The 537,346-nt window shown below is 45.4% G+C and overlaps 4 protein-coding genes across 5 annotated transcripts; 2 read left to right on the forward strand and 2 right to left on the reverse strand.

The window, feature by feature from the left end:
• The first annotated feature begins 1,184 nt into the window (after positions 1–1,184).
• Dock2 (dedicator of cytokinesis 2) lies at positions 1,185–408,028 on the forward strand. The gene is made up of 52 exons (XM_041676225.1): positions 1,185–1,252; positions 21,896–21,979; positions 34,267–34,307; positions 36,057–36,112; positions 36,949–37,045; positions 45,461–45,609; positions 52,003–52,138; positions 54,095–54,249; positions 58,490–58,571; positions 63,220–63,355; positions 64,750–64,825; positions 65,602–65,678; positions 66,175–66,300; positions 67,899–68,023; positions 72,550–72,648; positions 76,047–76,119; positions 76,238–76,341; positions 79,205–79,388; positions 79,510–79,607; positions 81,191–81,280; positions 82,419–82,519; positions 83,330–83,464; positions 111,570–111,678; positions 122,964–123,034; positions 128,452–128,558; positions 163,566–163,714; positions 192,535–192,630; positions 317,362–317,460; positions 319,206–319,300; positions 330,088–330,166; positions 336,240–336,340; positions 336,434–336,492; positions 348,375–348,523; positions 359,155–359,240; positions 364,402–364,558; positions 366,251–366,291; positions 370,340–370,430; positions 371,286–371,405; positions 375,126–375,215; positions 377,073–377,177; positions 379,297–379,438; positions 385,162–385,243; positions 386,308–386,392; positions 387,096–387,182; positions 394,792–394,968; positions 396,166–396,249; positions 401,436–401,573; positions 403,270–403,397; positions 404,252–404,420; positions 405,354–405,474; positions 406,459–406,601; positions 407,488–408,028. The coding sequence occupies exons 1-52, from the start codon at positions 1,210–1,212 to the stop codon at positions 407,554–407,556; spliced, it is 5,496 nt and encodes a 1,831-aa protein (XP_041532159.1). The 5' UTR covers positions 1,185–1,209; the 3' UTR covers positions 407,557–408,028.
• Positions 209,928–315,285, reverse strand: Insyn2b (inhibitory synaptic factor family member 2B). Its single transcript, XM_041676227.1, has 4 exons — positions 315,163–315,285; positions 229,413–231,669; positions 228,298–228,372; positions 209,928–212,836 (listed from the first exon to the last, which is right to left on the reverse strand). The coding sequence occupies exons 2-4, from the start codon at positions 230,756–230,758 to the stop codon at positions 212,650–212,652; spliced, it is 1,608 nt and encodes a 535-aa protein (XP_041532161.1). The 5' UTR covers positions 230,759–231,669; positions 315,163–315,285; the 3' UTR covers positions 209,928–212,649.
• Positions 408,029–426,863: 18,835 nt separating the features above from the next.
• Positions 426,864–429,525, forward strand: Foxi1 (forkhead box I1). 2 transcript variants are annotated; one of them, XM_041676691.1, is made up of 2 exons: positions 426,864–427,465; positions 428,966–429,525. In XM_041676691.1, the coding sequence occupies exons 1-2, from the start codon at positions 426,910–426,912 to the stop codon at positions 429,523–429,525; spliced, it is 1,116 nt and encodes a 371-aa protein (XP_041532625.1). In that variant the 5' UTR covers positions 426,864–426,909. The 2 variants fall into 2 exon arrangements, with proteins under 2 accessions (XP_041532625.1, XP_041532626.1); XM_041676692.1 differs by having other exon boundaries at positions 429,248–429,525.
• Positions 429,526–456,371: 26,846 nt separating this feature from the next.
• Positions 456,372–457,217, reverse strand: LOC121463777 (40S ribosomal protein S2-like). The gene has a single exon (XM_041676252.1). It carries the CDS (start codon positions 457,215–457,217, stop codon positions 456,372–456,374), a length of 846 nt encoding a protein of 281 aa, XP_041532186.1.
• Between the last annotated feature and the right edge of the window lie 80,129 nt (positions 457,218–537,346).

Raw genomic sequence — 537,346 nt, forward strand, 5'->3', positions numbered from 1 at the left:
GAGTTCGAGACCAGCCTGGTCTACAGAGCTAGTTCCAGGACAGGCTCCAAAGCCACAGAGAAACCCTGTCTCAAAAAAACCAAAAAAAAAAAAAAAAAAAAAAATAAACAAAAAAAAAAGAAAAGAAGTTGAAATAACTTTACAATACTATAGGTGTATTTGTGATACTGTTTTTTTTTTAGCTTCTATTACTCTTAGTTTAAAAGATTAGATAGTATTCAGTATCAAAATCAGTTTCTTGGAATATTAGATGAGTGTTACTATCTCTTCTGCTTATTCCCATTTAGCCATAAAAAAATACCAATTTCCATCAGGGCCTTACCTATCTGATGGAAATTGGTATTTTTGTGATAGCTATCTGTCAGAGGCGATATTGCCTAGTCTTTCCAAATGTCTTTGGAGTACGACAGAAAAGGGGTTATGGGAAATGATAATGAAAGAAAATCCAAGCAGATTTAGATCACTGTTACCGGATTCCTGAGAGAGATTTTCCTTTTCAGATAGAGTCTATTCCAGGAGCAAAATTCAGATTTTGTTGGGGAATGTCTGTCTGAGCCACCATCCCTATGTCTTTCCCGGTTTGCTCTTGCTGGTGACAGGGGTGCTCTTGACCTCCCGGCACCGTGAGCCCGTGGTGTGCTGCTTAAGTACTGTCAGAGGGCAATCTCCTGAGCTTTTGTCAGATTCTCCCCTGAATCCATGGTGCAGAAAGGATGCTAACTAAAGTGACTTCTCCATCTCTAGTGTGTCACCCGCTGTGACACGGTCTTCTCCAGTCCTCACAAAAAGCATGAGGGGTACCCACTCATGGCCCGTCCTCCAGATGAAAAGCCGAATCACGGAGAAATGAAGATCAGCCCACCCAGCGCATGCTTAGTCATTAATGGGGTTGAGCAGTCAGGAGAACCCTGCTCTTGTTGTCTGGATTGGCTTTAAGCACCTGTCAGGCTTGTAGTCACTTACCTGGGGAAGAGACAGATTGAGGGTGGGCTCCAAGTTTTGTGGTCAGCCTTCTAGACCTTAGCAAATTTGTGTGTCCCCGCTGGAGAAGAAGGGGGAGGAGGCAGTGAGAACCCAGAGGAGGGGAAGGCGGACCTTGAGAGAGAGAGTTTAAAAAGAGGAAGGAAGTGGGGCCCTGTAAGGAGCCTAGCCACCCCCAGCCAGCTTCTTCACTAGAGAACAGAAGGTTCTCAAGGCTCCGGTCTAGCCATGGCCCCTTGGCGCAAAACTGACAAGGAGCGGCACGGTGTGGGTAGGTGTGGGCACCGGGTCTGCAGTGCAGAGGAGGGCAGGTGGCTGGAGGGCCTCTCTCTGGTCGATTTGATGGCTCGCTCCTGCAGCATGGGTGAGGGCAGGGCATGCTGTGCAAACTTAGGTCTGGGACTCAGAGCTTTTCTCCGGCTGCTGCAGCCATTAGACTGAAGGAGAAAACGGGGACGCGGAGACAGTGTATCCTCCCCCCCCCCCCCCCCCCAGCACTCCAGCATCCTCCAAATGAGGTGTCGTCATTATTTTGATATTCAGCCCCGTGTGCCAGGCTTTGCATTGCATAGAGCATGCTCCGTCTCTCTCCACCTGCCTATCTTGAAGCCACCACGGCTTCCTCCACCATCTCCAAAGCCACACCATCTGCTGGTTTGCTCTGCCCGTTTCTCTGAACCAGGTGACCCTGATCGGCTCCAATATCCCAGGCATCCGTTTTGGAGAGGAACTGAAGCCCGTGGGTCCTCCGCTAGCCCCCGGGAGCCTTTGAAAGAATGGTTCCTGTCAGATTATCTGAGATTCGCTGAGAAAAGAGCCTCATCAGCCATCTAAACTCCCAGAGGCCTCTGCTTCAAATTGGGCGCGGAAGTGGTGGCTGGGGGAAGGGAGGTGTCAGGTACTGTGACTCTAAGTGGCATTGGTGATGCAATCCTCGCAAACTCTAAGTGAGAATTTGGAAGTTATTTGGGGGATTTCCACACTGCTAGATTGCAGACATCACCCAAGAGAGGCCTGAGGCAACTTAGAAGTGGGAATGAGAGATGCAGGTGTGTGTGTGTGTGTGTGTGTGTGTGTGTGTGTGTGTGTGTGTGTGTTTTCCTGAGCTACTTTGTGGGTGCTCAGATCTATCCATCCAACACTTTGACACTTTGAAGCACTTTAAGATGAAAGGTTTCTACCAGAGAACAGACAAATCATATCCGCAAGAGGTCTCAGGTTCTCCATCTCTAATGGGAAGTTTGAACTAGACTCAATAAGGGCCACTTTAAAACTCCAAAGCTTCTCCAACTCCGCCCTTCTCAGCAGGAGGTACCCTGCTAGCAATCTAAATGTGAACAGAGGAGGGGCAATAAAATGTGCAGGAGGTGTAGGAGGATGAACCCTTGTGCCCCAGGGGATGAAAGCTGACCTGGAGTAGTAGATCCAGAAAGGAAGGGCTCTTAGCATCTGCTGTGTGAAAAGGCAATGGTTCGGTGCAAGGTGAATGGAAGCCACATCTAAATTAGATTCCTGTTTTCTCACTCTACATCCAGGTAGAAACACTTTCCTATTTCATAGCATCCCATTGTGAAGGACACTAGAGACAAGGGCATGCAGGCTTGGAGGGAGACAAAAAGCTAGAAATGCACGAGGAGTTAGGACAGCTCCGCCACCCCTGGTTCTTTTCTACTTGGTACATTGTTCAGAGTGGGTGTCGCTAGCTCTCCTTCCTGTGGCCTCATTGAAAGGGGTGCTGATTCTCCTGCTGCAGCCCCTTCATCACCAGAACCAGGACCTTTCTTAGCCACCTTGAGGTCTAGTGGGCATAGGCGATCACCAGGCAATCTCTGGTTCCTGCTGCAGCCTTGACACAGGCCTGCAGTTTGGGTTGTGATGTCAGACCTGAGTTCAAATCTGCACTTGTTTCTTCATCTATAATGAGGTGAAGATGATCATGATGATGATGGTGGTGGTGCATGCAGATTTGATAGGATTGTTTTGGAGACTACCTGGAGTGGTAATTGTAAAGCGCGTGCTAATACTTCTGGCCAAGATCAGGGGACTTATCGTAAAATGAGCAGCTGCAGAATCAAGAGAGACAAAGAATGATGGTCCCATCACTGACTTCAGAACAGTTGCTCCTAGTAAGATGGTAATGGTTTAAGTGTGTGAGGCCCATTCTCATCTTTGACTTTGGAACATCTGCGTGAGAGAGTGTATTATTAGTTCCACTTTACAGGTGAAGACCCCTATTTCATGTAACTTGATGATAATGAGGCTGACTGTTAAATTCCACTACCTCCAGACCTTCTTAGGCTTTAAGTACTATAGGCGTAAGAATGAGTTAGGGCCTCACACTTAGGGGCTTCATTTTAATTTATTTGGCTCTTCACAGTGCTTGCTGCAGATATAGCTCTTTTCCAAGATAAAATAGACCAGGACTTTAGCTTTTAAGTTTTAAGGAGACACAGTTAAGTCCATAACAGATCATGTGTGATCTCTGTCATGGCAGCCAGAGACTCAAGTGAGTATCTGAAGTAGGCCCCTTAGGCAAATTTGTATGGCATTTCACTTACGCTCATAGGGAGGGGAAGAAAATCTCCTTTCTCTCCCTTTCTTGGCTAGTGCCCTGTAAATTACATAAAGGACAGATTAAGAAGAAAAAAAATGAGCAGAAGGTGATTAGCATCCACATCATACTAATGCAGGGAGCGCCCAGGAAAGAGCAGCTCAGGGTTGCTTTGAAATTGCCCTAATGTGGCAGCTCAACAAGGGGAAAGTAGAGTCTCAGAGAAGGGCCTGAATGAAAGGAAGGGGTGTGGGCTTCCAATGGATAGGGGCTCACTCTGTGAAGCCCATCTTGGAGCTAACCTTCTATGGTTGCCATAGCCACAAAAGGCCACTGTGGGCGAGCATTTATGTCTGACGTGTTTTCAGAACTGCCTGGTTCTTATCAGATAAAGGATGGTCCTCCAAAGCTTCTCTTTGCAGCTCTCGAGTCTCACTTTCTTCCAGCTTAAAATAATCAAACTAAAGTGGCCTAGTTGGGGGTGGCATCTTTTGATTCCATAAAGGTGAGATGTTTGCTCTTACCGCTTGTCTCCAGATTGGGGTTTTGAACCCCCTGAGGGGCGAGGAGTGATCTTCCCTGAGCTTCCTTTGCAGATGCTGGCGATGGCTGGCATTTCGGGTATTACTTGGCTTGCCAGTCCATCGCCTCCATCTTCACCTGGTATTCCCCTTTGTCAGTATATCCCCATCTCTTCCTTTTAAAGGAGAACACTGAATCCTGTTAGGTTCGGGGAAGCCCTAATGACCTATTTTAACTTGATTATTTCTGGAAAGACCATTTAGTGACATGAATTCACATTCTAGGGTACTGGGGATTAGGACACTAAGGTCACTCTGTTTTAAAGGGCAGGGACAAGATTCAAATCATATCAGGCTCTGCAGAGCAGAGAAGGGATTCTATCTTATATCCCAGTGGGAAAGATATGGAAGGGTTCTTGTCTACTTCCTAGTTCAGGGGTGTGGAGACCCTTGTAGTCCAGAATTGATGTGGGATTCCTCTCTGTATGCTGAGAATGACATTGGTTAATAAAGAAGCTGCTTTGGGCTTGTGATAGGGTAGAGCAGAGCAAGGCTGGGGAGGGGGGACTAAACTGAATGCTGGGAGAAAGAAGGTGGAGTGAGAGAGAAGCCATGGAGCCACCAGAGGAGAGAGATGCGAGCTATCAGCCAAAACCTTGCCAGTAGGCCGCGAGCCTCATGATAAACTATTAAATAATGGAAATGGGTTAATTCTAGATGTAAAAGCTAGCTAGCAATATGCTTAAGTGATTGGCCATAAGGTAATTTAAATAATATAGTTTCTATGGGGTTATTTCGGGAGTCTGGGTGGCCAGGAAATGAACAAGCAGCCTCATTTGACATAGAACCTTGGTCAGGGCTGTTTTGTTTTTTTTTTTCTTTTTCTTTTTTTGTCTGTACCATGGGTTGTTATAATGAAGGACAATATTCATCCCAATAGGTCATTTTAGATATGTGTGGCGTGCGAGCAAGTGAGACATTTTACGGCTCAAGAAAATCACCTAGAAATTCAGGAAGTATGAGCAGTCAGGCCTCCCAAAGGTCATGAACTGGAGAAGCCCTAAAAACATATGCCTCCTCTCCCGACTTCCCAGCCTCTCTAAATACCTCATCTCTGTTCTCCAGGTTATCCTTGTCACCCCCTCTGATTCCATCACTCTCTCTTAACACCCCTGCCTGCAATCTGTATGAATTTGTGTTTCATGCAGCCACTGAATCTTCTGTGTCCCCAGAGGGAAGATCCAGAATGGTGGCCTGTTTCATCTTTTCAAAATGACAACCTGTAAAGCAGGCCATGGTTTTGAGAGGGAGCAAGGGTGTTGGTTTGTGGGTGGATTGGAGAGGAAAGGGAAAACAATGTAATTATAGTTTCTTTTAAAAATATTTTTAAAAAAACAAAAACAAATCTTATACTATCACAAGAAATGGTTGTTATCTTGAATATCATACTTAGGAACTCAAAAAATTTATTTTGAAGTCTACATTACAGAAACAAAACCCCTTTTATAAAATAAACCGAAACAGCAAAATAATGTAATTGCTTCTTAATAAATATTTAGATTTCGAGTTTAAATCGGCCACCCAAGTCACTGTCAACCCAAGGACAGACTCGACTCCCCTCAGGGTGCTGTCCCTGCCTGGTTCAATTTGTTATGACTCTAGTTAAGTCATATGACTAGATGCTACTATTCTAGTTACTGTGTTACATATGGACTAGTTACATATGTTACTCTTCTAGCTAGAGGTATTTAGAGGGGAGAATGCTGTCTGCATTGGAGGCAAGCATGTAACCTGCTTCACTAACAGCTAGAGCCAACTCACCTTCAGAGGACCCAGTTCTACCGCTCTCGTTGTCAAGGCAACAGGAAACTCTTATTTACCCTCTTGCTCACTCACTCGTTCCTTCTTCACTTATTTCCTGTATATCTGTTTGATATTTCCCAGGTCCCAGGCATCATGTTAGTCACCAAGGCTATTAGAATTAGCCCTAAATGGTCCCTGCCCTTTAGGAACTTACAGTCTGGTAACAAAGACAAAGGAAGTTTGTGGGTCAATCAGCAAGCGTACAGTTAGAAATTGTGTTGTGCCCTGTTGAGATAAATGAATACTTGTCCATAGATGAATATATTGTGGAGAAGAGTTTTAGCATGGATCATCTGAGCAGATCTCCGAACACTAGGAATAGAATTCTAGGAGATGCTTGGGGGCATCTTGGGAAAAGAGGTTAACCCCTATCTTAGAACTGGTCTCCAAATATTCATCTGATGCAAGAGAAACACACAGATTGAAAATGCAGTTCTTTTCCAATGCTTTGGTGGCTGGCCTCCTCCTTTGCAAAATTCCAGCCACTCGAGGTCATTTAGACACACCCTTTCGGTTGGCTGATTTGGTCCATGTAAGGAGATTGCCCTACTACTTGGATATGCAGGAGCCTCATGAGTCAATATCCAGCTTGGCTCCAACCACCGAGTCTAGGTTTGAAGGAGCATTGGTGAAGGGTGCATTTTCCAAACTCAGCTTTCTTTTGAGTTCAACATCCTCATGGTTTTGCTGTATTTTGAGACAGGAAGTGTAGTGCCGCAATGTCCTACTCATTTCTGGATGTCTGGGTTTGCTGCTGCTTTTAAAGCTTACAGTCCTTTAATCATCAATCACACATAGGCACCGTGGTCTGCATTTTGCAGCACATACTGAGCAAATGGGGATGACGTTGTTTTTGTTGCCACCCAACTCTAGCAGGATCTGTGCAGAGACGCCCCAAATGTTCCCTCTAATAGGGACTTGCTCCTGCCCCCCTTCTTGTCATTGGTGTGAATTGAGCAGCAGTCAGGCTGAGTCAGTGAGCTGCTGAAGACATATTGTATTTTGTTCTCAGAGAACATCCTTTGTCTCCCTGCCCCAGCAAGGACGCTGCAGGCTCCTGCACTGGCTTCAGTGACAGAAACGAGGCCTGGAAGAGTGGGATGCGACTGTCACAAGGATGGATACTGTTGTAGATTTCTCTCCAGCAATTGATCAGAGAATTCAGAGTTCTGATAACACATGGTCCTTAGGCCAAGGGCTACTATGGCAGAAAGAGACGGGGTTCTTGTTGCATTACAGCATGGCAGAGGGTGACACGTGGTGGGGCAGACCCTGAGACACCCTGACAGGCAGGATCAGTTACTGCAGGGTGACAACACCGGTTCCAGCTAAGTGTTGAGGTTTTTCCTGGTGTCTGTTACTTTTCTGTTGCTCTGAAGAGAGACTGTGACCAAGGTGACTTATAAAATAACGAATTCAATTTGGGGCTCATGGTTCCAGAGGGTTAGACTTTGTGAATGTGGCAGCAGGCATGCTGTCATGGCGCTGGAGCAGGAGCTAAGAGCTTACACAGAGAGAAAGCTTTCTGAGATTGGTGTGCGCTTTTGAAATCTCAAAGTCCACCCCCAGTGATATGTCCCTTCCAACAGGGCCTTACTTCCTAAACCTTCCCAAATAGTTCTACCAGCTGGGTACCAAGCATTAAAACATATGAGCCCCTGGGGTCCGTTTTCATTCAAACCAGCACATCCAGCAAGTGAGATTTGTGTGTGTGTGTGTGTGTGTGTGTGTGTGTGTGTGTGTGTGTGCTGACTTCACTGGCTGCAGCGGTAAGGGAACTTCCTAAGGGAAGAATATTCTGGTTGGAAAGCAAATGTAATGCAAATAATGTCTCAAGGAGGAAGTCGCTTTGATGTGTAGGAGGCCAGGGTGACCGGATCAGAGGTGGAAGTGTAAGGACAGATTCTGTGGGAGGTGGTCGTAGGGAGTGATGACTTGTGGGTATCACGGGGATTTTATAGCTGATGGTCAGGTGGGGTGAGGTATTTTGGGGGTTGGAGCAGAAGAGAAAAATGCCACATCTTACACTTGGGCTGACAGTGGTCATGGAATGTGACAAGAAGGGAGTTAAGTGTCATAGCGGAGAGGTTGCTCAAACAGCTGCTGCAGGGACCTAGATATGTGGTGGCAGTGGCTATAGGTGTGTTGACATGGGCCTCGCCCCTGGACATATGTAGTGTAGGTGGAGCAAGGGGGTTTTCCTCATGGGTTAGACATGGGTACGAGAGACAAAGAGAAGTCCAGGATGGTCCTAAGGCTTCCAGCATAGACAACTGGAAGTGCCAGAACAGCGTGTGGGGTTTCTCTACTCATTCTGGATCTACGTTGTCACCAGCCTCCTTATAGATAGCAACTTGCCTCACGCGTTCACAGCCTGGTGGGTAAAGAAGGGCATGTGTGACTGTGTCTGAACCTCACCGGTACCCAGGAGGAGGAGGATGTGTTTTACCTTCACAGGTGAGGAAAATGAGGTGGAGAAAGGTTGCCAGCTCATTTTAGATTCTTTTGAAATCACACCTCAGCCTTTCACCTGCGCTGTGGTCCACTTTCTATCGCCATTACAGAACACCACAGACTGGGTAATTATTTAAGAATAGATGTTGATTTAGTTTGTGTATTTGGAGGCTGGGAAGTTTGATAACGTACATGGTCAGCTTCTCAGTATCTACTGAGGGTTCTTGCTGCTTATTAATGTGGTGGAGGGTAAGCATCTGGACTAACTCAATTCTTCCTTCTTTTGTGTAACTCAGGCCATCTTGGGCTTTACCCTTACCATGTCATCTAATCCTAAAACAAGAATTTGGGGTTTACAGTGCCAACCCATGGGCATTTGGGGGCCACATTGTCTATGAATTAGGGAAATATACATTGCCTTTCCAGTAGATCCACTCAGAGGGCAGCCGCTCCTTTGGGGATTCATTCTGAGTCCATCCAGCCCAGGAAAATGGGAGGGCAAGAATCTAATTGTTTAACCGTGGGTTTCCTTGAGAACTCAGCAGAAGCTGCTGGTCCCTCTTTCCAGAGAGCATGTAGGTGTGTAGTCTGTTATAATTCATCCACTCCCATTACTGGAAGCTCGTTAAAGTTCCCGAGAAAGCATAGTCAGTACCCACTCTATAAGGTGCCCCAGTGGATACAGTCAAGGTTCTATTCAGATCAGTTCAGTTCTATGAGTCCCTGTTGGGAATGAATAGTGGATACAGCATTCCCTGCCGTTGGGGACGACAGTTCAGTAGCAGATCTCTGCACGAGGCAGCAAATAGTGTCCCAGTCACTCTCAATCTCCCGTTTCTCAGGTTGGGGCAAGTGGACCCCTTGCTTTGCATTACCGTGACTCCTATTACGGCGCCCATCACATCCTGTTGCAGTCTTTCATTGAGTTGTTTGGGACCTTTCATAGAATATGAGCTCCAACAAGGCAAGACTGACTCTCTCTCTGGTGTAGCTGTGTAAGACGCTTCTTTAGGTGTCAATTGGATGGATGTGTGGGAGGATGAGTAGATGGATGGGTATATAGATGGACAGGTAAATGGATGGATGGGTAAATGAATGCATAGATGAGGTTGGGACCAGGGAGGTAGAATTCGAAGTTTTCCCATTTCTGGGTCTTATAATGTTCAGGTGGATGGTTACCCATCTTCCCTCCATCTTCTCACCCCATCCCTTTCCTTGCAAGAGGCTATGTCCTTCTAGAGCACTGCAGCTCTTGAACTCCTTTTTGATGCTGAGCCCTTGCGATTGGCCACTGGACCAAGCCCGCTTGTTTACACCCTGGAGTTCCATCAAGATGGCCCTGCAGTGTCGCTACACATCACGCTGTCTTCCCCACCTCCCTGTCCTTCACACCCCTCCTCCCACTCTTCTTCTGCCCTTTGCCCATGCTCTGTTCCTCCCCAGAGCTCTAGTCTCACTTCCCTCATAGAGCCCTTTGCCCTCTGAGAGCCCACAGCTACTGTGCCTGGAAGCTTGGCACTACAGGGTTCAGGCAGCTCCTTGTTTCTTGCCTGTGTAATCTCTACTAGATTTCAGAGGGTCTGGGAGAACCAGAGCTATTTACTTCTCTGACCTGCAGGATTTCCCAAATTGACGGAGACTTTGGATTTCTGCAGAGAGGGCCGATGTGGTTGATTTTGTTACAATCCCTCTTTCTAATACTATAGTTATACGTGAGTGTAAGATCAGGTGTGTGCGTGCGTATCCACGCCTGTGCCATGGAAAGTCCACATCATATGCCAAGCAGGATTTACCCTTCCTTGCTCCAGTTGATACTGTGAGTCACACAGCGGGCTCTTCCATTATACAGCAGTGGATCAGTCTGTCTTCTGTTGCTGTAATAAAATACCCAAGGCAGAATACTTACAAACAAGGGAGGTTTGTTTAGGTCACAGTTTTAATAGCTGAAAACCCGAGACTGCTCATGGGCTTTGTCTATGCAGCAGCAGATGACGACTTCAGGGCCCCCTAGCCTCAGTGGTCAGAGTGGAAACAAGCAGCGAGAAGCCAGATGCTGGGAAGGGACCAGGTGGTTCTTTTCTTTTTAAATTTTATTTAACTTTATTTGATGTACATTGGTGTGAAGGTTCCTGATCCCCTGGAACTGTAGTTACAGATGGCTGTGAGCCACCATGTGGGTGCTGGTAATTGAACCCGGACCCTCAGGAAGAGCAGACAATACTCTTAACCACTGAGCCATCTCGCCATCCCCACGGGTGGTTTTTTAATAACAACTTTCTCTGGGGATCAAATAAGTCCCACTTATTTTCAGTGCCTCAATGACCTAACCTTCTTCCACCAGGCTCTGCCTCTTGAAGGTTCTACTATTTCCTAGTGTTGTGTCACTGAGGCCCCACCTCCTGGGTGTGAGCATCTTGGTACACTCTCAGTCTATGTGTAAACCATAGAGGATGGTTAAGCAGTGTCTCTAGACTCTACCTATTAGAAAGTACATTTATCCTTCTACATGGTACTGAATTAGGGCAAAAATAAATACCACCGAAGGGAAAAACAGCCCCCAGCGGACCCAACTTGATTTCTATTGGCTGGGTGGGATCACCAAAGACTACACAATGATGTGCAGCCCCAAGGGCTGTTGTCACAATCCAGGGAGGGCCCTGGAACTCCTGGAGTAAGGTGACAGGCCCATCTTTGTAAGAGGTGGGGTATGCAGTGGTGGAGACCAAATCTCTGAGGCCAGCCTGCTTGCGGAGAAATCCTGGGTTGGCTCCATCTTCACTGAGTCACATTGTGCTTAATCTTGCACTGCCTCAGTTTCCTGGTCTGTAAATTAGAGATAACAATTATGCCCACCAACAGTAGCATAGCAAAGATTTAGTGAAAGTGAGCTGCCCTGGTGTTTCTTTGAGGTCTCCTGGCTGGTGAAGGAACTTCTCCCCTCCCCCTTCTCATTCTGATGATCTGTCTTGTCCCTCCACCACCTCTCCTTTCTCTTCTCTCCTGCCTCTTCCTCCTCTTCTTCCCCTCTTCCCCATCTGTCACCCAGGCTGGGGACCATCTCAAGTCATTTGCTGCCTTGCATCTGGGGTTGGAGCTCTGCTGCTCCCTGCAGCTGCCTTCTCTGGTGCCACATCAGGGCGTAGCTCTGGTGTTGTGCCTGCCCACAGCTTTCAGGACATGGCTCAGGTGTGTCACTGAATGCATTGCACTGGACCCTTGAAATATGCTCATCAGTTCTGTTCCATCAGAGAAGCCCAGATCCGCCTCTAGAAGTGAGCTCCAGCCTATTGCATTCTCTCTCTTTCCCTTACTGGGGTTGTTCCTCTTGTCTAAACTCTATTAACACTTGGTGTTGGCTACAGATTTTGCTTTCAACCATATCAGCAAATGTCAGGGCCCCAAATGAGGTGCAGACCAATCCTGAGGGGTCACAGGGCACTTGAGAGCAGCAATGCTGGGTTAACATCTTCTGAAACAATCTCAAGACCTTCAAGGGAAGACTTCTCTGTCCTTTATCTTCATCCACATCCCGTCCTTCAACAGGGATTCATGCAGAGCCCAGTAAATATTAATGCACCTGTACTGTGTCATTCTTGGCTTGGGAATTCAGCATCCCTGAGCTGGGGGAAGATAGGATATGGACAAGTCTTGTGTGTATGAAATGAGACATGATGTCAAGAATGGGCTGGTCAGAGAAGGAAGGACTTTGGATTCTTCTGAGTTCAAACCTACCTGCCATGGCAGCAACTCTCAAGTTATGGGGCGTGATCCCCTTGGGGGTCACATATCAGATGTCCTGCATATCAGATGTTTACATTTATGATTTATAACAGAGGCAAAATTACAAGCAGCAGCAATAAAATAATTTTACAGTCACCACAACATGAGGAGGTGTGTTCAAGGTAGCAGCGTTAGGAAGGTTGCAAAGCAGTTTTCTACAGCTTTCTAGTGGTGTGACTGCAGACAAGTCCTGTCCTTCCCTACTCTCCCTTCTCCCTTCCATCTCTTCTCCCCTCCCATTTGGCTGAAGCCTTACACACCACTCGCTAAGCTGGTGCTCTGCCATTGAATCACAACCCAGTCTGCTTCTTGAGCCTCTTAGTTTCTTGTGTTAGATGGATGACAATACTTTGGATGATCAAGCAAACTGATGAAAAGGAAAAGCGTTTGCTTGTCTTCTCTCTCACTGCAGCTTCCGCTCTCAGAACAGCAGTTAGCATCCAGAAGACACTGCTGAGATTGTCCCTTAAGGAAATCTCAGTGTCTGTGCCTGGCCTATAACAAGTACTCAGTAAATGTCAATCAACCACTTTCTTGGCAAACTATAAGCTGTGGTTAGAATATAGACATCTGGATTGTCTGTCTGTCTAGCTCTCTTTCTGGTAGGTACCCTTCTTCCTGTGCCTCAGTTTCCTCACCTATAAACAAGGGGAAATATACTGCTTTCCTAAGATACATTACATAGAGACAGGACACTTATTGTACTGTGAGTCACAGGGATATCAGAATGACATTCAATTTTACCTCATTTCTCTAGATTTATTTTTAAATTGTGTACATGAGTGTTTTGTCTGCATGTCTGTTCACCACCTGCATTTCTGGTGGGAGGAGGCCAGAAGAGGGCATCAGACCCTGTGGAATTGGAGTTGCAGATGATTGTGAGCCACTGTGAGGGTGCTGAGAATTCAACCTAGGACCTTGGGAACAGCAATCAATGCTCTTCACCACTGAGCCATCTCTTCTGCACCCATATTTGAATTCTTTATGGGCAGAATGCTATTATATCTTCAGGAAGAACTGGTGCAGAACCAGCAGGTTCTGTTCCCTAGGCTGACAGGTATCCCTTCAAAGCCTCATATTCACGGTTCTGAGGATTAGCAGTCTGTAGTTTCCATGTGAGTCCCCGTTAGAGTTGGTGGCCTCAGGTGACCCCAGTCCTTGGGAACACCCCTTTGACCCTTGGCTGTGAGAACAACATCTGCATGGGCTCCCACTGACTTTTTGTTGCTGGGGTTCCTGGGTGCAACACTTGATGTAGGAGAAACTCAAGTCTTCTGTGCGGAGTCAGACACCCATGATGGGGGACAGGACCACCTGTGATAAGGACGCTAGACTGGGACCTGTAAGTTGGCTGGGGACCAAGGCTATGGGTAAATTCCCCCAGTTGTCTAGATCAGTGACTCTTCTTCTGAAGTGTCCCTTGTCAGTCTCATGTTTGTATGATCGTTCATTGTGTGGGTATGTGATTGTATGTGGGGGCCAGAGGACATCATACGGGAGTTACTTTGACTGTGTGAGTCTTGAGGACAGAGCTCAGATTGTCAAGCTTGGCGTTAGGGGTCTCTACCCACCAAGCCACCCTACCAGCTCCCGTTCTAGATGATTTTCTGCCTCTTCCATTGCACACTTAACACAGTAACTGTGCCTCTCTGAGTAGGGACAAGTAGACAGACCTTCCCTCAGCCTGGTCAGAGACAACAGAGATAAGCAATCGCACTCAGCAAAGGGTGGTGTTCTGCCCTGAGGTTTCCTGTTAGTCATTTAGAAAATTGAACAGAAGTGGGTACTGGTAAGCAGAGTCACTTCCTTTGTCTGTTTTCCCCTACCAGACGAAGCTTTGAGAATAGAGGTCCTCAGGCTAAGGGAGAATGGGCTTACGTGTGGCATCATTACTTTCATATTTATAGCCAGCAAGTCCTTGGGGCAGATAAGTATGTCTCATTAGAGACCCAGTTTGAAAATGTCGCCGAGTCGTCTGAAGCGGAGAGCTTTGAACTCTCTGGGCTGAAGTGAGCAGAGAGTGTGAGGGAAAGGACTCTGGATGAAGGCTGCAGGACGCTGAGCAAAGCTCAGTATGCCCCGCCCTCCAAGTGTCTGTATTTGCTGCCTGATTTGCTGCCTAGGCAAACCCCCATCTGGGTGGTTTCCTTCAGTGGAAACCGCAGTCCCAGTCAATCCTGCAGCCCTGTCAGCTCCAAGGCCTGCCTCTGGGTTGGAGGAGCAGAGAGTCAGAGCAGAGCCTGTTTAGCAAGGACACTAGCACACTGGCGTGTGTCCAAGGGCCAGCAGTCAGTGCTAGGAGAGGACTGTAAGCCGGGCCACAAGGGGAGGGTACGGAGTAATGCAACAACTTGGTTATGCAGAAGAGAAGCCTCTGGGTCCCGGGGCTCTCTCCAGACTAGCTTTTAGACAAAGGGTTAACTTCATTTAATGATGTTGACCCTCTGTGCCATTGACTGCCAACGGCTAGAAAGTGGAGTTAAAGGTGACGTGAAGCTTGGGAGGAGTTATTGGTGCTCTGAATAGCTGGCTTTTGGGAGATCTTGTAACACTGCTTGGAAGAAACGTGACACACGTTGCTGGAGCTCTTAACTATGACTGGGTGTACAGTGCGGCCTTCTGTGGCTAACGGTGGGTGGGCCTTTCAGGAATCGTTTGACAGAAAATAAAATCAACATCATTGGGAACGAGGGTGAACACAAGGGATCTTGGCTAACCGGGTCTGCAAAGGAGGAAACAGGTGCTAGAAGGTATCTGTTTTAGATTGCAGGTGGTGTGCGGTTACATCATTTGCTAGTCCGGAGTGGTGATTGGCTGTCTTGGAAGGAAAGGGACCGGGCAGTGTCTAGATCTCTCGGTTATTTAGAGGAATCAGGAAGTCTCAGAATGGCTAGTAAGAGCTAGAGAATCCCAGCTGGCTTGCTCAGGTAGCCTGGGTCCAAGGATCAGCTGCAGCCGGCCTCCGACTAGAGCGAACATCTGGATTAGTGTCCTTCGGGGGAGGAGGGAACCGGAACTGCTGAGGTTCAGAAAGACGGAGTCTTCTGTTCAGGCAGGCTGTCTGGGTTACAGAAGGACAAAGCATGAGGCAGATGCACACTCAAGCAGGCAGACCCCAGACAGGTTTGGTGCCAGTTTCGCTGCTCTCTTGACCTTGTGTAGTACACACACTGAGAAGGCATGCTGCGGCCAGAGCCAGAAAAGGACAGAACTGACCACTCGAACTGGGGGCTGGGACCCCGCCTCATCCTTTCTAAGCTTCTTCACCTCTTGGGCCTCTTCATCGCCATCTCTGAGAATACTCCCATAGGGAGGTTAGGTGGTAGGGCACACCTTGCCCTGGTCGCCATTCAGTATCCTAGTGATCTTGTCATAGAGATACCGTTAGTGTACTCCTTGTAAGAAAATGAGACCCAGGGAGGTCACAAATGGCAGAGCTGGCATCTTTCTGAGTCACTCGGTTCTCTTTGCTGTGATTGGGAGGGGGTGCATATGTTATAGAGATGGGAGGGTGAAGAAGGAGAGAAGAGAGAAAGGAGTTAAGTTGGGAGCGGGTGTCTGGGATGCAGAATAATCTGAACAAAGTGGAACGTGCATAGGGTCAGGCAAGGCGCAATGTGCTCCCAGCTCCAGCACTGTGAGACTATGTGTAATAGATGTAACTATCACATCTCTACTCTTCATTCCAAGTATGGACATGATTCTTTCCCTACTTGGAAGCAGTGCCATGAGGATTCAAAGAGTAAATGTGTAGGAGGAGAGAGCGGAGCTTCGAACAGTGTCTGGTACAAGGGAAATGTCTGTTGAACACCGGTTCTTGTCAGGGGCAATTTGAGTGCACACTCCCTTCCAGGTAAGCGAGGCCTGGTTTTGTACAGTCTCTCTCTAGGATCCCTAAACCTGTGTAAAGTGTAATTTATTTGCTTGGTTCTCCACATGCCTTTCCGGGTAGTCAGAGCTGGCACAATGATGCCAGGTAGCTAGAGCTGACACAATGATGCCTACTTTAGGACAGAGAGAGAAAGTCTGGCCTGCAGCTGGGAGGTGCCTGTGGAAGCCAGGCTGCCTGATTCCCCTGCTAGGTTACTGATGACCGGGCGTCACTGAAGGCATGCTCCACACATGGCCCCCACCTCTCTAGTCCCTGGCTCCCCGAGGCTCAACATTCTTCTCTGCCCTCCTGCTCACTAATACACACTTGTCCCTCCCAGCCGTACCTCAGCACACTCAGGTGCTTGGCACGCAGTTGTTTCTTGGTAATTTTGACCAAACACACAGATCCTCAGCTTGCCTCTTTGAATCTTTCTAATTTGCCCAGTTGTGTGGTGCTGACCGCAGCTGTATCTCCAGCCTAGCTGTAGAAGATTTTCATTTCTCCAAAATGAGTCTACTATCTACTGAGCAGTCACCCCTCGTTCTGCTCCAGTGACCACTTAGCTGCTTGCCAGCTCTGTTTTTCTGTTTCTGATCTTCCATATAAATGGAATGGAGTAATTGTGGTTTTGGGGGTCTGGCTTCTTTTACTTCGCATGATATTCTTCTAGAACCATCTGTACTGTAGCATGTACTTGAGTTTATACTTTTATCTGGTCGAATATTATTCCATTGTGTGCATAGACCGCATTTTGTTTATATGGCTACTGAGAGATATCTGGGTTGTTTTGATCTTCTAGCTTAATCTAATAGCATCCAGTGAAAATTCATGTGAAGGCTTTTGGTTTGAACTCTTGTTGACAATTTTTGGGTGTGAGCTGGAAATGGAATTGCTGGGTCTCATATTAATTCTCCTTGCCTCTGAAGATCAGACACACTGTCCCCTAATTGCTACACGTGCCTTGTTCCCATGCTAAGTTTTGGAGATTTCAATTTTTCTGCATCCCTTTCAAACACTAAAAGAACAATCATGGTCACACCTATGGGTGTGAAGGTGACATCCTATGGATCTGATTCGCAGTTCCCTAATGGCTTCAATGCTGAAGATCTTTTCATGTCCTCTTCGGTATTTGTGGGTCGCTAGTGAAATAGGTTTTTAATTCCTTTGTTCATTTGAAAATTGGTCTGTGTTGTCTTTTTGTTGCTACAATGTAAGAGTTCTTTATAAAGGTCGGGACAGTCTAGACTTTTTACTAAGATCTGATTCGCTGCTGTGAGTCTCTCTAATGACCACTGCCCATTGCAAAAAGCAGCTTCTGTGAAGCCTGTGAGCAGCACTATTTTATGATATTTTAGAGATACCTAAACATACTTTGATGGTGTGTCTACTTAGTAACAGTAGTAGGTTCCCTCTAGGGTCTGTAACCTCCCCACCAATGAGTTCCTTTGTTTGTTTGTTATGAGATCTGATTTGCAATTTGATTAGAGCATTTCTCCCTCCCTTTCTTAAAACCCTCCCGAACACTCCTCCCCACTCTTCTTCAAATCTATGGCCTCTCTTTTCATTGTTATTGCATGTATATATATGTTTATATATGTGTATATATTCCCATATATAACCCATTGAGTTCATATTATGTTATTTGTATATTCTTTAGGGCTGACCAATTGGTGTGCTCTTCCCAGGGGAGGGTCATCTCTCCTACTCCTGACTTTCCTTAGTTGTATGTAATTTTTTTTCGGGGGGGAATTGGGTTGAGGCCTTGTAGACTTTTCCTTTTCCACTCTGGCATGTTTGTCATAAAATATTGATAAGTTCTGCAAATGCCTTTTCTTCATTAATTAACATGATCATCTAAGTTTTTCTTTATGCTATTGATACAAATGTTTTCCTTTTATTGTTTTGGATATTGAACTATTCTTGCATTTCCAGGGAAATTCCTACTTGTCCATGGTATCTTTTTAATGTGTTGTTAGATTCCATTTGCTAATCTCTTATGGATACGTGTGTCTATATCTACAAGGGATACTTGTCTCTACTTGCAAATTCCTCCTATAATGCTTTGTGAAGTATTTCCTTCTTCCTTTTGTGGAAGAGTCTGACAATAGGTATTAGTTATTCCTAAATATTTTATAGACTTTATATTAAAGTGATCTGACACTGTGTTTTCTTTATTAGAATGTGTGTGCATGTGTGAATGTGTGCGCACACATGTATGTGTGTGTATTCTATGTACATGTTCATGTGGGTTTTTACACACATGTGTTTGGGTGTGTATGATGGCCAAAGGTCAATGCCAGAAGTCTTCTTCAGTTGCTCGTTACCTTACCTTTTTGGAGACAGGTTCTCTCTGAACCTGGAGCTCACTGACTGAGCTAGTGGCTGGCCAATGAACTCATTGATCTGTCTGTCTCTGCTTCCCCCAGGGCTGGGCTTGCAGATGCATGCTTCCACTCTTGTGCTTTTGTATGGATGCTAGACACCCAAACTCAGGTCCTCCTCCTTGCTCTTTGGCACTTTACCAATGTTGCTATCTCCATGGGCCTTTGGGGAGGTTTCTGATGACTGAATTTTGATTTTTCATGAGTCAGTGCTGGGAGTTTGTCTAGGGATACGTCCATTTCATCTGGGTTATCTCAGCTTTTGGTGTAAGAATGTTGAAAGCTTTCTCTTGTAAAGCTTCATTGTCGACTGAGCTTGCTGTAAGGGGCGGTGGGCGCTAGAGAACCATTGGCTTATAATTCCTTTCCTTTCTGAAATGTTGCCAAAATGTCCATCCTCACTTTTGCTCTGACTTTGGTAGCCTGAGGCCTCTGTTTCTTCTTAGTCTACCTACTTGTTTGTCACTTCCAAAGGGGCACATTCTGCTTTTGTTGCCTTCTTACTGCATCCTATTCTCTAGCCGACTTCTCATTGCCTAATTTGTATTATTTTCTTTTACCTTTGGGTTTAGTTTGTTTTTCCTTTTGTTAGTTGTTAAGTAGAAATAAAGATAATTAATTTGAAGTCGATGTTGTGCTTCAAGGCAGACATTTACAGCTATGAAATTTTCTAATCATGCTTTTTGCAGTTTTCATGGGTTTTGGTAGGTTGTGTTTTCCTTTTAATTGGTCTGAAAAGATTTCTTGTTAGCCTGTGCTTTTTGCACTTGTTTGTGATTTTCCAGTTTTGATTCTGATAGGGGTTTCTAGCTTTATTTCTCTGTGGGTGCTTTCTGACCACTATTTCTTCAATTTGTTTTATTCTGCCTGCTTTTCTCTCTCCTCTCCCTCTGGAGCTCCCATTAAGGGAATGCCAGTCATTTGGCCTTAACACATAGATCTCTGATGGGTTCACTTTTGTTTACCATTTTCTCTTAGTGCATCTGGGTCTGGTTTGATCTTAGCTGCCTTGTCTTCAAGATCACCGATTTTCTCTCTGACCCTGTTGACTCTGCTATTGAAGTTCTTGGATGATTTTTTTCATATTTGTTATTATTGTCTCTGTCCAGAGTTTCTGTTTGATTCTTTTGTATAATTATTTTGAGATAAGTTCTCACTATGAAACCACTCTGGCCTCCCTCAAACCTGTAATCCTCCTGCTTCACCCTCTAGTGCTGAGATTGTAGCTGCAAGCCACCATACCCAGCTCCATTTTTCTAGTTTCTATGCCACCAGTGATAGTCTTTAATTCAGAGTCATTGTTCTTGTTTCCTCTGCTTTGTGTCATATTGTTTTTCAGTTCTTTAAATATATATGAGAGTTGATTTAACCCTTCATCTCCCAAGTCCAGTATTGTTCTTTTACTTGCCCAATTTTCTTTAAATTTATTCTTTCCCATTATCTGGCTACACAGTCTTCCTTCTTAATATATCTCATAATTTTGAATTGAAAACTATATATTATTTTGAAATTTGAATATTAATTATGATGTAATACCCATGAAAGACACGCTTTCCTTGCCCAGAGCCTGCTGTCGTTGCTTGAGCTGGGTGGCAGTGTTCAGATGGTTTAGTCGCTTTTTTGGAAATATTTTTATGAAGACCATGCAATGTGCTGTGTGCAGACTGGAGACTATAGATGCCTGGAGTCAAAAGAAAGGTGGAAAAGGTGGCATGCCTTCAGCATTTACTCAGGCCGCTGCTCTCTGCTCAACCTGACTTCCTGCCCACATGGCTGTTGAGACTCAGTCAGGTTTCCTCCCATTTCTCTTCGCCTGTGCACAACGTTCATGTTCAGCCTGTCTTTCCAAGCCATTATTCTTGGAAGAATTTCAACCCTAATCCTAAATACCCAGAGTTTGGGGAGGACATCTTTGTTGTTCTTCTTAATGTGTTTGCCCTGGCAGGCGAAGGGAATCGACTCGTCTTTAGTGTTTTGGAGATTGGTCACTGAAAGTTGCTTCTGTAAGTGAGCGTTCAGAGCCATAGATGTAAAAGTTGTGCGAGTGCAGGAAACACCACACAGATACATGCACACACACACACATGCACACGCACACACACACACATGCATGCATACACGTGCATGCACGCGTGCGCACACACACAGAGCTCAAAACTTGAGACAAGGTAGTTCATGCTCCAGAAACCTATATCAGTGACTCAGGCGGCCATTATCAAGACTGCCACTGCCATGGGGAAAGGAGTCCATGAAAGTGATACTGCATAGCCCATCCTTCCCTGCAAAGGCACGGGTATCTCATGTTCCAAATGACAAGAGTCTCTGACAACTCCTGCTCCCAGAAACTAACAGTTTGGATGAGAATGCAGGTTCCCTTGTTGTCCACCCTGCCCCTGTACCTCCCACTGCTTGCTGGGGACTAAACCCAGGACCTTGCACTTGCTAAGGGAGCATTCTACTGCTGAGTTAAATCTCCAGTCCATGGGTGGGAATGGATTTCTGAATATTAAGCACTCCTTCATGAACCCGGCATCCATTAGGGAAGAGTGTGACTATGGCCTACAGGAGCCTGCAGGGTTTGTTCTGGTGAGCTCTAGGTTGCCTGAGCTTGGTAGGAATCAGGTAAGACGTTTTGTTGCGATGAAAGGCCTGACCTGATGGAACAACCTCAGAGGAGGGGCGTTATTTTGGCTCATCGTTTCAAATGAATTTCTGGCCACCATGGGTGGAAGGCAAGCAGAAGGGCCCAGTCTGTGGGGGTTGGGAGCTTCTGGCAATGACTTGTCATATCTGAATGGATCAGGAAGCAAAGGCTGGAATTAGGGAAAGTTATAATCAAAGGCTTACCCCGAGTCACCCGTTTCCACCAGCCAATCCAATACCCTAAAGGCTTACAATCTTAAACAGCGTCACAGTCTGGTCACAGAGCTTTCAAACAGCAAGCCCATCCCATCCTACATACTGGACAAAGACGATCATGTGGCAACACAGTAGTGGAGAGCATTGCATGTTGGGATTCCGTTGCTGACATGGAGTAGATGGGCAACAGGGGGCAGCCAAACTTAGAGGGCAAGAGAAGAGTATGGAAGCTGGATTAGAGCTTCCTGGCATTTCTTGTCTTGGTGACTAGGACCAGAATGTCTTCATTTCTGTTTCTGGGCTCACAGCTCCTGTCTCACAATGGGTCCCTTTAAGGAGGGAAGAAGGGAGCATACAACCTCATGCCTGGCGCACAGCAAGAGGTCAAATGTGTAGAGGGTATAAGCAGCCTCCTGGTCACCAAGGCTACAGTGCAGGACCAGAATGGGAAGAGGTTTTTATGTAGGTCTGGATTGATGACTGAAATAGGCAGTTGGCCTTTGCATTGACTTTCTATAGCCCACGTGGGTTTCGTAAGTGTGAGACGGACTCAAGGCCAAAGCAGCAAGGTGAATCCAGGAGTCAAGATAGCTAGAGGTCTCACCAACTGTCTCTGTCTTCCATTTAACAGCCATCTACAACTTCCAAGGCAGTGGAGCCCAGCATCTCACTCTACAGATCGGTGATGTGGTACGGATACAGGAGACCTGTGGAGGTGAGTTGTTCTTGCCTCAGTGGCCCTCAGATGTTAGCGCCTTCACTGTAGGAACCCAGGCACTTGCAGTACTCTCTCTAAGCATGCACTTGCATGGCATGTTTAAACACCTCTTGCTCATTTAGTACAGTCAGCCTTTTGGGCCCATGGGTTCTGCATCCACGGGTTGAACCGACAAGCGACAGACAATATTGCATCTGCAATATGTATATTCAGTTCCTGTCATTACTTAAACAGTGCAATGCTGTGATTATTTATATGACATTGCCACACACTAGATTTTAGAAATGGCCTAGAGGTGATTTAAAGTATGTGAGGACCTTCATATGGTCTGCATAGATATGGTACCATTTTATAGAAAGGGGCCTAAGCGTCTGTGGGCTTTGGTGCAGCAATCCTGGAGCCAATCTCGCCGGTATTTTGAGAAATGACTGCAATTAGAGTTTACTGAACAAAAGAAGTGCTTTATTATTTCAGGGATGTGCGTTTCATAACAAAGGCCTAACCGGCTGCCTTGATGTTTGCTATGCTAGGCATTTGCCACAGTCAAGGGACTATGGGACTCTGGGCCTGTGGATCTTCCTAGCTGTAGTTCTTTATTAATATGTACACTATTGTAAAGAAAAATAAGCATCATCAAGATGCAGGAGGGTGCTGTAAGTTATTTTCCTGACTCCGGGAGAGAGGCTGTGCCATATAGTAGTGTTATATAAATGCAGCTCCCGGTGGAGCAAGGGCCCAAGCTGGGGGTGTGTGTGCTGGGTAAAGTGGCAGCTCTTTGCTCCTGGAAAGCCATGTGGTCTTGAAACTAAGTGTATATTGAGTTCAGTTCACCCGTAATGGTGGTGATGGTAGCGAGAGGGGGTGCATCTTAATGTCTGCTCCAAGACTAGTGGCCTTGGGCTCATGAGACAGGCAACTGAAAACTATCATCCGGAGTCGGATTAGTGTATAATTACTTAATGAGTTTGTTAATGTGTCACTGGTGACCAACAGACTCTCCCATCCCCCACACCCTAGCTGTACTTCCAGAGTTCTCCCTTGCTGGGCCAGCTTACGGCTCCTCCTACATAAAGGACACAGAGTTCGAGGAGTATATGATTCCTGGGGCTGGCAGAATGAAGGAGGAAGCTGAGACTGGCCTGAGAATACAGCTGTGCCCTCTCCCAGTGACTCCATCAGATGAGGCCCTGGAAAAGAGCACAGGGTGGTAGGGAGAGGTGTGCTAGAGGGTAGGCCTCTGTTGGGACACAGCAGCCAAGAGCCATCTTGTCATTCCCGCACACCAGATGCTACCTTCCCTCCTGGAGAACCCAGAATCCTACTTAGATCTCCCATCAGCCCGTTAGACAGGTAGAGTCCTCCGTGGTGCTGGATGAGCTGCCTGAGGCCTCCCAGGCAGTGGAGCCCCAGCTCTCTCTGCAGATGTGTGCAGATGTGTTTGCACACCGACATGATCTTCATACAAACACCTATAACCTCCCAACAAAGACACACACATACAAATACACAGGTACCCATAAACATAGCACACTTATAAGCACACACAGGATCACATATAAACAGGTATATGTAAAAACAAATGCGAACCAAGAAAACAAGCAAACAGAAAACCTTTCTTTGAGGAGGGTAATTTAGTGTCTCGTATTTCAAAGCAACTTTTAAAGGGATCGCTGTTGAAGGAGCTGCGGGCTGCGTTCCTGTGGCCCGGCTCCTGGCCATCTGGCTATCTTATGCCCCAAAATAATGACACACAAACTGTATTCATATAAACACTGCTTGGCCCATTTCTATTAATGTGTGTAACACCACAAGGTGGTGACTTATCTTGCCTAACCCATATTTAGTAATCTGTGTAGCACCAGTCTTACCGGGAAAGATTCAGCATGTCTGACCTGGCGGCTTGCTTCATCGCGTCTGCCCTGGAGAGGAGCTGCATGGCGTCTGAGCTCACTTCCCTTCTTCCCAGCATTCTGTTCTGTTTACTCCACCCACCTATGTTCTAACCTATCAGGCCAAGCAGTTTCTTTATTAATTAACCAATGAAATCAACAGATTGGTATATGACACTTCCACATCAGATCGCTACAGAGAAATGAGAGCTGCTTATATGTACTGCATGCTTTGGCAATATTCTTTGTTGGGTTATAATTAATAGGGTACCATGTACTGTGCAGTACCCAGGACTAGGGAACATTCCAGCCTTGGTTTTTTGAACACAGAAGATGAGCATGGTTCAGAAAGTGGGTGGGGGAATGGTGAGGAGTGGGTGGGTGAGGGGATACCTTCCTGTAGACTCAGGCCTGTTATTCTGAATTCACCACTCCTTCCCACAGTACAGCCCTTCCTACAGGACAGCCCTGTGGTTCCCATGTCTAATTCTACCCGTGGCAGAAAAACTTTTTTGTCTGTAATCTTCTCATCAGTTTTAATTACTTTTTATAAGATATCTATTTAAACCAAAGACATATTTTTAAAATATCCTCAGAGGTTAGCAATGATTAACTTTGGGAGACTAGGATATGAGTGATAACTATTTCTCACTTTGTGCTTTATGGTTGTTTTCAAAGCATTGGAGTCAGAATAGGGCTTCCTGTCTCTACCAGCTAATAGATTTTGGCTCAGTGGCTTCATGTTCCTCACCTGAAGAGTTGTGGTCACATCGCTCCTGAGATTGTTGACTGAATCAAAAAGGGCAGACAAGAGAGGCAATGTAGCACCGGGCTTGGCTTAGGGTCAACATTTCGTGTTCCTTGCCTTCATCTGGTGGAGCTGCAAGAGGCCCAGGATGGGTACCTATCTATGTAACATGGGCTCTGATCTGTTGGTAGCTGAATCTTCAGGTTCTTAAAATGGATGAGGTTACCCCTATTTTTTGCACACCATATTGCTTTAAATGGATCTGTCTGCTTTGAGTTCGTGTGAGGGTCCGGTCTCTGAAGTCTTACAGTAATCGTCTGAAGGGGGCGGGAAATTTACCTGACAAAGTTACAGATCAGGCCTTTGGAAAGTAAAGTCGTGAGGGTGAAGGCCACAAGAGAGAATTCTGGAAACTTTATAGCGAGTAGGTGAAAGACCATACAGATAGAGAGAAATGTAGAGGCTGATGTACGCCCAAGGCGAACCCTCACCAGAGGCTGCAAAGTGCTGTGGGACCTTGAATCTCTAGACCATGAGCCACAAATATCTGTGCGCTAAGCGCACTCAAGTATGAATGGCACAAGCACAATGGATGGGTTTTATGACAGAGATAGCATGCTATGATACAAACCCACATAGTTCAGGAGGGCTGTCACCTTTCCAAATATTTAGTGATATCCAAAACCCCAGTCTCATAGTCAGTGTGAAGTCTGCTTCCCTCCCTTTCTGCAGCATCCAAACCCTATTTAAAGGAGTGGCAGAGAGTGTTCTCTTTCTACTATCTGTCTTCCTTACTCAATTAGGCACTAAGATGAGTTAGCTCATGGCAAAAGCTATGCAGCTGGAGACAGACACCAGATGCCAGAGGTATAGTCATGTGATGATGCTCCTGAAAGACCCCCGGTGTGGGGAGACTCTCACTCAAGTCTCAGGATAACACGACCCCCCTCTAGTAACTCACGAGAGACCGTCCTTGCTGCAATCACACGAAGTTTATTTGACAGGACAGGAACCAGTGCACTGGGGCTGAGACTCATAACCCACGTAGGGGAGGAGTTTGACTCCGAGTAACTGGGAGAAGGGGTTTTTAAGGGAAGAAACCATAGCCCAGTAATCTGAAGGGGGTAGGGAGGGAGTTATAGAAAATTGCAAAAATACCAGTGATAATCACAAGGGGACAATTCCCTGTTTCTCAAGATTATTCTCAAGATTACAATCTAACTTTATCTTCAGCTAGTTCCTGAAACTGAACTGGCTATTCCTAGATTTCTGATTCTTTTCTCCCTGCTTAGATTTTTGGCTCTATTTTTTCCTGCTGGCAGGGGTCTGGATTTATCCAGGCCTTTCACTCCTGGCATGCAAATCCCACCATGCCTATGTGGACCAAGACAACAATTACCTACCTCCAAACCTCTTCTTTCTTTCTTTCTTTCTTTCTTTCTTTCTTCCTTCCTTCCTTCCTTCCTTTCTTTCTTTTTGTTTTGTTTTGTTTTGTTTTTTTGAGACAGAGTCTCATTTTGTAGTTCTCATTGACCTGGAACTGGTTATACAGACCAAGCTGTCCCTGGACTCCCAAAGAGCCGCCCGCCTCTGCCTCTGCCTCCCAAGCACTGGGATTAAAGACCTGGGCTACCATGCCTAGCTGTCTTCTAGATCAGAGTGGAAGGTGTTCTTTTGAGGTAGTCCAGTCTTATTTAGGGTCTTCTTTGCAAGGTCTTCCCGAGGGATGTATGTCCCATGCTTAAACATTTGCTGCCTGGCTTTTTTTTGGAATGACGGGAAAAGTCTCATTCTTTCTACTGATACTTGTGTATGTCAGGGCCTTGTGGTCTATCATAGTAGGAAGTTGGAGGGGTGGGACTTCTTGACAGAGAGTCCAAGAAGCGCTTGCATTTCGGTGTCCAGTAAAATAAGGCCATAGTGAGGGGTGAGAGGAGGGGCCGATGCGATATCTTTGGCTGTTATAAAGCGATGTGACGTTGCTGCTGCTTTCTGCAGAGAGTATCTGTGGCATCATTCTGAGACTCACTCTTCTCACCCAGCGATGTCTGCAGCTCTTCAGAGCTGGCAGATGCCCACGCCTGGCATGGCTGTGTGGGCTGCAAAGAGCTGGTGAAGACTTGAATCTACCACATGCAGAGTGGGGTTTACCAGAGCCCGCAGCACCTTCTGTACTAGCAGCCCTGTCAAGGGGTGATCATGACCTGAACAATGGGGATGTTGTGAGCTCTTTCCAGGGACTCTGTTCAAGCATCACTCTGCCAGGAGCCCTCCTTTGTTCCGACCTGTGCCTGGAGTGGCTGGGTGTGAGTGGGACTCTATTGTTTGAAGATGCTGCTCCACTCTCTGCATTTCAAGCCCAGTTTTCCTGTTGTTTGAATGAGGGTGGGGCTGAGGTGTCAGCGAACTTGAATTCTCTATTCTGTTGTCATGGAAATATGCTGAGAGGACATCAATTAAAAGAACGGTATTCTAAATCTGTAGGTTCTGGAAACAAAATAGAAAACACGTCTAACTTGCTGGAATATGGTATTGGTTTAGTTACTTTATAAAAGCAGTCCATAATGTATCTACTAACTTTTTGAGTATTTCCCCTATGGCAGGCACAGGGAAATCTCTTGGAAATTTTTGCCTAATTTAATTTTGATGAGACAGGTACTAGGATTATTTCTATCCAACATATCGCTTGTCAACGATCACGCAGGCAGTAAGACTAGATGGTCGCTCTAATCCAAGCTTTGATTCCAGTGTGCACACTCGTTTTTAAATGCATGCATTTTATGACGTGTAGCTGAGGCATGAGGCATGATGCTGTGGAATGCAGTTGTGAATGATGACGACAGCGAAGACAATCGGCAGAGCGGTCCATCACCCCACAGCTACCCAGTTTTGGTACTGTTTTATTACCTGTAGTCCTCACGCCGCACATAGCATTCTAGATTTCTACATCTACTACGTTGTAACTTCTGACCTCGATATCTTCATTCCCTTGACACCCTCCCCCCACTTCTCTATCTCCTTCTATTACCATGGTTTTGTTTTCTAACCCCCCCACACTAGATTTTTTTAATTAATTTTTTATTTTTGAGATTATAATTTAATTACATGTTTCCCCTCTATTTTCCTTACACCAAGCTCTCCAAAATACCCCTCCCTGCTCTCCTAATTCGCAGCTTCTTCTTCACTAAAATGTGGTTATCATGTGCATATGCATATGTGTATTTGCATATTCCTGAATATAACCTATACGGCTCTTATAATGTTGCTTGTATGAATGTTTTCAGTAACTGAACAACCAGTCAATGTGCTTGTCTCTGGGAAGCCCAACTCTCCCACCCCCAGCCTTTCTCAGTTGCCTGTAGTTCTGAAAGACCCCAGTGGTGGGCAGTCTTTCAGGCTGAGGAGACCCTCCCAAGGAGCAGCGAGTCACTCTTCGGATGCAAATAGCAAGAGGCTTTATTAAGTACTTAAGTACACAGGTACCTGGGGCGACTTAGTCTTTCGGAAGACAAGCGCGCCTGCAGACTGGGGGAAGGTCTTTTTATAGGAAAGAGGGCAGCAGAAGCAGATTACAGAAGCAAATGCATCGTTAGTGGTCAGTTGGAATGGGGCAAGGGGCACAGGTGGTTTTTCCTCTCCCAGCACAGATGTATGGGAACAGATATCCTGTTAATTGATGTCCTGTCCTAATCTATGGATATAAAGATCCTGTTTTGCAGCCAGGGACCCTGACCTTACTCTGCACTTACAGTCGTTCGTCAAAAGCTTTGTGAAATGACGTTACAGCAGATAAGCTGGGATCTTTCATAGGGGGAGTTGTCTTCTTCTGTGAATTACTGACATTCTAAGTTGGGCACATGTGCTGACTATGCAAACGGGAGGTTCTCATTAGAGCAGGCCAGCTGCGGGTTCCTTATCGCTTGGGGCCAGGTGGCTGACCGGCTGACCGCAGATATCTCGCCTGGCTTCTCCGCCCTTGTTTTCAAGTCGAACTTCCCTGCTCTAATTACTTGCGTTGCTCCAAAGTTTAAGCCTTGCAAAATGGCATTACTGCTGCTTAGTGAGTGGGGGTCTTTCAGTTCTTTGTGTATGGTTGAGGCCTCTGTAGCCTTTTCCTCGTCCAGTTTGGCATGTCCATTGGTGTTACCCTTGTTCACATTCGGGCTGTCATGTTGGTGAGACTCTAAGAACGGAACTTCTGATATGACTAGGAGACACAGTCTCACAGCAAACTCCCTGATCCTCTCACTGTTTTGTCATTGTTGTTCTTAGATGCCACACACAGATGAGATCATATAGCATTTTCTTTTCTGATATGTACCAATCTGACTTAGCACATCATCCAGGTTATGTTAGCTAACAGAATCTCTTTTTCAAAGACTGATTAGCATTCAGTTTGGATACCACCATTTATGCACTTCAGTTTCTTTGTTTATTCACCGGTAGGTGCTTCCTTTGCTTTTTACGTTGACTTTTATGAACAGAGCTACTGACTATTGTGAACATGGGAACACAGACCTCTTTTAAGAACTGGTGATGTCATTTCCTGTGGGTAGATGCCTCGAAGAGAGCTTGTTGTTCGTGTGGTCATTCTATTTTTAAATTCTTTATTAATCAGCAGACTGTTTTCCATTGTAGCTGTACCTGTCTATCTTTCCTCAACGGTTTACTTGATTTCCCTTCCTCCTGTACCCTTGTCAACATTTATTACCCCTTGACTGTGTGAAAGTATCCTTCTCAAGGGTCAGGTTGTGGCATTGTCTTGTTGTAGCTTTGATTTGTATTACCTTGATGACTAACAATGCCTGGCAACTTTTCATTATGCCCAATGGCCATCTTTGTGTACTCTCTAGAGAAATGTCTTGTGCTTTAAATGGGTTGTTTGCTTTTGTACTATTAGCTTGCATTAATCCTTCATTAATTTGGATATTTATCCATTATTAGATGAATTGTTTGCAAATATTTTTCCCAATCTCTAATTTGCCATCTAATTTTGTTCATTGTTTCTTTTACTTTGTGAAAGGTTTTTAATCAGAACCCAGCCCATACTTTTTATTTCTGGTCAAAGAGCTTCTATTTGATCTTGATGTTATTATATATCTCAAAACACAGGAAACTAGAAGTGTTCTCAGATACCCATAACTCAGATAAATAGTAATATTCTTGCTTCAGATATTTCTCAGAAATACTCAGATGTTAGTTGGGCAGTGGTGGCGCACACCTTTGATCCCAACACTTGGGAGACAGAGGCAGGCAGATTTCGAGTTTGAGGCCAGCCTGGTCTACCGGGCAGGATAGCCAGGGCTACACAGAAAAACCCTGTCTCAAAATGAAACAAAACAAAACAAGATCTCAGATGTGGTTGAAATTTGCAGCTTACTATTCCCATGGTCCCCTTTTGTTTTATCCACATGCAGGCCACAGTTATCTTGAAACCGAAATGTCTTTGTCCTGTAAAACATTTTGTACCTTTACTAGATGAATTCTTTCCAAATCATGTTATTTATTTATTTGGAATTATGTGTTTATGCGTGTATGGTTGGACATGTTCACTTGAGCGCAGGTACCTACAGAAGCCAGAGATCTCAACTCCCCCAAAGTCAGAGTTGTAAGCTGTCATTAGCCCCCACCCCCACAGCAGGGGTACTTGGAATTGAAGTCAGGTCTTCTGCAAGAAGACTTTTAACTGTGGAGCTGTTTTTCCAGCCCCCGTAATCATGTTTTAAAAATAGTTTTTATGACAATACTCTGAGAGGAGGTGTTTTTTTTTTTCTCAGATGAAAACATTGACGCTTGATTGACATGACCAAGGATTACACTGCCTGGAAGTGGCAGTCGGAGGTTCTTCTTTTGTTGTGGTTCTGGGATATTTAGACTCTCTCCCCAACCCCTCTGGTATATTTCAGGCTGCATTTGTGCTGCAGAAAGGGAGCACACTTTGAAGAGCTGGCATCCCACAGTTGTCCAAAAGCATTGTAAGAAACTCCCCCCTTTGCTCGTCTTCCCCCAGGCTGCATGTCTTAGCCACTTAGGCTACCATAGAGGATGCCACAGACTCTGCATGTTAAGCAGCAGGAATGGAATTCTCTTGTAGAGTCAGGAAATCCAGGATTGAGGTGTTTGCAGATGGTGGTGCCTGGTGAGGGCTGATTCCCCCTCAGCACAAGGCTTTCTTCCTGTTTCTTCATCTGGTGGCAGAGAATGAGGGAGGAAGCTCTCCTATGAGATGGCACTACCATCCGGACGAGCTCCACCTGCACGAGCTGAGCATCTCCCAAAGATGCTTACGATTTTTTTTTTTTTTTTGGTTTTTCGAGACAGGGTTTCTCTGTGGCTTTGGAGCCTGTCCTGGAACTAGCTCTGTAGACCAGGCTGGTCTCGAACTCACAGAGATCCGCCCGTCTCTGCCTCCCGAGTGCTGGGACTAAAGGCGTGCGCCACCACCGCCCGGCTTGCTTACGATTTTGACATAGAAATGGGGGTGGGGGGAGGCACAAGTGATTGTTTCATGACAAGGGTTAAAATTATTGAACGTAAAACAGCACTCAGTTTTGACACATCCAGCATCTGATAAGTGCTGTGTTACAGAGACTACGTGTGATCATGGAACCCTCTCGGGGGTTTTGCCAACAGTTATCTGTTCCTTGACACACACACAGAGACGGCTGCCAGCAGACCCGATTAGGGAATTGACATCAAGGTTCAGAGGTGGTCAGCAGGGCGGGAAAGCCCGAGTGCAGTCTTGAAGATGTTGCTAAGGCTCCTGGGATCATATCCCTCTGTTGCTTAACAGTGCTATTTTTATCTGCAAGGTCACCGTACGTAGATCCGTTTCTGAAAATAGGTCACCTAGTGTATGTACACAGTATATACCAGGGACACAACTGGTACTGAATGAATGTGAGTTTTGGAGGCAGAATATGGATTTTTGGGGTGAGAGTTACCCAAGAGCAAGCTAACTTTTGAGAGTCGGGGGACCTATTAGGTGCACACAGGATTGAATCTCAAGGGTCCACAAAGGCCAAGTCCTTTGGCTCCACCTGATGGCCACCCAGAGATAGATGTGAATGTTAGCTTTGAGTGTGGACTGTTGGTTGTCTATTAATCTCATGATTCATTGTGGATTGAAGTAGCCTTGACCACCACGTTGCTCCAGGCTAGTGGTCTTAAGGGCTCTGACTCTGAATTGACAGACTTGCACTAATGCTGTGTCATTATGATCCCCGCTCAGTACATGAACTGACTTGAGTTTCAATGTCATCAATGAAACAGGGATGACAATACTTAGCTTATAGGATTTCTGCGCGTGTGACAAGAGAGCCTACGTAGGGCTTGTGATTAAAGTGACCGTGAATGGCAGTCAGTAGCAATCTTCTAGAAATACGCTTACACTGAGCTGACAAACAGGGTCATCGTGCTGCCGTGAAGACAGCAGAGTTCAAAAGCCAAATGCTTAGTTTTCAATTTCAGGCTGTGTGACAATTAGCAGGTGGCTTATTCTCTGTCAATCTCTGTTTCCATTTACAAAACTGAAGCAGTAATAGTGCATATTTATAGGACTGTCACGAAGATTAATCTTCAGTCTGGTAGGCAAGGGCACTACCCCTGAACTACATCCCCAGCCCACTAAATTTAAAGCTTGAAAAAAAAAAATCAACACCAAAATCAATGCCTTTAGCAAAGCAGCTAGCATATAGCAAACACTTAGGGGGTTTAAATCCTCTTGTCCACTGTTAATTATTTCTATAGTAACTGGCCAATACTTAGAAGCAACTTAAAATAGATTGCTGCTCTTCATGAAATAGAAAGAGCTTCTGTCACCAGAAATCCTCAGTTGCAAAGTAGCTTAGAGATTTAGTTTGAGGGCCTCTGAGGGTGAAAGGATGAAATATTAGATGTGAGGATTAGCTTTGTCAACCAGACGCAGCCTAGAGTCACCTGGGAAGAGTCTCCAAGAAGAGCTGCTTCACTGGGTTGGCCTGTGGGCGTGTCTGCGGGAGGGAGACACAGCTTAGTGGGGGCAGCAGCATGCCCTAGGCAGGGGATCTCACTGAGTTGGCCTGTGGGCGTGTCTGTGGGAGGAGAGACAGAATCCTGTGTGGGCAGCAGTGTGCCCTAAGCAGGGGATCTTGGATGTCTGAGAGTGGAGAATCGGAGCTGAGCATAAGTAGGCAAGAAGCTGTGCTCTTGCCTACTTATTCTCTCCGCCTTTGGCTGTGATACAATGTGACGAGAGCTGTTTGTACTTCCTACTGCTTTCGTTTCCCCACATGCTAGACTGTAACTTGGAGCTGTGAACCTAAATACCCCATTTTCTTTCTATCAAAGGCTTTTTTCTTTTTTTTTCCCACAACAGAAATGAAACTAGGACATAACATGACCACCAAACTCCTTCCCCTAAGCCTAGATTTGGCTGCTTCTACATCCAAACACATCACCAGTTGAGTGACTGTGGAAAAATTGCTCAGTTTCTCCATGTCTTGGGTAGGCTGCTTAGCTGCACCGTGGAATAATGAGGATTCCTGCCCCGTATGGTTGTCAAGAAGATGAAAAGGCTTACAGCAGAACAACTCCTGGAAGAGCACTTTTATTCCAGACTCCAGATTCTTCCTCCACTACTTACCTAATTTCCCTTCTGTTTTTTTTTTTTCTGTCTCCTTTCTCCGTTCTTTCACTTTCTGCCACTCACAATAGGATCTCTAGGGATTACCACGGCTTCGAAACTTCCCTTGTTGCTGACCTTCAATCTGGGCATGGCTGGGAGAGTAACTTTGTATTTCGGTCATTTTGGGGGGCGCTTCTGTGAATGTCTGTTGAGAATATATTCCGGTGACAATCTGTCAGCCCAATAATGAGGGTCTGTTAATGAGGCACTTGGCAGGTGCTTCTTATTTACAAAGATGACAAATGCTGCCACGTGGCTGTGCTCCAATCATTTCAAAGGCCAGTGGACTCATTACAGCATGCAGAACTTGCTCTCATTTTGTTAGAGGACTCTTGAGTCATTTGGATTTCGGTTAATTGAGCTTGCTTTTTATCTTTCTTTTCTTTTCTTGTTCTGCAAAGGGGAGATCCTTTAATGCCCCCAACCCTCTACCTGTTCACCAATGTATGTGTTTGGTAATGACTCACTTCAGAAAACCACATTTTAGATATTATTTGCTGCTGTTAGAATGGTCCATATTATTTTAAGATGATTGTCCAGGTTCATGAACCTTTCCATGCCTAAGTCAGGAGGAGCAAACATGCATGTGACCATCAGTGGGTAAATGAGAAAAGGAAGCCTGGCTTGTGGGTTTGAGGCATTTGTCTGCATGATGGGTGCTGAGGCCTCTCTTAAAAGTCACTTGGGACCATGGGGGTCCATTGCACAGGTGGCCACATACCAATTTCTTATTTCTCAAAAGGAGAAGGGGATCTATGCCAGTATGTTAATGAAACCCTGTACCCGTACATGGTGCTTTGAGATGATGGTGCCCGAAATGTATTTCATGCTGTGGGCTTCTCGGTTTGATCTGTACCAAGGTCTAAAGTGAATTGCAACCATTTCTTTACTAGGTGAAAATAAACAGAGAAAAGCAGAGCAGACAAGTTAGCAAAAGATGCAGAGGAAATGAAAGACCTTTGCCTTTGTTTTCTCTTTGCAGACTGGTACAGAGGGTACCTCATAAAGCATAAAGTGTCACAGGTAAGGTCACTCTGCTTTCATCTGGGACAATAAAGGATGTCTTCACTTGTCCCTGCTGCCCCTTCTGGGCAATTCTTTCCTTGCACTGCTCCTCAGCAAAGTGAGTCCATTCCTTCCTTCATATCTGTACTTCAATGCCCACTGCTGTGCCTTACTGTGCAAACACTGCCTCTGCTCCCCCCCCATTCTTTTTTTTAACTTTTTTTTATTGAGAAAAGGAAAAAAAAACAAACAAATTTCCTCCTCCTCCCAGCCTCCCATTTCCCTCCCCCTCCTCCCACCCTTCTCCCCCTCCTCCCACCCTTCTCCCCCTCCATCCACTCCTCTCCCCCTCCCTCTCCAGCCCAAAGAGCAGTCAGGGTTCCCTGCCCTGTGGTAAGTCCTAGGTCCTCCCCCCTCCGTCCATTTCTAGGAAGGTGAACATCCAAACTGGCTAGGCTCCCACAAAGCCAGCACATTACGTAGGTTCAAAACCCCGTTCCATTGTCCTTGGGTTCTCATCAGCCCTCATTGTTCGCCATGCTCAGAGAGTCCAGTTTTATCCCATGCTTTTTCAGTCACAGTCCAGCTGGCCTTGGTGAGCTCCCAATAGATCAGCTCCACTGTCTCAGTGGGTGGGTGCTCCCCTCGTGGTCCCGACTTCTTTGCTCATGTTCTCCCTCCTTCTGCTCCTCATTGGGACCTTGGGAGCTCAGTCCAGTGCTCCAGTGTGGGTCTCTGTCTCTGTCTCCATCCATCACCAGATGAAGGTTCTATGATGATATGCAAGATATTCGTCAGTATTGCTCTAGGATAGGGTCATTTCAGGTTCCCTATCCTCAGCTGCCCAAGGAACTAACTGGGGACCTCGGTTTCTGTCACCCTCGTGTCCTTGTGGCCTTTGCTAACATGCCCTTGCTAATGATTTCCCCTCCCTGGGGTCCCCAGGGAACGGCGCACTACGTAGTTGAAGCTGGTCTCTGCTCCCCCCTTCAGCATTGTGTGGGCACCACTCATCTCCCCATGTGACATGAAAGGACAGGCCCTGGTGCCCTTGCAGCCATGATGGAGCTGCTCTGTCATGTCATCTCCATGACAGCAGCCACTTTCTTTGCCTGTTTCATTTTTCTCAACTTGTGTTCAGCAAAAGAGCTGCATGCCCTCGCCATGCAGAAGGCTTGAATTCACAGAGGAATTTCCAAGCAACTGATAAAGTTCCTTTGCCATCTGGACATGGTTAGGAAGCATTTTCCCTGATGCTCAGGGTGGCACAATCTTGCCCTACCCTCTCAAAGGACAGTGAGTTAAACCCAAAGAGGAGAGGTCTCACATCTTAGATGCTCAAGTAAAGCCAAGAACTTGCTTCAGACCCAGGGATCCCCCAATTTCGGAACAGGGGTCACCTCAACCTCCGCTTAAGGCTTGCTGATTCCCTGGAAAAGGGCAGGGAGGGGAGAAGCAGAGTCCTTGTTTCTGCAAGTGAGAGGCTCAGACTTCTTTTCTATTGATTACCCTTCTTGCCCACCTGAGAGGATAAGTATCCACGATGGTACTGAAGTAATCCTTTGGGATGTGGCGTGCACAACAGACTGACCTATGCATATGGCTTTGGCATCTATGCCTGCTCCATCTGGCCCTGATTGTTCTTTTGAAGTCTGATGGTTTCAAAATCCAGTAGCTTAGTGGATAACAAACAAAACCTGGGTGGACAATGAGCTGGCTATTTTTCTGTGTTGTGTCTTCCAGTCTGTTTAATTTTGTTTCCTACAGGGCATTTTTCCTACATCCTTTATCCATGTCAAGGAAGTGACGGTGGAGAAAAGAAGGTACTTGTGGGGACCTGGGTGAGAGACTCGGTTGGTTGAGTGCCCTCCTTGCAAGCATGAGAAGCTGAGTGCAGTTCCTTCAGAACATGCGTGAAAAGAGCTGGGCAAGGTGTCATGTGCTTGTAATCCCCATGCTGAGGTTTGGGGTGACAGCCAGGTCCCTGGGTCCCTCTGGCCACCTAGCCTACCCCACTTGTCGAGGTCCATGCCAGTGGGAGACTCTGACTCAAAACAAAAGTAAAGCCACAAAAAGCAAAGGGAGGAGGTTGACCCTGAGGAACAGTCTCTTGAGGTCCTCTGGCTTCTATAGAAAAAGCGCACATGTGGACCTTCACCTCCCGACATACACACAGAAGTCCTTGTATTACTTTGTCAAGCTGGATGCTCCTGGCTCATGGAAGCCTTTGTCTAGTTAGCTTTGGCCATCTGAGCTGGCAGATGTGCAGGGCCCAGCTCATTCAACTGCAGCATGGCTGTGTGTATTCGTGTCTTCTCTCCATGAGGAGCTAATCCAAATTGATTCTAGCAGGAATCTGATTCTGAGGGGGGATTAGTTAGTTTGGAGAATCCGACTTCTCGCTAGTGGCTGCCTTCGGACCTCATTAAAGTAGATTTGACAAGAATAGTAAGCACGGGGGACGTCCCCCACCAAGGAGGCCATGCAGAGAGAAATTCCATGCATTTGCATGGTGCAGCCTGTGCAACTGCTGCCGGTGGTGGCATCTCTGCAAGCCTCCTTTTCTCCACAGCTGCAGCTTACCACAAAGTTTCCAGCCCTTTCTCTCTTTTGCACCTGGGTCTCAATTCCATCCCTCCTTCTCTCCCACCCTACATAGGAACATAGAGAACATCATTCCTGCAGAAATCCCTCTGGCACAGGAAGTGACGACGACGCTCTGGGAGTGGGGAGGCATCTGGAAGCAGCTCTATGTGGTGAGATACAACCTGTTCCCAGGACTGGAGAGCGGCAGCTTCTACTTGGTTTAAGTTGGACATTTAGCCCTTAGTGGAGCTTCGGGCCACAGAAGAGGGAGCACAGAAAAGGGAGGACATTGAGACCCAAAGAGGTTCTGTGCGTCCACACAGCTAGCAGTGATGGCTATTGTAGTAATAAGGGCGGCGGGGCTGCGTCCCCAACACCCCAGCTGCCTGCTTGGCTAGCTTATGCCCGAAATAACAACACACAAACTGTATTCATTTAAACACTGCTTGGCCCATTCTCTTCTAGGCTAATTCTCACATATTAATTTAGCCCATTTCTAATCATCTGTGTATGGCACCCCAAGGTGCGCTTACCAGGAAGATTCTAGCCTATGTCCATCCTGGGTCGGAGCTTCATCCCGGGAGCGGGGCATGGCGTCTCTCTCAGGCGTCTGCTCCAGAGAGGAGAGCTGTCGAGTCTGACCTCACTTCCTCTTCCTCCCAGCGTTCTGTTCTGTTTACTCCTCCCACCTATCCTCTAACCAATAAAATGGGCCAAGGCAGTTCCTTCATTAGCCAATGACCTTCCTCCATCATTTCCCCTTTTTCGGTTTAAACAAAAAAAAAGGCTTTAACTTTAACATAGCAAAATTACATATAACAAAACAGTTATCAAGTAAAAGTTACAATAATCTTTATCATAACTAAAGAAAACTATAACTATAACTAACTATTCTTAACTCCATCAAAGACTCCAGAAAGATATAATATTACCTAAGTAAACAAGAACTAAGAAACTTCAAACTCTAGAAATGACAAAGACATCTCGCTGCCTGGACAGTCACCCAAAGTTCTTTTGTACCGTTGGGGCATCCATCTTCAGCCTTCAGGCCCATGGTATCCAGCAGACATTTCCATAAAGCAGGAAAATTCAAAGTCAGTTCAGTCACTATCTGTTGTGTCCTGCAGAATGTCTCGCAGACTCTTTCATGAATCAGGAACCCCAAAAGATCATCTCACCCTAGGCAAGTTCAGTAGTCTTCTCTCTGTGGGTTCTCTGTGTCCAGTTTATGCAGTAGTCCAGGCAAGAGCAGTTTCTTGCCCAAATGGCTATCAAACTCCATAAGGTGCCTCTTCGATGCCCATCTTCCTCTTGAAGTAGATTGGTGCTGCCAGGAGCAGTGTCTCATTGTCATGAAAAGTCCTCAGTTATTAAAACATTAAATGTCCTATTCTGTAATCTTTGAAAGACATGAAGAATGTCTATCTAAAATATATCTCTATATATCTAGAAAATCTAACTAACATGACTACAAGCTTTACTATTATCGATGATTATCCATTAACAACCTATATTTCTTAATTATACAGTACATATTTAAATGAACTACACAATCACAATACCTTAATCAAAATCAGAAACACTTATATATATAACAAAATTGACCTTAAATCTCTATCAATAAAGCAAAATCTATACTAATGCAAACTATTCATACCTATATCATATCCCCCTTTAAATGTAAAAGAACATTTATAAACATTTTTTGGGAATATGGGCACAGTTATTTCTCTCCAAACTGCTTCCTGCTGAATGGGGGCATCGTTAATTAGGTCTTTCATGGTATAACCCGTGTGCTAGTTTCATCTCAGTTGGCAGTTGAGCGAAGCAATTTTCTGAAGATATTCACAGCAACCCTTCAGGAGGACATGGTCCATCATACCATATCAGGATAAATGCAATCCACAAGGTCTGATCCTCTGTGAAAACAAAAGAAGAATCTCTTTTCCAAAGTATCATATCCTTAGATCCAAATTCAAAATATCTATGTTGGATTAGTTCAGCAGCATTTATAAACAAATATCTTTTAGCAGCTGTTGCTCCTTCCTCAGCATTCAAACAATTCAACGAGAGCATAATAGCATACAGTATCAAAATTCTCTGTGTATTTTCCATCTTTGTGCAGCTTTGTTTTAACCTCTATTTTGTTTATTTTTACTTTTAACTCTTTGCTTTTTGAGACAGGTTCTCTGTATCTTTGACCTGAAGTAACTCTGTAAACCAGGCTGTCTTTGAACTCTCAGAGATCCGCCTGTCTCTGCCTCCCAGGCATTGAGATTAAAGGTGTAAGCTACTACACCTTGAACTCACAGAGATCTGTTTGCCTCTGCCTTCTAGGCACTGGGATTAAAGGCGTGTGCTACCACACACAACAACTCTCTTCCTTTTTTTTGTTTTTTACTTTAAGAACTTCAACTTTTAGTCTGCATATATTTTTAACACACTTTAAACCATTCAGAAATTTTCTCTGTCTTTGAATCTCTCTTTACTGTATATCTCTCTTTTTCTGACCACATGAATCTTTAATTTACCAAGCAATCTCAGTAGAACTAAAGGCGTGGCTTTGCCAGCTAGATCCAGTCCATTCCTTAGCTTTCTAGCCTCATGGCGGATATACAGGCTGTAGCCATGTTTACTGCAACAACTGTATGGCATTTCAAGGTCCCTGCCAGCAAGTGAGCTACAACAGACAACACTCAAGTCCTCTCTCGGTAGCCAGCCCTCCTGCCTCAAACAGTCAGAGTTTGCCCTGGCAGGATGGCCCAGAAAGCCAGCATTTTTAAACGGTACAGCTTTTTTCCTGCTACGGCTGAAAACCGAAAAGCATGCGTTCAGCTTTTCGTCAACACCGTTTAAGTGTTTCGTGGCAGGACCTCTTAATGAGCTGCAGGCTTTGCAGCTAAAGCTGAGTCAGGAAGCCTCTCTTAGATGAGGTGCTTGCTTGCCTCTGGCAAGCAGAGTAGACCTGAGAAATTGCTGCTACCAAGAAACCAGGCACAATGCTTTCATTTTGTTCTAGAATTACTTCCCAAGATGTCTCAGGCTTTATGTGGAAGCAGTTGTCCACATCGGCGCCATATGTAGTAATAAGAGCGGCGGGGCTGCGTCCCCAACACCCCAGCCGCCTGCTCGGCTAGCTTATGCCCGAAATAACAACACACAAACTGTGTTCATTTAAACACTGCTTGGCCCATTCTCTTCTTGGCTAATTCTCACATATTAATTTAGCCCATTTCTAATCATCTGTGTATGGCACCCCAAGGTGCGCTTACCAGGAAGATTCTAGCCTAGTCCATCCTGGGTCGGAGCTTCATCCCGGGAGCGGGGCATGGCGTCTCTCTCAGGCATCTGCTCCAGAGAGGAGAGCTGTCGAGTCTGACCTCACTTCCTCTTCCTCCCAGCGTTCTGTTCTGTTTACTCCTCCCACCTATCCTCTAACCAATAAAATGGGCCAAGGCAGTTCCTTTATTAGCCAATGACCTTCCTCCATCAGGCTATCGTCATGAAGGTCGGGTGGGAGCCTTGTGTTTTTTAAACAGGTGCAAAAACTGTTGAACTTGGGTCTGCAGGTGAATTGCCTTGATGTCTGTTTATAAAGCCAATCCTCCAGGCTTAGTAACCCGCCTCTTTAATATTCTCGAAGGATCTGCCTTGGTGCTCTGCTGACATCCTGAAATATACTCTTGTCATATATTAATTAACTGAAGGCTATTGTCTTCAGATCCACAAAGAGGCTTTGACCCTGAAAAAAACAAAGGCCACATTTCATGTGTTCTTTTCTGTTTCAAAGCAAATTTAATTTAAAATCCTCCTTTGATGCGTCAAAGCTCCCAATGAAAACAATTAGCTAACCAGATGATTAGGCTGAGAGGGAAAATGTCAGCCAAGGCTTACTGCAAATTTGTTATAGCCCGATGCACACCCACTGGTGTGTGCACGCTGTCTGGAGACCCACCTTCTGTGATAAATATTGACACCCCTTCGGAAATCTCCTAATCATGGTGATTAGCACATTCAACTCTGTAAGCTTTCCAAAGGTTGCCAGTAAAATTTGAGGTACGTGCTTTCCTGTCTTTCACTGCAATATGGAAGCACCCGAGGCAGTCTGACTTATAAAGAGGCATTATTGAAGGCAGATATCCAGAGTTGTGCTGAACATCAACCTAGCAAGACACAGGGAAGGTGCATGTGTGTGTTTATCTGATCGCTCTCCCTCATTGTGTCAATCACTGGGACTCCATCCTAACGCCCTCATCTAATCCTAAGCCCCTTCCCAAAACCTCTCCTCTAAAAACTCATAACTGGGCTAAGTTTTGACCCTTAGAAGCTCGCAGTTGGGATAAAAGTCTAACACATGAAACCTGTGTGCTGCTGTGAGGCTCTCCGCAGCTCAGAGAAACTGGAGAGGAGATGTGGGCAGGAACAACTGGAGCAGACACACGGACACACACGGGTCAAAGCTTAATTCTTCATTTTATTTTTCTCTCTGCTGGTTGTTTCTACTTTGTTTGTTTGGTTTTTTTGCCTCTTTGTCTTCCTTTTTCTTCTTCTTTCCAGTTGTTTCCCTGTCTCCATCTTTCCTGACCTTATCCGTTTACTTCTTTTCCTCTGTTCCCCTTCATGTCTTTCCTTCTCCTAGTTTCTTCTCCTCTCTCTTTTTTTTCTCTTATCCTTTTATACCTCCAACTACAAAGATTCCTATGCAGGAAAAGATTACCTCACAAGTACAAGTTACCTATTTTCCAAAAGCAAATTATACAGTTTTGCATAAGAAGAAATCACATGAAGATCACAAGTTATGCTTTCCTTCCACAAGTAGTCAAACATTTTTTTCTTCTCCCCAGAGCAATGAATTTTTTTTATAACTGATTGACAAAGTTTTAAGCAAGCCATGTCTCAGCCGCTCCCTTTGTAGTAGCGGGCAGCTGTTTGCAGTTCCGGTGTATGTAGCAGATTTCTCTTTTCTACTCTAGAGAACCCTTAAAGAGTGGCCAGCTAACCATCTGTTCTCCTTTACACACAATAGAGTCATTTAATTTCCTTTCACAACTTGGTTTTTCTCAAGGTGCACACCCGGGCCTGTGATTAGTTCTGTAAGCTACGTGACCAAGGAACAGAGGCCTAACCTTGGGTGTAGGGACATAACTATTCTCTTTAGTCACCAGCCTGCCTTCTCACAGCCTGAATTCTTGGGTCTATAATGCATATAAAACTTTCTTGTTTATATTTTTTTATCCTCTACAAATCTCACATCTAACAAAGGAGAAGGTTACTTTTAGCCTGTGTGTGTCTTTTCTGTATTTTTTAAGATAGATTTATTTGTTTGTTTGTTTATTTATTTATTTATTTATTTATTATGTATGCAACATTCTGCCTCCATGTATGACTGCCCGCCAGAAGAGGGCACCAGATCTCATTACAGACGGTTGTGAGCCACCATGTGGTTGCTGGGAATTGAACTCAGGACCTCTGGAAGAGCAAGGAGTGCTCTTAACCACTGAGCCATCTCTCCAGCCCTTTTCTGTATCTCTTATCAGAGCAATGGGCAGAATAACCTAAACCACTCTTTAGAATGTCTTTGCATAGGTAACTGTGGGAATCTGACATTTTTCTCTAAGAAACGGTTTTATGGCAAGGGAGCAAGCAGTATACTTGTGGCTTGAGTGGTTTCTTCTTCATCTCCATTACTCTCTTTAGAATGTCTTTGCATAGTTAACTGTGGGAATCTGACATTTTCCTCTAAGAAACGGTTTTATGGCAAGCCAACCGTGTCCTCCCTCTATCCTACAGTAGAAATAATTAAGCATTAGTTGTTTCATCATTGTGTCTATGACTTCTGCCATATCTGCACGGCGTATATGTGACACTTAATAACTAATCTGGATATCCTTTTAGTAGATCATTCACATGGAGAATGTCACAGCATGCCTTGCCATCCCAGTGTCACACTTCTGATTCCTCTAAGCCGAGTGCCGGCGTGACAATTCAGCTAGCCACTGATTGCCTAGAGTTGGCCTTCGACTCTTTAACCTGGTCCTCACTTCAGATGTTAGTTACAGCCAGGGTCCCCCAGGCCATCTGCATTTCTGTTGCCATTGACAACGGACTGATGGATTCTTACTGCCTCTCCCCTAGTGACCCCCTTCTCACTGTAGGTTTCATAATTCATTAGAATTCCCAGGATAGCAGGAAAGTGCTATACTTAAGATGACAACTTTGTTATAAAAGATAGAAAGCCAGGGTCAGCCTGACGGAAGAGACAGCTAGGGCAGTCATGTCCTCTCTAGCAAACCCACCTGTCAGTACATGAGTGCCCTCTGCCTGGGATGCTCCTCCAGCTCATTGTTCAAGGGGTTTAATTAACGTTGCATTTCAAGACTCAACGCATCATATCATCTGCCGTTGGAGAGATAAGGTAGCTCAGAGGGGGGCTGAAAGTTCTGGCCCCCCAATCAATTATGTGTCTGGTTTTTCTGGTCACCAGGCCCCATTCTGAAGCTACTAGGGGTCCACCAAAGTTGTATTATTAGCACAAAACTGCCAATGGATGATAAGAGCTCTTTCAAAAGCCATAAAAGATAGTCTTAGGGCTCAGTATGTTTTAAGGGCTTTATGGGCACTGCCCCAGACCAGAGACAAAGACCAAATATAGATGTTTTTCATTATATCTCAATAATTTTCCTAAGGGAGAGGTGAACATACTTGGCACAGTTAGAAGACTGTGCCAATAAATGCAGTAAAAACACGGGCCAGGGATGGACCTCAGTGTTAGAACACTTCCTCGGGCAGGGGTTCCTGGACTGCATAAAATGCAGACAGCGAACTGAGCCCTCGTAGGCATCCACTGCTCTCTGCTCTCCCCTTATGCGTGAGATGTGACCAGCCACTTCAAGCTCCTGCTATCTTAACTTTCCTGCCATGCTGGACGGTGCTTTGCATTATGAATAGGAATAAATCCTCCCTCCCTTGAGTTGCTGTTTGTCAGGGGATTTCACCCTAGCGACAGGACAAGCAACCAAGACAACAACGGAAGGAAACAGAAACCGAGCGTTTTATTAGGAGCTTATTACAGTGCCTGTCAAAAAGCTCTGAGTCCCAAACCTCCTTTCTCTGTGAAAAGATGAACTGAGCTGAAGAGAGGGTTTGGTGGATAAAAGTGCTTGCTGGGAAAGCAAGAGGACCCGGTGTGAATCCTCACACCCTATACAGAGACAGATGTGGAATCATCTGCAGTCCCAGCACGCTAATGTGAGACGGGGTAGATTTAAAAGGATCCCTGGATGCTCCCAGACCGGCCAGCCTGGTGCACACAGCATAATCAACTGCAAGCGACTCTTGCAAACTGTATAAGGAGAAAAGCAGCAGCCGAGGCTTCCCTATGACCTCTACATACATACCATGGTACAGACGTGTCTGCATTCATATACCCACACATCTGTAATATACATATAAAAACACCCATGATAATAAGTATGTGAGAGGAAACCATGCCTTTCTTTTTCTATTAAACAGCTTACAAAGAAGACGGGGCTTACATGATGGGTCAGGGTGACTTGACACTGTATCTTTGTCCACCTATCCTGCACCCCACAGAAGCCATGTCTTAGGGAATGGTGCCCTAGCAACAGCCCCTTGTATCAGAGAAACAGTCCTGGTTCCCTGCCTTAAAGGACCTGAGCTCTGGAGCTTCCATTATAGCAAGCGTTCGTGATGACAGTCCTGTACAACAAGCCCCTTTGTGTTGGAAATTTCCCCACTCCCTCCTTGACCAAATGCCCATAAGAGAAGGCTTAGGGTAGGGAGATTCCTTTTGGCTCATGGCTTCAGTCATTGGATCTAGTTCTGTGATTTGGCATGACGTCTTCGCAGTAGGAACACATGTAGGAGAAGAGCTGTCTCCATCATGATAAACAGGGAGCAGGGGGTGGGAGTGTGGGCTCAGAGACTTGCTATAACCTCCAATGACCCCACCTCCCAAAGAAGAGCCATCAGTAAGGACCAAACATTTAGTACATGACATTTTGTATTCAAATTGCAACACCTCTCTTGGATGCAAGTCAGAAAACTTTCTTTCTTTAGTTATTTTACTTATTTACCAAAATGAATGGAAGTATTTGCAAAATGGATTGTCTTTGAGTATCAGCTTTTGGCTATTAGATTTATTTTTTTTTTACCTTTATTTTATGTGTGTGACTCTTTTGCCTCTATGCATGTCTGTGTACTACATGCATGTCTGTTCCAGCAGAGGCCCGAAGAGAGGTCACTCCTGTGTGTGTTGGGAATCGAACCCAGGTCCTCTATAGAGCAGGAAGTGTTAATACCAACTGCTGAGCCATGTTTCCAGCCCTGGCTGTTAGAGGGTTTTTTGTTTCTTTGTTTCTAATGAGAAGTGATTGGGATTGCTTCTGCTTTGGAAAGTCTAGTGGCCCAAGGAGAAGGAATGTATTGGTAGCTGAGCATCACTCTATCTCCACATGCTGGGCAAGGCTGGAGAGAGATCTGATTGCACCCCTACACACACAGAGGTCTAGCTTCCTAAATACCTTTGGTATGGGTAGGTATTCACCACTGCTTCCATCTCCCAGGCCAGCAAGAAGGAGCGCTTCCTCCAAGTGCAGTCCATGATGTATGACCTGATGGAATGGCGGTCCCAGCTCCTCTCAGGAACGCTACCCAAGGATGAGCTGAAGGAACTCAAGCAGAAAGTCACATCCAAGATCGACTATGGCAACAAGTACCTCTCGCCTCTGAAAATCTCCTCCCCTTCCCCAGCCTCCCTGTCTTCCTTTTCTCCCTCGGAGAAGCCTAGTTTCATCTTTAGAGTTGGAGTTTGCCACTTTCTGTTTGGGAGAAGGCTGTTACCTTAGCCCTGCGTGTGTGTCGGTGTTATTACACCCTGGGGCCTGGAGGCACGCAGGCAGAGTGGAGGCTCGCATATACAGTCGCTATTACTGAGTACCGCGCAGATTTAGGACGCTATTTAACCTACTTCCGAGGAATGGGGAGTGCGGCCGTGCTCATTCACTTTTGGCTTGGATGCTACTTTACCTCTGTACAGATACAGTTTTCCTGGTGTGAGGTTTAGCTCCCCCACTTGGAGTCATCCAAGCCACATGCCTCCCCCAATTCACACAGTTACAGATTGTTTACCAAACGGGAATAGAAGCAAGGGTTGGTTGCAATTGGAATGCCCTGGCATTATGGAGAAAATGAAACAAACTGATGAGGCAAGGCTATCCACCGACACTAATAGCAATAACATTAGTGTCAGAACTAACACTCGATTGGCCTGTCTTAAACACTAGGCTGTGTGGCAAGTTTCTTACAGACACTGCTTCACTGAGCTCTTTTAATAACTCTGTAGGGCATGTAGTTTTATTATCCCTATTTTAGTCTTCAATTTAGAAGAAGGAACCGAGGCGGTTAAAGACAGAAGGTTGGGGCTGGAGAGATGTCTCCGGAGTTAAGAGCACTCATTGTAGCTGGGCGGTGGTGGCACATGCCTCTAATCCCAGCACTCAGGAGGCAGAGGCAGGATAATCTCTGAGTTCAAGGCCAGCCTGGTCTACAGAATGAGTTCCAGGACAGTCAGGGATACACAAAGAAACCCTGTCAAAATAAATAATACATACATATATACATACATGCATACACACATACATACATGTACATACATACATACATAAAAGCATCCATTGCTTTGGCACAGAATGCCAGTTTAGCTCCCAGCATATACATGGTGACTCACAACTGCTTACAACTCCAGCTCTAGGGGATCCGACCCTCTCTCTGGACTCTGAATTCACCTGCAATCACACATGTACATGTATGTGCATACACACATGGACAACAATTAAAAATAATACAACTCATATTTTTTTTTAAAAGTGAAGTTAGTTGTTCAGAGTTGGATAGTTAAAAAATGCCACCCCAGGGTGTAGATCCCCAGGGTGTAGACCTATGCTACATTGGAAAATTATAAAGCCCTTCTCCCCTTTTTGTTTTTTGTTGTTGTTGTTGAATGCCCTTCAAACTCCTATGTATATTTTCGTTTATTCTACCATACACTTGTGAAGCAATTATACTTAGATTGATTTCCTACTCTGTGTGTGTGCTGCAGAAATAAAAGTCCCTATCCATTAAGGGATACCAGGGGCCACAGTCCAGTTAGTATGCTATGACTGAACGACTGTGTATTGCCATGAGTTTGGTAACTTAGGAAGCAAGAACGTTGTTCACATATTTGGAGACGGAAGCTAGGAGAAGCTCCCTGGAGGAGATTGTCCTTGGGTCTTGAAGGATAAAGACGTTTTAAGCTGACAAAAAGGGGGCATGAAAGATCATGGCATGTTCAGAGACCACAGAGAGGGGACTGAACCCTGGGCCTGAGGGAACTCTCTAAAGAATAGGAAGACACTACTCAGTAGTCAGACTCTCCTTCCTTCATCGTGTTCACCAGGATAAGGCTCCGATGCAGAAGGATGAGGCCAGTGTCCACCTGCTTCCCATCCTGGAAGCTTGTCCCTCTGCTGGTCCCCTGATGGCATCTTGGAAGTGTGTCCAATCTGTTTTCACAGCATGTCATCCCACAGTGATGGGGTTTGCCATGCAGCTGCTTCTGCCATGGGTGTGCTCGTGTCTTCAGTTGAGCACAGCTGCAGCAGAGCATGTGGGAACTGAGGGTGTTTTCTGCTCTGCAGAATAACCTCCAGATGTTATTTCCTCAATGGGTCTCCTGAGAAGGTCTAGGGTTGTAGAAATGACCATCATTTATAGAAGGTCCTCTTCCCTCCCCTTACTGCCCCTCTGGCTATGGTAGGTATTTCTGCAGCATCTGAAGTAGCCAGTCATCGGCTCTGTCCTGTCTTTCCTCACACCATAGCCCTTCTGCAACCATCACTGCTTTAGTCATCTCTGATTTTTTGCCTGGGAGGCTTTCTCACAATGGTAACGCAATGAGTGGAGGGTGATAGTGGGAGAAGGAAGAGGAAGACATCTCACCCTAAGCTAGGCTCCCCTCCAGAACAGCCACTAGCCCAGTCCGGTGTCTTCATTTTCAACCTTTCCCTTGGGAAAAGTGTGTGGGGAAGCCCACCACAGAGGCTCAGCTAAGGGGTCCTTTGCTTCTTGCTTCTCTTGCCTGCTGCTTCATTTGGAAGTAAGAGAACTGGGCACTTTACTGTTGCCCTAGTACCTTGGGCTTGTGGCTCCTGTGTAGGATGGATGGCTTCCTTGCAACCAGAAGGCTAGAATCTGGACAGAACTTCAAGGGAGCAAAAAGAACACCAGAGCAGCTGGATCTGAGTCCTGGAAAGAAGTTAAGACTCTGCCATTCCATTGTTCAGATAGCAGAGTTCCATCGTATGTAGGGTAGTGTCTTTGGATACAAGCTTATACAATGTATAATACAACCTCCATGTAAGACAGAAATGACAACAGGAAGTGAGTGAGCACTGATGATAACTTTCTGAGCACTCTCTATCTGGCAGGAATATTTTAATCACCTCTCATCTCCCACTTTCAGCTCGTCATGACAATGAGTTTAGAAGGTGGGTACCATCACCATTTCTCTGATGAGGAAACTGAGGCTCACAGAGTGTTTGGTGCTTTGGCTCCAGAGGCAGCCGAGCCGGGAGTATAGTTCCAGGGTCCAAGTGCTTAGGAGCTGTGTTCTTCTGCCTCCAAGCGGCTGCATGACTTAGTGAGTGAGGCAGAGAGGCAAAGAGACACTGTGGGTAAGAAGACTTACTCTCAAGAGTAGAGTGGACATAGGCAAGAGGGATGAAGGAAGCAAGGTGTATGACCACTGCCCTGACTAACAAGACTAGCAGAAGTTAAGCACTGGGTGTTCCAGGTTCCTCTCCGTTGCTATGATAAACCCTAACCAAAAGCAACTCAAAAGTGGAAAGGGTTTACATGGCTTACCCTTCTAGGGCATGGTCCATCATTGGGAGAATTTCAGGCAGCTGCTTAAGCAGGAACTTGAAGCAGAAATCAAAGAAGAATCCTGCTTTCTGGCTTACTCACTTATAGGCTCATGCTTCATTAGGGTTCTTATACAGGACAGAACCACCTGTCTGGGCATGGTGCTACCCACAGTGGGCTGCAGCCTCCTGCATCAGTTAGTAATCAAGATAGTTCCCCACAGACATATGCATAGGCCAGTGGTTCTCAACTTCCCTAGTGCTGAGACCCTTTAATACATTCCTCATGTTGTGGTCACCCCCAACCAAAATTATTTCATTGCTACTTTATACTATATTTTTGCTACTGTTATGAATCATAATGTAAATATCTTTTTTTTTGATTTTTCGAGACAGGGTTTCTCCGTAGCTTTTGGTTCCTGTCCTGGAACTAGCTCTTGTAGACCAGGCTGGCCTCGAACTCACAGAGATCCGCCTGCCTCTGCCTCCCGAGTGCTGGGATTAAAGGCGTGCGCCACCACCGCCCGGCTAATGTAAATATCTTAATGTAAGTTCCTCAGTTGGTGACACTAGGCAGTCAAGTTGACAGTTAAACTACCTAGGACACTAGGTGAAGTGTTACAATGGTTAATCTTGATTGTCACCTGATTGGGTTAATAAACGCCTGGGGGATTAATAAAACACTAGTCCAGGCGTATCTGTGAAGGTGTTTCTAGGACCTTGATGGCTCTGATTACTAATTTCTTCACATATTCATAGTATGGCAGCATTATTGGAAGGTGAGGAAGGGAAGTATTTCTCTATGGGCTGTGTCCTTGGGAGCTACATCTTACCCTTGTCCGGGCCTGGATCCCCTTTTATCTCCTTCATGGCTACCATGATATGAACTGCACTACCCCATCATTGCGTGCCCACCATGACCTGGTGAGCCAAGGCACATCCTTCATCTCTGAAAGCTGTTTCCACAAAGCATTTGGTCACAACGACCAGACGGTCTGAGCAACACAAGTGGTTACGAGAGTCTCTGAGCAGCAGTCAGGGAAAAGAGTGGTGAGTGCAGACGGGCGCTGGGAAGGAAGCCTGGAGTGCCTAGCTTAGATTTGTTCCGAGTGTCGCAGAGCCTGGCAAAAGCTAGTTCGGGTTTCCTTTATTCTCTTTCTTTTAAAAATATTTATGGGGTGGGGGATTTCCTGTTGTACCCCTCCTCAGGTTTGTAGTCTCACTTTCTTGAACAGAAGAGAGCAATGGGGCTCCCCTCTGAGGAGACCACATCAAAACATCCCATTCCCCAAAATGAACAGACGCTGATTCAGCATAGTGGGGTCCACCTGAAAGACAGCCTCGGCTGCACCCAGGTTCCGAGGGAGAACGACTGTGAACAAGCTGTTCCATACCCAAGCAACGAGGAATCCTCAACTGAGTTCTCCAAGTCTCAAGACAGCTGGACCTGGGAGGATGTTTTATTCATCCTTTTTAGAATTGAATCCTCTTTGATCCGTTTCAAGGGGAAGAGCTAGAGAGATCTCGAGGCTAAATTATGTATCGGCTCTGCTCCATCTTTTCTGAGGTCACGTGAGCCTCTGCTCAGCATTAGCTGAGTGCATTTATCCCCCTTGGCATCGCTCTCTGGGCAGCACGGGCAGGCAATGTTATGAGTCATATGGAGCTGGGAGTTAATTTCCTAATGAACGTCCAAATCGGTGAACCTTGGCTCCCTCCTGTTTGTATTTGGATGCGATGAAAGGTGTGCCTCCAATTCTGGTTCTTAAGAGGAAGCTGTGACCTCCTTCATTTGCCCTTGATATGCCTCTGAAGTCTGATACTTTGTAATGGAGCCCAACAAGATGACTGTTGGTCTTCTCTGAACCATTCTTCTGAGCACGGATGATTGACACTCTCTGACCAGCATCAAATGCAAGAGGAGTTTCACGGTACAATCTGCCAACCCGCCCTTCCTCCCAGCCCGATCCATACACTGCTCTGAAGAGCAGAACAGTTTGCAGTACGGGTTCAGAGTGCAGGGGAAGGTGCTGTGTTAGCTTGTGTTAATACTGTGATTTTGAGACAATTAACTAGCTCCCTTTTCTTAGTCTCTTTTAAAGGTGTAAAATGGGAATACTAACAGCGCCTGGCTTTCAGGATTGAGGGGGGTGGTGAGTGTAGTACCAGCTGAAGAGAGTTACTGCTTGTGACTTTCCTGTCAGTGCTGTTGACAGGCAGAGTGACAGGTGCTGTTGACACAGATCAATGCCGAAGAGCGAAAGCTTGTGGCCTGGAAGCCGAGCAGCTGAAGATCAGGCCGTGGGTAGCAATCAATATATCTCAGAGTGCTTTACCTCAACGACCATTTCCATATACTATTGAATAATATGTGAGCACCTATGTATGTGTATGGAGTGAAACATTACACAAACCGAGACACCACATATGTCTCCTTGGACAACTCCATGTCTCCCAGTCCCAGGCCCTCTGCTTTTCTCATGGGTAACCCATGTCTGTGGTTTGGTCATCTTTTGCATCTAGATCTTTGCTCATGGCTATTCTTATACAAACAACTAGGAAACACATCTGGCTAGGTTTGTCGTTGTTCTGTGTTCTATGGTTTGATTTATTTCACATAAAATGCGCTATTTTTTCACATTTTATTTTGTTCATGGAGATATTTTGCAAAATATGCCCAAACTACATTCTATCTCTGTGTGTGCATGTTTTCATGTATGCAGGTACAATGTGTGTGCAGAGGGAGACACAGGCGAGAGGACAACCTGTGGTGTTATTCTTCAGGCTCCATCTGCCTGTTCTTATTTATTTATTATACACAGGGTCTTTCATCAGCCTAGAACTCATCAAGTTGACTAGCCTGGTCAGGCAGTGAACTCTAGGGAATCTGTCTGTTTCTCCAGCGTTGGCATTAGAAGCATCTGCCACCATGCCTGCTTTTGTTCTGTGGGTTCAGAGAATTTAGCTCAAGTCCCCTTGCTTGGAAAAAGAGCATTTTCCTGATTGAGCCATCTCACCAGCCCCGAAGTGATACACTTATAAATTCCACTACCTAGTTTCCCGTTATTGATCAGTTTCCTTAGCCGCTCCTACGTAGAGGTTCCCTTGGTAGAGGTCTTAGCTTTTAACCAACCCTTTGCTGCAGAAGACACCACACCCTAAGGCCTCTCCAGTGAGTGTCACCTCTGGTTCTTGCCTTACAGAATCCTTGAGCTTGATCTAATTGTCAGAGACGAAGATGGAAACATACTGGACCCTGACAACACCAGCATCATCAGCTTGTTCCACGCTCACGAGGAGGCTACTGAAAAAATCACAGAGCGCATCAAAGAGGAAATGGTGAGCTCTGCTCTGGAGGCTTTGGCCAAGCAAAGCTGCCATTGCGCACACTATAAACTGCAAATAACGGGCTAGAAGACTGCACTGTGTGATTTCAAGGGGCCATCTGTCCTCCAACCTGAGATGATCAGCAACAATGCAGACTTTAAGTTTTTGTACTTAGATCTGTTAGTCGTTAGGCATGCATCCCACAAGTAATTCAAGGCCAGGCATGTTTCCCAATCTTGGAGCTTTTAGGTTCTAGAAAAAAGAAGAGAAGAAAGGTAGCAAAGATGTAAATTAATTAATTAAAAGTTAATTGTAGCTGGTGATAAAAGACAATAAAGTAGGCACTGTGAATCAGGGGCTGCTTTGAGAGGACTGGGCAGGAAAGGTCTCTTGGAGGTGTGAAAGAGTAATGTCGAAGCCACCAGTACTGAGGGGATCTGGTGGCAGGTGCTCCAGGTAGAGGCAGCAGCAAATGCAAAGGCACTGAGGTAAGTTCTGAAGGAGTCTGGTGTGGGTGGGGCACGGTGAGCTGTGGGGAGTGGTCTAATTTGCAGAGGTAGGCAGCAGAGTCTGGCTCCAGAGCAGTCTGGGGATTGTGGGAGAGCTCAGATGTCAGTCTAAGTAGGATGGCAAGCCAGCAAAAGACTTCAAGGAAGATTAAGCCTGGTTTATATTTAAACAAGGCCACTTTAACTGCCGTGTATTTTTATCTTAATTAAAACCTTTTTTTTAAAGACAGACACCTGCAAACAAAACTATAATGCATCAAAATAAATTATTCATGGATAAGTGCATAAAAATAGATTTGATAGTGAAAACGAAGTGGCTCTGATTAATTGCTGTGAGTTATTGGAAAGCAACTACATTTTTGGACTTGCTTTCACGTAGTAAAAATCACTATCTCTAAGCTTCACTTTGGTGGATGTTAGTAATGCGTGATGACAGATGTTCCACCCCACAATTGGCATACAGATAATGCTACCATCTTCCTTACAAACTTCTTCGTGCACCTTCCTCATTCGAGCCTAGCAATCCATAATTTGTATTCTCTTCCTCATTCTGTCTCTTCTAGAGCTTTCAAATAGAATATCCAGTGTTATTTTTCTTGGGCATTTTTGACTTAGCATATTGTTTTGGGAATTCCTTTTATTATGTATACTAATAAACATTTGTTTTTTTTTTCAGTGCTGAGCCTGTATTTTGCTGGCCTAATGTTGATGTGTTTATTACTGGCCGTACTGATGGCCTACATCACTGTCTGATTGTAGGGTGTTTGGGTAGATTGCCAGTGTACAACCTGCATAATGCTACTAAGAGCCATATCTTAGGGTTTCTATTGCTGTGATCAAAAGCAACTTGTAATACACAGGACACACTCCATCACCAAGGGGAGTCAGGACTGGAACACAAGGCAGGAACAGAAGCAGAGGCCACGGAGGAACACTGCTTCCTTGCTTGTTCCTCATGGCTTTGCTCAGCCTGCTTTCTTATACAACTCAGGACCACCTGCCCAGGGATACCACTGCCCAGGGTGGGCTATGCCTTCTTCTCTCCATTCGCAATCGAGAAAATTCTTGACAGATTTGCCTATGGGCCAATCTTATGGAGGGATTTTTCTCAGTTGAGAGTCTTTCTTTTCAAGTTGTGTCAAGTTGACATGAAATTAACTAAACACATGAGCACTTACAGATTTCCTTTATAACGTGTGTTTTTTTTTATGCCACTAACTTCATGGAGAGTTATGGGTCAGTGGTAATATCTCCCAGGATAGGAAGATGAAAGCAAGCAGGGTCAAAGGGACAACCCTCAGACCGCAGACACTTATGGTGATTGAGCTGGCTGGATGCTCAACTATTTCGGCTTACGGTGGAGGGGCTCTTCGTACTCCAGACGGTGTTTCTGTTGTTTTAAGTGGTCCTCGGGTTACTTGTTATATCTTCTGTTTTTCTTCTTCTTTCTACACTTCAGTCAAAAGACCAGCCAGATTATGGGATGTATTCGCGGATCTCCTCATCTCCCACCCACAGCCTCTATGTCTTTGTGAGAAACTTCGTGTGCCGAATTGGGGAGGATGCTGAGCTCTTCATGTCTCTCTACGACCCCCACAGAAATATGGTCATAAGGTCAGTGTGTCCGGTGTGTCCTGGCTTCTCGGCCTGTGGGAAGCTGGACTCGGCAGTGCACAGAGGATCTTTTCCTCTCACCTTTCTTTGTGGAGTAGTTCCTACCAGAAAAGAAACTCAGCTTCAGTGAAAGTGTGGGAAGGACTCCTTTGGAGGGTGTGGGAGTTGGGCGGAAGTGCTATTTGCCCCTGATTTGTTTTCTCAGCGGGTTTGTGGTTATGATAATGTGTTTTGGTTATCAAAAATTGCAAGATTCAGACAAATAGCAATGGGTAGGATAAAAATACCTGTTTTTAAAATGGGAGCTGAGAAATGAATGGTGGAAAATCTCAATCCTCCACAAAAGCTCACATACTCATTCTGCTGTTTGATTTCCCTTAACCCTAATGAGGCTGCTAAATAAACTTACGCCTGAGTTGGCTGTTTGCAAACTGTTAGCGTTGACCTCTCTGGGCCATTGCTTTCAGACTTTAATGAGAAAAGTGCAGGTGAATATGGGCACAGCATACCAATGGGCATCATCACGAATGCCTGCCATTGACTGCTCTTGGGTATGAAGGAAGCCAGGGAACTTCTGGGTGACTCAGCTCAAGGACGGGAAACGCCTTTTGGGAATCTTGAAGATTGTTCCCTTCTGCCCCATTCATCCCCTTCTCCTGTGCTTGTGGCTCAGCCAATCCTTGCTCTCAGGTGATCTTTATTTGTTTCTATGCAGTAGGGGTTTTGGAGGAATAGTTCCTGTTTGACACATTAAAATGGAGCTGGATTATGATCGTTTTGTGTTTATATGGAAGATGGTATTTTTCTAGTTCAATGTTAGGATGATTAGATGAAGTCACAGGAAGCACCGAGCGAGGAGTGGTGCTTTAGTTAGTAGTGGTTCTCCCAGAGACGGTGAAGCATAGCTGGGCTGTGCAGATAGGAGGACAGCACCGAGCTCTATATTCTATCTCATTAGAACCTAGAGTGAAATTTCGGTGAAAAGGTGAAGCTCAAAGAGGTCAGAAAACATGCCTGAAGTCACACCTGTTTATAAACGACCGAGCTGAAGCTTAGATCTATGCCCACCTGACTCTAAAGACAAATTATATTCCATTTAATTTTGCCACTCAGATTGTTTTTATGGTTGCCACCAGAATTTCAGCACCCTTCTCATCGAAAGCTAGACTTTATCACACATCTAAGTCCCTGTTATTCAGCTGGCTCAGTCTCAGTGGATAAGATACTAGAACTTGGTGCTTACTTGATCACGCCCAGTAGATACTAGAAATACACTAGTAGTTCCTGCTCCTTTAGGGCCCTTGTCCCGTGTGCCCTAAGTTCCTGGCTATCTCCTAAAAATTGCACTGGAGGCAGTTGTGGAAAGGGGTATTAACAGCACTGTTAGAACCCCTGTGTCCCTTAGATACGTGACAACTTGGATCTGCATCGGTGAGGTTACCTGGCCCCTGGTCCACTCAGTGATGGATGGCCTCAGCCAGCTTTCTGAAGGGAGGTGATAGATCATTGACATGGTCACTGTGTTCCCTGATGTACCACCCTGGAAAATATGGTCGATGGGATGTGTCTGAATGATGCCTTTGAGAGTGTTAGGGACACAGGGCAGCCCTTAGGAAGAGCAGGAATGGGGATGGGGAAGCACCAAGATCATGAAAATGCTAACCAGGAAAAAACAAAGCACAGAAGAGGGGCCTGGAACATTCCCTGTGTTAGTCTGAGTTGGCTTCGATGCTCTTTTTCTTCCTCAAACTGCACTCTCCACTCCTGCCCACTCTAACAATGTTAACTTACTGTCCCAGGCAGAAGTTAAGACTTCCTCTGTGGGGGCTCAGATGTGAACTGGAGACAAGTTGTCTGGTACTGATCTTTCCATGTTGGGACCATTTGTGGCCAGGTTCCCAGGATACCCAGAGAGACCTGGCTGGAAATTGAAAATACTTTTTTTTGTAGGACAAAAATGTAGCAGCATGGACATGAGGCGAGCACTGAGCTTATGTCCCCAAGAGTTTAAGAGGATGGAACAATCCTTCCTCCTCCTCACCTGTGTCAATGGCTCAAACTTTCAGATTCTATCATCAGCTCTTCTGAGCAAGAATGGATGGGAGCAGTTCAGCCTTCTAAATTGCTTTTCTTATTTATGATTACATTTCTCTCCAAAGGAAATTGCTGGCGCCTGCTGTTTAGATGCAGCAAGCTGGTCAGAAAGGGGATTGCTACATGTGATGAAAGGTACTGGACAGAACCCAGGTACTTCAATATGAGTAATCCATAAATAATCAGGGGAATCACTTAAGATATTATTGACAGAGCCTTCTTGGATAGTTTGCTATCAATCCCACTGAAAATTTTGGCTCTTACCAAAAATGAAAGCAAAATGTAATTGTACACTTAATTTGCTTGTGTTTTGACTTTTAGTTGATTGAAGAAGGCTGGACCCCATATGCTCTAGGTCCATGGCCTTCTTTTAGTTTTGTTTCAGCTACTCTGGTGAACACTGTGAGTAAGTCTAGATGGGTGGAGCAGGCTTGTCACCTCAGCTATCCTGGAGACTGAGGCAAGAGGGTTGTGAGTTCAAGGCCACTGTGGGGAAAATCAACAACAACAGCAACAACAGGCCTGAGGATATACCTCTGTACTTGGGCACTTACCTTGCTTATACAAGTCCAAGGCTTCAATACCCACTGTTTTCAAAATAAGCAAAAGCTAAAACAGCAACCTAACAACAAAACTCCAAACAAACAAGCAAATACCATTCAAACAAGCAAGAAAATATCCATCTGAGTGGAGGGAAGGTGTGTGTGTGTGTGGCGGGGGGACTCTAAATAAGGCAGTTTTCTTTCACCTCATTGAATTCTTTTATGCTGCCTACTAGAATAAATTTGGTTATATTATTATTTTAATTTTCTTACTTCAAATTAGTGGGCATTTATTTAATATCAACTGTATGTTTCTGGATGGCATAAAACACCCAATGACTCATCTCAGTAAAGTGTACTATGCTTCTAAGTAATATTAGTGCTGCCCCCTCAGTCTTTCTGGCCTGCCTGGGTAGACCAGTAGATCTCACCTCATGGGTGTATGTGATTGCCAGTAGTAGTCAGTTGGCAAATTATGATGCCTGAATCTTGGGGAATTGCTGAGTAATGGGTTGTCACCATTCCCTCATACGATTCTTCACTGAATTTCCATTACTTCAGAATTTTTTAAAAGTTTATTCTATTTTATGTGTATGTGTGTGCCTATTTGTACGCACACCACGTTTGTGAAGATGCCTGCAGAGTGCAGATGCGTCCAGGAACTGGAGTTGTATGCCAATGTGAGCTTCTGCATGTGGGTGTTGAGAACCAAACCTGGGTCCTTTGCAAGAGCAGCAAGTGCTCATAAGCAAGCCCTGATCCATCTCTCCAGCTCCCTCCATTAGTTTTAAGAGAGAGTAAAAAATCCCCAAATGATCTACAAGGCCCATTTGCTCTGGGTCTCTGTATAATTTTTCCCACACCACTTAACTCTTAAAGCTCTTTCTCAGATTACATCTATGACTTTTGCATACATCTTTGCCTCACCTGAAACCTTTTCTAGTCCGTGCTCAATTTGACTACATGTGTTTTCTTTAGCAAAGATGTCTCTCTCCACCTAGACCAGGGCAGGACTTTCCAACGTGCATTCTTACAACGTCTTGAATGTTTCCTTCACAGTACACTTGCATGCCATTATTATGCAGTTGTCAAATAACAGTGGAACAGTTTATTTAAATGGACCAAAGGTGACAACTTTACGATTCCTCATACTAAGACGTCCTGTTAGCAGAAACAGTTGTACCTTCAAAGGACAACTTCAAAAAAATCCAAATCCTGACTCAGTCTCAGAAGGAGAGCAGGCTGGAAAGGGAGATGCACTAGTGGGTGTTCTGCAGAGCCTGCTAAAATCCTCTCCTCTCTCATCTCTGACTTTGCCAATAACCTCTACCGAGTATGCAGCTGCTCGGCAAAAATACTAGGCAGCTGCACCAGGATGTTCTTAGCAGTTGGGGAGGAAAGGTATGCAAGGATACACATATGTTCATAATTCGTCCCCCACTTAATGTCTGTCTCCCAACACAACTTATCCTTCAGAGGGAAGGCTCTCTCAAACACTGCCCTGTCTCCAGTAGCCACTACAGTGCTAAAAACGTAGCTGATGCTCATGGGTATCTTTGAATGGATGCCCCACCTGTAACAGACTGCTACTCTTCCTCCCACAGTGAGAACTATCTGGTGCGATGGGGCAGCAAGGGATTCCCAAAGGAGATTGAGATGCTCAATAACCTGAAGGTGGTCTTCACGGTGAGTGTGTGTTCTCTGTCCACTGCTCTCTACACGCCCAGTGACCTGGCCTTGGGAAAGAGGCTGGCTGGGCATTGCTCAGGATGGAGCAGGGCTCCACACAGAGCTGTGCTCTGGGCTTTTCATGGGGCTTCATTGCTCATGGAGTCATTGTATGTCTTAAGGATGTCGTTGGGCGTTGGGAAGATGAGTCTCCTCCTTTGCTCTCTTCCCCTCCCCTGTCTTTCTCACTCTGTACACACAGACAACAGGAACATCTAAGCAAGTGTGCCTCCCTGATCAGCAATGGTTAGGTAACCCGGGCACAGAAGCTACTAGTTTTGATTTGCTCGTTAATTCACAGTAAATCTAATTTTCTTTCTTTGATTCAGGCCTTTCTGAAAACACTTCTAAAATTCATCAGGAAAACATATAGGATCTTTCAAGGACACTGGCTGCCTTAGTCAATTGGACATTCTGAATATAATTAAGCCATAGGCAATTAAAGACCTGGCACGTCCTTAGGACCATCCTTCCAAGCACTAATACTTAACTAGCATGTCTTATATGTAGAAGGATAACGTCAATTGTTATTTGGATGGGTTGTTTCTGAAAGTGAATTTGGCCTTTAGCTCTGAGCAGGGGCCTCAGTAAACAGAATGAGATAAGGGTTTCATTTCCAGCAGAGAAATCATTTCCTTCTTCACTAAGGAAACAAGCATTGTCTACAAGCTCCTTTGGGGAGAAGACTCTGCACCTCCGTGCTCCATTGCCTGCATTAGAGAGGGAAATTATGGAGGAGGAGCTGGGATGGGTTTTGGCATTGACCAAACTGATGAGTTAGATCCAGAAGTGACCGACATGCTAGATTAACCTGCCTTGCTCTACAATAATTTCCCTGTTACAGCCCATTAAGTGCAGTGTCTTATGTTACATTGTGATTAGATTGGGGGTATATTTGATTTATTTTGTTTGTTATTTCCTGAAAAAAAATATGCCAGAGGCGTGGAATGGGATCATAGGTCCTAATTGCTGAGACAGAGTTTTCTTGGCATATACAAATGCACTTGATCTTGTCTATCTATTGCTAGTTAGAAGGAGGAGCCTATTTATTTGCTTGATAAATAGGAGTGTCCCACGGGGCTTCGTGATTAGACCAGGAGACATATGTTTCACGAGACGGGGGAGGACAGGGAATCAATCAGTGCTTTGCTGTGCAGAGGACCAGCCCATGATACGAGCGTGAAGGAAAAGGCAGGGGCAAGTTTGTGTCACACAGGACTAGTGAGAATGGGATCCTGGCTTCTCAGAATTCTGGGGTGCCACACCTCTGCTCTACAGAACAAGTGAACTAAAGACCTTCAGTTGATTGGTTGGACAGACTGATGTGTCCCTCTCTTGAGATGATTGACAGCTTCATTTGGAGATATGAAAGGTCACTGCGCTCTTGTGTTTTGTATGGATTCAAAAGTCACTTGTAAGCTCAGTGCCTGCTGCTAGGGTACAGCTGATGAGGCCTCTGCTTTCAGGTCCACCAATGGGGGTCCTGAAAGAATAATAAATTATTAATAATAATTGACATAAAATTAATTAATTTTATTAGCTTTATTTTAAAATGCTTTTACTTTGTTCTTACAAAATTCCAGTATTTGGGAGGGAAGCAGAACAATATAACTTAGAATCAGCATTACCTGCTATAATAACCAGGGGCATTAGCATGCCTTCTCTCCCTACTCTCCTTTCCTGCAGCGTTAGAGTGCATGAAAGTAGAAAAAACATAAAATAAAATTTTATTAAAATATAATAAATAATAAACAAATGAGTAAAGACACCATAGCAATGTCAGAAAGCAATCCAAATAGCAACGGTAGTTAAAACAGGGCGGCACAATGGTGTATGACTGCGAGCCACTTTCAACTGGGTGTCACAGTGATGTTGACTGAAGTTGAGTGTGGGATACGACCTGGCAGCTGTGGCACTAGTTGGCCTTCTTTCTCTACCCTCTGGATGTTTGCCCTCTCTCTGGTCTCCTATTTGGGGTCAGGATGGTGGCTCCTTGGACCTGAAAAACTGGCATAAGGGTCTGGCTGATGCCGATGTCTCCTCCATCAGCTCCCTAAGAGTTTGCCCTCTTTGGTCTGCCGTATGGAAATGGGGTGTATCGTGAGGCCCCTGATGCGTTAGCCCAGTCTGGAGCTGCAGGAAAGAAGACTAGGAAGGGAAAGGCATGCTAATGCACATGTTGTTATAGCAGGAGATGCTTTTTAAGTTCTGTTGCTTGTCTTTCCACCAAATGTTGGAATTTTGCAAGACCGGAGTAGAGGTGACTGGGGTGGGGGAAGCCTCAGACTGGAGCCTACATTCTCAATAAGGATTTCTTGTTATGTGCCAGGCCAAGAATTCTACCTGGGCTGCAAAGCATGTGTTCAGGCAGTTTGCTGTAGTGTATGGAGCATTGAGATTCTCTAGGGCCAGGGATCCTCCCAAACAGTTCTTAAAGAACTGTATTTTCCTTTTAGGACAATGGCATCTCTTCTTAGGGTGTGGGGAGAGGGGATGATGTCTCAGAACCTTGGTTCTGCATGTATCTAGCGTATTAGTCTGCCAGTGCTGCTGTAATGAAACTTCGTAGATTGGCTGTGTTGACAGACATTTGTTTTCTCTGCGTTCTGGAGACTAGATATCTGGCAATAATGTGTTGGCAGGGCTGCTTTTTCTGAGGGCAATCTTTGGTTTGTAGACAACACCCTTCTTCCTTTTTCATGGTCATGTGTGCATGTGAACTTGTGTGAGCGCATGTGTGTGCGCATGTGTGACTCCTAGTCTCTGCTTGTGAAAACAGATATTATATTGGATCAACCCACTCTGATGACCTTGTCTTAACCACATTTTCTCTGCAAAGGTAGCTTTCTGAAGGCAGTCAGGCTCTGAGGTGCTGGGGTCAGGACTTCTGTATGTTGGCAGACACCTTTCCGGTGTCAAGGCCTCTTTGGCTCCTGAATGTCTCACAAAGACAGAAGTCAAAATATTTAAAAAATAGATAAAAAAATCTTGACATAGAGGACAAGTAGTTAAGAATGGGTTTCACTATAAATGACTGAGGACAGAGATGTTAATCATGGAGAGAACTTGATTATACAGAGGAATAAGAGGCAGGCATTTGGGTAGAGGTGTGCTTAGAAAGAGAGAGAGAGAGAGAGAGAGAGAGAGAGAGAGAGAGAGGGTATTGTACATCTCCAGAGCAATAAAGCAATCTATGTGGATAAAAATAGAGAGACTAGTGAGGAATCAGCTGGCGAGGACAGCTGGGTATATTCTGTCTAGCCCTTTCATGTCAGCTTGGAAAGATGAGCGCTAAAGCAGTAGGAAACAGGGAGCTACTGACGTTGTTGGGGGATGAGAAATTAAAAAAAAATCAGCATGGCTTCCAAAGATGAGTTCCCAGGAGGTTCTAGAATGGAGCGGTTGAAGGAGTCCTGCAGGTCCTTGGGGTCATGCAGGCATGGCAGGCTTCCTCAGGTTGCTACTGCGCTTCTCCTTCCCTTCTCCCTGCCTGTCAGGATGATCCCAGTGATGGAGGGGACATTGTCCACTCTGCCAGATGGTAAAAGGAGAGCCCTTCATGACTCGGCTTTCGGAAACAATATAGAAGATAGGTGCTTGACTCTGCAGGGAAGCAAGATAGCTGGAAAACTCCGACCTTACAGAGTAAAGTTTTGAGCAGAATTCCTCCTTTTGTAGGAAGGCTCAGGTTTTGCTTTGAAGGCCTTAAACATGGCCCAAAGATGTTATGGAAGAGAACCTCACTCACTCTAGTCAACTGAGGAGGTTCATACCTTCATAGCAACGTTAAGACTAGTGTTTGACCAGCTGTACATCGTAGCTTAGCCAAATAGGCACATGAAATTTAACTAACCCAGTTCCTTGTAGGTAGATGTGGGCCATAACAGGGGCCTGTCTTATACCCAGAGACTCTCTTCTCTGTGTCCCCTTCTTCTCACACCACCCACAGTGAGAGGCTGGGGCTGGCTGCTCTGCCTGTTCTTGGATGAGCTGGTAGCTTGTCCCCCATGTTTATGCTCACAAGAAAATTAACTCAGAGGGTAAGCTGCTCCCCAGCAAGGGTAGGCCCAGGGTTGACTTTCTAAGCTGACATAATAGCATGTCTTTTTTTTTTTTTTCTGCCCCAGCTCTTTCTGGCTGGCAGGGAGCCTGATGAAGATGGGGCACCTAAATACACTGCAGTAGGATGCTGAGATGCTCAGGGCATGCCTCTGCAATGCTGCTCCAGTTACTAAACTCCATCCCAGAGTCACCAAGGACCAAAGTCATGACAAGGACCAAGGTCATGATCCAGAGGAAGTGTTCTTACAGGGGAAAGTGGGATGCAAAAATAGCAGCATCTTTGAGGTGCTTGATAGCACTGTGAGGGATCAGACGAGACGGTGCAGAGTGGCATCTCTCGAGTCCTGCCACTCAGGATCTCAGCTGGGCCTCACCTTCCTTATCTGTTCAAAGGGTGTGGTGGCCTCAGTTTCCACCTTTCCTATGACCGATGGTGACACTACAATGCTAGCCACACTCCTGAGAAATAACCATTGCTTTGTTCCTATTTTACTTGTTTTTATTAAACATACGATTGAAACTGCTTTCTTTTCTCTCTTTATAGGATCTTGGAAACAAAGACCTCAACAGGGATAAGATTTACTTGATTTGCCAAATAGTCCGAATTGGGAAGATGGATCTTAAGGATACTAATATCAAGAAGTGCACCCAGGGGCTGAGGAGGCCCTTTGGGGTGGCAGGTGATGACTGATGTCTGCACTTAAATTTTATTAGAGCACACGTTTTTATGTGGCTGAATTTTAAAGATTATTCCTACCCCTCTACCCCTGCAAAATCTGGGCTGAGCAGCCTTTAATAACTGCATTTGTGGCGGCTAAACTGAAGTCACTGGTGACTGAGTCCAGATTTATGATAAGCTCAGCGAATAATGTGGTCCTAAGGTCTGGCCCAGGGCACCCAGGAGCGTGGCACAGTCTGAGCAGTTGGCGCCTCCGCTCCCTAGCGCTTGTGAAAAAGGACGAACAATACGGTCTGGATCTAATTATGGGGAGCAAATCATTTTGGGAAAAAAAACATATCCAGGAGAGGAAATGCAGTTACACAGAGTGAGTCATACCATCCGTCTGAATTCCAGATGAGAACGGACATTCAGAGAAGGAGGGCACTGCGGGGTCCTTGTGGGCTGCCGAAGCACATAGCTCCGCCTTTCCCCTGGCACTAGCTGTGAGCACGCCCAAAGCTTCGTCATTCCTGCCCTACTTTTGTGGTTTATGTGCTATTTGGCTATTAGTTGAAGGCACTATTATTTACTTAATATATTTCCTTTTTTAATGAACTCACTTTATTTCACTAAAGTATATTTTTCTCAAAAGACAATTGAAATACCTGCGACATGGCGATTGGATATGCCAGTATTTTTCTTATTATTAAAAGATAAATTTGGTGGGCTGGAGAGATGGCTAAGTGGTTAGTTAGGAGTGCTTGCTACTCTACCAGAGGACCAGAGTTGAGTTCCCAGCAGCCACATCCGACAGCTCACAATCGTCTATAACTCCAGCTCCAGGGTAGCTGGTGCCTTCAGACCTCTGCACACATTCCTCTACACATGCACATTAACACACCGATACATCCGTATGGATAAATGCTAAGACGAGTATTTTGAAACAAAATATAAGTTTTAAATCAGGAACCCTTTCCAATTTCTGCATCTCATCCATTTGTCACTTTGAGAGACTCTTTCGTCTGCCATCACATGTCCCCTGGCTTTCCGGTCATCCCTGGTACATTTGCATATTGGCGATGAAGTCAGATGGCGAGGCTCAAGGGTTCAACAATTCTGTGTACATGCCATGCACATGGTCATGAAAAGAGGGTGTTTCATTGGATGCTCAGATCCTACAGAGAGTCCCTGTCCATGGGTTGTGTGAGTACAGACGAGACTCGGTATACACACCCAACAAGAACCCTGCTACCCAACTCTGTTGTTGCCACCCGTCTAACCATCTCCTTTGCCCTCTACTACACCCTGGGGCCCTCCCTCCAATGTTCCTCCCCTTCTCTCCTGCCGTATAATCCACCCCTCTCACCACCTCTGCTTGACTTAACTATTCGCGCATTTCCTTTATCTTTCTAGTTATGGACATCACTGACATCATCAAGGGCAAAGCAGAGAGTGATGAGGAAAAGCAACATTTTATTCCCTTCCACCCGTAAGTCAGTCCTGTGTCTCTCCAAGTTGCCCATCCCAGTCTCTCTCCAGCCCTGGTTCCTGATCCTTAGTAACGGGTTAGGTGGGCAGGGCCTCCCAAGAGAGAGCATCCTGGACCTGCTACTTTACCACAGCTCTGGGGAAGAGTGCCAGGCTTGGGGGTGAAGTGGTGGACACGGTCAATGTGACCTGCTTTCCTGGAGCTTAGACTTCACATGGGCAATTAAGTAGATAATCAACCAAAGCTTAAGGCCTTAATTATGAGTGTACCAGGGGCCACGGAGCTGTGAAGGAGCAGCCCTTTGGGAGCGCCTCCATGGAAGCCACATGTATATCTGTGACGGGAGAAGCAGGGACAGCAAGGAAGGTCATTATCTTTTACTTGCTTGAAAATGACTCCACATTGAGAGTAATGTCAGGATTAAGCACCCCCAAAGATCTCCAAGTAACTGTGCCAGTGACCCTAGTCAAGGTGAGTGATTAGGTCTATTGAAGCAGCTGAAGTTCTTGTCACCTTTCAGAGGAGACATTCATGACAAAGACTTGGGAATCTTTTCTGTGGCATAAATGCCTGCTACCTGTGGCATTCCTTGGTTTCTCTCAGGTCTCAGAGCTGCTGTTTGAGAGGAGGGCATTGTGTTTTCCAAGCTGCCACAGGCAGGCTGACTTTGCACCTAAGTCGTGCTGGGGTGCTTGCTCCCTGTGGCAAGGCAGGACACGAGATGAAAACCTCATGGGGGCACCACGTGACCGTTTGTGCTCTTTTCCCCTTTCTAGGGTCTCAGCTGAGAATGATTTCCTTCATAGTCTTCTGAGCAAAGTCATAGCCTCCAAGGGAGACAGTGGAGGACAAGGTATGCAGTTATCATTCAGTGTACAAGTATGCTGTATTTACGGACACCCAGGAGCCTCTGATTCATCAGTAAATAGATCCGGACAGCACGGTGGGAAACCTAAGAGCGTGGGGTCCATAGCAACACAGACCGCCTACTGCAGCATAGGATGGGCATTTCCTTCACACCTAACGACAAAAGGAGCTGCTAGCTCTATGTGTCTGGCACTTTGAAGTTACACATTTAATCTCATCTTTCTCCAAATCCTTGAGACAGATGGCTGCTGTCCTATCTGCTTTAAGAAGACCTGCACTCATAATTACCTGGGGGTGATTATCAGAGGCTGACAGCGCCACAACCAACTATGCTACCCACGCAGCCCCTGGGGCTTGGTTGCTGCATATGTGAATGTGTCTGTTATCTTAATAGTCTCCTGCAGGAGGCATGGGGGAGGGGTAGTGAGCGAACCGGGAGACTGCCATAGAGATGAGTGTTCACAGTGAGGGTTCCCTTCTAGGCCTGTGGGTGACCATGAAGATGCTGGTGGGAGACATCATTCAGATCCGCAAAGACTATCCGCACTTAGTGGACAGGACCACTGTGGTGGCCCGGAAGCTGGGCTTCCCAGAGATCATCATGCCAGGTGGGACACGGGTGCAGTGAGCTATCTCGGGGCAGGGACAGCAGCAGGGGTGAGGGGTCCAGCTTGTGTCATTCATTGTCTCCTTGAGAGTCAACCTCTTTTACTTTATTTCTCTGCCTGAACAAAAGCAATTTTTATTTTTATTTTTAAAGGAATCTAATTTTACATACTAATCCCAGTTCCCTCTTCCTCCCTTCCTTTTCCCACTCCCCTTATTTTCTCCCCGTCCTCTCCTCAGAGAAGGTGAGGCCTCCCATGGGGAGTCAACAAAGTCTGTCACATCTCTTGAGTCAGGATCAAGCCCTCCTCTCCCCCCCCCCCCCCCGTATCTAGGCTGAACAAGGTATCCCTCCATAAGGAATGGGCTCCAAAGAGCCAGTTCATGCACTAGGGATAAATACTGGTTCCACTGCTAGTGGCCCCACAAACTGCCCAAGCCACACAACTGTCACCTGCATTCAGAGGGCCTAGTTGGGACTTGTGCAGGCTCCCCAACTGTCAGTCAAGAATCAATGAGCTCCCACTAGCTCGGGTCAGCTGTTTCTGTGGGTTTCCCCATCATGGTCTTGGTCCCTTTGCTCATAATATCGCTTCTCCCTCTCTATGACAACTTTTTCATCTGCAGAAACGTCTCTGCATGCTCCAAGTAAACACAAACATGGAAATAGACAGACATATACTCTCTCCTACCCATACTTTACAGACACAAGCTTTATTTAATAGGCCTTTTATGGAGCTATGTGACTTGCTTTGCCATTCAGCAACTCAGCATGGATGGCATCTTTATTTTACTCCTCATAGAGCGATGCCATTCTGTCTGGCGATGGGGTATTGTCACTCTCTTGAATTTTTATAGTACATTTTATTATCTGAAGGACCCATGCGTGTAGTAATATGTTTAAATAGCATAGGGGGTGGTCAGTGGTTCAGAGTCCCCTCAAATCTTTCGGTGGTGCAGCTCTAACCAGTACTATTAATACATTTATCTCAAAAGGGAGGTCATGTATTGGCACTCTTTTGATATGACCGTCTGGACTTCAATCTTAGACTTTTACTTGCATCACCCGCTCTGACTGATCCTTTGTTCTCCTGTAGTTGAATGGTGGCCCAGGGTGGGGCCTGTCCTGTGAGTTACTCGTAACTGTTGTACATAACTGAAATCTCTCTCAGTTTCTTCTTTGCACTTCCTTCCTGGAAACCCTATGCTTCTTGACCTCTGCCCTCAGGCTCTGCATACAGGGGAAATCGCTGAAGCCTACTTTTGGGCAACGAAAGGGCCTATGTATATACAGCACTCTGTGGGCCAAGATCACTTTGCTTGGTGCTTCCCTTCGCTTCCCAGAAGGTGTCACTAGAGGATGGAAATTAAATGATTTTAACAAAGACAACATGGCCAGTCTTGACCACCCTCCCTCGCTTTCTGCTGCTGATTTTCTTAGCACTCCTATTTTTGCTATCTAGCTTTCCATCCCTCCTGTCAGGTTCCAAAATACCCTTTCTCAACTGCCCTGATTTTAATTATGAATGGCCCTTCCTCCTCCTCCTCCACTCAACCTCTGTGTCTGACTCTAACTGCTGTCTTCTCTCTCCATTCTCAGGGGATGTCAGGAATGACATCTACATCACGCTCTTACAAGGTGACTTTGACAAGTACAACAAGACCACACAGCGGAACGTGGAAGTGATTATGTGTGTGTGCACAGAAGATGGCAAAGTACTACCTGTAAGGGACACCAGCGCTCTGAGTGACAGGACCCCGATCTAGGGGACCGATTGTAAACATCTGCTCTCTGAAGGATCAGAGCTTTAGGGAAGATGATGGGTCACATGATCAACCTACACCTTGTAGCTTGTTTAGTGCCCTAAGGTCTAATAAGATCTCATGTCGGTCTTTTATCTAAGCGTTCATCAAAATGTATCTCCACATCTTTGTGTGTGCTTGCGTGCATGTGTGTGCATTTGTGTGTGTCTGCTTTAGCACTTGTTTATAGGTTGTTTTTTGCAGTTAAAATGTTTTCACTGAAACTCAAGCTAGTTTATTCAAGCAAAATCTATGGTTAAGATCAATACAGAGCCCTGGGCTGGCGTGGAGGCTCAGAATGTCTTCAAAGCAGACATTCTCAGCACTTAATCCAACTCCCCAGCTCTCAGCCAGAAATTTGGGTGGAAAGTCTTACTCGCAAATTGGTCTCCAGAGGGTTAGCAGCATGCATTCGAGAAGGCAAAGCACATGGTTATATTTACACAGCATATGTCCTGTACAATCTTTGTCATGTGTGTTTATATCTATTTGCTTATGTTTCCTTTAAGGTTGTTAGCGGTTGTGTCCAGTGTGTGGGAGGGTTTTGCTTCTGAATTCTTCCTCTCTGAACGCTTAGCTGAAAATGAGATCAGCTCTCAGCAGAAGTTACAGCGTGGGCAAGCATCCCTCCTAGGCCACCTATAGGGAATCAGATAGCAAAGTAACAGGAAGTCCTAGCCCCAGGGCCTGGAGCTCAGGCCTGGTACTGGCACCTCTGCCTAAACATGACTAACACCCCGAGAACGATAGTCCCTGTATCGGGCTGGGTAGTGACATGAAGCCCATTATCACCTCAAGTTTACAAAGGGAGAACAGAAACTCATGTGGAGAAAAATAGGCCTTATTTACTGCAGTTTACAGTGGCAGGGATGGGGATTTACCTTAGTCTCCTCACTACAGAGCCTATGCATAAAGAACGTTCTCCAAGTTATTTCCAACCTCAAATCGAGGCTTCTAGCTGTTTCAACAAAACCCTGGGGAGACTCAGTATCCGTTTTCAATGTAAAGAATGTTTTGCAACTGTCCTTTTGTTCTTGAAACCACCACAGTTAATTAATATCTGCTTGAGAAGAACCCTAGCATCTGCCTCATCCCTCCTTTGTTGGATGCTAACACTTTTCTGAAAAATAAAACAGGCGAGACACATGGCTTGAAAGAACACAAAGGAAGACAGGAGGATCTTATCTGAAAGGAAAATTTGCATTTTGTGAACGTATAGATCCTTGCTTTAAAGTTATTTTTGCTCAGTTACCCATCCAGAGAGATTTTAAACTCCAGCCTCATTGCTAAGATATTGATATGACTTGCCTTCCATACTGGCAAAGGACAAATTAGAAGACACAGTTCACAGGTAAACTAACATCTCGCCTTGTGTCTGATCTATTCTTCTGTGTACCCTTGCCACTCTTTAAGACAGACCTGGGGTGACAGACACACTTACTGCAAACAAAGATGTGTGGCAATCTAGGTTCTGAAGAGGAAGGGTAGCTGCCTTCCTCTTCATGCTGATGGGGGAGTTCAGTTTCCGACATTAGTGTAGTTATGGGGGAGTTCAGTTGACTGCCTATTGAAAATTGCTGGGGGAGCCTGTGGGAGGCTTTCCTTTCCTTATTTGCAGACATGAATATTACTGCCTAATTAAATGTCATGCAGCACATTCAAATGCCCCTGAGTTGTCTTGGTGGGTTCCTGTGGAAATGGTCCCTCTGAAGATGGTTATTTCTCTTCAGCCATCTTTGGCAGAACAGACCTAGTAGGCAGTGTGTGAGGCATATCCCAGCCCCCCATCTGGGGTCTCAAGAACCTTGCTTAGGTGGGAGTATAGCAGAAAAGCTAATGGGATGGTGGGCTCTAGGGTCATAAATCCAGGCTTCAAATACCTATTATCCCTGCGATCTTGGATAGGGTCTTTTATCCTCAGAAACAGGAGGTATAATCTCTTCCTGTGGGGCCGCGAGATAAACATGAGAGCAGATACAGTAAATGGTCTCACTCAACTTCAGGTAACACTAGAGCAATATGCAGAGATGGCTGATCGGGGGCGAGGGAAGCTTTAGGAGGGAACTTAGGGGGTCAAAGAGGTAACCCAGCTTGACGATAGTTCCCAGAGATGCTGCCAGGCCAAGCAGGGAGAGGTAGGGGACAATGTGACAACGCAGTGAAGACTATGACTGTGGGACCAGGCATCCAAGCTCAGAGCCAGGAACATACTACATTAGCAAAAGGACTTGAACTGATCCTGTACCCAAGAGTCAGCCCTGAATGGGGCCAGTGGTGGCACCTTACTCCTGTGAATATCAGATGAGGTAATCTCCATAATAGGTGCCTGTTACTTTGGTCATTATTAATAGAAAGGCACAGTGAGCACCGGTTCCGGTTTCACCTGCAGGTGTTAATTGGCACTGTCCCATGGTGTGGCCTTGTCATCGGATAGCACGTTGCTTTCTCACATGATTCCTGTGACATAATCTGAGCACGTGATAGTGCCCTGGATTCTCCTGACGAGACAGCTCTTTCCAAGGTCAAGTCTGCACCAAAGCCTCCAGGCTTCCTGATGCCCACTTGGGTTTTCAACTGACGTTGTTGACACTAGCTGGGGGCCCTTGTCATTAGTTGAGGGTCATGGGAATGGACAACACGAAGAAGAAAACCTTCTTGAGACATATATATATATATATATATATATATATACTCGTGTGTCATCCCCAAAAAGGGACTCAGGGCCTAGTCAGAGTGTTTTCTTTCTTTATTTTTTTTTAAATTATTGATTGAGATTTTCACATACGAATACAATGTGGCCTGATTAGATCTACCCCATATGTCTCCCATCAACTCATCCTAGATGCTAGGATAAACTCCTCTTTATTACATCACCCTCCAAGTTTCATGCACGCCTAATGTTTTTAACCACGGCGTTAAACTTGGTTTGATGCTGCAGAGCTATCCACTGAAGCACAGGCAACCTACCTGGGTCCGCGTCCTTGAAGAACTGCCCTCACCCAGTAGCTGTCACTTGGCCAAAGCTCTTTAGCCAGGGCTGGACTTTGTGAGTCCTTCCTAGGGTGCTCCCTTGACACTTGGAATATTTATTTCGGTCTCTGGAGGATGGAGCCCGTGATGAGGACAGTGTTCACCATTCTCAGAATAGCAGCAAGACCTTTGTCTCTGGCCTTAGGACGTAAAGATTCGCCATCAAGTTAGTTTTGTGATATCCCATTGTCTTCTGTGAGGCAGTTTCTATTTCACCAGAGAAATAGATATGTTTTCAGACTTTATAGGCTGCATGAGAATCACAGAAACGGTGAGCCCATAAATGTCACTGGTATAAATCTTTCTAGGCCAGAAGGCAGGCCAGCTGTTAAAGAAGGAACACTACACAAGGGGCTAGTGGATCTGGGGTGTTGTTCCAACTCTTCTGCTCAGGGCCTCAGTCTACCCAGCTGTGGAGTGGTTTTAACAGGAGAGACCATCAAAGTGAGGTTTGAATTGGGTTGGGTGGCATGTAGTAAGGACTTGACATGGTGTTAGACACAGAGTCCTCCCTAGGGTGTGGAAACCTTTGGGAAGCACATTTCGGCTTACTGCTTCCAGAAGCAAAGAACAGATATCGTCTGCCAACAAGCATGGTCAGTGTTCCCTCTTCCCAGGATGCTCTCCTCCATTTCCACACAAAGCTAGGTTAGGATGCTTGACTGTCTTCACCTTCAAAGAAACTTTCCTAATTCCTCGGCTGCACATAAAAGTCCTTCCTGTAATCTGTCTGTCTGTCTGTCTGTCTGTCTGTCTATCCATCTGCTGTCATATCCCGCTGTCAAAATGACTGGTGAACTCGCCTGAGCTCTTTCCCTCAAATTTCACCTCAGGTCCATTCCTCTGGAGCTTAGCCTAGGTGTGGCCCCAGAGAATGCTCCTCTGTGCTTCTCTGACTCACCCTCCCTTAGTCTCTCACCCCAGATTGTTCTCTAGATCAGTGTCTCTCTGAAGCTGCTACCATCTCCCAGTGCCCAGTAAGAACCCACCCACTGTGGTGCATTAGCTTTGGGAGTCCATAAGAAGGGGATTACTGTGTGAAAATGTTATGGACATTTACTCTTGGGCAAGAGATAGGTTTAGCAAAACCGGCAGCATGCAGTAACTCCAAGGCTGGCTATGCTTACCATTTACAACAACAGAGCTGCCATGCCCGTGCCTGGCGGGCTCCAGTGCCTTTCAGAAGAGAAGTAATAGAATTTCTGTAGTTAAGCAGCTGTCACTTCCAGGCTGGGGATGACAGTGTAGAAATCCATAATGTAGAAGGGCTGTCAGGATAGAAGCCTGGCAGAAGGGTTAGCGGAGGCAAGGCTGTTCTGTGATCCTAAGATTAGCCTTGGCCTTGGTGCCAAAACTGCCCAAGCTTAGATAATGGCAACGCTACAGTTTTTTTTCTCTCCATTTTTTGTTTCGGTCAGAATGCAATTTGTGTGGGAGCTGGGGACAAGCCCATGAACGAGTATCACTCAGTGGTGTACTATCAAGTCAAACAGCCACGTTGGATAGAAACAGTCAAGGTAATAATGACATTAACAGTAACAATGGCAGTAAGTATATACTTTGTTTCACAGTAAGTCGGGCACAGTGTTAAGTGTGTTATTGAAGTGATTCACTTATTGCTTACAATTGGCCTGTGAGTTTAAATGCTATTTTCCTCACTTTACAGATGAGGAGCCTGGCAAAGAACAAATTATCATCTTACCCACAATCACTGTCACTATGTGTTCAAGTTAGGGTTGCAACCTGAACAGGCAGCACCCAGGGTTCATGCTTTTCTCCGCTAGCAGAGATATTAGGGGTTGGATTGGGGCCATTAGCATTCTGTCTCCCCTTTAGGAGTTAAGTCTTGCAAGTAGAACAAGATCCTTCAAGGCCCAGAGTTTGTACTCTAGCCCTGTCATCCCTTTACCAGATGTCAATCAAACACTCAATGCACTGTTTGGTTTTTTGTATTTTTTTTTTGAGGTTTTGTTGCTGTTTTTTTTTTTTTTCCTTTTTAGACAGGGTTTTTATGTAACTGTTGTGCCTGTCCTGGAACTTGCTCTATAATGACCTCGACCTCAGAGATCTGCCTGCCTCTGCCTTCCAAATGCTGGGAAGTGGCATAACTGTGTAGAAGAAATGATTGAATGCACATAGAAAGCTCCGTAAGGGAGCATGCATCCAGTCAGCACGACTTATTCTTGACCAGCTTAGATGATGAGAGGCAGTTTTATGGAATCCAAACTAGACATGACATTTCTTCAAGGGTCAACTCCCCATCACATGGCAGTTGAACTCAGCGTTCCAAACACCTTAATGCCTGCTCCCTTGTTCTAGTTGGTTTTCTGTTGCTATGATAAATGCCAGGACAAAGGCAACTAGAGGAGGGTGGGCTTTGCTTCACCTACCCTTCCAGATCACAAGCTATGTGACGAAGTAAGTGAAGCAAATCAAGCAGGAGCCATGGAAGAATGCTACTTACTGGCTGGCTCACTGCATTGTGTTCAGATAGCTTTCTTATATAGCCAAGGACCACCTGCCTAGGGATGGTAGTACCCACAGTGGGATGGGCTCTTCCACATCTGTCATTAATCAAGATAATCTCTCGCAGACATGGCCCCAGGCCAATCTGGTTGGGAGAATTCTTCAATTGGGAGTCCTTCTTTTGCGGTGACTGAAGGGTGCCGTCACGTGACAATACAAGGGTATTGATTTAGTGGTGGAGAGGAGAACAAGGAAGTAGTGATTTCAAATGTGTAGTAGTGTGCTCTTCAAAGTCTTTCTCAGATAAGTCTCCCAGTCCCCCAACATTCTGAAGCTACTAAGTGACATTTCATTAAAAAAGTACTCCCTGATTAAATAAATAGGAGGGATACTAAGAAACATAAGCCATGCCTAGGCTTCAGAAGGTGGCTTCTTCATTCCAGGTTCTGATGTGGATTCCTGTAGCATGGCAAAGGGAAGAGAATAGTGCATACTCAAGTCTCACTGTCCAGCAGGCTGGCTCTCCTTTTCCTTATAGAACCATACCTTAGGTATAGAATCCTGTTGAACATACCTTAGCAAGTCTTCATTCTAATCTGGGCAAGTATGAGCTTTGACATACATACTTTTTAGCAATATGTAAGAATATATATGTTCTCCTTTATGGGATGCCTTGCTCAGTTTTGGAACCAACTGGTCATACTTACTGGAGGGGTATGGAGAGATGGCATAAACTTTATTTAGCTCTGAGTTACAGAAGTCATCATTCATGAGAGTATGGGGACCTCTGAGGCAACTCTGCAGCCTCTAAAACAGTAACTTAGCATTTGTCTGGTAGCAAGTCCATGGTGGCCCATTAAGTTAGCCACCAGTTCTCTTGATCACCTAGCCTAAGTGGCATTGCCCAATAGACTTCTTATGGATGGTTCTGAGCCAGCAACCTGTCTGTTTCATTCAGTAGGGAAGAGTGACAAAGCTCTCAAGCCACCATGAGTCTATCAAGATGACTTTTGTGAATAGCACTTCAGATAGAAGTAGCCGTATGTACAAATTGCCAGACCATTATAGTAAGCAGAGAGGACCATCTCCATTGGAACAAGACTTAGGAAAAGACTCACTGAACAGTAAAGTATGATTAAAACTTCAAATATCTTTGCTAGACATTGGTAGATTCTCTCTTCAGCCTGTGCTCCAACTACTGACTCAAGACAGATGCACGACTTTAATTTGGCCATGGCTATTCACACCATGGCCCTTGTGTCATCATTATGTTCCTGTTTTCCACAATAGGGCTCTTTGCACGCTGCCTCTGAAAAAGGACCAGGCAGGTTTTGTCCTCTGTGAGCTCTTTTGCACCCTGGTTAGGTTCCTTCTGTGTCAACCATTGCCACATAACCATTATCATCATCTGTGTGGAGTATGAGTTTGTTGGGTTTGGCTAGTACCTTGCATGACTGCAGCTCTTAGTAACCTTTTCCAGTCTTCAAGGAGAGGACAAGAGACTGTAGGTGCTCAGTCTGACACACAGACAGAATGGTGGACCTCCTCTGCCTCAAGTTTTATTTTTTGAAACAGAAAGTATCACAGCATACGCCTCTGTTTGTCTTCCAATAGTCACCCACACAGTCCAAGCCTATCATACTCTTGAATACAAGTATGATTCTTGCAGAGAGCCTAGCGTGTCTGTGTTGTCCTGAATTGCCTCCTGAGGCTTAGGAAACAGGGTGCTCAAGAGTCAGGCTGAAAGTACTTCAGTTAAAGGGGCCAGTGGACTGGAGGTGGTTGCGTTGGAGGATGATGCTGAAGTAACTTGTGGGTGATTGTCCTCATGTAGAAAGCAAAAGCATCAGACATGTATCAACCAAAGAGGGGACGACACTAGAATATCTATCTATCTATCTATCTATCTATCTATCTATCTATCTATCTGATTAAATAGTTAAATAGTTTGAAACATATTGAGATATATATATGTATATATATATATATATATATATATACACACAATTAAAGCATTTTTTATTAGTTTACATATGCATGAGCCATCAAGCAAAGCCCCTAAGTCCAAGCACAATTTCCAGGGCTCCCGGGGTATTCAGGAAAAATGTGCACACTGCAGCTTGCACTGCATCAAATCACATGCTAAAGTTATGTGACTTTTATATCAATTTGGGGAGATTCATTTTTCCTCACTATAATTTATGAACCTCCTTTCATTGGCTGTGGATGCAATTTGCCAAATGGATTACATCTGATACTTTATTTTCTCCTTATAGCCAGTTCTTATGTAATTTATTTACAGCTCATCAGTCTTGATGGATGGGAAGTAAATCAGCACATACTGTTCCAAGTTAAATGGTCAGGCTGCTGAGGCCGGGAGGGGGGTGGGGCTGGGGCTGGGGTCTGTGCCGCCTATTGCCTCCTGAGCTGTCCCTTTCTGCCTGCTGAGGTGGCTGTGCCCATTGAAGATATGCAGAGGATCCATCTGAGGTTCATGTTTCGTCACCGGTCATCACTGGAATGTGAGTATGCCACTGGTGACACACCTGCCGTCCCAATAAAGAGAGGGGGAACAGGGTAACCGGCTGTCACTTGGTCTCTCAATTGTTTTCTCTTCTGTCCTTGCAATGCTGTCTGTAGCTAAGGATAAAGGAGAGAAGAACTTTGCCATGTCCTATGTGAAGCTCATGAGAGAAGACGGCACCACGTTGCATGACGGATACCACGAGCTGGTAGTTCTCAAGGTATGGTAGAGCAGGGCTTGCAGGAAGCAGAAGAGTCGTGGCAGAATGCTTTAGTTGCTAACAGTGGGGACTCCGAACTCACGCTCCCCCAGGGCTCGTGAGCTCTGGTGACCTTGGACAAAGTCTTAACTTCTCTGGACCTCTGTTTCCTCTTCTTTGAACTCTTGGGGAATCCTTATGAGGAAGAAATGAGACATGGCTTACAAACAAGACAGTGATGAGCAAAGGCCTCCAGTTAAGGAAAGGGCTCCGGACTCTTGTCAGAAACAGGTAGAGAACAGACAAGAAGCCCTTGAGGAATGCTACGCGTAGCTGATAAAATCTAAGCCCCAGACCTTGTTGTTCATTTCATCGCTTCCTAAGTCTTAGTTTACTTTTCTTTTCTTTTTTCTTTTTATTTATTTATTAATTAAAGATTTCTGTCTCTTCCCCGCCACCGCCTCCCATTTCCCTCCCCCTCCCCCAATCAAGTCCCCCTCCCTCCTCAGCCCAAAGAGTAATCAGGGTTCCCTGCCCTGTGGGAAGTCCAAGGACCACCCACCTCCATCCAGGTCTAGTAAGGTGAGCATCCAAACTGCCTAGGTTCCCAGAAAGCCAGTACGTGCAGTAGGATCAAAAACCCATTGCCATTGTTCTTGAGTTCTCAGTAGTCCTCATTGTCTGCTATGTTCAGCGAGTCCGGTTTTATCCCAGGCTTTTTCAGACCCAGGCCAGTTGGCCTGGGTGAGTTCCCGATAGAACATCCCCATTAGTTTACTTTTCTTTTCTCTCTTTCTTTCTTCTTCATTGGAGGAAAGGAGAGGACGGTCCCAGAGACTGGACCCAGAGTGCCACAGGAGGCAAGCACTCTGTCACCAAAGTTAAAGCTCCCTCTCTGCTTTGTTTTTCCTAAGCAGTGTTTTAGTCTCCTACACGATATAACAAAGTACCTGTGGCAGACGACACTGTAACTCAAAGAAGTTTCTTAGCCCACAGTTTGGGGGTTGAAGAACATGGTGTCCACACTGCTAAGCTCTGAGGAAGGCTGCCTTGGTTATGGCACATTGCTGGCAAAAGTTTATGTGTGAGAAAGAGACCACATCCAGAACAGGAAGTCAGATAGACCAGGTGGAACCATAATCCCATGAGAGTCACCTAATCCCTTCCAAAGACAGTGCCCCAATGGCCCAAGGATCTCCAACGGCACCTGGGCTTTCAACTCCATGCTGGTCAGCAGGCGTCCAGCATGTGAATGTTAGGGTTGTATTAGTTACCTCTCTTACTGCTGTGATAAAATACCTAGCAAAAACACCAAAGGAAAGAAGGCTTATCTGGGCTCGTAAATCCAGAGTAAAATCCATCACAGTGGGGCGGCCTTGGAAGCAGAAACTTCGGGCCGCTGATCACCCCAGTTGACAAGCAAGAGATAACCAATGCTGATCGGAGACCCCAGCACGTGGATGATACTGCCCACATCCTGGATAGGGTCTTCCAACCTCAATTGATCCATTGATGCATTGTTTATTATTTTTATTATATCTTGAAACAGGGTCTCACTATGGAATCCCAGTTGGCATGGAACTCCATATGTAGACCAGGCTGACCTTCAACTCACAGAGATCTGCTTGGCCCAGAGATGGTCAGGTTAGCAGCTGAAGCTAACCATCACAGTCAAACAACAGCAAACAGTTATGGCATTGTGTGTGTGTGTGTGTGTGTGTGTGTGTGTGTGTAAGCTTAACAAGATGAAAGGGCTGGGTATGCTCTAAAGTGTATACCTACCTATGCCCACTCTTCTGATTTTTACCCCTGGTGACTTGGGCTGTTCACAAGATGGTGTGTGTGTGTGTGTGTGTGTGTGTGTGTGTATGTATGTGTGTGTGTGTTCTTGAATCTTCCCTGCATTGTTTCCCACTGTCAGAACAGAAGGATACATCTATCAGCCCTAGGCTAAAGGTGGAGCATGAAATGGACATAGTTAAGAGATCTGCAAGGCCAGGCCTTCATCTCAGATTTCTCAGCTTTCAGGCTGCAATTGCCCTGATGCCAATAATGGCCGTTTGCCCTGATGCCCATGTTGGACACAGCCAACATAACCACAGCAAACAACACTTTTCTCTGAGACTCTACCTTTCTCAAAATGCTCCTTTCTTCTACAGTCTCTGTTTTCCCCTTCATCACATTGGAGTATGGCTTGGCTTGAAAGTCTGTTTTTCCTAACTGTCTGTGAGCTTGGGGTCAGAGGAGCAGTGGCAGCTTTTTTCTTTTTCCATAATTGCAGCAATCCTAATTTTCTTCATCTGCTAACTGAAATGAGCAAGATATGTTTTGAATGATTATGTGCCTTAAGTGAGGTGGACTGACGCAGAAAAGGACCTGGTACAGCTCCTGTTGCAGAATAAGGACACAGTATGGCCTCCTATAATGTCTACCCTTCTGAGAGACCCTCTGACACAGGGGACACAATTTATGAATAAGAAAGAGGACCCAGAGAGGCCAAAGAATGAATCAAAGGTTTCTGGAATGAAAGAGAAGATCCAGACTTATGGTCTTTGTCATTAATCTCTAGTTTAGAATGGATTGCCTATATTAGGTCGGTGGCCATCTTATCTTTTCTTTTTGTCTCAACAATTTAAGTTGGATTATTTATGGTCCGGGAGTTTCAATTCTCCTATAACCCTTTATGTGGTTCGCAGAGCCAACCCCTTTTGTTAATGAGATTTTGGATTCCTGCCTGTTTTGTGGGAAAACAGCCCTGCCTCCTATGGCATTTCCAGTGATTTTCTCACTGTTTCAGAACTTCGCATCTTGTAGAGTATATAATGTGACCACGACAGGTTCTGTGTGGCTTGCCCTAGAGTGGTGACCAAAGTGTTGCTTCTAGGGAGACAGCAAGAAGATGGAAGATGCCAGCGCTTACCTGACACTACCATCTTATCGACACCACGTGGAAAACAAGGGAGCCACTCTGAGCCGGAGCTCCAGCAGCGTTGGGGGCCTTTCCGTCAGCTCCCGGGACGTGTTCTCCATCTGCACCCTTGTGTGCTCCACCAAGCTCACCCAGAACGGTAACAGAGCCCTTGAGAGTTGAGTCTGCGGTGCTTGTGCACACGAGCATAAGGCCCAGGGGAGGCCAAGCGTGGATGGTTTAGCCAGTAATGATAAATCTTTTTCCGGATTCTTCCCTAGTGGGTTTGCTGGGCTTGCTGAAGTGGCGTATGAAACCACAACTGCTCCAGGAGAATTTAGAGAAGCTGAAGATCGTGGATGGAGAGGAAGTGGTGAAGGTCAGTGGGACTTTGCTTGGATTCATCCCCTAGTGTCAGAGCTGGAAAGGGCAGAACAAAATGTCGAAGGAGTGGAATAGTCGACTTGACCTCTGATGGTAACATTCTGCTCAATCCACCTTGAGGAAACTCTACTGGGAAATCCAGCCAGGCGCTGTACACTGGGCATCAAACAACCTGCTGAATTAGGCCCTGGAAATAAACCAACTTGGGTGTAGATCTTAACTCTCCCACTTCCATGTTTTCCTGTCATAATATTATGACTATGACACATTTCTCAGAATTATTATGAGACTTTGAAGTGATAACAGTTAAAAATTGCTCAACACAGTCCCTTATACATAGTGCATAATAATAGGTGAACCAAAGCATATAAAAAATGGGAAAGTCAAGATACATCAACTAATACCTTTGTTGTTACCCATTGTCACATATAGTAATATAGAAACAATATGGTGTCTTAATCTTATATGCATATTGGTAGAAATACAAAAATACATTTAGTTTGTGCTGCTTGGAAAGTATTATATATTAACAATGAAAAAATTAAAACATTGGGACTTGCATTTTAAGTGTAGCAAGTAGAAAACAACGAAAATGTCAGATACTGTTTCCGAGTGGTAGTGGGGAATGAAATGTATCTGAGCAGCCGGGCTAGTTCAACCAGCTTGCCTCTAAAGCACTATGAATCCAAACAGGTAATCCTGGAATAACTTGGAATAGTTAGAAAGCAAAGATCAGGCATCTTTGTATGGTCACTCTGGGTTTTGAGGGATCGTGGGAGATTTATTGGCTTATCCCTTAGGAGGGAAGAGTGGAATAAAATTTTATTTAATTGCCCAAACCTGGAGAAACAACAGCAGAATTATTTCCTGATCAATGCTTTAAATACGCACTATTGACCCATCTACCTAATTTATCAATGGCAAAGGAATTCCCTATGTCTATTGTCTTTTGGCAACCTGGAGTAGTTGACTTGCTGGGGTGGAGGCATAGATTACATTGTCTTTTATGATTTTCTGATTTTAAAACATTTGGTTATTGAATATTGTTGACACACACACACTAATATAGGTACAAAGAACTGCCAAGTTCAGCTCAAAGAATCCGTATATATGAGCACCCCATCTAGCTTATGGCGATGAAGGTGCAGAACATTGGTGGGTTTTCTGAGGGTTTCTCATACACTTCCATCAGAAAGGCAACCACTAGGCTGACCACCATCATCACTGATTTTGTCCCTTGCTCTTGGAGTTCACAAATACAGAGTAAGTGAGAATGGGCACTGTCTGTCTGACCTGTTTTACTTACTACAGTGTTGCAGGGTCTTCCTCATTGTTGCACATGGCAGTGATTTTGTTCTTCTGAGTGGCACAGAATCCTGCCATGGGAAACGTCATAATCCATCTATCTGTGCCACTGCTGTGGGCTCATATCACTCCAAGTCCTGGAGCTCGTGCACGAAGTTGCTCAGGACCCGTTGAATGTGGCACATGGTGGACGTGTGCCCCTGTTCTCTTGGAAGGACAGGCAGGGATGAGTTTTGGGCCCTCTTTCTGAACACAACTGTCTTCTTTATCCAGTTCCTCCAGGACACTCTGGATGCCCTCTTCAACATCATGATGGAACACTCCCAAAGTAACGAGTATGACATCCTCGTGTTTGATGCTTTGGTAAGAGAGTGGGGACAACTGTCCACAACATCAGGTTTGAATACTTATCATACTGTGAGGAAGAATAAGAACATACGGGTTCTGTGGTTCTTTCCATGAGTCCTTTGAGGTTTAGAGCCTTGGCAAGCAGACTAATGAGTGGCTGCTGATTCTCTTCCCGTGTTTCCAGTCCATCTGAGGGTCTGAGGCTTGGCAGGTGATGGGAGTGAGGGTGGAGTTTAGTGTTGATGTCAGATTGTTGATGGCTGGTTGGCAGTTCGCAAGACTTGGGATGTTGAATAACTATGCCAGGAGCTAGTCAGAGGCCAGGTTATAAACCACTTAGGTCTTCCTTTACCTGTCTTAGCATCTCTTCCTGATGTCCTATAATTAACCAGGGTCATTTTGGTCTTCCCAATGCACTTTCCACAGTGAAAAGCCACTCATCCTTTCCTTCTGCCTTTTTATAGGGTCTCACTCTTCTCTCTCTCTTAACTCCAATTTTCTCCATGCTATGTGAAAAGAAGCATGGGAAACTGGGGCAGGGGACATAATCCTGTTGCAGAACAGTTATCAGCATTTGGGGAGCTCTGGGTTTCACCCCACCACTGTCAATCCATAAATTAATGAATATATTTAATATAATTTAGAGGAAAGAAAGACTCTTAGGGTTATCCATGACCATCAAACTCTTGGCGCAATAGCTCTGTCATGTTTGCATCTTGGGAGAGGTTATATGGAGATAACTGGCTTTCTCAAGTGCCTTTACTGGAAAAATGCTTCATGACTAAAAGGTCCTTTGATTAAACTACCGATGGAAGAGCTGAATGTTGAATGAGCTTCCTATTGATTCTTAAGGCACAGAAGTATATCACCGACTCTGGAAGACCTACCACACAGAAGGCAGTCTAATGACAGCCTCGGATTTCTTAGCTGAGTAGGAAATTCTTTCATCTACTAATACCCCAAAGCGACACTTTTTGAAGCATTCTTTCTTTTGGAGAGACAATGTATTAGTGAAAAGGATTAATTATTCATTAGACGGATTATCTCTTGGACAAAAGAATTGTGACAAGGGTTCCGTTCTACCAGGTGAATAGTTTCCTGCGGTGGGTGCCCTCTCCCAAGAGCACCCCCAATAATTCCGACTCCTTTTCAGATCTACATAATAGGACTCATTGCAGACCGGAAATTCCAGCACTTTAACACTGTTCTGGAGGCTTACATTCAACAGCATTTCAGTGCTACCTTGGCCTACAAGTAAGTAACTGTGTGCACAGGGATTGCCCGTGCACCTGTGTTTGTCTTTCCAAGATGCGTGGGACACAGGGACTTCAGCATTTTCCCTTGACGCCCCTCTGTGTGAATTTCCCCTTTTCTAACGAATCATCCAGCCCATGCTTGAGTGATTCACCTATCCTAAAAAATAACCAAAACCCCCAGAGATGAGGGAAATAGTTAACAGAGCAAACAAACAAGTAGTTTATTGCATCATTCAGCTCGCTGACTGCTGTTTATTGAGGAGTCACCTGTGCGCCCCAGTGTGCATGCTCAGTAACTCAGTGTTGATTGGATGTAGGAGACCCAGGGTCAAAGATGGAAACCCACAGGCAAATTCAGTGGCAGGCAGCTTGTAAAGAAACCTTGAAAGATGGGCCAAGCATTCTAAAGTCTGACCTCCTGGTAATGGATAGCTGTAGGAAGTGTCTGAGCAAAGGAGCTACATGGTAATTACAATAGCATGTCTATATAGAAGAAGCTGAAAAAGACATTATTGCCATCATTCTCACTCATCCCCTGATTATGCCTAGTTTTTATTTTTTTTCTCATCAAAAGATTATTTTTTCCCCTCACGACTTTATCTTTGCTGGCTTCTTTATGGGCAGGAAATACTTATTCATTGCCTGTGATAAATATATTTGAAGCAGTTATTTTTGTGCTTGCAAGTGAGCCGTGAGCTTTGCTGCACCTTTAACCTTTGATTGAATGCCTTATGATTTCCCCAGCAAACTAATTACCATGCTGTGGATTGGAAAGAGATGTATTTTGAAAATATTATCCCTTATTCAGGAAACTGATGACGGTGCTGAAGACTTACTTGGATACCTCCAGCAGAGGGGAACAGTGTGAGCCCATCCTCAGGACTCTAAAAGCTTTAGAGTATGTGTTCAAGTTCATTGTCCGGTCAAGGACATTATTCTCACAGTGAGTATTTGTTGTGCAAAAGTGATTGAATAGCTCTGGAATCAATACGATACAATAATACAATAATATTTTTTATTATAGGATTTTTTTCTCTTATTGAAAATAGAAGATTTTTTTTTTAAAAAAAAAGAAATTATATCAGGATTGGAGATCTGGCTAGGTAGTTGCAGATCACGTTGTGGCCCTGGGCTCAGGTCCCTAGTACTGCAAACAAACAAAACAAAGACAAGAAAAAAATGTAGCTAGATTTTGATTTTTAAAAAGCAACCTTGAGAATTCAAACCTAGCCTAGAGATCATGAATATATAATAATTTTGTTCTCTAAGCTCATTTGGGGAAGACTAAAGGAATAACACCCCATGGCAATAATATTTCACTCATTGAATGTGATTTACGTGATTTGAGGCTGTTCTCTGCTTTGTTTAACATTCTTCACTTGATCTAAGATTATTTAAGGAAAATTTCTAGGAATCCACGTTCAGGATTTGGGGGCACTGGTGGAAGAGCAGAATGTAAGGGGTTTGCCATTAATTTGGCTCTCGCAGCCTGTGACTGCAGATTAACTGGTTTCTGAGGCTTTGCTGCCTGTTGTGGAGATCCTCACAGCCAGCAGCTGTGATTATATGCCAGAGAACCTTAAGGGACTTTGATGGTCAGGATCAGAGCTTGGCTGTCTCCCTGAAGGCCCCTGGAGATGGAGACACTCAAATGTAGCCAACCAAAGATTGCTTTATATTTATCTTAGCTGTATGATAAAGTTACCTACCGTGTTAATTAAATATGCATTAGATTGGTTGTGCAAGATAGGAAATAATAAAAAATCTTCAGGTGTTGTATTGTCTAGACTCTTAGCAAGACTGAAGACCACTCAACTAAAATCAACTTAGAGAAAAACAAGACTTTCTTTTAGTTCATAATATTGAAAAGTCCAGAGAGTAGGTGGGGCCCAGGCATGACTGTGTTCTGATGCTAAGTATCATAGGGTCCTCTCTTTCTCTTGTTGGTTACTGTCAAGGCAAGATTTCCAGTATGAGACTACATATACTCTCAGCTGAGGCTGCCTTTGCTCCCTTGCCATTCCAGCAAAATTTTATGCCAACAACAGTCTTAGGGCATGTGCTAAGATCTTAATAGACGGTGTGGCTGTGGGACTCAAGCTAACTGTGTGTCTATAGTCATGTGTGGTATGGGTAAGGCCAATTTCTTAGAGGAAAGACTTTGGCTGGAGAGATGCCTTCTCAAGAGAAAGCTGAAATCTTTATCATCATCAGACAGTGAGAGTGGGTGGATGGCCCAAATTTCACACTTAACAGGGTGTCTCCTTTGGAATTTTCCTAAAACGCTGAAACTTCAGGTAAGGAATAGAATAATTCCCCAAACCTGTATATCTTAGTTGATTTAAAAATCAAAGTATTGTTCCTAATCCCCTAGCTTGCCAATTAGTTAGATTTTGGCAATTATTCTTGCAAGTTTAGGTGATTCTTTTTCAATAGTTGTGAACCAACAGTAGCTTCCTGTCTTTGTAAGAGTTGACTTTCTTGGAACTCAAGGAAGTAGACTTTGCTATTCCTGATATGTGGGTCAGGACTTCTCACCCTTTCTTCTGAGAAAGAATATTTGGTCTGTAGGAATGGACCATCCCCTTTGACTCATCATATTGTCTTCCCTTCTTCCTTTTGGCATATCTCCTTTTCTTCTCCACTCTCTTCCTCCTTCCCTTCCTTCCTGTCCTTTCCTTTCCACATTTCTTTTCCATGTCCTGGAACAAAGCACACTTGCTCATTTTTTTTCCTCTCTCCCTCAGAGCATGTTTTGTAAGACTTTGAACCCTTCAAGGTGATATCAGTACTCAGTGTCTTCTGGTTTCCTAGAGTGTGGGTCAGTCTGGTACTTCTTGTATCTCAAGCACTTGAGATGTCACTAACATTTGCCTAGAAGTGATGCCTTTATGATAACAAGAGAATAATCTCAAATACTTCCCTAAACAAAACTGCACACTGACTTACAGAGTGTCTACAGCAAGAGCTGGTGGATGCCCTGTGTCCTGGTCATTGTAGAGTCTTTAGCAATGGTCTACTCTCTTCCCAATCTGGAAGGGTACTGGGAGGTTGGGGTGCTTTCTCATAGCCAGGAACATCTTCCTTGGAAACTAGAAAACAGAATATCAGCGCTTTGAGATTCTTCAGCCATCTGGGGAGGAATAACATAATTATTGCTTTGGGGCTCATTGCATCTGACAGTGTTGTTTCTAGATACTCCTTTGTTCTTTTGTCCCATGTTCGTAATTGCTGATCCAGTTCGCAGTATTTGTTCCCCTGCCTTTTTTCTTTTGAACATACTGCACACAAACACTTGAGAGGGTGAGGATTCTTCTGTATCAGCATGCAGAATGCAACTGGCTATGGACAGAAGAGAAGCGGTGATAAGTGAAATTTTTATTTTAATTTGTGTTGGGGGAGATGATTTATTTCAGAGCCAAAGAGGGTGAGTTTCTTGTACTCCTGTTGTGTCACTAGCTGCCTAGTTCAATGACTGGCCTAGGTGTCTCTGGCTGGACACAAATCTGAGCCACAGCCAGAATAGAAGCTGGCAGAACAGGCCCTAGCTTTTGCCACACGAATCGCTAAATCGTGGTGCATGGATCCAACAGATCCCGAGGGGCCATAACTATGACTGATATCCACTAGGCTTTCAGAGAATGACTTATTCCTCAGGTGGGACAAACCGCAAGTGAAAGCATTCAGAAGCAGGGGAAGCATCGTCTACTAAACACTCACTTTCTTACAAAGCCCCTTTCAGTATCTTTAATCCCCAGCCTCAAATACCCGGTAGTATGATCTGCTAGGTTTCTGAGATGTGGCTTGACATGGAGTTGGAAATGGATTGCATTCCCCAGTTCTGTGATGGACATTGGCCAGGCACTGACCAGTGAGTGTGCAGAGCCAATGAGAGGATAGCACTTGAGGGGAGAAGACCCAGAGTCTGGGGCTGCATCAGTCTTTGGTCCCATTCATTCTTGCCTTACAGAGCCCAATGGTGCTAGAACTCAGGAGGAAGCGGGTGTGATGGTCCTGAGCACATGGCCATGTATGCAGACCTAGGGGCTTCGGTCACAGGAAGCACCGGCTTGAGGGAAGGACCCATCTTTTAACCTTTTTAATAATGAAATGTTGAAATTGTTCAGGAAAAGTACTAGTCCTTGTGGGACTCCATGAGATACCAGGAGAAATAGCAGGGATGTGGCCATGCCATCACCTAGGAGGTATAGAAAACCTGGTCATGCCGGTTGGTTTTTATCAACTTGACACAATCTGGAGTCACTTGGGAAAAGGGAACCTCAATGGAAGAATTTTCTGCATCAGATTGACATGTGGTCCTGTTTGTGGGGCATTTTCCTTGATTAGTGATAGATGTGGGAGGGGCTACTCTACTGTGGGCGGTGCCATCCCTAAGCAAGTGGACCTGAACTGTGTCTCCTTTATGTCTGATTTCTTTGAGGACCACAGTGTAGAGACCTTCCTGACACCATAAACTCACGTTGGTCTGCTGCTGACTTGGGTGGGTGGACTCCGAGTCTGCTGCCCTCATTTTCCTGGAGAGCCATTGGGCCGCTTTGGCCCTTGGGACTCCTGTGCCAGTGTTTCCTTTGTCCCTTGTCTTCAGTGTGCCTTGCATTTCTGATTCTTTGGTTCTTGCTTGCTTTTTCCTTTCCTAGATCTATCTGCCTTCCAGAAGTCCCCCTCCTTCTCTGACCCCATCCCTTTGCATAGGAGAGGCACAGTCTTCAGAGCCCTGTTGCTTGAGTTTGGATTCTGAATGTGGATCCCACCATTGCCACATACAAGTTTTTATGGCCTTGAGAAAAATTATTTAATGTGCAGATCACCCAGTTCCCTCAAATGTAACTGTACAACAACAGTGCCTGTCATGCAGGGCTACTTTTCAGGCTGCATTATTATTTTTATATTATTATTATTATTATTATTATTATTATTATTATTATTATCCGGATGATAGGGGACACTTACATTTTAGGGGTTATATAGCAAAGATATTTGGCAGATGTCACACAGCAAGGATGTATGGCCATTCTTATTCGTGAAGCACATTATACATCAAGTCCAGCAGGATTTGTAAAGATCCAGTATAGGATTACATCTGTTACAGCCATGCACACCCTGGACTTCAATAGGTGTGTAGTCCTGGCTCAAGCTCTCTGTACCCTTCCCCAGGTGTTCAATTCACTTGCTAATCTCCTAACTGCTTTCACACTTTTGATTGAACATCTTATCTTTCCTTCATTATTTTTTTACTTAATATACATTATAATGGTGTTTACTATGATATTTTCTTACACGTATCATTGAGTCTTGCTCATATCTCCCTTTACTACCATTCTCCATTGGTTCCCCTCTTCTAATAGCCCCTCTTCTGCTCTCACATCACACACACACACACACACACACACACACACACACCACACACACACACACATACACACACACATACACACACACACAAACACACACACACACATACACACACACACACACACACACATAGTGAGTTGTCTCATTTCAATGTTACACAAGCCAGATTCATTTTGGAAACAGGCACATCAACTGAGAAGAGGGCCCCTTCAGATTGTCCTGTGCGCAAGCCTATGGATATTTTTCTTCATTGTTGATTGCTATGGGAGGGTCCAGACCACTACCAACACTGCAGTACTGTGTGTTGTAAGAAAACGGGTTGAGCAAGCCGTGAGGAGCAAGCCAGTAAGCTGCATCCCTCCATGGCCTCTGCTTCGGTTCCCGCCTCTGGGTTTCTTCCCTGAATTTCTCCCTCAGTGATGGAGTAGGACCTGAGAGTCATAAGGTGAAATAAACTCTTTTCTCCCCAAACTGGCTTTGGCCATGGTGTTTTATCACATCAATAGAAACCCTAATTAAGTTATATAGGTTGTATACCTGTATCTGTGTCTGATCTAGATTCTATAGATGAAGAAAACATAAGGCATTTTCTTCCCTCCCCCAGTTATACTTCTTGTTTCTCCCTCATCCCTCTTCTTTAGACTCCTTCCCCTCCTAGTTTCCCTACACTTCCACATTGCGTGTGTGCACGTGCGTGTGCATGTGTTTGTTTAATTCTAGATTTTGGATATGAGAGAAGAGAGTTGACATTTGTCATTTTACGTCTAGTGTATTCCAATTAATGTGACCATCGCCAGTTGCGTCCTTTTTCCTGCAAGTGGCATACTCTTATTCCTCCTTACCGCTGAGTAAGAAATCAGTAAAGAACAGGAGGCCTTGGGAGGCTTTGGAAAGCCATCCTTGCTATTGACAAAACCCTACAGGCAACCATGATTTCATCCGCGTTCCCAAGGGATGAATAGAGAAGAGCTGTCTTGGGAAGAGAAACAGACTACACATTCTTAGGGGAGCCACAGCACCTGAAGTGTAAGCCCTCACCCTACAGTTTACCTAGGAAGACTGCTCTGATGTAGAGGGTGTTTTTGGACAGCCTTGGTATCTTTCATTAATGTGGGCTGTAGGAGCATGGTGCATAGCTCCAGTCAGGACCTCTCTAGCTCATCTCATCCTGAGCTGAACATTCCTCTCTTTCTCTGGATGTTTTCAATACCACCAAGCCGAACCCAGACACCACTTCTCAGAACTCCCTTGGCATTTTCGGTTTGTATCTTGATTTATTGTATCCCACCTCACTGGCCTCTACTTACACCTCCCAAAGCCCAGATTTCTCTCATGAAAATAGTCGCACTAGCCGATCTTTAGGTCACAGCTGCACTGGGTAGCTGTGTTGTCTGAAGAAACCCCAGACATGCCCAGTGCAGGCTGTACTCAGAGGGAAGGCATAAACCTCTGTCTTCTTAAATAAATATGAATTTAACTTGCCAGTGTGATTTGTTTTCATTGTTCATGTATGAATAAATATTAAAATACAGCCATCTGTTTATGCCGAGCACAAGCTGGAAGGCCTGTCACACTACTCCCGTTTCTCCCGCATGTAATTCGTTTGCATGTTAATGCCATTTATTCCTATGTAAGCCTCTGTTTGGGGGTTTGAATATAATTCCACTGTTTGATGACAGTAATGGCTCTGTAAACTGCACAATTGCAGTTAAATGGGATTATTTTATGATAACATTAACTTGGCATCATGTCAAGATGGAAGCGAAAAGTGTCATCAAAGGGATATTGTCTAACAGTTACATCTCTTTAATTTATTATCTGGTTTGTGAGTTGCCGAGCTGCTGAGGGGGAGCTAACAGCCTGTTCCTCAGGAGCAGACGTGGAAGCACTCTGTCAAGTTGCTGTTAGGATAAACTGTGCACATGCATAGACTTTTAAACAGTTCTTGTTCCCTTTGATTTTGGAAATATTGGTAAACATGTGTTGAGTATGTCTTATAGGCTAGAGTGATGAAATTAGTAAGTCGTGGTGATGTATTGGGTTCAGCAAACATGCCACGGACCATCACGTCATTCTCCCCAGGGGTAGGCAATGACCAGAGATGACAGGCAACCATGGATATTTGCAAGTAATTCACAAGAGACAGACAGAGGTGGTAACAATGCCCCACCTAGCAAACATCAGTGATTCTTTTCACAGGAGATGTTTTAAACACTGAAAGGTGTTTTAAAAAGTAGCTATTGGGAGAAAAGACAATCCCATCTTTTGATACACTCACAGCAGAGAAACCTAGGCTACTCCTACTCCACCCGCGAGCCAGCATTCATTAAATCTCTTCTCTGTTTTTGACACTACATCACCTGATATAAGAAACTTACAAATGGGGCTGGAGAGATGGCTCAGAGGTTAAGAGCATTACCTGCTCTTCCAAAGGTCCTGAGTTCAATTCCCAGCAACCACATGGTGGCTCACAACCATCTGTAATGAAGTCTGGTGCCCTCTTCTGGCCTGCAGGCATACACACAACAGAATATTGTATACATAATAAATAAATATTTACAAAAAAGAAACTTACAAACTATCTGCATTATATTTGTTATATTGAAGAAGAAATGGAGCCAAAAAGGTACAGAACATAGCTGTAGGTTTCCCAGCTGGATGTTAAAAGGAGAGACCCTTGTCACTTGTAGTATATTCCGTTGTATATGACTATCAGGTGTCTGAAGGAAGGCGGCACCATGATTTAGGTAATGTCCCCCAAAGGTCCATGTGTTGGATGTTTGGTTCCTAGACTGTGGTACATTTGGGAAGTGGTAGACCCTATAAGATGTGGGGCTGAGACAAGTGGAGAAATGCCCTGTGGAGAGGACTGAGACCCTAGGGAATCTTTTGTTCCTGAGCCATGAGGGGAGTGTTCTCCAACTGTGAACCGAAGTGAACCTTTTCACTTTCTAGGTTGATTAGGTCAGGTGTTCATTACAGTGAGGGACATCTGGCCTGTACAGGTGGCTTGTGGGTGAAGCGGCAGTGGTAGAGGTATGGATACAAGGACATCTGGAAGATGGGTGGAATCTAACTTGCGGAACATGTAAACCAAGGAGCTTGGCTTCATCCTCGCGTGGGGAGACTTTTGATCAGGTGCTGCTCTTTATTCCTGGAAAACATGCTGACTGACCCAGCCATTCTTCCACTGTATATAAAGAAATTAGGCTCTGTAAACACTTGGCATGGTATCTGGATAAACTTTATAAGTCAATGAACATCTATTAAGAGTCCTGATTATGTTATTTTCCTATAGGAACAGTCTGGAAATCCATAGTTTTGTGGGAGAGGAGCCTTTGGAGGTCCGAGGCAACAGATTACCATGGTTCAGAAGGACTGCTGTGTAGTTGGTCTGTAGGAGAAAGCACAGATAAGGGAGAAAGACAAGGGACACTTGAAGCTGTTGTGGCAATGGGGGTGTGAGAACGTGAACTCAGGGTCAGTGGCATGGAGGGCTGGAGAAGGAGGGAAACAGTGAAATTCTGTACAAAAACGAGCTTGTCCTCTGTTCCCTACTAGAGTCAGCAGAGATGTCTGCGACCAAATGTGTGTGGCAGTTTCCCACACACCAAGTGTGAGTCTTGCAGAGAACATGAGTGGGGTGGCCTCCAATGCAGTCCAGTTCTGACAATGTCTACCTGGAGGTAGTGTCCACCCCGCAGGCCAGGGGCTCAGTCCCTGAGGTTGCCCTCACTTTAGATGTTGGGTCCAGCTCAAGGCAGGGGTGTTTTAGTTGTGTTTCTGACTGATCAGCTATGAATCTGTAATACCGGGGTTCCCACAGCATCCTTCCCAGACTGAATAACTTGTTATAGTGTTTTACAGAGCTAAAGCAACATTTGAATGTATTAACTACATAGGACATTACAACGACACCAGTGCATACTGGGTAAAGAGCTGGCCAACAGGGCAGAGATGTGCTGCTCATGTGTGTGTCAATTAAACCCTTTAAAGGTGGTCCCACAGGCACCAGAATACATCTGTGTCCCAAAAAGGAAAGAAATCAAAGCTCTTTCCCTTGAGCTAATTTGACCAAGAGTGAGCCCAGATTTGAATTCTCCACTTATCTCTTTGTGTCTTCTGCAATTCACAGGTTCTGGCTTGTCTGTAGTCTGTCTATTGTGTGTCTGTCTATGCCTGTCTAATGTCTGACTGACTGTCACTGTCTATGAGTCCCTAACAAAGAGCTTTTGTTCTTTTGTTAAGCAATGCAGAAAGCATCACACAGGGAAGGAATTTGGGATACTTGCATAATCTTTAGCAAAGTCTTACAGGGAATGCAACTTACTGACTCCGTGACCAGGAAGCACCCAGAAAAGCAAATATAGCAACAAACAGACTTAGCAATCTATATCTATATTACTGTCAAAATTTCTGGCAGATTTTTGCTTTGTAAGACCACCTTTGATGTGCACACTGTCTTCAGCAAATGATTATGATAGCACACATACATACACACAGGCGTTGCTCTCTCTGGGGCAGGGGAGAGGACAAAAGTCAAGATTAAAGCTATGCATTAGCTTCGGTTGCAGAACCTGTTTACATGGAGAACCCAAGGCAAGTCAGGTTGCCTGTTACATTGTTCTAAAAGCTGGTCAAGCAAACAGGCTGAACGCCCAGCGGGATAGCGGTTTTAAGTCTGAAGTCACCTCAGCTTCATTAATTAGTTGTGAGTGCCAGCAGAAGCCTTCTAGTATGTAAAAGATATTTTCATAATAATGTATTGCTGCCACCCATACACCCTTCAGACACCCTCTGGGACTCTCCACATGTTCAGGTCTCCCTTTGGGCCCTTCCGGGGGCTTCATTTTCTAGATATGAAGGGTTAAACCATGGGATGTTGGTGAGCGATTTAACTTTAGGCATCTCTCACCTGCTTGGATACTGAAGAGGAAGGTTAAAGTTCCTAATCCAATAACCATATCTTGGCCTTCCCAGGGATCAGCATCTATCTGGAAGCCACTAAAACCCCCAGTCACCAGTAAGCCTATTAACACAAAAAAAGACGCTCATTACTCGCTGGGTGAGTTCAAGCATGAGAATAGAGAGTATAGGTGTGTTTTAATATGTGTGTGTGCAGTTTGGGGTGTGAAAAGTTGAACATGTTACTTGTAAGGCTTGTTAGACATCTGCAGAGGATGGGACACACAGAGATTAGAACCCAGGAAAATGGAGAACGGAGAATGGAAATAGCGTTTTTGTGCAAATCCATCTGTAATTGCCTTTGAAGCTGAAACATAAGCTGAGGAATATGATAAAAATGAGGATGTGATCCAGGAGATTAGCACATTGAAAGGGGTGGACAAGAGAAGAGTTCCAAGTAAGCCAGGTCAGGGACACAGGAGAAGAAGCAGGACCTGGATTCTGGGAGCTTATAGAGGGAGCCAAGTGAGGGAGCATCAGCATTGCTGGCTGTGGCAGTGAGGTCATGGTGCATGGAAGCAAGGTCATGGCGCTTGGAGGCAAGGTCATAGTGTGTGGAAACGAGGTCATAGTGCATGGAAGCGAGATCATAGTTGCGTGGGAAACAAGGTCATGGTGCATGGAAACGAGGTCATGGTGCATGGAAGTGAGGTCATGGTGCATGGAAACGAGGTCATGGTGCATGGAAGTGAGGTCATGGTGCATGGAAACAAGGTCATGGTGCATGGAAACGAGGTCATGGTGCATGGAAGTGAGGTCATGGTGCATGGAAACGAGGTCATGGTGCATGGAAGTGAGGTCATGGCAAGGTCATAGTGTGTGGAAACGAGGTCATGGTGCATGGAAACGAGGTCATGGTGCATGGAAGTGAGGTCATGGTGCATGGAAACGAGGTCATGGTGCATGGAAACTGGTGGGAACTACAATAAAGAGCCGACCCGTTCCTAGAGCTCAGCATTTTTTTGAACTTGTGTTTTCTCACTGTCACAGAATACCCAAGGCTGGCTCCCAGTTCTGGGATGGTGCCTGTGTCAGCTCAGCTCTGGTGAGGCTTTATGGTGGATTGTATCCCAGGGCAGGAGCGATTCAAGGGTGGAGGGATTGTATACCCAGACTGACAGCTACATGACATGGGAGTGGTCAGGCCTGTGCTTTCAAAATACCCTTTGGAAAATTGAGGGGTCCCTTGACAACTACCTAATCCCTTCTAAAGGCATACTTGGTCTGCAGATTTCTACTAGACCCTGCCTCTTGGAGGTTCTCCACCTTTCATTGTGACAGGCTCCCAACTTGTGACCCCTGTGGGCGGGACACAAACAAACACATTTAAGCCTCAGTAGCGTTTTTTTCTGACACCCAGTCTAGAGGCCACTGGAGAAAGCCAGGAGATCAGGACTCAAAGTGCAATCGATTACCCGTCATCTGTGTGTGAATCACCAACATTTAGATTGTCTTGTGCTGATCTTGTCTTGAATCACCAACATTTGGATTGTCTTGTGTGTGACCCTGGCCCGCTTCTCTAATTGTGGCCTCCAGAGGCTGGGTCAGCTTTTTCATATTCTGCTCACAGCCCAGTATAAGACACTGGTCTTGTCTGCTTTCATTGTCCCTTTAAATGGCTTAATTTTGTAGAACAAGGTTATATGCTGTATACCGTTAAGAAAAAGTCATGGAGGACATGAGATGTTCTTTCTTTCAGGACGAAGCAGCGGGTGGTTTTCTTTGCTTGTTAATTTCTCATTAGAAGTCTGTGAGTTAGCTAGATAAATCCTTGCCTGAGAGCAAAAATGGCTGTTTCTGTCAAATGTCAGGGCTCACAGTTCCTCAGAGAATGACTCAGGTGGGGAAGCCATCTACTGAATAATCTGGAGATTTAGCAAACGTGTTTGCAAATCCCTTGTAACTAAATATGAACTTTCTAGGTAATAAGGGTCTAGTATGCCAGAGGGGTGAAAGTCAGCAAGCTAACATGGCTGTCCAGGATGGGGAGCTGTGCTAGGGTGTCCACATGTGCTTCAAATGCCCCAGAGGTGGGCACTGCCAAAGGAACATCTGCTTCCTTAATACGAATACTATATTGTAGTAATAAGGGCTGTGGGGCTGCATCCCCAGTACCCCGGCAGCCTGGCTAGCTTATGCCCCGAAATAACAACACACAAGTTGTATTCATTTAAACACTGCTTAGCCCTTTAGCTCTAGCCCTTACTGGCTAATTCTGATATCCGGATCAACCCATCTCTAATAATCTGTGAGCACCGGTCTTACCGGGAAGATTCTAGCCTATGTCCATCCTGGGTTGGAGCTTCATCACGTGTGTCTGCCTGGGAGTTGGGAGCATGGCGTCTCTCTGAGGCCTCCGCTCCCGAGAGGAGAGCTGTGGAGTCTGAGCTCACTTCCTCTTCCTCCTAGCGTTCTGTTCTGTTTACTCCTCCCACCTATCTTCTAACCAATGAGGGCCAAGCAGTTTCTTTTTATTTAACCAATGACCTTCCTCCATCACTATATTATGCAGTTATCAGACTTGCTGTTTGTTCTATCTATAGGATGGAAGAAAGAGCATTATGGGGCAGATCTAGGTACCTAGGTACTGCCCTTCAGGTCTCTAAACATCTCTTGCATCTCCTAGACGTACTTCCCTAATGTAGCTCAAGCAGAGACACTGGAACTTCACTCCTTCATCCAATCATTCATTCAGTCACTTAGTACTTGCTGTGTACCAAACAAACGTGAGGAGCCTCCTAGGGTCCCACTCCCCCCCGGCTGCTCTGTGGCCTCAGTGAATGGGCTATATTTGCTGAGTACCTTCTCTAGACCAGATTGGGCGTCTGGTCCAAGAGGAGTTTTAGTTTTCTGTTTTGTAGAGGAAAACAGGTGCTCTGGAGCCTAGACAGGGGTGCAGGGCAGGTTGTGGAGGTGCTGAGGGCACCCCAAGGGAAAGCTCTAGGCCATCATAGCTGGTAAGTGCTGGCCTGGGGCTAACAGGTTTGGGAACTGAGACTGACCCAGCATCATCGTGATTGCCTTAGGAAGCATAGCTCTGTCCAAAGGTGCTGGGACACCTACCAGGCTGAGGCCTTTCCCAAGCGACTTTCTCTGCCTCACGGAAGGGCTGTGGGGCATCAGAAGACCTCTAAGAATAGAATCTAGAGTTCCCCCCACACCTGTGTTCTCAGGATGTTCCAATTACCTCATGACCCAGATACCTGCAAACTGCACAGGGCCCTCATCTTGTGGAGGTAGCATCTGTTCCCTTCTCCTTTCCAGGAACAGTACCACTAAGGCTGCGAGGCTTGTTCTCAGCAGCCATGTCTTCTTTCTGTCTCTTCTCTGGTACCCTTCCAATGTGGAACTCCAAAGCTCTTCTTCTTTCTTCACGTTAGAACAGAATCGAATTTTTTGTTTTGTTTGTTTTTTTGTTTGTTTGTTTTTTTCTTATTCTGACTGTCTCCTTCTCTGGCTCACAAGGAAGCAGCAGCCCTATCGTCTTCTCCAGCCTAGAGTGCTGGTGTGCTGTTGCTTGTTTCCTTAGTCTTCCTGTTCCACAGACAGCTCCACGGCTCCCTATTTGGAGGTTCCAACTGCTTGAACAAGCATCCTCCTCCTGTCACCTAGGTCCCATCATCGGGTTGCTCAAACCCATCACTTCAGCTTTCGTCTCTCTGCAGAAACCCAAGAACCAGGCTTGCAATGTGTCCACTCTCACTGACCCACAACCCAGAATACAGCAGGAGGCAGAGCAGAGGACCTTATTCTTGAAGCCCTGTTTTTTAATACTCTATGCCCAGTTCACAATGGAGTCTGAAAGCTTGTCTTGTAAATCGACCACATCTTGTTATCGTTTTTCCAACTCCCTCCCCTTCCTTCTCATGGGTAGCAGGACCAGTTTCCTGCAGCATCCAGCCTTCCCCTCATATGGCTAATTCTCTGCAGAGATTTTTGGACTTCTTCACTACATAGCTATAGCATCTCAAATATGGGGAGGTTCATTTCTCATTGCAGTCCGAGTTCTTTCTTTCTCCCTATCCTACAGCCCTGGCTAGAATTCCAGGTCAGCAATGAACAGATATAGAGTACCCACTGTACCTTTTCTGTCTATTATGAGCTTAAGGAATTATGGGCTATTGGTAATTTAATTATGATGTTCACTGTGAAGGGCTAACAGATTTTATTGTGATGGTTTGGATTTATTTCAACCATCTTAACTGTTCATTTATTTCCCCCTGATTTTTGTCCTTTCTCCTTCTTTTGGGTTGTTTCCAATTTTTTCATTTTCTTCTTCCCTTTTATTACTTTGGAAGTTTTACTTTATATTTGAATTTTAATGGCCACCTAGGCATTGTACCATACATATTTAATTTAATAAAGTTCAAAGTTAATATCTTTTACATTCCTCCTGAATAATAAATGGGTTTTTGAAAAACTCACTTCTCTCTTAAATGTTGTACTACTATTGAGCAGAATTTTAATTTGACTTTTACAAAGTATCTCCAAAATGTAATACTGACATCATATTTAAATTTGGCATTTTTGTATGTTTTTTACCAATAAAATGTCATTGATGTTATTGTACCGGTAAACAAGGACCAGTACAATATCTAAAAATGACTGAAGAGAGGGGCAAGAGAGGTGGGCCAATTAAGAGCACTGGTTCTGACCCATTCCCAGCACCCACATGGCAGCTCACAACTGTGTGTAAGTTCATTTCCAGGTGATGGGACACCCTCATCTGGCTTCCACCAACACAGACATACTCGTAGGCAAAAAGCTCGTTCGCATAAGGTAAAAATAAATCAATCTTTAAAAATAAAGAAGGATGGACATTTTATGCTTTTAATAACAATTTAAAAGGAGTTCTTCACACCCCCTGTAGCCTTTGATGCTTGCTTCCCTATTTCTGAAGGAAATAACTGTAGAATCGTTTGCAAACCGCCCATTGACGGATTTCATTCAGAGGTGTGAACGAGCAGTTCTGCAATAGAGGCTCGGTTGTCTTTTGTTTGTTGATTGCTGTCTGTTGTTAGCTTTATCGTGTTGTGTTGTCCTGCTTCCTAGAAACTGTGCCTTTTAAGTGTAGCTGACTTTCATTTCAATGCCTTGTCTGCAGCGTTCTGCAATTGCACTGGGATGTCTGGAGGGAGGAGTTTGCTTGTCCTGCTGGAAGCAAGTCTTCTCAGACCTTGGGTTGTATGTGCTGACTGCCCAGTCAGAAAGCATCCTCATTCTGGTCTTTCCAAATATGTTCTCTCCCCCATGCATCTCATGCATACGAGTATAATGTGTCTCACTCATATTCTCTAGGTCTCTCAAACGCTTTGAGGTTGTTTGTTTTTGTTTTTTTGTTTTTTTCAAGACAGGGTTTCTCTGTGCAGCCCTAACTGTCCTAAAACGCACCCTGTAGACCAGGCTCACCTTTAACTCAAAGATCCACCTGCCTGCCTTCTGAGTGCTGGGATTAAAGGTGTTCACCACCACTTCCTGGCTCCTCATAAATTCAAATTCCTTACCTTCTTCACTTTTGAGATTTCATTCTTGATAATTGCTTGGGTTTTTTGTTTCGATTTGTTTTTATTTTCTATTCTTTTGAGACAAGGTCTTGCTATGTATGCTAGCTGGCTTGAATTCACAGCAACCCTTCTTCTTCATTCTGGAATCTGGGGCCACAGGTGCACACACGGTACCTGGTTGACAGTGACTGTGAACCTATCTTCTCCTTTTTGCCCTGTTTATGCTACTGTGTGCTTTTCATAAAGCCTGTCTTGAAGTGTTTTTCTCTAGCAGTTTCAGACTCCCAGGTTTTATAGGAAGGTCCTTGATCTATTTTTCATTGATTTTGTGCTAGGAGAGAGACAGGGGTCTGCTTGCTTCCTTCCATATGTGGATACCCAGTTTTCTGGGAGCTGTTTGTTGAATAGCCCGGCCATATTTCTCAAAGCTAAGTTTTACTTAGCACTAGTCTTGACTATCCTGTGTGTGTGTGAGTCTGTGTGTATACACATGACTTCAGAGTATGTTGTGTTTGTGTTTGTCTGTGTGCATACACAAGACTTCAGTGTTCTGTTTGTGTGCCTGGGTGTATTTGCATGGCTTCAGAGTGTGCTGTGTGTGTCTGTGTATACACAAAACTTAAAAATGGCATGTGTGTGTATCTCCGTATGTATATGTATAGCTCCAGTATGTGCTGTGTGTTGTGTGTATTTGTATGACTTCAGAGTGTGCTGTGTGTGTCTGTGTATACACAAAACTTAAAAATGGCATGCGTGTGTCTCTGTATGTATATGCATACCTCCAGTATGTGCTGTGTGTTTGTGTGTATTTGTATGACTTCCGAGTGTGCTGTGTGTGTTTGTATATGTATGTGTATCTTCTGTGTGTGTTTGCATGGCTTCAGAGTATGCTGTGTCTGTGTGTATTCACATGACTTCAGGTATTACATTCTAAGGAAAATGAGACTTCCCTTCTATCATTCAGGCACTGCAATTTAAAGGCATTTCCAACCAGAGGCCTCTTTAACCAAATGTTCTGCTTGTGGACACAGCAAAGAGCGTGAATTTGGAAAGCATAAACCCAAAGCCCAGGAGAAGACTAGTTTGCGATTAAAGATTCTCAGCAGAGATGTGTTTCCTTTCTCCTTACTCAAAGCCAAGGGCCGGAAACTTCCTTAGTGTTTCCTTCAGTGCAATCCTCATCCTTCTCCTTTTCCTTCCAGAGAAGGTGTAACAGCCTAGGAGAAATAGACTAGACTCTCTGTGCTAACCAGCTATTCATCCCTGGCAAAACACCTGACACAAACCACTTAAAGGAGAAATGATTCCTTTTGGCTCATAGTTTCACGAGTTTTGGTCAATGGCCAGCTGTTTCCCTTGGTCTCAGGTCTGTGATGAGGGGGAACACTGTGGAATGGGGATGTTAGCAGAACAGACTTCTTACTTCACTGCATGGTGGCTGGGGAGGAGTGGGGCAGAAGGGAGGCAGGCCCAGGACAAAGTAGTCTTCATGGGCATGCCCCCAGAGACCTACTTCCTTCCACTAGGCTCCCCAAAGTTTCTACCACCTCCCAATAATGCTGTCAAATCATGAATCAATTGATGGATTAGTCCAGGGGATTATGTAAGAGCCCTCAGGACTCCATTACCTTTCAATATTGGATTCTCCAGCTGGGGTCCGAACCTTCAACACATGAGGCTTTTTTTTTTTTTTCATTTTGGTAGCGGAGGGATACTTCCTCTCTAAACCATTACAGTCTCCCATAAGCAGGCCCAAGGCTCCACTATGTTGTTCACAGTCCCTAGTAGCCATCAATGCTGTGTAAAGACACTAGGGTTCTTCATGGCAAGGCTGGGTTTATTATTTTGCTTTGCTTTGGGTTGTCCCTCGTGGATCCCTTGTTTTCTTGACAACTTTATGATTCAATTTTTAAAAGAGGCATGCACGTTTTTGCCTGCGTGTATGTGGTGTACCACATGCATGACCAGACCTGTGGAGGTGAGGTATGAAGACAGAGAGTGCTGGGTTTTCTGGGACTGGAGTTGCAAATGGCTGTGTGAATGCCAGGAATGGAACCCAGGTCCTCTGAAGGAGCAGCCAGTGCCATGCATTGCTGAATCATCTCCCGGGGCTGCCCCTGTGTCAATGCTAAATCCATCTTTGGCAGTAGTTTGCATCTGCAAGACTTCCTGGGGAATTTTGTCCACCAAGAAGTCAGTGGTAAAGCTCTTCAAACTTCTTTCTGTGTTGTAGCCAGAGGCATCTCTCAAGAGTTCAGGTTAGACCCAGGGCTGTTGCCTCTCCATAGAGGATATAGTCTAAGACCCTAGTTACTAGGACCTAGTAGATGCCAGAAACTGATGAAAGTGCTGGGCCCTGTATATTTTTTTCCCTGTACATACCTATAAAGAAGTTTAATTTATAAACTAGCATAGTAATAAATTAGAAACAATAGCCAGTTGCAGCACACAGCCACTGAAACAATATATCATAACGGAGGCAATGTGAATATGTCCCCCTTTTCCGTCTCCCTTTCTCAACTGTCTCAAGAGTTAAGCTGATTAAAACTGCAGGCAGTGAGACTTCAGGTGGAGGGGGTGAGGCTGTTGTACTCCAACTCCTAGCGTTAGTTTCTTTGCATGACTCTTGAAGTAAGGAAAACTAGGAGCCTGGGAGGGCTGCTGCAGCTCTGGTCCCTAGCAGCCCCTGCAGCCTGTTTCCATCTGGTCTCCAGGCTTATCCTTCTCCCTTGGCCTGCTCTGCCCTCCATCCCTTTGATCCACTCAGTCCCTCCTGCTGAGGGTCTGTGAACTTGGCATGCCTGTGTCCTTCCTCCTCTCCATGGGCTTTTTTTCCTCACTCAGCTTTTCTGTGTCACCCAAAGCTCTAGGCCTGTGCTCCCAGTCTTTTCTGGCTTGGTTAAATCTTCCCGATGTATGTCATCCTTGTCAATGTGACTTTCTTTGTGCAGTGCACATCACAGTTCCTGCTGCACTTGTTTGGTTGCTGATTTTTATTTCCCATCATATGGGGTTAGCACAGTGACCGCAAAATGACTGTGGTGTTGTGACCGCATAGGTAAGGGTGACGTGCAGGGTGACTGGGACATAGTGACTTGTACACAGAGATTGTGCCGTGCAGAGTGACTGAGCACGACCACGGGAGCGTCGTGACTGTGCACAGTGCCTGGTACACTGTGGTTGTTACATAATGACTGGGGCATAGCGTGGTTCACAATGTCTGGTGCATCATGACTGTGTATAGTGACCGCACAGTGGCTGTATAATGCCCGGTACACAGTGACTGCGGCGTGGTACTGCTCCATGCGTCTTCCTCAGTTGAATGACTGTCTTGTGGCGGCACACCTGCTTAAATACTGTAACAGCTGCCCTCCTCTGAGGACTCCGGGGCGACTGTTTTTCAGCTCTTCTTCCCCTTCCCTAAGGCTTTCTTCCCGAGATAACTTGATTGTGGTACTCATTTGGTTTACTGCCAGGTATGCATTGCTGAGTCAGCAAGACCCAATGACGAAAATGCTGCCCCAGACTGTAAGCTCTACCTGCGTGGGCCAGGCATCTCTTCCTCTATCAATATTTCCTACTTTGATTAGATTTCATACAAAATCTGTTGCCTCCCACTTACAGTAAATATAACTTGGCGTCCCCTAAGCTCTAGACAGTTCACAGACAGATAAGGCATTGAAGACTTTTCCCTGGCTTATTCTGCATCCCTTATCTGCTGTGTGCATTCCAGGATCAGCTTTCCTGAGTCTGGGCTTTTGCTTTTCCCCACCCGGCTTCCTTAGGCATCTGCTGGCCCGGTAGAATGACTGATCTTTTGGTTATTCACGGGTGGTATCAAGGTCTGGAAATATAGATGAGCAGCCTTTCAGTGCGTGGGCGTTCCTCAGGAGTTCTAGAACGGCCCCTATCGCTGACAGCTTTGAAGGCTTTAGCTTACCGTCTCTTTCTCCTAACCCTCAGCAATGACACAGGGCAAGACTGTTCCATGCACATTGGCCCAGAAGACTCCTCCTCTTTTAAGCACCTGAACTGATAACACAAGTTTCCATTTCAAGTAAGTTAGAAATATCTGTCCATGGTAACAGTGTGGTCAGCATTAGCAATCAAGCTCTGACATACACCAGGTACTGGAATGCGACCGTGAATTGGGTACTTAGCGTTCGTGGACTTTTTAGTTGAGTAGAAAAAAATTATTGAGCAGATAATTTTGTCGGTTTATGTCAATCAAGAGGAAGTGTGTGGTAGGTATCCTAAAGAGATTAGTCTTGCCATGGGGACTGGAGATTTTCTGGACAAGTGTCACCCAAACTGTGGCCTCAGTGATGAGCGTGTGCTGTGGGGCGAAATGAAGTGGAGGGAGGGGAATAAAGCCAGAAGGGGGAGTTTCCCTAATAGTTGGGGCTTTGACTGTAGCTTATCAGTAAAGCCTGTATGCTTGGATGAACGTGTACAAGGTCTAGATTCATTCCCCAGCAGAAGCAGAGAGAGGGGGGGGGGGGGAGAGAGAGAGAGAGAGAGAGAGAGAGAGGATATGAGTCTCAGAGGGGAACTAGGGTTCACACATACTGAAGGGCACACAGCCTTTGCCAATGCTGGTGTTAGTCTGTAACTCAATCCCTGAAACTCAGACCATCGCATTTCAGCTGAACTCCCCTCTGCTGGCAGCTTCCTGGCCTTCAGTCTTGCTCTGTTGAAGTAAGGTCTCCCGTGATGCAAAGGGTAGTGCCTTTGAACTTGATTTTCCTTGGCTGGCCTCAAGTTTTACTGCGCAGGTAATTTTTTATGATCCAAGATATTAGTGGGGAAAATGTTAAAGAGTTGTTTTTAACTACACACGCCAAATGCCAGGACTCTCAGTGGAACAGCGCGGGAAGCCCGAGGTTAATTACCCCTCTCAGGAAGCCGGGACTCAAAGAACAAGGTCCGCATGCTCGAGGCATGACCATAGCTTAGAGCAATAATAACTTGACATTTCTTGGGTAATTGTCTGTCTAGCCGCAGTCAATGCCAGAAACCAGGAGGCAGGAGAAAGATCAGATTCTCCATCCTGGAGCATCCGGGGAGAATCGGTCTCTAGTTATGTGGCTTTGTGTTAGATCACACACCAGTCGTGGGTCCCAGGTGAGTCGAGCAAATCAGGGGAGGCCGCAGAAGAGGAAGACTGGAGAACGGAGCTGGAGGGCAAGATACATTCACCCCGAAGGAAGAGTAGCTTGCCCTGGGAAAAACTGTAATACTCTCTTGCTTAAAAATCTGTATGTTATGCAAGTGCATTATGGGACAGTTGTCACTTATTCCTTTCCTAAGAGGTAACTAAATTACCAACTTAATACATCTGTCCTGGCTGGTTTTGATGTCAAGTCGACGCAAGTAGATCCATCTGAGCCCTCTGGAGGGAAACTCAAATGGAGAAAAAGCCACCTCCATAAGCGCCAGCTGTAAGCAAGCCTGTAGGGCATCTTCTTAATTGGTGATGGGTGGGGCGGGCCCTGCCCATTGTGGGTGGTGCCACCCCTAGACCCCTGGTCCTGGGTTTTATAAAAAGTTGGCGGAGAAAGCCATTAGGAGCAAGTCAGTACGCTGCACTCCTCCACGGTCTCTGCATTGGCTCCTGCCTCCAGGTTCCTGTCCTTTATGAGTTCCTACCCTGATCGCCTTCAATGATGAATTTATGATATGGAAATGTAAGTGAAATAAACCCTTCCCTCCCCAAGTTGCTTTTGGTCATGGTGTTTCAGCCCAGCAAGAGAAACCCTAGTAGCTAAGACCACACTGGTTTCTAGTTTTATTAGCTGTGTGTGAGCGATCACTTGAAAACTTATTTTTGTTGTCATTTAAGCTTTCATAGAGGCCTAGTATGTTATTAAAAGAAATAACCATTGGATAAGATGGTAAGTCATACAGGAAGTACCTAGTTTCTTCCAGGCACCCACACTTTTACACCAACCGGTCCATAGAGTGTGAACTAAGACACCAGCGGAGATTAGCGTTTCCCTTTAAGCCATCGATGCAATCTAGATTTTTCTCTTAAGTATCTCAAAGCGTGAAGGACTATATACGTGTTTCTATCCTTAGAAACGTTGTTTGGGAACATTCAATTTCTAATTATATCAGAGTAAAGATGCCTGAAACACCATTTTTCATGCTAATGGAGAAGTTTACTTAAAAGGAGAATTATGTGACTCGGTGGTTCCTGCCAAATGATAGAAAGCCTGTGGCTCCTCTCAGTAGGATGAAGGATGGCACAGGACACACGTCACAGGCTGCTCATGACTTACAGCTCCTTCCAAGGCTTTGCTTGGATCTTATTACCTCCTTAACTATTAATTTATCACACAGGGTTGCCATAACTCAGAAGTAAAATGAATGCTATGGGTGGATTATTTTTCTTTCATTTGCCCCCATATTGTTAGCTTCTTTATATATATTATTATTATTCAGACTGCTTACTCTTCACCTGAGGCACTTTTTCTTCAGTGGTCACATTAATGTTTATGCATTCAATCTGGACATTTTTCAAAGCAGATTCTCGGCATGTTGAGTTCGTCTTCCTTCCCCCCATTCACAAATCACTCTCCCCAGGGGTGATTTACAGACAGTTCTCTAGGGTGCTGCCTCGCAGTTTGCCCTGAAGGGCGATCCTTCTTTAACTGTCACCCTCTGGAGAGGCAAGGACTCAAGCACAAATAATTTTGTCTTTGACGAAAGGACTGGCACCGGGAGCCAGTCTGAGCTCTGCTTGTTGGGTGAAATAATGCCTGTGTGGGGCTCTCTCTGGCCAGAAGGGCCAGTTGACAGCTCGCATTGCTGTTGACTGTAGCATATGTATCCCACCCCTCCTTATAGATTTCTGCTTTGTTCATTCTCTCCTGGCAGAAGAACTGTTTTTGCTTCAAGCACGTCACTTTTCCAAATGAGATTTTTCTCTGGTGGCTGTTAGTAAGATATCAGACTTCCTTCCAGCTCATTGTACCAAAATTCTGTGTCTCAACCATCAAGATCTTACTTCAAGCCTCTAAGTCTTGGTGCTTAGGGAAGGGTGGGGTGGTGGCAGTGACCTTCTAGAGGGAAGGTGGATAAGAAATGGACCCCTCACTTTCACGGACCTTTCTCGCCCTGCTGCACTAATGTTCAACAAGCCCGCGGAGCGTATTGAGTTTTGTTCTGTCGGAAGAATTGTTACGTGCAAGGATAATTTTCAGATCTACTCAGACAGGTTGTTTGGCTATAATTATTCTCAACAAGTGAAGCAGTAAAGACAGATATGGAGAAGGGAGGGGAGGGCGAGAGAGAAAGTACACTCAAGTCCTTGGCTCTGGTCTGGAGCAAGCACTCTTCAGACACTAGGAGCTGCTCACTGGGCAGGCTAGCCTAAGAAAACAAGTGATGGACTCAGATGCAGGAGCACAGCTGGGCTACCTTAGATTTAGAGTTTAACTAGAAAAGGGCCGAAACCACTTATCCAGCTGCATCCATCAATCCCCCAAAGCCATCATCCCTGGGGCAAGTGATGCACTCCCACTTGCCCATCTGCTCTAGCTCCTATGCTGGCCATTGTCAGTCTCTGTTTCTTAGTAGTGACATTACCTAGTGCATAAAGGGGTGAAACGTGGAGCCAGGGACGTTCATAGGTACCAGTGATGGTTGTGTCATTTGTTACTGAGTAAAACATAGCTGAGTATCTATGTCCTTTTCACGTAATGGTCATAGCAAGCGTATCATAGGGTTGCCATGTGATCGAAACCATCAAAACCACAAAATGCCTAGGAAATGCTTAGTAAGTAGCAATTTCTTGTAGCCATAGTTATTTTGTAGTAAAGGAGATATTAATGCAGCCTGTTTAGTCAAAGAGAACTCTTAGACCATGCTTGAGAGCTTGGAGGGCTCCTCTTAAAGGGAGAAGGATACAACTCAGTTCTGATGTACCAAGACATTATCCGCAGACTCACAATCAAGCGCAAGATTGGTTTCCTCTGTCACCTATCATTTGTTTCTAACTTGCTCTTAATAGTCCAGGACTGTTGCTGGAGACGAGACTCTTAGGACACAAAAATACTTTAGTATCTGTCCCAAAGCAAGCATATAAGTGATCATGGAAGCTAAGCTCCCTGACAGGACCGTCTTAGGTGCTGTGTCGCTGGGAATGAATGGTGGATTAAATGTACATCAGTCAACATGGGGATTCACTGTAAGGAAGTAGCCTCTCTTGAACAGTCATTGAGTGCCTGGTGTCTATCTTGCGGCACAAAAGTATCCTGCCCTTGTACGCAAGATAACACAATGATGTAGCGGCTCTCACTGTTTGGGTGACATTTCCTGGCTCCATAGAAGATCACAGAATCATTTAAAAAAGATTTATTTTCATTTAAAAAGCTTTCAATTAATTTAATCTTTTTCCTGGACTCCTGTGAAATGCGAGGTGTGTGTCTTGCCAAGAAAAATAATTAAAGCAAGAATGTGACAGGGTGAGAGGCAGGAGCGGTGCTGGGCAGAGGACTAAACTTTCAGGTTCATTTCCGGTGTTGTCAAGGAAGGAAGGAGGTGGGACAGAGAGGCACTGGGGGGGGGGTAGCATAGGAGGAGTGGACACAAGGCAGAGAGGAGCTACCAAGGAGAAGGCCAGCCCAGTGCCTGAGTTGTGCGGATACTGAACGACAGCACTAGTATCTACTCCTTCTCAGTGTACGGTGGTCAGTGGTTGACATGGGGCTCTTTTCTGTGTTAGGTTTTTTTCCCTCGTTAGTCTCCAGTGCAGTGCCTGCATGTGGTATATGCTCAGTGAGGGGCAGCTTTTATGGAGATGCTGACGTCTTCCCCAAAAGTCTCAGGAAGCCAAATATGATGGATCCAGAAGAGAAACTGGAGGAGTTGTAGTGATAGCTAGTATTGACCAGCTGCCAACCATGTTCTTGGCTGCTGGTGGTTTCACCTGTGGAGGAGCGTGGTGGGAGTGTCCTTTACCCTAACACCTGAAATCTCAAATGCTCCAACAATCCAAAACTTTCTCAGTCCCAACCTAACTCCTCAAGTAGAAAATTCCATACAAAGAGGCTTCACTTTCTGTACAGAATCATTTGAAGCGGTATGTAAAATTACCTTCACCTTTTGTGTTTAACATATAGATGGGTTGTAAACAGCTTTCCCATCTAGAGGTGGATCATTCCTTAGATGCAGAAATGTCAGGAAACATTCTGAATTGGAAGCACCTCTTCCTCACCTCACCTCGGGCCAAGGGCAGACCATTTGTATTTGGTTTTAGAACAACCTTAGGGAGCAGTATTTCAGTAGTCAAGAAAACAGAGCCAGAGCCAATGCGACCACCTCATAAGTGATGGAGCTGAGTTTGGGACCCCAGAAGTCTTGTCTAAGAATCTATATTCCCGCAGAGAGTCTGAAAGCTGTCGGGGAGGTGCCTGTTGGAGACGGTTCAGCCAGGGCATCTAAAACTGGTTGAGGAATGGAAAGAAAGGGACCCTCTACCTTTGTCTTTTCCCAGACTAAGGCTGCTTTGTTGAGATCCCCCTCCCCTGGGCTGCTGTTCAGGACTTGGCATCTGAGGCTTCCCGTGGAAGAGGTGGCACCAGGCACTGTGCACACCATATGGGGCCCTGTTGCATTTAATGAGTGCTCAGCTGTGCAGTGTCTCCCAGCATGCTGTGCTAGTTACACAAGCCCAGCAGCCGCAGTGCTGGCTGCGGTTGCGCTGGTAACACCTGCACGCCCTGCCTCCCGGGCTGCTCTAGTTTTCCTTGTGGTCAGGGCCTCAGGGCCCTTCAATAATTTGTTCCCTGGCAGACTCAGCTGGTTCCAGAAGCAATTGTCTAATGTTCTAGGCCAGAAAAAAAATAAATGTTTTCTTTACAAATCCAAGACATAGAGAAAGGACTAGAAATGAGGTAGAGGCTATGGTTAAGGCCTGTAAGCTAGATGAGGCTTTAGCTTTCCTCTTGGACTTCCCAGGGAACGCCCAGACACCTAACTGCACCCCCCATGCAGTTAACTCTTCCATATGGTCTAAAACACCTGTGTTTTTTTTTCTTTGTCCATAGTTACTTGGAATATTCTATTTACTTACTTATACTCAAATCAGAGCTTGCCAACATGAGCACACCTGTGTTCAGCTAGCAACAGTGATTGCTGGGGTTTGGTTAAGCACTTATTAAGTGACAGCTAAAATATTAAGCACCCAAATCTCTTTTCTTTTTTTTTTTCTTTTTTTTTTGTCCTCTAAATAACTAGTTAGACTGGCTGAAAGGTTAAGAGCCCTGGGTGATTTTGTGGATAACCCAGGTTTAATTCCCAACACCTACGTGATGGCTCACAACAGTCTAACTCCAGCTCCAGGAGAGTCGATGCCCTCTTCTGGCCTCCGTGGGCACCAGGTACACAAGAGATGCGTGGACATACAGGAAGGCAGAACACTCATATGCATAAAATGAAAACAAGCAAAACTATTTTAGTAAAAAATTTGCATGAACATTATATCTTCCATTTATTAACAAGGGGAGTAAGAGTCCAGAAAAGCAGGGGTTTTTTTTTGGGGGGGGAACGGGGAGGGAGTACATGAAGGAACATGACCATCATAAATTCATTTCCAGGAAGTAGATTCCTCTTTCCTTCTCAACTGTTGCAAGGTCACCCATCCCAGCTGTTGCCTGAATTGATGCATATCACTCTCTATCCTCCGTGGAAGCCAGGCAGGCGCAGTACCTATTTCTATCCCTGGCTTGAGTGTGGTACATAGACACTTAACTTAGACATATGTAAAAGAAGCAGGCTGGATTCGCACTGAGGCAGGGACCCCAAGTCTATGCTTCGTGGGATTAGCATTACCTGCCTTTCCCTTTTAGAGCATAGGAGAACTATGCTGAGTCCTGGTTCAGTCTCTGTGTACCCCCTGTGATCTACAGCAAATTGTATCTCCTGCAGGTAGAAATTAAATCCAGTGTCCTACAAAGGCAGTGATCAGGGGCAAGTCCTTGGTTTGCTGTGCAAGTGTCTTGTCCTTCCCACCTCAGTGAAAGAATATTTAGACGACAGTGATTCTGAGTCACTTCCCCACTCTGGTCTCCTGTCTCTTCATTGGTCTGGTTGGGGGCATGGACTAACAGCTTACTAGACTTCCCAACAATTCTTGACTTTGAATGCCCAGGGAGCTACAAGAAAAGGCTATACTCTGTGAAGGTCTGACTAGAGAGAAGTTGAGACAAAAGGAGCTGGGGCCGGTCTATGCAAAGAAGGAAGTTTATCCTACAGGCAGTTGTACAGCATACAAAACTCAGATTTAAGGAGATGGAGTGCAACCGGGACCCAGGATGGTCCCCAGGATCTCTTCAGGGGAGATTGTAAGCATTCTGAACCCTCCAGTCCTGCTTTTAGGATGGTTAAACAAAATTAAGAACAAAGTTATTTTTATGTTATGTGTATGAGTATTCTGCCTGCATGTATGTTAGTATACCACATGTGTGCAGTGTCACAGGGATCAGGAGAAGGCATCGGATCACCTGGAACTGAACTTTCAGATGAATTTGTTTAATTTTTTTTCTTTAATTGTGATTGCTGGGAACTGAACCTAAGTCCTCTGCAAGAGCAGAAAGTGCTCTTAACCACACTGAGTTGTCTCTCCAGCCCCAATAAGACCCACAATAATATTTTCCTTTTAAATAAAAATGCCAAATCCCACAGGTAGGGGGAAGAATTCCGATGTGACTTCTTGGTTATGGAGGGTAGGGGGAGGATGGGTAGGTCATCCAGCAGAGAAAACTGTGGCTGGACACTATCCTTGTGAGCGGAGTAGGTGGGTTCATGAAGAGGGCCTGTTCAAAACCACTTCCATCACTCATCCAAATATACAGGGCAGGATATCTTATTCAGAGAGAAGACATCTGTGCAGAAATCCTGGGCAGCCAATCAGTAGGTTTAATGAGTCTGGGAGGGAGTGGACAAACTCAGTGCCACAAACCAGAAAGAGCCACATTGATAGATTGATGCTTTCTATTAGCAGGGGAAAGAGTAAGAGATGGGCCAGTAGGGCAGGAAGTGAGGAAGAAAGACAGAGGGATGAAGACAGGAAAAGAGTGATGTCATTAAAATACAAGGGGCAGAGGGGAGGACAGACAAGACCCAGACCGAGAGAGAGAGAGAGAGAGAGAGAGAGAGAGAGAGAGAGAGAGAGAGAGGCTAAAGATGGCAAGCTGAGGCAGAGAGCCAGAGGAAGGTACAAAGAAGAAGGTGAGATTAGGTGGAGATCTCACGGAGGAGACAGTAGTGAAGTGGCTGCGATTGGCTGGCCTGTTGGGGAAGGGGAGCAAACAAACCCATTTAAGTGTGTCAGTGCTTTATCTCAGGAAAGCACCTTTACCAGAACAGGCTCAGGCTGGTTCCTGACGTGTGGGCTGTGACAGGAGAGGCACTCTTTATCTGAGCCGAGGACAAGAGTGCTCTTGTGTGCGCTTCACACTGGATGCCACAGATTAGCCTGTGGATATTGCATGCTTGCGGATAAAAAGCTTGTTTGGAGAAGCCGTGGGCTGAGCAGGGCTGTGGGAAGAGGCTCAGGCTCTGTGAGGGAATGGCTTCCAGGCAGCAGCCCATGTTTATATTACGAAAGGACCCGAGTCCTTGGAAGGACAAACACCACCATGCCCATAGAAGCTGATCCCCTTGGTTAGGTGAATGAGGCTATGTTTTGTAAATTATATTTTCCTGTTATCTTAACATTAGGTTTTACAATGACAACAAAGGATCTTTATAATCAGAGAAATGCAGTTTTGAAATAGGTAATAAGTGTTCTTCTGAATGGAGGGGACAGGAGAGCATTGGCCATGACCCCAGGAGAGGCTGTGGGAGTTCAAGTGACCAGCAGGTGGTGGCTAAGTAGAAAGGACAGCACACTTGAAAATATTTTTGGGGGGGGTTTCCAAAAGACTGAAAACCCAAGGTCTCAGATTGCGTTACTTTCTTTGTGGATTTTCAAAGGAAAAAGAAGGTGAAAGAGGGGCAGGTTTATAACATTCCGTGGGTCCAAAGGTGCCTGTTAGCATGGAGCACCTGAGGCTCCTCTCTGTGTCAGCTACAGCATCAGCTCCTCACTCTCCCCACAAGCCCTCATCTCCCACATTGGAAATGAAGGTTGGGGCTGGTGCACACTTTCAGATGTCTGGCCAACTGGCTTAAGAATGACCCAGATGTGTCTTCTTACAGGCTTTATGAAGGCAAGGAACAGATGGAGTTTGAAGAATCTATGAGACGGCTCTTTGAATCCATCAACAACCTGATGAAAAGCCAGTATAAAACCACCATCCTTCTGCAGGTTGGTTCACGCGACAGAAAGATGCCTCCACGTTTGCCCTTGGCTACCCAATGTTGACCGCGTGCTCAGAGCTGTATGCTTTTGTCTGATGTCAGTTGAAGGGCTGAACCGGCAATGTGCTTTTAGGATTGTGAGGACCTGGGGCTCCGCTGATGGGAGGAAACTGATGTATCGCTTGTTTCCCATGGATGTGTCAGTATTTCCCTTTGAAATAATTCTGAAGCTTTTGCTATCTAGAGAGAAAGAAGCTAAACCTGGCTTCTTCCAATGGTGAGGCTGGAAGTGTGGCGGTCTTTTTCACTGGGGCACGATAATCTGCTTTTAGTTCTCATCACATCTTCTCAGGTATCATCTTGCGATTAAAGAGTCTCCTCAATGGCTAAGGTAGAGGATGGGTCATCTAACAGAGGTTCCTGGTACTCACCCACACACTATACAAATCTGTTGACATTTTGAAAGCTCTCTCTGTGTTGGGGGAAAATTAGCAACTTGTGATTGAAGTTTCACAGCCTTAACTCCCAAGGACTGGAGCTGGGGTGGAGGTTGGCCTGATGTTTTCTGAATAGAGAAAAACACATTTATCTGGATCAATGAGTTAATGCAGATTGTTTCTAAAACAAAACAAACAAAACCTCCATTATCCTTTTAGCTGCTAATTTGAATAGCCATGATGCCTGCCCAGGATCGCCTCATCTCTGGCTGGAATTATTAATAAAGGAGCATTCAGGGAGTAAGGAGGTGACGAGACAGAGGTAACATCTGCCTGGGGGCATTGCTGCTGGTGCCTTGAGTACCAAACTTTGCACATAAGACCATTAATAAATTTAGATGCCTAATTATCATCATTGGGTTTTCTTATTTAACTGGTACAGACTGTGGCTAGGATAATGGGGGTAGTGATGGTTAGAAAACTCCCTAGGAGATTTTAGCATGAAGCAAAGTTTGGGAACAACTGATGTATGTGTTTCTTTGAATTTAATGAAAATTGAGAATCTGTAAATAATAGACAGGTCCCCGAGTCATGCATCCTTATATCCTCAGAGCTTCTGAGGGTCCTGATGTGGGTACTGGATAAAAGGTGGTGGGATGAACGAATGCACAGCATCAGTGTGGGAGCTGCAGTCCAGCCAGGTGACAGCCCTCCTTGAATCTTCATTTCCGGCAAGGGGTTTGGCCAGGATTTAGATCTTCTTGCCCAGCTCTTAAAACAAAGCTCCAACAATTGCACTCAACCATGCTTGACACCGTTCATTCAGTGCCCACCATAGAGACGATGTCCTTGGAGTTAGTTAGGACCACTGACTTTACAGTTTTCACCCCCCTTTTCCTTTTGCCAGCTTTAAAAATACCTTCCCAATATTCCCCTTGCTACTTTAAAAACGTAGTTTCTATATTCTTAAAACTACTATGACAAAATAGATAGCTGGAACAGGGGTAGCCTGAAATGAGGCATGGGTGGGCCTGGCTCCCACCTGGCCTGTATCATCCAGAGGCTTCACAGTGGTAGGAGCAGCGGGAGGGGTAGGATAACCAGTGAAGGGCAAGGATGACCATTTCCCATGAGAGAATCTTCAAGCAGAGATGAGCAGAGAGAGAAAGCTCTCTGGAGGACAGTAGAATGGAGCCAAGGCCCAGATAGGTAGAAGTGCCATGAAGACAGAGTAGGAGGCCATCCTAGAGCTATTTTGTCCAGTTTTTACACCCGATTCCTTGTGATGAACTGCAGGTATTTTGGGGGGGGGGGGGGGAAGAAAAGAGTAGAGTAGGGAAAGAAGAAAGAAATGAGGTAGTCAGGGAACGGCGAGCGGGGAGTGAGCATTTATCTATCAGGAGCCTGGGTTAAAGGGAATGTTCTTTATGGATTGTATGGACTATTTATTATGTAGATCATGCAACTTCTCAGCCTCTGATTCTTCATATAGAACACTGCACTCTTTGAGGAGGATGCAAGAAACAATCTCTGCAAAAGAACAGATTATAAAATGCCGTACAACCGTGTGAAACTAATGCAATTGCTACGGTTTGTGCATAAGTCATTTGAGTCCGGTTCTTATTGTCTCCAAACTGTTAGAAAAGCCTTGCTCTTCCTGATTATGCTGGTTTCTTCTCGAGACTTCCACCCCTGCGCCATGCAAATGGGGCTTTATCTCGTTTTAAAAAATTTGGTCCAATGGCCAAATTTAGCTTCAGGGATTTGCATAAAGTCAAAGGTACTTTCCTGCTATTTATATGGCTCCTGAAAAGTTATCAGGAGGGATTTAGAGTCATCTCAAGTATTAAGAGCAGTACCATGGGAAGACAATGTAAGCCTGTTTTACGGAGTGAGGACTGGGCTAAACACAGGCGGGCGGTCAAGATCATGCTGGCAAACCCTACACAAGGAATCTTCTACAGTCTATGGCCTTCACAGTATGAGGGTGCACTGTGACTTTGATGCTGAGAAGCCTTAGTGGGAAGTCAGTCTTCCACACATGGCCATGTTCCCTTCAGTGTTAAGCATATCACCTCGTTTTCTAGGCCTCGATTTTTTTCCTTTTGTAAAATAAGTCAAATCGCACTGCGAGGATTTTTTGTAGGGTTAAAGGAAGTAATCTGTGGAAAACATGAAATGCAGGCTTGTTACACCTTCTAGCAATTAAATTAATTTAGCAAATAATTGTTAGTCATTGTGCTGGCTAGTTTTGGTCACCTTGACATAGAGCTATCTAGGCACAGGGAATCTCAGTTGAGGAATTGCTTCTCTCCTATTGGCCCACAGGCAATTCTGTATGAGAATGCCCCTCATTTCCATTTCTGCTCCAAACTGAACATTTGCCCCTAGGTAGCCGCTTAGGGCAGAATCCCTTGTTCAAGATTGCCTTAATTATAAGTGAAGAGGGTCTAGTTCAAATCTTGGCTTTGTCCATTGTGAGTGTTGGGGCTTAAGCAAGTTATTTTCTGTTCTGAAGGTTCCTCTGGCTTTGTGAGATATTTTCTGTGGTTTTCTTTATTCTTTGTTGGCATGGCAACAACTCACTCGAAACCATGACGTGAAAGCCAGTTGTTCAGAATAGAAAAAATAAAAGAAAAAAGAAAAACAAAGCAAATGCCTTCCAGGGCTTGAGTACCTAATATATGGCTGGTGTGGAGCTCGGCTCTTCACGTACGGTGTTATTAATCTAATCAGAAATCTGCAAGGAACCATGGTCCCCAGTGTTCACAGAGGCTTATAAATTAATAAGTTCGCCCCAAATTAGACCTGCCCAAAGTGGTAGGCGGGTGAGCTAGTATTTAATGCCATCAAGGCCTCCTGACTCTGAAGTCAATGTTCTTCTCTGTACCACGGGAATGATTTGGACCAAAGTCTTCTGAGTGTTTTTCATTAATAGGTCACGTGTTCAGAAGTCTCGGTGTACACAAGCTGTATCTTAAGGGTTGATGACACTGAGGGCAGATTGCCAGGCTCAACAGTCCACACTCACGATCTACATGTGTAGCTGCACCGAGCGAAGGGAACATGGTGATAATTGAGCAGGCCGTTGTCACCTTTTCCTCTCCATTCATGATACTGCGTAATACCCATTGTGATGGTACCAGCAGAATGGAGTGAACAGCTGGTTTGCAATGCCATGCATGCTCCCTTGCATGTCTTTCTGGCATTCATGCTGACAGCTGTTGGAGTGCCCAGAAAGGTGGGGGCTTTCACCAGCAGCTGGCAACAGTAAATACCTCAAACACCTATTGGTAAAATGAACAGCATGGTAAAAACAGGCTCCTGTCTTCCTTTTGTGTTTGGTCTGTTTCTTTTGTGTTTTATCACTTGTTACATGCCATGTTATTAAGTAGAAACTTTACAGATATTGTTAGTTCCTTTGATCTTTGCAACAACACCTTGTAACGTAAATATTCTATCTCGGCTTTGAAGATGCCGAAAGGGAGACTTGGAGAGGCTGAGTAACTTAACCACAGCCATGAGAGGCTTGTTCTTAGATTTGAATGAAAGCCGCAGCAAAGCTGAGTTTGATTTCTCAGTCACCATCAATGGTAGGGTAGACTAGCTCCATTAAAGATCCAAATCTTTTGACAAAAGGCAGATGAAAGAGTAAGATGGTCAGATGTCCAGTCATGAAGGCAAGCTGCTTTAGAATAGCTTGATTTTCCCTTTTATTTGGTATAAAATTCCTAGATGTCCAAACTAACAGGCCAATAATCACCCATTCCTGAGAAGTGGCTCACAGATTACATCCTGAATTCCCAGAGCAAGGGAGATGAGATTCTGTATTTATAAAAATAAAAACAAACAAACCAAAACAAAAAACCAGGAATTTTTCTTTGGATCTTCAAGTGATTATTTTAAGTGTGTCCTGTTTCTTCAACCACATATTTCATGCTCGGGGTAATGTTTGGAAATGACTGATTCTGTAGCAAATTTGTCCCAATCAAAAAGCTGGAGTGAAAGCTGGGTGGTGGTGGCGCTCGCCTTTAATCCCAGCACTAGAGAGGCAGAGGCAGGCAGATCTCTGTAAGTTCGAGGCCAGCCTGGTTTACAAGAGCTAGTTCCAGGATAGGCTCCAAAGTTATGGAGAAACCCTGTCTTGGAAAAAAAAAAAGAACAAAATAAACAAACAAATAGCTGTGGTTTTGTTTGTTTTGTAAATGTGATCTTCATGCCAACACTAAACGGTTAGGCAACTGTGTTTTCTTCATTTTGCTGGTCAGGTAATGGGAGCACGGAATACAGCTGTAGACTTCTTTTGAACTTGAAGGCAGACAGCCTACCTTTTCATGCTGCTACTGTGACTTTGGTTGCTTCTACTTCTCCTTCCCCCTCCCCACCATGCTCAGGATCAAATCTTGGTCTTGCCCATAGTAGGCAAGGAATCTATCTCTGGGCTACATCATTAGCCTATACCCTGCTACTTTAAGCACAGAGTCCTATTACTTCCTGCCAGTCTTGGGGGCCAATGCGATATTGAGTTGTAGAAAAGATGGAAAAACTCATGTTCAAGAGTTCTCTGGTCTTCTCAGTGTCTAAATCATGAAATATATTCTGTTTATAAACGGACACTGTTTTTTGGAGGTTATTCGGTGATGACCAGGAGCCTCAGCTCTAATTTTATACAGCCTGGATTCACAGCCAAGGACTGCAGCAATGAGCAAACCTTGAGGCAGCGGTGCATCTGCTTTCCCCCAAGACAGTTCAGTATCTCCAAGGAAGTGGCCTTCATGCGGCCATGCTGTGGTGAATTCCTGTGACACTGTATCTCCTATTTCCATGGACCTCGACTGTCTGTCTTCCGGCTAAACCTTTAAAAGGACTGAAACTTGGCAGAGAGGGACTAGTGTTTGCTCGAAACACCTGTAGTAACAGGATGAGAATGATGTCAAGCTTTGTTTTGTGATTGTGTATTCCTCATACACACGTCTAGAAATAATGCCTTATCTGTTGGTAGCAATGGTAGCCACTTAGGGTGGGGGTAGAATTAATATATACCTGGAAACACTCAACATAGAAGCCCCTCAGAGTTTGGAGATCAATTGTCTGGTACTGTTTCTACTCTTTCCTCCCTGGCCAAGGTTGTTGATCAGTTCTAGGTCATAGCTATCTAGACCAGTGGTTCTGAACCTGTGGGTCTTGACTCCTTTTGGGGTTACATATCAAATATCCCACATATCAGATATTTATATTACGATTCGTAAGAGTAGCAAAGTTACAGTTATGAAATAGCAACAAAAATAATTTTATAGTTGGGAGTCGCTATAACATGAGAAACTGTATTAGAGGGTCTCAGCATTAGGAAGGTTGAGAACCACTGATCTAGAAAGTACCGAATTCTAGCATCTTCCTATGTCTGAGACAGACAAGCATTGTGTCGGGGCTGGGTACAGGTCTCTTCTCAAGGGTTGTATCTTGCCTTTGACAGAGGAAGGAAGAAAATTCAGTTGTTTCCATGAGATTACTTACTGATCTGGTTAAAGTATTCCTGATGTCCATTCTTTTGACTATATATATATATATATATATATATATATATATATGTGTGTGTGTGTGTGTGTGTGTGTGTGTGTGTGTGTGTGTGTATGTGTATGTGTGATAAGGAGGGTCCTTGACTTAATGAATGTCAGTAAAACTGTACTTCTGTTCAAAATAGAAAATGGACAAAATATGTAGTAGTTTTAATCCATTTCTTTCCCAAATCACCCTTCTACACCCTACAGAAATGCCCTAGTTTGCCAAGACAGAGGCCTTTCATTCAGCTTGAAGGGCAATAGGAGAGCCTGCTGGATAAGAGTCAGCTGGGCCGTCTGGGACACATCCTGGCTTGTCACTGTGACTTCTGTCAATTTTTTTTAACAGCTATGTACCACAATTTCCTCACTGGTAAACTGGGATGACAGTATTCTTCTGATCAGAATAGTTATTAAAATTAAACAAGATATTTCATGTAAGGTATGTGGTACATAGGAACTTTCCAGTAATGGTTCCTACTTGGAAACCCTATGAATAACAGTTCTATTACATGAGTACATCGGTACCATTCTATGTGTGCATGTATATTTAAAACAATGTGGCAATATAGGAACATATACTACTGAATGGAAGTAAAAACTCTTCAATAATATTTGATGTGTAACAGTAGATGTAAGGGCAGCAGCAGTAAGTTACAGTTAAACTGTGCCATACCTGGGTGGCTAGCCTATCCACAAAGCCAGTCTGTGTCCAGTTTCCAGGCCTCAGACACGCAACAGGTAGAGGTCTCCAATAAGTGATGTGACTGGCCTGTTTCTTTCTAGGAGTTGTTGGTGGTAGTAGTCAGCTGCTGTAGTCAGCTCAGATATTTCAAAGGAAGACTATAGACAGGGCTCTTGTGATTAGTGCTAGGTTGGACAGTAGCTGTCTTAGTTAGGGTTTCTATTACTGTGAAGGGACACCATGAACACGGTAACTCTTATAAAGTAAAACATTTAACTGAGTTGGTGGCTTACAGTTTCAAAAGTTTAGTTCATTATCATCATGGCAGGGAGCATGGCAGCGTGCAGGCAAACATGGCGATGACTTCATCTTGATCAGAAGGCAATAGGAGTTAACTGGGACCCTGGGTGGTATCTTGAGCTTAGATAAAACCTCAAAGCCCGCCTCCACAGTGACACAGTTCCTCTGATAAGGCCACACCTACTCCAACAAGGCCACACCTCCCATTAGTGCACTCCCTTTGGGGGCCATTTTCTTTTAAACCATCACAGTAGCTTTGGCCAATTTCTCAAGTAGGCTCTTCTCACCAGACAAGAGAACTGCATGCTTTCCTTTTCTCAGTGGGGCTGTCTGGACCAAATGAGCTTTCCTACCTTCCCACTGTGTTAACAAGCATCCTCTGAATCAGAGGCGGCAGCTACATGACTTATTTGAATTTCTTACTAGCCCAGAGTTGGGAGATCAGGAGGTGGGCTCCTTTGGATAAACCTTGCTATTCCTGAGAGAGCTCCTGTGTAGAGATGTTTGGGTTTATGTCAACTCCCAGAGATGCAGACACTGTTGAATGACTTCACAGATCTGAAGGGAAGCCTAGCTCCCCAAAGCCAGAGCCCTACCATAGACACTCTCATCCTGGCTTTCCTCAACTTGCTGAGAGTTTTGTGTCTTAACAATGATAAGGCACATTGTATTGCAACTAGGCACTGGAGAATGGGAGATTTGGTTGACTTTAGCAGGACGGGTGTGCTGAGCATCATAACGATGTGCTTTAAATGACATCCTCCTCCTTTACCCCACCTGATGATGTCGACACTTGGGCATGTCAAATGGACCCAATCTAATACAGGGGCCAGATGGGGAGATGGGATCTATAGCTAGGTCTCTGTGGGTTCTGTGTTCTTTGATAGTAATAGTGAAAAAAAGGAGCTGTTTTCTTGATGTGTTTAGACAACTATTTCTTGGGTTATAGCCACAGTTTGAGGGTCTCTTTATACTCTGAGAGAATGTGACCTACAGACAGGTCCCATTTGCTAACACAGCATCATAACAACTGACTAAAAGCAGCTCATCACTTCCAGCCCACTGTGTGATTCCCATCACACCTTCCTCTTGCATGCTGGGTCCTGAGGACATTGAATTTTCCTACATCTGCCTGGTGCTTCCTGATCAAGATGGTCCTTGACCAACTAGGTTGTAATGTCCTGTGTACCTGTGACTGCCTAGATGTATGTCATGATTCAGAGCACATTAAAGCCCTAGAAAGCTCTGTAGTTGTTGAAAACAACAGCAAAAATCTCCCCAGTTTATAATTGTCTTCACCACTATTACTTGAAATGGCTTGATTACAAACTTCCCATTTCTCTAGCACACGTAACACCATCTTGTTGGGTATGAGTGCCCATGAAGGCATAGATTAAAACATTGGCTACTGCTTCTTATGATCTAGAGTTGAAAGAGTGATTTCTAGACTACAGATTTAATAAATTTAAAGAACAGCATCTAACACATGCATGACAGCAAGCAAATTTAGAATATCTCTGTGCAATAAAAGATATGATAAACAAAGCTAAAATATACTCATCAGACACCAGGGAAAGCCGGAGAAAACTCTGGCAAAATGTATTACTGTAAAAAAGGCTAATGTTGATGCATAAAGAATTCTGTAATCAAGTAAGAAAAAGGATCACCTGAATGAATAGGAGAAAAGATATGAGCAAGAAGGTTAGTTAATACAGGTATTTATTAAGTATAGAAAAGATGGCTGACAGTGCTGGTTACCAAAGACTTTTAAAATTACAGTGTCGAGTTGTTCATCACATTGCGAAGATTGCATATTCATTGTTAGCAAGAATTTGGGGAAATAGAGAAGCAGTAAAGAGAAATTGCTTACTCCCTCTTTCAAGATCATTTGGCAAGTTCTAAAATTTATATGCATATGAAGTTTGATGCAATAATTTGTCTTCAAGCAATCTGTTCTATAGAAATCCTTATAGGGCTGTGTACAGTTTTCCAAATATTAACTGTCTCCTTAGTGTGGTTTTTATAATTAGGAAAATGGAAATAGCCTAGTCCACAAGCATGGTAAGGTGAAGGAAGCATGTGTACCCACTGGGCTTTGTGAATGGGGGTCAGAAATTAAGAGAATGTGCTCCAAGAGACAGCATGCTAAGGATCTAGTAGAAGAATATATATATATATACACACACATGCATACATACACACATGCATGTATATGTGTTCATATGTGTTCAAGAAGAGCAGAAGGAAACTCACTGTGATGATAATTGTTTTCTTCTGGGGTACAGAGACTGGAGCTAAGATGAAGATGGGGATTTGAGAGGCAATTTTCACCCTTATTTTGTGTGATTTTCTTTTACAACTAAAATGTAGTGCTGACTTTTAGAAATTATAATCAGGGAGAAAAGGAAGCAGGGCTGGAGTGGGGCTGTTGTGTGAGTAAGGCGGCTATGGCATTCAGAGGTCACAGGAGTGCCTCTCGGAGTAGCTGCCTGAATCCAAACCCTGGCTCCATAGTAACCTGCAGCAAGTTGCTGAATCTTGTTGCAATCAGGTTTCCTTGTCTTTGAAAACCCCATAACCCCTGTAGGGCTGTGATTAAGATGATAATATATTTGCAGTGTTCAGTACAGTATTTGCCCCAATATAAATTTTCAGAAAAGTTAGTCATTATTTAAGAAGCTCATTTGCATATATCTAGGGGTAAGTTTTTTAAATCATATTTTTATTTGTGTGTGCTTGTGTGCACGTGTGTGCACATACCTTGGTTCAAGTGTGGACGTCAGAGGACAACTTGTGGATGTCGGTTCTCACTTTACACTGTGTAGACCCAGGGAGTGGAACGCAGGCCATCAGGCATGGCGGTGTACCTACTCAACTACTCTTCCCATCCCAAGATATTCTTGAAGAAAGTAATCGTCGCTATGTTTATTCTAGAGTGATTGCGGAAGGATGACATACTTTGATATCATGTAGAGCACAGAGGAAATAAAAACACACCCTTCCACTAGGCCCTTAGTCATTATGCTCCCTCTATATGTCCTATGGCTCCTGCTGAAATTGTAGATTGCCCACTGCTAAGCAAACTGTATTCCTTCCAGGGGAAGGGAAGTGGTTCATACCACTGGATAAAGAGAAGAAGAGAAAATCCATCTTCCTGTTCAGTTTTCTTAGCCCAGCCACTGGGTCAAAACATACTATTATTAACATGTGAAGTGTTTTCTGTCCACTATAGTGACTACAGAGAGAAAATACACATAACTCCGTTCAAATCACCCTAGCCTCCAGCAAATCTGCTCAAGCACAACACCTTGTAAGAGAGGTGTCCATTATTAAGCACCCCAAATATGCTTTATGCCCTGCTTTGATGCCTCACATAATACAGAAACTGACACAGTAAAGATGTCTTTGTCCAAAGTTACATGGCTAAGAAGGTGTGGAACCAGAATCCAATCATAGAGTCGAGGAGCTTCCAACATTTTACTCATGTTTCTGCGTTTTTACGTTGTGATTTCCCTGTGCATGTGTGTGTGTGTGTGTGTGTTTACGTGTGTGAGCATGTGCACGAGCACTTGTGAAGGTCATGTGTTGACATCAGTGGCTTCCTCTTTTGCCCTTCACCTTATTTTTGTGACAGGGTTAATTCTAGTTAGCTTTAACTGTGGGCCTGACACACTGAGAGTCAGCGGGGAAGGGAAGTCTTGATTGAGAAATTGCCCAGATCAGTGGTCTGTGGATGGGCTTGATTGTTAACTTATATAACAATAGGGCCCAGTCCACTGTTGGCAATACCATTCCCTGGGCGGGTGGTCCTGGACTATGTAAGAAAGCCAGCCAACCATGAGTCTGCGAGTGAGCCAACAAGCCTCGTCTATCTATGGCTTCTGCTTCAATGGTGTACCACAACTGGCATGGTGAAATAAATCCCATAAGTCATTACTGGCCAGTGTTTTATCACTAGAACAGAGGATCTCCATGAAAGTCAGAGTTCACTGGTAGATTAGACATTGGGGCTCTGGCATCTCCTGGTTTCCAGGTTCTCAGAGATCTAAGCCTTTCGAATGGATGTTGGGGACCTGAACTTGGCTCCTTATATTTGAGTAGGAACTTGTTTACTAGATAGGCCATCCTCCTGGCCTGAGAGTTCTTTTGTGTGCACAAAGGAATGCACGGCCCCTGGAGCCTTGAGTGATTATCGAAGAGTCTGGGATGCAGGGTCATTCTCTGATCTGCCTCGTGTCACAAAGTGTCTCGCTCAGCAGCACAGAGGTGTGGGATGTGGACATCACTCGTGTTTATTTCGTGTTCCACCCAGGTGGCGGCTTTGAAATACATCCCGTCTGTCCTTCACGATGTGGAAACAGTCTTTGATGCCAAGTTGCTCAGGTGAGAGTTTGTGATGTTCTCTCCCCAGCTCTGCAGTCACACCAGGGATTGAAAAGAAAAGCAGGGCCCTCTATGCAAACTCTCAGCTTCAGATCTAGGTGGGAACACTGCGGGAGCCTTGCTCAGGGGCCTTAGGGTGAGAGGTTTCGGTTTCATTACGCCAGGCTTCGATGATAACCAGTATGTAATGAAAGCATCCTCCTTCTCTGAAGATAAAGAATGCGAATTGACCGTGCAGGTTTGTTTGAGGCAGAACACTCCACAGCACACGGGCCTACGGGTTGTTTGCTTTAGGTCCCGACATTTGCCTGGTAAATCCCATAACTGCAAAAGGGAAAGAGATCGTGGAGACTGGTTGGTTTCATTCTGTTCTCTCCTTTTTAGCTCCATCCATGTCATAGAACAAATGATTTTTAATGAGATTATGCTGTGGGAATGGGGCATCTGAGACTGACCTGTAGCTGTTACTTTTCCTTAAATCCACCGAAATTCTCAGATAGGATAACAGATGATACAACACAAACAAAACACCTTCTACATGGGAGCAAGTTCAAATATAGAAACATTCTTGCATGTCCTTCCTGCAGTTTACTGCTGTTATTGCAACAAATGTTGGAGCCTGAGAAATTAGCATAGGTGCTATTCTTTGAACTGCATTCAGGCCCCAGCTAGGACAGGTCCAGTAGCTTTTTGTTGTTGTTTGTTTGCTGTTTTTTATATCAGTTTCTTTTTCTTTTCCCTTTCTGTACAGTGCAGCTCCTCATTCTTAGGCTTTAAGTGCTAATCTACCCGAAAAAACTGCTTCTGTCTATTAAAAATAAATGAAACTCCTCCCACTCCCTGCTTTCTTCTTCTACCCCTTGCCACGATTGTCTGAAACTCTCTGCATGCATCACACCTATTGCGTTTGTATTGATTCATTTGTTTGATGTCATATACTGACCTTCATTAGACTGTGTCATGGCAACCGTCACCAAGTCTGTTCATTATATTCCACTTCTCTGCATACTCCCACTGCGCACTATGTAAATTTTTACTGATGTTAGGGGTAAGTGACTACCGTGAGCAGATAAGAGCTATAGTTGGGGGAGGTGATGTTAAATTTCTGGTGGGAAAAAGATAATCTCCTTTCTGGTGTCCTGTGCTGGTTCCAACCCCCGCAACCTTTTCATAGCCTTCTGAAAAATACTAAGGACCCCCTTTGGATTTTGAGATTTACTATAAAGGGTTGCTAGGTATCAGACATTTTTAAATAAGGTGGTTTAGCAATGTAGCCAGTTGGTTGAAGTACTTCTCGTAAAAATGATACAATTTAAAAAAAAAAAAAGGGGGCATCTGTGACCCCTAGAGCCTTGGCACAGACTGCCCCTAGAGAGGTGAGTGTCTGAGTTCCCAGTTGGAGGACCCTGCTCTCTAGGTCCTAGCCCTGGGAGGCACATCCCATGCCCACCCTCCACCCACCAAACACCAGAGACTCTAGAGCAGCCTCCCCTCATGTGTAACCATTCTCCCACTGCATGGGTGACCAATGAAGTCTTGGCCTAGAATGCCCCCTCTGCCTACAACTGAAAGAGCCCCAGAACCATATCAGCACCAACTAGAGTAAGAGACCTGCCTGCACCTGGAAGAAGAATGACCACCTAAACCACAGGTCCCAACTCATCCAAATGGAGGAAGAGGAACCCCCAAAAGCCCAGGCCCCACCCGGACCCACTGGAGGAAAAGCTAGGCAGACAACAGTGTAAGAACACACTCAAGTGTAAGAACACACTCAACAACATAAAGAGCAATATGGCACCACCAGAACCTAGTGGTCCTACAACAGGAAGACCTGAACGTCCTAACCCAGGAGAAGCAGAAGAAATAGACCTTAAATATAACTTTATGAAGATGATAGAAACCCTTAAAGAGGAAAAGAAAAATTTCCTAAAAGAAATGGAGGAAAAGACAAAAACTTGGGTGAAATCAATAAATCTTTTAAAGAAAGCCAAGATTAGACACACCTATCCACAAATCCAGCCTTACAGAAAGTACTAGAACAAACCAACTCCAACCCAAGGAAGTTAGCTGCACACACAAAAACACAGGTAACAGATAATTTCACACCTCACACCAACAAACCACAAAAAAGGGAATCACACAAACACTACCACTGAAAAATAATAGGAATAAAGAATCACAGGTCATTAATATCTCTTAAAGGCAATGGACTCCATTCACCTATAAAAAGACACAGGTAACAGATACAGAAACAGGATCCATCCATCTGCTGCATACAAGAAACACACCTCAACCTCAGAAACAGACATTATCTCAGAGTAAAAGGTTGGGAAAAGATTTTCTAATCAAATGAACCCAAGAAACAAGAAGGTATCTAACAAAATAGACTTCAAACTAAAATCAATCAAAAGAGATAGAGAAGGACACTTCATACTCATCACAGGAAAAATCCATCGAGATGAAGTCTCCATTCTGAACCTTTATGCTCCAAATAAAAAAGTAACATTACTAAAGCTTAAATTCACATCAAACCCCACACACTAATAGTAGGAAATGTCAACACCCCAGTCTCACCAATGGACAGGTCTGCCAGACAGAATCTTAACAGAAATAAGAGAACTAACAGATGCCATGACTCAAATGGACTTCATAGACATCTATAGAACAGTTCATCCAAACACAACATAACATACCTTCTTCTCAACATCTCATGGAACCTTTCCTAAAATTGATCACACACACAGTCACAAAGCAAAACTCAACAGATAACCAAAAAATTGGGGAAAAAAACCCTGTATCTTATTGGATCACCATGGCTTAAGCTAGAATTCGACAACACTAATTGCAGAAAGCCTACAAACTCATGAAAATTGAACAATGCTCAACTGACTCACCCGTGGGTCAAAAAAAAAAAAGAAAGAAATTAAAAACTTCCTAGAATTCAACAAAAATGAAAGCACAACATACCCAAACCTATGGGACACTATGAAAGCAGTGCTAAGAGAAAAGTTTATAGCACTAAGTGTCTACATAAAGAAAGTGGAGGAATCTCACACTAGTGACTTTACAGCACACCTGAAACCTCTAGAGCAAAAAGAAACAGACACACTCAGGAGGAGTAGATGACAGAAAATAATCAAATTGAGGGCTGAAATGAATAAGATAGAAACAAAGAGAACAATACAAAAAAATCAATGGAACAAAGAGCTGGTTCTTCGAGAAAAAAACAAAAGCAAAAACAAGATAGACAAACCCTTATCCAAACTAGCCAGAAGGAAGAGAGAGAATATCCAAATTCACACAATTAGAAATGAAAAGAGGGAGATAACAACACACCCTGGGGAAATAAAAATCATTAGGTCATGCTTTGAAAACCTATACTCCACAAAATTAGAAAAATCTAAAAGAAATGGACAATTTTTTAGATATGTACCACATACCAAAACTAAATCAAGACCCAATAGACAATTTAGATAGACCTATAACTCCTAAGGATATAGAAGCAGTCATCAAAAGTCTCCCAACAAAAAAAGTCCAGGGCCAGATGGTTTCAGTGCTGAAGTCTACCAGAACTTCAAAGAAGAGCTAGTACCTATACTCCTGAAATTGTTTTACACAATAGAAACAGAAGAAATATTACCAAACTTGTTTTTTACCAGACTACAGTTACCCTGATACCCAAATCACACAAAGACTCAACTAAGAAAGAAAATTACAGACCAATCTCCCTCATGAACATTGATGCAAAAATGCTAAATAAAATACTGGCAAACCGAATCCAAGAACACATCAAAAAAATCATCCGCCATAATCAAGTCAGCTTTATTCCAGAGATCAGGAATGGTTCAACATATGAAAATCTGTTAATGTAATCCACCATATAAATAAACTGAAAGAAAAAAAAAACATGATCATCTCACTAGATGCTAATAAAGTCTTTGACAAAATCCAACACCCCTTCAAGATGTCTTGGAGAGTGAGTGACGTAACCCAGACACAGAAAGACAAAAATAGTATGTACTCATAAGTGGATATTAGACATAAAGTAAAGGATAATGAGACTATAAAATCCACAACCCCTGAGAAGCTAGGTAACAAGGAGAACCCTAAGAGAGACATACATGGATCCCCCTGGGATGAAGAATTAGACAAGAACTCCTGAGAAAACTGGGAAGGGGTGAAGGGAGGGCTTAAGGGGAGGAGAAGAACATGAGGGAACAGGGTGGTTGCAATGGGGGAAGGACAGAGAGGGAGAGCAAGGAAAGAGATATCTTAATTCAGGGAGCCATTACAGGGCTAGCGAGAAACATGGCACCAGGGAATTTCTCAGAAATTCATAAAAATGACCCCAACCAAGACCCTAAGCAACAGTGGACAGGGTGCTTGAAATGGCCTTTCTTTGTAATCAGATTGATGACTACCTTAATTGTCATCATAGAACCTTCATCCAGCAACTGATAAAAGCAGATGCAGAGATCCACAGCTAAGCACTGGACCGAGCTTCTGGAAACCAGTTCAAGAGAGGGAGGAGCAATAATATGAGCAAAGGGGTCAAGACCATGATGGTGATGCCCACAGAAACAGCTGACCTGAGCTAGTGAGAGCTCACTGACTCTGGGCTGATATTGAGGGAACCTGCATAGGACCAAATTAGGCCCACTGAATGTAGGTGACAGTTGTGTGGCTTGGGTAGTCAGTGGGGCCAGGATTTATCCCTAGTGCTTGAACTGGCATTTTGGAGCTCATTCTTTTTGGAGGGATACCTTGCTCATCCTATATATGCAGGGAGGAACTTGGTCCTACCTCAGAGTAATGTGTCAGACTTTGTAAAAATAAAAATCATAACCTGGTTTTTAATGCTTGTTTCTTTGCTGCCTTACTGGTGTGACCTTGGGAAAGTTAGTTGACCTTTCTAGCCTTAGTTCTCCACACTTTTCAACCTGATATAGTGTCCTCCCCAGTGATCTCAGCACACAAGCTGAAGGAGAAGGATTGTGGGTTCAGAGCCAGCTTTCACTACATGAAGAGAACCTGCCTCAACCCCACTCCCCCAAGTAATAAATAGGTAAAATATAAACATAGGGATACCTTTTCCTAACATCATGGTGTTAGGTTTGTGACACAGGGTAAGTGTTTGTGTCAAGCACACATCTGCTACACAGTAAGGCTCAGGGCTAATGGTGGTGTTTTCAGATTTCCACATCTGTTTGTATGCTATTACTATTCAATGCTAATATCAGCATGTTCACTGAAGGTTCACTGTCCACCTGGCGCTCTGCCAGGATTTGGAAGTGTAAGGAAGGCTCAGCGATGTCAATTCTGGCCCTAGGGCACTAACCGCCCAAGTTGGAACCTCAGTGACATGAGGTGTGTGGCTTGGGTCTAATCTCTGCCAATCCTATTTTTCGTGTCCTCAGCCAGCTCCTGTATGAGTTCTACACCTGTATCCCCCCGGAGAAGCTGCAGAAGCAGAAGGTACAGTCAATGAACGAGATCGTACAGAGCAACCTCTTCAAAAAGCAAGGTGAGCATGGGGCTCCCTTCTGGGTGGGCCCTCTCTGGGAAGCTGGGGCTGGAAAGCCACTCTGTCAGGCACTAAGGCACTATAGTGCCTCTTTGCTAGCAAGCTTCTTCCTCCATGGGTGTAAAAAGCAGCGAACAGTTTAGATATTAGAATCTGCATTGATTTTTAAGAAAGCTTAAGCCGTATTGCTCATTTTTCTTGAGACAATTTAATGAGTTGAGAAGTCTGGCATTATCCGCCTAGTGCCAGTTTTCCCTGTGTCATCTGTTACTGCTGTCTTTTACTTGGAGGGAGGTGGGCAAAGTCTCTTTAAATAGAAAGAACCTTTAGCTGAGCAGTTCTCCAGATCTTGAGTGTGTCAGAATAAACTGGAGAGCTTGTTGAAATGCAAATTTCTGGGCCCATCTCCGTGAGCCTGATTAAGTAGGAATTAGCAGCATTTTTCAGCTTTTAGAAGAAGTGCAAATTATTCTTGAATAGGTAAGGCATCTACAGGATCAAATCTGAAGCATGAAAGGTGTCACATAAAAAAAAAAAAAGGGTCCTTCAGACCCTGGACAGTTCCTTCTTGGAGGGGGTGCTGTAGCTTCCAGCTTCTTGTATTTGCTCCTGGGATGGAGAATGGAATCCATTTGCACACACACACACACTCTCTCCCCTTTACTATATCTCTCAAATGACTGTGTCTCATGTAACTGTCCTTTGCCTTTTTCTTTAATGATAATTTGAGGAGATGGAGGAAGAAGAGACGATTTAGGCAAAGTTGCGGTCATTGATTCTGTTCCACCATGTTATCTAACAGGCACTGTGAAGGGAAGGGGGCTCCCTTGTTTTGTAGCTGGTGACTCAGGTAGTCCTTCCAGAGAAGAAAGTGTGAGGGTTAGATGCTCACTCTCATCCCCCATGTCTTCTGCAGCAACATTTCTGGGTCACACTAAACCAATCATACATTCTACTTCACATAAATGCTTTGTCTATCCAGAAACCCCGCATTTCTTCTTTCTTCATCCTTCCTTCTGTGAAGAAAAATAACAACAAACAACAAAAACAAAACCTTTAGAGGTCATCATTGTCTTCTGTGCCCCAAGACCAGCACTTTCTGGTTTTTCAAGTCCTCTGTCCACACACTGATATCAGTTCTAAAACTGGAAGCGAACTGTGAAAGAGACAGAGGCCTTTGAATATGAGGGGTCAGATGTTACCCAACTGGAATTTATTCAGGAACCAAAGCTTGAACATTTATGCAAATGATCTTATAATCACAGAACTATTCAGGAACCACTTCATTGTAAACTTGATTTCCTCCCCAGTGTCTGGCTAACAAGGTACGTGCGCAATCGTTCTTCCAACGGCCTGCCTGGAGTTGCGGGAAGGTTAGAAGAAAGCATGTTCCTGTGTGTTGGTCGCTTCCTGACATTTAGATGGATGTATGGCCAGAGTAAAACAAGACACATATCACTTATGCAGTGAAGGGAGATGGGGTCTCATAGTTGTGTCTCATCTGTCACTGGCTTTTCATAACATGGGTGTCTCCCTTTGAAAAGCCAGTGACAGATGAGACATAACTATTTTCAAAGGGAGACATTCATGTTTTGAAAAGTTCCACCTCCATATCCAAATGTGTCGGTTGTCCTTGCTCTGAAGGTTTTGAGATATGCCTAACCCTGCCTTCTTACACCAAGTCTTCCGGCAATGCTTCTCCCTGGATGCATTGGCTAAGTGAACCCTATTAGCAAAGGAAGTCAGGAGGGAAGCTTCGCCTCCCAGGCGTCTCATGTTCTCAAGTTCAAAATGAATCGAGGGTGAATTCATGGGGGCTTCCTGGGGTCCATTGCTCTTTGCTGAGTGTCTTTCTTTCAAGCCCTAAATAAGGTGAGTTTTATTCTCTGCCATTTGAGCTGTAAGGAAATCCCCGTTATTCACGCTGTGGAGTGTCCTACGCCTCGGGGATGTGATTTGCTTTGAGCTTCTCTCATTTGACTGCCAGATGTGCAGACTCGCCTCGAGTATTGTCAGCGGCATTAGCTTGTACCTGCCGTCTGGAGCGTTTGTATGGCCACCAAGCAGAGGAGTTGGAAGGTTTTAGAGCCTTTTGCTGAGATTTGACACATTTTGTTATTGGGTCCTGCGGAGGACTGAGAGATTGCAGGGTAGACAGCGCCGGCTCGTGGGCCACACTTAGACCACAGTTTCATTCTGGCTTACTCACTGTGGGTGCTTTTCTTATCCTTTCTGGTCCCCCGTAAGCTTATCTGTCAATTGGGAATAATAAAAATAATACCTGTCTCAAAACTCGGTCTTGTAAGGAAGGTACTGACATGGGCAAGCCTTTTAAAGGACTCGGTGCAGGGTCAGACCAAGCAGGGTTAGAGTTGTGGGTATCTTTTCTTCTTCTGGCATTATCCCAACTTCTGCCCTGACTTTCTTGCCTCACATCACGTAGCCACATAGTTTGGGACACTTGGGACACTTGGCAGCCGTTCTCTTGGAGATTCACTACAGAGGACTCCGCCCCTTTAAGAACATACATCAATAAGCTTTTTTTTTTTTTTGGTTTTTCGAGATAGGGTTTCTATTGTGGCTTTGGAGCCTGTCCTGGAACTAGCTCTATAGACCAGGCTGGTCTCGAACTCACAGAGATCCGCCTACCTCTGCCTCCTGAGTGCTGGGATTAAAGGCGTGCACCACCATCAATAAGCTTTATCGTGGCATTTTCATACCTAAATATAACATGCTTGGATCATATTCAGATCCCTTACTCCCCTTTATTGTCCCTTAAGATTCCTTTAAAGTACACACATAAGACCCCCCTCTACTGTGTTCTATGGAGAATGAATGAATCTCCATTAGCCTCAATTTACTTGACCTACGTCTTTGAGTAACTCACTTAATTTTAGTGAGCTTTAGGAATTTTAATCTCCTCGTCTGTACATCAGGACTGCTCTTTCAGGTCCTACTGAGCTGTTATATAAACTAGGTAGCATCATAAGGCTTGTCAGTCTGGGCATGAGGAGGGCGGAGTCCCATGCTATGGCCACTGTGCCTGACTGTCTTCCTATTAGTGCTATACTGCAGCAGGAGGACCCAGGATCCTGATTTGCATTTTCTTCTACACAAGTTCAGACTCGCCTGAGGGTGTGAGGGGAAGAGAAGTGATCAGATCCACCTGGACAACTTGCAAGGGTTTGTGGGAAAGCCAGCCATCTGTGCCGTGGAGTGGTGGCTCTGATGGGGCAGAACTAACCTCTCGGGCAGGCTGCCATTGACTCTAAGGCTGGTCATAGGCTCCATCTGGTCAGTGTGAGCTGCCTGAGTATCCACACTGCTACCTTCTCCCAAACAGCAGAGGGAGAGGCAGGGAGCAGATGGGTCAGGTGTTGTAAGCTTCAGTCTCTGGGTCTTCTCACTGGCAACTCCTGGAGAGGCAGAATGGAGAACACAAGACACCTAGTTGTCCACTGTGGAGCAGCTGCCTTTGAGTCCCATCGCTGTCCTTTGCCAAGTGTCTTGAGCTGCCATGTTCTCAAGTCACAATGCACACTGGCTAGGTGACTGTAGGGGTTATAGGGAGAAGTAAGATCATTTGTGCCCAACCTCACAGTCACTTCCTAATCGTCACCCCACTATAGCCTTGGCAAGGCAGAAGGTCTCTCACTTGGCTGTTAAAATGTTCTTACTGAAGTTAGAAACACCTCTTAGCCTCCAGTTTCATGTCAGAAAATTGTGGCTGGGACTCATAAGAGGGTTTGGTCTTAAACACCCTTATCTCTGGGTGCTGGCCGGATTTGCTTACTTGCTGTGTTGTTTAGAATGAACAGCCTTTCTGAGCTTCAGTTTCTTTAGAGACAAAATGGTGTGTGAGTGTGTGTGCGCACACACACACACACACACACATACACACACCCCAAGACGGGATGGCTGCTTATTAAAAAGTATCTGATGTGTCTTTTGTATGATTGCAATAACCCTAGCATAATAACAGTACCAACAACAATCTACTGGAGAGTCGTAGCAAGGGAACACCAGCTATGGAGGTGGAGAGATGACGCAGCACTCAAGAGTGCTTACTGCTCTTCCAGAGGACCCAGGTTTGGCTCCCAGCACCCATGTCAGGTGGCTCACCACCACCTATAACTCCAGCTCCAGGGGGCCCCAAAGGTGCCTACACACATATGCTACACGTAAGTCTACTGTTTACATACCATACACACACACACACACACACACACACACACACACACACACACACACCACACACATCTGTGCTTTAAAAGTCAGTTAAGCATCAGGTACTGCTTAGAACAGGAATTTTATATCATATTCTTATAACTTTATTTATGCATTATCATCCTTGACTTACATTTGGGTTATCTGAAGCCTAGAAAATTGGGACATTTATATGACAATGAGACCAAAGGATATATTACCTGTTGGTATTTTAGGGTTTTGAGCAATGTGATTCTGGGATCACAGTCTCTCCCCAAATCCCAGTGGGTTGAACATTGTGAAGTTCTATCTCTCTGATGAAGGCCATAAGCCTTTTGTCCCCATGAAAGTTAAGTCAGTTGGTACCTGATACACCATATGTAGCAGGAAGGTGGCAGAAGGACAGGAAGAATGACAAGGAACCATCTTAGCCTACACTGACACTTGCCTATTCCACCCACAGTGTGCTGGCTAAAGCCACGTTGTCTACCTCATTGAAGGGACTGTGGGGTGGGAAGGACATGCAAGGAGACTGCCTCTGCCTTCTACCACTACTAAGTTTTAGAACTGGATTCAGAACACACATCATTTGAAAATCAAAATCCATCTTCTTTTCCTACTTGAACATGTTTTGTTTTTATGTTTATTTTTGTGAAATGTGCTTCCCTTCCACTTGAAACCATGTCTTAGCAGTCACCCTGAAGGACATCTTTCACTGCTCCCTGGCCACCCCTGGTCCAAATGTTGCCTTTCACACTCTGATAGATGTGGGTGGGGGGTGGGCATGAGTCTGTAGCTCATCTGCTGCAGACAGTCTGAGTAGCATGCTGGTATCAGGCTTTAGCCAAGGGGAAAATGTATATGTGTATGGGGGGGGGGGATTCCACCCCACACCTAGCCAGACTCTAGCCATATGGCAGGCCTCCTTTCCCATCTGCCCTACACATACTTACATACTTCTGCTCTTTGTGTTCTGCCTGGAGCTCTCTAGCCTTCCTATCCCCTCCTGTCCTGGCGGAACAGTCACCATCCCTTCTCCAGCACGTTACCCTAATGGCTCATGTAATTCAGTTTGGTGCCGTGCAACACTTATTTCTATCCCTGCTGTAGGTCAGGTGTAGGACTGTCCTGGGGGTACAACCATCCCAACTCTGCACACCGTGTCCTCATGCCCCATGTGCACAGAAGACAAAACCACTTGCTTTAACTTCTATGGTTTTCATCTTCCTTTGGTCTCTACTTTATATGGTGGCAACTTAAAATCACAATTAGAGATGCCTTATGGCTCTAGGTTTAGCAAAGCAGCTCATTCCGTCTCTCCCAAATGACATCTTAGCCCATGTCACAGATACTCACTTAGGACAGAGATGAAAGACTGCCTTTGTCATTTCCTTTAAAAATTATTTAAAACAGCTTCCTCCACCTAGGGATTTTGTTGAAGAAGGGAATTTAGATACACATGTCTGTGGCATGTCGCCCTGCCAGATAAAACAGCAGCTGACTTGTCCCCCCGCCCCCCATTTTGTTCGCTTCCCTAGTTCTTTTCCTGGGACTCTACAGGTGGACCAGAATTGAAGGGAAGCAGGACAGCAGAGATTTAAATATGTTCAGAAGTACACTGTGGCTTCACAAAGAGAGCGAAACAAGGTGTTTGATCTCTGAGAGAGATTCTCCACAGCTTAGATACAGCCAAGAGCCTGCTCTAAATGGCGGCATCCAAACATGCAAGTTCTAAAATTCTTTGGATTTGGGGCGTGCATGATTGTACATGATGTCAGTCCTCACAGGGATCCTGATAGAGGGCATGGGCCTCTGTTCAAGGGAAAACGCAGCTCCAGGAGCCTGAGAGGAGAAGGAAGAGGCAGAGAGATGTAGCTCTGGCCAAGCAGAGCTTGCCTCGTGTAGCAATCAGTCGTTCCTTTTAGCCTTCTTCGTGCAACTCTGTGCTGATGCAATGAAGTTCTGAAGGAGAATCTCTCTTTCTGTGCACTGTCTGCTTAGGGGCTGCTTAGTCACACCAGCTCTTGAATGCTTGCTTGCTCTTGGACATTGCAGAAAAACACAGCATGGCCAATGGTTAGTATACAAAAAAAAAAAAAAAAAAAAAACTAACCCAACAAAAGCAAACAAACAAACAAAAAGGGAAGTAAGTTCCTCACTTGTACTCAGGTACTCAACTGGAAGAGCAGTGGGTTTTTATTCCTTTGACGGTTGCAAGGTTTTATATTATTTTATTGCTTTGTATGGCTATGACCTGCATAGCTTAGAGATTGACATAACTGGGGCAATGTGGAATAAAGAAAGGACAGACACACAAATACGTGCACAGAACAGCTGAGCTCTATTGCTGTGCACTCTGACAGGGACTCACTAGCAGCCCAGAAGCTCAGTGTGTTTACTGTATGCATCTAAAGCAGGAGGTGGGTTTATTGAATAGAGCTTATGGAGGACAGGCTGGCCGATCTTGGCGGTGGTCTCTGTAGGAAATCAGTCTCAGGTTGTAAGCTTCGGTTCACATTTTCTGGACACAGTGTCAGCATCTGCAGATGGACAAGCTGAAGGCTATGGCAATTTCCTAGATCCTGACCCAGAGAAAATATTGTCATTCCTGTTTCTGAGGCTCTGGGTCCTAGATGTGCCCATGTTCATGTAAACAACATATAATTGATGCAGGACTGTATCCAGTACCTCACTACATACTCATTTTGTTATCAGTAATAAACAATTAGCACCCTTCTATCCCTACTCCCAGAAAAACCTAGAGCATTAGTAACTGTTTATCTAAAATCACATCTTCCCTTTTTCTAGTGAGCAGCTAGATTCTTGAATTCATCTTGAATCTTGCTGCTTTCTTAATGCAGTTGTATTGAGTCTGTAGCTATTACTAGTGTTCTGGTCATTTGAACTTTTGAACTATTGGTAGTTGGGAAACTTTTCCATTTAATACTTTAAGATCCATCCATTTCATAGGCTGCTGAAGTTCATTGTTTTGATGACTGGGAAGAGCCGTTGTGTGAAGAAATCAATTTATTCACTCATACATCCATTTTAAGCATTAAACTTTCAACATTTGTTGTTAATTTTTCCCTTGTAAGATTTTCTGGTGTGGATAGCCTTACTCAACTGTTTTCTAAATACTGAAGAATATCTTTGGGGGTAATAATTACCTGAAGACTCTCTTGGTCTTCGGGGATCTGAATATTTCACTTTAGCACACGATGCCAAACTATTAGCGAAGGCAACTACATCAATGTATATTCTCACCAGCAACCCAGGAGACATCCCATGGATCCATATACTCTTCTTCACCTAGTCTTAGCCCATGTCTAGTCTTTGCCAATAAGACGGCCTTCAAATACATTCTCGTTCTCTCGGTGTATGTTCCCCTGGTCACCAGCGCCGTTAGCCATCTTGTCTGATGTTTCTTGGCTACCCGTAACTTGAACGCCTCTTTACAAATCGTGTCCATTTTCTTACCGGGTTCATGGTTGCACTATTAGTTATTTTTCTTTTCGCTGTGATCAAAATACCTAACAAGAAACAACTTCAGTGAGGAGGAGTTTATTCTTGCTATAGTCCGTCATGGTAGGGAAGGCAGGGCCAGGAGGGTGAGGAGGGCTTCGTCACTTTTCTTCTGTAGACAGTGAGGTGAAACCATGGAAACCGAGTGACCCACATCCTCCAGCAGACCCATATTCCCTACCTTTAAAAGTTCCAATCATCTTCCAAAATAGGACCACCAACTGGGGACCAAGAATTTAAACACATGCACCTATGGTGAGCATTTCGCATACACAGTTAAGACTTGTATTTCTATTTCTCACACTCTTGTTTTCCTGGCTTAAAAAATATCTGATTTCTAATGATTCTCTTCATTTTAAGGAACAGTTTTGGAAAAAGAAATTAATACTTCATCAATCATTTTTAATAGTCAAATCTCTTATTTCAGGCTTTAGAAATTTGCTCTCAATCACAAAGTCGAAAATATATTTGTATATATTTTTGTTAAGAGTTTTATAAAGTCAGGCAGTGGTGGTACACACCTTTAATCCCAGCACTTGGGAGGCAGAAGAAGGTGGATCTCTGTGGGTTTGAGGCCAGCCTGGCCTACAAAGTGAGTTCTAGGACAGCCAGGGCTACACAGAGAAACTTTGTCTTGAAAAGCAAAATAACAACAGCAAAACCCAACCAAACAAACAAACAAACAAAAACACTGCAAAAAAACCAAAAAAGGAAAATAAGCTTATAGTTTTATTTGTGATATATAGGTTGCTAGCCCCTCTGTGAGTTTCTACTTTTTGTATAATCTCACAAACAAATCTGATTCTTTTTTTTCTGCTTGTACACTCATGTTTCTCCTTTTTGTTAGACTATTCTTTTCCATGTTTAAGCTGTTTTATATTTTTGGGCCATTGTTGTACTTGAGGACTGAGATCAGGGTTTCCCACAGCCTGGACACAATCCCTTGTCCATAGTATGTTAGCTGCCTGTGTCCTTGGCATTGTGATTGATTAGACAGTGAAGGGTCAGAAAGGTCAAGAAATAGGGGCAGTCTTTTCTCACCAAGGCATCTCCATATTAGGCTCTGGAGTGATATGAGCATCATGGGAATTACGTACCAAGACATAACACTTAACCTTCTGTAGGTTTAGACTTGCTTAGTTATGAGAGAAATAATTTTCCTTATGCCAAAAACTTGCTGGGGTCCATAGGGTCAGCTTCATAGAGTTTCTTTGCGCATCTCACAAAGACAACATTGAACTGGGAGTAGGGAAACCTCTGTTGTGGTAGCAGCAATTTTATCCACGTCAGCAGCTGAGATTTACAGAGTGCTTCAGGCAGCGGCATAGTGCACCACAGTCATGTGTATCAGCCCACTTAATAAGCTCTTGTGTGAGCTTCAGCGGGTCACGTGACCCATTACATGATGAGCTTGAACAAGGTCTTCTGGAATCCTTCCAACAATGAAAATCTATCATTCCTGTCTCGAAAAACCACAAAAAAAAAAGAAAGAAAATCTATCTAAAATATCATCCTGCAACTCACAATAATAGCCCCAAATCTCTTTTCACCATGGAAGGCACAGAATTGGACCATTTCATGGAAGTTGCTTTGGATGAAGCGAGATTATGTAATGTCTTTAGTTCGCCTAGCCCATCCTCTCAGAAGCCTGGGGAAGTTCAAAGGATTTAAGTATTAGAGCCAATTTTGTTTCTTCAAGAAAGTGTCCTTGAGTTTTGAGGAGTTAAGCTTCTCATCAGGACATTTAGAGGCATCAAAGATCTTCAAATAGGGAGGCCATTCAGCGTCTGCGGTGCTGTGTTAAAGAACCACATCCAGCTGCAGGCGCCCAGTCCCTCTGTGGACCTGAGAACTCTCCCTCCCATCTTTTCTTCCCATTTGTGACTGATTGCAACAAGTCCCAGGGAAAAGCCTTCAGATCCCAAATCAGAGAGGAAAGTGGTTTAATAGGCTGTAGAACAAATCTAGGAGACATTTTAAAAAGTGTCTTTTGGGGAAAAGGCTGGGGCTGAAGTTAAAAAAACATATTGAAGTTAAATCAAAGACAAAAAAAAAATCCCTCTTGAACTTACATAAATGCTTAGAATGGCCTGTTCTAATGGCACCGCAAAGTGCAATTATCATGGGAAAGAAAATATCCCAGGTCGTTTCTGTAATGGCACTTCATGCCAGTTCTTCCACAAATGTCGGACCCTTATGTCTTTCTACCCGTGTCACGCGGGATTTTTTCTAATGTCGAAGAGATTCTGTTAGTGGGAGTACACGTGATGTGAGAGTTCGCATAAATGCTCAGGAGGTTTTGTGTTTATCCCAGCATCCTGGTTCTAGTTTTCACTGTGGAACTGCGGTCATGAATAGTTTGAATTACAGTGAGTCAGGTGTTTAGAACATTCTGACACTTTCAGGTTGACTGTAAATGTTTGATTTTCGCTATTTTTATCTCTGATATTTTCCTAAATAGACGATTCCTTTAGACTACAGTATGACTGAATTGAAATCCGGCTACTGATTCATTTCGGTTGAAGCAATATTTATTTAAAAATCTGAATTTTTTTTTTATTTGGAGAACATTCAAACATAATAGAAACACAGTGAGAAATGATTTCATGGCTACCATTTTTTTTAACCGTTATTTTATTGTTTACTCTATGGGAAGCTTTCTCCACCATATCCCTCTCACAGCCTCTGCGTGCACACAGTGTGTGCTCTTCTCTTCATTGTACAGGTGAAGAAGTGGAGGCTTGGAGAGCTTTAGACAAGAGCCCACTGTCACATGTCAACCAGGCAGGAATCTGCCTGCTCCCTGGTACGTCTTCCAAACCTCCATGTTGTATGGCATGTGCACAAAGAATTCCTGCCCCAGGAAACTTACAATGCAGGAGAAAAGACAGGCCTTAAAGTCTTTTTAGACTAGTGCACACCTGGGCCTGTTAAGCAATACAGACGCGGAAGAGGACAGGGTCCTGGGTTGCTCATCAAATAGATTCTTCCAAACTCTCAAGGTCCTAACACGCTTTCCACCCACCTATCCAATTGGTGGGAAGTTTTAGCACAGAGAGGAATGATTATGTTGTCGCTTTTCATTTTCCTTGAAAACACTGTCCCGTTTGGCCTCCCTGTGGTCCTTTCTGGAGTGTCACAAAGGTCAGTATACAGAGGGATATTTCTCTAAAGGGACAAGAGTGGAAATGATCAATGATGTTCAGCTAGGGGCGAGGGATGGGGAAAGGGGAGAACCCGGGGTGAGAAGGCAGGGGCCAGCTAGTGCCCTTGGCTTGTTGCCTTGTGTAACACATTTTTGGAGAGTAGTTCCATGTGAATTTTTGGTGAAATCTGTGAAATCTGCTGATTTGCTTTTAAATGCTATAGACTGAGCAAGCCCCACATACCAATTCATGACGTCAGGTGCATCTGTGAATTTGTAATTCAGTGTTTATACGGTTTTGACAAGTGTGTAGAATTTTTTACAAGTCTATTATGGATTAGTTTTGAATATTGTTTTTATAGAGTATGTTTATCCTAGACAAACGACTATGAGCAGAATTCAGTGAGAACAGGTTTTTGCAATGTTGGGCACAGGTTTGCAGAGGAGGCAGGGTATCACTCAGACCTAAAGAGACATGAATAGTGTGACATGGGTGCTATCTGGACAACAGTCTGTGAGGACCCGGGGGGGGGGGGAGGTCAAAACTGCAGACAGCCTCCTCTCAAATCTCAGGGGACTTAAGGGTCCATTCTTGCCTGATAGAGGCCCTTAGAACTGGGGCTCAGATTACAGGCAGGCTGACAGGGCTCTCTGGATATGCTCTCTTGAGCTGGAAAAAAGACAATTGATAGTCAGTAGTGTTATGACCCAAACACTGTGAGCTCTATAGAGAATATTTCAAGATGTAGTAATGTACCTATGATGTCATGGGTTCTAACTAACCTGTGTTGCCATGGTTTATAGCTAACCTTTGCATATCACCTGTCTCAGTTTGCCTTGTAGATTTTTTGTGAGCAGGGCACAGTTTGACCAGGTTTGTCAAGTTGGGAACTATTGAGAACATGGTCCCATTATATTTTCAGGAACTTCATATCAGTGATCCATAATTAATCTCATATTCTGTTATGTATAGACACATAGATTCATTCTGCCGAAACTTAACTGACATTCCTACCTTCAATAAATAAGTCATCATCCTCTTTGCTCATGGGTCTTAATGTTGGTCATGAATGCCACCCAGATTGCTCAAGAATATTTACAGTTTTGATTCTTCCTCATTTCACCTCATCAGAAATGTGTACACACACAACACACACCTACAACCCCATCACACCTGTGCATACAGCTGTGTATTGGTGCACAGGTGCACAGATATACACACACCTTAACACAGGCCTTTTTTTTCCTTCACCTCCTCTCAGAAGTACAGCACAAGGCAGACTGAGGTTTTCTTGAGCAGGAACCGGAAGGATCCAATATGGGCAGGACTGGGCACTGAGAGCCCTCAGTAGTCCTGGACAGCCCAGGGAGGTTTGCGATGTGATACCAGTTGGGCTGGAGAGATTGCTGAGTGGAATCAGGCAGTAGAACAAAGAGGGAAGCCAATTACAAAGGCAAACAAGACTCTAATTACAGCTTCAGCTGAAGAGGAGGAAATTATGGAAGGAGAGGATTCCCATTGTCCAGTTAGGTACTGCCCAGCGTCGTTGTTCAGGGCAAAGGCCTGTGTCAGGGCCTGACATCGCCACCCTTGCTATGACCCTTTATCTCTAGCAGCGTCTGGCTCCCATCTATCAGACGTAGATGCAGTGTGGTTTCCTTGCCGCTCTGTTGTGCAGTATTTCCCACGTGAGGCAGAGTCTGGCATTTAGTCCTGAGCCCATAGGTGGCGTGTAATCACCCTGGTTGGTAACAACTGTTTCCAGCCCTGCTGGACTGTGTCACAGAAGGTGGGGCTGGAAGTCAGAGGTGCTGTGTTCTTCCATGGCCATTTCTGCATGTTACAATGTAGTAGTTATCTCCCAATCTCAAGTGAAAAACTTAAATCAGGGATGCCTCCGCCCACTTTCACCCCAAGGTATGTGGAATGAGCTGACCGCCCAGAGGTCATGAGCGGCCATGTGAACAACACACAGCCTGAGTCTCGAAGTAAGTCCTCTCGGATGGTGGCATCCTGACTCCTTAGTTCCTCTTTATCCGGTGCCTCCTAACCTGTCACAGTACACAGTGCTGAAACCACACGGCTTCATCTGTGAGAATCCTCACACGGTCCCTGTGTCTTCAGGGCTGTATTGTCTTGAGAAAGCTGCTGAAGTTGAAGCTTAGGAAGCAGGATGCAAATGCAGGTCCCCCCTCCCCTGTCCACACAACACCTGATTGTCCCTGAGTCACCAGCATTTGCCACGGCAGCTGGAAATACATTTGTACTTGTGAAAATTTATAGTCTATGTTCAAGGCATTTGGAGGTCTAGGATGTTGAGGAGGCTCAGCCATATGCCCCTGTTGTATGCTTCCTGTTTCAGACATCCATCCCATTTCTTCAAAATTAAAGGCATGGAGGTTAAGAAGGGGGCCATCAGACTTTAGGGGAAATGTCTGACACCCAAGCTTTGCCTAACTTTCACAGAAAAATAAGACCAACAAACACAATTCTACCTACCTGTTTGAGTTGTTCTGTTAGTGGAGAGAGAGGATGACGGGGGGGGGGGGGCAGGGAGAATATTGAAGAGGTTAATACATAGGCTTTATCAGTCTATGAAGTGGAAGGGTTCCACAGCCTGCCGATGGAAGAGCCAAGTCAACAGTTTAGGGGACTCTGAAGCAGCTTCACCCTGATGCACACAGCAATCTGGCTGCTCCCAGCAGCTGGTTGAAAGCTCTTGCCACTCCAAGAAAACCTCAAGCAAAATAAAGGTCTTAAGTCTAAACCAACACGTGACATAGTGTTTCCTGGGCCTGGCTCACCTGACTTAGCACCGTGTAGAAATGGAGTTGGTTCTGATGGAAACTTGGAGTTGGGGAGGTTCTGTGCATGAAGCGGGAGATGCAAGGGGTACTTGGCACTTTCTCTTCAGTTTTGCTATGAACCGAAAACTTCTTTTTAAAATATCTACTATAAATTAAACCTTTAGAGAACACACAGCCCCATCTGGTTCACCAGCCTCTTCTTCTTCGGTTTCTTCTCTCTCTCTCTCTCTCTCTCTCTCTCTCTCTCTCTCTCTCTGTGTGTGTGTCTCTGTCTCTCTCTGTGTGTGTGTCTGTCTTTCTGTCTCTCTCTCTCTCTCTCTCTCTCTCTCTCTCTCTCTCTCTCTCTCACACACACACACACTCGCATGAATGTATGCATACACACACACACACACACACACGCACCCTGGCTCTAAGGACATTGTAGTACATTAGGGAAGTGGTGGGGACTTTGTTGTCACTGCCTGTGACAGCTGGAGCCAGTGTCTGGATGGAGTCCAGCATGACTGGCTTTGGGCTAGCATGTCCAGCAGAGGGTGGTATTGAATGGGCTGGATCCCCATGGTCTTCAGGTTTCCTGCTGCTCTGGCTATCAGCTGTATGTCTTTCTTACGCCTTTCTCCTTCGTGTCTCTCATTTACTCTGTCGTTTCCCCCAGCCTCACATCATCTCATGCAGCCCCTTCTATAAGCTTGCTGCCTCCAGTCACCTCCCACAGATCTACCTGACCCCTGCTCTCATCCTAACTCAAAACCCCTGGTACCTACTTCAGTCCTCAGCCAGGTCTCAGCAGGGCTCTCTGCTGCCCTGGCTCTGCGGCTCTAGGCTGTGGGGGCAGATCAGGTGACTTACTGTAGTCCCCACAGAGAGAATGTGGGCTGGAGCGATTTATCTCATTATGGCTTACCTCCTAGAGAGTGCTCCCAGCAATTTTCTTTCTGGGTCATCTAAGAAGGGACACCTAGCCAAGGTGAGCATATGTTTTTTTTTTCTTTCTCTCAGATGCAGCACGGGCTAATCTCATTTGAATATGCATAGTTTCCCTAAATGCAGCTTTGGCCTTGATTCTTTTGGATCTAGGGACCCTACTGCCTTATTCTCATCAAGCTTGGACCCGGTTTGCCTGAGAATTGCCTCATCTTTCTAGCTAGTGATGCTCCTGTTACCTAGAAGAGATCTGTCAACTGCAATGAGTTTTAGTCACAAGCCTTCAAAAAAAAAAAAAAAAAAAAGAATGAGTATCTGTGTGTCTAGCTGTGTGGACCTGTTCCATGTGGGTTGCTCTCGTGGATGTGACTATGCCCTCCTCTGGTGAGATTGGTGAGGATGCTATAAGTTGGTAGGAAAATCAGCCAGTTTTCCCCCTGTGGTGAGTTAAGAGAATTTGGTACCTATTACAGTACCTCCAAACCCCCACCCACACCAGGCTAGGAGCAGCAAGAACGGGCATCTTCTGGATCTAGGGATCGCTCACACTGTATATGCTCATGTAGCCCTGAGTGAGTGCCTTCCACTCGAGTGCCTGCCCTTCTCTGTGTGTCCAATTACTGGCACCAAGTAAGTGATCGGGAAAGGGGTGGCTGTCTTAACTGGAGGGGATTTCTCTCAGAGGAAATGCGCTATCGAAGATTTAAAAGATTTAAACTCCATTTCAAGAAGGTTCCTGGTAAGTAGCATGACTTCGGACAAGCCACTTTTCTGGGCTCCGTTCCCTTTGTGTGTGAACAGAGTTGGATCTCTAAGGTCCTGTCAGCAGATCAACACAGAAAGGCGGCAGCTTCGTGTACTATGCAAACTGCTTGAGAAGCGTTGTCATTTCAGGGCTTTGAGGGTACTGGTGTCGGCCCGACGTGAGAGATACCAAAGGAGTGTGTTTAGATGTGCTGTAGGGCTTCACAGCCTTAATATGTGAGTCTGTGCTGTGCTGGGGAGGAAGGTCCAGCAGGCAGTGACCTACATGGGGCCTTGTTTGGAACTTGGCATCCTCCAGCTGCCAGCCCTTCTAGAGAGGAGATAGCCGCCAGGACAACATTGTCCTTTACAGAAGGACATTACTTCCATACAAATGCCTGTGTAGGTCTTGAAAAGGTGTCCTCTGTCAGGTTCACCCTTCCTGTGACCAAATTTGCCAGGACCTGTGTGAACAGCAGAATGCTTTGTTGAGTTTGGTTCTCTTGTGTGGATTCTGGGCTTCATCTCTGACTACGTTGGCAGGTTTACAATCAGTTACAATCCAGGTACCAGGAGGTTCATCACAGCACTGTGCTGTCTGTTAAAGGCCTGGGCAGAGACATCAAATAGGCCCTGGTTATTGCTCAGGAAAATTTGTTGTATTTCATGGGGACTCAGTGGTGGGATCTGTGTGTGCACGGTAGAGTAGCTTGTGTTGCTCTTCAGTGGGAAGAAGAGAAAGGAATTCCCTGAAGTCAAGATTTTCAGCTCTCTCTCTTCTGGTTTTCTATGAGATTATAGTCACATCCACCAAGACACGCCCAGGGATTGGAGGCAAACAGGAGAAATGGCTGTTCCCCTGCTCCTGTTCCAAGAAGGAAGTCAGGGGCGACACTGAGGCCGCTTTCTCGCAGCAAAGTTCCTCTTTAGGTCTACACCTGGCTACCTGCCCCTTTCTTCCTCTTTCGCCATCCTGGAGGTCCACACTGGATGATTCTCAGCAGTGCCCTTGTATTTGATCTTGGCAGATGGAATACCTATGCCTTCAGAACTACTGTGTGGATGCGATCTCTATATCTTTGTTTCTGTGCCTTGGGGTCAGAAGCATGTCCTGCACTTTGACAAGAGGAGCAGTTACCTCGTGGGAGAAGTCACTCACTGAGCATCCATGTGCAGCTCCAGCCCTGCTGACTTTAGTTTTGTCCTCCCTGCTCTTGCCCAGTGAAAATGGCCACTAATGGTCCAGCCCAGCCAGATTATACAGCCCTGAATTTAACCTCACCTTAAGTATTTGTCATCACCTTAAAACAGCTGTCTGTCATATCAAAGTCCCCACAGGACAGATCCTAAGAGGAAAGGTGACTTCTAGAATGGGTCTTATGATCTGTGCTTTGTCTATTGACCACGTTATAGAAACAAAGCATCAGGCGGGCACACAAAGAACAACAATATAATGATGCCACACAGGGGCAAATGATCTGTGGTTGGTAGAGGTCTAAGCAAAGCGCCCTGAGGATCCAGAGGAACCAAAGGATTTTAAAGTCACAGTGTTGTTAATAACACTTTAACAATTATTTAAGGGGTCGGAGAGAATGCTAGATGGTTAATAATGTTTGCTGCTCTTACTGATGACTGGGCTTCAATTCCTAGTCCTTAAGTCAGATGACTCACAACTGCTTGTACTACTCAGCTCCTTTTCTTGGCATCTGTTGACACCTGCCTGTGCCTGTGAGTATTCACACACAGACACACTCATACACATGCATAAAATATAACTTGCAAAAATCATTGGCATTTATTTTGAAAGAACCTTACAGGGGATATCATAGAGCTTTTGAAATGATCATGATTCTGCCCTTATTCAGATATATTTGGGCAACCTTTGACTTTCTTTTTTTTTTTTTTATATTTATTTATTTTGTGTACAATATTCTGCCTGCGTGTATGTGTGCAGGCCAGAAGAGGGCACCAGACTTCATTACAGATGGTTGTGAGCCACCATGTGGTTGCTGGGAATTGAACTCAGGCATAATCTTGAGTTCAATCTCAAATGGGTAAAGAGATCTTCCTTTACTTCCTTGGGTGCCTGGAAGTCCTGCTGCAGAATATTTTGTTTGGTAACTTCTTGAGTTGTAACAAGCATCAGTTACTTTGGAAAAGCCATGTCACTTATATGGTTTTCAGTTTTTAAAAACCTTCAAAATGGAAAGAGCAATGGGGTTAATGTGGCCACGAAATGAAATGACACCAAGTACAGTTCCTGGATGGTCTGTCGTAAGAGCTCAATAAAGGGGAACTTCAAATTGGTATGATCATTAGTGCCATCTTAATTATTCATTTACCACTGCTAGGTTCGCTTTTATCATCAAGTCAGAGTTGGAGCCAAAGTAGTATATAAGAAAATAAATAAATAAAACATTGTTTAAAATGAACTTTAAAATATCAAGACAGCAAAACAAAAACTGTGTGGGAGAAGACCTGCCTGTCTAGCAAAAGGACTATGACAATAGTTTTCTTATGGGAACCTTGTTAAGTAGGTTGTTGTCTTCGTTGGCAGGGACTCTTTAGGCCAGATACTGTCCGTGTGTTTGCAGATCCGTAACTAATTTAAACCACTGCCTTTTGTTTACTGTTTTCCCTCTTACTACTACATCGCTTTTGTCATAGGAAGAGGGAGATAAAATTGACCATTTGATCTCCATACGCCCTGCCATAGGTTGCTGTTTGACCCTAGCAGGTGCTAAGGGGTCTCTGTCATACCTATTTGAAGCAGCACCCCGACTTCTGATGTTCAGGGACACATCAGAATACACCTAGAAAGTCAGCTTCTGTTGTATGTAGACTGAAGTCAATCTCATTGATCTTTTTTTCAACACTGCAGCCTTAAGCAGCTTCAAGAGCTTTTTTTTTTCTTTTCTGTTTTTTTTAAATTTTGCCCCCAGGTTGCTGATCTTTTCAAAAGCTGCGCTATTTCTTCCCAGTCAGTCTGTGAGATAAGAGGGTAAATTGCAATTAACGGCCACACACTGAGGTGTTGGGGAGAGATTATGGAAGACATTTGCATATTCCACACAACACACTGCGGGTATAGTTGAAGATCTCCTTGGAGAGACCAGAGCTGCCCAAGGTCACAGCGTGAGTCAGTGGCAGAGTGGGGACTAGAGACCAGGAAGGACAAAAAATGCTTTCTTTCCTTGTGCTAGTGTTTCTTGGGGTATGGATCTGCCCCACGGGTGGGTGGCTTTTCTAGGAGGAAGAGACTGAGGTCAGACTATCCCAGGCCTATGACTGTGGGGAGGGGGTTGGAACAGCACAGATGGCCTCCTCTTCTGGGCTTCAGCACTGCTTCTGTGCACTGCTGGGTCTTTCCCGACTAATCTCCTTGGCTAACAAAGAGGAGGCATTTCTGGCTCACTCTCTTCTGGGACTCTCAGATAACTCTTTTGTCTTCATTGTACTGGCTGTCAGCCTTACTTTCAGTTGCTGCTGACTTTCTGTCTGAGATAGAAAAATGCCCTAAAACACATATGAACAAATTAAAATGAATATATATATATATATATCAAGTAAATATATATATCAAGTAAATATATATACCAAGTAAATAACATGGGTTATAAACTAGAATGGGCAACCAGTGGGTCTCCTATTGGTAAAAGCAATGACCAGCTAAAGCTCTGGAAATGCTTTATTGAACTCTGTCCTCTAGGATGTTCAACACCCTTAGGGGAAGAGGATATAGATGAGTCTCAGGTTTCTTCTTAGTATTGAATAAGTAGCTAGAAAAGCAACTAGTAACCCTACAAAAAAAAATAAAGAACTAGCCATGTACCAAAAAGATCAATTCAAATGTGTTAGTAGTCTCATTATTGACCGCTTATAAAACTGACCAGAGAAGCCAGAGTGTTTGATCAGTAGCCAGTGTCAGGTATTTTTTACCTGTGTCCTGAATCATGAGCCAAACCCTATTGCATATGTGCAGAACAAAATCTAGTTTTATGGTTTTTTTGTTTTGTTTTGTTTTTTTTGGCACTGTTTCTCTGTTTGAAGATTGTATTTTAGTCCTTATTCTCCTCTTTCTGCTCTCCCCCTAAGAAGTTCTCTGATTACCTTATTATTCAATTAGAGGAAGTACATGGAGGAAAGAGATGGCAAGACGCAATTTATCCAGCATTTCCCCACTGTTACTACATTTTAAAGATTAGCATGTAGGGCTAAGTGAGATGGGATATTAAAGCTATTTATCAAAATGGGGCAGAGAACGTTCCACATTTTAAACCTGTAATTTCCCTATATCACATGACCACCCGGACACGATGTCCTAGATTACACGATTTAGGTGATTCCCTCATTATCTTTTGCCGTGAGTCTCCCAGTATCGTTTCATTTGTCTGCTCCTTGAAGCAGGCATTACCTCCCAGCCGTGTGAGCCAGAGCTCTGAAGCCCAGCTCCTGAAGGCCTGAAGTGAACTTGCTTCTCACGTACATCTTCCTGTTCTTGTTCCTGTCCCCTCTCTTTGTGGCCCTCCTCCTACAGGTCAAATGTGTTTCCTGTGGATGGCTCCTCCTCCAGAGAATGTACTCTCCTTTAGAGGAAAGTGGGGGAGATGGAGGGGCAGTCTGTGTCTGGTGACTTAAGGGCAGTTAAAGTCAAATGTTTGAAAAATGGGCCTCTGAATCAGCAGAGGTTTTGCAGAGTGACTGGAAGGACTGCATACTGATAGGTAAAAGTCCTGAGAAACCAAGAAATAATTCTGCCGAGATCCCTGCTAATAAAAAGACCGCACTGCTAAATGCAGGGCCAGCAAGGTTAATTATGATACGTTCTTTTTTAGTACCAAAGATTAACACGATAACTTGCATATGAAAGTTAATTCAGACACACTGGTAATGGAGCAGGCATACAAAATTAATTTCTACAGCACCTCATAAATTTCCACCTCTCCATCTTTGGCTTACACTTTGTCTATGCAAGTGTTGCATGCAAGCCCTGTTGGGCATATTTCAGCCATGGAGTATTTTTGACCCCGGAACAACATGGGGCACCTAAGGTGTTCTCAGTCCTTACACCACTTGCTAGCCCTCCGCTGGATGCTTCCCTGCTGGAAAGCATGTACTTCATCACCTTCGAGGTTCCAGCTTGGCAGGGATCTTGTCGTTAATCATTAATGAGGCTCTGAGGCTGGGTTGAAATGAGAGGAAGGTGGATGGTAGATGGTGGAAGGGCCAGAGGAGAGAGGAGCCGCTCCCTCGCCCAGCGGCAGAGAACTCTTTTGAGAGTTCTCTGTTTAGGTCTATATTCCATTTATTTTTGTTGTGGTTGAATTATTTGTTCTTTCAATGACCAATTTCTTGAGTTTTTTTTTTTTTTTTTTGTATATTTTGGATATCAGACCTCTATCTGATGTGGGGTTGGTGAAGATCTTTTCCCATTCTGTAGGCTTTCATTTTGTCTTATTGACTATGTCCTTTGATTTACAGAAGCTTTTCAGTTTCAAAAGGTCCCATTTATTAATTGTTTCTCTCAGTGTCTGTGCTACTGGGATTATATTTAGGAAGTGGTTCCCTGTGCCAATGTATTCAAGTGTACTTCCCACTTTCTCTTCTATATAAAATTCAGTGTGACTGGCTTTATGTTGAGGTCTTTGATCCATTTGGACTTGAGTTTTGTGCCTGGTGATAGATATGGGCCTATTTTCATTTTTCTACATGTTGATATCCAGTTATGCCAGCACCATTTATTAATTATGCTTTCTTTTTCCATTTGATATTTTTTGATTCTTTATCAAAAATCTGGTGTTCGAAGGTGTGATGGATGGAGCTAGAAAACACCATATTGAGTGAGGTAACCCAAATCCAGAAAGACAATTATCACATGTACTCACTTATAAGTGGTTTTTAAACATAAAGCAAAGAAAACCAGCCTACAAATCACAATCTCAGAGAACCTAGACAACAATGAGAACCCTAAGAGAGACATACATGGATCTAATCTACATGGGGAGTAAAAAAAGACAAGATCTGCTGAGTAAATTGGGATCATGGGGACCTTGGGAGAGGGTTGAAGGGAAGGGAAGAGGTAGGGAGGGGAGCAGAGAAAAAGGTATTGCTCAATAAAATCAATAAAAATCAAAAAACAAACCCATAAAGGTTCAAAATAAGAATAATGAAAGAACTATTTCAAAACACACACATATAAATCCAAATGAATCATTGTGTTTATATATATAAGTTATAATTAATTCATATTATATACAAAGTTAAAAAAGAAAGAAAACCCTGCTCTTCAGCTCCCACCCAACTAGCATTATCTGGAGATATGTCAGTGTGTAAGCCTTGGTCTTGTGTTGGTCTAAGCATCTCAAGTGAAAGCCCCCCTGAGTCCCTGTTGTCAGATGTCCATCCATCTCTATGGTACTTCAAGTGCTGCCTCCCCCTCTCCCTCCCTCTCTCCCTCCTCATTTCCTTGCATCCTCTTCCACCTCTTCATTTCCTCCCTCCTTTCCCTTCTACTTCCTTTCATTTTCATCCTTTATTCACCTCTTCCTTCCCTCTTTGTTCTCCTCATTTCTTCATGGTCACCACCAAGTAAACCCAGGTAGCCATTCTGCTAACTTCCTGCCATGAACTCTTGTTGGTGGGAAGCAGCCACATTCACTGTGCTGTTAACGTAATTGAATGTGATTAAACTGGTATCTAGCCATCAGTCTTAGATGTCTTTAGCCACTGGAGCCTTTGGCGTGCCCATCAGGATATCGTGAAGGTTCTCAAGCTATTTCCATAGCGGCATTTATTCTATTCTCTTCCGTGCTGTTTCTGCCGGCCAGTCAGAGCCCCCCTCTGATTGTCCTTCACTTTCTTTCCTTCTCTCTGCCCATCCCTGAAGACTTGACATCACATTTGCTGCAACCCTGATTACATCTATCCTTGTCACCTGTATCCTGGTCCAGCACTCACTGTAACCCTGACATTTACAGTTGTTGAGTACATCATGGTTTGCTGTAGCAGGTGGAGAGCCAAGGACTAGTGGTCAGTCATGAAACCTCTTTCCTTTGTTTTATAACTTTATTTGATTTTATACCTCTGTTAGAGGAGCTGATGACACAATTGAATGAGTTGCCTGTGTTTGTTTTGCTTTGGTTCTTTTCAGAATGAGCATTGTACTATGTGACGTCAATGGCGGCTAATCACTACCCAACCCAATGCAGAATAATCCCCAATGTTAACTCTCAGGTTTGGTGTGAGGAGTTCTCTTTTCAGACCTCAGTGTCAGAGAAACCTGTGTTTACTGAAAATGAAAAAAGTAAAGTCCTTTTTTGTTCAAAGACCTCAAGAGTTTGGTGGATTCTTTTCCTTGCCCCAAGGAGCGTGACTGGTGCCTGTTTATTGCCCTTCGCTGCTCCCCCTCTGACATCGTCTCTTCGTTTTATTCTTCTTGGACTAAGGTAGCTTATGAAGAAGTACATATAGCTAATAATGAATATATGAACAAGTAATGCCCCAAATAAAATATTAATATCAGTTTCATAGGAGTCCAATCTGAGATTCATCCGCAGGGACTGAACCTAATTGGAAATGCAGTGTGTTTCATTGTGTGTGGTTTTTATACTGTTCCTGTCAATTGACTGCTTCCTTCTTTATTGCACTCGGACCGCCCCGAGGGTGAGGACTGTATATTCTTGTTGCTTTGTGCGGAGAGCTCATTACAAGTGTTGTGAAGTATTTCTCCTCCTTGCTTCCTTCTGTCTCACACTTTCCCTGTTCCTCTCCCATTGCTTTACAGTCCAAGTAGAATCTCTTGGATTCTCTTATTTAAATATTGGGTTTAAGTGTGCGGTTCATTAAATCACTCTTTGCTTTAGGCTCTCTGGGGCAGGATGCAGAGGGACTGTGGCTCTGTTACTCAAATACATTTAAAAAACAAGAAAAGAAAAAGAAAAACAATCAGAGACCCTACCCCTCAGGGGGCTCTGATCTCCACTTTCTTAGTCCACACTTAAAAAAGAGAGGCTGGAGGGCAAACCTTCCCGTTTCCTTTTCTAGTTCTAGGGAGGAAAACGGCGTAGGCTTTACCTTTTGAGGTCTAGCTTGTTTGAAGCCTGCAATGCGTCTCAGGTTTCTTTTATAATAAACAATGGTGGGTTTAAATGTATGGAACTGTGAGTGTAGAGGCACCAGCCACCCTCCTTTGCCAGCTGAGGTAGGGAGGAGGAGAAAGAAGGGAGAGGGAGCCAGAGTGAAAACAATTATCATTTCATTTTGCCAGTGCTTGAATCCAGGCACATTTTCTCATTTAATTCTCTGAAACCAAGAGCCCCTCGGTTAGCCTTAAAATGCAAACAGGAGGCTTTTTTAATGTGTGACTTTTCCCAGAAACGGGATACTAGCACTTCTTTTGATCCAAAACATCACTGTCGGAGTTTGCTCTTTTTGATATTTGTAAGTTTGGCAGTGGCAGTAGCCCAGGGCTCCCATGCGACTTGAGGACTGTCTGTAAGTGGCATTATTACAATAAGTTGCAAAGAGCAATGTAAGAGGCACTCACAGAGAGCTCGCCTGAGCCCTCTACCATCTGTCCCCACACAGAAAAGGACAAGGAAAACACAAGGCACATGTTGCAATCATTCTGATTTACACCCACCTTACAGAGCTCCGTTCTCCGGGTTTTGTATTTTCCCCCTCCATACATAGAAAATGTACTTTGAATGATGCCGATGATCACTCCAGTCCTCTTCATCTCTGTGTGACTAGCCCGGGCATCTGGTGGAGGGCATAATTTAGCTCCAGCTGAAGGCCCAGCACATTCTGCTGTGGACCCGAAACTTCTTAGACTCAGCATCCTATCCCGATGCCTCATTGCACACCAGAGCTGCGCTAGAATGTGGATAGTGTTGCATTTGGGTTATCTCATGAAAGAGGCATTTGAAATTCTATCTATGGGGGAAGAGAAGTATTCTTTCTTCTCTTCCAGCTGGAGAATAGTAAGGCTGACGCACGAACCTAGGGCTTTCAATCCTGACTCCAGAGTTTTTACGCCTTTCTTCATACCTCTGTTTGTAATAAGGTAAAGCCACAAAAGGGTGAGATACTACCAGAAGGAATGACCACAGGAAGTAGTGAAGGCAAAGATGGCATCCATTTCTCTTCCTTCATCCCACAGTCCCCAGATGTGACCTCTTCATTTCCTTAGGGATTACAGAATAAAGAATGCTGTAATATCCCAAGATGAAGCAGGGTTTTGGTCCTGAGAGAGGCGTAGATTCAGACAGACAAGGTCCCCTCTGCCATTAGCAGACACTCACTGTTCACCTCACACTTATTAGGATCCCGCTGCGTGATGGAGGTTGTGTAGTAACTGTGGGAGAACTGGCTCGACTGTGGTCGGATATTTCTCTCCAGCTTCTCAAGTCTGCTGGGGAAAAGGTACCAAAGTATGCAGAAGTCCTAATTGTTGTTCACTAACTGAATGGGATGATCCAGGAAGGCTTGAAGTCCACATTCAACTCACTCCTCCTTTCTCCTAATAGCTCTGTCTCTTATTAGGATATGCCTGTCTCAATGCCCCTGGCCAAGGAAACCCTGTTTGAGTATATTGCTACAGACTACCTTACACAAAGTTACAGAGTTAGAGTTCCTGGTTCGGGAGAGTTTGGGGTTCATGGATGCATGGGTACAGGTGTGTCCAGAGGGAACAGGTTGTGGGAAGGGGAGTTGGGAACTCTGTGCTGTGTGGTACATAGGAGGTGCTTGAGGGAGTGGCTCAAGAATACTTAGCTCTGGAGGAATGTGGGTGCCACTGACTGATTGTTCCAATAATGTCCCAGATGTTTATAAATGGGGCCAAGTTGCACGTATTATTGACTTGGAGCCAAATATGAGAGAGAAATATCAGAGCCCGCTCATGGCATTCAAAGAGCATCCTTCTATCAGGTGACTTTGAGGTGCCGCACACTGCTTCCCCAGTTGTCCAGAATCAGCCGGGACAGAGGTGACTCTGTTCAGATCCAAGGTCTCCTAGCTTGGGAGGTGGATGGGTGAGACAAGGTCTTTTACTGAGCAGGGCTGCTCTCATCCCATGTAGTGCGACAAATGTGATCATTCTGTGCATGAGCAGCATGTCAAGTTGTGGGGTACTCTCAGTCAGCCTGGATTACAAGCTGGTTTTCCTAAAACCATCCTCTTTGGAGCCGTGTAGTTTAATGAACAAGCTTCGAAGAGGGGGCAGGTCAGCAGCTGCAGTGGGGTGGGTCCAACTAAAGGCACAAGGACCTGTTAGAACATGACTGTCCTGACAGCTTTGGGAAGCGTGGTGACAGGCAGGTTCTGCAGCAGCCACTTTGCACCTTCGGGGAGGTGTTTACAGAGGCCTTTCATTACCTGCTGGCTGAAGCAAGAGGCTTCCTGATTAGATCCTAATTTGAGAAGCTCTATAAGGAATCTGTTGCTTGGTACCCAATACTCAAAGATGCTGTTGTTTGCAATGCGTGTACCAGTCTGTCTGCAGGCTGTATTGACCCAGCTTCCAAAACCTAGCCTAAGTCGGTTCATATTTTTTCTGCCCCCATTGCTGTTAAAAACAAGCAAACAAGAAGCTTTACACCGTCTCTCATCTGCACTATTATAGCAAGGATGTGGGAACATTCAGGAGCTGAGAACAGGGACTCCGGAGTGCTGTTTTCTAGGTTTAAATCTGTTTTTCTACTGCTAGCTGTTTAGTTTTAATCAAATTACTTAATGTCTCTGAACCCTGGTCCTTAGAAGAGATATGAGATTCTGTGCTTTAGGAAGAATGGCCAGGAGAAATTGGTGACTCAGTACGCCTCCCTTTCCTCTCTACAGAGCCCCTTCTGTCTACTGCCTTCTTTTCTAGGACCAACCCCAGGTCCCCAGAAAAACACAGACACTAAGCCTTGCTTATTACTTTATACTAATCAAATCCTTACTCTAGCCCAGATGAGCACTGCCCCCTCCCCTCCTCTCCATATTTTTGTCTCATGTTATAACCTCCTCTTTCTACAGTTAGTCTCCAGGCAAATATCTACTATCCAATCTATACTGAGGGCCATGACCTCCTCTTTCCTCTGTTCTCGAATGCTCTGCCCTGAGATCTTTGCGTGCCCTTGCCCATATGACCTTTTCACGTCAGCTCTGGATTCAGTCTCAGACACCTCCTTGACGGTATTTAGGAAATGGTCTTTATACCCAGGTTCTCTCTCGCTCATTGGCCAGATCCTGTATGATAGCCTTGCCAGTCAGAGCCTGCTCCTCGGGCTGCCAACCTGGCAAAAGCCTACTTTAACTTGTGGGCTGGAAACACAGAAAGGGCATTGGGCTGTGCATCCCCTGAGTTTGAATACTCTAGGCCCTCCGTCCCCATGGGCTTACCTTCAGAGAGGTTGCATGAGGTCTGGAGGATTATGCCCTATTCTTCATGTTCCCATGTGTCCCCACTTCCCCCACTCTTGTTCCAGGGTTTGCTGGTACTGCAAACTTTATCTTGGAGCTTGCTCCTGGGGAAGCTGGTCTGGACAAGCCAATCGTTAGTTTCTTCCTTTGTTTATCGCAGCCTGTGGATTAGAACATCTGTGAGAGCAGTGCTTGTCACAATAAGTAGTCATCAACCATGTGTTTCTGTATGTGTATACACAGCACACGGTAAGCAATGTATGGCATACATATTATATACAAAGGACACATATTGCAGGCATATGTGTTATACAACATATAGACTGTCAGAGATTCCAAATGTATCTATAATCAGTGTGACTTGAAGGATACATCGTATCACCTCCTCTTAAAATTTCCTGCAACTGGTGGCTGGGGAGATAGTTCAGAGGGCAAAGTGTCTGGTACACAAGCTTGAGGACTTGAGTTAGAATCCTGAGCACCCATGCAAAACAATGGGGGTGACAGTGCAGGCTTCAGCTCCAGGGCTGTAGGGGGAAGTGTCAGGGGACCCCAGCTACCCAGGCTAGCCGAATTAGAACCTGAATTCCAGCTGGAGAATGATGAAGGCACTTGACATTAACCCGATGAGGGCACTTGTGCCCACACAGGCACATGTGCACCTAACCACACACACACACACACACACACACACACACACACACGGTAGAGAGATGAGGAGGGAGCGGGAGGTTTAAAGAAGGATGGAGAAGTACAAAATTTCAGTGATTTTTGTGTCAAGTCCACCCTTCCTACCATGACTATGCTGCTTTGTTAGAACATCCATTTATTATAGGACTTTTGTTTGTAAAACCCCATTTTATATTAACTATAAAATATATGGGATAGAAGTTTACAAGCCTTGAATGTTAAACATATGTGATCAAAGTCGCAGTTTCTTTGGGAGTGTCAGTGGGTGTCCAGAATAGAGCTGGAGTATCCTGTCTCTTCTGGAAGGTCCACTGCTCCCTAATTAGATCTGCTTCTGCTAAGATTCCTGAAGCCATTTTAGCCATTGCTGAGTGCTATGATCTTTAAATAGTCTCTGTTGTCTGGCTGGGGAGGCATATTTTGACCTGTGAGTTCAAAGTGGGGAGATGTACATCATGGTCAGGACTGGAGAAGGGAGTGACGATGTGGATGTTGTAATTAGATGTGTTCTCTGGGAGTGATCCCTTGAGTTGCTGCTGAAAAATGAGTTGGGGGAGATGTTCGTAGAATCACCCAAGGCTTGTTTGTAACCTGATCTGGAATATAAAGTTTGTGGGTAGTTATTGATTTCCCTCAGTGGGTGGAACGTGTTTGCTTTGTGACACACTGGCTGCAGAAGGGAGGTTGGGGGAACAAATTGCTGACTGTCAGAGTCGTGCTGTGTCTACGAAGTGCCTCCTCCTAGTGTAGCCAATCCAGCCAAGTGGCCTTTCACATCTGCAGATGGTCTGTGAGCCCAAGGGGAAAAGGCAGCTAAGGGAAGCAGAGCCCTGCTTACTGTGCTCAATCCTGAGCAGCAGAGCTGGGATTTTAATCAAGGACTTTCCCAGTGTGCCAAAACACACTGAGGAGGCAGAGCGAGCCTTGACAGCCATAAGCCCTCTAGTTTCCCAAGAGGGTTAAGCTGAGCTGCAATTCGCCTCCCAATCAATAGTAACTTGGCCAAAGTCCAATGAGGTTCACCTTAAAGTCCATGAAATATTGACCAGGATCGAAGAGACGATTAACTAGTGCTGGTGACAAAAGAAAAGCCCGGCTTGGAATGAAATTACAGGTCCACACACCAAGTCAGTCTTACAGAGCTGGGTAACCATGCGGCATGGACAACATACAGCCATGTGCATGTCTAACCCTTTCTCTGAGGTCACCCATCTCTCGACTGTTCCACAGATTCCCCCACACAATAGACTGAAGATGTACCTGAGATCAGAGAGTAGCAAATGTTTCTCCATTGGGGACATGAGGTGCCAGCCTTACCTTCTTAGTTTATGGAAAATTTGTTTGCATTTTCTCTCTCTCTCTCTCTCTCTCTCTCTCTCTCTCTCTCTCTCAACCTTATTTTCCAAAGAGAAGGGTCAGAATTTCTTAGTGTGTGTATTGCGCTATATCCAGAGGCTCCCAATGAAACCCACCCTGTCCTGGAATGAGCACTGTATCCAGAGGCTCCTGATGACACCCACTCTGTCCTGGAGTTGAGTGCACAAACAGTGGCCTTGTGCTGGTGTAGAACTGGTACCTCCCCCAAATCTGGAAGGATGATGATCTGATGAAAAGAAGTTCAGACTGCATGATGATTAGCTTCTGTTGTCCGCATTTGGACCTCAGCTTTGTTCCTGCGGCGATCAGTAAGAATCACATTGTCTATCCAGTTCCAAAGCTAATGGCATAGTGTGATTCCTGGCAAGACAGAAACACGTTGTGTGTGTTCCAGGGACACAGGCAACAGTCCCCCCAGTCAGAATGGAAGCACCAAGAAAGCTGTCCTAGAGGATTTGACCTCTAAGTTCAGACCTAGAAGGTGAGGGTCAGTCAGGCGAAGGGTATTCCTAGCAAAGAAAGCAATGTGCAGAGATCCAGAAGCAAAGGACAGTGATGGGTGAGGTGGAGAGGGAGGTGGAGAAGCAACTGGCGAGGTGGAGAAAGGGTCTCACAAAGGATCTGGGGCTGCACCAAAAGAGTTGTAAGATATCCTGGGAGCAGTTGAATGAATCCGCGGACTTCAGTGACTATACAGTAAGAAGGGAGATAACTTAGGACATATGACCTAGAACATGGAAACAGCTGATTCATGACAGGTTGGATGTTGATACTGAGAAAGGGATAGAACCAAAGATGGTACCCCTGTTTACTTAGTTGACTGTGATGGGGTAACTTCTTCACTCTGAGAAGAAGCCGAAGAGGACAGATTTGAGGGAAGATGTCCCGTGCAGATATGGAATGCTTTCCTCTGGAGCTCAGGCTGTGACTGTGGTCACAGAAGCAATTTTGGCTCAATGCTCTTCTAGGTGGTCTTTCAAAGAGGGTGGAGACTCCCCTTTTCATTCGTTCACTACTGATGTTAGGAACCTATGAACAAAAAGATAACCTTGGGTGATAGCACACTATAAGATACATCCCACTTCAAAAGGGATATGGGGTCAGATAGGTGACACCACCCGCCATAGGCCAAACTTTCTTGAAGAAAAAAAAATGAAAACGGAGCCCAGGAATGCTACATTTTCCTCTGCAGTCACTTGGACAAAAGAAACTTTGGATTAAAATACAGAGAGTTGAGTAACTATGCAGTCTCCTCACTAGCGGTCTGAATTACAATTTGGACTTGACACCTGATGGCAAATCGCCCAGCCTTTGTCAGCATGGGTACCTGAGGCAACCATCTCACATGGGATGTGGGTCTGTGATCCTCATTCTCTCTGCCTACGAAGATTGGTTTAAGGCTTTTGCAAGATCTGTCTTTTAAACCATTTGTGTCTGTTTGCTTGACAATCAAGCATTGATTTAGAAATGCTTCCGGAAGCGTCACCGGCTAATGTGATTTCACAGCTCCAACTACAAACCAGAAAAATTATTTCATCCCCAAAGAAGGGAGCCAGACATTTCTGAGATATCAGAGTTAACAAAAAGACAAATTCTTTTCTGCAAAGCAGGCTGCAGCATTGATGGCTTCCTCCATGAGAATCTTGCCGAGTCTCAGCATCAGCAGCCTCTATCATCCTGGTCTTGCTAATGTGTAAAGCCAGTCCCTTTCAGATGGATGGAGTGATGCTTCTGCAGGGGTCTGATCTACTCTAGTGCAAATGTCCACCTGTCTATCCTTCCTCCTGTCACTTCTGTGACCTTGTATTTTACGTGGTTGTAGAGTTTTGGATGAGGCTTTAACCAAGATTCATTTCAACCGTTTGACTGACCTTTCCCCTCCTTATCCCAGTGTGCAGACAGCCACCCGGTATTTGAACATCACCAGAAATGGAGAGGTTATCACCAGACTTCTTAAGAGAACGTATCACCATAGCTCAAATCCTTAGGTAGGATTTGAAATCCAGGTGCTTCCCATGGAGCTCATTAGTGTTTAAAATCCCTCACCAGGCTCATCGCTTGATTCCAGATCTCTGTAATAGGACCTGATAATATGACATGCTACTAGAATGAATTTTTAAGGCACCTCCCCATCTGTGCTATGGCTGCTCCTAAAAGCACTGTAGGGAGGAGCCAGTTCAGTGTTTCTGTCTTCTTTGTTTTGTCGTCTGCACGCGTCTTCTCTCCTTCGACTTGGGTGCTGATAGTTGGTTGGCTGCAATCACACAGTTCCACTTGAGAACAGTGCCTGCACCTAGGGACTCTTGATGATTGTAGTTGAGTCACTGACTGACTGACTGAATATGTGACTGAGTTAGTTAAACTGTACAAAAGGGTTACTCCCTTATCTGACTTGCCATCTCCTTACTGCAGGTCTGGTTGATGTCATTTTACATTTTTTTTTTTAAGTTTTAAGTCCCCAAAGGTCTAACATATTGGATCCCTAATCTTTGCTCTTTTGGATCCTGGTAACTGAGCTAAGCACCTCGTGGATGCTAAGAACACACTCGACTTAGCACTTCATTCCCAGCTGTAGTCATATTTGAAACTCAAGATAACTGATCACTCTTAATCAGTCCCTTCCACCTTCCTTCAAAGTCTTTGGAGACCTTTGGCCTCAGCAGAATGCATTTTATGTCAGATGTAGGAATCTGGTGTAACAGTGAGGGGCCATGAACACGCCCATTCTTACAGTCCCACCTGGCTCACGACAGTGGCAGCTCTGTGCTCTTTAGCTGCTTCAGCCATTCTGTATGCAGCAGTGACAATGAATCTTCTCAAGGGACATTTTTTGTGACTCTCTTGTTCAGGCAGCTGTAGGGGAGGGAGGCATTCTGCTGCACTGTAGATCTCCTTTGTGAATTTACTTGCAAAATTAGCTTTTGAAGAGAAGGACAGTGCTCATCTTCTGATAGTTTAAAGATGGAAAAACAGTGAGGTCTAAGTGGGTCATGGAGTATCCTGAAGTTGCGGGACTTACCCTGTTCTGGGGAAGGGTTTTCTGCCTGAGATGATCTTACTTGGTTTTCCTGTTACATGTGCCCTAACACCTGTGATTCCCTCTAACAAATCCGAAGTTTCAAAGTTGCAAGTTAATAACGCTTTTTAAAAATACATTTGAAACAAATGTCTAAACAAACAGGGTGTTTCTTCTCTAGATCTGCTAGCAACAAAAACCTTCTTTGAAAAAGTTCTATCTATTTCCGTCTATTTGCATGCAAAATTCAAGAAGTCATTGTTTTTTACTGCTGAGTAGACAGAAATAGAAAACACTATCCTGAGTGAGGTAAGCCAGACCCAAAAAGAGGAACATGGGATGTACTCACTCATATTTAGTTTCTAGCCATAAATAAAGGACATTGAGCCTATAATTCGTGATCCTAGAGAAGCTAAATAAGAAGGTGAACCCAAAGAAAAACATATAGGCATCCTCCTGAATATTAACCTTCATCAGGCGATGAAAGGAGACAGAGACAGAGACCCACATTGGAGCACCAGACTGAAATCTCAAGGTCCAAATCAGGAGCAGAAGGAGAGAGAGCACGAGCAAGGAACTCAGGACCGCAAGGGGTGCACCCACACACTGAGACAATGGGGATGTTCTATCGGGAACTCACCAAGGCCAGCTGGCCTGGGTCTGAAAAAGCATGGGATAAAATCGGACTAGCTGAACATAGCGGACAATGAGGACTACTGAGAACTCAAGAACAATGACAATGGGTTTTTGATCCTACTGCACTTACTGGCTTTGTGGGAGCCTAGGCAGTTTAGATGCTCACCTTACTAGACCTGGATGGAGGTGGGTGGTCCTTGGACTTCCCACACATCAGGGAACCCTGATTGCTCTTTGGGCTGAGGAGGGAGGGGGACTTGATCTGGGGAGGGGGAGGGAAATGGGAGGCGGTGGCAGGGAGGAGGCAGAAATCTTTAATAATTAAATAAATAAATAAAAAATAAAAGCCAAAAAAAGAAAAAGAAAAAGTTCTATCTAAACAAATGTAGTTAAAAGATGACTCATTTCTAGACCCTGGGAAAGCTGCAGAACTAGCCATCAGGGAGGGCAGATCTAGAGTAGTTTTGAGGACGGAACAGAGGCGAGGGTATGTGGCCTCCTCCATGCAGATGACGGCTGTACCCCATGAGGTCTGGAATCTCCATGAATGGTTCAGAGTACAGGCTGTGGCCATCCAGGAGCCATCACTACCTGTCTGTGTACACAAAGCATCAGCAAAATTGGGGAGATAATATTGCTTTTTCTTCCAGTAACCAGGAAGAATAACCCAGTTAACTCTTGCCAAATACTTCAAATGGCGCATTTAAACCTAGAATACTGGAAGTACTCAGTATGAGTTAGTAGTTAGTAACGTCATCTGTTACCTTTATAAATGATCCCTTGAGATGTCTATATCTGTTACCAGCCTATTTAGGGCCCAGTATTCAGCCTTTATTTTAAGGAGTGTGGGCACCTTCCAACAGCTTCTCAGGGTTAGAGCCCTTGATGGGGTATCTTCCCCAGAGTCAATCAAGTGCGTGGCCATAAGGTAGGAGTGCTGATGTGCAGGTGGAAAACAAGACCTGGGCTTGTCCTCTTTCATCTTCTCCTTGATTTAGCTTCTGGCTTTCTTGCTGTTCATTGCCTTGGTTGGACTTTAAGTACATAATGGGAAAGAACCACAGCTCATCCCTGTACCTTTAGAAACCTGGTGCCTCAAAAGAGAAAGGAAACCTTCCACGTCTAGCTGTTGGATTGAATTTAAATGACATTCTGGTGTCTATGATTCATGTCTGAGCTCAAGTGGCATCTGGCTGTGTATGGTTTGAAACAACTTTGGAGCTATTTTTTTTTTCCCTTAAAGGTTTTGCTTAAAGGAAACGTAGAGATAAAATTGTGTAAGACTTTAGAACCCTCCTGAAATGCCCTGAGACAGCATTGTCAGGAAAAAACATCTTCTTTACGAGAATTCTAGTTTATTTTATAAGAAAGCAATGTGCACAGGAGTCAAGGGGAAGGCTGTTCAGTGTAGTGTTTTGTAATTTGAAGAGTGACCAATAGTAGGATTATGCCCAGATGAGGAAACAAATCCATGATTTGAGAATGTTATAGTAGTTAAATAATTAAGATAGTTGCTATATGCAAAAATATAAAAATTGCTCCAGGGAATATTGGTAAGTGAATGGTATCAAGGAACTAAGCAACACATGCAGGCATGCCTCACTTTAAAAAAGCAGATATAGGTAAAAAAAAAAAAAAAAAACCACTGTAGGATTTATTCTGCTTATATATGGAAAGCCATACGCAAAAATAATGAGGAATACTGAGAATTCAAGAACAATTGCAGTGGGTTTTTGATCCTACTGCACGTACTGGCTTTGTGGGAGCCTAGGCAGTTTGGATGCTCACCTTACGAGACCTGGATAGAGGTGGGCAGTCCTTGGGCTTCCCACAGGTCAGGGAACCCTGATTGCTCTTCGAGCAGATGAGGGGGGGACTTGACCGGGGGAGGGAAATGGGAAGCGGTTGCGGGGACGAGGCAGAAATCCTTAATAAATAAATAAATTTAAATATAAAAAATAAATAAATAAAATGACACAGTAAAAAAAAAGATCATGAGAGTTTATAACCACAACATGATATGAATTAAAGTAAACTCAAGATAAAATTGAGACTAGGAGGATTTATACTGAAGCATTTGAATATATGTATATGATTTACGAATTTAAACACACAAAATAAAACAGCTGTTGATTCTAGGGAATGAGGGACAGGGAAGAAGCCAGAATTGTGAATTACATTCTAAGGAAATCTTAACCTAACCCTTACTACTTAATCCTTTTACAAGGAAAATATATTTGTTAATTATCACCTAATGAAAAAATCATATAAATTGTTATTTAAGTTCTGTAATAATATAACTATAACCTATAAATAGGATATATGTACTGTAAGTTTATAGACAGATTATATTTACTTATAAGTTATTGTAACTTAAAGTTAGATGTTTTCATGAGAAACAATAAAGAACAATGTTTTCTATATGTATACATGCATACATAATGTATATAAAGGAAACTAATACATACTATTATTCATATATATGAAACTAAACAGGAAGCCCACATACTTGTCACTAATTTGCTTCCAGAATGCCGGGACATTCTGCTTCCTGTCATCACCAAAGAGTTGAAGGAGCTGCTGGAGCAGAGGGACGATGGGCAGCAACAGGTCATGGAGAAGAAGTACTGTGTGGAACTGCTCAACAGCATCTTGGAGGTCCTTAGCTGTCAGGATGCGGTGAGTCCTCAGGATGAGGTGGCTGCCCTGGGCTCAGATCTGGGCTCGGCTGATGAAGTTATAAAACATTGATGCTGATGGCGAGCATTTGAAATCTAAAGAGAGAAATCAACGCCTACTCAGCAGGCTGACTGTCCCAGTGACGCATCCCTCATAGCTGTGAATGACGTCGCTGGGATAGACAGCAGTCAGAAGTATACATTTTATTATCCTATGTCCTGGTGGACAGGTTTCCCCCAAGCACGGGCATGAATATCACCAGTCTTCCTAGGTGGTTTGCACTCTCCTGGTCTGTTTTTGTATTCCTAGTTTTCAGGGCTGCCAAGGGGAGCTTCTTCTGCCCATATGGTCAAGAAAGCAAGCTCAGTGACTTTTACCCTGAAGGATTTGGGTTTGGTGTCTCAGAGGACCTCTTATAATGATAGAAATAGTTAGACTCTTCCTGGGGCTGGAGAGATGGCTCAGGGATTAAGAGTGCTGGCTACTTTTCCAGAGGTTCTGAGTTCAGTTCCTAGCAACCACATGGTGGCTCACAATCATCTGGGTTAGGATATGGTGCCCTCTTCTGGCATGCAGAGCATGCATACATAAAATATAAGTAAATTAAATTTTTAAAAAAAGACTCTTCCTGCTTCGGCCAATTTCCCAGGCCCATGCTCCAGAGAAAGGGTGTGGCCTGTGACTATGGAAGGGACAAGCTGAAACTGTGAAGCCAATGTGCATTCGAATGTCATTGCTTAGGGGACAAACTTGGAACCTAAAGGAAATGTCTCAGTGGAGGGCTGGAGGCTTCTGAAGGACAGCCCCTAGAGTTGGAGGAGGCTGCAAGAGGGGAAAGATGCAGGCTGCCAGCCGGAAGAGAGAGAACGTGCACATGCTTTACATAGGCATGTATGGTATATGAGGCCACACCCAAGTGGGCTGGACACTTAAAGGCCTAGGGAGTTCCTTTAGCACCCTAGGAAAAGTCATGCAGGCCGAGGGTGGCACCGAGGCACAACTCACTCTAAGAACTTCAAGAGGGAGGGATGGGTTCTTGCTTGGTTTGGCCTAAGTTTGTGTGGGAAGATCTCACTATGCCTTGCCCTTGTGCCCTTGTGTGGGACTGCACTCAGAAGACTTAGACCCAAACAATCAAGAGGTTGTTCCTGAGTATGCATGCAAAGGTTCCTCCTCAGCACTTTGTTCTCAAAAAAAAAAAAAAAAGAGCTTCCTGGATGAAATCTGTTCTGTGGTAAGCTGTAACTCTAAACCTTCACAAGGGGATGTTTCTATACATCTCAGATCTCATAGCCATGTTTATCAGCCTCCCTAGATGTGATTTCTCTTATGTCTTCCTCCTGTCCTTACCACCCTAATTGGCAGTCTTCTGATTATCCGGTGAAAGCAGAATCTTGCTTCATTTATCCATTCATCCGCCACTCATTCATTTACTCAGAAATACATAAAGTGCACCAAGTGTGTGCTAGGCGTTGGGGATACAGAGCATGAAATGTCTCCTCAAGAATGTCATTACAGAATGTAAATAAGCAACCAGAATATGCAGGCTCAGCACCTGCAATTTAAAATTCCAACTCTGAAATGCCCCCAGGATGAAAGCTTCAAAATACCACGTGTTAAGGACATAGGTAAAAAAAAAAAATTCTAATCTTTGGAAATCTTGTTTCATGCCCAAGTTATTATTATTACCAATTATTTATTATATAATCAACGGCGATCCTTAAATTATAGCCATTTTTGGTTAAAAAGTTCATACTCTGGTTAAGAAAATTGTCTTAAAATGATTTTCATACTATACATCTAAAGTATGTGTGAAAATAAAAAAAATCCTTGCTTAGACATGGGTCCCAAACACAAGCTATTTCATTGAATGTATGGAATAAGCATGTCTTTAAAATCTAAAGACAGCATGTAATGTCATGACTAAACTCTATACATGTGCTGAGGGTACTCGACCTGCCAAGGCTTGACTAAGTGTATGTGTGGGAGCACTAGGGTATGGGGGTGGTCATCGGGGAAGCATTTGCAAGGACAGTGATACTTCAACTGATGTTCAAAGGTTAAAAACAGTTATGACTCTCGCCGTCTGCTGTTTTCTAGGCACTGTGCAATCCATGCAGTCTTATTAATCTGCCCCCAAGTAGTAAGGTTTGTTATTCTATTTCATGAAAAACATTGAGCTTCATAATCAATTAATATTTAAGGCCAGGCAGAGTAATCTAAGCTGAGGTTCATCAGACTATGTGGTCTGTGCAATCATGGACATGAAGACACAAGGGCAGTGCGTTTCCTTCCTTTCCCCATCCTTGTGTCATGGAAAGAGAAGATGGACCAGAGAGCTTGGATACTCAATGGTCCTTCCAGAGATGAGACCAGGCTGACAGTGTTTCTCAGTACATCTGCTGCCAGCTGTCCAGTTGGCACTGGGCTTTATCACTTGGTCTTTATTTATTGTTATTTTTTTTTTTTTTTGGTTTTTTCGAGACAGGGTTTCTCTGTGGTTTTGGAGCCTGTTCTGGAACTAGCTCTTGTAGACCAGGCTGGTCTCGAACTCACAGAGATCTGCCTGCCTCTGCCTCCCGAGTGCTGGGATTTAAGGCGTGCGCCACCACTGCCCGGCTTATTTATTGTTATTTTAAGTAGGTGTATGTGTGGTGGGGGAATGAAATGTCTTACAGTGTTAGGATGTGGGAGCTGGCTCTTCATTTCTTTAGGGATACCTTAGTGGATGTTTCCCTTTTTGTGAATAGCCAACGTGCAATGGTTCTTTACATTTCATTCTGAAAAATGTCATAGATGTCTGGGAATTCACGGTTTGGGGAAACACAACTATGATGGGTGTTCCTAGTCCTCTTATTTCTGATATAGGTAGTGTCCAGTTTATTTGTATGGTAGCTGTTGTGGCTCCATCCACCGCAGGGGAATGGCGCTTCCAGGTCTGCTCTACATATTGTTGTCAGTTTGTAGATTCACGAGCATTGCAGACCCTGCCTCCCTCTTGGGAGAGGAGGCCGCTGTCTCTCCCAGACTCAGGACTTCAGGGGGCCAAAGTAGGAGTCCCTAAGTACCTCCTGGACTCGGGGTGTAGGGGGAGTGGTGTCACTTTCACAGTCTAAGTCCCTTTGGTAATGTGGTCTGACTAGAGACTAGCCCACTGCTCTCTCAGGGTAAGCAGCTGTCTAGTGGATGAGTTATCCAGACATCTTATCACCACTGAGCTGGTGCACGATTCTGATCTGGTGAGCTTCACACCACACAACCAGTTTAAAAAGGTAAAAATGTGTCTCTGCTGACCATCTTCTTCTACGACTCTGTGGTTATGAGCACACTGAGCCCGACCGCCAATCAGAAATCCCAAACGACCTAATTGAAATCTCTCTTGTTCTGGGATTCTCAGGGCCAACTTCACCTGGGGAGTTTTTGAAAGATGACAGTTGCTGATGCCCCAGGCCATGCATTGCGATTCCATTGCTAAGGGACCCTAGGAGGCATTGCAGTGAGGAGTTTCCTAGGTGATGGAGGGCAGACCAAGAGTCATGGTTCTGGTGCAGACGATGGTGTCAGTCTTAAGCTTGCTCTCTGGTGATCTGGAAGAACACTGAAGCGCGGTTTGATCATCAGTTTCAGAGCATGGGATCTGATACCTGATGGCTTGTTTCTCTCGTCTAGTGCCCAGGTGACTTCTACGCTGTCAGGCTGAAGAGCGTACTGGAAAGTGACCATTTTACTGTTCTTCAGTATTTCCTTGAATTAGAGCAGTGGTTCTCAACCTTCCTAGTGCTGCAATCACTTAATACAGTGCCTCATGTTGTGGTGACCCACAACCATAAAAATGTTTTTGTTGCTCCTGCATAACTAGACTTTTTCTTTTTTTTTTAAATTTATTTATTTATTAAGGATTTCTGCCTCGTCCCCACAACCGCTTCCCATTTCCCTCCCCCTCCCCCGGTCAAGTCCCCCCCCCCATCTGCTCGAAGAGCAATCAGGGTTCCCTGACCTGTGGGAAGCCCAAGGACTGCCCACCAATATCCAGGTCTCGTAAGGTGAGCATTCAAACTGCCTAGGCTCCCACAAAGCCAGTACGTGCAGTAGGATCAAAAATCCACTGCAATTGTTCTTGAATTCTCAGTATTCCTCATTGTCCGCTATGTTCAGCTAGTCCGGATTTATCCCATGCTTTTTCAGACCTAGGCCAGCTGGCCTTGGTGAGATCCCAATAGCACATCCCCATTGTCTTAGTGTGTGGGTGCACCCCTCGTGGTCCTGAGTTCCTTGCTCGTGCTCCGTCTCCTTCTGCTCCTGATTTGGACCTTGAGATTTCTGTCCGGTGCTCCCGTGTGGGTCTCTGTCTCTGTCTCCTTTCATCGCCTGATGAAGGTTAATATTCCTGAGGATGCCTATGTGTTTGTCTTTGGATTCACCTTATTTAGCTTCTCTAGGACTTTTTCTATCATTATGAATCGTAATGTAGATATCCAAGAAATGCTCCCTGAAGGGGTCACGACCCATAGGTAGAAAACCACTGACCTAGAGGAGTAGCTAGACTCCTTCCCACTTCTTTACCTCCTTGATTCAAGAGCCCTATCCAATATTCATTTAATAAGCCACAGGATAGAAAACAAAGGCTTCCAACCCATTCATCCCACTCGGGAATTCATTTTGGCAGGGTTAGCAGTGACATGGAGCACACAGAGACCTGACTTTGAAAATCCAGACGTAGAAACAACAGGATTTTATGCAGACACTTTAAAAAACGGAGACTATGACATTTGGAGGAAAGTGGATGCAGCTAGAAACCATGATGTCAAGCAAAATAAGCCAGACGCAGGAAGATGAGTACGTGCACTTTCTCATATGTAGAACCTCGGTGTAAAATTATATATACATATGTATCACTTTATATTTATGCTTATATATGTGCTTATAGGTTACAAAGCTAAAAGGGAGATCGTGATGATGGAGGACAAGATAATAAGGAAGCCGTGGGATAGAGAGGTAGTGGAATGTTTGTAATAGGCTAACAGGTGTGATTAACTGGGGGAGGGAAGGAGATGGAGGTGGGAGGCCATGGCAGGGTGAGGGGGCTGGAAGAGTGAGCAGGAACAACATGCAATAACACACAGGCTTGAAGGGGAGACCTATTATTTTGCATGCTCACATGCAAAGTCAGTTTAAAAGAAGGGAGGGAGGGAACCCAGACCACGGGATATCACGCTTGTTTTGCCCAGGTGCCAACTTCTCAACTCTTGGACTTTGGGGATATATTTAGAATGGCCACCCGGAGCATCCTGAAATTTCCTTCTGCTTATTTAGATCCTCTGTCCTCATAATAGAACAGCCAATTATTACTGATTCTTGGTGGATGTCATGCAGCCATTCCTTACTCCAGCCCAGGCTTAGACAGTGACCACTGCCTGGAACTATTTCTGGGGAGGAAGCGTGTGTAGAAGTGCAGCAGCTAACTTGTTGGATGGGATGCCAAGCTTCCCTTTGGGGCTGCCACCTGTGTTTGGAGGAGGATGTAAAAGGATGCTTATCTTTCCTTGTCACTGTTGGAGTAATTACAGTCCCACCCTTAGCCTGGGTGCCTTGTGACTCAGGACAAGCTGTCTGTCTCAGCCTGGGTAGAGGGTTTTAATTACTATCTATTTAAGCGATAGTGTTAAATTTTCTCACCCAGCTGCCATTCTTGCACCTAACATATCAAAGGGGCTGGCTCAGATGAGGAATGAGCAGCCTTGCTTCTATTTTCATTAATTCCCTTTTCTTTGTCACCGAGCAAGTTGGGCTGTCAGCTCCAGTGACCCCCAAAGTTCACTACCCAGGGACTCATTCTGTACCTTACAGCCTTCTGAGGAATTCATACAATTTCATTTTGTACCAGAACTGGATGGAGTTTTTTTTTTTTCCTCTCCTTTTCCTAAACCAGGGTTTTCATTTTTGCATTCCATTCCATAAGGAGAAAGGAGGGTCACCATGTTATACCTCACATAGCAATCCAGTATAAAGATGAGTTTGTATTCTCAAAATGGAAAAGGAGCTGAGTCATGGAGCTAGGGGTGTCTAGAATCACTGTTTAAGAAAAATGGAAGGTGTCGTAACCTATCCCTTTAATCCCAGCACTGGGCAGACAGAGGCAGAAGGGTCACCTGCAAGTTCAAGCAAGACCCATCCAGAATGCAAACTGAAGTCCTATCTCACAGTATCTTTTAAAGGCATGGGCTTCTTAGTCTGTTGACTGTACCTGGAAGGTGTGAATGCCAGTCCCGTGCAGGGGCAGCATGAGCCTTTGGCATCTCATCAGCTTCAACTCTGGGGGGTAGGGGAAGGTGGATTCTGCAGGTACAGCTTCTATTGCCTGGAGCGTTCTTCCTTCTCTGTAGGGGAGGATCCCACATTCCTGTTAACTTTAGAGATCTTCAGAGTTTTCTCGCTTCATCCCCTCTCACCCCAATCTCCAGGGAGAGTTGAAAACTTGGTTATCTTCAATTCTGCATTTTTCCTGCATGTAATCTGAGATGGTATTCATGTACCAACTCTTGTAGGTTACATTCTTCTTCATCTCTCCCCAGTCATGCTTGGAGCACGTGTGCTCGGGGTGCAAGCCTCACCCTCCCAGTCATCACGGGCCAGTCCCACCCCATGCAACCCTGTTGCTTCAGTCCCAAGTTTCCTAACTTGTCCTATGTTCCCTTTCTCAGTTTCAGTGCCTCTTGGCATCGCTTGGAAGTGGCTCTCTCTCTCTCTCTGTTTAGCTAAATCCTACCTAAGGCTAGTTCTGAAGTCACATAAATGTCATTGTTCATCCATGGGGAACCTTCTCTAATCCTCCTCCTCTCCTCTGCCGTGGTCCTGGGAGCCACGTACCTGCTGTGTTGTATTGTACCCTTGTGTGGTCATATTCTGAGGACTAGCTGTCAGCTGCAGGGTGGGGGTGACCGGAGGTAGAGACCAGCTATGCTTGCCTCTGCTGCTGTCACCTCAACACTGAATGTCTCCCGAGGCTTCCTGGAAGGAAGGTGTGCTATGTGCTGCACAGGCCCACTTAAACAAGAAATGACAGGCCCAGAATCTCCGCAAGGATGCCCTGGTGCTGGAGAACTATTTTCTTTGCTCTCTTTGGAGCTGATTGGCAAAGGGGTCCAAATAATCCAAGTTCCCTCTTGTTTTGTCAAAACTAACTTTTTATTCAATTGATTTTAGAGAACTTAATTGGTTTTTATTAGGGACTTGTGAACCAGACAGTGTCCTTTCCCAGTCTTAGAAGAATCCCAGCTGGGCTTTAATCCCAGCACTGGGGAGGCAAAGGTAGGTGGTTATCTGTGAGTTTGAGGCCAGCCTGATCTACAAGAGCTGGTTCTAGAACAGGCTCCAAAGCAACAAAGAGAAACCCTGTCTGAAAACCAAAACCAAATCAAAAAAAAAAAAAAAAAAAAAAAAGAATCCATCCCACTGGATGTGGCTGAAAGCCAGTTTGTGTACGGTAGCCTGGGCTGCTTTGGAAACAGGAATGATGCAGAATGCTGGTTGTTTAAGCTGGCATTTCCCTAGGTTACCCTTCCCACAAAGGTTAAAACAGGAGTGCGGTGGGAACTTTGATCAGAGCTCACACTTGGCAGAGCCCTTTCCAGTTGGCTGTTCTGACTCTCTTAGCCTTTTCACTGTGGGTTTTCTTTTGGGGTTGGAGGAAGGTCTCTTTAGGGATTATTATCATTATTATTATTACATGCTTAGTATTGTTGACTGTTTGGTTTGCTCTGTTGGGCTCCAGCAGGAACCTGGTTCTGAACAATGGCCCCCTTTACTTCCATCTAATAGTTCTTACATTTTATCCTCATTTTCTACTCCCACTTCTCGGAGAGCCCAGAGCTTGGGGTAACCTGCCTGTAAGAGGGCCAAGAGCGACCACTGCTGCCTCTTGCCATTGCCATCTAATTCCCAGGGATCAATACCACCCTGCCAAAGCAGCAGGGCTTTCCTCTAACCTACCTTCCCTTTGCCAGTATTCAAATTAAAGGCAGAGAGACAAGGCTTGATGAAATTCTTTTGTCTGGGGGACATCCCATAGAGCCCTGCATGGTAGCCAGACTGCCTGGTTGGGAAGCCTAGATCCTATCTCCCCCTCACTCTTCTTCCACTTCCATGGTGTGAAATGTGCCCTCCCCTGGCTATTGTGGTGGCTTTTCTGAAAGGATGACACAGCTCCTCTTTGTGCCTGTCACATGCTGAAATGGGGCCCATGATGCTCTGTATGCTACCGAGGAAGCTAAGCCTCAGAGAACAATGAGTTATCATTCCAACTAAGACTCCAAGAGGAGAATTCTCCTCTCACCCCAAGTTCACAGCCTCTCCCTTTCCCCCACCCCTGCATACTGACATTGCATTCTCTAGCATTCTTGCCCTAGAGGTCAGTGAGCATACTTTGGAGTTTATTCCATGGATTACCTCATGGCTTATTCCACTAATGTTTGGACACTTCTCAACATAAGCAGTAGTTGACCTATGGTGCCACAAGTACCCAGGATAGGGGAGAAATCCTACCTCTGCTTCCTTTTGCCTCTAGAGTCCTGGAAAATCACTAGCAATGCGACCCAGTCCCCAGCAATGTCAGGGTCGCAGTAATGAAAGACCCAGCAATTCCAGGCCTATAACCTGTTCTCCGTGATGTTTTCCTTCTTCCCTAGTGTTCCTTGTTCCTCCTGTGCCCTCTCCTATTGCAGGCAGCTTTGGAAACACACCTGTAGTCCTTTTAAGGCCAGCAAAGGGCTAAGTGGCCTGCTGTGGGAATGACAGACAGGGATCGAGTCCAGAGGAAACTGTAGCCTGATTAGCCGGGAAGTCAAGCTTAGGGCCAGGGCTGGTGATAGTAGTAGATGCTTTGCTCCATCTGGGGCTGGTAAGAGGCTTGCCAAGGAAGCGGCACATGTTGCTTCTGGGTACAGCTTTCAGCACCAGGGCTCAGTCTGTCAGGGGATCCTAGAGGGAAATGTCATGCTGCTTTTTCATGGACTCCTCTGGAGTATTCAATATCCCTGGGGCCTATGAAAACCATTGTACCAATTGTGGTATCTCGGAATTCACTTATACCAATTCCTGGGTGTCAGAGGTTGACTTCTTAGGAATTTTATGAGATAATTGCTAAGTAACTGCCTTGATTAAACATTTATTTAAGTCTATAATTAAGTGGGCCATATTCAAATCAAAAGCAGTAGATACTCACAGCATTCCTAATTGGCTTGTAAGGTTTTATTCTTACCCATGCACTTGAGATTATTTACACCTATTGTGTCTGAGTGGCAGAAATTCAATGGAATGTTTGGTTATTGGGCCTAGAAATCAACCAGGAAGCAAGTATTTAAAGGGAAAAAGAGTAGGTATATATCATGGCTAGTGTTTGAAAATACATTTCCCAGGGAACCAGTTCACAAAAGTTTACTTTCATACCACTGCCAGGGATCTAGCTTTCTAGATTTGCCCCAAACCAGAAAACCCCCAAAGCCAATGGGTGCTGCCTCAGTGCTACCTGTTCTGTCCCCAGTGGCTCTGAATCTGATTGTGTGCTGTGGTCCTCCTAGAATTGGTGAAAAATATTGTCTTCTGAGATTGTATTGATCTGAAGACAAACTGAACAACCAACCTTAGGCCATGGAGGGGGGGATATTGCTCATTTCCTGTGACAATCCTATTGATCAGTGATGGCTTCTTCCCTATGGGTTCTGAGGGTTTTGAAGTCTTGTGTAGGTCACCAAAAAAAAAAAAAAAAAAAGGAAAGAAATAAAAAGAGCCTAGAGAACAGGGAGGGAGTGGGGATAGGAGATTTGCGATTTGCTACATCTCCTCCAGACATCTGATCTTACAGGTGTAGGAAAGGCAGATTTGACATGGAGATTATCTTAGCCCTTAATGACCATATAGAAGTTGATTTTTTGATTAAGTGCGTACCAGTGTATTTGTTGTTAACGGGAAGAACCAACAACAGGTTCTAAAGAAATGAGCAAACATACGAGAAGCAGAATATTTGGGAAGTCTTGAAGTATTTTTTCATGGTAGGGTGAAACACTAACTTCAAAATGGAGGGACCAGGCAGCCATGATTAGTAGAAAACAAACTCTGGCTCCAGTTTTTATTACAGTACTCTCAGAACACAGGCACTTTTGACTCCAGGTTGCAGGGATAGACCCCCCACAGACTAGATAAGCAACAATTCACGCCACAAACTCGAGCTGGGTATCCCCTAATTCTGACCCTGCCTATCTGGAGGTAGAATGTTGGCCTCCAGTTCTTGTCTGTCCCCACTTCTGAAGCTAGTTGCAAGACTTAAGGTGCTTTATGTGTGCTTCTGACTGAGCCATATCAATTGGGATTACCCAGCATCCTCCTCTGACTCAATCAATATCCTGGAGCAGCCCCTAGGACTCGGGGATGCTCTCTTGTTTACTGGCTTGTTAAAGGGGGTGATGGATCCATATAGCAAAATGTGGGAGAATGGGCTTTGGGCTTCTAGATTCTGTCTGAGAACTTCATGCTCAACCTGGGGGTCATGACTCATTTACTGAACATATATCAGATATCCTGCTTATCAGATATTACAGTTTATAACAGTAGCAATTACAGTTATGAAGTAGCAATGAAATAATTCTATGTTTGGGGGTCACCACAGCATGAAGAACCATGTTAAAAGGTCATAGCATTAGGAAGGTTGAGAACCCCTCTTCTAGAACCTTCCATGTGTCCAGCAGTCTGGAAACTCTCTCAGTCCTGGCCTGTAGAGTTTTGTGGAGATAATATCACACAAGCAAGAGTGCCACTAGCTTGGGTAGAGATAACCACTGGCCTGTGAGTTTGGGCACTTCTGCCCATCATCCTTGAAGCCAGAGGGAAGACCTAGAATGGAGGTCTCATCTCTGCTATCAGACAAGCAGACCTAAGGGAATTTCATTATGGCCCACTCTAAGGTAGAAATATTGGGGCATGTGGTGGTTTGAATGAGAATGGCCCCCCATAAACTCATATATCTGATGCACAACAATAGAAAGTAGTGGAGAAAGGGAGGTTTTGAGTTTCTATGACAAGCCTCAGAAAAGGGAGATTCTAGATGCTGTGCCCTGACCTATGGAGGAAGCCGCAGATGAAAACTCCCTAATTCGTATCATAGCGTTGTATATGATACTAACCAAGTGAAGAAAGAGGGGTTGCAAGCAGGGAAATGGACGAGCCAGCGTCACATGCACCGCTGTAGGATACACTGAGAAGGGCCTAGCATGTCCCTGGAAACCTTGCCCAGACGACTTTCACCTAACAGCGAGCTGGTAAAGGAGACCAGACTGAGGAGGACAAAGTAGTTGCTAGATTAGTGTCCTCAGAAGTTCCAAAAGTTGGTGAAGGCTGAGGTCCTAATACAGACTGGGGAGAGGCTTTAGGGAACAGTCACCATGGGCCCTTGGGTGGGCTCACAGGCCAGAAAATGGACATTTAGAGCAATAATGGGAAAAATTACAGGAAAATTTATAGCTGGGTAATAGCACGCTGTCTATATAATATCTTAGAGGAGACAATGGGCCAAAGAGACAGAGAAACTCTGTTTCATAACTTTTCTTTAAGTCTGATATTATTTCCAAATGGAAAGATTTTAAATTTCTAAGTATTTATGTGGGGACTCATTATGAAGAGGGAGCCCAGAGAGAGCTCAGAGTTTCTTGAGGTCACCTGTCCCAGTGTGATAAATGAAGACCTTCCCTGATTATAAGTTAAAAACAACAGAATCCACTATCAAAGGGGAAACCTTACCTTACTACGGGGTTACATTAGCAAAATGGCTGCCATCTACTGAGCTCATAAGGAACCCAACGGAGTTTCCTGGTGGTGAACTGATTAGAGAAAGAACACTTAACCAAGACTGAGCTGGGAGCGGGGACTCGTGGCACATGTGACTATTAGCCTGTATCCAACTTCCAATGCTGCAGCATGTCACACGGGCTATTTGGCAGCCCCATCTTTACTGCAGTTCCTAGAGTTGGACACCCTTTGAACGTTACCTGCTGTTCACTTGACAGGCTCAGAAAATAGGGGTTTGGCTTCATTTTCCAGGTGGTCATTGGGTCATTTGTTTGTAGGAGAGCCACTTAGAAAATAAGAAGACAGCCTTCGGTGGTGTTTGACTAGAACTCCCCAATAAAGTTAATAATCCAATGTGTTCTGTCCCATCAGCACCATCTCACGATGTTTCTGAAATGTTCCGTGCTGTTTTTAATCTTCCATGACCAAAGCTGAACATACTCCTTTGCCTTCAGCCACAGTGGGCTCCACCCCTACTTTACTCTTCCTTCTTTAGAGTCAAGGACAGGGTGGTAAAAGTGAGCCACGTGCCTGCATGTGAGAACCAAGTGCAAGAGGGCACCAGAAATTCCATAACCTAGAAAAAAATGCACTGTGGTGATACACTCCTCTCATCTCAGGACTTGGGAAACTGAGGCAGGAGAATCGCCACAAGTTTCAAGACATCCTGGACTCAGAAAAAACATACTCCAAAAATTATTTCTTAAAAAAACTTAAATATTGATGCAACAGTTAAAAATCAGTATTAATAGTATTTTTTCATCATGCAATTTTTCTTATTTTTAAATTATAAAATAGTGCATTAGATTTTGTTTCCCTTGACTCTCGGTTTTTTTAGGCACACTTCAATTTCTTCCAGTAGACGGATGCCTCACTTACCATTTTCTCTCACCCTTGCAAGAATCTCTCCCCTAGAACCCATAGTTGTGTATGAGTGTGGCAGCGTGAGGGGCAGTGGAGAACCCACCCCTTCCATAACTGGAGGCAGTGCTGGTTCTGTGGAAGGGATCTGCACACAGGGACCCTTGCATAAAGTTCCTGGTTGGAAAGTGCTGCTATTTAACTGAACCTTCACTGGCTGGCCACTTACTTTTTAAAAAAGTATATTTTACATAACACCTGAATTACATCTCATCTACCACTTGTTGGATGAGTCAAACCTTTCCTCAGCAATAGAATAAATATTGGCCATCCATGGTTCCACTAGTTACTGTGGGAACCATGGCTTTGATTGCTCAGTGGGTATGAATGTAAATCCTGAACTGAAGTGTGTGCGTGTGTGTGTGTGTGTGTGTGTGTGTGTGTGTGTGTGTGTGTGTGTGTTGGGGGTGGGAGTGCATTTGAGCCATCCCCAGCTGTCACATGCCATCTGGAGACAGAAATCAGGGACTACACCAGGGAAGCTTCTAGGAAACTGTTCAAAAGTACTAGAACAGACATTTTCTCAGGGTTGTATTAGGTTACTTTTGTCTCAGAGGTAAACAGAATTGATCCAGGAGCCCACATTGGAAAGGAACTTTAATGATCCCTGAAGTTTCTCTGAGCAACCTGGCATGCTAACCTTCTCTGTAAGTCTCGGCTCTTACATTTCCTACCTAGAATCCAAGTTCAGCACACAGCTGGTTTTGTTTCTGACCATCTTTCCTGCTGTTTTACATCCTAATAAATGATTGTCTTGCACACCTGCCAAGCCTGCGTGCCCCTCTTCCTCCAGTGTTGTTGATCCTGTTTTAATACCCTGGAAGGCACTTCCTTTTTTTGCCCATCCTGAAGGCCTCCAGCTGGGGATGGACACCTTGGATCTATTCCAAGTATATTTTGCTTTGCTTGTAAAATTATTCAACAAAACCCACAGTCCCACTTCTGGTCATTGTTTTCTGGATGACTGGATTCACCCTTTGAACTGTCTGCCCTTCCCTTCTATCTGAATAGTGGCCCCTGAGAGGTGGCTCTAACCTTTCCTGATAGGCCTTAACCCAATTTCCTTGTCCCTTAAGAAACCATCCGGTTCTTCTATCACAATTTTTGTGTAGACATCTCTGCTGCCTGCTGGTAACAATGGCTGAGTGCTAGAATTCAGAAAGGGATCGTGTGGTTTTACACTTGTTCATGTTTCAAATTCTGTCACAGGTTTGGACAGCTGCATATGGCTTGCTATTTCCCCTTTCAACTAAAGCAACATCTTTCTATGTAACCACTCAGGGGATGCTAACTAAGCAACTACTGTTTGTCAGACAGCGTGCTGAGCATGGGGAATAAAAGGCAATAGAGATGAGCTGCCCCAGAGATTGCATTTCCCAACATCCTCCAGCTTCGGTCTCCAGTACCAAGTCTTCTCAATATGTCTAGGAGGCCTTTGTCACTGGCCTAGAACCATGGCTAGTACTGTGTCTATAGTGAATTTTACTCTGAGTGTTTAAACATGGGAGTCTTCTGAAGCCCGGGGTTACTTTTTTCACTATCTGACCCACCAAGCTCATTCCACACACTGGGATGGGATCCCCCCCTTGTCTCTTGAAAATGTGACTTAGGTTCTCATTGGCTAAAAATCTTCTTCTAAGGGGTCCTATATCAAGTCTGTAGACTTTACAAGGGAAAGGCTAACCCTATCCCATGATTCTCCTGTATGTCTACATTTTTTGATATAGTTCCACATTTTAAGCAGACACTCCATAATGGATCTCCGTTGTTTGATCTTTCCATTTTCAATTAGTCAACTTCCTAGAAAGACATGCTGACACTCATTTTATATTTGATGCTCAGCCGAACCTAACCTGACACTCATTTTATATTTGATGCTCAGCCGAACCTAACGAGAAAGGTAAATCTGCTGCCATTGCATTAAACGCTACATAAAAAGCAGGTACCAACCTTGAGTGCCGCAGTGACCCCAAGGTTGTTGATGCATCTGTTTAGAACACTGCATACATTTCTCATTAAGATCGTAGGACATCCTCAGACTGGCCTGTTCAAGCGTGCTTAACTCACTGAGAGACTAGACTCTGAGGCTAGGCTTAGAGGCTCCTACTTCCTCCTCTTCCTCCTCTTCCTCCTCCTCCTCCTCCTCCTCCTCCTCCTCCTCCTCCTCCTCCTCCTCCTCCTCTAAACAGGATTTTGGGTGCACACTATCATATGTGACGTGGGCATCACATTTGGCTCGCCTTTACCACATCTGTTTTCCCCACAGACGACAAACCCGGGAGCACAAAGACTTGTTCACTGTCACATCCTTACACAAGACAAGACACATAGTGACTAGTCAGCAAGTATCTGGTTTGTATTGAGTTAAATTCTAGCTGAAATAATAAGGATGTTGGGAGTGCACAGACAGTGCCTTTGAACCCAGTGTCACCACAAACCAGCTGTGGGATCTCGATGGAAACGTCACAATTCTCTGAATTTGTCAACTGTAACTATGAAGTTACTGATGGTAACACGTAATGGGTTTCCTTTTTTGTTTCCTCTTACTGGAGAGCAACTCCTAAAAAATGTGTTTGATGTTTCCCTGGGGAAAAACACCCAGTTGGTTATCTAACACCAAGTAGTCAGGCCTGAGATCACCTACATAAAAGTAACATTATACATACTAAGCAGATATTATTTATATATCTAGGGACATTAATGCATATACACATCTATATGGAATAACAAAGAAAAATTCATGAATCTTAATGAGAGCAAGAGGGTTGCAAGGGAGATGCTGGATGTAAGGAAGGAGGCAAATGATATAGTTATACTTTTTTTAAAAAAAAACTACCATAAAACAAATAAACATACTTGTTTATTTAGTTGATAATGTCTGTACAGTATTAGTTGAGGTTCTGATAGCAGGAGAATTGGTGTTTGACAGTCCAGCAGCTTTTAGGAACATGTGGGTTCTGTTTCTAGATTTATTTATGTCTATTAGACGCTGATTGGAGGCAGTACACTCAACACATCTTCCAAAGAATGTTAAATTTCATTTGTCTTCATACTTTTCCATCTAAGTGTTGGTGACTTCAGGTGAGTGAGATGCTCTGGGATGATCCCCAAATGTTGGGTTTATTTGAACTCAATCTTTAGTTTTAATTATTCATACATGGCTTTATATTAAACTTTATGATAGGGCCATGTATTAAAATATTAATATGCTATGTAGAACCAAACACAATATCAAGAACTTTATATATGAAAATATAACAAAGAGCTTTTGCCTCAGTCCTATAGTTAAGTGTTACTGATGAACAAAATGGAGGCTTAAGTGCTTCAATAGTCCCCAGCTACAGAGCAATTCTGTGGCCGAGCCAGAATTTAATCTGTCTTGATCTAAACCTTTCGCCCTGCATCTCATCAAGGGTAAATAAAAACAGAGAGGTCCCTTATCTCTCCAGTGTGTTCATGAAAACACTTCTGGCATATTAACTGGAAAATCAGAATACAAATGTTTGCAAGCTGCATGGAGAGTCTGCAGGCAGAAGGACCTGAGCAGACCATGGAAGCATGGGAAGCTGTGTGAATCCAGAGCTTTCATAGATATGAGCTCATTTTCATATCTGGTAGTGCTTGCACAATAGATGATAGATGTTTTTCAAAAGAATTCCCTGCATAATTTAGAGGTGTAATCTGAATGGATAAAGAGATGGCTGACTTGGCTCGCTATTGCACTTTCTACCACACATTTCCCCCCGGGGGACCAGAGATGTAAGAATGCTGGCAAGGATGATACTGTTTATGTCTCTGAAGACAAGAGTCAGAAAACCAATCTCTGCAAAAGTGAAATATTTTTTCCTGCAGATAGAGCTGGTCCTTAGAGAAAAGGGGGTGCCTTCATATCTGGGTATAAGAACTATATGATCCAGTGAAGGTCAGAGAGGAATAATTATAATATCCCTAAAGTACTCCCCCATTTTGGATTATTAATATATTTGAATTCTTTCCTGGAAGACAAGGTGCAATGCCACATCCTTGTAGTTGTGTGGTAAAAACTGAAACTAAGGTGGTACATACAAGAAAAAGGTTGCTAGCATCTTTAATCTTAACAGATGTCTGGCAAATCTCTTATTTTGGCATCAAATTCTAATTGTTAAAATATCTAGTAGACTTTGGCTTATCTGCTCATTCCTTTATTGGCCTGTCTCTTTCTGTCCATCACAGACAGGTGATGTATCTATGTATGTGTTTGGTAATTACTAATATCTGAGAGTGAAGCTGAAGCATTTTCTGGGAGCTCTGCGCATCAATTCTGAGAAATAGATAGGGTTGGCTTTTATGTTCCATCCTCCCATGTTATGTTCTAATTAATGTGAGAGAGTCAAAGACAGAGAAAAGCAACCTCTTGCTTTAGGAGTCCATACTATAGCAATATTGTTGGCTAAAGTGGCAGATGCTAGAGGATATTTCCTGAGGTGCTGATTTTCAACAGATGTTGTTTTGACCATCTCATTTTCATAGATATGTGTGTATGTGGGGGGGGGGTATTGGTCCGACATCCAGGTATCTTTGAAAGGAACCAAAATAACCTCAGATCTTAAAACACAAAAGGCAGATAACTACTTCCAAACACTGAAACTCCCCAAGAAACTTTTAATGTTCTTCCAGGAATGAACACATGGGTTTGGCTCAGTAAAAACTTGATTATAGTCATCAGTTAGGTTGACCTGTTGCTGATTGAGCATTCAGAAGAAAGATTTCCTTGCCCCTGAGCTTGTTAGGGAAGGACTGGAGCCATGCATTAAATGTTAGGACAGTGTCTTGATCTTTGCAGGCCTTGTAGGTGTTGCTACAGCCTCTGTTTTATCGGTCTTTTGCTTGTAAATTTCATTTCCTTTTCCTTTGGGGGAGGGTTGGAAGGTTGTTTGTATGTTTCTTGATTTTTTTGCTTTTGTATCTTTTGTTTGTTTTTCAAGGAGTGAGAACATAAAGTTGGGTGAGTAGAGAGGTGGGGAGGACCTGGGATGAATTGAGGTAGAGAAAAACATGATTAAGATATATTGAATGAAAAAATATTTCAATTAAAAAAATCCCTAAACTGTTTTTATTTTGAAGTAGGAACACTGAAGACATAGTTAGAAATGAAGCAGCTATCTTTTTACATTAAAAATAAAAGAGGCCCAAGAAAGCATTAATAAAATTAGAAAAATTTCAATACATCAGGAAGAATAAAACTACATTCTCAAATTTATTTTCCCAAATCTACTGTAGGTATATGAGTTGATCACAGAGAGAAGATAAAATAGAGGAAACGGTGCATACTACCTAAATGCAGCAGAGGGAGTTGGGTGAGGGTGGTACTCTTGGTAATAAGGTAGGACTTGAAATATGATTTTAAAAAATACAGCCACAGTTTGGCGGTAGAGACAAAGAAAGCACATGGGACATGTCAATCCTAAGATGAAAACACCCTCTTTGCAGGATCAGGAGGAAGACATTGCACCTCTCCAAACAAGGAGAAATGCCTTTGTCTGCAAGGCTTGCTTTTCAGCACCAGGGACAGAGCACAGCAGTTCTGTAATGTCTGTAAAGACTTGGCTTTCTGGGGAAGGCTTTCATCACATCCTTTCTTAACCAAAAGAGCAATGGTGATGTGTTTGTGTAAGCGGGGAGGAAATATAATTGTTCTTCAGTGTTTTTGGTTTTTTTTTTTTTTTTTTTTTTTTTTTTTGCCTTTTCTGACCACTTCTCATGCACTTGAGATGGGCATCCTTCAGTCTTGTCCTGGTGAAAGAAGTTCAGGGCTATGATTCTAAAGCCTAAGCCTTCTTTGGCTGGCGATCTCTTTACTGGTGTAATCGATCCCTAAGTGGATTAGTTGGTGAGAGCGCTGAGTTCTTCCCAGATATAGTGTACCTAGATGTCTCCTGACTCCAGGCTTGAAGTCAGATCTGCCTAGAGGGGAAATTGTAGCAAGAGCCTGTTGTGAAATGAGACAGCCATAGGGTTTTAATTTGGGGGGTTCCTGCTGTGAGAACTCCATCAGCCATCTCTGAATGAGTTGTTGATATCTATGTTCTGCTCCTGAAGGACGGTGGGATGATTAGGGGTATTTTCACTGTAGGAAAGAGAGAAGATTTTTCTTCCCCATCTTTTGTGTGAGCTCAAACTGTGTTTCGATAGCAACTTGTATCACAAATAATAAAAACCCAGAGACAGAAATTGGGGTTCAATCTGAAAAACAGAAAAACAAAGCAGCCAAGCCACTAGAGAAGTCTTACCTCTACCAAGGCTGGGCGACTATAAACTAAGCAGACTAAGCCTCTCTCTTCTCTCATTTTATATTCCCTCTAGTGCTGAGATTAAAGGCACTATGTCTGTGACTCCCTAGTACTGGGATTAAAGACATAGGCCACCACCATCTGGATTTGTTTCTCCACTGATCTTGTGTAGCCCAGGGTAGCCTTGAACTCACAGAGATCCATCTGCCTGTCTCTCATACCCTGAGATGAGAGGTGTATGTTATCATTACCTGACCTCTAGTGGCCTTAACTTTGCTTCTGGACTTCAGGCAAGATTTATTTATTGAAATACAAATAATACAACACTACCACAGCAGCTTAAAAAAAAAAAAAACAAAGGCAAACAAACAAAAACCCCGTGTTCCCTAAAGGTTCCCTGTTCTTCACTCTATTTCAATTTCCTCATTCAAAGAAAAAAAAAACACTCCTCATTCTCTCCACCATTACTATTGCCCTCATAATAGATCCCTAATTAATTATAGAAGATCAATATCTACTTGATAGAAATCCTCACAGTTACTTATTATGTGCAAGGTACTCCTGCTAGATGTCGAACCTAAAATAATGACATAAACCCAGCTTCTACTCTCAAAAGAATTATCTGATGACTCACGATCTACTTGTTCAGGAGTGTGAGGGGGCAGGCAGGGGTGGGAATATTATAACCTGCTTCTCAGAGGAAGTCTGTTTTCTTAGTCCCCTCACCAAGGGCTGCATTGTAACAGGAGAGTTAGCTTTGAGTCAAGGATGTGTTCCTTACTATGGAGCCTCAGATGACAGAGCTCCAGGTATGTCTGGGATATGGGAGGATCTTGCTGATGTCAGCGGCACCCACACAGGTACCACAGTGTGACTAAAACTGTGCAAGGAGTGGAGACGAAAGCTGATGATGAAAGGGGCAAGAAGGAAAACTGAGGGGAGATGAAGCTCAATACTCAGCGGGAGGCTAGAGAGATGGGAGAGCAGCCTTGATGTGAGACAGGAGATTCACTGAGAAGTGGAGTGTGGAGGCATGGAAACCCCACCTTTCATAGCTTTCTGGATAAGGAGTTTCAAAGGCTTTCAGCATCATGAAGTTCCTTTGTTATCCTGTTCCCATGGATGCACGCTTTTTCAAATTTATCATCTACCAACCAAGCAGCGTGTATTAAATATTGAGTAATTTGTTTACTCATTAATAAAAATCAATGTTACATAAGCACTATTCTGAGTTTTCTGACCACCAAGGTTAAACAGGTTGCCTTGTTCATTGTGTTCGCTCATTACAATGAATCTTGACATTTTCAGCAGCCCATGCAAGAATATTGATGAGGAAGGAGTATGCACTTCTGTTAACTTTCTGGGACTATTACAAATAACCCACAGAGCCCCATTTTTATGGTAGAGAGCTCAGAGGGACCCATGGCTGCAGGGCCATTTGCTCTTTTGATTCACTTTGCAATTAAGTTTTAAGAATTTATATTTCAGAGCAGCTTAGATAAAGAAGCCTGGAGTATTTGGACATAAATGGTTAATCAGCATCAAAATATGAAACAAATAATTGAAACTAATAATTGCTTAAATAACTATTTAAAGATGAATAGTACATTAGCTAATACTCAATTACTACTCAATTCTTGCGTGATTGTATTGATTATCTTTTTACTGGAGGGAATTTTCTTTTTAGTAGGCTTGATTTGTGTGAGACGGGCTTTCAAATTAAGTCTGTCTATGCCTGTTGCTTTGCCCAGGGAATTCTGAAATGGATAGCAAGAAGCGCAGCCTCAAATTTGAAGTCCAATGAGCCTGTTCTTAGAGTGAAACAGTTGGGATTGAAGATCCCCTGGTCATGTAATACTTGTTATTCTTTATTGTGGATAAGCTATCAACTTTACAAGATTATTCCTCCTCCTCCTCCTCCTGTTGTTGTTGTTTTCTCCTCCTACACTTATACAATGTCTCACCATATAGCTCTGGCTGTCCTGGAACTCAATATGTAGACCAGGCTGGCCTTGAACTCAAAGAGATCTACCTGTCTTTGCCTCCCAAGTGCTGGAATTAAAGGCTTGCATCACCATACCCAACTGCAACAAGATTCTTGATTTGGGGGTCATTTACTTTGCTGCTTTGTTTGGATATGATAAATAGTGAAGTTTGGCTATAATTAGCTAGCACAGGAAGCAACGAAGAGTTGTAACCAGAAAGACAAGAATTTTCCTCCAGCTCTATCACCAGAGCTCTGTGCCTGGACCAGCTCTATACATCTCTGTTCCCTCACTTGTACCATGGGAAGAGCCAATGTAGAAAATATGCAAGCTTGTTCTCAGGATTCACAGATATGGAGTGCCTGGTGCATATCAACTGCTCAGTATAAACCAAATGATAATAAGTGGAATGGATCCCATTTTCCACTTTAAAATAAGATGGTACTTAACTCTGGCATGTTTGTCAAGATGCATTGAGATAATTATACAGCCTACAGTCCATTGCCTGAAATTCAGTCAGAATTTAACAAATGATAGTTGTGGTCTTTATTCAGTCCCAGTAAGTGACTCTTATTTTGAAGAACAGAGCACAAATTAGAGCTTGTCTGATGTGCATACTGGCATATGTGGCTTCGTCTATCCGGATTCAATTCATTCATCAGCATTAAGATGTTAGAGTTACGTGTTTAGAAAGGTTTGAATTTTTTTTCTGCTTCTCTAGTCTACAGGTTGGAGATTCCAGTGTGTCTTAATAAAAACCCTCAAAAAACAGCATTCAAGATCTGCATAAAAGCATGAATTTGCTCTAAGCACGGCGAGGTTTGCATTGTTGTTGAAAGTGATGGTTTTGTTTTGTGTGTGTGTGTATGTGTGTTTTAAATCTGTCAGGAAATGGAAGCTAAAAGCATTTGGTAAATGGAATAAAACATTTAGTAACTGTGCCATTTAAAAAAACAGAAAAGTTAACTCACATTGCTTTAAACTTCTGTCAGGTGAGTGATGTTTAACGGTAGTGACCAGTGTGTGAGCCTGGGGTTACATCTGTAGCCCCATGTGGGAGCCCGGGGTTACATCTGTAGCCCCAGTGAGGGTGGGAGATCTCAGAGCAGGGGGCAGGGAGCCCACAGCACTTCACAGCCCTGAAAGGGACAATGAGGGCTGCCACAGTGCATTGCAGCCCCTGAGATGGATCCACTGTCTCCTGGGAGTTCATTTTCTTAGTGGTACAGGCTGCCCTTTGTCACTCAGTTACAGAGAAAAGAATTATCTTTCTTCTAGTGTCAACTATTGTGAAATTTTTCAATGAGCCCTAGCAAGTAAAAATTTTCCATTGGCTATCATATCTATATATCCCTCTTTCTCCTTCTCAGGCATCAGTATTAACAATTTCATGCATTTCCCCAGAATTTTTGGTAAAAAGTGAGCTATCTTTTTATAAAGTGGTGCATTGCAGTCAATTATAGAATGCACCAAGAGTCTCTTTCCAAATCAAGGTATATTTACTGCCTAGTCCATTGTATAGATTAGATACCATTCATTGAATGGGTCTGCTGACTTAGGACTCTTATATGACTTACTACCCGAGGACATAATCAGGGGGATATTTTACAAACACACGTGTGCGTGAATGTATCTATCTATCTATCTATCTATCTATCTATCTATCTATCTATCTATCTTCAGATAGATTTGAAGAGTGACATAGCTTCCCCTAATGCCATATCCCTTCAGAGAAGCATTCCTAGATGGGTAGATGGTGGGTAACTACAAGCCCGGACTGAACTCAAGCAGGCCAGGACTAGAGGGGACAAGCCTGGACTGGAATCAGGCAGGCTGGGACTGGAACTGGGTAGGCTGAGACTAGGACTTGGATTGACATCTCTTTAATGTGTGACCAAATCCAGAGCCTCATTTTCCTCGTCTGAACATCTGGAATATAGAAGCATTGCCTTTCTTTCACGGGTGTGTGCAGGACTCCCCTGCTCACAGGAGACTGGGTACCCGCATGCTAGAGAGTGTTGAGCTGCACCGCAGTAAGCTTTGCACGTAGGGGTGGCAGATTGAGCAAATATCTTCAAAGTATCAGAAGAATGTGCAGTGAAGTAAAACCTCAGAAAACATTTGCTGTCTGGGTTAGAACTAGGAAGAATTTCCCAGAACACCTTTGGCAGTGCGGAAGCGTTGCATCTAACGTTTAGACGAGGAAACTGAGGCCTAGAGAGCCAGGTTTGTTTAGGGCAGAAACAGACAAGGGAAGAGCATGGCTAGTGGCCACTCTGCAGTCTCTGCCATGACACATTGTTGAAAACAGTTGCAATTGAATCTTGGAGGGCTAAAGGCAGCATCACACTTGGAACCATTGGAAGACCTTGGACCAGCTGGAAAAGACCCTGGATCTGTGTAGATCATTCTCAGACAAGTCACTGAGCTAGCTAATAATCCTGATGGTTTGCAGAGTAGAGCCTTATAGTAAGTAAAATGAGACCTTTAATGAGTTGGCAAGTCTACACGTAGAGATTTTGATATGTAGTGAGACCTCAAACCATGTTAGCTGACAATGTCAGAATTAGAGCCCATGCCTTTTTCCCCCTTCCTTTGACCATATCCTTTGCTACTGACTGTAGATTTCTCTTCCCACAGAAGGCTAGTTTAAGCACAATTCTCATACAGATAGTGTCCAAATTTAACCCAGAAAATGGGCCGTGACCCTATGAAGCCACAGATGTGGCACTGCTGCCCCCTTAACCCTGACCTCTACCGCACTGAGCCCCCTTTAACTGCAGCTCCTTCTGCAGCTTGCATTCCAAAGTCAGGTGTTGATCTGACAAACTCTTTGAGGATAGTATCTAATTAAGTTAGGAGGAAAAGGGAGAAACTACCAAATCAAACCTCAAATTCATGAAAAATCGTATCTCTAGTGGTGGCCAAAGGTAGTGAGAAACATGAGTTTGTGCTAGAGGGTACCTATAGCTATGACTATCTCTTCTAAGTCGGGGATTTTCTTTTCAAGTGAGTGGGATTCTAAGAATGAAATTGGAAAGGCCTCCTATTTAAGAACACAGCTAAAAAAGATGCTAGCAGCCATGTATTACAACTGTCCCTGGGAGAATGCATTCATATTCTCTCTCTCTCCTCTCCGTCTCCCCCCCCCCCTCTCTCTCTCTCTCTCTCTCTCTCTCCATCTCTCCATTTAGATTTAATGCTGTATATATGATCTCTTGTTCTTCATCTTGTCTCTAGCCCCAGCCTTTGGAGGTGGGGTACGGTACTGGGGAGACAGATGAGTCCCCGAAGCACTTAGGCCTGAATGGATGAGCTCTGGGTTCAGTGAAAGACTGTCTCAAATAATAAAGTGATAAAATGAAATAGAAAGTTATTGAGAAACCTTCTGGCCTTTATGGGTACAAACACATATGTGCACACACAGTGCAGACTCCCACTGCAATGCATAAATGCATACATAGATACATGTGTAGGTATACATGTATACTCATATACATGCACACATATATACACATACACATATAAACACATACATGCACATAAACACAAAGAAATAGGAATTGATCATGGCTTGCAGCTCAGATGAAAGGGCATGCATGTGTTTAAAACTTTTAAATATTAAAAATTGATCAAACCATAATTATAATCTAAAGGTCAGGCAGAATGGTAGGCTACGTGGGCCTGATGAGGAAGAGAATGAAGTACTCATCTTTCAAGCCAGACATTTAACACATAAGGCCACCGTCAGGTTCAACAGGAATTCTGGACAAATGGCATCTGTGGTGCCTATTAGCATACCAAAATGCATGCAGGCCTCCAGGCTCTCTTGTCAACACAAATGCCTTTTAGAGTCCATGCTGGCATCCTGGCTCTTCTCACCCTGCCCCTACCATAAACTTCTCCAACTCACCGGCTTCCCTTCCCCCAGTCTCTCAATTCCCCTATAACCTTGCCAGTTTGGCTATATGCTGTCTTGGTGCTCACCCTCTTTTGTCCTTCTCTCTTGCTCTCCCCTCTTTTGGTCTCCTGTGGCCTCACTCTCTTCATCTTCTCTCCCCGTCTCCCCCACCCTCCCTCATGGCTCAGACCAGCCTGATAGTCATGTTCAGTTTGCTGCTTTCTCTGTTCTGGACTCCTTCAGAAGCCTCTGACTGTTTCTTCCCTCATATCTACAATAAAATCCTTCCCCTTGTCCATACCTTGGAGGACTGATGTCCTTGGTGTAAATAGATAGGAGATAGGAGGAAAACTGTTTTAAAATGGAAATGTAAACCTGTCATAGGTGACATACTCAGAAATACCAGAGTCACAACTCTAGCAACGGGAATAATGAGGAGTCGGTGGTAAAGGAGAGACCCAGTATTTCATTGTTTTGTTTGAAATAGATTTTTTTTAGAAATTCTAAAAACTATATGCATTTCTAATTTTCATAAAAATCATTAACATTTTATATAGCTACCCATTGTAAGTGTTCAGCATCCCTTGTCTCAAAGTAGAATTCTCAAAGTGTTAAAAAAAAAATCAGGTTATCCATCTACAAGCTGGCATATGCCAAGGTTTTATTTCATTGATAAAATAGGAAACAAGACAAATAAGAAATAAGTTGATTAAAAGCATCTGAACCCTGGTGCCTGGAGAGATGGCTCACTGGTTAAGAGCATTTCCTGCCTTTCAGAGGACCTGGGTTTAGTTCCCAGCATCCAGACTGTGACTCATGATCTTCTGTTACTACATCCTCTTCTGCCTTCCAAGGGCACCAGCCTTCACATACACAGAGACACACATAAATAAAAATAAAATAAATCTTTAGCAAAAGGATAGAGCCCTGATCTTTTGTGAGAGAAGAGTTGGAACGTTGCCACCGGGTCTCAGGCAGGTGATGTTAGCACAGAGTAATAATGCCATATCCTTTTCCAAAGCAATGAACCGACACCAAATGCTATCTTTCACGTGGTGGCCTCTCACCCCCATAGAATTCTCAAGCTCTGCAGAGAAATAAACGTTTGCTATCTAATCAGCTGTGGATGGTCTGTCAGAACTGTATTTCCCGAGAGAGGCCCCTCGGTTGATTTTTATCAGAAATGTTCTATTAAAGTGTCATGTAATCCTTGTTTTGCTTTCTTTTTTAAGTTTTGTGGGTTTATTTTTTCTTGCACATTTGCCATGAATCTAACCTCGAAAGCCAATGAGACACTATTAACCTGCTGCCTGCTCTGACCTGAGAGGACTCTCCCTGTCAAAAGGGCTATGGTGACACATGCCTTTAACCCCAGCACTCTGGAGGCAGAGGCAGGAAGATCTCTGAATTCAAGGCTAGTCTGGGCTATAGAGTGTGTTCCAGGACAGCCAGGGCTACACAGAGAAACCCTTTCTCAAAAAAAAAAAAAAAACCCAACCAAACAAGGGGATATGGGTGTCCACATGAATGAAAGAGCAGCGTTACAAATGTTCACACCAGAGGGAGAGTTTCCAGTTGGTTTCACAGACGGTTGAAAGAAAGACCAAAAAGGCCCCTCCTATAATTGGATTTGGGTTGCAATTCAGAGTTTTGTTTGGGTTCTTTTGACTTCAACTCACCTCATAGGTGATATGATCTCATGTTCTGAGGATACTGTTCTATATTTCAAAACACCAAAGGTTTTGGGTAACTCAGAAAGGTGGGTTGGTCCCACCCTAGCCTAGTCACCCCCAACTCTCTCCTCTTCCTACTGCGCTTGTGCAAGAGAGATCAATTAGAGTCCCTTCCAGAGATCATAGCTTATAATTATTAAAAGAAAAAGATCACTGCAATTTGCAATGTGTTTAGGTTGGGTGGATTAATTTCTTTGCCAGGGCCATAATAGGAAGACTGATTTTGTCATTTCAATTACAAGGCACCGTTTAGTTTGGGCCTGGAAGACACTTCCGTTGGGTTAGCCTCCACTTGCCTGGCACTGGAGCAATTAAGAGCGGCTGATTTGTGGCTGCACTTTTATGGTTTAGCACAGGTTTATCATCTTGAAGGTTTTCCATTTGCATAGAAGCTATACATTCTTTGGGTGACATTTCCATATCAGGCAGGGTTTATATTATGCATTGCCTCAGACTGCGCTTTCTGCTACGTGCAAGGAATCTGCAAGTTTGGCCAAGGGTGCTGATGCAGACCAAGGGGATGTGGAGTCCCAGCAGCTGCTCAGTCCTTTTTGCAGGTGGACACTCTGAAACTCTGGGGATGGAGGGCTTTCCCTTAGTCCCTAATTGATGCTTCAAATCAGTAACCTCAAGTTTTTGATCTTGGCCACGTTCATACATATAGAAACCGCAATACAGAGAAGAAAAGCGATTTGCCCAAGGTCACCCAGCTCAGATTAGGAAAGGTGGGATGCAAAGTCACATCCAGAGTGGAGTCCACCTGATCTCAGAGCACTCTCTGAGACTGTCTCCTCCACCTGATCTCGGAACACTCCCTGTGACAGTCGCTGCAGTGGGGACTTTCAGAGAGAGCGAATAGAAGGGGATGGGTTTGCACTTTAAATACCAAGCTTCCCGAACCGTCTAATTGATGCTCTTTGGACTAAAAAGAAATGGATGTTTAAAAGAAGCCAGGGTCAGGAGGTCTAGAGGAAAGGGGTACTTTTAATATCTATTTTTGTAAGGCAAGAGATGTAATCCTGGGGGAAAGTACACTGTGTGGAGGCCATTATATAAATTTGATGTGATTGTGAAGGAATGAAGAAAAGATAAAAGAGTAATGAATACACAGCCCTGAAGATATTCTAAGAGAAGAAAGATCAGAAGTCACGGAAGGAAGTAGAAGTTGGCCCAATTGAAAACAGTATCTCCATCTTGGCAGACTGGGGAAATTAATGAAGCCTCAGCAGCAGACAGAGATCTTGGACCCTGTCCTCACTGAAAAGTTTCTGGACCCCAATAACCCTCTCCACCGACACAAAAATCCAAATCACACCAAATCAAACCGAATTAGAAAAAGCCAAGGTTTAATGGATACAAACACACCTGAATGGTTTTTCAGTCTTCCGGAGAGAGACAGGAGAGAAAGACCCCAAAACCATGTGTTTATTCTTTGGGGGACAGTTTAAATACCCTTTGGGAGTGATCTTAAACATCTCTGGGGAGGGATCATCGTTTGGTGTGCTTTCAGGGAACAGAGTTTGGACTGAGGCAACTCCCAGGGATGGGGGCTTGGGATGGAACTTCCACCCTAACATTCCAGACTCTTTGAATATATGGATGCCAGGGGCTGGGGCAAAGCCTATACACAAACACTCAGTGGGAGTGAAAAGAGGCAGGCTGGAGCCATACTGCTAGATTCGACATTTCCCCCAGAGTTCCTTCCTAAGTAACCCCCAGACAAGTTCCCTAGCCTTTCTGAGCTCCCATCTCTTCAGTCTGAAGAGTGGCAATCGTAATGTTGCTTTTCTTGATGAAAGAATGGGTGTTTAGCTGAGTACAAGGTGTTTAGTTAGTACTCAAAAACATTAGTTCTCTGTGCTGTAACCACGAATGATATATTTATGTGATACAAGCTATAGGTGACATATACAAGTGATGTCGGCAGAAAGAATTATAAAAATGAAGAAGTCAGGAGACGGTTTCCCTGTCCCTCCCACCCTTGAACCTTGGGAGGTTATAGAGTGGAGAGTGGAGAGTTTAAGTCTAGACAAAGACTGAGGTCTGCCTTGGCTTGATGCAACCAGAGAACCTATGGTACGCGTGATCTATATCTGGTTACTCCTGTCTGTGTCTTTGGAAGAGTGAGCTGACCCAGTGTCACAATATAACAGTGATATTTCTCACTGCATTGCAGGCCTTCACCTATGACCACATCCAAGAGATCATGGTCCAGCTGCTGCGCACAGTGAACAGGACAGTCATCACGATGGGCCGCGATCACGTTTTAATTGTGAGTAAACACTTCTTCCCGTCTAACAACCTTAAATTCTTTAAAGTCTCAGAGTGGATTTTTCTGGATACATTTGTTGAATGTCGTTGCTTTGTTTTTTTGCAATAAAGGATCAGGATTTTCCCATATGAGTTGGAAGTATATAAAAGTTACCTCAAGTTGTCAAACTAAGGTATGACTTAGGGTTTGGCGAGTATACCAGCAGGAGTAGGGTATCTCTAGTCAGCAGAGAGAAGGGAGAGAGGGCTTTTATAAGTGAACAAGGTAGAATGTTCCAGACTTGTCTACCTTTTCTCTTGGCCTTATTGAAGAGGTGTTTTGGCCCAGGGTTCTATGGGCTTGGTTTTCTAAGTGGTCTTACTGTGTGAACTCCACCTATGTTAGATCTTAGGCAGTCGACAGGCAGTCCGTATATCTAGAAATTAACTCTTAGCTGCACTATAGAATTTCTGGTGAATAAAGTCAGCATTCCTCAGGTACTTGTAAAACTGGTTCCCATCTGCCAAAAGGAATCACTCCTCTGGCCTCTGGCAGAAAGGACAAATGGCTCCATTGGCATTCACCTGTGGTTGCTTATCAAAGCCTGTGTTGGCCTCCAGGCTTCCTGGGCCCTACCTATGACTACTTGTTGTATACTTCAAAGCCCCCACAGTAGAATCCCAGCATCCTGGCCTTTCTCTCTTCCCAGGCTTCTCTCCTCCCAGATGCCCTTTATAAGGGCAAGCTTCCCCCTTCCCCCACCCACACCAGGCTGTTGTCTCCTCTTGCAGATAACCCTGGCCCTGATTAGCTTATTTCTCTTTATGCTTTGGACTCTTCCAGATGCCTCTGGATATTTTCACTCTTTTACCTACAACAAAAACCTTCCCTTAGCCATACCATCGAGCGGTCATGTCAGCAGTCTCTTTACTGCACCCTCTCACACACAGAGTGTTAAGTTTAAATTCCTGGTCACTGGGGATCTGACACCGCTGCTGTAATAAGCTATCCAGGTTTATTCTGAGCATATCATTCCTGGGAGGCCCCAGGGAAAGTTAAGGAGACCATGTGTTTGTTCTCTGAGAGGCAGTTTAAATACCCTGTGTGAGTTGTCTTGAGTATCTCTGGGGAGGGGTCATCAGTTGGTGGGCTTTCTCAGGGGTGGAGATTGGACTGAGGAAGCTCCAGGGGAGGAGGTTGGCGTAGAGCTTCCATCTGAACATTCCAGACTCTTTGGATATATGGCTGCAAGGGGCTAGAGTGAAGCCTTCACCCAAACATTCCAGACTCTTTAGGTATAGGGACACTGGTTCATGTCTGGTTGCTTCCTGCAGACACAGGATGATGTGGGGAAGTGGAGAGTTGGGAGTTGGTGGACTCACACTCAGCCGGAGGTGTGACTGGAGAGACATCCAGTTAACTGCAGTCCTGGAGACCTCAGGCATCTGTTCTTGAGGGAGATGAGAAGGCAGGTTGCTAGGAGAAAAAAATAGGTTGTTATTATCAGCCTTATGACAGGGCTAGCCATGGGAAGGGTGAATAACTGCTAGAAAGAAGTGCCCTGGTTGTTCAGGAAAGGCAAGGGTGAACGAGTGAGACATGAGAGCAGATATGCCCTTGAAAACCAGATTTCAGTTGCTGGGTAGGTACCCATTTGATTCTGGAGAGGTGGTACCAATGGTGAAGTCCCAGGGGCTGGTGCTGGAGCTGGTGCTATCTGGAGAACTGGTCTTGGCCCAGGCAGAAGGAAGGAACCTGCAAAATTCACTCGAAAATGGTTGGGTCAAAATAGGCTCCGCAGACTGTTACTTTTCGCCGGATCAGATTTGTTGATACGACAGCAGAACTTCTCCCAGGAACCTGCAGGTAACATCCAGAACCTGTTAATCCTGGACTATGAAGCCCATGAATGAGGCACGCCTGTCTTTTTTTAGCAGTAAATTTAACTCATGTGGTAGTGAGCTACCAGTACCTTAACTCATCAAACACCATCCGACAGATCTAAGAGGGATAGACAAATGAGCAGAGGCGAGACAACATTTTTTTCCAGCTACTCGGGCAATCCCAAGTCTCTCTGTGGTCTTTGGTGAACACTAGTCTCAGAAGCAGTACTCACCTTTAGCTGCTCAGCCCAGGAGGCCTGACAGATTTTCCTGTGGTGGTAGGGTTTAGTTTATCTGTCTTGGCAGGATGGGTCAATCGATTTCCCTACATTCCCTTAGTGTCATCCAGTCCAGGCAGCTGATGAGGTGAAAGGCTGGTTTTCGCCGTGTGTGGCTTTGCCGTATCCAAAGGCAAGCCTCCAGAAGGCAGCTCTGTAGCCATACATCTTCTTGGAGGAACTATAGGATGCTGCAGGAGCTGGCATATCTCTCTCTCTCTCATAAGTTCTTTCATTTAATGCCATACTCTCAGACCTGTGCTAATTTGGAAAGAATTTTTCTGCATGAACACTCTATTCTGAAGCAGGGAAGGCTGCTGCTCTGTGATGTCACTATCTTGTCTCCCAAACAAAATAAAACAAAAAGAATAAACAAAAAAACCTGTCACTAACACTGTGGTATCTCCCCATCTTGCTTTAAGTAGGGTTCAAACTCTGAGACCCTTACAGGGACCAGTTCCTAACAGAGATGGGCACTCCTAACCATGCCACTCCTCTACTCAAACCCACTGGCAGTTTCTCATCTCAGGTAGAAAGAAGATTCAAACCACTGTCCTCTCTGGATGCCTCTACCTCTTGTTCGTTCCCTTACATGTTCCTCCTACACATGAAACAAAATTCTACTGGTGTCTGCATGCCAGTTCTCTCACTGGATCGCTCCAGGAATCACCTAGTCACAGAGGCTTCCTGGTCCTGAAGCCAGGCACAGCACTTGGATCCCTCCGTGCGCTTCAAACGCTGTAACGTGGATCTGTATCTTTGTCAGTAGGTTTTCCCTGTGCTTTATTGGGTTGCAGTCTTGCTCTCACTGTGAAAGTGTAAGTCCAGGGAAGTGACTTATTTTGAATCCCTGTTGTGTTTCTGAGTCTGATAACATCACCCAGCAGAGTAGGTGCTCAATAAATACAGAATAAAGATTTGAATGAATGAGTGAACGAACGAAGTGCACCAACCAGATACACTAATGTGCAAAGAACGGTACTCAGCTCAGACTGACTGGCGCCATGCTAGATAGGATCATGACAGTTAACAGAATTCCCTCTTCCCTGAGATAATAATCACCCTGTGTGCTTTGTGATGGCTCCTGGACATAGGGCCTGCCTTAGAGTGTGGTTGCTATAGCCAGTGACTTTCCATCAGAGGAAACTGATTTTCCCTTTCCTAGCAGTTATCAGCTGCACATAGTTTCCTGGTTGGGGTGGGACTTTGTGTCTACTTGTCCCTTTCAGGAGTCGGGTTTGGCTGTCTTGAACCTGTGTTGTCACTGTCTCTGAGCTCATATAAGCATGGGTCATGTTGTGTCCAGAAGAGACTGTTTCCTTGGTTGTTACCCATCGTCTCTGGCTCTTACCACTCTTTCTGCCTCCCCTTCCACAAAGATCCCTGAGCCCTGAGGGGAGGGGTTTGATGACAACACCCCAATTAGGACTCAGTACTTTGAAGTCTCATTCTGCACATCATCCCGCTTGTCGGCCAACACCAAACAAACCCCATGGGTTGTTTTGGTGGTGGGGGTTTGTCTCATTTTGTTTTGTTTTAACATTATTTTTATCTTCTTGGGTTTTTTTTGGCTGTTTTGATTTTCTTTATTTTTTGAGACAGAGATAGAAAACATGAAGTTGAAAGGTAGGATCTAGGAAAGGTTGGAAGAGGGAAAAGCATGTTCGAAAAATTTTAATTAAGAAATACTGTGTGTAAAATTTCCTAACATTTAAGTACCGACAGATTATGATCCCCTAATAACTGGTTCCAGCTTTCCAAACACAGAGTGGGATCTCTGTTTTACTGTGGTGTGGAAGGAGCCAGGGTGGGGATATCCAGTGACAGCGGCTTCATGGATACAAGGCCCAAGTTACCAAATATTGTTCTAACAGTGTCTGGGGAGACTGGTTCCTGAAAGGAGCCCGAGTGCCACAATCCTTTCTGATTTGGGCTCTGTCTACTGCTTATTTACTCCCTATGCCTGGTCATGGACTGTGTGTCATATACATCCAAAGGAGCAAGGCTGGGCTAGAAGAGAGCTTCATATGCGTGAGGACCAGGACTCCATGCCCCAGCACGCAAAGATGATAGACAGACTAGATAGATAGATAGATAGATAGATAGATAGATAGATAGATAGATAGATAGAATAGACAGACAGACAGACAGACAGACAGACAGACAGACAGACAGATGAAAACTGAAAATTTGGTGGCGCCCATAGAATGTTGCAGTAGCCAGGAGTTCCTGCTTCCCTGTGCTGCACAACCTCGTCAATGGTCTGCCATTTTTCTCATTTACCATCCTTCCAGTGCTGAAGTACCACCGTTTCTTTTTGAGTTAGAAGCCTCCTATGTGTGATTCCCGGAGCGCACCTTAGATAAGCATTTTATGACTCTCCTAATCTTTATTCCTTTTCTTTAGAATGAACCTGAAGGTGATCATCAATCCATTTTGGCTCATTCTGTGTATAGCGGCCTCTTAACTCCCTGCCTTTCTAGAGCACCAGTTCTTCAGAACAGGGTCTGAACCGTAGGAAACACTAAGTAAGTGGTGTCTGCTGTTATTTTCCTTTCTATCTGGTCCAATGAGTCTCTGTCCCTCTGCATTATCAGCTCCAGCAAGTGATGGCAGAGTGGACTTAGTTCACTACTGTCTACTTTATAGGTGTGTTCTTTGATGCTTTACTGTAACAACTGGCTTTTCCGATACACATTCCTCTCACTGTCTGGTCATGTCTTTGTCAGGACTTGTCCCTACTCTTAAATGCCTTGTGGTTTCTCCACAGACTATGACACAGCTCATAAATACGCTCAGATCATTCTCGCATTCTGGATTCCACTGTGGCCTCGACCACTCTTTCTTCCAGCCTCTCATCTGACTTTCTGTCCAAATGTCTAGAAAGGTAGATGTCTGGGTGTTCCCTGTAATGTACCTGGCACTCTTGCTTTCTGCATCGCCCGTGCATCTGGCCTTGTCTACCACGTCTTCTTGTGCCTTCTCAGCCTGGTACCCTCTGACCTAACTTTGGAGGCTCACCACAGATGCATACTTTAGAACATATTTTAGAATGTAACCACCAAATGTGCTAGTTTCTGTGAGTTCTAGCACTTTTGTCTGGTTGTATGACAATCACAGTAACTCAGTCTGGATCACATCTCCACCCCCACCCCTATCCCCCATTCCTAAGCAACTGCTGATATCTCCAGCTTTTTGATCATTTGCCTCTTTGGAGGACTTCATAAGGTAAAAATCATACAAGTCTGAATTCTCATGCCTGGCTTCTTACCTTGCTCTGTAATTCATTCATATTTGGGGACATGTCATGCTTTGTCCCTTTTTATTGCTGGATAGTATTACATTGTCTGAACATGATGTTTTCTTATTCATGTACTAGTTGCTGGGTTTTAGATTGTCTTCAACTTTTGGCTGTTTTAGGTTATTCTGCTATGGTATTTGCTTTTAGGTTTAGTGTGAGCATATTTTAATTTCCCTTGATTAGAAATCTAGTAGTGTAATCACTTAGGCAATGAGCTTCTTTCTTGGAAACATCCAACCATGCTCCAAAGTGGCTGTGACATGCTATATTCTATAAACTGTGACTGACGGGTCTGGTTCCCACATTCTTACATTGACAAAACGACATACCCTATCAATTCTGAAGGACTTAGAACAGGTTTACAGAGACCTTTTCATCTCATCTGACCTTTATGCACTTTTGCTTTTGAGTCATTTTTGTTGGTGAGCTGGCCCTAGCTCCTCTCTTTGAGAGGCTGTGCCTGTATACCCAATGGGTAATCTGTCTTCTAAATGCAGTTGCTGTGAAAACTGATTCTCCACCTATATGAGATCCAATTGTGCATGTACTATCTGCACAGAATGCACGTGCATTTCTTCAACATGTTGTGAGAACCTGTGCTAACCTTAGAAGAGGTTCAGACGTGAGTGGTGCATAGTCTGTGTCCTCTCATCCTATAGGACATCTGCCAAATATTCCAATATCACGGTCCCCCATTTCTCCTTTCATATATTTGGGAGCTCAGATTTTTCCCTTCCTTCCTGGGGCTGGAGGAATCTGTAACTTACCCTATTGCTATTCAATCTCGGAGCCCCAGTGTCTGACAGGGCTATTGGCTCAGGGACTTCCTTAGTACAGAGTAAGCCAAATTTCTTTTGTTTCTAGCCTACATTCTAAGAGCCCTGAGGGAAGGGACTGAGTTCCACTTGTCCTTTTATCCTTGGCAGAATGCCTTGAGAAGAGAGGGAACTGAGTACACACTTGGTCAGCAAATAGAGGAACCAATGAATGAATAAAACATTCCCCGGAAAGGCTGGGGAAACGAGACCCCTGACTTTCCACCAGACTGTCTTTTCTTCTTCACCAAGTGTGCTTTCTCAGTAACAGGTGCCCACCTTTCAGCGAGCAAAAGGGTGATGTAAGGTTGGCCTGTTCCCAATTTCTTTGTCCCTCAGACTGGTCCCAGAGTGTTGACAAGGTGCTATTACAAGCTAGTCTTTAGTCCTGGTGACTTGTTTGCTGTTATAACTACAATGAGGAGAGAAATAAATTGGGGGGGGGGGGAAATAAGGAGTAGAAGAAAAACCCAAAAGGAGTTTTCTTATGACAGCTTCATTTTCACAGAAGGGGGCTTTCTAGGAATTTCGAGAATAGAAAGATCTCCTTCAAAGTAAAGAAAATGATGTTGGAAAGTAATTTTACTCAGGGGTCAGGGCCTGTCTTAGTGCCCAAGGCCCCAATTTAATTTCAAATTGAGATTTGACAAGGAGGAAATAGTCCCATTCCACCCATCATTTTAAATTTCCTAGACATGATTTTTATTGGTTCTTTTCCATTGCTTGGGAATATTAAACAATCAATATTTTTGACACACGCCATTCATGCATAGTGCTTCCGAAATCCCAAACAAGACTTTGTCAGGAGGCCTGTGGCAACTGCAGCCTGCCTCTTTCCGTGGCTTGGATAGTGGCTTTTTTGGTCCAGTGTATTATAATTCTCATTTGCTGGCAATGGCCACTCCTAATTTTCTGTAAATCACCTGCTCGAACAATGGATTGTTGGCGATGACAAAGGAAAGTCTATAAAAACCAAAGTCAAGGACTCCGAAGGCCTGATTTCTCTTTGCCAGATTCTAAGCTGCCAGAGAATAGATCGTTCACACGAATCACCGAGGAGAAAGTTGACTTTGGTGGTGAGAGCGGTGGCTTGGTTTGGTAGAAGGGGCATCTGAGTAAGGGGCACAGGAGAAGAGCTCTACAATCTGTCCACAGAGAGTTGCAAAACGAGGCCGCATTTAAACACATTTAAACCTTGTTTTCTGTTGATTCCCCTGTTTCAGAGTCAGGGTCATAAAATAGGCCGGGATGCCCATGCCTACTCTCGTTGTTTGGTAATGTCTACCTGAAATACTGTCTTGAAAATGATTGAAGGAGCCCCATGCTGGCTCAATGTGAAGAACTGAATTTATTGGTGATGTCTGTCATAGCTTCAAATTGGTGAACAGTGGTATAGAGAAGATATTTGTAAATATTACACATTGACCGCAACTATTGGTGTTTCTGTTTTGGTTTAGTCTAATAAAAGTGTTTATACAGCCAATATATTCTCTTCAGTACCTCCTTGCTTCCTTTACAAAGGCTGACGTGGGAGCAGAAGAATGACAAAGAAGACACATAGTCTTAAAGAACCCACATTTCATCTGGTAACCAACCGCTCCTATGTGAAATATGCCATGTTTGTATCTGATATATAAGGTGTACTTTGATTTTCTGTGGTCGTAAGACAGGGAAAATGCTGCCACCCATATTGTGACATCAAGCATCACCTTCACAGATGTTAGCACATACAAGAAAGTCTGGCCCTGTGGTATGTGACTGCTGTCCTGAGTTCTAAGGTTACAGGGAATTACTGCTCTGTCTAACGCTAGACTAGATCCTGTGATTGCATGAATCCGAGGGTGGAAGTACCACAGCTAAAGTAACACAGCTAGAGGCCGCGAGATAGGGTGCGGACAGCATCCCCTAAGTTTCCTCCTGAGACATTATCCCGCCTGAGGGCTGCAGAGCAAGGCAAACTTCCAGGCCTGTGTACCCCAGCCAGGGCTGGTCCCTCCCGCTACCTCTCTCAGGTTGGGGACCATCACCCCACAGCAAGACTCAAGCAGAGAACACCCCCACTGCCAGGAGGGCTCCGAAGGAGAGTGATCTGGTAATTTTGTTGAAACTGGGATCTAGCTTTTATTTCAAGTAGTTAAAACGAGCCTCTGGGTGATATATTTTGAGCCTAATTACCCCGCTTTTCACAGAGGAGTCTGTGGAGTGATTAAATAAAGAAAGGTAAGTGCAGTTGGCACTCAGAGCACTTCGGTAAGAAGGAACCAAGGGGGAAATCTGGAAGGCGGGGCGCCCCCACTCTACTGCCCCACCTAAGGAATGGGCGCCTGGGAAACCCGTGTCACGTCGCCAGATTCTGAATTCTGGCTTCACATTCTGTTCATTCTTGTGGGGCTGAGTGGGACGCGGGCATCAGAGGATGAGCCGGGGACTCCAGGTGGCCTTCTCAGAGCCAAGGTAAGACCTTTGGTGACGTATCCTCCCCGCTCCCCGCTATCCTCCACGGAGAGGATGCCTGTGAAGCCCACCTAGGCCTCCACTCAGCAGCGCAGCCCCTTGTTAAATTACAGCGTTCACCAAGCTTTATCGTTCATCGAGTAGATATTCGTGGCGGGTAAACATCTTTTACCTCACTTGTCTTGCCTCGGTGGTTACTTCTGTCATACAGTCGACATGAGGTACAGAAAGGTTGCCCGTCTTGTCTGTGAGCGCTTGGCTCGCCAGCAGTGGAGGGGCTAAGGTCTGTAACTAGGGGTGGCTGTTTTTGAATCCCTGCTCTTAAGCTGTGTGTTGGATACTGACCCCGTTGGCATCTAAAGGTACATGTTAGGCATCAGGTGATTTAAAGGTTCCTATGAGCGTGTTGACCTCTCAGCTCCTTTTCTACTCTGAGCTCTCCTGCTAGCCACTTTGTCTGCTTGGTCTGAAGGAATAACTTTATGGGAAAGGAATGGGAAGGCAGGGAGGGGACACGTCTCCAAGAGACACATGTGTGGGTGATAATAACCATACACACTGATGGAACGCTTGTGTGAATGAATGGACTGCGCACCACGAGGATATAATTCAATTTTGTCCGGGGTGTTAGGAAAAGCTAATGTTCCCTCTTACGGAGGAAACACCCTACCTAGTACTGCAAGTCTAGCAAGGAGGAAGTTGGAATCTGTATCACAGTCAGCTCTGCCAGCGCTCAAAGCCTATATGGTAAACATGTCAATCCATGTTTTTAAGAAATGAGTTTACTGGCTTAAAGTCGCACAGTGTGTGGGCACATCTGTATGTGTGTGTGCATGGGAATTTTATGCTTAGATGTGTGTCTGTTAAGGGGAGATGAGAAAGAAAGTTAAGTTATAAGAAAGAAAAAAAATACTAAAATTTTTCAAGAGACCTGATGTCAGGTTGATAACTCAAAGATGGCATCTTTAGCTCAAGGTATCTTGGTTGCTGTCTAAGCTGATGGTGTGGGGGAGGGGCAGGTGTCCTATGTTGGGAACACAGTGCTCTGATGTGGAATATCACAACTGCATGTCAGGGAATAATTGGATACACACACACACACACACACACACACACACACACACACACACCACACTTTCAACTCTCAAGGAGCCCGCTACACACAGGACAGAAGTCACTTATCAGGATTGACATTATAGAAATGAATTTGGTTCTAAAATGTTATGAAACCATTGGTTGGGTAAACTGAACTCCAAGTGGGTGCAGGACTCTGCCTTGTTCTGTCTTGTATTCTTCCATTTCTTAGGCATCACTTTCAGTGACCTGTAGCTGTTGCAATTATGTTATTTCCACACTGGTGTTATTTCCACACTGGACTGGGATTTTCTTTTCTGCCTGTCTGTAGTCCACCGTGGGCTGTGATTGCTGGGGGAAGTAACTGTCGTAGGATCGTTGGGGTTCCTGTCCCACAGTCAAGAACTTGATATGTAGCAGATGCTCAGTCCAGGCATAGGGAGTGAATTAAGGGAAGGGATAAATCACTTAAAGGAGATGTGGATAATGAGATATTTTTTTTAAGTTTTGTTTTTAAAAATATGTGAGAAAAGGTCTGTTTCATGCCAGGCTTCCCTTTAAGGATCTATCTATCTATATAAATTCTACAGTTCTGCTCCTATCTACATGACAGATTGGAGAAGAACCTGGTTCATGCTCAGAACCATCTTTGTGATCCCAAATGAGCTTCTGAGATGGGAATTCAGAGGGTATTCACTGCTGTGCCTCCTCCCTGGTCTGTCTGCAGAGCAGCTTGTGCAGGGACAGTGCTCCTAGTTGTTAAACTTTCACTGTTACTACTCCCCAAGGGTGTTTTTCATTTGACTTGGGGACTTTAGCCTTGGGGTTCAGCAGAGCATATCAGCTTGAGACCAGGGGAGATTGATATCCCAGTGGGACCATCACTGGCCATACCAGGGCTGTCTCTGTCAGCTCCCAGAGAGGGAGACACCCAGAGAATTTGGGAATCATTCAGCAAATGCTGGGAAATGCCCTGTCTATGTTATCAAATTTTAACCAAATTATCTCCAAATAGCCCAGTGCCTTTTGGCTTCTGCTAGTGGAGATACACAAATCTGATTTGGGGCAAGTGATTTTAAGTGTGTTCTTAAAGAACAAGAGTCCTCAGAATCCCTTGTCCTGTTTCCCGGCACCAGGACCAGGCTTTAGGACAGAAAGTCTGCCCTTGGCCTTGGCTGACCACCATCTCGGCCAGCGTTGCTTTCGAAGGGCCATGGAGCAAGCTGTGGAGAAGGGATCTGACAGGAAACTAATTTCTTCCTCTCTCAAGGAATGAGGAGCCCATTTAATGACTAGGCTCCTTATGTCCTTTGTTTGCAAAGAATTGGCCTTAATGGGTAGCAGGCCCTCTGCAGTGAGAGTCTTAGAGCACTGAGCCAAGATCTTGCTGGTCCTATCATGCTAAAGTCCTTTCTCTTGACTTGACATGGTGAGAGGCTTACAGGGTTCCACAGCCCTTTGCTGGGATGTTAGTGGGCATGTAAGATAGGATGTGTATGTCAGCTTGGCATTACTATAACAAAGTACCCAAAGCAGGCTAGTTATAAAATAAAAAAAAAAGTTGAAATGGCCCATGTTATGGAGGCTCTGGGGCCCATCATCCCCATTCTCTCATTATGTGAAGACCCAAAGGTGGCTCTGGTGAGGACTGATGCCTCGGGTGGTAATATCCCAAGCCAGAAAACAGAGAGAGTTTGTAACATGAGGGCCTGCTTGTTGGGGTTTCTGTCCTGCCCAGTCCCCCACAGCTGTTTAGCCCCAAAGAAAATCACACAGAGATCTCTATAAGTTATAAAGCTGATTGTCCCATTAGCTCAGGATACTTATTAGCTCTTGTAGCTTAAATTAACCCATTATTCTGATCAATTTTTGCCATATGGCTTGGTACCTTTTTCAACTGGCAGGTCACATCCTGCCTCCTTGGCAGTCTGTGCAGGACTGGGAGGAATCAACTTCCTCCTTCCCAGAATTCTCCTGTTCTCATTGCATCATTTCTACTTCCTGTCTGGTTTTCCCACCTATACTTCCTGCCTGGCCAATCAGCGTTTATTTAAAACATGATTGACAGAATACAGACAATTCTCCCACACCAAGAGTTGGGTGGCACTAAACTTGGGCCTTTATAGCAGTCCTCCCAGGAGAGCTACTCAAGAGCCCCATGAAAACTAACTGCTAATGGTGTATCCCCAGTCACCTCAGGACTGACTCCCCAGGGAGGAGGATCAGACTCTGGAACACTGTAATGAAAGTGTGAGCCTTGGTTCCCCATTGGCCCTCTAAGGACCCTGCTTTTCTTGAGTTAGCTGAAGGAATTAATTCCGTCAAGTGGTCCTTCAATGTCAGAACCCATCTTTCTAGACTTATTGCCAAATTCATTCGCGGGTGCCCTGTAGTTTTTAATTGGCATCTGGCAGGGTTTTCTCAAATGCTCCACCAATCATATTCTGTGACTCAACCTGGAAGAAGGGCCACAGGGACAATAGGAAAGTCACCAAGAGGGCTGAGGACAGCAAGAGAGCAACCCAGTCTTCACTAGAGCTTGTAGCTCCAGAGGCCAGACCCCATAGTGAGCTTGTTCTGTGTCTTCTTTAAGGTGAACTTAGAATTTGCAAATTTTTAAAATTTCATTATTTCCTGAAATAACGTTTTATGATCAGAAAACCTCAAACACCATTTCTTTAAAAACCAGAATTACTGCGGAAGCCCCTTTTCTGGATATAATCTCACCTTCTAAAGAGCATTTGAAGTCAGAAGAGCCTAGGACTTCATTTGAAAGATTGGGGAGGCTGACACAGCAGCCAGGAACAGGCCCTGGCCCCATCTGTCTGTCTTTCCCAGTGTTCCCTCTCGGGGTTCTTAGCTTTTTCTTCATTCACTCAACAGACCTTACAAAGCATTTATGACATATCGCAGGACTTGGGAAGCCTGTGCCGTTTCCCAGAGATGGAAGGACAGCTCCTGTCTCTGAGGACACTGCTCCCTAGTAGAGATGAGCATGAGAGATTGATGAAAGAAATCCCAATGTCACACAGAAGTGACAGCCTGCACAGTGCTGTGGGCCCTCAGGATGGGGTGACTGATACTAGAGCAGGGACGGGAGATGATGAGAAAGTAAGAGGGGAGATGATGTTTAATTTGGTGCCTGCTGTTGTCATGGGCGTTTTAAGAGCCCTGGCTCCCAAGTTTGGCAGACTGTAAAAGAGCTCTATCATCCCTGCCACCACCCCCTTTCTTGACTTTGACAAATCATTCCTCTGTCTTCAAGCTGCCACTTGTGCTACTGGGAAGTGGCAGTTGTCCATCATCAATACCTGATGGGACATGTTTGAGGAGTGAATGTGACCAGGACAGTGAAGTCCTGGCAGTCACCCACGGTCATTTCAAGGAAACAGAGAGCTTAGCATGACTGTGTTGGTGGTGGTGGTTGGTTTTGATTTGATTTGACTTGGCATGGAGTCTTACTATGTAGCCCAGACTGACCTTGAACTTATTGACTTCCTGCCTCATCCTCAGAAGTGCTGAGATTTCAGGCATCTGCTACTTATCGTCACTATTAATATGATAGTGCAAACACCATCTTTTATCCTCCCTTGAAGTGCACATTATTCCCTGTGATAAATGGGTAATAGATGTTCCAGGAAGAGAAGAGGCAGACACAGATATTTAACACCCTCTGACATCTGAGAGCGGCAGTGAAATAGGAATGGGGAAGGGAGGTAGCAAGAAGTTAGGAAATAAACATTTATTTGGATTTTAGTTATGAGCCTTGTTTAATGTGGAAGTGAGTCTCTGTGCTCTGGGGTAGTGGTGGGTGCAGTTAGAGGCATAAGAATCAGAGGATGGTTTGGCCAACCATCTATCTCAAAAGGTTCCTCCAGGGAGCCACACAGTGGGGGTAAGGGCAAGATGATGGACAGAGTCCCAGATCCTCATCTTCAGTCAAAGAAGAGTGATGTGACATCCAGGTAGAACAAATCCAGCAAGTACCTCTGCTTGCTGTGGGGAAGCCCTTGTTAAACCATGTGCCTGGTGAGGTCAAGGGCTTCGTGTGCAGTTTCTCAATGTCCTTGGTAGCAGTCAGGACACAGAAGAGGCTCGGTAACTGTGCACTGATGATGGACTGAGGTTCATCTGTGTTTCTTCAGACCCAGGGTACCTCTTAGTGGAGGAGAGATAGGATCTATCTCTGAAAAATGGTGGTCAGGCCAGCAGTCTGGATTTATAGATATTGATGTTTTCAGTTGCATTTGGTTTCACTCTCTTTAATCCTCAAACATAATATTTTGTAGTTGAAAAAAATTACCAACAGAAGACAATGACGATAAGTAACTCTAAGATCCCTTTGTCACTTGTGTCTGATTTCTGCCTGGGGTAGGGTGGGGTTCAGTTATTTACTGTGCTCCATGATGAGGCCGTGGGGACCACTCTGGAATCCAGCAATTAAAATACGTCAGTTGCTTTGGTTTGGTACACTCAGAAGAAGGCTGCTTTTTTATTTTTATTTTTAGCATAACTAGGTATCATAATATTGAGTGTGCTACCTGGGCAACCAGGCTGTTGTGCCCAGTAGAGGTCACTGGGCTAGCTAATGGTCTACAAAATGTATACTCAGGTTCTGTCGGAAAGAAAATAATGGGTTTCATTTGAATGAGATTTAATATACTTATAGATTCTGAGAATTTTTTTGAAAGCCTTTCATGATAATAAAGCTTTTATTTGTTTGAGAGCCAATAATCCTTTGGTGTGATGTTATTGTCTTTTCCACTTTAATCATGGTTGAAGCCAAGGCAAAATGCTTCTCCCAAAATGCTCCTCGAGTAGACAGCCCCTGTCTGTTTTAAATTGCATTGTGTCTGAAATGGACTAGGTCACATGTAATAAATGCTAGCATTTCAATAGAAACATTACAGCAGAAATAGTTAACAATCTGCTTTAATTTCAAAACTCATTTTCTCTCTCACACAGTTGGGCAGTATCTTGGTAAAATTTGCAGAATGCGTTGGGATTTAATTATGTTGGCAATTTATTCCGAAACAAGGTTAAGTGGGGGCTGTCAATAAAGGTGCAGGGTGAGGACAGCTGTGTCCTGATGAGCCTAAATTCTGGAAGCCAGGCTGACCACAGAAGAGTTGAATGCCTTGGGCAGTGTTGTTTGCAAAAGCCTCCCACTCCACAGGTACAGATACTGAGGCTGGGTGCCCGCACTGTGCCATCCCTTGTGAGCTTTCATCCGATGGGCAGGGGAAGATCAGGGGTTGAGAGTTAGTGTTTTCTGGATCCTGTTTACTAATTAACTTGTTACTTCCATACCTATCTAAGGTTCATCATGGTGAGTGCTGGGTACATACAGGCAACTGACAATAAGTAGCTTCCCTTCCCCAGGAACATTGCAGAGACAAGGACAGCCACTCAGGAATGACATGGTTATATGTTCAAGGACAGCTATGTCAAGGATTTTGGGGTCAGGATCCCTGGTGTGGGTAAATGACTTAAAACATCTGGTGTGGTTTGTGGTCATTGTGGGGGTTGGTTGGGATGGCTTTACCTGTTGCTAGAAACTGAGCAAGGAGGGTTGTAGCATGGTAAGGATGTTCTAGTCAGGAAGAAGGGTTCTCACAGACCCTTTAGGGGATGTTACTGTGGTAGACATTAAGATACCTGCCATGGGGTAGCTGTCTGGCCTGGAAGGAGAACAAGCTGTGGGGTGTCTGAAGGTGCATTTCTGCTTTTTGTGGGCTGAGGGCTCCAAAGGAGGCCAGGAAGAAATCATGAACTTGTGGAACATTGGATATAGGGGTAGTAGCACATGGACAGAAGGACCTCCTACACCAGTCACTGGGCATTTTGGGCTGTCTCTTGGTTTAAGGGAGATGGGAAGGAATTGAGATGGATGGACTTGAAGGGGTGGTTTTGATGATTAAGTTGGCAAACATGGATCATAACAAGCAGTCAGCACTGAATTTGGATGTGTGCCCTGGCCCTTCTTGTTTGATTGGAGTAACATTCATAAAACATCTTTGTGGTTTGGAACTTAAAAACAGATATATTTTTAGCACCCAGAAGGTTGCCGAGTGTGACCTAAAATTAAATCCTTGACAAGTAAAGACTGTGCTGGACACTCTGCTCAGCTGACAAGGGTAAGAATGGGCTTCGGGTCTAACTTGAGTGGTGGCTGGCATGGGTCTGTATGCCACACACTGAACACTGGCGTTTGTGCCCCCAGGGCTAATTTCCTCAGTTCTAGTAGCCTTGGTCAAATCATTGGTAATCCTTCAATGCCTCATGCTGTCTATGGAAAGGCCTGGCTCTCCAAGGCTTTCCTGTATTTGGGAATTGGATGCCATGGCCTAACATTCTTCTTTTCTCAGAATGCTGTGTTAGATGCTATTGGCTCATGTGTCTTCTGAGCCATCAAACACAATTACCAACATGCATTGCCCCACTTGCTATGGTTTTGTTAAGTCAGAATGAGTTGGCTCCTTGCCCTGAGAGGCTCTTAAACCCGTATCTGGCACCAACTGCCCCCTCATGGAAGCCCCTGTCCTTCTTCCTCCCAATTTATTTCAATGAGCAAATGAATAGATGTGTATTTACTGGGCACCTGCTGTGTGCCCTAACTGTGTTTGAAGTTTCCTTTGCTTAATTGCCAGGGTGTCCTCTAAAGACAGGAGTTCTGGTTCATAAGATGCAGAACCAGAAGCTCAGTTGTCAAGGTCGCTCGGGGGAAAAGAGTGCTGTCAAACCCAAGCCTTCTGAGTCCACGTCCAGAGTGTTGCTTTGCTTTCGTTCCCTCTAAGTCAGTATTATCCTGAGTGGGAGGCCCCTCCTCCAGACAGAAGTCTCCAGTGACACAGCAGCGCAGGTGCTGGCGCACATGATGAGAAAGTTCCTGTCCTTTCTGTTCTCTCTCCCTGCGACTAGTCCAGGACAACATGGGTTTGGTGTTAATGTGACATTAGAACACACTGAATACTTGCAACCATCTCTCCTACAAATGGGCTGGTCTCATGCTTAGATCCCTCAACCTTCAAAAGCAGGAGCTCTTTTGAATTTAATCAAACTACTATTTCATGTTTGAGTTTTCATATGTGATACTAATTTTCTCAGTATTGATGATCCAAAGATGTCTTCTTTTCCCAAAGGTGTCTTTTAAGGAAAACTGGTCATCAGAAAGTAATTGAAGAAAAATATTAGCCAAGCTAGAGTCAGGTGTCTGTGCATAAGGATAAACCATGAATGCGATATGTGCCCCCTTTGAATGCAGCTGGAAATGTCTCCTTGGTTCAGGTCACCTCCCATATGGTCAGGACACAAGGCTCCTGCGATTGCTGACAGGCACTTCTGGCTCTTTGTTTATAAACAAATAATGGCAAGCATCATAACCATCATTGCCTTTAGGGCTGTTAAGGCTTTTTTGTTTGTTTATTTGTTTGTTTGAGTTAAAATTTCACAACTCAATTCAACCCAAACTAATAACGGAATCTTCAGACCTAGGAAAAATACTTAAGTTTATTGCAAAAGATAATATCCCATTTAAAACAGTTTAGAAATTTACAAAACCTTACAGTGATACATTGTCTTCAAGAAGGCGCTCTACAGATGAGCTTGGCATTGAGTTCCAGGGATAGTGAGTGCTTTGACTATAGAGGGAACAGCCACATCAAATCCCTGCGATTTAAACAGATGAACCAGCCCCTTCATTTCATAAAAGTCATCTTTGCTAAATTAATCTCTTTCCATAAAACCATATAATCTCAAGTATAACATTTCTGTAGATTATCATATGACACACTATTGTACAAAGAAGCAGTGGCACTCAACACAAGTAGCAGAGTATAGAGTTTTGGTATACGTACGAATGGTTTTCGTTTCATGTCGAGAGATGAGCCTTTCTGTTCAGCGGGCTGGTGTTTCTCAGCTCCTTTTCCCACATACTGATTTTCAGGATTTCATTATCAGAAGGACCCTCCTCTCCAGGTGCAGGTTAACAGCCTAAGCAATGTGATGTGGTGTTGTGCTTTGGTTTAGAATCACATACTCTTTGTTGGTTTGACTTCTGGGAATGTCAACATTTTCCAATCCTACTTTCATCTCATTCTATTCAGCGTTTATGCAAGGTCCCTAACTTATCATGTGTGTGTAAAGACATGAGCTACCTCAGGCATCTCCTCATGTTTCCAGGCTAACTAGGGGCAAGGGCTGCAGCTAGCTCTCATAGTTTGCACTCCCCCACTGTCAGAAGGTATGCAGAGCTTAGAAAACAGGGGGAGTATCCATTTTTTTCCTCAGTCAAAAAAGAATAAAAGGGCACAATTACACCATTTTCTCCAAGTTAGTGGAATAGACTATTCTATTGCCTGGATCTCTAAATCTAAGTGCAATAATATTTTCATTCCATCCTGATGCTGTGGAATATAAATTTGTTTGAAATTAGTGTAAGCAAAACAAATTAAGATGGAAGCACCACTACAAGATAAAATTACATAAGAGATCCCAAATGATTTTGCTTTATTGGATTATCCTCTGTACTGTGTTTTTCCATTGGTGGGGCCAACTGGGAGTTGAGTGTGTGCATACAGAAAGAAAGATCTGTGGCTTTTGGCCAGTGGTAACATATCTAATTGAAATGTGGTTTCTTAAGCATGACAAGTGTATTTATCTTGATTCTAACTTGACATTCTATATTCTGGTCTCACTTTGTGGGTTTAAACATTACACTAGTACCGGAGAAAGAACATCTCGAATGACATCCCAAGACTTAAATAGTGCAAGCCAAGATTCCTTGCCAAGTTTCCCTCGCTCTCCCTGAAATAGCTTTTGCACTGCAGCACTGTGACGGGGAAGTGGAATTGTTGGGGCGGTTTGCTCAATTAGTCTCAATTTGCAGTGGGGTACTCACCTCCCACGTGCACAGTAGAGGCTCACTCAGACACTAGGCCTTCAGCGGCGGAGGGGGGGGGTGCGGGAGGTTTAAAATGCTTTCTTCGTTTAGGTGTGGCTCGTGTTTCTGGCAGTGTCAGTTCAATGTTCAGTCACAGGCTGGCAGAGTACTGCATGGAATGCAAAGGAACCCAAGCCTTGCTTCCTGCTCAGCCCAAGTGTGTAGCAATTACTTAATTGCACTGCTTTAGGAGTTTGCTTGACATGCAAGCTTGACCTGACATCCGTGGGCGGAAGGAGGTCTTTTCAATGGAACGAGCCAGATCTTAAGGAATTGTGGAAGAAAGGCTTTCATCTGAATTCTCAGTCCCACGTCTTCCTAGATTAGGTGACCACAGCCTGGTCACAGGGAAGGGAAACGGCGGAGTAGCGTGTTTGCGTCTATCTACACTGTTGTCACAAGAATGCACGGATGAGAAAAGGTGCTGGATGGCAGCTCAGCCTTATCAGTGTTGCTTGATAATATACACTGATGTACAGGCTGCTGAGTCCTGTGACCCTTGATGTTACAGGTGAATGAATGGATGAATGGCGGGATCCTAAAGTTAAAGCCCCTCTCGTTCATATCCTGCTTGCCATACAGAGACATATGATCGTTAAATGGCCCCAGAAAGTCACTTGAGCTCCAGTCACATAACAGGTGCCTAATAGCCCCACGCAACCTGACTTTGCCACTCTGCATGGCCCATACTTTACAAGAAGACTGCCCCTTGATGTGAGTTCTAAGGGCTAGCTCAAAAACAAAAACCAACACAAAAGAGAACTTTAGTACATCAGGGCGACCTGGCATTGTTAGACCCCCGCTCAGTTCTGTTGTGCTTTTGTATGATAAATCCTAGAACCCTGATAGTTTATTGTGGGATTTTTTTGTCTAGGATACCTGCTTATCACCTCTGTCTTTCTACAGTGCACAGCACACACGCTTCTGTTTCTTTGGGGTTGATGAACTCAGGATGGGAAGAAACTGCTTGGTGTCATGGAAGTGTTGGGAGTGAGGTGGGGGCTTTGTTTACGGTGGTAATTTGAACTCAGCAGATGAGGATGAGGCCTGGCTATGTGTACAGGCAGCTCAGCAAGTGGCCACACAAGGGGCCACAAAATCCTCAGCAAGCAGTGGCACCCCTTACTCAGGTAAGGTTGGTGACCAGGTGTCCCAACAGTCTACCAGCTCTGAGGCACTGCCATGTCGCGAGTCAAGGGATCTCAGCCCGGGCGTTTGCAGAGGAGCAGGGAGATCTTGAGGCAGGCAGGGGACCCCCCAATCTCAGGAAGGAATGTGGGGAGTCCTGATCCTCTCATATCCACCAGAAACATTTCTTCTTCACCTTTTTGCTTTTCCGCCGTAAGTCCTGCTTCTCAGGGACCGGGGCTTCTGCTGGGGACTTGGGTGGGGAAGGTGCTTCCTCAGCTGGCTCTGCTTCCTCCAGGCTCTGGAGAATCTCATGGAACCTGCCTTCCTGCTGCCGGAAATCATACTCTACACTGGAAGACAGAGAGGAAGGGAGGAGAGTAACTGCAAAATGACACACACTGATTTAGCATCCTGTTACCCCAGAGCACACAAGGACAGGTCCTAGGGACTAAGCACTACATCATTAGGGACGGAGGGCCTGTGTGACTTTGGGAGTATTGAGCCATCTCTCAGACTCTTTCCCTTCTTCCCTCTTAAATTAATACCTTTAATGATATCTTACGGGGATGTAATCAAGTAAATGAAGCACAGAGCATGTTAGCATTCAGTAAATACTGGGTCTAGCTTCCTTCTCATCTTTGTTTAGGGTTCTTCATTGCTAATGTTTTTTTGTTTTGTTTTGTTTTTTTTTAAACAGTGTTCGTGAAAACTAACTTATCAACATGTAAGCAATATAAAGACACACACAGGCAAACCAAGCTCAGTTTCCTCAACTGTCAAGTGGAAGTATTAATGGCCTCTAATGTTAATTCTTTCATTGAAATAAATATATGTAAAGTAAGATGATGTCAATGACATGCCCAGATCAGTGCCTGGCATGCTATAATCCTTTTTCATATGTTAATACTAATTTCTGCCTTAGTACCATTACTGACGTTGTTATCGCTGATAACACTATGCTCTTCAAATTGTGTCCCTTTGTTAGCTCCGCTGGTCCAGCAGAGGACTATAGCAAATTACGTCTCACTAGTACGGCTTAGAGAGATTTACACATAAGGCTGCCTTCCAGCATTCCTCCTTACGGAGAGACTGAAATACTGTTTGTTGAAACAGCTTCTCCTTTTTCCCACTTTACATGTGTATGTGGAGTATTAATGCACAGTGTATTTCGTTTGTATCATGGTGACATCCACAGAGGTTTGTAAGGTATACATGAGACCATATTGGAACCAAGATGCCAAGAAACCCTGGGAATGTAGAGTTAGCAAAGAACCTGGGCCTAGGGAAGGAGCCGGCTGTCCCCTTAGCCTCTTTGTGCCTGGAAAAGGGAACCCTTTGCTTTCCTTCTCACTCTGTTTGGTGACCCCCTAAACCTAGGCTAGGAAGAACGTATCCTGTCATGCAACCCTGCCCAGCCTGTTTTCTTTCCTTCCCTTCCACTTTGGGGTGCACTTTAGTGCTGAGAGCTTGTTACGAGTATCCTCGGATGGTCCACAGCTGAAAAGCTATCACAGGAGTCTAGAAAATGGCAGACATATAGTCATAAAAACAGAGCATGCCCCTTGTTTAGCTGGGGGGGGGGGAGATGAAACCCCTCATCGCTCTGGATGTAACGGGCCCAGCAAGGGCTGAAAAGCAACCATCAGAAAAAGACCATCTGCCCTTGTCTGTGATCTCCGTGTCATTTCCCAGAGCTTAAGATCAGAGTTAGTACTGCTGTCCAAGTGAATCACAATTGTCACATGTGTGAAAGGAAGCCCCGAATGCAGCATTGACCTGAGCGTTCTGAAAAGGAAGAGACAAGGGCAGAATAGCCTGTCGTGTAGCCAGCAGGACAAGGTATCAATAACCTTCCTCCAGATCCTCCTCTCCTTTTTGGACATCTTTGTCTTTCTGTTACTCTCTGGTTTTCTCTCCTGGGACATACTCCTGGCAGGTTGACCTACATAATGGATGACACACAGACTGTGTTTTTTCAAAGTAAGGCTCTAAGGTGCATCAATTGCAAGTCACTTCCCTATTCTCAAGTAGCCGAGTGGTACTCTGCCGAAGAAGTATCACCCCCAACTCCCAGTATCTCAGGCAACGGTGGAAAACAGGTGTATGTTCAAACTGCAACGCAGATTAGGCACCACATGTTTACTCTGCCATTCAACCAAGATTGATTCAATATTTCCATATGCCAGATCGGTGTCTCGATATGGAGAAAGGTGTGGCAGGTAGATTTAAAGTCTGGCCAGCTAGCACCGGCATTGCTAGACCAGTAGCTTTGTCCCTAGTAAATAGTATCCCACATCATCAGCACTTTAAGACCTAGTCAAAGCCTATGGTTTGCTAGCTCAGTCTTCAGAGACATCCAAACATACATCGTGAATCTAATTCCTCCACTGCTGCCCAGTATTGCACACTTGTTTGTCTTGGGTGGTGGAGCAGCTTCCTGTCAGCATCACCTATACCTGCTTCTGTGAGGAAACCTGGAAGATAGATCCAAAGGCTAGAAATGGTCATCTCAGGCAACCTCTGCATTGCAGTAAAGAGGGAGTTTAAAGCAGCGAGCAAGCTTTGATTCTCAGCCTCTATGTCACTGGAGGCATGCATGCTTGGCTGATAAGGAACAGTCACACTCACAGTTCTTTTAGCTCCTGAAAGAGCTTTACCTTACCTACTGCGGCAGAAAACAATCTTCATGACAGAGTACAAGATGGAGCCAAAAGAAACAAGTAATACCTGCTCATGCTAAGACTCCATGCTGTCTGGTATAGAACATCCCATCCACCCAACCATCCATCCACTGATCCATCCACTGATCCATCCATCCATCCATCCATCCACCCACTTACCTACCCACCCATCTATCTATCCATACAACCATCCATCCACCCACCCACCCACCCATTCACCTACCCACCCACCCATCTATCCATCCATCCATCCATCCATCCATCCACCCACCACCCACTCACCCATCCATCCATCCGTTTAACCACCCACTCACGTACCCATCCATCCATTTACTCATCTACTCATCCATCCATCCATCCACCAAGCCACTCTGGTGCTAAATTCCAGTGACTTGACTAGACAGACCAGGACACCATCCCTGTGGAGCTTGCTTCCCAGAGATAGAGGATCCAAATATACTTCCCATTTGTCAAATAGATCTTCCTTACAGGTTTTTGTCCATGTGTCCGTGCTAAGTTATCTGAGCACGCATGTACCCCTGACTGCTTTTCTCTCCTTTGTAAAGTTTCTGACTGCCTAATCCAAAGCAAACTAACAATAATGAACTGCCTACGTTTCCCAAGGTTACAGACATCTTTAAACATCCTAGAAAATATGGTTCTGAGTGAGTCTAATCATAAGTCCAGAATTAGAAGGCCTGCGAAGGAAAGAGCCAGAAGACAGAATGTAAACTCTGTCTCCGCTCCTTGAAGTATTGCTCATCGCAGAGGCTGGAGCAAAAGGCTTTTGAGTTGAGCACTCTGGAGTTTGATCTGAGGCTGCATCATTTCCTGGCTGGGTAACCTTGGACAGCTTTCTTTTTTTCCCCAGGACTCAACTGTATGTGGGAATTACAATAACAGCCTAAGCACCGGGTTGTCATAATGATGGGGAGGCTGTAACAGGTGTAACCGTGCTACGTGGGCACAGCCTCTGCCCACTCGGGCTCTTCTTCACCGAGTGCTTTGTCTTCGTCTCTTAGGGACAAATGCCTCACCTCCTCACCTGCACCTCCAGCGCTTCAGACATTGTATACCTTGCTCTTCACTCCTCCCCTCCTGTACATTCAGGGAAGAATACATCGTTATGTTTCTATGGAAACACAGCAGGGTTCCATTAAAATCACTAGGATTTAGGGAGCCGCCCCTCCCCCATGCGTCTCCCCCCACTGGTCTTGACGGTTTAAAGGGGATTGAAAGTGACTTTCTTTTCAAGGCCAAGCAAATATCAGAGTATTGAGAAGTGTGTGCGCTTTGGAAAGAAATTGATTAATGTTTTTTAGGCCCAAGCAATTTATTAGCATAAAGGAAAATTGTCACTTTTCTTCTTATTCACCCGTTTAACAAACTACTGTTTAGTTTAGAGAGGAGAGGAGGCAGCTGGCTTATAAATGGGGAGGGGCCATGCCCTGCCTCCCTCATCAGCCTTTTATCTCAAGGATGAGCAGACAAGAAGAGATGACAGCCTAGACCATGTTCACCAACCCTTTGGGAGAAGGAATGAATTGACAACTTAGTTGTTTGTAAATTCTAGGCATGAGCTCCATGTTTGAGGCTTGGGTCCCTGGTCTGAGTGGAGTACTTATAACCTTTATAGCCCTACTGGCCTTCTTTCCTTCCTCTTGTCCTTCCGAGCCTCCCTGTCATGCCATCTCTACTGTAACCCTCCATCCATGCTCCCTATATTCCATGCAGAGTCCTAAAAAGAAAGCTGAGCATTTCCAGTCTAGTTTGGGCAGATTCCGCAAGGACTGCGAGGAATAAATATTAGACAAGAAGTTGTTGCAGTGCTGCATCCAGAACTGAAGCACAGCGATAACCCAGATCTGTCAAGATGTGTGAAGGTCATCCTCTGGGGGATGTATGAGGTCAGAGATGCCTAGTTCCTGGGGAGTCTTAGTGCCCTTGACATCCAGTCACATGTTCAAGCACGCTGCCTTGGTGCATTCAGAGAACAAGTTGTGGGACAGATGGCTAGTCTAACTTCCACTATCATCGTGGATGCAAAGCAGAAAAAAATGTTCTAGGAAGCAGGGAGCCCTGTGCCCTGGGCTCACCTGGTTGAAGTGACAGTAAGGGAAAGAGATGGCTCAGTGGTTCATAACACATACAGCTCTTGCAGAGGACCTGAGTTCAATTTCCAGATGGAACAGACCACAGACACCTATATATATCCACCTGCAAGAAATCCAATGCCCTCTTCTGGCAACCAAGGGCATCAGCACTCACGTGCACATACCCATACATAGAATTAAAAATACATATTTGAAAAATGTGTAAGAACACGACCAAGCAACATCTCTAGGCTCCTGGTGATCCTAGCTGGGTAAGCAGGAACTAGGCAAGCCAAAATAAAATACAATGCCCAGAATAGTGAGTTTCATCCGAAGATGAAACATTCAAAAATAAAACAAATTTATAGAACCAAATAAAGAAAGGTAGAAGATTGAGACAGGGGGGTTCCTGCTTTTATATAACATCTTTAGCCTTACACAACATCAAATATGTATTTTTGTTTTATTCTTAGAATGTCCTGGGAAGATGGAAGATTGTTAAAGCCACTTAACTGATAAGCCAGTTAACAAAGAGAAATCATACTGGGAGCTAGATCAAACCTAAACCAAAATTTTGTGGCTACATCTGTAATTCAGGTTTTTATCAGAACAAATATAGTACAGTAGGTGTATTAAACAACAGATAAATATTTCTCATTGTTCCAAAGGGCTGCGACATCCAAGGTCAAAGCATTGCTGGTTTGGTGTCTAGTGAGAGCCTGCTTCCTGGTTCATAGATGACTGTCTTCTCCCTGTGACTTTAAATGGTGGAAAGGCCCGGCAAACTCTCTAGAGTCTAGTCTACAGGGACACCAGTCTCATTCATGAGGGTTGTATTCTCCTGATCCAATCATCTTCCACTTTCAGATTGCCATGAAATGTGACACTAAGATTTAGCATATGGATTCTGGAAGGCACAGATATCTAGCCTACAGCGCCTGCCTTCCTGATCAGTCTTTGCTCTTTATCTCTAAAAAGTAAATATTTCCACATGAGGGTCATGCTCTGAAGAGAAGCAATGAGTGCCTTGACCCTGTTAGATGAGGATATGTGTTAATTTAAATGTGCGATAATATTAATATATTAGAGTGACTATCATTAATGGAGTTTATCTTCTAGACACCATACTACAAGATAAGAGTCCCTTTCATAATTCTCATTGTTCCATGAAAGAAACAATACTATCTTCATTTACCAATTGAAGAAACTGAGGGAGGGGGGATAAAGGTTCTTCCAATGATTTGACCATGAATCTAATCCTAAATATTATGACCAGCATAGACGTAGTTCCATGTAAGAACTGCATGGCAGAAGATGTGGGATAAGGTACCAACAAAGACTTAGGTCTCTTGTGTGACCCCACAATTGTCTGTGGAACCGAACTCCAGCTGGGCTGGGTCATGTGGGTGGTCCCTATACCCTAGCTGACTTCCCATCAGGCAATATCTTTTTATACTGCAAAGAAGCCTTGGCAGTGAGCCAGAAACAATGTTCCCCATCAGGGGACAACTTAGTTAAGGCTATCTGTGGGATCAGCTATCATTAGTCTGCGTCTTGGGTCTTGGCTTCATGTCCCTCCCTAGCGGCCCTTGGTACTCTCTTCTTAGAAAGTGGTTCTCATGGCTTTGTAAAGAATGCTGTCCTCAGCCTACACTAAGAGCAAGTTGGGCTCTAGGGTGTGTCCCTGGAGACAGAAGCCTCCAGATGCATCCCTGCTCCTTTCCTTCCTCTCCTGGGAGCACACTGTAGTCTCTCTCTGCCAAACCAGGGTGTACCACATGTGATTTAGCCTCCTGCAGCTCTCCTTACAAAGAATCAATCAGCTGTGGCAATTGATGGGTCTAGGGAAGTCAGTTTGCTCCAGGGAAGGCAAATCATACCACTTTGGGGGTAAAATCACAGTTTGGGAAGATAGTCTTAGTGTGTATGCCCCCCCCCCCCAAATACCACCAACTGCTTCAAGGGGTAGTGTTCTTCAAACCTTCCCGCTGGGACTGTTTTGTTGATTATTTATAGGTTATACATTTGGGCATCACAACTTAAAGCCATTTCTAGCTGCCGATGACTCTTCAGGGGATCACAGAAAAACAGAGCCAAGCTGTAGGGCCACCTAGAACTCCATAATGAGAAGCTTCCTAAGCTCTCTGAAAGGGTAGGACATTTCTCAGAAATGTAACACATATATTAAGCGATGAAGGAAGCTCAAAAGGAGCTAGGAGACAGGAAAGCCTTCTGCGAGTCAGGACCGAGGTTTGGCCTAACTAGGCTAACAAGGTTACTGGGCAATTCAGCCTCCCCAGGACTCAGTTTTCCTATCTGTATGATGGGAATAATACTCCTGCCATCTGGATTCTCAAATGAGATGGCTCACCCGCGCACAGTGCACAGTGTTTATTTGGCAAAACTGCCTGTCACACTGACTTATTTAATGGATGCTAATGATTCCTCTATGAACTTGACAGAGAAGTAAAGGCTCGGTCACAGTGTTGTCATTTGGGGCCCGTGTCCCTGCAGCACCCTCTCATTATTCCTGTGTGCTACTCAGTGTGCTTGACTTCGTATTTATGGTGTGTTTGAGCCTCTTTAGCTATTAATGCATTAAAGTAGGCTTCGCTTTTTATTGCAGATAAATTGCTCGCCCCGTAAATCTTCCTCATTCCCCCCTCACACTCTTAGAAGAAAAGGATGAAGCTCCCAGCAGAGGAAGGGAGTAAGGACAAATAAATGACTCGGATATCAACCCGTCGGCCTCTGAGAAACTGTCACCTGTGCCCCAAAGAGTATTTAAACTGTGCTTGTGGCCAGCGGCTGATGAGGCTAGACGGTGTTCATAGTCACATCCGCATTGAAATAGTCACTATTTGTATACTCAGTACATTCTGGAATCTAACGGGGGGGGGGGGGATAGAGATGCACCTGTGATTAGCTGAAACGCCAGCTCTGCTGTGTGTTTTAGAAATACCCCCCCACCGCCCTACCCCCCCCCCCCCCCCCCCCCCCCGCCCCAGCAGATCTCAGCACCTTCCAGAGAATGGAAGGCTGTGGTTCTCTCTGTTTACCTGCCTCCCTGCCGGGAGAGCATGAGCCAACAGACAAAAGAAAAAAGAAGTACTAAATAATTTAAGGGGAGTGTTGGTTGCGAAACCCACAGGGCTGAAGCACACTGCAGTTTCTAGAGAAATACCTTTTTCTCTGCCTAGGTAATAGCGTTAAGTGACAGGCATGATGGGGACCCAGTGGCCAAACAGCTTAGCCACAGAAAGAAACTCAAGGAGGGGCTCAGGGCACCGCTAAGCACATGACCTTAGGCAGTTCACTGATTCTCTGAGGCTCTCTTTGCTCTGTAAAATGAAGCCCTCACTTTCTTTCCCTGCGGGGTGCACAGCTGTGAGGCTGTGACCTGTCTCCCAGGGAGCCTCTTTGTCATCTACTGTCACTAGCAAAACCAAGAGGAGAAAGGCCCCCGGAAAGAGAGTGCTAGGTACAAAGGAAAGCTCCTGCAGGGAACCTCCTTTTGAATATCTGCCCAGTTCTCAATGTGCTTCAGAAGGACTTTACCCATGGAGATGTCTGTAATGAGAGTAACAGAATTAAAGCATCTTGTGGTCTGCGGAGTTTGAAGAGCTTAGGGGGGTTGCAGAAGCTTTCTGTGTGGCACTTAGCACTGTGTGTTCTCTGTTCAGCACAAGGGGTGATTACACCCCTCCCCAGAAGGGAAGCCATGGTTGTGCAGGGCAATGCTTGGCACACCCACGTGGTCCGGTAAGCACTATGAATCCTCTAGGATTCTGCAGAGGACAATACCAGCAGTTGGGCTCTTTACCGAGAAGCAGGCTTGGGCTTTCTTTGCTCTTAACTTTAATTACAGGAGAAATGTCAGCCTGGATTGCCAATGGTTCCTCATTTCAGATGAAAGACTTCGCGAGTTCCTTAAGCAATGTGTAAGGCATGCTGAAGCTCCACAGAGACTTCACAAGCAAGAAGCATGGGAAGACAGCACTCATTCCAAGAACAATAATAATACCTTGTCCTTCCCGTCTAGTCTACCTCTGTTCCCATGAATATGAGGAGTCTATATGTGACGTTGTAACCCCTAAACCTAGGCCAAGCAGAAGGGTAACAGCCTCCTAAGGATGCTTGACAAGGAAATGCTATGAGTTCAGCAATTCCATTCATGAATGGACTATTGCAAAATCTAACAAATAGGTTATCATTTCCTCTGGTTTTTTTTTTTTTTTTTTTTTTTTTTTTTTTTTTTTTTTTTTTGAGACAGTTTTTCTCTGTAGCTTTGGAACCTGTCCTGGAAGTCACTCTGTAGACCAGGCTGATCTTGAACTCACAGAGATCCACCTGCCCTTGTCTCCCGAGTGCTGGGATTAAAGGCATGCACCATCACTGCCTGGCCCATTTCCTCTTTTAAGGTTCCACCAATTTCACCTTGTTAAGAGGTCCTCAAACCTTTCCAAAGACCTTGTTACAACTCCCTCAGAGGGAGTAGAATGGGAAATGAACCCATAACACAAAGAGAGCTGGGCTTCTGAAGCAGGCCGGCCATGGTCCCGTTCTGAGAGCCCCACTTAGGGAATGCATCTTTGGTGTAATGCAAAGGCTTATGAAATTGTTGACTGAGTAGAACTCAGCAATGAGACAGCTTTTTACCAAGTTCTAGCAGCCATCAAAGGGGTTTGGCCTTTGGAAGCAGTATGCTTTGGAATCTGCCTTGCGGAGGTCGTAACTCAGTGCCGAGACTGCTGTTTCAATGACTGGTACCAAGACCCTTCTAAGTAAACATCTTTTTTTTCAGTCTTGATTGCTTAATTTGAGTATTGTACAAATACCGGCTTCTGTTACAGGCCAAGTGTCCTCATCTGTAGAATGGGGACCCTTTAAAGTATCCTATATATTACATGGTGAGGGTGGCACTTTGGCCTGCGAATAATAGCACAGTAAGCTGTGGCTCGCTCACTGGTAACACTTTCCTATTTCTTTCCCTTAACTTCCTTCTCAGTAGATACTTCTCAGCTGTTCTCAGCTGTTGACATTATAAAAGTGATCAAATAAAGTCTGATAAACTGACCTTCAAAGAAACAAGGAGAATTTCTATATTATACATGTTTAACGTGGAAAGTCTGGTTCCTATTGCCTCCTGGTCAAAGGACCAGAAATTTCATGGCAAAAACAAAACAAAACAAACCATGTTTTCGCTCTTCTTGTTCTGGAGGGCCAAAGCCCAAAGGTGTGGGCTATGCATTCCTTCTGGAAGCTCTGTGAGAAGATATATCACCTCGCCACTCTGGCTTCGGGGGCTACACACATTCCTGGGTGTTAGCTCTGATTTTACCACTGTGTCTGCTCTCTGACTCTCCACTCCCTTGATCCTCATGGTAACTAACATCTGTGGGACACTCAGGGCCCCCAGGTAAGTCCCCTATCTCGAGGACTTTAACATCATCACACTTACAAAAAAAAAAAAAAAAAAACCCTTCTGCCTGATAAAGTTGCATCTTCCCAAGGTTCAGGGATTACGATGTGGATATCGGAGGCACCTGCCCCTCACCCTGGAGAGCCTGCAGCTCACCCAGATGCCAGAGCAAGTGGACTTTGGCCTGGGGGAGTTGTTTGTGGCTGTCTATAAGCGAGTCTTCCTTTCCTTCCAGAGCTGGCACAGTCCCGAGCAGCGCTGCTGGATGGCCCCGAAGAACAGGATCTCAATGTCCTGTGACGGTGCGGCAGCCATCTGAGTCATCTGAGGGAGATTTGATTAGGTTCCATCTCATTGAGAGTATACAGTGTTCCAAGGATCTCAAATTGACAATCCATGGGCTACATCCAGTCTTTATTGGATTCAGCTCAAAGGGACCTGCTATGCAGAAGTCCTTCATTCCTAACAGGAACATTGTATTATCGCAACCCTCCAAGCCCCTATCCAAAGTGGGCTTGCACATAAATGGCAATAATGACTTTATTCGTGGGTGACCCACAAACTGTCTCAAGGCCTCCACTACTTTTAACTCTTTACCTCCCATCAATATAGTCATACTTTTTACTTTTTTTTCCTCATAAGCATCAATTAAGTACCAACTGTGTGCTACGCCCTGGACTGTCATATGGATTCATGGCGTAGCAGCGGAATGGGCATGCCATTGGGGCTGTTTTGGAGTCCTTGGGGGAAGAACTGGATTTCCTGGCAAGATAATAAAATACACTGATAGAGAATCACGGAGCAAGTGGTACTCTGGGAAAGTGAGGTGATGCAAGCAAAGGGCCCTGAGGCTCGAGTGCGCAGCTAAGCAGCCTCTGTGTCGGGAGAGAAGCTGGAGTCACTGCAGGTGAAGCCTCTGTGTCCTGAGAGGAGTTAGAGTCACTGCAGGCGAAAGGCTTTGGCGTCATGTTGCAGAGGCCTTGAAAAGTCAGCTGAAGGAAAGTGGAGCCAGGACAAGGTAGTTTAGCAGGGGAAAAACATGGCCAGATTTTGTTTTCAGATATAATTTGGCAATGCGCATAGAGGAATACTCAGGATAGGAAAAAAAAAAAGACCTGTTGGAGAAAAGACCAACCAGCATTGAGGTGACTGAACTTGGTGGTGAGGAGCTTTACTAATCCAGAGCAAAGGGGTTGACATGTGGGGACTCGATTCAGCAGGGGCAACTAGTAGCTAAATTGTGCGTGTGTGCGTGTGCGTGTGCGTGCGTGCGTGCGTGCGTGTGTGTGTGTGTGTGTGTTGTTAAGAACGAAGGGCCTGTGCTGACTTTGCAGAGTCTTGACGCAGCCGATGGTGTTAAACTAGACAGTGTGGGAAAGGAGCTAATTTTCTAAGGGAAAATGAAGAGTATAACACGAATTGGGGGTGCTACTGTGATGTAGAAGTGTTTCCCAGCAGCATCCATGAGTTAGAAGTTTGACCCTAAGGGGCTACTATGGGCCTTTAGTAGGTAGGGCCTTATGAGAGATCTTTAGGTCATTGGGAGCTTATCCTTGAAGATGACTGTGAACTAAAGCCTCAATCCCTCTTTTCTTCCTTGCTTGTGATAGACGTGGCTTGCTTCCCATTGATTTCTGCTGGGATGGGCTGCTATACTTAAGGCTGAAAGCAATGGGACTGCCCAAGTTTAGACTGAAGCCATTAGAACCATGAGCTAAAGACCTTTTTCATTCTTGTAAGTTAGTTGCCTCGGGTATTTGGTGATAGAAACAGGGAACAGATTAATGTTAAACATTGCATATCAGTGGTTAGTTGAAAACTGTGTGTGTATGTGTGTGTATGCTATATGTTTCAAAAAAAGGTAAGGAAAAGTGTGACCCAGAATTAAAGCCCATGAGTGCCACTAAAGTAACAGGAAGAGGCCAAGAATGAGACGTTGGACAAACAATCCCCTGTCATCTTTCCATTTCTGTCTTCTCTCTAATGCTTTTCAAACGTTTCATGGCCAGCTTTTCCATTGACCCTTGAACTTACAAATTATTCCCATTTCCTATAGAATCTACTTAGATGGGAGATGGATTCCAACCCCTTAGGGAGGGCCATCCTATTATTTTCCCTCAAAATGTTGGAAGCATTTTACAGCTTAAACCAAGTAGATTTTCCCTAAGGGCTAGATCCATAACCAAGAAACCAATGTCCCCCGAAAAGGCTTTGCTGATTATTCCTGGAGTGAGTGTGAGGATAAGATTCAGGCAGATGTGGACAGAGGAGCCGGGGCCGGGAAAAGCAGGAGGAAAGGGATGTGTCTCCCAGAGATGACCTACTGGCTGAGAAGAAAAAAGGGAGCTGAACTGGTTTCTAAGCTTCAGAGATTTTTCTCTTGTGCCCACGCGCCCCCCCCCCCATCTCTCGCCTTGACCTAGCATCAATTCCCCTGCCTCTGTCTACAAATGCTGGGATTACAGGCGTGTCCTACTGCACCTTAGCATCCTCGTTTTTAGGAGAGTCTCCCACACCCACTTCACGTGTATTCACTTAACTTTCTCTGCTCAAAATCAGTCTGCTTTTTAAACTTAAACAAGTATACAAACCAAGCGAGATAACTTTAGAAATGGGGACCTGTATCATTCCTCATGAATATTTAAGAGGATTAGTTTTACAAGTTAAAAGCTTCAGCAAAAAATGCTTAAAATTACTACAGTCTGGCTCGATACTGTTACTTGCCCATGGCGATGAACCTGAGATCGGTTCCCACTTCACAAAGAAATGTGATAAGCAGGCACTAGCAAGGGCTGAAAGATGCTGTGGCAAGGAGCACAGATTTTCCCTTCTAGGTAATCAGAAGAATTGAAATAAAATTGAAAAGAGAACAAGTTTCTCACTAAGTAATTCTCTGTTATTTAATCTTGGGGGCCACCAGTGGCATTTGTGCAACCCCTTGGGTAAATTGACCCGGGATTAAAGCTAACAAGAGCGAATGGAGATCGAACAGGCTTGAAACAGCTTAAGCTGGGGTAAAGCCAACTCCCACCCCTCCCCTGGGAGTTTAGTTAGAAAATACACATAGCACTAGGGACATAGCTCAGTGGTCCTGTGCTTGCCTGGTACTATAAAGCCCTATGTCTAATTTCCAGTACTGCAAAACAACACTTCTGTCTTAGCCCTGCAAAAAAGCAAAAAACAAAGCAAGACTCCCCCACACCCCCCAAAACTTGAAGTCTTTCACCTTGGTACATTGAACCTCTGGAAGCCCTAAAGGGTCATGCCCTGTACCTTTGGGTGTATCCTTGAAGGTTTATCCAAGAGAGTCATGGCAAGAGGAGGGAGCCAAGGAGGTGTGGGGGTCAAAGAGAATGAGCTTCTTAGAACCAGTGACCTCATCATTTTGACAGGAGTGGGGAGCATAACCATAGCCTGTGGCTGATGAGGTGAGGCCTGTGGGCAGCACCACTTAGCAAACCTTATGTGTTGCTAACTTAGCAGCCTCTCTGGGGAAGAAAAGCGAGTAGGCAATCCATCATGTACCGTGTGCTTTATGTACAGTGACGGGCACTGGAGCCATCCGTCATCAGAGAGAGAGACCACAGCCTGCGGAGCGGATGGGTATCTCACATCACTTGCTCATTAACTTCTAAGATCTGACTTTCCAGGACACAACACAAGTTTGAAGTCATTTGAATTTTTTTTTCCTTAAATGGTAACTCTCATCTCACTGTTGCCATGACAGAGATGCTGCTCTGATCTTTTTGCTTTCATCAGACTAATTGTCCGTTCCTTTGAGGTGGTTTAGAAGCAAGGATACAGATTCTACCTGGGATGGCAGCCAGACGTTGAATGTCAACAAGGGCTGACTGTTTCGAGGGACAGATACAAACAATGCATGCTGGTGCGGAGCGGGAGGAGAACATGAAGGTGTGCAGTACCAGCTGGGATGTAACTTCCCTTAGCATGCTTGCTTGGGGTGTTTGAGGCAAGTGTTAGGAAAATGTAAACCTTCTCAGGCCCTAGAAAGTCACACTTCTACCAAATATTCCCGCTGTTGATTCAGCTTAGAGTAACACCGTGTCGGAACTACAAGGCACCATTGGGACCAGCTAATTAAAGCCTCTCATTTCTCCAACAAGGAAACCCAGAAGCCAGAAATGACTTGCTCAGGAGAAGGTCATGAAACTCGAATTAGACGGGAAAATAATCACATGCTCCTTTTACTAACATAAGCCATATTAAAAAAGAAAATATCACCTGGGTACTTGAAGGAATTCCGTCTAAAATGTAAGTGCAAGTTACTCCAAATCAATTCTTCCTGTTCTGATGAATAGTTTTTTTAAATCCCAGTTTACTGTCTAGACATGGAATAATTTTTGTACTCTTAGTGATTAGAAAATGCGCTTTAGATGAGAGATCGAAATTAAAGAGCAGCGACTGATGAGACTTCCTGCTTCTCTTTCCAACACTGCAGGCCTGTCTCAATAATCCTCTTTTCTGGAGGGGTGCGTTATTGCTTTGAGTGCTTTTAGCATTGGGGGAACTTTGTAAGTAGTCTTGAGACTCCTGTTATTTGGTGTAGACATGTGGGTCTTCCATGTAGGGAGCCAACAGGTCAATGAGAAGATGCTCTGAACTCTGCCTACAGGGAAGCACTGGCTGGGTTCCAGATATGCGGTACCTCATTAGGATGAGATCTCAGGTTCCTGCAGAGGGAAGGAAAAGCTCTGAGCAAAGGCGGGCACCCTGGTGGAGCAGGGGTTTGCTCAGGCCCTTTGTCTCGCTTTCCGAAGAGAAATGTCATGCAGAAATCAGAACCATACTCTTTTGCCCAACAAAATTCGATGTTGTCAACTAGAATGAGTGCTCTGACTGTATTTCCATTGTCCTGCCAAACGGGCTTCTGCGTGAGGAGACCACTGATCTCTCCAGTACTAACAGCAGTGACTCTTCAGGTGTGTGCAGATGTTTGCAGTCTCCAAGTGCATTTTCAGATGTTGCGCCAGTTGTTTTCCTGGCCAGTCTATTCAGAGGTCACTGTGTATACTCTACACACAAGGAAACTGAGGCCAGAACAAGCAGGCTGCTATCAGATTTGGGAATTCAAACATGGGTCTAATAATTTGTCTTGCACTGGGAAGGAATAGTGTATTTCCCAGTGAACACAAAGTACTCCAGCTATTGACACAGAAGATGTGCATGGTATAAGAGATTGAGTGTAGAGAGGAAGTAGTGAGATAGGGAAACTAGAATTAGAAAATCTCAACATGAGTCCCAATCCTGGCCCCTTTGGCTCTCAAGATGTTCTGCAGGAGTTGGGCAAACCTCTAAACTGCCTGGATTTCTCTTCCCACCTCCTGACAAATAACTGAGATGAGATGTAGAGGTGGATGGGTACCCGTTCTGGTTACCTATTGCGTTAGGGGATTTACTCCTAGACCCCGTGGATAAGAAACGAAGCAGTCCCTGCCTTAGAACCAGATAAAGCATTGTGCAAACACCTTCCACGTTAAGGCTCAGGTACTTGTCTCCGCCTCTCCCAGCTTTCTGCACTTAGGACATTCTGCTAGCGTGTTCTGTGGACCCACAGCTTCCTGCTCTGCTGAGCAACTCACAGTTGGTACTGATACCTGTATATGATGCATGCCGTGTTCTGACAGGTGCTGCAGTTGTTGAGGTCTTGGCCAGTTCGATAAAAGTTCCGCCTGTGAGACAGAACAGGTTGAGGATAAACACAGAGGTAAAAGCCATGGGAGACCCATATTCTATTAACTCAGTCTGTGGGCTTAGACCCACAGCTCAGTATTCATGATGCCCCCAAGATAGGTGAAGATGCAAGGACGAGGATGGATGAGCTTGGGGCACTGGAACCTCCCGTTACTGGGGTGCCTGGTACATCTTTAGCCACTTTCAAGTGTCATGTGTTTCTCCTGCTCTTGGTCCTGAAAGATGGGGATTTTGCAAGTGAGTAGCTGGTGCATATGGAGACTCCCGATCCCTGCGCTTGGTGTTTCTCTGTCAGCCTAGCCTCCTAAGGCAGCCTGGGTTGATTCCTAGTAGCCACTGCCAGCTAGTTACTTCTCTTTCCAACTTTGTTTGATGAGCTTCAACCATTGCTTTCTCTTGGTATGTAGAGCCTTTCCAGAGTGATGAACTCTACACCTCAACAAATACTGCCTGATGTTCCCATACCACTACTGAGCCCATCACTTGGGGCAGTATGCTCTGACTTTCTTCTATCAGAACTTGGGTCTCATTTTCATGTAACTGGGTTGGTCCATGTCAGACTAGCCCAAGTCGTCAAAGTAGTCAGTAGAGAGGAAGCCTACTTTAGTGGTTTTCTTAAGCCTTTCGGGACAAACACATGTGAAAAACTACAGCAATGCAAAACTGCTAACTCCCTCAGACAAGAGGAAGACACTGCCTGCCGTTATTCCCGGCCCCATCATTTACTGGACCCTCATTTTTATAAACCATTTTTTGATCCTGTCCTTTATTAGTCCCTTTCTTCAACCTGCTGAAACCTGGAAACAACAGAGTTAACCATGGGAGACTATTTAGAACTGCCAAATAGAGGATTGTTAAAACCCGGGCAGAGCAGGAGGGCATCAGTTATCATCTGGGCAAACAACAGACCATGAGCACTAGGAAGATGTTGTTTGTGGTGACCTGTGCTCTCACTCTGCCCCTTCCCAGCAAATGACTCCACTCGGAGGTGTTTTCAATATAAAGAAATTCACCTTACCCTTCCGTGAGAGCGCGAGCTTTCTCCAAATCTTGAATCACATTCAATAGGACTTTAATTTTCTCTTGGTTTGAGTGCAGCGATTCCTCCACGGATTGCAGCCGGCCTTGGAGGTCACAGAGTTCCCCCTGTGCCAGGTGACTGTGATTACTACCACCGAGCTCCCTGCTGCTCTGACGCTTGTCCTCATGCCTCAGAAGTGAGGACGGGAGATGCTCACTTCCAAGACCAGTCTGAAGCTCCGGGCTATCTGACTGGCTGGGGAGCTTTGTCACATGCTCCCAACAGACAGAGACAGGCTTGGATGCACTGCTACTTTTGAGCGGTTCCAGGTCCTGGTGATTGTCACTCAGTGCTGTGCAATCCGAGGCTCTTCCTAAGTGGGCGGGCTGGCTATGAGAGCCTGGCTCAGAGGAGCCATGAGTCCGTGATGGTGAAGGAGCACATATCTTCTTTGACTGAGTTGACAGAAGGCCAAGGTCTTTGTTGTCAGGGTGATCTTTGGGCAAAAGCGATTCAGGTGTGAGTTTTCCTGTGCCTGGGGTGTTGTTGGCACTTCTGTTGGCGTTTAAGCAGGAGGGGATTCTTTCCAGGTCTGATGTCAGCTCTCTTTGCCCATCCCCTGGACACATGGTGACCAAAGTGGGTATGGAGTTGCTTTCTGCAGCTGGGCTTTCTGAGCTGAAAGTAGCCTCTCGAGCTTCCCAGGTTGGACTGTGACAAATATCCTCTGGAACCTGAATGGCAGCTGTTGCCTTCTCTGAGGACCTCCAAGTCCCAGATTCCAAGCAGAAGCTAACAGGCCCATTGCTTTGCACCTTGGACATCCTAGGGAGAAACGGGTGGGGCATTTTGAGTCTTCGGGGCCCATCCTCAAGATGCTGAGCCAGCCTCAGGAAGGCAAGGTCAGAGGACACAACATCCTGTTCAGAGAGGTTGCCATTGACCTGGATGGAGCTTGGGGATGCTGTCGGCATTTCCACCAGGGACTTGCTAGACGTGAGTTTCTTCCTTTTGAAAACTGGGAAGTGCTTTCTAAGACTGGGGGAGGTCTGGATAGAGATGCTGCGAAAGCCTCCTGCCTTGTGGGACCTGGGGAAGGACAGAGAGTAGGTTGCGGGATGATGATGCCTGGAAGCTTGTGTCTTCCCCATTAGACCCGGGTCTTCAGGCGTTTGGGTATCAACCTCCGTCACGCCAGTCGGGCTTTTAGTGTTCCCATCTTCCTTGAATCGCACTTGCTGTGATTTGCTCCTGCGGTGGTGTGGTTGTTTTACAAGCTCCACAGACTCGAGACTGCTTCGCTTTAGGAGCACAGGCCGCACTTTCATACTTTGCTGGGCCATCGAGCCTCAGTGAGAGAGAGGAGAACCACACACTTGTCCTGGGCACATCTCCCTAGGTCTTTAGAGCAGTATCTAAAGATGGAGACAAGGAGAACAGCCAAGCAGGGTGTAGTGGTCCGCTCCTCTTGATGCAGGAAGCTCCACCGGCCATTCCCAGCCTGACTGTGCGACTTAGAAGCTGTCTGGAATGCTTCCCCTGCAGTTGAAATATTATGTCACAGTAGTCATAATCACTGAGCAGATAATCCGTGAGCTAGGCTAATTATGAAGCATCTGACCTACCAAGAGAATGGATGGGCTTGCCTGTCAGTGGATTCCAAGAAAAAGTTCTGATCCTAGAAGATGCTCGCTGTCTTGAACCAAAAAGGCAACAGAAGTACCGTTTGGGGGATAGCGCCACACTTGGAATGTGTGAATTCTGAAATGAACCTGCTGTGTCTAGACCAGATGGCTGCTTTTCCCAGAGCATTGAATTGCAGTGCAAGGCTATGGGAGCCTTAAACACATCTTCTTGCCATCGCATGTAAATATAAAGAGTAGGCGATGACCCGGGGCTCTACTGCTTACATGGTACACGATGTCCCTAAGGGAGCTTCCCCACGTACGTCAATCAGAAATTTCTCCATTGGGACCATTATTTTCTTCCATGTTGCTTTCCTGTGTTTCAGTGAAAGAAGCTTAACTTCTTAAATACCCTCACTGAACCCAGCAGGGTATGAGTAGGGCAGAATCGAGGCATCTGAGAAACTTAGAGGGCTGGGCTCTGTTGTGGAGCCTCAGCTGAAGTTCACATGTGGGCAATGGGTCACTTCTGCAGGTTTTTCTGGAGGTGTTCAACTGAGAACCATGGTCACTGCATCTTTGGGGTCAGCGTGGAGACCAGACAACCTTTATAAGCAGTCAAGAAGTACCTGAAAAGGGAGAAACCACAGTCACCAAGTTCTAACCTCTTCGTTGAGTTTCCTTTGAGTAAGAGTATCTAGCAATCAACTCGCCATGTTGCCTTCTCTCAGTTCCTGTAGTGAATGGGGTGCCCTTGGGGGTGCAGGTCCTTAAAGAAAAATCCCTGTCTACCTAGATCACTTCCTTTTCCTGTGATCGCCACCCAGCCATCTGCTCTTCATTCGTAAACAACCACCTTTAAGGAGCCTTCGCAATGACTTCTTCCTTAGCCACATTCCTAATGGCAGATCACACCATCTTGGATGTCTATGCTACCTCCAACACGTGAAATACTAGTCAGCAATAAAAAAGAAGAAAATTTTGGCATACATCACTCGGATGGAGAAGGAAAAGCAAGGCTGTCTCCAAAACTCGCTTTGCATGATTCCATTTGCACAACCTTCTTGAAATTAAAACAGAATTTTAATAGACAGCATATTGATAACTTGCCAGGGAGGTAGGAGGAAGTGGAAATGGCCGTGAAATGGTATCACAAGGAATTTTTACTGCCACATCCCATTAAACAACCATTGCGTGTACACTTACTTAGTGAGTATTGCCCACCGCTGTGTAACTAGAGGGGATGCAGTGGGAGCTTTTACATTCTGTGCTTGGGCTTCCAGCCCTCCTCTGGGCTGCCTGTAGGTGCTTAGTGAGCATGTGCCGAGAGAGTGGATGGCTGAGTGAAGGGTAGGTCCCTTCAGCAAGCAGAGGAGAGCCTGGACATAGGCAGGGCAGGTGGAGGTTCTGGGTAGCCTGCAGGGACAAGAGAGCCATGGCTTCTCCCAGCTATGACTGACATTTACTTAAGGACAAGATTCTTCTCGAACGCCTTCATTTTTATTGCTTTCGAGGAGATAAATGTGCATGAAATTCTCCGAGGAGCATGTACCTTGTAAGAATAACAACCACCATTTATTGAATACTCATTTTTTTACCATGCTGAGGGCTTTCCACACATTAATCATAGCAACTCACATTTACTGAGTAGCCATTAGTGTGGCAGGTGCAATTCTGAACGTGCTCACTCATCACCAAACTCCTACATAGATGGGTGCTGTCCCTCCCATTTTACAATGGATGACCCTGCGGCTCAGAAAGGTTGAGGAACACACCTAAAGATAAACAGCTAATGGTAGAATTGGGTTCTGACCCTAAACTGTGAAGCCCCAGACTTTGGCCCTCTTAACTGCCCCCACTGTCTTTCCAACACAAATTACCTTATTTAACACTTACAACAGAAAAGCAAAGTATCATCCTGACTGAAGAGAATACTCAGGGCTCACAGAAGGTCAAGGAGATACAATTTGAACCTGTGTCGTTGCAATTTCAAGTCAGGGAGCTTTGATTCTGCCCCCTTGGGACCAAATCACTACAGGTATGAGAGCAATGGGGGTCTGTTCTGACCTAACCCAGCCCTACCAAAGCAAGTCAGAGAGGTGTGGCTGATGCGAGTTCTTAGCCTGGCTGGGTCAAACAAGAGATCTTGAAAGAAAACAAGTGATGAATGTACTTGGTTATCTTAGAGAGAGCAATCTGTGTAGCATACCATCTTACTGAGCAGACTCAAACTCTTGGCTTCCCTAGCAATAGCCCATTACTCCTGAAGCTGGAACTCTTGACTCTACACTCAATTCTTGCTGTTTGCTGGTTCCCGTGTAACAGGGAGGGTGCAGCCTACACTTTTTCTCTAGGTCTTCTGCTTTCTCTAGAGCTCTAGATAATCCCCCACTCCTATCCTAAGATAGATTAAAGTCCGTAAGGCTTTTGAAATTAATCGCCTTCACATTCTCAGTATGCCTTAGGATGCTGTCTTCTTACTCACTGGAGGACTTCACATTTTTATTGTCATCTGTAAAATGGGATGATACCCAGTAGTGGCCAGCCATGAGCTCTGTAGCTCACCTCTGGGTAAACCACCCTCTGCAGCTTTCCCAAAGCAGTAGAACTGGGTTAAAGAAAGGACGAGCAGTTTAGAAGAATCATCACCACAGGCTCAATGTCCTGAAAATCAGGCTAGTCTCTGACCAGGGCACTGTCATGTGACTTCCTAAGGTGATGACCCTCTCACCCTGCATGTCATGCCAACTAACAGCTTTAAAGTCAATTCCATGGTTCTATGACTTTGCATAGGTATTTTTTTTTAGGTCTAGTTGGTCCTTTCATGAATGAATTTCTGTGTTCTTCCATAAGTAGTTGCTTAGCTTACCCAGATACTTCTGAGAACAGCAAGCTTGCTGCTTGTTTCATAGTCAGGTAATTCTTGCATGTTTATAGTAACAAGTATGTATTGAAAACTCACTGTGACTTAGTACTGTATGGGCATCTGGCACTAAATCCTCAACATGACCTTCTGTACATGAGTCTCATCTTGCTAAGTAAGCAACTGAGATTGATGAGACGGTCACAGGCCCGATCCCATGGATCTTGTACCCTCACCTTGAAATTCATAGCCCAGACATCCCAATGCCTGCTTCTACAGATTTCATCTTCCAATTATCCATTACTGTTCATTATCACATCATTTCCAAGAACGTGAACTCAACAAGACAGAGCTGGTTCTTGTGAGTGCTGGTGTATAGTGGCCCTTGGTTCTATGCCAGGCATTATGATGGTTGATTTTCACTCCCTCTCTGAGCCCTCATGACACTCTTAGAGGCAGGAGATAGCGGTTTCTTAGTTAATGGATGTGGACACAGAGAAACAGAAGGGCGAATAATTTGTCCCAAGTTTGGTTATTTGGAAAATGACAGAGTGGCCTTTCAGCTTAAGGACACTCGAGCACGGGCCCCTAAACAGTGGACCTTACTAGCTTCTCTGGGGCTTAAATCACTCTGCACAAAACCTGTAGCAAATTTCAAATTCCCTCTACATTCTCCTCCAAAACCCGCTATCGTTTCAATTCCAGCATGGCCCTTGTTCTGGGAAAGCTATGTCCCATCTAGAAGCTTTCATCTGATCTTTAAATACAATTGATTCTCTATTTGTAAAGATACCATGCACTCATAAAAATTCACATAAGTATTTTCACAAAGAAAGAAAGAAAAAAGTCACCAGATACTTCAGCACCCAGAGCCACTGCACACCACCAGCTTGGACAGGGTTATTCATTGTTTCTCATGGCACAGTGTGTGGGCAAGCTGTTTGCAAGGATCGAATGATGGACAGAAAGCCTTCCCTTCCGTGAGCATGAAGGAAGTGTCACACTGTGCCTCACAGATTCCTTCCTGCTAGCCTTCTAACTAGGGGCAGGACTCTGTTGTGTAGTGTGTCTTGATCTCAGAATAATCTCCATTTGATGATATTTAGGTATTCCTAAATACTTGGTATTATTAATGATGCTATAAACAACATGTGTTCTGTGTGAACCTTGGCACATTTGTCTTATTATCTCCTCAGAATAGATTCATAGAAGAATTGGTAGATGAAAGTAGTTATATTTAACCCTCTGCTGAAACTGTCACTTTACAGCTTAGCATTCTGGGAAGTTTGGCATCTCTCACCCTTACCATGTGTACAGAAGCCCTTTCACCAATGCCTCTGCCCTTATACTTGGTCAGTTCCTGATAACTAGTTTTTTTAATCATTGCTAATAAAGGAAGGGGAATGCCATATCTCATTCTTGAGTGGATATTATTTTAAACATTTTTAACAATTTGTTTTTAGTTCTGCATATGTGGGGGGGCACACTCGGGTACGGTTTTGGGAAGTCCAGTGAAGCATTGGAGCTGGAGTTATTGACAGTTGTGAGCAACCTGAAGTGGGTGCTGGGAACCAAACTTGGGGCCTCTGCACAAGAACAGTAAGTGCTCTTAACAGCTAAGCCATTTCTCCAGCTCCATATTATTGTTCAAAGTTTGATTTTACTTTTTAATGATGAGCATTTAAAGTTTTTTCACCTGCACTGCGTTTGGTACAGGTAGAGACTGAGAACTTAAAACTGAGTATCTGAATCATTAGGCTAATGTGAAAATTCTGTGTCCTAGGCAGGACCTAGGACGTGTAGGAGGCAGTCTTCTCTTTCAGTGAGACTTGTATCTGTGTTCCACCTCTTCCGTCCCCACAGTCCCTGGGCTCTTTATCTTGGAGAGTTCACCTGGCTGAAAGATGTAGCCTGCAGGAGGCCTTAGGTCTCCTGGGCTCTCGGCTATCCACTAATTGATAGGGAGTTCCTTTGGCCTTGGTGGTTAGGGCTTAATTAAAACCTGGCCGGAGTGCAGAATCGCTCCCCAGAGTCATACAGCATCCTGCTACATGCCTGGAAGCCTGGGAGTCAGAGCTGATCTTTACAGTAGTTTCTAGTTTTCCCTTGATCATTGACTTCCTGAACACAAATCAACTGTTTGTATTCCAACTATGCCTTTCGCCCATATCAGCGGTCCTCAGAGAATCAGTCAGGGTTCATCTGTTAGACAGTCAGAGCCACGCATGCCCCCTCTGTGAGCTGCTTGCCTCAGGCTTCCTCTGCCTCTCCAGCTCCCTGTTCTGGAGTGTGTGCAGGTGATACCAGGAAGAGATAAGTGCATGAGCTTTGGCTTGTGATAGCTTGGACTCTTGCTGGCCCGGAACACTTGAGTTGGCCTATATAAAACTTCACATAATTGTGATGATTGCAAGAGATATCTAAGGCGGTCATTAGGTCAATGGTAGCTCATTAGATAGACTGCAATACAGGTATGAGATGTTTGTACGTGGCTCTTGGGTCTTCTGCCTCTGCTCACAGGGGAGCTACATGAAAGTGGCCGTCACAGGAACCATGCCTAGCACCCTGTCACCTCCATGCTTCACACATTGTCCTATGTCCTTGTCTTCTGGCGGTGTCATTATGTCCCGACACTCTGACTCTTCAACTAAACTAGAAGCTCCCCTGAGAACAGGATGTAGTGACAGTCGACCCTCAACTTTTGCCCCTGAATTGGTGCAGAGCAGATCTTCAGCAAATGGTCATAGAACAAATGAATTTAATCACATGTCATCTATATCATTGTCTTCTATATCATTAAGCAGTTTAAATTTTTTTTATTTCAGAGGTGAGATCTTGTTATATTGCTCAAGCTGTCCTGACTTCTTGCCTCAGTCTTCCAAGCAGCCGGGACTCTCTGCGCGCACTACCGTATCCACTGCACAGAGTTCTAGAGCTAGCACGGCACCAATATTTGCATACCTATTTAATTAAGATTAAATATGCTTTTAGCTTTCTTTCCCTCACAATGATGTATTATCAGTAGTTCTAGAATGAATGAAATACATCCATCCTTTTAGTATATTATAATTTCCCAGTATATGACTCAGATTAAATTGGTCAAATCTGGAGGCTTATTAGAGCTGTGTACAATGGACAGGATACAGACTCCGAAGAAGAATAGTCCACATCCCTACTGCAGCAGAAGGACGAGATCCTGCAATGCCACCCAGGGATGGAATGGGCTCATGGAAAGCAGTCCCGAATGTGACACAGAGTTGTAGGTGACGTGGAGAAAAGATACAGTTCATTTCACGTTTATTTAACTATCAGAACACTTTTCTTTGTTAATTGGGGTTTAACCTTCAGGCGTAGGAGCAAATAGTAAATATTTCACTGTGTTCGTCATAGTTCTGTTTAAGTCATTCATGTCTCTTAATGGCGGAAGAAAGACATGGTAATTGATGTGTAGACAATGTCTGTGGTTGTGTTTAACACACATTTTTCATAAGACAGATGGTGGGATGGGCCTGAGGCCATGGGCTGGCAATCCCCATTTTAGATACTGGGAAGCCATTGGTGAGTTTGAGCAGGAGGCTCTTTTTTTTTTATTTTTATTTATTTATTAAAGATTTCTGTCTCTTCCCTGCCACCCCCTCCCATTTCCCTCCCCCTCCCCCAACCAAGTCTCCCTCCCTCGTCAGCCCAAAGATCAATCAGGGTCCCTGCCCTGTGGGAAGTCCAAGGACCACCCACCTCCATCCAGGTCTAGTAAGGTGAGCATCCAAACTGCCTAGGCTCCCACAAAGCCAGTACGTGCAGTAGGATCAAAAACCCATTGCCATTGTTCTTGAGTTCTCAGTAGTCCTCATTGTCCGCTGAACCATCCTCCTGAATATTAACCTTCATCAGGCGATGAAAGGAGACAGAGACCCATATTGGAGCACCGGGCAGAAATCTAAGGGTCCAAATCAGGAGCAGAAGGAGAGAGAGCACGAGCAAGGAACTCAGGACCACGAGGGGTGCACCCACACACTGAGACAATGGGGATGTTCTATCGGGAACTCACCAAGGCCAGCTGGCCTGGGTCTGAAAGAGCAGGAGGCTCTTAATTCCACTGTTTTTTTATTTCGTACAGCTTTATTTGCTGACCTGTTTGCCCTCTCCCTTCTCTTTCTGTGGTTGGAGTCAGCAATGAGTCTTACTATTTATGCCACATTTTTAACAAAGTATTTTCAGATCCTACATAATCCCTACTAGGAAGCTGGTAAGCATTGCTTCTGGTTAAAAGAGGAATAGAAAATTGACCCAAGTCTCAGGAATGGGACTCGAACATGCTATCAGCCTCAAGGTCCTGATGACTCATTCTGTTTCTTTCGTTGGTTAGACATTTGTCTATTTTTTATGTGGTCTTGTTTTCCTGGAGGGAGAACATATTCCTAAAGGAAAGGGGGGGGGTCTTAGTCGTTTCCAGGGATGTCTGATGTCTGAGGCACAGTTCTGAGTCTACAGAGGCCCTTCAGAGTCGCTGCGGATCATTGGCCCCTAAGTCTTTGAATTCCAATTCTATTCTATTGGTATTCATTGAATTGTTTGGTCAAATCTGTTGGCAGGTGTTACTGCACACATGTCTAAAATCAAAGAATTGATGCTATGGTCTAAATCTTTTATCCATGTTTCCAATACGGAGATTGCCCCAACATCTTGCTCCATAGGCCTTCTCAAAGAGGGGGATGCATACTTGGGGTCTATCTAAAGCTATATCACCCCCCAAAATGCTCCAAAAGACAAAGGAACCTAACTCAACTGTTTACCAAAATGGGTAAACAGAAGCCAGAATTAGTCTCTGGAAATTGAGGTTAAGATCCAAAATTGCAGGCATTCAATATCAAAAGACCATAGATAACATATACTGGTGACTGAATCTTGTTTTCATATACCTCTCTGCCACATTGGGCCTTTCTGCACAGCCCCAGCTACTTACTCTAAGGTCTTCTTTACTTGGCATCTGCGTCACCCCGAGAGTGTTTTCCACTTTTGCTCACTTTATTTGCAGCCGTGCTGTTGGCTTTTCAGCGTTCTTTCCATAGTACAGTCAGACCACACCAACTCCATGTAACTCCCCAAAGATGATGTCCCTTTGCACTTCAGTTCAATCTAAGCTCTTCCTGTAGTCTTCAAGTCCCACAGATACTGCCCCTGCCACCCTCCTCATCCCCTCTCACCTGTACCACTCTTCCTAGGCTCTCTGTGGCCTGATTCTCCTGGTCCTTTAAGGCCAGGGTCATTCTCTCCATCTTGTTTCACTCTTGCTTCTGTTTCTAAAGTAATCTTCCCCTCATATTCTAAGACTGGCGCTTTTATGTGAAACCTAGGCTCCAAGGCTAATCAGACCCAGAACTCTCTCCTGCCCTTTTCTACCTCCCATGTCCCTCCGTATAATGGGCAACTCTGTCTTCGTAACTTGTTAATTCATTTATTTACCATCTATTTGCCCCCTGCATGGTAGGAATCTCCTTAAATGTTTGATTGAATGAGTGAATGATTTCTTATAGAGAGGCTTCGAGGACTAATATAACCTTAGTAATAAAATGGAGAGCTTTAGATTTTGGAACATGGGAGACTCTTATTCACCAGTTCACAAATCTCCCTTAGTAGTGGAATCATCTTTCCAAGTTCAAGCAGTAAATCAATATCTGCAACAGAATCAAGCAAAGCTGTTCTAGGAAAAGTGGGGAATCTTAGTCACTCTGAGTCTTACCCTAGGGTTTGAGATGTCTATAAAACCAAGCCCTAGCCAGGCGGTGGTGGCTCACGCCTTTAATCCCAGCACTCGGGAGGCAGAGGCGGGCGGATCTCTGTGAGTTCGAGGCCAGCCTGGTCTACAAGAGCTAGTTCCAGGACAGGAACCAAAAGCTACGGAGAAACCCTGTCTCGAAAAATCAAAAACAAACAAACAAACAAACAAAAACCAAGCCCTAAACTCCCGAGATAATCCTCTATATTTCATAGATGAGAAATCAGGGCTCTAAGCTGCTCCCCTCCATCTGTAAATGCCTGAAGAGCCGTGTTGCTGGTGTGTATCCTAGGTGTTGTGGCTCCTGGAAAGTCACAGAAGCTCAGGAAACACTGGTGGAGTTGCTTGGTTAGCATGGAAGGCAGAAGCCCAGTGGCGTGTCTAGAAGGCTAGGATAGCCTGCTCTCCCCTGGAGTGTCAAGAACGGTGATGGAGCCATGACCTCCATCTGAATCAGAACCAGGGTCAGGGTCAACCTATGGGACCAGACTGAGGGAGGAGACCAGCTCCCTGCTCCTTAGAGAGTAGGTCATGGCTTCTATTATTCCCCTAGCACTCGAGGCCACTAAGTGCATTTGTCAAAGAAACCAGAGAAGAAAACTTCACCTCCCTCTTTACCTTTATTCTTTTTCTTCCTCATCATGCATTTAAGAAATAAGCAAAAACAGGACAGGTGTGGGTAGGAATGAGTGACAGTGTCCCACTTCCCTTCCTTCTCTTCAGAAGACAAGTGGCCCACAGCAATGACTTGCATTGCTTGAAAGCTTCCCCCTGAGGCTACAGAATAGCAACAGCCTAAGGTCAATGTCGAATTTCTGTTTCCATGGTGGGTGGGATCCAGTTGTGTTAAGGAAAGCTAGAAACACTTCCTTCTCCCCAGGACCATTTCCTTTGGTTTAGTGACACCAGAGGCTCATCCCCTTTTAATTAGTTTTATTTGTAATGCGTGATCTCAACCTACACATTTTCTAAGTGACCTCTTCCATACCAAAGGACCCTTTGCTCCTGGTTTGACAGGCATATCTGCCTGATTAAAACATCAGTCCTCAGCCCCTACCTCCTCAATAGCTCTGCTGTTGCTCTCAAAGCACTCAAAGGTGGCTCATGTGTGACTCCCTTCAAGGTCTTAGAAGCCAGGCCTCATCACTGCCATTTTGCATCTGAGAAAACCCTAAGGGTAAAGAAAGACTTGACCAAAATGTCTGGCAGGACCATGAGAACTGCAAAATGTGATTTGATTTGGGAACTTCTGTAGGAGCTGGAGGAAGCTAAGCAACCATTGCAGAATCATTGGAAAGGCTGTCCCGGGCCTGTCAGGAACCCCTAGCAGGCAATCATTGCCCACCTTCCAGAGACATATGGCAGTCATGCACTCTGCAGCATGCCATCCATGCTGGTACTGCAGCATGCTGCTGGGAACTGCAGTGATTTTCCCTCTTCTGGATCCCTGCCCACACTGCAGAAAACTTTCACTAGAGAAATGAAAAGGGGGAGTTGATGGTAGGAGCTCATCCCAGAAGAACAGAGAGCTCAGGGCAGCCAGTGGCTGGCAGAAGCACAGGACTCTGGCACCATTAAAGGGCGAGAGTTTCTGGCATTGCCAATAGCGTACTGCAGCACAGATGCTGCCAATAGTTGCCACCATTCACATCACCGGGGTGCAATGGTCTGTGTCCGAGAGGCCTGACGTAGAGCTTTGGCAAATCTCAAGCACCATTCAAGCAGTAAGGGAATGAAGCCCCAGGGGAAGGACTGCTGTGGGTGTCCCCAACTTTGGTACTGTGGTTCCTGTGGGACCAAGAGCTATCACTGCCTTCCTGTGATCCATTTCCTCCTCTTTTGGATCCCTTCCTGGTCTTCTCTACCATGACTGAAATAGCATCCCATTGGGGGACATGTTCTCTGTGCTAGTTCAGAGCAGAAGCCCCACTTGTCGGTCATGCCAATCACAGGCGACAGGACCCCTTCTATTTATTTCTGGTATGATGGGTCCATAGTGTTTGCATGATAACAAGGATGTCCTGCTTGGGTTAAATCATATCATTTTTTTAAAAGTCTCATATGTAAACATTCTCATTCCCTCTCTGTCTTCTTGCAAAAATAAGGCAATTCAGACAGAACAAGCCACTGTCAGTAGTCTAGGTATCACTAGGATGTATCACTAGGATGAAGAAAGGCTAAGTGGTAGTGACCTGTCTGGGGACCAACGGGTAGGTATTCCTCACTCCTAACCATCCACACCCACCTGACTGTCATCCTCCCTGACTGGTGTACGAAATATAAATCTGCTAGTATTTCTTGATCCCCTTTGTATCATTGGCAGTAGGATCACACTCCCTGTAGCCTTCCAGTATTCTGTTAACCTAAACTCCAACCACATGCCTTTACCTTTCCTCTCTATCCTTAGTTGCATCCATTATCCTACTTGCAACCCATGTCCTTGATTGACATCCTCTGACTACTTCATGAGGTTTGTCCCCGAGGAAGAAGTCCTGTGCTCACACATACCATACCTTGCAAAGTGGTCCAGGATATGTCTAGTCGTATCTGTTGGCCTACCCTCCTCATTTGGTCTTAGGAGCAGTATCTGGCACACAGTAGGTTGTGAGGGCTGCCACCTTGGCTTCCTTTCTTCCTATCTTCTGGCCCAGAGATTGTCCCTTGTTATCTACCTCCATACCCTTATGGGGGGACTTTAATGTGTTGCCTCCATAGGGACTTTATTACGAGGGATGCTGTATCGAGCCAGGCTATGGCTATGTGCCACAGCCCTTGCTGGCTGTTGACTGGGGGTGGCCTTTGTTTCCCAGAGCTGTTCTGAGCCAACTTACTGCCTAGGGACACAGATATTGGCAGGAAATCCCAGCACTTTGGACAGATGGTAGGGAAGCTGACACCACCGCTGCTGGGTAATGAGAAACTCCAACAGTCTGCAGCAAACTTCTCAAGAGGGGGCCCAGAGTCTTTTGAGTTCAGGTATGCTGTGAATGGCTTGCATCGTCTGACTTACCAAGAGCTCCTAAAGTACAGCAGAGGTCTAACAGTTTAGAAAGTAAAGTCCAATGGACAGATGTTTTCATTGTGAGAACTAACTATTTAGGTTTCCGTACTGGCCCTGCTGATCTCTACGTCCATTTTGGAGAGTAAATAAATCAACATCCCTGTGTTTTAATCTTCCCCTTTTCATACATGGCTAATACTATTCCTTCAGAAGACACTGGAGACCTTTAAAACAGAGGACACACCTATAAAGCCATCAGAAAAGTGCCCGTCCAGTCAGAAGCACTTAATACAACTTGGTGGCGATTCTCATTACTCCTTGGTGGCACTGTCTTTAGGATCAGTGGGAGAGAAGCAACAAAGTGTTCTCTTCATCTGTAAAGCACAGAGAAGGCGTGGGATTTGATGACAGAAGTGCAAGGACAAGATTACTTAGGAGAAAACACAAATTAAAACCCAAAATGACAACTATATGACCGGATCTAGGAAGTAAGAAGTCAAGTTAGGAGAGAAATGTAAAATTTGGTTTGCCCTTCCTTGTAAGGCAAGCCATGATTCTGGGCTATATATAGGCTGTGTTTTCCCCATACAAAGCAGGAACAGACAGCCATCAGGACTGAGGGAAGAAGCCAAAGATGGTAGAATGGTGATTTCGACAAAAGCACCTGGAATTTTGGAGCTAGACCTGTGGAGTAGTGTAGGCCTGGGTTCAAACATGGTTTCAGTAAATCCTGTGTTCTCAGCCTCATTTTACTTCAACATGCAATTCGTGAATGACAAGTGAAAGGGACATGCATCCCAAATAGCTGATGTGTGGGCTGGACGATGAGGCATGGTGCTAGGCATTGGTGACATCTCAAAAGTATTAGTGAGGATGATGGTGACAGTGGCATTAAAGTCAACTGAGGCATAGCTTGCTTTTTCCTTAGAGCAACACTGTGGGGCTTGTTGAGCAGGGCCAGAGTGCTGGATCCTGAGGGAGTCGTCTTTTTCACTTGGAGGGGGTGAGAGATGTCAAGCCAGCTGGAATGGGACTATAGAAGGAGAGTGTGCTCACCAGTGACTTAGATTTCCCATATCCCATCAGCATCAGCACCAGATCACCAGAGCAGATAGATGCCTGCAAATCAGATACACACCTCGGCATTTCCCTCTCATCGTCCTCAAGTGGCTCTGAGAACAGCAAGGTCAGAAGATCACTCTTGGAGAATATAAATTTTTGTTGTAGGCTGCGTGGAGCTGCCTAGGGACAGGTTTGGAGCAGCCCTGGGAAGCCCCTTGGAGCTGTGTTGCTTTGCTTGATATTAGTGTCCTGGAAACGGAGCTGTCTGTGTTGCCCATTGCGTTGGAGGATGATTATTGCTGTCAGAGGTGAGGCTCAAGGTGTCCCTTCCCACTCCTTACTGATACACAAAGCCTGCCTGACAAATATGTACACCCAGTGCGCAGACTGTGTTATCTGTCCATCTGCCTCTACCTAGTCCAGAAACTTTTTTTAACACTTTCTTTGCCTTAGATTTTTCTTGAGTGGGAGGAAATGGATTCTCAGAATTCTAATTCATGCTATCAAGCCTCTGCCCTGATCATAGACTAACTGGTATTGATTTCCACTTATGTCATCTCCCTCCACTAAGATCATGAGAGTCTCACAATTTTTTTTCTATTAGGGGCCCCAATATTAAACCAACAAGCTTGTTTTTCCATTTCTCCCTGCCTCTACCCTTTTCACCTAATCTATAATTCCATTAAGCTCCCATTATATGCCAAACACTATATTGAACACCAGAAAGGCCGTTTGGCTCTTGAGAGAGATGGGCAGTGAAAGACAGGTTGGTGAGAGTCTGGTCTAAGCAAGGTCAGGTGTGCTGTGAATGTCTTCTGCTGGGTCCCCAAGCTTGCTTAGATGCAGCTAGCCTCTGATCATCCTGTCAGATGGAGGGGAAAGTTCAGCTGAGATCTGAGAATGGGGACAAGTTCAAGTGGCAAAACGAGAAGGACACAATAGCCCCAGAGGGCTGCCTTCCACAAGGATGAAGAACTGAAAGCTCGTCCTTCCATATGACCTTAGTGGTTTGAGTGGGACTGGGGAAAGCGACAAACATCTGGAGAAAGCCTGGCTGATGGGAGACCTGGCCTGAAGGACTCTGTAGGTTAAACAGGTCTCCTGGAACTACTCCCAGCATGCTAAAGCTGAGGAAAACAGCGCCCGTAGAAAGCAGGCTTAAATATCAATTCTCTTGGCCCTTGCTATAATTATGTTAAGAGTATTGTCTGCGTGGTCCACTGCTACGAAGCGGAAACTGATTAGCAGTATTACATGTCTTTGATGAGTGAGCTGATAGAATAAACTGGTTTTGGCTTAGTGTAGAGAAGTTGATATCCGCTATCTCTTAATTCGTGGAGTCGGGGTAGGAGGGGGGACGCATTAACCAAAGAGGATCATGAGAGTGAAAAACAGGAAAATGTTTCCTTTTATTATTGAAATCCAGACAAAGCGTGATCAGGAATTGAATTGCAGGAAAGCAGCAAGCCAAACGAAACCAATGGTACATTAGTTATTTGTCCAGTACTGCATCCCATCTTGGAAAGCATCCAGCCTGCCACCCAGTCATGGTCCTGCCCGGTATGTGACTGTGGACTGTGCTGAGGGCTGTGACAGAGAAAATGGAGTCCTGCGAGAAAATAATAATCAGCATAACTTATATTGAGGGATATGAAGAGTGACAGTGGCTCATGGGAGGAGAGTGAGCATTGCTTGATGAGGGGCTTTCCCGGGTGTGTGTGGGGGGGGGGGGGGGGAGTGGTAGTCCAGGCAGAAAATCTCTGTGTGAACACTGCTTCAGACAGAACAGGCTCTTGTCTCCGAAACAGCTAGCAGAAGGCAAGGCAAGCGTGGCTGGAGAACAGAGTTCTGAAGAGTCTTATGGGAGCAGTAATGTTGGTCCTGAAGGACATATTATTGGGGTTTTGGCTGATTAAAAAAAGGATGGCATCATGAGCTTTTTAAAGTAGTGTTAGTGTTTGGGGGGGGGTGGGGTATGAGAATTGTAGAAGGGTGATATATTCGCCCTGTAAGATGATCTTTCTGGTTATCCTGAGAAAGGTGAGCAGATGGGCAAAGCTTAAAGAAGGATGACCAGCAAGATGTCTGTCACCATCATCTAGGTGGGAAGTGGTGGCAGAAAGATGAGCTGAATAATGAAGGTGACACGAATTGAATACCTCTAAAAAAATATTTGGGGTAGGCTAGCAAAATGGCTCAGAGGATAAAGGTGCTTGCTGCCTGGGGCCTGAGTTCAATCCCTGGGACCCACAAAGGAGAAAGGAAGGCCCCAACTCCACAGGTGTGTTCTCTGACCTCCACATGGCATATGTCCCCCCCCCAATAAATACATCTTTTTATTTATGGGGTAAGCTTCATAACAGGTGAGTTGTTCAGGGCGATGCTGGAGGGGAAGATAGGGAAGCAGGAAATTGCTTTGATGTTTGTTGCATTGGGAAGCAACCTTCTAAGACAAAAGTAGCCTGGTAGAGTTGGGTAGCTTGTGGGGTTACATGAAGCCCGAGCTTCTTGACTATGTAGTATGCTGTGACTGCTATGTGTGCTCTATCTATTAGAGTGGAAAGCACCTTCTTCTATATGAAAGTCAGGGGACAGTTTCTTGCTCTAGAACTTGGAATAGGGTGGTGTGCACGGTGCTATCTCAGGTGCACACTGCGTTGGAAGAAGTACCTGAATGCTCATGTGGTCCACTTTTCCATACCAAAGGAAAAGAAAGCTTGAATTTGAACATCTGAATCTTCAGTGATGGTACCAGTATGAGGAACACCACCCCAAACCATGACAACATTGAACGTGGTAGGATAGTATCACCCTGCTACTCAGGCTGCCCCTCTAACTGTCCTGCAAAAAACCAGTGAACCAAGCACCCAGAAGAGCATCCCCTGGAGGGAGAACACAGGAGCAGTCAGCATCACTGAGTGTGTTTTCTCTGAGGACTGTAGGTGCCTTCTCACCTTATCCTCACAACCATGGTGCCCATTCCTCAAAACGATGAGGACCAGAGAAGTGGATACTTTGCCAAACTTCTGCTGCAGCAAGTAGCGTGGCTGGGTTTAAAGCAAAGGACTTGTAGTCCACAAGGCATGCTCTTTCCTGCTGTGTGATTATGTAGCAAGAGGCCACAAGCCACTCAAGTCAGGAGATGTGGTCCTCTGCAGGGGGAAGACTTAACTTGGCTTGAGACAAATTGCAAGTCCTTCACTTTTATTGCCCTGCAGGATTCATGCCTTCAAGTTTCCAGATCACCCAGAAACTGGGATTCAAGCATAAAACTCTGTATCTGTTTTACAGCGGAGAGGCCATTCCTTTAGCTCTTAAAATCCCCCTGGAATTCCTTCCTGAGCATCCTAGATCTATAGGAAATGAATCTGATCTGGGGATGTATTAGTGAGCTCAGACATTCCTCCAGAGCAAGATAAGGTCTGGGCTAATACAGAGTGCTTGGCGGTGAAGGTACTAAGGGGATTCTTGGGCCTTGCAGGTCTCTATGATACCGTGAGGGTGTAAGAGGCTGGGGGAGGCCTTTCTATAACAAGATGGCCTGCGGAGTTAGCACACTGCCAAGGAGCAGGGAGAAGGGGAATCACTTCAGGTAACAGTAGCTGCAAAGATTCCAGGTATGGAAATAGGGCTAGGTTCTGAGAAAGATCCCCTGTAAAGACAGTCTGGCTGGAGATAAAAGGAAAGACGAATGGCTGGTCCTCTGTCCTCTGGAGAGTTTGTAGGAGGGCAGGCAAAGGGGAAGCTTTCTTGGGGTGGTCTGACTCCTCAGCTCTTTTCTTTGGTTGGAGTAATACTGACCTAAGTGAGCCTTGTTCCCTAAAACATGCAGGACAGGCTGGGAAGGGCTAGCCGAGACTATGGGCTTATAGGACGCTAAAGAACTCAGGAGCGCTTTCAGCCTCTGCTTTTTTTTGTTGTTGTTGTTTGTTTGTTTTTGGTTTTTTGTTTTGTTTTTGTTTTTTTGAGACAGGATTTCTCTGTGGCTTTGGAGCCTGTCCTGGAACTAGCTCTGTAGACCAGGCTGGTCTCGAACTCACAGAGATCCGCCTGCCTCTGCCTCCCGAGTGCTCGGATTAAAGGCGTGCGCCATCTGTAGGGAGTCTTCTCGTTCAGTTGCTCTTTCTAGTGAGGGTTCCTCCATCAAATGAGAAGAGTTTCCTTTATTTAAATGGAAAATGACAGTTTGATGGATACTGGGAGTGGTCTCCACTCATCAAACAGAAGCTGGGTTGGCCACACCAGAATTTCAATTGACAATGCCATACAGAGCTAGCTGGCAGGCTTATGAGCCCCACATCACTCTTAAAGGGAATCTCTCTATGTGTGGGTGCCTTGCAGAGAACAGAGCTTTAGAACTGCTCCCCAACTGAGACAGTTAGCTCATTATCATGGAAGAAAATGGCCCCTGGGACTAAGTAGGCCCAAGTTTGAGTGCCAGCTCTACCATTTTCCAGATGTGTGACCTAGACAAGCCACTGAACCTCCCCAGGCCCCAGTTACTCATTTGCAATGTTAAAATGGAAGTTGAAGTCCTCTCATTTGGCTATAGGTCACAGTGAAATAAGGCCATATAGGACGCAGACATACATGTTTTTCTATAGTGTGATTAGTAAAATCTCTGAGCTCAAATGCCTTCAGAGTGACACCAGAACCTCCAGTTCCATGACTGGATGAAATCTAGGTCCAATATAATCAGAGCCAACAATTCTTTGAAAGAAGCTAGAACTTGTGTGAACTATACCAGCCTTTACATGTTGGTGACTGTTTGTTTCAGTGTTTTAATACCTAACCCTTAGGTAAGCTGAGCCCATCTGAAAGCTGCCCTTTGCACCCTCTGGATTTTCTTTTCCGCAAAGAGCTGGTTTAAACCTGGATGCTAGACGTGAATAGCCCGGAGCTGTCTGCTACCAAGCTGAGGGAGGGCAGGCTGTGGCAGGCTGAAGGCAATGAAATGTCCTAGTCTTCTGGAGCATCATCAGGCCCTGGGTATAAGTTTGTAGGAGATCTGCAATCCACTCAAAATAGAGATGAATGGGTGTGGCAGGTGGGCACCACAGTAAAGGGTCCCCTGAAGAAAGGCAGCAACTACATCCTGAAATTCCAAACCATGTATTCTGTGCTCATTCCAGCTACTGCTTTCATTTGAATACGCAATGTCTGCCCTCCCCCCAACTCCGCTCTAAGAGGCTATGGATTGAATGCTTAGTAACAAGGTGGTGGCATTATTTAGGAAGGCTCTAGAAACTTAGGAGGTAGGGACAAAGCTTAAAGTAGGTCACTGGGGATGTTGTCTTTGGAAATATATTACCTCGGGCTGCTTCCTGTCTTGCTCTTTCCTTCTGGGTCCCACATGATATGAACACCTATCCCCAGCCACATGCCCTTTGGCCATGATGCTCTGGTCAGAATCGAGAAGTCATTGACTACGGACTGAGGCCAACAAAAATATGAGCCAAGATGACTATTTCCTCCCTTAACTTGTATGCTTGGTGGTCATAATAACACAAGAATAATCTACATGGCTGTGATTGGCCCATCTGTCATTTGGGGACTTGAATAAAATTGGGGCAATTATAGAAGGGCAGGAAGTTATGACACACCTACAAAGGCACATCTGAACAGCCATTCAGAGAGTCAAAGTGATTTCATAAAACCCACGCTCCTGAATTTTGGCAGCATTGGTCCTTTGCATCTGAGGCTCCACGTGTGCAGATCCAACCAACTGCTTGTCAAAAATATTCAGGAAAGTCTATTACATTTATACCAAACGTGAGCAGACCTTTCCCTTGGTCATTCTAACAGGAGCCAACAGGTCTATGGTTGATCAATTAGCTTATAGAAGTCATTGTCCTAAGCAAGTGTCCAAGCTGGGACCAGCCAGGCACCAGCCATTCCTGGCCAGCTTATTTTACTGTCAGAAGCTTTGCTGCCTTTAAGCGCTCCTAGGAAGACTGTGGGGGAGCTGAGATGTGAAGTAGAGAGACCGCTGGGCCGCTCTCACCTGCTGCTGGAAATGTGCTCCAAGTGCTGAGAAAATAAATGCTATGCAGAGGGAAACAAGACCATTCGAGGAAGGCATCTGGAGTCCTTTTCAGAGGTAGGCACTACCCTGCTGACTCAGAACGTGGCAGTGAGTGGAGTGGGCCCTGCCCTCACCAGCCTGTGACCTGTTCAAGTCCTACAGCTGGAAAGATGCAAAAACACATAAGGACTGAGAGAAGTTATCAATGAACCAGAGCAAAACATGGCTAGAAACGAGCTCGAGGCCCAGGCATGACGGCTGCTCAGGTGGTTCTGGCAATGATGTCTTTTCTTGTTTGTTCTGTTGCTTTGTGTGTTTTGTTTTTGCTTTTGTTTCTTTTTCCTTATTGTCAAGGACCGAGTTTTGCATCTGGTCATACTCCTTAGGGATGCAGAGGTGCGCCGAGGTGCTGAGTTTCTACCCACAAGCCCAGACCTAGGAGAAGCTTTGCTTACACCCAGAGACAGAAGCAGCGTGTCTTTCCAGGGCACTCTGGGAAAGATTCCCTGACCACTTCTTCTCTGTTTACTCTGTTGGGATTAAGTGCCTAATAATTGGGCTCATGCAGAGAAGCAGCTAGAGTTTGTAGCTTGTGTGATTGGAACAGTTTAGACAGTCAAAGTAGTTAATGACAGCAGCAGCTACAGGTTAGTGAAGACTAGTTGCCAGACCCTGCGGTAAGTGCATTGCTCGCATTATGTAATTTAATTCTCCTAGAAACCCTCCAGTTGGAAAGTGCCGCTACCTCTATTTTACACAAGTGGAAATTAAGGCTCAGAGAGGTCAAATCCTCATTCAAGGTCCCACAGCTGGAAAATGGCCCAGTGAAAAGTGAACCAAGGCTGGCTAGAGTCATGTCTCTCCTCTAGGGGGACTCTCAGCATCTATAACAGGTGGCATTTCGTAAACTCTGGAGACATTTTTGGTTGTCACTACAAGGAGGGGATGTTTCGCTGACACACCTATGGGGACGCCAAGCGTGTTCTGGACACCCTGGAATACACAGGAAAGCACACTCACACCCCCACATCGAAGAATAACCTCAAATGCCCACAGGGCCAACAATGCAGCCCTGCTCTGAAGCTGTAGTGCTTACCGTCACCACGCAATATCATTTTGCATCTCACAATATTGTCCTAGTCTTCACTGAAAGGTTGTTTTCAACACCTTTGCTTGCTCTGACCGCATCTAGAAGCTGCAATGGAGCAATTTAGATCAAGCCATCCCCAGCTAAAGCTTTTGATGAACAACACAACGAGGGAAACCCCAGTGGGTTTTGCAGCCCCATTTCAGGTCCAAGTTCATGAATGTCAGAAAGGAACTCATTAGAGTCTTACAGGCTGCGGGACAAATGCTAAGTAGCTTCACCTTTAATTTAAGGTAGGCTTTATTTTTATAGCTGGTCCTTGGGTAGCCACTAGATTCACTGGAGGCATTTTCAAGAGCTGAGGTAAATCAGTAAAGCACGAAAGCATGGGATTTGCGTTACTGACAAGTATAAAATGCAGTGCTCACACAGACCCCCACATAGACAGACACACTCCTAGGTGCTCTCTGAATAGAGGCCAAATTTTAAAACTGTGTCCAACTCAAATACGTGGACCTTCAAATGCCATCCCTAAATTATGAAATGTGCAAAGGTAAGAATGGATAAAAACAGGGTCCCAAATCAAGTTCTACCTGTTGGGATCAGAAGGGGCATTTCTCAAAGCATAGCACTCTAGATGGCGCTTTTGCAGGAGGATAAGCAGCACCGTGACCAGCATTGAAGAATGAAGGGTGCCGCAAGCTAGTCTTTATTCTGGTTCCCCTTATCGTGTCAGTGTGGGTGCGTGGGGCATCTCTTCTTGCATTTCACTTTAAAACAACCTCTGGAGCATTCACCCCACTTTATAGGTGAGAATTCGGGTCCAGAACATTTGGAAACATGTTCAAGGTCACAGACCTTAGTTCCAGCATAGAGAGCTCCTGCAGGGATGTGAGTAAGACCAAGTCAGCTAATCCTCCTGAAAGTCTGGTGGGGGGAGCATGAGAGCGCCTGTGAATAACCACTCAGACCATGTCTACCAGCTGAGTCCGTGTTCGTCATCACTTGACACATTTAGAGTAGAGGATCGCATACACATGAAGCTGTTTACATTTTACCTTGATTAAAATCCAATACAATTAAAAATCCAGTTCCTAGCCATAGAAGCCACCTTTCATATGATGATAGCCGCCTGCTGCTAGTGGCTGCCACATCTTGCAGTACAAGGTATTTCCCACTATTAAAGCACACTGGATTAGAGAGCGAAAGAAAATAAAGCTATTGGGGTTCTATCTAGTGTCTTAGGGAGGTTTGGAAAGGTACTGTTCAGTCTGCAATGGCACAAACAAAGCAAGCAGAAACCTCGAAGAGTTTGGCTTTGGAAGAAAGGAATTCTAAGGGTTGTTATGGACCCTAAGTCAGGTGACAAGCAAGGGACACTGTCTTCATGCTCATTCTCAGTCTGTCCTCTGGGGGAACTGTTAGCACCATTCATTGTGTGGTTGAAGCCCATGAAATTTGTCACATGACCAATGTTTGCATAGTCTAAGTAGCAGAGCAAAGATTCCAACTCAGGTCTGCTCTCCAAGCCCACACATCCCCATTATTCTCTCTGTATACCTCAGTTCTCAGTACAGATAAGAACTTTGTCTCTCAGTGTCCCCTTGAGTCAAGTACACCCCAAGTTCCCCGCATGCAAAGGTAATTGCCATCCAACTCCAGGAGTTTGGTCCGAGTATGTAAGCCATGGTTGAACACACAGGAATGTCCCGTTTTCTTGATCTTAATTCTCTGAGCCCTGCTTCCTAGCCACGCAGCTCAGTCGCTGAGACAGTATGAGCCACAAAATGCCACTCAGCTTCTGCCACCAGCATTGTTGCTTTAATGACTGCGAGTCACCAGGGTGCCTTTCTCCCAGCATTTGGAAGAGGTTCGGCAGGCAACAGTCCTGGCAACACTCAGTGGTGACTCTTAACGGCACCAAAGTCACAAAGCTCATCTATGTCTGGGGCCTGGTGTTAAATGAGACATATGTTCTCATGATACACATTCCTGGCCCAGATGGCTTCACAGCTCTCCATGACCAGAATCCCAAATGCACATCCCGAGCTGGCCCATTTACAAGGGTGGAGTGCCACCAGACAGACACATAATCGCTATACGTGGCCTTCTAAAAGAAGCAGGATATTTTCCCAAGCAGTCTGCCTCATGGAATGTGGAGGGAAACTTGCTTTTGTGCGTTGAAATTACAAGTAGGCAAGGTCACCATAAAGTCGTTTAAAATTGCATCTCAAGACAGCACAATGACAGAGGACCTACCACCCTCCCCCCATTGATTTATTGCTTGCTTTAAACATTTAAAATAAAGAAAGAAAAAGGCCTGCAGATAGATTGTACTGCCTGTGGTGAGAGACATGCTTGGGCCTTTTCTTGGGCCTGATTCATAAAACATCGCTGACCTATTTTCAGCCCCATTCCCCCGGCGCATAGTAAGTTCCCCTGAGGTCACAGCACTAAATGTTTAGCACTGAATGAAAACAGTATGCCATGTTCAACCAGGTGACCCAGGAGGAGGAAAAGACATGAAGTCCCCAGAATGACCCATTACACCATTCACCACAAGGTTGAGGAAGGCAGGAGAGCACTTTCCAACGGGTGCCCAGAGGCATCTGAACTTGGGGCTTTGAGTTTTGAGGTCACTTTCCAGAGAACTGTGGTGGGTATCTCCTTGTTGCTGATCAGGCAACCAGGGCCTGTCACCCTGGGGCAGAGGACTGTGCCCAGTTTGCCTTGATAGTTTCTTATCCAGGTTAGGTTAACCATTTGCTCCCAAGAGACTATCCTAATAAGGCCCAATTTCTAAACCCTGCATATATTTGAAATATGAGTCATCCGGCGATAAGCATGACAAGCAAAACCCCGAGGTTTTGCAAAGACACTCAGGAAATATATTTCCACATCCGCAGATGCTCATTGTTTCAGTAAAGGGTAGCTACAGTTCCGGCTGCTAATCTAGGGACTTAGCATCTTTTCTGGGTTTATTCTTTCACCGGTACTTTTATTTTAGTTTATTATCAGTGATCCCTAGTCCATTCATTTACTTAATAGATTAAATACGTGCTATGTTTAGAAAAAAGGGATTAGAAAAAAAAGGGATTATTATTATTTGTTTAAGAATTGCCTGCCTTCCTCAGATCCTTATTAAGGCTATGCAGCATTCCATGCTCATCTTGGTCTCGCACAAACCCTGTTTATGAGAGAGCCTCCCCCTCCCCGCTTTGGATATGTGGGGCACACATTTCAGACGCAACATCTGCTCCCATTCTGCTGAGCTGTTCATCAAATTACCTTCCTTGTCCCGACTATGGGATGTGTAATGTGGCCAGTGACATTTTTCCGTGGCTGTTTATTACCTGCTGGTGAGCATTCCTCTGAGACAATCTGAGGTAAAACCTTAGGAGTGATTATGCTTTATGAGGGCATAATGCCCTTCAGGTTTAATTTCACACGATACTAAACGCAGTGCTCATGTGCAGTTCATTTTTGGCTGTGTTCATGTAAAAGGGCACAATATTAAAGTTGCCTGTAATTAGCCCAGAAGTCCACACCACTCAAATGGTGCAAATTGACTTCAAATCCTTTGTCTGTCTGCAAAACCAATAAAAGACAGAGAGGTGGCATGCCAGGTTGCCAGCTCATAATAACAGGTTCCTTGGAGGCCTAGAGACAAGACAAGAAAATCAAAGGAGGGAGCTGTATTCTAATGCCCTTGGGGGAGTCTCCACCATCCATGTTCCCATGTGACTGTGTGGTGCTCCTGCTTTCAATTCCCATGATGCTTTCTGGGTGGGAACTTCCTTCTTTAGAGTGATTTGACCACAGCCCTTCTCTGAGTTGGGGTCAGGGAACAGGCTTGCATCTGTGTTCCAGGCTGGAGAGTCACCAGAGCCCCTTGCTCTGCTAGGAACTGACACGTGCTGAAAGACCAGATGATAGGAGGCACCCAGGCTGTGAGGACAGGGAAGTGGTTGTGCTTTCCTTCTCTTCTGACACCTTTTGTTCTGTGTTTTAGTTATTGGCCAAGCAGGCCCTTCCTTAGTTTTAATTAGGAAATATATTGGCTTCCTTGGAGAAAGTGTGGTTCTTCTTATAAATATTCTCTTCTTATCTTTTGGCTTTCAAGATTCTTGCTGTATTTTCCAGTGCAAGAGTCATAAATAATTTTAGCCACATACAGAATCACATGGTAGTAGTAGAGTTGTGTCTGCATTCCTTGTCTGCATTCCATCCTCCTAGAATCTTCTGAAACCACCAGCATTCTCCTCTGTGTGAACTACTGCAACAAAGAACTCTGTCCACTGTGACTGTCCCATCTAAACAGAATATTTAGGTGCAACTCTGGGTGGTAGTGTGTGTGTGTGTGTGTACATGTGTGTGTATTAGAAAGTATATGTGCCAGAATATGTGTGTATGGCATAATGTAAAAGAATGTGTATGCTAGAGTGTATTAGAATGTGTGTCTAGAGTATGTTAGAATGTGCATATGTCTGTTAGAATGTGTGTATGATAGAATTGTTAGACTCTGTGTTAGAACGTGCATATGTGTGTTCATTAGTATGTGTGTATGATTGAATTGTTAGAATGTGTATATGTATGTGATAGAATGCATTGTACATGGTAAGATGTTAGAATATGTTTGTATATACAGGTAGGAGGTTTTGTGTGTGTGTGTGTGTGTGTGTGTGTGTGTGCTGTGTATGTTCACATTCACACTGCAGTGTACCTATGAAGTACAGATGGTAGCATATTGGAGTGTTTCAGCTTGCTGCCTGAAACCTACCAGTTTTGTAAAGAAAAGAAGGCCTAAAGTAGAAACAGCTGAAGGGGGTTCTCCCCAGGGGATACTTCTTTTATTCTTTCAATCAACCATTTGAATAGATTACTTAATTAGCATTTATTGTTTGTAAAATTCTTTGTCCAGAAGTACCATTTTAGGGCCTGCAGTTCCGAAGAAAGACAATTTAATGGGTGATAATCTTGTATAGAATTTTCAAATTGATTTCTTGGTAGTAAATTGTTCCTCAATTGTGGTGCCTTCTTCACTCTCATTAGACACCAAGGCTTCTTTCTAAATGCATTCATAACCGTTAAAATGTTGTCTCCCGTTTCCTGTCATTTGAAACAGGTCATAACTCCAGGCACAAACATTTAAAGGACAACTATACTTTCGGTTTCATTAGTGTGTGAGGAGAAATGGGGATGTACGATTGAAGTTTATAGAGCTCCGCAGCTCCTGATGCAAACAGTTCGGCTCTCCCCATCCCAGGAGGAGAGATAACCTTTTTCTTTGTACACAAAATTGTTTGGTTGAAATTCCACTCTGCCTGAGTCTTATTTATCAGCCTGATGTATGTCTAGGACTATAGGGAGACTCTCCAGAATCTGTTTACAATTTGCCTGCCCTCGTCTTTCCCCAGCAACACCCTGGGAGTCGAGCAAGCTCATTGCCAAGGAAACTTGCTGGTGGTAGAGTCCTGTTTGCATCTATATTCAATCTGCTCTTTGGAGGATGGTACTCAGATGTGTGACTCAAGAGGAGCCCAGGAAATTTTGAAATACTACAATAATAGCAAAACACACACACACACACACACACACACACACACACACACACACACACTGAACACATTGACATTTCCTAGGCTGTTTCTGTCCATTTGTAGGATTTTGGTTTCTGGAAATGAGAAGCTGTGAATAGAACTGGTTCCACCTGGCTGGTATATTCAGTGGGAGGTCAGTGTGATCTTTTTGAGGCATCTACCTAGGATTTTTTGCTCAATTAGGTCTAAACAATGACCCTTGTGATTTGACTCTCATTTTAACCAGAGGGCTCACGTGCTTAGGTATGATTATAACACACACAATGTTGATCCTATTTAAGAATATTCTGGGTACCTATCAAGAGGTGTTGGGAACATTCTTAATCCTCAGGTCTAGCTGCCATGCTAATGACGAAGGTGCACTCATGGCCATTTCCATAAAATGATGGAGCTCAGGAAAACCAAGAGTTGAGACTCACACCACATAGTAGGGTGTGGTTGTCTTGGATGGATGCCTAGGTAGACAAGGATTCCCTTTCTCATGGGGCTTCCAGATAAAAGAACAGGGAGGAATGTTTTTGCTTGCCAGAAGCCCTGAGCGTTGGGTGTTTTGTACTTGTAGGTCATCGTTTTGCTCTTTCACCATCTCTTCCTGGCTAACACTAAGCTTCCTTGATTTTCAGCAGATTCTTCCTTCATACCAAGTCCCCCTAAAGACTTTGCTTTATACTTTCTGGGATTTTTTTCCCAATTAATTCATATAAACAACCGTCCCTTCCTAAAGCTTTCTTAAAGAATCCCTTCCATTTGTATATTCAGAAAATGAATAATATCCACTGCCCATTCTGAGCCAGAAAATGATGTTAAAATAGGTTGGTGAACCAGACCAATGGGTTCTCCTCTTGCCTATAGTCTTGGGACAGAAGGTTCATTGGAAAGCACAGAATATGGATGCTAATAAAAAGTCAAAGGACAATTCAGAACACTAAAATGTGTGAAGGCTTACATTTAGTATGGCCTGTGTCTTCAAAACTGAATTTAGTGTTAATATTCTAAAACTAAGAGAGTCTGTGTAGAAAGCAATGCAGATTTCCAGGATTGCAATGGTAACCTGGTTCCGCTGGGAACACACGACATCAACCCACATGAAAAAGGTATTCTGGGATTCTCAGATGGGAGGAAAGAAGGCCTTGAAGCTACGTGCATCATACTCATGTTTTTGTATACCCACCTGGCTTCCTGAGCATAACAATCGATCTACTGATCTCTATAGACTCCTCTGAGGTCTTTGGGGTAAATGATCTGTGAAATCTCACTCTATTGTGGGTTCTTCAATGCCATTACCTGGTCTAGAGATGGCAGCCATACAAAATCTGTGTGGTCTCAGGCAGACTCGTGGTATATCTAGCACTTAGACAGTGACCTGCTACCATCATCTGGGCCAGGCTCCAATGTTGAGTCCCCCACCCTGTAGAACTCCCAAGAGATATAGTTTAAGTTAACAAACCTAGATAGTTGGGGATTATACGATAGGGCTCAAGTGAGTTAGAAAGAAGAGTGGGGTGTCCCTTTGCCTCAATACCAAGGTTTCCTAAGTCCCAGAACTAATATTAATTATTAGTGTCTTTAAATTTGGCTTGTGGGGGCTTAAAAATGTTTACTGACAGTCAGTAACAGGCCTGAAGAGACTTCCCAGAGGTTAGGAGCAATTTCTTTTCTTACAGAGTACCCGAGTTCAGATCCTAGCACCCACATTTCTAGAATCCATGGGTGTCTGCACACATGTGGCGTTCATTTGCACAGACACACAGACATACATATAAATAAACAAATCACCAACAGAAGTAGCAGAAACAGAAGTTAATATTAACTTTGGACCACTTATATGTTACTTAAGTCTGCTCCCATTTGATAGCTGTTAATTTGAGACCTTAGAGAATTGAGTCTCCTGTCTCACAGAGGTCATGGAATCAATGTTAAATCAAATGTTTTAGTGATTTTTATCTCATTTCTAAATTTGCTTGATTATATTGAGCTATAGGAAGGACACAAAGAGATCTGTCCTTTCTTCGTATTGAAAAGGAATTGCCATCATCTTTATTTCTGCTGTAATAAGTCACCATTGAATGGCCTGTGAGCCAAGTGTTCCACAGAAGAGTCCTCATGTGGAGCTGGAAGATGCACTAACAGCAAGGTGGCAAATAATACAGAAATCCAGGTGTGACTCTGACTCAGGAATTGATCCACACAACAAATCTGAATAAAGATACAATTTGGCTTTAAAAGTAACAGAGCAAATCCTATTGTTAATTTTTTTTTTCTGAATTCTGTTAGATTAAACTGGGCACACTAGAACAGAGAGACAGGAGAGAAAGGGCCCTTTGGTTCTCTATTTCTTATCTGTTCAAATCAACACTCAAACATAATCAGGCAGCTCACGGGGTAGAGACGAGGGTTAGTTGGGAGACTTGAGAATTCAAGATGGAGCTGCGGTGTTCTTCGCTACCATGTTCTTCTTCACCAGACTGGAACCTAAGCCGCTTTACAGTCTGAAAATAGAGTCCTCAGAGGATGGGATTCACAGATAATCCATTAAAACACTCCGCCTGCCCCTAGACACCGGGAAATGCTAAGTGTGCTTGTTGGCTAAGAACCCGTTGTGTCTGACCCAGGTCCGTGCATTCTTGGAGCTGAGGATTCAGCCACTTTGCAGGGACCTCTGTGTCAGGGTCTCCAGTTGTGGTATGCTGCTGACCCTCATATTCCTGTGCTGAGACTTAAGAGATCTTGTCACGATGTGACTTGGAGAGTGAACACACCCAGTGGGAGTGGGGTGGTTGGGTGCATAACCCCTAGAGCTTGGGTTTAGGTGCAGGTATCTGGCAGTGGGTAACCATTCTTGGTCTCAGTTCCCTCCTCTGTGAGAATTCATAACATTGTTAGTGGTTCAAATTTCTCCATATAGTTAAAGTTTTTAGAATAGTATTTGGCATATAGTGAGTATCATATTGGGCTTATTATATAACCTTAAGATGTGACTTCTTTTTAGTAACAACCATGGCAATTAAACCTCTTTTCTGTGCCAAGAATTTGGCACACCATAAGCCATTTAGCATTCAGAGTACTCAAGATGCATTTACAGATATAGTAAATATTACCAATTATCACCTCCGATTTCAGTTAAGAAAAACTCAGACATGGAAGTGTAATAAGATGTCCAGGCCACACAACTAGTAAGGATGTCCAGACTGAAAAGCAGGTAGCAGTCTTTGGAACCTATATACTTAACCACTACTTTGTAAAGAGATGCAAATGAATTCTGTATTTACTGTTCTAAATATAAGATTGAGTTCATTCACTGCAGATACACCAGCCCACTCTGAGGCTGGGGCAAAAGATGTTATTGTCTTGTTACCTGCAACTAAACACCAGTGAAGGTCAGGTGAGATGGCCCAATGGGTAAACACACTTGCCAAGGCTGATAACCTGAGTCTGATCCCTGGGACTCTCGTGTAAATTCTCACATGCCGTCCTCTTATCTCCAACTGTGTGCTGTAGCAAATGTGTACAAAGAGTATGCACATACACAAACAAATTGCTAAATGAAAAAAAAAAGAGAAAGAAAAACTAGTGAAATTGGCATCTAATCAAACTGCCAACTCAAAGTATTTCTTTGGACCAAAAACCAGGCTTTGGGCTGTTGATACCAACAATGACTTTTCTCATAGTCAAGGCAGGGTGTGGGTAGTCTCCTGTGGTGCCAAGATCAAGCTCTAGTGCTTTCTAATTCCTTGTACTGTTAGCATAGCACACTGGCCTGCTTGATAGTGTGGTCTCCATACTGCCTTTGTCTGCAAAGAAAGCTCCTGACGGAGGTTAAGTTCTTCTGACCACCTTTGATTTCCGGTAAGGCGAATTGCAGGATGAAATGAAAATTGGATGTTTGCTGAAGATTACTTAATTGATGGCTTGCTGCGTTTCAGTGATTGTAAAACTCTGTGAAGTCCCAGCGGAAGGAGATATGCATAAAAAGAGAAGCCTCGAGAAGGTGTCCATAGGGAAAGCAATTGAGGGCGGCACAAACCATGATACCATAGTCATAAAGAACCTTTTCTGGCCACTTGTAGAAAAGGATGACCTTGCACTTGAGAGATAATTCTGGGAATTAGAGAGAGCTTACTGTGTAGAAGCAGATTGCCCCCCCCCCCCCCCACACAAGCTTTCCATTCTGAAAGCCAAAATGGAACATTAGAGAGGACCACCACATTCCAAAGGAGAGGGACTTACAAAGGGTCATGACCAGGGCTGAAAGGGGCTCCCAGCTAATGGGTGCTCCCTGTGAAAGCCGGCTGCCTTTCAGGAAAGAAAGGCATTTAGCTGGTATCTGAGGATTAGCATAAACTTGTGCTGTAGCTACCCTTCATTTCAAACCTTAGCGGCATTTGAAAGCTTTAAAATATCATACTTAATTTGCTTTGGACAGCATTAATCATTTTAATGATTTCTTTTCTTTCTTTCTTTTTTTCTTTCCTTCTTTCAATTGCAGAGCTGTGTAGGTTCCTTATTTAGGGAGACCACATACTCTCTTCCTGGGGAAGCCCCATTTCTACCTGTCGTGCTTTATGATTAACTGGCTCGCATAGGTGTTCTCGTTTGGATGCTAAACTAAACTCTACATTGAGCCCGATGATGAGTAGACTATTCAGGCTAGATAAGTGCCCCAATGTGCTCAGAGAGAACACTGCAGCATGGGTTCTAAAACACAGCACAGAAGCCTTAGGATGCTGGGGGTGCTGCCCTGCCGGGAGTCATCCTGCAGTCAAACTGTGTGCATTACCCTAGATGTCTGAAAAGGAAAACTCACTTAAAATATATTTTACAGCTATATCTCTGTGTGTAAGAGAGTAAAATAAGAAACATTTGTCATAGTCCTGACAAAGAGTTGGTTTGGGTGTTGGGGGATAGGCTGGGATTTGACGTGGTTGAGTCTATGAGTTCAGTTCAGCTTTGTCCCAAGAACATTATGGTCGCATAGAACCGATCGCTGCTTTTAAATACAAGTTGAAATGTAGACCAGTGTTCCAGGGGCGGTGTTGCTCAACACATGGTTTTGTGTCAAGAGATCTGGGGACCTGAGACCTGCAGCCATTACCTAGAGTCATGCCATCATCAGGGCAGAGGAGAAACCTGGGTACCCTAACTCCTGCTCCCCGATTCATGTGCTGGAGAACACTCTCAGGCAGGGGCTCCATGGACTTATTAAGTGGACTCAACTCCATGGAAATAAATGGCTGGGCACAAACTGAACCATCATTAAATTTTACGTCTTCTGAATCCCAAAGTGAAAGGTAATGGCCGCACTGCCGAGCCCAGCAACACAGACTCAAGGCTGGCGACCGCTTGACTTTTTCTTTGGAGTCTACTTTTATCCTCTGTCCTAGGCTCACCTGATGTGAGCATTAGAGGTTAAGGTTGACAATGGACTGGAAAGGTGACATAGGAGGTGAGTAGGTGTTTCCTGGCATAGGACTTACACTCATCAGAAGGCCACTTGCCTTGGTTTGTGTCAGTGTCCTACCTCAGATAAACAGTGCTCGTGACCTATTTTTTCGGGGAATTTCTTGAGTGCTGGTGGATCCTACTAATGGGCAGGCAGCTGGAGCAACCAAAATGTTATTCTTCCCTGGAGTGCCTGCAAGCGAACAGAGCAGGATCTCAAGTTCAATTTGACGGTACCTTAAAGGTGGAAGTTTAGTGTTAACCGGAAGATTAGTATGTGTAGAGTTTTATTGCCTTTTTTTTTTAACCTTCCTAATTTTCCTTCTTTTATACCCAAACAATTACACTTTCTGGTGGTTATTAGCACTGATCTAAGTGGCAATCACTGTCAATACTGTTGAATTCAGAACTTTGCAGTACTTTGCAGGAATTAGGTCACTCAGTTCCTAGCACCCCATCACGAAGCAGAGTCTATCTCCATCCTCTGACCTCTGGAGACATAGTTGCCCAACAAGGCAAGAGACTGAGCTGGGTCTGAACCCACACAAGCCGACTTCACGGCCTTGGTTCCTCCTCACCGGGTCTCATTGCTGCCGCTATTATAATGGTTATGCAATTGTGATGTTGTGAGAGTAAGATGCAATACAATCAGATATAATATTATGCAAGGGGTAATTACACACCATTAGCTGTGTGGGTGCTCATTTGCATACTTTGATCTCAGAGATGCCAAAGGGGAGAAAAAGCACTTTCTTAGAGGATTGTTAATAAAATTCCAGAAACTGGGTGGGCTGGGCTGCCTTTATAAAGTACTTCTCACCACGTCTCTCTTGGCTCAACAGTTTGCTGGCTGGAACTCATCCATAAAAGATAAATGTAGCCCCAGATGTCACCACTCGTGGCACTCACAGGGTCACGCATCACTTCCTGGGTAGCCATGGGGTTTGGTAGGAGGGCACGGTTGTCACTCAGTGGAAGAATTCCACCAACATCATGAAGGTGGCTACTGGGCCCTGGTGGCAGATGATGGACGGGGTACCTCGAGAGCACATCCGCTCTGCTGCTTCCCATCTCTGCAGGCTTAATTTATGGCAAGGACTTGGCCCTTCCCTTGGACTTATGGGAAAGCTTGATCTGAAGGGCTGAGCTTATCAAGATCTCTGAGCAAGGCTCCTATCATCCTGCTGGCCTCCAGGAGCTCCTCCAAGTCTGGCAGCAGGAAGCCTTGCCAGAGACTGGCAGGTCTGATTGCCAAGTTATGTAGCTCTGTGATTCTTTAAGTGAACTAATCCATTTCTTTAAAGCTTTGCTCAACTTATAGACACTTTCCAATTGCCATTGAAGAATATGATTCACTTTTTCTCAACTGTTTGTGGTCAGTTCCATCTTTTAGAGAAGAGGCCCACAGTCTTTCCCTTCCCGTAATTGTCTTCCCTAAGAATGTGATGCCCTCCTCACTGCCCAGCTATCTCTCCAGGCCCCATGACGAAAAGTTTTGCATTAGAACATTTGAAGAGCGTCATTTCTTAATGAGAAGCAGCTGGTATTTATTTCCTCCCATTGTATGTATGATAGTTAGTGCTCATTGTCAGCTTGGCTGAATCTAGAATCATCTGGAATATGCCATGCCTCTGGGCATGCCTGGGGGGCTATCTTGAGTGTACTGAGATGGGAAGACATACCCACTGTAGGCCACTGTAGGTAGTGCCACTCCCTGGCTGAGAATCCTGGACTATGTGAGTGGATGAAGGAGGCTGGGCAGCAGCAAGCTTTCCTCGCTCTCTTCCTTCTGATTATGGATGTACTGTGATTAGCTGCTTCAACTTCCCTGTACCTCTAATTGTGAGTCAGAATAAGCCCTTTCTCCCTTAAGTTGCTTTGATCGGGGTATTTCAACACAGCATCTGGGAAAGGAAGACAGCATGGTTTTCTTCTCTTGGCAACATAAGGCTACTTTCAGGAATTTCCCATAGGCCTCAAAAGCTCAGGAATTCCTGAAGCAAGTAAAGGTAACTTTGCTGAACCCAGTATTTTCCAATCTCACTTCATCAGAGAGTCCTTTCATAGCTGTAAATCAGAAGTGCTCTGGACAAGCCCATCACAGGCATGGAAATTGTATCTGGGGAGTTCATTGAAATAATTGCTTTCTTGACAATTAGGGCCTGCTGTTGAGAACAGACTGTCTGCAGTGTTAGTGGCAATCATTTCCCAGAAGATCTGAATGGAACCTGTACGCTCTCCAGGGAATAGTGTACATCACAGGGCTTTGTCCCATTGCTGGGAGGAGCACACCCATATACAGTAATACTATGGAAGCCTGTTGACTATGGAGGGAGCCAGCATGATCTTAGCAGCCACTGAGTGGGAGGTGCGGCACAAAACAGCCGTGTGCATTCCGCGAGTGGGCAGGTGTTTTGTGGGAGCTTTGTCTGAGCTCTAATGACCTCTCTGTTCAGTTCATCTCCTAAGCCCTTTGGCTTTAATGTCACTCGACTTTTGAAAGACAGTGTTAACCTAACACGCAATAATGTCATTTCTTCAGCACTTGTGAAGCTGGGGTGCCGCGTTGGGAGGCAGCATTCTAGAAACCATTCCAAAAGGTTGTCTCTAGTGCCTGAGGCTCCAGGGAGCAAGTCCTCCTGATTTATGCCTGCACAGTTAGAAGCCTGGAGAACACAGCCTCAAATCACACAAATTAGAGCCGTGGTCCTATTTATCAAGAATATTAAGAAGCAACATTAGTAAATAGTAAACGGTAATGGGAATGAATCAGCAGAAACGGGGCTGATCCATTTAGTCGATTTGCCTTTCCTAGGACCGTGGCTATTAAATCCTTTTAATTATGTCAACAAGGTAGAACTTGGTCATTACTTTTACAATAGCAGCACGAGGGAAACAAACCCAGTGAGCAAGGATATAGAGTTTTGCAGTTTATAGAGTATTGCCTACATTCTCATCCTGGGCTGGCAGAGGAACCTCACTTTGTAAGTTTGCAGGATTCCGAGAAATTAAGTGATTTGTGTATAGTCACACAGCTAATCCACAGCAGAGGGAGAGCCAGAGCTTACGCCATTACTGCTCCTTTATATTATGCCGCTTCATTCCCCAGAGCTCTCTTTCCCTTCCTCGCTTTCCTTCTCTCCCTTTCTTTCCCTCTTTTCTGTCACATGCTTTGCTATATCTCTAATTTTCCTATAGCATTTGTGTGTCATTTTCATAATAATCAAAGGACAACCACCCAAAATATGTTATTTAAGTATAGGATTTTGGCTTTTATCCTTGGTATTGATGCTGATATTGGTAACATGTTTGTACACCACACACACACACACACACACACACACACACACACACATACACACACTCAAACTCATACAAAAGAGAGCTTGTATGGCCCCAAACTCCAGTGTTACCAATAGTCATTGCTTTAGCAATCTTGGGCATAGTTCTGCATGTTTGTGAACCACTCTCTTCCTCCTCTGATAGTGGACATCTGGAGGACTGGGTAGGGCAATGGCTATGCACATATTTAATAAGCAAAAGCACAGAAAGAATGTAGATGGTGTTCAGAGCGAAACACACAGGGCCATGTGTCTTTAAAGTTCCCACATTTCATTATTTGGATAAATGTTATGGAGCCTGCGTGCTGGAAGGTTGGCCAGGAAGGGTTATTTTTTTTCCCCTGTTGCCCTTTGCCAGACAAGATGCGAGCTAGTGGGGAACGTTTTGTGGGCTAAGCAATTTGCTTCTTCCTTGGAGAATTCTCTGCATTTGCAAGTAGGAGCAGTGAGCTCGGCAAGGCAGAGTCCAGGGAGTTTTGAAGCCCTTGTGCTTGCGAAGGACTTGGGAATTAGTTGCCCCTTTGCCACCTGCAGCTACCTTCTTCCTCCCCGACCTGTGGTACTTCTGTATGCTCTCTCACTGTTGCCTGATCCCTGCAGGCTACACTCATCTGATGAGTGGACACTGGGGTGACTTACTCAGAACACACACTAGCCTGGACCCTGAGCTAGGAGTGAGAGCAGGCCTGGAAGATGAGAAGACACTAAAGGCTGAGGGACAGGGAGTGTTATTGGAGGAAGTAAGTCCCAGCACCATCTTCTCTCTGGCCCCTGAGTCCCCATCCTACGTGGGGCTTCTGCATCGTTCCTGCATCCAGTGACTTAGTTCCCAGTTCTCCTACCATCCCATTGGTGAGTTTCATCCCCTGTGTGCTCGCTCCCCGGGCACCCTTCAAGTCTGGCTGATGCTTCACATTCATTTGCTGCTGAGAAGATTTAACAATCAAGGAGACCCTTGATCTCTCAGCTGCTTCCCGGAGAGCAATTCAGGCTCCCATTGAACACCCATCCCCCTCCTCAGCTCCGCTCAGTCACTCTGGAATTCATCTGAAGTGTCTGTGGTTTCCTGCTTAAAAAATGAGGTCTCCTTCTGCCCTCACAGCAGATCCAAGAGGACTGAATAATTAAACAAAACCATATTTCCCAGTCCCTTTTGCCTTATTTCATCAATTTCAAGAACTCTGGCTGACATCCGGCTGGGCCTGGCACCAGGGTAGGGAGACACTGTGGAAGGCCAAATCGCATTCATCAATCTGAGACTTCGCTGGCAATGACATCCCTAGAAGCCCCTACAGCTAAACCCTGATGGCCTGTGTCCAGGCTCAGTCACTTCTTTCCAGCGCCCCTAGGGACTTGAGCAGCCGGTAGATCCATGCTTGCTCCATTTGAGACTGTTTACCCAGGTCATTTAGCATCTGTAACAACAGACTGACCTTCAGGTTGTGCTTGCTCTGCCTTCTCCTTCCCTCCTCCCCCCATCTGCATGCTCTTTGGTAGGTAAGGTCTGAAGGTGGTTTATATAGCAAGGAGGGAACACTGGGCCCTCTAGCATACAGCATGTCTGGTTCCAGTTTCATTTGCCTACACATAAAGATGGAGCAGGTCACTCTTGCCTTTGGGGACTCTGAAGGAAAGACTGAGGCAGGTAGAACATGGGGAATGTGCGATCCTTGGATGGGATCCCGGGTTGGTGATGACCAGCTGTGACACCTGGGGACCTCTGAAGTTCAGACTCGTCATCCCAGAATAAACTCCATGACACCTACTGTCTAGATGGCTCCTTGCCCAGGGCACCTGGTGTGTAGATGGCCCTCTCCCCATGGCTCTTCAAGCAAAAAAGCAGTCAGATGGGTCATAATCAACAACTGATATCTGATACATTCTGGGGGTGCTGGGAAGATTCAATGGAGTCATAAATTTAAAATGTTTTCTGGCACTTTGGGCAAAAATAAGTCCTTCAAATATATAGATTGAGCATTCCAAATCCAAAAATCTCAAACCCAAAATGCTCCAAAATTGGAAACATTTTGACATCAATTTCATAGAAAAAGATTGGCTTAAAAAATTGCATTTGGAAAAAAAAAATTAAAAAAAATTGCATTTGGGATATGTGGGTCAGGTATCTATGAACCACAAGTGAGTTTTGTGTTTAGACTGGGGTCAACATCCCCAAGTTACCTTACTATGTACATGCAATTAGTCCAATATCCAGAAAAATCCACAACCTGTTCAAATCCTGCTTTAATTCTCAACACAAGTAGGCACCTCCGGTGGAATGGCCAGGCATAGGCTCACTGTCATTTGTGACAAATGACAAGCAAAAAGAAGCTTGTCTGGTGAAAAGTGAGGAAGGGGCCAATAAGCCTGAGAACGTTCTAGGTGGAGGAAGTTTGGACAGGAAGATCATGACCCTTCCAGGATTTGAGCAGGTTGCTGCCTAAGAAGAGGAAGGCAGATCGCCTTCTGCTGTGTTTGGAAGGAACCGGAGTCAGAGTCTTTGGACCAGGCCAGGTGATTCTGATTCACTTCCAAGCTTGAGAACTCTTGTCTTGCAGTACATCTCAAAGCTTTGGCCTGGTCCAAATACTCTGGGTCCAGCTGCTTCCTTCCAGCCTACTGACATTAATTGCACATTGGGCTCCGACTGCTGTTTTCTTCCAGCCACCCACTCTTAGACAGCCATTCTCTATAAAGTAGACATATGCACTCATATACCACGTTGATTTGTTTTTAGATTTCCTACATTCCTAGAGTATGGGTGCATTTGGACCTTTGTGCCTATGTGTCCTTCACACTCCCCCTATGCTTCCATGGCTTTTGTTAGCAATTCCCGCCTCTCCTTTCAAGATCCTCTTTGAGATGTACATGTATGTGTAAGAGTTTTAGTTTTTAATATGTTTCTTTAAAGGCTTCTCCTGCCAAGTCATGATGGTATTCTTCCACTGTATCCTGACCTCTTTGGGGTGGACCATGCTTCTTGCCACTCACTGCTTTGGATCTTCTGCCTAGAAACATTGCCTTCCTTTCTTGAATGATCGATGAGAAGAATGACATAGGACAATGATGGGACTAAGGCTATGAATCTGCCAGGTTGCATGAGAACAGTGGAATGTTCTGGCTTGAGAGGAAGGGGAGGACGGACCAGACCTTGTCCACTTCATTGAAGTAGAGGATCCCAGGATGCATGGCCAATGGTCAGAAGAAATGATCTGACTCACTTTAGGATGGGCTGTGGTCAGGGTGGTTAGAATGCATTGCAAGACAAACCCAACTAGGGCAAGCATCTTTTGAACAGACTTTTCACGGCTGACTTGGACAGGGGTCCCCTGGAGTGTCTGCTCTCTGGACTAGCAGTATCAACATTACAACTTGCTAGGGATGTGTTTTCCCTGGGTCCCTAGAAAGTGTGAGTTTCTAGCTCTCATACCCAGAATTTCCAATGCATCCATACTCTTTAGGAGTGTAAGAAACCTAAAAACAAATCAACATGATATACGAGCACATTATGTCTACTTTATAGAGAACGGCTATCCAAGAGTGGGTGGCTGGAAGAAAACAGCAATCAGAGCCCAGTAATGTGCATCTAATGTTATTAGGTTAAATACCATACACGTAATTACTTAGTGTTGAAAATTATTAATTGTGCGCATGAAGCTTGTTCAGTGCCCCAAGTACTTCTAGTCCTGCTCAAATAGTGGAATAATTAGCAGATAACTGTACTATTAATTATGCCAAGGCTTCTCTAGAAATAGACCAAAGGACCAACCCTGTAAGATGACGATTGTCAGTGTTGTTCCTATTTTATCTCGATGCCCTGAGTAGAGCAGATGGGATATTTGATATCAACCCAAGCCACCTCTGGCCCAGGAAAATTAAGTTCTACAATGAGAATTCTAGAGACCAGTATGTCATATACTTACAACAGCTCGGAGGCTGTTTGCAAACTGCCAATCACAGTTAAGTACTGTGAGAATAAAGGTGGCCTTGGTCTTGAGTTCAAATCACAACATATTCATGAACCAGAACCCCAAGTATCAAGATCTTGTTTTTTTTCTGTGCCCATCCTTCCTTGATCATATGACAAACATCCTTCATTTATTGCCCGACTGATAGCCACAAGATCATTCCACTTATGTATGAGCAGACACCAACCAAGTTCTTATGATCTCACCTGATTTTCACAAAACAGATCCTGACACGTGGTATGCAGATTCTATAATTCACCTTTCCATGGAAGGAGCCTGGAGAGTAAGATGCCATTCTAGGGTGAATTCAGACACTCACACTCAGTGTTGTCTAGAGGACGTTTTGTGGTCATAGGGATCTTGTTTTGTGCTGCCATTGTGCTATGCCTGCCTAGTTGAAATCAGGTGACTGATAGGAAAGACAGGACTTAGTTCTGTGTACAGTTCATTAGTTCAAATTTAAATAGCCTCGTATGGATGGTTACTAATACAAGACTTCAGCAGGGACATGGGCTCTGCTCCATTCCCTATGAACTCATAGCTAGCATTGCCTGTCTGAGCCCCAGGAGCCTCACAGCCCCTCAGGGTGATGTGTGACATTTTATCTTGGGCAATTTCCCTCTTCTTAACCAATGAGAGCTTTAGTCATTCCAAATGAGTAAAAGCTGCCTAGAATTACTCAGGGAGGTGAAGGATGAACATATTAACAGGCTATAGATAACAGGAGAGTCCTTTAAGAATGGACGTGCTGGCTGGGAAATGCTGCCAAGTCAATTTGTGCAGAATAATGGAAGACAAGGATGAGCTGTGTCTGACAGAGAGCAATTAAATTTTGTGATAATTTTTGCCTTGAATTATTAATTTCAAGAGGGGGTTGCTTCTCTCTCTTCAACCCATGACTTCATCCTTCAAGTGTTATGTGGAAAGTCTTGCACATAGGAACCTTGTTTTCCAGGGTGTTGAGCAGATTTTACCTTGGTTCCTTTCCTCATGTTTGCTACTCTTCCTCTGGGCTGGCATTTCATTTTTCTCCGTTAGCCTCCATTAGCCATACAAGGACCAGTCTTCAAAGTTAAACCAAATAGAAAAAACCTACATGAAACAAGAACATATCTACCTTTAGCCTCATGGGTTACTCTCTGTCCTGGCAGGTCCCTAGGAGGTCACACTGTGCACGTACATGTGTGCTAAGGAAATTGGGGCAAATGGGCAGGGAAATTTGGGAGTTCATTTCCCTCCTGGTCAGCTCAGCTCACAGGTGAATTACAGTGCAGCTGATATCAGAGCTAAGCTGAAAATTTCCATCATGAAGAACTCCTCCAGTCTCAGGAAACCATCTTCTAAATGTTTATGCATCTCAAGGAGGTTCAGGAGAGACAGGATTGTGCAGGGAAAGGTGTTATTAACAAAAGCCATCAAAGCACAGGCTCTTCATCACCAGCGGCTGAGGGAGAAGGGCAGAAACCCAGAGTCACTCATGGGGGCTTGGCTTGACACTGCATCCCTCAGCACTGCCATCCCTCAGCAGATCAAAGATGGCCCGAGGTGAATACTGCTCTTTTGCTTGTCACCTTGGTTTCTTGATCTTGGACCTCCTTGGATCAGCCCTTCCCTCATATCCATGCACACTAACTTTCTGGCACATAAAATTAGATGTGGTTATTTTATGGGTTAGTGGGAAGGGCTCTGGTAAGATCAAAGAGGAATTTAGTTCCTCTTCAGTCACTTAGTGGCTGTTAGAATGTAATATAAAGTGCCATGACATCTCTAGCCTATGGAACCAAGATGATACCATGATCACACACACACACACACACACACACACACACACACACACACACACAGGAGAGAGAGAGAACACACTCTAGGGAATGTCTCTTTCTGAGGTGTTTGCACCATGCCTTTTCCCTTCTTTTGTTTCTTCTTGTTTATGCTACACTAGGGAAAATAGCATTGATCAACTCACTCCTATTCAGTAAACACCATTGCTACTTCATGCCCCTCATAGTCCTAGGCTCTGTGCCTATAGCGCTGACCACCAGTCCTGACCGTGATGTCCATATTTTAGTGGGGACCTAGATACAGATCCAGTAAACACGTGAAGATGTGTCCAGTGCTAGTAAGTGCTGAGTGGAAGGCAACAGAGGCCAAGGTAATGAAAATCAGATGGCAGAGGCCTATTTAGAATCAAGGGTTAGTCTCCCATCTTTAACATCTCATGTATGTGTTGGGGGTGAGTGAGTGTGCACCCACATATGAACATGTGCACATGATATAGAGGGTAGAGCATCATGAGGAAGGAGCATAATGCCATGGGAACAAGGAGCATGCAGTGCTGAATTGGGGCTTATCTAAAAGGTGGCAAATGGTTAGAATGAGACAGACTAAGGAGGAGTTGAAGAGAAGGGGCAGACACGTGATGTGGAATAGGAGAAGAAAGACGGTGGCTGCCACATGGGATCTTATGGAGAAAGAGACTCCCCCCGTGGATGGAACACAGTAATGGGTGCCGTTCCAAACCCCAGCCAAGGCTCAAGAAAATGTCACAGATCACAGATGCTCGTACAGTTGATGTCTGGGCCTTTTAGACCTGGGATAAGAAGACTCCACTGGGTGAGAGCCAGGATGGATCAACCAGCCAGTATCCATATGCTCCTTGTAGGATGTAATCCAACCCTTATCAACAGCAAAAAAGATCAAGTACTTTTCACTGTTCCCCTGATTCCAGCCTCTGGGAGTGACCAGCATTAAAAGTGAACATTTCCACCCTTTCTGATATTTTCACCTATGTATAATACTTAAAAAATAAACACAGGCTTTATTGGCTGTTTGAAAGACATCATTTCTTGGGGCCCAAACCCCTAATTGAGTACTAGGCTATTCTAGCACTAATGTTATATCCTCAAACTATTGATAATGTGTTTTAAAAAGCCAAAAGACTCCTGCTGGCCCCTCCATCATAGCCTAACAGCCTCGGCACACTCATGTCTGCCTGCCATTCGCTGCAAAACAATGATTCTGCTAGCAGACCCTGACAGACAAAATTCTCTCACTGCCCTCAACTCAATCTGCTAGCCATTAAGAGAGACACCCTGGCTCCTCGCCCTATCACCTGAAGCAGGGTAGGGAGAAGGGGCAGGGAAACACAATAATTTACGTTTGAGTGTGCCCTGAAAGGCAGAGTAGCTGAAGGCTGTGTTGCTATGGAAACCAGGTTCTGTTTACTAGAAGCTTCCTCTACTTGGAGCATAGCAGGTTAGCTTGTTTCTGGCAGGGTGGTGGTTCCCTAGCCCTGGTTGGATATTAAGATCTCCCGGGGCTGCGTAAATATTGGTGCCTGGATACCACGCCGAAGCCCGGTGGTTTCATTTGCTTGTGATGACGCCTGGCCTCCATAGATAGTTCTGATATATAGTATGGAGACAGGTCCTCCTGGTAGGATCAATTAGTCATCATCCTGAGCAAGCAACAGAAGTCAGCAGAAACGAAGACAGTTTTATTTTAACAGGGATGCTGTATTCAGCCGGGAAGGGAGAGTCTGTTCATTTGTCCACCTTTCAGAAACTAAGCATTGGGAGCTCGTCCAGCTCCTTCCCTCTCCTCGCCTGATCTGACCTTCTCCCTGTGGGAAGGAACAGTGCAAGAAGTCACGAGACCTCACTGGCCCTGTTCTGGAACGCCTGCCGGGCTAAAAGAGCTTGGTGCGCAGAGGAGCCTTCAAGCAGCTGTGGTTAGACGCTCTCTTCTCTGACTTCCAGGCAGCCGCTGACCTTTGCCCTTGCTTCTTGGATTTCCTTCAATGGGCAGATTTACAAGGCAAGGAATGGCTGTGGATGGCAGGAGTCCAAGCTTGTCTTAATCCCAGAGTAGAACGAGCCTCGTGTGCTGGAGGGAGCAGCCAGCCCTTGTGCACAACACTCCCCTGGTGTTATCCCTACTGGTTCAGTCTGGAGGGGGGTCCTCACATGATTCCTGTCTCCACTCAGCTGAATAAGCTGCAGCTGAAGATAGGTTTGCTTATCTGGGGCCAAAGATGCCAGGCTTGCCTTTGTGCTGTGTATCTATTGGCCGTCGCAGGGACAGCTCGGTGCATACCCGTGTGGTTATATGCTCCAACTTGAGAACTAAAAAGCAGAGGTTTAGGATCAGGTTCCACATGTGAAGGGGGGCAGGGTTGAAAGTATCCAGGAACTGGGCTGAAGCTTATGCCGTTTACTTTCTTCAGTTAGGAGAAATAGAATTGAATTGTGACTTTTGGGTTGGGCCTAGTGCTGCCCTTGAAGATACCCCACTCAGCCCCTGCTCCCTGTCTCCTAAACTGACTCATATTCTTCTCCAAGCACCAAGATCATGGTCTCTGGCACAGATCATAGCCAATCCCAGCTCTCTAATTTGCATTCAATTACCCATTTTCCTGCCATTAAGCACACAAGCCCCTGTGGGCAGGCCTTCCCAGACTCCAGCACTACACTCCTGAGGTAGGGGCAGATTATACACCCGTGTACAGGAACGCAGTGGTGTCAGCTCCACACGTCTCCCAGCCCACAGAGTTCTCTAAGCTCACGGAGTCCCAGTTGTCAACCTCACCTTTGCTTCCTGGCTGTCTGACCTTGGCAAGACCCGCCCTCTTGCCCCCCTTATTAAGCCTGGTCGCTGCCAGTTCTAGATTTAGCACTACAGCTAAAATATCACTGATTTGGGCACTACTGATTGTTTTCTTCCTTTGTAAACACCTCAGCTTTTTGAGGCAGAGTCTTGCTTTGTAGCCCTAGGTGGCATCGGACTTGCTGTAATCTTGCCTCTGCCTTCCAAGTGCTGGGATTAAATGTGTCAGTGCGGGTAAGCAGGGGCAGTACTACTAATTGTTAAATGTGACCTTGCAGATGAAGCGCTACTGTTGAGAGGCTTGCAGAGTTGGTATTTGGGAAATGCTCACTGTCATGCCATGGTCTTCATCATCCACTACTACCTGTGTCGTAGGCATCACCTGTAACCCGGCAAACGAAGTAGAAAAAGCTACCAAACCAACCATTTCAGACTTGAGTATGAATTCTGATTGGAAATCAATAGCAACAACTTGAGATTATAGCTGGCAAGTGATTGTGGTCAGGACACAGTTGTCCAGATGGTTATCCATGGAGTCTGCTGACTTATGGATGCGGTATGAGATGGGGAGTGGCCTCTTGGAAAGGGGAGAATACTAGTGAGTGAGCACTGGAGAGGGAATCTGTTTCATGGGCCATTACAGGCAAGCTGCAAGCTCGACAGCTGGGCAGGGCTTGTGGAGAGTGCTGTCCAGGAAGGAGCCTCTTCATTTGGAGGGATGTCAGTGCAAAAGGACAGCCTACAGAACACCTGACCATTGTCAGTTCACAGTGAATCTGTCTGCAGCAACACAGCCAAGATCGTCCGCTATGTATGATGGGATTCAAATTTTACAGTCGGCCAAGGTGATGATTTCAACTTCCCTCTGAAGTAGAGAAACTGTCTCTTTGGTGTTCCCTCTAAGCCAGTCCACAGACTGGGTCACTCCAGGTTCTTTTCCCTTCCTCTGTGCTCAGTCACCAAAGACTGAGATACTAACCAGTCATCAGGGCAGAGGCATTTAGGATGAGCATCTTTTTCTAAGGCTACATTCACACATTGGAATATCAGGTCAAGGCTGGGGCTCCACATTAAGATGCGAACACTGATGTTTGCCTGTGGAGGTGAACGTGGGTTGTCATGTCCTACCTACACTGCGGCAAAATGAAGGTCTTCGTACAGAGGCATGATGAACGCTGCACGCGTGCGGAAGTCATCTTTCATCACCGTGCTATTTTGCTTAAAGCCCCAACTGCTACATTATGTCTTAAAACTTGTCAAATTGTGCACAGTACATTGACTTCATAGAAGAAAAATGGGCTCTCTAAAAACATCAAAAGTCAGACATCCCTAATAGGACAAGGCATTATAACTCAAAAGTCCTGCAGATAAATAATAATTAGGAATGACATTTACCCAGGAGAGCAGACAGAAAACAGCATTTGCTATCAGCTCTGCCCTTAAATGGTTCCAGTTTCATGCCTCTAAACACACTAATAAAAGGCCAGGTCGACAGCCTTGAGGAGGTTGGCAAGGTTATTTTTCAGACCCGGAGTGGAGGCAAACAATGTAACAGAAGCATCTTTTACTTTTTCAAGCGTTCTTGCAAAGAGCCCCATAATCGTTCCCTAGTCGTGGGAAGGCAGCACACAAACACCTGTCTGCCTTTTGAAAGACAAAGACCCGACACCACAGTATTTACATTTTGACTACACACATGGAATTCATCTCCAGGAGCGTGGAACTTTCTGAGAAGCCTGAGCACTAACACCACTGCACCTTATGCCACCCAGAAGGGAATAAACTATGGCTGCTTTCTAGGATGGGGCATGAGTGGGAGTGGAAGGACTGAGGCAGCCAGGATGCCACCTCGGAGCATGGTGCAAGCTTAGAGCCCCTCACTGGGCTCATCCTCATCCTGGCCCTGTATGCAAACTCTGAAGGTGCCATCCTAGGTCGAAGTGGCTTTTATTTATTTATTATCAGAGGCTTCACAGCTTGTCTTAGACATCTAGTGTCCGGGGAGGGAAACCACCAAATGGGAGCTAATCAACATGAGTAGTGCTATCTATTGCACCCGCGGTTGCTAGTAGGGGAGGTGATTGTCATCGGCAGGTCTCTATCAGAGTGGCTACTTAGTTTCTTTTCTTTATGACTTTGCAAATGCTCAAACAGCACTGGAGAAAAGTCATCTGGCTGATGATCTGTGACAGGATGTAGCTCTCTCCAGAGTACACAGACTTCCTAGGGGGCTCACTCCTCCAGTCTAGGAAGACTTCGTCTATCCACACTGCATTGTCCCCTCGAATAATCTCTTATCAGAGGATAATAATTAAGACATGGCAATGCCCACTTAGTAAATTAGCTAAATTGATAAAACTCAATTTAAATAGCAATTTCGTCTCCAGCAATAGAATTATAACAGCACCCTTCACTTAATGAGCCAAGCACTTAATAATTCAAACATACTTAGAGAAAAATCAAACAAAGCTTTTCCATCACAGAAGGGGTTTCCCACTACCCGCGGCTCTGCCAACACAGCAGCTTGGGTGTTCTGGAGTGTAGGCTCCCTATCTGGTGAGTAGGTAGGAGCTGCCCAGCTTCTGGGCACGGGAATTCACTGGCAGATTTTGAGCCAGATAACTGTGTTTGTCAACAAAGTTTTATTGGACCACAGTCCTGTGTTGTTGACATGACGCCTCATGGCTGCTTTTATAGCCCAGTAAAGAATCAAGTAGTAGTGGCAGGAATGCAGTAGTCCCCAGAACTAATGTACATTATCTGTGCTTGTCTGAAAAAATCTGACCCTTTAGGAAAATCTACCAAATCCAAAAGCAGGTCTGAACCTGGATGAGTGACTTTGGATAGATAACCCCCAACTCCTTCACCTGAGATTATCTTTCTCAGTCAAGAGTCTGTTTGCTGAGAATTTGATTTTTTTTTTTTTCGAGACAGGGTTTCTCTGTGGCTTTGGAGCCTGTCCTGGAACTAGCTCTGTAGACCAGGCTGGTCTCGAACTCACAGAGATCCGCCTACCTCTGCCTCCCGAGTGCTGGGATTAAAGGCGTGCGCCACCATCGCCCGGCTTGCTGAGAATTTGAGACTTGAGAGAAATGGTTCCGTCCTTGGAGGATGCTGTTTAAAAATGGGCCAGTGATGCTATCAGTATCATGTACTGAGTGTCCACTGCATTGCTGACCCTGTTCAAAGCCTTCATTTAATGCCTACAACAATCTTAGACTATTTTAACCTTGTAATGATGGAAGAGTTTGTAGTACTCTTTTGTCCTTCCTTCTAGTCCTTCCTAGATCTGCTTCCCGTGTGCACCGTTCTCCCAGCAGTTTCTAATGGCAGACGGGAGGTATGAACACCCTCTCTGGCTATGGTGAAGCCAAGAGTAAAAACTCTCAAAGAAAACCTTCAAGGTCTGGGGAACCAGTCAAGCCTTAAAGCAGACAGATGTTTGGTTGTTCTGCTACCACTGGGTACCTGGAATGCACCCGATAGGATGCAAAGTCCCTGGCCGGCTACAGCTCACTTTCTGTTATCTCTTACTCAACCAGGTGTCCAGGACACTTACAACCAGGTGTCTAGGACAGCTGCACTTTAAACGCATTTCTTTGTTTCTCCTCTTGCAGAAAAGTCAAAATGCTATTCCTAGAAATTCCATGCCCGCATAGCCACTTTCATGTGACATTAGGAAGATACTTTAGACTACATAGAGGAATTCATCTCTCTGTTGAGGTCCCTGAAGGATATAAGGATGGGACCAAGACAAGTAACCCCGGGGTTAGCTCTGCCTGTTTGTCAGGCACTGAATAATGCATTTTGCTCATTTCAAATCCTTTCCTCTCTGTCATAAGTCTGTAGAGCTGACATGGTCATTTCTGCTTTTGCAAAAGATGAAGCAGAGACTCTAAGCATATTATTTTCTTAGGGGTTCTTGGCTATTAAAAGGCAAAGTTGTCTTATTTTTAAATCCTTGAACCCCTATGCCTCTTAGGCCTCTGGAAGTTTCTTGTGTGTTCCAGGATCGCCAGAGGCACCATCATGTTACCTTATTTTCTATATTCCACTGGTTATAAATTGGATTCACTACTCTTGAGGAAGAGGAGAAAAGATCATTGGAGAGTGGGGGACACTTAAATTTTCAGAGTGCCAGTTCTGTGTCTATCTCTAGCCCAGAGGTTCTCAGCTTTTGGTGGCTTTGCATCTCATGAGACATTTAGCACATTCTAGAAACTTCTTTGGTTTTCCCCAACTTTGGGTGGAAGGCAGGACTACTGCAACTACTTCTAGAATTTTCAAGATAACTTCCCACCCCCCATAATAGAGCTGTTTGCTCCAAAACGTTTTCTTGCAAAGGCTAAGGACTGCATTCCCCCAGTACTCATGCACATAGACACCACACTAAGCCTTAGATTCTCTGAATGAGCAACAGCAGAGGGCCTGTGGGGCTGGGAGTTGTGCATTATGATACCCTCCACGAGAGTAGGGCTTTGATGGGAAAGTGTGTGGTACAAGGAAGAGAGATGGCAAAGATCCATGGGTAGGGAGGCTAAGATATAAGTGATGTAGAAAGTAGAGAGAAAAAGAGCAAAAGAGAGAGGGTGGGTGGGAGGAAGGGAGGGAGAAAGGGAGGGAGTTGTAGGCATAGTTCCTATAGATCCAAAGGCCCTATGGAGTGAAGGCAGGTGACTGATAACCCACAAACTTGAAGGGAAAGTACCATAGGTGAGATGCATGCTGGGAGAAGGAGGGGGTAGACCCAGAAGAATGCTTGATCATCTCAAAGATTCTGGATTTGATATTAATTGTTAATACCTGGGAGACCAAGGGGAACCTTCCGCAGCGCATGGCATGAACCGACATGGGTTGGAAAGGACCACTCTGATGGTTGTCTAGAGTAAACAAGCTGAACAGAGCCAGGTGGCCACTGGAAACCAGCAGGCATCATTATCAGCTCTCTTCAGGTGGAGAACGGGGATTGGCCAGGCCCCTGCCAATCAGAACGCTGCTCTCATCATGTAGAGCTGCCTGCTTGAGCTTGTGCTCAAGAGCAGGTCGCTGCACAGCAGGAGCCCTGCCACCGTAAATGTCAAGACGCAGCCTTTACCCCCCACTTAAAAATATGCACCATTCCAAAATAACACTCCACCATATCATTTGAGCTACACATCTGGCCCGCAATTGCAGCGTAGCAATTCTACTGCTGCTGTTGGCGTGCGCAGAAACAGTTCAGCGTGAGAAGGATGCTGGCCTGGCTCTAATTTCTTTTTCCTTTATTGACCTTTTCCAAGGTGCCAGAAAGCAGATTCTCTCATTAAGATGTTGACACCCGAGAAAGTCAGTAGTATATCTTATTTATGGTAGTGTGTGTACGAGTCACGGAGAAGAGAGTTAACCATCAGCTGTCAAGACAAGAAAAATTCGGTTTTCCTCAGTCGCCTCTTTCCTCCCCCATGGCTTCTGGCTCCTCTGAATCACAGAGTGTATCCAAGCCTCTCCCATGGTCTAATTAACTTCAAGGGAGACTGGGTGGGAGAGAAAAAGATTGAGAATTGCCCAGGAATCTGGGTGCGTGGAACAGGCACAATTCATTTCTGATTAGCCGCAGTTCACGCACTCGCCCGTGAACCACACAGATGTTCAAGTGGGATGTCTTGAGGTACGGGGAAATTATCATAAATTTGAACTTGTTGGCAAGCATCTATTTCCATATTTTAGAGAAGCCTGTAATTTTCCTTCCTTGCCTCTCTTCTGGTGAGGGAGATGAAACGTATACCGAGATGGTGGGGCTCCCTGTCTACAGCCTTTTTACATGGTGAGGAGACGATGCAGAGTACGCAGGGCTCAGTCTTAGGAGTGACAGAGACTTGGAGGCCTGAAAGCCTGTGCACTGTATACCCTCTGGTTCAGGCAGCAGTTGAACCACCAACCAGACTACCTAGAGAAAGTTAACTGTCAGGAACCTGATACTTCTATGCCTGGCCTTGAGCTCCTGTACCTTCCCTGATGTGTGTTCTCTCCCCTGGGTCAGTTTTCTTCCTTGACTGAACTATTGGTATGGCAACAATCCCTTCATAATAGCAAGAAATTAAAGGAGAAGATCATATGTAAAACATTGGATGAGTTGCATGCATATAGCAAACATGGTTGTTGAATTTAACAGCCAAATGGGGCGGGCTATGAATAAATCAGGATGGGCTGGAGGAACAGTGGGACTTGGATTTCCTACCACTTCTCTAGTCCATGACAAGAATGGCCATGTTGAGTTTTCCCCATGCCCGGCTCACAGACATCTTTGCTGTGAGCTTCAGTTTTAGCTTTGGAGAACGCTTGTGGAATGTGAATAGGATGAATAGGTTTTAAAATATTCATTGGTTGCATCTCCTGATATCTCTGGTGGAATGAGCCACTGCTGTCTGCTGGGTCAGTGCCTGCTGAGGTCTTGGACCCCTGCAGACGTGTGGGCAGAACAATATGAGGTCCCAAATTTGTGATCTAAAAGCCAGATTCAACACATGGCTGTGATTCAGTGATCTGAATGTTTAAAACATGTGAGTGAGTTCGCTGCTAACATTTAAACTCCAGTTCTTATGCAAAGGACAATTCCATGGCTTTTCTTGAGGAAACAGAAGTTCCCACATTCCTGTGCCGTGCCGTCCCAATTTGACGAGGCGCAGGGTTTCCCACAAGACTTGGCACCACCTTCAGTTACCCTGGCTCTGAGCCCATTCCTCTGTCATATTCTGCCTGTTATGACTGTTCCATGGACTAACCAGCTGGGCCCAGCAGGCACTGCGGATTACAGGCCCTCCAGCCATAGTTCTCTAGCTCATCAGCTGCATCACTGAGCGCTCCCGAGAAGCGCCTATCACCCGTCTGCCCAGCCCTGCTGAGTCTAAAGGCAGCATCCAGCAACTGATCAGGCCCCCTGCCCAGATGACCCCATACACTTGCCCTAAGGTATGGAACAAGTGCTGGGAGGTGAGAATTGTCCTCAATATCATTCCTTTAGTGTAAGTTTCATGTGAGTTGAGAAGTCACTTGCATTTCTGGGGTCTTATTGGCTTTCTCTATTGAGTGGTAAATTGGCTACCTCATTGGCTAATTCTTTAGGTCTGTGGGCTCATAATTAGCATCTATAAAGAGCTCCCCAGGTGCTAGTGCTTGATAAACATTTGGCTTTTACCTGGAAGATGTCTTTAGTCCTAACTGTGGCCATGGTTCTCTTTGCAAACTCAGAGAAGCAAGCAAGGTACAGAGGAGTAAGGGGGCACCTTAGATGTAACCCAGAGAGCAGTTCTGCTCCGTCTGCGAGGCAATGACAGGCCTTGTGGGCAACACCTTAGAATAAAGCTGATGGGTCTTTTATGGCAGGCATAAGTAAGTAAGCAGGGCATTCAGGAATAGAAAATGCGAGTAGTGCCCTTTTCCTGCCTGTGTGCAGAAAAAACAGCTAGGACCTTCATAGAGAAAGGAGTATGACCTCATAGGAAAGAGAGGAATAGACAGACTGACTGACATGCACACACACACACACACACACACACACAGAGAGAGAGAGAGAGAGAGAGAGAGAGAGAGAGAGAGAGAGAGAGAGAGAGAGACTGAAAAAAGAAACAAAAACAGAGACAGACAAACAGGGAGAGAAGAGAGAGAGGAGAGAGTGTATGCCCGCCAGGCTCTGGAACTCCACAGACCCCTTAGAGCTGCAGTTCATCTCTTAAAATAGTGCAGCATTGGGGAAACACTGTTGTCACCTCGAGCCTCAGTTTTCTCTCCTGTGAAAGGAGAACAACACCTGCTTCACAATGGCTGGAAAGATGACGAGAACACACAGGTTTATAAACAGCAACTGGTCCAGTCAGTGGTGACGATCATCAGCACAGAAGCCTTGTCCAGTCCCGATGGGCCTAGAAACACCTTGTGCCATTGTGATGAGGGAAAGGCTGGGAACCTCTCTGGCCATAGGATTAGCCTTTCAGAACTCATTTCCTAATTCTCTTGTCTTATTGCCCATCTCCACCGGCCACATGTTTCAAGTCTTTGACTTGAGAAAGGATCTCAGGGGTCTGTCCTTCCAGAATGGGTTAGAGAAGGATTCTTGGAAGATTAGCTCCTGACTGTAACCTTAAGGTTGTCTCCTAGGCATCACTGGGGTGAAAGACCCCTTGTATCCATTGGCACTCAATATCCAGGACAGGAAATGGAGTCTCTCTTCTCTCTCCTGACCCTGTAAGAATCCTATGGTAACATTAAAAGAGAGTGGATTTGAAAGTAGCTTGTCCTGAGTCTGACTTACCAGCTCTGAGAAAGTCACCTGACCTCTCTGCACAAAGGTCATTGTCATCTTCCTTGTGTTGCAAGGTACATGAAAGTGGCAGCTATCCTCCATTCAGGAAAGACGTGGCATTGTGAGGAAATACCAGATGAAGGTAGCAGAGCAAATTTGAGCTATTGTGCCTCAAAGGGAGAAGCCAGCAGGAATAAACTCAACTGAAATGATGATAGATACCTTTAATTGAGTTGTTCATCTGTGCCCAGGATGGTGCAAAATATTTTATATGTATCATCTCATTCAGTCTTTCCCAATATTTTAGAGAGAGAGAGAGAGAGAGAGAGAGAGAGAGAGAGAGAGAGAGAATGTGTGTATTTGTACATGTAGGTATGCACACATGTTGAGGTCAGAGGCTGACAATGGGTGTCTTCCACTATAGTTCTCAGCCTCTTTTGAGGCAAGGTCTCTTACTGAACCCAGAGCACACCAACTGGCCAGAATGACTGACAACGAGCTCTAGGAATTGACTGGTCTCCATTTCCTTCCTCCTCCCTCAGGGCCACTGTTGCAGATATGATATGCCCAAGTTTTTGTGGGTGCTGGAGATCTGAGCTCAGATCCTCTTGGATACATAATACTTTGCCTACTGAATGAATTAAAACCCCATCTTAAATTACAGAAGTATGATTATGTCTATTTCAAAGGTGAGAATATCAGAGCTCAGTGAAGTACCATAGGTGTAGCATGATTAATAAAAACCCAGAGACAGAAATTGGGGTTCAACCTGAAGGTCAGAAAAGCAAAAAACACAATCACTGGCTCTTCTACCTTATTCCAAATGGCGATCCTGCCTCCAGGAATCTCAGAATGAGACTGTGTGTGAGAGCTGTCGCCTCCCATCCCATTTTATATTCTTCTCTAGGGCTGGAATTAAAGGCGTGTGCCACTACCACCTGGATTCTGTGGCAAACTAGTATGATTACTGGGATTAAAGGTGTGCGTCACCATTGCATGGTCTATAAGGCTGACCAGGGCAGCTGCTTTACTCTCTGAACTTGGAAATAAAATATCACCACACATAGGTTGCCCCAGGTCTACAACTAGTTGACTGGCTGGGTTTGCAGATAGTAGTTGACCTATTCTATGTGCCATGAGAAGTATCGGGACTGCTGGGTGTGCCCCTCCCATCTAAAAGTCACTCATGCTTCTGGCCTGTAGAATGCTTCTTCCTTAGCGGTCCTCCACACCTCTCCTATAGCAGCCACCACCTACTGTTTGATCTGTCCAAAGCCCCAATCCTTCATGAAGTCTGGATTTTATTCTGATTTCAAGCCCTTAGACACATCTTTACTTGCATGAGTCCCCTGTATCCACATAAGCTCTCTACAAAGTAGACATTTCTCGTGCTACCTGTTATACAAAGGCAGGCTGGAACCCTAGGACAATACCCCAGTGCTATTCCTTCCTTGTGCCCCGAAGCCACTCACAAACCCTTAAGTGAGTGGAAATTCTCAGAGCCAAGAGCAGTTCATTCCTGCAGACCCTGGGAATGCCTGACCGATTCCTCCCTTGAGTGTGGATGGAGGGTTTCTGGTTATCTGGAGAGAAGAAGAAGCTGCAACCTGATAGAGATGTTTTAGAAGACTATGGGAGCAGGAAGCTACAACCTCTGTGACCTTTGAGATGGGCCTATGGGAGCAGCAGCGAGTCCCCATGACTGAATAAGGGAGAGCACACTTCAGGAGAAGCCTGAGAACTCTGGGAGAGCTATCTTGGGCTTTGTCAAGTGCAGGGTTAGCTGGGTTCCTTATTTAGAGGAAAGAGAAAAGAGTTTTAAGACCTGGCCCTTACCGCAGATCCTTGATAGGACACAGAATGGCAGAATTCTAAGAAAACACTGCGTGCTGCCAGGTGCTCCAGTGTAGGGATAAGTCCCGCCCCTAAGGGGGTGTGTTCGCCTCGAGCTAATGTTTGCCTATAAATTTGGCGAGTGTGCTCCCAGCCGCTACTTCTGCTTTCCTGGTCTCCGCAGGAACGGTGGTTCTGTAAGTCTATTTCTTCATTAAAGCTGTATATATATATTTACAATCTGTCTGCATTCGTTTACGCCGTTACACTCCAGCAACTTCATGCCTCCGCCTTTGGCTCCACACCAGACACCGTTCCAAGGGACAAACAGGCCGGCCCTTAGTCTCATGTGGCTACATTCCAGTGGGACAGGGAGGGACAATGAATAAACCAACCACACAGGGAAACTAATTTTGTACAGTAAAAGACATCCTGAAGCTGACATGGTGGAGGTTTGTCATAGATGTAGGTGTCTTGGGATGGAGGGGCAAGCTGAGACTGGGTAGTCCACAAAATGTCCATGTTGATGTTGGTGAGGTCCCTGGGGCTGGACCTATATTAAAGTGGCACCACTGCCAGGACGATATGGAATCATGGTATTCTAGAGAGAGGGCACAGCTTAGGCAGAGGCGCTGTGCTAACAAAGGAATTTTGCTATGGTGGCCGGACAGGAGAGAGCTCTGGGTACAGAAGGGGCTGTCACTGCTCTAGATGTGTTGCCCACAGTGTGCGTTTATCCTCTCTCCATGCCGGGCGTCACTGTCTTGTTTTGGAAACTGGGGTCCAGAGTGATGACCCACCCTTCCGAGGTCACACACCCGAGTGATGGAGCTTTGAAATGAATGTGAGCAGTCTGGAAGAGGAAGCCAGTCTTTTAGCTGGCATGCAATACAGTCACGGTGAACTCCTTTGAGTAGATGAATGAACAGAGCCAGGGTTAGGGGAGACAAGACTCCTGGAAGAGATAGTGCTTTTCCCAAAGGGAACAAGGAGAGAACTGGCACTTAGACAGGGCAGCAGCTACATGCCAGGCATGGACCACATGCTTTATCATCCGCTATCCTTACCCTAACCCTGTTGAAGGTAGGCTGTGCAGATGGCAAACACACAAGTTCAGATAGGTGATATGTCCTGCCCAAGGCCACTCGGCTAACACCAGATTGCCCCATTGGATTGAGCTCTGTCTGCCCCGGCATAAGGGCTTCTCTGACCGTCGACATTCAACCGCTTCCTTTTTCACTTCATTATTTATTTATCCTCCTCCTCTAAGAGTGAAAATAGATATCTCCCCAATGATGGGAGCCTGACCAAGAAGTGGACTTGTTTGCCTGGAGATGCAGCGGCTGCCCGTCAGTTTATATGTGTGTTTCTCCAGCTTGCCAGAGATCTGGAAGACAGGGGCAGCACAGACCCTTTACTGTCGTGGTACCTGCTGGCCAGGCGTGCACACACACAGACATTGCATAAATAAATGCCATGTCACATAGCTCAGTGCCTCTGCAGAGCTTTATCAGGGGGTCCTTGCCGTTGCCAGAAACAGGCTCATTAGTCACTGTTCCTACCACCCCACTTCCCCTAAGGCTGACTGCTTGTCTCCCAAGGGACCCATTTAGCCAGTGGCACCCCACTCTTTACTTCCTGTTTTAATGTTTAGGTGTGAGAATAGCCACCCAGTCTCTGTCATCCACTCATATAGCAGGCGTTCCTTTGTCCCTGTTACCTGGTCTCTGGCGTTCTGCAAAGAAGCGTGTGAGACCTTCATCTTTCTCCCAGTGAGCTTACATATCAGTAAGGCCCTCAGAAATTTTATAAAGTAAGCATGTAGACATACAAATATATCAATTTCAGGTGGTGATAATTGCAAAGAAAGACACTTGGGACAGAAAATAAAAACCTATTTTGCTTCATCTATACCTGTCTTATCTGCTCTCCATGGATGATCTCCACCTTGCTTTCTGTCTTTATCTCTCTCTAACTCTCTCTGTCTCTGTCTCCCCCACCCCATCATGTGTATTCACACTCATACAGACCCACGAACATTTCTGAATTCTTTTGATAACTCTTTTCCTTTCAATTCCCCCCCCCATTGTATCCTTCTACACTGTCACTTTTCTCTAGATAATTTCTGATGCCCACTCAGGTCTAGCCCCCCAGCATGGTTTATCTTGTCCCCCTTCTTTACTGATCAGAAATGATCTCTCCATGTCTTTTCTGTGTAAGGCGGGCCTGATTGGCCTGTGTTAAAGCACTGGAAGCCTACATATTTCTACACATCCAGTTACCCAGCTGTAATAGATGGCAAGGCATGCCCCATATTTGCTGCCAGGGGACAGTTATTACATGAAAAGAAAAACCTTCACGAGCAGGTGTATAGTTGTCCCTTCATATTCATAGGGGATCTGTTTCAGCAGCTCTTGTGGGGAACCAACATCTGAGGATGCTTGATTCTCCTTTGTAGAATAAGTGTTTGATTAAAACCTGTGCACATCCCCCCCCCCCCCGTGTGCTAAAATCACATGATGATTCTTATGATTCTGCACAATGCAAATACCAAGCAAATAGTTATACTGCAGTTTTAGGGAATAACAAGGAGAAAAAATATGTACGTGTTCAATACAAATGCAAATTTCCCCCCAATATCTTTGATTTATCTGCAACATGTTGAGCCTGGGAATATGGAACCAGAAGGGAAAAGGCAAGCACATAGCTCAAGCCTTTGGCAGGTTTCCTTGGCTTTTTTTTCCTTTAATTCAACAAGTTTCCAAGGCTGATCCATTGTAAATCAGTTCCCAGACAATTTATTAACTCAACCTCAAAATACTTCATTGAACACATACTTGTGCAAAGTGAGAAAAGGGTCCCTGAAGGTGGAGTCTGTGCCCTCTTATTTGATGGTCCAAGATGAAGAGAACGATGATGCCAATTGAACAGTGGGCAGACTTGTCAATAGAAGTTCCCGGGAGCCTGGGAGTACCCACAAGAGAGGTTTTTGCCTATTCCAGATACCTTAGGACTGTGTGAAGGGGGGTTATCCTTGGAATTGTGTGTGTGTGGGCACATGTGCATGTGCATATGCACACATATTTATGAATGTGTGCTCACATACTTACAGGGTGCAATGCCCAAGCATTGTGTGCTTCACTGCTTTGAGGTGGGATCTCTCAGAGAACCAGGAGCTCACTGCAGTTTTAGGGAACTTGCTGGCCAGCAAGCTCTTGGGATCTGCCCTTTTCTCTTCAATATTGGGGTTACAGAGAACCTAGACAACAAGGAGGACCCTAAGAGAGACATATATAGATCTACATAGGAAGGAGAAAAAGACAAGATCTCCTGAGTAAATTGGGAACATGGGGGTCACAGGAGAGGGTAGAAGGGGAGAAGGCAGGAATGGAGGGGAGTGGAGAGAAATGTATAGCTCAATAAAAGCAAAACAAAAAGATCACATGAACTCCCATTAGAGACATCTGCGTGGAAAAGAAGCCTTTAAAACTACCTTCTTTAGAAGAACCCATGCTGGGCAGTGGCAGAATGGTGACCACTGATTTTTCCAGCTCTCAGAGGCACAAATAACTCTAGTCAGACTTCATACCCAATAGACTAACAAGGTGGACGTTGGTGTAGTTTAATTTAACAAACTGAAATAAGAGTTTGCTAAGAGCCATAGGACAAATCCAACACTACATAGGTGGAGGCAGAGGGAAGAGACCCTTTAATAAATAATGCTCTTTGAGATAATGGAAAAAATACTGGGGTTACAGGCACAGATAGCTATCCCTGGCTTTTTACATAAATGCTGAAGATTCTAACACACATCTTCATGCTTCTACTGAGCCATCTCCCCAGGCCCCGTGGAACATTTTTAAAGGCAGCGAAAACCATAACTCATTTTATTTAAAAGGAAAGTGAACGAGTCAATGAAAAGTGAAAAATAACAGAAGCAAGCACATAGAGTCCAGCACCTCAGCTAAAATCCCAGCCTAACTTGGAGGCATCAGTTACTCGGGGAGAGAGCACTGTAGCTTTTTAATGATGGGAGTGGGGGAGTGATGCGACTCAGAATGTTGTGATCAGGTTAGAATTTGATTTCTTTGGGCTGTGGCTCACGGGGCAAATAATGTATTCAATGTGATCTTTAAAAGAAATTACAGAGATCAAAAGGGAGCAGTGGAGGAGAGTTTCTGAGTGTACATGGAGGTGTGACGTCTCAGAGTTCACTTAATTAAAGGGGCCCATGCGGGAGGCTGCTGCCTGTCATTTGAGATGAGTTACTAGAAGAGCCTGGGGTCTCCTATTCTCAAGTGGGGAATGCAAATCGCCTCTTCAGCATGCTCACTATCTTACTGTGGATACTGCTGGAGTTTATCCTCTGACTGAAGTCACATTTACAAAGGGGAAATAAAAGTCGCAGTGAAGAAGGCTCTGCATCATGGAGATCCCAGATGTTTCACACTGAGCAACCTGGTGAGCCCTCCGCTCTGCAGAATGCTCCACCGTCTTGCGGCACTTCTCAGCAGATGGTGGCGGCCTTGCCTGCTCCCCGCTATCCCAGGAGGAGACAGGGACCATCAGAGTGGTGTCTAAATGCTCAGACACTGGAGCCAGCCTGTCTGGGTCCAGAACCCAGCTCTGCTATTTACTAGTCTGATGCCTTTGGGGACCTTATTTCCTTTCCTGGGTGTCAATTTCCCCCAAGACAGAATTAGCAAGCTCTCCTCACAGGGATATTTGGGGATTAAGTGCACAGATACATGCAAAGGGCTTAGGCAGTGTCTGGCGTGTGCAGAAAGCTCAATAAATATTAGTATTATCTCAGCACAGCAGTCCAGCTTTTAGGAGACAAATCTGGGCAAACAAGAGTGGGATCACTGATGGTCAGGGCTGAGAGGCCTGCACCTGGGGGTGCTGACCTGGCCTGACAGGCAGAGTATTGTTTTTCCTTGGCCCCTGCTGCTTTCTATTCGGTTTGGTTCACGCACTGGCTCCTGCTATGATTTCCTGTGAGGCAGGAGACCTCAGGTGTGCCATTTTCACCCATGAAGTATTTCCGCCAATGTTGTGTTTTTCTAGGGATTTGATCATTATTCCATCTAATGGCCGCATCCCGTGCAGCATCATTTGATCTGTAAAGATTGGCTGGACTATTAAGACCAGATTCTACCCCCACCTCTATGACTCATGATTCCTCAGGCAGCCTCCTCTAATGATCTGGACTTCAGGGTACTGTCTCAGAGGCCAAGTCTACTGGGCTGAACTAGAGGACGCAGTGCCCCATGCCCCTGGGGCAAGTATGGCCCAAGCTGTGTTGACTGACTCCCATATGATTGGCCCACTTGGTGCTCTAAAGTTAATTTTGTGTTAAATGGTCATGGGTGATATGTGGGAGGTTTCACATGAACATTTAAATTCAAGCTCCTGAGGCATGAGAGCAGCCAGTAGCCATGGGGAGGAGGAAGGCCTGGCAATGCCGAGGAGAGCCCCTCACTTGCCAGTGTTACAGTGTCTGCCTCCCCAAGCCAGCCTTAATGGCTGTCTTGCAGAGAGGGAGTACAGGACAGAGGAAAGGGGAGCGTGCCTCAGGCCACCGTGTGGACAGTCTTGGGTTCCTCCCAGCTTCCTTCAGGCTTTCCCTCTGAAGCTATGTGTGGCCCCAAGCAATAGAGTTCTTAATGCTTGCTTCCAAATAGCAAGTGGCAAGGTCAGGACTCGAACCCAGACCTTCTTGATGCCAATATAGTGTTAACTTTCCAAATTGGATGCTTTAACTAACTCTCTAGAGAGGCTGCTAGTGGTACCTGCCCAAGTCCAGAGGCTGAGGATCAGGCAACTGAGCCTTTAGCGTCTCACTGTGATCAACCTAGTATATACATTCATCCAACCTATAGTTGTCCATAGAAATCAAGTATTTGGGTGTTGAAATGACAGTATAATGAGGGTCCACAGCTCACTGTTAATATGGATAACATTAGTGTGATTTTGAACTACTTTACACACACACACACACACACAAAGCATTGTGTTCAATATTTTGCCTGCATTGTCTTGTACATAGTTATAATACTCTTCCACATACAACGTGGGTTACAGCAGGACTGACCATACTATACAAGCACAAGTTCTACATAACTTGGGGTAGAATCGGAATCACCATTTCACACATGAAACTCCAGAACGGAAAAGGTAAGAGTGATGTCCAAGATCACACCGCCTTGAGTTCACAGGTTTCCCATTTTCCCGGCCTCGCAGCCTCTACTTTAGCTATGTTATCCCGACCATCTGTCAGTTACCCTTCTCCTTCAGGACCGTGCCACTGCCGAGTCCTCCTCCACGGACAGTGTGCAAAAACAAGAGCATTGCAGTTTAAGTCACCAACCCCCAGAGGCTTCTCTTGCTGTTTCAGCGAGACAGATGCTTTTCTTTGCCATAAACAGTGGCTCTGAAAACAGAACAGGGCGCGTCTGGGGTGTGGGGAGAAGCCTCGGAGAACTAGAATTCTCTCTCCTCTTTGTAAGTAAGAACTTGCCATAACCAGCATTTCTTCACACAGCTCTCAGAGGAGATTCCATTCTTCTTCTGCCACGTTCTTCACTTGACAGTTTAGTGAGTCCCCACTTACAAATGTTCCACCGGCCTTGGGCAGGCATGCATCAAGACAGTACCACGGTGTCCCCCAGTAACTCAGCTGATTGCCCAGCACTGGTTTCTGGATAACTTGAATTATAGTTCATCTTTAGCAAAGGCCAGAGAAACAGCATCCAGGCAGATTTTTGCTCCTCCTTTAGGCAGGTTTCCCTTTCTGCTAATACTTTCCTATGACTGAGAATATGGCACATCATTTCACCTCATTGTAAGAGCAGATATAATGGTGTGTCACAGAGGGAAACCCTGCCAAGGGGTGGAAGGACCCCACGTTCTTGTCCTAATCACATGAGCATCTGCTAAACCTTGCCCTAAAGGGTCACAGCATCCCCGATGGGTGCCATCATTTCTCTACATGTCCCTCTGCATCTGTCTGTTCATGTAGAGAGAAGGAATCCATCAAAACAAGTGAGAGAGGGAGCAGACAGATGAATAGATACTTAGGATGCTAAAGCATATAGCTCAAATCTAGACGGATGCACACCCAACTATTCACAGTGGAACAGAGAGCGATTAGCTATTGGCTGCCGCCAAGAGAGGGCTTTGCTTTTCACACAATAAACGTGTTGCTTGCAGGGTTGTTTAGCATATACCCTGCACTGAAACAGAGTTGGCTTCTCAACAAGCCCAGAGTCTGCCTCCTGTGGTTCACTCCTGAAAGCTGATGTCATGGGGAAAATATTTCAAATCTATAAAACCACGCCAGTTCTCTTGTTCATAAAATGGGGGTTCTTGTGAGAACAGGAAGAGGTTACATGCTATTGGAAGTTGTTGACGGACTATTGGTAGCCATCAGTTCTTTTTTATTTGTGACTTGAATTATTGAGAGCGTGTAGGTGGGGCTGAGAGCCAGCAATAAAGGAGACCTCTGGACAGGGAGCTACAGAGTTAAGGAGCGCAGAGACAAATAAGAACCACAATCTACTTAATGCAGCATGAATTGCGCTCCTAAATCTGGACATGCATATCCCTTCCTTTCAGCCTGCCAGGGTTTATTTTTCTCTTCTGGAAATATCCAGGGTTGCCAGGCATCTTAGCTGGTAAGGTCACTAAGAGCATGAGCCTGAAGCCATTTGTTTCAACTCTGACTGTGACTTGCTATCACATGTCTTTGGAAGGATGACTGACATTTGAGTTCTTTTTTTGTATGTAAATGAGAATAGTGATGAGAATATGAGAATAGTGCAGTGGTCTCTTACATCTTGGGCACTGTAGAGCCCTTGGCAGATACCAAAACCTACAGATGGTCCAAGCCCCGTAAATAACCCATGCATAGCCTCTTGCTTTTTAAATCACTTCCAGACAACTTAAAATACTTAATACAATGTAAAGACTATATAGATAGGCTATACTATAGTCAGGGAACAATGACCCAAAAAGTGCATATGCATGTCATGAAAACACTGTTATAAAATAGCTGTGATTCAGAGGGTTGATTCTGCAGATGTAATAGATGCCAGTGTGGGTGCTCAAATCTGACTGTACAGTCAAGATTGTATAGAAGATTGGACAAACTCACGCATGCAAAAGGCTTGACAGGATCCCAGCATAGAATAGCTGCTTCATTAAATATCAGTTCTGGTTATAAGGCAACAGCCCTGAGTACGCTTTTAAAACCTTGTTTTTATTTTTTTATTTTATTTATTGTGGGTGTCTGTATGTGGGTTTGCACATGTAAATGCAATCCCTACAGAAGCCAGAAGAGAGTGTTGGATGCCCTGGAACAGAAATTACAGGCAATTGTGATGCACCCAAATTCAGATCCTCTGCAAGAGCGCTGTGTATCTTTAACCACTGAGCCATCTCTCCAGCCCCCGCCCTGGCCCCAGCACTCGTGCTTTTAGAGATGTGAACCCTACTTCTCACCAAGTCACCCACACTCCACGCTGACAATTTTAGCTGTAATATGTTTAAAGGGGAGTTTTATGGTTTGGCTTCTGAAAGCATTTGGCAAAGAGCAAAGTGGAGTTGCGAGCCATCACAGGACACATTTGAAAACTCCTTTCAGAGGGAGCAATTCAAGGGAACAAATTGTTTTCAAATATAATGAAACTTTTATGGATATCAAATTTAACAATTAATGATGTTTATGTAACATCCCATTATGTAGACATTTAATTAAACATTTATTCATTTTGATTTTACAATTTTCTCTTTTTTTACATTTGAAGCAAGTTTTTTTTTTTGTCTTAACATTTCAGGAAATAGATATAGACAGGTAAGAAAACTTCTCTGCCACCCTTCCCACAGCCAGGGCTCAGAAGAGCCAGGCAGGGTTACATGGAGAAGGGACCATCAAATCTATCCACGAATGGAACGGAAACATCCTTCTGCTTTGTGAATGAGGAATCTGGGGTCTAAGGCGGTGAATGACGTGCCCAAAGAATAATTTGGTTTCCCAAATGTAGCAATCTGAGTATCTCCAGATATGTGTGTGCATGTGTGTGTGTGTGTGTGTGTGTGTGTGTGTGTGTGTGTGATCTTTAAGGAGTGGTTTACAAAGGTTTGGGGAGTAAGTTTTGCAGCTGGTCAAGACAGACAGTGCAGGAAACCTCTGGAGTCCCACATGGCTCAGGTGTGGGGGCAACTGTGGGGTAGAATCAACAGTTATTTGAATGCTAGTTGAGCTATGTGTGAAATGCAGACAGTTCTCCATTAGTGGGGGCCATCGATCTCAGGCAGCCTGGTCCCTCCACAAAGAGGAGGGTGTGGGAACCAAGAGCAGTGGCTGCTCTCGGCCCACTAAGAGCAAACCTGAGCAAAGCTGTGAACCTCTGGCCCCTCCTGAACAATGCAGCTCCAGGGGATGCAGAGAATAATTTTGGAACGACAGAAAGCTTAGGCGCTTCTCAACCACCCCAAGAAACATGAGAGCACCAGGCTGCTGCCAACATAGCAAGCCTGTGTCAGTGTGGTGGCATAGAAGACGGGTGTCCCCTGCTCAGAACCACTGGGCTCTGTGGTCACTTGGGAAGTTCAAGGCATGTTCAGAGAGTGAAAGGCCTTCCTTGTGAATAGGAAGGGTGTGGGCTCAGGCCATCTCTGAGTATCTACCATGTGCCATGCTCAAATATTTAAGAAAAGAAGGAGAAAGAAGATGAAGAATCTGGACCAAAGGCATGTCAGTTGTGAGCATCCCTCATCTCCAGCATGTGGTCTCTTCTTCTGCCTTACATCTTTTTATCTTTGAGTAGATGAAGTCATCTTTTCTTGGTCATTAGGACAAGGCACTTAAAAAAATCGATCTTAGGCCCCTTCCCAGTCATTAAGATTCTGGAGACTAAATAATTCAGGATGGCATAAAAGAAGCAGAATGACAAATTGGATTCATTGTCACCATAGCAACAATGTTGCTGTAGAGCATTGGGCCATTGGCTAACCTCTCTGAGACTCAGCTTTCTCATCTGAAGAATGGGCATCAGGAAAGCATGCCTTGACCTCACTGTAAGTCTGGCAGCCTTAGTTCAATCTTTAACCTCTCCCCCCTCCCCCATACAAAAAACCTGGATGCTATGTTATGATGAGACCAGAAGGAGGCAGAAGAGTTGCCTCCGAAACCTGTAGGCTATCTAGCTTGGAATATGTAGAGAAGTGGAAACAAGAGAGAAACTGCCTCAAAACAAGGTGGAAGGAGAGAAATTAATTCTAAAAGTTGTCCTCTGATTTCTGCATGTGTACAGATATATGCACACCTGCCCCCACCCCACACAGAGAAGAGAGGAGAAAGAGGGAAAGAAGATTAGATGAAGAAGGGAAGGGAAGGGAAGGGAAGGGAAGGGAAGGGAAGGGAAGGGAAGGGCCACTGTAGAACCCAGCAACTAGTACAGCAGAGCCCACACAGAATCAGTTTCTTTTCCTGTTTCAAGGTCAGAGTGGTCCAGCCTGAAACTAGTGGCATAACTCACTGTCCAGCTGGAAGAGGCCAAGCAGCACTGGGCAACTGCAACTGTTATAGGACCTTCCAGTAGGCCAAGACATAGCCCTGAACCCCAGGAATGAAGAGCAGGACCTTAGGCTGGGGAGGGAAGGGTGCGGCAGGGCCGTTCAGCTGGCCAGCCCTTCTGCTTCTGACACAAGTTTGTCCATTCCATCCATCAAGTCTTGGTAATTCTCTGCTTCTGGGCAGCAAGGGCAGGATTTGACCTGAGGGATCATCCTGGTTCAGCAGATTCAGAACTGCCTGGTGCCACTTAACGGTTCCCCTTTTGAGTGTATTCAAGAAGAGGATTTTTTTTAGACAGCCTGAGCCCCTGGAAGCAGCTAGAAAGATTCAAGGAAAGGATGTCAAGTTTTACTCTCAAGTGATACTATTAACCAATGAGTTGCTGCAGATCTCCTGGGAATCTCTAACTCCGCCTCTGCCTCTCCCTCTACCCATTGTTTCTCTTAGTTTGTATTAGAGGGAAAACCACTAACATTGATGAAGGTATCACAGGCCCAACGGTGCAAGCCAAATCAAAGGAAAGACTGCCGCAGAATTTCTTTTAGGGGTATAAACACGGAACAGAACAGGGAGAAAGGCATAGCTTCCCTTTTGGGAAACCTAGGATGCTAAGGGCAGGGATGTTTTGCATTCCTGAAAAGCCGTGTGCTAAGAAAGCTCATCAAATCAATCCCCACTTAAAATGCAGCAGAAGGCTCCATCTCTGAGGGCACAGGAATGCCCTGAAGTTCACCTGTTTGTAAATACAGGCTTTGTCTGACCAAGTTTATAAAGCAGGTTTCCCTAGCTACATCTTTCCAACAAAGAAGAGTTCAGATGTGGTATTTGTCAGGCAGATAAATGGTCCTATTCTTCCTCAAGGTTCCTTTCTGATCTATAAGTCTAGGAGTACTTCAGATATAAAGAAAATGTACATACCATCCTTCCTTGGCCAATGCATCTGATACCATTCCTGGGGCCCTCCTGAGCCAGTACTCTTTCCTCAATCACCATCACCAGGCAAAGCCACAGGATCACCATTGTCCCAGAGGTTTGATGTAGAGCCAAACTTGGGGTTCGGTGGGACTGGAATTGATTAAACTTCCATGATTCTGAGTGTTGTGTGTTCCAGTAAAAAGGTTGTAAGTGCCCTGAGGGTGGGGACCATGTGGTTGGTTTCTACATGGCCAATAAGGAGAAATAATGGTGACTGAATAAGTCAATGAAAACAGGGACTATCATACTCTGCAAGTCAGCTGTGTGACCTTCATCTAGTTACATAACTCCTCCTAGCCCCAGTTACTACACCCACAAATGGGGAAAGTTTCTAGCTTGCAGAATTGTCATAAGGCAAATGAGACAAACTACACGGAGCATATAGCATACTGCCTGGAATACAATGCTCAAGTACTAATACCTCCTCAGGTCCCTATTTTCATCCAATACTCCTATTATGCCCTTTGCAGTAGTCTATGAGAATAAGGGTAACCGTCTCCATGGGACAGGAGAGAAAACTGGGGCTCAGAGGTGTCAGGAAGTGCCCCAGGTCACAGGCAAAAGGGGACCCCTGGCTGTGGGCTTCTATCATTCTGACATTGTGGAAGCCCTCCATCCATGCCTGTGGAAGGTTTGAGTACTCCGTGAAGACTGAGAGATACAAAAATGACCCAACTGAGCCACACCCCCCCCCACACACACATATACACATAGTGCCAGGACTCCGCTCTTGGGTGAGGGGTTTCTCTTGGGGGTGCAGATCTGTTTGCTGCTCATGCCTCAAGGCTGATCTCAACTCCACTTAATGTTGTTGACCTAGCTCCCAACGCTCCATGTAGGCCCTGCTTGTTCCTTAAGCAAGCCTGTGTGCCTGCAGAGCTCAGTAGTGAAAGGGGAGGTTGGGGTGGGATGCTGATGCTGAAGGAACACAGAACCCGCGGGAGGTTCCCAGTTCCTTTCCACAGGGATGCTGCCATGCTGGGTGTTAAAGAGCAAGGGCAGCAGGCCCTTTAAAATGTACCATGGGTGTGCTGCCTGCACGGATGCAGCAGACCTGTATGTCCCGGTGATACCCACGACCATAAGCCTGCAGAAGGCAAACGCTCCTCGTTGAAATCTTCTGCCCTGGTGATGGGAAGGAACTGAGGAGTGGTCTGAGGGAGTGGAACACAGGGAGACTCTAGAAACTTTACATTGCAGAAGAAACCTCCCTAACCACCCCCTCCCAAACCCTTTAGAGACTGCCTTTTTCCCTTCTCCATACTGAGCTCAGGTTTCTATGGGAGTGAAAAGCCCCAGAGGTGGGCCATTCAAGAGAGGGGCATGTGCAGAGTTGGGAAACCCATCATTGGAATAGCAGTGTTGCTGGTGATTTAGAATGTTTCCCTTGAGAACCTGTGCACGTATTCAAATTACAGCTTTCCCTTACATGACATGCAGGGCTCTTATCTTCACCCCAGTAACCCGTCCCCCTAGGACAAAAATAGAGGAGAGAGAGGGGTATTTGGGCCTTTCTCTCCCTTTAGTATGAGTTAGTAGTGTGTGGTTTAAATATTGATTTTATGAGAACAATGTCCCATTTTAATATTCAGTGTTAGTCACAGTGCTCTGTTAAAGATTGGTAAGTAAGGCCAGGAGGAAAGACAGGGTGGCACAGATGGCCGGAATAGAGAGGGCACGCGGGCTGCAGACACGGCATCCATCAGCCGTCCAGTCATCCTTATAATTGACTGGGGGAAAGGACCCTCGCCACCCAGCACTTCTGTTTTACTAAAACTACTTAAGGCAGTGGGGGCATTGGGGGCACTGGGGGCATCCAGCAGGCTCGGTGGCTCATTGTCATTAGCAGCTGGGGCAGGCTCGATAAGAAATACATGGCTTCTTAGAATTCCAAGCAAACAGCTCTCACTAACAGAGCCCTGACTTCCAATGTATTGAAGGGCTGGACAGAAGCAACAAATGAAAATTTAGTATTATTTTGGACTACTCTGGCAAGTAGAAATCATACTTTGAAAGGACACATTTCCCCCATACAATTTTGTGGCGTTTATGTTGCCTGATAGAAGCAGAAGTGGTTCAGCATCTTCATGCCGTGAGAAGTTTAAGGCTGAATACGAGAAAAACTTCTCCCATATCTATCAGAGCACCAGGGGAAGGTAGCATTTTCTCTCTCTAAAGTCGTTTGAATGAGGTCATAGCATCTTTAACTGGGATATTATAAGGATGGGTGTTGGAATAAAAACCCATAGAAAGCTTCTGCAGTTTGGGGGCCTCATGAATTCCCTATTCTAATATTTTATGAACAGAACACTGTGTTTATGCTTCACACATCTTAAGAGTTATGACAGAACCTGGGCTTTTTAGCTGGATTGTAATTCCAGCTCTTAGAAGGCTGAAGCAGGAGGACACGGGTTCAAGGCCAGCCTGGGCTACTGATTGCATAAACAAGTCATCATGAGCTATAAAGGTCCAGAGAGTTCTAGAATAGTTCAGAACTACAGAACGATGGCCTTGGAGCATTGGTATAATGCAAAGAGATTTGTCCAGGAGGGCAAGAAGCAGAGCTGCTTAGCTTGTTGAGTCCCCTGACTAGAGGCTGTGTGGTTACATTGTGATCTAGAGAAGAGTAAATTGGTTAAACTAAGCCCAGGAGGAAGCTGGCTCTTCAGAAGGCAGATTGTCTCCACTCAAAGACTTGCTTTTATTGAGGGTGGATGGGGGTTGTGTCAGACTGAGCAGCATTGTTGTCATGAGAAACTGATTCAGTCAAGGTCTCCCCAGCCTCTCCAAGCCCTTTCATAAGGACTCATGATAAATTCCTGCCAGGCTATGGTTGTAGCAAAGAAAGCTGTGTATGCTTCCCATGCCAGAAAAATTAAAACTGTTTAAACTGGTATATTTTCTTTCTTTCCTTAACCCCGACCCCTTATTCCCTGGTTGCCGGAGTACTCAGCCAGACCCTCTGCTGTTTCTGTCTGCTCGGCTGTGATGCCTGCATTCCCTAATACTGCTTCTGGTAGTAAACACTTCAGGCTGTTGATAACACACTGTGTGTTTTTAGCTGTCAGTCATCTCACATACTGGAAGGAAGTGAGTGTCCTTAAATCTCCATATTTGTAAGATGAAGTGAAAAAATATGAGCAATTAATAAAATAACCATGAAGCCCTTTAACAGACATGAAAGGCGGGCTAGAGGACTTCAGTCATTTAATTCCTGTCCTGACCAGTCCTAGGAGGGAAGACCGAGGACTCTGCATCCTTGACCCTCATGTCCTTAGTCACTGTTGTTGGTGTTACGCTGTGTTGAACCTCTGCAGCTACCTTGGGAAACACACCCATCAGTGAGTGATGCCTTAGAGCCAGTTTAGGTCTACTGGTTACCTGTTTGCAGGCTGGTATGCAGGGACTAGATCAAACACCTCTCCTACACCTGCCCTTGGCCAGAAGATGCACGTGAAGAAAGGAGGCGGCTCCTAAGGCAGACAATAGATTGTCCTCCTCAGTGACGCTTCAACTTCTAGAAGAAAGGCTGTCAGAGCTTGGGTGTCTGTGAAGCTTTTGGAATTAAATTAAGATGAATTGAGTGTAATTGAAGCGACGGGTACCACACCGAGAAGAATTAAATTGAATTGCCTACTCTTGCCTCCCATCAGGGGAATGGTTCACCTTTGCTAGCCAATCAGTTCTAACAACAGAGCGAGGGTAACCTGGCTTTTCTGAGCATCATGTTTAGAATTTAAGTACATGTTCACTCGGAAGGTATTTACTATATATGTCTTACATCCAGGGCCTGTGTTGGGTGCTGTGAACGCAGTGGTAGACTAAACACTCAAATTTTCAGCCCATTAGGAGCTCCACCTAGGAAAGAGACCAGCACCAGACAGTCTGATGCATAAAGAAACGCCTAACTGAGGACTGGGAGACGTGCTGATATGGAAAACTGTAAGGCTGAGTAGGAAGAATCCGAAGTAGAAACTGTGAGAGTAAACTGTCCCAGAGCAGCAGCGGTAGCTACAAGCCAGGCGAGGGCAGTAGGTTTTATGGTGTGTGAGTAAAGGCAAGAGTATGGAGCTCAGGAGTGTGTGAGATCCGCTCTGATGGCTTCTGAGAGGATCAAGGTTGGAAGATCTCTTTGAGAGACCCTTGGATGAGCTACCCTTGGTGGACAGAAATAGTCTAGCCGTGTTACAGAGGCGGAATTGGAAAGAAGTTGGCCAGGTAAAGTGTCAAAGATGCCTGAAGCCTCCCATACAGGTGGCTAAGGGAGGGGAGGATGGGCTTCCACGTGGCAGGTTATAAAAGAGGATCGGGTGGAAGTCTAGAGTAAATCAAGAGGGGACGAACAAGGATTCTAAGTAAGCACCTGCGGTCTGGAGGCCTGTAAAATGCACACCTGGAGCTGTCAAGTAGGAGGCTGCGCACATGTGGATCCTGCAAATGTTTATGGAAATCCTAGCCTGTATTGTGTCCTGGGATGGGAGTGGGATGAAGATAGTGGTAATAGTGAGTCCTGACCTCTGGAGACGCAATACCAACTGCTTGTGATGCTGAGATGGTGTGTGGGGAGACACTACAACCAAAGGTGGGAAATGACTCTAAAAATATGAGCTGGTGTGTGTGTGTGTGTGTGTGTGTGTGTGTGTGTGTGTGTGTGTGTGATGAGGAGCCGAGGAAGATAGAAGATAGACAGTACTTTCTTATGGGGCGGCCAAAGTGAAAGTAGACAAGAGGGCCAGACTGAAGGGATTAAATTCCCTCTGCATGAGCCCTAACCTCGCCTGAACTGTGTCCTCCCAGAGGTGGGTGAAGGAGTACCAAATTCTCAACTCCAGCTTGCTACAGTCCATGGGGGTGTGGAGGAGAATTTACAGAAATGTTGATGAATAAATGAAGGTCTTTAGGAAACCTACCCCACCCTCTGCAGAAGCTTAAGAAGATCAGTAGACACGGTTGCCCTGGAGAAAGCAACATTTCTGTTTCCTAAATCCAATGAACACAGAAGTGTGGCTGAGGGCTGTCTCTGTGCTCCCAGACCCAAGCCAAAGCCTCTTGAAAATCACCCAGGTATAGTGGGTATAAATTTGCCTTCTGCGTTGGTGAGCTAGAAGGTGACAACTTTCATTTTCTTTAAATCACATTAAATATAACCCACAGCAGCCCCGGCCAGAGTTAGCTGACATTGACAAGGAACCCATCTCAGACGCTCATCTGGCCCTCCCCCGCACTGAGGGCATTAGAGTCTCTGGAACTCTCTTCACTGTTCACAGACAGCCTTCTCATAAGCCTACCACACTATTGTTGATATTGTCATTGTCCAGGAATGCACATCCTTAAGAGGAAGTGCTGATCAGGGAGGGCTGGGGTCAAGGACTAACTGGGGGTCCTCTCTAAGGTGTGCCAAAGGCAACTTGACACAGAAAATTCTGTGAACTGCTGTGTCTTTTCCCTAAGCATCTATGAACACTGAGGCAGTATGAGAAGGTTCCAAATCCTTCTACTCCAATTGTGGCCGGCTATCACCTCCACCAGCAGAATTGCCTGGAAGCTTATGGAAAATGCAGACTCCGAGGTGCCAGCCCAGATCTCAGGAATCAGAATCTCTTTATATGACCCACTGGTGGGTACTAAACCCCTTGAAGTTTGAAGAATTCTGCTGAAGCACACAGTGGGTGTTCAGTAAAATGTAGTCTCAGTGTGTGTGCATCCTCCTCAACCTGCTTTCATTCATTAACTCTTAATACTTTCTATTATATATGGATCCAAAGCCATGAGCCCTTGCTAGGAGGACTGGTAAAGAATGGGGCTTTGCTACTTAGTTTCACTTCCCTCCTCTCTCCAAATCTGGGGAGTCCTTTTTGCCTTGTTTGCTTGTTTGAGACAGAGTCTTACACTAAAGTCTGGGTTGGCCTCAATCTGGCAGCCATCCTCCTGCATCAGCCTCCTAAATGCTGAGATTACAAGCACGGATCACTATGCTGTCTGGTCTTACCAGCCACATTGGTCCCTCTTTCTTCCCCTTATAGGGGCCACTCACTGGAAATGCCTACGCAGAAGCTCCCTTAGGCACCAGGTCTGAAACTTGAGCATCCATCAGAGCCCCCACTGCTACTAGGCTCATTAAGCCCTGATGGCAGGCAGAGCCTGCTCTAGAGGCTCGGATTCAGTGAGTGTGAGGTGGATTCTAAACAGGCACCCAGATAGCTGCTGCTGCTGTGGGCAGGAGGAACACTCAAAAGAGCTACTGCTGGGGACGGGAACAAAGGCCCAACCTCTGCAGAAAGGGAGGAATGAGAGTAGAGAGAGTGGAAAGGGAAATCCAGCAAGGCTGAAGCACAGATAGATATTTCAGGTGCTCTGCCGTCCACCACCTCACGTTGAGTGGTGAAATTATGTTGCCTGGAACATGATTGCCATGCACTGTTCCTGTTCTCATCCATCTGGAGAGGAAGACCCAGGAGAACGATATAGCATCCTTTATTTCTGGTGACCTTGGGCCTGCCCTGTGCACAACTGCTTCTTGTCTTGGCTCTTAGGATGCCTAGATTAGGACTTGCAGGCTTGTCCACATCTTACAATTTTTGGAAAGCATCTCTACTCCTACTCCCAAGCTCATACAGCCTTTCTCTCCGTAGCCTGGACTTGTCATTGTGAAGCCTGGCATCATCTGCTGTATGTATTTGCAAGTAAAATGTCCAAGTGCAGGAGTGAGGCCTGGGCAGGGGCAGCCAGAGGCAGTGAAGTGTATCAGACAAGTGGCCCATGGAGCAGGCAGCCCTGTGATGAGCTCCTCTGCTGGGAATAGCAACCCTGTCTCTCGCTTGTGGGGCCTCCTGCCACCTCTCCCCTGAGCATGGAGAGACAGGAATGCCCTTGAGAGGCCCACGGTCAAAGTCAAGTCATCATGCCTAGTGCTTTCTCTCCCCAGGGCATCCTGCAGAAAGGTCTTGCTGCAGCTGCCTATCTTTAAGTTTTGTCAGTGCGTGCACTAGCTGAAGGTGGCTCAGGACAAGCTACCTTACCTCTTTGAGCCAAAATTTCCTTGACTATTAAATGCATGTATACTGGCATCTACTTCCCAGTGCAGCTGTAAAGATTGTCAAGGAGGATGTTTATCCGCTGTTTGGTACGATACATGTCTGGGCCATAGAAGGAGGCAGGTGAATCTGAGCCCCTACCTTCCAGCAGCCCTACTCTGTTTTGGATATCAGGGCTCCTGTCGTCATTTCTTCCTGGACCATCAGTTGTTTTAGAGAATGAGCCAGGTCTGATTCCCCATTTCCATACATTCAATCAGTCTCCATAGGTCTGCTGAAGTTCTACTGTGTGCTAATCCTGTGGAAGGGGCCTCTGCCCCAGCGCTGCTCACAGTATGAAAGCATTAAGGGTTAACAAATGAAAGGAGAGAGGGTAGAGGAGAATCCTGACAAAGACTGCATGTTGTTGAGTACCTACTTTGTGCTTCAGCAGTTCCATGCAAATTTCAGGGGACTTAGTGCCTACCTGCAGGTCCTATGTTGAGAGTTCGATCCTGAGGACTGGGTTGGCACCTGAGAGTCTGCATTTCTCACAAGCTTCCAGGCAATTCTGTTGCTGTTGGTGGATGGTCATACTGGTTAATGAAGTAAAAGAAGCTGGAGCCTTTCTTCTGGACTGTGTGACTTATTGTTCAACGATGCTTAGAAATGAGGAAATGGGTTGCGTGGGATTAGATGCCTTGCTCAAGATCGCATAGCCAGCTAGCCCCAAAGTCAGGCAAGCCTGGCTTATTCTTGCTTGGTGAACTCACTGCTGTGAAGATCTGTATCTCAGGAAATAGACATATGCCCTAGATTCATTTCTGTTGCTGTGATACTGATTTTTCTAGTCTCATGAAGTCCAGGACTCCCAGCCTAGGGAATGGTGCAACCCAGGGTGGGCTGGATCTCTCCACATCAATTAATTAAGATAATCTCACATGTACAGGACTACAGGCCAACCTAATGCAGACATAACCTCACTGAGACTCTCTTCCCAGTTCATTTCAGGTTGTGTCAAGTTGACAATTAAAGCTGACCATTCTAATAGCCCAGTGTCTACAGAGAAGAATAGCATAGCCTTCTATTGTAAAATACCATTTGGAAACCATGACCTCTGAGCCCAAAGTCAACCAGAAAGAAAGAAAGAAAGGATAAAAATCTTCAGTTTCCACATGTCATACACAAACTGTAGACATTTAGGATCTGTTGTTCTGGGGCAGTTGATGAAAGGACCGAAGCCTGTAGTGGAGCAGAGATTTTCCCAAGATTCCTCAGCTTGTTGATGGCAATGTTTTGGCTAGCTTCAAGTCTCTTGATCTCTACTCACTATAAGTCCCATGGTTCAACCAGCTTGCTAAGGTGGTGGCCTACAGACACAAGGAGCAGTGAGCATCATCCTTATAGAGCCATGCCATGTCATTCTGCTAACTGAGTCCCATGGGCTCCTGGGAGACCTATGGGTCCTCAGAAGACAATCGGCTGACTTCAGAATGACAGGGACTGTCCTCTCTCCATGTACTGCCTGTCTTAAAATGGAAGTATGCAGCAGATAACACTCTGAAGTTGAAAGGCCTTAAAAATTCCCAAATGAAACTCCTAACCCCACTCTGCCAGAGCGTAATTGATGACTTGATTCAGTGCAGTAAGCACTTATGGTCTTAATTATAACGTGATCTCAATTATGTTAGATGTTTCATTATAGGACTATAGTAGTTTACAAAGGTATGCAGCCAGCATTTTAATTTTTTTTTTGGAAAGAGGTAGGCATTGATAGAGCTCAGAATTGGTAGTCCCCAAATCTTAGCTGTATCTATGTTCCTTATTCAATGATATGTCGCTAGTGATACGTCAACAAAGGGAAGAGGAGCTCTCAGTACTGGGGTAGGACTGTCCTGGTTGGGACAAAAGAGTCAGGTGGCCTCCATGAAGGCCTCTTGGAGAAAGAAACACCTGTGTGGATCCTTAAACGACCATTGTTCCTGTTGTTGGAGCATAAAGAAAGGAATGGAAGAAAGTCTACAGTAGACAGTACAGAGAAGAAGGCAGCAGGATCCAGAGGGCAGGCAACTTTGAATGCCATTATAGGGTGTGGAGTGTGGGGTGTATAAGCAAGAGGGAATCATGGGAAGGGATCACATGTGCAGTATCCACGGGGGTCAGGATGGCAACAGGAGATAACTGGGTGAGGGGACCAGCTGTCCTGGTATGACTGGAACTGAGGGGCTTCCTGGTTCCATGTCCACTTTGATGGGCTGGCCACTCTGATAAGGTAGCTTTAGCCACCTGGAAAGGTTGTGCCCTTCCAGCCCTGCAGGGTGGAACTCACAGAGCTAGGGGAAAATAGCCCAGTATTTCTAAACCCAGGAGAAACAGAGAACTGAGGACCCTATATGGTCTTTTCTGGTTTGTACATGCTGGCCTTATGGTCAAGTGTTTTTAGAAAGTGGGGTCAGTCAAAGGAAGCATTTCTGGGGTGTGTGGCTCATCCCACTGCCCAGCCCCATGCGTCTCGGATGCACTTTCAGATGACTGCCGCTCTCCAGAGGGAAGTCCGTGGTCATCTGTTTAGTTTGTGACTCGATGCTCTCCATCGGATTCAGATGCTGAGCACAGGGATGGATGGATCAAAGTGGTCGCAGGGCACCTATTCACCTGTTCAATGCTCTGAAAGGTGAAATCAGTGTGCAACAGCGCCATGCCCTGCCCTAAGATGGAAATCTAAGATAAATCTCAAGTATAAGACTCCATCATGGGTTTTGTTCCATTCTGTATTGGCATCATGACACCCCGGTGCCTGATACTGGACTCAGAGGGAGAGGAAACAATCATTTTGTTTGTGGGAGCTTAGTGGGTCAGGCGACTGCAATTTGGAGGGTGGGAAACTTGTGTAGTCAGTGTAACCATATGCTCACACAACTGGCTTTTACTCTCAGCTCTGCCGCTTTCAGAGGCTGTGTGATGTTGGGGAGAAGCCACCTAGCCTTTCTGGGCTCTGTCTCCTCCACCTATGTTACAGAAGCTGGTTTGCCGGATAGCATCCCCCCCAAACCCCGCTCCATGCCCTCTCTAAGCATTAACTTCTATTAGACTTCTGCCAGGAGTTTTGCAGCCTGCTGGGGCAAGAGAGTCAGCAGGGGATTTACAGAACAAGTCAGACCAAAGCTGACATCTTTCTTCCCTTTTCTAGATGGAATTAGCAGATAGTCTGCTTCGGTAATGCTGATCTGATATCTGGGCACTACCAGGCCAGCTCTCTCAGTGGTGTATTCATTGTGTTGCTTGCCTTTTCTTTAACTGAGTGTGGGGAGGAGCTCAGGTATGGGAGCTGGGTGCAGGGAAGAAGTCGCCCTTGCAGCTCTGTGGCCAGGAAGCCTTCTGCTCCAAGGCAGGGTTTGGGGCAGGAAGAGGGGTATTTGCATCCATGCCAAGCTGCATTGTCACCCTTATTAATGGAGTAGGAGTTGCAGGGCACTAAACTAACGCTGACTGCAGAGGACCGTGATGGCGGGGCACTACTACCATTCCAAAGGACAGGGAAAGGGGACAAATGGTATTGAAGAGGGGAGAGGGGAGAAGAGGGGGAAGCAAGGGTGGGGGAGGGTAAATTAGTATGATGTCATTTGGAAACTTTCAAGGCAATGAATGAATGAATGGATAAGCGTCATTCCCAGAGCAGGGAGGCCAATGCCAGGAAAGGATCCTGCCCATGAGGAGTCAGAGCCCAACAGGAAGGCTTGGGTTGGTTGGCAAAGGTGTCCAGACCAGGGTCAGCCAGCATGGGAAACTCAGGAATGGGCTTCTGTCCTCCTGTCCCCTCCTCCTTGAGGCTTGGCATGTACAAGCATGCTGCATTTAAAAGGGCTTTGCAGGAACTCATTACCGTGAACCCTGGGAGTCAGCTTTTCAGTCACCCCCGAGTTCAGCTTCATAGGGGTGTTTTCATCATTGGGATGAGCTTCATAAAAGCCACAGCCTCATGATCCTGCCACTGTTAGCAGATGAAATAGCACTCCCTTTATAGAAACGAGGAGCTAGGGCTTTGAGGAGCTTTCTTTACCTTGTCAGCAGAGCTGGCCCAGAGGCAACACACACAGTAGGCAGGTGCCAGTACGCCATCCCATTACCTACAGATTGAGTTTTGTCGCCCAGAGCCTGCCATTCCGGGCCCTTCCACATCTCTCATGATCTCCCCCTGTGAACTTCTGCAGCACCAAAACCCCTTGCCCGTTTCCACCTCTGCCTCTGTCCTCATTCTGTTCCACTGTCTAAAAGTGGGGCAGCCATTTCTCAGCATTCGTACTATCAACTCCCTCCGCCAGCCTCTGGCAGACATCACTAATCGATCACCACAGCCTTTCCTGCTGAGCTAAGACTTGGCCTTAAAATCATTCCTGACACAACTCCCTAGGCAGTCACCACCAATCAATTAAATTAATCAAATTATAAGATGAAAAGTATTTTCTGTTATATATCTAAGATGTCATTTCCCATTCTTAGTTTAATCTCTTTCGACCTTGCCATTCCTCAAATCTACATTCTCTTTGAACGCTCCCTTGAATATCTCTAACCTACTTCTGTCTTCACTTAAAAGCCCAGCGCATGCGTTACCTGCAGACTCATTTTACTCTTGTGGCTCAGCATCCTAACGCATGTGTGTTTGTCCCACGTGCCCAGAGTGTCTTAAGGATGATTTTAGTGGCATCTTGGACTGGGTCACTCTTGGCTTTGTGGGGTGTCCTATGCATTACAGAGTGTTTAATCAGCATTAGCCTTTACCCAGAAGACACAGAAGCAGCTCTGTTTCTCATTTGTGACAGTGACGATGGGATCGAAGGAGGTACTAGCAGTGGCTGCACTAAGAAGTGGGGCTTGATGTTCGTGAGAGGTGGTCATTAGCCTTCTGCGGTGCCCAGGAACCACAGGAGACTAACTGAGGAATCCTGTTATCCACAATGCAATCTTGCCCACAGAAGACTCTGCTCTAGCCTGGCCTGGCTGCCTGTGAACATATCTATCTGCCTACCCTCTGTCCCTTTAATTGTGACAGCTTTGCCAAGGAAAAAGCAGGGAGATGCTATGAAAATCCTCATCTGCATTGTAGCTCCTGGATCCAGGGAGAGGTTTCAGTCACCCTCTACCAGTCAACCGGAAGCAAATTTAGACAGGTCAACTCACTGTTACTGGGGTACCAGGAAGGGACAGAGGCTGCACACTGGGAGAGACATCTTAGCGGACTCTCCTCTTGGGGCTTCTGACTTCATCTCCTCACTCCAGTCCTACAGCTGGCATCATAACCACACTCCCAAAGAGAAAATGGGATCTTAAAGAGATAATGCACCCTGTCTAGAGTTCTAGGTCATATCAAAGAAAGTTGAGCCTCCATCCCAGGACATACTTGTCCCAGTAATGCTACCAGCATGGAACAATAGATGTTTCCTAGTATGTGACATTGGGATTACGCCAGGAACCTCTCCCCATGTAAAGAGCCCAAAGTAGTGCGGATAATGGAGTCTCCTTGGAACTTACAGTCATCATGAGAGTCTTAAAGCCGTATAGCATAGTTATTGAGCAGCTGGTTGTCTGTGTAGCTGTGTTTTCCCTCATGATTGGTCTGCCTGCCTTCATCTCCACCCATGCAAGCTTACATAAGCATTTGTATTTATCTCTTTTTCTCCCTCCTTCATTCCTATGGGAGCACAGAGGACACCTAGACTGTTTCCTAATATTCAGGAGATTCCTGACAGCAGCACTAAGATGAACTGTATCATTGTTTCGCTTCGCTGAGCCTTGAAGTATTACTTAATTTTAATTACAATAAGTTATAATTTCAATAGTCCCCTTTTCCTTAAGAAAAGAAAGCAAAAGCGTTTGTGGAGCCAAGCTGGTCTAGAAAAGTCCTGTCATCTCCCTGCTCCTTGACATCCTCATCTGTAAGGTACAAACAAACTATATTTTCAGCAGCTAGTAAATGTTGACATCTTCGTGGGCCTTCCTATTTCAGTGATAGAGCACTGACCCAAACCAACCCAGGGATGAAAGGGTTTATTTACACTACACCTCGTTGTTCATCATTGAGGGAAACCAAAGCAGGAACCTGGAGGCGCCAAATGAAGCCCCAGCCATGGAGAAAAGCCTTGCTTCCAGGCACACGCTCAGTGAACTTTCTTATATAGCTTAGGTCCACCTGCCTAGGGGTGGCAACACCCTTAGTGGGCTGGGCCTTTCTATACTAACTATCAAAAAATCCCACATAGATATGTCCATAGGCCAGTTGATAGAGGTAGTTCTTCAACTAAGGTTCCCTCTTCCCATCTGCATCAAGTCAACAACCAAGATCAGTCAGCACAGTTGGTGAAAGAGGACAAGCATTTGCCACAGTTGGTCCATAGTAAATACACAATGGCTGTTATGGCCATCGACATGGTTTTCAGCTGTACCTGACACATACGCATCTGACTGATGATGGTTTATCTTCCTTCTAATTTGTCTCTTTCCTTATTGTGACCCTCACCAAGGCCAGCTGGCCTAGGTTTGAAAAAGCATGGGATAAATCTGGACTAGCTGAACATAGCGGACAATGAGGACTACTGAGAACTCAAGAACAATCGCAGTGGGTTTTTGATCCTACTGCACGTACTGGCTTTGGGGGAGCCTAGGCAGTTTGGATGCTCACCTTATGAGACCTGGATAGAGGTGGGCGGTCCTTGGGCTCCCCACAGGTCAGGGAACCCTGATTGCTCTTCGAGCAGATGAGGGAGGGGGACTTGATCAGGGGAGGGGGAAGGAAATGGGAAGCGGTTGCAGGGAGGCGGCAGAAATCCTTAATAAATAAATAAAAAAAAATAAAGAACTGTATAGATGGAGAAATAATAGAATTCTCCATGGTTCCTGACACACTGTCCTTTAGATGGCAGTTATTTTATATATATAATATATATAATAATAATGCCATTATTATTGTCATTTAGATCATGATTTCCCCATCTCAGATTTCATAGCCTTTTGTGATACCTTTCCCCATGGAGGGTGTACCCTCGACTCATTTAACCTGGACATACATGTTTGCAGGAGAAGGGTAGAATGTTTCTTAGGACATGTACCCCAAACTCCAAACCCTATCAGTGCTTCAGGTTTAATGGGATGGGGAGTGGGTTCAAGATGAACAATACCCTATTGTTCAGGACTTACAGATTTTCTTAGGACATCTACTATGAAGCTTGGAAGCCCACCACTGGTGTGAACAATGAGAAGAAGGCTTTATTTCTGAAGTTGTTCTTTTCCTAATCAAATTTATTTTCCTCCCTGCCCATACCTTCATGGATGAAATTAGAAAAATTGTTTGTTTAGTAAAAAGATGAACCATTCGAATTAATAGCCCATTTCCCAGCAAGTTGGCCTCTCGGGTGGGTCCCCCAAACTCAGATGATTTTAACTGGAGACTGGGGGTTGTTTAGTCAGCAGTGAACAACAGGGACCTGAGCATGCCACATCTGAAGACAAATTAAATCGATGTCAAACTGGAATCCACGTGTGCTCCCACAGGAGGGCCAGACTGTGCTATGAAGTCATCATTTAGTGAAAAACACTTGCTCAGGAGTGATGACACTGCCAGGAACCAGAAATGCCCAACACTAAAGCATAATTTAGCATGTTCTACAAAACCGTGACCCTGGAAACATTACTTGAGTGGCTCCGTGGAGATGGGCAGGCAGCCGACAAGCAAGCAGATTGAGAGCTTCTATGGCCCTAAGAAGAAAAGCCAGACTCCTGCCTCTGACCCCCATGCACCCTTGGGAGATGGCCCCTGCCTGTCTTTCAAACATCACCTTGTATTTTACTCTTCCTTGTCCATAGCTTCTGGCTCTGCTGGCCTTATGCTCAGTCTCTCAGATGCCTTCAGCCTATCCATCCCCAGGGTCTTTGATTCTGCTCTTCACTTATCCCATGATGCTAGTCCGGTCTCTTACACAGCTGTTCTCATCACTCCAATTCTCACTCAGATATTAGCTCCAAGAACACACCACTGTCTATTCAGTCTAAAATAAATGCCCTTGCATTCTGTCCCTGCCTATTGCCTAGTAGAGCAAACTACTGTCTACAGTTGTTTTATGTGTTGTCTTATTACAAACGTGTCTTCCTGCTGTTAGCCCCATTCATCTGGAGTGAGAGCCTCTCAAGGAAAAGGCTTTTGATAATCTTCACATTGCAGCCTCAGCACCTAGAAACATGCCTGGCACACAGTGGGTACTCACACAGTGGGCACTCAAGAAGTACTTGTTGACCCAAGGAATGTGTAAAAGAGTTGCCTCACTCAGACCTGATGGATTGTGAGACATGGGGCAAAATTATTCCTAGATTTCTGGCCTCTGCTAAATCAAAGGTGACAATACCTAACTACCTTTCCAGTTTATGGAGGAGGGACCCCATAACATTCCTGTTGAGATAGGGAATGCAGTAATAAACTCAATCTTTATTAATATTTATTAAACTTATGCAATATTCACGTCCCATTCTAGATCTTAGCAGCAAACGAAGGGACACAGTTCTCTGCAGAGCAGAGCTGACACGGGATGCGTGATGTGGAAATACAGGCCCATGAAGATACAAATTTGGGAATCTAAAATCCCCGATTTTAATTCCTACAGCAGCACAGACTAAATATCTGTCCAGAGAAGCTATTTGGCTTTTATGCCGCTCACGTTCTCTATATGTAAAATGGGCACACAGATTCTCTCATGTGCTGAGAAGACCCAGGGAGATGACCAACATGCTTTTGAGAACACAGAATGAATGAATGAATGAATGAATGAGTAGGATCTGTCTTCCACCCACTCTCTTGCCACAAGATACCCCACTGTTCTCTTTGGAAGATCTGAAGTAATACACAGGTAGGCCCACTCAGAAGGGTGTGCTTCACTTCTGAGAAGAGTGGGTGAGGAATAGAGGCTCCTCTTCTAGCCTTGACTCAAAGCAGCCTTCCAGCCTCCCTACTGGAGAGTCAGTGATGACAGCTTCCTAAGATGATGTTACCCTCAGTTCTGGCCCTGGTTTACCTAGAGAGTTGAGCTGTCATTAATACCCACTGTATCTGGCAAGGGTCCATGGTGCTAGCCGCCCTGGAGTTAGCATGCTCAGGAGAGCCATGTTAGGATGCACACAGGAACACACCACCCAGGAGGTGCCTCTCTCTTCTCTTGTGAGTTCTGCCTTTGACATGGAACAGGTCACACAGATCTCTTAGATGTGTGCTCACTTCCCCAAGAAGGAAGGGAACTGGATTTGCCTACTATACAGTGGGACCTCTGGGTAGCTAAGGCATTTCAATTCACACAAAGACACGCCCTTCCTAAAGTCAGACAACTGAGGGATCAAGGCTTCCAAAAAGACAGTGGTAGAGAATGTTTTTGAACAATTTGGACACCAAAGTCACTTCTCCTACCTTCCAGCAACTGTCGCCAAGTGAAAGAAAACCCCAGCCTGCTTTGCTCCAAGAAGCACACACTCTGTTTACTGAGCAGCTGGACTTGAGACATGGTACTCAAATGTCCCTCAGAGTTGAAAGGCACATAGCTGCTGGTGCCAAGCTGCAATGGGGAGCAGCAAGTGGGTATGCAGACTGACACTGGTAGACAGTGCAGTCCACCAGTCCAGGCTGGGGATTTCCTCTGAGCAGGCTGCGAATTTTACCTGGTTGATTTGTGTAGTTTTCTAGATCACACCCAGCAGTGTAACAATACTAATAATAGTAATAAAAATAATAATGATAGCGGTTGGCACTTACTAAAGACACTCCACATGCCAGGCTCCTTCTATAAATTAATCCTTTGTTCTCCATATGAAATAGAGATTATTTTTAATCTTCTTTGACATACTAGACAAGCAAAGCACACAAGTTCCTGCTCAAGGTCACAGACACATAGCTGAGTTTGGAACCCTGGCTGCCTGGCTCCAAGGCCCCCGCTTGTGGCGCTACATCCAGGAAGCACAAGATACAAGAGCCTTGGAACATAGCCTTAGCCACCCTGCTGTAGCCCCCACGGCCCAGCGCTGTACCCAAACTTGGCGTTGCTAAAAAAGAATGCACCCGACACCTCAGCCGCCCTAAAGATTGTTCCAAATTACAACTCCCAGCGGCCTGGCAAAGCTCTAAGATGAATGGATTTCAGAACCCTTGCTTTTCCTGACACCATAGCCTCCCACCTCCAGTCAGTCCTGGATCTAGCATACAGACAGCACTCGTTTAATCCAAGAATAAAATCTGTTACATAAGCACGTAGCAGACATGGGGGTGAGCAGAGAAAGAAGCAGCCTGAGAATGGCATTGGTCACTCTTCGTCTCCAAAGTAAGGCCTTTCCGGAGAACTTCTCATCTCCCCGAGAGCCTGCCTGGGCACGCAAACTTTCCTTCATCGCCTCTCCTCAATACTTTCTATATTGTATTTCATTTTGGTCTCGCACATTATTTGAAGTTACTATAGCAACGTGTCACCAGTTGGTATCTCATAGTAATGCTGGCTTTTAGGTAGCAAGTTCCCGAAGTTGCCTGTTTCACTCCCTCTGTGATCTCATCTCTCCTACCAATCTCAGGTGAGCGGGGGATGCTTCCCAGTAGCCAAGCCCCCCCTCCGTTTTGTGCCTCAAAATGGAGCAAATGATAGCTTTGCCTTTGCCCTCAGTTTACTCCATCCAGCACAGGGTTCTCACTCGTGTGTGTGTGTGTGTGTGTGTGTGTGTGTGTGTGTGTGTTTGCATTAAAGGGTTGCCAAGTTGAAATGGTTAAATTAAATGCTGTATGCAGAGCTGTTAGTATTCCCAATAATAATATGATAATGGGATGGAGGTGACTTTTAATGCAAAGGAGCCGGGGTAATGGTTTGGGGAGAGTTCCTACCAGAACTGAACTCATCTGATCCATTGTTCACGCAGGATTGGTGTTCTCCTGTTCTCCTGCCAGAGCATAGTAAAGAGACCCTGACTATCTTCCCCCAGAGCTTTGGGTTTTCTCCCAGATGTACGAGACCTCTGAGTGCAGCGATGGGCTGAATTAATTAAAAGAATTGATTGTCTTTTTGAGAGCTGAGAGGGTCCTATAGCGACAGGTTTGCCCCGCCACTCACAGTGTTAAGTAGCCCCTCATCAGCCAAGCGCCTGCGATGATTGTACTTATTTTTACACGTTTGACCTAGTTTCAAACTGTGTCTCTTTGTGCTGTGATTCATTAGCCACATTTTGAGCCACCCGATTGGAGTGAGGTGCCTCTGCCTGGTTTGCGCCAGAGTCTCCGATTCAATTTCTCTCCGGAATTTAATATGCAAGCCCCACTGGTACTCGGTTTCGAGAAGCAATTTCCCATGGAAGCACCTGGCATGCTGCTTTGGTATGGATGAGTGGCTGCCGCATGCTTGGTAGTAAATATATGTTGATTATAGAATTTCTGCCAGGAATAAGAAGAAGAGGGTTCTAATTGGCCCAGATTACAGGGGATCCCCCCAACTCTCTGAGTATACCCCAGGCAGCGCTGAGGATTTTCTAGGCTGCTGGTGGGGATGGGAGTTTGAACTTTTAACGATCTAAAGTTTGGGCAACATCAACCTTAGGGCTCTGTTGATTGCCAAGGCAAAAGCTGTCTGGTTGTCACCATGACCCGCAATCCCTCCAGGCATTTAAAACATGGCAGGTACGAAAGTATGGTCTCAAACTTGTGAAAACAGGAGCGGGCCAAGACGCAATTGCCATCTTGAAGACAATCTTGTAAAGGGGCAGGGAAACCCGTTATAGAAGTACAGCAGGATCCCATTATTCTTTCATTCATATTCATATACATGACAAAGCGTGGATGACCATTCAATTCAAAAAGACCCTTTAATGAACCTACTGCCTCTGACTCACTCCATGTCAACTATCTGTTAGCCCCGTCTGTGTGATCATCCAAGGACCGATAAGAACGTGAGTGAGCTAGCTCCGTTTTGTAATAGAAAAACAGGATGCTTCCAGTTCATGATAAAACAGAGTCGTGTTTTGATTAACAGGCAAACGCGAGTGCCTTGCCTTAAACTTCCCTCACAGGGCACTGCCAATCCTAGGGAAAGGCACCCAACTGGGCTTTCCTGTGTGCTGATCAGGACAAAGAAATTAACAAGCTGGTAAAAGTGATTTTGATGGATCTGGGAACTCTGACCCACTGGCTGACCCCTAATAAAACAACGGTGCTTTATTTCATAAAATGGTCAAACTCTCTAGCAGAGAAAGGAAAACCTCCCTCTCATTATTAAAAATTTCATTATTAAAAAGAAAAAAAGAAAACCACATAGAAGTTTCCTTAAGCAAATCCTCGGAGAACGCAGCCTGTTCGAGGTAATCCCAAGCAACTTGAGCTCCTCAGAGGTTTGCTCCTTGCATTTTCTCCTCTTCCAATTCAAATCAAGCCATCGGGAATAACAAGCCTTCCGGATCTAGGCATTTGGGGCAGCCTGCAGTTCCGACAATGGTGGATTTTCACCACACACACACACACACCCACCCACACAAGCTCACAGGCTCAGCACTCAATTAGCCCAAGATTTAAAGTAAACTGCTGTCCAAGAGACGACCGCATTTTCTCCCACAAGATCACCACTTAGTAAAATAAAAGAAAATGAAGAAAAGACAAAAATATCAAACCTTCCCACATCTCTTACCTCCAAGCAGTGGAATTACCTGCAGAGGATGTTGCCCTCTTCCTGGTACAACAAGGCAGCCTTTGACCAGCGGCAAGATAACTCCAAACGGAGGAAAAAGAAGCCCTTTATGTTGTAATTTTCACTGTTTATATGCAAGAAGTGTAGTGGATCTGCTCACGTAGGAATAAATAAAAAGCCGAACAAACTGCTCGGCAGCTACCATGTGAAAAGGAAAGCCCTCTAGTGGTCACAGGCTGAATTATTTAAGGAAGGGAGAGAAGAGAGAGGGAGTAGATGAAGCATATGTACACACACACACACACACACACATACACATGCACACACGCACACTCGCACACCTGTCTCTTCAAACTCTACAATTTTTCTTTCTTACATTCACCCTGAGCAGAGCTATGAAATTAATTTCTTGGTTTCAGTGGGATCTGGTTAAGTTAGCCAGAATGTGGCTGTTTTCAGCCTGAATCGAAAGCAGTGAACAATTTCACAAACTCACTACCACCCCCTGGAGGCGTGAGGATGAAATAACAGGCAGGTGGCACCCCCCCCCCCCCCCCCAGGGTTGCAGGTTCCTATGTACAAAGTGACTAAAGAACCTGAGAGTCGCTTTCAGGCAGATGCCCAAGCTTCCTAAACTTAGTGTGAGTGTAGTGGCCACCAGCTCCGGCGCAGCTGACCGGCTTTATCACAGGGTTCCTTCTTATAAAAGGCCTCTCTGCTGTTCCAAAATTACCAATGTTTTTAAGCGAGGGCCCTACATTTTCACCTTGTGCGATTGCATAGCTGGCCCTGTGAATGGGAAAGCTTGCTAGCTCTAACCTCATAATTGAAAAGAACCAGGAAGCAAATGAGAACCTTTACCTAGTTTGCTAGTTTGGCAACTGAGAACATGTAAACCATTTAGTCAACCTATGAGACCTTGCAAGGAATGCAGAGGAGGCTTCCTGGGGCCATTAGCAGTGCCCTTCCAGGACTAGAACATGCCTACAGGCGGAATGGTATACAGATACACATGCATGCATGCTTACATATATTTTAAACAACATGAGAACATTTAAAATAAAGGCCGTAGTCTGTTACACACACACACACACACACACACACACACACACACACACCCCTTTACTTCTTCCAAACGTGAAACTTCCAAGCAGTGGGAGCCCCTAGACATCCCCTGTACCCCATCATTCAGCCCACCTTTTGTCCTGGGCTGGGCCACAGCGAGACCTCCTCTGGCCAAGATGGTATCCTGTGGGTTCCTACTAGAAACAGTTGAGAATGCCATTTCCACCCTCCTTGATCAGTGGCCAGTGCTTTCTTTACCAGCTCCCAGAATGTATCTCCTCACGTGCTGCTTATAGATGCGAGCAGGCCCCAGCATAGACTCTCACTACTCAGGGAGGGAGGATGCAGAAGAGGCTGAACTGGTGCCTTCTCGGGCAGACCTGAGTGTAAGTCAGGCTCCTCCATTCCCAGGGTTCCTTCAAGCTCTACCTTCTTCTCAGGTCTCAGCCTCGATTTCCCTCTTGTCTGAATCCCTTCCTCATGGACATGAATCACACTTTCCCGACTAAATAATAATCTCATAAATGGCAAAGGCTGTCTCTTCACATCTCCCTTATCTTCCTTAGCCCCCACAAGTGCCAACCCTGGAAAGGTGCTAGGTGCGTTCATGGCTCTCACGGCTGATTGATTGATTCGTGGCAATCCAGTAGCTGATCTCTCCACAGAGACTTGCAATGCACTTAATGCTGCTCTTGGAGCCGCTGATCTTTCCAGGAACTCCTCTGGGAGTAGATATGGGCACAGACGAGACAATGGGGATTTACACAGACAAAATTATTTACCGGAAAATGAAGCTGACTGCCCCCAAGGACCTTGATTGACTTGGGCTGAGTCTCCTAGCATCCACACAGAGACAGTTCCCAGTGTGCAAACAGACAGAGACGAAACAGTGGAGATCTGTTCTTAGCTTTGTATCTGGAGCTCTGAGCACAGCTCCGCGCACATAATAGATCTAATGAATGCTTTTTTCATGAGTTGTCAGTGAGGACATTACATGCCAGTAAGAGGAGACTCTTCACTGGTAGGTAGCCCTTCTTCGGTATCTGGGAGGACTATATGTTTTCAAGTTTGAAGTCCAGGAGACGGAAAGGACAAATTTCATGGTCATTATATTTTTTTCCTTCTGTTTTGTAGAGTCACTTTGTGGCGTGTATGACAGCGATCTTAGACCAGATGGGTGACCAACACTATTCCTTCTATATTGAGACCTTCCAGACCAGCTCAGACCTTGTGGTAAGTCTGCAGAACATGGCAGGGTGGGCATGGGGTGTCAGGCAAGACATAGAGAAGAGGGGCATGACATCCCATACTCTTGTTTCCGTGAGTCTGGGGCAACAAGGTTCCCCTACAGATCTCAAGCATGTGTGTTGAAGACTATGGCATACATGTGTGATTCCTTTTCTTGCATGGCTCATTTCTAGAATGTACCTTCAGTTCATTAGCATTGAGCGCCATGACTCCCACATCTAGATTCCATTAGCAAACATTTGTTGGTGTATCATGAACGCATTGGGGCTTAAGACCATGCGTGTTGGAGCCCTAAAATTTTGGGTTGGAACCTTGGATTAGCCACTATAACCTCAGGCAAGCTAACTTCTCTTAGCTTCAGTTGTTTTTTTGTTTGTTTGTTTGTTTGTTTTTATTTTTGTTTTGTGTTTTCATCTCTGCACGGGGGACGGGAGCATCTGTACCGCAAGGTTTTGAGGGGATCATAGGAGTGGCAGGGAGCACTCAGCAAAAGACAGCTGTCACTATGCATGACACAAGTACAGAGGAAGTTGGTTCCTGAGCCCAGCTTACCTCTCAGCACTCATCTGCAACACCCACCGCCACCACCAGGCCTTTAGCTGGCAGTCACCAGTGTGGCTCTCTGCCAAGCATCCAGTATCTAGTATATGCTTGGTCCTCATGGTAACCTTGGTACCCTTGTGGGGTAGGCATCACCCCATTCTGATGATGGAGAAGCTGTGACCTTATTCCACGGAGGTGACTTTTTCCTAGAAACAAAATTTGCTGGAAAATAAACCAATGCCATTTTCAGGATTTCAGAATTTAGCCGAAAGCAGTGTTTCTGAAATGATATGCTATATAACCTCCTTACTACCCTACCATAAAGCCACACACACACACACACACACACACACACACCAAGCAGAACTGATCTACCTTTACCTATTTCATATATTGGGTTTTAGGTGAGATTTTCTTTGAGTAGAGGTTGCAGTGAACATGACAAGCACTGCTTAAGGAAAGAACTGCAGCTGGGCCGGTTCACTCTGGGTGTGAAGCTTTACCTAAATCACCTGTGGGATCCGGCTTCATTACCTGCAGCTCAAGACACTCTTGGTACCGGTGGTTCTCGACTTTGCTGTCTGGATTTGTGCTGAATTTATTTTCTCTAAAGATAAAGATGAAGGTTAACCTGCTGCAAAGTCTGCTGGAGAATGTTTAAATCCACTCTGAACCTCTTTAAAAGAGAGGAAGGCCTTTGCCAACTCCCTTTTTTACAAGCTCATATGCATGTGTGACATTTGGATTAGCTGTGCCTCTGCCTCGCTAATTAGATGTTCATTTAAATAATAGTGTGTTTGCTTGATGACCTGAGACAATGCTGTACAGTGTAGGTTATTTACCTCTTGAATACATATTTGGAAAGATGATTACAAAATCATCAGCAAACACATTTACTTCTTTATTCTTTAAGACAGTACCAATAGTGCTTTATTTGGAGAGTCCATTTTTAGTTATTATTCATATTGCACTTTTATATCTGGTGAGGCAGAATCTTGGTAGCTGACTTACAAACTTCCATTTGCAACCTCTTGTGATGCCTTCGAATCCCTTAGTCAAAACCTGACTCCTCCCCAATCTGATCCTCTAAAGGACAATAAAAAGGCATTTAAACAGCCGCAGGGATGGAGACAGGTACAGTCCGTCCCTGTGATGTGAGGTGACGGGTGTGCTCGGCAATTTTGCAGGACTTCTTGATGGAGACGTTCATCATGTTCAAGGACCTCATCGGGAAGAACGTGTACCCTGGCGACTGGATGGCCATGAGCATGGTTCAAAACAGGTAAGCCGAGCCACCGTGCTTCTGGGGTGGCACCTGTGAGCTTGCCATCCATGGTAAAGAGCACCAGCAGCCATAGGTGGGAGAGAAGGGATAAAAATGTTAACAGACCCTTTCCTTTCTATGCTCAAACACAAGGAAGAAGGAGATCACCAATCCCGAAGCTGCTCTAAGTAGCCCCTGCCTTCTGCGGTGCTCATGTGCCAGTTAAAGTAGATACTCTGTCTGTAATAGGAGAGCTTTAGGGAAATGCTATAAATTTATCTTATTTTAAAGTTCACTTAAGTTAATAAAGTATTTTCCGTGCCGTCTATTAGATAATCGTCCAACAACTTTAAACAGGTTTCCACATCGCAGGATTTGGGGGAGGTGCTTTTAATATGCTAATATGATTTTTTTTTAAAGATGAGCAAATAAGAGGGAAGGTTTTATAGATGAATCCATCTTTGGGGAAATGTAGGGAATAGCTTATACATTTGTGTTCGTATCTGTAAGACCTGGTCATATTTCGTAGACTATCCATGTAACCCAAGGATAGTCCAGACCCCCACATGAGCAATCACAGCCTGGGAGAAGGTATTACAAAAGATTCCAACCTTCACTGATGTCTTTTCTAATACCATCTGGTCAAAGCGAATGCGAGTCCTAGCACTCAGCCATTCTAATAGCTCCTCCCTCGACTCCCTTGTCCCCACAGTGCCCTTTGCATGTTGTGGTTCCCCTGATCTGTCTGGGAACCACATTCTCAAATCTTACCTGTGTCCTCTCTTCAGCAAGACCTTCCCCGCTCCTCCCTTTCTTTCTCTCCACTTTTCCTTTGGCTACATATATTTATTTCAGGTTCTTAACCATTGAAAATGCTTCTGCCGGGAGTTTCTAGTTTTATCTCCCTTTACCTACCACCTCGGTTCTCCATCATGCAGGCTAGGTATTGGCTGACAGAGACAGAAAGGTCCCCAGAGAGCGGTAGAGAAGAAAAAGCCTAATTTTCTGTAGTGTACGGACTGGAGGAAAGACTATACACATTTCCATAATAATGATTTCATCACTGGATAAAGTCTGAGAAGATCTGTCTCCTGCATGATTGCAAGAGCTGATTGCAATGCCTGCTTATCTCTGGGAAATTGTTCTTCCGCTACCGGGATGCCCAAGTGCCTACCGTGTGATAGACACCTGACTATAGAACTCTTGGACTGGTTTCAGGACTGCAGGAGCAGAGGAGAGATTTGTCACGACACAAGGAGACATCTGTCTGTATGTCTCTGTTTATTGGAGAGCGCCTCCCAGCAGCACAGTGCCAGGGAGTATTGCATTCCTAGCCTGGGCTCACCCCACCTGGTTTGCATCTTTCAGGCTAAAGGCTGGCCCTGCAGTGATGATTCTCACAGACACATTGTGAGTCAGATGCAGGCTTCTCCCTGTGTCCTACCAGCTTCCTGAGCATGAGACCTGTGTAGATGCATAGAGCCTCATACCCAAAGAGTCCCATGCTTGCTTTAGTGCTCATGAGCTAACATCTCTTGACTCATAATAGTTTTAGATAATGGGACCCCATTTTCATTTTGTGCTGGCTCTGTGGGTTGTGTAGCTGCTCATATCCCGATGGCGAGGCATCTTGGATTGAGGTTGGGGCTGCCGGCTACGCTCCACATGGCCCTTCACTGAGTGCCAGAGGATAACAGAAAAGCTGTCAAATTATACGATGCATCCAGGAGGTAGGACAGGGATCATTTGCTTTTTGGATATGTCCAGCTTCTCCAGTTGCCTACTTCTCTACACTTGTATCATTTTCTCTAAGTTTTGGTTCTGCCTGGATACCTTGTCTCCCTCCAGACTAGACTCCCTATGGGAGGGAGCACTGTGAAAATTCTGAACCCAGGGACTCCCTAGCAGGCAGGAAAGCCTGTTTCTCCTTTAGCATTTGTCTGCATGCCCAGTCAGCTGCTGTCCTCACTGTCTGTGACTGATTCGTCACAGGACTGTTTAGTCTCTACACAGTGAACATTTCAAGAGCAAACTCCATGTGCATCTTGACTCTGTGCAAGAGCATGGCAAGACATTCACCAACATGCATGACGACACTTTGTATCCACAGGGAACTTCCTGACTGGGATCTTAAGGGAATCTGGACTCTTGAAAGTCTAAAATGTGTTGGTTCAGATAATTTGAGAACCTTGGGGATCTGGTTTTCATGCTTGGCTGTATCAGACCATGATAGAAGAACCAACCAACGTTTCTCCCTCAATCTTGTCTCTGTCGGCTTCACTCTCAAACCGACGCTCCCTTTAGAGGGGTGAAAACAGACTCTACTGGTTGCAAATGTATCAATTTCCTTTTATTGTGCATATGCTTGTTTTACCTGCATGTATGCCAGTGAGCCAATGAGTGACTGATGCCTTTGGGGGGTCAGAGGAGGGCATCAGATCCCCCCCCACACACAACCAGAATTCTAGACAGCTGTGAGCTGCTGCGTGGGAGCTAAGAACCGAACCAGAGTCCTCTGGAAGAGCAACTAATGCTCCGAAGTGCCGAGCCATCTCCACAAATCTTCCAGAAGAAACTTTTTTTTTTTTTTTTTTTGCTTTTTCTTTTTCAGTCAGTTCAGTGTAATTCCCAAGGCTAACCTTCAAAGTCGGGTTTGGGTTACGTGTGGCAGGGAAATGAAAGGCATTGTTAAGTCAGGCTTTGATCTTACAATCTGCCTTCTGAGCTGGAAATAGTGTGGCCAATCCTACCTCAACAACAGGGTCTTCTATTTCTCTTTTGAGGAGGATGGAGCTATCCCAAAACAGCACACATGATAACAAGTCAGACAAGCAGGGCATTGGCATCACTAAGTGATAACAACTTAGTCTTGGGCCACTGATGTCACCTCCCCCAGCCAGTGGCTGTTCTTTAAGTGTCTGTTGCATTAAAACAACATAGTGTGTAGATTTCTTTTATATTCTGGCTACAAGGATGTCTCCAGTTATGGAGCTCTTGAGGGTCGCTCATGACATCTGCATGTTGCGTGCTATTTCGTAGCTGATATCATTACGCGCCAAGATCAGCCCACTGTTGTAAATGTTTTGCCAGCATTAGCTCCCTCGCTTCTCACAATGGCCTTATAAGGTAGGACCACAATCATCTGCATTTCATCAATGACAAAGCTGACTTACGCATTGCTGCATTGCCGGTAACGAAAAGAGAAGACATTTGACCTGAACCAAGCTCTGGACCCAGGCTTCTTCTTCCTGTGCACCAGAGACATTTATCTGAAGAGCTCTGAACAGATATGGGACAGCAGCCCTGAAGGGGAGACAGCCTGCCAAGGTCATGCAGAGAGTTTGCAGAATATATACAAACAGAACCTGCACCATGATTGAGCCTGTGGGGCACTCACCTAAAATACTGTTTTCTGTTCCCCAGAAAGAAACAACCCACTTACATAATGAGTGTATCCTTAAGTTAGCCTCGACGTTTTAAAGAAATAACTTGCTTTCCTTATTTACCTCCTTCTAATTCTTTCTTTCTTTCTTTCTTTCCTTCCTTCCTTCCTCCCTCCCTCCTCCTCCTTCTGCTCCTCCTCCGTCGTCTTCTTCTTCTTCTTCTTCTTCTTCCTCTTCTTCTTCTTCTTCCTCTCTCTCTCTCTCTCTCTCTCTCTCTCTCTCCCCTTACTTCATTACAATCTCTCTCCCTCTGTTATCGACGTCACTATAATCAATCTACTCCTACCTTTGATTTACGCTTGTATGTGTCTATTACCTGTGCGTCTGCTTGTTGGTGGAGGGAGGGAGTTGTCCAGCCTTGAGTGTCTCCCCTGGCTGCAGGCTGTTTGTGTATACATAGGTGGTGATGTGTCTACTGTAAGAAACACTCTCTGGTAGAACATTTTTCTTTTTGGTAAGATGCAGCGTTCAGCGTGATCTGATTTACATGACATGGTTACATTTTAAATAATCAAGTTCTTCATAATGTTGTAAATTAACACAATTAAGCTAGGAAACCTCTCTTTTCCCTCTTGCATCTGTGCCTCGATCTGGAATCATCGCACTTCAAGGAGGTGAGGATTTAAACACATTTCTACGGCTTCTCTTAAAAGAGTCAATCAAGGTTTATTGAGTGTCTTGGGCTCTAGGGAGGACACAGATCCATTCAGTCTCTAATCCTGAGGCTTCCTTCTTGAAAGGGAAGTCATAAGTTTGACCACAGAAACGTGTCCTGCATTGACCCTCATGAGAGCAGAGCCCAGAGGCCGCAAGGAGGCCTACAAATCCTTTCTGGGTTCAAATTCTGTCCCATTCATTAGATAGCTATTGACTTTGGGGAAGCGACTTAGTTGTTCTGTACTCAGTTTTCCTTGCTGTAAAATGGGATTAGCAATAGTCCCTATCACAGAGGATTGTGGGGTTTCTGTGGCTAAGATGAAAGAATAACCACTATAAAGTAATTACTATGTCAGTGTTAGAACATAGCAAGAACTTGATAGCAATTGTTTTTATTTTTACGTTTCTGTGGTTCAGATTCATCTAGAATTCTCTGCAGAAGAGGCACATACAGGCTGGACCTTGACTATCTTTTCTAGTGATCGATGTCAAGATACAGTGTCAAGCTCATGAAGGGCGCACAGCTGGGTCAGAACAGGTGGCTCTAGGAAGTAGAGCAGGCCCTGCTTAACATTCGCATCATGGTTTTGTGGACATGACAGCAAATAGCTGGTACTTATTCCCCCTCCTTCTGCCTACCCAAGACTATAGAGAGTGTTCCTTCTTAGAGCCCCCACCTCCTGTGATATACCTCAACCAGAAAAAAAAAAACAGGAGAGAGAAAGACAGAGGCAGATTGGTTCATGTTTTCTTTTAATGTGTGTGAGTGTGTGTATGTACATGTGTGTGCATGCATGCATATGTGTGCCAGTGGACATAGGCCACGGTGCATGTGTGGAGGACAGAGGACAAAGCACAATATGCAAACATCAATTCTCTCCTTCTACTCTATGGGTTTTAAGGACCAAAGTCAATTTGGCAAGCTTAATGACAAACACCTTTATCTGCTCAGCCTTCTTGCTGGTTCATGGTTTCTTTACCTCACCTAGCACAACTAATCTTGAAGTGCAACTGGCTATAAGATTCCAGTTTTGGTGAGCCTGCTATATCTCTAGGGAAGTGCTAGAGGCACTTTAGGTGAGCTGTACCCTGACAAGCTGGGACATGCTGCCTCTCTCTCTAACCCAGTGGTTCTCAACCTGTGGGTCACAACCCCTTTGGGAGTTGCATATCAGCTATTTACATCACGATTCATAACAGTCGCAAAATTACAGTTATGAAGTAGCAAGAAAGTCATTTTATGGTGAGGGGGTCACTATAACATGAGGAAGTGTGTTAAAGGGTAGCAGCTTTAGGGAGGTTAAGAGCCGCTGCTTTAACCTGTTGGTGCATGACCCTTAAGGTGTTGTGATAGGAACAACTTAAAGGTTCTGGAAAAATGCATGTTAGGGGGGCTGGAGAGATGGTTCAGAGGTTAAGAGCTCTGACTGCTCTTCCAGAGGTCCTGAGTTCAATTCCCAGTAACCACATGGTGGCTCACAACCATCTGTAATGAGATCTGATGCCCTCTTCTGGCCCGCAGCAGACATGCAGACAGAATACTGTATACATAATTAATAAATCTTTTTAAAAAATGCATGTTAGGCTCAAGGAAAGCATAAGAGCTGCATCCCAGGCTTATCTATTACGCCCAACCTCTGAACCAACTGCACCCTCTGAACCATAGGGCAGAGGAGAGTGGGGCTCACAGAAGTCCTCTGCTCCCTGGGTGTTACTCTCCAGAAGAGGATCCCCACTCTCTTTTATGCTTTTATTTATGTCATACAACTTATTACCGTGGGGTGGCGCTGTGCTGTCACATCAGCCTACTTCCAGCCTCTAGAATGGAGGCATTGCTAGAGGTGGTGGTGGCAAGCTTAGACACGGGAGAGCAATGACTGATGTTTGCCCTCCCAGCTCCTGCATTGCATCTTATTGGGTCTTCACACTTGGTTCCTCTCAGAGATGATGCCAGTGAGATTCTGGGATGGTCAAGGTCCTAGCTCAGAAGGATGGGATGTTGACCAGGCAAAGCTTGCTATTGCTTTTGCAGTAACTCCATGTACTGGACCTGGTGCAGAGCTGACACTCTGGATTCCATGGAGCCTGCTAACACACCATGGATAAGAGGTGTTTGGTTGAGATTTGCAAATGAACTGTTTTAAACAACTTATGTTCATTGCTAAGAGCAACAGAGAGTTGAGTGTGTTTTTTATTTGCAACCACTTGAGAACAATTTTTTTTTTTAAAAAAAAAAGCCTTATACTTCCTATCTTAAACACAACTAAGAGTTAAGTGGGATTTTTACATTTAGCATGTGGCTATCAGAGAAGGCAGGAGGAGGGGATACACCTAACTCTTGCCACCAGCAGCACCAGGCTGTTTGCTAGCCTCTGGACATCCCAGGCAGGTTTAAACTGACAACCTAAATAATGTCTATTCTGGAGTTGCCGATAGTTTTGTTGCTAGCGAGAATGTATAAAGCCCTCATTTGGGTATCACATATCAGCTCCTGAGATGTTTATACACAGCATGACAGGCACTCAATGCACTTCCATCTAGAGAATCAGATAACTAATCTTTAAGGAGAAAATATAGATGTTGTTTCAAAGGCATCTTAGCAAACAAAAAAAAAAAAAAAAAAAAGCAAAACCAGAGAAATCCTGCTCTTTGACAGCCTGACAGGGTGGTGGATTTTGTGGGATTTTTCCATTTCTGTTGTTGTGTGGTCCTACCTGGCTCAAACCTGGTTGCTGGATATCCCTTGTTTGTTGTTTGTCTTTTCAACTATTCGTGTCTGGGTTTAGAAGGAGATTTGGGCAACTGGAAGGATTCAAAGCCCTCACACCATTGTGTAGCTGCAGGCTCTGGGTTGGGTACTGTGACTGGTACTCACCAGGCACTTACCCATTATTCCCTGCAGCAGCAACTCCCAGGAATGGTTCCCTCCTCCCTGTGCAGCAAGGAGGAACGGAGACTTCAGAAGGATAGTAGCATGACCCAAATCCATAGAGCTGGAAAGTGGTTAAGTCAGAAATCACATTTAGAGGTATGTGCATGCTTCAAATTCTGTGATCCCAACACCTTTGTTTCCCCTAGCAAACAACATGTCAAGTAGTTAATGAATTGCCGCCACAGCCCAATAGACAAGCGGGGCTCCACAAGGCAAATACTGGAGTACTCATCTTGTTCAAACCAGCCCAAATAGAACATCAGCTTTTATGTGCAGCCCCCACATGTCCCAAGAGCCTCCTCTTTCATTTTCGGGGATTTCTCTGGCTTTGGGGTACTCAGTACATCTGCAAGAGGTGTGTGTGTGTGTGTGTGTGTGTGTGTGTTGGGTGTAAATATACTGTTACCTTGGAATGAGTGATACCCAGGAACAATTTTTCACCACTAAGGAGTGGTGGCAGTGGTATTAATAGCTCAATTTATTTGTCTCCTAGGAGGGGACACTTCTGATGTGCAAATGTGTTGTATAAGCTCTCTTAGTGGCTCCCAAGCAGAATGGAAGTCAAATTATTGCCCATACTTATCTGTACTTCCTATCTTGTACTCCCCTGGTGCCTCAGGCAGGTTGTATGTATTTCTTGGGACCAGCCATTCAGAGGACAAGGAGACAGTGATTGCCTGCTGCTCATCAGAAATCGTGGGAAAAAGGTGGTAGAGTGTTTGCCTAGTGGACATAAGGGTCTGAATTCACTGAGCAGTACTGAGAAAAGAAGGCAGAATCCCCAGTCTCAGCACTTCTCAGTTGAGGGGCAGCTGTAAAACTCCAGAAGAGTAATGATTATGGCTTTGTCCCCATCTGTACCAGCGGGGTGAACGAAGTAGGTGGCTCTGGACCTGCTGAGGATGTGCCCAGACAGGCAGAGTGCTGGCTAGGAGGCAAAGCCAAAAACAGTGTTATCAGAGCTGAGTCTCTTCCCTCTTCCAGTAGCAAGTACAAAGGGTACTGTTCTTTGCTTCCACAGGAAAACTACCAACTACCAAGAGAAGAGGGAGTGGGGACAGGAAATCTATGAGACTCGGCTTTAGTGTCAAAAGCAGAGAGCTTACAGACAAGCCAGAGCTCAGGAGAGGCCTAGGATAAAGATACAAACTGGGAAAGCAAGCCCGTGAGTAAGAGATGTTCCCAATCCCTAGGAAGTGTGCTCTGATGGAGGAAACAGATCCTGAGCCATTCAAATGCATCCTCCGGGATCACAGGGAATGTGCAAATGAAGCTGCAAGGGGCATGTTTAGGACCCCTGCCTTGTGAACAAATGGCTCATGGCCGAAAACAGAAGTTTGGTTACATGGAGACAGCTAAGATGTCACGTGTGGTACGAAGTCTGCCCTAGGAGAGTGAGAAAGTGACCTGTGCATAGGAGAACGAGCAAAGGTTTTAAGAAGTAGCGCAGTTGGTGAAGATCTTTTCCCATTCTGTAGGCTGCGGTTTTGTGTTGTTGACCATGTCAAAGAAGCTTCCCAGTTTCAGGAGGTCCCATTTCTTAAGTGTTGTTCTCAGTGTCTGTGCTACTGGGGTGTATTTAGAAAGTGGTCTCCCATGCCAAAGATCTTCACCAAGCCCACATTTCACAGAGGACTGATCTCCAAAATATACAAAGAACTCAAGAAACTTGACATCAAAAGAACAAATAATCCAATAGAAAATGGGGGTACAGACCTAAACAGAGAACTCTCAGCAGATGAGTCTCAAATGGCTGATAGACACGTAAGGAAATGCTCAACCTCCTTAGCCATCATAGAAATGCAAATGAAAACAACCCCGAGATTCCATCTTATACCTGTTAGAATGCCAAGATCAAAACCACTGATGGCAGCTTATGCTGGAGAGAATGTGGAGTAAGGTGAATGCCCCTCCATTGCTGGTGGGAGTGCAAACTGGTACAGCCCCTTTGGAAAACAACAAGGCAACTTCTCAGAAAATTAGGAAACAATCTACCTCAAGACCCAACAATACTGCGGTTGGGTATATATCCAAAGGATGCTCAGTCATACCACAAGGACATGTGCTCAACTATGTTCATAGCAGCATTATTTGTAATAGCCAGAACCTGGAAACAACCTAGATGTCCCTCAACTTGTGGTACATTTACACAATGGAGTATTACACAGCAGAAAAATTTTGTGGGCAAATGGATGGATCTAGAAAACATCATATTGAATGAGGTAACCCAGACCCAGAAAGGCAAATATAATATGTACTCATTCATAAGTGGCTTTTAGATATAAAGCAAAGAAATACCAGCCTACAGGCTACAACCCCAGAGAATCTAGATAACAAAGAGTTCCTCCCTAGAGAGACATACATAGATCTACATAGAAAGGAGATAAACACATGATCTCCTGAGTAAATTGGGAATGTAGTGGTCACGGAAGAAGGTAAGGGGGAAGGGGGCAGAAGGGAGGGGAGCGGAGAAAAATGTATAGCTCAATAAAAATAATTTGAAAAAAATGAAAACAAAAAACAAAAAAAAACCAAACCAAAACAACAACAAAAAGAGGAAGTAGTGCATTCTGGGTGTTTTCAACTTGCAGCCCTGGGCTTTGTATGTTCCAAGATAGCAATGAACGTGTCCCAGCACATTTGTAAATGACAAAAATGACATCATGATGCCTAGAGGTTGGACAGGACACCCTCAAGTATATACCAGAATTATCAGAATTGGAACAAGCGATAAAATGAAAACATGTCACTAAGTACTCAGGAAGTGACCTGAATCACAGGGGAATAGTAAAAAAAGTAATCATAGGAAGAAAGGTCAGGGCCAAAGAATGAAGATCATTGGGTGTAAAGAGAGGGTTTGGGTTGTCCATGGGCAGTGGAAGAACCATGAAGGTCAGCAATGGTTATGGGTGGGGCTGTCCCATAGGACCAGGTGTCCCTAGGAATGACAGGGCAAGAGAAGGGAGGCTGTAGGAACAGTCGGCATGGAAGGAGAAGGGGAGCCAGGCGATCAGAGAGACCTGGAGGGTGCATTTTGTCAGCAGGCACTCAAATCTGAAATGTGAGTGAGATTTGACTAGCTAGGGGTCTCCGAAGGACTAGGAATGAACTGCTTAAAGGAGGTGCAAGGTCCGTGGAAGAGTGATCACGGGAACATTGTCTATTAGGGGAAAAAAAAATCTGAGAAACCACAAAATGGCCCATCAATAAGAAACTGATTAAATAAACTGAGCTGCAGCCAAAGAGGGGAATGCTCTTTGGTGATTAAAAACGGTGACGTGCGGCTGCACTCACTGGTGTGAAAGGAGCGCAGGATTTATTATTGAGCGAAACAGGCAAGCTATGAAACTGCATTCATTGTGTAATGTCATTTATCAAAACGACATCCTTAAAATATCCCTCGTAGAGACACTTCTAAGGGGACCTTTGAAACGATGCTCACCCACATGTTAGTGGCACCCTTCTCAGGTGACAGGATCCCATGGAACATTGGCTGTTGTATGGGCGAGGAAAGGATCTTTATTTCATTTCCGGGTGGCATGGATTTTTCAGCCATAAGCTTTTAGGAGGTTGAATGTTAGACAAGACAAATTCCTAAAAAGTCAAATAAATAGCTGTTGAGTTCTAGCAAGGCAGCTGCAGCCCGTGTGCTGACCTGCAGTGTCCTCATCTGAAGACCAACCCTGCCCAGGGAGAAGATGAGGAAATTTTAGCTGTGAAGAGGAGAAAGAGAGGAGGCGCGAATGGTCCAGTAACCTTGTTTCCTCTTCCAGGGTCTTCCTGAGAGCGATCAACAAGTTTGCAGAAACTATGAACCAGAAGTTTCTTGAACACACAAACTTTGAGTTCCAGGTGAGTGTGAAGTGTTGGAGATACTCAGGGCCGTCCTGGCAGCATTGGGCTGATAACTCCATCAACATAACACCTGCAAGCACACAGGAGCCTTGTGTCTCTGGAGATGCTGCAGAAGGGAAGTGGGGAGGGGGGAGGCGAAGCTCTGAAGCGTTGGCAGGGACACATATGCAAATAGGACCTCCCACAATAGAGGCTTTTATTTACTCTCCGTCCAGCAGGTACCACCTTTTAAAAATGTAATGTCTTCTTACTGTTTTGTTCATTGGCGCCTAAAAACAGCCAGTCACAGACCCTGAAGTATGATTTACAGTAAAGCTTTCAAGAATATCTCTGTGACTTCCCAATTCCTTTTGGTGAGTGTGTGTGTGCTCAGCCAAGACTCAGGATCTCTGAGACACTCAGGGGGATGATAAGAATGTCCCTGGGGTAAGTGAAGTGATGTCTCTACTTAGACATCACACAAAGAACGCGCTCTTCAAACCCTGATGGGAAAGTCTGTCCTGCTGTGCATGCATGACTGCAGGACCCACCCACACCTCAAGTAACCCCCTCCAGAAAAGTCTCAACCTTAGAGCCTCTGATAGTAGAGACCAAGTGAACGGAAGTCACCTAGCGTAGTAACTCAGGGCTACACTGTTTCCTACCTGCTCGTCTGAGATGCTGTGTTTCCATCACACTGGCCTCTCTAGCTCAGCGGCTCAGGCAAGGATGTCATCCCACCTGAGTGATATGTCTGTAAAATGCCAGCTGCCCTCCCAGCCCAGGAGCATGCTGGGGAAGCTTACCAGTCAGCTGCCCTCAGAATAATTGCTCCTTAAAGAGCCTGCAGTGCCTGGCTCCTCTCTGAGGTTTGTCCAGTGACCCTGAGGCCATGAAGTCACATCTGGGTCTCTCGAGCTTCTTTGTGGCACTTTTGAGGTTATCACTCTTGCTCCTGTGTCCCCATACATGTCTTCTTTCCCCCTTCAGGTAAGATGTGACTACACAAGAATAAGAGCCTTGTGTTCTCAGCCACTCTGTGCTCTGTGCCTGGTGCACACTGTGTCCCCTGGGGGAGGTGACACCTGGCTTGAGACCCTGCTGGGAAGATGGGTTGAGCCTTTGCCGGGCTGAAGGGATAAAGGTCCTCTTTGAACAAGGTTCTTGCTCTCTCTCCCATGACCTTGCATTCAGATCAGGGACCTGAAGTGACTGATGTTCGTAAGAACAACAGCTGCCCTTTCCCCATATTTTATATGGCAGGTCATAAGAAATCGTGCTAGGGCCATCCAGCTGCCCTGCAAGCTTTAAACTTCTGCCAGCTAGCTTCTTCTCTAAAGTTGCAGGAGTGAGACCCCAAAGCCATACACAGAGAGCTTGAAGTCAATGCAGTGATGTGTTTGAGACTAAAACCTGCAGAGGCTGATGTAGGCTGCCATGTGGAACCATGGTCACACTCTAGATTGAGGGTGTCACAACAGTCTTGGGTGAGGGTTTCTCTCCAGATGATATATCTTTCACAGGGCAATGAAACACATCACTCTGGCTGTTTAAGATCAAGAGAATGGTTTCCTTTTCCTGAAAATGTAGCACGGATGCCCACAGGCTCCACTTACAAGCCTGTTCAGAGAAGTGGATATTGCCATTGTGTTTGGAGGGACAACATACCCAGGGGCCAGAGAGGCAGTATGTGACCATAAAAAGCCAGCTGCTTTGTCATTTTCCCCTGGTGTCAGCAATCCCAGCCTCAGGACCTGCCGGTCTGACTGCCACTCTCCTCCTTGGTCTTAGAGAGGTACTTACCCACGACAGGATGAGTTCCAGTCTTCTGTGCCATTCTTTTAGGTTTCGTACAACTTTCCTGAAAGAAAAATTATATATGAAAGAGCCCTAGGAAACGGACATCCCATGTGTGCAAAGGTTAGACTTACGAATCGTGTGGTTTTAGGTAAAGTACTACACAGCTCTGTGCCTTGGATTCTTTAATGCTAAATGAAGATGCCATTAATGGCTATCTCTTCGAACAGTTCTAGGTGAATTGATTCATGTAACACACTTAGAATGGTCCCGGCAACATAAGAGCCATTTAACGAATGTTATCTTGTTAGCATCATTTTGATGACGGTGATGATGATGGTGGTGGTGGTGATGATGACAGTGATGATGATGATGATCGTGATGGCGATGGTGGGGCCGGCAGTAGTGGTAGCAGTGGTGGCGGTGCTGATCAGCAGTGACCTTAAAAGCATCAGGGCTAGGAACTCAGGTCAGTTCTTGACAGGCAAGCCAACAGGGAAGCTGCTTTTTGAACACACAACATGGCTCGAGGCTGTCACACCCACAGGATTCTGTAAACGGTGAAAAGGAGCTGGGAACACAGAATCAAATAATTCTTTTTAATGAGGTTTCCACAGATATTTAGCGAAAAGTATCCCCCAAACTGGGTCATTTTTCAGTCTCCTCTTTTTCTTTATCCCGCCCCCATCTTTTCCTCCCCCTTGTAAGACTGGATTTGTTTTCTGCACCCTGCCTGGAACACCCAGACTCCTTCTTGTGGGTTCATGTATTATGCATGTGATACCAGCAGGAACCGCCTCTGTGCAGAGCAGAGGCCAGGGAAAGGAGAATAGCCCCAACCTCTCCTCTGAGTGGTGGTTTTGTAATTCAAAGGGCAAAAAGCCAATAGTTCCATGGGTGCCACTCCGAAGGCACCAAGGCCTGGGCATTTAAGAAATGATGGTTTCTGCTGGGAGCTAAGATCAATGGTGCCCTCTGGATGCTGGGACTTGCTTCTCATTGCTGTCTTCAAGGTCACAGAGATCAAAAGAAGATATGGATTAACCTTGCAGGGCCTGTGCTGAGGGTCCAGGCTACTTCATCATGAAGTTCTGCAACTCCCCTACTAAGCAGAGACTCAAAAGGAAATCAGTGCCAAGGGACATTATTCATTCCTTTGTTTATTGCCATACTATGAACATGGCATCAATGTACATGTCCATCAACAGAGCAAGGCATAAAGGAAATGTCCTATGCACAGTGGAATACTGTTCAGGCATAGAAAATAAATCCTGTCTTTTGTCTTAGCTTAAATAGATGCTAAGAACATTGTGCTAAGTGAAACAAGCCACATGCAGAAAGACACACACTTGGTGAGTTTGTTCATTTGTAGAGTCTATGAGAGTCAATTTTGTGAAAGTAACTATGTATATCTTAAAGTACCTAGACTAGAGACATTTACCACAAAGAATCAATGAATGTTTGGGTAGTGGATATACAGTGGTATACTTGTATCTAAACTTCCCATTGGAACCTGTGGGTTTGTACCACGATCATGTGGTAATTCAACGCTTTTTAAAGCAACAGAGTTCAGGAGTGAGATCTACTTGGCTCTCAATGCTATATTCACCAGTAGGATGGAGCAATTTTCTTCCTTGTAGCCCTCAGTTTTTTGATGTCTAAATGAGGAGAAAAACACAAATTTTGTCATTTCTGAGAGGGATTTGACTTTTATTATTTTTAAATTGTGTATATGTATGTGTGGTACTCACAGAGAGACCAGAAGAGGGTACCAGATCTTCGTGAGTCAGTTGTACATTGCTGTATAGATACTGCAAACTGAACCCAGATCCTCCACTAGAGCAGCCAGGGCCCTTAACCACTGAGCCATCTCTCCAGCTCTTCAGAGGGGTTGATAAGAATACATAGAAAATTTTTTTGTGGCCATTCACTGTGAACTCATTTCACAAATACTGCTGTGATACATGCTGGGTCAGGCATACAGCTAAACATCCTATATATCAAGGTGATCCAAGTAAATGAAGTCTTTGTCTCTATGACCTTTACATTCAGTAGTGAAGATTGAAAGTAAAGTCTTTGGTTTAGAATATGTCATGAACACTGTGCACAGAGTGTAATGAGGATGGATGCCAGCAGATTTGCTTTAGTGTACATTACTGGGAAGGCTGATGTAGGAATTGATATCTAAACCTATATTGCTAGAGTCCATGGGAGTTTTCTGGGCAGGATTTCCTCATTTAGTCCTTATAACTACACCCTTTGGGGCCCATTATCCTCATTTTCCAGGTGAAGGAACCTGAAGGAATGGAGTCTCAAACAGGTAGGGTAGCATGCTCCTGACAGTGGAAATGGTAATTAGATCGTAGCCATGGAAAACATCCAGGCAGTAGCCACAAAAACAAACAGTAAAAAGGGCTACTTGTCTCTGTCCTGAGGCTCTGTGATTCTAGTCCTAGGAATGCAGACCACACAGAGAGATTCTCAGCAGAAAGAGGCTCCAGTGAGGGGGGTTAGTGCAGCGCTAGGGCTGGAGGAAGAGAAGTGGGGCCAAGGTCATGTCTATGTGTAAGGGAAGGGTTGAAGGTGAAGAAGAAACCTTACAGCAAGAATACTATGAGGCACGGAAAGACAGTGAAGCAGATCCCTGTCAGTACTGGAGAATCACAATATGGACAGGTAAAGAGAAAAAGCAGAGAACACTATGCCTGTTTGTGAAGGATGCCCACCTGTGTATTTATTGAGACATGAAAGTTCTCTGAGAAGATACCAAGACATTACTTCCTTTTTCCATTAGGCTATGCTTCAAGACAGGATAGAAAAATGATGTTTTGTTATTGAAACATTTGCTCTTTGCACTTTAAAAAAGCCATATGTATGTTAATTTTATGACTTTTTTTGGTTAATTAAAAATAACTAAATTCTCCTTGTGTCCACTAGTGATAGAGCTGTGTGTGGTCACGTGACATATCTGGTTCTTAGGGTTTCTTGCTTTGACATTAAGCTGTGTACTCATGGAAAATGGGACCCCCAGCCTGATTTTCTCTGAAATTAGACCTCTAGGCTTGTGGAAGGTATGACTTTGAACAGTCATGACCATGGCAGTGATGGTTGTTTGCAGCCTGTGATGGGCCTGCTTGAATCGGAAGGTAACCGATTCCATGGCAGGGCAGTCTCTCTTGCTGCTGGGTCTGTCCTTTTGCTACACAGCATACAAAGACTTAGCAAGCCAGGCATCTTAATACACTTCCCCTTGAGCATCCAAGTTGCTAGGCTCTGCTTTGGTACAAAAGGATCCACTTGGATAATGTAAAGGAAACAACAATGAGACCGACAGATTCTTGCATGCTCTCACTGTGGTTCACGCCCGGTAGACACACCATCTCACGCTGCCTTCACTGTAGCCCCCTGCAGTGACTACCGGATCACCCCAGCTTTGCAGATGAGTTTGCCGAGGCTCGATACACCCAATCTGGACGTTCATCTTCCCCGTCTGTGGCCCACATCAGTATTGTCATCCCCATGCTCATCCTTCTGAGTACTTTCCATATGGATGTATTGAGTGTTTGTTCTGCTCTGGCTCACCGCCAGCTGGGGGAACGGATTCCACCAGTCTCCTTCCCAGTCAGCAGCAGATCATACGCCTGGAAAACTTACAGCAGCTGAAAACATACAAGCTGGTAGAAAGGGAATCACCCTCACCGAGTGTTTTTTGGTACCCATGTCTCTAGGCTTCACTCCCTCCCCCACTGAAGGTGTGATGCTCCTGATGGTCCCGGAACCAGGCTTCAAGATCATTGAACAGAGAGGAAAGCAAATGCAGAGCACTTTAAGTCAGAATGGATTACAGGCTGGCTCCTAAGAGCTGTCAGGCTGATCAGGGAGGGTGCTATCGCAGGAAGCTCTGATTTCCCGAGTAGTCTTAACTCTCACACACCTATAATTTCAGGGCAGGAACCAGCTCATCAGTTGGGGTGAGTTATTTGTCTTTCAAAAACCAAATCAACAAAAAGCACCACCGCCACAAGAACCCAGCTCTAAAATTCTCCTCCGGCAAACCCATTGTCAGAGAGGGGAAAGGCATGGCCAGCGCCTGGAGAAAGCCATTCATTGTCCTTGCTTTGGCCAGAATGTTAATTTCAGAGTCTGTGCCAGTTAGGAAATTGCAGAGCACACAATTAAACTGGCCTCGCCTCTGTCGTCTGCCATCTTCATAAATTATTCACGTCACACCGTATTTAATATGCTTCCCCTCTTTCAGGCCCTCTCCATAGCGGTTCTCCTCTTTCTTTCACAGCTGTGGAACAACTATTTTCATCTGGCAGTGGCTTTTATCACCCAGGACTCTCTGCAGCTGGAGCAGTTCACGCACGCTAAGTACAACAAAATCCTGAATAAGTAGGTTGCATTCTTGGATCTCCTGAGGGGGGGCAGGGCGTCATGAAATGCACTGGAATGGGGTTTGAAGCCGGTATTTTTTGCTTCTTCCAGGTACGGGGACATGAGACGGCTCATTGGCTTCTCCATCCGTGATATGTGGTATAAGCTTGGTGAGTAGGCGCGCCTGTACTGGAAAGATGCATCTGCCTGCTTCCAGTGCCTTCCTGAAGACCAACCCCCACCCTGTCCTTCCCCGTGAATCTGCTTCTGTGTGATGTTCCTGAAGACCTATGGAGTCAAACAGGAATTTGTAGGAGGGAGGAGAAGGCAGGGCTGCTGTGGGAGTGGTCCACGTAAGTCACGGGAATGCTTGTTGCTGATTGGAGGTCACTGTTCTACATCCTGCTTCTTGTGTGATGTGGCCCCTGAATACATTTGGACCTCACAGGGTGGGAGAATGGATCCTCCCAGGAATGACTCCGGAAGCTGCCCGTGGTCACAGTGACTGAAGGACTGGCTTGTGGTTCATGGTGAAGGGAGAGATGAGAGGGAGGGACCGTTGCTGACATTCTGAGTGAGGCATGGACTAAAGAGATCCTATAGAAACTTCATAGCACATCCCTTTAGGGCCACCTCCTTTCTTTTACTGATCTGGAAACTCAAAGTGGGAAGTTGCTTTCTTGAGCTCGGACAACCAGAAGTCTCAGAGTGGAGTTTTCATTCCGTAAGCACAGTGGCCATTAATCTTGCTTATGGATTGAATACTGCATGAAAGATAGATGGATAAGTCAGTGAAGAGTGAGCAAGTCCATCTCTGACATTTGGTTTTCTCTTTGACTCTTGTGTACAATTCAGTTTTTCTGCCCTGGGCTTAGTTATTGGCCCTCAGCAGTAGAGACATTGATAAGGGGATTTGCCTCTTGGCTTTAACCTCTATGACCATCCTGGACTTTGTTTCCCACTTCCCCAGAACTCTTCATGTGTTCTGGCCCCCATCAGATGCTCTGGGTAACTTTTAGAGTAAGATCTATTTTCTGCTAGGAGGGGGCATATAGTACAGTAGGTAGAATACCAGTATGGTTTCTGAGGATGTTGGTGACATCAGACCCCAGCTAAGACCACACACTTAATGATAGGGAAGTCACGAGTTGGCTCATAGAGTCTAAAGCAGAGCAAAGGACCTAGGCCCAGAACAGACTGCTGCAGGTCTGCTTGGGGCCTTGCCAAGTCATGTACAAGCTACCATCGAGCAAGAGAATTTAACACCCCTTGGCCTAAGTAAAGGAATTAACACTGGCTCACAAAGTTCTTGTAAAAGTCTTAAGAGAAAGACTGCAATGAATATAGCTGTGGAGGTCTGCACACATACATCAAAATTTTTATTCCTATTCTTATTCTGGTCCAATAAGATGGAACCCAATTGGGCTATGCTGACCCCTTTGTCACCAAATCTCAGTCCAGTATATACCATAAGACTCAAAGAATGGGGTTCAGACAGCATTCTGAAAGAGTGAAGTAGGGAGAGCCCTGTAACCCATAGAGATTCTACAGGGCAGGTACTGCCAACATTCGGATTAGGATAACCTTTGACTGTAGGGGCCATCCTTGGGTATTGGATCTGAGCTCTATCGTCTAAGCTGCTAGTGGCACTGTCCCCAGTTGTGGCTATCAAAACCTCTTCAGATATTATGATGTTCCCCTAGGGGATATTTTCTTATCATGTCCTATGTCTGGCAACTTTGGATAAGGACAGGGCTATCAGAAATACTTTGTCTAACTTCTCATTTGTGTTAGCTAGCTTTTTGTAACTAGGATCAGAATAGCCAAGACCATTCCTTCATTTGCCTTGTGGTTTCAGAGGCTTCAGCCCACCCACCCTTGGCTCTGTGAATTCAGAGCTTGTGATGAACCTCACGGCAGCTCAGGGGTGTGCAATAGAGGCTCCTCGGATCATGGTGGAAAGGAAATGAGTTGGGGGTGGCAAAACACAGTCCCATCCCTACCCTACCCTACAATGACACACAGCCACAGACCTACTTCTTGCTGCCAGGCCCTGCCCCTTAAAGTTTAATTCTCCTCCAGGAAATACTCAACATTAGCTAGAAGCCAAGCCTTAGCCCATGTGGAACATTGTGTGTTCCAAACCTAACACCATTGCTTTGCAGTAGAAAAAGGAAAGAAAAAAAAAAAAAAAAAACAGAAGGCAATGTAAGTGCAGACACGTGTGAGGGGAAGCAAGGGCCAGGAGCAAAGTATTGCTAACTGACTTCAGCAGACAGCAGCCACCAGAGGCTGCAGCTCTCCAGCCCCTTGCTATCTGGCTAGAAAGCAAGCTCATCACTACCACATCTTCCGACTTTTTTTTTTTTTCAAAAGAAGCCAAAAACCTGGTTCTTTCAAGGCATTTCCCAGTGTGTGAATATCAATGATGACTAATTGAATGTTTTCAAAATATTGCATGCTCCCAGCGAGAGAATGGCTTCCCGCTTTGCATACTGTATTCCTACCAACAGAGACTAGCTGAAGCTGCGGTGGGCCTCTGCTCCCAGCTCCCCACCCCAGGCTCTGTCAGAATCACAGAACAAGGAGCTCTGCTCTGTTGGTTGCAAGAGGCTCCACACAGCCTGCTTCTCCTCTGAACATCCTTCACTGCACCCTTTTCCACCCAGAAGATTTTATTTAGATATAGATTATGTTTTGGCAGGGAGTCTTGTACTTCCAATTATGCTGATGAATGAAAAGCTGTTACCAAATATTCCACCTGCTTAGAATCACAGAACACCAAAGCTGGAAAGGGCCCTTTAGAGATCATATTGTCCAGCATTTTTCAAACATTTATTTTTAGCTGAGAACCAATAAAAAGAAGACTCCATGCTCAATAAGTAAATGGGATAGGAAGCAGAAATATTGTAATTAAAGTGAGCAGGGGATGCAAGTCCTGTTATAGATGGCTGACTCCCAGTGCCAACCCCTGAGGACAGCTGGGTAAGGGGTTTTATATGAGCTGACCCTTGGTTTTACCAGTGAGGAAACTGAGGCTCAGAGAGGAGAAAGGGCTCATACATAATCACTTAGTGGACTAGAGGTAGGAACCAAACAAACATGCTGGCAGGAGAGCTTGCTCAGACACATCACAGATTTCTTTGCTACTCAAAATGCCTGAAGAATGAATTAGCACAATTAAAAGACCTATCTAGGGGTCACAGGGAAAAAGCCATGGATTGCGACTGCCCTCTGTGATGGTATTTGCTGGGGGTGGCAAGGAGTTTCTGAAGAGCAATTGTGAGAACAGAGAGGCCCAGGCCACTCTATATGAAGAGGACTAGAGGTGGCCTCTGGCACTGTCATCTAAATGCTGTATTCCCACACCACGCTGCTAAAGATCTGATCGTGGAGAGCAGCACTGCAGCACTGTGTTGGTCTTCCCTAAATGGCCCCTTGTTCAGACAAATGATGGTTACTGCAGGAAACAGAAATCAAAGGAAACTGTGCCTAAAGAAACACCCTTCACCTCTTGGCCAGACTTCTGAGGAAGAAGAAAGCACATCATTCTGAAGGGGTCTTCCTGGTGTATGTGGGTAGGTGTGTGAGCACACCCACACACACACACCCCAGGCTTCCATTCACTAGTGACATGGCTACCCTCTTTTTCCTTGTCTCTTTCAGGAATAAGAACAGAAATCCGAGGCAGGGAGGATGAGTGGCTGCCTCGTTGACATCCTCCCCTGTTGCTCCATGGGATTCTGGGGTTAGCGCACTAATGAGATTAGCTTGATAATCCTCACCAGGGCCAACCTCTGAGTTCATTAGGGACCGATGTGGTGAGACCACTACACAGCTAATGACGGGCTTGAAAGAGCAGCCCATGGAATAGCTGAGCTCTCAGTAGTAGCTTTTGCTGAGGGCGCATGCAGTAGCTCTTCTTTTCCTAGCTGACTGGATCATGATAATGGTTTTGTTTCTGTTTTTAGAATTGAAATTTGTTCAGCTAACAATGTCTCGGAGTAGATGGTGGTCGTGTGACCCGGATCTGTCCCACAAAGAAAAAAAAAACCAGCAGAAACATGTTTGTGTGTATTTAGCAAAGTATTTCTTCAGAGAGAAATGGGGGCGGAGGAAATGGGAAGAGGGGAGAAAGGACTCAAAGAGAGCAGCACAGCATTATTTTGCTCTTCTTCTTTCTGGAGAATGACATGATGGCTGGAGAGGCCGCAATCGTGTTGACGCCTTGAGGACACAGTCACATGCTGAGGATGGAGGTGACACTTTGTTCTGTCTTCTTAGATTCCCTGCTCTGAACTGACTGTCTTCTGAGATTTTGTTAAGGAAGAAAATGAGAGCTTTAGGGTTAGCCTTGGTAGCCAGATTTTCATGATACCTCTAACAAATAGATCAGCTCATTTGATCTCATAGGTCATGTAGCTCTGGCAGGTCAGCTGAAGCAGAAGGACACACCCAAGGTCAGCAAGCAACGGTTCCTTGAGCTGTCCTTAGAAGAATTCGTCTCTGTACCCCAAGCCTCATGTTCTCATGAGTAATTTTTCCAAAGAGTTTACATTTTCAAATGACAGAAATAGCCCACTGTTTTCCAGAGAATACTGACAATAAGTAAATCATAGTGCATGTTAGTATTTGAAATTGTGTTTTAATGCCAGCAGCAATCAAGAGACTCAGCATCAGTATCTTCTTCTTATTAGGAAAGTCTGTAGCAGCCATGTGATTACAGAGAACTAATTGCAAGGCTCATCTCAGACTTGAAGGTTATTTAACAGTCATTCTTCTGGGAAGAGTATAGGCATGTGTGTGTTCACGCTTGCATGTGTGTTGACTTGAGAAAGGAGGCATGTCATGAGAGTTTTTGGCGAGGAAGATACTTAGTGTTAGGAGCGCAGCCATTTAAGGGTTTGTGCCTTTTGTGTTTTAGGGTCCTGGACCAATGCCAATGGTATAGGTTTCTAACACTGGATTTCTGCTGAGCATGGGGTAATGCCCATTTTGCTAAAATGACTTTGCATTTAACCTTCCCACTTTCCCTTGGTTTAATGTCAGGCTGATGTGTTAACTGTCATCATGGGAAAAAAAGACAGTAGCTTCCTGACCACATGTGTGGGACGACCACACCTGGCAAGCCCAGGAGCACAGCTGGGCTGTTTCTTTTTATACACTTTCTTCATAACCAAGTGGACTGATAGCGGGAGGGTTGAGGGGAAATAGGGCGTGACTCATATCCTATAAGGAAGAACCTTCTGTTTAGGTGGGGGCATTTAGAATATTGCTGTTTAAGGTGAAGCAATAGAGTTACAGAGACCATGGTGGAAATGTCTCCTAAAGCAGGGCAGAGAGTGAGTGGCCCACCTCAGGGCTGAAGTAAAGATGCAACAAGGCAAGAGTTCCAGGAAGGTAGCCTAAGCAAACAGGCTGCTTGGAGTGGGATAGCAAGCTGCCCAGAAGAAATACGGAGTGGGGTTAGAGGAAACATCCATCCACACATCCATACACTTAATAGCAAACACTGAGCACCTGGTGGACCATGGTACTTTAAATGGCAAAGGGTGCAACTATTGTGATCAAAGTAGGGACTCTTGTGGTGAGGGTGTCTTGGGTTATCCAGATGGGCTTATGCAATTATAAGGTCCTTGCATATGAAGAGAGAGGCAGAAAAATGAGAACTAGAGAAGTCTGAGGAAGGCCCAATAAGGGTTAAGGTGAGAGGTCATAAACCAAGGGATAGAAGGAGACTCTAAACCTGACGGGGAAAGGAAACACATTCTCTCTTGGACTTCTGACCTCGGTCATGTGTGTTCTTCCTTGGTGTTTTAGTACAATAAAACCCATTTTAGACTTCCGTTCTCCAGGAGTACGAGAAATGTGTTTGAAGTCATCAGTGAGTTGTGACTAACCACATCAATAACAAGAATCCAGTACAAGCACCTACTAAAGGTCATGTGACTGAGATTAAAACTGAATACAGACGAACAACACAGGCCTGGCCTCATTGAGTGGGTGGTACCACTGAGAAGTTGAATATTGGTTGCAATTCTTTGATTCATGTCTGTAAAGATGAAATAGCTGTAGAGTAAAGCCTTGAGGCACACAGAGAGCCTATGAGGATCACACAGAGTGAGTGTCATGGACCACTCCAACAAAAAGGAGCCAAAAGCTCTTCTTTCTATTGACCTGTCCTGTTGGGGTAGAACGTGAGCTGTAAGTCTTATTTTAAATAGAGTAGTACCTACACTATCAGACTATTCAAAAAGCCTGGACATGGCACTGCCTATAATGCCAACATTTGGGAGCTGCAGACAGGACGATCAAGAGTTTGATTTAATCTTCAGTTATATAGGCCAACATGGGCTGTAGGAGACCCTGTCCTAAAAGACAAAGGAAGGGTAAGAGAAAGAGAGAATTAAAAGGAACAATGAATTAATTTTAACTACACAAATGTACTTTATGATAGGGATTACATTCTAATAAACTCAGCATAAGCTATTGTAATAAGATATGTAAGTCGGAAATATATCACAAATCCTCACCCAGCTGAGTAATCCAGCACCCTGGAGTTTTGGCGACCTTTGCTCCCAATGGTGAAGCTTCCTGGAGTACAGCTTTCTGTATCTGCCTGACATCAAGAGTGAGGACTAAATTGCATATCACTAGCCTGGACAAAAAGGATCTAAATTCAAAATCCAAGATGCAGAGCTGGAGATGTAGCTCAGAGGTAGAATGCTTGCCTGGCATCCACAAGGCGCCAGGTTCAAGTCCAGCAATGAAAAAAAATTCAAGACAATTTCTATAAAATATACTTTGCTTTAGTAGTAGCTTTGAAGTTGAATACTTAATCTCATAAACCAGGAATGGTCTCTATTTTATTTAACTTCATATTTCAAAGTTGTGTGACTTTTAAGAGATGATCGGCATAAAACATCTTCAAGGTTTTAAAATATTTTATTCTTGGGTAGATTTTTAGTATGCTCAGACTACATTGACCCCTGGATAGTCATACCTCAATTGTTCAAAAGACAAATGGCTCACAGCATCTACAACGAGCCTTAGCATCCTAAAGAATGCCTAGGGGTTTATTCTCATGAGCATGTGTGGGATTGGACTCAGAGAGGGGAGTGAGGCTGAGGCCATTTGTGAAGCCCAAGGGAGAAGAAGCAGGATATACTGGAGAAGCCAAGGACAGGGTAAGGAGGGAAGGCAGGTGCAAGGCATGAATAGGGCACAAAGGGGTCTCCAGCCAATGGCTTGTAGAGTGCAATGCCTTCTACCCGTCTGTGAAGGTGGACCAGGCAGCATCCAATGGGCCCGAGAGCAGTGTGGAGGACCATGAGTATCAAAGCAGTAAAAGAAAATCCATCTGCATCCTGTCCCTCGTTAATTCTTTACAATAGGAGTGAATTAAAGTATAAAACAAAAAGCTGAGTAGTCTGTAAGTTCCCATTAAAAGGCCCAGTGGTTTTCACATGGAATGTTATTTTGTTTTAGTTCTCCTCTTTCTAGAACCTGATACAGAGCTGAGCCCAAAGGATCACCCCCACCCCCACCCACTGTGCCACCATCTTTATTTAGCATTAAGGCTACTAAGTTCCCTCAGGTCCCGTATATTGAAAAGCCCCATGTTTCTGTGTTTCTATTCACTGTTTAACCTTCTACCATGTGTCATGTGTTTCTAGAGGTCCAGGGAGGTTGAGTGATGAGAGCTGACCATGGGAGGCAGTGTCAGAGACTCCATAGGCCGGAGGGAAGCAGGGCCAGGCACCTCCCAGAGCTGCCGGGATAGTTTTCCAGGCTGAAGCTGAAAGGCTAGCCAGCTATCCTCACTCTTCTCCCTGAGAACACAGTGATGTTTTCTTGATTTGGAAATGCCCAGGAGGTCTACCAGACTCTGAAACCCAAGATGTCATAACTTGCCCTTGTTGTTGTACATGTCAGGGTCTGTGGTAACATGTAGTGAGCCACATAGTCTGCCCCTTCTGTCCTGCAGTAGCCTCATGGGATCTGCAACCTTTTCAGCTCCCTTCTAAAATTCCCAAAGATTTCCTGTCTTCCTTTCCTTGCCCATGATCTCAGATCCTCTGTGTTCAGTTGTCAGTCTTCCCTGAAGGAATGACAGGCAAGTGCCATTGAGTTGATGAGCAACTCAGGTGGGAACACACAGGGCCCCTTTACATACACACAGGTAAGCTTTCCCTGAACTCCCGGAACTCGATCCTCCCAGCACCCAGCCCTGCCACACCTGGAGTTAACCTGCTGGCTCCCCGGCATTTTAAATGCCGTTTCTAATTGCTATCTCTCCCCGGTAGTATCCAGCATCTAATATATATATATACCAGACCAATCCCTCTATTTCTTCCTCCCATATAGCAGCAGGTGTGTTTCTTGAACGAGAATTCTTTTCTTCCAAATGAGTTTCTCTTCAGTTAGTTACAAATGTGTTATCTCTGTGAGCTTGTGTGCCTATGTACATAAAGATATACAAATCCATGCTCTCCTTTGACTATTTAGACAAGAATTCTAATGTGCTGATTTTTTTTTGTATAAAGGAATAATATTTCTTTGGGGGACAAAGTGCCTTTGTAATCACGGTGTATTTAAAGATCAGCATCTCTCTTCTCTTCTTTCCCCATTCTCCCAAATACCTCAACAGACTACAGAGAAAACCGGTCAAAAATATCAAAATATATTCCCAGTCTACAGCATCTCCATCCTTCATTTACAAGCATTTTAAAGATATCCCTATCGCTCCAGCACCCTCTGTTATTCTACAGGCCTTCGTTGCATAAGCAGCCATTCCCACCCTGCCGTTGCTTATCTGACAGCTCCAATTTACCTTCTGCCTAATATTGCACTCGACTTTGAATTTTAAAACCCTCCTGTTGTTTGAAAAGGATCTTGAAGGACAAAGTCAGAAGCCTGTGTTAGCAACTACTACAAACCAGGAGGAAGAAGTAAGAGTATTTTGCTTTTGTCTGTTTGGGCTAAAGTAAGGAACTGAGGTTCGAGTTTAATCCAAATGCCTTCAGAGATAGAGCTGATTGCCCAGAAACACATTTCTGTGCCGTTCAACTCTGCCTGACTTCCTCATTTACTTCCCATAACTGCAGGTTTCTTCGGACGATGCCTTTTCCCCTGGATTTGGGGAAATCCTCCAACATGACAGTTAAGGCTGAATGAGAATTGATTTTCAATGACCTTTCCTCTCAGTTCCTTTTCCCACTTTAATCGAAAGAAGCCGTGCCAGGCTGCACACGGTGCCGCCTGAGTTTCTATATCCTCAGGAGCCCTTTGTCCTGTGTCCTTCCTCACAGTGGAGGAAACCAGGCAGGCTCCTGCACTATAGAGTGCAAGGGGAAAGAGGGGCCACTACCGATGGCATAGGCATGGTGTCAGCTTCTAGGGGGCCACCGCTGGGATTTCTCTACCGTCCCTCCCTGAAGACTCGGCAGTTCCTAGGTGCTAATCTTCCTTCTTCACCTCTGGGATGGCATCACGTTCTGGGGCACTTACTGAACTCTGCTCAACAGGCTGCCTTCTGTGGTTCTTTCTGAGAAAGCAGCATGGTGACAACAGTTAATGCTCTGTGACATATGTCATGTGACATGCATTGACCTGGCAGCTCACTGAATAATGGCTCTTTTGTAAGGGGGGAGAATATGAATATAAGTGTGCATACATGGTATGGAATACATGTGCAGGCCCAAGGACTACTTTAGGTACTACTTTAGTTGGTCCCCTGTTGAAATATGAGTGGCAGGGCTGCGTCCCTAGCACCCCGGCCACCTACATGGCTAGCTTAGCTTATGCCCCGAAATAATTACACAGAAACTGTATTCTTTTAAACACTGCTTGGCCCATTTCTATCTAGCCTCTTCTCGGCTAACTCTCGCACCTGGACTAGCCCATTTCTTATAATCTGTGTAGCCCATGAGCTGGCTTACCAGGAATGATCTTAACCTGTGTCTGCGTGGAGTGGGAGAATCATGGCGACTCACTGACTCAGCTTCTTTCTCCCAGCATTCTGTTCTTTTTACTCCTCCCACCTATGTTTTAACCTATGAGGGCCAAGCAGTTTCTTTATTTTTTTTTTTAACCAATGACCTTCCTCCATCAGTCCCCAACCTCCGCCATGTTTGAGATGGGATCTCCTTGTCATGCTTCTATTGCTTATACCAGACTGGCTCGTCTGCCAGCTTCTGGGATTCTCCTGTTTTGTCTTCCCATCCCCTCATAGTATCGCTGAGCTCATACACTTGTGCTACATGTCCATTTTATTATTATTAATTTTGAATATACCACTCCCAGTACCCCCTTACTTCCCCCCACCTTCCCCTACCCCCAAACATTGCTCCACAGAGAGGGTAAGGCCTCCCTTAGGAAGTCAACGAAGTTTGTCCCATCATCTTGTTGAGGCAGGACCAAGCCCCGCCTGCCACTGTGCCTAGCCTGAGCAAGGTATCTCTCCACAGAGAATGAGCTCCGCAAAGTCAGTTCATGATGTAATTAGGGTTAGATCCTCGTCCCACTGCCAGCGGCCCCACATACTACTCAAGCCCCACCATTGTCACCTGCATTCAGGGGGCCTGGTTCAGTCCTATGCATGCTCCCCAATTGTCAGTCTGGAGTAAGTCAGTGAGCTCCCACACAGAAACGTATGGGGATACATGTCTGACTTTTACATGGGTTCTGGGGATTCAAACTCGGGTCCTCATGCTTGTGCGGTAAGCCCTTTTACCCACTGAGCCATCTCCCCAGCCCATGACTCATTATTTTTAAAAATGACTTTATGACATGAATACTATTGTTAGCTTAAGCTGTAGGTAAGGACATTGAGTCTCCAAGCAGTGAGACACACTTGCTCAACACGGCACATCTAGTTGATACAATTCCATTTACAATTTGGGGAAGCCAGGCTCCGGAACTGGTGCCCTTAGGCATTTCATCTGTCGTGGGGTGCTGAATCTGCCTGGTCCTGTGCCAAGTGCACACAGACATGATCTCACAAGCTGAGTCTGCTCAGCCTCTGGTGAGACACATGTCCATGTCAAATAGCTAATGGCTGAGGAGCCAGGCAAAGCGTTTTCTTCAGTGGATAGATGCTGCCTGGGTTTCGAATCTGCTCTCCATTCAGGCCTACCAAGATGATGAGAACAGGAACAGGTTTCTGCCCTCGTGGCGTCCAGTACGGGAAGCAGGTGTCAATCAAATGAGTTTATAAGTAAGGATGTTTCCCAGTTGGGTGAAAGGTTGGGGGTGGGCAGAGTAGGTATCAGTCTAGCTGGGGTGGAGGGTGAAAAGCAGGGGTGCGTGCCTGTATTCCTGTGTTGGAGCTAAGACGGGAGCCACCCAGGGGAAATGGGATGAAGGAGAAGAGCAGAAAGCAGCAGGGAAAGCATTCTCAAGGAAGGCCTTGGAGCTACAGAAGCCAGGCAAACACGTGGCACTGGAGCCAAGCTAGCGTGGCTGAACTGCAGACCAAAAGGGCATGGCCTGCAATGAGGCAGAAGGCATCAGAGGTCCATCTGCCTGAAAGTGCTATTTTAAATCCCCCTAACCAAGCTATTCTACAGCTTCTTAGGAGAGACGTGTTAGAAACATTTTATCTAGACCTCAGAAGCACGGCTTACGATGCAGACAGATTTAATTCCAAACATGCTTGCACACCCACCGCCCTCGCTTCTCTTCAGTTAGGGCTGTGTGTTGCAGAGGCGTGATGCAGGTGGAAGCCCTTGCAAACATTGATGCACTTAAACATGCCGTTGCTCTCAGCCTTCCCAAACACTGAAGCACTTACCTGTGTCCTCACTATCAACCTTCATACGCTATTGGCCTTCACAAAGGGGGCTCGTTTGGGATGATGCATGTTCCTCTCTTGGCAAGCCATCCTATACATAATGTTCAAAGCTGCCTGTCTCCTGGTAAACAGCTACAGAAGAGTTAACTCCTGTTTTGACTTTCCTCCTCCTTTCTTCCTTTCCCCGGCTTCCGGGAACAGGACCTGTCTGTCCATCATGGAATTGTTTCATGTGCCCCTGTCCCTCTTCTTTTGCAGGCCAGAACAAAATCTGCTTCATCCCTGGCATGGTGGGACCTATATTAGAGATGACACTTATCCCTGAGGCTGAGCTCAGGAAAGCCACCATCCCAATCTTCTTCGACATGATGCTGTGTGAATATCAAAGGACTGGGGCTTTCAAAAAGGTAAAAAAGAAAAAGAAATAAAAGCTGGAAATTCACGCCAGAATCCCTAACTCTCGGCCCATTTTTCCCATAATGATACCCTCGTTCCATCTGCCTGTACATCATTCGGAGGCTTCAGTAGGACAGGGACATTATTCGTGTGCCCAGAATGAGCTGGCAAATCACATTTGGTCAATTCTCTCACAGTTTCTGCCTGAGGCCAAGATGGAAACGCACTCTTTTGCTCTGTTCTTGTTCCATCCCATTCTCAAGATGCGGGAATCTTACTTCCGGACCCAGCGACTACCTAAATGTGCGTCTTAGGTACCACTCCCGCCATATCATGCTTGCTTCCAACCTTGTCTGGCACTTCATTTTCCTGAATGACTTTGAAAATCTGTATTATCTAGAGGAAAAAAAAATCCTATTAGCCAAGTGTCACACTCAGCCTGCACTTCAGAGTGGACAGCAAATGGAGTTAGAGGCCTGTCACTCAAGAGGCATCAGTGTGTGTATCGGGTCCTCAAGGTTTTCTTCAGCATGTCAGCCAGAACTCACATAAAATGTAAGAATTCTCAGTCAAGTATTTTCCAATGAATGGGGTAGCGGGCATTATCAAGGCCAAATCATTCTAGAAGTTTGGGCAGGAGTAGAAATTGTCTGTGCGCATAGCAGGGGCCTGAAGCATTTAGTCACTTCCTTGTTTAGGCAGGTTGCTGCCAAAGCCACTGCAAGGCAGCCTTACATTTTGATGACTTCCCATGAGCCCCACCCTCTCATCCAGTTGAAGCTCTGCATTCTGCACCTTCACCAGCATTTCTGCCTCTTCCTTCAAGCCCTGTCTTGCCTCCCAATAATCCTGCTTGAAAGACTTCTGTTAGAGACATATTCCAAACTCCCTTTCCTGGGGATCCTTAGATGAACCATATTTCTTTTTCTTTCATCTGAGAGGTTTTTTAAAATTATATTTATTTTTTATTAAGCTATATATTTTTCTCTGTTCTCATCCCTCCCTCCCCCCCCCTTCTGCTCTCTTCCATGATCCCCATGCTCCCAATTTACTCAGGAAATCTTGTCTTTTTCTCCTTCCCAAGTAGATGAGATCCATGTATGTCTCTCTTGGGGTCCTCTTTGTTGTCTAGGTTGGGGATTGTGAATTGTAGGCTAGTTTTTCTTTGTTTTATGTCTAAAAGCCACTTATAATACTTGTATATATGATATTTGTCTTTCTGGGTCTGTGTTACCTCATTCAATATGATGTTTTCTAGATCCATCCATTTGCTCACAAAATTTTTCTGCTGTGTAGTACTCCACTGTGTAAATGTACCACATTTTCCTTATCCATTCTTCGGTTAAGGGGCATTTAGGTTGTTTCCAGGTTCTGGCTATGGCAAATAATGCTCCTATGAACATAGTTGAGCACATGTCATTGTGATATGATTGAGCATCCTTTGGGTATATACCCCAGAGTGGTATTGCTGGGTCTTGAGGTAGATTGTTTCCTAATTTTTTGAGAAATCAGCACACTGACATCCTGTGCCATCTAGCACTCCCACCAGAAATGGAGGAGTGTTCCCTTTACCCCACAACCTCTCCAGCATAAATTGTCATCTGTGTTTTTGATCTTGGCCATTCTTACAGGTGTAAGATGGAATCTCAGAGTTGTTTTGATTTGCATTTCTCTGATGACTAAGGATGTTGAACATTTCCTTAAGTGTCATTCAGCCATTTTAGATTCCTCTGTTGAGAGGTCTCTGTTTATGCCTGTACCCCATTTTTTAAAAGATTTATTTATTTATTTATTTATTATGTATACAACATTCTGCCTCCATGTATGCCTGCACGCCAGAAGAGGGAGCCAGATCTCATTACAGATGGTTGTAAGTCACCATGTGGGTTCTGGGAATTGAACTCAGGACCTCTGGAAGAGCAACCAGTGCTCTTTAACCATTGAGCCATCTCTCCAGCCCCCCCCCCCATTTTTTATTGGATTATATGTTCTTTTGGTGTCCAATTTCTTGAGTTCTTTGTATATTTTGGAGATCAGACCATTTGAAGATTTTTTCCTATTCTGTAGGCTGTCATTTTATTTTGTTGACCGTGTCCTTTGCTTTACAGAAGCCTCTCAGTTTCAGGAGGCCCCATTTATTAATTGTTTCTCTCCGTGTCTGTGCTGCTGGGTTTATTTTTAGGAAGTGGTCGCCTGTGCCAATAAGAGATGAACCATATTTCTGTCACCCTTCCCTGGCTCATTGTTTCTCAGGTTCCCATCCATCAGAAGCCATGCCTGCCAGCTGGTGTTCCAGCTCCACACCCTCATCCCCACCCTCACTCTGGCTGACTGTTGAGCTTGCCAGCCATTCCCTCCATTCTAGTCTCCACTTACCCTACTCTCCAGCCATCTCCATAGCTACCCTGGGTGACTTTGTCCTGTAAGATATTCTTTATGTATTTCTTCTGCCTGCTCCTTCACTACTTCATTCTAAACTTTGACTGGTCCTCAAGGACTTGTCCCACGTGTCATGTCCTTCAAGAGATCTTTGCTTTCCTGCTTGTCATTTTGTGTATTGAGGCATTGACTATTGTTTCCTGCCTGTGGTTATTTCTTTGTAAGTATTTGACTCTCCCTCAACCTCACCTAATCAGAATGGTAATGATGGCCAGAACAGACACTAACTAGTGTTCACGGTGTGGCAAACATTGTCCACACCTTGGTTTCATTCATGTAGTCTCTCTTCTTCCCTTTGAGATTGGTAACACCAATGCCCATCTTGCAGAAATCAGAGAATTGAACTTTTACTGGTAGCTGGTGTCTCAGCTGGATGTGTCCAAGTTCTTACTGTTTTAACCAAGGAATTGAAATATGGACACACAGAGATGGCCAAGGAGCAGAGAAAAATTCCACAGCAAATGAATAATGTAGATCAGATACACTGTCAAGAGTGCCTGCAGGTCACAGCAGTGAAAGTACCAGGGGCTAGAGTAAAGAGAGACTGATTACTAAGGTGCCCTGTTACTAAAATTTGGATGCTTTTCTATTTTGATGGACAGATTAGAGTTATATTTTTCTCCTCTGTCCCTCCTTTCCTATGAAACATGTGATTTTAATCACACTCATTTCTAATTATGCATAGATGTAAAATGGTGACTAGGAATCGTTCCCTCAAAGTTTACTTGTGGATCAGTTTGTCTCCCGTGCAGGCAGCTCAAACCAGTATAGTCTGGATGAAGCCCCTCCCTTCCTACCAAGGTACGGCTGAGAATATATTTGAAAAGAAACTATCTACAAAAGGGTTGTTAGAAACAGAGAAGCATTGCATTTTTCAGTGTGGAGTGTGTATGCACGTTGTGTAGGTAGAAGTCCTAGATTGCTAGGTACATTGTTAGGAGCTGTGTGTGTGTGTGTGTGTGTGTGTGTGTGTGTGTGTGTGTGTCCATGCAAGTGGAGATCTTAGGTGTATGCACATAGCCCACACTAAGTGGAGTCCCAGGCTGCTAAGCTATTCCCTATGCTTATCTGCCCCAGAAAGCACACTTCTAGACTACGGCAAGGCAGAGCTTACAATACACAGGCCAACATTATTCCCAAACCCATGCTCTGCCCACTGAATATCCACCCACCAGTATTTTCTAATAAACACCAGCTGGAGGAATGAAAGCCAGTCTGTAGAGCATTCCATGGAACACCAGTCTTACAATACCCTCCAAGGATAAATATTGCCAGTGAAAGGCTGTGGGGGGCACCATTGTGCACTGTAATCCTCTTGGAGATTCCTGGTGCATACCAACCAAGAGCTGACTCATTGCATGATTAACAGGGCCTGTTTGAGTTCTCAAGTTTACTCTTGCAAGGCATATCTATTGTGCCCATCATTCTTCCAAGTCCAGCTCTGGAAAGAGTGATTCCATAAGGGCCAGGGACTAGTTTGCTGCTATGGTACCTTCATAAGCAGATACTCTGAATACCCCTTTAGAATACCCATAGCTCCCACTTGCCAAAAGAACAAATTTCCCCTTTGTAGTTAGCCTGAGAAGAAATCAGGCAGAGGGGTGCAGATGGAGAAAAGAATTCCACTTTATCCTTTGGACTGGAGCAGCCTGGAGATGAGAGCCCAGAGTGAGTATCCGAAGACAATTTAGGATCAACTGTCATTTAAGGAAGATGTGTCTATGAAGCATGGGGACACCTGAAGGCACATGACATTATATGAAAAGCCATCCTGCTTCCCTTCAGGGCAGTACCTCCCACCAGCAGACATCTTGGAAGAGGTCCTGCACATGGGTGTATAGAAGAAACATCCCTGTACCTAATGGCATGCAATGTGCTAAACGAGATCTGGTGGCTGTCTGATTGAGACCTCATTGTAAGCATAGTTCCCAATTGCTTCTCCTTGCTGCTCCCTTATCAAAAGAGACAGGACAATCAGACTGACTAATGGGGCAGGTGCCCTTGTGCAAACTATCAGGATCGTTTGATGGGGACTCAGCTGGGAGAGGAACTGGCCCGGGTGCATGGCTTTGGGCTCAGAGTGAGTGGCTATGGAAAGCTGTCCTCTGCAAAGGAAGCAGGCAAGGCCCTGCTGAGACCCCAAGCAGCCATGATAGTCTCCTGAAAAAAAGAGCAGAACCCAGATTAGGGTTTAGAATGTAGGAGATCTCCAGTATAAACCAGCCTAAGAGTGTCATTGCCAAACAGTCTGAGAGGAGAGAACCTCCTGCCCCTCTTAGAGAACCAGCTTTCCCAGAGGAGCTAAAAGAACAAGATGAAAAGGAGACTGACCCGGGCCTCTGCTACCAGTTCATAGCAGGCTTTCTGGTCTAGAACGACTTGCCTAGTCCTTCTGTGGGTTCTTCCTTTGCCTAAAGAGATCTAGATAGCTCAGGCCTAGGCTTCAGGAAAGGCTATGCTGCTTCTGGGGGCCATGGTTCATCTACAGAGACCAAGATTGGCTCAAGGGTATTATAACATTATAATAGGCTTGACTCTGGAGTGCGTAGCATGATAGGCTCTGAGTGGCTCAGTTGGCTGGGGATTAGGAGAGAGCGAAGCCCAGGAAATATCTCTCTCTCTCTCTCTCTCTCTCTCTCTCTCTCTCTCTCTCTCTTTTGTAATCCCTTGGCCACCTCAAGGTCAGATTGTCCTGTCTCCTGCTGTAGCCCAAATCTCATAAGCAAACTGATAAGTACAATTGGGCACTTATCATAAGGGCATCCTTCCTTCCCAGACCATTAAGGACTCCGTCATTGTTTAGGATGGGATGTCCCCTCCCTGGTATACTCTGTGAATCTTTTGGTGGGGAAGAAATGTGAATAAGAGGGGCCCTGGATTGGTCCCACCATGGCAAGAGGTGCCTGCCATTCCCCTGTGGGAGGAAAACTCGTTGTGTCCTGACAGTGAGGTGCAGTCCTAACACGCACCCGGTGTGGAGATTTGTTAGTAAATCTTCTCCACACTATACCAGGAGTGTCTACAGGCCACAGCTGGTCCCTCTGCCCAGAACCCCCAGCACCTACACTAAATGGAGATGTCAAGTCCTCCATCCAACCACATTTCTTGAAAATGGCCTCTAGCATAGGAGAAGGCATTCCAGCAAAGGAAAGGGCATTCCAGTGAACAGTGAATTTTTAAAAAAATAATCTTTATTTTTGCAATATAGTCAAAGGCAAGAGAGCAAGGAAGCATCAAATAGACAGTTCTAAAAGTTAGGGAATGCCAATCATTGCTGAAGTGATGCCCTGTGGTCAAAAGACTAGCTAGCTTTCAGATCACTTCTCTGTGGAAAAAAGAAAACAGAGACTCCCTGGGTAACTGTGGAAGGAAGGTGGGGCCCTGGACTAGAAAGTGTGGAGCGGCCATCTAAGGAGATTACAGAATGAGACTATGTCCCAGCTGGCTGAGTACTAAGCCCCTAACAAGCAAGAGATACTCAAGATTCCAGAATCCTGCTAAGAAGAACATAGCCTTTTGTAACAGTACCTAGCATCGTGCTTGTACACAGTAGGAGCTCAACCATTGCTGAATGAATTAGCAGATCAAGAGGCCGGTTCAGCAGGTTCTACTGAGACTGAGCCCTGGCATGGAGTAGGCATGGTGATTTCAATGGTTTGGATTATGAGTGTAGCAAAGATCAACTCACGCATGTGTTCTGAACACTCCTGTGTTTTGCAGCTGGTGAGACCCACTGCCTGGAAGCTGAGCTAGTCTGGGTCTCTCCAGTTCTGTCTCCTGACCTGTATGATGGGTATTATGCCATTGCAGGTTGCCAGCTGAGCTCTTGGGGGAATGTATGGGGTCAGTTAAAGACCAGATCAAGAAAAGGCTACCCTGGTTCCCACAGGCCTCCCTTATCAGATGCCATCATCACCTCCAATTTCCTTTAATCCTGCCTCTACCCACCAAGCAGCATTTTGTTAACAAAGGAGTCTTAGGGCTGATGAACAGCTTCATCTTTGCTATCCCTCTGCCATGCAGATGTGTAACACCCTGACCCCATTAAAATCAGAACCAAAAACAAGAGAAAGCACTCTTGGTCCCTAAACTTCCTGTTAGAGGAGCAGGGTTCCTATCAGAAAACAGTCTATCAAACATGATTATAAACAGCTGGGAAACTGGACAGCAGCTAGGAGGGGCAGCAGAAGTGGAAAGAAAGTCTGGAAAGCTAAAAGACATCCTTTCTGGATGTTTGGGGTTCACATCTTTGGAGGAGACAGACTACATTCTACTTGCCGCATAATGGCAGCATCGGTGGCAAGACCTGTTCAGTGGCATGGCAGATATGTCTGGGAAGGGTCATAGCCCTGGGTCTAACCTAGATAAAGTTCAGCCAACCTTTGCAACCCAATACAAAGGGCCTTTGGTTCTGAGTCCTCATTTATAAAGTAGGGTCACTGTCCATCCTGCTGCTGCTGCTGTAAGGATTGCATGAGATTACAGTGTCAGTGGCAAGGACGTGTCCACGCTAGTCACTGTGAACACTTCCTGAGCATCCATTGTATCCCACACACCAGACTTGGCCTTGCATACATGTAACTTCTTAACACTGCTACCAAGAAGCAAGCGCTGTTTCAAACCTGCATTTGATGGATTAAAAAAGATGACATCAGAACGATCCTTTATCCATAGTCACGTGGCCAGGAAAAAATATCAAAGCATGGCTCAAGCAGTTCTTCCGATGCCAAAGCCCATGGCCATAGGCAACCCCAAACATGGCGCAGGATGTGTCTGTCAGAGACCTTAACTCTTCCAACCCACCCCGGAAGGCTCAGGAGCTGTGTGCCATCTCTGGCTCTGCCCCCTCCATAGTACCCTGCAATTTCCCTCCCGACAGGCTCTTTTGTGACCCTGAGACAAGTGCTTATTTACCCCCATCCACTGCTCCGCTCCAAAGAGCTGTTCATCTCACCGAGAGGAACGGTGCCAGCATTTCCCAGAGAACCACTCAGACAACAATGACAAAAACGCCGTGTTTCTTGCCCAGAGCCACTTTCCAGTAGCAGTCGGCTGCAATAACAGCAACATTACTGGCAATCACAGGGCGAGCTCTCTCGGTGCATGGGAGCTTATATACGGCTGTCGTGCTTTATGCCTAAACCTCCTCTACCCCTTACGGCACGGCGATGCCATGGATGCCGCGGCGATGCTCTTTGTGTTGACAAGGGGTTGACAAATTACAGCCACCCTGGCACCTGTTTTGGAAATACAGCTTTACGGGAGTCGCCATGCCCGTGAGTTTCTGTGCTGTTTGCGGCTGCTTTTGCACAATGGAGCTGAGCAGTTGTGATAGAGAGATTCTAAGGTTGACTCTGCCATGAACATGCAAGTATAGTACCTTAGTGTAGAATCGCAAGGTTGTAAGAATAAAGATGGCTAGCCTTTGGGGGGTGGGGGGACAGCAGACAGACCAAGGCACAGTTCCATGTCCTTTTCTACCAGCATCCTGCCCTTGAGGACAATTATCCATTGGTCCATTGCAGAAAATGTCTGCCAGCTCATGGTATGGCTTAGTTAACGGAGGCCTAGAAAGACCCTCTAGTTCTTCAATATAACAGGTGATTGGAAGAGGATCTAAAACCTATATTCACTATTGCTGTGCCACTACTGCCCCAGCACCCAGTGGAAACAATTTAACATTGGGAAGATTTATTCTGGCTCATAGTTTTAGACAGTTTCTGTCCATCACAGGAGGACACACACAGCCCAAGCTGCTGTTTTACAGAGGCTGTTCACATCACAATAGGCAAGGAAGAAGAACACGACAGGAACCAAAGCCTGTGCCACCCTCAAAGGCTAAGCTCACACCTAGTGACCTATTTCCACCGGCTCTGCCCACCTTCCCTGAGGTTCCGCAGCCTCCAAAAACAGCGCCACCTGCTGGAAACCAAGCATTCAGTGCCTAAGCCTGTAGGGGGTTGCAGGTTCAGTGGTCCCCGACAGAGCCTGCCTTTCTTTATACTTATCATCTTGGGGTTTATTTCTTTATGTTCTTAATACAGAAAACATCTCTGAGTATCACATCCATCCCCAGCTCCTGACGTTGGGAAATAATTAATACAGACCAAATGCTTACCAAGATGTATCCAAAAGGGGCAGGATTCCTTTGCAGACCACCCCCCTCCAGACAGCCCCCAGCATGTCTCCCTCCTTCCTCCTTTTGCTCCTTTCCTCCCTTCCTTTATAAAGAGAGGAATGGGAAGGCTCCAAGTAAGGCTAAATCATAGGACTGCCTGGCTGGATGTCTTCTTTTCCCACCCTTCCTCTCTGAATTCCCTGGTCCAGCAAGATTCCTCACCCCCACCTCCACAGCTTTGCTCAACCAGTCCCCCATGGGGACTTCCCTTCCCTTCATATTGGTCACAACCCTACCCATCGTCCCAGGCCCCTCTTATCTCTTTCAGAAAGCCTTCTTCAGACGCTGGCGGTTTACAGAAAACTCCCTTGTGCTTGTGCTAGACCAGGATGAGATTTCTAGGCCTTTCCGTTGACTCCTGGCACCCTGAGCAGGGCAACAATGGCATCATATGAATTGTCATTCAGGGGATTATCTTATCCCCTCGAGATTTTGACTCAATGGATCCCATGCTTTACTTATAGGAAATACATACTCTAAAGGTTCCCACCATTCATCTGAAGCCTGACACAGCCCTGCTTCATCTGGAATGATAAATGACACTTCCTGGAGGCTGTGCCAGGCCAGGCATGGCTGATCTTCATGCATTATTGCATCCAAAGGCAACTTTTGACTTCCAGGTCTCATGGAGTGTGTGAAGAGGCTGTATTAGAAGCCAAGTAGCCCAGATGCCTCTGTTTATCTCAAAGGCCTTTGCCAAGGTCCCCCTTCCTCTCTATAGGTGCCAAGTTCATCCATAGCCGTAAGTGGGAGGAGAGGTGGGATGCATGCTTGAATGCATTTTTTTGAAAATGTATCAAGACACTGCAGACTGTTTTGAGTTACAGTGTTGTAGAAGAGACACAGTTGGATGCGTCAAGACAGTATATTAAATAAGCCATGATCCCCACTGAGCAAAATGCTTCTTGACACGGGCACTAGGGTGAAAACATTCTCTGATTTCAATGTGACAAGATTTGTAAAAGACCTGGAAGGATACTTGATTTCTGGCAACTCACCTGATCTCTGCCTTTTGCTACTGTTAGCAGTCTTGACTCCCTGAGAACTTGAGATCTGCTATTTGCTTTATATCTTATTTGCATTTTCTAGAAATCTTTCCACTGCAGGCAATAAAATTTATATGTGTGTGTGTATATATATATATATACACACACACACACACACATATATATATATATCACTCATTCTGTGTGTGTGTGTGTGTGTGTGTGTGTGTATGTAAACATGCTCAGACATATCAACTTATATACAAAGGAAGGCTTCCAGGGACTCAGAGTGGCATCTCGACCCCTCCTCTCTGCTTCCTTCCATGGAGTGATTCCAAGCAGAATCACAGAATCATTATTGTCACCATTAGCCACCTCAGGCTTACAACATTGCCTTTCCATGTTGCACATCAAGATTGTCATTGCTAAGAGTTCCAACAGAGTCTCAGGTTAGAATCACTGGGTCAACTTGAGTCTTATGACTCCTGGGACATTGAGTGTTGGAATTGCTGATTCTGAGCTAGGCCTGCATCCTGGTGTCCATATTTGGCATGAAAGAGGTATTCCTAGCCTGCTTAAGCCCCGTGGAGTGACATTAGGTCTGGTGTGATCCCCAGACTATAGAGAAGGAATACAGGGTAGAAATAATAGTTATCCGTGATCATGTGCCATTGATGCAGGGCCTTGCGACCTTCCTCTGTAGGTGCTTGGGATTCCCTTCCCCTCTCTTTCTTTCAACTTCCTGCCAGTCTTCTATTTACTCATGGAAAGCAAGCTCAAATGCAAGGGTGTATGTGAAGCCCTCACCCTCCATCCTTCCCACATCCCCATCTTCAAGCCCTCAACCCAAGTCCCTCCCTGCCATCCTCTGAACACTCATAGAATGAGTAGAATCCTCTTCAGTTTTGAATTCATGGGTCCAGGCACCGGGAATGGGTGATAATAGTTACTCCCTAAAGTTGTGGTCCCCTAATGAGTCAACTGGTTCTGCACATGGCCCCCTAATGCTGATATTGTTGATCTTCATCCACTTTTTCAGTTCGAAAATGAAATCATCCTCAAGCTGGACCACGAGGTAGAAGGAGGCCGGGGCGATGAGCAGTACATGCAGCTGCTGGAGTCCATGTAAGTTCAGGCTGGAGGACCAGAAGCCTGTGATGGGTCGGCCAAGGGTGGAGGGCTCCAACTGCAGCGTCCTGAGAAGCTTGTCCTTCTAGGGAGACTCTCCTAGCATCTCATGGTGCTGAAGTAACTGATTTTTGTTGTTTGTTTGTTTGTTTGTTTGAGGAAACTTCACATTTCCTAGGAAGTAGCCCTGTGTTGCTATTGGTGGGATGGGCTGGATAAAAAGAAACATGGTTGTGTTAGAAAGAGAAAAGAACCCGCCAGTGTGAAGACCGCCTCTTTAGATCTGAGGAATTACTGCCATTTTCCCTTTTCTGTTTTTTGACAGATTTGATAGTGAGCAGCTTACACTGTGTGTATCTCTGGTCAGGTTTACTGTCTTGTATCCACATTTCACTGGGTGACCTCCTATTCTCAGGGAAATAAGCATTGGCATTGTCAGAGTGTGCCAGCAAGAGCTGAACCTTGCGAGACTTAGTGTCCATGCCGGAGCAGGCACCAGACTCTGCAAGACTTAGTGTCCAAGCCTGAAGCAGCAAGCACTGCACAGGAGGCAACATTCAACATGACCAGACTTGAAGTCAAGACATTTTTGTTTTGTTTGCAGAAATGTTAAGCTATAATTCACATACCATGCTGTCTACCCAGAGTGCACTGCTCACTGACTTAGTGTGTTTACTGCGCCGAGCAACCACTATGACAATTAACATAAGAAGATTTTCATTACCCTGAATTCCTCAGGCACACCTGCCTAACACACCTGTGCTTGAATGTAGCAGTCCACTCCCCTTTTCTGAGCCCCATGCAGTCACAACTGCTTTCTGGCTCTGGATTGGCTGTCAGGGATATTTCATGGACTGTGGTCCTTTGTGATCCACTGTTCATCCATTTTTGTCTTTCGATAGCCAGCTGATGGTTATTTAGGCTGTATCTACTTTGTTCTTAGATTGACTCTGTTATGAGCATGTAAGCAGAGTACCTTAGTGTAGAATCACAAGGTCATCAGAATATCAGGATAAAGATGGCTAGCCTTTGGAGGGGACCGCAGATGCGCCAAGGCACAGCTCTGCGTCCTTTTCTACCGGCAAGCAGGAGGGCTCTCACACCTCCACGTCCTGTGCCACCTGTTAATATCTGTCCTATCAATTATAATCACTCTGGCAAGAGCGTGCTGAAGGCCCTTGTGCTCTGATCTCTATTTCCATAGTGACCGAGGATATTGAGCACTTTTTCTGGGACTTACAATCCACGTGTATCTTTCAGGGGGAGGGGAAACATGGCATTGAATCCTGGTTCCTGCACTTTGCAGCTGCCTGACTCTGGGCAAACAGCACCACCCCTCTGACCTCAGTATCCCCATTTCTAAAGGGGGAACAATACACTCCCGTGGTTACTTTGAAGAGCGAACAATTAGGGAGCATCTGGTACACAGCAGGTACCTGTTTAATGAATGTGCTCCGGTCCCTCGGCCTGGCTCCCAGTTCCTGTCATTGGCTGCCTGGTAATTGCCCTGCCTGAGAGGCCTTCTCTTGAGACATAGGAGGATGGCCAGGCATCCCAATTTCCTGTCCTCTGTGTTCACTGAGGCTCTGGTGTGGCTCTGCTTTTGGCTTTTTTCCTCAATCTTCTTTGAATATTTGCTTTTCATACCTAAGGCAAACAAAAGGCTTTGCTCTGGCCCACCGACATGGTCCCCACCCTGCCCCAATCTCCATGGTCAGAGCCAAGCAGGAGCACTGGAGCCCCCTGGAAATATGGTCTCAGCTGGCCCTGGCTCTTTCTGATGCTGTACACCAATTTCCTTCACCCTATATTGCAAACCTGACCCACTAGGCAGGAGTTGGGAGAACCGTTGGAGAATATCTGCCTCTCCGGGGGCAGAAATCAGTGCTTATTTTAAAGTTCTGAGAGAAAAAAAATCTAAATATTGACCAGAAGCTGCGTGTGTATGTGCGTGCAGGCACACACACACCCACACACACATGTACACACACACACATACACACGTTTGCTCTGGCTATTACCATTTCTTTAAGCGGAAGGAGCCCCATGGTAGGCTTCAGACTACCAGCAGGGTCCGCAAAAGCCTTTCTGAGTGATTCTCTATCAAAAGAGTCCTTGGCAGTCAGGGAAATTGAAGGCAGCTCATTATTTTCCTCCTGAGATGGAGGTGTGAATGATTTTCATACAAAATGTATCAGGCCAACCCCATAGTCAGGGCCTCCTCAGATTGGCCAAGGACCCTGGACCCTGCCCCTTCTTCTGTCCTCCCTGAGACTCAGTTTCTTCACCTGTAAATTAGAGGTAAATATAGCCCGCCCCTTACATGTTTTGCCGGGAGGGGGGTTCTGCAGGGTGCTTCTCATGCTTGCTTTTCTTTCTTGACTTCTTTTGGTTTTATTATTAGCATGGTTACCGATGTCCAGTGGATAACGCTGTGGATAAAGCTGCTGTTGTTACTAGCGCCCAAGTGGAAAGTAATGTAGTCCTTGGAAGCCCTGGATCTGCTCGTTTTTCTCCAGTGTGGTCACCTCAGTTCCTGTGGCCCTTCCTTCTACCTGAGCTGGTTTAGAACCTCTCCCGACAGATCCAGTCTTCCGGTACAGCTTAGAAGTTAGATGTTACTTTCATAACAAGAACGGGGCTTCCTGTCCAATGCCAGCTGTAGCTTTGAATCAAGGCACAAAGCTCAGACATGGAGAGAGGCTGAGTCCTAGTCCTCACACACCTTTGTACAGTACACAGGTACTACAGACTTAGAGTCCACAGTCCTCCCTGCCCTCGGAGATCTCCTTTTGCAATGGATAGAATAATGTGTCTCCTCCCTCTAGAGGCCTTCTATGCTAACTACCTGTTTTAGTTCCCAAGGCCTTGACCTGCAAACCCACAGTTGTAGAACAATACAGGTTGGTTGAGTGGTTAGGCGGAATAGTGATATCTAACCACTGAGCTCACCAATCCCCTACAGTGTGAACAGCCTTCCTGTCTCACCCCCAAAAAACCAAAGACACCAAGACACTCAAAATAATTTTTTTAAACCCTTGGGTCTACAGAGTGGCCCAAGACCCAACAGCATTGGAAATTAGGTAGCAGGGTTTCATACCCCAACCCAGAATTCTGAGTCAGACTCAGGTAGAAGAGGGTTCGGATGTTGTCCTTCCAGACTGGAGTGTGCAAAGATGATTCTAGAAGTGGTCCCCAATGCTGGCTAAACACTAGAGTGTCCTGGAGAGCCAAAGAACAAAACATTGCTGCCTAGGCCTTCAGAGGTTCTAAAGATTTGACTTCAGCTGGGCAGGGCTTTGTGAAATTTCCCCCTAGATATTCTACCATGGTGCAGGGCTGAGAACTCTTGCTCCATGCCCTTTGCCTGGAATCCCACACCAAATTCTGGATGGAGCCTGACTGAATTGTCACCAGGGTGGAGAGCAGGGCTGGAAGTGGCTCTCTCAGAGAAGTAGGTACAGCTGCAGCTGAACCAGACAGCTGTAAATCCCGGGCTGTTTGCATTGCTGGTTGAGAGCCGGGAACAAGTGCTTTGCCCAGGAGAAGATGGATGAGCCTGATCCCAGCTGCAGTTGGAGATGTTACCTCTTTGCAGTGTGGCATGGTTTCTGGAATGAAATGACCCTCTGAAGTACTTGTTTTGTTTTATATTTTTTGTATGTTTGGTGTTTTTATTTTTCATTTCTCCTGGGATCCCTTGGGAACTTGCACTGGCCAGAGGAAAATGACTAAAAAAAAAAAAAAAAAAAAAACCTGGCAGACACCCAAGAACAGACCGCAGTGTCTGTGGGGAAATCTCTTCCTAAACCCAACAGTGATTGACTTTATTCCTAAGGCCACCACCTAAACTTCCAGCTGTCCTTTGAGCCTTCCTTCCTCTGTCTCAATTTCCTCTTCTGTAATGGGGGAGGAAGAATTTCTAGTTGTTGAAATTCCCGTGAGACTTTCTCAAGGGATCGCGGCACATGTGATTAAGAGTAGATGTCCCTGTCCCAAGCTCAGCTAGTTCATCTGTCACCCCTACTTGCAGGGCACAGTACTCTGCAGACTTGCTGTCACTCTCTACACCACACCATGCCTAGGACAGCATTTAGCAGCTGATAAGTGCTTTAGGGATGGCACAGGTAAACATTTTATATTGATTTTGTGAAGATTTTTTCCCAGCCAACATTCCTATACTTAAGTAGAAAACAAAGCGTTTCACTGTTTTTACCTAGGTCCCTGACCAGAAGGGACCACAACTCAGTGGCTGGTAGGTTCACACACATAGTATTGGATGATTGAGACAGGGATACTAGAGCCAGGCTATTGATATTTACCAACTGTGTGATGTTGAGCAGGTTAAGTACCTTGCCATTTTTTGGTAGCCCTGTGCATAAGTGTCCGGTCTCATTAGTTCATGACGACCCATTAGAGGAGCTCATCTTTTTATGGTGCTAAGAGCAGCACTGGGGACATGGTCACTTCTGAAACAATTAAATACATAGAAATAAACTTGTTTGGATAATTACACATCTCATTTAGCTGTGTATTTTATAGAGCTTTTTATGTCAATACCGATTTATTTCCTAATAGATTTTAATGACTTAATAGAACCGTGTTGTATGAAAATACCTCAGTTTACTTAGCCATTTTCTGGCTGATGGACACTTCTGATGGCTCCAGCTGTTTCACTCTCTGATACACTTTCAAAACCCTATAAATATATTCTGGCATAGTTCTGAAAATATTTCTGTAGTACAGACAGACTCCTAAAGGGCAGACCCCATGAAGTAGAGTTATTGAATCAGAGGATATACACATATAAAGTGTTCCTAGAAATTCTTGTTGTGAAATCACTACCCAAGATAGTAACCCTGCCATACTCCTAGTGTGAATTCACTACCCAAGATAGTCACCCTGCCATTCCCCTAGTGTGGGTGTAAATGTAACTATCCCACACCCACACACAACCGGTTGCATAAGAATTTATTTTTATTTTTTTCCCATTCTTATCGTAAAGGAATATTTGTTGTGCTGTATGCATGGATTAGTTTTGGGGTGAAGAAACTATGCCAACCTTGAGCTTGAGTTCATTAGCCACTTGTGTAGTGTTGCATTCGATGACAACCACACCATTTGTGAGTGTGCGCTCAGCTCCCCTCTGTCCCCACAGCCTGATGGAGTGCACCACAGAGCACCCGACCATTGCCAAGTCGGTGGAGAACTTTGTGAGCTTGGTCAAAGGGCTGCTGGAGAAGCTGCTGGATTACCGGGGAGTGATGACAGATGAGAGCAAAGACAACCGCATGAGCTGCACAGTGAACCTGCTGGTGAGTGTCTGCCAGGTCCCCTAGGACCAAGCTGGATCCGTTTCCTACTGCAGGCTAAGCTTGGGTCTCACTTCTGCTCCTGGAAGAGAAGCGGGGTTAACTGCTGTGGAACCCAGACACCGGCAGTTAAGATCCCAGCTCAGCATCTGTGCTCTGTGGCTTGAGGCTTTCTGTGCCTTAGCTTCATTATACTTGAAGTGGAAGGTACACAGATCTCCTTTAAGGACCTCTTCTATCCCACAGAAGGAAGATAGCATTACAGCTAGGGCATTTTACGTGTGCCACCTGCCACTCCAGAAGCTCTGAAAACACAAACCCAGCCCCTCCAGCTCCGTTGGGTGGCCCCTCCCTATCCGATGTGGGCTCTTTTGTAACAGCTTAGATATTGCCATTGATTTTTCAGAATGCCAAAGGGACTTTAAAAGTCCTGACTACAGCAGAAAGGAATTCAATGCTAATAACTCCGCCAGGCTCGATTTACATAAAGAGCAGAGGAGAAGGGGTTTTCCAGTTTCTCTCTAAGGGAGGTCAGGGGATGGTTGAAGAAACTGGTCATCGTCAGCCAAGCCAGGATGTGTGCCTGGGACAGGGACATCCAAAGCAGAACTGCTGCTGTCAGGAGAGGTCATGCAGGTGGATACTGGCTGCACGGCCTGGGACAACCTGGGACAAGTCACCTGCTCTTTCCTAGGCCTCAGGAACACATGGATGCTCATATCCCACAAGAGGCTGTTAGGTTGGCTCAAAATCTGTAAGGACTTGTCTTCAATTGTCACAAGACTAGGACCTCCAGTGGCAGAGCCCAGGGCAACTACCATTCTAAACAACCACTAACTGGGAAGACGGCTCAGCAGTTAAGAGCACTTGTTGCTCTTCCAGAAGACCCAAGTTCAGTTCCCAACAGCCATGTTAGGCTGTACACAACTGCCTGTAATGTCAGCTCTATGGGGTCTGACACCCTCTTATGGCTCTTATGGGCCCTGACTCACTTGTGATACACACACACACACACACACACACACACACACACAGACACAGAAGTTAAAACAAATAATCAGCTCCTAAGAACCAGGCTTGGTGGAGTATACCTGTAATCCCAGGAGGCTAGCGTGGGAAGATGATGCACTGGAGACCAGCTTGGAGCTACATAGTGAGACCACCTAAAAAAAAAAAAAAAAAAAAAAAAAAAAAAAACAACAAAAGGCAAATTTTAAACAACAACAACAAAAAAATAGCATCTAAGCTGGCACTGGGGTATCGTCTCCTGGACACTGTCAAGTTTAAGTGCTTTAGCTATGAAATCGCATAACTCCAGAAGGTTCTGTGCCATCAGAATTAGGGTAGGCTCTCGAGTGTTTGCATTTAAGCCAGGCTGCCCTTTAAAGCAGACAGTCCCAGTCTTGGCAGCCTGCCGCTCAGCCCAGCAAATAGCTCGCTGCATCCCCTAATATGTGATGACTGAGACACTTGCTCTGTCCCTTTACAGTCGGGGAAGTGACTTGCAGAGCCAAGCCTCCCAATGAGGCTGTTGGGTGCATTCAGCAAAGTGAACTTCTTGCTCCCACAGGGGGTTCCCAGATGGTAAACAGCATCTTTTTCTCATCCCCATTATCATATGCTCTTTCTCCACAGCCCTACAAAGTAAAGCACTCAATACTGTCTTTTGTTTTTTTTCTCTCTCTCTCCAACTAGAATTTCTACAAAGATAACAACCGGGAGGAGATGTACATAAGGTAAGTTTGCTATCATAAACCTCGGCCTGTGAATGTCTCTACTCAGTATCCATTGCTGCTCCTGCTGTCTCTGATACAGTATTTAAACTCGGCTTCTTAGCACCTGGCTCTTGGTGTTCTGATCCCTCTCAATTTCCCAAGACTTGGTGGCACCATCTGTTCTATGGCCATCCCCACAAAACTGCCTGGAGCGTTCAGCCTGCCTGGTGTCCTCCTCTATGCATGTTCCTTACCATGTCATGTGAGCTGGGTACTCATCTGCTTCTGCCATGGGACAGCATGGGAAATCCTCCTTAGTTCAGACACTTGGTGAGCCCTTGGCTAGCTTGCTTTGAAGGGAAGAAACATGCATGGTGAGATGGCTCCGCAGGTAGAGGTGCTTGCTTCCATGTCCCTGAAGACCCGAGTCCATCCCTGGGACCTACACACGGGAAACAGAGAACTGGTTCTTTCAGGTTGTACTGCGACCTTCTCACATGGACTGTGACACATGTCCACCATTCTGCACACATATCATACACATGTCCACACACATGTGCTGTGACACATGTCCACCATTCTGCACACATATCATACACATGTCCACACACATGTACTGTGACACATGCACACCCTTCTACACACATTTCGTATACATGTACACACACAAAGTAGATATGGTAGGAAAAAAATAAATGAACGGAAGGGAAAAAAATACCACATGGTATGATGTTCCCTTCCTTCAAGGCGTTTACTAGATATTTCAGTTTCTCATGAGAAGCTTTTCTGGGGACATCAGCCTGGAGCAAAAATACTCCTTTGTCAATTTTCTCAGAATCTCATATTTTTCATGTAAAGAACCTACATTACTGTTATTTTTTTACCCATTATAAAAATAACAGACTTTTTTAAATCAAAACAAAAACTTCATAAAATATAGACAAGCAAAATAAAACATAAAGTAAGTTTCTAAAATACATACATATTTTCAGGCTTTTGTGCTTATACATACAACTAATCCTGTGCACGTGCTATTTCTGCATAGAGTTATATTGCTAATAATTTATTCCTTGTTTTTTTTTACCTGACAAGATACGTTTCAGCATCATTTGTAATGAAACCATAAAATTTCCTTTCTAGAACATGCTGTCATTTACATAGCCAATCCTGTATTGTTGAACAGTTCCACAGTTTCCAACATTTTTCTATGATAAATAGCAGCAAAGGGTTCTTGGCCACCGGCCTCTCTGTTCCTTCCTGTGTGTCCACAGCCCCAGCGCGTTCTGTCAAAAGTTGAGCCCCTACGTCTAAACTCACTCTGCCCTTACCGCCACAGCTAGGTTCTCATCTTATTTCTTTTAGGTTCTTACTTTAGTCTGGTTGGACTGAGAGGAAAAAAAAATCACTCCACAGGATTCCCTGAGCTTTGTAACACATGAAGCTTTGGGGTCTGCAGGGCCAGAGCAGCCTTTTGGGATGGCTCACTCCAGTCCTTATTATGGTTCTTCTCTGTTTAATTAAAAAAAAAAAAAAGTTCTGCCTTCTGCTCTAAGGATGAGATGGAAGACTAGGCTATATGCCTTGTACAGACTTTCCTTTCCCCGTATTCTTCCCCCTTTTTTCCACTTCAGAAGAACAGATGGTAAGTCCCAGACCCCCACAGGCTCGGGGATTGGGGCCTGTGTTAATCTAGGAAAGACGCCATATTTCCTACTCCAGGCATTGCAGAGAGGCAATGGATGTTCTGGAAGCCTGTTCTGTTTGGCAGGTATAGTATTTAAACACTTTTAATTGGTTGCCAACATTTATAAATCTAGAGACCTTATAAAAATCAGCAGCTCTTTCTCCTGAAAAGCTCAGAGGGTACAACACTGTACCCTCATTCCATTCTGACAGCTGTCACCTTGTGGGGTGGCAGTGGCCGTTTGAGGTATAGCTGTGGCTGTGTGAGTCTCTGTTCCCTAGGGTACCCCAGTCCCGCATGCAGAGGCATCTGACTCAGTAGCCATGGTGGGCTCATTAAAACATCTTCTTGGGGCTGAATAGCAGATGGCTAAGCCCTCGAGTTCGCAAAGGAGAGGAAAGAGGGAGTCTTAGTTGGTTCAGGAGTTGCAGTAGCAGGAGGAAGTCTCCTTGGGATACTTTCCTGGAGGGTGTTGAGTCCAGATATCAAGTCCTTCTAACGGGTGGTCAGTCAGGAAGCAATAAGATAGGATTGAGCCATGTATGCAGAATAGGTGTTTCCAAAGTCCAAACTCTATGTGGAGGCCATGTACAATTTCCCTGATGACTGCTATCAGCAGAGCATCGTGGGTTGGGGAAGAGAGTGGAAAGACCATTGCTGTGGATATAAATATAGCATTTCTCCCTCATCCTCTCTCCCATCTGTTCTAACACAGGCCTCAGTTTTTTCACCTTAATATCAAAGCTAGCAGGATGAGTTGAATCTTTCTGCCAAGACCCTACCCCTCTCCACTTACCATCTACCCCAGCTCAATTGTCTGGATAGAAAACTTTCAGAAAGTACCGTATGTTAGTCAGTGTTGTCTGGATAGAAAACTTCCAGAAAGTACCGTATGATAGTCAGTGTTGCATCACTGTGACAGAACCTCTGAGAAAATGAACTTGCATTAAAGTTTTAATTTGACTTCCTGGTTCAGTATCTTTAGTCCATTGTTACTTGGTATCGTTGAGTCTGAAATTGCATTTTACTGTCTGCTATAGCAAATGAGGAATTGGGCTAGAGAGATGGCGCAGAGGTTAAGAGCACTGGCTGTTCTTCCAGAGGTCCTGAGTTCAATTCCCAGCAGCCACATGGTAGCTCACAACCATCTGTAATGAGATCTGGCGCTCTCTTCTGTGCACAGGTTTACATGCAAATAGAATACTGCATACATAATAAATAAATCTTTAAAAAGTGATGAAAACCTATTAAGGAAGGAAGGAGGGACGGAAGGAAGGAAGGAGGGAAGGAAGGAAGGAAAGAAGGAAGGAAGGAAGGAAGGAAGGAAGGAAAAGAGAAAGGTCAGGAGGTGGTGGTGCACACCTTTAATCCCAGCACTCAGGAGGCGGAGGCAGGTGGATCTCTGTGAGTTCGAGGCCAGCCTGGTCTACAAGAGTTAGTTTCAGGACAGGCTTCAAAGCTACAGAGAAACCCTGTCTCTAAAAACCAAATAATAATAATAATTATTATTATTATAATAATAATAATAAATAAAAAACAAATGAGGAATCAATTATCAACAGTTTATCAGGGCTTCTTTCCTTTGCTTCTGACTCTGTTCTTACTTCCTTCCCATGGGATTTTCCTTGGGGCTCAGAACTGGAATGTCACTTGCAAAGTGACAGGAGGTGGGAATGCCAGTGTGTCCGAAAAGAAGATTCTCTCTTTGGACAGCTCAAGGCTCTCTATCCTTTCCCTTTCTTCTGTCCTCTCTTGTATGTTCTATCAGAGCACTCCAGTGAGAGGACAGGAACATTCCTTTATGACTGTCATACTCAGGGACTCTTACAGTGACCAAGCCAATACCCAGCTGTCACCCCAGCACTTCCTGGTCTTAGCAAGCGCCTCCTGATAAGCCACTTGTATTTCCTTCCTTTACTTCTGCATCATATCACACTGGCCAGACCTTTCTATATTGCATTGAATTCTGTCTGAGATATCCCTAACTTCAGGCTCTTATAGTTTTTCATCACAATATGGAAATCCCTAATGGACCCATGACATGAAGCTATCATGAGAACACGATTATCCAAGGCATTTAAAATACTTATCACAAACCTGGACATCATAGTACACGCCTGTAATCCCAGCATGTAGCAAAATGTCATAGGAGGATCATGAGTTTGAAGCCAGCCTGGCCTACATAGTAAGTTCTAGGCTAGCCTGAGCTACATGCTACATTAAATGCCAATGTCCAACAAATGCTAGATGCTATCATGACCTGCTGTGTAGAAGGCTGGCTAGCTGGGCTGGAGAACTCCCTGTGCAAGAGCTTGTTTGTTTTGTCTCACTCCTTCCTGTCCCTATTAGACATCTAATCACCCCATCTTCCAACTCCCTAAACAGATACCTGTATAAGCTCCGTGATCTTCACCTGGACTGCGACAATTATACAGAGGCTGCCTACACGCTTCTGCTTCACACCTGGCTTCTCAAGGTACTGTCCCAGGAAGACAGCCATGCTGAGATCCCCATTGAGTACGCCCAGTAAACTGAAGAGTTTTTAAACAGAATGAAAGAAAGAAGAACAAGAAGGAAAAAAAAATGTCAAATGAATTTTCCTTTTGTTGGTGCCCCACCAAGCTCCCAACCTGGCAGCACAATTCTTGGTGCTATTTCTCCTGTACAGGAGAGGTGCTGAGTGACCTTTACTTTCAATAATCGCGATAGTCCCCAGGACGTATGTTTTCAGTATTACACAGTATCCAATCTGTTGCCAAGGATAAGCCATTAGCATGCCCACTGAGCTGCTTTCCGTATCTAGACAATGTTGCTGCAAAAGCAAGAATTCTTTCCTTTGGCTTTTGAAGCTCGGGGTCCATGTCTCATTATGGTTTAGAGAAAATTCCTACCAACTCCACACTGTGGAACCACTAGAAAGTCAAAGATGTCCAATTTAGCCCAAATCAGAGTCACTGCACAAATGGAAATTACAGACAGCATCTGTCTGACTGCAGACAGATGGGACCCCAGGGAGGCCCACATAAAGTGTCTACAAAGCTTCATCTTGCTCCTCACCAGAGATGTCCTCATGGCTCATGGTCGCTGGTTCACCCTCTCTGTATTATATCATAAGTGCTGCCGGAGGACAACCTCCAAGATGCTGAGTGATGACACATATTTATGATGCAGTTCTCCCAACGAAAACCTGAGATTTCAGAGATGAGCTGAGAGAGAGAAAGAAGAGAAAGGACCAAACTTGGAGAGGGTGGTTTCTGCCTTTCATCTTGGGAAGACATCTGTCCTTGACTGCCACTTAGCTCTGTTTTGCCTCCCTGTGTTCTCCCTGCAGTGGTCAGATGAACAGTGTGCATCGCAGGTCATGCAGACAGGCCAGCAGCATCCCCAGACACACCGGCAGCTGAAGGAGACACTCTACGAGACCATTATAGGCTACTTTGATAAAGGAAAGGTAATTGGAGCCTGCCCTCCTCACTACATGGGGTCATTGGGAGGGACAGATCTCTCCTGTACTCTGCATTCGGTTTACCCTCAGGTCAAGCCAACTCTCATCTTCTGCAGCTCAAATCTGTTCACTTCTTTCCATCTTTTTTCCACCTCTGATCAGCTACAAACCTCACTCATGGAGCTACAACAGATCCTAAGTAGCTTCCCCGCTTCCTCTACTGCTCTGACAGAGCATCCACTGTGTAGAAAGCAAAGAGGCCATAAAACATACACGGGGACATGCCATTTATCTGTTCTGCTAGTTTGCTTTTCTGCTTCTGTGATGAACATCTTGCATCTCCAAATCATGCCCACCGTCTATTGAAGTCAGGGCAGGAACTCAAGACAGAAGCCTGGTGGCAGGAACTATGGAGGAACACAGCTTGTTGCCTTGCCCCCTGGCTTATGCTCAGCTAGCTTTCTTATACAGCTCAGTTACCACCTACCTAGGGACAGTGCTGCCCATAGTGGGCTGGGTCTTCCTACATCATTTATGAGCCAAGACAAGGCCTCCTCAGGTCAGTCTGATGGAGGATAGTATTTAACTGAGTTTCCCTCTTTCCAGATGTCTCTAGGTTGCGCCATGTTGGAAACACAAGCTAACCAAGGCACCCGTGAATAATCATTTCAATGACTCCACCATTATACTTAGAATTAATTACATAACTCTCCCCATGTGGGTCCCTAAACGCCTCTCTCATCCCATCCTTGAGGAGGATGCTCTGTGTTGACCTCTTTCTAACACCTGAACCATTGCACTGGCACAACTTGGAGCATCCCCACACAACTGTCCACTGGGAGGCTGGATCTTTTTCCTCTTCAGGGTTTTAGTTAGATGTCGCAAGAGCATCCCTGACCACCTCCAGCACTCCTGCCCTGAGCCACCCTTCTCATTTCTTCAGAGAAAAGTGTTTGCCTCACCAGGGATTGATGGGGATTACCATCTAGGGCCTCACTTTGAAATACCTAGATTGCAAAGACTTCTACACATCTACTGCTGGATATCTGGTGGCTAAAACAGAACCTTATGTGCAGGAGTCAATGATATGCATTGGGTAAACTGGTAGATTCGTGGGTGACATTATGTTGCCAGTGATATTTTCATCAAAGATTCTAGCAGGATTGCCCAAAATATGGTGCAGACCAGCTGCTACCCAGCCACAATTTCCAGCAGACCTTTAGACATCTCCAGCCTGACGGCCACCATCTGCCCTGTAGGCAACACAGCACAGCTAGCACAGCACAGCACACCACACCACACCAACTTTATGCCGGGGCGTATCATCCCTCATGTCTATCCACAGTTTCTCTTGGCCCACCTGACATTCTAGTTCTCCTTCCACCATAGTGAGACACTAACAACACCTGTTTCCTAGTTGTAAGATGAAAACTAGGTAGAGAAATGTCACAAACGTCAGCATGGTAGCGAGTGTGCAGCAATGCCATCTTGCTAAGCCGTGATTGCCATCATTGCTGCCTGACTGTGCCACTTTCTCTCTGAAGCCCTCCATAAGCCCTCTGGCTCAGCTGTAGCCCTGCTTCCATGGGACTGGCAAGATCTTTCATCATCTTTTGGGATACCTCTGGAGGCTTGGTGTAGGTCTGTACTGCCTCCTCAGCTCACTGCCCCTGTCTTGGTCTGCTCTTCCCACCTTTTCCAGAATGATCCAATGAGGTAATGTCTAAAGAGGGCTTATAAATTCCTAAGGCTCAGCAGTTGGAAAAGACTGTCCTAGAATTTATGATTCAAAGCCTCTTGGGGGCAGAGACCCTGCCACCTCTTGAACTTCTTGCCCCTCTAGCCATCAAATAAGAGCTTTCTATTTGTTTATTGCTGATTACATCAGTCCCACTGGGAGAGCCCCAAGAGGGGTAAGGTTTAGCTCCAGCTTGGAATCGACTCAGCCACCCTGTACCGAGCAAAGGGGAAAAAAGCACAAGATCCCTGTGCTCAAAGCATTTCTAAAACAGACTGCCAATCATTATCAGATTTCGCATGTTATCTTTTGGTATTGTACAGTAGCGAGGGTGGGGACAGGAGAGCATGATGGTGCCTCAGCTCCCCCTGAAAACCACTGCCATGGAAGCTTCTAGAATAAAACCTAAACTCGCTAGAACCCCCAACTTTCCTTCCCTACAGACGCACACAGTGGCCATCGCTCCAAGGTTCTATCTTGACATCACCAGATATAGTGCTCCCCAAACCCAACGGTTCCACCCAACTCCTTGTGCCTCACCTCTGATGTTCATAGGAACAGAAACAGTGTCTTCCCCAATTTTTGTACCTGTTCGGTGACCACACAGATGGATGTCTATGCACTGTTCCCAGAACTCAGTCACTGTTCCATAACCAGTGTGTAAAACCCAGCAAGATCAATGTCAGTCAGAGGCTCTCGAGGACTGGAGGAAATGCTAGACATCTGACTTCTGCCTGCCCCTCTCTGGCTCTTAGAAATCTCTTAGCACATAGGGACCCCATTGCTTCTTCCTATTTCAATACTGGTGGGAAGTTGGCACTGGTATCCCCTCCCCCCTCATTGTGCCCAACAGTGCCCTGGCCCAGCCAAGATCATTACCCAAGCTTCTTGTTCAGGGTAGAGCCTGCAGACAGGGGTCTCCTGGCACATAAAGCATTTTTATGCTGCTCACTAAGCTGTCTGGGGTTTACTGCCATAGTTCCTCTGTGCCACACTTGGTTTTATTTATTTCTATGCTTGGATGCAGAGAGCACTTTGTTAGGAAGCTCACGATGAATTTTGGCAGCCTCTGCTCTCTCCTCCCCTGCCTCCCCCAGCTTCTCCATTTAGGGGCACTTTCTGTTTTTCAGCCCAGTGTGGAATGGGGATGGGGATCCTCAGAGACTGTCAAACTCCCAGCCAGCCCTACCTTTCCCCCATGCCTGGCTGCAGAGCATACTGATGCCTCTGCAGTCCAGGATGGGGGATGATCTTGGCTTCTGGCTTAAAGCAGAGTGGCAGGAAAGTGTATGGACTTCTTTGTGTCCATGTTTTCAGTTTATTTTAAAGGCAGAGAAGACCCACTTCAAACTTCCAATGATGTTTTCATACTCTAATACATTCCTACCTCCACCTCTATCATGTTCCCTACAAATCACATCACCATGTTAAGATGCAGCATTGACTGGCAGAGGAGAAGATCAGAGACTGAACATTGGAACCCAGCTTCATCCCCAGAAATGCTCTGACCTCAGTCCATTTGTTTACTTCACTGGGAATCATTCCTCTCTAGCAGAGGGTTCTGGTGCCTCCCCTGCCTAACCCGCACCCTGTGGAAGTGGGGGACTCAGGGAGTGATAAGTCCCCAAGCAGTTACAAAGTAGCAAATGGAGCTGTGCCCAATTAGGCCAGCCTCCAAGCCCACTCCTGGTTGGGCAGATGAACCTCCATTTCTCATCTGGAATATGAGAATGCTGTTAGTGACCTCTCTCCAGGTGCTTAGAAAGAACCAGAGAGCATTGAAACAGCCTGCTCCATTATTCTTTGAAGGAGCAGGAGGAGAAGCCAGGGAAAGGTTATACTACCACCAAGTCCCAGGCTCACTCTGCATCAGCGCTAGGGCTGGGTAAGAAGATGTCTGTGGTACAACTCTAATGGGTCACAGCTAGGCTCAAGTCTCTGGAAAAGCTGAGACACCGCTAACCTTTTTCTCCGTGATGCCCCTGCAGATGTGGGAAGAGGCTATCAGTCTGTGCAAGGAACTGGCAGAACAGTATGAGATGGAGATCTTTGACTACGAGCTGCTCAGCCAGAACCTGGTAAGGCTTCCCCTGCAAGCTACCTGCCCAGAGGCCTGTGCACAGGGATCACTCATCTCAGACAGGCAGAGAAAAGAGAGTCCTGTGGCTTAGGGAAACAGAAGGATGGAGAAGGACCTGAGTGAGGCCAGGGTGAACATCACCCTTCCATTGTTAGATGGAGCCGCAGCTGCCACAGCTGTTGCACGCCCAATAAATATTCTGTTACATTTGCAGTAAAAGTTCCACAAATCACCAAACCAATTAAATAAAAGCACAACTTTGTGCTTTTCGGTGAACAGATAAATCACATTAACATGCTCCCCATCTGGATGGTCCCATTAGCATGTCGATGTTCGGGATGTGGTGGGGGGAAATAAGAAGTAAAGGGACCAATCTCCCCCACCTGCACTGCAGAGGCTAGGAATTAAGCAGGGAGTTGGCCTCGCCAGGGGAAATGCAGAGGTTTGCCGGTTGCTCCTTCATCCCTCACACCCCTTCCAACCCCCACAATTCCTGGTTTCCTGGGTGCCAGGCTCCCAGGCACCCTTCTCCACCCGTATAGGCCAATGTAGATGTTTCCAGGAGAATGGTAACATGAGAGTCAGAATGTTGAGAGTATCACTACCAGCTAGGGTGGGGGATGGAGGGATAGAGTGATAATCACATTATAATCTGCTGAGCTCTTTGCTGCATGTAAGATATGACTCAAATACAAACATGTGCCTGTGTCAGTGGACACTTAGTGGCAATATCCCATGAGTATATAGATGTTTGCAGATACAGAGGTGTGCAGAGTTTATACACAGACATCTACTAATGTACATTAACATCCCTGCATGAAGCACATACCACCCAGGCACCTGTCTAGATCCACATGTATGTTCTATGTGACATCGAATGATCCTTATGACACATCTCTTCACATGTTTGTGCTATGTGAAGATGTTTTTGGGTCCAATAGCAACCGCAAAATTCTATCAAGTATGGTGTTGTAGGAAACTGCTAGTTGGTTCTCAGCTGCTCAGCCCCAAAATAATCACATAGAAACTATATTATTTAAATCACTGTTTGACCCATTAGCTTTAGTTTCTTATTTGCTAACTATTACATCTTAATTTAACCCATCTCCATTAATCTGTGCATCACCACAAGGTTGTGGCCTACCAGCAAATTTTTAGCATGTCTGTCTCCGGCGGCAGCTCCACGGCTTCTCCCTGACTCCTCCCTATTTCTCCCAGCGTTCAGTTTAGTTTTCCCCACCTACCTCTATTCCCTGGACAGGCCCAAGACAGGTTCTTTATTAACCAATGGTATCCACAGCATACAGAGGGGAATCCCCCATCAGTACGGAGTGAGCTGCAAACCGCTTTCAAGGATGTTAGCATCTGAAAAACACACACCTATTGGTGTGGACCAAGTATGAGGTGTGCACACACAGGAAGGTGTCTCTATCTATAGACATTTGGACATCCATGCTCTCTCACAAATGCCTGTCACTGCCACATGTTCACAGAGAAAGGAGTACAGTGAGGGCAGCAGGACCACAGCTGCTCACTGGGGTCAAATCCACATGGACCAGCACCTAGTTCCTTACTTAAAGCACTGGAGATGCTCACGAGAGTGACATGAGTATGAGATAGGTAAATGCACTCCTGCAGGTGGGACATCTAACACAGTAGGCATGGCCTCTAAGCATGGCTCCATCCACAGCAATACAGGCATAACCACCATAACCACACACGTGCCATTATCTACAGCTGGTATATTGGTTCTGGGGTGAGGATAATGTCATAACTTTGGACTCTTTTCAGTCGAAAGTACCTTTGATACACATCTGTGTTGTCTTGATATATAATTCATGTTTTCTTCTTTCAGATCCAGCAGGCCAAATTCTATGAAAACATCATGAAAATCCTTAGACCCAAACCAGACTACTTTGCTGTCGGATACTACGGCCAGGGATTCCCCACCTTCCTGAGGGTGGGTTTGCCAATGACTCAGGCTGGGGTCTGGGAACCTTGGGATCATAGCTATCTGCTTGTTCTTGGAAGCTCACAGCTCAGGAGCTGAGCTCTGCTCTGTCCAAGGATTACCACTGTCCCCAGTGGAACCCCCAAGTTTGCCTTTAGCGGTAGTGATAGGTTTCTTACGCCATAAATTGAGCTGCTTGGGAGGAGTAGTGAGGACCGCATTTCGGGAATGAGGTGGTCAAGGGAAGCCCAGGCAGGATCTACTACCAAGGAAAGACGGGGCAGTAGCTCCCATTCTGCTGGGTCATGGGACCCCTTGCTCTCTTAATATTTTTTGAAGACACAAGGTACTTCTTTATTTGTGAATGATTTCTACAAATTACCATATGAAAAAACAAAAACTAAGAAAAATTGGAAATGTCTGGTAACTTACTTAAAAATAACAACAAACCCATGCCAGGATCACATGTTAGCATAAATTATATATGATAGCTACATTTTTCCAACTTAAAAAGTCAGCGAGGAACATGTGTGATCCTGAGACTCAGGAGACAGAGGCAGGAGGATAGAGCAACCTGGTCCAGATAGAACATTGCAGGCTGTGCTGGGCTATGTAAAGAGACCCTGTCTCAAGCGAATAAACAGAGATAGCAGAGCAGACTTCAATTATATCTCGGCATACACCTCTAAAGTCTAACCTGACTGCAAAGGGCTCTGTTCCCATGGCTGTGTGGATCTGTTATCATGGCATGGTTTCAACAGAAACCTATCAGCATCCTGCTCAGCAGCACGATCAAATGTGGATGAGAAAGATAAATGACACCCTTAGTATCATCATGGAAGCAATTTTGATCCTGTGGCCCCTGAAAGGATTGTAGGGACCTGCTGGGTCCCTATAGCATCATTTCTGACTAGTGTCTCAGTGGCAGCCTTTTGCGGGTAGCGGGTAGGATTTTGTCATCCATGGGATTGTTTCTATGTGAACCTGTGCTGTAATTCTGGATCAGGGAGATGCCAGAAAAATAGCAGATCTGTCCTCTGACCTGACCTCACTTGGTTTACAGCATAGTCTAGGAACTAAGGCTCTCACTGTCACCAGTCAACATGGATGCCATAGTGGACTTACAGATGAAACTACCATGAACAACAGTGAGATGGGCAGGGAGAGTCTCCTGGGTGAAGCAGTGTAGCTGCCCAGCCCTGTTTGTACATCAGACTCTCTGGAGAACTTGTTAGGAATGTGTACTCCTGGAGCGATTCTCAGAGACTTTAGCAGGTCTAGAGTGATAACCGGGAATCTGAACTTTTAAAGATGCCCAGGTATCTCTGGCACCCAGATAGCTTGGTGCACATATAGGTAAGTGACAGGCTTAGGTTTGGACAGAAGAACTTAGTTGCCATTAGACGTAACAAAGATGGCAAAGCCATGGTCTGGAACAGGTTTTCCTACCTTGTTATCTATATATATGAACCTTTTAAATGTTTGCTGTGGAGGTTCCCCTGTGTATTGTGGGCTGCTTAGGAACATCCCTTGCCTCTTCCCTTCACTGCCAGGAGCATCGTCACCCTTAGTTATCCCAACCAAAAGATAGGACAACCAAAAGATGGTTTCAGGAATTGCCAATGTTCCCTAGGTGACCCAACTTACCCATTGACAGCTTCTGTTCTAGAGGAGACTGGTGTGGTTCATAGGTAAAGAGAGTACCTGCATAGGTGTAAGGTTAGGAGCCAGGAAATGAAGGACCTGGATAGTGGTCCTTTTCATCCCATAGTCCCAGCCTTCAAGGGCCATTGAAAGGAATCCGGCAATTTTACAACCATGTAAATAAAGAGGGTGTGACATGGTGAATGGTCCCAGGAGCTGTTTGTAGATTGCTCTAAACAAGATCTTTAGCATCCATGATCTCCCTGCCCTTCAGAACTAGGCCTTTTAAAGCAGTGGCCCACCCTGCTTTCACAGATGAGAAGCTGAAAGGAGAAAGATATACCTGAAGCTGTCCCTTTCCACCAGGCCCAGGCTCGTTTCAAAAGCCTCTCAGCAATGCCTGAGTAGTATGTCTTGCAAGCCCAGACCCTGTCTTGCACACCCAGGCCTTGACATCTTTGACAGACGTGTCCCTTCTCTGCAGAACAAAGTGTTCATCTACCGAGGGAAGGAGTATGAACGACGAGAGGACTTCCAGATGCAGCTTTTGAGCCAGTTCCCCAATGCAGAGAAGATGAACACCACCTCTGCCCCTGGAGATGATGTGAAGAATGCCCCAGGCCAGTGTATCCTTGGAGGACATCCCAGACAGAGGGCTGGCCATAGCTTTAAATGAAAGCTAGCTCAGAGCTCAGAGCTGACACCAGAATCACCGGCTGCTGCTGGATCTCCAAGGGGGATCCAGAGGTTCATTTCAATACAGCTGCTCCTCTGTAGCCCTGGGGTCTGCATGCATGGATTCAGCTAACTGCAGCCTGGATGGTTTGGAGGCAGATGAGAAGGGTCATTATTCTGTATCCAGTATGGCAACTACCTATTCAGAATTTGCCTTCTTAGGCATCGTAGGCCATTTTGAGATTGCTTAATATGTATTGGAAGATATGTCAATGTAATACACATTTTATTGTAAGTGGCATCTCAGGGCTCACAGAAGGATGCATCCAAAACACAACACCCATGGGTGAACTCAACCCTTCTTCCCTCATTCCTTTGTTGTCATCAGGAGAATACTCTCTTATGCCTTTGCTCTGTATTGGCTTTGTGCAGGGTTTTACACCCAAAAGAGTCTGCCTTCAGGAGTAGTGCTACAGTGCTGTAAGAGATTCAGACATCTAATTGCACTATTAGCTATTTATTATAAAATTGTGACCCATGTCAAGAGGAAGGCACGCAGGGTGCTGTGGCTAAGAGTCCAGGGTTTCTTTGATGACCTAAATTTGTATAAGCACCAAAATCTTAGTGTTAGCTGGGGAGATAGCCCAGACAAGGCAGAGGATGCTGTGTGTAGAAGCCTTTCCAAAAAACTAAAAAGATTTTAGTTTGCCAGTAGGATATAAACAACGCCCGTCTCCAGCCAGGGTTCAAAGCTGCCCCTGACTCCCAGACCATTCTCACTCCCAGAACTGCCTTCTAGTTTTTGATCTTTCTGCCATTCCATTCTACTTCTTCAATAGGACTGTTTGTTCTTACTCTGGTCCTTCCCTCACTTCTGTTCCCTCTGTTTAGAATGCTGTTCCCTCAGCTCCCAGCTCGACTGGTTTTCATTCACCTAATTTGGTATGTCATCTCCAGGAAGAGCCTTCCCTTGGCATCTTATCTAATGGGGCCTTTGCCAGGCTCACATGACCCTGTGACCTCAAGCCATCATTGTTTGATGTTGTCATTGTTTTCTTTTGCCCCTCGTTTGCTGTTTTGTTTGATTTTGAAAGATACAGGAACACAAAGAGGGTGTCAGGTCCCTGAGAAAAGATCTCTGTGTTGCCTGTTGTCCATGCCACGCCCCCCCCCCACCACAGTTCTTGGCACAAAGCCCACTCTAGGAAAGCATTCATTGCTTAACAGAAAGAAAAGACAAGGAGATAGAAATAAAAAGGAGGGAAGGATCCAGGTGAGGGAGGAAGGAAGGAGCAGAGGCGAGCAGCTTACCTAGAATACAGAGAGCAGCATGAAAGGATAGGAATTGAAGTTTGGGAGGGGGACACTGTGTCATAGCCGAGCAGTCGTGGAGCAAGCTTGGTGTCTACAGGGACTATGTGCTGTCACTAGCAGGAGGTAGGATTGTGGAGGCAGAGGTCACAAATGCCAGGATAGGGCCATCCCTGAAGCCTAGAAGCCCATTACCACAGTTGAGACCCCAGCTGCACACCCTATAGCACAGATAAAGTTACAGCTTTTAAAGTGGGGTATCAGGCTGCATGGCTGCTCTGCCCAGTCTGCTGAAAACCTTAATCCAAATATTTTTCCCTTGGGTGATAAATATTCATCTGTGACCTTTTCATTATGCCCGCCTGCCCTTCTTGCCTGCCTTCCACAGCCATTTGTAGGAGAGATGCAACTGGTGGCTGCTGGTTGGCACCACAAACCAGTTTGGTTACACCTGAGTAAGGCCCCAGTCGTGGACATCCAGGTACTGAACAGCTGTATGGCCTTTTGATGCGTCACAGAGGAGCGGGCATGTGTGCTTATTCATAGCATCATATTTAGAGCCCAGGGCCTGGTTCAGTACCTGGAACAAGGTTGTAAATCAAAGAGAAAGTGCTGGTGTTTGCTAGATCTCTTCAGGAGACTGAATACTTCATGAACATTGTTTCCTTCAACCCCATAAAGTGCTCTAGAATGGTATTAAATTTTCATATTTCCTCGAGAGGAATACATGAGGCAGAGATGAAGCAGTTTGCCTAGGGTCATGGAGGTAGTTAGAAAAGGAGCCAGTGGGAGCCAGTGGTTTTATTTATTTATTTATTTATTTATTTTGGTTTTTCGAGACAGGGTTTCTCTGTGGTTTTGGAGCCTGTCCTGGAACTAGCTCTTGTAGACCAGGCTGGTCTCGAAAGAGCCATTGGTTTTAAATGCCAAGTTCTGTTCTGCCTAAAATCTGTTCACAATCACACCATAATTTCTTTTGTTTGGTTGGTTTTGGGTTTTGTTTTTGTTGTTGTTTTGTTCTGTTTTAGTTTTTTTTATTGTTGCTGTTGTTTTTTGTTTTTTGTTTTGTTTTTTTCCCTAGACAGGGTTTCTCTGTATAGTGCTGGCTGTCCTGGAACTATCTCTGTAGACCAGGCTGGCCTCAAACTCAAAGAGATTCGCCTGCCTCTGCTTCCTCAGTGCCGTGATTAAAGGCGTGCGCCACCACTACCTGGCCATCATTTGTTTTTTAAAGACTGGGATCAGAATTCTATTAACCTGTGTGGCGGTATTTTGTCTGTGCTTTAACAAAATTTGAAGGTCAGAATGCAGAGCTAGCCACACTAGTTAGCCATAGAAGCCAGGCAGTGGTGGCACACACCTTTTTTTAATCCCAGCACTCTGGAGACAGAGGCAGGTGGATATCTGTGAGTTCAAGGTCACCCTGGGCTACACAAGATTGAATCAGTCTAAGAGAGAATCAGAGGCAAGCAGTGGTGGCTCGCACCTTTAATCCCAGCACTAGTGAAGTAGAAGCAGGAAGGGATGTAGCTGGGCAGAGAGAGGAAAAGGATGGGAGGAGACCACGCTCAGGATTCAGTCTGAGGTTTCCTAGAGACAGGGTCTTGCCCCCTCCAGTCTGAGGATTCAGTAGAGGTAAAAAATCTCTCGAGTGGCTGGCTCCTTTACTTCTCTGACCTTTCAGCATTTAGCCCAATATCTGACTCCAGGTTTTTATTATTAAGATCAATTAGAACCTGTGCAATAAACTGTTTTCCATAAACTTAACATTTTGGGCTTCTTTCTTCTCCCCTTTGCCGCATCATAAGCCTTGGAGATGAGTCTATTGTTCTCTGTATCTTATTACTAGGGAAAATGAGGCTCAGAAAGCAAACGACTCACACGAAGCTGGGGTGAGAAAGCAGTGGAACTAGGATTTGAACTCAGGCCTGCTGCTTGCCGTAACCTTGAACAGTTCATTTTATCTTCTTACCTTCTGGTGTTAAAGATCAACAGGCAGTTTGGAGAAGCAGCAGGCCTTGTCTTCTCTAGGGTGCTCAGATAGTGGAAGGCACTTAGAAGAAAAGGTCAAGCAGAAGTCTGTTGTTGCAACTGATCTGTGCACCAGGTGTGGAGAGTCTCGCTAAATAGTCTGAGGGTGCCAGTGTCAGAGGCTTCCCAAGGACAGGTTTGGAGTTTCCTTTTGGATGAGCGCCATCAGCTCAGATCAATATACAAGGCCTAGAATTGTCTCTAACAGAAGTGCTGGCAAGCCTTTCTGTAAAGGTTAGCCTTGAGAGCCTGTGCCCTGTAACAGTTCCTTAGCTGCTGTCCCAATATGTGAGCAATCACCGATCTCATGTAGCTAGTGAGCAAGGCCATGTCCCCACAAAGGTTTACATGCAGGCCCTGACATATTGAATCGTGTATCATTTTCACATGTGTTTCATTTGTGTTGTTATGCTTGGCTGGGAAACAGGCAATGAGATGGCTCGGGCTCACCACAGTCTGCCAGCCCTGCCCTCAGCTCAGAGACTCACTCCAGAGGGAGTGATCTCCCAACTCAGGCTGTCCAATGGGAGTGTTAGGGTTCTCCTGAAGTTTGCAGGTATGTTTCCGGTGAGACCCGTGCAATGTGTTCTATTGTTTTCCCTTTGGGGGATTCTCATTCCATATGGACATACTTTTCAGGGTGGTACCCTTCAAACCTCAACGTGCTAGCACAGAGAACTCACCAAAGAGAGGCGTGTAGTCAAAGGGCAGGGGAGCCATGGGGAAAAATGACCCTGGATGGGCAGTTTGTCCTCGTGGATGGAGTCAATTACTTTCCAGCAAGATGCCAGGCTGAAGGGAGACTTTTGAAGTTGTGGTGGTCTTTGGGAAGAAGAGAAGGGGGAATGACTTGAATGCCTAAGAAGAGAAATGAGGGAAGAAAAAATATAGGGAAAGATCAATGATAGAACCAGTGACTGTAAGCTTTTTTTTTCACTTAGCTTGTCTGTCAGATGACCAGCTTAACATGAGTAAAGATGGGGCTAGAATAGGAGAGGTAAAGAGCCAGCCAATACTCCTGGCCAGCCTGCATCCTGTGCCGGTGCACTAATCCATCACAGAACTCCTTCCAGCTGTTCCTTATTTTCTGCTATAGGTTGTCCCTTTGGGGCTGTCAAGAGTTGGAGGACAAAATGATATACTTGCATGTTCTAGAGAAGAATGTCCTTCGATTTTATCATGCATGTGTATTACATCAGGAGCTTTGAAAAAGCCTGACTCAGAAGTACTCAGGGAACACTGGAGTCCCACCACGTCTAATGAGGTCTCAGATGAAGACTTTTTTAGCAAGATAATTTAGAGGATAGACTGGTCTTATTCTCATGAGCACACAGCTCCCCAAGATTATCCAGGGAGCTGGAATTCTGGCATTAATGCCCCCAATGTAGTTTGTGTCCTTGCTTTCTGTGACCACAATGATGGATCTAATACAGATTACATCTAAAGAATTCTAAGTTAAGTGGATCTAAAATAGACTACGTCTAAAGAATTCTAAGTTAAGAACCCTAACTTATGTCCCCACAGGCCAGAAGAGGTCTTATTACAGATGGTTGTGAGCCACCATGTGGTTGCTGGGAATTGAACTCAGGATCTCTGGAAGAGCAGCCTGTGCTCTTCACCTCTGAGCCATGCCAGATGGTAGTGGTGCACACCTTTAATCCCAGCTCTGGGGAGGCAGAGGCAAGCAGATCTCTGTAAGTTCAAGGCCAGCCTGGTCTACAAGAGCTAGTTCCAGGACAGGTTCTATAGCTACAGAGAAACCCTGTCTAGAAAAACCAAAAACCAAAAAAGAAAGAAAGGAAGAAAGAGAGAGAGAGAGAGAGAGAGAGAGAGAGAGAGAGAGAGAGAAGAACCCTAAATATAAACCCCTATTCTTTTCTTAAAAGCTGTGTAGGCTTCAACAAGTTGCCTGGCTTCTCTGAGCCAAGGGGCACCATTGAGGTTAACAATGACAGCTCGTAGAATTGGAGAGATTAAAGGATACCACGGGGAGCATTGCTCTGTAATTGATAGTGAGCCATCCATTCATTAGAGGGTATTATTGTCAATGACAGTATTGCAATGGTAATGGAGATTAAGCGTGGCTAAGCGATTCTGGTAGCTAGAGCAGAGCCCTGGGATAGTGTGCAAGGTGGTTGTTAGCTCTGATATAAAGACCATGGCGACTGCTCACTGGTTATTAGGACCTTTCTAGAAGCCCACAACTTGACCATTGAATAAAAACATGGTCCTAGAAGGACCAGCATGGATGTTCTTAGCTGGCTCCTGATACATTTGGAATTTGCCTATGGCCAACAAACATGTTTCAAATCCTTAACTCTGATGCCATCAGATATTCAGTGCTTCACTGTGCAACCTGTCCTGGATGAGCATCCCAGGTTCAAGAACAAACCAGTGCCTGACCAGATCATAAAGTAAGACCCACATCCCACTGAGCGAGGAATGGACAGAACTCCAAGATGCAGAGCTGGTGGCAGGACAGGGCCCAGTACCCTTCTCAGCCAGTCTATCCCTGCTTTGCTTTCTGGGAAAAGAATTGCCCCCAGTTGCCTGGGCTATGTCTGTAATAAGGCTAAAGTCAGAGATGAATGGGAGGGACGGGTGCGGGGGGCTAAGGCTAGCTCTGTGTGGCATCAAACTGAACTGATGTTGGAGCCTGCTGCTCGGGCTGGTCCTAGAATGGACCCAAGAAAGTAAACAGTGTGGGTTGGCCGCTGGCAGACTGGTAGAGGGATGGGACAAAGTGGCCTTGGGGATGCTGGGTACATTCTCCCAAAGGAACGTCTTTTCAGCCTTTGGCGAGCGAATGGGTTGATGATGGATACGTTCATCAGTGATAAAGTTAAAGTAAGCACATGCAGGCAGGTGTCCATCTGCCTCATATCAGACTGCATGATCATTGAGTAGGCCATGAGGTGGGGGGGTCTGTGGGGGTCCTCAGCTACACCTCTCCCTACACTCTGTTCTTCCCTCTGGGTAAACTATTCAGCAGCAAGAGTTCCCTAGGAAGGCAGAACTCCTTCAGGAGCCTCATGCTGACGTCACAGCAAACAGGTGCCATGCAGATAATATGGCAGCCTCTCACCTACCTTGGCCAGGCACCTGTACACAGGGGCTCCTCTATAGCTAGCACAGTGCCCTGTTTTCAACGATAATTGATCTTCCATCACATATGAAACAAAGTGAAGGGGGATGTCTGAGGATCCTAAAGAAATCCTTGGAGGTCACTCTGGGAATGTTTAGCTTTGTCCTTAAATGGCACAGGTCACTGTTGGTGCATTAATGCCAAAATTGCATTCCCAGGGTATAAGGCCAGTCCATCTTCTAGATCACCTTGCTACCCTGAGAAAATCATTTTTTAATGGAGTCCCAACACAGATCTTAAAATGCCACCATCAAGACTCTGCCAGATCCAGTGTTTAAGGTGTCAGCAGCCAGGCATGGCTTCCAGAAACTTCTACTCTTTCCTGTCTTTCAGCTTTTACAAGTCCAACTATGTGCAGAAGTTCCACTACTCCAGGCCTGTGCGCAGAGGCACTGTGGACCCAGAAAATGAGTTTGCTGTGAGTATCTCCCCTCCTCCGCCAGCTTCAGCAACCAGAACGCACCTGCCAACCACAGGTGCTAGGGAACCTGTTCCAGAGTCTAGAACCATGGCACGGACATCACAGATAGGATGACATGTCTGTTGGGGTTTCTCTTTGAGTTTTTCTCCCCTCAAGATGTAACAGGGATTCCTGTCCGATGACCTTGACAATCAAGGGCATTTGTGCATTTCCAGGAGGCTGGGAGTGTGGCTGAAGCAAGTCCTTCAGCACACACTGAAAAGCCTCAGCATTTACTGAGTGCATGCTGTCACTGTCCTGAGTGCCCGTCACCTTTGTTCTTGTTTCCCAGGGCGGGCCTGTCATCTCCCTCAAGGTCAAAGCTGGAATGAGGAGGCGACTCCAAGTTCCCCTCAGCTCTCAGACAGTGATTCTTAATATTTTTAGAAATTAGCATTTTGGGGGGATTTCATGAACACTGTGTACTCTTCCCCTAGACCACACAAATGGACACATTCAAAATTCACTAAGAATCCAGACTGTTAGTTAAACCAGGTAGAACTAATCTGGCCTGAGTCCAGAGAGATTAAACACCTGTTAAGGATGCCTCAGGGAGAGAGTGTCACTGTGTATTTGGGAATTGCAACTTTTCTTTTCTCCATGGGAGGCCAGCAGGCCCAGGAGTAGCAGATTTTATAGCCCATTGCTTTTCTTCCGCCAGTCCATGTGGATCGAGAGGACTTCCTTCCTAACTGCGTACAAGCTCCCCGGCATCCTGCGCTGGTTTGAGGTGGTTCACATGTCTCAGGTGAGTTTGAAGAAATCAGTGCAGTACCATTCCTCCTCTGATAGTCAGGGCAGTGAGCCTCAAGAGGCCTCTTTGACTTTATACAGGAGACAGTTTGAAGGTTCGGAAGGAATCCCAGAGTAGGCAATGCACAGGGCATCTGCTACCAGAGATTTTTGTTTTGTTTCATGTTTTAATTACTAGGTAACTTTTTGTCCCTAGTAAATAAAGGCTCTCTAGATACCAGTAATGAAATCAGGAGAGGAGGAACATCTTTGTCATGGGGAATGTGGGGAAGGGAAAGAGGAGAGGCAGGCTCTGGAAGACCATCCACCCAATTATCCCTTCAAAGTTCTCCATCCAGACCCAGGACTACAGTGTGACATTCTGCAGCACTCCAAAGCGAGCCATTTTCTGTTTGGATAGATAAAGACTGAAAGAGGAAACACCAGAGAGCCAGAGGCAGTTGGAATCCAGAAGTCTGAGTTCCCTTGTATAGATAGTAGTTATGTATTTTGTTATATTTATTTATTCCATCTTTTTGTGCATTTACATGCCAGTGCATGTGTGTGTGTGTACGCACGCGCATGCCAGAGGACTACTTTCAGGAATTTATCTTTTCCTTCCACCATGTGTGTTCCTGGGATTGAACTCAGAGTCAGGCTTGGTGGAAGGTTTCTTTGCCCACTGAGTCTCCCAGGTGCTCCAGCACAGGTCTTGGGCTTCCAGTGCACCTTATCATCTCCACATCCTCTGTTAGCTGAGGACCATGCAGTTCCCCAGAGCCTGAAGACAGGCTAGCACAGTGTGAGAACCCTTATATGTGCTTGTGATACCTTAAATTTTTTTATTCATTCAAAATCGATTTCATGGATGCCTAGCGCATGTCAAACACTGTTCTGAGACATGGAGATTCCATGGTGCAGCTTCCATTCTGGTGGGGAGAAAGACGGAAAAGTCAAAGTAGACACAGCGTGTCAGCTGGTGATCATCATCAGGGAGGGCTGAAAGGAGGAGGGCAGCCATTTCAGATAGCAGAGTCAGAGGGAGCCTCCCTGCCAAGTGGTTTTCAACAAAGGCCCTGGGACAGAGAGGACTAGTCCACGAGGTATTGAAGAGATCCTTCCTTCTTCCTTCCTTCCTTCCTTCCTTCCTTCCTTCCTTTCTTCCTTCCTTCCCTCCCTCCCCTTCTCCTCCTCCTTCTCCTTCCTCTCCCCCCCTCTCCTTCCTTCTTTCTTTTCTTCCCTGTTGGTGGTAGTAGAGGGGGTGGTTGTTCTTTATTTTTTCTTTTCTTTTTGTTTTGGTTTTCTCTGTGTAGTCCTTTTTGTCCTGGAACTTGCTTTGCAAACCAAACTTCCCTTAAACTCAGAGATCCTCCTGCCTCTGCCTCCCAAGCTCTGGGATTAAAGGTATGTGCCATCATGCCTGGATGAAGAGATGGGCTTTTCAATAGAGTATGCATCTGGCACAGAGGTTCTGGGGCCAGATTGTGTCCAAATCAGAGAAGTCAAGGGGTGAGTAATAGTGTTCAGATCCTAGGTCATTTAGGAGCTTAGGGTTACTTTGTCTCCTCTGCAAGTGACACAGACGCCTGTACAGAGGAGGGATGTGGTCTGACTGAGATTTTCAAGCTACTGTTTTGTCAGCATTAAGATCACATGACTCTGACCTTCAATGTCCTCTTAGTAAGTCTGTAGACCAAAAGGCCTGTAGGCTCCATTTCACAGGCATGGCCTAGGTCTTGAAAAAATGGAATGATAATGATGTCAGCAAGACATATTTATTGAATGTGTGCTAAGCTGTCCACTACCATGATCTCATTTAAACCTCTAAAAACGTCCAGAATAGATATTTTCCCCACCTACTCTGCGCCTCAGTGCCTCCATCTGTAAGTTCTTAAATTGTCAGGGTTAGTAGACAAGGTCAAGTTTGGCTTCAACCTCTTGTAATATCCTCTGGGTTAGGATAGCACTCTGTCTCAGAGTGTCCCATCCATCCTAGTGAGCAGGTTCCTTGAAAGGAATCAAATGCTGTGCTCTTGGTTCAGGGGCACTTAATATGTGGCAAGTTTCTACAAATGTCCCCCAGCACTGTGCCAAAGGCTTTACTGCCTTATCCTGCATAATATCACAAAATCCTGGGAGGTGCATACAGTTGTCACTCGGTATGCATAAGTCCCACACCCACAGATCGACTGACTGCAAATGGAAAGTATTTGGGGGGAAACTGCATCTGAACAGAAGATATAAGGATATATATTTTTTCTCTTACCAAACAATGAGCAAAAATAACCATCTGCATGGCATTCACCTTGCATTCGATTGTAAGTAGTTTAGAGAGGATTGTGTGGATGATGTAAAAGGATTGGGCCATGCTGTAGAAGAGACTCAAAATCATTGTGGATTTTGGTATTCTCAGAGGGTCCCAGAGTCAAGTCACCATGGATACGGTAGGATGACTGGACCATTACTAGCCCTGTTCTTGAGGGAAGGGAGCTTTGCAGCCTTCCAAAGCCTCTGCCCAATAGCCCTGACTGATCCCATCCCTGGGTTGGCTCCACAAGGCGCCTCTTCTCCACTCATGTCTGCTGGACTGTAGTAAACCGAGGGGGCCCTCCTGTGTCCCTTACTGTCCCTTTCCTCCTCAGAGTTCTTAACACCTCCTAGTAGACTACACAATTTGCTTGTTTCTGTGTTTATCGGCCAAATATTAAATACAATGCTGGACTGTAGATTCCACTGCAATATAATTTTCAGCAAGGCAGATGCTTTGTCTGCTATTCTCTCCCTGAAGTACTCCAAGTGCCAAGAGCAGCCTCAGGCCCATAATTCTTCTCAAGAATATTCAAGTAAACCAAATAAGTAATCACAATAACCATTGTGTCTAAATAGTTACCTTACATTTTCACTTCCGAATTCTAAAATTAGGGGAAAAGCAGACAACACTATTTTACTTCCCTCTTCCATGTTGTTAGCTTCGGTGATGGTTAATTTTGATTGTGAATTTGAGTCACCTAGGAGACTGATAAGGTACTTCTCTGGGTGTGTCTATGACATTGTTTTCAGAGAGAATTAACTAATGCTGGATGTAAGTGGAACTGCCCTACAGTTTGGGGACCAAGATAGAATAAGAGGGCAGGGAGAGGGACCCAGTCCAGCGTCAGCATTCCATCTCTTCTTGTCTGCTGTTATGTGTAAGCTGTTCCATCAGGCCTTCCCCTCCATGACAGACTGGGTCTTCTGAAACTGAGAGCCAGAGCAAGTCATCCCATACCGTGTTTCATGTGTGTGAGTGCATGTGTGCATGCATTCAGAGGAATGCAAACAAAACTAGCACATCTTCCACATCTGGTGGAAGGTTTTGGGAAAAGATCTCTAAGGATTATCATAGTGGATTTGTCCTTACTGGCCTCCATTATCAAGCTTCAGGATGTCTCAGACACAGAGCTACAGTGCCTTGCTAAATGACTGCACTACTATGCGTTTGTTTTCATTATATGAATGCAGCTCTTAGTCCCCGCTTGTAACATGGAGGGCCTGCTTGTTGGGGTTTATGTCCTGCCCAGTTCCCCACAGCTGGCAAGCCCCAAAGAAAATCACACAGAGATCTCCATAAGATTATAAACTGATTGGCCCATTAGCTCAGGCTTCTTATTAGCTCTTGCAAAGTATATTAACCCATTATTCTTATCTATGTTAGCTGTGTTAGGCTCAGTACCTTTCTCAGTTGAGCAGATTATATCTTGTTTCTTCTGTGGTCTGGGCAGGACTGGAGGAAAGGGCTTCCTCCTTCCTAGAATTCTCCTGTTCTCCTTGCCCCACCTCTACTTCCTGTCTGGTTGACCCGCCTATACTTCCTGCCTGGCCAATCAGTGTTTATTTAAAATATGATTGACAGAATACAGACAATTCTCCTGCAGCACCTGCTCTTTCCCTCATGCAGTGTCATGGCCCCAGCACCATGTGTCCTGAGGAGTGTCTGAGAATGGGCTTTCAGGGAAAGCCTCACCTATTTGTTGAGGACTTTATCTTGTTCTCAGCCCTAACCTAGAAGTATGACAATTCAGTTAGGCCATAAACGGCAGTGTATTATTAGAGGGTCATTATGCATCTCTTCATCTTCAGTTTACAAAATAAGAGCTGAAAAATACGGAATGTCAGAGCTGCAATGAATGCCAAAAGCCACTGGATCCCAGAGCTATAAACTCAAATATCTTTCAAGTCCTATAAGAGAAAGGAAATAAAATGTCACATTAGGCTACTAGTGACTGGAAGATACAGAAGTGAATGCAAGCAGCCAGCCATCCCCCTACTGAGTTAAGGTTGGGGGGATTCTAAACCAATGCTTGCTGAGCAACAGACCTCTGCAGGTAAGCACAGCCTGCTATTCTTCAGATACTTGATTCCTGCTATACTCCAGGTACTTTTTTGATTCCTGCTATTTCCATGTACTTTCTTTATTCCTGTGCAGTGCACTATCTTGCATAGGAGGAAACTGAGACCTGTGGTGAACTTGAACTGTCAAACTGATGGTTGTCATTGATGCTTACCCCATGCAGCTCATGGGACTTCTGGGGACTCAAGCTGGTGATATAGGTGGGAGGTGCTAGAGCATCTGGAAAGGCTGTTGGTTTGCTGGGAATGGAAGTTACTGCCCCTTCCCACTCACTTGCATGCTTGTTCCCATGCATTTTGCCTTAGAAATTTATGTTTCCTTCACAGCAAGTTGGAAACCAGTTATTTTGCCTGTGCTGCCCATAGAAACTGAGGCTCAGCTCAGCAAAGATGCCAGAGAGCTGAGGGCCTAATTAAGTCCCAACAGGAAGCTCATGGCAGGTTTGGTGACATTGTCTGATGCACTTGTTTGTCATAGACACCAGCCTTTGCCACCAAGAACAGCCCAACTGTGGCCTCTACTGCCGTTGGGCATGTGTCTTATGAGTCATTTTCCTGTTGCTGCGATAAAACGCCATGGCCAAAAGCAATTGATAGAAGAGTTTATTTTCCTTGTAGGATTCCAGAGGCAAAAGAGTCCATCGTGGCAGGGAGGCATGGTAACAATTGGCAGACAGGGGGGCAGGAGCAGGAAGCTGAGAGCTCACATCTTCAATCGTGAACAGGAAGGGGAGCAAGGCTAGAAATTCTCAAAACCCACCCCCAGTGACATATACTTCCTCCAGAAAGCCCATACCACCTTCCCAAACAGCCCCACCAATTGGGGACCAACTGGTCGCCGCTGAGCCTATGGGGGTTGTTCTCATCCACACCACCACAGAATATCACCAAACCTGTCCTTGAGAGCATGCGTGGAGGTGAGGCGACTGTGAACGGAACTATCTCTGTCGCCTGGTTGTGACAGATGGTTGTGGTGGTTTTGCTTTTGATTTCATTTATCAACAGCTGACACCCAAGTTTCCCTCCAAATGCAGCACCCCAAGTTCTGCTCAGAGCTGTGTGTGTTCCCTACTCAAATGCCCATCTGTGGAGAGCCCAAGCTCTTGGGCTCAGTCCCTGTTTCTGATGCCTGTAGTGAGAATTCAGATCTGGGAATCTAGAAATAGTCTCAAAAGTGTGTAGGCAAGCCAGTCAACATGCCAACACGCCTTACCATTTCTAGTGACTTGCCTCAAAGCGTGGGTATCTCAGACACCCCAGACTGTTGTTGGCATCCAGGTGAAGTGCTGCACTCCTCAGGTGAGGGGTAGCTTTTCCTTAGAAGTCCTTCTGGACCTCAGCCTTGTAAAGCTCCTGAGTTTATTTGTATGCAGCATGCAAACAGGAACGTGGATCTCAGTTTTCTAGGCAATAGGCTAAGTAATATTCTCCTCCAGTTTATATCCTACGTGCTTATATGTGTGCATGTGAGTCAATGGGCCTGTATGAATGCAGATGTGGGCACTATAATTTGAATATAGATGGTATTCCCTAAATAGTGCTGTTAGTATTTACTGTGAACCTTTAAAAGGCCCCACCTTGGGGAAGTTCTTAAGTATGATGTGACAGTCTGCATTGACACCCTCCCATCACTGCCATTTAGTGACTTTACCTGAGGCTCAACCAAGGCAACTTCCTGACCTTAATAGGCAAAATAAACCCTTTTCTCTTATAGGGAAATTGCATATATATTTAGTTGCATTAACATGATGCTGAGTAGTACTGTGGGTGTTGGCATTTGAAAGATATTTGTAGCAACAGAGAATCTGGCCCCAAGGGCTTCTCACTACAGATGCTTCCATCTCTGTCTTAGTAACTTGTCTATCCCTGTGAAGAGACACAATGACCAAGGTAACTTACATAGAAAATGTTCATTGGGGATCACAGTTTCAGAGGATTACAGTTTCAGGGTGACCTTCATGACCACCATGGTGGAAACATGGCAGCAGGCAGGCATGATGCTGAAGCAGTAGCTAAGAGCTTACATCCTGACCTTCAAGTTGGAGGCAGAGAAAAAGAGCTAACGGGGAATACTGTTGACTTCTGAAACTTCAAATCTTGCCTCAGTGGCACACCTCCTCCAAGGTCACACCTCCTAATCCTGCCCAAACAGTTCCACCAACTGAGGACTTAGTATCCAGACATAGGAGCCTATGGGGACCATCCTTATTCAAACCACCACGCTCTCCAAAAACACGCGCTCAGAGTAAGCGTTGGAGAAGCTGTGTTAGAACAGGATTTAAATAGATAAGAGTATGGCTACAGGGGCTAACCTGCTCCTCTCATACATGCAGCAGGCACACATTCTAAGAGGAACTTCTGCAGCGTCGGGTGTTGTATTGTCTCAATCAATCCTCACTACATGGCCAACGAGGCAAGCACCACATCACCGCCATGCTAGACATAAGTTTAGCTCCCTTCCTCCATGAAGTTTCTCAGATTTCTCACATCTTTCCTCCAGCCCATCCTTTCCCACTGGGTGATCCCCCCTTCTCAGAATAACTGCTGTGGCCTACGCTAACACCTGTAGAGTTTGGTTGGGACAAGCACACTTTCCCGTCCAGTTTTCCAGCTGTTGCTTCTGCCCGGCAGTAACAGAGTGGAGTTGTTTCAGCTGAGCCCATCTGGCCTGCAAATCCTAAAATATTTACTCTGTGGTCCCGTTGCAGAAATGTTTGCTGACCTCTAGTTTAGTTTTTACACCGGATCCTAAGCTTCGGCAAACTGCAGTGTTTGTCTATTGTCTTTCAATACCACTGTTTATCTTGCTTTCTGAGATGTGTGGGGGAAGGGTTTCATTCTATCTTCCCTTTAACCCACCGTCTCAGAACCTGCTGGATGCTCCTAGAGCAAGCTATGCTGACTTCTCTCACTGGTACCATACCCAATAGCTTCCAAATAGTATGTGATGATGGGTCAGTGCGTGTTTTACTGGGAGAGAAACCTTCAACCTGTGAAGTCAGAGCAGAGCCTGGTACTTCCTCCCCAGAGAAATCCTTTCCCTCGATCCAGAAAGCCAGCCAGCTTGTCCTTGGTCAGCAGACAGCCCTGAGCTGATTCATTACCCTCGGATCCTGCTGTAGCTTGGGGTCTAGGGACAATGTCTGAGTTACCACCCAAGTGAAATCGATACCATTGATGACATCGGCTTCTCTTGCCACCCACTAAGGTTCTTCTGCCAATCTTGTTTCTAACAGACTACAATTAGTCCTCTGGAGAATGCCATTGAAACCATGTCCACAGCCAATGAGAAGATCCTGATGATGATAAACCAGTACCAGAGTGATGAGAGCCTTCCCATCAACCCGCTCTCTATGCTCCTCAATGGAATCGTGGACCCTGCAGTCATGGGAGGCTTTGCCAAGTATGAGAAGGTGAGGGACCTTGGAGCTTATCCCCCTTTCTCTGTCCTTGCTTGATCCCACTTGGACACTCAGCGTGGTTGGACATCAGGTTCCAACCTGATCTCCTGTCTCTTTCCCATCCTGATCCCACACCTAGACACAGACGAAGCAATTTCCTGGGGGTTTCTAGTCCCCTGGCATCTCTGTTGAGGAAAGACTCAGAGGTAACCACAAACCACCAGCCATTCCTTTTGGTAAACCTACCTCTTCCATAAAGGATTTTAAACAACATAGATACAGGGAAAGAAATAATCTTTACATGCAGAAATCTGGGAGCCCAACTCCATTGGCAGAGGCAAAACCTAGGCCTGTAAGTCACAGGAAGCCCCTCACATTTGAGCACAAAGAAAATGCCATCAGTTGAGTCCTAGTCGCCCCTATTGGATATGCCAGTGTACCAATAGGGAGACATGGCTTTCCCTAGCATGATGTAGTCCTAAGGCAGCTTCCAGTTCACTTGAATGAGGAGTGAGCTCCTTCCTACACAACCTCACTGTGCATTCCCTGTCCTCTGCCATTCATTCACTGGTGCAAAGACAAAAATGCCACGTGTGAACCAGCCAGCCAGTCCTTTCAGCTGCCATGACACCTCTGTGGTTACAGTTGCTCAGCCTTCAGGGGTGCTGCAATATGTCTGCAATGGGGATGGGAACTCTGAAATGAGGGGAGGTGAGGCATGGAGGAGTCATGAGGGAGACTGCGAGACAGGTTTGGACACACACCAGGGAAATTCCTTACTCAGCTTTCTTCCACCGGCAGTGATCTCCTGGAACCTCAGGATCCCTTGAAGGCTCCCTTACATGAGAATCTCTACCCTGAACCAGATCCAACTCAAGCCCTCAGAGTTTTGGTTCAGTGGAACCCAGTTGGTACTGGAGAATGTGTCAAGTTCCCAGGTCAAAACAGGTTCCAGGGGAGCTGCTGCTGGTGGTCCTGGCACCCCGCATTGGAACTACTTTACTGGAGTTTGCACCCTGTTTCCAGTGGGTGCTTATCAGAGTGAGCCTCCAGTAAAGAAAAAGAAAGCATCATCAGCTATGGCAAGTTCCACACCAATGCCTGGGATCTTGAAACTTTCACATCAAGTTTTGTCTCAATACCAGAGAGATAGATCATGTATTTTACCTGAGAAACAGGAAATTGTAAGTCCCTACCTGTCCCCCACAGGCCTTCTTCACTGAAGAGTACAGCAGAGATCACCCAGAGGACCAGGACAAGCTGAGCCGCCTCAAGGACCTGATTGCATGGCAGGTAAAGCCTGGGCATGAGAGCATCCACCCAGGCCCTCTCCTTGCCCCAGTTCTCTGGCCCTTGGCTAACCTGGGCTGGCCTGACTCCACATGACCAAAGGGCTCCCCTTCTACTGCTGGATTACACCTAAGCAGGCTCGCCAGGACACAGATTTGGAACACCTTACTTACCTTTGGGTATTGCACAGTGCCAGGCATCAACGGCTGCTGTGCCAGAGATTGCTTTCTTTGATGTTAAATCATGAGATAGCTTTTCACAACGGGGCTCAAATGAACCCCCCCCCCAACACACACACTTCCACCACCAACCCCAGATCATGCCAATCATACAATAGAAGGCTTGCCCCCCCCACCTTCCTTGTGAGGCTGACCCAGTTTGTCGCAGATAGTGCACAGATGGATATCAGGTTCTGCAAATAATTGAGGTCTTTGTTGGGCTGGCTCACAGTCAAAGGGTGCACATCTGCCTTGCTCGGCCAGATTTCAGCCTGAGGACTTGTTATTTGTCCACCTCTATATCTTTTGTCCTGTTGCATTCTTCTTGCCCATCCCCCCTTCTGGGCATCTGTCTGCAGCTCTTGGAAGCTCTCCACTTCTCCCTGTCTGTTATTTGCCTCTCTCTGCCTCCTATGTCCTCACATCTTCCTCCTCTCTCTGCTTTTTCTTTGTTCTCCCTTTCTCTTTTCTTTTTCTCTCATTTTTCCAAAGAAGGAAGAACCAGACCCTTCCTGCTCTAGCCCTCTGACCGCCTCCTCAGACACATGCCTGCCTGAGCTCTGGGCAGATGGTACACGATGGACATAGAAGGGGTAAGGTGGGTGAGGAGTGAGGAGAGCCTGGGGCTAGGAGAAGCTGTCTACAGGCTGCCCATCCCCTTCTCCTCTTCTCCTTGCCAGTCACCATGCAAAAAGGGAGTTTGGTTACTCCAGGGAAATCAGGGACTGAGAAGCACTGGGTGTAGACTCGTCTTAAAATATGTATTCCTAATTCAGGTCCTTCTCTGCCTCCGCCAATTTATGCAAAGTGGGACTTTAAAAATGAAACGCTGAGCGAGCACTGCAGATATACTTTCCCTGAATGCATTAGGTGTGTCTGGAATGTTCTCTCCTCTTCCCACTCTGTGCCACCCGTGAAAGCTAAATATCCCTCAGGTCTTTCCATCTGCCTGGGACTATCTGTATCCTTTAATATTCAGATAATGGCGACGCCCTCGCCACCCCGATCTGAGAAGCAGGAAGGCCAGCTGAGTGGGGCCTTTTCCTGGATACCTCTGGGGCATCCAGGGAGGACTACCAGGTCACACAAACTGACTTGGTGGTTGGTGGCTTACTTTGTGCCCTTGCCAGGACTCTGTCAGATGCCTCTTCTCATCTGGGTACATCTCTCCATGCCTGCAGAGGATGGATCTAAGCCTTGCAGAGCAGTGGCTAAGCCTTCTAAGAACATTCCACCCCGGCCTTGGAGCTATTTAGAAAGGGTTCCAAAGAGATGAAAGCAGCCTGCGTTAGATGCCACAGCCTCTAAGATTATGAGGGACATTCAGGCAGCACCCCCTAGCGTCCACCTTTCCCATAGCATGCCCGTGGCTCCCAAGTCCACAGGTTACAGAGGCCCTTTAATACCGGGAAGTGTGCTAGGCTATATCCCTCCTGCTCTGCCCAGCTTTCCTAACTATGGCATGTGCATTTAAACAATGCAATCCTGCGGGGCAGGCACACTGCTACTCCCGTTAGTACATTCAGCAAATCTGCTAGCATCTTACCATCCATTCGCAAAGTCCTTGTTTACTGGATCCCCACCGTGTACCAGGCGCAGTGCCAGGTAACACAGCAATAGCGAGGGGCGAACTTGAGCCTGTCCATTGGAGCTTAACTCCAGCGACGACATGGTTTTGCAAAACCACACACACTTTGGGGTTTTTCCTCAGGACTCGAGGACCTTAGACGTTAAAGGGAAAGGGCCTTAGCTTTACCAAACCAGAGAAAGCTGGCGTTTCCAGTGTGCAGCTCGTGTCAGAATTTGTAAATTTCAAGATTGGAATCGTTCAAGATGCTTTGTTCTTTGTAAGGAAGATTTTATCATGTGGGGCAATATCTAAGGTATATTATTCTCTGACGCTTTTTGCTGTGAAGCATTACATGCAGGAAAGTGCATATAAAAATATATGGTGCTTTGGTTTATCACCCAGCATCCACGGACATAACCTCTCACCTAGATGCAATGGGCTTCTTCTTGAACCCCTAAGCCCATCTTAGCTAATCCTGTAGTCAACACCACTCCCCTCTAGACCGACTACTTTCCTGCTTATATTAAAAATAGAGCTCTGTTCTCTAAGCACATCTTCCTAGGCCTCACAGTTTGCCCTGGATTCCTGCTGACCTACATATAACTGGAACCACCATATGTCAGTCAGGCTGGTAAAATTTGTCCCTTTTGTGGCAGCTCACTATTCTTTATTCACGCGGTCTAGGAGTGTATACAGAGAAATCACGTAATGATACAAATGCATTCATTTTTCTGCTGGCATAGAATGAGGTTGGTTTCAACTTGAGGCTTTTGGCTGTCTCTCTATTGGGTGTGTTTAGACCTGGAAATGCTTGCTCTTAATACAGGAGAAAATAGAGCTTTAGAATATACCACTTCATTTATACCAGCAAAAGGTTAATTCAGCAACATCATAGAAATAGAATATGCCGTACATGCTATTATGTATTTAGCTTCTTTTGCAAAGCATGGTGTCCTTAAAATTCACCAGTTGCTACATATATCAGAGGTTTGACTTTTTGCCCCATGTGTAAGTATGTATCATACAAACAATATATTCATTTATTGATCCATCCTCCTATTGGTAGATGGATGTGTATACCCTCCACTCTCTCAAGGTACATGTCATAGTGAATTCTGGTTCATTCAAGCTCAACCCTCCTGGGTATAAGAAACAGTTTCCTAATGTGTCCACACCAGCTTCCCTGTCTGCCAGCAGACGTGAGAGTCTGAATCTCTCTCCTTCTCGCTTATACTCATACAAAAGTTACCTTGTAAAAAAATGCAACCATATTATGTTATCCTTTCTGGTCACAGTGGAATAAAATTCAAAATCTATAACAAGAATAAACTTCAAAATTATATACATAGATGGAGACCAAATAATAACACTTTTAGATGAACATTGTATCACTGTGGATGTAAGAAAGGAAATTATAAAAATCCTCTGAAATGAATGAAAACAGAAACACAACATACCAAAACCCGTGGGATTTAGCAAAAAGTCTGTTGTGAAGGAATGGCATGTCCAGATGGGAAAGTGTAGATTCCAAAGCTCTCGGTGGAGTGTTCTGTGAATGTCAAGGCTGGCTGATCTGTAGTCTAATCCCAGTTTTCTTTGCTGGCTTCTTTCAGTCTGGTTGGTCTATTCATTGGAGAGCACTGAGTCTCTGAGCATCCTCTTCGCTACCTCCTCCCTCTTAACGCCTTGAGATTGATGCTAAGTGGACCAATTTTCTGTCTTGTCAGAGTGTAACACTAAAGCTATAAATTCATTCCATTTTAAATCTTACTCTATTATCTTTATGGAAGATCCCTTTGGTAATATTTTTTAAGTAACACCTTAAGCTCTCTATAATCTTTCTTCCACGTTCATTCATCTGTCTTTTTCCTTCCTACTTGTTTTTTATCCTGCCTGTTAGTTTGGGACCTGTCTCCTGTGAGTGAATTTCCTCCAGGGTCTGCTGACCCCAGCAGATACCTCCTAATTCATAGTGAAGCTATGGAAATTATGGAAATCAGTGGGCATGGGAGAAGGCTCTGTCAGCAAGGTGACATCACAGCTCGGTAACCGACCCACACGCCTGAACCTACACACCTGTCTGGGATCATTTATAGTCTCCAGAAGTAGATCCTTCAAACCGTTTCACGGGAAGATGATCATAGCTGCTACACGGGGCAATCTGGGGATGGCGCAGTGGCCACCTCACTAACCACAGGCGCACGTTCTTTCCATCTACTTGTTTCGAGTCTGGCGGTGGTGGCTCCCCCTCCTATCCTTGGGTCTGGTACGCCGCCGGAGTCCCAGGTTTCATGATCTGATTGTTTTAGAGGACAAGTTCCTGCTTCCTGAGAGAATGAGAACACATTATACATAGCTGCCAAGTGAAGCTGGGGGCACCTGGGAGAGGAGCTGGCCTCGTGCAGAATTCAGTGCCTCCCTCAGCTTTCCTACGGCATCCTTGCCTCTGCCCCCGGAGGCCTCCTTGATCCCTAGAAGCAGGTGGCTGCCACTCATCACCACTCTGCTCTTGGAGGTCAGTTACAGCCTCCAGCCACCTTCCTCCTGCGCATACACTGGAGCACAGGTCTTGCCAACTGCACATCTCACTGCAGAGTGCATTCTCCCTCCACCCCCTCTTCTCTCTCGAGAAGGAGCCAGAAACGCCATTACTTCACCAGGGTAGGGGTGTTTATTGTTCTCCTAGAGAGATGCCATCCTCCATCCTGGTGGTCTATGTTATTCTACCCCAAGGTCATACAGCTAACTTTCTCACATTTGCCTTCTATCAGGGAGTTCCACAGCTGTTCTTCCCCTCCTGGGTCTCTAGGTTCAGTGTGCTGACCTGTTACACAGATAAGACAGCCTGCATTTCCCCTACCCATTTTCCTTCCTCCCTTATCTTCCCAAGATTTGGCAACACTTCTAGAAACACTAGTAATAAGAGAGCTGTCTGATACCAGCATGCTTGTAGCTTTGTTCAGCGGCTGTGAGAAGTACAGTTGTATCCCAGGATGTGGGATGGACTGGAGCCCCCCTCCCCTTCTCTGCTCCTCCTTGTTGCCAGGCATTTTTACCATGGTTTCACCTATGTACTGCCAATACTTCTTAAGCAAGACTGTAAGTCCAAGTTCTGGAGGTTCCTCCTTTCTGTTCTCTGAACTCTGACCCTTTGTAGATTGTTCAAAGGACTCAGATTTTCCCATACCTGTGGTTTCTAATGCCTGGGACAACTACACCTCCAAGGAAGCCGGAGCGGCTGGGTCATTGTCCCCTTGCATGACAAATTTGAAGGCTGCAGTTGTCCCAGGAACCATGCGTGTCTCTGAGCATCTGAAACCCTCCAGGGAGAGTTAGCAGGCCAAAGGAACCTCTTGAGCTAGTGCCCAAGCTGAGGCCCATGATGTACCATCTCTCTACAGATCCCCTTCCTGGGAGCTGGGATTAAGATCCATGAGAAAAGGGTGTCGGACAACCTGCGGCCCTTCCATGACCGGATGGAGGAGTGTTTCAAGAACTTGAAAATGAAGGTGGAAAAGGAGTACGGGGTCCGAGAAATGGTATGAGTGATCCATCCCTGTGATTGGGAAGGGGGAGGACCTTGGAAGGGGCTGACGTGGGGAACCTTCCTGTTCCCTCAAAAGTCATTCCTAGAGAGAAGCCAGTTATACATCAGATCTACGAAGCTGTGCTATATAAGTATTAAAGTTGCATCAGTGAAGCACCTAGCATGTGCTTGGCCCTCTGTAAATACAGTTGATGTATATTAACTGAGAGAAACAGGTAGGTAGGTAGGAATGTTTTTCAGTTCTTATATATCATTTGAGATTCAGGGGCATCAGATAACTTGCAAACACTGTATTGCAAGTTACCTTAAGGCCAGAGTATCTACCCAGCTGTGCTGTCTCCAAAGCCACTGTACTCCACAGCCAGAAAAGAGCACTGGCCAACACTCTCAGAGGCAGTGTCTTGCCTTTCACATAAAGCAGAATTATCAAATATCAGAGCTCTGTAGTACCTTGGCAACTGTCTGCCCCCAATCCTCTTGATCTACCGACATCCAGAGAGAAGCTGGTATTCCAGAGAGGGCTAGAGCTAGACCTGGGTCCCTCTTCCTCCACACAGAAACAAGTTGACTTTCTCCATACTCTCTTCCTGAAATGCAATTCTGATGCTAAACACTTGGACTTAGGCCTCCCAGACTGAGAGACTGGTCCTTCATCCCACTTTAGATAATGGCCACAAACCCAGGCCCCAGGAGTGAGGCCCTATACTTCCACACACAATAATTACAAATATGGGGGCTCTCACCCTCCCTACAGACCTGGTAACATACTAGAGCCCATGGCTCCAAGGCCTCTACTGTTTAGCAACTTTGTAATGATTTTTGAAGCAATGTGCAGTCCGTAGAAACTGTTCTCCAGATCTCAACCTTTCTGGGGCTAGACATGTGTGATCAAGAACTTTTGGAAGAGTCTAGACGAGGGCCCCAACACACGCCTCTTGGGTAGCCATGGGTGACGTCAACTGCGGTGTGACACCAAGAGGGCTGCTGTGTATGGTGTCCCCAGCTAGAATGTTAGACGGTCTGGGTAGATTCAATGTATTTTCAACTTAACAATAGGCTTATTGGGATGCGATCTCATCCACCGAGGAGTTTCTGTACCGCTGCTTTCACGTTATGATACCTTTAAGAGGAGCCAGGTGAAAAACACACAGGGTGAGAATGAAAGGGTCCCAGATAGGAAGCTTCCGTGTTGTCAGGACACCCGCTGGCACCCTGGTATGTGATTACCTACCATGGATCTCCCTGGAGCTGAAGTGTGGAGCGTTTCTCAGGGCTTTCATTATATAGCCAAGATTGAGTGAATCATTGGTCATGGGCTGGAGATGCATCTCTGTCCCCTGCCTCCTCCCTGGAAGGTAAGTTGATAATATGTGGCTCAGAGTCTCAGCCCTGTAATGACAGGGTTGGTCTCCCTGGCACAGGTAGGCTCCGCCTCGAGCCATCTCATTAGCATAAAGAAGGATGGTCCATGGGGTCACTGAAGAGTACAGATGCTGTCTCAACGGGGAAACTTGCTCCCCTGGCATAGATGCTGCTAATGTTTATCCCGCAGCCCCGCGGCCCTGTTGGCTCAAAGTTTTGCACTGATGCCCTGAGCCCACAATTCCACCCCGCCCAGATGGGGAGGAGGGCTCAGATAACAAACCTCTCCTCTGCCGGCTGCTCACCACCGGTTCTCATACCTACAGCCGGACTTCGATGACAGGAGATTGGGCCGCCCCAGGTCCATGCTACGTTCCTACCGGCAGATGTCCATCATCTCTCTGGCCTCCATGAATTCTGACTGCAGCACTCCCAGCAAGGTCACCTCAGAGAGGTCAGCCTCTTCCTGGAGTTTCTGGCCTAGGCCACCTCCCCTTTCACTTTAAAGTCTTTCTCCAGCTGGGTCCTCAGGAAAGCCTTGGCGACATTCAGTGGGTTGTCTTACCTGGCGCCAATTTTTAAAACACCCTGGGCAGCTGAGAGAGGCTGCTTGCTCTCCCAAGAACCCAGAATACACTGCAGGTGTGTGCACACGTGTGCGCGCGCGCGCGCACACACACACACACACACACACACACACACACACACGCGCACACATCACTGTCTCTACTGGGTTCCTTGCTCAGTGATGTCTATTGGCAGCCAGCATCCCTCACCCAGCCTGCAATGTAAATGTTCTTTCCTCTAACAGAGGTCCCATCCTTCCCATTTTACTCCTACAGTAGCATGTCCCCTCCCACATCTCCTGCCTCTTCCCCATTTTGTCCTGGAACCCTGTGGTTCCAACTTCACTGTATGCATGATAGGCACCTATGTGCCCAGTGTTCAGGTTGTTGCAATCCCACACTTACTGAGCAAGTGGTGACTCAGAGAAATCAGGGGATTTATACAAAGTCATTCAGCTAAAAAGCAGCAGTGCTTGAATTTGAACCCAGATCCCCATTTTAACCAGTTTCATTTCCTTGTCATCCCTCTTGCTTTTAATGGCTTACCACCTTCAATTATCCTAACCTTTTAAAAAGTTTGTGGATGAGTGACTTCTGCAATTTGCTATCAAGATAACTGACCAGCCCTACAGTGTCTGCTTGCTCAGTCAGCATGAAGGTCCTCTTAGGTCCCCCGTGTCCCTACGGGGCTGTCCCACTAAAGCTCTAACAAGTTTCCACTGCCCCTCCCTCTGCCCTTCAGCTTTGACCTAGAGCCAGCAGCACCCAAGACTCCCAAAGTGGAGGAGGAGCCCATCTCCCCGGGGAGCACTCTGCCGGAGGTCAAGCTGCGGCGGTCCAAGAAGAGGACCAAGAGGAGCAGCGTGGTGTTTGCAGACGAGAAGACGACAACCGAATCAGAGCTGAAGCGGGTGAGTGGAGGTGCTAGGTTCTCCTCGGTTCTTCTCAGAACCTGGGATGATTAAATGCAGCCTGACGCCCTCATTGCATTTGGGTCTTAGAGGAGGGAAGCTGCCAAATAGGAGACAGAACCCAAGCCATCAGACTCCAGAGCTTCAGTGTTCATTGCAGAGAGCAGCCACCAGGGCTCTCAACCCTCTGTCTCCTAGAGAGAACAACTCAACTGGGCATCTGAGTGCTGGGCTTTGTGGGGTGTGGTGAGCAGACTCTGATCATTTTGGGTCTTATAAATTAATAGCTTATATGTAAAGTTATATAGAGAATAATTATATAATCAATATTTGCGTGACTGAGGGCAGCCTGTGCTACATGGTGAGTTCCAGGACAACCTCATCTACAGAGTAAACCCTTATCTCAAAAAGAAATTCAACAATAATTACTATAATAATGAAGAAAGATTTGGTACTAGGCAGCCCTGAGTTCAATGTTAGCTTCCCCCAAGAAAGGTTTATTTAAAAAGTATGCTGGGGAACTGCCAGGGAGCGAGCATTAGTCCTCATGGCATAGCATGTGGGGGTTGGGGTGGTTCTGGGTGAAATGGCAGGGCTAGCCGATACCTTCTGGTAAAGAAAGAAACCCTCAAAAGCTTCCCAGTGGGCCTCTGAAGGAAGAGCATAGGCATGTCTTCTATGCTCCAGGATTCTACAGAACACCACTCCCCTGATCATCTAACCGAATAGACCCTTCCCAGTACCCCTGGCACGATATAACATGCAGCTCTAAAAGGCAGACTGACACAGAATGGTATGCCGCAGAACAACATGAGCTGTCTATGCTGCCAGGTCCATAGAAACCACTTCAAGTACTTTCCCCCAACCTTTGAGGACTAAGCCCTTCGAGGCTCTAAGCCCTTGCGATCTGTGATGTGTGGTATATCCACCCAGCTCTCCAGAAAGCACGAGTTCATGAGCGACACCAATCTCTCGGAGCATGCAGCTGTCCCCACGAGGGTGTCTGTCCTCTCTCAGATGAGTTTTGCCAGCCAGTCCATGCCCACCATCCCAGGTATGTATATTTTCCACTGTTAACCTGAGGGAAGAGGTAGTGTGGGTTGCCAAGCCAACAGGCAGAAGATGGATGAGAACGACTTCTACAGGGCAAGGAAGGTTGGGTATCCGGGGCCAGAAGCCCCTGGCTTCTGCATTCTCTCAGTATCTCCCATTGAGGAAGCCATGTGACCAAGCTCTACTGGAAGCAGAAGGGAAAGTCTGCTGTACCTCTGGGACCCCTCCCTTCCAAGAGTCCCTCAATTTGCAGGCAGCAGCTCCCCAGGTCCAGGAGCGTGCCTTTGGCATATCTCTGCTGCCCATGGCACCTCTGCTAACCTGGAAGATTATTTCTAGGTTTGTAAAGCTTGGCACAGCATCTAATGACTGTGGCATTCGGTGTATAGATGACGCCTGTGCCCATCTCTTACTGTCCAGGGATATGGGACAGCCCCCACTCACTTTCCTATTCATAGAGCAAGCCCATATACAGCTGGGACCCAGCATCTATGCAGCAAGTTCTAGTGTCTGCTGCTCCACACTGGCTGTTCTGAGGACTGGGCAGAATAGAACAAGGCGGAACTGGTGCTGCCCCCTTGGGGCTGAACAATGCATGACAGAAAAAAAACATCTGCTCCTACCAGAGTGCCTGCTTCTGTCAGACCCTGCCCTAACTCATTATCCCCTTCACACCACGGTCCCCACCGGTGATGTAGAAAATGCCACCCTCCCCATTGCTGCATGTTCAAATCAATTCACTGAATGTCAGCATCCTGCACAGACAAACTGGTCAGTGGCAATGGGAAGCTAAGTCCAGACCAGCCCAAGGGGCAAGGGGTCTCCCCTTCTCAGCCCTCTTTCATCTAGACGCTTCTGTACAAAGCTTTGCAAAGGGCCATGAGACAGGACCACCCAAAAGGATGGCGTAAGATACTGTTCCTGTCCCTTGGGACCTACCTCTAGTGCCCACTTGCTTATTCTAGGGTCCTTACTGTCTCCTCAGCCCTCACACTCTCAGCGGCAGGCGTGCCTGGCTTGGAGGAAGCCAACACATCTCCCCGGCTGAGCCAGACCTTCCTGCACCTCTCGGACGGTGACAAGAAGACCCTGAAAAAGAAAAAAGTCAATCAGTTCTTCAAGACTATGGTGAGGCCGCCAGTGACTGGGAAGAGGGGGTAGTGCCGGGGAGACTCAGGGAGTCAACAACTGAAGGAAAAAAATGGGGAGGGTCTAGACAGGTAGCTATAATACCTGTGGGTATGTACCTTGTACCTTCACTGCTCCCCGGGGAGTATGGCCAGAGATCCTAAGGCTTGGGCAACTGTCCAGCAATGCCCACCATGTGATGCTTCTTGAGGCTCCAAGGAGCTCCCTTGAGCAGGACTGACCCCAGTTCGGGAATAGAAGTCCTTCTGGGATCACCAGTAGGTAGCTAGTCCTGACTTAAACTCTCTGCTGGAGCTCCCCCATGAGCCCCAGCTGCTAGTCATCTATCTTTAGGAGCCAAAAGTACTTTTTTGGGGGGCAAAGCATTTTCCTATTCTACTCACATTACAAAAGCCTTCAAATTAAAAGTTGGTTTTGAATCACTGACTCTTGAAGTCCCATCTCCTGGTGTTACCCTGTCAGTTCTTGTCTGGGATCAAGAAGGGACAGACGTACTTCCGATCCTCTGGGCACTATGATTCAGAGTGGAGATACTATAAAAATCACAGGTTGCCTGAGAGCCTGCATGAGTGAGTCAGGCCCCATGCTAAGCGCTTCCCCATCATTATCCTGTTTGATCCTCCCCTGTTCCAGAAGAGTTTTGCAAGGCTCGCAGAGAGTCAGCTAAGCGATGTGCAGAATTCACACAGTTAGCAAGGGGTCTATGAAACTTCCCAAAGTCTGCTTCCTGTCCAATGTCAAGGTCATAGCCACTCCTAATCACTTGGGTTTAGGTATAAGAAATGCTTGTGGGGTCTGGGGTGCTCCAAGATGATACATATAAAAATCCCATCTTGCTGTTGTGTTTGTGTGTCTTCCCACATAGCTGGCTAGCAAGTCAAGCGAAGAAAGCAAGCAGCTCCAGCTCCCAGACCTCCCGTCCACAGACCTCTGAGAGATGCTGCTGAGCAGAGCAGCATGGGAGAGGCATGCACATGACATTGGAATTACACAAGGGGGCAAACCTTTAAAAGAGACAGAGGATTCCAGTGGGCTCCAGAACCCAAGGGACAAACAAGTCTTGTGTCTCCTGAGGCCACCACTGGGGTGACGGGCGACTCAATGGACAAAGCCCCACTGTGGATTCAGGGAGCTCCATGAGCCAGCAAGTGTTGTAGATGCTCTCCCCAGCATCCAGTGCCAGTGGATGCTTCTCCCCAGCATCCAGGGCATACATGCCATAACTCAGGTTCACAGCTAGGACTTGTATTTGTTTCATTTCTAGGTCTCAGTACTTAAAAGAACCGAAACATCTTTAAATGTTCTACTTCCGGTTAACATTTTTTTTGTACTTTACATTTTTAATAAGCCATTTTCTAGTTAATTATCTCCAAAGTGTTGCTCTTTCTTACTGACATTAAACTTGGTCTCATGGCTCAAACAAACCTTGTTATCATGTCTTTTCCTGTAAGACTGGGTAGAAAGTTTCCAGGGTGGTTCCCAGGGGACTACAGCAGTTTAGAAGGCTTATGTTGGCTCATCTCAATGCCATGTTTTCCCTCCTGGCTCAGGAGACCCCTAAGAATCTTCTCTTAGACTCTTGGTTTATTTGGGGCCAAATCCTGGGGTATCAGGATGCCAAGAACACCCAGAACTTTCCTCTACAGCCTGACAGTGGAGACTTTCATGCCACCTTCCTCCATCTCTACACAGAGACGGCTAAACCACCTAGCCTGTTACTCTAATGAAGCCTCCAAGCAGTGACGGGAAGGAGAGATCTGAGGGCTGGTGGATTTACGGTCCATCCTCCAAGTTAGATCATCAGGACAGAATGATGGCTTTCTTGGAGAGATGTCTACATTACAAAAGCCTTCAAATTAAAAGTTGTTTTTGAATTACTGACTCTTGAAGTCCGATCTCCTGTTGTTACCCTGTCAGTTCTTGTCTGGGATCAAGAAGGGACAGACGTACTTCCAATCCTCCTACATGTGAATGCATGAGGACGTCCAGGGTCAGATTTCTCAGATGAGACCCAAGGAAGAGGAGCAAGGGAGATGAGCACCATTCTAATCTCTACTGCCCCAGCGAGCAGAACTGTGTAGAGGGCGTGAGCATAAGGCTGTGCCCTTGTGGAAGTCAAGTGAATGGCAGCTGGGTCCAGAACTAGGGGTGGATGATCATGTCTTAGCGGCAAAGTCCCCTGGGTCCAGTGAAGGATGAGATAGAATGATTTAGAAAATTACTTCCTAAAGGTTAATTAGCTAAAATGCCAACACTGAATCTAGAATCTGGATGGGAAGCTAAAATCGTCCCCACTACCTAATACTCCAGCACCTCTTAGCCCAGGACATCCTGAGTCCTGGTGACCTATGTATATGCCATTCCCAGGTGCTGTCCATGCCCTATCTCCAAACCTCAGACCCTCCGTCTGCTCTAGCTTCCCATTTCTGTTCTGGTGGCTGTGGGTGTTTGGGCTGCATCCGACAGCTTGGGATTCCTGAAGTCAGCTGAGATTAAAATACCTCTGGACCCACCTTCCAAAATCCCTGTCAAAGCATGAGCAGAGGACCCGAGAGGAGGTGAAGGATGGTACCCTACCCTCCTGGCTTGCTGCAGATGTCAGCATCATGCAGCTCTTGTCCTTTCTGCTACAATCTCTCTCCAAGTTCTACGTTTGAACCACGGGTTTGATTTTTCCTTCCAGCATGAAGTAATGGAATCCTAGTGTTTAACCTTCTAATAGAAACTCTTCCAATGACAACTAGGGAGAGTATCTCAACAAGCAAATGAAAACAGTCCCCCATTCCCTGTGACTCCAGACAGACACAAGCCCATCGTAGACCTGCAGACTTGATTGCTTCTCACCAGGGAGGCTTGTGCAATACAGACTCAGAAGCTGTTTTAATGGCTGTAACTCTGAAAGTTCTGTCTTCAATCGTTTCCCCGCTCCTTAACAGGCCACCGTGATAATAATAATATCCCTGTGTTCTGCCTTCACAAAATTACCAATATCGGTGAATTTCTTTACCGGGTTTCAAAGGGACCCACAAAACAGAGCAAAAAACGGAAACCAATGGATTCCTTTTCACACAGCACTCAAGGGCTAAGTCACATCTGAGGACTGTCACTGGGCAGCACGGGGAGGGGGATAGGCTTGGCACTTTGCCAGAATTCCAGATACTATGGCTACACACTAATAGGCACAACCATGCTAGTAGAGACAAGGACAACCAGTTATACCACAGCTGCCTTTGGCCAGGTACTCACTCTGTGTCTTTTTCTTAAACCCTAACCTCACATCCACCCTACAAGGTAGATACCAGGGTGCCACTCAAACGGGTGTGGAAACTCAGTGTCTTCGTTTCCTTAGCACCACTGTTCCTGAATGCCTGATTCTTGAAAATTTTATAAAGGAAATAAAGTGTCTTCCTTATAGTTCTAGGTTACAGTGAAGTCTGGCAAAAAAAGTGCTGCCGTTGGCTTGGGAACCGGTGAGACACTCCCTGCTGCACCATGGTCTAGCAGGGTCTTACAAGGGGTCAAAGAGTTGGTTTCCAATGTGTGAACTTTGGAGAAACACACTCAAACCACTTCAGAACTGGAGGGTTGTGCTGTGTCCTTGTCACCAAGCCAGAGGCAGCCCCATTTCTGTTGATTCCCTTTTACGTTTGACCTCGGCCTGGTTCCAGATGCTAATATAACAGCCCAGGCTTGCAGGTTACCATCCCCAACAGTGCTGCTGATGACACCTGTGATAGATAAGGGGAGGGGAGTCACATTTGGTACAGCTCATCGTAGGCCACCAAGTGCTGCCTAACTGTAAGCCAGGTCTGTCCACAAGCAGCTAGTAATGCCCAGGAGGGGGTTCCCATGGGAAAGGGCTGGTGGGTGGTATGCTTGACCTAAATAGCAGAAGCAACTTAAAGGAGAAAGGCTTATTTTTGACTCAGGGCTTCAGGGGATTTAGGCTTGTTATGGTGGAGAAAGCATGGCCACGGGGAAAACACAGCCACGGGGAAAGCATGGCCACGGGGAAAACACAGCCATGGAAAAAGCATGGGAACGAGGAAAGCATGGCCATGGGGAAAACATAGCCACAGGGAAAACATGGCCTGGGAGTACAGTCTGGAGCTGTTTACATGGTACCCAGCCAGCAAGAAGAGAAAACAGGAAAGCCAGAAGCAGGTAACCTTCAAAGTTGCCTACCTGGTGACTTCTTCCACCAGCCAAACTCCAACCCCTGAAAGCTCCCCAGCCTTCAAAACAGTACTACAAACCAGAGACAAATTATTCAGTTTCTGAGTCGGTGTGGGGTATTCCAGGTACAAACCATGAAAGACCCTAAGCAATTACTCTACTCTCTCACTTTCTAGTTCAGGGAGCTGCTCAAGGCCACATGGCTGAGCCCAGGTCTCCTTCTGGGCAGTTCCTTCAGAGTCATTCTACTCTCCCTTAAGCTTCCTGCCTTCAAACACAGATGATATCATCGTCCCCACTTTAGTATGATCCAGGGTACCAAGTCCCCCTCCTAAGGGTCATTCTTGGTCTTCTAGCAAAACACGGGATGGAAGTCAGCATTCCTTCTTCCCGATTTGCAGGCTCGTGTCAGAAAGTAAGGGAGAAATGGAAGGAATCTAACATCTTCCCAAGGAACTGAAAATGAACATGGCTTTCCTCTCAGACATACGGGCACTCCTCTGTCTATTATCCTATCTGAACCCTGGCTGCCTCTACTTACCTGGGTAGCCCCAACTACCTAGAAAACAGCCCTTCAGGTCATGGCTAAAAGCATAAAAGTATTTTTGTTTGTTTGTTTGTTTCTTGTTTTGATGAACATGCTGTACTTTGCTATGCAGCAAGTCATAGGGAGATTCAGCTTGGAAGGCATCACAGAGTAGGACCCCTGTGGACAGGATGGATGTTCCCTGTCACAGTCTGTATAAGGGAAGAAGTAGAGAGGGGATGTGTTTGTCCAGCCTCCCCTTAACCCTGTCTATTGTTTCTCAGTCCTATCTCAGTACATCCCACTGAGGTTGCAATTCTGGGCTGTAAAACCCAATCCCTTCAGGAGCTACTTGGTCCCACATCCTACAAGGTGGCCATGTATTTATGGCCAAGGTTTATCTGAGGAACAGGCAGACCGATGCAGCCAGTGGCTCGGCAGCAGCAAATGGGAGGAGCAAACCTGACCTCAGCAAGCAGCTGGTGGCCCTGGCAGCAGGAGTACAGGTGCTACTGCCGAAGCAGTTGATGCCGCTGGGCACTGGGGCAGAGCAGGCAGCAGGAAGCTCAGCAAAATGTGATTCCCATGAAGGTCAGAGCTGGGCTGGGGCATGAGATGCTCAGAACCCTCCTGTCACATCCTGCTCCTGTCGGTCACATGGCTCCTCCATTGTTCTGATCAAGTCCAATTTGTCATAATTCATTTGAAGATGGCCAGTTATGACCCATCTGTGACAGAAAAGCAATCATTGTGATTCAAGCAACAGTATCATTGCAAAGCGATCAGGACGTTAAGTAAGATTTATTGTTTCCTTGCTCCATCATCCACTTACCTTTCTCTGACCTAAGACTGGATCTCATCTGACATGTGTTGTTTTTCTGGCAGGGTGACCAGATAGCCCGTCTGCAAATGGTCCCTGCTCTTAGGTGCCCTGCCTTTATTGGTTTGGGTTTCTTTTATTGCCTGTTGACTATCTTCAGTGGGCATGAGAATGCTCAGAAACAGGTCCCTAAGGCCTGGTTCTGAGCACACTCCTCCCTGTGCCTATTGGACCATAACGATGTAGGTTTCCTTGTTGCCAGTCACCCTGGATTCTTGGTCTACAGGCACGAGAAGCCATTGCAATTGAGTGGCAATCACAACTCTATTCAGTGTGAAGTTTACCACGTCTGTGACTGCAGTCTTTACTCGTCTCTTACTCTGCACCTTGCTGGGTTGGTTTGTGTGCCCTGTGAATTCAGTTGTTGAATACACAAACCCTAATACCTCAAGATGTGGCCATTTTAAAAGCAGAATCATTAGATAAGGTCATCATTCAGTATTACTGATTTTCCTGTGAAAGGAGGAAATGTGGACACAAACAGAAAGGCCATCAGAGGAAGATGAATGAAGACAGTGACCAGGACATTCAAAGTGGCCAGCGAACCACAGCTAGTAGAGAGAAGCATGGGTTAGATTCCTCCTCAGGGTCTCAGAAGGAAGCAGCCATGCTGACACCCTGATCTCAGACCACAAATGTCTATTCTTAACCCGCTCTGTTCTTGATGTTTGTTATAGCTTCCATAGCAAACTAATATAGACCAGCACCTCAAGCCAGACAAAGCCAAAGACTGTAGGGAATAGCAGGTCTTCAGATGAGATGGTATGAAGGATTTCTTCTCCCATGATGAGGCTTTCAGGCTTAGGAGCGTTGGAGATGCTATGCCTACAATCCCCCATTATTCCTAGTCTTTTTCTGCAGTCTGGATTCGATTCCTTTACCCTTGTACTGTCCTCCACTGGTACCTAGCCCGAGCTTTCAAAAGGCTGTGCCACTTCCTACCCCATGGGGGTGATTCTGAGTGGCAAGATTCCAGATAAAGCCAGTTGAGTCCCAGGCCTCTGTCCCAGTTTCTAGAAAACCCTCGGGATTAGGAATGTGGGGCCTGACGTTCCACAACTATCATGTTAATGAACAAGTCATTATCAACACAGTGGGACAGGGCTGTGTTCCTGAAGGGTCCATACAAACAAGATTCCTGAGGACAAATTTCCCATTATACACAAGCCAGGCGGTGGTGGCGCATGCCTTTAATCCCAGCACTAGGGAGGCAGAGGCAGGCGGATCTCTGTGAGTTCGAGACCAGCCTGGTCTACAGAGCTAGTTCCAGGACAGACTCCAAAGCTACAGAGAAACCCTGTCTCGAAAAACAAAACAAAAACAAAACAAAACAAAACAAAAAAAAAAAAAAAAAGGATCAGAAAGCATTCAGTCCTCACCAGGTGAACAGCCATCACCAGGCAGAAGAGATTGTCGATCTGTTCCAAGCAAACCAGAAACCCCATAAAAGCATCTAGTAGTCCATTCTCATCAGCCAGAGTCTCTTGAAGACAGATTTATTGAGTGGAAGCCTATGGAGACCATTACTCCTGCTTTTCAGGTCTATGAAAGCATTCTTCCTGGAGTTTCTTTGAGTAGAAGGTTCCACTCGGACTTCCTTATGCAGGGGGTCTTATAGCATAGGTCAATAATCGTGTGTGTATGTGTGTGTATAGATATAAACATATATATACATATACGTATAGATACAAACACACACACAGAGAGAGAGAGAGACACACACAAGGAATCAGACCAAACCCCTTACCGTTTTCTCGCCATGGAAACCCTCTAACATGAGGACCATAACAGAATTTTCAGTCCCCTCCCTGGTCTTGATGTCACTTCAGATTCCTATTTACTAGTCTTTGAGAAATCCACATATTCCTCTTTCCCTGCTCCAGTTACTAGCCAGAATCTCCCCTGAGAAAAAGTCTACTTACTGAAGATACAGGTGCACTGCCAAGTTCTCTCCAAAGGAGCCAGCTTCCCATGGCCATTAGACCTGGACTTGCATCTGCACACTGAACAGAGGCGTTACAATTTCCTACCACCATGGCTGATTTTCTCATTATATGTGTTAAGCTACAATCTAAGAATCCATTCATTGATTTGATCTCTAGGAACACAGTAATCTGTTAGTCACTCTAATTTTCTGTCTTGTGGGCTGCCATTGTAGAGATTAATCCACTTCGGATCTGATGATTAGGTATAGCTACCTGCCTCTCCCAAACTGGAAATCCATTCTCTTCATTGATATCAGGAAAACTGGTTTTGTGGTATCATACCCAGCTATCAATGCTGTTATTTCTTGAATATGGAATGCCCTCCATGGGACCACGAACTGAGGATTTAGCTGTCATCCAATGGGCTTCCAGTGATGTGATTAGATCATGAGGGTTATCTTAGTTCCTTTTTTTATTGCTGTGATAAGGCACCATGACTAAGGCAGTTTATAGAGGAAAACATTTATTGGGTGCTTCCAATTCCGGCGGGTTAGACCATCACGGCAGGGAGCATGGCAGCAGCTCAGCAGGCATGGTGCTGGAGCATTACATCTTGAGATGTGAGAGAGTGGGGGGTAAAGGGAGAGAGGGAGATAGACAGACAGACAGACAGACAGACAGACAGACAGACAGAGAAAGAGATAACTGGGAAGGATATGGGCCTTTGAAACCTCAAAGCTTTCCCCCAGTGACACTCCTCCTTCAACAAGGTCACACCTCTTAATCCTTCCCAAACAGTTTAATCAACTTGCAACTAAGCACTCAAATATGTAAGCCTATAGGGGCCATTTTCATTCAAGTCACCACAAAGAATTTAATAATTTAGTATGTTACTGATTTGATCATATTAGTGGTAGGTACTGAAAAATGGAGGTAGGGCCTCCTTGGAGGAAGTGGGTCCCTGGGGTGTGCTTTGAAAATGTTCATTTTGTCATCTGTCACTTCCTGTCAGTCCTGTCCTTCTTGGCTGTCACCAGAATCATGAGTCACATGAACACGGACTGAAACCTCTAAGTTGTTTCTGTCAGGTGATTGTCTCAGAGCTAGAAAGTCCGAGGAACATAAACATTGACCATGGCAGCCTGTCCCTAGCCCACTAGTCTGCATCCCTTGCCTGTGATTTCTGTAGACACTATAATCAAACAATAAAGGCATCATTTGTTACCACAATTGTGTTCTCAGTTTCAGGGCTGAGAGTCTGAAACCTATGTGTCAGGGCCCCAGGGAAAGCATTTGCTGGTGGCTGCAGTGCTTGGAGCTCCTTGACTCTCTCTCATAGCTGTGCTATGCCCCCAATTCTGCCCCTGTTTCTGCATGGTCCTCTGCCCTCTCTGTGCCTGTTCTCTGACTCCAAATCTCCTCATAAGGACTGGATTTACAGCCCACTTCAACCCAGGTTGACACCATTTTACCTTGATTACCTCTGCAAAGATGCTATTTCCAAATAGGATGATAGAGCCTACAGTTCTGCCTACAGGACAGGTACCCCTTACCAACACATTCCTCTTATCCTAAATTAAAAAATATAGCTATGGATCCTTCCTTGGGAAGGAAGTCGGATATCTCTTCTCAGGGTGTCCATAATAAATCCATTCCAAGGACCTATTCTCTGAGCCCTTTGACCTTTTCTTAAATAATAGCACTGGATAGACCAAGGAAGTTTTGGTACATATACTGTAGGCTGCCATACCGAGACCAAGCTACAAGGAGAATCTCAGAAAGCCCAAGGCCAGCTCTAGGTGTCTTTGTCGGGACAGTGGATCAGGAATATGTGCCCTTAAGCTAATGAACTCTTCTCCAGGTGTGGTAACCGGCACAGCTTTGAGAGGAAATACCAAAAAAGGCAGTGCTGTTCCCATCTGATCAGAGAGAAGGCAGGGAGATTGGGAGGTTCAAGGCGCCCTGTCTTCATACGCCCAAACATTACGAGCCTAGTCTTAGGAATTACTCTGCCCACCAGACTTTACTCTGGGAGACTGGGTGAGACTTTGATTATCTTGCAACTTTTCCTTTTTTTAAACCAGATTCTGTCTTGATTTCAGCACAGTCTACTCTGCAGTTGCATGAGATGGAGCCTCTTAAACTTCACGGTACCTGTGATAGCAGAATAATGCCCGCCCCCCATGAAAGATGGCCACATCCAAATCCCCAGGGCACCTGAGTAGCCCGGGTCATGTGGTGAGGGCAGATAAGGGTTACAAACAGAACAAGATGAACCAGTGCTTCTTGAAACAGAGCACACACCTCTGGATTACCCAGGGGCTCAGTATCACCACCAAGGCCCTTTCGAAAGGAAAGGGGGATAGCTGGGAAGAGTCAGGGAAGTTACATGAGGGGAAGTGGACTTGTTGCTTCAGCTGGTTTAGAATATAGAGGAACAAGTCCTAAGCTCAGGGGTATAACAGCCCCTTAGAACAGGAAAATACAAGAATCAGGCTCTCCTCCAGAGTCTCACGGATAGAACCCACTTCTGTCAGCACCCTAATTTTAACCCAGTAAGAGCCATAGAAGAATTCTGACCTATAGAATGGAGGAAAAATTGCAATATCTTAGCCCACTAAGTGGTAGACCACTGGTTTTAGCATTGGGAAGCGATCACAGAGCCCTCTGACTTGATATCCTGCCTTCTGTCCCTCTCACCTGCCATTTTCTACTTGAAGGGACTCCAGAATGACCAACAAGCTGCCTGACACCATGCTTTCTGGGATCATCAGTATCTTAACCAGTTAAGCACCTTATCTTAACTAGTTAAGCACCTTATCTTAACCAGTTAAGCACCTTGGCTCCCTTCACACCTCACTGCACACCGCACCTGCCTCTCATTTTGCACATGGAATGTAGGGGTTATGATGTCACTATGCTGACCTCACTAACAGGCAGGAAACTATTGCTCTCAGACTCTGTAGGATGCAACTGCAAAATAGTATTCTGAGAGTGTGTTTTTAAAACCCGCCCCTGCTTGCAATCATGCCCAAACCCCATAGAATCTGGCAACACCGACTGGTTTTCAGTTAGGCTCCATCAGCCTCACCTGTGACTGAAAGACCTGGATAAATCCAGACACCCCCTAGCAGAAAAAAATAGAGCCAAAACTCTAAGCAGGGAGAGAAGAATCAGAAATCCAGGATTAGATGGTTCAGTGACTCTGTTCCAGGAACTAGCTGAAGATAAAATTAGATTGTAATCTTGAGAATAATCATGAGAAACAGGAGTTACCCCTTTGTGATTATCACTGTTTTTTTTAGAATTTTCCATTGACGCCCTCCCTACTCTTTTTGGATTACTGGGTTGTGGTTTCTTCCCTTAAATACCCCTTCTCCCAGCTACTTGGGTTATGAGTCTTGGCCACTGTCAATAAACCTCGTGTGATTGCAGCTAGGACGGTCTCCCATGAGTTGCTGGGGCGGGGGTGGGGGTCGTGTTATCCCGAGACTTGAGTGAGAGTCTCCCCACACCGTGGGTCTTTCATGATATGGTTAGGAAGGTAGACTCCTGGGATCCACTCCAGATTATTTCACATCTGAACAAAAGCGCCAGGTAATTTGAGTAAACATTAAATATATAACCCAAGAATTAAATTGTGATATTTTTAAATTGAGAGCGAGGAATGCATCTCTATGCAGCAAAGAAGGGAAGCAGAGAAACACAGGGACGATTCAGAATCATCATCACTGTGCTGCCCAGAGCCTTCTGACACACTCTAGAGAGACAGCCAACTGCTCAGCAGATGTGTCTGCTCGTCTATTCTTGGCACCCCTGGACAGGGAAGATGGAGAATGCTCCATCCCCTATTTCTCATTGGCCAAAATGAGAATGCCACACACTCCTTCCCAAGTGCCATCCTTCAGTCCCTTCGGCAGCTCTTGGGAAGACAGATCCTAAAACCTATCACACTTCATCCCCTTGTGTGGGAGTCAGCTGAGGTGCAGAGCACACAGCTGGCTGGGGTGACTGTGGAGGATACAGGGGGTAGGGAAATAGCCCTCTCCCACCCAAATGGCTCATTGGCCCTAGGTGGTACACTTCGCAGGTCCAAACAGACCTGCACATCGTCCAGATTAGATCACTCCCACCAGAACGCATTCTACACAGGAAAACCTGTCATACCCAGAGTTCATCAGTCTTTAACCCAAGACCATGCCTGGAACCTTTGCCAAGGCCTAGAAAAATGGTAGACTACCCCCTCCCCCACCCACCCAACCCCACCACCTTCTGTTTGCCTGGCTGCTTGATTCTTCAGAATAAGGGCGAATTCTCTCCAGAGGAACTGGGATCCAGATGGCCACAGCTCCGTCCTAGCTGCAGTGATCAACACCATGACCAGAAGGAACGTGGGGAAGAAAGGATTTATTTCATCCTTCACTGCCAGATCATAGTCTATCATGGAGGGAAGTAAAAGCAGGAACTGGAGCAGGAACCTGGTGGCAGGAACTGAAGTAGAGTCTGCTATTTCCTGGTTTGCTCCTCATGGCTCACTCAGCTTGCTTTTTTTCCCCCCAATCCAGGATCACCTGCCCAGTGGTGCAACTACCCGCAGTGGGCTGGGTCCTCCCAGATCAATCATTAATTAAGAAAATACTGCAAGAAGTTGCTTATGGGCCAGTTTGATTGAGGGTGTTCCCCTTTTCCACGTGATTCTGGCTCTTATTGCGTTGACAAGAAACAAACCAGCCGAGCCCCCAAACTGATGATAGCTTAGACAACACCCCTTCTGTCTTTTACCAGCAAAGCCCCAAGAAATGAAAGGACATCAACAGGGGCATAGTGTTTCAGGATCCGTGATACTTGAGGAAATGCAAACAGAAAATTGTAACCTTGGGGTAAGGACTTCACCTTGCTAAGGCCAATTTCCTCTTCTGTGATAGGGGCCAATGCTAGAGGGGTGTTAAACCAGGCAAGGAACTGAGAACATGGGCAATGGTGGCTCCTGGTGCTGAGTCAGCCCCTGCCAATGGGATGATCTCCCTACATTCTTAGCAAGAGGCTATGGCATTCCTAGTGGTGGCCATGGCCAGACCTGGAAGAGGCTCCACGGTGGCCTTCCCTGCTTTTCCACCTACATGCTAAGGAGACACAGTCATCACCCCATGTCTGCAGGAGTTGGCTTCGTGACCACCCATGATGAAGGAGTTTGCTTGAGGATCACCCATGACACCAAAAGACACAGCTGCTCAGGGAGGCCTCCAGTGTAAAATGTCATCGCATTTGCAGATAATAAATGCTCTTGCACGTGTCAAATGATTTCCAGATCCTTTGTAATACCTAATGCGATACAGATTCTACAGAAAGGTTATCCATTTCATTTCGGGATTCATGAGAAAAAGCCTCGTATAATCAGAAGCAACTTTCTTCTGAATATTTTGCTCCATGGGTGACTGACTCCACAGATGAAGAATTTCAGATGTGAAGGGATGGCTAGCATGGCTGCCTGGTAAGGAACCAAAATCCTCAGTGTGCATGCGACTGTTGGCAGCTTTGTTATTGATACGCCACATCACAGACACACACAGCCCTCACCCCTAACCTCTCCACAGGTGGCTTCAGTTTAGGCCTTTTCTAGAGACCACTGAGAAGGATGCACTGCATCTCAGGCACTGGGAAAACAGGAAGAACGGGTCCTCGTAAGAGGTACCAGGCTCATGCCTCCAGGCTCAACTGCTCCAATACGTCCAGGTACAGAGGGATCTGCGCAAGATGCCAGGGATGCAGAAGTAACCAGGGAAACCTCTTGAAGCAAAGGTGAAGACCTAATGGCCTTTAGGAACAGGATGCAGATCACCATTGGTCCAGCTGTACTGTCCAGGAGACAATGCGTCCTTCTGGGAAGAACTAAAACATTCCTTTGGCCATTGCAGAGTGGAGGGTTCCAAGGCCACAGGCCCAGCATAACCTTATTTCCCCTTTCCCAGAGGAAAACCAATTGTGCAAGTAGCCCACGATAAACTTCCCGCCCTAGGATCTGTAATCATTCTGAAATTTAGGCTGGAGAATTGGAGAACTCAGCACCTGACACCCCACAGATATGGGCTCGTGGCACTTGGTATTCAGGGTACAGTTGTGAGATCTTTGTCACTGTGCAAGCCTCATGAGTGTACTTGCCACAAACCAAGATGGTCTGGGCCAGTCACTCCAGTTGGGCTCTTGTTAAGAGTGGAGGGACAGTGGAGGGACATGAAGAAGGCAAGACCCAGGACGCTGTCACTACCGATGTCACCGTGCATACTGTTTGACAGTCCATTTTGTATAAGAAGGAATGCACTGTGTAATCGCGGATACAGGTGCAACACAGTAAGGAAATAAACAGTAACATGGTCGTTTATCATGCAATATTGTGTGCTGTGTGTGGTGTGGCTAATATAGGCTCAGATGACAAGCAGCACTCCGTGTTTATACTAACAGCACAAACACAAAAGGGATGTGTTTCTACAGCATCATCACAGCTGTAAGACATCGGCCGGCAGTAGGAATTCTCAGCTCCATTGCAGCCAATGCAGTCACCACTGTATGTGAGACAGGCAATCACGCTGTTGGTCAGAAAACATTACACGACACATAACTGTATTCTGTACATGCAGAACCTCGGTTTTCTCTATGAGTACGCCATTGGCTCATGGGAGTGATAGTTTGAGAAGGTGAATATTTGGGGCAGGGATGTGAGACCCAAGTTGAGTGTGCTGGAGAGGAAAGTGCCAATTCCAATCTAGCGGTTCCTTCCCCAGGGGTTCTCTTTAGAGGTGACTTTAGAAGGAAGAGAATGGATTCGGTGAAGAGCAGAGGGACAGAAGGAGGAGGAGGAGGAGGAGGCAGTAAAACTGGAGTAGGTAGTTTAAACTAGACTCCTCCTGCCCCCAGGAGAGAGTAGAAAAAAAAAAGTTGAAACCCACCAAACTCACAGAGCACGCAGTATTGTGACTTACGTGGTGATTTATAAAGTATGAATTCATCTCTTTAGAGTCTGTAATTAGTAACCCTTATAGTCAGGGTTTAGAGCCCAAACTCTTGCAACAAGAAGCATGATTGACCCTATTGCTTTCTCTTAATAACTCCAGTGAAAAGATTTTTGTGACCGGAGTTATTTTATGACCACTTATGAAGTTGGCTGAGTTCAGACCCAGAATGGTGTAAGACCTAAAGAACCTGTCCTTCCTACTCATGACAAATGAAGCCGACTGCTGGTGGTCCAGTTCCAGAAGAATCACAGAGCCTTATCCTTAAAGTTAGTTGACCAGGCTTTAAAAATAGGGCAGCCATTTAAGAACATTCTAAATAGTATAAGCAGCACAAACACCCTTCAAGAGGGGTCAGTCTCAACAACCCCATGTCCTGCAGAGACAGCCTAACATGTGCCGAATCACGGACAGAATGGCTGCTGTCCATGTGTTGTCTCATGGGCTGTATTACTTCAGTCTTTGCAACAGATCCTGGAGATGAGAAAGCAGAACTCCTAAAGCTAAACAGCACTGAGACTCTCAGAAAACACAGTTACAGGAATAGAATTCAGATCCATGCAGCTCAAAACAGCCAGACTACCTCCTAAAGACTCAACTTCATTCCAACCAAGTACTTACTCTGCCGGGGCTGAGAGACAAGGGATTTTTCTTAAGAGTCATGCCTCCTTTATAAAATATTCCTGACCTGTCCTGGGAGCACCACACTTGACGCTTTCACGTATGTCTCCTGCCCTTTCTTGCCAAACCATTGGTCTGGCCTGGAACTTGTATTCAAGCACCTCTCTCTGTCCTGCTTTTAAGGAAAAGACCGCCCGCCAGAGGGCGGTATTGACTTATGTTTCTTCTTCCTAAGCACAGAAGCCGCCAAAAGTATGAACAGCACCCTCAGCTTGCGGAACACCCCAGCTAGAAGACTTCTACCAACCTCTCCCTGGGGCACAGACACCATCCCTGTGTCAACTCCCCAAATATCTCAAAACATGCTCTTGTGACTGTTGCTGTCTAGGCAGAGTAAGAGAACCAGGTAGGAGCTGGTTATGCTTATGGGAAGCCATTTGTAGAGAGTAGGGAAGCAACACCGAGCCTCTCACCTCATCTTGCAGATGAGGAAACTATAGTGCAAGAGTTTTAAACTAGTCCCTACCCTGATTCCCCATCACAACCCATTTCTACATCAAGAACCTCCTCAAAATCTGGGAAGTGATTGCTGTTTCGTGTGTAGAAAGGAGAACAAACCCATGGAGCAAACCCCCATCAAGGGCAAAGGCACAGGACAGGTAAAGTCCATGAACCCCTGCTAATATAATCACAGCTGGTAGGACCTCAGCGTCTCCCACTCCCTGGAGTCCCTGCATCCCAGATGGGAACTGGGTTTTACAATGTCTGCAAGCCCACTGTGTAGTCCTTGAAGCAACACTCAGAGGTAGTTGGATTTTTTTTTTCCTTTACCAACATAGAAATTGAGACCCAGAACCATCAGTCTGCTATCTGAGGTATCACAGTGAAACTCCAAGTCTAGCACCAGGGCCTGGTTTCTCCTCTCCCTGGGTGTGTGGCAGTTGATCTGCTTCAGCCCAGTGCACGGCCGGCAGCCAAGTTCTTTCTCACCTGTTTCCTCCGTGGTTATCCACCTGCCCTGAGCCTTTTGTCCCCAGCTCCGAGCAAGAAAACCAAATATTCATTCCACAATGTGGTCTGCAGAGCTAAGCGAACCATTGTGTGTAAAAATTCATAGTAGAGGGTCCCGTCCTCTTGGTAGCTGAATTGACATTAAGTCTCTAAAGATGCAAGATGACCATCTACCTCTCAAAGTCAAGGCCAGCTGTGCCTGCAGCTGGTCAGCTAGTCTAGTCTGGTGTCTGTGAGTTGGCCATCTCTGCAGAGCATGAGGTACCCCAGGCCTCTGGACCAGTCAAGACAACCGTGGAATGCCGGGAACATACACCAGACCCTTCCTCTCTCCCTCCAGGGGCATTGCTCCCAAATGGCCAAAGCAAACAGAGGAAGACACAATGCTGGGCCCTCTGCCCAGAGCCACCTCCTTTGTCATTGCCTGGCCTCCAGAACTGGCCACTGTCATTCATTCTCACTGTCTGCCCTTTTGACTGCGTCCAGGCTCTGTGCTTTCCGTGAATCCCATAATCTTTTCCTTCACTTGCCTTGAGGAGGATACCATTTGTGTCTCCACGTTACACATAAACAAAGTGAGGCCTTGTAAGATTAGGAAACTTGGCCCAGATCACACAACTACCAAATGGCAAAGCCGGGACCAATCCCAAGGACTGTGTTTGTAACGCTCTATTGTCTTGTCGCTTGTACGGCACGTGGGGCTCAGAACACGTGGGTGTTCTCACTCAAGAAGGTGTCTTTCTGTAGCGTATCAAATTAACTGCCTCTGTAGCCTTCCCTGGGACAGCTTAGTACTCCTCCTCCATCTTTATGTGTTTGTCTGCTTGTCTGTTCATACAATTAACCAGGACACGTTTCCTCAGATTTGAATTTCTCTTCTGGGAATTCTCGAAAGGTCTAAAAACAACTTCATCCACAAATGAGATGTTTGGGTCTTTCCCCAGAAGTCCCAGGCTTGGCCAGGCAGCTGCTGCTGTTTATCCCTTCTCAGTGCCTGGGCCAGGGTTTATGAAAATCTGAAATGGATTCCCCTGGTCTAAGGGCTCACCCTATGATGATGCACAGGGACTGTTTCCACCCTCTGCCCTCTGGGGACCAGACAGGGCCTCCTACAACAAGCCAGGTTTTTGAGGGGGCGTGGGGGAGAAACTGATCCATATGTAACTCAGGGGACTCAATTGTGCATGTCTCTAAAAATGTCTCCTAGCCAGGAGACTCCTCACAGGAACCCCATTATCTGCCAGTATCAGAGTCTGGCTGTGTGATCTGTGACACTGAACATGACCCCTGTCCGTTCCTTTCACTGAAATGCTTGTCCCTCTTCCCCTGGCCTCTGGCTGGCAAAACCACCAATTATCACACAAGGTGTAAGCTCCTGGAGGGTCCGATTGTGTACATCAAGTCCAGAGTGACCACCGTATAACGTCCATCACTGCCTCTCTGTGCCAAGCAAAATGATATACTTCACAACTATGTTGTGAGTTAAGGACTTGCCTTTTCCCACTTTCACCTGAGAAAATTGAGAATGGGAAGAGCTAAGTCACCTTTAAGGACCAGCCCGAGGAAAGCTAGGATTGGCAAGTGGGTCCACCAGAGCTCAGAACCTGTGTTTGCTGTGACCCTAAAACTGCTTCTTAATGGGTTCATGCCTGTGCGTGTTCCGGCATGTGTGCATGTGTGTATGCGTGTGTGCATGTGTGTTTGCGCATGCACACGGGTGACCATAGAGACCTGAGAGGGCACTGGATTCTGCAGAGCTGGAGTTACAGGTGGTCACAAGTTGCCCAGTGTGGGTGCTGGGAATTGAACTTGGGTTCTCTGAAGATCAAACACTCTGCCCTGATGAGCCATGCCTCCAGACCTCTTCTTTCTGATCTTTGACATTTCTCCCCAAAACAAAGCAATGGCATGCTTGCTTCTCAAACCACTTAAATTAGAAACTACACAAAACAAAACTCTCCATCCATAAAATTAATCTTTACATTCGTTTACCTTGTATTTGTGTGTGTGTGTGTGTGTGTGTGTGTGTGTGTGTGTGTATATATATATATATACATATATATGAAAATAGGTTTGGTTTCATTTTTACAAAACATGGTATTGAAGTCCGTTTCTCCAAGTTTCATTTAAATCCAGCCATATTTCCACCCCGACTAATATATAATTGTTCTTCTACAATCTACTTTTCATAACTGCATAAGGCCCAGGCGCTCGTAAACGAACCAAGCCCTCATTGCTGGCCACATGGTAGCAATGATTCGTTATGGTGATGTAATAAGCAAAGCCACGGTGGAGATTCAACACATCTCCGCTCTGTCTAGTACTGGAAAATGAACCCTGAAAAGTAGAGCTGCAAGATTAATTGTACAGCTTTTCACCCATAGTGCTGCATGCCCTTGGGGTGCATTTTGAAAATTCAGGGCTCCACCATCGGCTAGCTAAGGCTTCCTAGTTGAGAGACTAAACAAAACTGTGCTCGCTACTGTTTTAGTGTGCTGAAAAACCATGCCAAATTTACTTGTTTTGAACTTGGGGAGCTTTTAGAGTCTGAAGTTTAGACCCGGTTAGGGAAGCCCTTTCCCTGACTGTCCATGAAGGGCAGAAGCGGCTCCTTGGAATCTAGGGAAACCACTCCCACACAGTTCTCTCCTCACCAGGCACCCAGACATTGCACACGGAAGCAGCTCCGTGGTACTTACATTCAGCGTACGACCTGGTACAGCTGTCCAGGAGATCAGAATGAAGAGAAGGCCTAGGCAAGCAACCTCTCTTGGTGATGCCCGCAGCCTTGAAGAAACATGGCGTCTGCAGGAAGAGACGAGTAAGGAGAAGGAAGTGGCGCTGAAAGGCAGCGGGCAGTATTAGAGACAGCTTGCATCAATTTTCCTCCAGCTGACCCATCAGAGAGATGGTTCAGCTGTTTCCAGAACCTCATCAGGAAAGCACCGCCTGCCCCAGAGGAGCCCTCCAGCCACCGCCCCCCTCCCCCCAGCTCAGAGCCTGGTGTGTATGGACAACTTCAAAGCCTGGAGAGGGGGGCTCAGCAACTGCTTCCAACTGGGATCTACAATAGAACCCCAAGGGGAGACCTGCCCTGGCTGAGAAGCTAAGGGAAGGCTGGCCTGGCTGTAAGCATTGTTTCAGAAGCTGGAAGCCTGGGGAAAAGCATGGGCACCTGGGGGCCCTGGTGTTGCCCCAGCTCCCTCCATGCCAGAGGTCTCTGTACAACAACTTCCCCCAACATTAGAGCAACTGAAGATCTGGGGATACTGCTGTGCCTTAGAGCTAGAAATAAACTTGTATCGTGTCTCCCTAAAATCCAATTCCCGTCCTCTCTCTTCTGATGATGTCTTTAAGGAGCTTGCTCATCTTGGTGGCTGCCCAGGCCATGTCCACTGTAGCCTTCCCACTGCCTTCTGTGTGTGTGTGTGTGTGTGTGTGTGTGTGTGTGTGTGTGTGTGTGTGTTAGGAGCAGGAGGGGGCCGCATACGTCCTCTTCAGAAGCCAAGCTCCCCTCTGACTCTCTAGGCACTGGGGACCTCTTGGCAATTCCAGAAAATGCATCTTCCCTTCCAAAGCCCAAAGCATGAGCTGCTGATAATAGGAATGGGGGCGGGCATTGGTTAGAGAATGGGGGACAGAGGTGAAAGGGGAAATGAGGGTGGAGAGCAAGAAACAGGAGGGAATGGGAGACAGAGGCAGCAAAAGAACCAGATGTAGAGAAAGGGAAACAAAGTACGAAAAACAAGGAAACTGAATAAGCTGTAGAGACGACAGACAGGAGGGAGAAAGAGATGGAAAGTGAGGAGGGAGGAGAACTGAAAGGGAAAGAGAAAGGTAAGCTGGGATGCTGGGAAAATAAGCAGGAGAAGGATTGAAGGGAACCCTTGTCATTTGGGGTATCAGCTATAAGGAGTCTCCGGTAGGGTATCATTAGTGGAGACCAAGGCCACAGCCAGCAGGGAAAAGAGAGAGGGAGGCGGGTCCTGGCCTCTGCTGGCAGGTGGCCGCCCCTGGGTGGGGCCACCCAGCCAAGCCCTCGGGGTATAAGTCACAGGAGGCCAGGGCCAGCTGAACACCTGTCAGGGACAGCTCCAGAGAGCACAGGTGCAGCAGGTGGCTACCCGAACCCAGCCCCAGCATGAGTTCCTTCGACCTCCCGGCACCCTCGCCACCGCGATGCAGCCCCCAGTTCCCCAGCATCGGCCAGGAGCCCCCCGAGATGAATCTATACTATGAGAACTTCTTCCACACCCAGGGCATGCCCAGCCCTCAGCGCCCCCCCTCCTTCGAGGGTGGTGGAGAGTACGGGGCCACCCCTAATCCCTACCTCTGGCTCAATGGGCCAGCCATGACCCCACCACCCTACTTGCCTGGCACCAATGCCAGCCCCTTCCTGCCCCAGGCCTATGGCATGCAAAGGCAGCTACTGTCCAGCGACCTGGGCTGGCTACCTATCCCGTCTCAGGAGGAGCTCATGAAGCTGGTGCGCCCACCATATTCCTACTCAGCCCTCATTGCCATGGCCATCCATGGTGCGCCTGACCAGCGCCTCACGCTGAGCCAGATCTACCAGTACGTGGCCGACAACTTCCCCTTTTACAACAAGAGCAAGGCTGGCTGGCAGAACTCCATCCGACACAACCTGTCTCTCAACGACTGCTTCAAGAAGGTGCCCCGCGACGAGGACGACCCAGGTAAGACAGCAGTGCCTAAGGAGTAGGCGACCAGCCCTTGGAAGGCTGCAGCCATCCCTCAGGACTTAGTTCATTTCTTCTCCGAACTGTATTCTAGAAAGTTCTAACTACTGCCGCCACTCTATCCACAAAACTGGGAGCTGCTAGGAGACAGGGCTAAGAGGAACCCTGCAGGGGAAGGGGAGAATGTGGATTCTGGAAGCAGATGCAGGCTTCGGTGTCTCAGGGAAGTTGCATTTGCTGAACCTCGGTTTCCTTATTTGAATTCAAAGTTGTTTCTGCACAGTCTTTATTGTGGGGGGAAACTCAATATGCTGCAGTCATTATTATTCACATGAGCTCCAGTGGCCAGCACGGAAGTCCTTGGTAGGACTAGAACGAAGCAAGCCCAAGTGTGTCACAGCCACACCTGTGGCAGAGAGGACCTGGCCTTGGTTGGGCACCATTGATGGCCTCGTGGCATGCCTCTCTGCATGTCCTCCCCTCCACACAGAACTTCCTTTAATCCTAGCAGCACCCTGCAGGGGGCCTCTCAGTGAACCCATTGCTCAGATGAGGAAAACAACACTCAGGAGTGACGCTGCCTTCCCAAAGTGACAGATTGGAAAGGTAGAGATGGCACTTGACTTAAACCCAGTTTCCCCGCTGAGATTGGAATACTCCTTTGAAATGATGAGCCACAGACTTTACAGAGAGAAATGTAAAATATTCCTCAATCCAGGTTCCAGAATGGAAGCCTAGTTTGGTTCTCATACAGGAAGCCTAGGCTTGGAGCCCTACCTCTGCCCCTCTTTGAAGTCAGTCTTTGTCAGATCTGTTTGTCCCTCAGAAGAGAGCCTGTTCCATGCAAGGTGTTCCCCGCATTCCAGCTCAGAGTAGCAGGGAAGAGCCGGGGTTTCTCTTCTGGTGGCACCTCAGCTGTATGTCTCTTGGACACATGTAGTGTCTGTCATTTCCTACAGTGAGTCTAGGGAGATGGGAACTTTCCAGGCAAGAAAACTGAGATTTGGCCAAAGTCCTTTGTCACCGAGAAGCAGAGCCAGGGCTCAAGTCCATCTTAAGGGAAAAATCCAGAAGTCTAAAACTGTTTCTGGGCTTTTCCTGAATCTTAGTAAGAAATAGAGGCCCTAACCGGTACCACGCCCCTCTCTGGATCCCTGTACCCCGACACTTTACCCTTAAAGGGATCAACCTTGTAAACTCCTTCAGGCCCTACACTGCTTTTCTGTACACTCCCCAGAGCCTCTTGTGTGGGGAGTGGGGGGCATTTAGAGAGAGAAGGGTGTGCAGAAGAATACTTAGATAAAGGTAGGCGTGTGGGGTGTGATAGAGAGAGGTGATGGTAGGGTGAGCAAATGTTTGTGGAATTTCTCTACTTCTGCCTGGCTTTGTTCTTCTTTGCATTGTTGCCCTTGATTTTAGCTTAGGACATTGCAGACCAATAGAATGAGGCTTGTGTCCATCTCTCTGTTTTCTTAATGTCTCCCACTTTTGTCTCAGGCAAAGGGAACTACTGGACTCTGGATCCCAACTGTGAGAAGATGTTTGACAATGGAAACTTCCGCAGGAAGAGGAAGAGAAAATCAGATGCTTCCTCTAGCGCCGGCTCCTTGGTTTCAGAGAAAACAGAGAGCAGCCTCCTGGCAGGCAGTCCCAAGTCCACAGAGCCCCAGGACGTCTTAGACACGGCCTCGCCAGACACCACCAGCTCCCCAGAGAAGCGGTCCTCCCCTGCCCCGTCAGGCACCCCATGTCTCAACAACTTCCTCTCCACAATGACAGCCTATGTGAGTGGGACAAACCCCATGGGCCGCTCTGTGGCCACACCAGGACTGAACCCGGAGCCTGCTGACAAGATGGGGCAGAACTCACTGGGTTTCAACTCATACACCCCCCTCACCAACCTCAGTAGCCATGGGAGTGGGGGTGAATGGGCCAACCCGGTACCCACCAATGCTCTAGGCTATGGAGGCTCTGTCCTCAACCAGTTCAGCCCACATTTCTACAATAGCATTAACACTAACAGTGTGCTCTTCCCCAGGGAAGGCACCGAAGTCTAGGGACAGAACAGCTTCTGGCCCACAGAGCTGTCAAGGGGACAGTAATGGAGGTCCTCCAGACCAGACCCTCCACTAACCCCGACATCTGGGACACCTGAACTCCGCAGACAGCACAGGAAACTAGAAAGAGTCTGTATTCTTTCTAGAACACTGCCCAGTGCTTCTGATCATTGCATCTGAATCCACACAGATTTGATAACTACAGTGGGTGTACCAGTGTCAGCTTGCCACAGTGAAGCAGCCATTTGTTGAGCCCTTACTATGTTCTGGACCCTGTCAGGGGCTTTTAAATGACATGGCCCCACTATGTACAGTCATGCTTTGAAGTTCACATGACCCTCTCCACTTGACAGATCTTGACAGTAAGGCTTGAGAATGTTGTCAGCTTTTCCAGGGTCATGAAAATAAGAGAAAAAGATGTCAAAGCAGGGTCTGGGTAGCCTTCAAAGACTGGACCAGAGAAAGCAGTGATGGAGGAACCGGTGGAGAGGATCTGCAAAAGAAACTGGTTATGGCTAGGTATATGGTTATACCTCCCCAGTGCCTTCTGGTTACCCATCAGAATTCTGTGCCAACTTTGGCATGACTCATCCCCACCTGTTCTTCCTCTTCTTGCCCCAGCTTATGCAGGCACTCCTTTAGCTACCACTCAAGAGGGCAAGCCAACAAACAGCAGGATGCCCAGCGAAATGCCCCCCTGGGACAGTACCTCTAGTAGATACAATATGGGGGTCTCAGTTTCCTGGCCCCCCTCAGAACATGAGCAGAGCCAGAGGTCAGTGCGAAGATTGGTATATACCCCTAAACCCCCACCCAGCCCAGCACCTCCGACCCACAAAATCTTGTAAAACCCTGCTTCCTGTGTGTGTATGTCATGGACCAGTGAACAAGATATGGCTCGGACTTTCAGAGAAACAAGGCCAAATAAGCAGAATAAGCATGTCTCTTTTATAGCCATGGAGAGGTGGACACTTGTCTGAGGAAACAATGGCCTTGAAGGAGGCCCTCTTCCCTCGGAGGGCAGGGAGGCTGTGAGGACAGCCTCTGGGACTGTTCTCCCTTGGTTTTGTAAGTTACTTTGTATAACTGTGGTATCTTATCACAGTATAGCCTCAGAAGTGTTGTTTGCTTTTCTTATTTCTCTTGAATTAAAAAGAAGAAATAAAGAAAGCTGTTCAGAAGTGTGTGGCCCTTCCTTGAGAGTTGTCCTGTTTCTCAGTTGAAACCTGAGGCTGAAGATGCTTGGGGCAGGAAACAGAGAAGAATGGGTATCAAGACTTTCCCGTGGCTACATTGCCTTGAAGCTAGTCAGAAGCCCCCAGGGTAAAGACAACAGGGTTACAGGGATGGGATAGATCACATACAACCTGGATATGGACATAGCCCAGCTTCACAGCTCATGTAAACCTCATGATTGTGCTGTGAGCATGCACAGTCATGTGAAGGGCACAGCTCGTACAGTCAGGTGAAAACGCAGGGCCAAGGGGGTGGAGCCTGAAGTACACATGGGCATCCTGCCCAGGTCCCTCTGGTGTCTGCACTCATCACTCATAAGCCGTGGCCTCTGCTAGTACAGCAGGCCTGTTTTCCCTGGTGACATCCTATAGTCCATGGCACTGAACATGGTAACATGTGTGCATTGAAGCTGGAGGTTTTCTACTTGAGGGTTTCTTCCCTGATTGAGAAGAGAAAGGGCTCAAGTCAGGGGTAGCTGGGTGAATTCTTTTTCTCTAAAGTGGCAAAAGGGAGCTGTTGAGCCACAGTAATGCTATGATGATCAGTACATCCACCCTGGGTTTTCTGGATGCTGGGCTCTGTTTTTGGACTTGACCTTCTTTTTGTGTTTTATCTATAAAACCATCTAATGCTGCAGTCCCTTGATTTCCATGTTATTGGTGAGAACACCAAATCCCTGAGAAATTCTGCAGTCCTGGGAGCCACATATCCAGGATTCAAAGGCTATATGGAAGACACTGAGAGAGGTCTTTTCAATCGCTGTTAACAGAGAGCACAGTACTTGGTGCAAGAACACACAGTCGTGAAAGCCAGAAGCAGTGGCAGGCACATTCTTCTACAGTGAGACTCGCTGCTCATGTGTGGCAGTGGCTGAGGAGAGGGGAAGGAACACCATGTCTGACCTACAAAGTCAGAATAAGCTGTCCCTTGCTGCCTGCTGCTGGAAGGACCAGGGACTCTGCCTCTGGGGCAATGGAAATGGAGGCAGAGTTAAAATATAGATCCCTGAAACCAAACCAGGATTATTTTTGGTCACACTACAATGCCACTATCCCCAGATTTGCCCAGATCCCAGAGACCCACCCTCACCATTGCTATCTCACTGCCTGCTCCCATCCTCAACGTCTTCCGCATACAGAGATGCAATGAGTTAGGGGACTGGGCAAGGACAGAGATGGGAAGGGGCCCAAAGAAAGCCAAACCACCCCAGAGGGGAGCCAGAAACTTCAAACCAAACTCCATAACTTGATCCTCTAGTTTTCTTTGACTCAAAATTGAACAGGGGCAGCACCAGAGAAGTCTGGGATTCCAATACTGTAGAGACCCTGACAGCTCTCGCCCGAGTCTGTGCAGGGGAATCTCTGAGTAGCATCTGGGGGTTCACAGGAAAAGGAGGCCCATGGCTGGGCGCAGGAGAAGGAGGGAAGCCAGTAAAAAGATCTTCGCTGTTCAACCTTAATAGATGCTGCAAGTTGGAGAGAGGGAAGCTGGCAAGAAGGAATAAGGAATGAAGACAAGAATTAATTGGCCTAGCAAGGTTCTAAATATACTTAATTCATCAGGCGTCCATGCTGTGGCTCTGAAAGCATACTCCAGCATCAATAAGAATCTAAGAGGAAGGCTGCCCATAGTGGAGGGACCAAGAAGGCCGCATAGAGAGGTGAGACACACCAGGGATTTATACAGTCACCTTCACTCCACCTATCCTCAGTTAGAAGGCCCACATTTCCAATATGGAGATTGTGGTGGGGGGGGGAACACCTCAAAGCAGACTACATAGTATAGATTACATAACATGTTATATACATATACAACAATCTTGCTTCTTTTGATGGGTAAATTTTCAAGGAGGTAAAAGTCAGAAAATGCTAACCACAACTGTCCCAGGCACTTTCTGGTGGGTGGTGAAATATAAGGTAGATCTTTCCCTGGGTCATACAGCATATCTTCATGTTTAGTGACTAGACTGTCTGCCCAGGTCACTCTTTTTAGAAACCTCCTCCAGTGAAAGGAGCCCAAGGGACTTGCTATGTTGATGCATGGCCCCTCGAGTAGCACCTGACCAGGCCCATTTCCACTGATGGGGGAGGAATGGGTTTCCTTAGCTCAGGCATGGCCTTTGTGAAGACACAATGGGGTTACATTATAATGAAAGGGAATTGATGTAAGGCCAGCAGCTTATATAAAACATGTCCCCACCAAAATCTTGTTTGTTGCAAGGTCAAAGCCAAACAAATGGGAGTTTGGTGTGGGCTTCAGCTAGGTAAAGCTGGCATTGGTATCCCTGGCAGATGAGACAGATCTGTATGCAGGACTGGAGAAACCATGATGGGGCATATGGAGAGAAAAACTGGTCAATAGAAGAATCACGTGGGAGTCATAGCTGTATGGGAATATGCTGGCATGTGTTGAAGTCGTAGCTGCATGGGAACACGCTGGCATGTGGCTAGTACTTCCAGTCGCATTATCCCTGAGCAGCTGCTGCTGTTACTGTCTCCATTCAGCCCCGAACACACAGTGGCACAAAAACGTTTTGAAAATCCATCAGGATATCAAACAGCGTTCTGTATAATCGAGACCTAGGGCTTGTATGCCCCCTTGGAAATAGGCATTGGGACCTGGTGATGGGCGATCTAGAAAGAAATTTCTAAGCTAAGGGAACATGGTGACACAGTATCTGGGTCAGGAGGGTCGTGTTGGCCTGAATACTACTGGAGGTCCCAGCTTTGTCCTCGTGAAGGGCTTAGCTCAGACTCTTACCCTGATCAGACTTTGTCCCCCTCTCTTGCTTCATCTTCCTCCCTGGAGGAGGGAGCCTCGAGTGGTACCTGCCATAAAAGAGAAGTAAGTGTTGAGGATGCATTCTCTTTCCAGCCCAGGTAGAGGCTGTATAGTAGAGGTACCAACAACTACCATTCCCTGTGAACTGAGTGCTTCTTCCAGACCAAACAGGGCCACTGTGGAGCCCAAGATCATTATTTCATTTGGTTCAGAGGCAAACTAGCACTCAGAGAAGTGAGGTGAACTTTCCAAGTTCACACAGCTACTAAGCATGGCAGGCAGAAGAACTCAAAGAGAGATGAGGCCAGCTCTAAGGTCCATGGTCTTTACCTAAGTACGAGGGGAGCCCCTGGGACAGGGAACTGGGAGAAAAGTCTACTTACAGGGAACAGAGATGCCTCCTTCCCCTCTCCTCCCGATTCTGTAGACTGTTTCTTCCCCATGTGCTCTGAAACAACCATATGAAGAACCATGTCCTAAGCAAGTTGCTGTTCCAACTCAGACCACCACCATTTCTACATCCTCTTGATCAACAACAGCATCCCTGCCTCCACCCTGTCCTTTCCAGGTGTAGCGCTACCCTCTTAAGGGGCTGCGGTGACCTTTGCACTCCTCAGGTCCTGTGATGGTTAATTTTGATGGTCAACTTGGATTATTAAATGCTAGTGGGGTTAGTAAGGCACACCTCTGCATGTGCCTGTGAGGGACAATCTAGAGACAATTGGGTCCCGAGGGCACTGACTTCTTGAATTCATTGATCCTTTGATGGATTCCTAATCTGATGGCATTTATCGGGAGATGGTAAGGAGCAGGAAGCAGAGAAAGTAGGTGACTAGTGGCATGTCTCTGAGAACATATTTTGCCCTGGCTCTTTCCTATCCATGCCCTTTTTCTCGGCCTCCTGCCTGCAATGATGTGAGCTGCTCCTCGCTAAGCCCTCACCCCAGCCATCATTGACTGACACTCGGAAACCGTGAGCCAAGCTAAATCCTCCCTCCCTCATGCTTCTGTCAGACAATTGGTCACAGTGCTGAGAAAAGTCACTAGCCGGCTGAGTGATGGTGGTGTACACCGATAATCCTAGCATTTGGGCAGCAGAGGTAGGTGGATCTCTGTGAGTTCAAGGCCAACCTGGTCTCTACAAAGTGAGTTTCAGGACAGCCAAGGCTACACAGAGAACCGCATCTCACAAAGAAAGGAAGGGAGGAAAGAAGGAAGGGAGAGACGGAGGGAGGGAGGGAGGGAGGGAGGGAGGAAGGAAGGAAGGGGAAAGAAAGGAAAAGAAAACAAAAAAGAAAAAGTCACTAGCACAGAGGCTTTGGTGGCTCCATCTCCTTTAGGTCCTTGCTCATTTGCTTAGATGCCACAGCTCCAGCTCCATCACTGCCCCGAGATTCAGAAGCAACCACAGGCAAAGCCCTCTGCCTGTCTTGGAGGATCAATATAATCAGTCCTCTACTTGAAAAGGTAATTTCAAATACTTGCCTGAGAATGCTGTATTTCAAGTGTAAATCTGAAATATTTAAAATGGTATAGCTGGGGAATAAATGCCCAGATGTGCAAATGCAGGTTAGAGGTTATGTCAATGGAGTTGGGAGAAACCAGCTTTCCTCCAAGATCCCAACAAGTGTTGGGAGCCAGGACAGCGATGAGCCTTGTGTGTGTGTGTGTGTGTGTGTGTGTGTGTGTGTGTGTGAGAGAGAGAGAGAGAGAGAGAGAGAGAGAGAGGTATAGAGCTGGAAGAGGTTCTGAGGAACTCGGGGACACTGTTAAGAATCTCTTGTTCTGAGAATTGCCACGGGTAGACTCAACATGGGGAAACTATTGAGAGTTGAAGTTCCATTTGTGATTGCTACATGTTTACTTGTGTACATTGAACTCAGTGGTGTGAGGGTGGATGTCTCCCTGGTTCTCTGCATAGGAAAAGGAAGGCTGGTCTCAGGGTTCCCACAGGCTGTACCTAAAGGCAGAGCTGGAAAGACAGTCACAGTAACCCATTAAATATGCTATCTTCTGTACAGGTAGCATTCAGCACAGTGCTAATTGAAAAACACAAGGAGATTAGTGGGAGTTTACTTTCTGAATCTGAGAATGATTCTTGTTTGTAGAAATTCATTCTCCTGTTTTAATTTAATTTTTAAAAAATGAATATATTTAACATAGAATACTTCCCATAAACTCAGAAATCAACAGTTGTGATCAAGCTTGAGTTTGCTCTAATTTATGAGGCATAAACATGGTTCTGCCCACAAACTTCCTCCTCAGGGAAAACAAAAACAAAACAAAATAAAACAAAAAAACCTGCTGGGGCCAAGATCCTGCTGTTGCCATGGTCCTTGTCAGGCCTTATTTCTTTCCCCAAGCCCCCCACCCCCTTGCTGCCTGGACCTTCATTTCTCATCTAAGAAGCAACGGTCATGTGTCACATCAATGAATCAGCCAGAGACAGATTGCATATATGACAATGTCAGTGTTCTCCTAAGATTCTTTTCCCTGGTGATTTTGTTGCCATTGTGGTTTGTGTGGACATTCTTGTGACAGGAGTCATCTGAGGGTGCATACCTCCCAACCTGTTCCCGCTGTTATATGGCACACGGCTGTATGTGTGCTGGAAAACCATGCCTATAGCAACCATATGTCCTTACAGCGTTAGAGCCTCACCCAGGTGCTGCCATTTTCTCTCCATTTGTCCAGAGTTTAAAGGCTAAAGACTGATGGAGGAAGGTCATTGGCTAATAAAGGAACTGCCTTGGCCCATTTTGATAGGCCATCCCTTAGGTGGGTGGAGTAGGCAGAACAGGACTCTGGGAGGAAGAGGAAGTGAGGTCAGTCTCGACAGCTCTCCTCTAGGGAGCAGACGCCTCAGAGAGACGCCATGCCCAGCTCCCAGGATGAAGCTCCGACCCAGGATGGACTAGGCTAGAATCTTCCCGGTAAGCGCACCTTGGGGTGCCATACACAGATGATTAGAAATGGGCTAAATTAATATGTGAGAATTAGCCTAGAAGAGAATGGGCCAAGCAGTGATGAAAAGAATACAGTGTCCGTGTAATTATTTTGGGGCATAAGCTAGCTGGGCAGGCGGCTGGGGTGTTGGGGACACAGCCCCGCCGCCCCCCCTTATTACTACATATGGCACCCACGTGGACAACTGCTTCCACATTAAGCCTGAGACAGCTTGGGAAGTAATTCTAGAACAAAATGAAAGCATTGTGCCTGGTTTCTTAGTAGCAGCAATTTCTCGGGTCTACTCTGCTTGCCAGAGGCAAGCAAGCGCTTCATCTAAGAGAGGCTTCCTGACTCAGCTTTAGCTGCAAAGCCTGCAGCTCATTAAGAGGTCCTGCCACGAAACACTTAAACGGTGTTGACGAAAAGCTGAACGCATGCTTTTCGGTTTTCAGCCGTAGCAGGAAAAAAGCTGTGCCATTTAAAAATGCCGGCTTTCTGGGCTGTCCTGCCAGGACAAACTCTGACTCTTTTACGCAGGTGGTTTGTGCGGTTTGCAAGCACAGGCTGCTGGAGCTCGCTTGCTGGCTACAGCCAGTACCTCAGCCATGAGGCTGGAAAGCTAAGGAATGGGCTGGATCCAGCCGGCAAAGCCACGCCTTTAATCCTACTGATATTGCTTGGTAAATTAAAGATTCATGTGGTCAGAAAAAGAGAGATATACAGTAAAGAGAGATTCAAAGACAAAGAAAATTTCTAAATGGTTTGAAGTGTGTTAAAAATATATGCAGACTAAAAGTTAAAGTTCTTAAAGTAAAAAACAAAAAAAGGAAGAGAGTTGCTGTGTGTGGTAGCACACGCCTTTAATCCCAGTGCCTAGAAGGCAGAGGCAAACAGATCTCTGTGAATTCAAGGTGTAGTAGTTTACACCTTTAATCCCAATGCCTGGGAGGCAGAGACAGGCGGATCTCTGAGAGTTCAAAGACAGCCTGGTCTACAGAGTTACTTCAGGTCAAAGATACAGAGAACCTATCTCAAAAAGCAAAAAGTTAAAAGTAAAAATAAACAAAATAGAGGTTAAAATAAAACGAACAAAGATGGAAAATACACAGAGAATCTTGATACTGTATGCTATTATGCTCTCTTTGAATCGTTTGAATGCTGAGGAAGGAGCAACAGCTGCTAAAAAATATTTATTTATAAATACTGCTAAACTAATCCAACATAGATATTATGAATTTGGATCTAAGGATATGATACTTTGGAAAGGAGTTTCTTATTTTGTTTTCACAGAGGATGAGATGCTGTTCATTTCTTCTATTCTGATTTGGTATGATGGACCATGCCCTCCTGAAGGGTTGCAGTGAACATCTTCAGAAAATTGCTTCGCTCAACTGCCAACTGAGATGAAACTAGCACACAGGTTATACCATGAAAGATCTAATTAACGATGCCCCCATTCAGCAGGAAGCAGTTTGGAGACAAATAACTGCGCCCATATTCCCAAAAAATGTTTATAAATGTTCTTTTACATTTAAAGGGGGATATGATATAGGTATGAATAATTTGCATTAGTATAGATTTTGCTTTATTGATAGAGATTTAAGGTCAATTTTCTTATATGTATAAGTGTTTCTGATCTTTATTAAGGTATTGTGATTGTGTAGTTCATTATTAAAATGTAATGTATAATTAGGAAATATAGGTTGTTGATAGATAATCGTAATAGTCAAGTTTGTAGTCATGTTAGTTAATATTTTCTAGATATATAGAGATATATTTTAGATAGACATTCTTCATGTCTTTCAAAGATTACAGAATAGGACATTTAATGTTTTAATAACTGATGACTTTTCATGACAATGAGACACTCTGCTCCTGGCAGCACCAATCTACTTCAAGAGGAAGATGGGCATCGAAGAGGCACCTTATGGAGTTTGATAGCCATTTGGGCAAGAAACTGCTCTTGCCTGGACTATTGCATAAACTGGACACAGAGAACCCGCAGAGAGAGGACTACTGAACTTGCCTAAGGTGAGATGATCTTTCGGGGTTCCTGATTCATGAAAGAGTCTGCGAGACATTCTGCAGGACACAACAGATAGTGACTGAACTGACTTTGAATTTTCCTGCTTTATGGAAATGTCTGCTGGATACTATGGGCCTAAAGGCTGAGGATGGATGCCCCAACAGTACAAAAGAACTTTGGGTGACTGTCCAGGCAGCGAGATGTCTTTGTCATTTCTAGAGTTTGAAGTTTCTTAGTTCTTGTTTACTTAGGTAATATTATATCTTTCTGGAGTCTTTGATGGAGTTAAGAATAGTTAGTTATAGTTTTCCTTAGTTATGATAAAGATTATTGTAACTTTTACTTGATAACTGTTTTGTTATATGTAATTTTGCTATGTTAAAGTTAAAGCTTTTTTTTTGTTTAAACAGAAAAAGGGGAAATGATGGAGGAAGGTCATTGGCTAATAAAGGAACTGCCTTGGCCCATTTTGATAGGCCATCCCTTAGGTGGGTGGAGTAGGCAGAACAGGACTCTGGGAGGAAGAGGAAGTGAGGTCAGTCTCGACAGCTCTCCTCTAGGGAGCAGACGCCTCAGAGAGACGCCATGCCCAGCTCCCAGGATGAAGCTCCGACCCATGATGGACTAGGCTAGAATCTTCCCGGTAAGCGCACCTTGGGGTGCCATACACAGATGATTAGAAATGGGCTAAATTAATATGTGAGAATTAGCCTAGAAGAGAATGGGCCAAGCAGTGATGAAAAGAATACAGTGTCCGTGTAATTATTTCGTGGTATAAGCTAGCTGGGCAGGCGGCTGGGGTGTTGGGGACGCAGCCCCGCTGCCCCCCTTATTACTACAAAGGACTCTAAGGAAAAGAACCTCATCTGATGCTTTTCAGGGAACTCTTCACAGTTCCTGGTTGAAGGGAATGTGCTTGTTCAGTGTTGAACAAAAGACAGGGTATACAAAAGCACAACCATAGTCTGAGAATAGTTATTAATCATGTCTGCCTGTCTCTTTTTCCCAGGAGCTGTTCCAATGTCCTCAACACTCAGCCTTGCAGGCTACTCCAACACTCCTAACCCTCTAGGAGACAGTGGGACGGGTGACAGCTCTCTAGACTAGCTTCCCAAGTCAACCCCTATCACGCCTAGCTCTTTCGTGCAATAGCTGGGTGCTTTCTGTCCAGAAATAATTGGATTTACCTGAGTCTAGATTGCAAGAAAAGGGCTAAATGATAAACACACACACACACACACACACACACACACACACACACACACACAATGAGATTGTGTATGGCCCTGACACCAGAACCTTGCATGCTTGGGTAACTTTATGTTGGAATAGGGTAGACCCAGTTTTTATAGCAAAGACAGAAGGTTAACAGTCACCTTTATAACCTGCCAGCACTGGGAAGGAAAGATCATAAAACAAGCTAAGGAATAAGAATGCAGGCTTAGGATCTAGTCTGAGTTAGGATTCAAACTTAACTGGCTCTTGGACCCGCTGACAACGCTGGGCCAGTGGCTTCTCTTCTCTGAGCCTCCTTGGTCATCTACTAGGTAGAGACAAACAAAGGGGCCAACATCAGCATTTCCAGCAGAATCAAGTAAGAGAGTATAGACCAAAAGACCAGAACTGTTTTTCTAAGAGGAAATCCTCTTAAAGTATCAACTTTCTACAAATCAATGCTCCCTTGTTTGTTTGATTAATGGTTTTTTATTTTAAAATATCTTTGAAGAATTAAGGCATAATTGTCTAAAACCTAGGAAACATAGAAGTTATAGAAATAATGCAGTCTCATCCGGGTGGTGGTGATGCATGCCTTTAATCCCAGCATTCAGGAGGCAGAGGCAGGCAAATCTTTGTAAGTTCGAAACCAGCCTTGTCTACAAGAGCTAGTTCCAGGACAAGGCTCCAAAGCTACAGAGAAACCCTGTCTCAAAAAACCAAAAAAAAAAAAAAAAAAGAAAGAAAGAAAGAAAGAAAAAGAGAGAAAGAGAGAAAGAAAGAAAGAAAGAAAGAAAGAAAGAAAGAAAGCAGTGTCTTCCCACTATTCCACCCAGCCTTTTGGGAAATGCCAATCTAGAGGTCCCGCCTCCATTCTCATGATTCCAAACTCCCAAACCAAGAGGTGACACTTGAAGTGGGTAATGTGGGAGCTCCATCCACAATAGAATTTAAAAGTGCCAGAAAAATTCACACCACATGGCATGCCTACGTGTGTACACACACTTGCCCACACTCGTCCCCAGGTGTGGGAAGGCATTGATTTTGACAGGGAATGAAGATTTGTGCTATAGCCTGAGACCATAATGCAATCTCCCAGTCCCTCCCAAAGAACAGAACAAAATGATCTCCCAGACGTCCAGTTCGAAGGCCATACCTTTTAAGTCTGAGGAAATTGAATCCCACAAAGTAAATAAAACTGAACCAGAACCTTCTTGCCTGTCCGTACCAGGTGTGCACTCAGGCACGCACAGGCTGGCTTCCTGTGTTTTGTGTCTCCACACTTCTCCACACCACCTACGTAAAAAGAGGCAGAGAGAGGAGAGACATGATAATAGGGGTACTGGCAGGTGACAGGACTGATGTTTATCTCATGGGAGCTGCCAGGCCCCTCAAGCTAGGCCTTACATTCTGCTGTTGAATTATGAAACAGCTTCTTAGAATATAAATGTCCACACAAGACTATTTTTATTATCATTGGTCAAGACAGAATCAGAAACACTGTCCATCCTGCGATGTGATCATGCACCCCCTGTTTTGGGTTAAAAAAAGACATATGTCATTTTCAGCTCAGCTTGAGCCTCGGATTAGTCTTCCACCATTTTGGACAAGAATTCCAGAGACGGCCAGCCCTTAGATCACCTCTTTCTCACCACATCCAGTCCAAAGACTGCCCCACTTCTTCCAATTTTCCTCCTGACACCTGGCACAAGCTCAGACCCTTTAAGTCCTCCAGCATTCTGTCCTGAGATCCCCATGGTCGGCCAGGGTACATTCTTTTCCTCCTTAGCAGTAATTAGCAAATAAAAAATTAGTCACAGATGGGAGGCCACTGTCACTGAGTGTTAGACACTCATTCACACTTTCCTATAGTCACCAAGCGTTTGTTAAGCAGCCATGGTGTGCCCAGCACTGTGTGGGGGTTAAAAATATAACAGCTGGCAAATTCCCAGTCACACCTTTGAGGAACTCATGGCCTGGTAGAGAAATGCAAAGAAAATAGCACGTGTTCTGAGCATACACTGTGATGGGTTAGATGGAAAGAGGCAGGTATCTCAGAGGAGGGGTTCAGAGAAGGGTCCCCAGAGTCAGTGACACTTGAGCCAGTATGAGAAGGGTTGTGTTTCCTTGGGGGAAAAAAAGAGGGTCGTAGGCAGACATGGAGTGTGTGCGTAAAGACTGGAAGGCGAGAGACACACAAGTGCTCTGAATTGAAGCAGTAAAGAATGAGACGGCAGCAGAGCATCAAGCAGGGTGGGGGCTTGGAGGTGTCAAATCCTGCTAAGAGCACACATGTATACACATCATCATCACTGTCATCATCAACACCATCATCATCACCATCATCATCATCATCACTGTCATCATCATCACCATCATCATCATCACTGTCATCATCATCACCATCATCATCATCACCATCATCATCATCACTGTCATCATCATCACCATCATCATCATCACTGTCATCATCATCACCATCATCATCATCACCATCATCACCATCATCATCATCACTGTCATCATCATCACCATCATCATCATCACTGTCATCATCATCACCATCATCATCATCACTGTCATCATCATCACCATCATCATCATCATCACCATCATCATCATCACCGTCATCATCATCACTGTCATCATCATCACCATCATCATCATCACTGTCATCATCATCACCATCATCATCACCATCATCATCATCACCATCATCACCATCATCATCATCACCATCATCATCATCACCATCATCATCATCACCATCACCACCATCATCATCACCACCATCATCATCACTGTCATCATCATCACCATCATCATCACCACCACCACCATCATCATCACCATCATCATCACCATCATCACCATCATCATCACCACCACCACCATCATCATCACCATCATCATCATCATCATCATCATCATCATCATCATCATCATCAGGGAGCCTTGCAAAGGCTGCACAAGAAGCCTTGAGCTTTAGCCACACTGGCGACTTGAAGGGTCTCCTATTACCACACCTCCTGTCTTCTAGTGCGAGCCAAGTGCTGTGTACTTTGCGCAGATGGAAGCTCCTTCTCTGACATCTGGAGAGGCACTCTCAAAGAACTGACAAAGTGGACTGCATACGAATGAGGTGTTTCCCTGTGGTAACGCCTCTAACTGTGGAGTAGAAAACAAACGCAAAGGGCAATACTACAACATCCAACGCAAAATTCACAGTATGATTGGATGATCTCTGATAAATTAGCAAGGTTTTTTTTTTATTTTGTGATTTTTGCCAGCAGAAAATAGGCAAATATGTCTTCACCAAGGAAGACTTTAAATAGATAATAAGCATATGAAGAGATGTGCAGTCTCACTAATGACTAAAAAGTGTGCAAAAGAACACATCAATGTTATAGTCCTCCACCTGCACATTAACAAGGCCAAGGGCTGCCAAGCCCAGGATGAAGTGAGTTCCTGCTTCCTCTGCTTTCGGATGAAGAACAAAGTGAAACAGCCTTTCTGAAGAGCAGGTTGAGAGTGAACATAAAAGTGCCTGATTACATCGCTTTTGATTTGGAATTTCTTTTTGTCTGGAAATTTCTTTTTGAAAGTGATTATACAAAGACATACACACACACACACACACACACGTGACTGTGACCCACAGAGGTGTTTGGATCAGGGCAGAGCTTATATTAATGAAATGTCCATGATAGAGAAGCAGACAGGAAAGCCATGCTCAGCCATTATGGTGGAGGTGAAGGAAGATGTTGTAAAGAATAAAACTAGTATCAGATCTCAGGGAAAAGATGCCAGGGATATGAGGGGGCCACACCTTACTTTTCCCAGTGGCGTTGAAGACAGCACTGGACTGGGTCATGTGTCGAGTTCCCAGATCTGACTCCGCCACAACGGGATCAAGTTGGCTGTGGTTTACTACGGCAGAGGTGAGGGCAGAGCAAGTGAACCTGGTCTCCGTTAGCGTTGCCCATCTGTTCTGTACCCATGATCATAGCATGGTGCTCTGAGACATCACAGGGATGGAGAAGGACTAGAATTCTCTCCTTTGCCCAGAAGAGAGGCACAGAGGCGAAGGTCTCCGAAAATCAGCCCCACTGGAGTTTTAACATATTGATGGGACACAATTCAGTCATGGCATTCAGTTAGAAATAGAGAAAGTACTGGTCCAAAGAGAGACACAGGAGAAATTCAGGTCCATGGGACCCTGGGAAACTCTCAAGCCCCACTCTGCCATGCCTGGGTAACAAAGAGCTTAATTTTTAAAATCTTTAATGATGCTCATTTATGTATGTGCGGCTGTTCACGCAAGCAACAGCAACAAAGGACCAATATCAGGAGTTGGGGTTCTCTCTACTCTAGGTGGGTGCCGGGAGCCAAACTCAGATGGGCAAGTTTGGCAGCAAGCAACCATACCCACTGAGCCATCTCAGCTCCAAAGCTTGCATTTTTAAAAAAAGATTTCCTCTTCCAAACATTGGGTTTCTCACAATGAGCATAGGAAGATAATTATCCTCTCCTGAAGTTGCCCAGTGGTGGGGAGGACAAAAAAGATAAGGCTGAATTCACCAAGCACGAGAGAAACTGTCAGGGGCTCACACAAGGTGATCCTGCATGTTGTGGGGACAGGGTCCTTAGGGATACTAAGTCAAGGAAGGTTTATCCATTCAGCCTCTGCTCAGGGCTTATTTCGTCCAAGGGGAAATTCCCCAGATGGTGTTTTCACATCCTTAATGCTTGCTTATCTCCCTGCTTTGCAAAGGCTCAAAGCCCTTCGCAGAAAATGGTATTCAGTTCTCATTGAATAGCACTTTGTGTGACTGAATTTTCTTTTACAATTACCTTCTCTAGATAAGTAAAGCTGGCTTATTTTTTTAAAAGTAATAACATAAAGATTCCTCTTTACATTCATTTTAGAATTAGAATGAAATTATAAATACAATAGAAGTGAACAAAGATGCAGATAGAAAAGTGGAATGCCAGCTTCAGCTACACAGCAAAATGAGACCAGCCTGGGGTATATGAAACTCTATTTCAAATCACAAACACATTCTCTCTCTCTCTCTCTCTCTCTCTCTCTCTCTCTCTCTCTCTCACACACACACACACACACACACACACACACACACTCACACAATCATTCAATAGTGCAGATTATATGTGAATGTGCCCTCCCCTCCCATAAAAAAAAGCAGAAAGCAGAAGTAATGTCTGAGGGGCTGAATTGGAGCAACTCTGCTACTGGAGAGGAGCACAGAGCTGATTCCTGTGCCCTGAGATTTGCCTGAGGGAAGCAACTCTCCCTGCTGCCCTCTCCAGAGGACACACCACTGTCTGTGCTAGCCAGAGCAGGTAACCCTACAACGCCCTCCTGCCAATTGCTCCAGCAGGACTGCTGAGGGATTGCATTCTTGGAGGAGCAGGTTGGCTAGCCGCTATGGGAGGTGCTGCCCACTGTGATAACTGGGGCTGCTCAGGTCGTTACTTCAGGCAAGCCTGGCCTCGTGTCATCTGCAGGGATCTTTCTGTTCACCTCAGTGAAACTGTCTAAAGTGTCCCCAGCAAGAGACCACACCAAGGCTTGGTCTTCTGGGCCCTCCACCCAGGAGGCAGGCTTGAAGCACCCTGCACACATGTACCAATGAGCTTTGGATTGTCACTGCTAATGGCCACAATGCAAAGGTGTGGCTAGGGTAGCAGGGTCCCTCTGTCAAAGGTTTTCCTGACCACTGATTCCTCTCAGAGGTCCAAAGCCCAGAATCCCCCAAACTCATAGAATCTGACTTCTTATAGCTGCTGAGAACTTTCCCTTATTCACTCTGCAAAGGAGATAAAACAGAGGCCTGGGACAGAAAGTGTTGTAACAGGAGCAGCGGGCTACGTTCCTGGCACCCGGCTGCCTGCATGGCTAGCTTATGCCCCGAAATAATTATATGGAAACTGTATTCTTTTAAACATTGCTTGGCCCATTAGTTCCAGCCTCTTATTGGCTAGCTCTTACATATTGATCTAACCCATTTTTAATAATCTGTGTAGCCCACAAGGTGGCTTACCAGGGAAGATCTTAACCTGCGGCTCTGTCTGGTGGGAGAATCATGGCGACCCACTGACTCGGCTTCTTTCTCCAAGCATTCTGTTCTGTCTACTATGTCTACCTAATTTTCTGTCCTATCAGGCCAAGCAGTTTTCTTTATTAGTTAACCAATGAAAGCAACAGATAAGATACAAGACCTACCTCCATCATTAAGAATGTCTATCTAATTGAAATATATCTCTATATATCTATAAAATCTAACATGATTACAAGCCTAACTATTATCAATGATTATCCATTAACAACCTATATTTTCTAATTATACATTACATTTTTAAATGAACTACACAATCACAATACCTTAATCAAGAGCAGAAATATATATACATATAATAAAATTGACCTTAAAATCCACACCAATGCAAATTATTTATATCTGTATCAAGAAAGAAGAAAACTTCCAGAGTCACACAGTAAACTGGCGACAATACTAAGAATTCAGGTATTTTGATTATTTTCTAAACTACAATAATTATTCATTATAATAATTAAATATAATAACATTAATTCTTTGAGTTTTTACATATGCACACAAACTATTTTGATCATATCCTCTCCCACTCCCTTCCCCCAGCTCTTCCCCAACCATGCTCCATCCCCCTCCCAACTTCATATTCTCCTACTAAAAATAAAAGCTAATTCACTGAGTCTAATAAATGGTACCTTCTACACATGGATACAGGGCCATCCACAGGAGAATGGACGAACTACCAATGTCCACATCACTGAATAAAACAACTCCCCACTTCCCTAGCAGCCATCAGCAGTCAACAGTCCCCCAGTTAGGGGCGGTGCTCAGGGGTTCCTCCCCTGTCCAGCCTGGAACCTTTCTGATTCCCTAACAAGGCTTGACTATTTCTAGACAAACAAAGTTTTGCAACAGCTTACACATTGTCGAAAAGGTGGAACTCACAGATTCCACATTAAACACGGCCCAACAAGGAGAGAGATGAGCATGTTAAAGTATATTTAATATCAGAAATGTGCCCTGTGAGGTGTGAAGTGAGGGCTGTGTAGGTCGATCTGTGGATCCTTAGGGTGATTTGAGAAGTAAACATCCTTGCCTGCCAGAACGTCTGACATCAAGCGGCTGTGCTGTGCAAGGTACAGAAAATGTCATATTTAAAAGCTATGGCTTGTAATCCTACAGTCGCATTCACTATGGCGCCAAACTGGAACCATCCTAAGTGTCCATGGAGAGGCAGAGAACAATGAAAAGGCTGGGGCGTGCATATCAATGAGACAGAAAGCTTAACAGTCAAAAGGAATAAAATGCAGATGTGTGTGAAGTGGAAGAATTTCAAAATCTTGTGTGCCTCTGCCTCTGGCCAAGTGCCTCTTCACAGATCCCACCTAGGAACAGACAGCAATTGGCAGATTGTTGAGACGAGAGAAAGAGAGAGAGAGAGAGAGAGAGAGAGAGAGAGACCACTAAAGAATGAATGCCCTGAAAAATAAATACCAGGCAACTTCTCCAGTGGAATCAACAAGTGAACAAGAGGGTCTGCATAGAGAGAATTATCTGTGCCAATAAATCAAGTCTAAGTAAAATTCTGAGGGAAAACACTCTCTTCTTGCCTTGAGAACCAACTATTGCCACTCACTAGAGGAGCGCAGTTCCTAACTGCATTATAACTACACATCCTTAGAAGTACAGAGAAGTGAGTGCTTAGCCCTCACCAAATAACTGCATTATAAACACGCGTCCTTATAGGTACAAATAAGTGTAGCACTCAGCCCTCAGCCAAGAAGCTTCCCTGTGCAGCAGCTGGAGACCATCCCAGACACCCACAACTGGGGGATAACTGATCACGGTACATCTACAGCATAGCTCCTTCACATAACAGTTCAGGGAACATCACAGGAGATGGGACAGAAGGATCAAAAGAGCTGCAGTAGGGCCGGGAAGTCTGCTACATGATCCTGTCTCCTAGAAATGGCAGGCGACTCACACCCATGAGACTGCAACATTGTGGATGCCTAAAGAAAACATGAACAAGGCCGACAGAGAGGTTAATGTGGAAGGGCGAAATCTCAGGGGGCCCCACTCCTATACAAAGAACTATAGGCAGCTAGCGACTGCTGAGAGAGAAAGAGACCCTTCCCCAGGAATGAGCCCCCATCCTCCTCCTCCTGCTCTCTCCCTCACCTCCCCCCTAACCCACTCCCCATAAACTCTTCAGAAAAAAATAAGGCCTCCCAGGGGGAGTCTACAAAGCCTGGCACATTAAATTGAGGCAGAACCAAGACCCTCCCCACTTGCATCAAGACTGAGCAAGGCATCCACCATAGGCAGTTTGCAACAAGCTGACAGTCAACATTAAACTAACTAGAGAGAAACCCAAAGCGATTCCACTAAATTCAGGAACAAGATGAGGCTGCCCACTCTCTCCACATCTATTCAATACAATGCTTGAAGTTGTAAAATGAGGACTTTTAAAGTGAAGGTTATAAAATGAGGACTTTTATAGAGAAGAAACAGACACGTAGAAACGTATATACATTCCATAGAATTACTAAACATTACTAAACATCCATTACGTTCATGTGTAATCAAAAATAGAAGAGCTTTGAACACAAAAAGCAGAAATTAACAAAATGAAAGAATAAAGTAAGTAATTCCATAACCTTGGCTACAGGTGTCAGCACCCTCCTCTCAGAAACCCATGGGACAAATGATGGAAATAATTAGTTAAGATGCAGACAATCTAACAGTGAAAAACACCAAACTGTGATTTATAGAGCACTATGTCAATGAAGCAGAATGCATGTTCTTTTGAAGGGCAGATGGGTATTCACGATTCATTGAGTTGTAAAGCAAGTGTCACTAAAGATAAAAAAAATTTACAATGCACGTGCTTGTGTGTGTGTGTGTGTGTGTGTGTGTGTGTGTGTGTGAAGGGAACCAGACACACATCAAACCCACCATGTTTGTGTCTTTTTGTAAAAAAATCATTTTTATTAAGCTATACATTTTTCTCTGCTCCCCTCCCTTTCTCCTCCTCCCTTTCTACCCTTTCCTGTGATTCATACACTCCCAATTTATTCAGGAGATCTTGTCTTTTCCTCAATCTTCTGTAGATACATGAATGTCTCTCTTAGGGTCCTCTTTGTTGTCTAGGTTCTCTGGGGTTGTGGACTAGAGGTTGGTTATTTTTCTTTGCTTATGTCGAGAAGCCACTTATGAGTGAGTACATATTATATTTGTGTTTCTGGGTCTGGTTTACCTCACTCAATATGTATTTTTTTTCTAGATCCATTCATTTGCATTCAAATTTCAAGGTGTCATTATTTTTTGTCACTGTGTAGTACTCCATTATGTAAATATATCACATTTTCTTTATCCATTCTTTAGTTGAGAGGCATCTAGGCTGTTTCAAGGTTCTGGCTGTTATGAATAATGCTGCTATGAACATCACTGAGCACATGTCCTTGTGGTATAATTGAGCATCCTTTAGGTATATACCCCAAAGTGGTGTTGCTGGGTCCTGAGGTAAATTGTTTTCTAATTTTCTGAAAATCACCATAATGATTTACAAAGTGGCTGTACCAGTTTGCACTCCCACCAGCAATGCAGGAGTGTTCCCTTTACCCCACATCCTCTCCAGCATAAGTTGTAATCAGTTTTTTTTATCTTGACCATTCTGCAGGTGTAAGATGGAATCTCAGAGTTGTTTTAATTTGCATATCTTTGATAGCTAAGGATGTTGAGTATTTCCTTAAGTGTCTTTCAGCCATTTGAGATTCATCTGTTGAGAGTTCCATTTAGATCTGTACCCCATTTTTATGCGATTATTTGTTCTTTTGATGTCAAGTTTCTTGAGTTCTTTGTTTATTTTGGAGATCAATTTACTGTCTGATATGGGGTTGGTGAAGACCTTTCTCCATTTTGTAGGCTGCAGTTTTGTCTTGTTGACCCTGTCCAAAAGCAATCTACAGATTCGATGCAATGATCATCAAAATCCCAGCAAAATTCTTCACAGACCTCTAAAGAACTATACTCAACTTCATATGGAAAAATAAAAAACCCAGAATAGCCAAAACATTCCTGTATAATAAACGAACTTCTAGAGGCATTATAGTTGTCCCTGACTTCAAACTCTACTAAAGAGCTATGGTACTGAAAATAACCTCGTATTAGAATAAAAACAGAGAGGAGGACCAACAGAATTGAATCAAAGACCTGGATATCAATCCTCACATCTATGAACACCTGATTTTTGACAAAGAAGCTAAAAATATAGAATGAAAAAAAGAAAGCATATTCAACAAATGGTGCCAGCATAACTGGATAGCAACATATAGAAGAATGAGAATGGATCCATATCTATCACCATGCACAAAGCTCAAGTCCAGATGGATCAAAGACCTCAACATAAAACCAACCACACTGAATCTCATAGAAGAGAAGGTGGGAAGTACACTTGAATTCACTGGTACAGGAGATCACTGTCTAACTAGTAGCACAGACACTGAGAGCAACAATTAATAAATGGAGCCTCCTTAAACTGAGAAGCTTCGGTAAAGCATGCTTGTATCTTATTCATATGGAATTCTAGAATAAGCAAAGCAGTCTACGGGACAGAAGTAAATTTGCAATTGCCTCAGGCCTGCTAGGGTAGAGGTGCTGTTTGGAAAAGGACTTCACTGATCTTTCTAAGAGAGCAGAAGCATTTTATCCCTTGATAATTTTAGTTATATGGGTCCATATGTCAAAGTTCATGGGCCTGTACACTTAACATAGGTTCATTATTCTGAGGTAAATTATACTTCCTTGGAGTCAATTAAATTAAAATCAAACTCAAGTAGTTCACACAGGAAGTGACCCACCTTGGACTGGCTGCAGAGCACTGAATGACTTATTTTGACCATCCTGGCATGGGGTAACTCAACTAAAATTTACAGACTTGACCATGGAGCAAGAACAATATGCATTCAATAGAAACTACCTCACACTCTAAGTTTTGATCTATTCCACATTACTGACTTGCTGGACTATACTCTTTAATAATGTTGGCCAGTACAGTAGACTGCAATGCCCAACCAGCTATGGGTGGAAGGATTGGGGATGACGACTGATCTACCCAGACTACTAAGATGGGGTGCTCTGCTGTGTAAGTACTTAAAATGCATTCCCAACTTATGATATTTTCTACTTAGGATGGGATTATCAGGATGCCACCCCACATCAGAGAGGTCCTGTATATGATAACTACAAGATTCTAACCAATATAAGGACTCAAAGGTTTCTCTGAGAAGTGGAAGCTTTGGCCCAGCTAAGCCAAGCTTGTCTCTGCTAAATCCTGGCAGGAAATGAGCAGCAATTGCCCCTTCTATGGAACCTTGTCTGTTGAGCATTCTGCCTGTTCCGCCTGTTTAGGTGATCTGCCAGACCCAAGTGAACTGGGAGTCTATTACTCTTTGATTAGAATGTTAGCAGTTGATACTATCTTTTTATCCAACTTACCTCCTATGACTTTTCCATGCATCATTCAGCATCTCAGTTAAGCTCCTACCAGCAATGCACACATATAGTTGTATGTTTATATGTTTGAGCACTATACATGTTGATTGCTAAGCACCTCACATAAACTAGCTTAAGTCCTTATAACCACTGAAGTATCATTCTGTCTTGCATAGGAGGAGACTAAGGTTCAGAGATTTGAGACACATGCTCAACAGGCAGGAGGTTGTAAAGCCAGGATCGAAACCCAATGTGGTGTGGCTAAGGCTCATGGTTGTCCAAAGATATTCCCTTATATAAATTCATGATCAATCATTCACATTGTCATCTGCAGAGCTGTGGGAATTTGTTGGGGGTAGAAGGTAGGGAGTGTGATCAGGGACACTAAAGACATTGCACATGGTGCCCCCTTCTACCAACCATGGAAAACTTGTCCTAAAGTTTCTTCTCTCCTGGCACTTACCAGCTGGCAGGATAAATGGCCAATAAAACACAAGTAGGTGCTATAGTTACATAAAAGTTAATTTCACGCCAGGGCGTCATCATGGCTGTGACATGGAACAAGGCAGAGTAAAGTCTCAGAAGGTGACTGGGGACACGGAGACAGGAGGTCCAAAGACCTGTCCGAAGAGATGACGTTTAAGCAGTCAGGCTTGCGAAGAAGGTGGCTCTAAAAAGACACTCTTTTTTTTTTTTGTTTATTTATAGCAGGCCTTTTATTTTACAGATTGCTTTAGTTTAAGTCCAAACAACCCAGTCACTTTAACATGAGAATTCTGAGAAAAAAAAGAAAGAAACAGAGGTAAAATTATAGATGAAGAGTATCAACCAATCACAATATGTAGACGGTATTTAAATCCCTAAAACACACAAACTTAAAACAAGAGATATTAGAAAACAAATCTGACTCTGAACACTAATGAGGCATGTGTTGAGAAGGGATGGACTTTTTAGCTGTGTAAATGATAAGGTGACATATTTTAGAAAGTTCATTTCCTTTACACTATCTACGCGGCTATGAAAGAGTCATAATTTAGAGCTGCACAAGCGAACATGCAGATGAAATGATTCCTAGGAGTATGGCAGAGGGCTGAATGAGGCGGAATTCAGGCATCACTAAAGCTCCCAGAACCACTAAGTACAATGAGCTTGGCTTGTCTGTGAAAAGACCAAGACAGGTATGGACAGAAGTATGAAGACACCAAAGCTCTTAGGTCCTTGCCTTGATCACATCCCCTAGGGATAACTTGCTGGGGTGAGAATGCAACAGGAGCAAGGGGTGGCATGGTGGTGGAGGTCGTTAATAAGCTTGGGACTCTATAAGGAACAATCAAAGGGCTCTGTCATGCTTAGCACCCAACCCATGGGGCTACCATCAGTGCCATGAGGGATCCGTCATTTACATTGCAGCCCTCATTGCTTCTGCCTATGGCTGTCTTTGCCCAAACACCAAACAGTGACAAACTACTTTCCAACCACTGGAAAACACTGGGGCTGGTTGCAGCAAATCCCACTTAATGCAAAATTGCAGCTCCATCTGGGCTCCCGAAGCCTTTCACTCTTGTCACCCGTATCTTGGGCTCAGGGTGTGTGGGACAAGGAAAGAAGTAATTCTCCTAAGGAATGAGAGAGGACAACCTGCAGCCCTGCCACTCATCCACTCACTCGGGGTAAGTCCTTCTTTCTGAGCGCCATCCTTTTCTCAGAACCACGGCTGCCTCTGGCTAGATCATACGGTAATTCATGGTAATTGAGCACAGATATGAAAACATTTTCCTCAAGATCGATACTGTATTTGCTGAATTGTTTTCTGTCTTCCCAACCAGCCTGTAGACTCTCTTGACTATTTCAGCCATACCAGTACAGGACATAAGGCCTGGCCCCCAGTAGCCATTGGTCAGTTAGTCACTCCATTAGCAAGCAGAACAATTGGCCCCTTGTACCCACTGGTTCTTCATCTTTGGATTCGACCACTTAACTGTTCTTAACTGGAAAGAAGCCCATCGGTATTGAACATGTACAGATTGCATGCATGTGTGAGTGCACACATGTTTATGTGTGTGAATGTGTATACATGCACATAGAGGTCAAAGGTTGATATTGAATGTCTTCCTTCACTGAACTTTTCATCAATTTGGTTAGTCTGGTTGACCAACAAGCACTGGGGTTCTTATCTCTGCCTCCTTGGTGCTGGGATTACAGGTTTGCGCTACTGTGCCTGGCTTCTGATGTGGGGGAAAGAACTCAGGTACCCGTGCTTATGCTTACAAGCATTATACCATCTGAGCTATATCCTCAGGCCACTGAATGGACTTACCGTGTCATTAGTCCCTAAACAATACAGTGTAACTATTATAATATAGAATCCACATTGTACTGGTTACTGTGGGTCATCTAGAGATGATTTAAAAATACACAAAAGAATAATCATAGACTATACATATGTATTGTTCCATTTTATATAATGGGCTGGTATATCCTCAGAGTTTGGTATCTATGGGATCATAGATTATGGAGCGCTTATTAACTGTCTGCAGATTGAGTGGTAGGTAGACGTTGGAATCTTTAGGTTTTTAATATCACCAGAAAGGATTTATCAGGATTTATCTCAGTCAGACCCAATGGGCACTGCATGAGTCATGTATGATTAGGTTTCTTTGGATGTGGTTCCATGTACACTTCTGCCTAAATAAGCTGACTTGTCCATTGTGCTGGCTCATTTTATGTCAATTTGACACTAGCTAGAGATATCAAAGAGGAAGAGGAACCTCAATTGAGGATATGCCTCTATAGGATCCAGCTGTAGGCGAGCATGTAGGATATTTTCTTAATCAGTGATTGATTGGGGAGGGCCTAGCCCATTGTAGGTGGTGCCATCCTCAGTCTGGTGAACCTAGGTTCTGTAAGAAAGCTGGTTGAGCAAGCCATGAGGAACAAACTGGTAAGCAACACACCTCCATGCCTCTGCATCAGCTCCTGCCTCCAGGTTCCTTTCTGCTTGAGTTCCTGTCCTAACTTTGTTTGAGGAACTGCAATGTGGATGCATAAGCTGAAAAAACCATTTCTTCCACAAGTTGCTTTGGTCATGTTATTTGATCACATAGTATTAACCCTAAGACATCTAATAATCTGTTTGTTCATCACAGTTGCCCTGGGATTTTCTCTTCTAGCTATTGATGTAGACAAGATATGTTACACTGTCTAGTTCAACACCTACCAGGAAGAAAGAATGACATTTAGATACTTATTAAAATATTTGTTTTGCTGGGTGTGCTAGGGGTACACCTTTAATCCCAGCACTACGGAGGCAGAATCAAGCAGATCTCTGTGAGTTTGAGGTCTGCCTGGTCTTCACAGTGAGTTCCAGGACAGTCAGGACTACATAGAGAGACCCTGTCTCAAAAACAAATAAAAAAGTATTCATTTTGACTAATATTTATTAAGAACCTTCAATGATGCTTAAGGGATCAACACCAAATAGGCCACCTATAGTCTCTATCTACAAGAAATTTGTGTGCTTGCAAGGAAGACAGGTAGCAATGAGCCTATTATAAACACAACAGTAGTTGACTACTCTCTGTCCCCTCCAGGCAGTTGACTTGGTCCAAGTGTCCTGGAAATTTTCTGGGAGGAATTCAGGGTTGTGCTAAGCCTAAGAGATGAGATTTAAAAAAAGAAGAAGAAGAGAAGAGACCTGAACTGGTAGAGGGACTAGCCAGCCTGAGGCCCAGGCGGACCTTGTTTTCTTGGGGGGGAGGAAGGGATGGTCTTAATGGTGTGATAATTTGGAAGACCTACAGTGGCAAAGCTCAACAGGGCCTTTCTGCTTGAAGAGCTCAGACTCATCCACTCATCCTCCAAACAACATGACAGCAATTTAAATGCCTGAGCCTGTTGGAGACATGAGCTCAGTTACTCTTTGAATCAGCATAACTAGTGAGTTATATGGTCACGCTACAGACAAAAAACTAGGGCACAGGGGCCTAAGAGCTTAACAGAATCTGAGCAATATCTTTGGCTCATCAGCCTTGAGGACAAGTACAGAATTGGAGGGGACTAAGAAGTGAATAGAAGGAGTGATTGTATATGTCTCCCTGGCCCAGAGGTTCTCAGAGACAGGGAAAATTGCTGTATCTAATGACTGTTTGGTGAAGCGCTATTAATAAATACTCAGAGATTCTCTAGGAACATGAATTATAAGCTCAATGTCCTTTATTTATGGCTAGAAACCAAATATGAGTGAGTACATCCCATGTTCCTCTTTTTGGGTCTGGCTTACCTCACTCAGGATAGTGTTTTCTATTTCCATCCATTTGTATGCAAAATTCAAGAAGTCCTTGTTTTTTACTGCTGAGTAATACTCTAATATGTATATATTCCATGATAAATCCGGACTCGCTGAACATAGCGGACAATGAGGAACACTGAGAACTCAAGAACAATCGCAGTGGGTTTTTGATCCTACTGCATGTACTGGCTTTGGGGGAGCCTAGGCAGTTTGGATGCTCACCTTATGAGACCTGGATAGAGGTGGGCGGTCCTTGGGCTTCCCACAGGTCAGGGAACCCTGATTGCTCTTCGAGCAGATGAGGGAGGGGGACTTGATCAGGGGAGGGGGAGGGAAATGGGAAGCGGTTGCGGGGAGGAGGCAGAAATCCTAAATAAATAAATAAATAAATAAATAAATAAATAAATAAATAAAAATACTCAGAGACAGAAATTGGAGTTCAACCTGAAGGTTAGAAAAGCAAAACAGTCACTGGCTCTTACCTCTACTTTAGTCCAAATGGCCATCCTGCCTCCAGGAATCTCAAAATGAGACTGAGAGTTGTCTCTTCCCATCATATAATCCTCTCTAGTTCTGGAATTAAAAGTGTGCACCACTACCACCTGGTTTCTATGACAAGCTAGTGTGGCTCCTGGGATTAAAGGTGTGTGTCATTGCTGACTGATCTGTAAGGTTGACCAGTGTGGCTGTTTTACTTTCCTTATCCTCAATGCAAGCTTTATTTTATTTGTTTTTTTTTTAACAGACCTAATTCACTTTTATTTTCCTTGTATAGAAACCCTTATGTGGTGGCCAGAGCTGGAGCCTGGGTCCTCTGAACAGAGACTCTGGTGTGGGTTTTCACAAGATGGTCAGTGAATTCCTGATAAGGAGACTTGGTGAACACAGTCTCTTTCCAGAGGTCGGGGGTCAGGTAGCTGTAGGTCTTAGAGATGGCATCAAAGGTGGCCTTGGCAAAGTTGCCCAGGGTGGCAGTACAGCCCCTGGCTGATGTGTAGCAGTCATCAATGCCAGCCATCATCAGTAGCTTCTTGGGCACAGGAGCAGAGACTATGCCAGTGCCTCTGGGGGCAGGGATGAGACGCACCAGCACAGAACCACAGCGACCTGTCACTTTGCAAGGAACAGTGTGGGGCTTGCCAATCTTGTTCCCCCAGTAGCCTCTCTGCACAGGGACAATGGAAAGCTTGGCCAAGATGATGGCCCCTCGGATGGCAGTGGCTACCTCCTTGGAGCACTTGACACCGAGACCTACGTGACTATTGTAGTCCCCAATAGCGACGAAAGCTTTGAACCTGGTCTGCTGGCCTGCCCTCATCTGCTTCTGCACGGGCATGATCTTCAGAACCTCATCCTTTAGGGAAGCTCCCAGGAAAAAGTCAATAATCTCAGATTCCTTAATGGGCAGGGAGAACAGGTAGATCTCATCTAGGGACTTGATCTTCATGTCCTTAACCAGGCGGCCCAGCTTGGTGACGGGAATCCACTCCTTGTCTTCAGCTTTACCTCCGCGAGCCCCGTGGCCCCTCAGATGGCTGCCGAATCCTCCGCGGAAGCCACCATGGCCTCCTAATCCTGGGCCCCCGGGTCCTCCCGGCCCTCCCGCTGCACCGGCGTCATCCGCCATTTGGTGTATTCCAGAAGAAGAAGAAGAGGCAAGCTTTATTTTTAAATATACAAATGAAATACCCCTACAGTTTGGGGATGCTTTTGTTTGAAAATTGCAAAAACTTGCCAGCAGAAAAAAATTCACTGGTCCACTCAGAGAAAGAGTCCTGTGACAAGACTGGCATCTCCCTGAGCAGCAGCATCAGAGGCCCATGATGTAGATAGAAGATGCTCAAAGAGCAGAGGGCTGCAGTGACTGGCCCAGGGTACCAATCTAGACAGCTTATTTACATGAGTTCACTCTGGTCACAATCCCATGGAAAGGGGCAGCAGAGAAGGTTATGGAGTGACCCGTGATGCCGAAGATAAGGCTAGAGAATCAGAGTCAGGCAGAAAGCGGGGGTCTAGGAAGACAGAGTGGGTCAGGGGTAGATGCCCGTGATTGGAGCCTGAGTGTTGACGCCTCAGCACCTGCCTAAGAGCAATCCCTTACCTGTTCTATATCTGCGCATTGTCCTTAAGACTCAAAGCACAGGGGAGACATCCAATTTGCCACACTGGGTCCTGCATCCCACTCTACCTGGGAGAGTTAAGCACCCAGGCCTTGCTTTCTCCTAGGACTCACACAGAGTAAGATGGACTTGGACACTAATCTCACTTGGTGGTGGGGAATGGGAAATGATTACAAGGGATGGCAGAGCAAGAAGAATGGAGCAGAAGTTCAAGTTCAAATACTTTCAGGGCCAGCTGAGCATGCAGTCCAACTGAGGCAAAAAGAAATCGCATTTAAAACTACACTTTGAAACCAATACACTATGTATGTATGATTCAGCTTGTGAGTCTCCCATGTGTAAAGACATTAAGATTGCATCCTTTAGATGGCAGGAGGCCTTAGAAGGAGTTAAACAAGAGGCAAGAGGAGTGTGACCGCCCTCCAGTGAACAAGGTTTCTGTGCCTGCTGTGTAGACGGCAAGGGGAAGGGAAAGAGGCAGGAGTCCCATCTCTGAGAGAGTCACTGTTGCCATCAGCACAGAGGCCGCAGGAGTTGGAAGCGGTCCATGGAGTTGAACTATTTATTCTTGTGCAGAAAAAGCAGCAGGCTCTGGGGAGAGTGAGGAACTCAGCAAATTCAGAGCTCAACAGACCAAAGTCCCCTTCCCACCTCCTCCCCCTCCAGAGTGCTTCATTTTTAACTCAGAAAGGACATTGTAAAGGGCACGTTACACAATGGGAGAGGAAGTCCAGAGGCAGACAGAGGGACTAACAGAGAGGACCGTGGCATTGGCAGCCCATGCATTGTTATTCTTTAAGGTAACAAGAAAAACGGTATTGATCCTGGATGGAGAACTTGGGCTTGGCTGTGCCCCGGGCTGTGGGAGGTGAGTGCCTGATCCAGAACTCCTCAGGGCACGCCGTGGAGGGGGAACAAAGTGGGGAGGGCAGCTGCAGAGGCTTCATGAGACATTCTTGTCTCAGTCTGGGGATCTCAAAATTTAGAGCATGGCTATTTTACTTGGAGGGGAGGAAGTCATGACTGTAGTACATGCTGCCTCTGGTGGTGTCCTTCATTGTTAGCTTGGCCAGTGAGTGGGCCGGGAGGTAAAGACACCTGAGTCCATCCCCACAGATGAGGAGATGAGACAGAAAACCTCTCAGACAGGACATGTGCAGTTCAGCTCAGGGTAGACTTCAGAGTCCAAGTCTAGTCCAGGGTCCCCAACTCATCTCAATCCCAGAGGGCTAAGCGTATGTCAAATAGCACCTTCTTCTGACTTGGCCACCAACATGATTCATGATAATATAAATAAGGGAATTAATTCCCATTGGTTTGGGATCCACGGATCCATAAAACAACGGGGATTAATTCAATTTCTCCTATGGGAGGTTAGGGCAGAGGAGAAGAAAGTCCTTGAGAAGCAAGAAGGCTTCCCACACAGTGTGAGTGATGAAGACTGGAGAATTCAGGAAAGGAGAAGGGAGCTGAAGGTGGCCCAGAGCAAGGCATGGATGCTGATAGATCTTTTAGTCAGATTTTCATGGCCTCCCAAGGTTAAGGAACTCTGGAACCAAAACATTGGCTGTGGTTTATAAATGGTTTCTGGCTTCTCTACGGGTGTCAGATGGTCCAAAGAAAGAATTTTCTGGCAGAGTTTAATGGACTAGGCCAAAGATCAACAAAGATTTTTCTATAAAACTTCAGATAGACTTTGTGAACCAAAAAGCAAAAGCTAGGATATAATGAAGTTATAAGACAGAAGAAAAAAAAAAGTCCAGCAATTTTTATGGGTAAAAATGAAAACATTATAATAATAGCCAAGTCCAGTTTTGAAAACATAAGAGGAAGGTACCAGTTTGAGGAAATAACATCTTATCTAGCTGGGGTTAGAAGTTAGAGCCCCTCCCTGAATTCAGTTAGAAATGTCCATCCATCAAGGTAGATCTGAGACGGATTTGATATGTCTGTAAGTGTCTCTTCCCGTGGATGGATGAGGCAGGCGACACCACTGCAGCTTTGACGGTGCCTGCCACACCAGCAGAGCTGATGTCAGAACGGCTCTAGCCAGCTGGTGCTGCAATAAAAGACAGCCAGCCAGGGTGTAAATGAGCAAGGGTGTCTGGTTCCAGTGACGTTTTCCTGACACTCGGTTTGACCTTCTTGTGATCCTTACACATCATAGAGGGGTTTTGATTTTCCTTTCAGTCATTAAAAATAATGTAAAATCATTCTTGGTAAGTGGCCAGCCAGCGATGGGCTCTAATGGAGCAGGCCAGTGGAGCTGTTCATCATTAGGGCTGTCAGAGGTCCTCCTTGGTGGTGCCTGGTTACCCCTAGTGCCTAAACAAGGAGGCAAAGACTTAAGATACAGTGGGAGAAGAAGCGGGAGTCGCTTGTTTCCCTGGGAAAAGATTCTTTTCCCAGGCTTTAGTTCTGGAGTAAGAGCTGTTTGGACAATGCCTGACTCCTAAGTTGGGCAGACATGTCCAACAGTGCCCTCCTTGACTCAAGACTTTTCATTACAGATCTCATGGATGTGCGAGTGGTCCATCTAGGCCTCCAAACCTGGTTACAAACCCAGGGTTTCCAGAAGTCAGAATAGAGCTGCCTAGAGAAGGCAGCCTCCCAGGTGGGGAGGGGCGTGCTGACAGCAGGGCTTGGCAGAGCAGGAGCAGTGGTGGAGTGTGCCCCATGTTTATCAGTAAACTAAAGGCCCCATCTCAGCAGGGGGCAAGGTAGTGAGGCAAGACAGGGCTGGAGACAGCCCAAGGCTTAACCCTTCCTAAGGCTGCAGTGGTGAACATGTTGGCACTTTCCTACCTTGAGGGCCCGACCTGGACAGGGCTCTGTGTTCAGCGGCTTGCATAGCAGGAGAGGGAGGGGCTACTCCAAACAGACCACCCAGCTGTTCCAGGACTAGCTATACAAAGTTGGCTTTTCCACTTTTAGTAACTCTAAAACAGCTGAGCCAAGCAGCGACATTCACTGCTCTGCAGCTACCACTGAGCACAGACCATACCGGGCACTGTGAGGGACAGAGGATGGAACATGGGAGATAGCAGTTGGCTCTGCTCAAGCTGAAAGGACTCTTTATCATCCCTGGCCCCACTCCAGACCCAGGCTGAGAGCATAATATCACCTCCTTCCTTTGAAAGAAAGCTGACGGACAGAGGGTCACGCGGGGAAATGAGGGCAGAAGGTGACCAACCGTGCCAATCTCTTTCACCCTAGTATAAAGCTGTTTGCTAAGAACTCTTGATGATTCACTTATTTATTGATTTACTCTTTTCTGATATGAGCCTTACACATCATAGAGGGGTTTCTATACACTGGCATTTATCCTGTGCCCTGGGGCATAAAGACAGAGGGTGTGCATTCTGTGGTCCAAGGCATTTACTGCGGTCCAGCTTTCTAAACCCACAAAGAAAGGGAGCATCTGGATGGAGACTAAGAGGGTTGAGAGTGGCCTTTTTGTGTCCCCTTGAACAAAACACTGTTCTCTGAACTCTTTTTTGGTAGTGATATTTCATTTTCATCTTAATAAATAAAGCTTGCCTGAAGATCAGAGAGTAAAACAGCCACAGTGGTCAACCATACAAAGCAGGCAGTGGTGGCACACACCTTTAACCCCAGCAGCCACACTACTTAGCCATAGAGGTCTGGTGGTAGTGGTGAATGCTTTTAATCTCAGCACTAGAGAGGAATATAAAATAGGAGGAGACAGCTCTCAGCTGAGTCTCATTCTGAGGATTCGTGGAGACAGAATGACTATTTTGGTTTGAGGTAGAGGTGTGGAGGTAAGAGGCAGTGGCTGACTGCTTTGCTTTTCTGATCTTCAGGTTGAATCCCAATATTGTCTCTGGGTTTTTATTATTCATGCTTCATTTTTTCACCCCCGCTAAGTAGCATAATGGTAGCCCCCACTGAAGACGGGGCTATCTCAATTACTGAATGATAAGACTTGGAGGATACCTAACACAGAGCCTGATACATAGACAATGCTCAATAAAAGGTGTTTTCCAAAGATCCAGGAAAAGCAAGCCAGAAGGCAGGGGGATTGAATGGGCAACTGTTGCTTGTTTGTCTCAAGGTTTGGCCTTCAATATGTTGCACTAAATGCATGCAGAGAATGCTTATAGCTGCAACTAGCTTGAATCCTAAAGAAATAAACAAACAGGGATGTGATTTATTTTCTTCCTGTTTTACAGGCAACAAAACAGGATCGGTGGGTGATAAGAGGCTTCCCACAGCTGTAGGATGCAATTACAGAGCGGCTCAAACTGCTTGTCTTCACCCTAAGCTCCCTCCTTAGACAGAAAGAGATCGGGTGTTATTTTGTTGTGGGAACGGTGGGCAACCAAGGCTTCAGAGGTGACACACAGGGCTCAGAGATGGATAGAGAAGCATTGACAGAAAAACTGTCACTTTGCAACAGATGGCTCCAAGGAAGGCAGTGTCCCTGTCTGTGTTGACTCGCAGGCCAGCAGCTTTCTGGATGGCTCGCTGTGGTCCTACCTAGAGGTGGCAGGAGGGATGTGGGAAAGACCAGCTTCTACTATCTCTCTCCCCATGTTACCGGATGATTTCATTCAGCCAATGATGATGAACTAGCTTTGTGGCCATTGCGCCCCATGTCCCCACTCTCCTTCCCTCACGTGTATGCGGTGTAACGCCGAATCACTGCAACAGATTTGCCTTAGATCTGCTAAGCCAAGGGAGCCTTCAGCCAGAAGAACTAGGTCAGTGAGTCAGTCAATGATCAGCACCTTAGCAACCTGCCTACAGGGGCCTGGAAAGACCACCATACTCTCTCCCAAAGTCTCCTTAGCAAATCACCACCAACTGGATGTCTGAGAATGTGAAGGACTTCTTCCTTGTCTTTACTAGTCCCAGTAGCCCCAGTGTTCCTTGGCTTGTCCTGTACAGCTTCTGTCCTTGCCTCATTTCCACTTGGCTATTCCCCCACCCCAACTTCCTGCCAGGACATCTCCCTTTTTTTGTCTAAATAAAAAGCAAAGGTTTTAATAAAAATGTGAAGAGTTTATCTCTAGCATAGTAAAACTATATACAATAAGTACAATAACTATATATAAATACACATATATAGGTAAAAATTATAGTAGCAATGTCCAGTCCATTTGCATTTGGCAAACTCATAGAAAATATTCCATTACCTATCCTACCTTGGTGAGTCCAAAGTATTGTACTAACAAGTTTTGAAAATCATTAAGAGTTTATAATTGATCTCTCCTGATTTGCACTTTCTGTGGTTTAATTTTTTGTAAGATTGCCTTATATCCTAGGCAATTAATAGAATCTCCATTTTGTATTTTTTTCAGGAGCAATTCACAATCCCCAACAAGGCAAATTTTTCTTGACTTCTTTAAACATTTTCTCTAGGGTGTCTGCCACTGGGAATCCTTAATTTCCAAGTAAGGTCATAACCTTCAGACTCCAAGGATGAGATGATGGACAAATTTTTGTGGGATGTCATTCAGCCCACCGTAGGCTCAGAATCTTTTCCCACAACAAACAGCTTGCTTGTATTAACTGACCCAGACAAAGAGATGCTGTCCCGTGAATTAAAAGCCTTTCTAATCTCTCATCTAGATCAAACCCTAGGATCCAACTATCTGTGCATAGAGGTGATAGGTTACAATTTAGAGAGGTAAATATCTCTGATCTCTGAAAAGGCTTCTGTGTAGTTGGTGTCTGCCATATGGTGGGCATTTAGTCAGTATTCACGGGTCAATCAGGCACTTGAGTTACGTGGTTATACTCCCTGCCCTCCAGGAGGAAACAGTGCGAATACAGGCTTAAATGTAACCCCAGAAGATCCTAAAGGGATACAGCTCCATGGAATGGGGCTTTGTAGAAAGAATGCCTCTCATATCTAGAATCCTCTGCTTTCCATTTTCCTTCCCTGATCTTGTTTCTACTCTGGGTCCCTTCTATTCCAGGGAAATAAAGGAATGAAATGTTCTACCAGTCAGGCTTCAGCAGACAGTTTGCCCACAGGTACAGGACTAGACAGTGTGCAGCGAGACTGGAGAGACAGCTGTGGGGACAGGGAAGACTGGAGAGACAGCTGTGGGGACAGGGAAGACTGGAGAGACAGCTGTGGGGACAGAGAAGACTGGAGAGACAGCTGTGGGGACAGGGAAGACTGGAGAGACAGCTGTGGGGACAGGGAAGACTGGAGAGACAGCTGTGGGGACAGGGAAGACTGGAGAGACAGCTGTGGGGACAGGGAAGACTGGAGAGACAGCTGTGGGGACAGGGAAGACTGGAGAGACAGCTGTGGGGACAGGGAAGACTGGAGAGACAGCTGTGGGGACAGGGAAGACTGGAGAGACAGCTGTGGGGACAGGGAAGACTGGAGAGACAGCTGTGGGGACAGGGAAGGGGCTAGCCCACGGTACCAGGTGCTCCTGGGCAAGGGGGTCAGGGAAACCTTGTTGAGGAAGCTGCAAGATGATAGGTTCAGCCAGTGATGTAGAAGAAGGTAAACTGAGGATCCAGCAGGGCACAGGCTGAGTCTGAGTGTTCACCTCTGCCCACCAGAGACCAGTCCTGGCCCATTAAAGGGTTCAGTATGTAGGTGCTTCCTTGTAATTAACTGAAATATGTTTATCCACCTCCATCCCACAGATGGGACTAATAAGGCAGAACCTTAGCTTGCCCAGGAGTTTATGTGGACAGAGCCTGATATCCTCTGACTAATTGAGGCTGTCTATCTGTCTTTCCTGCCTCCCTCATTCCATGACCCAGACCCCTCCCCACTTGACTCGGGATTACTGAAGGATGTAGATGCCGAGCCAGGAAGAGGGCAAGGGCAGGCAAAGGGCAGGGACGCCTGCACAAGGTGAGTTCTTCATGACAAGAATCAGATGAGCAGCTGGCCCAGATTCTGAAGAGTCATGGAAAAACTACTGTGTTCCCAGCAGGGGTGCCAAGGAACTGTTCTATTGGGACATCTCCCTGTGTCACACACTGGCCTCCAGGGCTGCCCTGTCAGTGCCAGGGGAAGTTTTCCCATGCCGTTTTTCTCTGCCAACTCTTCGAGGAGCCCTGAATGGTGATTATTCACTCAGATCCAGTTCAGCTGCCTTCTCTTGCAAAAGAGGGGACCCTCCATTTATTCTCAACTCTTTTTTTTTTTTTACACCCGTCCTTTCTTCCATCACTGCCCATGAGATGCACTGTTTGGTTGTTAGTGAACTCATTAGTTAGTGACTTCATTAAGAGTGAAAACGAAGACCTATGCTGTTCTCTGCTGTGGGGGTCCAGGACCTGCCGCTGCTGCACACAGGCACCTGTGCCGTGGGATGAGCAGGCAGGGGAAAAGTGAACAAAGCAGTTGACACTTTGCACACCAATGTCAGAATGTCAGAATTACCTCTCAGCCCTGCTTTGTACTGTACCATGAAGCCTGTCAGCATCTCTGTCCTGCAAGGATATGTGGCTGCCAGTTTCCAGGGGACCCAGGGTGGCATAGGAAGGAAGATATAAGAGGAACATGACATAGGGACAGGTTCCAACTGGAAAGTTGTTCTCTTATGATTTTGATCACCTACTGTTCATCAGGTACTGTATAAATGCAGCAGGTATGGGAGAGGACATGCCTTCTGCTTTGGATGAGTTTACAGGTCAGGCAGGCCAGAGAAGATGTCTTAATGCTGCCTAGCCAGAGCAGGTAGAACCAGGAGGAGAAGCGATGCCCAAACCAAGGTTGGCTTGGACAGAAACTCTGTCACCGGTCTGAGGCATGAAGAGCTCTACAACCCCCAGAGGTCTCTGGGTGCAAATCCCGGCATATAGTCCTGGGTGTTTTGTGCCCTAAGACGGCAACATCAAAGTCTCTGTGAGTCTCCAGTCTTCTGACCTTGTGTAGAAGAACCCTGTGAGCCAATTCTTTCTAGTGGGCCTCTGTGGGAGGCCGCTGGTGGACTGGGGAGATGACAATGGCTCAGTCAGTAAAGTATTTATTCATCTTGCCAGTACAAGGGCCTGAGTTTGATCCTGAACAGCATGTAAAAGTCACCCAATGTGTTGATGTTCACTTGGAATTCCAGTGCTGGGAAGGTGACTACAGACAGATCCCTGGGACTTGCTGGTCAACCAGAGACCCTGTGATGGCTAGTTTTATGTCAGCGTGGCACAAGGTAGAGTCATCTAAGAGGAGGAAACCTCAGCTGAGAAAAGGCTCCCAGAAGATTGGACTGTAGGCAGGTCTGCAGGGCATTTCTATTTAAACAGACCATCATGGGTGGGGCCACTCCAGGACTGGTGGTCCTGGGCTCTATAAGAAAGCAGGTTGTACAAGCCATGAGGAATAAGTCAGTAACCAGCACTCCTCCATGTCTTCTACATGAGCCCCTGCCTGCAGCTTCCTAGCTGGTTTGAGTTTCTACCTTGGCTTCCCCCAGTGGACTGTGACTTGGGACATGTAAGCCAAATAAACCCTTTCCTCCCAAAGTTGCTTTTGCTCATGATGTTTTATCACAGCAAGAGTATCTCTGACTAGAACAGACCCTCTGTGCTCTAAAATGGTGATGAGTTTCCAGAAATGTCATCTGAAGTTGTCCTCTGCTCTCTTCACATAGGCATACATGTGTACCGAAATACACACATGTACCCGCACACATACAATTATGTGCACATGTACACATACATGAAGACACACCACACTAGGTCTCTTGTACCTCTTTTCCTCCCTCTCCCCCTCCATCCTTCCCTTCTCTCTTCCTCCCCGCTCCCCCTCCCATTCCTTCTCACTATCCTGCTCTCCCCTCTCTGCCCATCTCTCTGGTTATATTTCCCTGGAGGATTCAGAAGAATAGTTTTTGGTGTTTGTCTTCGAGCTTCCCCAGAGAATTGTCTAAAGCAATAGTTGGGTTGGTTTCACTTTGGCTTGAATGACTTCCGATCCCCCATGCTCCCAGGATAAAAATCCATACCCACCAAGGATAGAGAACTCCCAGGGACTTCAGCCTCAGATCCCCCAATTCCCAGGCACTTCCCTTCCCTGCTGTTCTGATACCTCTCCTCCCATGAGGCTGAGCCCTCGGGAGACCGATGAGTACATGGGCCTAAAAAGAATTCTTTCTTTCTCCCCATACCCATAGGACTTTGTAAACTTTGCCCTCTAGATTGACTGTACGATCCCATGGTGCATATGGTTCCAGAGCTAAGGGGAGGGTAGAAGGAGCCTTGTTTTGGTCTATCCATCTCTAGGCAGAGCTGGTGCCAGGCTTGGCAGCACTCCTTGGCTGGCACTTCTTGGATCCTTCTGGTAGAAGGCCCCCAAGCAATTACTGTGGTTCCTTCTGGGTATTGCAGCCAACCCGAAACCCCAGCTATAAGCCCTGTAATGATGGCACCCACTGGCAGTAATTATAGAAGGGAAAGATAGTCTAATGATGTCACTCCTGATGACAGTGTTGCTCAATGATACGCAGGACCTCTGATAGACCCATGTAAAGCTACACCACACACTGGTGCTGAGGAGTATGGTTCCTGGTGGCCTGGAGGAAAGCTCTGACCCACTAGGAAATGAGCATCCTCCATGGCTGTGGATCCACAGGCCCCTAGGGATAATTGTTGGGGTTTCTTATAACTCTGCACCGGCAGAAGATGCAGGACAACAACCTGCCAAACACAGAGTTGGCTGTAACGTCCCTGCTACTGAGGCAGGCTTGCAAGAAACACCTCTCCTTGGATTCCCACAGTTGTAAGGATGCCACACTCCAAGGCTTTCATTCACAGAATCAGGTGCCAAGGGGTGGATAAGGGCCTGGGCTTGGAAGAAGCCGGACTCTGAGCAGAACCTCTGCATATGTGCTTACACTTTCGTGGGTCTCGTGATGAACTGTGAGACAGGGATGTTGCTAATGGCCACAGCTGAGCCCCTGTGAGCCTCCAGCTCTTCTACTTATGTCACACAACATTAAGACAGCCCAGGGTGGAATCAGTACCACCTGAGAGGATAGTAGTCAGTAATCCCTCTTCTTATTAATGAGTATATTCAAAGGCAAGCATGTAATCCTAAGAATATTAGTATTTCTTGAGCGATATTGAATGCCCACCATATCCAGGAAAGAATGGGAACTTTATAGAATTTTGGCTAATTCTCCTAACAAAATGATGACTACGTTTTGAAGATCAACAAAGCGAGGAGCTGAGGGTGGAAGTAGTTTTTCTCAATGGTGGTGGTGACTGCTAGTTCTTTCTCAATACATAGTCTTTCTAGTTACTGCGGTCTAGACTTCCTGGTTTTCGTCTGGAATGATGGCCAGAAAGAATAGTGACCTTCCTCAAAGTTCCTGTATATCCAAATAGGCCAGGTGAGGAAGTCAACCCTTGGGCTCTGGGTGGAGGTACATTGCTAAATTTTTTTCCCTGGAGGAGGCCTAAACAAAGTCTAACTCTCCCTCCTGTGCCTACTGGGTCCTAAGAGCAAACCGAGATTTGGTTCTACCAATGTTCACCCTGGGGAACCAGTGAGTTTTTCAGGCTTACCGTGCAAATGGGTGAGGAGTTAAGGACAGAAACTTGGGTGACCTCAAAGCAGACACACTGGAAGGCCTGCACCCCAAATAGATTGAGTTCCCCATGGCTGGGCCAATGCAGCCTCCTCCTCTACCTCCTTCTGGAGGCCACATGTAATTGGGGCAGAACTGCATACAGTTGGGCTGGGAAGAGAAGCTGGTTATTCAAGTGAGGGTCTATGATTCTCCTGCCCCCTCTTTCTATGAGAAAACTCAACAGTCAACAAATCCATCTGGGAAGATCTTATGCAAGGGGCACAGCTGAACCCATGGAGATGGTAACGGTTGAGTTAGAGAAGACTCTGTACAATGAGGTACTATGCACAGTTCCAGAAAGCCTTCTTAAAACAAAGCAGAGTGTGGTCTTCCTCTTCCTTCCTTGATTTTCTCTGTTGACTGGAACATGAATCTCCTTGCTGGAGCCTCAACAGCTCTCTTTATATATGAGTGTGTGTGTGTGTGTGTGTGTGTGTGTGTGTGTGTGTCAGTGTATAGTAGAGTCTGGGTCTCTAGCAGCAAGGATTGCCAAACTCATCTTGGTTCACTGACTTTCAGACTTTTACGTCTGGCTTTTTTAGCAGCTATTACTTTGTCTATTTATTTTCACATTAATTTAATACCACTTGATATTTCAAGATCACGGGGCAAATAAAGAGAAATAGAATGATGTGCTCCCAACCCTGGTACCCATGCTGGGCCCTTCAGCGTTTCCCTAAGTAACCTGTACATTCATGGTTGGACTATGAAGCTGAAACCTTGGGATTTGAGACCTGAGCATTATTTGACACTTACTCTGTAGACTGTTCCCAGAAAGACATGGGATTCCCTTTGCAGGATCTCTGATAGCAGAATCCTAGGCCCAGTCTCCCCTCAGGCCAGGGACTCTGTGGAGGCCCAAGCTGGAGTAAGATAATATGTAGGGATGCTTGACCAGCCTCTCAATCTTAATTTTGTGCTACAAAAAGTTGTGTAGATACTTGTTTTGTTATATGTAATTTTACTATGTTAAAGTTATAACCTTCCTTTTTATTTAGACAAAAAAGGGGAGATGATGTGGGAAGTCCTTCTGTATATGTGTTACTTTTATTGGTTAATGAATAAAGAAGCTGCTTTGGCCTGTGATAGGGCAGAGTAGAGCTAGGCTGGAAACCTAAACTGAATGCTGGAAAAAAGAAGGCGGAATTGCCATGTAGCTGCCACAGGATATATACGCCTCTGCTGGAGCTCACCAAAACTTTGCTGGTAGGCCATGACCTAGTGGTGATGTATAGATTAATGGAGATGGGTTACTTTAGGATATAAGAGCTAGCTAGAAATACGCTAAAGCTATTGTCCAAACAGCACTGCAAATAATATAGTTTCTGTGTGGTTATTTTGAGTCTTGGCAGCCAGGAACGAATGAGCTACCTCTGTCAACACATAGCTACCTCCCCTGTTCCATTGCTTACCTGCCTTGGGATTCCCAGACCCTCTTTCCTCTAGTCTTCAGCCACACAGAGCTCAAGGGATACACTTGAATAGAAACCTTTGTTTCCTACTATGCTGGCTAATTTTATGCCAACTGGACTCAAACTTCAGAGAGAAGGGAGCCTCAGTTGAGAAAATGCCCCCTTAAGATCTGACTGGTGGCAAGCCAGTAGGGCATTTGCTTAATTAGTAATCAGTGGAAGAGGGTCCAGACCATTGTGGGTCATGTCATCCCTGACTTGCGGTTCTTCTGGAGGTTAAATAAGAAAATAGGCTGTGCAAGCCATGTGGAGAAAACCAATAAGCAGCACCACTCCATGGGCTCTGCACAGCTCCTGCCTCCAGGTTTCTGCCCTTTTTGAGTTCCTGTCCTGACTTCCTTCAACAACGAACAGTGATACAAAATACAAACCAAATAAACCCTTTGTTCCTCAAGTTGCTTTTTGGTCATGGTGTTTTGCTGTAGCAATAGAAACCCTGACTAGAACCTACCATTGTGCCCTTGGACACACACAACCGTGTTCAGCATCCTTGTCCTGGGCCTAGCCTGCCTGACATTGGAAAACTGCTACCTCATGAAGACCCCGTGAGCCCACCCATGGCACCAGCATCCCTGTAGTACACACCACACAGAGCCCAGATCACCTATCACGTTCAGGCCCATGCCATCTCTCCACTCACCTCTCCCTGTAACTCACACTTCTGCCATTGTGTCAGACTTCACAAGCACCAGCTCTTGGCCATCTAAGGGATTCATGTTCCCTGTTCACATGTACTGAGTTCTTTAACCTAAGGATAACAAAAGTCTGCTTCTTTTAGGTTTCAGCCACTTGCATGGAAATCTCCTTGATCCCCATTCAAAATGGGGCAAAGACTTTCTGTTCTTCATGGTCTTTCCCTGCTTGGTCTGATACTGATTATAGACATCGTGTAGATGCCCTTGTTTTCTACCTGCTAAGACTTTCTGCCCCACTGAAAAAGAAAAACTGGTCATTGGTGGCCTTTGGGAAATAGTGCTTAATAAATAAAGATTCACTGAAGATGGTGGTGATTCCGCATAAGCCCGTGAAGGAGGTTAATATGTGTACATCCTGCTGAATGTGCATTACACAGTAATAAAAGGTAATACAAAATGCTATTAGTATTTGAAAGAATAAGTGGACATGGATTGACTAAGAGTCTTCTTCCTCCTCACGCTCAAATTGCTAGTATTTAACATGGTTAAATAGTTCTTTCATTCAGAAATGTCCATACTCTCATAGTGTAAACTTCTGACCCCAGAGCCCTTTACACAAACATGGCCTCCCTTCTTATTGCCTCTCTGAAAGTCATCATTAAGTCAAAGTTGAGTATTAAAAGAGTTGGTAGATATCATAATGCTGGAGATGGAAACACAATTTCTAGACTAATACTGGGCTGACTTTATTTGAATTGCAAAGAGCTAACCTCTTAAGGATGCAAGAAAAGGAATCCAAGGGGTACCCACCCCAGCTCCTTCGTCTTTCTTATTGGAATAGGAAAAGGCTGTAGATCGTAGAAGGCCTAGGAACTGGATCTTGGCTCTACTTTTTGACAATTTAATGACCTTGCGCTGAGTAGTTGTCCTCTCTGACTCTTAGTTTCCTTATGAAAGAGAGAACATAATCCCTGGTCCCCACAGTCTTTAAATGAGGTAATTCCTGGGGAGCCTCAGCCAGGTGTCCAGCATGCACTCGGCCCTTTAGAAAGAGTGGCCGTTATTAGTCATGTTTCCCTCTGGTCCTTCCTTGACCCAAGTCCTTAGTGCTCACAATCAACCTACTGTGAGTACCACATAAAGGTGTATGTGTGTGAGAAGGGACAAGGGGAATGAAGGGGAGGGACCTGCCCCTGGGGCCTTACAACTACAATTCTCTTCCTTTCCAGAGGAGTCCAACTGTTTTCTCCACACCCAGTCCCCTGGGCCACAGGCCTGCTGGGAACAAAAGAGCATAGTCAGCAAGCATTTAAAGTTCTTGTTGAGATTTTTTTTTTTGTTCCTTCAAGGTTCCTGGACTTCCGAAGTCCAGAGAAAAATTCAACCTCAAACCCCGAGCCTTCCTACCATATAGTCTGACTCTCGGAAGTGGCTTCTGGTACCCAGCTGAGCTTCCTGCCCGACCTGTAATCAGGCACCAGCTTCTGCTGCAAGCCTCACCTATATAGCTCTTGGCCCAGAATGGAATTGTGTTTTACCTTACTTGACAGGTAAGCCCTCTGAGTCTTAGACAGGTTTGGTGATCTGTCCCCAGGTTACACAGAGCTTCTCACTTCCGGAAGTGTCAAGTGGCTCCCACCTCTTGCATCTCTTCAGATATCAGAATGCTTTGAGATGGATATTGGCCTCCAGCTCACAGATGAAGACTCTGGAGAGCTGTACCATCAGGTGGCAGAGTCACATCTTGGGTCCTTCAGGATCTGAGTCTGAGTCCTAAACCACATGGCCACACTGATGGCTGGAGAGACATTACTAACTGGTATTCTGAATGCTGTGCAAGCTCTTTTGAAGTAACAAAAGAGTTAATCTGGGCACCATGATGCAGAACTGTAACCCTAACAATTGAGAAACACAGATAGGACCATAGTTCAAGGTTGACCTGGACTACATAGTGAAATACTGCCAAAAAACAAACCCAAAATGTAAACAAAACAAACAAAAACACTTCTTTGGCATTCTCTCAACATCCCAATTTTCTTCAGTATAGAGTCAGATACTACCTTAAGCAACACTCAGCCACTTTGGGAAGCATTAGCTCCTGAGGTGGATAACTGGATCCCCTCACAGCACCCTCCTTGCAAGCTACAAGCTCTTGTCAAAGTGGCTTTGTCTCTCCATGCTTCACCTTCTTCACCATTAAGACAGGATTTCCATTGTTTTGATGTTCGATGAGAAAGAGAAGAAGGGAGGCTGGAGAGGTGGCCCCGTGGTCAAGAGTACTTGCTGTTTGACCACAACTATCTATTAACTTGAGTTCCAGGGCATCTGATACCTTCCTTTGACTTCTGGGGACACCAAGCCAGCAAATGATACATTTATATACATGCAGACAAAATATTCCTACATATAAAATAAAAGTATTTTTTTTTAAGGAAAGTAAGACAATTAAAAACATTAGGTTAGGGGTTGCTTTTCCTGATTTGCAGTCAAATACTCATAGAGATGTCTGCTTTCCCCAGAAGGCAGGCACTGTGGTTGGCAGACAGCAACAGGGATGTGGGAACCAGTCCAAGGCCCAGATGGGACAGTCAACCTCAGCAAGGTTCCTGCCCAGCCGGGGAGTGGCTGCCACAAATGCAGAGGACATCCACTGGAGGCAGATCTGCCAGGGCAGATAGGGGCCCTCTCAGGCCAGGTACCTATTTTCATTATCAAGGCTACATTCCTAGAATTCCTTGGTTTCCAGGCACTCATTACCAGAGGATCAAAGTGCCAAAGGAAAATACTCATTTGAAGCTAAGACTTGGATTTTTCATTTTCATAATTGGCCATTGAATCTGCACGCTCCAAGGGCACAGATAGAAGGGCACTGTTGAACAAAGTGCCTCTATGGCAGCCCAGTGGCCCATGGGGGAGGGTGGAGCCAGTGCCTGTAAGACCTAGAAGGCTAGTTTTCTACCCACTGCAGCTGGTCTGACTAGTCAGCCCATGGACCAGAAGGAGAGGTCTGTCCCAAATACTGAAAACTAAAGAAAGAGTCACAGACCTGTCAAATCTCCTCCAGACCGTTCCAACTAGCAGCCCAGCAGACTGGAATACCTCACCTGAGAGGGATTTTACCAAGGACATTCGGAAATATCTGGAACCACCTGTGCGTATCACACTGGCAAATGGGAGAAGACATCATACTGCAGGCACCATGCCTTCCCCCAGGTGGAATACTTGTGTTCCCCTCTTTCGCAGGTTGAAATCCTGGTCCCCAACATGACGTTACTAGAAAGCAGGGCCTTTGGGGGGGTCAAGAGAGTGGAGACCCTAGGAAGAGATTAGCATTCACATGAAAGACTCCGCTGAGGGCTGTTCTCACCATCTCGTGACAGTCCAGCGAGGAGGTGTCAGTCTGTGGGCACGTGGCTCCCAGACTTCCAGTCCTCACAACCAAGAACCGTTTGCCCCAAGCATCAAGTTATAGAACCGAGGCAGAGAAGCCAGTTCGGCTTCATCTTAGATCTTGCAGCTGTTGTTTCTTCTCCCAGCTGGAGGCGTGTGTCCTTTAAGAAAAAAAAGAGAACAACGCAGAGAAGAAACCCAGGTCAACAAACACCTTGGTCAAGTGTCACGTGGAAACAGCCCAGGCTCTGGAATCCAGAAGACACTGTCTACACACAAGTTTGATTTCTTGGCTGTCGGGCTCTGGGCAAGTTGATCAGACTCTGATTAGTGAGAGCCTGATTCTTGAGATAAGAATCCTGCCTATTTGATGGTGTAGGTACGATGACTAAAAATGCCCACATCTAGGAAATGGCTACCGGGAAATGGTCCATGGACGATTGCGCACGGGTCTTATACCTCACAACCTCCCCTCACCACCCTCATTTCCCTTGGCCTGATGCTATCCTTCCTACGTCAGGTAGGCAGGACTTTGTGGTCCCTGTTTAGTGAGGCTCTCCTCTGTACACCAAGCCTCCTCCTCTGCCTGCTAACTCCTGGACTTTTGTCCTTCCAGGGTATCTGGTCCACTCTACCTTTCAAACGCTGTTCTAATACATTAGAGATGCCAACCTGGGTCATGCTCCGGCCTGCACGGTGACTCCCGGCTGCAGGGCATCTGGGGGTGTTACAGTGGGTACAGGCCCGTGGTGTATTTCCAGGACATTTATGTATAGGTTTAAGTGAGTCCTGGACTTGCTTGTCCATGTGTATTCCTGTGTCTCATGTTATGCACACAGCTTGAGGTCACCTCTGCTCCATTCAGCCCTGTTGTCACCAGGCCAGACTGGCCCTGGGCAAACTGAAAACCTGGACTCTGTGTTCTAGAATTATGAAAACTTTCAAGACAGACACAGCAAAGCACGAAATAGAGGGTGGGGTTCCCCAGGGACAGGCCGTCTGAAGCAGGTTCCAGGGTCACTGATCTGAACGGATAGATGCTCTCTTTGGGATTTCTGAGTTGATAGTCTGGGTGCATTGGCTAAGGTCAGGACCAGGAAACAGGAAATACCTCTATAAAATTCCTGCCTCCACCCCAACCATCCCCCACCCCTCCATCCCCCCACCCCCTCCCATCAGTCCTTTGCCTATGTAAGGTATCCTATTACCAGCCCTGGGCTCTTCTTTCAGAACATCATTCATCAGCAGGTTTATGCAGGGCTTTATTTTTGTGCAGTAAAGCCTCAACCTGCTGACCTGGGCACTGTATAAACACTTCAAGCAGGTGCCAGAGTGGACCAAGAACCCTGCATCTGGCAAGCTCTGGCCCAGACTGCCGTCCTGTGGCTGAGGAGCCAGTTGAGGGCTGGCTGAGGCTCTGAATCCCCTAGCATCCAGCCTGCACTTCCAGAGGGGCTTCAGTGACCTCTTGGCAAGAAGCCAAGCAGTGCTAACAACACCTGAGGTGAGATAAGCTACCATCTGGAAGTAGGGATGAGTAGGGGCCTAGCTGTGCTTCTGATGCAAATAGAAACCGAAATCAAAAGGCCTCTTTCTGGGGTTAATAGAATGATTTGGTTAAAAGTTTTGAAGCATTTCACCACAACCTGTGGCCCCAGCAACAAGCCCTCAGTATTTGCATATATTTTGAATGAAAATTGTCAGAAACATGCAAACTAGACAGCTAAGTGCATCTTATCAGATGGTTGTGGGGAATCTTGGAGAGGACCAGACAGGAACAGGTCAGGCCTGAGGCCCTTGGGCTTCAGCGATCATATCTGCATCAGCCTGATAACTGGCCTTCTCAATTTCAACAAGCCTCGGCTACTCAAAAAAACCACCTGCCACAAACTCCATGGAACCTGGAGAAAGATAAAGGAATCTTTATGTGCCCCTGGTCTGGTTGAGGTCACCTGTAAGGAGTAGGGAGAGGGTGCCCCACCCCCCACCAGAGGCTGATCCAGTATGCCATTCATTAACCAAGACACACACATTGGGAGCCCATGAAGCACACCGCCTCCTCTTTAGCATCGGGCTCCTTCAGCTGTGCTTACAAACAATATGCTATATCCGGACATATTTATTTTTTACTCGTTTTCAAGTATGTTTGCTTATCACATTATAAAGGTCATGTAAGTTCTTTGCAGGAAAAACAATCACCATGCAAATATACAAAATGAAAAACCAACAAAGAACACATGCCCCACAATTCCACTGCCCAAAGGTTTACCAGTTAACTCGCCTCCATCCTTCTATACTCTATGCTCTCCTTTGTGCCCATTTCCTAGGAATTCTATGTCTGGACATGGAGCCCCTTGCTTCCCTTTGTGGCTGTCTTCAGTGTTCACTCTCTCTAGGATGAGAAGTGTGCCCATCATTGGGATACATGGCACTGCCTCTCATATACCTGGTTCTTGCCCCCCTGATTTACACTTTTACACTCTTGCAACCAGAGGCCCTCCTGACTCTGACATCTTGTAATGATTTTAACAAAGCATTTCTTTAGTGGCTATGGCACGGCCGGTCCTTGAACAAGCATTTCATGTGACATAATCAATGCTGAAGAAAAAGCTTCACACTACTTACAAACGAAGAAAGTCCATCTTCATTTCAAGGTGCTTAACATATTCAAGGAGTAACAGAGAAGCCAACAGAGTAGACTTGTGCTTTAGAGAATGGCTCTTGTGCCACGGGTCTTGTGTCAGGCTTCCTGAAGCAGCTGGCATAAGAGAGGTGTCCCTAGCACTTGAGAGTGCGCATGTCCCTGGATAAACACAACAATGATGATAACTACGGTCAATGTCTCTTGTATTTTGAGGTCTTGTGCACATCCCGACAGAAGTAAGGAGACTGGTAAAGTTGGCATAATGAGATTAAGTGCAGTGACATATTCCTGAGATATAAGGAATGCCAGGAAGTCTAGAGTTATTATGATTGTCTCATTTCTTTTCCATAATAATAGCCTTTGCGACAGGTGGTTCATTTTTCTAAGCATTTTTATCTCTGAGAGACCTGTAAGAGGCCCAGGGTGATCCAGTATCACATAGACTGTAGAAAGTAATGAGTGTAAGATCTTGGATTTGAACTCTGCTCCCTGAGAGCAAAGAGGAAATGGATCATGACTTTGCTGGATCCTTGACTAAATTAAGGCCAATATAAGCTCAGCATTTCTTCCTTTTAAAACACTCATTTTATGTGTATGAATGTTTGTCTGCATGGACATATGTGCTCCACATGCATGCCTGGTGCCCACAGAGGCCAGACAGAGAGCATCAGATCCCAGGCGGTTGTGAGCCATCACGTGGGTATTGCAAACTGAGTCTATGTCCTCTGGAAGAGCAGCCAGTGCTCTTACCTAGTGAGCCAGCTCTCCAGCCCCCAGTTTTTCTTCACAGCCACATTTCTTTGATAGGACTGTTTCCATAGACACTTGCATCCTCCACCCTATGTGTGGTTGGAAGGGAGAGCGTTCGGCATGCTCTGTCTAGCTATGGTTCCACCTCCAACCAAGTGAAGCTGTCATTGTGCTTTTGCTTTTACTCTTCCCAGGGATATAGCCATGTGTTGGGGGCTTGGTTCTCAGTGCAGCATTGTTGGGAGATGATGTGGAACCTTTAGTTGGTGGAGCTTTGTGGAAAGTATTTAGTATTTAGTCACTGAGGGGGGGATCTGCCCTTTGTAAGACACCAGTGTAATTTTCACAGTTGTTTCACATGAAATAGTCTTTAGGGAAGGGCAAACCTGACCCTAGAATGTTCTTTGCTTCTGTGCCATCCTATGACCACTCCCTTGCATGTCCTCCTTCTGTGACCCTGAGATCATGTGTGATGCAACCAAGAGAACCCCTAGCAAATGCTGGACAGATGCGACCACTGGCTTCAGACTTTCCAACTCTGAAACTGAATTTAATAGAATTTTTTTCCTTATATGTAAGTACACAGCTTTAGGTATGTTGTTACAGTCGCAGAAAATAGACAAACACAATTGGGTTTGCAAGAATCCTTTTGCCCTAGGTGTCTTCGTAGTAATTTGCCACTCAATGACAACAGACACTCTTCAGATAGATGAGAACAATTCTTCATATAGATCACATGGCTTTTGTACACCTCTGAGGAGTAGGACATTAGGAGCACCAAGTAGGACTCCTGGGATGGGTGAGTGGATGGGTTGGGGGGAGGCATTCAAGCTCTGAAAGGTCAAAGACCTTGTCAGAGGACTAAAGTAATTCTATGCTGCTTGGAATTTCTTCATGCAGAAGTATATTGTCGTCCTGTTCTCTTATAAATTCTTCCTAGGGAGTCAGGAGTGATTATAGCTTTACTGTTGGGATTGTGATCCGTGTCATTCTGAAACGTGTGTGTGTGTGTGTGTGTGTGTACAGGGTCTCATGTATCTCGGCTGTCCTGAAACTTACTGTTAAGATGACCTTGAACTTCTGATCCACCTGCCTTCTCCTCCTGTATGTGTATTACATATGTTATTACATATGTGTATCAATACCATGCTGCCCCGCCTCCTCCTCCCATATGTGTGTTACATTTGTGATTGCATATGTGTATCAATACCATGCCTGATTGACCACACCTCAATGATACAAGCCAGGGACTGAACCCAGGGTTTCGTGCATGTTTGGCAAGCTCTCTATCAATTGGGTGTCACTCCCTGCCAGAGCCCATACTGATGCACTCACTCAGAAGTTGTGTAGTTTGGTCTGTTTGTAGAGCTCCTAGCAATGGGATCAGGACCTGTTCCTGGTGCTTGAGCTGGCTTTTGGGAACCCATTCCCCGTGCTGGGGCGCCTTGCTCAACCTTGAGGCAGGGGGCAGAGCCTGGTCCTGTCTCAACTTGATGTACCATGCTTTGTTGATTGCCATGTGAGGTCTGCCCCATTCTGAGTAGAGATGGAAAAGGAGTGGATGGTGGATGGGGTGAAAAGAGGTGGGGGAGGGGAGGGAAGGGAAACTGTAGCTGGTATGTAAAATAAATGAAAAAAAAAATGAAAGAAGGACTTTTCCAGACAAGGAAAGCTTTCGGCGTGCATGCCATGCAAGTCAAGAGTGTAATAAGCTATAACATTAAAGTTTGTGTCAGCACAGCCGTGACCTTTACAAAAAGCAAACAAGCAAACAAACCACACGATTTTCTATGAAGATAAACACTGACGTTTTATACACTGGAATAACAGTAAAGTCCTCAAGATTATAGAAGATAGGAAGATAAAACCCTTTTTTCTTTTTTTGGCAGGGGACGGGAGGACCTGTTAGATTCAGATCACTTCCCGCTTCTCCAGGGGTCATCCATCTTTTTTCTTTGATGTCTGCCATTGTAAGATAGAAAACTCTGTTGAGCAGTGGGTGAGGTCACACATCCTGTGTATTGAGAATATTAAGGTTTAGAGGCACATCTCATGGATATGACTGCAATATTTTATCCATTTGGTTGACATTCTTTAAAAAACTTGAAAGAACACATGTCATTTGTGGGGGGATATCATATTGCATTTGAATCATTTTTCTATGTCAACAATTACTTATTGGCATCTCATACACAAGCACTTTTAAAATGGCAAAAATGGAAATACTAATGAAATGGACGTCTGTAGATTATGTATATTCTTTAATCTCCATGGAAATCCGAGGAGCAGTCACTAGACCCGTTTTACTGATGGAAAATATGGAGGACCCCACAAGATTATAAGTAGTTAGATTTCAAACCAAGGTCATTCAGACTTACTGCTTTATACCCGATAAGACTTGAGCCATTCTTTGGGATAGAGACCAGGGATAGGATTTTCGTAAGAACAGGACCAATTCTGACCTTGCAAAGCAAGTAAGGTTTGTGTATTTAATTCTATATACCTGAAAAGCCCCAGAGTCAGCTGTTGTACTGGGTCTATAATTTCCTGCTGATAATTTTATCTGCTGTGGTCTCCTTGGTTTTAGGAAACAATATAAGACTCCTGATACAGATGTGGAAAACTACTGTTTACAGGACCACAAGCAAGGCAACCTTCATATCTGAGTCACTTCCTCTTGCTCATTCCCCCAGGATGAAGTGAAGAGGACTAGAAGGCACTTGTATGTGTAGAAAGTATTCCAAATTTAGAGAAGAGAACTTCAGGCTTAGAGGACACAAACTTATCACAAGAGACAGCAGGCCTGAGGGAGTGTGGTGGTTTGAGAGGAAATGGCCCCCACAGGGAGTGGCACTATTAGGAGGTGTGGCTTTGTTGGAGTAAGTGTGACCTTCTTAGAGGAAATGTGTTACTATGGGGTTGGACCTTGAGATCTCTTATGCTCAAGCTACACCCAGTGTCACAGTTCATTTCCTTTTGTTTGTGGATCATAATGTAGACCTTTCAGCTCCTTCTCCAGCACCATGTCTGCATGCATGCTACCATCTTCACAATGAATTAAACCTCTGAATCTGTAAGCCACCCCTAATTAAATGTTTTCCTTTATAAGAGTTACTGAGGTCATGGTATCTCTTCACAGCAATAGAAACCCCAACTAAGACAAGGAGAGATAATCCTTATCATTACATATAGTAAATACTTGCTCTGTACTCTAGAGGAGGATACCCTATCTTCCATAGCCAGCCTCCGCATAAGCATCCTTGAAGGTAGTCTGGAACTGAGACAACCAGCCTGCAAAGTGTACAGGCTTACTTGTGTTCCTAATGGGGCATAGCAACTGTTCAAGACCCAAAGCAACCTGAACTTGGAATACCTTAGAGAAGAGCATGTGAAGGTCTCTTAATCCAGTAGACACAGCACACTGTAGGCACCATGTAGTCTGCCCAAATTTGGTACCTCTTTTAGTTTAATTTCTAAAGCACCATGACCACAGAAGTTTAAGGGAGGAAAGGCTTTATTTCACCTTATAGCCTATAACCCTTCATTATGGGAAGTCTGGCCAGGCACCTGGAGGCACAAACTGAAGCGGAAGCCATGTAGGGATTGGCTTCTTTATTATACAACCTAGGCTCATCTACCCAGGGACGGCACCACCCACAGTGGGCTGAGTCCACCCATATCAATCATTAACCAAGAAAATGCCTCAACGAACTTGTCCATAGACCACCCCAAAAGAGGCAATTCCACGCCTGAGATTCCCTCTTCCAAAATGTCTAGGTTTGTGTCAATTTGACAAAACCCAACCAGTATAGTACCACCATAAGTCGACCCATGTTGGAAGCTCAAAGTCAAGTTGTGAGAGCCTGGGTGTGATGAGGGTGGGACTTAGGGAGAAGGTGGTATTTCAGAAAAAGATTTCAAAATAAAAATAAGTCATCACAAAATGCATAGAGCCGAGTGATGCCACCTGAACATTCCTCAACTAGTTCATTTGCTAATGATAATAATATCTACCTCCTAAGCTGGGTGGGGCGAGGATCCCATAACATTGAGTGTAAAATGCCCAACACAGCTCCTGTTACTACCAATAGCTCAACACATACAAAGTACAGAAGCTGCATGGAAATCGAATATGTGATAATGGTTCGATTTAAATAAATTTAATTAAAATACGAACCGCCAGAGGGACATTGTAGTACTTCACAATATAAAGCAAGACATCCTTGCTTTTTGTTGTTGCTACTTGTTCAGGTTGTTTTCACTGGCTAATCCCTTTGGTGGGTTTCCAATGAAGCCTGATTTGCAAAAAAAAAAAAAAAGTGCATCTGATACCAAATATTTCACAGCTCAACCAAATTCATATACTATTCAATGTGTCAATGCAAATGCTCATGGAATACCTAGTCTTCCTTAGCATGCTGTGTGGTATGCAGAGGGATCACCCCCAGGGTCCTGAGCATATAAATCCTAACACCCTGTCCTGTCTATATGAGTCCATTTATGCATCCTTATGATAGTCCAGTAGAGCAGAGTGGAGGATCCTTCACCACTTCTCGCCTCCCAGAGCCTTCACCCTCTGGCTTCCTGAGTCTTCTTCTCTGGCTGCCCTAGAGGTTACCTCTACCCCTATACTGTTGCAAGAGACCTATGCTGCTCAGAGGTCTATGTGTCTGAACTGGTCCGAGTCCCATCTTCTTGCCAATACTCCTACTTATACTTCAGCCTGCTGTGCTAGTCAGGACTCTTAGTTACAGGGGAGAGATGTAATCCATGCAAACTAGCATTATAAGGAAAGAAATAAACACAGAAAAGCAGAGACATATATATGTCCATGCACACATACAAAGAGGAAAAAAAAACAAACAAAAGGTTACTTGGCTCATAAAACCAGGAAGGGCCGTCAGTCCAGCAGGTTCAGGTATTCAAACGGTCTGGCCAAGGCTTGCTTTGTTGTCAGTCTTATGTTCTCAGCCCCCGCCCCTCCCAGTCAGATAGCTACAGCAGACAGACACACACATAAATAAAATTAAAATAAACATAAAAGCAGTGCCCAGGACTCATTTGATAATGCACCTGTGCAATACAATATTCCAAGACCAAGAACACTTTAAAAATATTTATTTATATTTTACCCATGTTTTCAGCAAAAGCAGCAAGTGCTTGTATCCGCTGAGCCATCTCCTCAGTCCCAATGGCTTCTTTTGTCTGGGGGTCAAGATTGGCTTCAGAGAAGAACATAAATCTTCTTAGATTGTATGCAACAAGCCACATGGGAGTGCCAGTATGTGTTCTTATGGGACAGTCTAGAGCTTCTATTAGATTCTCAACAAAGTTTGCTAAACCTGCAGGCGAAGTCCAAAATCTGAAAGCAACATCCCAATGCAGTCACCTCGCCAGCTCACGGGCCTTCTATGGTACCAAGACTCTTTCTCACCTCGTCTTCAGGCTCAGCTCACAGACATCTCACCATTCCCATAACTTTAAGCCCCTCAACCCTGTCTGGGTTCAAACCTGGGTCCTTCTATGAATTGAGCCAGCCCACTAAGATCATTCCATCTTGTGTAAAATGGCCCAGTGATGGCTTCAGTTCATGTTAAGGAAATGCATACAATAACCTGAATGCCTTCACATGAGCCTGAGAGGTGCCCAACAGCACTAGGCATGCAGCAAGACAGGGATTAGGAGAATGTCTGTAAGGCCCCACTCCAATGGTGCTTCCACACTTTGACCACAAGAGTAGGGTCCCTAATAAGCCTCTCACCTTCCATACATTGTACCAATCTCCTCCAGCCAATCCCAGCCTCTCCACAATCCATGTTCTTCCCTCTTAGGGATGCTGTGCAGACTCAGAAGAGAGAACAAGAAACATCTGGTACACCACTCTCTTGGTAGCAGGCAGGCTGATTCTCACAGGACTAAGCCTATTTACCTTCTGTCTCCATTGTTCGCCTCGCCCCTCTTAGCTTCTGTAAACTGATTTTGAGCCTTCCAGCCCAGAAGGTCCCAGGAGGTTTTACAAACAGCCCAGTCCTTCCTCACTACTAACCCTCCACATTAGTGGCCACCAGTAGCTAGGGGCCAGTGGGGATCCCTCTCTGCCCAGCCCAGGTCTTTGGCTGGCATGAGTGTCTCCAATGAAACCGGTTTACCTGGCTCCAAATAAGACAAGCAGCCTCTTTCAGGAGCTAGCGATTAGGCAACAGTTCAATTTTTTCTCCATATTTTCATTACCTTCCATTTAAAACATTTATTGCTTTTCTAGCTTCCGGCAGCAGAGTCCAGGCATAGAGAGGTGAGAACTAGAAATGCCGAGTCCTCAAATTCTTGGCTAGAGGAAACTTCCGCCCTTCCCCAACAGGGCTTTATGGGTTGGGCACTGTGGAACTGAGTCTGCCAGCTAGCTCTCCACCTGACTGCTTGGATACCATGGAAGGTTGATAATGGATGGTCTCAGTGCACATACGCAGTGGCTGGTTCTTGAGGGGAGCATACTCCTGAAACCTCAGGGTGAGAAACCAGAGAGAACTGGAGCTTGCTGAAGGAGTCTATGAGCTAGGTCCCTTGAGAATGTTACTTCTTCTAAGCTTTATATTATAGCTATTTTGCACAAGAGAAAGCCAGGACTGTAAAGTTGTCTGTTACCTTTCGCCCAGTCATGCTGATGAAGGTGGCGGAACCAGACTTGATTCTGCCTGCTCAGTACCGCTGTGGGTGCAAACCTGTGGGCTCCATCTTTCCCTCTCTGGGCTTCAGTGTTTCTCTCTGTATCCTATGGGTGCTGTTGGTACCTACACCTCAGTTGATGCTAAGGAACATAAATGGGAAACCCATGTGTTACCTGAGGTATGTCACTAGACACATAAAAATGAATGGAAGAATTCATCGTAGAGAGTTGACTCAGGTCTGCCCCTGCTAAAAGTCCTGCTGTTTCTGGGAGTTCCAATGCTCACTCTGAGACCAGAGCATGCAAGTTTCCCCAACCATTCCCATGATATCCGCACCAACAGTTTTTTTTTTTTCCATCTAAAGACTATCCGACTCTGTAAATAAAGATATTTTCTGCTTAGTGGACAGCACACACAAGAGGATTCCTGAGTCTCTTCCAGCTGACTGTGGGGACCTTCCTGACCCTCTCATCTCAGAATACTCTGTCATGTGTGCCCATTTTCTAATGCCTGTAGAGACTGTGGCTGCCTCTGCCAAACAGTCTTTAAAACCATTTCCCAAACCTTTAAAAGTGTATCCCTTTAGAACAGGAGGCTTCTCGGCTGTCTTCAGTTTTCTGCGGCTGTGCCTAGCATCTGAGAGATGTTCACAGGGTGCAAAGAGAGTAAATGGGGGTCAAAATGCCATTAACCATCAAATGTGCAGGAGGTGCTGCTGTTAGGTGGTGCTTTCGTCGGTACCCAGAGTAGCCCTAGATCCCCCAGCATCTGTATCCAGCTGTGATCTGCTGGCTGGTGGTTTGTTCAAATACAAACTCCTTGGAGCCTTTGACTGGTTTCTATTGAAGATACTTGAAAAGAGAATCCGGGAGAGCAACAGTTTGCTACACTTTTGCAGGGAACAGCAGTTATGAGACCACTGTTTCCCACTCCCTCTTCCTTGTAATTTTGATACACACTGTCTCACAGCCTCTCTCAAAGTACAGACAGAGCTTATATTTTTCTAACCAGAGAGGGCATTGCTGCAAGAGATCCTATCTAGGTGGGTAGGAGGTGACTCACTGAGGCCTTAGAGCTGCCTAGCCATGTCTACTGTGTATTCAGGTTTTATGGGACAAGCATTTGGCTGTCATCTCTCTGGATCCCACCAGCTTTAAACTACACAAAGGCTTCTCTTCCCAAAGCTAAGTAAACCCAGGACTGGCTGTGTTTCAGAACAAGGGACGTCTGAGGGAAACAGATGAGGCAGGTTGCTGAGTGCCGGTACCTACAGCTGATGCTGTAGATGAAGTGTAGTGGTTTGTATGAGACTCCACCAGACATCTGAACTGCTGGTCCCCAGTCGATGGCACTGTTTGGGTAGGAAGTGTGACCTTGCACGGAGAAGTATATCACTGGCATCAGGCTTTGAGGTTTGAAAACTACATGCCATTCCCAGTTTGCCCTCTCTCCTTCCTGCCTGTGGCTCAAGATGTGAGCCCTCAGCTTTCTGCTCCAGCTGCTATGCCTTAGAATTAGAAAGACCAAGGTTCAAACCTTGGCTTTACCTTCCACCACGTAAGATTTTGGTTGGGTTACTGACTCTTTCACAATTGCAGTTTCTAAATTGCAGAATGAAAATAACAATACCTCTTCACGATGACGCGGAAGCGGAACAAACCAAAGCTTACAAATGTCAAACCATATGAAATGCCAAGCAATTCACATGCTAAGGGAGATGTGTGTGCCCCGTGTCTGTATTTTCTTGCAATAGATGCTACATAAGGTAAAGAACCTAACGGGCCAAGACAGGTCCACAGTAGGCTGTAATACGTGTCTTCCCATGGCCTGTCGAATGCAGGAGCTTATGTCTATTTCTATATTGCAGCGTTGGTTTGTTTACCAATAACATATCTAAACTGAAGTCTGAGAGATTCTCCATGAGCCTATCCTGTACATCCATACATTCTTAGTGCTTTGTATGTTGCAACCAAACGTCTCTGAGACTCAGTTAAGTGTCAATACATGTAAAACCCACTGCACAGTGTCTTTACACTGTAAAAGCCCGATGACAATTGTGATTATGAGCAGTGTGTGTAACGGTATCACATCAAGTCTCCAGAGCTGAGTCCTCAGTCCCCAGAGACTCATGGTCCGGCATCAGACATCAGTCCCCAGAATCTCATAGTCTGCTGTTGGACGTACACTCAGTGCATGCTAGTTGAACAGGTGGATAAATAGACAGACAGAAGGACAGATAGATGGATATACAGTGCTGCAAGCTACAGAGAACAGCTCAAGTCCACTTCAGGGACCCCAGTAATATTTGAGAGAAACTAGGTTTCTTCCCTAATGTGAGTCTCCACTGTTTGAGAAAGATCTTCTTCCTTTATGGATGTTTTAGATGAAGAGAAGAGATGCTACTTGCGACACAGGTCACTGTGATCCATGATTAAAAACTTACTTCTGAGCCATAATTTTTTCTGTGTGGGTGAGCTGTAGGAGTGGCCACTTCTCCAAGAGCCTGGCCCTGGAGATGGGGATATCTGATGGCATTTATTTTGGGTAAAACGTTCAATAATTGTAACCCTGTTTATTTGGCAGGTGCAATATCACTCTGTCCAAAGGTGTTTTCTGTCCAGGATGAGGAACAGGTTTGTTCTAGCCAAGGGGTTGCTAGGACTGGTGTGGCCATGGCCAGATGAAGTATACACAGCACGCAGTCCCTTGTTCACCTGCAGCACCCTCCCCCTCCCGGCCTGGATCTGAACCCCACGATGGGGCCAGTCAGTCAGAACTTGGGGCTGGGGACAATGACAGCTGCACCTGCCCAGAGCCAGCAGGATTTGTTCCCCTGGATTTTCCACATCATTGATTCCAAGATCAGGTCTGATTGCCCATGCACCCTCGGAGGCTTGCCAGAGGCAGGGTGGGGGCTCGGGGTAACTTTGTGTCTGAGTTGCCCGGAGAAAGGCATGCCAGGGGAGGGCAGATAGACGCGAGTCCATTAACCCTACTCCAGCCTTCCTAAGCATGCCAAGAAAGTAACTGATACAAGTTAGCCAGGAGCAGGGTCTAGATTCAGGGTCAGCTGAGGCAAGAGCAGTGGCTGAAGAGGGAGCAATGTCTTCATGGTCTTGAGTCAGAGAAAAGCTGGCAGGGTGGCAATGAGGCTCTAGCTCAATCTTTAGAGCTGGAGCCCAGAATTTCAAGTCAGGATAATTTGATTATAGCCCCTAAGAGGGCAGGTGTTAGCATCTGGAGAATTGCATTCCAAGCCCACTCTCCTCACTGTCTGTGGGGCCCTGTGCAAGTCCCTCCACCTCTATGAACTGTCCTAGTCTGCAACGTGGAGGATATTGGGAGGATACGTAACACTACAGATGAAGGGCTGGTGACTGACCTAGCTACGCTGTGAGGGTCTGGGAGCCTGTTTCTGTAGTACGAAATCTGCCTGCTTGCCACGTCATCCTCGTGCCAAGAAAGGACATAGGATAAATGTGTAGTCTTAGGGAAACAGGAAGCAGATCCCCATCAGGAACTTGCCTTGGCTGGATTATCTCAGGTCTCACGGCACAAACAGTTTCAGAACTGCTCAGCAGGAGTGGGCAATTGGCTCTTTGCCTGTAGAGATGGTTTCAAGCCAGCAGTCATACCCCTGAAATCTGAAGGGTTTATTTCAAGGAAATAGGACCTGTTACTCATTGTAGATACAGGAAACGGCGGTGCAGCATCTCCCAGGCTTCCTGGACTTGGTCATGTGACCCATTCATGGAAGGAAGCCTTTCCTTAGGTAGATGTTTACTTGGGTATCTGTAATGCTGGGAACTGCATTCACCTTATTGGAACTGAACAGGGTGAGCCAATATCATCTCAACGTGAAAAAGATCCAAAACATGGGAAGAACATTCTGGAACCTCTATGGTTCCCGACTTCTTGCTACATAGAAGAATGAACAAACATACTGCATAAGCAATTTCTATTTGAAGAAAAAAAATCCTAAATTAGAGATGGTGGTATGTGCTTAAAATCCCAGAAGTTGGGAGGCCAAGGCAAGAGACCCCTGGGCATGAACCAGCCTAGGTTACATAGCATGACTCTGTCTCAACAAAGAAACAAATCATACTAGAGAGTCTTTTGGGGATTGAGAAAGCCATTGGAATTGTTGTGGGGTGGCTACACGTTCTAGTAGATGGTCCCCAAGCTTCTTACTGCCCTCCTCTGGCAAGGGTGGGAATTGCAGGCCATAAGTTTTCTAAGGTGACCAAACCCTGTCACTCCAGGCATCCCAGGCTTCCAGAGAGAATTTGTGGAGCCATGAGGGCTCAGGTATGTTTCATTTTCACTCTATCCATCAATTCAAGGACCTACACAGCAGTTAACCCTGGAGAACGGGTTGGAGGCTGAGCTAACGCACTTGTCTCTATTCATGTAGGTAATAAACACCAAGTTGCAATGACCCATAAACTTCCAGCATGTGTTATGTTATTGGTTTTACTGTTTTACTTGCTCCTTCTATCCCTCTGAGTCACCCACACTGTACACGTCCCCAAAGTATCTGTGCCTCAGTTTCCTTCTCGGAGAGAAGGTAATACAGTATCCTCAGGTGGCATCATTGGTTTCGGTTTGAGAACAAAGAGCAGTCAAGGCTTCAAGGCCCTCATAAAGGGCAGACACCTGCTGCCATGCACAGGAAGGTTTGACTAGAGGCTGGCCTCATCATTAAGGTCATCTGAGGCAGGTGTGGCATTCGCCTATGATCGGCACTTGGAGACAGAGGCAAGATGATCTTGAGTGTGGGTCTAGCATGAGTGTGGGTCTAGCATGATACCCTGGCTTGCAAAGCAAAGATATTAAAATAAAGTCACATATCATATGCTCTGGAATCTAGATGACCTGGTTTGGAACACTGAATTTGTCAATTGTTTACGTTTAAACAAGCCTCCCCCCACCCCCCCACTCCAGCCACAGTAGCCATAGCTACCCATCATACCTATTTTCAGCTGGGAAAACCAAACCAAATCCTCAACACACAAGAGCTTTGTTTTTCTTTTTCTGACATTGATGTTCTTATTACCATTAGATCTCTGACACTTTTGAAGCAGAGAAAGTGTTTCAAAAATTCAGAAAACTTGGCTGACAAAATTCACGTGAACACTGAAGTCCTACATGCTGACGACAGCCCTTTAGGTAGAGGAAAGACCCTCCGTAAGCAAATGACAGGCAAGTCAGATGGCCAGAGGAGAGGACCGTGACCCCAGCAACCAGGTCCTTCTCTTAGTTCCACAAACAGCGACAGTAAATATTAGAGAGGAGAGAGGAATTGGAGAAGGCCCCAGCGTGGGTCCCAAATCACTTCCCCTCCCAAAGCAGAAGCACTGAGGTTAGGGACAGATGCAAGGCAGCCAAGGTCTGGCTGTAAAGTACCAGAGGGAGGAGCAGGAGTGGCCACCAGAAGGGAATGCACTTCTTGCCATGTTTGTAAATAGGTGCTGGAAATGGAACTTGCCAGGCCAGCATGTTCTCTACTGTCCTAGAGCCCCATCTTGCCTCTTGCCTTCTTGGTATCAATTTCTCCATCTCTCCCCAAGACCTGCCCTTCCCTCTTGCTCACTTCCTGTATATATCCTTGAATTCAAATGGACTCAAGCTTCACGGAGGCTGGGTGGTTGAATGTGGCTTATTATGAAGGACATGCTTGAATGCAGGACTTTTAGGCTTCAGGGACCTGAGCAAGAGAGTTGCCTAGTAATTACTTGAGTTGGTCTGTATCTTTGGGGATCTACTGGCACCATGACAAGTGGTGACTATAAGGACAATTCATTCAGGAACCCACCTCCAGGCTTAGAGCTGGTGAGGAGCTCTGGGTTTTGCTCAGAGTATGAAAACGCATTCAGCGAGACACCCACCTTCACTACTGTGAAATCGGGGTAAACATCAATGACACATTTTCACCCAGTTAGTTCAGAGCCTTGTGTGGAACTCTACTAACTAGACAACAAATGTCAATATGACCAGCAGGGTCCACTATCCTGCCCCCAGCGGATCCTTCTGAGTTGGGAGTTTGCTAGTCTCTGGAGCTGGGGAAGAGCAGATATGGATGGGGAAACTGAGGTATTGAGACTAAGGGATCAAGGTCATAGGGGCTCAACAGGCGCCTAGTCAGGCAGATCCCAACAGTGCCTTCTCTTATCACACTACCCTTCTCCTGCCTGGCTGCCTCTCAGGCGGCTCGTGTCTGCACCTAGCAGGGGCGTGGGACCATTAATTCTCAGGCAAATGGGTTGTAGGCACGTGTAGGCAGCAGGTCCTGGGACAGCTCAAACAGGCTTAGACTGCCCCGTGCCCCATGGCAGCCGCCCCTCTGGCCTCTAAATGATGGTGTGGAGCACTTGAGTGTTTTCAGGATAAACAGGAGGGCCGGGGCAATTGGGGAGGCTGGTATGCAACTTGGCCTAGCCAAAACAGAGAAAACACAGGACTCCCCCTGCACTCCTTGGTGGGGGTGCACCCAGGCCAGCTGGGGGTCAGCTTGGGCTTCAGCCTGCTGTCAGGGTCCATAGCAGTCATCACGAGAGGGTGTGTACCACTTTCCACCTACAGTGTGCCCCTGCATGGTCTACCCTGGCAGTCTCCGGGCAGGGCAACTGAGTAGGCTAATTCTCTCCTCCCTGTGACAGCTTGGGAACAAGATGACTGTGGAGAAAATAGTGCCAATCTTACTCCAGTTCCACCTCTGTCCTCTGAACCCCTAACACTGCTCTCCGTCCCCTAGCCAAGAGTCTGTCGGGGCCTCAGTCCCAACTCTCCCATTTATCATTGTGGGAATTGGGGCTAATGATTAAATCTTCTTGTTTAATTTTCAAGATGTTGTGTATACTGGACAGCTACTAACCCCATGGCTCAAAAGCGCATGTTGCTGAACCTTGTCTCAGCAGGCAGCCCTATGCAGCTCCCAGGGAACATTACCATGTAGGTAGGTACAGGCGTGCCAGATCTGTAGATACTTCTGACAATACCCAAACTCATAACCATCCTCTAGATGTTAGCACACAATCGATCTTCTGTGTTTTAAATGTTGGAATCAGAAAGTACTACGTGGCTTACTACTACTAAGTCTGAAGGCCAGGGTTGAACAGTAGGCCCTAGTTGGGGAAGGCTCAGATCAAATTGTATCTTCAGTCTGGTAATGGGAGGACCAAGGGGCTGACTGGAGAGAAAGGGAGTGGGTTGCCCAGCTGTGCACAGTCCAGTCTTTTGTAAGACATCCGGACAGTTATTAAGAAGAGGGCGCCATTCCTGCAACTCCTCATTGGGCGTCTCAGTCCCATGTCCTCATAGGTGCGTGATTCCTCATGAAGCTCAGAGGAAAAAAGTACCAAAGACTGACAGACACCAGCTCCCCTGAAATGTCTGTGTCATTGAGGAGAAAGTCTGGTGGGCGCCGGAGTGGCTGCCGCCTCTCCAGCATGGGCGATCTCTTCACTCAACCCTCCATGGTGAACAAGGGCAGAACTGTGTCAGGAAGCACTGTGCATCTGCTTCATCTTCGGGGCTTAGTTACCTTCTGTTGTGGCAAGTCACACTGCTTCTCCGTTTTTACCTATGATACAGATTTTCTCTTAGGAATGGGGCTGTTTAAGTTTAATTTAAATTAGTAAATAAATAACGTTCCAGGTGATTGGCAGACATAGCAGACAGCATTGGAGCGGGAAGGAAGTGGCTGGATTCTGGCATACACTGTGTTAGGTAAATGAGAATGGCCTTGTTCTTAACACGGCCCTGGAGGAACTTGTCTGACCACGCTGGAGGCAAGCGGCAGCAGGCCAGACTGCACAAGGCTTGGATTGTGGGTAGAGGGTAGTGGGAAGTTTAAGAACCTGCTGGGACCCACATGCCCTGAGATGACCCAGAGATGGCCAAAATCAGACCTGGAAGCTTCAGAAAGTATGCCATGACAAATCAGGAGAGAGAAGAAACTGAATATCCTTGCTAGAATATCCACAGAGAGTTGCTAATCCTAAGCAATGCTTGTACACCAGTATCTGTCTGGTGTCACGTAAACAGTTGAGGGCAGGGAGTTCAGAAACCTGGGTCCTAGTGCTAGAGTGACTGCAATGTGTGGCTGTCATCTTCAGAACTGGGTTCAAATCTCCTCCTCCTTCAGCCTCCTGAGTTTATATCCTTCTACACGGTACCTGCTTCTTTGTGGCTCAGTTCCCTCACCTATGAAAGGAACTAATAAGGATTCCTGTTACTAGGGCCTTGTGGGGATGAGCTGAAATCCGTCATTTATACTGCTCCACAAAGTGGGAGTGAAGATGCCCCTGAGACTCCACAGTGAGTAGCTTCTACTGTGATCCTCAGCACCACTTCCCAGCAGACGTTTCCTGGTGTGAGCGAGGAACTTCAGCACCTCCTTACCTGACTTGGGGTACAGCAGCCTGCATCTGCCTCTGGCTCCACTCAGTGCCTGTAACTTTAGGGCAGAATCTTGGTGCCTTTGTTTATGAAGGCGTGGATGGATGGAGTTTGCGCAGGAATCTCTCTACATTCGTGTGTGTGTGTTTACATACCCAGCAAGTTTTCAGGTACACAGTGACATCTAACCTAACACTTCTCCCCTCAGCGAATGTGAATACACGCACACACATACACACACACTTACAGAGAGAGAGAAAGAGTGCGAGGGAGGGAGGGAGGGAGGGAGGGAGGGAGGGAGGGAGGGGGGAGCACCTGAGATCTTGGTCTGAGGCTGAAAACCTCTTGGCTCAAGATCTTGACAACAGAGACAATACAGGCTCTATGAGCGCCAGGCCGGCATATTTGCATATGGTAGAGAATACAGAACATGTAAACATCTCAACTCTAAAGGGCGGCTTGGTGGCTTGCAAATAGGAGGATCATTGGCCTTTATTCAGTCCCTTATTTCATTCACTGAAGACTTCTGTGAAGTGGCCTTCTGACAATTCTATTCCATTCAAAAAATAAAATAAAGATTGTTTAGGAAAAAGCAAACAGTTCAGAAATTATTAAAAATAGACTTTTTAATCTTTTTTATTCCCTTTGTGTCCCTTGTTTGTTCCCATCCATGTAAAGGACATTAGCCGCTGGTGTGGATCTCCTCAAAGCTCTCTTTGGGGCTGTGGAAACATACCTGTCCATACATAGGAATAGAGGGAAAGAAATATATCTCTCTCCCCACCTCCTCTACCTGTGTGCTTTGAGACAAGGTCTTCCTATATCCCAGGCTGTGACTTCAGGATCCTCCTACCTCTGCTCCAGAATACTGAGATCACAAATGTGTTCTCTCTGTTCCCAATTATTCATAGCTCTCTGTGTATCGTTTTCCCAACTGAATAGTTGTTGTGGAATATTACTTTAACTAGGCAAAGATGTGTTCCATTTGTTTACGCTGCTTTTGTTTAATAATGTAAAGATGTTACATTTGTTTGCACTGCATTTTTTTAACAATATGAAGATGTGTTGCTTTGCCTGTCTAAAGCACTTGGTCAATACAAAGCTGAACAGCCTATAGCTAGACAGTAGAAGAACACAGGCTGGCAGGCAGATAGAATAGGAGGAATCTAGACTCGTGAAAGAAAGGAGAGAGAATGAGGGGGAGAGAGAGAGAGAGAGAGAGAGAGAGAGAGAGAGAGAGAGAGACAACCGGGGCCAGCCAGGCAGCTGCCAGACAGACAGACATGAAGTAGGACATACAGAATAAAAGAAAGGTAAAAAGCTCCGAGGCAAAATGTAGATGATGAGAAACAAGCTAAATGAAGTTATAAGAGCTAGCAAGAGCTAGCAAGAAGTGCACCTAAGCTAAGGCGGAGCATTCATAACTAATAATAAGTCTCTGTGTCTTTATTGAGGAGCTGGCTGGTGGCCCAAAAGAAAGCCTTCTACAAATGCAGTTGTCTTCTAGTGGACCACCAAGCTCTCATGACTATCCAGAGCTTCTGAATCCGTAAGGATAGAGCCCCACAACTGACTGATATCACCGGCTCTTTCCCTATGATCTGTAGGACCTTTCCAGTCTTCCCTTGAAAATCACACCATCACTTCACACGCTGCCCTGTGCATGGATCCTTACAAGCTGCCGTTGCTCCTGGTTGTGGCTCCTAGTCAAGGTGAAAAACACCACTTACAACTTTACTCTTTCTTTTGAGCCAGAGATTTGTTGACTCAACATAGCATTCCAGTGAGCCTGAAGAAGTGGTGCACAGGGCTAGGGCCATGTTGACTATGAATCCATACTACCTCTGTGGATGGTCTTGTCTACCCTCCCATTTCCCTGGCACCGGGAACCGAAAATAGAGAGGAGTCATTATGTGATGTAAATTTGGGAGTTCCCAGAGAGGAAAATACATTCTTAAATCGGGGTATTCTGAGATCCTAGCTCAATGTGCATTGCTGCAGAGTGCTACTATGGGTTTGTCTAGCTGTGCACAGATGCCTAGTGTGGAAGATTCCAGAAGTGAAAGCTGTCTGGTGTAATGGCAGTGGGACAGCCCAAGGGGCTGCCTCTGTGTAGAACAGCCAGTGTCATCAATGTTTCTCCTCCTCTTCTTCCTGGGACCAATCCAACAGAGGTATGGCTACTGCCATCTTCAATAGAAAGATGGAGAGACCCCATATCTGGTCTTCTGAAAGAGGCGGGGAGGCCTCTTTTTGTCCTCGTCCCTCATAGACTGAAAGTTAGCTGTGGTGAAGAGTGGGTATTTTGTGGAAGGGGGGCAGAGCCTGTCAGAACAAACAAACTGAAATCTCAGGTGGCAAAAGCAGAGCGTAGAGGAACAGTGGCATTCTTTATCCCATAGGAACCTTACGGGGAGAATTGCCCATAAATTCTGAGTCATTGAGTCTGGGAAGAAACTTAGGACTTGTAGCCATTCAAACAGCTAACCAGTGAAGATAGAACCAAGACGGGCCTAGTTCTCACCTGCACTCCTCACGAAGAGGACCAGAGTCTCCTATCACTAGAGGAATACGGCGACAGAGCCACAGACAGTCCCAAACCAAAGCCATTCTCTAAAAGCAATGCTGTAACAAGCAACAGTTCTTAGTGACAACTGGCTTTTGCTCTGCCTGTTCGCCATCCTGAACCCTTTCTTCCAAGGGACTTCACAGAATGGCTGCAAATGACCAGGGCAGACAGAGAAGGAGCCCACCGGACCCATAGTGAAATTGTGGCAACGATGCAAGCACAGTAGGAGCAGAACTGAGGAGCCTGCTATCTAGAGGCAGAAGGGGTTCAAAAATAGGATCCGCCAAGAACATCAACCCCAGGCTCTCCTCCCTGCTGCTAGCCTCCTTCCTGCTCAAAGCCCCCGCTGCTCAAGAACAACAGACATTTGATCTGATTGGGAGGACTGAGCTGTTTCAGGAAGAAGCCATTGCCAAGAATAGACACTTGGTACTTCCAGATGTTGAACAATGAAATGCATTTCAGTCTTCCGTATAGAAGTAGGAACCCCAGACAGAACCCACTTCTGAGAACAAGAGACAGCATGGGCTAGACACTGGGCCAGGTGCCCAACCCTAGGCTAGTCTCCTGCAAGAGAAAGCTCCTGGGCTATAGAACCAGACAGCCCTGAGTTCTGAGACTACCCCAAGTACTGGCTACTCTATGTCCTTGGCCACCTCACCTCTCTGGATGTTATCTAGTCCTTACCATAAAGAACAGATAAGAAACAGTATGGAGGTGGGGAATACACTGGCTAGCATTTATGAGGCACTTAAGCTTGGGGCTAGGCAGGGAAATGATCAGTAAATACTCATGTTCTCCCCTTTCTTAGCCTTCAAGATCTTCTACCATGAGCTGAGTCTTTCAAAACTACTCTGCGCCATTGACCAAAATGACATAGTTTCTGATTCAGAGATCTGGGGAGGGTCCAGAAGCCTATCAGTGGACCCAGAACCATATAGAGAGTAGAGATCAAAAGGGCTGAGTACAGCCATAAGAAATGCCCTGGGTACCACAGAGTCCCGAATGGTCCTAGAAATCCAGTCTTGGCTAGCGGTCACTCAGTATACCACTGCTGTCTTCCAGCCCCAGGCTGTACTCCCTCCATTACTAGAGGGAGAGACCTCATATCAGTTAGCCCAGTCCATCCCATGTACTAAACAGTGTGAGAATGGCAGGGAGGGGGACACCAGGACAGATCCCATGTCCTGATTCAATGTGCTTTCTGTCCCTCTGCCTTTGAAACTTAGCTGGATCCCAGCCTGGCAGCCCAGCTGCTTCTGGCTTGTCCTGGCAGCCAGTTCAGGCCAGTCTTTACAGTCCTTCTGGGTTTGTTAAGCCTGTGCTGCCCCCTTGTGGTCATCTTCTGCAGTTCTAAACACCAACACAGCTTTTCAGAAGTTGGAAGAGAGGTGGATGGTCAGAGAATTAAGAAAGCTTGCTTTCTGCCCTTGGCACCTCTCTTTGGTGAGTGCTGAGCGCTCATTCGTGGATGGCAACAGGATGCATAACGGAAGGGCAGCACATTGGCATGGCTCAGCTGTTCTTCCCAATTTCTCTGCCTGTAAATCGTAATGGTGTCTCCCACACTCAGCCTTTAGAGAAGCGGAAGGTTATTTGACCACCAGCAGACAATGATAGGCATCATGATTACAGATACATTTTATTGAGAACTTCTGAGCAAGGCAGTGTGTCTTAACATAGCACCTCATCACATCTCTCTAAATGCAAACTCCTGGTGGAAGAACTAGTCGTGTCTTCATTTTTACAACTAGGAAGACTAAACCTTAATGTCCCACATCACACACTCATGAGGAGGAGAGTCATGCTGACCCCAGCCCCCTGTCCCTCACCCGCCGCCATGCCCTGCCTCCCTGGAGTTCAGTGAGCCTTCCACTGTCGCCTCCACACCTTTCTCCTATCTGCTTTCATCCAACCTCAGTTCTCCTTTGTCTTCAATTGATTTGCAAGTCAGCTTCTCCAAGTCAGTGTCAGTATCTCTGTCTCGGCACGGGGAAGCTGCAGTCTATGCATGGCAGAGGGGGCCCTTCAATTTAGACTGTGAAATGGGGAACCGTAATCCACAGGGGTCTCCTGGGTTCCTGGAAAACATCTCCCAAGCCACAGCCCATTCTCAGGCTGGCACAGACCCTGGGATTCTGAACTGGGCAATTTGGGGCCTGTGGTCCATGAGGCAGCTGGGTACCATCATCTGTGAGTTGTAAGGACAGCAGTTCTCAATTAGAGAAAACCGCTGGCTTTAGGCTTTGGACACAATGCAGAAAAAGAACACACACTGTGCTATTTGAAGAGCTGAATGAAGAAGATGTGTGCTCCACCGACTGATTCCAGAGATCCATTCTCCTTGCTGGGAATCCTGTGCACTAGAGGCAATGATTTGGAAATAGCTTTGTTGCTTGTTTCTGACCACAGCTGCCACTCTCTCCTTGAGTGTGCCTCAGAGTCTGGGGATCCCAGGATGTAGGAAACCCTTCCAGTTGCCATCCAGTCACAAAGTCTGAAGAATTAAAAGGAGTGATAAGTTCCTGGCATTTTGACATTTTCATATTTTGACCAGAAGCTGTCGCCCTCTCCTTCTGGTCACACAGCATCATATACTGTGTCCCCTCCCCACACCCAGAGCTCATCATAAGGCACATGGTAAGTCACGTGGAAGAAGCCCATTTCCCCATCTACAGGTGAGGCTCACTACCCCTAGCAGGTGACAGTGGTAATGTATCTCATGCACTTGACACATAATAGGCCCATGAGTCCTCTGTTGCTGGATGACAAGGACAGGACCTATCCAGAGGAGATTTTAACTAAACTACTGGATTACAAATGGAACCCTGTCCCCGCCCCTCAGTTAACCTCTGACTCATTTATCGAGGACAAGTTCCCAGCAGAGGACATGCTTCGCAAGACCAGTGGTCACCTGTGGAAATCGGGAGCTCTATTACATTCCCTTATGGGCTTAAAAATAGCTAAGCTATCAGCCCAGCAATCAAAAAACCACAGACCTGTTCTAGAAACTGAAGTGGACTTCCTTTATTCAGAAAAAGAATTGCCAGAGAAAGTGGCCACTGTCAAACTCTTACCTCAATTTTTCCTGTGCTGGAAGGCTATAGGCCCTTTCCAGTTCCATGAAGGCGCCTTGGGGAATTCTAGTTCAACTATTATCTCACGGAGAAAGAAACTGAAGGTCCAGAGAGAGAAAGGAACAGAGAACACAGGCCTTCACACACCTGGGTTCGCTTTATGACCCTATAAGGACAGCATTGTCTCCATCCCACAAACAACGATGTCCAAGTTCATAGGGATAGAAGGATTTGCCTGCTTTCCCCAGTCATACTGCTTCATTGCCAAGGCTAGTCAGGAACCTCTGTGTAGCTCTGGGAGGCATCAGTGGTTCTGGAGGGAGCCAGACATAAGCAGGCTTTGCTGGCCAAAACCATGACCTGCCAAGGGGTGGGAGAGCACACTTTCTGTGTTGGCACAGCTGTTCAGTGTGGGTACAGGAGCAGTCACTCCATGAAGAAGGGTGAGATCAAAGGCCATCCCTGTGAAATACCGGGAAATGTATCTCCTGCCCTAAAGAAGCTGAAAGCTGCCTAAGAAACCAAGGGCGACTCCCAGGAGCCAATGAGAACAGTATTTGCTCAGCAATCTAAAGGACTGGAGTCGTGTGCACCACATGAACTACCAGGATGGGGCACTGACCTTTTGAGGAGATGGAATGTTCCATATTTGATTATAGTGATGGCTACACAAGCTGTAAACTCTGTAAAGATTTGCTAGTACTCATCGAACAAGTCTGTTTATTATACATAAATTATACTACAATAAACTTGATTATTAAAAATTATATGGACACATTATAGTCATGGCATAAATAAATGCAATATAATGGTGACTAGAATAAGAGCTATAAGGGATGTTAGGGAGTGAGAGGCTACCAAAGACTTGGTCTAGTCAGACAGCTTGGAAGTAATGTTAATTGAAGGTTAGAGTACAGGCAGCTTGAACGAGGGGGTATGGGCCGAGAAGACAGCACCTGCCAAGCACAGGCCTGGGCTCAAAAGAACTCTGATGGAATTCACTAAAAGTAAAGATACAGTGGCTAGAGAAGGGGGCCCTAGGGGCTGAGTTCTAGGCTATAATCAGAGGCAGTAGAGATGGTTAGTCCTGAATAAGAGCCAGCGGTTTTCCTGAGAGAGTCCCAAGTTCATCAGATACTAGCAGGAGATATAGTAACAGCCCACGGTTAATACGGTGGAACCAGTCAGTCTGCACCTCTTCCTCCTCCTGGCTGGAGGGTCCCTGAAATTAGACAAACTCGTGCAGCCCCCAAAGAGATTTCAGCAGCACTGACCAGAAAGGGATGCACAGAACTATTCTGAATGCATGCATGCATGCATGAGTCTCGTTAGCACCCAGTGTACTTCTCCAACGTTATCTGATAAAGAACAATGTAGATCCTTCCCTCCCAGCTGAAGGCATAGGATCAAGGTCTGCACCTCCAAATTGTCTCCTGCAATCTCTGCCCCTGAATGCACGAGGAGCCTGCAGCTGCATGTGTGGGGGCACCTAGACCCCTTTGTGAGGCTCTACCCCTTGCTACTGCAGTAGGCCCATTAGCCTATAACTTATGATCTCCTTGGGGCCATCCAAGTGCACAGTCATCTTCTGCCTCAGCGCTCCTGGAACTGACTTGTGATCAAGGAGAGCCCAGGTTCTCCTGTATCATTGCCCTGCCCCTAACGAAGCTTAGAGCACCTCCCGCTCTCGAAGCTACTACTGGGTCACAGTTTGCACTGCTCATCTGGCCTCATCAGACACTACCCTGACTCACACCTCTCTGAAGTACAGTCTTGGTCCCTGATCCATTCTCCTCCATGGCTTCCTTATTCAAGAATGGTCCCTACACACTTCTCTTTCCACTCTGATGGAAGAGAGTTGAAGTGGAGCTCTAAAAAGTCAATAACCCAGAGGACAGACACAAATCACTAATATTGATACGGAATTATGTGGCTATCTATAAATAGATTTTCCTCTCTGATTTTATTTCTGAGCTCCCCCTTGCTGAATGATTTCCTGGACTTCCAAAGCTACCCCAAGAATCTTTGCTTTGTTAGAGTTCCCTGGTCTGTTCTCAATACACAGTCACTTCCTAGTCCTTCTTTCTGATCTCCAGTCAAGACCTTCTGTACTGCAATGTCTCCTCCTCTGTCACATCCACAGTGAGAAGTCAAGTCATATAAGGCTGTGCCACCTCCATGGGCTTCAGAAGGACTTTTCTGTACCAAGAAAACATGGCAGCAGTATAGACAAAGTCACAACATACAGAATAAGGAGAAAGTTCTGTCTTCCTCTCACGTTCTTTGAAGTAGTTTAATTTATCCTGTGATCTTTGAATGGAAAATTGGCTATTCTTTCCACAACACCATATGGTAAGGTTTAGAATACATTCCAGCTAAGCACAGAAGGTAAATAAAGCACCTGCTGGGAACAGAATCATCAGCTCTTCAGTGAATCAAAGACCAGCTATGCATGTCTGGGTCCTGGCTTGCTGAGGGTTGGTCATAGACACCTTCAATCAATATGATGCTGGCCCTATGACTTACCCTGAGTATGGATTTGCTCAACCCTTTACAAACAGGCATCATATAACCCTCACAATGACAGTAAGAGATAGCCTGCATTCACAGAAAGGAAGCTGAAGGGAGCAGGAAAGGAGGGGACCCTCTCTATAAATGGAGTGACTTTGAAGGCACAGACTTTGCTATTACTACTTTTGAGAATTGTTAGGGTGACACCGATAACTCAGATGGTGAAGGGTCTGCCTCCCCGCCTAGACCATAGCTGACTCTACTTATTAGCTGGCATTGTGTTTGCTTTAACGTTTCTCACCCTTACACCGCTCCCCAGGACCAGCTGACCAGCTCATTTGGGAAGCTCATGAAATAAGGTTCAACCCAGCCAAAGCAGGAATGGGCCAAGGGGAACCTGAAACAGTGACTGCTTAGCAATGGATCTCTTTCCCTCTCCACCGTATTTCTAAAACCATCTTAAGTATGAATGTCCCAACATAAAAAGGAAACACAGAATGTACTTAAAATTCAGAAATGTGCATGAAGACCATGGGAGATGGTGGAAGGGGAGGGGAGAGAAAGGGAAAAATATATGGCTTAATAAAAACAAAAAAAAAATTAAAAATTCAGAAACTATAAATTTAAGGAAGAAGCCAGGTATGGCAGCAAACACTTGTAATTCCGTTATTCTAAGGCTGAGGCAGGAGGACCACTGTGAGTTTGAGGCCAGCCTGGGATACATAGTCAGTTCAACACAAGCCTGGGAATACATACTAATACTCTGTTTCTAGAAACAAAATAAACTAATACATAAAAATAAATTATGACCGGGTGATAGTGGCACACATTTTTAATCTCTGCACTTGGGAGACAGAGGCAGATCTCTACGATTTTGTGGCCAGCATTGTCTACAAAGCAAGCTCCAGGACAGCCAGGAATGTTACACAGAGAAGCCCTGTCTCAAAAAACATAATAAATAAATAAATAAATAAATAAATATGATCCTATCACCTAAATATATCATTTTGCTTTCATTCCTCTACACAGATTTATGTTATTGCCATTGATGGAGAAACCATTATTCCTAAAATGTTCACAATAAAAATGGCATTTTCGGTGCATTAGGAATGGGAAATTGAAAAATAATGCTAGCTTTGTAGCCATAAGTGCTAACATTTTGTCATGTTCTGGCCTGACTTCAGGCCACACTCCACCCCGAGGCTCCTTGGCTGCAGGGTTTTCTTCGTTGTTTCCCCATAATGTTGACTGTGGAAAGGTAGGGAGGGTTGTTGATTTGTTCTTAATGCCCGTAGTCCATCGTGAGCAGAACCAAAACTCATTTAACCACTTCCAAGCTGTGGAGTATGTAGGTTGTTTAAAATATGCCATATCCACAAACAGTAAAAAAGAAAACACCTCTGCTCTGGGCCACACCACTAAGTAAGGCTGTGGTCAAGAGTTCTAGGCAGAAGTCCCTGGGGGCAGCCCCTGTGTGGCTCCCGGACATCATAGTCTGAGCTCTTTGCAGTACATACCCAAGCTGCTCAGGTATCTGAGAGCACCAGAAGGCAAGGAAATGACTGTGGCTTTCTCAAAGAATCGGCTGCACCCTCCCTCCAGTGCGAGCCTGATCCCTGTGGATAATTGAAAATGTGCTCACACCCACAGCATTGCAGCCATTCAGAGGGGGAATGAAGAGTAATGGATGTGATGGTCTTTCTTCTGATTACACACATACACATGTATATACACATACACTCATACGCACTTCTCTCTCACAGATACTCCAGTCTTCCCAGCCTCTTTCCAAAGACCCTGTAGTTTCTAGCAAACTCTTTCTGAATTTATATCACTACATAATTACACATTTTTTTCTCCAGCCACCCATCTAGTCATTTTTGGCAGCAAGTCTCTCCTTTCCTTTCCTCTCCTCTACCCTCCCTACCTCTTCTTCTACCTACATTTCTCTCTCTTCCCTTCTCGGTCTCCCCCTCCACTACTTCCTCCATCTCCTTTTCTTTTCTTCATTTTTTTTTTTGCCTGCTGATTTGTTTAAAACAGCCCCATTCTGTGTAATGCAGACCTGCCTGAGCCTCCCCACTGTCCTGCCTCAGCCTCCTGAGTTTTGTGGTGACAGGCATGTGCCACCACACCGGGCCTTCTCTCTTTTTCCTATCTACCTATGTATCTATTCATCTCTCCATCCTTACTAAACACTCCAGATTCTTTAAGTGAATGTTAAGCACAGACCAGTTCAGAGGAGACTTGAGGGGTCAGATCTGCCTCCCAGTCAGGCCACCAAATGACTTTACTTGTAGAGAAAATAAAAGCTATTCTCTGCCTCAATGTCCTCCTAAAGAAAATTATGTTCGTTCCATACACAAGTTTGTCTTGAACCGTGGAGACTTAGAGGCACTGGACACAATTATAGAACCTTACTCTTTCCAGACCTGCTATGGGAAAGATATAGATGGTGGCTTCCCACCCTACTGATGTCGGGTGGAGGGGTGTTAGGACAGGGTGGCCCAGCCACCACCAGCATTGTTCAGTCATGCCAGCACCCCACAGCCTGGAGAAGGGGACAGGGTGATATTTCATAAACATTACCTCATATGTTTTGTGGGAGATAAGCTGTTTGCTAAACTTTGTCAGAGGAGCGGGCTTGGGAGAGCCTTCCACGTGACCATCTCCAGGACAGCTGATGCCTGCTTTGACCGGCTGTGGGAACCTCCAGCTTGGCTTGCCCAAAATACAGGAACGCAAACGTGGAGCTGGCTGTATTTAGTGTAAATAGAGGCAAATGATCTTGAAGAACTAAGGGGTCACACTAGGAAAGGAACTTCCGCCTCTTCTGGTCAGGACCTGGGGTCTGTCAGCACCTGAAAGCCAGCCACACACCCCAGGAAGCTTTCGCTTCCCATGTGGCACTAACTCGTTCTGCGGTCACTCTCCATGATGGATTTACACAGGTCAGGACCTCCACATGGACAGCTTGGTATAAAGACAGGAATGGGGAATGGGGAACCGGCACTATTCAAGGGTAGTGGAGCCTGGGAAAACAAAATTGCCCCCCCCCCCTTATTCCCCTGCCTGCCATGTTCTTCCTTGTTCTTCCTTCTCCCAAGAACAAAAGGCTCATTGCTGATTGGTAGTGGGATTTTGGTGGTAACCAGAGTGCCCCCTCCCTCCAAACCCATGCCTCTAATCAAGATGGCCTCCCACAGAGAGCTGAAAAGCACAAAGCCCTCCCCACCCCCTGCCCCATCAGAGTTCAATCAAGCTGACCAGGTCTGCAGAGGTTAGCGGGTTCCTGCTCATTAACAAGTCAGGAAATGCTAACGCAGCCTTGCCTGGGCATTGAAACTATGAAAGGTTCAAGATCTTAGTAGTTCACCCAAACAACATTAGTACGTGGATCATTCACTTCATGATGATATTAAGGGTCTAAGTTGGATGGCTTCATGAAGACCAGGTCCCAGCTGAATTTCTACCCAGTTCTGTCTTGATGGCCAAACATGAGGACTGAGCTCAGTGAGTTCTGAAGCTTGGTAGCATTGAGGGGAGTTGCTGTGTGGACTTGAGGGTGTTTGGGAAATGTGAGCTGGAAGATGTTGGCTGCACCAAAAGTGTATGTAGCCTTGGCGCTGATGCTGCCTTGGGTAGAAAATGGTCCCTGAGGCCCCAGCCCAACCCGTATACTGTCTCTTAGAGTGAACAGAACACCCAGCTGGGTCAAATGGCATATGTCACTGTGACCAATGAGCTGATGGAGTTTTGCCTCTGAGCTTCAATTTCCTCATCTGCAAGACGAAGATGACGCTCCCAGCTCTTAAAGCTTGGATGCAGAGTAAGAGAGAGACTGTATGTGCAGAGCCTTAACTTTGTACCAGGCGTGAGTCATAGGGGCATGAAAGGGAAGCAGGCGGTGAAGGCTATGGCTGTCTGTGTCCCCTTACCGCTTCTGAGAATAACCCCAAGAATCCCAGAGAAGAAAATGAAATGGAAGGAAGCTGAGAGAAGAATCTCTCTCTCTCTCTCTCTCTCTCTCTCTCTCTCTCTCTCTTCCCTTCCCCTCCAACTCCACAGCTCTGGAATAAACAAGTCTCTTCTCTGACAGAATTAGATGCACCAACTTGGGCCTGAAGACTGGACATGGAGAGGAGCCTTCTTTGAGAAACGTGCTTCTAGACCCATGTTCTTTACTGGGCTTCACTGGCTGATCAGGGGGCAAGACAGAGGCACAAATACTATCTTTATAATAATTATCATCTATGTGTCTCTTACTAAGCATTTGCTTCCTATGTGAGTTCCATCTCCTCTTTGAGTCCACAGTTATTTGTGTTTAAATTAGAGAAAATGATGTCTACTTATTATGATAACTGGGGTCAGTAGCAGGCTCGTGCATATAATCAAGAACTGCGCCGTGTGCAGCACACATACAATAAAATGATGTAAGATTTGCTGCTATTTGTGGGCACTATTGTAGATACTATGCTACATAATTACTTTATGTTGATCAGGGAAACTGTAAGGCATTGCCTATTTTAATTCTCACATTGTAGCTCAAGAAAATGAGAAGGAAACACCACCCTAGACCACTGCCAGCACTTGGCATATCCAACTTGCAAAATTGACCCTTTGATTTCCAAATTATGTCCCCATCCTTTAGTGGCTTATGAATGACGTCAAAGTAGGAGACTACCATCAACTTTCACCTCACCTTCCCCCTTTTTAGACTTTCAAATCAAGCACTGGGACCGTGACACCAGCAGCCAAGAAACGGGTGGATGACACTGACCTTGGCTGTGCTGATCCGAGCTCCCCTGACAGGAGCTCCATAGAAACAAGAATCCTGAGTTAAAGGCAGTTTGGGGAGCAGCTGAGGAAACGGATTCCAGAGTCAGGCTTGAGAGCAGCACTCACTGAGTGAGAACGTGGCCCAGCTCCTCAGAGTGACCCTCCCTGTCACCCATCACCCTACCTGAGCCCATTGCCCCGGGGTCTACTTTCTTCAAGTCTTCTTTCTGACGAGCACACCATCCCCATGGCTACCTAAGTCCTCACCACGACTGACTGATCCTTGTTTACTTGAAAATTCCACTAACTGTAGAAGACTCCACCGCTGCCCCCACCGACACCGGGCCCTTGTGTTGGTTTTTACATTCTGTGCTTCCTAATTCCATTCCTGGGGCTTAATTATGATTACACAGCTTTATTACATAGAGTTGATTTTAAGTAATGGCCCTAATTAAGAGTGAATTTTAATTAAGCTTAATTCAGAGCCCGCCTCCGATTGCCAAAGATTTGCAGCCTGAATGGAGGAACTGCTGTAGCGCGGAACTCACACGTGACTTTGTCTCCGTGCTGTGGCTGCTGCTATTGCTGCGTCCACCGAACCGTTTGCATCTGCTCGTCAATGCCTGGTCCCCGGAGCACAAGTTCAGCAGGCTGCAGGAGTAAACCAGATTCCACTATCCAGAAGCAAACCTGAACCCCAGAAATAGGAATTCACGAGTCCCTTGGCCTGGAAGTGGGGAACCTGGACCTCAAGGGCACAAATTTATTAGACACATCACCCGTTCTGCTTAACACAAAGGCTGCCCACCTTTCTATAAAACCCACTGTAAGATGAACAGTGGGCCAGAAGGCCAGGCCACACAAGGAATGAAGACAAGGAAAGATGATGCCAGCCCCATTTTCAGCACCCAAGGTCCTGTTTCAGTGCGGCTTTTGAGAAAACAGTCATGATCAGAGTGTAGCTTAGCACTCTCTGCCTTGGCCATTGCACCAAATCTTAGAGGATCACAGTGCTGGACAGGGGCATCCCAGCGCAGCCCTGTGGATTATAGAGTCGGGGGAAATAAGTCAACTCATTTTTGAATGAAATTCCACCCTACCATTAAAACTGCATAAAGTGATATTATTGGGGGCGGCATTTTTACAAAACAACTAAAGCTTAATGCTTCCAAATCAGAAACTGTTACCTTCAAAATGCCCAAGATCATGGTCTGTCTTATATTTTTTATGTTTTTATTGTGCATACAAAGCTGAGATTTTGCCCTTCATATGTTCAGAAGGACTGAGAATTGGAAAGACAGCTTGTGAAGTCACCGCAACATGCAGTGTAGAGTCCTGTCCTAATTCCACCTATGATTAGCTCTCCTTTGCCTGCTCGGCCCTGTGGGTGATAGAATTCAACACAAAAATCTGGGGCCCCTGAGCCCTGATGGCTCAAGGGCATGTGTGAACATTCTGTGGGTGCTTCACATGAGAACAGTGACAACGCTCTCTCTAAGGGTTGTGGTGAAGTTTGCCTGTAGGTAGAGGTCAGTACTGTCTACCTGTGCTGAATGTCATTGCCATGCTCAAATGTTGGCTAATGAAGTACCCACCTTGGAAAGTCACCAACACGGAAGCCAAGCTCTAAAAACAAACAAGCAAACAACAACAACAAATCTGTTTTGACTTTTCTGGAGGAAACAGAAAATGAAAAACAGGATCTGTTTACCTTGAATGTAAGAGGGACAATTTCACTCACAAATGCTATACTTAAAAGCTCAATTTGAAAACAACCATTCAATTATTTATCAGGCTAAGTTAAAAGGAGAAGCATGGGGAGAAAAAAAAAAAGAAGAGAGAAGTCGTGTCTCAATGTCCTTCCGTGTGCTCCTCCTTAGACTGCAAAAAAGACACCAGGGCTTGGAACAAAATAGCCAAGCATCCAGTGACATTATGGGGCCAACCACAGAAGCTTCAAACTGGGTGTTAAAAAGACACTTTTGTTTACCTAAACCTACTGGCACAGATACCACCAGGTCTGGGGCTTCTTCCTTCAGTATGGAGACCAAACACCAAGAAGATATCTGTTCTTTTTTCTAAGAGTTTGGGGGTAAAGTTACCACCAAATTCTTCAGCTCAGCGTAGGTGCTTAACTGTTCCTGCTCCATAGCTTCCACCTTTTCCACCAGTGAATTTCCACAGGAAGAGCAGAGGCAACACAGCCTTGGTCTAAATACTAAGAAGTCTCAGCGACTCGCTTCTACTAAAGAACGCAACCCAGAGAACCACCCCATCACAGTCAGGAACTCGTTCATTCTTGGTATTTTTATCCTGCTAGCTCAAGGCAAGGTGTAGGAACTAGTGGTTCTATGATCACCATGGATGGCTTCTCAAGACAACTATTTTCTTCTGTCACCAAAAGACCTGCCTGGAGCTTGAATTCCTAGGCTGTGAATTACCCATAGTGGAACTTCAGGCTGTGGTCCCCTCCTCTGTAAAGAGGAGACAACAGCAGCACCTACCTTGCAGGATTGTGGAGAGGGTTTAATGAGATACTGCTTAGCAAGTGCTCAGCAGGTGCCCCAGTGGTTAACACTAACTCTGCCTCAAGCTTGTTGCCTGGGTTATCAGCAACTCCTGGGTTGGCTGATGCACGAGAGAGGATCCTCTGCTCAGAAAGGCCCACAGGAAGTGATGAGAGCTCAGCTCCTCCACGAACCACCCAAAGGCCTTGTGTTCTTGCTTGCTTTCCCGAGGACCCAGCTGGCAGGTCTGGGGCTGATGTAGCTCAGACTCGCTCCCGCTGAGGATCAGGCTGATAGTGGATCCCCGGAGAATCCTTGCAGGCACCGTGTCTCCTACCCAAATCTGCACACACATGCACACTCTTCCTTTCTGTGCATCGCCTCTTCACGTTTGAGCACAGCCAGATCCCTGCAGGCAGAACAGCTGTCCAGGTCTGCGACCAAATCCATGGCTGATCTCTGAGTGAGGCCCAGTGCATTTCAGCCTGGGGATTTATATCGAGCAGAAAAATCCACAGAATAGAAAAATGCAAATCAATTGTAGAATATAATATTATCATTGTCAACATAAAAGACTTGTATTTACTGCTCCTTAAAAGAAAATACTCCATAGTGCCATTTGTTTCAGGGAATGCAAAAAAGGTTTCAACAACTAACAGGGCATGTTTCTGAGCAAAATATGCCCCATATGTGATGTTGGAACACATATTGTCAGTGGCCACTAGTGTGTCTGTGTTCTTGCAAACAAACCCACGGCCTAGAGTCCCAGAAGGTCACTGCCAGCCTGTCTCTCTGAGCCACAGGCCATCTCTTTGTCACTGGCCACAAATGAAGCAGGCAACACTCTGAGACAGGCCGTGGGGCAGGCACATCTCAGGATAAGATAGCAGCTGACTGTGCTTTCTGAGGAAGAACAACGGAGCTCAAAAACAAGAATGGCTCTGGGCCAAGGGATGCTATGGGGCAAGGCTGGGGGTGGTGGCCCTTCTCATTTTTCTGGGGCAGTGATCCTCGACCTGTGGGTTGTGACCCTTTGGGGGTCTCATATTATATATCATGCATATCAAATATTTACATTATGACTCATGACAGCAGTAGAATTACATTTATGACTTGTCAATGAAATAATGTTATTCTTAGGGGGTCACCAGAAGATGAGGAACTATATTAAAGGGTCGCAGCATTAGGAAGGCTGGGAGTCACTGCTCTAGGGTATTCCCTTAAAACTGTATACCCCCTCAAGTTCAAAATATCACTCCCCATTTTCTGTCTTGTACTAGGTCCATACCACCAATGAGGCCATGCCATTTGTGGACTTGATTGAATAACACATTTTTCCTTTTATATATAAGTTTGGGTATCTAACGTGACACATCACAACAATCATTTTATTTTTTGAGTGGGCTGGGTCTAAATGTATAAGGCTATAAACAACAACAATTACCTTAATGACTCTTTATGTAAAATAATATATTCTAAATGGGTCTCTAAATAGCCTTTGAAAAACTGCTAGTGTAAGACAACTAGACCATTGGTATCTGTAGGGATTGGCTCTAGAAATCCCTGTAGATAGCAACATGCAGGGCTGCTTCAATCCCTAAGGTCAGGTAGCAAGGATTTACATGTGTCTTATGGACAGCCTCTCATATAATTTCAACAATCCCTAATTCCTAATACTGTAAAGTGTTAGACTGTGTTGGTAATAATGATAAGAAAATGCCTATAGATGTTTGATACAAATTTTCTCAATTTTTTTAATTCACTTTTGGATGGCTCTACATATGTGAAGCCTGAGAAAAGAATGCATCCTACAACCAGTGTACTCTGAGCAAACAGAGGCTTGAGGATGGGAGGTGCGACCCGGTCTGTGTGTAGGTGAGTCGAGATCCATGCTCATATCTCCCTTGCTCCAGAAGTATCCTTGCAGAATAACCTCTGCTCTGTCCTGCCCTGAAGGCAGCATCTTGTGGGCATCACACTCTGCACTCACAGAGGAGAGGAATCACCATGCCTTCTTTACAGCTGAGGAATTGATGCTCACGAAAGGAAAAACATTAACCCATGCCATTCTGATATAAAGCAGCTCTACAGGGACCTGAAGCTCAAGTCCTGATTCTGGATACAGTGCGAGCTCAAAGGCGTTCTAAGTGTCATTCCTCATGCCCCTCCCTCACTTTACATGAGCATCGTGACTTGGAGCAACCAAATCAGTGCCCTCATTTCACGCCCTCACATCCCTTGTTGCTTTCACTTGCAGTTCTTACAGACGGGGAATGCCTCCATGAGCGAGAGGCAGTGCAGAAAGGATGTCTTGGTTGCCTCAGGCAAATGTCATCTTACACTCATGATGAACTGGAGGGACCATGGCAATCAGAAAGCAATTGAAGAAAGAAAGGAAGAAATCCTTTCTCGCAGAGGCAGCTACCCTCCCTGCCTTTGTCTTGGTGTGTGTGTGTGTGTGTGTGTGTGTGTGTGTGTGTGTGTCTGAAATGCATTGTCCTACTGACTCAATCCCAACTCATCCACTACTGACACCCTCTTGGCTTCCCCAAAGTGTCCTCAAAGCCGGGAGGTGGGGCAAAGCATAATATATTCATTAGTTTGTTCTTGCTGAAAGAAAGCAGAATAGAAGATTCACTCGCTGAGGCAACAAACAGCCAGTGAAGATGGCGAGCACCGTGTCTTGGGCCAGGTAGTCAGAGGAAGGGCATACAGATGGTCAGTAACTTGATCAATACAGATTACCAAAACATTGGTGGGGAACAGACAGGGAGGAACAGACATGAGTCAGTTGAAGAGGTCAGCCAAGCCACCCAGAAGACTGGGTTAAGGTAAGAAGATGAACCCCAAAGGACAACCAACATTATGTGCAAAGCCCATATGTGCAAGGCTTCCTTGTGGCGGTAACACTGAATTGAGGTTTGGCCCTGGGAAGACCTGGTGACAAGTTCCACAAGGGATAGTGCCAAGCTCCGGCCATGCTTTAGAAGGCTGCTCACACCAGAGCGTCCATGATGATGCCAAGGTCACACCGTCCAGATTCAAGTTTCAATCAACAATGAATCACGGCCACCCCAACAGCCTAACAATCCACACCCCAGACTTCCACCTAACCCACCACACCCACAGTGACAGTTTGTTTGAGCAACAGAAAGGAGATTATTCCAAAATACACTTGGTTAGGGAAAAAAAAAATCACGGGGAGGGTGAGGTTTTCCCGTTTCATCTTTAAAAAGCTTTCCGTGCTGGATTTCAGGACTTGCACCTGCTCGAGGATTTGGCCCTGGAGTTAATGCCTACAAACTATTCTTTGGCTAACTTTGCATGAACAGGGAGGAGGGGCGGTGACTAAGAGGGTAGGTGGGAGGCTAGGACACTGCACTCTCACACACCAGCGCTTTGCCTGTGTAATTTCCTTCAGCCCCAGGAGGAAGAGACTGGAAGCCCCACCTTAATAACATAGGACATTAGGTCACTAAGAGGAAAATCACTTCCTCAAGACCACATTGTAATAAACGGCAGAAGTGAAGCTAGCCATAACTCACCAGTCACTTAGCCATTGCTAATTAGCCAAATATATCGATCACCGAAAAGGTTCTAGGTGCCTGGGTAGGGGATTGGGGCAGCCTGATTGTGTTGGATTATCAATACCCTTCATTCTTGTTCTCATTTTTTCCATTGCTATATTGCCTGAATTTATTATATCGCTACCCCATTTAACAGATGAGAAGGCGGAGCCTAGGAGGTAAAGCGGTTCACTTTGTCCGCCAGCTCTTACATGGTAAAGTGAGGATTCATATGGAGGTAAGCCCAGTCACTTCCAGAAAGTGACTCATGCTCAGAGAGGGAAAGATGGAGACCTTTTACATTCAAGGAGATTAGGAAATAGGATTCCAAAAGCCTGATTTGGACAGGACGCTGTATTGCAGGGAAGCTCACTGTGAAGATCAGAGCTCAGTGAGGGACGTAGAATGTGAGCAGCAGATTTGACTTTTTAAAATCCTATGAATTTTCAAACTTACATGACGGTTCTTTAAGGGGATGTCTTCATCCTTCCTCCTCCTTAGGAAGTTCACAGGGATGCAGTCACGGACCCAGGGCTAGTCTAACTGCAGCTCTCATGTTGCTCAGGAAAAGTGCCTGCTATGCATGTGTGTGTGCGTGTATACAAGGAGCAAGAAGAGGAGAAGAAATGTTTACAGTGGATGAATCTAATGAGCACACTCGGGCTTCTGAAGGTCGCACCCCAAACACACGAGACACGGAAAGGGAAAGTTGGCAGGTTCCTCATGAGCTCATGGAAATTCCCTGAATCCTACTCCATGCACAGTTCGGCCCATTTCCGTGTCTTTGTCCCCTGTCCTGCTTCTCTGAAGTTCCGCCATGATAATTCATCCCTTTGGGCTTTGCATGTCTGGTTTTTAAATGCATGTAGCCCTGAAAGCTATGCATCATTCGGTCCTAAGGAGCTGGAGTGTGGGATGTCTATATTCCATGCTAGCTGAGAGCCTGTTTCTGGGTGAGTTCGCCCCATAAGGGGAGAGGAACACTATGGGAGGGAATAGGGGCAGATGAAAGGCATGGGAGAGCAATGAGGTGGGCAAACTGCACAGCCTGGAAAAAGCAAGGACTCAAAGGACCCAGAGGGGCAGAAAGGCTGCTCTCAAACCCTTCACCTGAGTCTGGGGAGGGCTGACCCAGACCCTGACAGGAATAAAGTCACATGTTCAAAAAAAAATTCCTCTGCTGGTTATCATTTCCTCTTGAGGCTAAATAAGCCATCCAAATTAAAAAAAAAAATAGTGGTGTGTGAAGCATGAGTCAGCAGTTAGGAACACTTTATTGTTCTTGTAGATAGCCCAAGTTCAGTTCCCAGAATCCACCGCAGGTAACTTACAGCCACCCATGACACCAGCTCCTGGGGATCCAAGGTCCTCTTCTACACTCACACATATACAGGTCCTGAGGTTCTGGTCTGCAACCTCCCCCAATACAGACATACAATAAAAAGTAAAAATAATTTCTAAACATTTTTAAAAGAGTGGTGATCATTGCTGAAGTCAGTATCATCTGTGACATTTGGTTTGCGTTACCGCTCAGAGAAAAATAGAAACAAAGAAAACTGAAGAATAATGTTGTAGGTCTATCTATACTAAGTGCTAAAATTAATATCTGCATTGATGGAGATAGTTTCCCATGTAAAGAAGCACATGAAGATTTCACTCTTACTCATTGTCAGAGGTGGAACGAAATTAATAATTTTGTGTAAGTTAATTAGACAAAGTTGGCAATAATGATAATCTATTACATTTTGGAAAGTGATTTTTAGAAACAACCTCCAGAAGGTTGTCATAGTAGTGCACACTTGTAATCAAACAAATAGGAGGTTCAAGAGTTCAAAGCTAGCCTGTGTTCCATAGCCTGTGTCAACAACAAAGCTCTGAAAAATAACCAGAATGTCCAAAATGAAGGAAAAGACCAAGTACATGATGGCACACATATTGATGGGATATTCAAATAGCGATGAGGAAGAATACCCTTGTTGTGGACTGAGCAGTGCCCATAATGTACACATTGAAAGTCTAACCCAGCCTCTAGGGGTGACTGAATCAGGCACGAGGAAGTCAGTCTTAGTGAAATGAGATTGTGAAGGTAGAGCTGCTGTCTGACACTCCACCACACAGGATAGAAGGTGAGCATTCGCAAACTCCTTCAGAAGCCAAACTAGCCAGCATGTTGAATATGGCCTTTCTAGCCTCCAGAGCTGAGACAAACGAGATTTGGTTGTTAAAACCACCCAACCCATGACATTTGTCAGGCAGTGCAAGCAAACTAACACAACTCTCTCACCCAAAAGCAGTTAAAAAAAATTCTAAACTATTTGTATTTGTGGTATCTTTTTTTGTTGTTTGGTTTGTTTGTTTGTTGTTTTTCAAGACAGGGTTTCTCTGTAGTCCTGGCTGTCCTGGAACTCACTTTGTAGACACGTTGGTCTCGAATTCACTGAGATCCGCCTGCCTCTGCCTCCCAAGTGCTGGGATTAAGGCGTGTGCCACCACCACTTGGCTAGGAAAAATTCAGATTCATAACTCACAGTCTCATGCTAGGCTCAAAGTATTTTTGTCAGGGTCTTTGACCTCCCTAGTCATGCTCAGAATGATACTATTGGCCATTCTTTATCAAGTGCTATGTGCCAGGCATGGCAGAACAGTCCCTGCAATGCCTCATCTCACCTAATGTCCCCCAAATGGGTGACAATTATCACTATCATTTCAGAGAAATTAAAACCAGAGACAGAGGCCCAAGTCCCACAGCAAATGAATGAACAAAGCCCCAGGCTGAGCTGAGGCTTTGTCTGAATCCACATCACACTCTTCAGTTTTATATACACACAATGTGTCAAAACAGTCTACAGCTTGCCTCTGCAGCAGAGGAATAAATCAGTTGCCCATGGAGATGGCAGGAGACATGTCCCAAGATGAGTGTGAAGATATTCTACTCTCTCCTTCCATGCCCCTGGGTCAGCTCTCCTGTGCTGGGACAGTAAGTGTCTTTAGAAAAAAAAACTTCCTACTGTTTCCTGCCTTGGGATGTCAGTCACCTTCTGAGCAACCACAGGGAGCTCAGACACAGTTGACAATTTACCAGATGCCATCACTATCCTCACCAGATGTTCTGACTTTCCAGGGTGGTGGTGTCCTTGTCAAGGGACCACTCCCACTCCAGGCTATAGCTCCTCACACACGGGAAATGAGAAAGGCTACCACAGACAGCTCATGAGAGTTCTCATCTAGAAACTTCTTTGAAAGGCTCAACTACTGCCTCTTATTAAAATCATACTATTTGTCTTGTATCTCCCTGAAATCATCTTATTTTGACCCACATTTAAACATACCATCTCTTTGATGTCCAGAATGCTTTTCGACTTATCTCCAGCTTTCCTGTTATTTATTATTTTTTTCTGCATCCCCGTGACAGTCTTTGCTTAACCCTATGTGACCGCTACAGCACTAAGCACCTGGGATCCTGACTTTGGGTCCATCTTACTCTCATTGGAAAGACCCCTTCTCTTTCATGACAGGTTTTCTATAGGATAAAAAGACAACTATTCATTTCAGATATCTTGCATTGGTATGAATTTTGGTATAATAATACAAATTCTAAGTCAGTTTTGTTACTATATGTATATATATACATATATATGTATATATATATATATATATATATATATATATATATTACTCTTGTTTAAAGAACCTTGTTTAAATTTGTATAGTGATACAAATTTAAGGTCATTTTTGTTGTAACACACTGTACATATGTTTTTATTCTTTTCTAAAGAGTTTTGGTAGATTGATACAAATTTCAGGTTGTTTTTGTTACCACATATTGTATATGTGTTTCTCTTCTTGTTTAAGGTACTGTACCTATGCAGTTTATTTTAAAATGCAAGGTAAAGTTCTTTGTTGAAAGCTATTGTTATAAACTATTTAGTATAATCAAGAAACATAGGTTAAGGTTAGTCGTTTATAACAACCAAATTTGTAGATATGTTAGGCATGTTTTTTAGATCATATAGAGATATATTTTAGATAGATAGATAGATAGATAGATAGATAGATAGATAGATAGATAGAGGGTCTTCAAGCCCTTTCAAAGACCTACAGAATATGGCATTTAAACTGCTTTGTTAACTTTGGGCTCTTCATGACAATGAGTCAAATCTGCTCCAGGCAGTACCAATTTACTTCAGAGAAAATGACGGGCATCAAAGAAACTCTGTAGGAGCTTGCTTTCATTGTGGCAAGGTTAGCCATTTGAGGGAAAAAACTGCTTTTACCTTGACTGCTTGACAGAATACTGTACAAACTAGACATGCAGGACCCACAGGAAAGTGACTGCTGAACTTTGCCAAACCAAGGTAGGATGGTCCTTCAGGATTCCTGCTTCACATAAGAATCTGCCAGACCTTCTGTAGGGCACAGAGGAAAGCAACTGATGAACTTTGCCAATACAAGGTAGGACAGTTCATCAACTTTCCTGCTTTATAGAAGTGTCTGTCAGATACTTAGGCCTGTAGGCTGAAGATGGGTGCCCCAGTGAGGTAGAGGAACTTTGGATGACTGTCTAGGCAGTTAAATGTCTTTGTCATGTGTAACATTGTTGGAAGCTGTTTACCTAAATAATACTATATACCTTCTGGTGCCTTCAATGGAGTTGAAGACTAGATAGTTTTAGTTGCAATTTTCTTTAATTATGAAAGAAAGCAAGTTAGGTATAAAAGTTTGGATACACTAAAATAAGATAATGTAGTATTTCCTCTGAATTTGTTAAATGCAAATGAACTAGACATTGCTAATGAAATTATTGCCTGTATATGTAAATATACAAATATATTTGTGTATACTTATTGTACTTACTGTGTATAATTTTCCTATGCTAATTAAAACCTTTCATTTTTATTTAGACAAAAGAGGGGAAATGTTGTTGAAATTATTTTAAGGTTTGTTACTTTTGTTTATGCTGAATTTGCCTAATTCTGTAAAGCTGTGATTATTTGTCTTTTTAAAACACCTGATGGTCCTAATAAAGAGCTATATGGCCAATAACAAGGCAGGAGCAAAGGTAGGTGGGTCTGCCAGGCAGAGAATATAAATAGAAGGAGAAGAGAGGGAGCAGGAAAAGAGAAGTAGAGGAGGACACCAGGAGTCAGCCACCCAGCTCCACAGCAAGACACAGAGAAAGAAGTAAGATACACAGAAGTAAGAAAGATAAAAATCCCAGAGGCAAACGGTAGTTGGGATAATTTAAATTAAGAAAAGTTGGCTACAAACAAGCCAAGCTAAGGCTGGGCATTCCTAACTAAGAGTAAGTGTCTGTGTGTGATTGATTTATTTGGGAGCTGGGTGGCAGGTCCCCAAAGAAAGAAAAGAGCAAAAACATCCACAAAAGTTCTCTGTGGATCTATGATGTACTGGGTCCTGCTCCCTCCCCTATTATCCATGACCTGGCACAATCATAAGTTGGGAAAAAATTGTGGATGAATGAATACAGAAAAAAGTAATTTTAAACTGGATTTCCCTGCCTTACTGATGCCGGCTTTGCTTTAACCTCCTGCCCCTGTGATATAAAAGACTGTTCAGTAAAGATAATTCATGTTGTGGTTATCAATCCCATTTCTAACTCCACACCATTGATTCACTCTGGTTTTAAGAACCTTGCCTACCCTCCCTTGACTTTTATTTCTTCATCTGAAATATACATCGCTTCTGTCTCAGTCTCCTGAAGTTATTGTGAAGCTCAAACAGCACAGAAATTCTCAATACTCCTTAACTTCAGTGACCACCAAATAGATGTTAGGATTAATATTAGGACTTCCTAAGGGAGTCAGCTGCAACGTTTTGTCTCCTAGGAATGTCAGAAACTACACCAATAAAATCACACCACGTTACTGCCTAACCGTGAGCTGAACAGGGATAGTAGACTTGCTAATGTGGACATGGACAAGGAGGAGGGTGACTCACCAGGCCTCAAACCTAGACAAAAACTATGGGCAATTGAGGAACAATAAGAGCAGGACAGTTTCCTAGGGGAGAACACACCAGTTGATTATCTAATACCAAATGGTCAGCCCGGAAAACATGGACACAAGTAACATTATACAAACTGAGCAGGTTGTATTTAAGGATATATACACACACACGTATGGATGTATATATTCCTAAATACATCCATGTGTAAATAAATAATAAAATAACAAACAATAAACAAATAAATAATAAAAATAGAGTTTATGAATTTGAAACAGTACAAGGAAGGGTATCTTGGAGAGTTCAGAGGGAGGCAAGAAAAAGGAAAAATAATTCAATTATATTATAATCTCAATAAAATTAAATATTTTTTTAAATTAAAAGGTGCAATTCTTTGATAGGTATAACACTGGGCTTGGTTAATTTGGGCATGCAATGCTATTTGTTTCCAAGATTTTTAATAATAAGATTAATCAAACTAAAAACAAAGATTAGAATCCCTGATGATAGGATTGTGTTTACAGTCCTTAAATCCATATTTAAACGTAAAAGACTCAAGCATAGATGGTCTGCTCCAAGCTGCTGCCATGGAAACATGACTAAACACCTGAAATGTTAAGTGCCTCTTCAACCAGATGTTGGCTGTACTATCCCGTCTGGGAATCCACAAGCAGGGGCTATCTCTAAAATAAGACTTCAGCTTCTTTTGTCAAGACAAAATCTGATTAGGGAAAAGCAAAACACAGCATTTAAAATCGCTGGTCCTCTGGCATCCAGAAGACAGGTGATGAATTTGATTTAAAATCTCGATTCAGGTGAAATAATCACAGGATCTAGAAAGTGGTCCCCGCCCCCCTTGGCATGTTTATCAACAGAAACCAGCTCCCAAAATACCCAGTTCTGTAGACTTGACTGTCACAGCTGCAGAGCCTTGGGTGGAGAGGCAGAGTGTGGGTGACAGGCCACCCTCCACCCCGCAACTCACGGCTGTACCATCTTGAACAAATGACCTGCTCTCTGTGCCTTAATCTTTTTCATTGTGACACACAATAGCGATCACACTCATCTCACACGGGCTTCATGGGAGGAACAAGAGAGTTAATGCTTGTTAAAAGCTTGGAAGAGTGCCTTGTTCCAAGTGTTAAGTGAAGTAATTGGAGGCTAACTCAAAAAAACAAGAGAAGATGTTAGGTTGTAACCTCAGGGTCTCTGGGATCATTCTGCCTTTTTTTTGTTGTTGTTGTTGTTGTTACTAATTTTTATTTCAGTATTGGTTCAGAAGGGTGGGAAGGAGGCACAAAGAAAATCCTTTTGGCTCTGCCTGTGCCATTGGCAGTTGCTAGGGTGGGGGGAGAAATCAATGAGAAGCTGATAAACAATTTGCAGTCCTCACTGGAAACTCCCTAAAATTGATCCCACTAAGATCCTTGACTTTTTAGTCTTCTATAAAACACATAAAAATAAACATAGCTTCTCTTTAAGGTAGTAGGAACTGAAGTTTCGTTATTTTCAGTAATAATGCTTTTTAATGTTACATAAGAGCCTCTTAAACATAAAATATAATAGCGGCGTTCACTATAATAACCAGAAACACCATAGAATGAAGTGGTACCTGAAGACCTCAAAATGTATCTAACCACCTTATCCGCCTTCTAGGTAGGCCCAGCCCCGCTGTGCTGTGGAGTCGGGAGCACCTGACTGGAACTCAATGACATGGGTGATGTGTGTTGTTCTATGCCAACTGCCATCCATAACCAGGTGACTCCACTGACTGTGAATCTCGGTTTCTGAGTGCTGCATAGTAGCACTCTATCTGAAAGCCAGGACACTTCTCTGGATGGGAGGATTAAAACTAATCATAGCAGAAGGAAGTAGACTATGACACTTTCATACATCCTTAGCGAAATTAGTGACACAATGGTTCTGGACGAGGGTCGTCCTTAGACAGACATTACATACCCACGAGGAAGTTACACTATCAAAAGACAAAATACAGTGTCTTGTGATACCTCAGGATCTAATGTTCAAATAACGACAGTGCAAGAATGAAAGGGTGTGAAACACACCCTCACAGAGATACACTGAGCAAAACTGAGAACCCACAATACAAGAAGTATCTTCAGTTAAAACTGACAGTGATAGAGGAGCAATCTATAGATTACAGGGCTCCATTTGTCTGTCTGTCTGTCTGTCTATCTGTCTATCTATCTATCTACCTACCTACCTACCTACCTATCTACCTACCTACCTGTCTGGCTATGCCATTTAGAATGTATGAATCTTTTTTAATTCCAACTGAAATGATCTGGTGAGTAGGTGTGTGAGTGTGTGTATGTGTTCATAGATAAGAAAAAGTTAAACCAATTGGATATTTGGTATTAAAGAAATATGTTAAAATTTAGAGATGAAGATGATATTTATTTGGGTTACTTTATTTGAGCTGAAATCAACTTCACTAGCAAAAATTGAGTGATTTAAAGGCAAATAAATTGACAGTATTCAGTACATTCAAGATGTTGTTCATTTGTTTCCATCTAGTTCCCGAATGTTTATTTATTGTAAAATATAACTCCATTCCAATAAGCAGTTGGTTCCCACTTCCCCTGACACCACCCCAATATATCGTTCTCTACGGCTGCCCTATTCTGGACATCTCATATAAATGGATAATATAAATTTCCTTACTGTCTTATACCTTTTACTTAGCACATTTTTTAGTTTTGTTCATTGTATACCGTGAATCAGTTATTGTCTTTTATGACTGAATGGTAGTCCATCATGCAGTTATAATTTATCTGTTCATTTTCTAATAGACCTTTTCTCCATTCTCATATTTTAGGTATTGTGTAGCATGTTGTTATAACAGGTGTCTACACAGACCTGTTTGAGCACCTGTTTCTAATTGTTTTGGATACATTCCTACAAGGGCGTTTCTAGATCGTTCTATGTTTAACTTGCTGAGGCTCCACCAAACTTTTCTTCACAGAAGCTGTGCATTCCCGTAAGCAGTGGACAAGGATTCCCATACCTTGTCATCTCCCGCCGTATTGTTCAGGGTGTTAGCATGACCATCCTATTGTGTTTAAAGCAGTTGAACTTGCATTGCCCTGATGACGACTGGTGTCAAATCTATGCTCTACTCGGTCATTTCTATTTCCTCCTGGATAAATATCTATCCAAGACTTTTAAAATTAGTTGTTTCTTTTTATTGTTGTGTTATAAGAACTCTTTATTTATTATGCACACTAGACCCATGTTAAGTATAGAAATTGCAAACAGCCTCTCTTATTCTAGAATTTGCCCTCTTAACATCCTTAATGATGCTGTTTGCTATATACAGGTCTTTATGCATGGGCTTAATGGTATTTGCTGCTTCCTGGTGCTTTGGTACAATATCTAATAATTTATTGCCTCACTGAAGGTCTTGGAATTTTCTTCTGTGTCTTTTCTAAGAGCTACAAACTGTTCTCTCCTACATATGAGCTCTGGTCCAGCACGAATTTGTGTGTGGTAGGAGGTAAAGCTTTGCTGTTTCACACACAGGCTGTTTCATGGTAAGAGTCCTCATCTAGAGAAACACAAAATGCCTTCAGCTGTTTCATGGTAAGAGTCCTCATCTGCAGAAACACAGAATGCTTTCAGCTGAATGGAAATGTTTGCTCAAGAAAATCACTTTGGAAGACAAGTTACAGGTAAAATAAGATTGCTCAGGAATCTGTCGTCGCTGAAGTTAGATAATGAATTCATGGGATTCATAATGCCAGTCTGTCTACCTCTATAAATATTCCTAAAAAATTGTCCATGCTGAAGTGAGGGCATCATTTATTAGAGAGGACCTAGAAATGTGTCTGGTGAAAATGCTTGTCTGAAATTCTTCTCCAAGGAACCTTGATGAGGGAACGAGGACTGGTCCAAATGAAATGGATTGCTCATAGGCAGAAGTTGATTGAGACTGTGTGATGACAGAGGAGGGGTCATTCTTCCAATCTTCCTACTTCTTTGTATATTTGGAAACAAATCACAGTTTCTAAAATGTAATGTGTAATTTATTGCCTAACAGCAAGAACCTTTCCAAATGGAGACAAGAGGAGCCGGGCAGTAGGGCAGTATCCGTAGCTGGTATTGATTGTTCTCAAGAGCCAGTAAAAGTCAGGTTTCCTGGCAGAGTGGCAAAGTTCAGAACATCTCCCATGGGTGTGTACATAACATTTGGTTGAGGCTTGACTACTGAGCGTTACTGATCAGTAATCTTGATAACTTGATTTTACTCAAGCAGATGGGAGAAGAAAGGGTGGCCTACATAGAGGACCTTAGAAGGACAAAAAGTTAGAACAGTTTACAGGAATCTAATATAGATTCCAGAAGATTGGACCATGGGATATGAGGGATGAACTCGCAAATTCCTCTAACTCCAGTTTCAGGGGATTTGATGCTTTCTGCCCCCTTCAGGTATTTGTAAGAGTGTGATGCACATAAACTCATGCAGCCAAACACACACACACACACACACACACACACACGACCATGCACACACACACACACACACACACACACACACTTCTTAAAAGTCTAAATTCTTGAATTTTTTATTGACAACTGAGGTGGTGCGGCAATATTTCCCACACAGTGGCTGCCCACTGCTGATGGTGGCTGCTCCCCTAGACAGACCACACTGTTCTAGTTCATGTGCTATTCCCTGACTCTGTCCTCTGCACGTAAGAGTAAAGTCAAGGCCGTGTAACTTATCACCATAATTTAAGCAAAAAAAAAAGTTTTCCTCTTTTATAATAAAATAGTATTTTTCTGCAACTCATCTTGTCCCTACTAAAAGGGAAAACAATGGAATATATGCACAGAAGTTTAAGCATCTCAATAAAAAAATTATGAAGCTGTGTTCCTTTCTTTCAGGGAAGACAACTTTGGTTTGATCTGTTTGACAGGTAGGGTAACTGTGGGTAAAAATGCCACTTCAGACACAAAGAAATAACAACAATGATGCCCTCCTTCTAAAGATCTTCCATGCATAGAATTCCATGTACAGAATTCTGTGTATAGAATGCTCTTTCTGATGCTTCTTGGGTATTCCAGAATGTGCTCCTTCCAAAGATCTTCCATCCCCTTCTAACCAGGAAGCTAACTGATTGAGAACTACACTGTTCTGTTGCTAGGCCAAAGGTTATGACTCAAGGCAGTCAGACCTCAGAGTCACAAACTACCCGAACACACAATGGCTATAAAGTCATGACTGAAAACTACAAGATTTCTTCCAGGGTTGTAGAAGAAATCGCTCTCCCTACACACTCCCACTCCTTCCCCAGCCTGGAAGACACTGGATAGATCTGCCTTGAATCAGAATTTGCAGCCCTTTCCTGAGCTTCAAAGGGTTCTGAGTATGGGAGACGTCAAAACACAGAAGAGGGATCAGAAGCCCTGAGAAGCAGCCTGGGAGCTAGGAGACTGTGTGGTGCAAGTTCCCACCCCTTAGAAGCCCTCTCTGGCCCTCCCCCAGGCGGCTCTTCCGTTTGACTACAACACAGTATGTCCTGAGCTGTGCCACCAGCTCCCTGATTACTTCACCGAAGGCTGTGACGCCGTCTCATTGCTGATCCAGCATGACACCTTGTACACAGTAGGCATCAAAGCAGTCTTTGTTCAAACAATTAATACACCAAGTTGTCATCAGATTCCCTTGGAGTATTCCTTGGGGGGGCACCAAAAATATAATATCCAAAGTCTTTAACTTGTTGTTAGGCACTGGGGGTCAGGGCCTGAGCAGGTGAGAGAACACCAGGCCATGGCTCTAAGGAAGTCACAGCTCTTGGGTACCCATGTCCCCTCACTATCCGAGAGTGGGGTCTTTCTTGTGCTCTGAGCCCTATGATCCTCTCTTGTTTCATCTCATCTCTGCTCAGCAAAACAGCTTTCTCTTTAGAACCCTGGGTTCCAGATGTGGATATCTTGAACCATCTCTGGAAAACACCGTTCCACAAAGTGTTTTCCTCTTAATCCTGTTTAAGATACCACCTTGAGTCTTTCCCACCTTCCTCCCCCAACCCCCGGGTCTGCCTCTTCCTCTTCCACAGGTTTATGTTCTCTGTGCTCATCTGTGAAGCCAGCACTGGCCCATCCCATCCTTCTGTGTCAAGTTCTTAAGACCAGGACCAACACCTCACATCTGACCAAATAAACATGATACTTTTTTTATGTGATATCGCAATAAGGTATTATTGCTTTTAGGACTTTATGTTCTCATTTAGAGCATTAGCAAAGACAGGCATGCAGACATGTCACACAGTAGAGCCTGAGAGCTATGGTAAGGATAACGGCAGCCCGAAGAGCTCCAGCAAACACCCAAAGTGGAGTAGGAGGCCAGGAAAGGCTTCTGAAGAAGTGGGGACTTAGCGAGCAGAGCAAGATGAGCAGATATTGCACATTTCTGGATCTGATAAGCGGGTCTTTCTTCAAGTTTCTCAGAATCATGAGAACTGGACTGAGGCTGAGCTTTGTGGCAACTCAGGAACCATTCTTCTCTGAAGATGTCACCTGATGAAAAGGCTGAAAAACAGCAGAAGCTCACTTCGCCCAGGTCAAAATGGAAACAAAGGGACCAACAAATCAAAACTGAACAGAGAAGCACACCTCCTTTAAACCTCTACATCTTTTGTCTTCATTTATTTACTCGTTTATTTTTGTGTGTACATTTGCCACAGTTAACGGGTGGAGGTTGGAGGACAAGTGGAGTTGGTTCTCTCCTTCCACCGTGTGGGTCCTGAGAATCAAACTCAGATCCTCAGTACCTTTACCCGCTGAGCCATCTCGCCAGGCTAAGCGCGCCCTTCTGCCCAGAGGAATTAGAATCAGACCTTCCTCAAAGGGCTCCAGTACCGCTCCTTCTCCTCCTTCCCTCCTGGTGGCAGAGCACTCATTAGAGAGAGGCCCTTTCAGCTCTTAGGGTCTAGTGTAGCTTGCCTTCTCTTTCTTAACAATAAATGGTCCAGCGAAAGAGAGGAGGGGAGGGTGAGAAAGGTAGCTGAGCTGCAGAGCTCTTGCCAAGCGTGTGCAAAGCTAAATAAATAGGACGAAGAAAAGAGAAGAGGGAGGAAGGCAACACATAGCCAAACACAAAAGGAGCCTGCTATTCAGAGTTCTGTGGGTCTGCTATTGGTTCAGAGGGCCAATATGTTTCTGCGCAGAACCTCAAAATTTCTGCCTTAAAGAAGCTTGCTGCTGTTCATCAAATTTCCAAACTCCAGACAGCTCTCAGCTGCCGGGAGTCCTGTTGGCTCTTTATTAAGGAAACAGCGCCCCCTGCTGTTACTAAAGACCACATCCAAACCGTGTAGGAGTGAACTTGAGCGGCTGGCCTCTGCTTTCTCTGTGCTTCAAAAAAAATTGGGGACCACTCCGTACAGGCATTTTGTTTCATTTTTAATTATCCTGGTGTTGAGAATTTTAGCTATCGTAAGAGGAACTGTTTATCATAACGATAACTAATGCCAACAATTATAATAATTATCAAACATTATAAGCCAAGTATTAGATTGGATTGTTTTTATATTATTTAATTCAGAAATCTTACAGTAAAACTTATTATACCTATATTGTGGGTTGGAAACTGAAAGCTGGTCACTTGGTATAATTCTTCAGGCAGAGTCCACATGGTTTTTATGACAAATGGTCTCTCACTGGCCCAGTGCCCCCTTGGTGGAGTAGTCTGGCTAGCCAGTGAGCCCCGGGGATCTCCTGCCTCCCTCCCCAGAGCTGGGATTACATGCATGAACTACTCTATTTTAACATGGGTTCTGGGGGGTTGAACTTGGGATCCTATGTTTGCATGGTAAGGACTTTACAGACTGAGCCCTCTCTTAGCTGTACCCAGTGTTTTTAACTGGATTACTTCAGTCCCCCCAGGAAATTAGTGAAATGGGAATCTATACAGCACGTGGAAAACAGCTTCTGAGAATTCTCCCTGATGGCAAAGCCATCCTTTTTTAAAGAACAGATATTTGATGAAACACTTAAAAAAAAAAAAAACCTTACATTAAAGCCCCAGAGAATGAAGATCGTGGAATATAAGTAACTTTGCCCAGGGGCAACCATAATCCACTACAGCTAGAGTTTTACCATTCTCTGCTCATCCCATCCCCAAAAGTCTGTTTCCTAAGCATCCACACTGAGCTAGGCTTTTTTGTTGCAAACCAGTAGACTGTTGAGAAGCAAGCCAGCATGATGAAACCTGCCTTCACAGAGCTTGGGGGCGTGTGTGTGTGTGTGTGTGTGTGTGTGTGTGTGTGTAGAAGTCAGAGGGTCCTGTGTTTAGCATAGACACCATGGAGGAATACTGCATACTGGTGGCTCCCCATGGTATGCTCAGTTTGCTTTTGTATTTAAGCCGAGATTGTCTGCTCAGGATTGGCACCCCTCACAGTGGGCTGGTTTCCCCTACATCAATCACTGAAGAAAATACTCTATAGACAGGGTATGGTGGAGACCCTTTTTCAGTTGAAGGTCCCTTTTCCCAAGTTGACAAAAAAAAAAAAATACGCAAACAAAATAAAACAAAGAAACAATCAAAACTCCAGCGGCATACCGGGATAGCTAACAAAGGTTGCTTAGAAGCAAAAGTGTGCGAGGAGTTGGGAAACACAACAAAGCGCCCAGAAGACCTTCTAGCTGGGATCAAGGGCTGGGAAGGGAGTTTCCTCCATCTATGTTGTAGTTCTCAAAGCACCTTGAGAACATGCGTGAGAGCGTGTTTGGAAGGCCTGGCTGAGGAAGTAACTCTCTGCACTGTCCTAGAAGGCTGGAGAGCAGAGAGATGGAGACAGGGTAGACGCCACCCAGGAGGAGCAGCATGTGTGAAGAAACGGTCAAGGGGAGGAAAAGTCGGGAGCAAAGGACATATGGGTTGGGAGGCGAGTCAATCCAAGAAAGGTTAAGGGTTTGAAACTTAAGACTTGGAGGTGTTGCGGGAGGTCCTTCCGCTCCTCCAGCCAATAGCCGCTGAGATACCAGCCCATTGGGGCGTGGTTTCTCTCCCTTTAAAAAAGCGGCCACTTCCCTTCTCGCTCTCTCTTACTTCCTGCTCAGCTTCTGGCGACTAGACTCCCTTCCTAATTGCACAGAGGGCTGTTGTCTGGGACGATGATCTGTAAGTTTTTTTCCCCTTTAAATAAATAACCATTCTATTAATCATACTTCTAAACTGGTGTGGGATTGTTGTGACTTACGCCTTCTCCTTCATGGAGCCGTGTTTCTCTAGTGGCCGTGGGAGGTGAGAGTTCTGCTTTGATTCTCTGTCCATCTCAAACAACCGCTTCTGCACAACGTTGTTAGCTTTCTGTCTCCTTGGTGTGCTGGAGTTTTGTGGGTTTCTAGTTTGTTTATTTGTCAACTTGGGAAAAGGGAACTTCAATGGAAAAGGGGCCTCCACCATATTGGCCTGTCTGTAGGGTATTTTCTTGATTAATGTGGGAGAATCCAGCCCACTGTGAGTGGTGCTAACCCTAGGCAGAGAGTCTTGGGTTATGTTTGAAAGCAGACTGAGTCGGCCATGGAGAGCTGACCACTATGCTGTATTCTACCATGATCTCTGCGTCAACTCCTGCCTCCAGGTTTCTGCTTGGTCTTCCTTTAATGAACTGTGGCCCAAGAAACATAAGCCTAATTAACCCTTTTAGCTCCCAGGTTGCTTAGGGTGTTTAGCACAGTAACAGAAAGCAGACTAAGACACCTGGGCTCCACATCCACAGACTCAACCAACCATGGATTAAAAGCACTCAGAAAAACAACCAGTGTCTGCCCTGAGCATACAGACTTTTCCTTGGACATACTTCTCTAAATAATACAATCCATCAACTATTCATATAGCATTTATATATTACAGTTTTTGCATTATATATTACAGTTCATTAAAGATAAAGGAAAATGTGGCATATGTATGTGTATTGTATAGGTTATTTATATATCACCCATACAAATTCCACAGCATTCTGTTATATGAGACTTCAGCATCTGCAGCCTTCAGTGTCTGTGGGAGTCCAGGAGCCAATCCCTTGTGGACATCGAGGAACGGCAGTGCAATAAAAATGAATTAGTAGGAAAATAAAATGAAAAATGTGAGACATAAAACACAGGTTTATGGTTACCAGACTCAGTAGCCATAAAATTACTTAGTCAAAAGGCTCTATTACATGTCTCTCACTGGGGAGACAATCTGCAAACAGACTATACTAGAAGCACTGATTTAATGCCCCACAGTGAGCACCCATGTCTGGAAGTATGTGAGACATTTAGCAAGAGGACAAGGAAAAAAGATGAGGTAAGCAGGGTACCCAGGGCAAAGGCAGAGCCACGTGACACAGACTGGGATGCGTGTCTGAACAATGGCAGGTGGGTGGCTAGGCGCACTAGAGAGAGGAGAGGTAGCGAGACTGGCACCCGGGCTCAGGGCTCAGAGAACTTTATCTTGCATGGTGAATGAAAGACCCTACAGACCCCCTCCTCAAAACCCGCAGCTAGCATGCTCCCGGGGGAACGTCCTGTTTGCTTTAAAAAAATTCTCCAGATCAGCAGCCAGCCTGCTCCCGTAAGAACATCCCATGTGCCTGAGAGAGCAGGAGATAGAGATAGGAAGACTGCAAGGCAAGATGTCAATAAGATAAGATGTCAACAAAGCAGGTTAGCTATAAGATAGGAACAGGATGATTGTTGCCAGGCATCCATGTTGAGAGAGGAAACCATTCATGCCCCCCTGCCGCATTCCGATAACCACGCTTTTGCTTCTGTAAACTTGCTTTTTGCTCTTCCCTATAAAAAGCCCGTCCTCCAGTTGGCAGGTGCGCAAATCTTCCGAGAGATCTTGCTGCCCACAGGTATCTGTGTCTACTCAATAAACCTCTTGCGATTTGCATCCGTGCGGTCTGGGCCTGTTCCTTGGCATTGGGGAGGTCTCCTCCCGAAAAGAGGTCCTCGTCGAGGGTCTTTCAGTGAAGAATTGAGCAATGAAAATTGCACTGAGCAGTCCTAAATCTCAAAAAAAAAAAAAAATCAGGATCCTTGCTCCTTTATGAGTGCTGTAAGAGCTGCTCCACCTGCACACATAGCCCATCTGATGCCAACTTAAGCCCAGCTACTGCCGAAAGAAAGGGGAGCGAGGAAGGAGGGAGGGGAAATAAAGGAGGGAGAACAAAATTAGTCAAGGCTGTTTCTGATCACAGCTTGATCGACGAGCTAGACAGATTTAAGGTGACACAGCCTAAGAATATGCAAATTTCTTTTAAAACTTGCTACAAATTGAAAAACTTCCCATGGCAAATAAATAAATAAGCCGCAAAGCCCAGGGATATAGTAAAAACCGGTTAAGAAAAGCTTTGGTATGCCACGAATCCATAAGCTATGGAGATCACGGGCTGCCTTTAGAATCACTGCTATTAATATCTGTTAGCTGTTAACAGTCATTGAAACGGTTGCCCACCACCACCACACAAGGCACCCTTTGCCATGGAGACAAAAGGTATCCATGCTGTAAAGACATCCGGTGTTTCTGTAACTTTGGAGCCTCCTCCCCCTGCACCAGCTGTGAGTCCTGTACCGGTTTCCTCTGACCTGCCATGTGATGCTCATCATCCCAACATAAACAGTTCATCCTTCCAGGAAGCTACTATCTCAGTAAAAGGGTTCTCTCGTGGTTCTAGACAACTTTTCGTCAAATATTCTGCATATCTGAATATTCACTAATCAAGTTTGTGTTCTCTGTGAGGCTTCTGATGGACAGCAGGGGAAAGAATGGCTTGGGGGTCATCTAAGTACTTGAACCAAAGGTCACCATCCGTAACTACATCAGCAAGCTGAGCTCAAGAGCACAGTGTCGAAGACAGTGACCGCTGAACCCAGTCGCTGGCACTGCAACACCATCCACTCATCCCAAGTGCATCAGGAACTCCCCGAGGCTGAAAATAAAACCCACAGTACAACAGAAAGAGCTTCAACTTCCAAGCCCTGGACCCACATGATTGTCACACTATAGTCACATACGAGCAACCCAAGGCTTTCGGGACACTCAGCTTCACCCAACTAAGCCAATGGCTGCTGGGTTTTCCAGCACGTTTTTGTGACCATGAACCTGCACTTTAGTTTGCATGACTCCTGTTCAGCTTTGCCACAGCGTTGGTGAGGTGGGAGATCTCAGGCTGGGGCTGGGGGAGAAGGGTTGGAAGAGCAGCAAGGACCAGGTTAAATTACACGGGAACTCTGTGAAACCTTTAATGTGTTCTCCTAAGCTGGACCACCAAAGGAGGAGAACCCCACGCCCACCAAGCCTGTAAACGTTAGACTACTGCCAAAAATGCACTTGCCACCAGGCACGATGACCAATGTTCTCTCCCCAGGCCCTTTAGGTGAAAGGAGAGAACCAGCTCCTACAGGCTGTCCTCTGACATCCACACGTATGCCTACACATGTGTACCCATACACACATACACACATAAATAAATATAAAATATTAAAACAAATCCAATAGCTGTTGGATTGCTTCAAAGAAGCCAGCAGAGCTGACTGGTGGGAAATCTGACTTATCCTCTCAACACTCACTACCATTTATCCTCCTTAAGGAACACTCACTGCTGTTCCACGAGGTCTTCATCCAGACTAATCTTCAGCCGAACCCTAGGAAGTAGGTCTGGGTTCCTATTTTGCAGAGAAAAGCACTGAGGCTCAGAATAATTACATACGTCTCCCCAACTTTCAGATCTGTTAAGAGAAGTCCTAATTGGCACTGAAGTTCACTGGCATTCAGAGCCTGAACGCTCAGGACCGTTGTCCTTTCTCAAGCAGATGAATGGAAGAGTTGATGTTTAAGCCAATAAAGCGGAGATACAAGTGTCCTTGAGAGCACCCAGGGACTCTAGCACTGGTGATGTTTGAGGTGCCGGACCCTGAAATGTGCTTGGTCCACCGTCAGGCTCTAAATAAATGACAGACAAGGCACCTCCATAATTCCCTTTGTCAAATCATCTGGGAGGACGATGATGGGCTTATCAGGCAAGCGCTCAGTTCGCAAAGGAACAGCCACTGGAGCTGGGTGGGCTCGGGCCCCCACAGCTATCCGGCCCACAGACAAGGCCTCTTCAAATGAATGGGATTCCTGTAGGAAACTGCGTTTCTGACAGTCAGCCACAGGGGGACCGTCAAGGACAAACCCAAGAAAGGAAGAAGCAACCTAGGTTAGAAGGAGACCTGGGATACAACTTTTGCTTCCATTCTGAAACGGAAGCCTTTGAATAATCCCAGTGAAGAAGGTATTCATGTTCCCCTCTGTAACAAGTCAGCGCTCTGTAGGGCTCACAGCTAACAGTTACAGCCAGACTGTGAAAATGGATGTCCTGGCTGCAGAGGAAATGTTTTGTAATGCGGCAGGAAAACCCATTCCTCTCCCGGCTCATTCTAGAGCACGGAGACGAATACATAAAAAATGAACCAATCTCAGTTGAGGCGTCAACTGTGGAGGAAGTAAGAGCAAAAATGAGTCATAGAGGAAGTGGGTAGTCAATCCATTGGTCTCGGCAGGAAAGAGTGGGCATATGCAAACTGGCTAATTTAGCAGTGGCGGCTTAACACAGACTGGGCAAATTTGATAGAGTAATGAGGGTATATCTCTCGCTAAAACCTAGAAGGTAGAGGGGAAGGAAATAGAGCCTAGAACAAGAGGTAATCAGCAAGCTCTGAATGATGGGGAAAGGCAAGCTCTGGATGATGGGGCAAAGACCTCTAGAAGACATGCAGCCCTCCAGGGCGACCCAGCAGCGAAGGAACAAGAGTAATAAACACAACTAAATATCCATGCATCTCTTATTTCTTTTATTGCTCTGAAAAAATAGGAGACAAAGCAACTTAAGGATTGGACAGGCTCACAGTCCAAGGATACAACCCATTATGTGGGGACATAATCTTGGGGCAGCTGGCCACATTGTATCCCCATTATGAAACGGAGTGAAGGAAAGCATGCAGCTGCTCGGGCCCCTTTCTCCTTTTTATTCAGTCGGACACCAGAGCCTGCGGAACGATGTTGCCCGCATTTAAAGTGGGTCTTTTCCTAACCCAGTTAGCCTAGAAAAATCTCAGGGCTTTGTTTCTATGGTGATTCAAAATCCCATCAAGCTATCAATCAAGTCAAGCATGTCATACTTTCCCTGGGCCCACCCCTGTGATGTGAGGATCTCTCTGGCTGGGAGGCTTCTAGTTCAGGAAGACGAGGTTAGACTAGCCAATAGGAATGCTTGAGGCTGCAGTGCCGTCCTGCATTAAACACATAGTCTTCTAGTGCAGTGATTTTTCAGTCACTTTCGGGACTTGGCCTGAATAACAGGGGACTATCTGAAAATAAAGACATCTTAAAGATTCTGCTATGGTTTGAAAAGAAAATGTCATCCACAGGCTCATATTTTAAATGTCCGTTCCCCAGACAGCAGCGCCATCTGGGGAGGCTCTGGATGCTTCAGGAAGTAAGGCCTCATGGGAGAACGAAGTAGGTCACTGATGAGTAAGCCCATGTGGGCGTATCCCTGGGTTCCTTCCAGAGCTACTCTGTTTCCTGTTTGTTGTGAGTCCCACCCCTCATCCCCCCACCCCCACCCCCACATACACCTGTGGGCCACAATGGAATCTGCCCAAGCACTTGGGCTGTGCTGGCTGGTTTCTTGACAGAGCCAGCGTTTTTTGGAAAGGCGAGAACCTCAGCTGAGAAAAATGGCTCCATAAGATCGGACTGCAGGCAAGCCTTTGCGGAGCATTTTCTTAATTAGTGATTGATGGGGGAGGGCCCAGCTGATTGTGGGGGAGGGCCTCCCTGGGCTGGCGATCCTGGGTTCTAGGAGAGAGCAGGCTGAGCAAGTCCTGAGGAGCATTCCTCTGTGCCCTCTGCATCAGCTCCTGCCTCCAGGATCCTGCCCTGTTTGAGCTCCTGTCCTGACTTCTTCAGTGATGGACTACAATGAGGAAGTATAAGCCAAATAAACCTTTTCCTCTACATTCTTTGAGTACCAGTGGTTCATTGTGACAATAGAAACCCTAAGACATGGGCCAAACGACCATGGACCAAGTCTCAGAAAGGGTGAACTGAACCAAAACCAACACAGAAGATCCCTCTTCTTTATAAAGCTGGGAGATTCTCTCTACCCTGAAAACTGACCTTGACCAAGTCACTCAGTATTCCTTAGCTTATTTCCTCCCTTGCCAACATAAGAGCATTGGGCTTAATAATTTCTAGACATCTGGAAGTGCTGTGTAGCGACCCTAGAGGCTTGCCACTGTAAGCCCAAGCTCTCTGTTGACCAGTCACCTGGCAGTGGGTGCCTTACATCTGTGGAACTGAGCTCCGCCACCTGCTCGTGGGGGTAATGGTGCCTTCCAATTAAAAAGTCCTGGCGCTCTGTGTGCATAGTAGAGGGGCCAAGTAGAAGCACCATGCCTGTCTATTCCAGTCCCTCGGGGTAACTCAAGGAGCAAGCGGGTGGTTCTGAGACAGACAACAAGAGTTTGAAACCAACCGGCGCTGCCACCCTCTGCCTAGGGATCTTGGACAAATTGCTTAATCTCTCTAAGTCTCTTTTTCTCTTACATAAAATGTTGCATATGCCAAAACCAAGTGAAACCATAGGTATTAAGCATGCGGAACATCTTCCTACAGTAAGAATATCCCGCAACTGTGCACAACGTCCAGAGAGTTCTTCAGAATGCCATCAGATTTGCCTGTGTGCTTTTTGTCCAGCAGTTATCCGGCTTTAGTGACTGTGACACTTCCATGGCTTTTATCAGGACAGGATTGTCGCTCAGCCACTAACATCCTTTTGCCTTGCCCTGGGTTAGGACATCTAAGATGTGAGAGGAGACATCCTGAACAGCAAGAATTGCTAACCTCCACCCTGAGAACCTCAATATGTTGCCCTAACTGCTGTTAGAGCCCCTGACAGGACACAGAAGCAAGCCCAAGAAGCTCAAATGACCTGGACGGGAGCTGCTAATTTAAATGAACAGCTTTGGCAAAGGGAGCCTTCCCGGAGGTAGGAGGGAGATAATGGCCCCACTTGTTTGGAGGTTGGAGTCAGGATGGCTGTACATTGCCTCTAGGGCCAGGCATCACTATAGCAACGAATGACTTAGCAACAGCTCTGAACAGACTACTTCTTTGAAAGAGTTTACATAACAGAGATTACAGTTGAGTTCTCTCTGGAAGGGACAACAGGGCTTTTCTTGTCCTCTTAAACATTAAGGACATTTGAAGGACCCATCCTTTTTCCAAAGCTGTTCTAAAAGGGAGGCAGGGGGAGGGGGTGGCTAGAAGGCTGTGCATTGCAGTATTGACAGTTTCTTAAGAGACTGGAGGTGACTGTTAGTTTTCTTTGGGGGCACATGTGCTAATCGGAAACATTTTTACTTTTACTTTTATTTATAGTAGTGTTTCTGTTTCACTTCTGAGTTCTATATTTTATTCATTATGTTTCCCTGACATCAAATATAATTGTGAATTGAATATATTTAGAATTCTTCTTTTATTAGATTTTTGGCTAGTGCCTAATTATATATATTAACGGAGTGCCATATGATATTCTTGATACACATATGCACTGTATAATGTTTTAAACAGGTTAAATACACCTGTCTCTACAAATGTCATTTATTTATTTATGGTGAAAGGTTTCAGTTCTTTTCATTAAAAATTTTACCTTAAAAATAATACACTGACTAAAAGTATGCAAGCCTAGCAATGTGGAGAAGGTACTTGTGGCCCAGATGAGGACTGAGCCTGGCCTTGGTGAAGAAATGACTGCTATGGGCTTCTCAATACATAGCTTCCGGGCATCCGCTGGCATCAAGTAAAAGAAAACATCCCACAGTGACATGACAAGTTGAAAGACCCCCACTCACTAAGCAGCAGTAATGCCATTTTGCAAGGCTTAAACTTTGGAGCAACGCAAGTAATTAGAGCAGGGAAGTTCGACTTGAAAGCAAGGGCGAGAAGCCAGGCGAGATATCTGCGGTCAGCCGGTCAGCCACCTGGCCCCAAGCGATAAGGAACCCGCAGCTGGCCTGCTCTAATGAGAACATCCCGTTTGCTTAGGGAAACGGGGGATGCCTATAGTCAGCACATGTGCCCAACTTAGAATGTCAGTAATTCACTCCCCCTATGAAAGATCCCAGCTTATCTGCTGTAACGTCATTTCACAAAGCTTTTGACGAACGACTGTAAGTGCAGAGTAAGGTCAGGGTCCCTGGCTGCAAAACAGGATCTTTATATCCATAGATTAGGACAGGACATCAATTAACAGGATGTCTGTTCCCATACATCTGTGCTGGGAGAGGAAAAGCCACCTGTGCCCCTTGCCCCATTCCAACTGACCACTAACGATGCATTTGCTTCTGTAATCTGCTTCTGCTGCCCTCTTTCCTATAAAAAGACCTTCCCCCAGTCTGCAGGCGCGCTTGTCTTCCGAGAGACTAAGCCGCCCCAGGTACCTGTGTATTAAATAAAGCCTCTTGCTATTTGCATCCGAAGAGTGACTCGCTGTTCCTTGGGAGGGTCTCCTCAGCCTGAAAGACTGCCCAGCACTGGGGTCTTTCATTTGGAGGTCCCACCGAGATCGGGAGACCCCTGCCCAGGGATCACCGACCCACCACCGGGAGGTAAGCTGGCCAGCGATTGTTTTCCGTGAATGTCTGTGCTTCGGTGTTTCTGTGTTTGCGCTTGCGACTGACTCTGTACTAGTTGGCTGACTAGATCTGTATCGGGCGGACCGCGGAGGAGCCGACGGGCTCTCACTCCCGACCGCAGCCCTGGGAGACGTCTCAGAGGCATCTGGGGGCCGGATGTGGTGCCTGGCCCATCGGTAACTCTGTGAATCCTTACCGAATAGGATTGTTCGGGGCACCCCCACAGTCCTAAGGGTACGTGATTCTTCTGGGAGACGAGGAATCCGGATCCTCAGAGTCTCCGTCTGAAATTTTGCTTTCGGCATTATGCCGAAACCGCGCCAGCGCATCTGTATTGTCTGTGTATTTTTGTGCTTAATATGTTCTTTGTTTTGTATATCTGTTTGTACTCGAGTCTAAATCTGGTACCATGGGGCAGTAAATAACCATCTCTTGGACCCTAACTCTAGGAAAATCCAAAAGAAATGCAGACAGTCTGCCCTTCCTTTACTTCTCTAGGCTCTGCTGCTGAACTGCCCTGCTTGCTGTCGCGAGGGGGGAGGGAACAGGACTGTGATCTCCTGAGGCACAGCCTGGAGCCAGGCCTAGGCGGGGCAACTGGCTCCAGCTCTGAGCAAACCTCTCAGCAGGACGCAGGGCGGGGCATGGCAGCAACCCTGGCCCGAGTCAGAGAAGGGGGCAGCCGTGGCCCCCCTGAAATCCCTGTGCTGAAAATGACGTCCTCCCTTGCTGACCTGAAGTCCGCCAGCACCGCACGGGAGGACTGGGGGAGGAGGGCTGCCTTAGACAGTCCAAGGTGTTCCCTCCCCCTACAGCCAATGCAAAGGCCTTCCCAGCTGCTACTGGCAGTGTGAGGGCTAAGAGGAACTGAGTGGACCAATCCTGACCTCACAAGTTCCCTGGAGGGAATGCCTCCTGGGGCCTCTGGAATCCCATTCAGAGAAAAGCTGCTAGATTGCTGTGAGTATAGAGATGGGATGTGGGAAGCTTGTGCTATACAACTAGGAGCTCACTGTGGACAGAGCTGAGGCTGAAGCCAGGTCCTGGGAGGATCCCCAGTGGGGTTCCCTGTGGAGAAGGCTTGTTTTCCTTAGAAAATAAGGTGCTAGAGACTGAATGGCAGCCCCCCATCTGCAAATGCCATGTAAAACCTTGTACTAAAGATCTGTGGCCCTTGCCCAGGGGAAATAGCTGGTGCTAGCGCCAGGGTCACAGAACTAAGCCTGGGAACCTGCAGTAGGCTATTTCTCTGGGGTCGGATACCCTATTAAAAAGCAAAGGTCCCCTAAAGAACCTGGACCTTTCCATTTTGGCAGTAGGGCAAGAGATTGCAAGTAAATTTCCCTGTGGCTGTTGATAAATGATAAGTGTGGATTCAGGAGTAGTAGCTAATGGAATAAGCTGACATCAAAAGGGCCTACCAGCCCTAATAACATCTGTCTTCTGGGGATGCTCTATACCAGTCATCATGTGCTGCATCCAGGTAAAAGCCTCTGGTTTAAAAATCGGGAAAATTAAATTAAGTCACTTTAAAATAATATGCTTGTGATAAAAAAAAAAAAACTACTATGCAGTGTGTCTAGAAGAAAAGTAAATTCCCAGTTCTGTTTAGATGGATGCAGGACTACACTGTCTTCAAGAACTATTGCTGTAGAAGGCCTGGCACAGGGCCGGGGCCATATGAACAGCCCAGCTGAGCTTCTAAGCCAGCCCATGTTTAGATCTGAATTTAACACTTGTCTGCTCACAATGCTTGTGATAAGGTGGGGGCCCTGAGTTGCCCCACAAGACAAAGATCTGCTAAAGCCTCTCACCCCACTACAATGGCAAAGGGGGTGTTACTAAATGATGAGGTTGAGTTAAAATGGTCCTTTTGACTCTTTATAATGTTTATGGCTATTAAAAAAAAAAACATGGCGAAGATTCTCATTTATTATTAATATAAAAAAGGTGCATTTTGAGTTGTTTTCAGATTCTGTCAATGATAATATAAAGGATGTCGCTAAGTTTTTAAGGTAATATGTTATCTAATTTTGAAAGTCCACCATGCTAATGTTCAAAGTAGCTGTAAGCATAAATTGTCAAATGATATTTTTAATCTTGGTCAGTTTTACAAGAATAAGATAAAATCTCAAAATTATTTAATTTGCATTTCCCTGATGATTAAGGATGTTATATTTAAACAAATTTTAAATATCTTTCAGTCACTTCAAGTTCATTTGTTGAGAATTTACAGTTTTGGTCTGTGACGTAATTGTACTAATGAGGATTAAGTTCCTAAGTTCCTTATATGTCTCATGATACCTCCCCATTCTACAGGTTGATATTACTTTCTGTTGATTATATCCTTTGCTAAAATAAATTTTAAACTTTTTTCCTTCTATAAAAGGTTCAATATTGTTGGTTTTATGTTAAGGTCTTTAATTTGTT

Source organism: Microtus oregoni, unplaced genomic scaffold (genome assembly GCF_018167655.1).
Source record: "Microtus oregoni isolate MIOR12 unplaced genomic scaffold, Mior012 000027F_ref0000203, whole genome shotgun sequence".
Classification (NCBI taxonomy): Eukaryota; Metazoa; Chordata; class Mammalia; order Rodentia; family Cricetidae; genus Microtus; species Microtus oregoni.

Coding starts and splice junctions, on each gene's coding strand:
- LOC121463777 (XM_041676252.1), bottom strand. CDS start 457,217: ATGGCGGATGACGCCGGTGCAGCGGGAGGGCCGGGAGGACCCGGGGGC.
- Foxi1 (XM_041676691.1), top strand. CDS start 426,910: ATGAGTTCCTTCGACCTCCCGGCACCCTCGCCACCGCGATGCAGCCCC. Junction 427,466..428,965: donor CCGCGACGAGGACGACCCAG/GTAAGACAGCAG, acceptor CTTTTGTCTCAG/GCAAAGGGAACTACTGGACT.
- Insyn2b (XM_041676227.1), bottom strand. CDS start 230,758: ATGGCCCAGCAAAGTATGAAAGTGCGGCCTGTGCTCCTAAAGCGAAGC. Junction 228,373..229,412: donor GCTCGCGCTCTCACGGAAGG/GTAAGGTGAATT, acceptor TCTGTCTCACAG/GCGGAACTTTTATCGAACTG. Junction 212,837..228,297: donor ACGGCATGCATCATATACAG/GTATCAGTACCA, acceptor TCTGTCTTCCAG/TGTAGAGTATGATTTCCGGC.
- Dock2 (XM_041676225.1), top strand. CDS start 1,210: ATGGCCCCTTGGCGCAAAACTGACAAGGAGCGGCACGGTGTGG. Junction 1,253..21,895: donor CAAGGAGCGGCACGGTGTGG/GTAGGTGTGGGC, acceptor TCCATTTAACAG/CCATCTACAACTTCCAAGGC. Junction 394,969..396,165: donor GCTTTGCCAAGTATGAGAAG/GTGAGGGACCTT, acceptor TGTCCCCCACAG/GCCTTCTTCACTGAAGAGTA.